Source organism: Hirundo rustica, chromosome Z (assembly GCF_015227805.2).
Source record: "Hirundo rustica isolate bHirRus1 chromosome Z, bHirRus1.pri.v3, whole genome shotgun sequence".
Taxonomy (NCBI): Eukaryota; Metazoa; Chordata; class Aves; order Passeriformes; family Hirundinidae; genus Hirundo; species Hirundo rustica.
Genome location: NC_053488.1, coordinates 50,515,669 through 51,092,384, shown reverse-complemented (window position 1 = coordinate 51,092,384; position 576,716 = coordinate 50,515,669). Strand labels below are relative to the sequence as shown.

At 38.8% G+C, this 576,716-nt stretch overlaps 8 protein-coding genes and 1 pseudogene across 43 annotated transcripts; 4 read left to right on the top strand and 5 right to left on the bottom strand.

The window, feature by feature from the left end:
- Positions 1–31,879: 31,879 nt before the first annotated feature.
- On the top strand, positions 31,880–44,922 carry LOC120765801 (choline/ethanolaminephosphotransferase 1-like; annotated as a pseudogene).
- Positions 44,923–95,801: 50,879 nt separating this feature from the next.
- Positions 95,802–124,321, bottom strand: SLCO4C1 (solute carrier organic anion transporter family member 4C1). Its single transcript, XM_040090216.2, has 13 exons — positions 124,081–124,321; positions 118,352–118,615; positions 114,259–114,453; positions 111,540–111,636; positions 110,535–110,656; positions 109,385–109,500; positions 108,956–109,100; positions 106,883–107,078; positions 104,017–104,167; positions 102,353–102,540; positions 100,357–100,421; positions 97,989–98,126; positions 95,802–96,461 (listed from the first exon to the last, which is right to left on the bottom strand). The coding sequence occupies exons 1-13, from the start codon at positions 124,319–124,321 to the stop codon at positions 96,337–96,339; spliced, it is 2,043 nt and encodes a 680-aa protein (XP_039946150.1). The 3' UTR covers positions 95,802–96,336.
- An 88,801-nt stretch (positions 124,322–213,122) lies between these two features.
- Positions 213,123–213,926, bottom strand: LOC120765800 (bcl-2-binding component 3, isoforms 3/4-like). Its single transcript, XM_040090990.1, has one exon. It carries the CDS (start codon positions 213,924–213,926, stop codon positions 213,123–213,125), a length of 804 nt encoding a protein of 267 aa, XP_039946924.1.
- PAM (peptidylglycine alpha-amidating monooxygenase) lies at positions 213,190–346,432 on the top strand. 16 transcript variants are annotated; one of them, XM_058423968.1, is made up of 28 exons: positions 225,391–225,502; positions 226,284–226,429; positions 266,256–266,771; positions 267,913–268,033; positions 270,157–270,214; positions 276,905–276,992; positions 285,697–285,782; positions 287,393–287,476; positions 303,277–303,325; positions 303,805–303,872; positions 305,467–305,547; positions 305,640–305,716; positions 305,999–306,102; positions 308,898–309,085; positions 309,733–309,804; positions 310,049–310,120; positions 322,417–322,719; positions 327,494–327,623; positions 332,511–332,627; positions 333,160–333,232; positions 334,557–334,764; positions 335,478–335,678; positions 338,962–339,080; positions 340,056–340,155; positions 341,464–341,517; positions 343,794–344,006; positions 345,030–345,086; positions 345,621–346,432. In XM_058423968.1, exons 3-28 carry the CDS (start codon positions 266,680–266,682, stop codon positions 345,800–345,802), a joined length of 2,997 nt encoding a protein of 998 aa, XP_058279951.1. In that variant the 5' UTR covers positions 225,391–225,502; positions 226,284–226,429; positions 266,256–266,679; the 3' UTR covers positions 345,803–346,432. The 16 variants fall into 16 exon arrangements, with proteins under 16 accessions (XP_039945208.1, XP_039945199.1, XP_039945192.1 ...); XM_040089258.1 differs by lacking the exons at positions 225,391–225,502; positions 226,284–226,429; positions 309,733–309,804 and adding an exon at positions 213,203–213,314; XM_040089266.2 differs by lacking the exons at positions 309,733–309,804; positions 345,030–345,086 and having other exon boundaries at positions 225,382–225,502.
- A 7,485-nt stretch (positions 346,433–353,917) lies between these two features.
- Positions 353,918–374,630, bottom strand: GIN1 (gypsy retrotransposon integrase 1). 2 transcript variants are annotated; one of them, XM_040091156.2, is made up of 9 exons: positions 372,223–372,260; positions 370,652–370,797; positions 369,557–369,750; positions 368,390–368,493; positions 358,185–358,392; positions 357,321–357,509; positions 357,058–357,225; positions 356,330–356,618; positions 353,918–354,584 (listed from the first exon to the last, which is right to left on the bottom strand). In XM_040091156.2, exons 2-9 carry the CDS (start codon positions 370,788–370,790, stop codon positions 354,286–354,288), a joined length of 1,590 nt encoding a protein of 529 aa, XP_039947090.1. In that variant the 5' UTR covers positions 370,791–370,797; positions 372,223–372,260; the 3' UTR covers positions 353,918–354,285. The 2 variants fall into 2 exon arrangements, 1 of the variants encoding a protein (XP_039947090.1); XR_005704524.2 differs by lacking the exons at positions 353,918–354,584; positions 356,330–356,618; positions 357,058–357,225; ... (1 more) ...; positions 358,185–358,392; positions 368,390–368,493 and adding exons at positions 372,825–372,910; positions 374,571–374,630 and having other exon boundaries at positions 368,692–369,750; positions 372,223–372,267.
- On the top strand, positions 374,433–425,244 carry PPIP5K2 (diphosphoinositol pentakisphosphate kinase 2). Of its 12 annotated transcripts, none has more exons than XM_040091146.2 (32): positions 374,450–374,584; positions 386,413–386,812; positions 388,541–388,736; positions 389,079–389,169; positions 390,141–390,226; positions 391,550–391,704; positions 392,060–392,161; positions 394,885–395,046; positions 396,129–396,250; positions 397,600–397,701; positions 398,255–398,341; positions 399,278–399,353; positions 399,451–399,560; positions 400,631–400,716; positions 400,996–401,121; positions 401,237–401,358; positions 402,809–402,991; positions 404,869–405,010; positions 405,576–405,799; positions 407,358–407,485; positions 407,695–407,809; positions 409,093–409,200; positions 409,287–409,403; positions 410,045–410,218; positions 412,588–412,761; positions 413,973–414,042; positions 416,027–416,146; positions 417,020–417,082; positions 418,765–418,824; positions 420,860–420,991; positions 422,540–422,668; positions 423,286–425,244. In XM_040091146.2, exons 2-32 carry the CDS (start codon positions 386,669–386,671, stop codon positions 423,387–423,389), a joined length of 3,810 nt encoding a protein of 1,269 aa, XP_039947080.1. In that variant the 5' UTR covers positions 374,450–374,584; positions 386,413–386,668; the 3' UTR covers positions 423,390–425,244. The 12 variants fall into 12 exon arrangements, with proteins under 12 accessions (XP_058280126.1, XP_039947088.1, XP_039947080.1 ...); XM_040091145.2 differs by lacking the exon at positions 374,450–374,584 and adding an exon at positions 374,718–374,852; XM_040091148.2 differs by lacking the exon at positions 374,450–374,584 and adding an exon at positions 374,737–374,759.
- A 7,566-nt stretch (positions 425,245–432,810) lies between these two features.
- Positions 432,811–445,309, top strand: MACIR (macrophage immunometabolism regulator). 5 transcript variants are annotated; one of them, XM_040090089.1, is made up of 3 exons: positions 440,240–440,374; positions 440,488–440,608; positions 442,934–445,303. In XM_040090089.1, the coding sequence occupies exons 2-3, from the start codon at positions 440,552–440,554 to the stop codon at positions 443,576–443,578; spliced, it is 702 nt and encodes a 233-aa protein (XP_039946023.1). In that variant the 5' UTR covers positions 440,240–440,374; positions 440,488–440,551; the 3' UTR covers positions 443,579–445,303. The 5 variants fall into 5 exon arrangements, with proteins under 5 accessions (XP_039946024.1, XP_039946027.1, XP_039946023.1 ...); XM_040090092.2 differs by lacking the exon at positions 440,240–440,374 and adding an exon at positions 441,773–441,882 and having other exon boundaries at positions 440,556–440,608; XM_040090090.2 differs by lacking the exons at positions 440,240–440,374; positions 440,488–440,608 and adding an exon at positions 432,811–432,927 and having other exon boundaries at positions 442,934–445,309.
- A 62,738-nt stretch (positions 445,310–508,047) lies between these two features.
- LOC120765403 (uncharacterized) lies at positions 508,048–541,827 on the bottom strand. Of its 4 annotated transcripts, none has more exons than XM_040090239.2 (13): positions 541,320–541,827; positions 539,023–539,117; positions 535,480–537,915; positions 532,966–533,148; positions 529,582–529,749; positions 527,830–527,931; positions 524,030–524,140; positions 522,211–522,389; positions 516,258–516,415; positions 514,986–515,028; positions 511,052–511,238; positions 509,081–509,216; positions 508,048–508,322 (listed from the first exon to the last, which is right to left on the bottom strand). In XM_040090239.2, the coding sequence occupies exons 2-13, from the start codon at positions 539,078–539,080 to the stop codon at positions 508,223–508,225; spliced, it is 3,861 nt and encodes a 1,286-aa protein (XP_039946173.1). In that variant the 5' UTR covers positions 539,081–539,117; positions 541,320–541,827; the 3' UTR covers positions 508,048–508,222. The 4 variants fall into 4 exon arrangements, with proteins under 4 accessions (XP_039946173.1, XP_039946174.1, XP_039946175.1 ...); XM_040090240.2 differs by having other exon boundaries at positions 508,048–508,270; XM_040090241.2 differs by lacking the exon at positions 524,030–524,140 and having other exon boundaries at positions 508,169–508,322.
- Positions 541,828–549,801: 7,974 nt separating this feature from the next.
- NUDT12 (nudix hydrolase 12) lies at positions 549,802–562,971 on the bottom strand. Of its 2 annotated transcripts, none has more exons than XM_040091090.2 (7): positions 562,833–562,971; positions 562,111–562,324; positions 558,968–559,569; positions 557,828–557,995; positions 556,777–556,890; positions 552,884–553,083; positions 549,802–551,630 (listed from the first exon to the last, which is right to left on the bottom strand). In XM_040091090.2, the coding sequence occupies exons 2-7, from the start codon at positions 562,314–562,316 to the stop codon at positions 551,520–551,522; spliced, it is 1,401 nt and encodes a 466-aa protein (XP_039947024.1). In that variant the 5' UTR covers positions 562,317–562,324; positions 562,833–562,971; the 3' UTR covers positions 549,802–551,519. The 2 variants fall into 2 exon arrangements, with proteins under 2 accessions (XP_039947024.1, XP_039947023.1); XM_040091089.1 differs by having other exon boundaries at positions 562,576–562,856.
- Positions 562,972–576,716: the final 13,745 nt, after the last annotated feature.

The following is a 576,716-nucleotide window of genomic DNA, read 5'->3' as shown; positions in this document are numbered from 1 at the left end:
GAGGTTTTATAACTCCATGTAATCAGTTAATAAAATGCCATTTGCCGTCCACCACATTGGTGTCTGTGAGCTGGTGGTCAGAGCAGCCTCATTGTGGCTGCCGTGTCGTTCCCGAACCAGGTCGCTACGCCTCAGTGGAGGCAGCAAGTGGTGCCGAAGCCCTGGAGCCGCCCGGGAGAATGGGAATCGCCTGGACGGGTGAACGACAGCCGAGCGGCGGGGCCAGCTCGGCGAGAGGGACACCTCAGGACCCGTGGGAGGAGGATGGAAGCTCTCATGAAGGTCGTATCTCAGATTCATAAACAATGGGGGATTGATTGTAAAGCAAAAGATTTTACCCTCGCAGTGACGAGGCTTTTGCAGCTTAAAGTCATAGACCGGTTGGTGGATGTTCTCCACGCAGATATATGGGATCAATGCACGAAAGCTCTTGCCGAAGACACTATGTCTTCCGGCTCGGGGAAAAATCTTAAGGCATGGGGAAAAGTTGTACAAGCTTTGCAAAAGGCTCTGCAAGAGCAGGAGACTTGGAAAGGCCACACAAAATTGTCTGAGATTTATGCTGCAGCTTGGTGTGGGGGCTGCGATGCAAACTGTAACAGAAACTTTTAAAGAGGATTATCAGAGTGTAAAAAAATGTGATCTGATGGTTGGTGACTGTGTTCACACTGCTGATAAGGTTGATTCTGCCGACTGCAGAGACTCGGAGGAGCAAAATCTCCCTCCAAAGGCTTCAAGCCCAGAATTACCTGTTGAAGGAAAAACACAAACAAAATTGTTTTGGGATAGTTTAGCTGAGGAAGCCAGGAATGCTGCCGCGGGATCGCTGTTAGGGGAGGCTGAGGAGGGACCCCCACCCTATGCAGCAATGAGTTGCATTGAATCCCTGGGAGAGAATAGGAATGTAGTTGGACTGGAACATTTGTTAGATAACAAGAAGACAGAAAACAAAGAAGGTCTTTTAAATAGTGTGCCTGTTGCCAACAAAAACAAAGACAGTTTGTTTGATAACGCAGACGCACGGGAGCAGAAGAAGTGGGGAGAACTCAAAGGGGGAATTAAAGCTAATCTTTGCCAAAAAGATTCTTTTAAGGTACACAGTTTAAAGGCGGGAAGAAAGGGGTGGCTCAGCCCTGAGAGAAAGGGGCGGGGGCCAAGAGGGAAGGGACAGCCCAGCCCTGAGGGAAAGGGGCGGGGGCCAAGAGGGAAGGGACAGCCCAGCCCTGAGAGAAAGGGGTGGGGTCGGAGCCTGACCAAACGGTTCCAGAGCCCAGAAGCAGCCAGTCAGTCGACCTCCGGCTCTGAATTGGACTCTACCTCAGGTGACTGGGACTCTGGCTCCCGCTCTGACAAAGAGGAAGTAACAGTATATAAAATTAGTAACAACAATGTTTCTACTTGGGTTGAGGGGAAGTCAGAAAAAGAATTAACTCCTCTCACAGACTGGAGGAAGATAAAAATTGCATGTGCCGATTTGGCTCCATCGGCCACACTGGCTTTTCCAGTTTGAGTGGGGGGGGGGCAGGTGGAAACCAGAGAACGTATTCACCGGTAAATCCTAAAGATGTACAAGCAATTGTTAAAGCAATCACTGACAGAGGGATCAATTCAGCAATGGTTTCTACTCTCATTGATAGTGTTTTTGGAGGGGATGACATGCTCCCATTTAACATAAAGCAAACCTGCTGATTGATTTTTGATGAGGCAGGTATGATAGTTTTTAAACAAGAGTGGGAGGACAATTGTGCAAAGCAACTAGCTCCGGTCACTGGTCCAGATCATCCTCTATACGGCTCCAGCCTGCAACAGCTCATGGGCACAGACCCAACCATGATCACCTGCCATGTGCAAGCCGACGGCCTATGGGCCCACGAGGTCATGACAACTACCCGTGCTGCCACGGAAGCCATCCGCTCTGCTTCCATGGTCATTGCTAAACCATCATCATGGTCCACAATAAAGCAAGGTGAGAGTGAAAGTTTTACACAATTTGTAGATGGGCTCAAAGCATCACTTGACTCCTCAGCTTTGCCTTTGGAGCAAAGGGTCCTGTGTTAGCAGAGTGCCTGTGCCAACAATGCAATTCAGCCACTAAGGCCATTTTAAGGTCATTACCACCCGGGTCCAACCTCGCAGACATGATTAGACACGTTGCAAAAGAGGAACATTTTGCCCCAATCCAGGCAGCCATCCATACCGGAATAACTAATGGCATGCTTTAAGTGCGGCCAGGCAGGCCACGTTGCAATGGACTGCCCCCAGTTGGGGCACCCTTCAACACCAGTCCCCCCACGCCAGTCACGACCTAGGGGCCATGCTGGGTGTGTGGAAAGAAGGGGCATTTTGCCAAAGAATGTAGGTCTAAGAACCGGGGAAACGGGAGGGGGAGAGGGCAACAGGGCAACACGCAGCGAGGCACTCCCAAACCCTTTTCCCCCATGAGAAGCTACCAACTTTATAGCACAACCAGCGACCCAGCCATATCTGTCCCTGTCCCAGGAACAGCAAAGACAACCCCATGGGGACAAGACCCCTGGGTGCCCTTGGCAGTGAAGTGTGACAACCCACCAGTAATATGGGGGATCTGTACTCGCTATGATGTTTTAGACGACATTGCCATCAGTGTCCCCTTTCTGATTGATACTGGAGCAGACGTTACTGCTGTTTCTGAGACAAATTGGCCCCCACATTGGAAATTAGAAGATGCACCCATGGTAGGTGGGGTCGGGGGATTGAGCCGAGCTCGCAAGAGTGCCCAATTAATAGTAATTACACTCCACACTGAAAAAGGACCAGAAAAAACCATCACCTTTTTTCCATATGTCATGTCAGGAGTCCCACACTTGCTAGGGAGAGACGCGTTAGCCCTTTTAAAAGCCAGGGTGACAAATTTACCATAAGGGCCACTGCAGCATACCCACCCCCACCAATCAAGCTAACATGGAAGTCGTCCGACCCAGTGTGGGTTGAGCAGTGGCCCCTGTCAAAGCCTCGAATAGATGCTCTTCTTAAGCTAGTCGATCGTGAATTGCAGGAAGGTCATGTAGAGCCTTCTACTAGCCCATGGAACACCCCAGTTTTTGTGATACCCAAACAGAGCGGCGAGGGGTTTCGCCTTCTCCATGATCTGCATGAGGTAAATAAGAAAATTCAACCAATGGGCCCCATGCAAACCTCGCTGCCCATGAACTCAATGATACCAAAAGGGCAGCCCTGTGCAGTGCTTGACATTAAAGACTGTTTCTTTTCCATACCTCTGCATGATGAGGACAAAGAGTGGTTTGCCTTTTCCATCGTCTTTCCGAACAGCCAGTGTCCTAACCTGCGCTTCCAGTGGAGAGTACTGCCCCAAGGAATGGTCAACTCACCCACCATCTGTCAGATCACAGTGGACCGAGCACTGGAGCCAGTCTGACGCAGCGACCCGACCGTGACCATTGTCCAATACATGGATGACATCCTTATTGCCGCACCAGCAGCGAGCCAGGTAGACCGAGCAGTGTCAACAGTCTCAGAGACCCTAGAAACTAATGGTTTTGAAATTGCAAGCGCAAAAATTAAAAAGGGACCAAGTGTAACCTTTTTAGGAGTAGGGATTTCAAGCTCCTACATAACCCCTCCTGAGATAAAAATCCACCGAGACATCAAGATGCTCCATGATATGCAGCAGCTAGTAGGAGCTCTACAGTGGCTCCGCAACATCGTCCTGATTCCTCCCAAAGTCATGGACCCCCTGAATGACCTTTTGAAAGGAAAAAACTTGTGGGAGCAGAAAACACTGACGCCAGAAGCAACATGCTGGCTTGATTTTATCGAGCAGCAAATGTCAGGGAGCACACTCACCAGATGGGACGCAGATGCACCAATTGATTTATACATCCACTTTATGAAGAAAGGAGGAGTAGGAGCTCTGGCCCAAGGGCCACCCGACAAAGCTGAACCGATACTGTGGGTGGTCTTGGGAAAACCATCACGTGCATTTTCTGCAGGAACTGAGTGTCTTGGCAACCTCATCATGAAAGGCAGGAAACTTGCGCTGAAGCACTTAGGCGCTGAACCCACCAAGATATATTTGCTCTTCTGCAAGCAGCTTTCTGCGCAATCGACAACAATATCAGAGCATCTAGCCATAGCCCTTGCTGGTTTTGGAGGAGAGATTCGCTATGCAGCAAAACCCCCTTGGACTCAGTTGCTTGCAATCGTCAACATTGATCTCCCACCAAAAATCGTCGACCGACCACAGCCAGGACTGACGATCTTCACAGACGCATCTTCGCTAACCTCAACTGCAGCAGCAGTGTGGCAGTCAGAAGAACAGTGGCAATGCATCAAAACAACTGACCCCACGCTCTCAGTTCAACAACTCGAAGCAGCTGCTGTTGTACTGGCGTGTGGACTGTTCCCTGAAGAACACCTCAACATTGTAACTGACTCTATATTCGTGGCCAGGCTCTGCCTAGCAATGTCAGGGCCCGGCGTGGCAGTGTCCACAGTGGCCATGATGCTTGAAGAAGCACTCTTTTCACGAAAAGGCACCATATCTGTCATCCACGTTAATAGCCAGAATCCAGTTAAAGGGTTCTTCCAAATCGGCAATGACAAAGCAGACGCTGCCGCAAAGGGACTGTGGACGCTGAGAGATGCCCGTCAGCTACACGAGTCTCTTCACATCGGAGCTAAAGCACTGGCAAAAAATGTGGGATTTCAACCACTGACGCAAAACACGTTGTGGCCACATGCCCTCACTGCCAAAAATCACCACTGTGGTCCAGCGGAGTCAACCCCAGAGGCCACAAAGCCTCAGAAATATGGCAAACAGACTTTACCCTATGTCAGTTGCTAAAACCCCGAGCATGGCTTGCAGTGACTGTAGATACATATAGTGGAGTGATTGTAGCCACACAACACCTAAAAACTGACTCCAAAGCAACCATTCAACATTGGCTAATAGCCATGGCATGGCTGGGCATTCCAAAGCAAATTAAGACAGACAATGGCCCAAATTTTGTGTCAAAATCAAGTCAGGCATTTGTTGCTAAATGGGAAATCACTTTAGTACACGGCATTCCGTACAATAGCACCGGGCAGGCCATCGTTGAGCGAGCAAATCAAACTCTGAAAGCAAAAACAGAAGTATTAGCAAAAACAGAGGGCTTTACTAGTTCCCTTCCTTCAGGAGACCAGGCATGTATACTAGCAACCACTCTGTTAGCACTGAATCAGTGCTAACGGTACCAGAAGAAAGTGATGAATCTCTGGGCAGTTCAACAGTGCCCAAAGATCCTGCACCAGTGAGATCCAAGCAACTACGGTGTCTTTGTGTAATTTTATTTTTGGGTCTTGTGGGCAGGGGGCAAGCAGATGCAGTGTTATTACCCTCACCAACCATTCAGATGGGTCCTATGCCATCTTTTGAGTGATGAGGCAGTCAAAGAAATCATTACAGTAGACAGCCCATCCTTTGAGTTTAAGCTAAGAGACATATTTCCCTCACAGCTAGGATTCCCTAAAATTGGGGATTCTTCACTATACCAGACCTATTGGTGCCCTGCTTCCAACCCAGGCAAAAGTCACTGTAACCATCCGAGGTACGGGCACTGTGGATATTGGGGGTGCGAAACTATCGTGACAAGCACTAGATGGCAACCACAGCAACCTGACAAGTTCCTGGAAGTCAGGTACCCTCCCCACGGCTGTCACGAACCTAAGTTCGGGGTGAACGGAATGATAAACACACCCCGAAATGGGGAAAAACACACCTGTAAGAATTACACAATGACGATTTTGCAGCCGACCCATGCAAGTTGGGCCACAGGAAAAGTATGGTCAGTGTTTGTTCATGCCTTTTGCAGCATGTGGGGGAATGTGCAAATTATTAAGACTCCCACCTTCAATGCCCCTGTCATGCAAACCCTATCAGAATCTTACAGCACGCAGACACAAGAGGGAGGCCACACCTGGCACCTCCTCCTCATCCAGTCCTTTAGCTATCCACCAAAAACCTAAGTCAGATCCTTACAATCCGTTTCTTAGTGTGTTAAATGCTACCTTTTTGTCGTTGAACCAATCCAATCCAAACTTTACAAAATCATGCTGGTTATGTTATAATGCAGAACCTCCTTTTTATGAGGGTGTCGCCCTTGATGTTCCTTTCGAATATTCTGCAGCAGATTTTCCACACAACTGTAAGTGGGACACCCCCTGGAGGGAAATTACCCTGAGTCAAGTCACAGGCCGAGGCAAGTGCTTTGGCAATGTAACCTTAGCAAAGCAGATGGGAAATATCTGTGCTGAGTTCATCCAACCTAGCCAAAAGACTGATAAGTGGGCAGTCCCGTTCGTACCAGGAATGTGGGTTTGTCAACAATCTGGAATAACCCCCTGTGTGTACCTTGGTAAATTCAATAACCTTGCTGACTTTTGTGTCCAAGTTCTGATTGTTCCTAGAGTCCTGTATCACCAAGAAGAGGAGATGTATCACTTTTTAGAAGAAACCATCCAGATCCACAAAAGATAAGTAATAACAGGTATAACCATTGCAGTGCTCCTTGGCCTAGGAGCTGCCGGTACAGCCACAGGTGTTTCAGCTCTCGTGACCCAACACCAAGGACTTTCTCAGCTGCAAATGACAATTGACGAAGACTTGTTCAGAATTGAAAAATCCATCTCCTCTCTGGAGGAATCTATCTCCTCAGTTTCAGAAGTCGTACTGCAGAACAGGCGAGGACTGGAGTTCTTGCTCATGCAGCAAGGAGGCCTGTGTGCCGCCTTGAGAGAAGAATGCTGTTTTTATGCAGACCATACCGGAGTCGTGCGAGACTCCATGGCCAAATGGAGGGAAAAACTGGCCCAGAGAAAGAGAGAGAGAGAGGCCCAACGAGGATGGTTCAAGTCATGGTTCAATCAGTCCCCATGGCTGGCCACCCTTGTTTCCACCTTAATAGGCCCTCTCACCATGATACTCTTGATATTGACTTTTGGGCCTTGCATTTTGAACAAGTTAGTGACATTTGTTAAAAGCCATTTAGAGAAAGTCGACATCCTATTTGTCGAACGCTTGCAGTTACCATGAAGTGCACTTATTACTAACATGTTATATCACTTTTGTATCCTATTATACTAACTTTAACAGCTTTTGCATTTTTTATAACATTTATACTTTTATAGGTTTTTTACTTAATCATGACGGGGGGGGAGATGTGGGAGATTAGGGACAGGCGGTTGGAAGATATCGCATTGTACGGGCAGACAGAACCCCTCCCTCAACACTTAGTTGTTTAGTGTCCTTGATAAGGTAAGCAACACGTAATTTGTAACGTAAGCAGACGAATGTGATGTAGCAAACAGAGGTTTTATAACTCCATGTAATCAGTTAATAAACGCCATTTGCCGTCCACCACATTGGTGTCTGTGAGCTGGTGGCCCGAGCAGCCTGGTTGTGGCTGCCGTGTTGTTCCCGAACCAGGTCGCTACGCCTCAGCGGAGGCAGCAGACCTGTCAAAGGATTGGTAACTTGGAAAATTCTGATCCATTGAAGCACAAATTTCTTTTCCTGTAGGTACCATTTTGAAAAACTTTCAGTGAAAATACTTGGAATTTTTAGTCAAACTTAAGAGCAATGGATGCTACAAAAGAAAACATGGTGTATTTAAATGTAATGTGGAAATCTTTATCTAATCCAGAGCAGGGAACTGTATCTTCTTACATTACCATTGAAAGTGAGCACTTTGACCTTTGGATTGTTATCTCACTTGTGGTGAATCCCATTTGTGTTTCAGCAGATTCTTAAAGGCACTGCTTCTGTTCCTGTGAATAACCTTATTGGTTTTGACATGATAAACATATTTTTTCATAAGGCAATTTTTTCCATTTTATTCTAAAGGAGGCATGTATATCAAAGATATAGGCAAATAAAAAAAAGCTGGTTAAATGCATGTATCCCCTTGCTGAGGAGGGGGACTGAGGCCTTGAAGGAAAACTTCAGCCCTTGGATAATCCATGATGGAACAGGATCCTGACAAGAGCCCTCACAGGAGCAGAATTTCTAGTGGCAGCTGAGGCCTGTAAGGCACCCACATTGCAATAATCTTTTCTTTATGTACCTGAGGATGATGATCCTCCTTGGAGTAGATCTTGGATAACTGCAGCTCATGGGAAGAACCCATGGGGAGCAGTGAGTGAAGGACTGTATTCCATGGACAGCATCCCATTCTGGAGTTGCGATGGTCTTCTCTGGGAAGGATTAGGGAGGTCTGACAGAAATGCAGGAGTATTCTTATCCTTATGAGGAACCTATGAGTTTGCTGTAATGGTTATATCAGGCCTGGATTTGGGGTTTTCCCCTTGAATTAATGTGGTCCCAGCAAAGTTCTCTTTCCCATCTCCAAATTGGTTGACTATTTGATTTAGCAGTGTATCTGTAATTTAGTCCGTTGTGAGTCCTCTTCTGTCTTTCACCCACCTGAAAGGGCTCCATCTCTTTCTGCAGCAGAATCAATAAATGTACTTATTCACAAATACCCAAGTCTTATCAAAGTTAGGATACACATTTATGTTTGGCTAGGGTTCTTCGTAGGAGATGGCCTGGAGGCACCGTCTACCTCAGGATTTTTAATGTTTGAATAAATATGACATCTGAATTCAAAAGGCAATAATGTGTATTGTATCCTGGAACCATATGTTAAAAAAGTATTAGGATTTTTGCTTAGCAAATAAGGTACTAGCAATATGTCCATTGTATATTTGATATAGTCTTAACAACAGCATCAACTCCTTAACATCGACTTTTCTCTATTTCAGTCAGCTCATGCAAAAACATGATTCTATCTCATATCAGCATTATGAAATCTGATGAAATCAGCAGAAGTTAGAAATTTCTTATGTGCTGTATATGGTATAATACAATTTTGAGTATTACAAAAAAGATCTGAATCAAGTGTCGAGTGTCTAACTGACGTGAAATTGAAGCAGGCAGTGAAACAACAGTGGGAGGCAAGCTTAACCATCGTATGTAGTTATCTTTCCAAACACTGATCATAGTTACTGCTTCTATATTTTGTAGTGGCAATATGCAAAATAAAATTCCCATTTTCAAGCACAGTGATAGTGGTGGGGTTGTTGAGCTTTCATTCTAGAAGCAACCATCTCCAGGTTTCACAACCCTGAGCTCGTGGCCCATACATCTGAAGTTTCTTTTCCTGTTCTTCTGAGGAGGTGCATGAGCTGACATGTATCGACATATTTTGTCACTATAGAAGCAAGTAGCAAGAAAGTTTACAGCTTTGCCACTGCAGAGTGCTGCAGAGAAGGAGAGATCTCCTTCCCGTCTGTTGTCTTAAAAGACCTTGGGAAAACATGGGAGAACTGTAGAAAGTTTTTAGTTAAAGTTAATTAGTTTTCTGTTCCAAGCTGAGGCTAACAAAATTTTTGTAGGTCTATTTCTATATCACCTCTCATTTCTATAATCTTTGCCTGACTGGACCTTTCAGATACTGGGATATAGTAATAATGATATGAACAATGAAAATGACCTGTTAATAGTGTTAAACTGTTAATGTTTAATCTTTTTAGAAAAAATGAAACATGAATCAGAGTCACTTCATGTCTTTTCTGAAGTAATTAATTATGAGGCATATATTATGTTTTCTTTCCCAAACCCTGCTGTCTAGTATAAGGCATTTTATATTTAAATAAGCTCACCTCTATGAGGTAATTTTCTGAATTTTAGATTGCTGCTTTTGGACAGTTTAATGAGTTTGTATTCTTGTCCCTTTTGAAACTATAAATATGTATCAGGGTTGTAGTGCATTAATTGGGTTTATATTGTATTTCATTTTTATATTGGGTTTTGGAATGGTTTCTTCTGTACAACCTTGTTCCCTTGGAAAACGTATCATGAGGTTTGTCCCTGCTCCTTCTTTTTCCCACCCATCCTCCCACACTGGAATGTAATCCAACTCTGTTCTACTCCCACCTTATTCCTGATTGGGTAGTGGCTTGTCCCTGCCTCTAGCCCCTTCCCCCCTGGGAAGAAGGCCCGGGACCATGTGGAGGGTCTCTGGCTCTTGGGACCATGAGAGGGATGGGGACCGGACTGAGCTCCGGACTCTGCAGGGGCAGGACCCCAGAATAAAGATGTGATTCCCCCGGGCCAAGGGCAGACTCCTTCCTTTTGCCATTGATGGATGCCTGCTCTCTCTAAAGGAAAAGGTTCCAGCAGCCCCTGGGATCTTTTGGGACTCTGAAGGGAAAATTCCTTCTGGCGTAGTTTCTCTCTCAAGCCAGCCAAGGCAAAAATGAAGCATAGGCTCCGAGGGAGAGAGAGCCACCTCATATCACATTGTGCTGAGTTTTAAAATCAACTTAAAAAATATATATTCCAGAGGAGGCTGTGGGACAAAAAGCAACAGAAGTTTCAAAGCTTAAGTGTGCAGGACAATGGGAACTTCTGTAAGTGTTTCCCCGTTCCCATGACAAATGATATTACCTAACATTAGAGGCATAAAAGATAACCCAGAAGTCCTGTTTGTTTTCCTGTTGATAATTGATCCTTAATACTCAGTGGTCCTTTGGAAATGTTCCTAACTGTAGAATCTATAGAGAAAATTTGAGAGTGGAAAGGATAACTGTTTTAAATACAGACATCACACAGTCTTGAAATAATGTTAGGCTATTTGGGACTATTAAATCCCTTAGTGGGTTAGAAGTCCTGCTGTGCTTACTTTTAATAATAGGCTCTTGTATAGTACAGCTGGTCATGAAGATGGAAAAAAGACACTAAAGTTCCAAACAACCTAACATTTCTTTCTTATGTTTTTATGCTTTTTTTTTTTTTGCCCATGTATGTAATATATTTTTCAGCCCCACTACTTAAAAAACTCCAGGGTGAGTTGGCTTTATAGTAACTTCTTCCACTACTGGGGTTAGAAGTATTTTATAAAGATACTACTGTAGCTAATTAAAGTAAGTTAGGGATCATACTGAGGATAAAATAGACATCTTTCAAATTTTCACAGAATTTATGCTGTGAAGGGTATGCAATGATTAGGCCCTGGATGATGAAGTAACTGCTTTAAACAAGTTTGGCACTATACTACAGGGCTTAATGGGTTTTGAACAAGTAGATTGTTCCTGTGAGTTTACTATTAGGTATTGGTGAGCTACATTTTTGTTCACTGTGATGTATGTCCTAAAGTTAATTCTTGTTAAGCAATAAAATATGTAATTCGTTTGCGGCAGAATGTAATAATGTATCATATAGCATTAATCTACTTTAAATTTGGTTTAAAAGCAATAAACTAAAAGGTGCATACAGGGTTAACTGAGACAAAAGCTGCACAGTGGGGCACAGGGAATCTCTGCCGGGAATCGTTGCAAAGACAGCATAAAGAAACGGAAAAGGGAGATATGGGCCCTGACAATCTCCTGATTGTATCAGATCACTATCTTATCTGTTACCATTTCCAAAACTTCTCTGGAGGCAGCAATCAGGACATTGTTCGGCTATTCAACGGACTCCGGACATGGACGTGAGTATCTAATGAAGCTACTGCGAGGCACGAGTCTCACGGTCTCAGTCGGCCCTCAGCGAGAGACTGTATAAAAATCCGCAGTATGGGGACCCAATTTGTGAACGGAGGGGGTAACAGGCTAGCAGAGCCGGTTACCGTGTTCACCCAGTGCCGAAGTCCTGGGATTCGACGCTGTCCCTTTTAATTGTGGCTACCGGAGACTGTGTTTGAGTCTCACAATAAAATTCTAAATTTGGATTGCCTTTACAAACAAACCTTTAATATTGAAAGATTAAAGCAACAATGGGGAAAACCCCATAAATCTCATAAAAATTAAAAGTTAGGGGGCCTATACATTAAAAGGGGAATCTTAGGCATTTCGGGAAGTCTGTACCTCTCAAGTCCCTCAGCCAGTGGGGAAAGAGAGAGGGAAATGCAGCTGGGAAATTAGGATAAAAAGGAGGCTGCATCCTCTGAAAAACTGAGAGACCCCAGGGGAAATGCCCCATGGCCTCTCCCTTTATTCAAATAAAGTAAAAGGACTCCTCTGTCTCCTTTTTGGACATAAACCTCTGGTGTTCATGAATTAATTTTCCTAACGTTCTGCCATGGATCGGCCTTTGCTCATGACAGAAGCCACTGAACCAGAACCTCATTAACACCAACTTCACTAAAAGGGACTTTCATCATCTGCTGGGGTGCATTAAGGGAAAACCTCGGGATCCTCAGCCCTTTCCCCCTCCCAGGGAGCCTTTCTGTGCCCTGCTTGGGAGCCGGGGCTGCCGCTGCCCAGCCCCTGCCATTCCCCGTCCCCACTGCTCTGGGGCTTTTGGCTGTGCTGTAGCTCTGCACCCCCTGCCCTGCAGGGACACCCTGTGGCTCCAGCCCTGCCCAGAGGCCCTGTAGTTTCAGCTACAGCTGCAGAGTTTCTGCTCTGTCTTACTTGCTACCCTTGGCGAGCCTACCCTGCTGTTGTAGCCACTGCTCCAAAGTTCCTGCTGCAGCCCATTTTTGCCATTCAGCCTGGCTGCCATTACTGGGTGCTCCCTGAGCCCGCGCAACAGCGCCCCCTGCAGCGCGGGGGAATCACCGCACCCGCCCGAAGGGGAAAGTGCCTGAGGCCGAGAAGGGTCACTGGGTTTGTGGTTCTGGTTGTTGTCACTGACGTTGTTTTTGTTGTTTGTTTGCCTTGTTATATACACTAGTAAAGAACTGTTATTCCCGTTCTCATACCTCTGCCTGAAAGCCCCTTAATTTCAAAATTATAATAATCTGGAGGGAAGGGGTTCGTATTTTCCATTCTAAGGGAGGCTCCTGCTTTCCTTAGCTATCTTTCAAACCAAGACACAGTCCTAACACCTAATTTATTTAAGCAATAAGTATTTACGTCTTCTCATAGTGCTGTAGCTGTGAGAACGTGTAAATACTTATTGCTTAGAAAGAAAGTAACTTCTTCCTGGAAATGATAATATTTAGTAATTCAGTCATGCAACACACCTCTGCTTCTTGTCTCTTATGTCACTGCCCAGAAGATATCAACTCAACTAGTTCCATTAAAGCAAAAATAACTCTGTAAGAATGTCAGCTGCACTATTATGCTTATTTTAGAGAATATACTGAATATATCCCATCTTCCTGTATAATCTACCTTAATTTCAGAAATATATTATCCTGTCTACTGCAAAAACACATGTTCCATGTTCCCTTACTTGAAGTATTCATGACACCAGAGATAGAGACATAGAAGAATATTTAAATAATAATAAAATAATTTCATCATTTCTAATTATTGGGCCATGATGAGGAGTTGATAAGGAGTTGTGCCTGTTTAGTCTGGGCAAAAGGAGGCTCATGGGGGAGCTTATTGCTGTCTACAGCTACCTGAAAAGAGGTTGTAACAAGGTACATGTTGGTCCCTGATCCCAGAAGAAAAGCAATAGGACAAGAGGAATCAGTCTCAGCTTGCACCAAATAGGTGTAAACTGGATACTGGGAAAAACTTCTTCAATGAAAGGCTTGCAAAGTCCTGGATAAATCTGCCCAGGAAGTGGTGGACTCAGCATCCCTGGAGTTATTTAAAAGACATACAGATGTGGGACATGGTTTAGTGTTGGACGCGGCACTGCTGGGTTAATAGTTTGTGATCTTGGAGATCTTTTCCAATTTAAACGAATCTACAATTCTCTGATTACACCATTTTCAGCAGTAATGAAGAAATCTGGTTATTACAAGTTCATTATGGTTTTTGATGCTAGTACTGATTGGATTTTAACCTTTGGACCCCATAGGCCCACAGATCTCCTCAGCCAGTCCTTCCCCATTATCCAATCTATAGGATGGGCTTCCCCACAATTTCTTTTTGGATAAATACATTCTTGCACTTGCTGATGCTCCTGTCCCCCAGTCCTCTTTCATCCTACCTCAGAAAACATAATCTTCAGCAGGTCTCAGTACAGGCACCTTGCAGTGGTTTTATGTTTTCTAAATTCTGGTTGCTAAAGTTAGTGTAGTGATTTTAGTGTTTACTCTCTTTTTTGTGGGAGAAGATCAGGAGAAAGCAAAGCAAGCTTAAGCTTAAAAACAAACAAACAGTTTTATTAACACACACTAAAATAATGGAAAAGTTGGGAAAAAACCTAAAATTAAACAGAAACTCTAAAACACTCTTCCCTCCCCCTACAAACTGTTAATGTTTCTATAAAACCACACAGAGAGACACAACCTGTAATTTTCAGTCAGTTTCAACATTTAAACATAATCACTTTGGGGAGGAGTCTCTCTAGAGTACCACAAGACACTTTCTACAAGACTACAACAGTCTAGAGGCTCTCAATGTCACAAATCTGCAACCGCCAGAAATTTCGCAGATTTTGCAGTCCCACCCATTAGCAACCTTTCCCCTGGCTACTCATGGGCTTCTCATTGTATTTGGGGTACTGTTTAAGAATACTTCCTCTAGCACAAAACAAGGAATTTCTTTTTCTATCTCTAAAATTGTCCTTATCTTAAAAAACATAGAGAATTCCTTTTACCTTAGGAGCTGAGGGCCTCAAATCACTTTCTCTTTAAAATCATCTTTGTCTCAAAGGCTGAGACCTTCTTTTACCCTAGAAGTGAGGGGCTTTGAGATTCTCACTTAAATCTCAATTACATCAATCCCTAATTTGATCAGAACCAGCATTCCCCTAAACAGCATTAAGATGTTACAAGAAACAGTCTATTTCACAATAGTTTACCCTAGAGAAGTCTGGTTAAAAATGTCCACATTCTCAATTCCTTTTCTAATAATTTTATCAGTTCTTTCACTCTTACTTCACTGACTCCATGCGGTGTCATTTCTACATTTACTCTGTCTCTTTCTTCTCTCTCTCAGGGAAGGGTTAGGCTTTGGAAGCTTCATGTTGCCAGGGAAGGGTTAGATCTGCCTAGGCCTGCTGTGGCCATGTGATTTTTGGCCTGGGCAGCAGTCTTTCCTCTGCTGCATCTCAGATCATTGATCCTGGTTTCCTCCCTCCACTCTTTTTCTTTCTCAGTTTGGAATCACCAGAGGAGAGGAGGGAGGGAGAGAGACCCTGCCCACCCCTCAGTGACAATCAGGGTGGCCTCCACCTAAATGGGCTTATAGTTGTTACAAGGGGTCTGGTGGAGATCCGTCCCTGCTCCAGGGGCACCGGGGCTCTGGGGAAGTTGAAAAAAGTAGTTGCTCTTAAGCTGCAACCTCTCCTCCCCGCCGGGAGCCGATGGAACCCGGCCAGGCCTCGTGGCCAGCTCCCCTCCCTAAAAGGAGGGGTGGGGGGAGCAGCAGGACCCAACTCGATGTTATCTCTTCAGCCGACCCGGAGGAAAAGAGCCGAGCTGTATCAAGTCAGGGTTTTATATGGGTAGGGCCCAAAGTCGCTTTTTACATTCTCAGTGGTCAAAACAGATGCCAATATCTCAAAGTAGCCTTCTGATAGGTCCCTGTCCTTTCTAAAGCAATTCCAAGGTCCTGACAGGGAAAAATACTGCTCATTCCTCCCTAGCTAGAAACCAAACTGTGCCAACCCATGACACACCTCTATTTTCTCATCTTCCTTCTATGCTTTGATTTTATCCCTTATTCTTAAACAGCCTTTCCCTCAAACCTTGCTTGTCTTAGTGTATCAGAAGTCAAAAGTTTGCAGCTCACTCACCTGGTTAATCAACTACAAACCCCTTAATGTATCAACTAGAAGCGCTATTAATAGCTTACAACAGGGTGGCACATTTTCTACAATAAAGCAGTTTCTAAATTTTTTTTTACAGATTCGCTGCAGAGGGTCAGTGTTTGGTACCGATTAGTTGATTTATTCTAATTACAGGAAAGATTCCCAAAACCTGATCACTCAGTCTTATGTTTCAAACATTCTTCCCTGTTCCTAACTGATTCAGACACTTTTTTGGTGCTCTAATGTTATAAATAAATAGACCAAATTCGATGTATCAAAAATTTAGAATTTTATTGTGAGACAAAATATCAGTCTCAGAAAGCCACAATTAAAAGGACAGCGTCGAGCCCGGGATCGCCGCTGGGTGAACACGGATATCAGCTTCTGCCAGCCTGGTATCCCCCCAAGTTCACAATTTTGGTCTCCAGCCACCCTTTTTTATACACTAGATCGCGGAGTGAAGTCCGAGATTCTGACGTTATCCTCTCCGAGGCGTCTTCATTAATCATGCAAGTCCCGGTATCGGGAGTTTGAATGGACCAGTAGGGTGGAACAATGCAGCTGATGGCTGGGCCCGGGTGTGTCGTGGATACGTTAATTTCGATGGAGACGGGTAGAGATATCCATCTGAAGTGATTATCTTGGTCTCCGGACTTGTATCTCTGTGTTCCGTTGTCCTTTGTATCTTTTCAGGGATTCCCGGCAGCGATAGTTTCAAGGCCCCCTCTCTGGTAATTCCAATCATACTTTCCTCGTGTCCCTCCTGTGCTTCCCAAGCTGAGGAAAGTTTTCCATTTTGGTTTCTACATTTTACCTTTACCTATGTTAGTTTGAGCACATCTTTAACACTCATATTTATACAGTTAACATTTACCCTTTATAATTTGATAACACGAATTAACTTTAGCACATATATCACATCTAACAATTTTGTTGTTGTAGTAGGAATTCTTCGCTTAAACTGATGCCCATGGCAGTTGGATCCTTAATCTTGCACTTTGTCCTAGAAACTGACTCACACATAATGACTTATGTGTGGTTGGCAGAATCTCAGCTTGCTGGTTGAAGAGCAGTCGTTACGATTTTTATTTCTCTTTAATGGCATTAAGAACATTTTCAATTATGAGTTAAAAATATTTCTTTTGTTTTCTAATAGAGGTAATGGCTATGATTTTACAGCTGAAATACAAAAAAACCCACCAAATCCCTGAGCAAGCAGAATCTTTGAAGTCTCACTGGCCCTCTTGTTTAGCAGCATACACTTTTATAGACCTGTTTCCAAGAATCTGGTTATATGCACTCCTGCAGTAGTTTAGATACTGTGGATAAATATGACAATTATTATGAGATATTAAAAACTTCACTGCCCTCCAAGCCAATGGACAATTGACAAATTTGTATAACCAAGATGCTTGTAGGAGCTGGCACAATGTTGGGAACAAAGTGTGGAACTCAACCAAGGTAGGCCTTTTGATTTCCCATTCCCTTCGGACAATTTAGTCACTGTCAGAAGCTGGGAGACTTTGACTGTCCTGGCACCAAGCAGGACCAGAGTACAGGTTTCCTGCCACAGCATAGAACTGATTAAATTGAATAAGCATGGGATATGGACAAAAATCTGCAGTCTCACAGTGATAAATTTATAATAATGTCCAACCTGCCTGTCTGTTCTAATTTGAAATTAGGAATTTATTTTCTTGTATTCCCCCTTTTGCAAAAGTTTAAGTTTATTATCTTCATTAACTTGAAGCTTATATTGTTTAGCTAAACACACACTTTATTTTTTTATCCTTTTAACTTATTTCTAAGTTATCTATCTGATTTTGTTGAATTTTTGGAATACATCACATCTCAAAAGTTCTAGCAACTTAAGCAAAAAGCCCGAACTGTCAAACTCAATTTTCATTTCCCTGTTTCATGCTTCAGTGGCAAAAAGTGATGAAAAACCACCCATACCTCAACCCTATTGTGTACCTATGTTATAGAGTGTTTTGCAAGCTTCCCAAAAGAATAAGAATACCCTCTGTCTGTTGCAGCAACTTGGCTTATCATCTAATGTAAAAGAAAATTAGGTCATGATGTTTATATTTCATTGAAAATGGAGTGTAACCAAAATAAGTAATTTCAATTGATCCCAAGAAGCTCCTTAGGTAAGTGGCTAAAATCATGTGAGGAGTTGGCTGACAGGTGATATTTCAGACCCAGAACTTCATACTTGGCTGGCAGTAGTTAAAACAATCCCCTAAACGTATTGAAACATCCTTCTGTGTTGTGAGGGATCATGGGATGAAGACCAAAGAAAGAGAATCTCCCTTATTGAGCATGATAGTGGAAATACCATGACTGCGTGATCTATACTTCACCTTTCATTTTCCTTTTCTAATAACAATATATATCAAAAGACGCAAATCAGCAAATTATTAAAATTATTAAAATCTTTTAAAATTTTTGTTTATTATCTGTTTGGTCTTTTTTGAGTTTTATTGATTCACAACTTTTTTTTTTTTTTTTCCTTCTTTAGAGATGTTTGATGGAAATGGCTTTCAGTAAGAAGAAGAAGAAATTCTTTTGGAAGATCTTTAGTTGCAGTTAAATTAAACACATGTTAAGTATAAGAACTTTTTCTCTCCTGTAATCACTTCAGCAATTGTTCATATGCACAATTTGTGAGGTTTCAGCATCATGACCTGCATTAAAAGTAATCATTTTTCTTTGTGTGTAACATTTTTTTTACCCAGATAATTTCAATGACACAGTTATAGACTATCTGATTTTACAGTCCAAAGCAGAGACAGGTGAAGTCCTGGTAAATCAGGAGGGAACTTCTTGAGTGGGTTTCACTGTTAAAACTAAGATTCCATGAAAATATAGTCTCCCTGGCTCTTCATGTAGGTCCTGTCTGTCAAGGTACATTATGAACAATCACCTTCTCCAGCAACCCTGGCCTAGGAGTTCCTCTGGCCATCAGTTTGATGGAGCTGATGGAGCCCACCCCGGTGTCCTCTGTGGACACGGGCACACAGACACACAGAGACACACACAGATACGCACACACACAGAGGACACTGACACAGAGGACACTGACATGATTGGCCATTCCTGCTGGCAGCAAGGAGGCTCTGCCTCCAGCAGCATGCCATGGAGGGCTACCAGTCTAGCCTGCACCTTCTTCTGGGCTGGCAGGCAGAAAGTCGGGGGACCCTCTGCAGGGTCACAAGCATGCTCACATTCATGGATCCCCTTCTGCCCTCCTGGTGCTCCTGCCCTGATCACAGAGCCCCTTGCCTGACTGGTCCAGATTAGAGTTTGCAGGTGATGACATGTGACCTCATCTACACCAGGTTCAGGGAGAACACAGACAGTCCACCCCAGCAGCTGCCAGTGGTGACACCTCACTAATATCGGTGCCCCTGGCAGCCTTTTTTTGCAGCACATATGGTTTTCATCCCATAGTTAACTCTAGTCACTGGCACTGAGAACTCTCCACTCACCTCAGCACTCAGGCCAGGAGTTCCCAAATCCCCACTCTGACTCCAGTATCTGGTACCCAGTCCACTTATGTCAGTGCTCCCAGTAGCTGGCAGTCATGAGATTTGAGGGACATTTACAAGCTCACATTAAACTGGGGTTTTAGACAGCTTTATCAAAAAAGCCAAGAAGCTTATACACACTTCATGTTATTTTCAATCACTTTTGAGTCAAATATGTGCCTGGTTTAGTTCATGGTTCTCTAAACTAAGGTATATAAGAAACTGTCTTGGACCACAGTAATTTCTTCCTCTGATGGGAGGCAAGCAACAGAACACAGCTCCCCTTTAATTATATCAGAAATGTCTTTAATGTTTCAAATTACCTTTTCTTGCTTATAAGTTATTATACTTGCTAAGAACTAGTCTAATTTTTTCTTGCTCCATTATATTCCCAGTGTAATATGAGCTTGGCTGTAGAGATTAGTAGAAGAGCTAGCTCTCTTGAATATATTCAACTGTACACTATTGATCATAATTTTGAATAAAAATTTTGAATAAAAGGTAAAAGGAATCATGGAAACTGTAGGTAAGTTGGACCTAGATTTGTAATAGGATAGCATTCATGTGATTACCTTTGACTGCATGATGAAGTTACAAGATAATTCAGTTGGTATACCTTTGTAGTACTTGGCAATTTCTTGTGTCATGCATTTTACTGTATATATTTGATTTTTTCCCCCAAATTCTCAGAAGGGGTTCTTTAGACATATTGTGAGTGCAAATATTACACATTTGTGTTTAATGGTGCAACTATGTTTCTTTTTTATTATTATACCTGATAATCAAATATTAGAGTGACACTTTCAAATGTTTGCTGCATGGTCTGTAAATTTCACAGTCTAGATCAGCTGTTGTTCAGTACAGAGGAGTGAGCTTTGCAGTATTTTCTTCCTTCACTTCTGTGAACTGTCTCCTCCAAACCCTTTATTTACTCTTTGAGAAAATTGCTTTTTCTCTCTTCATGAAAAGTATAATCAGATACTTTGAAGAGAAATATCTTTGTTTTCATCTCATATTTCAGTTTTGTTCATGACAGTTCTATTTTTTAAGACTGTGGTGAGAGTTTTGTTACAAGGCCAAAGAACCTTTATCCAGTACGTGAACTGAGACTGAGTACGGAACTTGTGTTCAACCTCCTTTTTATGGTGTTCATTTATATATCATCATTTATATTTGTATATATATCAGATATTCATAATATCTGGCTATCACATGAGATGTTTTCCTATATCAACGCAGAATTTCAATCCAAGCTACCTTAGCATTTGATCCCAGCTGTAACATTGCTTAGCACCAGAGAAGTAATGTCCCTATATGGTAATAACAAATGTCTCAAATTGCTGTGTCTTACCTACGCTTTGTACATAACACACCAGTGAGATGAATCTAACTGTCTTGGAGTCAAATATCTCATTTTTTAAAACACATAATTTCCTGGTTTTTAAGCCAGAGAAATTGCTTTATATTTACTGACTCTTAGTTACATGAAATTTAGACTATTTTAAACTACTGAATAAATATAAGTAAAATGAACTGCAGAAACACACAATATATATATAAAAAAAAAAAATCCAGATTTGGATATACTCAAATAAATTTTATTTACCCCTTTATTGGCAAAACCAAGATGAATAAATATCAATGTCTCTATAAAACTCTCCTGCAATGTGTAGTGCTGAGTGTATGCTGTTGCATACAGATCTCTGAGTTTTCAGCTGGGGAGGATCAGAATGAGTTTTTCTGCTTTCTGAGGGAGAGCTAACTTGTATTTTTTGGCAGAAAGATGAAACACAGTCATGCAGGTCATCTAAGATGCTGCCCAGCTCTAACTCTGTAGCAAAAAGAAAGTAGCAGTAAGTAGGAAAGAGGAAAATTGCTTCTGTTTTCTGCTTCTCTCACATTTTAGAGATGATTCAAAACTGAAGCAAATATTAAACCTTGGCTTCACTGAAGTTTGATCCAGCCTATACATTGCAGTATCATAGATGTCACATGAAGCTGTGGAAAGTCAGGGTTAGCCATTTCAAAGGACCATTTAATGGGCAATAAAAAAAATTAAAACTGGAATGTTAGTTACCCATGGAATAAATTAAGCTTCACAATGGTATTGGTTGCGTTAATAAGAAGGAAGAGTGATACTTAAGTATGTTTGCTAATTACATATTTGTTATAAATTATTATTTTTTTAGAACATATTATATGCAAAGTAATAAAAGGAAACTTTTCTACAAATGTCTTTACTGAAAAAGCTTTAAATAAAAATTCTAAATGGCACATGACAGAATGGTAAGGCAAAAAGCTGATATTCCAGCATTTTCACACCTTCAAAGATAAAATGAAAATGTTTACATGTTGTGAAATACAGCACAAGACCAAAATTTTTGAATGAAATTACAGAACTTATTATTACCTGTTGATAAATTACTTGCACCTGGTGAGCTAACATGATGCTCATTCTCCAAAACCACCGTCCTATGAGATTGCGCAATGCTCATTGTGTAACCAGATATGGAATTTCACAAGCTGTGCCAACTCAAGTATGTAATCTGTAACACTGGGGTCTGTGACCATTAGGGATCACCAGAGACACCCCCAGGGCAGAAGAAAGTGTGCATGAAGGGGAAATACGTTAATGAATGGTTTTGGGGAAATATGTTATTATATTCTGGGGCAATCAATAGATATGTATGTAAATTCAGTATATGAACAGAAACTTTCCATGCACAGCTTTGGGAGGGCTCTGGCCCAGAGAATCTCACAATTCTGTAAGAGCAAGTATTACCTGATTTGTTTGTTTGTTTGTTTGTTTGTTTGTTTGTTTGTTTTGGGGGGGCGGGTGTTATTTGTTGGTTGGGGTGTGTTTGTTTGTTTGTTTGTTTGTTTGTTTGTTTGTGATAAAGTATTTGAAACTATGTACAACAGTTTTTGTTGGGTTTGAGGTTTTTTAGTCCTCCTAAATGAGATTTTTTCAGTCTTCTTCTTCTCCTATTTTTTTTCTTTGATTCTTTAGGAGATTTATGATATGGATAAAAGCTTGTATTTTCCTTCTTTATCCCCATCCTGCAGAAAATTCATGAAAATTAGCTAAGACAGGGGAAGTTAAGAGAAAATAGCATTTTTAAGTAAATTTTACCTTAAGGTCAGTGTCAGTGAAATTTCTGCTCTTGAGGTGCCACTGTTGTATAGGCAGTGCTGGAAAGTCTTGCTTACAGCTGGCTATATTAATCTATGGTTAAATGTAAAACCTTACATGTGGGACTATGAATTTATGCAACCATTCTAGTGGTCTTTTATTTAATAAACCATAGCAAGCTTTTGCTGAACAGATTTTCAACTTTTCTAACTATACTTTCTGTTATATTGGTACAATTTTCCAGTCAGAATGAGTGTATGGAACTTCTAAGGATAAATACTTTTAACCATGAACCTACTAAAATAAGAAATTTGGTCACCATTACCATTTGGAGTTCAGTAATTTGGGATGAGAGAGGATTATATGATTGTGTTTCTTGGTGGAGTTTTTTGGGTTTGGGGTTTTTTTGCTTGTTTTTGGTTTTTTTGTTTGTTTGTTTTGTTTGTTTGTTTATTTGTTGTTTGTTTTTTTGGTTTGGTTTGGTTTGGTTTTTTGTAAGATACACTATAGGTGCTGAAAATAAAAGTATTGGCTGTCGGTACACCAGGCAAGCCAGAAAATGACAAAAAGACAGGGAGGGTCAGGTGTGTGGGTTCCTTCCTTCCTTCCTGCTTGCCTGCCTGCCTCCCAGCAGGGAAAAGTACTGGTGCTAACTAGGAACTATATACCTATACAACAATCAAGTAACAAATATATATGAAGGAAATATAAAAGCAAAAATGCAAAAATCAATTCAGCATCAATAAGAAGGATGGGGAGGACAGCAAGAGATATGTTGACATTACTGAGGAAAAGCAGCCATACCAAATAATAAAAGCCTTACAAGTCCTACTCTTCTGATAAAGAACTCCTGCAGACATGTGCTCAGTTATCGCTATATTGGAAAAAATTTCAGACAACAAATTCCATTCTTTCCTTTGTTGTCTTTCAGACAGCAGAGGAAAAAAGACAGGGTTTGTCTGCAGTGATGAACAGCTTCCTGGGTTGATGACATCTGACACTGGGGATGAGCTCTGCCTGGTAAGGACCTGCCCTGCCCTTTCACCTGTGGGAGAAGCCCTACACTGACTTTCAGATAGCCACCAGCCTTTGCTGTGCCCTGACAATAGAGTACAACTGTCCCAAAGATGATGCCCCTGTTTTAGATATAATCAAATATATATAATCTTGCAATTATTATTTCATTTTACGTATGTGTTCAAGAAGTGATGTAATATGTCAAACAAAACTTAATCCACATATGAAAATGACATGTGCATAAAGCAGACTATCCCAAACGAAGTCAAAGAGAGAGAACAGTCTTGGAGACTGTTCAATCAGTAGTGAATTTCTTTACAGCAGGCACAAATTAAGACAATTTGTTCTTGTCTTTAATGTTTGCTGGAAGGCTAAATGGTTACTAGATAAATTAATGCTAATAAAGTATTGAAGTGTTAATTCTAATACTTAATACTACCATTGAAAAAAGTTACCAAAATTTGGGAAATATGAGCTTCATTATGACTTTATTGTGCCTGTAAGACTTGCATCTTCATAACTGAAGAATAGTTAAGATGTACAGAGGCATGGAATCATAACAAAATTGTTCTATCCATAGAAAGTACGAGAAGAACATATGTCATAAGGAAAGCCTTTCCTTTCTTACTACTTTTTTTCTTAGAAACAGACCCATTGTTGTTCTATTTCCTTGGTATCAGGGATAACCTCAGGAACTCTCTCTCTAACTAATTTAAAATATCTTCAGATTAATTTTATGGTAGAAGTAGGACATTGTTTCCATTTCTGTGAAGCTTAGGGAAACACATGAGAAATAACATTAATGTAAACTGAAGCAAAAAGGCGATTGCCTTTTTACTTGTTAGCAGACTAATAGGCTATAATGAATGTTTGGTTTAGTTTATGAATGTTTGGTTTCATTTCTTCTATTTTCTTGCATCTTTAAGTTTCCTTACTCTCACTGTATCAATTCTTTCTTTATGACACTTGGCATTATACCCCCTGGCTATATCTACCCTGATGTTGCTACTGAAGAGTCAGAAACCTCATTTTCCAGAAGGATTCCCAAAAAAAAAAAAAAAAAAAAAAAAAAAAAAAAAAAAAAAAAAAAAGGTTGAACTGAAAACTACTAAAAAGACTTTGAAGAAATGAGAAATGTAGTTTAGTTTTGTGAGATAAAAGTATTTTTCCTTTCTGTGCTCTCTCATACTCTGTTTAAATTCTGTATACATTACTTGCTGTACTGCAAAACTGTGAAAGGAATTTGTATTAATCTACTTTGAATTTCGTGAAAAAGTTTTGCTAAGCCATTTATTCAACTTACAAAAATAATCTAAATTACTTTTTCAAGACATTTATCAAATCGTATTAAATCCGACAGCCAAGGATGGCAATTGATTGTGATTGCACGGGCAATCACAGGGCATTCAGAAAATCCTGTAACTGTCATAGTTACCTATATGTGATTTACATAAAGCAAGTAGAAAATGTTTTTCCCTTGTGATCAGCATTTTCCCAAGAACATTTTCTGCTCTCCCAATATCAAGATGCTTAACTATAAATAAAAACTATCAATAAAATCCATATTAGCATGTACCTATGTTAATGATAGTGTAGGAAATCATCAAAGCTTTAAAAAAACTCTCCTTAATTTGCTTTTACATATTACAGAAAACAATAAATTAGAAAATTATATCAAGCAATCACTTGATATAATAATATTACTTAAACAATGGCCCATAAAGTTCCAAAATGCTAAAAATGTAAGTTTTAGTGAGGCAGGTATTTTATAAAGAGCAAGAATTACATCCTCCAGTTACTGGGATGCTGAAAATTATGAAACTACAATTCGCATTTGCTTTCTATGCAGAGCTCCTCCGCTAACATGCTGGAAACCATCACTGCTACTCCAAAGCTGACGATTGCTTAGACAGCAGAATTCAAGTGACAAAAGCACTTCTATTTGGTAAGGAAAAAACCTTCCCTTTGGGAGAGAATATCCTGAAAGACAATTTCTTACAGGCCAGTTCTTGTCTTATGTGAGCCTCTCATAAGCAGTATTTTGATATGACAGATTAGGCAGGGAAGCTGCTGTGATAATCATACAGTATAGAAATGCTCCTTGGTGGTGTTACACAGAAGATCATAGCTGAAAGGAATACAGAGGCACCTACCCTACTCAATAGCATCATCACTATATGAACAGATCTCCTTCTTTAGCTTTGACAATGGGCACTGCTAGGGCATGTACTGTGTCACAGCAAAGAAACTTGACTCTTACTTGAGGAGGAACTTGTAAAGGGTTGGAAACTGGACAGTGCTGGCAGCAACCACAGCCACGGCATAGTCACCTACTTGCAAAATTTCCAGTAATTTTATATTCCATTCTATCCATTCTGGCCATCTAGACTGAACTATACTGATGCAGTAATATCTGAATCTCAAAACAGTTGCATATACTTCTATAGAAAGGAAGAAAAATTAGTACTTTAGCAAAACACATTTAATTAAAAAACACAGGTTAAAACTATGTGTAAAAGTAACTCCCTTCATGATGGTGTTATATTGGTGTTGTATCAGTATGAACTGCAATAGCCTCTCAAAATAATTCTCAAGAGCTCCATTTTTATGATTGAGGTCACAGGACTCTCATTCCATATTCCTGTTGTGATGAGGAGAAAATGCATATTGGGTATCGCAATGAACATGGCATGAAGTTCTGACAACCCTCTATTGCTGTGCATAATTTTATATCACATAATCATTTAGGTCAGAAAAGACTGATCGGATCATCAGGTCCAACCATCAACCCAGCACTGCGTAGTCTACCACTAGACCATGTCCCTGAGTGTCACATCTAGACATCTGTTCAACAGCTCTATGGACCATGATTCTACCACTTCCCTGGGAAGCCTGTTCCACAACTTTGCAATTCTTTCACGGAATAAATTTTTCCGAATATCCAATCTAAACCTACCCTGGTGCAACTTGAGGTTGTTTTCTATTGTCTTGTTGGTGACTTGGGGGAAGAGACCAATCTCCACATGGCCTCTCAGGGAGCTATAGAGAGTGACAAGATTCCCTCCATGTCTCCTTCTTTCCAGGCTGAGCTCCCACAGCTGCTTCTCATCAGACTTGAGCTCCAGACCTTTCCCTGGCTTTGCTGCCCTCTCTGGACAGGCTCCAACACTTCAATGTCTTTCTTGTTATGAGGGACCCAAAAACTGGACATAAAATTCATGGCATGGCTTCACCAGTGCCCAGCACAGAGTATGAGTATACAAGATAACCCATCAGATCTGTTAAGGAAGTAGATTCTCCATTCTTCTAAATATTTTTTATCTCTCATAAACTCCAATTCTTTTTAAAAGAAAGACACTGTTTAATTTAAAACTTTTAAAACTTCATAAGAACCAAACCAAACAAGAATTTAATTTAAAAACTCCAGTTTGAAAGAAAAAAATTTAAATTGTTACCAATTTGAATATAAAATACTAGAGGTAAAAATGGAAGTAATCTTCAGATTAAGAAAAAAAGAGATTATTTTAAACTGTTACATTTAGATACAAAATAATTAATATTTGGTTTTTAATTTCTTTCTTATTTGGGAAAATATTACATGTATTTCTTTCTGGCAAGAGCTTTGAAATTGAGAAAGTCACATTTCATTAGAAAATCCTGGACAGCTGTATATTTCAATTTTACATTTAAAACTGATAACATAAATATAATATGATCAGAACAGCATTGATAACCTCTTCACATCTCATGCTTTTCCAAGCTTCTTATTCCATATTTTACTGCTCCTACATATTATTTTTAAAAATGTTCCTAAAAAGCATTACTTATAATTTTCTTTATACAAGCAAAAAGAAACTCATATGAGAATTGCTGGGATTTTACTTTATAGTGTGCAAGCGACTTAATACATCTAGCCAAAATATGTGGCATTTGCACAGTACTGAGATTATATTTTGAGACTTTTATTAAGTTCAAAATAAACTATTTAGCCAAAGTCTTAATCAAGTTTCCTATAATATACTTAATAATAAAGATAGAAAATATTGGTATCAATAATGTAAAGTTTTAAAAAAAATGAGTGTGAAGCTTGATATGACGTTGAGTTGTATTTTATGGATAGACAAGACGATTCGATTTTCCATGATGACAGTGCACTGAGCACCCCCAGAGATGTGTGCTACCTGTGCAAATATGCATCTGAAGAAAGGATAGAAATCTTTTGTAAACAATTTACCATAGGAAATAACACAATGTTTTACAGTACGAACTTTCCAAATGGTAACTAAGGTAATTTCTTGTTATAACAAAGCAGTATCAACATTTTTTACATTCTACCCATACCCAGTGCTGCCTTAGAAAATGTATTGGTTAAAACAGAATGTCTTCCTATACCAAAATACAAGAACCTATGGTCTCAAAGTCATTGACTCTTTCACCACAGCAACTCCATACAGACAAAATATTTATTACCTCTGTATCAGAGAAAATGTATGGAATGCTGATACTTACCAGAGTTCATTCTATGAAAGACTGATGGGAACTCAGCTATATGCCAACTTCTCTTCCTCTAAATGCTAAATGAGTCTTATTATTCCAAAGATGACAAAACTAAAAAACATACTCATTTTTCTTCTTACCTATACCTTAAATGAAGACTGCAGAAGCTGCTAAATATTTCCATTGTTATCACTGAGTGAGAAAATTTTCCAGTCATGACTAATGTGAAGAACAAACATCCAAACAGCTTCTGTACCTGGATCACTGACAGTTTGTACAAGATTGATGAAGGAAATTTTCAGAAAGGGAAATAGCATACCATTGGGTTTCCATGGTATAAGCCCCATGGATCTACACTTTTTTCCCAGGCATGCACATTCCTTTACAACAGCAATAGTGAAATGTACTTACTTCCCTTCCCACTTCCCTTGTCTCTATGTACCTTGAGGTACATAGCTGGGAAAGCATTAAAGCCTCCTGGAAGGCAAGGGAATGACAGAGCTGACTCTCAGGATTATTTCAGCAGGTGCCCTCAGGGCTGTGATATCTTTGGCAGCCTTTTCCAGTTTATCCCTGTAACCCTGAGGAATGGGAACAAAAGTTCTAGTTTAAAGGAGTGTCTCCAAGGTAAGAGATATTCCTCAAGTACAGAGAAGTGTAACCCCTTCAAACTGAGATTTTGAAACTGAAAATAAATGGTGTGAGGGCATATGGGGCATGTAGTAAACTTCTAGTTTTCAAAGCACTGACACCAAGAACAAAGAAGCTTACTGAGCTATCATATTATTAATTCTCTCGTATGTACTTCCATTCCTCAAATATGAAATCCACCCATGCAACAAGTGATCACAATGCTAATAAACCATGAAAAATGTAGCACAAGTAAGAGGTAAGTGATGCGTAAGTCTTATACTTGCTCAGCAATGCAGGGAAATGGAGCTTCATCCAATGTTGCTCCCATCATGCATATGATAAAAAGTATAACATTCTTACATATAAAGAATGTGTGTCAGTAAGAACAAGTTTCAGAAACAGTGTTAGTGGTTCCTGGAATAGAGGAACAGAGTTTCTACTTTTTTGATTTTGAGTGTGATTAAAGATGTAGCTGCAATACCTGTGTAAATCTTTACTCTCTACCAAAACTTAAAACCTAGTTATGATTCTATTTTCAAAATGCTTTTTAGAGGTTTATTCATGAGCATGAATTTCACTCCTGAAAGTTGACAAATTTTGTCTAAGAACTGGATTTTAAAACATGCAAAGATAAGATAAAAAATATTTTATGTGGCCACTAATTTTATAATCAGAATGCCATTCAGCTTAAAAGAGCAAAGCCTTCCTTCTGTTCAACAAAGCTGAACTCTTCATGGTTTGTTTTTATAGATTCTTACTCATATGCTATGATAATTAACAGATTTGCTCAAACCCCCAAAATCTCTACCAAACCAGGTGTTATTATTTTCTTTCAGGAAGATTTTAAATCATCTGCAAGTCCCTACAGTTTAACTGCTGTTTATTACCCATTCCTAAACAAGAATGGAGCAAAGCACAAAGTAAAAAATTATTAAACAAGAAAATCAGTGGCTACATGATCTGATTAATGTGCAGAGAAACAAACTTTTTATTTGATAAAACTATGAAAACAAACCCTGGACAGGAGGTAAAATGCCAAAAGCCTCACAGAGCACAAGTTTAAAAGGTCAGGTCCCACTCCTACATTCCACCTTACTTCTTTCCCTCAAACACTCACAGAAGCTGAAGACTTGAAGCAAAACTAAAATTTACTGGTTAAGGAAATTCTCCTATGACATCTTCAAACAAGGCAATGAAAAATTAGGAAACATGTATGCATATTTTATCACAAAATTTCAAAATTTCAGTCAATGCCTAACCATACTTTTCCTTTTGAATCAAGACTGGAAGAACATTGAGACTAGTACTTGTAAGCTAAAGTAGTATTTATTTCTAAATGTTTCCTAATGTTTGCAGTTAGATTTGTTCCTTTTTTTTTTTTTTTTTTTTCCCCGCTATAGAATTTTTCCCCGTAAGTTGCTAAAAGACTAAGTATTGGTCCTTAGAGGGTGCTTAACCAACACAAAAAACGTGGCCTGAAGTTGGGAGGAGGAAGATCACAGAGTTTTAGGGGAGGGAAAAGGACAGGGCTGGGAGAGCTGAGGGCTTTTTTCTTGCTCTCAACATCGGAGAGGATGGTCAGGCTGCTGCTTGCTGTTGGAGGAATCCACTGTTAACAGAAAGTCCGATCCTGGGAAATCTACCATCATCTGCTCGTGTGCCCAGGAATTCTGAACTCCTTCTCCTGCCCTGCTGGAGCTCAGCCAGCCCTGTTCAGCCATCGTGGCTCCTTCAGCACTGCTCACTTTATCAGGATATTCCCCGCTGCCTGCCCAGGACATCCTGCTGTTCCAGCCACCAGCCCGGGCATTTCCACCATTCCAGCTTGGTGCTCTCAGGGTCCCAAGGGATCAGACTGCTCTGGGCTTTGTGAAACAAAGCCTCTCGAGGTTCCTGGTTCTGTTTATTATTAATGCTGTAGTTGTTGTTGTTTGTTTGCCTTGTTATACATACTAGTAAAGAACTCTTATTCCTTTCCCCATAGCCCTGCCTGAAAAGCCCCTTTAACCTTCTAAATTATAATAACTTGGAGGGAAGGGATTGGAATTCCCCATTCCTAGAGAGGCCCCATCCCTCCCGAGCAGATACCTGTCTTTCAAACCAAGACAGAATTTTTCAAACCAGTACACCTCTCTACTGAAAGATAAGAAACCAGTGAAAAGAGGATATGCAGTGTCCAGACCCACATTACCATCTATTATTATTCAATAATTCTCTGTAAGTAAGTAGTCAAACTAAGTTGTTGTTTTTTGTTTTTTTTTCCTGCTCCCTTTTAAAACTTATTTTCATGGATGCTAAAGGACAAAAAAGTCAAAAGTTTTCATAGACTTAGTTAATGGCTGCCAGATCAGATAAAATCACATCAGGATTCCACATGTCCTCCTTGTCCAAATGTAGCTGCTAAATTTCATGCACTTTTGAAGATGAAATATCTGTTGCCTGTTTCTTTCTTCAAAAATTGTTTAGGTTCACTTTTGTGAGCGCATTTTCCAAGTACTAGATAGTAATAATGGTAATCTTGTCCAATTTGTCTTCATATTGTTATGGACAAATCAGTAGCCAATTTAATATAAAGTAATTTTATTTTGCCATTTAAAAAATAATAACAGTCTGAAATAGCCACAATAAAAGAGACAACTTCGATCCCGTGTTATTGAAGTTGGGTGAACGTAAAGACTGTCACAAATGAACCAGTCTTCCCCTGTTCACGATTGCCTAGATCCAGTGGTCAGGTTTTATAGGGATTTTCTCACCTGAGGCAGTTTTTATTGTTAGTTCGTATCTGAAGTACATATTCATGTGTTTTCTTTCTCTGGCCACTTGGTCCTGAATGCTTCTTCCTGGCAGAATCAAGTGCTTGAATGGGGTTCCAAGAAATCAGTATTCGGATGCTGATGGTGACATTTCTGAGTCCTCCTCTTCTAGATTGGTATCATGTGTTAATCAGCGGAGGAGGCAAGTGGCTCTTCCTTGATAGGTGGGACATCTCCAGCTTGGCCACTTCTTTTGGTTGTTAATCTGGGCTTTGCCCTGCTATTGTCTGGAGTCTCTATGATTGCAAATCAGTCTTGGCAAACAGGAGGGTTTTCACATCTTGGTGGACACCCTCTGCTTGTAATACAGTTTATAGTTTATAACATATAGAACACAAATTTATCACAAAATATCTATCACAATATGAACTGTTATACATGATATAAATATATTTGTGTTAAAACTAAAGTAATCTCATCTGAAAAAAGAAAACCAGCGTGAATACTTGTCTGGGAGATGCGTATGCCAGAGGATTTTCATCCAACAAGATTAAATCAAAACTACCACAAATATTCGTCTAGGAGATATGTATTCCAGGGGGGATTTACTGAAACCAACATGAATATTCATCTGGAAGGAGTGCATTCCAAAAGATTTGTCAGGCGCTGCGATGAAGAGAGAAACATGTCCCAACATGTAAGAGACGGCAAGACCAAGAGAAGAAGTGGACCCCCCAAAAGCCTGAAAGCATATAAAAGGGACTCTGTGATATTCGCATTTTGGGAAACGTGGTAGAGCAGTGCCAGAGAGCCCCTCCCTGTCTCACCCAGTACTGTTCGCCTGGCACAGTGCCAAACTGATTTTTGCTTGGGGCTTTTTACAATTGTATTTTTACTATAAAATAAGTTATTTATATTATTCAAATCAGCTATCAATTTATAACATGAACCAATGCAAATAGCATGATTCAGTTCTTACTTTGGAACAAGATATCAATCAGCTTAAGAAAGGTAACCTCTCTTTTCCAACAACGTGATGAAAGCCTGCAAAAGCCAAGAAAAATTCCAGCAGATTTCAGGGGGGACAAAAAAAAATCACTGAAAAGTAAGCAGGTTAAGTAGGTCTTGCCTGTTCCCTAGAGAAACCAGCACATCAAGTTTCAGTTTAAAGACAAGAAAGAAAGAGAACCAAAAAACCCCAATGTATTTTTAGAGTTATTGTTTTTGCAGCCTGAACATCTTAGACAGTGTCTTCAAATGTTTTATGAATCTTGATTTAAGAGGAAAGCAAATTCCAAACAAAACAAAGGATTTATTTATATTTCTGCTCATCCAAAAAAGCCAAACCAGACCAAACCAAACCCAAACAAACAAATAAACAAAAACAAAACCAACCAACCAACAACAAAAGCCCCACCAAAAGCCAAAAATCAAAAGCCAAAAAACAAAACAAAACAAAAAAAAACTCAAACCAAAACTGTAATAAATACGATTGACCAAATTCGATAAATCAAAATTTTAGAATTTTATTGAGAGACAAAATGACAGTCTCGGACAGCCACAATTAACAGGACAGTGTCGAACCCGGGATCGGCACTGGGTGAACACGGTAACACACTCAATTAGTATGCCACCCCCCCAAGTTCACATTTCTGGCTTGGAGCAGTCTCTTTTTATACACTGGATCGCTGAGAGAAACTCGGGACTCCGAGGTTCCCTCTTCTGAGGCAGCCTCATTAGATATTCATGTTCCAGTTCTGGTGTTCTGAATGGATTTGCCCGTGAAGACAGTGTCTTTAATTGTTGTGTCCAGGTGCTGTGTGGAGATGTTAATTTCGGGAGGAGACGGATGAGATATCGATCTGATGTAATCATCAGGTTCTCCGGGCTTCCATCTCCCTTTTCCGTTGCCTTTGTTCTCCCTTTAACGATTCCTGGCAGAGGTATCCTTGTGTCCCTTTTCTTGTAATTCCTAGCATAGTTTCTTGTGTCCCTCCTGTGTCATTTCTGGCAAAAGAAATTCTTTGCACCCCTCTCTGTGCAGCTTTTACTCTTGGTATACTGGATTAGAAACAAAACTTATATTTATAGGGGTTGAATTACATCTTACATCTTTTAACACGAATTAACTTTAGGACATATATCACAAAACCCCAAATCCACACCAACAACAAACAAACATAGACTTTTTCCTATTGGTGTTTCTATTGAAAGAACACCAACTAAAATAAGGAATGTATTTTGGAACGTATTTTCTAGAAATCAATGACAGAATATTTTTTCTAAATGGCAAGTTAGCATTATCATAAACAGCTGTGCAACATTCAAGAATATGCTCTTCAACCATATGGTTAATTAAAACTGGAAAACTCTGTTATAAATGAAAAATGCTCCAATTTACTAATTGAAGGAAATTTATTAAAAAAGGTCCAAATTGAATTTTAGAGAGCAACGACAAAAAAACACTATCAAAAAGAAAAAAAAAGGTCAGTGCCGAGCCTGGGTGTCACCGCCAAGTCTGGCTGTCGGCGCCGAGCCCGGGGGTCGGCGCTGGGTGAGACACAGGTTTGACTGCTGCATAAGAGCGTCCCCTGTGCTCCACACCGACCGTCCTGTCTGAGCAATTTTTATATGATTTTTTTCTCCCAAGGCTGAGTCCCTTTTCTTCTGTTTTGGACTACACATATTCATGAGGGGTTCTTTCTCTGTGGCAAGTTGAACAAAACATGACCGGACAGTGATGAGCACCCGTGATCGTGTTCCGGAATCCGGCATTGAGATGTATCTTTCTGACGGCCCTGGTTAACTCAATCTCCAGATATTTATCACATATTCATCGCCCAGCATTCCTCGGATCACCTTGATGGACGATCCATCTCCAAGCTGGCCACACTTATTTTATTGTAAATGAAGTCCTCCCTCCTTTGTCCAGGTGGTTTTGACATTATGTTGCAGTCTCTGGCTTGTGAGTTTTAAAGCTTATAAGAGTATATTTTAACAGTACATAAAAATATATATATGACAATTTTATTTGTGCCAATTATTATATACACATATAACAACTCTACACTAACTTCTCTCATAGGAAAGGTTTATTCCAAAACTCTACTGAGTTACTGAGTACTACTGAGGCTGAGCACACTTCTACAAGTCAAAACCAACTTTGGTTTCACTTCTGCAACTCCCAAAAAGACCTAAGCTTTGAAAAAGCTGCCCTCTTTAGATCAAAAAACAGTGAGAGGACATGCAGCAGAGTAAGACGTTTCCAAAATTTTCTTCTCTGTATTTTGTTCTGTATTTTGACAACCGAAAACAATAGCAAAGTTCCCATTCACTTCAGATGATACTCAGAGTTGCAGTTAATGCAACTAATACAGCTGACTGGCGACAAAGGGAAGGCTTGCAAATCTCAGTTATGATGGAGATGCTTCCCTGAGATCTTCAGGTGGTATATTAGGACAGAAAGTGAGATTTCTGGAAACTATTCTAGATTTTCAGAATAAATGACATTCATACCAGCAGAATTCTGAATTATTCAGTGGTCTTAATCATGTATCAACATACTATCCTGATTCAAAACTCTGAATAGCACTAAAATGTGCTGTCATTCACCATTAGTCTCATTAACAAATTCATTGCTTAGAGGCCACAAACCTAGAGAGCTTAGCTGGTGTGTCAGTTCTTATAAAGTTTAAGTCAGTGTATTATTAGCAAAATCTCTGTAGGAAGTGCTAGTGAAAAATTCAAAATACATATAAGTACTTTTTCTAGGATTAAAACCCCTGCTTTTTATCCTAAGGCATTAAAAAAAAAAAAAAAAAAAATCTTAACCCAAATTTAAATGCAACCATGGCCACATACATCTGAAGTACAGTAGCTTATAATAGAAAAGTGGAAAACCAATTTATTTTATTTTTTAATGTCCTCTTTCTAAATGATTATTTTTCTACATCACTGCTTTTAGCACCAAGCTGCAGTGTCATGGTTGAGTTGAAAAGGTAATGTTAGGTTATAGGTTGGATTTGTTGATCTCAAAGGTCTTTTCCAACCTACTTTATACCATGATTCTGTGAACCTATGACAGCATTTTTATTGCTTTTAAAATTATCCTGCAAAATATGATAGAACCACAACTTTTTGAGGGCGATATATTTTTGTCCATATGAATGAAAACTGTTATCCACCAAACTAAATGGTTGTGGGTGGCCAGTACAAATCTTTGGTGCTCTCTGAATTGGCATGTAGCTCTTAACTCCCTTTAATCTCTTCATCCAAATTTTCCTTTATTAGCTTAGCATGTCAGGTAGACAGACAACACTACTCAAATGTAATTTTTGTCAGTCACTGCAGCCCTATCTCTCTGAACCAAAACAGTATTCTGCCAAGTATTTCAAAGGTCTTGGATTGGTATTGCAACCCAAAACCCCCCACAAGCTAAGAATTATGTTCAGTCTAAAGGAGATTATTTAAAAAAAAATCATATAGCAAAATGGTCACCACTCTGAGACTCTTTAGGTTCTGATTGCCACTTGTATAAGGGTCAAGATCCCATCTCTCATGGATTTGTACTAAGCTTCAGTGATGTTTGAAAACTTTATTCCCTTTGACTTATCTAGGAGTGATCTAGGGGTATCGTGCAGTGTAGGTTTATGAATTTCAAACTTCTATTGTAGAAAAACTACCACAAGTTCATACATATGCACATCACAAAGGTTTTTTTAGAATAGAAGGTTTGCTTGCAAAATAATATATATATATTAATCTAAACCAGGTATGAACAGGCATAGACAGATTATGACTACAAACAAGCTGAAAAACACTGTTTTAAGGTGTAAGGTGTCTGGCTTCCTTTCAGCATGAAATCTGCAAAACCTGAGGCTTTAACGATTTCACTCCTGATTTGTTAGGAAGAGGTGAGGAAATGAATGTGTTAATGTGTCAGCATGGCAACAGGATGAGTGTAAGAAAAGGTGAGAAGAATCTCACTGAAAAAGAAGGAGCAGGGAAATCGAAAAAAATTGAAAAGATAAAGAGAATAAAGAGCAAAAGAAATAATAAAGAAATTATAAAGAATCAAGAGCAGTCGTAAAGGTCGTCCAGCATTTAGTTGGCTTGCCAACGTTTTGGATTTAGGTTTCTGGGCAATAAAAGTAATCCATCAACAAGCACGAAAGAAGCTAGTATGTAAATGACTATAAAAGAATGCATGTAAATATAGAAATAAGTGCACTGAAGCTCTAAGGAGAATATTTAGGTATTCAATAAAGCTAAAATTAGTTAACAGATGCAAATGCAAAAGGAAAAATTGCTTGTGGTGTTTCATCATATTTAAATAGCCTTTTATACTTTCTGCTTGGTGACAAGCTTATCAAAGTGCCTTAGAAGTATTTAGACTGTCATGTTCTGCTACCCTTATTGGATTTTTTTCTGAACTTCCCACTATTTCTGATAGTTGAACATTTTCCCTGTTTTTCTAAACTTTAATATCATTACTTTTGGTATTTTTATCAGTATTGTTATATAACTAAACTAGTCCTTTACCCTTTTAGAAGTCATGCTTTCATTTTGCTATGCCAAATAAACCATAGTTTATTTTATTTTTGCTCACAACAGGCTGCACATTGACCTCTGTCTGCATCCTTTTTCCTAAACACTGTATTAGAAACACTCCTGTAAAAGAATGTAGCATGTTAGCAAGGAATCTTGGGATCTCATCATCCCTTTCTTTGGAAACATCTTTTTTCATAACTCTTGACTTGTACTTTTTCCATTATCCACTTTTATATTTAATACCCCTAGTCTTTTCCTACTAAACATTTTTCAGTTAATAATTAATTTTCTTATTACCACTCCCTAATGATAGGACTAAGCAGCTGTACTGTTAAATATCATCTCATATCTTGCAGGCTATTTGACAAGCTGACCCAGTTTTTCATCCGTCTTTTAGAGGATGCTGAACAACTTTGTTTTATCAGCAGGCCTCATAAGCTTTCTTCTGCCAATGACTTTAAGGAAAATAGTAAATTATATTGGTCCAAAGACTGATCTCTTAATCTCTGTAACTTTCCTTCAAACTGTTAATTTTCTTTCCAGAGCAGGCCAATGCAATTTCCTCTTCAATCACTTTCAAGCCTTTACAAAATATATTCTCAAATAACTGTTTCAAATTATTTTCTGATGTGTTATCTTTGCTTAATCCATGAAGTGTGGTTGTGGTTTTCTTTAGTTCTACCACTTACAATGAAACTAATTACACAGGTAGTGAAGGAACATGGGGCACTTTTTTTTCATTATTCAAGGGAAAAGGTTAGATAACCTGGTTTAAAAACATTCATTTGAGTTTCATTTCCATACTAGTGGAAGCAATTTTCATATTTTAGCCTTTTCTCCATCACTCCTTAGTTCACATTCAGCTATAAGTTCTATTACTCTAGATGAAAATTGAAAACCCAGTTTAAGTGCTCTGGCTAGATTTCTCCAAATCTCTAGTTTCACAGGATTCATTCTCTCTTTGTTTCTTCACTTTATTTTTTTTAATTGGTGAATTTGAATAAATTTGACAATTTTGGTTACTTCTTTTACAAAGTTAGACCAGATTATCAGCAATTCTTACTCTTAATTCTTCCATGTATCCAAGAGTTAAAATTTAAACCTGGAAAAGACAGAAAATCTTTTCGCATTTCTGAAGACTTTAGCTAGTCCCTGGCTTTATTACGGCAAGTACTTTAGGCTTTCTCCTTTGTTTAATAGACAAGTTCTAGCTATTTTGTATATTTGATCTAATTACTTTCCAATGTGTTTAATTTCATTCATTTGACTTTATGAAGTTGTCCTCTAATGTCTGAGTTTTTATTTTGCAACTGACATACTTACTTCCCTTTTTTCTTTATTTACAATGAACCAGTCTTTAATGACTCTTATTATTTATCAAAGATAAATCTGAAGCTATCAACATTTGTATTTTATGTGAATTTGGAGAAATGTTAGCTATCACACCTGCAGATGTACCTGGCAGTACTCTTATTTTCTGATCTTCATAGGATTAATTTAATTCTGACATCATTCCAATAAACTCCCTATCAAACCCATGCAACTAATAGTAGAGTGACAGAAGTTTGATCAGCATCCAAACCTGGCACAATCCCAACTTTTTTTTTCTTTCTTTTTTTTCCTTTTCTTTTTCTTTTTCTTTTTCTTTTTCTTTTAATGAATCTCACCATACACTTCTTGAAGTCATTTTGGCAGAAAAAACTTTTTGTACCATTCTTGTATCTTTGAAATCTGTTGCACCATAAACACTATACCTCTGCCTTCAACTGGAAAGCTCTGGCCTTTCCAAGGCTATTAGCCTACCAAGAATTTCTGCTATTCCTTTTATGATCAGACTCAAAAGATTATATACAACCCTTTCATTAGCTCCACCAGCCATCTACTGCAGTCAGGAGCAGGCCTTTGTATTTCATCTCCATCTTCAGATGTGCCTTCTCCCCTTTTAAAATCTCTGTTTTATGTACCTTCCCTCCAAGAGCTGAAAGCTACAAACTGTGATGAAATCTTGATCTGTGGCAACAATAAATGATAGCGAAGAGTTACCAAACCATCTCATTGACACTTACCCTTCTACAAAAGCTCCATTTCTTTTTCATTAACTTCTAGCTTGCTGACTTTGTGCAACATTTACTACAGCTCATCATCTCCAGACTTATATTTCACTTCCTTGCAAATCTATTTTACTGAGCAGCTGCTTGAGAAAACAAGCATTTTCTCACAAGAGTTATAAAGTTCAAAATATTCTGGAAAAAGCACAGATGAAAAATAGCCAACTTCATTGTCTGTCACAGAATTAGAAAAATCTCCATAGAAACAAGCCTCCTGGGCAGGAGGAAGAAATAGTGCACAGCACACCATCAGGAGACAGTAGCTTTAATAAAAACTCACACTAAGGAGAGTGCATGTAAAGCCACCGTGTTTATGACTTCCATAAGAGTAATTTAAGATACATATTTTTGTGCTTGTACAGAATGTGCAGGATGGCGAGTGAGAGAGAATGAGTAGGAGTTTACCAGGGTTGTAGCAGAGAATCTGCGGAGTCCAGATGCAGAGGGGAAAATGTTGAGCTAGTAAGAAGAGCAATCAGCAGGGTGAGGAACGCTGGAAGGCTGTTCCTGTTTCACTTCCACAGCTTCAAATTTAGCATAAACATAGTTCCCTGATCAAGAGTGAGGAATGCCATGATCAGCTGAGTTTGAATTTAATGTTTGCAGGAAAGAGGAAGGTCATGGGAATGCTGTAGGAGACTCCCTCCTGGAAGTGCCAGAAACACTACTCTGATGCCCATCTGAAATCTCAGGAGACCTTTTGCTTGCTGATTTCCCCCAGCAGGCCTGTGGATCACAGCAAATTATTGTAAGATGAAAATAGTGCTACCTTTTAGGGGAATTTGGACGGGCTGTAGAAACAAACTGACCTGAATGCCATCTCACACCCTAGAGAAATACCCTAACTACTGCAGGAATTCCATGGTTTGGATTTTCTTTATTTTCTTTTTCTTCACAGAAGAACTGTATATAGATACCCCACTCCAAATGCAGTGGGGAACAGTGCAGGACTAACAGTTTCAATTAATAAGTCAGTTTAATCTGATTTCTGAATATTCTTTCTCACTCACTGCTTCAATGATTTGGAAGGCAGTAAACGTGTATCAGGTCTTAGCACTCTAGGAATGCTACCCTATGATCAGTTAAATAGTACAACTATTTTGGAGATTTTTGAGATTAAAGTATTTCAGAGATTAAAGCCTTCAGAAAAATTTTAGCTGTACATAATACTGGCTAACCTTGAGATAAACAACAACCATCTAAGAGCCACAAATGTATTTGTTAAGGGGTAGTAACAAAAGAAGAATTAGACATATTACTCTTCCATTAAAAAATAAACAACAGATATAGTTGCACAGTTGCTGCAGTTTCAGTGTGTCAGGTATCTTTTGTCACCTCAAGAAACACCTCACTGAATATATTTTTTTAGGGAGAAAATAATCTAGATTTGTGTGATATGTGTTTCAAGGGGGAAAACCCCCCAGCGAATCTTTCATTTTTCATAAGACACTCACAACAGAGGCTGAAAAACATACATTTTAAATAACTGTTATAAAGATGTTGCAATCATCATGCACTTCCATTTCCTTCCTACTCTATTACTGGACATAATTGTACATATGTACGTTTGTGATCAAACTGCCAAATGGAAACACCTGCTATTTGTTTATCTTCTGTATTGCTGCATATGACATTTGAAATACTGCATTTTATATGAACATTTTAAAATAAGGAAACAAATACTTCAAAGCATGTGAGCTCAGCAGCTGGATTTTACAGTTGGTTTATCACTAAAGTGAAGCTTTCTGTTCCAGTTTCACATTGTCCAAACTATTGAGTAGAATCGGTAGTGTGTTACTTCCCACTACTGGGCTTGGTAGTGATCCATGTATAGGTAACAATATCTATTTTAATTGAAGGAATAGGTACTTACCATTGTTTAGTTCATATTTACATAACCAAAACACACAAAAAGTTTTGTTCATTACACATATTGATAGAGTTGTCACTAATACTTGAAGTGATGAGATAAACTTCTACCATGAGAGCATAAAATATTAATCCTCTTGGTTTCAAAGCAGAAAACAAAAATATATGTAGATCTTGTAGGTAAACCACAACTAGTATTAACAAATCTGCTGTTTTCCTTTAATCTGTCCTTGTACTGAGCTTGCTGAAAATTTTGGGCTAGACAGATTGTATATTGTTTTTAGCCTATTAGAAGTCAGCAAACAATTTAAACATAGCTGTAAAAGGGCAACAGAAACCCTGCTTGCAGCCATAAAGGGCCTTTCAGGAGAGTTCTGCCAATGAAAAGCTCATATGACTCATATATGACTCATACTGAATGATTTTCAGTGTCAATGGTGGTCAGTGCTCAGCTTGCCTTTCATTACCTTTCATTGCTGTAAAGCAACACCGTTCTCCCACCAAAGCATTGCATTGTGAGAATGATAAGTATGTACATACCTTCTCAACTTAAAATGGTCTCCAGTAGTGTCCTGGTTTGGGACAAATTTGGGAGAAAACCCCTGTAGAGGATCCCTCTAAGGAAGCAAGCCCAAGTGGCCCCTCCCTCTAACTGGTCCGGAAAAAAAAAACCCTCTTTGGAGAAAAGTGGAAAAAACTATTTTACTAAACAAATGAAGTGCATACAAGTATAAAGAATGAGTAATATGAAACAATAAAACCTCTCCTTCTGAAGTGAGATGGCAAATTGAGAAAGTCCGTGCCATGGGTGTAGCTCGGCTCTCTCTCAGTCTCTCCTCAGTCCCAGTCCCTCCGGCGCTGCTGGAAAATGCCGTGGTCCAGGCCCCGGTGGGCCGCAGGTGCAGCCCCCAGTGCTCCCCTGGGTTTTCAGTCCAGAGCAGGTTTAAACAGTTCCAAGAAAAAGGAAAAAAAAACAGTCCAGGGAACTTCTCTGCCCTAGCTAGCTGAAACTAACTAAAAGCAAAAAAAATATCTCTGTCCTGCAGTCTCTCCAAGCCTCCGCCGAACACCCCGTCCGCAGCAGAATGTGGAGGAGTCAGGCAGTTTTCTCAAAACAAACTCCGCGCTTCTCCTTGCTCTTAGAACCAGTCTTAAAGGCACAGGTCTCAATATACAGCACAAATAGAACAGACGATTGGGGATCCAAGCATCATAAAGTTACCCTAGGACAAGTAGCAAAGGAGAAAGGAGAGCCAGTACCACCTTACAGAGTCTCAGTGGAAGGAAAACTATGTGTGACCAAGTAGGACAACAATTCAAATATAGATAATGCAGAACCATTGGCATAACTCTTACCACAGCTCAGAGCTTGTGCCCCAAAAACACTCTCTTAAAGCACTGAACTCTACTTACTGGACTGTAGATTTTTGATAAGGTTAAATTATAAAAGCTTATACCTTTTAAAGGAGTATTTATTTTAAAATCCAATTTTTATTTTTTTTTTTTTTTTTGATTTACTGGATTTTAATGTCACTATGAGTTGGTTGTTCTTTAACCATAGCTACAGACTTAAATTTTAACAAGGCTGTAGCCAACTTTGTTCTAATGAAGCTGTTCTCTTTATAAGTAAAAACTCAGAAAATTTTGTATATGTTCCCAGAAAAGCTGATACTAGCTTCATGAAAGCCTAATCACTCCTAATCCTGAAATACCAAAAGGTAGATTTCCAAATCTCTTATATTACATTTTATTGAACTTTTGTATCACTTTGTCATTTTGGAAGCTGTTCACAGTGATCCAGCTCCAGAATCTGCGCCCTCTTTCTGGGAAATATCCACGTTCTCTCTTTCTTTGCTGTAATTACTGTCTACTCCTTGAGGTATTCTTCCTGTCTTTAGACATCTTTCCTCATCAGCCTCCTCACAAGTACTCCTGCCTTTCTTAGAGTTTCACATCTGTGTTCCTAGCTTACTTCCTACCGCCTACTGGTATATTTTTTCCAATACAATAAGTCCTTCTTATTGTAAGTGGCCATTTAGGAAACTAGTTATTTTTCTCAGCCATATAGAAGCAGCCTTGCTCAGAGACATCTTTTGCATGTAGTGTACTTATGCAGGTCTCTGGGCTAGCAGAGAGAAAAAGTTACTTCCTCCTTCTAAAGCAAGGAGTGAAAAAGTAGAGAGCAACATTTGTGTGAGGGAGGAAGGAGGAAGATAATTTAGCAAAAGAATCTTGCAAATCCTCCTCCTTACAGATCATTATTGAAACTGGTTCCTTGAAAATATGTCATAGTAGACCTTGTTTGAATTGAACAGGAACATATTCAGAGGTTCTAAAGTTATCCTTGCCTCAAAACCAAACATTTTGATATCAGAATAGGGGAGCATATCGAAAAGGGAAAGAGGAAACTAACACTGCATAAAGGTGATTTTGAAAAAAAACACGGGGAGCAGCCTGAGTCAGACACCTTCTTCACAGAAGTAGTGGTGAATGCTTGTTTATTGAGGGTACACAGGGTTCTTTTATACATATATCATTCTAGTGCACAAGCTGTTCACACGGCATTTTACTACTAGCTATTGGCTAGTGTTATCTGCATAAGCATTCCTTTGCAGTTAACTTGTTTTCAATTTTGTTGAGGGATCAACAGCTTGTTCCCAGGCTCTTCGTCCTGGTTCTCAGGCTCATCGTCCTTGACAGTGCTAAAACAACAGAACTTTCCCAGCACTGTAAGGCTTCTCTGTGTCTGTCTCCAAAAATCCTGCTACAATTCCCCCTTTTTCTTTTGCACAAGCTAAGCATTAGATATTGTCTTACACAACATATTCTTAATACATGACATTACACAACTTAGTGCTAATAATCCTACTAATAGAAATAATAATATAACAAGCACTCGTTTAATAACAAACTTCAGCTATCTTGTAATCCTAAGGCTACTTAACTAATCTTTAAATGCATCATCACTTCCTTTTAAATCATGTAATTTGTTCTTCATTAATTGCAATTTTTGTGAATTGATCCAGAATGGTTGGACAGGTTCATGCAACACATTCCTTCAAACTCTTCACACCCATGGTTATGTACTAAATAAATAAGCAAATAAATAAATAAATAAATAAATAAATAAATAAATAATATTACAACAAATAAATAATATCACAAACAATAAATAAATGTATTTACGATTCTGTTATTAGTATGTTACTGCACAACAGCTTCAAAGGCAGACACCTCCCTGGACATTAATTGCTTGTGCCTGAGGCATTCCAGTCCCTGGATGCTACAGATGGACAACAAGCAAGAAGGACAAATAGCAGCACTCCATTAGGAGAGCGTTTTGATCATGGCTGTGATTCATTGTCCACAGTCTTCGTGGATTTGGGAACTTGTATTGTTGTGCAGCGGGACACCAACCCTGATTGGATGTTCTTCTGATGTTTTGCTGTGACATTCATGTTTTACTGTGTGCACTGACAGACGTATGTCTCAAGAACGCTGCGCTTCGGCATGATTGATGTGACTGAAGTACAAATCTTCATAATAATCATGCATTTACTGGCAGTGATTGGACATCCATCTTTTTAGCAATCTCTGATTCCAAGACTGAACATTCAGGTGAAAATACTCCCAGCTCTTTGTACTGTGGCAGGAACCATATTCTCCTGTGCAAACTACTTTGGTGTGATCTTCACGAGTGGAGTTGGCAAAAATGGATCCACTTTAGCAGGAACGAGTGTCCTCTCATCTTTTCTTCATATTAGCTCTGTGATTGCCTTGGCTGCAATGACCTACAGGAAACCTGCTGTGCAGCTCTTTGGGAGGCATCTCTGCCTCTACATCCTGACTTTTAGCTTTGTGTCTGCCAAGATCACAAATAAACTGGTGGTTGCCCACATGACTGAGAGTGAAATGTATTTATATGACACAGCATTCATAGGCCCAGCATTGCTGTTCCTTGACCAGTGTTTTAACAGCTTTATTGATAAGTATATTGTCCTCTGGATTGCCCTGATCCTGCCCCTGTTTAACCTGCTCCGATACTGTGTCAGCGTGTGCATCCAGAATTGCTGCCCACCTGCACATCCACGTGTTCCGCATCAGGGGCTGCCCCACGCCCTCGAACTATCACTAGGGATTGGAGCTGCCACAGGGGAATGGAAAAAGAGTTAGTTTTCTACAGGAATGGATGAAGACTAGTAAGATACAAATGTTAAAAGTAGATAAGAACAAAGTAATTTATAATAATCAATGTTGTATAACTTTTCTTCTTTGTTATCAGTAACACTCCTTAACTAGTCTCCTGCCTGAGAGAGTGAATTCCGAGTTCACCCTAGTCAACTCTCCATGTAGTCCACTCTGTTGATTCCAAGCCTGAGAAAGCATGCAGGGAAAAAAAAAAAAAAAAAAAAAAAAACAACACACCACTGTCTTTGTAATTACCTTGATTACTAATTTCTCTCTATATGGTGAATGGATCCCCACCATCTGGAGTTTCTAATGTAGTATAATTACAGCTGCAATCTGACTTGCTTTTAATTTTAATGTTTCTTAATCTCTTAGTGAAATACTTGTTTAGTATCCACTTGGAATTTATTTACTAAAGACTTAAGCTGGTGAAAACCCAAAGATATCTTACTAAGTTTTGTGGCTGCAGCAGCTGCCAAGTAAGAGCCAAGCTGGGGTGGTTTTTACTCGTGCCTTGCTGACAAAGTGGTTTCATGCTGAACAGGGTCACAGTAAGCCTTCTGCACGCAGTGAACACCCCAAGCCCTCTGAAGATAAAAAGCCAGATGGTCAGCTCCGGAGAAGATAAGAGGAGCACTTCTGGCCAGAGCAGCTGATCTCAAATTTGTCCCAGACCGACAGATCTCCAAGGCCCTGGAATCCGTCACTCTGAAACCTGCTGGTCAGCGATCAGGACACCTCTGAGGTGAATTTGACAAGAGCTGCACCCAAGCCTTTGAGCTTTGCATCTGGACCACAATGGATGCCGAGTAAATGGACTTGGCCAGCAAGGAAGGAAAAGAAGGAAGAAGAGCACGGATCATCAAGTCCTTGCTGAGACAGGTGGTGGTTGAGGCCACTGGTGAACAACACCCTCCTGACCCAGACTGGGTTGTAGCATTTTTTGATTGCCAAGGCCCCTTGGGATCGTTGGAACCTCCCCAGGAGTTGCATGAGTGGCAAGAAAAAGAGTGTCCTCAGTGTCAGGAGGTAGTAGTTACAGAAGTGAGCTGAGGAGTTTGTGGTGCACAATTTGAGAGAGAGACACCAAAGCTTTGGCGTGAGGGTGGTTTCTGTGACCCTTGCTATAGTGGCACCCTTGGTGCCTTTTATCAAGCAGCACAGGTAGTGTTGAGAATACCTAACCCGGTTCCTGATGATTTTATTGAAGTAGCAGATTGGAGATTTGCGCAGACAGTGTAGGCCATTAAGAGAGGGGTATGGCAGGTCCGCATGGTAAGACGTTCTCGCGTGTGTTGCGTGCCTTTTGCTCATGGTGTCAACAAGTGTTGCAGGATCTTCTCAACTAGCTCATCAATTTTCTAAGAGAACTAATGTATGGGTGACATTTGCCAAAATGACTGGACAGGATTCTATTTGCCTTAGCCTGGCCAATCCCCAAGACCCATTCAGAACTTGTTTAATAGGAACACCCCTTTGGAGCCCTCAGGAATTTAAAGGTTACGTGAAAAATGAGACAATGCTGAATTTTACTGTGGCAAACGCCATGGTGTGGACATCAGGTTTCACAGCCGCCCAGGCTGATAGAGGCTGGCAGTGTAAAAATTATAGAACAACTTAATGATACGCTTTATTCACCACCTGAAGAATTAGACCTCCTTGGATGTATGAATACCAGCTCTACGAAAAGAATGAGGGAGGTTGGGTGTCCTTTGAGCCCCCCACAGAGCAGAGTTTAAATATACATAGCCAGAAATGGGCTGCAATAAATTCAGCTCGACTATCTAGTGGCAGTGTACACCAACAACTCTATTCCAAATGTAATTTGACTGGCAAACCAGCACGAAGCCTTCCACCAGGAACATTTTTAATATGTGGGGACCGCGCTTGGAGTGGAGTTCCAGCCAGCCCATATAAAGCCCATGCTATTTAGGGAAGCTTACCCTGTTTCACCCTAACATAACCACATTGATGACTTTAGCAAAAGTCACTCAGAGAAAATGTGCCATACATGAGTTGGACTGTACAGACATAAAAAATCCTAAATTCTGGTCCCAAGCTAGGACCGTGTTAACATCCATGTTTATACCAAGAGCAACAGCCACCAGAGCAATGACCACATTGAAGCAGATGGCATGCCGGACAAATCAGAATTGAATTTAACTAGCCAAATTTTAGATAAGCTATCAGCGGATGTTACCAGTGTTAATCATGCTGTTTTGCAAAACCGTGCTGCAATTGATTTTTGCCTTTAGTACATAACCATGGGTGTGAAGAGTTTGAAGGAATGTGTTGCATGAACCTGTCCAACCATTCTGGATCAATTCACAAAAATTGCAATTAATGAAGAACAAATTACATGATTTAAAAGGAAGTGATGATGCATTTAAAGATTAGTTGTTGGAGTCCAGGGCATTCCTTTGGTTGCCCTGGAGGGTCAGGGACCTGGGCAGGGGGGTCTGGGACCCCAGCCCAGAGCCCAGAGCTCAGAGAGACACTGGATTTGATTTCAGTCCATGGGAGAGGCTTCTTGCACTGCAGGAAGCATTGCAGGCCACAAGAGTGTAAAAATAGTAGTTTAGTATATCACAGGGTGAAAAAACAGTGGGTTTGGGATTTTTGGCATTGAAGTGAATGGGGCAAAATGGAGAATTTAGGGCGTTGTCTCTTTCTTCTTCCTTCTTGTTCCCTCACTCCATTTCTGCAGTGACGTTGGCACAAAGTAGTTAGTGAGGATTGGGTCAGAGTAAAGATGACCTTTCTAGTAATAGTGATAGACATTGGTAATAAATAGTAAATAAAGAATACGTAGCAATTAGTATAAAAGATAAGGACATCCCAGAGACAAGAGGAGTCACCAGATGTCCGAGCCGCGGCAAACATCTTTTGGACACTGAGAAAATTGTAAGATAAGAACTAATAAACGAAGCATGTAACCTTGAAGACTCCATCTTTTCCTGCGTTTGGCACAGAGCTTTGCAGAGGGCCAGAACTCTAAAACCACCTGAATGCCGGGGAATTTAAGCTCCTAAAAAGGAGCCCCAGAAACAACTGCCGTCCCTGGGATGGGCAGAAACAACTGGCACCCCAGATGGGACAGAAACAATTAGTTAAGTAGCCTTAGGATTACAAGATAGCTGAAGTTTGTTATTAAACGAGTGCTTGTTATATTATTATTTCTATTAGTAGGATTATTAGCACTAAGTTGTGTAATGTCATGTATTAAGAATATGTTGTGTAAGACAATATCTAATGCTTAGCTTGTGCAAAAGAAAAAGGGGGAATTGTAGCAGGATTTTTGGAGACAGACACAGAGAAGCCTTACAGTGCTGGGAAAGTTCTGTTGTTTTAGCACTGTCAAGGACGATGAGCCTGAGAACCAGGACGAAGAGCCTGGGAACAAGCTGTTGATCCCTCAACAAAATTGAAAACAAGTTAACTGCAAAGGAATGCTTATGCAGATAACACTAGCCAATAGCGAGTAGTAAAATGCCATGTGAACAGCTTGTGCACTAGAATGATATATGTATAAAAGAACCCTGTGTACCCTCAATAAACAAGCATTCACCACTACTTCTGTGAAGAAGGTGTCTGACTCAGGCTGCTCCCCATGTTTTTTTTTCAAAATCACCTTTACACAGGGGCTCGCAACTTAGTCATAGGAAGGATTTAAATTATTATTGGGATTTTTTAGCAAGATCAGGGAAGAGAGTATAGACTTTTCTAAAGTACAGGGCATAAGACAAATTATCATTCATTAAAAATCACAAATTCTTTATAATACTCTTTAAATCCTGCAACTTTTTAATAACCCTTGAGTATATACAGATGTATCTGACATCAGTTTAACTTCTCATATTCATATGATCTTAAGGGAAAATCTTTATCACCTATTATCTATCTCTGAATTATTGAAAAATGTTAAGTCATCATTCAAACCTTCCTGCACGTAGCAAAATCCCACAAGAACATAGTGCAATGAAGAACTGAGACACCCTATGTGATAATAGAAGCTAAACTGAAAAAAAAGAGGGAAAGCAACAACTTATTTTTAGCCAATTTTATATTTTAGTAAGAATAACTTAGCCATCATGACCCTGAGGCTAGAAAAATGTACAAGTTCTGGGACTAGGAGTTCTCTGAGTGGAATATTAATTTCAATGAAGTATTAGACAGGTCGTTGAAGACAAAACACTTTAAAAAAAACAAAAAAAAACCTTCCAGAATTTGGAGCTTGTGTGATTTATTGCATTTTACAACTGTTGCAGCAGCACCTTTCCATGGCATTTTGTGCTGCCAGCCCATCAGGGATACATTCTGTTCAGAGGTAAGGTTTATTATTGTGGCAATATGCAAGGACTGAATATGTGGCCAAAGGAAATTATGCTATCCTCTTTCTAGAAATGCCTAAAAATCAATGGAACCTGATCCCATGCCACGTATAGTAGCTTTGACAGCCATAGTCAAAGTTAATGGTCAGACTAGAGAACCCCCATCCAATCTAATTTATTTTACAAGTCTGCAATGCTGGTCTATGACCAAAGTTAAACACCCCGCCTCCTTCAAAAGTAAAGTAAGTTTGATTTTTTTCCTTGTCTTTGTTGTTTACATAATTTATGTGAATATCCAGCTACTACACAATCATTGTACAGTGTACTATTAGGGTTAATTCCCTGTTCCACTCAAAACCTTATGTGAATAGAATTAAGGTGCTTTTTTACTTAATTTCTTGCACTTGAAAACAAGGATAGGAGCAGTACCCTGAGTCACAATATAATATAAGGGCATTTTAAAAATCTTATAGGATATACTGTGCTAATTTAAATTTAACATTATCCATGCAAGACATATCCATAAATGCCTACATAGAATTATATGACTTCACGAAAGGAAGAGAAAAATCTTAAACATTTAAATGGCTAAGAGAAAGCTATTTTGCTGAAGTTTGCAAACTTCTGAAGAACTTGCCAACTGGTAATATTATAGTTACGTAAGAAATCCATGGTTTTGATCTAAAAAGGTGCAATAAAATTTCAGCATTGAACTTCTCTGCTAATAGTTTACTCCTAGCAAGAAAAAAGGTCATAGATAAAGTTCTTATACTGAGAAGAAGAAAAAAAGATGCATAAGCAGTAAACACAGTCTAACCACATTCATTTCAAGAAACACTTTGTATATATTTTTTCAGATATTTACCATGTATGCAGTTGATTTGATTTCTCAAATACAAAGGATGTTAAAGCAGTACATTGCTTTGGTATGTATTTTTTGCACAGAGCAATTCCATGTAAACAGATTTTTTGAAATGAGACCTGTGAAAGTCAGTGTGCTTCTGAGAAGATACAGAGCCTTCCAATGAGTAAGAGACTAAAGATAACAATGTATGCATGTTATAGTTCAACAACAATATTTTCAACCCCATACAAAACTACGTTTGATTTTGACAACCACATGAAACATATCAGCCTATCAAGGATCACAGACCACCTGCTGTGCTTGTTGGTGATGTAAGACTCTCAGTCATCAGTAAATATGCAAAGAGTTTTAAATGTAATGCTCTTTTGCAATTTCAGGATTTTCATTGTTCTTTTTTTGCAAATATAACTCTCTTTGTTTTAACAACAGCAACAGTACAGGGCATGATTTTGTTCTCTTAAAAAATAAAGGTGTCCTTGATTTCACTTAACTGGAAATTTTTTCCTTAATGGAAAAATGTATCATATTTTAGGCAATATCATCCCAGAACAATTGCATCTAATTATATGCACTGGACCTTGCAGAATATCTGTGGAAATTACATCTTCTCCTTGCAGGTATCAGTCACAACATTTCTGGCTGACCCTTTTCCATGTTACAAGACCTCAAATCACTGCAAGGTCCTCTTTTCCCTAAATGAATACTCATGCCTGCTCCTTTGATAGTGGTGGTAAAAGATCTGTATAGTTCTGTATATATGTATGCAGCAGTGACACCCAATGTTCATTCACAAATTTTACACCCAACAAGGAGCCTGAGGTACATACTGTACTGCCACTGAAAGTGAATGGCTAAAAGTAGTAGCCCAAACTGAATTTCACATCTATGCATTTCTCATCATAACTCTGCTAAAACATAGTATTTTAAGTTCATTTGAATTGATCTTTTATTTGTATCAGTCAACAATAACAGCCAAATTAGAAACAAACTACTAGCAAACAAAAATCGCAGCCTGTTAAATGCTTACACATCATAAAATATTTCTGCACCTATAAGACACTTATAAGACATGGAAAGTAATGGTGAAGAAATAAGACTAAGAATACTTTTAAATTGTTGTTTCAAATAACAATAAAAATTCCAGGCATCATAGGAAGCTCTTTATTAAAAGTTAATCAGTTAACAGTTACTGCTCTGAGTGACTCATAATTGTCATTTTTTAAGAGAATTTGTGAGTTGTGATAAAGCAATGTTGACACCAAGAATATTTTAAGTTCCAATCTTAGAACTAAAACAATCTACTCTCAACCCTGGTGATAAGGATGCTGACCCTGACCAATAAATTAAACATAGATCATTGAGGTTTACTCTCCATCTCTCATCTGCTGATTAACTTTGCCAAACAAGATGCACCCAGTAAAAGACATTTCATGTTGGTGAAATGGTCAGTAACAGACCAAATTGTTACAGACTCTGTAACACCAAGTCAAGATTAATACTGAAGCTGGAGAGAAGTAAGACAACTATTTCTGATACCAGAGGACTGAAATTTGCAGGAATTTCATACCACTGAAGCATCAGAGAACTGTCAATCCAAAAACAGTTTCACAATCAACCAGATGCAGCAAATTCCTCCAGAACAGGTTCCGTCCTCTGTAAATTGTTTGCACCAGTTTGGGAAATAATGAAGACCTACAAAAAGGACCTTTACTAGCATGTCCTGGAGGCCACCTTAACTCCCACACAGCAAATGGCACAAAGCCATGAGGTTACACAGCTCTAAGGTAGGTAGAGCTGAGCTTGTCTCTTCCTTTACCCTCATGGGTGTGTAATGAAGGCATTACTACCTCTGTGAGGTGCTGTTCTCTACTTGTTGGTAAACCTTGTAAATTCAAGACAAATCAAACATTTCAGTAGCTGATTTTTATTCTAGGTACTTTCATGAGATGACAGATATAAGGCTAAACTAGTGTTTTTTCCTCTAGCTCCATAACATTTCAATTTTGTTGCCTTGTAAAATTGTATTGCTTTTTCTCACATCTTTATGAGAAGGTAATAGTATAAAGACCTAGAACACCTCAACCAAACAAATACTCCCATTAGAGATATTTTGTATAAATTTGATTACCAATATTTTCAAATGTCAGAAATCATAAAAGTCACAAAAAATACATACACAATATATGATGCCACAATGCAAATAAAGCCTACATAAATTTTAAGAAAATGTGATTTAGTAGCAAGAGTAATTGTACTGTGGACTTTTCCAGCATCCTTCATCTTGTCAAAAGTAAAGAGTGCTGATCTTTCAGCACCTCAGAAAAATTTCTTCTGGCCTCAACTGATTTTTTTTTTTCAAATGCTAACTACATTAGTAGTTTTCTGCTCCATAAATTAAAGAAAGATGGATTTAGTGAGAGGATAAGCTATTGGGAGGATAAGCTATTGGGAGGATAAGGAATTGGTTTAGTGGTCGCATCCAGCAGGTATATAACCAAGTGCTGGTTCTGTACCTGTGTTGGGGCAGCCACCAGTGCAAGCCCAGGCTGGGGATGAACAGATCGAGAGCAGCCCTGCCCAGAAGGACTTGGGGTGCTGGAGGTGAAAACTGGACATGAGCCAGCCATGGGCACTCCCAGCCCAGACAGCCAAGTGTGTCCTGGGCTGCACCCAAAATGTTCTGTGGGCAGCAGGGGAAGGAGGGGATTCTGCCCCTTTGCCCTGCTCTGGTGAGACCCCACCTGCAGAGCTGCCCCCAGCCCTGGGGTCCCAGCACAGGAAGGACATGGAGCGGCTGGAGGGAGTCCAGGGGAGGGACACCAAGGCTACCAGAGGGATGGAGCACCTCTCCTGTGGAGAGGAGGGAAAGCTGAAAGAATTGAGATTGTTCAGCCTGGAAAAGAGAAGGCTTCTGCGTGACCTAATTGTGGTCTTCCAGTACCTGAAGGAAGCCCCCATAACAGAAAGGGACTTTTTACAAGAGTATGTAGGGATAGGACAAGGAGGAATGGCTACTTTCCCGGGGTGATTTTATGATGAACCTCTGTTCATCTATTTGATGCTCTGATATATGGCCAGAAATGGTTGCTGTAGCTTTAAGATGAGTTCGGGCGAGGGGAGGGCTCCTTAGGGCTCTCGCCTTAGCTTAGGCAAGAAGGTTTTTTTAACCTTTCCGTGGCCTTGGAGACAGCAGTTCTCCCGCGAGTTTTGTTTCTTTTTGAACTGTTCAGCTTGGTTTTGGTCCGAGGTCAAAGACGAGAAATCGAAGGGAGAAGCGTCGGCCACGGACCGGCGGAGAGACTCGAGGGGGAGCTTCGTCTGGGGCCCAGAAATGAGAAGGGACCGACCCGGCAGAAGGAAAGACCCTGCATCCACCAGCTTGTCTTCTGTAAGGACGAGACTAGCATCGGAGATTCACCAGGTTCCCATCTATGATTTTTTTTGGTTTTGTTTTTTTCTAAGCTGCTGCGTGAACTCATTTTCTTTCCCTGATACAAAAGCCGCCGTTATTTTGTTGCTCCCTGTGTTCCCTGCCGCGTGGCCAGCCTTTTTTTTTTTTTTTTTTTTTTTTTTTTCTTTTTTCTTTCTTTTTTTTTTTTTTTTCTTTCTTTCTTTTTTTTTTTTCTTTTTTTTTTTCTTTCTGTCTTTTGTTTTTTTTTGCCTTTCTTTATTTTTTTTTTCTGTCTTTCTTTTTTGTTCTTTGCTTTATTTTTTTTTTTCTTTGTTTTTCTTTCTTTCTTTTTTTTTTTTCTTTTTTTTCTTTCTTTCTTTTTTTTTTTTTTTTTTTTTTTTTTTTTTTTTCCTTTTTTTTTCCTTTTTCTTTCCCCTGGCACTTTGGGGGTTTTGGTCTGGTGTGGGGGGATGTATGTGTGGGAGGGCTAAGGTACTGACAGTTCAATATCTAGCATTTATTAACTTTTTCCCATGCACTGTGGGCACTCGGTTCGTCAATAAATGGTTGGAGTTTTTACGCTTTAATCTACTAGTATTCATTTTCTCATTGGCAAAAAAGGGATTGTTTGAACCCCTTTTTTTGTTAGCAGAAACACTAGTTCCAGAGTATTCTTCTCCTAAACTTGTCTCTAAACTGAGACAGCTTCAAACAGAAAGTGAGTAAGTTCATATTAGATACTGGGAAAAAAATTTTTAGTGTGAGGGTGGTGAGGCACTGGCACAGAGAAGCTGTGGCTGTCCCATCTCTTGAAGTGTGTGAGGTCATATTGGATGAGGCTATAAGCAACCTGGTCTTGTGGAAGGTGTCCCTTTCCCTGGCAGTGGGTTGGAATGAGATGAGCTTTAATGTACATTCCTACACAGGCTATTCTATGATTCTATAATTATAAACATATTTATATTTTTCATAAATGTTGTATTTATAAACATGGTACTTGATGTTATTATGTCAACAACTGTAAAGTAAAAACCTTTCGTATTGTAAATGCATACTAAATATTGTAAAAATTTTGCATTTTATATTCATTCACAGTGGGTTTAATTTTTTTCTCCTATTTTATTGATTGTAAGATGCAGTACATGTAGTTAAATAAGTTGTTTATAATAAAAAAATGAGCCAAGGTTAATATATATATATTGACTGCAAGTTCAGAGTACTAATAAGCACTTAACTTGGACTTGAATAAGTAACAATTAGCTCTAGAAGACAAACCGGAGTGCTTGTTCATTCAGTATAGTGCAAGACATGAAGGCTATACGTTTCCATACAAGTACTCTGCTGTGGGAGGTGCATTATTGGAGGCACGCACTCTACACTAAGTTAACCAAGTCATGTTCCACTATAGGGAACTGCAAGGGGTTCTTTTAAATGGCTGTCTCAGACAAAATTAAGCACAAACAAGGCCAATATTATATCTGAGATCCATTTATGGATGAGTGAAACTATGTGTCCCTGCTAGAAAAGGACAGGAAAAGTAGAAGTGAAGGAGGGAAAATTATAATCAGAGGGAGATGGAGGCAGAGGCAGAGGCAGAGAGCGCGTCCCCACCCAGGCTCTGGGCTGCACCGGTCGGCAGGTGGCAGGTGCGCGCTGTGAGCCGGGGCAGCCTGCGCGGCGCTCGCAGGAGGCGAAGCGCGGCTCGCAGCCGGCGGGCGGCGGCAAGCGGCGGGCCGAGCGGGGAGGAGGCGCTCGGGGGGCCGTGGAGCCGCGGGCAGGGGAGGGTGAGGATAGCGACAGGCTGCTGGGGGAACGAAGACACGGCGAAAGCAAGGTCGGAGGGCAGGGACAGGCGGGGCGGGCCGGCAGCAGTGAACGAAGCCGGGTAGACCGCAGGGGGAAGGCCCTCAGGCGGGACAAGCCAGACTGAACAAGGACAGGAGCAACTAAGAAGCAATCGATGAACGAGCTAGGCCAGTTGTGCCGCTGTGAATTGCTTTTATATCCCAATGCTTCTCCCGCAGTCATCCCTTGAGGGCGACCGTGGGTTAGTCAGGGAAGTCTTCCCCGGGAAACAGGAGATTCCTGTCTTCTGCGGGCAGTCGTTTGCAGCCCAGTGGTGGAAATTTCCGCTCCCTATATTGGCTGTCAGGCTAGGCTGTTAGGCGAAGTCTCCCCGAGATAGACCTTCCCTCCGTTTTGTAAAGGAGGTGCCTGCTAGAGACCATAATGTTGGTGGTGTCTTCCCTGTCACGAGTGCTAGGCACCCTCTGCATGAACGTGTTAAGACAGCCTCTCTGGTAACTCTCCACCCGATGTGAAAAACGGATTTTTAACCCACCGTTTGAGAAATCAAACAATACGGAGACATAAATAAAAATTAAATTGGTTCCTTACACTATAGCACAGGCATCACATCAACAGGAAGAAAATATAATGCAATGAATTAATACTGAAGGAAACTTATGCCAGTAATATTAATTTATATTTAAAAAATTCCCAGATGAGCATCAACTAAATGAAGTTTTGTTTATCCAAAAGAGATTTCAAAAGTCACAGAAGTATATTTCATTGACTCTTATTCTTGTTAGTAAAGTTATATGTCAAAATCACCTTCAAATACTGGTATCTTTGTGCTGTATTACCAAGTAAATTCATGTTTGTAACACCCATAAGTGGGATAGTCTGGAAAAACTTCTGAGTATTTGCTTGCTGGTGCATGGTGGGTTTTTTGTTTGTTTGTTTGTTTTGTTTTGTTTTGTTTTTTTTCCTACTCTGCAATTGGTACTTTCAAATATGATGTTCACAGGCCCTGAAATTGTATGTAGAGGAGTTCAGAGAACATTCACATCTGTTAAGGGGAAAACCCAAGAAATGTAGTCTCCATCAGCCTAGAAAAGTAATGACTCAGGATGGTTAAGGCAGTTTCATAAAACAAGAAACGGCATGTGGAAGGCGAATAACAAATGACTGCTTGCTGTTTTTATGGATTATCCATCTTTTATTCTTGAAAATAATGAAAAATATTTGGAGTTTAAATCACAAGATGCATAGTCTTCATTTCCATAGATTTTAGTAATTTTACAGCTACAGAGTCTGTGGAACACAAACCATAAACCATAGAGCATTAACGTGTTTTGTGTGCTGCAGCTGCCACAGTGCTGAGCACAAGTGAAAATCAAAAAGGACAAGCTTACACTCCAAATATAATAAAATATATTGCCAAGAGGCTAATAAGAAACTTCAGAAAGTCAAGGTGTGATAAATTTATACTAGAGTTTACACTAATTGCACACTTGATTTCTGTACTAAATTGGTACATTACCTGCTTGTAAGAACGTAGAATGATAAATAGAATAGGTTTGCGTGGTACTTTTTGAAAGTAGAAGTTAGATATATAGCAAGTTTAGGTTACTAGAAATGAGATTTTCTGATCATTAAATTTTTTCTACTCTTCTTCCACAGGCTAATTAGAGAACAATTATTGCAAATCAAAATTTTCAGAACTGACCTTAGACTGTCATCTCAAACCTTAATCCTGTTGCTGATATCAAAAAACATCCTTTTCTTGATATTTCATGAAGGTAATAGGTCTAGACAAAAGACAACTTTTTGTTTTCAGAAAATAAAATGGCAGCAAAATGGAGCTCTGTGGTGCAGCATATTTATAAGCCTTCTCCAAGTCATAGACAATCTTCTTTCATAAAGTGGGCCAGGCTACTAAAGAACATACCTGATGATAATTAAAAAATGACAAGCCTATTAGTAAAGACATATTTGATATGAATGGGCAGCTTTCACCTCCATTGTGCTCTGACAGTTCACCCATTCTTGGAGACAATATCTCAGTCCCAGTGAAAAGGTAGATGAAACTTAGAAGTGTCATGGTTTTAGACAGCCGGTTCTGCCATCAGTGTTGTTTCCCCCACGAGATTAGACTGCCGCTGATGTAAAAGAAGAGTCTTGACTCTCTGGCTTCGGGTTGGATATTTCTGCTTTTATTCTTAAGTCCTGCTCCAGTTGCTGGAGACCTTACCCGGGGAATGCCGATGCCAGAGTGTGCTGGCCCCTCCCCTGCCGTGGCTGTTTCCCCCAGGGGACAGGGCCCATGGGCAAGACCCAGAGGCACCACCTGATCAGTGATAAGTGGGAGGAAACAGGATTAGGTTTGAGGGGGATGGGCACTGCTGGGCGGGAACAGATAGAAAAGAACATTACAAGTATAAACCAAATTAATGCATTACAACATATCAGTATGCCTTTGCGGGGGGAAAATATGCATGTATTTTCTTGGTTTGAAAGACAGGTATCTGCTCGGGAGGGATGGGGCCTCTCTAGGAATGGGGAATTCCAATCCCCTCTCTCCAAGTTATTATGATTTAGAAGATTAAAGAGGCTTTTCACGCAGAGGTATGGGGAAAGGAATAACAGTTCTTTACTAGTAAGTATAACAAGGCAGACCAACAACAGCAAGTACAGCATTAATAATAAACAGAACCAGGAACCTTGAGGGGCTTTGTTTCACAAAGCCCGGGTCAGTCTGACCTCTTGGGACTCTGAGAGCACCAAGCTGGAACAATGGAAACTCCTGGGCTGGTGGCTGGAACAGTAGGATGTCCCAGTAGGCAGGGGTGTGCAGGGCCACCATAGCAAAAAGAACAGTGCTAGAGAAGCTGTGACTCCCGGGCAGGGCTGGCCCAGCTCCAGCAGGGCAGGAGAAGGAGCTCAGAATTCCTGGGTACACGAGCCCAGGTCCATTTCCCAGGACCGAACTTTCTGTTGACAGTGTTCTCCTGCAGCATGCAACAGCCTGCCCATCCTCTCTGATGCCCAGAGCAAGAAGAACCCCCAGCTCTCCCAGCCCTGTCCTTTTCCTGCCCCAAAACTTTCATGATCTTCCCCCTCCCGACTTTCAGCCACCTCCTTTATGTTGGTCAAGCACCATCTAAGCACCAGTACTTAGTCTTTTAGCAACTTATGGGGAAAATTTCTGTAAGGAAAAAAAAAAAAAAAAAAAAAAAAAAAAAAAAAAAAAAAAGGAGGAGGAAACCTAATCCCCACCATATATACAAATATTTTAATCCTAAAATATCCCGGTTTTTAGCAAACTTGCCTGAGAAACTGGGCATTGTTTTAAATTGTAGCATCAGAACAAGGGATTGGGAGGACACCTGTACATACAGTTGAAAACAGTATTTTCTCACCACAGATGTTTTCCAAGCAATAATCTCATATTCTTTAAACATCTTTTGTCACTATCAGGAAAAATTGAATCACAAAGCAGAAGTTCGGCTCTAGATCAGACAGAACTCCATGCCCAGCAATATCAGTCCAGAAGGTCTGTCCATAAATTAAAACAATGTGATCTTACTTCTCCAGAATCAGCTTCATCAACACCAGCAACACTCATGTGCTGGCAGACCAGAACCTCAGATCTCAGAATTCTATCTTCTGCTGGCTGTTTCTGAGGTGTGCACGCTATGAATCCTGAGTGCTTCAGAGCTCAGTCCCTAACAGTCCCTCAGAAGAATGGGAAAACACCTCATGATGAAGAATGTGTGATATCTTTGATGTGATACAGGGCAAAACTCAAGCTACCATATGGTCAGGGATTTATCAGAGCTTTCCCCTAGAAGGGAGCATATATGACTCTTTCCAGCATTTCTCAGAATATTGCTTGTTATAGTTTATTTTAACAAAAACAAAAACAAAAGGAAAGCCAAAATCACAACTAAAAAAACAAAAAAAACCTGCACATAAAAAAAATCAAAAAAACCAAACCAACAAACAAACCAAAAGAACCCCCAAATACCCACACAAAACCCCCCCACCAAACAAAAAAAAAACCCCACCATGCTCTGTAGAACATTCAAATAAAGCAAAAACTGGAGATAGAATGTGTGGGGAGGGGGGTCTTGTTTTGTTTCTCTATTTCATAACTCCTGGCACTGATGTGATGATTTCTGTTGATCGGCTGCCTTCAGATCTTGGCTCTTTAGTCATTGCAAACACAGTGAAAAGACATCACTGTTTCCCAGAAAGCTTCAAGAAATTTATGTTGAATGAGGCTGAGAATCTGGTGCATGAATTCAGCCATGCAAACCATTACTAATACAAATAAGTTACTGTGGTTCTGTTGCTGTTTTCAACTACCTGTGCTATCCATCATCACTAGAGACCCTCCTTTGCTTTAAAAGAATGCTTAAGACTTTTATGGGTCCATAGAATCATTTAAGTTGCACAAGACCTCTAAAATTATGAGGTTGAACTGGTAACCCAGCACCGCTGTGTTCATCATTAAATGATATGCGTAGGTGCCAATTCCACATGCTTTTTTAACACTGTCCAGAATGGTGATTCCACCACTTCCCTAAGCAGCCTGTTTCAATTCCTGACCACTCTTTCAGTGAAGAAAGTTCTCCTAGTATGTAATGTATACATCCTCTACAGGCCATTTTTTCTTATCCTGGAATGCCCTTGGGAGTAGCTGCTTTATTTGTTGTGTTTATAAATGCCATTGGCTTTTGCTTATCAAAAATAAAAAATAATTAATAAACATTAAGACAAATTTTACATAGTTTTCTGTTAGTTTTTCTCCCAACATTTGCTTTATTATTTAAATTACAAGGTCTTTGGATCATTTCAAGTCAGTAAATAAAACCGTTGCTAACAAAAGAGTGTCCAGACTCTGTTCAAGCTCTGTTTCATCATCATTTTATCTTGAGGGCACTTCAGTGTTTTTAATTCAGTGGATTTATGGTCTCTGGATATGATGACCTTGTCAGCTTGTTAGGTTTTGCAGTGTTTTACTTAAAATATATAATTTTATACAACAATATTAATAGTATGAAGCCTGTTTCTGGGAAGTTTACACACTTAAAAGCATAAAACCCATGCGTCATTACCCTTTTAAAAAATATTTTACTTCTGTGCATTTGTACAAGACTTCAGCCCATAAATCTAGTCTTAGTTTGATGCCAAATTGATTATTGCCTTTTTTGCTTTTAAATATTTTCAGTATTCTTTACACATATATTTGTAGCTCTGTGGCCTATTACTGTATTCATAGCTAGCCCCAGTACTTTTCCCTAGCTTCTCCCTACCCTGATAGGCAGAAGGACAAAACACAGTCCAGAGGCTCCAAGCTGGGGGTCCACAACCTTATCATGGGTTGGCACAGTTTTGTTTTTTGGTTATAGAGAAATGTGAAATGTTTTTCTCTGCTAAGACCATGGAGTGGTTTTGGAGAGGGGAGGACAGGGAGCTATCAGAAAGTTAGTCAAGATATTGGTAGCTAGTTTGACTAATAAGGATGCCAGTGTGACTTTGGAAAGGATATTTAAAACTCTCATCTTCAGCAGATCGCTCTCTTGCTTCAGAATCAGCCATGAGGTGGCTTCATAGGCGGCGGGCAGGCCCGGGTCAGGCCTTGCTGCTCCTCTGGGTGGCCGGGCCTCCAAGGGCTGCTGCCCACACGGGAAGCGACTTGGGCTGGCTGAGCCCCTTTCTTCCCAGCTGCTGGCAGGGGAGAGAGGCGGCTGCAGCTCAGCAATGCTGGCCACGTGCTCAGGACCACGGCAGAAGGGGCCAAGCCATGGCCCAGTTTAATCGCCACTGGCAGAGGAGAAAGAAAAGCCTGCAGCTCCATAACCACTCTGAGCCGGGCTGGCCTGGACGAGGCCAAGAGGTGGCAAATAGGACATCTACCAGCTTCCTCCATCAACAAAACTTTGCATTGTCTTCAGCCCTGCAGCCCGGGGTGTGCACGTGGCCCCTGCAGGCCTGGGGGGATTTAACCCTTACGTAGCAACACGGAGCTTTTAAAGCACAACTCTTCCTTGAGAGCAAGAAGGAAAAAAATAGAGGGTACGTAGAACAGACACTGCATGAAATCAAATTAAAATTTGGATTAAAAGTGAAAGAAATTATAATATTAGAATAAGACTGAAGAAGTGGGCATTTTTAACTGGACTTCTCTAGGGTAAACTATGGAGAAATAGACTGTTCTTTGTAGCATCTTAGTGTTGTTAGGGAGAATGCTAATTCTGATCAAAATTGAGGACTGATGTAGTTGAAATTTAATTGAGAACTTTAAAGCCTCTGCTCCTGGGTCAAAAGGAAGTCTCAGCCTTTGAGGCAAAGATGATTTTAGACTAGAAGAAGTATTCGTAAATAGTACCCCAGATACACTGAGAAGCCTTGCTGATAGATCACAGTGTGCGAAAACTCTGGGCGGTAGCAGATGTGTACCATTTAAGAGCCACTGAACTATTTTGTCTTGCAGCAAATGTCTCCATGAAGATCCTAGAGAGAATCTTCTCCTAAAGTAATGAGTGATTATATCTAAATAGTAGAACTGACTGAGAATCACAAGTTGTGTCTTTCTATGTTGTTTAATAAGAAAGTTAATAGTTTGTAGAAGGAGAGAAGAGTGTTTCAAAGTTTCATTCTGTTTAAGTTTTCTTTTTCTCAACTTTTTTTTTTTTCATTCTTTTAGTATGTGTTAATAAAACTATTTTTGTTCATTTTTAAGCTTAAGCCTGCTTTGCTTTTTCTCCTAATCTCTCCCTCCCACAGAAAAAGAATAAATACTGAAACCTCTACAGGCCCCTATCCTGTCTTGGTTCTTCCTGGAAGCCAAAGGTGAAAACAACTCTTCAGGACACATATTCATAAACGCAGTTTAGTTCCTATCTGAAGGGGGAGGATTTAGAAGAGAATTGTATTGGGAGAAAGTTACCATACCACTTATGTCTCTAATTGGGGATTTTTGTCAGTTATGCTAATTTGCTAACCTTTAACACTATATTCAGCCTGTGCAGGGGTGGGCATTTTCCCTATCTGCCCCTTGGAGGCCTCCAATAAAGACCAGACTTAATATTAACTCCTATATTAATATTATCTTTAAAAAGTATTGTTTAATTTCTAGGTTCTTTAAGACATCAAGTTACTCTAAAAAGCTACTCCCTCAATAGTCTGCAAAAAAAATTTCAGCATGCAAATTATGTCTAAACCATAAATGTGGATGTTCATGCTTTACTGGTACTGCCTGAAAATGAAAACTTCATCACAAAATTTTCCCTTTTAGAGAGAGCCAAGACAATTGTAGCAAAGTTTTTTTTTCCAGAACAGACATGCAGTCACTCTGCTTGCTATGGATAGAATAAAGAGTGGAAATCCAGGCTACTCTACAATTCTTTTTTTCCTAAATAAACAAACACACACACACACACAAACAAAAATAAAAACAAACAAACAAACAAAAACCACCAAAAAACCCCAAACCAACAACAACAAAAAAACACAAAAAAAACCACCAAAACCCCCAAACCCTAAAGAATTAGTTTGAATTATTTAGGAGTGAATAAAGGAATTTTATTTCTATTTTCTATGGAAATATCACTGTGTTATATCACAATATAACAGATGAACATCTAAAATCTTTTAACAGTGGAAGGATAAAGAGATAAACTAAAACTAATTTTCTTATTAAAACAAAAGGGAGATGAACAAGGGTAAAAAATGCTGATACTTCACCTCTGCCTGGAAGCAAGAGAGAATATATAGATTATGCAGTTTTACTCTCAACAGAGGCAATGGGTTTTTTTCCCAGTGGGTGAACACTAGCTAGACACTGCAGATTTAAAATTGCAAAAGAAACAAAGGGGAAAACAAAACTCCAAAGGAGGAAAAGTCAGTCTGGTTCTATTGTCATGTTCAAAAATATGATTTCAAAGAGACTTCAAAGATAGATTATTTTACCAATACAGGCACCAAAGGTAACAGCCTGATGTGTTCCAGAACAACAATAAAGCATTTTATTTATTCTGTCAGAACTTTGCATCAGAATTTAGTTTAATTATAATTTGATATAATGTAATTATAATAATACAAGCTGCATTTATATTTATAATAATAAAAGGCAGAGAAACAAATGGGCGGGGAAACCCCTCTCCTGTTGGATGTCCATAGAATCATGGGATGGTTTGGGTTCAAAGAGACCTTAAATATTACCTTGATCCAACCCACTGCCATGGGCCACAAGACCAGATTGCTCAGAGCACTACACAACTCATCTTTGAACACTTCCAGGGATGGGAAATTCCCAGGGAAGCTTCTCTGGAATTTCCCAGGGAAACCTGTGCCAGGGTCTCATCACCTTCACAGGGAAGAACTTCTTCCCATTATCTAAAGCTACCTTTTTTTCAGTTTGAAGCCATTTCTCCTTGTCTTGTCACTATATACTTCTGTAAAAAGCCCTTCTTCATGTTTCCTGTAGGCTTCTGTAACGTATTACAAGGCTGCAATTAGGTCATCCAGAAGCCCTCTCTTCTCCAGGCTGAAAATATCTGTTCTCTCAGCTTTTCCTCTTAGGAGAGGAGCTCCATCTGTCTGATCACCTTGGTGCCTCCTCTGGTCTCTCTCCAACAGCTCCATGTCTTTCCTCCGGAGGTGGAGGCAGTTCTGCAGGTGAGGTCTCACCACAGCAGAGCAGAGGGGCAGAATACACTCCTTCCCCTGCTGCCCACGGGGCTTTGGGTGCAGCCCAGGACACACTTGGCTTTCTGGGCTGGGAGTGCCCATGGCTGGCTCATGTCAACTCTCATCACCAGCACCCCCAAGGGTGCAGCAGGGCTGCTCTCGATCTGTTCATCCCCTGGGTTGACACCGGGGATTTCTCTGGCCTATGTGCAGTGCTAGCACTTGGCCTTGTTTTGAAGCGTAGAATAAGGACTTTACAATTGGAAATTGTAAAGCAGGTATGTTTTATTTCCAGCTGGGACACACGGGGGGATACCTCCTCCAAACCATGGGTACCTGGTCAAGGTCCATGTTTAAATACACATTGATCCCACAAACCCACACCTCCCCACCCATCCATTACCCACCTTCTCTCACTTTGTATTCTAATTAGTTGTCATGCCTCCTGATGGTCATGAGTTGGGGTGTTGGGAGGAAGGCTGATGTCTTCCTCAGGTTGATCTTCGCTTCTGGGTAGGCACAGTGGAGGTTTGGTTATTTTTCAGGTCACTTTGCTCTGGACAAAAATTAGGAGCTTGATTTTGCTGGATTCAAGCCACAGAGTTCTGTTTTATCAATCTTTGACAAATACCTAGGTCCCGCTTTGCTGAGTTTCAACATTATTCATCTTACCTATATGGCTTCTACTTAGTAACTACCTAACAACCAAGCTTAATAGCTAATCTTCTATGTGTTCTCAGAACAAGCTGTTGTTTTACTTTCACAAAATCACTAAAAGATGCTTCTAAAATCCTGTGTTTTTATATTCATAAACATCTTCCACATCAGTTTAATCTCATGAGATTTTAGGAAAAAATGAAGTGGTATATGTACCTTACAAAACTCTGCCCAATAGCTTATCCTAACCACAGGGAATGTCCTCCTCCAGCTCAAATGATAAACATGTCATAGTGGCAAGAGCTGCTTTGCAAGATACATTCATAGATATTAACAGCTATGTAAATATACACACAAACAGAAAGCAAAATTATCACCCTGTTAAAATTGTGTATGAAGTAGTAATATTCTGTATTATTAAATTTTTCCCAAAAATGCTACTTATTACTTTCTCACAGAACATACCAGCTCTCCTTGATGCACTATGTTATTTGCAAGACAGGCTCTCTGAGTAGATAATGCACTCCAACACTTCAGTGACAGTCCAGAAAACTGAAAACAGATCTAAATTTTCTCACACACACCAACACCAACAACAAAAAAGTATTTTTATTTCAATAATTATTCCAAAATCTTGGAAATTGTTCCTTAAAATATTTTTGATAGGAAAAAATGAATGTTGTGAGGAAGATTAACTTTTGATGTGTAAAGTCCTGCACAAAATATAAACATTAACTTAATGCATATGTGAAAAACCAAAGCTCCATGCACATAATACATTTGAAATGTATTCGCGGTCACATTACAGATATAGTATTTTTCAATACAGTCCAGGGTACAACAATCTAAGCTTATATAGTGTACACAAATGACTTATTTTATAGAAGTATCTCTAGTACTGCCATTTTACTGTTTACTTATTAAATTCCATACTATGTAATAAAATTAAGCACCAGTTCTATTGAATAAACCCCACTGTACCCCAAGTGCGAGAAAAAACAGTTAATTGCTGGGTTTTTATTATCGTCTTACAGTCATATCTCCATAAGTCTTGTATACTTAGCGTGAACATGAAACTAGCGAAGTTTATAGAATGTGTAAAATATAAAACATAATATGATCATCATGTTTTATTATAATTAATTCCAAAAATAGATAAAAATAAATCTACACTGGAAACACTGACTCTACAATTGAGGTCAAATAATCTGACAGGCAATAATTAACATTTTACCTCTTAAAAGGATATAAAGGTCAGTCTGAATTACTTCAATGCCAGGGAAGGCTATGGAGATTATCCCAAGTGCTATCATATGGTGCGTAGAGAGCAGCCAGGGGACCAGGATTTGTGAAAGGCACAAATCCTTACTTGATCAAGCTGGTCCCATGGCGAGAGGACTCATTTGGTGGATGAGGGAAAGGCTGTGGGTGTTTTCTGCTGGACTTTAGTAAAGTCTTTGACACTGTTCAGAACAGTTAAAAAACACTTTAAAGTATATATATATTTACATGCACTTAACTGGGTCCTGGTTGATGGCAAGTTGAACATGAGTCACCAGTGCCCTGGCAGCCTAGAGGGCCAAGTGTCATGAGGTGCATTGGGCCCAGCATTGCCCACCAAGTGAGGGAGGGAATTGTCCTGCTCTGCTCTGCACTGGTGCAGCATCACCTCGAGTGCTGGGGGCAGTCTCAGGTGCCACAATATCAGATGTACATCAGACTACTAGAGTGTGCCCAGAGGAAGGAGATCAAGATGGCGAAAGGTCTTAGAGGCAGAGCTTACAAGGATGAGATCACTTGGTTTGTTCATCCTGGAGAAGAGAAGGCTGAGGGTGAACCCACCACGGACTACAAGTTCCTCAAAGAGGGAAGTGGAGGCAGAGGTACTGTTATCCTCTCTCTGGGAGCACACAAGGAAAGGGAATGAAGCTGCATCAGAGGAAGTTTAGATTGGATGTTGGGAAATGTTTCTTCACTGAGACAGTGATAGGTCACTGGAACAGATTTCCCACTAAAGTGGCCATGGCATCAAACCTGTAAGAGCTTGAGTGTCTGGATGATGGCCTTAGTCAAATGGTATAGTTTTAGGTAGTCCTGTAAGGAGCAGGGAGTTGCACTGTGATTCTTATGAGTCCTTTCTAATGTAAGATGTTCTATGACTCTCTACAAATAGCCTAATATTGAAAATATTTTATATAAATAAGTAACAAACTGAGTCTAGTCCTATCAGAAAATCCCATGAGAGTAAAACTGTTAGAGACACCCGCCAAAAGTAGCAACTGACACAAAAATCATTTGTTTTGAAGCAATATAAAATGACACAAGTAGAGAAAAAGGTATTTAGAGACATATATATGAAATAATGAATTTTCTTTAAAAAGTGGACAAGGTGAAACATTCTGTTTGATTAGTCATAACATGATAAGAAAGTAACATTATCTGAAACTCAAGAGCAGTGAGTAGAGAATTCATTGCCAAAACAGAGGAACCACCCTAGTGAGATTCAAAATAAACTAGGTATTAATACTGAATCATAGATGTATTTAGATTGGAAAAGACCTCTAGGATGATCATCTTCAAGCATTCAGTAGCAAGTCCACCTCTATATTATGTCCCTAGATGCCACATCTACATGTCTTTTCAATAAATACAAAGGTTAAAAAAATCCCTCAGTCAGAATATTGCCAGAGTCTGAAACAGTAGATAGGAAACATTACTGTTTACTGTACTGTGTTTTTCCACTTCTGTTGATCCTGTCTAGATTTCCACTCTTGAACCATAACAGCAGGAAGCAGAGGGAACACAGCTGGACCTAGAAGGACTGTCTAAAAAGTAATTTCTGTTGTTCTATTGGATACAGACAGAATAAGGAAATTAATTATAGTAAAATAAATGCCTTTGAAAAGAGTTGCAATACCCACTGTATATTCTTGATAAGTTCTTTACTCTTTCCTTCAAATGGAAACAATGTATGATACATTGTGGTACAATGGGATGAAGTGTCATCAGGTGGGGTCTGGGTACATCATATTAGCAAGTCCCACCCCAACCTTTCAGGTCCATTCTGTGACCTTTCTGCCTTGTTTTCCTTTGAATGCTTGCTATTTAATGAAAGCCCACAAAAGTGTCTCTCATGACTGTCTAAATTTCTGTCTCTTTATCTATGACAGTAGATAAGTCCATTGACTCACTTTAATGTTCTGAAGCTGTCCTTCATCAAGAATATGCCGTTCTTCAATACTTTGCTTAGTAGTCCAACCAATTTTGACATTTTAGCAGAAAAGAGTAATTCCTATCTCCTTCTTCTAGATTTATCTTTCGTACTTGAACACCAAATACTATTTGAACACAGTGTTCAGCTTCAACCCCAAATAACAGATTATTTTTCAGTGGGTAAGTACTAGATCAGTTACAAAGCAGAAGCAGACCAGACTGAAGAGACCTTCTCTTAATTTGAAGCAACTCTCTTGATCAGAACTTGTCAGATCTCATAGTAAAAGAAAAGCAATTGCTTTAAGTATACCCTGCTCCTAGCCAGGGCAGAAGTGCTCAAAAATACCTTTTCCTCTTTTACATATCAAGCTAGCATAGAATTCCTATGACAGAGCTGTCATGCACTGTATTTTGTTTGTCAGAAACCATCATCTGGTTGGGCCACCTATGAAGATTAAGTGAGAAGAATGTACATTTTGCCATAGAATTTTCAAAATTTACATAAGAAATCTGAAATAAGTAAGCTGTTTTCATTAGGGATCCTGCTACAAGTAGATTTACTTGATATGGGGCAGAAATTCTACCTCTTGTACTAATAGGAAGAGAAGGCCTAGGATTTCAAAATTATAATTGTAAAAAAAAAAAAAAAAAAAAAAAAAAAACAACACAACCTGGGGAATTTCTAGATAATTTGTAATTTCCAGACTCAGTAGCTAGAAATACTAAAGGTAAAAAATAAAACAAACCCAAGATAGTAATAATAATAAATCATACTAATTATCTCTCACACTGAATTGCAAGATGTAGTTTCCCTAGGAGATATTCAGGATCAGGATTTCCTCCTGCATATGAGGATCATAGACTGCAGGTTGCTCAGAGAACTAGTTAGTGAGGTCCCTGAGAAGATGCTTCAGAAGGTGCTGGGGCCCATCACCGCTGGTCACTTTTTAGGCACCACCTCCTACTAGCACAGGATCTGGCAATTCCAAAATGCTGGAAGTCAAGCAGGTGAGAGAGAAGGTCACCTTGGCTCAACAGGGATCTTTGGAGCTAAGGTCACAAAAAGGAAAGTGAAAGCAAGGTTGGACGACATGGGAGGAATACAGAGATGCTGCTCACCACTACAGAAAAAAAAATGTGTATCCAGAGCTCAGCTGGAGTTGAGTAGAACTGTGGCGACAATAGGAAGAGCTTTCAAAAACACGTTAACAGTGAAGTCAGTGTAGAAATAACTATTAGAAATAGCATTGGCAAGTCACATCATGTGTAGGGTCACCTCATTGAACAGGGACATACACAAACCAGAGATGTTTAAAGTTTTCTTTGCTTTGGAACCAAGGGAATGACACAAAGCTGTATCAAGGAAGGGTTAAGCTGTGCAGGGCCAGGAGTTGGATTCAGTGATCCTTGTGGGTCAATTCCAGTTCAGCATATTCTGTGATTCTGTAATTCTATGAAAATCACAGTCAAGAATTAAGGAGTAAGCAAAGACAATGATTAAGATGAAAATGATAGATAAGTAAGTTTACATTTTGACTCAGTGAGATATAGCATTAATAGTCATCAGACTTCCCACCCTCAAAGGCAGAGTGGGTATTGTTCCACTAATGTGTAATACTGAACTCACACTAAATCAACCAAATGCTATCAGAAGGTTATCCCTTCATCCTCCTCCTTACTAACACCCCTTGCTCACCACCTTTTTTAGAACTGCAAAAACCACTTATTTCAGCCAACATAATCTTTTGGTCAGGAAATCAAGCTGGAAAGATGACCAAGTTAAAGCCATAGCTGAGAGGCAGTTAAACCTTTGAAAAATGTGATGACTGCAGCCTGAAGTTACTGAAAAACTCCAGTCATGTCCTATATGTCCTGTGTGGGCTGTTCTGCTCTCATCTGAAAGCTTAAACAAAAAATAAATATGGAATGTCAAGACATCATTTTCACAGAAACACTTTTCCGACTTTGTTTTACATGGTTATTTTACAGCCATATTTTAGAATCTTGTTTATTGTTTATTTTATTGTGAGTCACTGTATGTATTGTATTTTCTCCTACTAGTAAAATTGCTTTCCCATTTACGGAATACGAAGAGAAAAAAAGAAAAAATGCAGATAGCACATTATCAGCCTTTTCTGTTTAGCACAATGTATGGAACCATTCAGTACTTGCTGCTCATGGAAATTGCAGATACCAGGACTGTCTGTGTCAGGTGCCTCCTGTGTACTGAGCTATGCTGTCACATTGACATGGTGGTGAACTTGGATTACAGTATCTTTTCTTTCAGCAGTAATTATCAATTTTGCCTTATTATCACATTCATGTCAGATGTATTTTTCGTTAAACAGAGCAAGATTTCCAGCTGCTTGCTATACAGCATGACAATGCATTCATTAAATCTTTTGTTAGGATCATCAGCTGGAAGGTAGGATGTGTATTCTGACTCCAGTTAGCACAGAAATATTACTAGTTCAAATACAACTAATAAAATTTACCTGGAGATGCATCTTTAAGCATCTGTAAAAGCTTACAAACAGAAACTGAAATTACGCCCTAGACTTTGGGTGTTTCCTGAGATAGACAGCAACCACTTGGGGATGTACATATTTTAAAATCTGGGCTTCTGTTCCAAACACAACTTTCTTTCTTCAGGTCCTACCTCTGTCTCAGTGTTATCAGCCTTGTGATGACATTGCAATCTACTGAGACTGAGCGTGGCTCCCCCTGGATTCTCAATGCCTTTATGAAACAGGAAAATGTATTTCTGAATTATGCCATTATGGCATTAGAAAAGCTGAACTAGTGTTTTTTATTATTTTTCTTTAACTAAAGTGAGTATCTTCATCAACAAGCCCTTTTGTAGATGTGATATCTACAACTCGCCTCACCAGTTCACCTCAAGTTGCCTGAGCAAGTACAAGTTGTTGCATAAATGCAGTTGCTTCTACCTTGAGTATTTAAAATGGAGCTCAGATACCTCTACATTGTACTCCAGTTGGACACACACATAGATAGTCCCTTCAGATATCTCCTTAAGTGAACTTATTTTGCAGATTGCCGAGGACATAACTCTTTAAGTAGAAACACTCTGAACAATCTCCACAGTAAAACACATGGCTCCTCTTAAAATAAGCAATATGCCATTTTCTTAGTAATATTATTTTACCATCTACAAATGATGTTAAGCGCTATTCTAAAAGGACGTTAATATTCTGACAAATAATAATGAAACAAATGAGCGTATGGTTTTTCTGCCTCACCCCAAAAAGTGAATACTCCCTATTTGTAATTCCATATAATATATTACAAATACCACTTTCTAAGCCAAATCATAAAACAGAAATGCAAGGAAATTTTTTTTTCTGACATACATAATATGAAAAAGTTACAAGATAAAAACACTTTGCTAGTTTCAATATGAAAGTGAAGAACAACAGAGTACATATTGAGTGCACCAGGCAATTCATGCAAACCACTATGGAGTTCAGCATGAATGAAATGCCTTCAAAGTCTAAGCTATTCAAAGAACAGTCTTATAAACCAGACACTACCTACCACTCACTGTGTGTAAGATTTCACACTTTTTCCACAGAGCACAGAATAACAGCATTCAGCCCTGTTGAGCCTAGTTCAGTTCTGCTGCTGTTTTAAAAACCACACTACTGGCAGACTACATATACATAAAGTACACAGACCAACAAACGGAACAATTAACAACATCGCTGTTGTCAGTCTGGTTTATCTGGATAATTTTTCACAATGAAGCAAACTAGTCACTGTGATCATACCAACTTTAATATTACCCTCTATGTATGCAAAGGATGTAATCTTGAATTGAGACTTCTTTAAGTCTCAAATGCCATCACAAAAAATGTGCAAAACACAAGCTTCCCCAAACAATGAATTTGGAAAGTTCCAAATGACTCATTAACATGTAATTATAAAGATGTAAGGTACTACATAGAATGTCCACCAAAACAACACACAATTTTTAACCATAATCATCCCTGCACCAATTTAATTTCTTCTTTCTGTGGCTTCTCTTGAAAATGACTTCATGGTACAATAATCTTCTTTAGCACATAGCAAATAACAACGATATATTCTAGCAGAATAGGAAACAACTTGTCCAAAGCTAATTGAATATAAAAATACCTAACTGGACTGTGTAAATAACTTTTCAACTTTATATTCAGTTTTATTATCATGGGGATATACTTCTTGTATTCATGGACACTAAGTACTTCGATTAAAAAACAATGTGCTAAAGCTTACCTATGTGTTTCCAATTCTCCATTATTTATGTAGCTTTTGTATGTAGCTGACAAATACGTCTTAACTCTAGCATTTGGGACAGATGTTCTATTAGGTCAAATTCTATCCAATCCACATTAATTTCCATCAGAGTTTATTGCTAGCAAACTATTGCTCTGTAGCTTAAGGGCTTCAACATGTGTATCTACAATCCCATTATATGATACATTTCCTGGCACAGTAGTGAAATCTCAGTAAGTATTTCACGCAGTGATCATAGCAGCTGCTCATTATGGTTTGTGAGTTTAACATAAAATTTATTTAGAAGTTCCCAGAATTCCTGCTTGGTGTTCCAAGCAGATTTGTATTTGTTCTTTTAATTAAAAGAGGGAGAGGAAAAAGTGATTTTTTTTATTCTCAGTTAATGCATACAGACTCCAGCAACAGGAATCTTTCCTGCTACAAGCACCCTGGGGGGAAAAAAAAAAAAAAAAAAAGCCTCAAAAAACCTAAACTGGAATAAAAGCCATGCATAGCAAAGAATACAAATAAATTATAAAGCTCAGTCACATTAGTAAGTGAAACTGTTATTTAACAACATGCATGCCACACATCTGTAACATTGCAAATGCATCCATTATATCAGTTAATTTAGGACAGCAGGATTCTGAATTGACCTACAAATGCTTTAAAATTGCTTTAAATCAAGTACATCTTATGCACAGCATGCACAATGTACAAGTTCAATGGAAAACCAAGGAAAATTAAAATACTTAGCACTACTACGTATTGGTTGTTACCCATCTTATCTTCTTAGTCTTCTGGTACTTGACTGTTGCAATCTGAAGATTTTTACACAGCATTTTTGGATAGCATGTAGGCACCTTAATAAAGTGCTGTTTGAGTGTTATGCAAGAAACCCCAGAAAGCATGTATTGTTTGTCTTTCACAAATAATCTCAATTGGTTTTCAGTTTTCATGCCTTGAAACAGGAAAAAACCAAACAAACTTACACCCCAGTGTTACAGGCTGGGGGAAGAGTGGCTTGAGAACAATTCAGTAGAAAGGGATTTGGGGGTACTGGTTGACAGCAGCTGAACATGAGCCAGCTGTGCCCAGGTGGCCAAGAAGGCCAGTGGCACCTGACGTGTATCAGGAATAGTGTGTCCAGCAGGAATAGGGAAATGACCGTCCCCCTGTACTCAGCATTCGTGAGGCCACACCTCAAATGCTGTGCCCAGTTCTGGGACACAGAATGTTCTTTAGGAAGGACATAGAGGTGCTGGAGCCATGTCCAGAGAAGGGCAACAAGGCTTGTGAAAAGTCTGGAAAACATATCCTATGAGAACCAGCTGAGGGAGCTGAGAGATTGTTTAGTCTCATGAAGAGAAAGCTCAGGGGGGCCTTATCGCTCTCTACTACTCCCTGAGAGGAGGTTGTAGTGAGATGGGGGTTGGTCTCTGCTACTGTGCCTGCAGAGAGAGGACCAGAGGAAATGGCCTCAAGCTGACACATGGGAGATTCAGATTAGATATTAAAAAACAATTTTAGTGTGGTCAGGCATTATACCAGGCTGCTCAGACCAGAGGTGGTAGAGTCACCATCCCTAGAGGTACTTAAAAGGCACCTGGATCTGGCACTGAGTGATGTGGTTTAGTGGTGACAGGCAGTGTTGGTTGGACTGGATGATGTTAAAAGTCTTTTCCAGTCTTGATAATTCTATGATTCTATGAGAACATAGAAAAGCCTTCATTGCTTTGGTCAATATCTCTCCAGATAGTTTGAGGACTGCTTCTGGAAACTGTGTAAAGCACTTTCAAAGTTTGCATGGGAGACTAAGCAACAACATACTAAAAATTCTTGAGTGGCTTCTTAAATAGACTGGGCTAAGACATTTAGTCTTTTTCAATGCCTTAGTGGCCAACCCTCACTTCTAAACAGGAAAAAAAATCATTAGACTTGTGTACTTCTGAAACCTAGCAAAGCTCACTTGCTTAGGTCTGCTCACATAACTAGATTTAAATTAAAAAAAAAAAAAAAAAATTTAAAAACCCCCAAATCCTAAAAACTTAACAAAATATCTATTTAACTATTCCCAAAATGGTAACTTCAGTATTCAGAAAATGTCCACTAGAGCTTTTTAGCAAAACAGGCAAGGAAAAAAATAGTGCTTTTACTACTACACCAATAAAAAAAATTGTAACTCCAAAAGCCTCTGAGGCAGACTTTCCTTATCTGTTCAAGTACTTAGGAAAACAGAAATGTCCAAAAAACTTGTAATAAGTTCTACTGAAAAATACAGTAGGATCCGTAAGGTAGGGTAGATTTACTACTACTGCAAATGAATTCATAATATCCAATTGATTTTGTAATAGTTTTCAATTGCTTTCACAGTCTTTCCTATGGGCATCTCAGTGAGAGTACATGGCCGTCTGTACATGTGAACATGATGAGAAAACCATTTCATGGTAGGAACTGTTGACTCAGTAGCTCTGAGTTCCTTACATCCCTTTCTTTACAAGAATTTATACATCTGGTCGTCTTGAAATTTAAGGATACTTTGAGGGAACTGCACTCATGACTGAAGTTAAATATTTGCTTACTGGTCGTGGTATCAAAACAATAGGAAAGATCTTTTCCATCTCTTTCAGTCAACAGGGTGTGCAGGAGACAGTTCCTCAATAGTTAGTACTAAATAATGCCAAAAATTGTATTTGTATGAAGCCAAAACCCCTTTTCAATGAAAACTACATGAATATGAAATTTGTGTTACCTTGAAGATTTTTAAATATAAAAATATTTGCTTGGAGTACTCTCAGTATTAGTACTTGCATGATAAATCCTCACTTTGTGGGGTTTTTTTCATCCAGTTTTTAAGGAACCATTAGCAATGAAAAAGTTGCTTCTCAGTGCAATTTCACTAAGCATCTACAAAGGGCATCTACTCTTCCAGGTCTTCATTCCATTGCCTGGCTGACCCTTGGCTATAAAGGCCAGTGACTGAGTTATAACTTTCTCTGGTGAATGGCACTTGTTACTCTGGTTTTTCTGAGTTTTTTATAGCCTTTTGATTTTTCATAAAATGGAGTCAGATCTTTTTAGTTACTGTACAATATTAAAAGCAGTTCTACCTTTTTCCCACATACGTAACATAAACAAATCCTTCATTTTTCATTCTCTGTCCTTTGTTTGCTTATTTCTAACCTGAAAACAATTGTAACTGACCGTTGGTTTAGCCACTTGGCTGAAAGGTGAAAAACCCCAGAGGCCAATCTTCTGCTAGACCCACAAATGTATAAAAAACAAGAAATAAACAAAGGGGCTCTCTCTCTGCCCTGTCCCAGCTTGAGCTGGACGGAGGAACCTCTGCTCTGTGAAACTTCATGTCTGCGTGTGGCTGCTTTGCGTGTTGTGGTGACAACTGGTGATCCCTCATGTAGAAGAACCAGTCTGGTGAGGTTTTCTTTCCCCTTTTTCCTGTTTTGTACCTGCCATGCAGGAGGATCTAGTATTGGAACTTTGAGAAGACCTCTTGGAGCGGAAACATGCTGAGGTTTCCTGGGAGGGGCTTCGGAGTCTGTTCTCATGGGGCAGACAGCGTGGGTTCTTTCCCACGCCAAATGCTGTGCTCAGTCGGCAGGTATGGCTCCTCTTGGGAGAACGTTTAATGGACGCTCTTGAAATAGAATGTGGCGAAGAAACTGCAGATTTGTTCCTGCAGTGGAAGTTGTTTGAGAGGGCTGCGTTTAAGTCGAACCCTTCCAGCTCGCAGGCTAGCAGCCCCAGTCCAAAGCAGGATGGAGAGCTGGAAGGGGGGTAGGGTCATTATATCAGACCCAGAATCTGAACTTCAGCTCCTTTGTGATGTGGATTCTTCCCCTTCCTCCCCTGTTCCTGCGTGAGGGGGTTCCCCCCCTCGGGTTCCGGCACTGATCTCGGGCAGAGGGGGGGCAGAGCCCTGCCGAGCCTGGGGCTGTTCCCACCTGTACCCATGCCGCGGAGCCGCCGGAGCGGGGCGGGGCTGCCTCCTCTCCATGCTTTTCTGGCATTGTTGGGGGGGGTGGCTCGGGAATGCGACGTCCAGTGTCTTTTGACCGAGAGTCGGTCACGGTGCATTGTCTGTTCTGCCGCACGACCGTCACGTATCCGATGGAGTCGGGTGATGTGGAGCTCCCCGCCCTGGCACCCAGGCCGGGCCCGGAGGCAGCTGCGTTGGCTGCCTCTGCCCCCGTGCAGCCTGCCTATGCGGCAGCACGGGGCAGGGATGCTGCTGAAGGCAGGGCCCTGGTCAGTCCCTCGGCAGGCACCGCCCCCATGCGCGGGCTGACAGCTCCGCCCTGCTCGGGGGTGGGGGGGGCTTTAGGCTTCCGCCCCCCCGCGGGACCCCTTCTCAGGGGGGTTCCGGACACTCCGCCTCCCGCGCCAGCCCCATGGGCTGCAGGCGGTGCTTGCGGGGCGGGGAGAGGCTCTGATGCGGCTAGTTCTAATGAGCTGCCAGCAGGGACTGACGCGGCCCTGCCAGTGACGGAGGTGAGGTCGCTGCCTCCCCCTGAACGCAGCACAAGCTCCACAGCCGCACCGGGATGTGTATCTGCTGCGGAGCCGTCTGACTGGTCTCCGGCGGCCGGCGCGGGCTCCAGCACCGCTGAGGATGTGGTGGGCCCGGCGCCAGCGGCTGGTCCGACCCCGCCCCCGCTTCTCACTGCTAGCGTTGCGGCGGCTGTGGCCGCCGAGGTTTTTAAGTTCAGCGTGAACGGGGACACAGCTGGAATGCGGCCGGTCTTTGACAAGAGCAAAAGTTCCTGCGCTGTTGGCTCTTCCTCCACAGCCTGGACGCTACTCCTTTGTCAGGTGACTGTACGCCCGAAAGACCGCAGGCGATTCTGCGGGGAGATGAAAGCTAAGGTTGAAGGACTGAACGGTGGTGCTGATGCTGGTGCTGGACCTGCAGTGTCTGGTGTTCAGCCGGTCCCCAGCCGAGTGCCTGCCTCTGACCCTGTGGGGTCCACAGGGCAGGATAAGGCAGGTGCTGCTGCTTCATCTGAGGGTCTTCAGGCCTTCCCTGTCCTTCAGGGTGCTACTCATAACACCTATCAACCCTTGGCTTAGTAGGCTTTGACAGAACTGCGTGATGCAATCGGGAAGTATGGTCTGGGCTCAGCTGAGGTGATGCAGGTTCTCTGTTATTTTAATGCCAGTCTTTTGCCGCCCTTTGACATTTGGAGCTTGGCTCGAGCCCTTTTCCCACCAGTTGAATATGACTTCTTTGAGAATAAATGGACTCAGTTGGCAGTCAGAGTGGTGGAACGGAATAGGACACTGGGTCAGGGTGATCCTAGGCATATGGTTAATATCAATATGCTAATGGGAACATGCAATTATATCAGGGCCGAAGGGCAGGCTGGTTATGAGCCCTTGGTCCAGGAGCAGTGCCAGCAAACAGGCATGGCAGCCCTGGTTCAGACCTTACAGCTGGCTCCTCCATAGCAGCCCTTTGCAATGACTCTCCAGGGAGTTGATGAGCCCTTCCTGTGCTTTGCAGGACGGCTGATGGCTGCGGTGGAGAAGCAGGTGAGTGATCCTGTAGCAAGGAAGCTCATGATTCAGTCCCTTGCTCAGGGCAACTGTAATGCTGTTTGCAAGAGGATAATTGAGGCGCTTCCCAGGGAACCATCCATGTCGGACATGGCTGGGGCCTGTGCAAAGATATCCCTTTCCAGCCAACAGGTGGTTGCCATGCATACAGCTGTGCAGCCAGCTGGGGCTACAATTGTCCAACCGACGGTGGCTACAGCGGTCCAGCCGGCCTTGCCTGTGGCCGTGCAACTGGCTGTGGCTGCTGCTGTGCAGCCTGCTTGGGTCGTTCCCCAGGGGTTGCAACAGCAGCAGTGGGGTGCTCGGACCAGGAAGAAACAGGGCGGAAAGGCACAGAAGTCTACTGTAGAGGTGTGTATTTTGTTTTATATGTTTTATGTGAATTTATACAGAATTGGTTTGTTCCAATGTACCCCCCCGTTCTTTGTAATGGTCTGTACTTGTTTACCACAAAGTGGTCTTTTGTTCGTTATGTGTCAATCTTCCCTTCCCCCTATACCTACCTGTCAATCCTCTCTCTCCTCTCTTGGGCGCCCTGTCTATCACTCCACGACCCTTCCCTGGCTTCTAGAAAGCTCCAGGGAGGGCGTCGAGTGATAGGCTGGGGCCTGGGAAATCCCCTACTGCCCTTCTGTGGTTGGTTCCCAGTTCTAATGTTAACACCCCCAGTTACACCCCTGTTCATCCCCATTGGCTGACCGGTTGTCGCCACCCCTAATCCCTCCCCAGTTTATAAGTCGCTGCACAGCCGCTCTCAGTGCTCTTTCTGGGCAGCAGGCTGAGAGTGCAGAGCTCTGTGCTCCCTCTCCCCTCAATAAACCATCTTGTACCCTGCTCAGAACAGTCATCCCTTTGTTGGTTGCCGCGGTTGCAATATACATCAACGTGCCTGTCGCTGGAGGTGGGGATCCAAGTTCCCACAGGGAGGAGGTGGCTCGCCCTGCCTGCCACCCCGACCTTACCACCCCGACCTTACCACGCTTGCCGCAGTGAGGAGGCTGAGCTAGCCTGTGGCTGTGCTGGTCAGAGCTTGGAAGGACACTGCGACAGTCTACAACTGTCTTGTTTTATTGTGCATGATGTGGAAGGCTGAATCACGCTGCTAATGCGTGCAAGGCAATGGTGCATGTGAATGGTCAGTCGTTGGGCAGTTCGGGAAACGCAACGCAGAACACGAAGGCGAGACGCGTGCCAACACAAATGTCTCTGCCTCAGCCCCAGCCAATGGAGATCTGCTCAGCAGGCTTGCAGCCAGTACCCGCGGTTCAGCAGGTGTTGTCTGCACAGCCGAGTCTGTCGTGATTGATTCGGGAAAAAATACACAAGGTTCCCCTGGATGCCTTTGGTCCCTTGGGTGATGGCATGAGTGCCTTCCTGATGGGGAGGTCCAGTGCCACCATTCAGGGTATCATGGTGCACCTGGGACTGATTGATGCGGGTTTTTCGGGACAGATTCATGCAATGGTCTCCACACCCACCCCTCCTCTGACTCTCCCAAAAGGCACACGAATTGCTCAACTTGTTCCTTTTAAGTCTTCTGTTTCCAGAACCGAGGACCGGTCGCAAGGAGATGGTGGCTTCAGCTCTACAGGGCTACCTCAAGTGCGCTGGACTGCTGGCCTGACCAAAGACGGTCCTGAGACGCTGTGTACCATGTCCATGGTTGGTGCCATGCCGTCGGAGATTCACCTTCATGGCCTCCTAGATACTGGGGCTGACGAGAGCATTCTCTCCCTGGCTGCTTGGCCCCTGCAGTGGCCTTTGAGCCTGGCAAAGACATCGATCTCGGGCTTAGGAGGAACGAAGCAATGCTACATGAGCCGGAATCCCATGGCCATCATGAACCCGGAAGTACAGACAGCCATAATTTGGCCTCATGTTACTGAGATTCCTCAGAACCTCTGGGGGAGGGAAGTTTTGGCCACGGGGGGGGGGGTGCGATTGGGAACGGATTTTTGATTGGGGCCACTGTGATGAAGGGTGCAGAGTGTCCCACGCCTCCTTTATGGTGGCTGGGGGACACACCCATCTGGGAGAACCAGTGGCCCCTCCCTCATGACAAGCTAAACACTCTTCGTGAACTTGTACAGGAGCAGTTGGATCAGGGGCATTTGGAACCATCTACCAGTCCCTGGAACACTCCTGTCTTTTGTATCAAAAAAAAGTCTGGGAAATGGAGGTTGCTACAAGACCTCCAAAAGATCAATGCTGTGATGGAAGGCATGGGAACATTGCAGGCTGGTATGCCATTGCCTACCATGCTTCCTGCAGACTGGTCAGTGGTCCTCATTGTGGATCTGAAGGGTTGTTTTTTTTACGATCCTTCTGCATCCCGATGACAGACCAAAATTTGCCTTCACAGTACCAACAATAAATAATGCCGAGCCCGCACAGCGGTATCAATGGAGAGTTTTGCCTCAAGGAATGCAGAATTCGCCAATGTTATGCCAATGGTATGTAGCCCGTGCCTTGTCTGGAGTTCGCAAGCAGTTTCCTGATGCTCACGTCTATCATTATATGGACGACATTTTGGTGGCTACGCCCACTCAGGAAGAGCTGCTGAGGCTACAGCCTCAATTGTTGAATGCTCTGCATTCACATGGACTGCAGATGGCTCCAGAAAAGGTACAACAACAACCTCCATGGAAATATTTGGGAGTCAAAATTCTGGAACGGACAATTCATCACCAGGAGGTGCAATTTGTGCAATCGGTGAAGACACTGAATGATGCTCAGAAGCTGGTAGGTGTTATCACTTGGTTACGTCCTTACTTGGGACTGACCACAGCACAACTGTCTCCCTTGTTTGAATTGTTGAAAGGGGACACTGATTTAAAGTCACCTCGTGAATTGACCCCTGAGGCACGAAAAGTGCTGGAGGAGGTTCAGCAAACTGTTTCGGCTTGCCAGGTATACCGCATTGAACCTTCCATTGATGTCACTGTGTTCATTACCACTCCTGATTTACATCCTACAGGTATCATCGGCCAATGGAATGATGATTGGACTGATCCTCTGCACATCTTGGAATGGGTCTTCCTGCCTCATCAGCCGCATAAGACAGTGACAGCGCTGTTTGAATTGATTGTGCGCTTGATAATCAAGTGCCGGCAACGCTGTTTGCAATTGATGGGTGCAGATCCCTCAAAGATCATACACCCGGTTCAGAGGGAGGAATTTGATTGGAGCTATGCGAACAATGTTTCACTGCAAAGGACTCTAGAGGGTTTTTCAGGGCAGATCACTTATCATCTGCCTAGCCACAAGCTATTGCAAGTGGTGAAAGAGACTCAATTTTCTCTACGACCCAAAAATAGCCAAGAGCCAGTGCAAGGTCCCACCGTCTTCACTGACGGTTCGGGCAAAACAGGAAAAGCCATTGTTACCTGGCAGGATGGATCTGAGTGGCAGGTTTTGGAAGGCCATGAGGATGGGTCAGCCCAACTGGTTGAACTAAAGGCTGCTGTCATGGCATTTGAGAAATTTTCCCAGGAACCTTTCAATTTGATCACGGACTCTGCCTATGTTGCCGACATCCCACAGCAATTGGTTGTTCAGTTTTGAAGGAGGTCAGTCCCCCTGCCTTGTTTCATTTACTGAAGGCCCTGTGGTGTGCAATTCAGGCCAGAATTCATCCATACTACGTTCTGCATGTACGGAGTCACACTAACTTGCCAGGATTTGTAGCGGAAGGTAACGCAAGGGCTGACAAGTTGGCTAACCCAGCGTGGGTAGCCCATCAGCCTGACGTGCTCGCGCAGGCCAAGGCATCGCATGGGATTTTCCACCAAAATGCGCATACGCTGCAGAAGCAGTTTCAACTGACGGCCACTGAGGCTTGTGAAATTGTCAATCGTGTGACAGCTGTCATGCCCTTGGTGCGCCATTGCCGGCAGGGGTTAACCCCAGAGGCCTTAAAGCCTTGGAGCTTTGGCAGACCGATGTTACCCAGGTCGCCGAGTTTGGCCGGCTCAGGTATGTGCCTGTCACGGTGGACACGTTCTCCTCTGCGATGTGGGCTTCTGCTCACACAGGAGAGAAAGCCCATGATGTCATTGCCCACTGGAGGCAGGCCTTTGCTGTTCTTGGCATACCTTCTGCTGTGAAAACCGACAATGGTCCTGCTTATGCCCCGCAGCAGGTACGGCAGTTCCTACAGTCATGGGGTGTGTCACATAACTTTGGCATCCCTCATTCTCCGACGGGACAGGCGATTGTAGAACGCACTCACAGTACACTCAAACGTGTTCTTCAAAAACAAAAACGGAGAATGCAGGGTGAAACCCCGCACAGTTGGTTGGCAAAGGCTTTGTACACCATCAATCACCTTACAGTGCCGCAGAACTCAAATTATCCTGTCATTTTGAACCATCATCTCTCGTTGCAGGCTTCAGACAGTGAGCAGCAGCCTCGAGCGAAGGTACGGGTCCAAAATTTAGTCACCAAGCAATGGGAAGGACCCTATGACCTTATCGCTATGGGGCGTGGGTATGCGTGTGTGTCCACGGACACTGGGACACGCTGTGTCCGTCCTGTGTGTCCATCCTGACCTGCGACCACAGAGGCAGAATTTGGCCGACAGGCAAGGTGGAAGCCATGATCAACTTGAAAGCCACCAAGTGGATGAATCCTCGAGTGATCACTCTGATGATTCCTCCACAGACAGTGATTGAATTTGTATATATTCCCTTTGTAAATTTGTTCATTTTTCTTTTTCTGTTTTTCTTTTTTTGTAAAGTTAAAAGGGTGAGATGTTACCCTGGTTTTTCTGAGTTTTTTATAGCCTTTTGATTTTTCATAAAATGGAGTCAGATCTTTTTAGTTACTGTACAATATTAAAAGCAGTTCTACCTTTTTCCCACATACGTATCATAAACAAATCCTTTGTTTTTCATTCTCTGTCCTTTGTTTGCTTATTTCTAACCTGAAAACAATTGTAACTGACAGTTGGTTTAACCACTTGGCTGAAAGGTGAAAAACCCCAGAAGCCAATCTTCTGCTAGACCCACAAATGTATAAAAAGTAAGAAATAAACAAAGGGGCTCTCTCTCTGCCCTGTCCCAGCTTGAGCTGGACGGAGGAACCTCTGCTCTGCGAAACCTCTTGTCTGCGTGTGGCTGCTTTGTGTGTCGCGGTGACAGGCACTCACCTATCTGTTCCAATGAATTTTATGAACTTTTCTGGAAGCTTCAGATATTTGTGTCTTCTCTATGTCATAGAGTAACAGGTTCAGTAACAGTCAAAAAATTCCCAAGAACTACATGAAGGAAACCTTAAGCAAGGAGGGAACTGACAATAACAGATCACATTTGCCTTATTTTCTTGGGAGATCAAGTTAAAGAGATTCCTCATTGATGTGCTTATCAAATGCTAGGGCACCCAAAGGAAAACAGAGTCATGCCCAATGTTGTTAAAATGCTAGCTGGAAAGGAGACATTAGCATATCTTGTAAACAAAACCCATAAAAAAATAGACTAGTTATGCATATGACAGACACAGCCCTGAAAGAGGGTAAATAATTTTCATAGCATTAGAAAGATAACTCCTTTAAACCCCACATAATGTATCTTTTTTCCTTGTAGCTCTCCTCATGTGCTTGTTAGGTTAGATCTAAATGTCTAGACTACATTTACTTCTCTTCCCAGTATCTTCATAACCTTCACAGGAGTGTTATGCTTTGGATTGGTGCTGAAAACAGTGTTGATACTACAGGGATGTTTTAGCTATTACAGAGCAGGGCTTGCACTGAGCCAAGGGTGGTTTGCTTCTCACCGCATGAATGAGCAGGCTGGAGGTGGACAAGGAGTTGGGATGGGACACAGCCAGTACAGGTAACCCCAGATGACCAAAGGGATATTCCAGACCATATGACATCATGCTTTACACATAAAGTTTAGGGAAGAAGAAAGAGAGGGAGGATGTTTGTAGTGCTTGGCTTCTCTTCCCAAGTCATCATTACATGTGATATAAACCTCTTTTTCTGGGGGTGGCTGAACAGCTGCCTGCCCATGGAAAGGGGTGAATGAAATCCCTGATTTGCTTCCTTTCCATGTGTGGCTTTTGCTTTACTTATTAAACTGTAGTTATCTCAATCCTAAGGTTTTTTCACTTTTACTGTCCCACCAGAAGGGAGTAAAAAAGGGGCCCTGTGTGGCTTAGTTTTCAGATGGGGTTAAACCACAATACCTACTACATATTGCAATGTTCTCACTACCAGGTTTGTTTCCAGGAGATTTTGTGCCTATGCAATCATCAGCTGTATGTCTTTGTGTTCTGGTAGACACAAATAACTGATTTACAATGTTCTTCAAATGTAGGTCATTAACGTGACCAGAATAAAATGCATCAGCAGTGTAATCTTCATCTCCTGTATGAATTTGCCTGTGTCACATTTTCAGCCCGCACGTGTTTTGTTTAATTTCATATCTCCTGATATAGCTGCTTAAGCATGTTTATTTGCCAATATCCAGCAGGAATTGCTTCGCTCACTTATTGCAGGTAATTACTTCAGTTTTGGAGCCTCCATTAACCGTAGCCTGACAGCTTGCCATTTGAGGGAATGGCAACAGACCCTTGAGAAACATGAAGTGCAAAGGTGGAGATGTGGATTTGCATTAATCAGGCTTTTCTCAATCTTTGAAACCAAACTCTACATCAAGCCAATTAAAACGTGATAAGTGAGACAATTTTAAAAAGTGACTAAGTAGCAAAAAGAAATCTGAAAAGCACTGATTTTCTATGTTTAGGCTGCATTTCTATCATAGCTCAGTCATTTTTCACGAGGTTTATAGGTTACCAAATCCTTTCTGTTTTGTGACAGAAATTTCCTCTAACTGGATATTGATATCACATATCAAACAACTATTTTGCAGTTTGTCTAAGCACACTGATTCCCTTTAAATAAACAGCAGAAGTTTCACTGATTTCAGGCCCCTACTTTATGATTTTAATTCCATACAAGTTCTTTCTTCATTCTGTATCTTTAAAGACAATCTCAGAATAAAATGCTGGGGGCAAAACAGGTATCAATTGAGCCCACCAATTTTTTGAGGTACCAGAATAATTTGGAGAGAATGATGATTTTTCTGGTTTATAATTCACCTTTGCTCAAGGGCTCCATTTCATACTAAAAATTAATATACTCATTATGAAAGCTCCAAGATTAATCGTAATCAGAAAGAAACTTTATATGTGCCACTTCCATTGTGTTCAACTTGTACTTCCATTCTGGGCATTTTCTAAGGTATTCTGTAGACTGGAAACAAGTGGGTGTTTTATAACCAGTTACTACCTCCCTCATTATGCAGATTTTGAAAGGCATACATGTGAGTAGGCTGCCCAAATTCATTAGCCTTTTCTGTGTAGTAGACTCATTCTTCTGTTCTATTTTCCATGGAAGCAGCACACAAATAGTACATTCACAATTTTTTTCATCATACATTACTGAGATACAAGAGTAATAGTTCTCTGTAATTTTGTAAAGCTTCTTCAACACTAGTCTTTTTTGCCTGTGTATTTCTGTCTTTTTGGGGAAAAGATCTCCACCTATATAAAAACAGAGCTGCACAATGTGCTTCACAGACATGTCATGAAAAGTCCTGGTTCTGAAAGACAGTTGTCTGGTCTGCCAGGGAAAGCTAGAGCATTCCTTAGAATGGAGAATGTAAACCCCCTTCCCTCCAACTTATTATAATTTTGCAATTAGGGGCTTTCAGGCAAAGAGATGGGAAATAGGAGTAACAGTTCTTTACTAGGAATTTAAAACAAAAACAAAAACAAAAACAAACAAACAAACAAAAAACCACCAAAACTACTACAAATGTAGTAGTACACACACACAAAAAAACCCCAAACAAACAAACAAACAAAACCAAAACAAACAAACAAACAAAAAAACCCACAACCACAAAACCACAAAACCACAAAACCACAAGCAATCAAGCAAGCAAACAAAAATCCTGGAAAAAACCCTGACAAAGTCAGGGATACGACCTGGCACCCTGTTGGTCAGGGTGTTGGAAGCAATCCAAACAAATCCTCCTGGAGTAACAGATGTGGTACTGTGGAGTAGAGATGGTCCTGTAGAAAGTGGTGGCTGGGAATCCAGTGGAAAAACCGGATACCTTGTGTTCTTCAGTCCCAGTTTCTATCTAGCTAGGAACAGCTGGCTCCTCCCCCACAGGGTGGAGCATCTCACAATGGGATAGTGTAATGCGTCATGTCATTGGTGGGCCCTAATGGGCCATTACCAGAAGATGTCCCCATGGAGGATGGAGAGGTGGTGAAAGAGATAAGAAACACTGCCCCACCTGGTTTTAATAGCTGGGCCATTATCAGAAGGCATCTGCCCCCTGGAGTCACAACAGATAAGATTTCAACAGATGAAATAAAATACACTTTTTTTTGGTTACATAATCCAAGGCAGATAATAAGTCATAAACAAGCATATTCATTTATTTACCACAAAAAGAAAGTCACTGGCATTGCAAAAGCAGAAATCAAGATGACAAAAAGCACCACTTACACTTCAATTAATTGAGGCAGTTTTGCAAAAGTTACATAGTACCCGCTCTACACTCTAAAAATTGTAGCATTGCATGCAAACCCCAACAAAATTAGCTATTTTTTAGCAGAAACAGAACCATCTGGTGGGGAGGTATAAAAGTGCCCACACAATATACAAATAAACAGAACAAAACAAATAAACAGAACAAACCTACACACACACAAACAAAAGAAGTCTAAAGTCTAAAAAAAGTCTAAAAGAAGTCTTACTGCATGTTCTTCTAGTGTAACAAAAGATTAGGATAGTCTTTTATACTCATTCATTCATAAAAAGAAATACTACTTAACCCATAGCCCTTTTGAAGGCTTTCAGACTCAGATGTTTTTCGGTAATTTTCTTACAGTTGCTTATACCTGAACCTACCTTCAACAAGATAACTGCTTTAACAAGCAGTTCTTCATACTGTCATCATCTCAGTAATGGTCAACAACTGACAAACATGTAAAAACAGGTAATAAGCTGCAGCATTGCTAAGGTTCCCACGTTTCTGTCCATAATCTGTCAGTAGATGTACTTTGGTCTACTCTGTTTATAACCAACATATTTCAGGTCATTTTGTTCAGATACTTCTAATCATATGCAAAGAAACCTCACAAACCAGGTGTGTATACAAAATAATTCAAAGTTTTAAGTAATTACATTTATGGCAGCCACCTGAAAAACAAAACTCCTGTTTTCCCCTTTCTCAATATTCATGACACCAGAAAGAATATATTCTTGCCATTGAAAGTAAATTTTGGTGTTAGCTATTAAATTTGGAGAAGTTCTCAAACAAAAAGAATTAGCTTTTTTAACAGTGGCTCACTTTCACTGCTGTCTTGGTTTGGAAGACAGGTATCTGCTAGGGAGGGGCAGGGCCTCTCTAGGAATGGGGGAATTCCAATCCCCTCCCTCTGAGTTATTATAGTTTAGAAAATTAAAGGGGCTTTTCAGGCAGGGCTATGGGGAAAGGAATAACAGTTCTTTACTAGTGAATATAACAAGGCAAACAAAAAACAACAACTACGGCAATAATAATAAACAGAACCAGGAACCTCAAAGGGCTTTGTTTCACAAAGCCTGGGGCAGTCTGATCCCTTGGGACTCCGAGAGCACCAAGCTAGAACAGTGGAAACTCCAGGGCTGGCGACTGGAAATGCAGGATGTCCTGGGCAGGGCAGGGATGTGTCCCCGGCAGGCAGGGGGCCCGGGACCACAGTGTAACACAAAGTAAAAGCAATGCTAAAGAAGCCATGACTCCCGGGCAGAGCTGGCCCAGCTCCAGCAGAGCAGGCAAAGGAGCTCAGAATTCCTGGGCACACGAGCAGATTACGGTAGATCTCCCAGGACCAGACTATCTGTTCACAGTGGACTTCTCCCACAGCAAAGAGCAGTCTGGCCATCCTCTCCGATGCCCAGAGCAAACAGCATTCCCAGCTCCCCCAGACCCATCCTTTTCCTGCCCCAAAACTCGTATGATCTTCCCCCTCCTTTGGTTGGTCAAGCATCATCTAAGTACCAGCACTTTGTTTCTTAGCAACTTAAGGGGAAAAATTCTTTAAGACAAAAAGGAACAAACCTAACCCCCAACAACTGTCCAGACAGAGGCTGGGGTTACCTTATCACCATCATTCCTCTTCAAATGAGAGAAAATATAGTTTGCAGTCTTGATTTTGAGACTTAAAAAACATAAAACAACCAAGAAAGTTTAGATCAGTTTAGTCTCACCTCTAACAGTTAAATACAGTCACCCCCTTGTACAACTCATGGAATCCTATATATTTACTGGGCAGAAGCTCCAATAGTTTTGTATAATTCATTTGCACTAGCCATATAGGGCAATATATTTCGTTTTAAAAGCTTACTTCTGATTCACAGATTAATTACAACATTTGTTCTACTACAATGTTTAGTCAGGCAGTCTTGTTTACAGTAAGATATGTTTCTAACAGTAATTTTTGCCCTATTATATAAGCTTTGTGAGGTGTTTACAGCTCTGTAGCTGAGTTCTCACAGTTTGTACTGTAAACAATCATGTTTTCCACATTCCTCTCTGATGAGAGTCAACTAACTGACTTCTAACCTAGCCAGTGGGATTGAGAGGTGGCAACCTTGTTCTCCAATTCCTAGTCATCATTCAGCATCTATATAAGCCAGGTCTTTGTAAATAATAAAGTTCTTCTAAAGTTCTTCAGCCTTCATCTTTGTGGAGTCAGCTTTGAGTATCTTTTGTGTCCTCTAGCAATAGTAATCATGCTAGTTAGAAAACATAACTTTGAAAATGTCTTAAATCATCCTTATTTTGGACAATACTTGAATTTCTTAAACCCCAAATCTGTGGTAATTCATATAACCTCAAAGGTCAGAGACCATGAATTTAGCAGTCCAACCACTCCAAACAGCAGTTCACAGAGCATGTAAAAATCACTCCTATTTGAAATATTTTACCATTGTTACCATGAAAAGAACCATAATCACCCAGTGAGACATACACAGAAAATTACTTGCTGAGTGTTGCTTAATATTAATATGAGATATGAGCTGATATTAAACAAACAAACACAACAGCAACAAAACCCATGAAAAGAAACCAAAAAACACTGTGCAAAACCAGATCAGTCTCCATCCTTGTAAGAACACAAGCTACACATCATATGGTGAACGGGGCAAAAGTCCCACTGAGGACCATCTCACAGAAACACAGAACATTTAGGGTGGAACACTGGAGACCATCTTGAGTTCAAACCTTCTGCTCAAGGAAGGTCAGCCAGAATAGATCATTCAGGATCATGTCCAGTCAGATTTTAAATATCACCAAGAATAACTTCACAAATTCCTGAGAAACTTATTCCAATGTCTGACCACCTTCACAGTTAAAAAAAAATTCTTGTGTTCAGAGGAAATTGCAGGTATTCACTTTGTGTGCACTGCCTCCAAACTGACCAGAAAGTTGGGAATTAATAATGATTACTTATTAATTAACATGGTTTCTTCAAGGCTCAGAACTCCCTTGAGCCTGATCTGCTGGGCAGAAGGAACTTACCTAGCTCTCGGTACTCCTGTCTTTTAATCTTCTCTGTAGTCCTGCACCACACCCATTCCATGAGTCTGTACACTCTTTGTACAGATAGCCCAGAACTGACCCAGTACTCCAGGTGTGATTGCACTAGCATTGAGTAAAAACAGCATCGCTTTCCTAGATCTGCTGTCAGTGCTTTGCCTAATGCATGTTAAAGACACTCTTGGCCTTTTTTGCAGAAAATGTGTATTGCTGCCTTGGGGTCAGCTTGTCCACTGTGAACTCCTGGGCCTTCTCTGAAGGGCTGCTTTCCATCTGGGTGGTCCCCTACATGTTACTGGTCCATGGGATTATTTTTTGCCTGGGTGCAGGCTTTTATAATTTGTTGAAATTCATGAGGTTCCTGTTTGCCCCTTTTTCAGTCTTGTAAAGGTCCCTCTCAGTGGCAACAACCAGCCAGTCTATCAGCCACTTGTCCTGAGCACAATATATCCCATCATTCAGGTCATTAAAAAAGAGCTGAATTTTACTAGCTACAGTATTGGTCTGTGGGCTTCAGCACTAGTGACTTGACTCAGCCTGGACTTAGTGCTTTGACACTCAGGGCACAGTTATTGGGCCAGCTTTTAGCTCACCCTCCCTGTCCAGATACATACACGTGCTGGTTTAGCATTGATCGACATGTGGTGAGGAAAGGAGCTACCCACGGGTGTTGTTTTTTTTAAAAAAGCTGTGATTAAACCAATCAGTCACTAGTTTTGAGTATTGACATCTTGTTACACCATTAGAAAGTTGGACACACCTCTGTGAATACACATTAGAAATCGGGAAACCCCAGGTAACCTTCTCCCTTTTTTGGCCAGGGAAGAGGTAAGCCAGCTCGGCCCTCTCCCTGCCATGGGGACCAGGCTGGGCAGGCCCTGCTGAGCAGCAAGGCCCCTTTCTGGGAAGCCTTCTGGGCCCTGTCCCAGGCTGGGGCCAGGCCCGGTGGCTGCCAGGCAGGAAGAAGAGAGAAGGCCCCATCCTGGCTGGATCAGGCCCCCAGCAGCTGTTAACATCCTGCCACTAAGCCGCTTTCCCTGCCCCGTTGTGTCCCGCAAGGCCTAGCAGGGCCAAGCTGGGCCCTCAGCAGCTGCTGGGCAGAGGAAGGGGGGGTGCCCCAGCCACAGGCAGGCTGCTGATGAGATCTTAGCCACTTCTCCCCGCCAGGTGCAGCTCTGCAGCTGTGCAGAGTAACCCTGCAGCTGGAATTGAATGCAGCCAGAGCCCTGAGATCCTGGCACAGCCCAGCACAGCCTCCATACTGTAAACAGCTCTGGCTGCTGATGCCAAGTTATCTTTTGGAGACATTGTTCCAGCACCATGAGAGATTGTGCAGCAAAAGACCATCATGGCATCTGCAGGCCCCGAGTGAGAATATTAATTCTTTCCTTGCACAGATGAAACTTGCAAAACATTGAATCCTCCCTGAGTAAGAGAAAAGAACAGAATGAAAACACATAGAGTGACAATATGAAGACATTAAGGACAGTGAAGGAGGAGTTACATCCTAGATGGGAAGAAAAAAAGAAGATGCCTTGGTTTTAGGCTGAAATTCTTTTGTAAAGCCATGGGGATGGACTGTTATATACTAGAATATCCCTTTAAGTCATGAAAAACATGGATGGAGGAATGAAGTACTCAAAATTGCTGATATGAGCAAAGGTATTTGCTGTGAACTAAGCAAATATTGAAGTAGTTGTGATCTTATGAGAAGCTTGAACATACTGAGAGAAATGAGATTAAGATCTGTGTCGCAGTGTCCCTCCACGCTGGGCAGGTGCTGACCACAGGCTAGCTCAGCCTCTGCACTGCGGCCAATGTGTATGAGGTTGGGGTTGCAAGAAATGCAAGCAACCTCCTCCCTGTGGGGCCTTGGCTGCCCACACCAGCGATAGGACTTGTAGGTGTCACAACGCTGGCAATGGACAAAGGGCCGACTCTCTCGAGCAGGTTTTAATAGGGTTTATTAAAGGGGAGACTGACCGGGAGGTCTGCCTCTGACCACTGCTGCCCAGAGAGAGCCTTGAACAAAGCTGTGCAATAACTTTTAACTGGGGGAGGATCAAGGTGTGGCAACAACGGGTCAGCCAATCAGGGTTTAGAAGGGTGTAACCAGGGGTGTCAACTCACTAACAACAAACGAATCACAAGAGGAGGGAGGGGGATTTCCCGGGCCCCAGCCTATCACTCGACACCCTCCCTGGAACTTTCCAGAAACCAGGGAAGGGCCCCGGAGTGACAGACAGAGTGCCCAAGAGGAGAGAGAGGGGATTGACAGGGACAGGTGGGGGAGAGGGATGATTGACATATAACCGATAGTTATATAACAAACACATGGGGAAGGAACAATTACAGAAACCGGGGGGCACATTGGAACAAACCAACACAAACCTCAGTATAAAATACATAGAAAAAATAAAATAAAACATGCACCGCCACAGATCTGCTTCCAGGAGGAAGACCTCTGTTCCCAGAGATAAAATTATCTCAGATATGAAGAGAACCTTTGCTTTTGAACTGCTCATCCTTAAAATTGCACCCCATGAGTTTACATGGCCTATAATGCATCTGTGGGGAGGCTGTGTGTTATGTGAGGCTGCTATTTGTGAGATTTGAAGTCATAAGAGAACTGTTTTTCTTGTGGAGAAGTTTCATGGTATGGAAAAAGAGACTTCTCTCTCTAAAAGAACTGATGAAAGACAATTTCAGAGGTGGTCAACTGACCCAAGTTTTGTCTCTATACATTGTCAGTGGGAAGGGAAAGAAAACTTATGGGGGACGAGATGTGTTTTGAAGGTTTTATTCTAATTCTTATTAATTTTTTCTCTCTTGTAGTTTTGTTAATAAAGCCTTCTTTATACTCTTTAAGTTTGGTCCTGCTTCGCTTTTTCTCCTAATCCTGTCTCAAAGGAGAAAAAGAATAAATAAAGCTAGTGGGCACTCAACCCACTACAACACACTTGTCTGCAATGTTTACCTTTACTTGGTAAAACCTCTGATACAACATCTACTTGCCTCCACTTTGTATTGCTATGAAACAAGGTAAATGGATAAACTTCTATTTGGCCTGTTTTACAGTCACTGTGATACTCCTAAACCAGCAAGGGAAATATTTAATGAAACATAAAGCTAGATTATAAATTACAGCAGCAATTCTTCTTTCCTTCTCCCCCCAGGATAACCACTCCAGTACAAGAAAGACTGCTGATAACTTCTTCAGAAGTGAAAGATCTCATTGCTCTGCCCCACAAGTTTTGTAATCTATGCAACCACATTATGAAGCAGAAACTGTAAACTATAATCTCAGAGTCCATGACAGAACAAATGAAGCAAGTTTACCAGGTGAGCTACAATACTATGTGTCTTTCAATGACCTGCTGCACCCCACACAAACCATGTCAGAGCTGGAAAATTAATTCAGAGTTTAGGTAACATTGCCAAACATTAAGGAGGATCAGTGTAGTGAGTCTAAAGCTGGCCAAATGCCAATGCACTTATTTACTGCTGTGAGATTATTTACTCATTTCCTCCTGTGAAATAAGAATAAGGAGAGCAAAGCAGGCTCAAACTTTAAAGGGTAAAAAGAAAACTTTATTAACTGAATTAAAAGAAAAATAGTAAGTATTAGAATAAAACTTTCAGAACACTTCTCTCCCCACAACTTTCCTTTCTTTTCCACTGAGAATGTACAGAGACAAAACCTGGGACTTTCAGTCAGTTTATTACCTCTATTATAGTCTTTCATCAGTTTTCTTAGGGAGAGATGTCTCTTTTACCATGCCATGGAGAGGTCTCCACAAGAAACAGGGCTTTTGTGGCTTCAATGTTACGAATCAGCTGCCCAGGAAAATGGAAATCTGATCACTATAAAAGCCCCTCCCCTCAATTTACAGCTTTTCCCACTGTTTTCAAGGGCTCAGTCTTTCGCTAATGGTGTACACTTCTAAGGATGAGCTGTTCAGGAGCAAAGATTCTCTTAATCTATCTCTAAGATCATCTTCATCTTTGGGAACAGAGGTCTTCTTCTTCCTGTCTGGAGGCAAAGGGTCTTCATCACTCTTGTCTTTCTCTGTTCAAATTCTTCATAAGATGACAGCTACTTCAACATCTGCTTGTCCCAGTGTGGGTGCCTTTGCTCCCCTCTACAGTTTGAACACTGTTGCTGTGTATTATTTGGTTTCATATTGTATTTCACTTTTATATTGGGTTTTGTAATGGTTTCTTCTGTACCCCCCTGTTCCCCTGGAAAATGTATCATCCCAAGGTTTGTCCCTGCCCCTTTTCCCCACCCATTCCCCCAACACTGGAATGTAATCCAACTTAGCTCTGATTGGGTAGTGGCTTGTCCCCGCGTTTAGCCCCTTCCCCCTGGATATAAGCCAGAACATGCGACTTGCTTGTCTTCTTGACTCAAAGACAGGGAAGGGGCTCGTGCCCAGGCTGGGGCAGGACCACAGAAGAAAGACTAAACAAAGCCCTGATTTCCCCCCAGATCAAGTGCAGACCTTCCTTTGCCATCAACGAGAACCTGATCTCTCTCTAAGGGAAAAGGTTCACAGCCGCTCCTGGGTTTTTGGGGCCCTGAGGAAAAATCCTTCCAACTGTGGTTTCTCTCTTGAGCTAGCCAAGGCAAGAACAGAGCCGGAGGGCTCCATGAGAGAGACTAGCCACAGAACACTCTATCCCCCCATACTTTTTCATTCATTACCGGGATATTCTAATATATCACAGTGCATCAGTATGACCTTGCAGAAGAATTAAGGCATCTCTTCATTCTCTTCCCATCTGAGACTTGACTTCTTTATTGACACTGGTGTCTTCATGTTTCTCTACGTGTCTTCACTCTTTCCTTTTCTCCTACTTGAGAAACAATTGATGTTTGCAAGTATCATCTGTGCAGTTAAAAGAGTCAATCTCACTCAGGCTTTCAGATGGCCATGTGATCTCTGCTGGGCAGCAGCTAGAGCTGTCAAAGTGAAGGATTTCAAGCCACACTGGGGGAAGGGCTGTGCCAAAATCTCAGGTGCCCAGGTCAGAACAGCAGCTCGTACTGTTTGTGGTAGGAGATTCTTCAGTGGCTGCACCGGGGGAAGAAGGCAGCCAAGATCTCAGCAGCCAGGCTAGGACTCAGCTGTGGGCCGATGGCCTCTCCTTCCTCTGCCCGATGATGGCTGGGGCTCAGCCTAGCCAGTGCTGCAGTGAGCCGATCCTGGCCCTGCCAGGATGGCATCTGGCAGGCTCCCTGAAAAGGGGCTTGGCCCCATGAGAGACATGGCTAGCCCAGCTATGTGGAGGAGAGTGGGGCCAGGCCAGCTGGTTTCCTGTTCTCAGGCCAGAAGAAAGAGAGAGATTCTGAGTTTGTTCAGTTTAAAATGTGAATCTCACAGAGGCATGTTCATCTCTTTAACTGGCTTATCAGCATGCCTGTTTTCAAAGCCAAGCAGCAATTGGTTTTGCCAGGCATGGAAGAAGCTCTTAGCAGCTTCTCTTAAAAAAATCTGTGGCTGGCTCTTTCTCTTCTCATCAAAAATCAGTTAATGCAAAACTAGCACAATCAGTATTTCATTCTTTCAGGGGCAGTTAATCTCTTGCTATGAGCCCATTCATTAGGAAACAAACAAAAAACTCATCAGGAGACATTTATCTACATGAAGCAAGCAAATCCTGCCCCTTTCCTTCTCTCCCTCAAAATCCACCACGTCTTGTCCTTTCACAGGGTATAGTCTATTTTGCTTTAGTTCCTGAATAGTTATTTACAAATAGAGGATCTTGAGTAAAGTTAACCTCTACCTAATCTAACAGCTACATTTGAAGAATTAGATGAAACTTGAGCCATATGCCATAATCTTTTGTTCTAACACTTGTTTAAAAGTCTTCACAGACAACTGAGCACAGTCCTTGTAACCCAAGGAAGAGGGGACACAGCTTCCTAAGAGTGACATGAAGAGAAAAAAAAAAAAAAAAATTACCAAAGTAAAGCAAGTGTAGAGGATATCTTACTCATTAAGCTTTTCCTGTCAATATTGAATGATGTTTCAGTAAGTAGGTAATATAGTTTCATGTCTGATAACAGTGGGTAACTTTTAACCACTTGCATTGTGCTGTACAAATATGGCTTTAATAACATGACTCATAACATAATAAAAATATAACATAAATAAAAAAGAAAATAAAGCCATATTTTAGTTTCAATGCTTCCATACATATTCTTGCTAGCCTTCAGCATTGTGTTTCTTGGAGTCAAGAAAAACTCAGTCACATTTGGAAATAACAAAGCATACAGAGATGTAGTAAGAAAATAGGTTTTATTTCCAAATATTATAGAAACATTTTAAGAATGTTGAAATAAAGCAGCTGGACAACAAGTTTCTATATATATTCCAGACAGAAACTCAAGTACTTAAATTAACAAGTATTTTGATTTTGCAACCCAGCTATCCTATCATAACCATTTACATTTTCCTACAAATACTAAAAGTGAACTTATGCCATTAAGATAACATGTAAAAATATTTCTAAAACACAGCCAAACTCACATATTCCCGACTGTTACTACAGACAAATCCCCAAAGGCACTAGCCAAAGTTATGTGCACATTAAATCCTTTATAAACATACACAGTTCCCTTCAATATATAAATTACTTGTTTTCTCCCCTTGTTACAATAACATTTAGGGATAAATAGGGCTCAGTCCAGTTTATTTTTCCTGTTTTTTGATCAGAGTATTCCATCTTGTTCCAATTAAGTTACATACCAGACTTTCAAAATTAGACTGCAAATTTCAGTGTAACTTCTTTGGATAGCCACATTGGAATACTAAACATTGTTTAGCAAATTAGAAAATAGTACAGATGTTGAATATGATCTTTTATATTGAGGCAACAGTGTATAAGAACTTTAGTTCAAGTGTTGTAACAGTGTTTATTTTTACAGTTTTCTTTCAAAAGTCCCTGATTTGCTAATAATTTATGTGCATATAGCAGATATCTTTTCTGAAGCCTTTCGTGGCAGGGCTTTAGTTAATGGTGGAGGCTTGTAGAAATACACTGCCATGACCACAAAGATGATTGTGATGATTTTGCAAGCAGCACCTGAATGCAAAGAACAGGAGAGTCTTTATCACACTCACTTTCAGTAGCAGACACAGTGTTTAACTCATTTATAAAGCCTCATATGGTGAGTTACATAAACCCTGTAAGACTGAAGTTCATGCCTCCATTTAAATGTATTTTACATGATTGGCAAAGGGCAGATAAAGAGAGTCATCCAGCTGAATTCAGACTCCTCACCTGCCTGCCAATTTTTGCTTGAAGCAGCTGTTGCTTCAGTTCTGTATTTCTTCACCCTATTCTAGCCTGTAGTGCAAGTGCAAGTCTTTCTTATTTCTTGTTTCAGTACTGTCATTCATTATATCAATATTCTCTTTTCCAGAAACTAAAACTTACCACATAGAATGCCTATTAAGTATTCTCTCATCAGCTGTCTTAAAAGGTTAAAGAATAGTGTTTGTGCAACTTGGAAGGCCAAGGAGAAACACAAAACAGGAGAGATTATATTTGCTATAAGATCCTTAACCTCAAGTTGTGACTACTGCTTTTTCAGTTTCAGAATTAGACATCAGTTTACACATTGTAAATATGACAGTTGCTAGAAGACAGGACAACAGAACTTATCTCAGATACAAGCCTACTCTCTCTCCCACTGGCATATATACCTCATATTTGAAGGGAGCAGATTGTTAAACAAGTCAGGAATTTTTCTGACTAGCATTCAGAGATATTTTCAAGAATTTTATATAAGTTATGTAAAAGAACTGCAATACAAAAAGAGGAAGAAAGTTCCCCAGCCTTAACTGCAAATGCACCAACCCAGATAATCACAGAATGGTTTGAGGTGGAAGGGAACCTAAAGACTATCTACTTCCAACTCTGCTGGGGGCAGCGGCACTTCCACTAGATCCGACCGCACAGGGACCCATACCTTGAACACTTCCAGGCATGGGGCATCCATAACTTGTCTGTGTAACCTGTTTCAGTGCCTGGCCACTATCTCAGTAAACAGTTTCTTCCTAATATCTAACCAAAGCCTATCCTCTGAGTTTCAATCCATTACCCCTTGCTCCATCGCTGTGCTCTCTTTATAGAGTCCTCCTCTATCTATCTTGCTCCCCTTCAGACACTGAAAGGCCTCAACAAAGTCAGCTTAGACACTTCACTTTCCCAGGCTGAACAAACCAAATTCTCTCAGCCTTTTCTTGATAGGAGAGGTACTCCATCCCTCTAATCATCTTCACTCCCCTAATCGTGCTCATTGCCCTGAAGAGAGACTGAAGTGTGAGCCAGTCCCTTAAGAATGTAGTAAATAAAGAGTGACAATGAAGCAAGATCAAAGACCAAAACTATTTTGTGTTATCATTAAAAGTTTTTTAAGTAACCTTTATGGTTTACTTACTGTGGTGTTTCTCTTTCCATAATATTTTGCTGATCATTTATGAAAAAAAAGTTAACACTGCTGCTAAATATAAGAAGTCTAAAGTTTTATTTCAGTGTAATTCCCATGTAGCAGTCAGAGTCAGTATATATTTTACCTAGTATATGTATTTAATATAAAAGACTTACTTATGCCCATCAGTGAAAAAGCCATTCTTTCATTGTCATATACCCAGCACGCTCCTTTAGTTTCACATTCATTAATATCCCACAGAGTACAACTGCTGTCTATAGCAACACCAAACAAAATTGGTCCAGGAATAGTACCTAAAAAACACAGTAAGTAACATGTTAGAATGCTTGACTTACATGGCATACCTGGTTTTCATGCATACAGTGAAATACCAGGCTGGTGGGGAAGATAAAATGGGAGAATGAAACACTAAACATAATATTTTAATCAAAGTCATAGGCCTCATATTGCATAGTAACTCTGCACCTAACGTTACTTTCAGTTAATAGGTAGGATGCATAGAGTTAATTTGTTACACAGTTCTCACTTTGTTAAGCAAGAAGTTTATTCAAAGACTTGAGCTTCTTAACTTCCTTAGTCTTCACTGGGAAAAAAAGAACTAAAATCAGCAGTGAAAACAACTGATCAAGGAATCAGGAATTTAACTGAAAGGGAAAAGTCCCTTCTGATCATACACATCAATCTGTTCCAAATTAAGAGAACTAAAATATCGTTACGTTAAATTCATGTAAATTACGTTAAATGTTCAATTACACATTTGTCCCCATTCCTCACATTCCTCAGCAAAGCTTCCAGTAAAAATTTCACAAAAAACCCTCAGTGTTTAAAATTATTCTTGCAAAGATTTTATTAACTCTGTGTGATTTTTTTGTGTGTTATAATGCACAAGTATCTTGCACCCAGGTATAGACAATTTTAGAATAAACACACCAGGTATATCACTGCATGTCTACCCAATCTACCCAAGGCCTAAACTCTCCTAGAGCTAACCAGGTAGCTATGTCTCTCACTAGGTCTTCAGCCTAAAACTGCTGTGTAATTCCTAAAGCCTATAGCAAAAATATGTTGCTGGTAAGAAATGCTGTTAATTGCTGCCTTCTTCAGTCATAGTACAGGCAGTACAAAAAGTTCACCACAGTGAAGTCAAGTGTTAGAGGTCTAGCATAAATATCTGAATTCTAAGTAAAGTGAAACCCTCATACAACACTGAGCACAGTCTTCCAGCTAATTTCTACCTGTGAGGATGTTTGCTTTTATTACACTTTTGCAGTAGAATGACTTAGATTAATGATAGTTTGAATACAGCAAAGCAGAACTCACACAGTTAGATAATGTGTTCTCAGCTGCAGTACAAATGTTGGTATAAAAGTCCAGTCGTCAACAGTGTCTTGTCTCAGCCTTAAATTAAATATGCCATTTAAAAGCAATCTACTACTAGAACAAGAATTTTAATTATGCCTGAGAAAATTCAAATACACGTGGATCAGAAAATACCTACACTTAGCTTTGTTTTACTTAAGGAGATTCATCTGTCTTACTGAAATGCTGGAGATGCTTAGATTTAGAATTTAAGTATTATATTTCCCAAATTATACTCTGTAATTATTTACGTACCATTATCTACAATTTCAATAAATGCTAAAATTAGTCAGACATTTTAAAGGAAGGAAGAAGAGGAAAAGCTCCACATAATCAGTTTTCTTTTAACTTCAGGATTTCAGATTGTACATCAAAGTGTTTCCTATTGATGCCTTAGGTTTTAGCTTTCATGTTTTCTGGATTCTGTGCTGAATGGTTCTGAGCCTCATATTACATGCTAGTAAGCTCTCCTCACAAAGTAAGCAGACAAAACAAATCCTATTCCTGCTGAAGACCAAGGACAACAGGTACAATTCTCAGGCCCAAAAGCACAAACCACGGTGGACTGAACAGAGAAACAAGAAGAATGAGACCTCACAACCTGAAGCTGTAATTGGACAATTAAACCCCAACATGCAAATGGACCAAAGCTTATAAAAGTGTAAGACCTTGTGACCAGTTGTCCATTTTCTGACCATTCTAAATCCACCTTGGGTGTGGCCCTGACCAGGCTCTTGTCCTGCCCAAGGTATACCCTAAAGGCCTTCCAATAAATATTCTACTTTATTCTCTAGTTCTGTTCTGTCTCTGATTCAGGTCAGCCTTCCCAAGGCATCATTATTACATCAGTTTTTTCTTATCTCAGCATTCAGAATAGGCCTTCTTCTGGGAAAAGCAGCAGCAGACGTCTTTCACTGAAGGAATGACAGTTACCTGTATTTGGTTTGTGGTCATAAGAATAAGAAAGGCTACAGAGAACATGAATACCCTTTTAACAAGGAATTTGAATCCAGAGGCTACCTTACAAGTGTATCCTATAAGCCAATGACAGACTGCTTCAAGCTCCTCTGAAAGCTTCTTAATGCATTATTTAAAAGTCTAGGAAAAAAAAAAGTCAAATACGTAGATTATTCAGAGGCAAATGTTTCAACAAGAAAGTCATACCCAGTAGTCGCAGAAACACTAACTGTACTCCAAGAGCAAATGAGCGCTGTTTATCTGGCACACACCTGTAAACAAGATTTGCAGTTTAAGAGAGAGTACACAAGTCCCACTTCTGTGCTTGGTGAATATGCTTTTTCTCCATATACTCTTTTAACCTGTTAATTGCTGAGGTGCTTAGAAATCCAGTGTGCAGAATAAGTAACCAATTTCAAGTGGTGTTTAGACAGAAGATAGAAAAAACACCAGTAGTCCACCAAGAAATTTTAGATTTAACTAGTTTAACAAAGTAGTATAAATAAAAAGGAAGGTTGCTTTCAGCAGCCTGATATACTGTAGAACATTTTTTTCCATAGAACAACCAAGGAAATTGAAACAGTACTAGGATACAATCCTGAGCTACTATACTTACAGAAGCAATACATAAATTGAGACTGGACTACAGCACAACATGATGTATTTCTATAACCTTTGCATATATTCACTTGACCTTATAAATAAACCATGCTGGCCTATGCTATACAAACCAATATAATGATTTCACAAGTAGCAGAATTTACCTCCTTACCTCTTACTTATTTTTTTAAAGATATTTTTCCAGGAACAATCATATTCTTATGATAGCATCTACCATAAAGGTTAAATACAAACTAATTTGCTAAATTTATACAATTTCGTTTCAGAACTATTTTCTTTAATAAACTGTATCATGTCTTTTAATAAACTAGTATTGAAAAAGACCATATTTACACAGTCAGCAGTTATTCCGACATTCTGGAGTATATGTGAGAATTAGACATATCAAAACATTCAAGATGAGCATTTATCAGCAATCACTGTTAAGACTCTATTACCCATAAAGGCAATTAAAGAAAGAGAATGAGTTTCACATCATGCAGATGCTCATTTCCAGTACTAGAAGATTGTCATGAATGTATGAGTTTGTTCAAAATTGCACAAAATAGGCTCACTGAAAAGGTATAAGAATATACTGTAAAATTTACTGACATTTAGCTATTTAAATTAGTTTTTGAAAGTTTAGATAGTTCTTCTTTCCATAAAAACTATTCCACTGTTTCAGATGAATTATATAAGGATTTGAATATCCAAATGTTACTGTTTACAATTATTAAATAAAACTATGTCAGCTCAGTTTTGAAGAGAATGTAAACTTCATGCTATTCTGTCTGCCTCCACACTAATATCGTAAGCTGTTAATTCCAGATTTACAACAAACCTGAGCAGAAGGCTACTACAAAGCACTGTGGTAGGATGTTATTGATTTCCTCAGCCCCTTGCCAAAGGGTATCTAGCCACATCCTCACAAAGCAACATGCTTATGAATCATGGTTATCTTTTCACTAGAAGTACAAGTCAGACTTCAACATAAAGCAAAACAGCTCTAAATTTAGAATGAGAAGCATGTTTTTAAAATAAAAGCCAAACAAAAGAAAATGTCTAGCCTTCACATGTCAGCTTCAGCCATTTGAAAGACAGCAAAACCACTGGTTAACATGCTGTCACAATTTATATTAATGACCACCATACATACAACATCAATATCATGGGAATTTGTTTACAGTTCTTGACCGACTACAATTTTTCAAGCTAGAACTCTGAACTGAGACAGGAAGCTAATGTTAAGAATACAAGACTAATTGTTATTTTGTCCTTTTCCTTATACAATTTGAAATGCTAACACTATCAACAGACAGGCTAGCCAAATATTTTCTTCATTAAAGCACAAGGCACATTTATTCCTTTTTGCTTTAACTAAAGCAGCCATGAGTGTTCCCATCAAATGGATTTTGCTACAAGTTAGAAAGATTTGTTTTAATAGGTTCAAAACTTACCTACTAACAAGTGCGCACAGTGCTATGACTGCTTGCTTACTACACAACCTTGTTTAAATAGTGCATTGCAAAGCAGACTAAATAAATTATTTCACTGATATTAGTTTTCAAAATAATGTTACCTTTCTTTCAGATCAAAAACATACCTGAGAATGGCCACAGTTGTTGGAGTAGTAGCCATAAATGTAAAAACAATAGCAAAAAAGAAGAAGGTCAGGAATAAAGGTAAAAATTTGCATTGTGTTGGACATTTCCCAGGGACAGCTTCATAAAGAAAGTCTTCTGAACCATTTTCTGGTTTTGCTTTCCCAATACAGGAACAGTTGTGGTATGTCTACAAATAATTTATAAAACAAAATTCAGCTCCAAGAATGACACAAAATTACACCATTTTGGTAATTCTTCATTGCATTTGCATAACACTAGACAAGAATAAACATTGATCTTACCATGTGGGAAAAAGTCAATTTCTTGATAAGCACATGACATTAACACTAACTTTTAAAACTGGTTCATCAGAACTTGACTGATCCACCTTACCAGAGCAAAAGGTATTTTTTGATTTTTAGGTTAAAAAGACAGTAATAGTTCTCCATTTTGTATGGAGCAAGCTTTTAGCTACAAGCGGGAACTACTTTACTCTTAGGACTTAAGCAGGAATGAATAGAAGCAATATAGGATCACTTCCAAAAGCAGGTGAACAAACGGAGCATGCTGTTCATCTAAATCCACAAAAGTTCATTTTCAAAGAAAAATATAATGAGTCAGTGAAATTTTGACAGCAAGAAGTAGTTAATCTCCTACATTTTCTTGTGGATAATATCTCCACTCATTTTCCAATATAAAAAGTATAAACACCTTTCCTGGGTCATCTTGCTTTTTGGATCTTTCTATACTGCTCCCACATCCCTGCTCAAGAGTTTCTTGTACTAGGAAAGTCAAGCACAGAAAGCCCCTCAGTTCTGGTAAGGCTTGATAATAACCCAGGCACTTTCATGGCTTACCATTCCTGCATCAGGGGCTACTGACATTCAAGTTTTCAAAACTCAAGGAAGCAGGTTGTCATGTATACAATAAACATTGCATTTTGCTTGAAGATCTAGGTAAGAACTTCAGGTAACATCAAGACAAATGCTGACTTTTCTGATTGTCAATTCTATTTAAAGTACATTTAGATTTAACTTATTTTCAGCATTAGAAAGTCTGGTAGAAGTACATAGGCAGAATGGTGTCACATAAGTGAGAAACACTGTAGCTAACCAGTAAACCCTTACATGGAAAGAGGGCTCAGAGATGGGAAAGAGTGATGTGCCCAGAAACTTACAGAACAATGAATGGCTGTGAATGACCAGAACTGTTGCACAGAAAGCTATACAGAAAAGAAAAGCTATACCACTTCAGTGAATCAGCAGTGGTGTAAATGCATCTCTCTGAGTTCATTAGGAGAGTGGAAACATATTCCTAATCAGCATAAACAAGGGGGTGAAGAGCAGGGAGCATGACATCCCCCCAACATTTAGTATAAAAAGCCAGACAACTACCAAAAACATTACAAGGCAATGGGCTTGACCTGCCTTCAACCCATGTATGCCTTCTCAATAATGGGGAGGCCCTGCACTTTGGCAGTGAACATGTTAAGAGACCAGCAGTGGAAGCCACACTGGTACCGTAAGTGAAGTGTGTATTGCAATCACTGAATTTTGCCAAATACGACCTACATTTGTATTGTAGGGAAAGACATTTTGAAATGTAGTGCATTTTACAGGAAACCAGAACAAACCATGACAGCTATCTTCATTGCATAAAGTACCTTTTTCATGTTGTTAAGATATGAGGCACATCCTGCAAAACAGGGAGAAAAGTACTGGACCTCATCACGGCCACAAACTGGGTAGTACATGGAGCGCAAACACTTGCAGTTAGCATTGCATGGGGCTGTTAGGTTATATAGAGTGCCTGTTCTGAAAAGCAAAATTTAATAGGCTTTTAATAAAGCAATAGAAAAACAGAAGATATGTAAACATAATAATTTTTAAAATACTCTATTCATGTTATTTATGAACATAGTTGTTTAAAAATAAGCACAGTATTGTGAGCTCTAGATTTTCCATTTTTATGCTAATTATTTTTATGCTATTATTCCTCCCAAAGATTATACCTCCAATTCCACTCACAAAAGAGATAACAAAATTCTGCATCTCAGTCCAACTCCTATATTATCATCTCCCTCCCACTTAGGCATTTGAATTTCTTTAATTTATAATTTCAAGAAAAAACCCCACAAGATTAAAACCAGTATTTAGAGTGTATTATTCTACTGATCATACTCCAAGATTTTTCCCCTTTTTTTGATTTGAGTCCAGTTGCAAAGCCATCTCATTTTTACTATTTTTAACACTGCCATGCAGACATATATGAGCACTAAGACAACTGCACATGCTTAATGCAGAGTGCAGTGACACACCCTGAAGGACCTGAAGATTTTCTCTGGTTGTTTAGGACATAGCTAATAACTAACAGAGTGTACTTTGAATCTTGCATACTATATTTACTTTCAATTCAGGCATTTACTTCTAATACAGGTCCATCATACGGTTTTTATTTGAAGCAGTCCCACTGTAATGGGGGACTACTTTTAGCATGAAAATCACTTTGGCATGTGTGAGGACTGTCCTAAGGCGTAATCGGAGAGAAACACATCCTTTGATTTTCTAACAGTACTTCATTAATAAGTAAAGACTGAACATTTAGTTACAAACAGTCAGAGAAAAATATTTTAAAAAGGTACCCCTGGCTTTTCTAAAAAATCTAGCAGATGAGGCCATCAATTGATTCTTAAACTCTATAGGTGTTTTTAAACAAGAGTCCTAGAGACATGTGGAAATGAGCAAAGTACAGAAATAGTCTGTACTGCATTTCTGTTCCTTCAAGTTTTCAAGGAAGCACTGGGCAATAGAATTTGGCAAGACCCATTCTTTGAAGTTCCTTTTAGACAAAATAAGCCATGTTAGTTCTGCTCATAGCCTAATTTAGTAATAAACAGTGTTACTAAAAGTAAGATGCTTTTTCATTAACACAAACAAGTGATCCTGTACTCATATAATTCTGAGACTAAACCTGCAAAAGCTTCCCTCACCTTTCCAGGCTATTTTTCAATAGGAAGATAATGTTTGCCATGAAGGATTTCTTGAAATTCTCCACAAAAATCTACATCAAATTCCAAATCATCTGAATTCCAATCAATTCTCAGAGCAGTCTCATAATTTATCCCTTCAGAAGTAGCATAAGAAGGAGGCAAACACTTGGTTGTTCTTCCACAAGTTTATAAATCTATTATTTTTTTAAAGCTACTGATACATATATTATTTCTTCATGGAAAACTAATCTAAGAACTAGCCCTGTATTAGTGCCAATAATATTCTGATGCACACATCCAGTAAAATATAATCCAACATGTAACACTGAATAAGGTAGAAGTGAGCCATTTTTTATCATGGATACCAAGGGAAGAGATGTATTTCAGGACTGGGTAACTTCAATTGCTGTAGATAAGTAGTCTTCAGCAACAGTTAAGCTACATAACTGATAAAAGTTACACAAAACTATAACTACAAGTTAGCTGTATTTAACTTCAGATGAAAATCAGTTCAGCTGTAATTTTTTTCAGCTGCTTATCATAGGATCTGATATAAAAATATAGATTATTTCATATACCATTTTCTATACTAAATCTTCAGCATTTTATTGATGAATACAGATTCTTTTGCTCAATATGTATCTATAAGCTTTCTACAACCAAAATCTGAATTCTGATTCACAGTTCTGAGTTGTCCAGGTCATCTGTCTGTTTAGAATCTTTTCAGACACTGAAGCAAAGCCATATTTTAGGAATTGAATTTCAACCCTGGCCTTTAAATATACTTTAAATTTATACAGCAAGTTATAAAGATAAAATCAGAATGAGTGGTAACTTGTGTTTTAAGGGTTTTTTATTTTATTTTCTTTCAGTCACCAGTGCATGGAACTTTGCTGATTCACTTTTGCGTGCTTTCTGCAAAACGAAATACAAATGAATATTAGAGTATCATAGCAGTAGATTTCTACTTTCTACCAACTTGCATGGGCATTAGAGGCTACAAAACCAACTCCCTCTCCAACCCATCTTCTGTGTTTTCATGGTCCATACCATGCTATTGTGCCAGTAAACTGCACCACTCCTCTTCACCATCTTATTTAGTTTCAAGTGCCTTCTTATGCTTTAGAGAAAAACTATCATATTATGCTTTTATAAAAGATAGTGGTACCCAGCCTTTGTATAAAATGGGGGATTTGAGAAATCAATTTAAAAAGTATTGGTAAGTTATTTACTGACTTACACAACACAGAATTCATGACTATCATTTTTTTTCAGATGGCGCCTAGCAGGCCTTAGGTACCAGCCTACTAGAGTTATTTTGCACAGCATTATCTGGCAGGCTCTTTGGCAGGCCCTCAAACAGCTGGTGTTGACTGGAGTTGTTAATTCATGACAGAGTAACTGACACTTGAGAGTAGACTTTTGAAATAGCTGTTTGCCTTCCTTCTGCTTCTAAACACTGCTGGTGTACACGATTTGAAACTATGGGAATTGAATAAATATTAACATTAAACCCAAGAGTGCATTAAAACATATTTACCCATTATATGTTTCAGAGACACCTGCAAAACGTTCATTCCCGCATTTAGCAAATAAAAACACAGTGTTTAATATTAGGGCCACTGAACAGGTGCTTATCATGAACTTGATTATGCCTTTGCAACTCATTTTGCATTTGGAAACCAAGATACCACTTATGACTTGGCCTAGTGCTGCTGCAGGAATTAGTACAAGTCCTAGAGGGAAACAAGACAAGGAGCAGTTACATAAAAATGCAAGACAATTGTGAAGCAATTAAGAGTGCAATTTTATGCTAAGAAAAATAATCAAAACAGTTACCTGTAAAATGCAGTCCATGTGATATTATTTTCAAACCATACTACTCATTACTGTGTGAGTAATTTATTCTACTGTTACATTATCTTTAGCTTTCCAGAGTTTTACTGGACAGTGTAATTCATAGTTGTCCAAACCCCAACTTGAATACAGCCAAACTAGATGACTTTGGAGCACTATGGGGCATGAATCTCTCAACACCATTAGGCGTCTCCATGAAAACAGAAAATCCTTCTTCATTCTTTCAGGTTTTTTCACATGTCCATGTTCTCTCTTATACATCTGTTATGAACTTTTTAATAAGAGAATATTACTACTATTATACAAGAGACAGCACAAGATGCAAGAAGATATCTATGGAAAGATTTAAAGAAGTCTAGATCAGTGGGTCAGTTTTGTTGTCATAAGTCCATATAGTCCACAATGATTTATCCTCTCTGCACTCCAGATAAGTAACTGAGCATTTTTATATGGCTAGTCTATAATACAATACAGAACTCAGTATAACTTACACCAACCTGCGAAAGCTAACTTTAGAGACAGTTAAGGTACAGTGACAAAACTGCCCAGGCCACAGACCTGGGCATTCCACAAACCATAGTCAATCATAGTTTAAATAGTTTCCACGGTCATTGGTAATGCTTCGACTAATTAGCTCAGTTCAGGTACAGCCAACTTTCAACATTACTGTAGGCATTTCTTTAAACCTGTACATTTAATAAGCACTGTCAATATTTTCAAATCAAAGACATTCAGACAAGGTCTCTGGACAAAAAAAAAAAATAAAACTGAATACTCAGTTTTCCATGTCACTCCTAGTTTTTGGTTAACAACTGAGCATGTATTCCAATACATTTTTATGTAAAACTTGCAGATGTTTTGTTTTGATGCAACAATACTATCTAGTAAAGTAATTCAGAAAGTCTTTCCCAAACATATTTCTGTTGCAGAAAGAGCAGCTCTACTATCATAGTAATATTGCAGCCCTCTTCATCTAAGCAAGACATGTATTAGAAATATTACATCTCCGTATTGAAAACATCTGTTTGGCATTATGGACATTTTTGCCTTGATCTGGTAGCTATTCTTCAAGATTAATTGTGTCAAAGTTAATCATGTGAGCCTACTGAGAATAGCTCTTCCATCACATGTTTTCTGTTTCCCCAATACTCAGTTTTTCACAGCTCTCTCCTGTTCTACCTAATAGTTTTGCATATCAGATAATAAATAGGTGACAGTAAGCCAGCTATAGAACTAGTTACATAACAGACTTATTACATATTCTGATTAGTCATTTTTTTGCAAACTCATTGTAATGTCAGTGTAGAATTAAAGAAGAGAAAGGCAAAGTCAACTTCTTACCTGTGATAAGCGCTGGGGTTTTTTCCTAGCTGCCCTTCATCTTGATTGTTTTAGTAGGGACTTAGATACTAATGTTTCTTCAGCCGATTTTAAATAGGGAAAATTAAACATGTTTCACCAAGAATAAGAAAGGATGCAGTTTCATCAGCACACAAAAACCTCAGTCTACTTTGAATATGAGAATGAAGTAATCAGAACCTACAAACAACAAGTAGAGCTATTCCCTTGATGAATTAAGTACTAGCATGCTTACGGGAAGGTAAGAATAACAAAAATACTGTTCTGATTACTGCATTCCATCTAAATACATTCACAAATATCTCATATAAAAAAGATACCCATATAATCTTCCACTTGTAATGTTAATGTGTTCAACACAGTACATCTAAGATTTAAAAATAAAAAGCCTTATTACCTCCAAGAGTTGCTGAAAAACTTGATGACTTTCCAAACTGATTTTCTATAAACTTTGGTAGAAATGTGGCAAATCCAGTAGCAACTAAAGCTTCTGAGGAACTGGCTATTATTAGACTCATAAGCACTGGATTCCTCAAGAGTATCTATGGAGAGAAATCATCATAACACTTTCAAAATTATTTGATTTTGGTACCAACTAAAGTAGAAGTCATATATTAAAAGTAGATAACTCTGAAATGGAACTTCAGTAATACGCTTCTCTAACAATCTCAAGCACCAACAAAATGAGCATGCATTAAATAATCAGAAACATTGAAGTCTTTCCTATCACAACACAGTAAGCCATTTCTAAAGACCTCTAACATGTGAAAAAGAATTTCATTTTTCAAACTATATTCAGTTTCAGCAAATTTGAGATTTTTCTTACCATGAGAGCCATAGGAAAGTCTTTAAAACTTTGTCCAATATTGTTGGCCTGAACCAGTACCTGACTTCCATCATCATGAGTTTCAGAGATTTTTTCAGCCTGAATTTTTGCAGTTCCTACAAATGGTCATATTTATTGACAGTGAAAACATTGAATACCTGCATTCTTAGAAAATGTAAAAAAACTACAAAAATCTGTGTTTCTTTTAGTTGGGAAAGCTATTTCAGACATTATAGGTCTTCTTACCTGTTTTATTGGTACATATTTTTAAAGAGAACAATAATGTATTGTTGAAAGAAGAGTCTTGTTGAAAGCACCACACTTCTGTTGGAAGGTCTTGGCAATAAGGTATTATCAGGGACATCCTAAAAACTTCAGAGTATACTGAAGACTTTTTTTTTTTTTTTTTTTTTTTTTTTTTTTAGTATTCTCACATTCTCATCATTCTCCTGTTTTCTACTTTATTTTTTCTTTTCCTCCATTTCTCCTTCAATATTAGTATGATACATCCCTTTGGATGATCCTGGAATTTCTACATTATTTTTGGTGGGTAACATAGAAGCTTTAAATATAGTCCTGGGTGCTTAGCTACAAGCATCTTTCAGACTTTGACCACTGGTCTCTATACTTAGGTATAACTTTCCAGTCCTACTGTACATCATTACAGAGAATCATAGAATGACTTGAGTTGGAAGAGGACCTTGAAGATCATCTATGCTCAACCCAAGGGAAAGATCATCACAAACAAGGTCCTCCCTCTAGTTGATTCACCTTGTTTTAAAGGCTGCATATTCAAGGAGGAAAAGCAAAACAAAACAAACAAACAAAAAAAACCCAAACAAACAAAAAAACCACCAAAAAACCACAAACCACACCAACCAAAAAAACCCCCAAACAATCAATCAACCAACCATAAACCCAAAACAACAACAACAGAAAAAAAAAAAAAAAACACGCAAAAAACCCAAACAAACAAACAAACAAAACCCCAAAACAAACAAAAAACCCCCCAACTTGTCCTCAGATTTCAGTCAAAGACAGTTAACTGAGAAACAAAATCAAAGAGGAAACACTCAGTCCAGTAGTCTAAAAACCTGCAAATATGAATAATTTTTTCTTCCAAAGTAGCCAAGTATTGCTAAACCTTTACCTGGTAGGTGCTTTGGAAAGCATGAAAAAGGTATTATAAGAAGCCAAATTGCAAAAAAGCATGCAAGAAATCCTATCCACCATGCTCCAAGCCAACGTGGGTCATCTTGATCCACCTTTGTACTGGAAAAGTAATTCAGAAAAAGCAGGTTTACTTTTCTGAATTTCAGATTTCAGTAAGCTAGAATATTTCCTTTTAATACTTATTTAACAGAAAGCCTTGTAATATTGCCATTTTCTTAGTTTTATATCTATTGCTTATTTTTTGCTTGTTTAAACCAAATTCACTGGGCACTTATAAAAACATTGAATTCTACCAAATGGAGCCTTCAACTCATTAGTTAATGTCATTCTAATTTAAAAACTATTCTTTGGCCCTCGTTTCAATATCCTGAGGCATTACGAAGATACTGTAAATGCTGGTTTTAGAAAGATTCCTCATAATCAATGAGTTATATCAAAACCAATTCAGAAGTTCAGAATGCCATTGCATGGATCTGAAAGCCCTGAAACAGCGCAAATAAGTGTGTAAATGAAGTTGCTGCTTTAGACATTAGTACAACTTTTAATGTTCCTTTTAAAAATGGATTATTATTCAACTGATAGATTTTCTAGCAAGCTCTTCCCTAGGAGTTAAGAAGCAATATCCTAACCCTCATATTCCAACTCAAGGAAACAGTTCCAAAATAAATCAGGAGGTGTACCTTAACCCCAAATAAACAGCTAAAGAAAATGCATTTTTTGTTACTGAGGCTTAAAATAATATTTAAATGCTAGAACTAGCCATTTGCACTCCAGAAAAACTTTCACACACAATGGAGTCACTTTAGGCAGTAACTCACTTGCTTGAAGCCTCTTTAAGTACAACTTCAAAACAAGTTAATGAAGCTCTTGAAAATACAGTATTTTCTGAAAAAATTTCTCCTCTCAGGGAGGAAAGCTTAATATTTTAATAAAAATTATTAGGAAAATAAAATAGGGAGCAATAAACTAAGTTGTATCTTGCCTTTTTGGGATCTGGATATCAATATAAATGTTAAGCAGCTGCCCTCCTAAGACATAGCCAAGAGCAGGACCCAGCAGAGACATGGCATAGCCAATTCCTAGAAGAGAAAATATATCAAGTTCACCATAACTACTTTAATTTTTTTTAAGCTTTCTTGTAATAAAATTCTTAAATCAACTTCAGACCAAAAGGTTTCTGTATGTCAACCTGTTCTTTCCTTGTCACTAATTCAGCATACTTATAGCAAAATCTGCAATTATGTCTCAACAAGGAAACCTGCAGCTCTCAAAACTTCAAATCAGAGCTCCAACAGAAGACATTTCACTGACTGCACCTTTAAGCATTATTAGTTTGCCTTTTTGCCGATTTTGTGCCTACATTTAAAAGATAACATGAAAAAAATTAATGAAATTATGAAAATTGGTTATTAATTGTATTAATCACAATCTTATTTATTTGAATCTTAAGTTAATAGTATCATTATTATTACTTGAATCTTAAGTTGTTTTCTAGATCTTCTAAAACCAGAAGACAGAGTTACATTAAAGTATCTAACTGGAATAATATCTGCCTTAAAATGCAAAGCCAAGGCTCGTAACAGCTCCTGACAGTTTTAATGAAAAAACCCCAAACAAACAACAAAACAAAGAATCCCCTTACCCCCTCCCTCACAGAAAGAAAACACCAACCTGCAAAGTTGCTAGTGTAACCATACCCTACAAAAGAATACAAGACTTCTTTGATGTTACAGTAACATTCCTGGCCTACCATACAGATATCTGTTGTAGTTTAGCACTCAGTGATAGCAGGAACACGGTCTCTTGCAATTAATAGCAACCAGATCCACCTTTAATCAGTAAACATGCATTCCTACTGTTTCCCTAGATGGAATAATTTGGATTTTTCAGTTGTTTCTGAAGTGCAAGGATCACAAGTACTTAATTTCCCTCTAGTAAGAGAAAATGATGGGGGAGTCAGGAGGGTGAGAGGGGTGTAAGAGGGTAAAGCAAGGCAAAATGTGACACTCAAGTCAAAATAAATACTGAGTACATATATCCCAGGTTTTCCCACATTTCAGAAATAGTGATACGGTCACAGGAACTTTCTGAGTTAAGTTCATATTCATCCTGTAGAACTTCAAACTGAGCTTAGACAGTACCTATTTTCTTCCAAATACTCAATTTAAATATCACTTGGAATTGTTTAACTTCAGTGGCTTTAGTTGTAGATGTCCCGGTCCTCATGAAAATGCACCCAGTGTAGAAGAGAAATACCAGCTTAAGCATTACAGGCTTACAGTAAAGGTGCTAGCAGCTATTTATGGACAGTTTTAGGGGCTGGTTCTGGGTTTATTTTGGTTTTGTTTTGTGGGTTGTTTTTGTGGGTTTTGGGGTTTTTTTTCCTGCATTGCATAAGCCTTCTTATATAAAATAAAAGAACACAGCATACTTTAACGCTTAATATGTTGCATGAAGCAAGAACCAAGGCGTAGTTACCTACCCACTCACTTGCATTCCAGTGCAAGTGGAATATATTTGTTATATAGGGCAGAATACGCTCTTCTTCTGAACTCAACTCAGTTGCCTGAAGATTGTGTACGCATTAGTTTTTTGTATTTGTCTTTTTTTAAAAGTATGAACATTGACACCATTTTCCTGAGTTTTCAGGTCACTTCTTGCTACCCCAGTCATGCAGACAACCCTAATTCTGCTCTATTTATTTCACTAGTTTCAGGGGAGAAAGAAAAAATGTAGTTATTATCTCTCTCAAAATAAAGAAACAGCAAAAACAAAACTTGTCTTTGTCATATAAGATTTATCATATGCACCTATCCTATTTATTGGCATCAAATGGAGTAGCTTGCCTAGAAAAACTGCAAAAATTGCATGCAAACAGATAATGATTTCAAATTTGCCCCTTAAAATATTGATTGAGTCTGAAAAACAGTCCTGGAATCTGAGATGCTTTGAATTCCTCCTGCAAGTTACAAATATAGGTATTATGCTTTTAATCAGCTTACATAGGAGAAGAAGAAAACAAATATCTTCATACCCACAGAAAGCACACTTAGACTGCAATGAACTTGGCAATAAAATGGCACATAACCTAGAGAATGGTGACTGAAAAAGATTAAAAACCATTTCTAAATATTAGTACTCCTTAGCTTTTAAGGAGACCCAGTGAAGTGATCTCTGTACTCCCAGTACAAGCAAATGTCAAATTTGTATGTGGCTAGAGAACTGGATTGATCACATGAGGCAGACCAGTGCTTATGCGCTGAGTGGACAGCCTCCTATTAGAAGGTAAGTAAACAAAATTATTAAAGGATACATTATGATCTAGCTACTGACCTGACTGATACACATTGTTTTTCAACACCTATGACTAAAAATTAAGTTTTCTGCTGCAACTTATTCAGTTGTTAACACTGAAGACACAGTAACCATTTAACAACTTTCAGTTACTGATATGAAAATGTGACAGGAGTAGCTTTATTATGTTCCACAAAATATCATGCTCCACAAAATAAAAAATTGAAAAGACTTGGTACTTAGAGCAGACTAATATCTAAATTGCACAGTAACTGATGTAGAAATACTTTATGCACATAAGTAATAATTACAAGATTGTTTAATTCAAGGATTTCATAAAAACATTTGGAATGCATTGCAGTCTATTATCTATCTAAACAATGTGTTATAAAGAGTTTTAAAGTTACCTATATAAAGAGAAGACATGTGTTTTGGGACACTATCATCAATAAAAGCTGTCCCCAAAGTATACAGAGGAGTTCCTCCAACTCCCAGCAGCAGTTGTCCGAGGATAAAGACATACAGATACTTGTGAAGTGAAGAGTTTGCACTGACGCTGCAAGTAGCATTAGCAAAGGTGGTTTCTGCAGTTTGACACGTGTCTGAAAAACAGAGACAGCAAGCCTTTACAATTCTGTTACCTGACTCACAGTCCAATTTGAAGAATGATCAGTACTGAAAGCTAAACTACAAAAGAAGGCTGTTATGTCAGGCTCCCATTTTAATTTTCACACCTATTAATATATCCAGTATGGCAGTGCCAAGCTTTCTGTGATGTTATATTCCTCAAAAAAAATAGGAGCAGAGCTTTGTTTTTGTTTCCTCACCAGGAAGGCAACAGGAATGAAAGAGACTTATAAATAGGTATTGGCTTGTTGAAGGTATTATTGACCAGATATATGAAAAAACCAACCAACCAGCTGTCAAATGGTCATTCCACACGTTACGAATACTCCTATGTAACAAACACTTCATTGCATTCTTGTACCTTATAACAATTCTGAGGAGCACTAACAACTACCACTCTTAAGTGACAGAGCAGCCTGAACAACCTGAGGAAATCTGGGCCTGATGGAAAGAGCAGTCTGTCATCAGGAAAGATAATCCCCCCTTTACACTCACTTTTTTGATAAGTGTTTGCCCAGGAAAAAGGGAAAAACCTTAAAAACCTATATCATCATCTCTCCTAGAACACACACTGCTGCGTCTCTAAAAGGAGAAGTTAATGTAAAGCCTCTGTACTTGTGGACACACGCAAAGAGGAAAGTAGTGGTACAGCAGTGTAAGGTTGTGTTTGCTGCTGTAACATTTGGCACTACAAGGAGGGAAGAGAAAAGAGGAACTGAAAACACGGAGTATTGTGTTGTCTTCTCCTTTCTCTTGCTATCCATTGCACTTTTGGTAGCAGAATACCAAGAGACAAGAGACATGTTTCTCCACATAAGAGCATAAAGCCCTAAGAAAGAGGATAAACCGTTCAGTTTGGTAGTAAGGAGCCCCACTGTACAAATATATGAAAATATCTTCCAGATCAGATAAGTGGACAGATTAATTCACACTATACAACTACAAAATGATTACAGCCTTTATTTTCCTTAGGCCCTTTTATATCTGAGAACACTTTTTACTTACACAAAGAAGGGGCAAGATCAATCCACACTTATGGGCTCACAAAACAAAACAAAAGGAAGTGCTGGCCACACACTATGTATTTAAAGAAAACTTACCTTAATCATTACTTCCTGTAGCACATAATAGGTGCTACAGTGCCATTGCACAGAAAACCTCACTTCAAAAGCAAGAGTCTTTAAAATTTTCCTTCCTTTCAATGTAGGAAGTATCCTGGATAATCTGTCACAATGTCCGTCTGTCTTCACAATTAAGTTATTTTCCTTGTGTCAGGTGAGAAACTATGATTCACATTTGCTGTCACAGACATATTGAAACATTTTTAATTTTTAAAATAAAATCCGAGATTGAAATTTAAAGGTACACTGCTTATAGTATTTGCAGTTTTCACAGTCCTCTGTGCTGTCCGATTAACCCAATTACGTTGATTCTGTAAGGGACGCACCAGCAGGGGGAGCCCCTGACTGCAAGTACTGAAGCCAGCTGAGGCACCGGCGACCCAATGCAACCTGGAAAAGTTACCAGAACAAACAGCTGGTCGGTCACACCTGGGTGACAAATTTGAGTGTAAAACCTTTCTGGAGAATAGAAAACACATTTTACAGTGGCTTAAAAATCAAGCAAACAAAAAAATCATTAATAAGCAGATCACTGATTAGCAAATTTTTCAATATGAAATGGATTTAACTATTTCTAGGAAGTGGTATATGTTTATCACAACACTTTATTATGATAAATAAATGATCAAATAGATTTGCAGAGTAGGATACATGTATGCTCAGAACAGAAGTAAATTATTATCTCAAGATAAAGCAGTAGATTCCAGGAAATCTGTAAGGCTTATGCTGGAGGCTAGATATATTTTGTATTTCAGACTAGACTTATTAATTAAAATGGCAGCCACATTAAATATTGCATTGAACTGTACTTTAAAGTTATCCTGCATGTAAAAGCCACTGTACTGACATATAACAGACAAGCATTAATCATCAAGTTACCAACTAGTAACAAGACCTCTTCAGAAATAAGTGGCAGATTTAAATACAAAGCATCAAATACAAGCTTAATCAAAAAAAAAAAAAAAATCTCTACAAGCAACTCACACAAATAATTAAAAAGGAAGGCTTCTGGGCTGTGGTGCTACTAAATTCTGCAACTAATTGTATAGTTAAAATATTTCATCAACCTCAGAACTAGATAAACCAGACATCCCATAATCTGTGCTGTAGTTTACTTGACACTTAAAAGATGGTGTTGCACTGCATCTAAAGATTTATGTTGACTGTCACAGTGCAGACATTCACTGCACTCTCAGTCATTTATCTTTGATAGTGTTTTGTTTAAATCAGCTTAAGATCTTAAATGTGCTCACCACAGGCACCTGCATTACAATAGTCAAAACAGCAGGCAAGCTGACAACTGACAGTGCTATGGTGCAGAAAGCACATTCCAAATCCAAAATTCCCCACTGCTTTTTGACTTCAAAAGTCCATGTAGAACATGTCCCTAACAAATTTATCAATATCTACAGCCATCTTCAATTATGGATGTTGGACAAAACAAACATGCTCTTCGAGATTTCAACTAAAATTGTTTGAAAGGGAAAAGATCAGTTGCAATAGTTGGTAATCTGCTCTCCCACACTGCCAGTATCTTGTTCCAAATGGAAAAAAAGACTAAGCTTTTGTAATAAATTCAAATTAAACTTATGTATTAAATTCAGCTTCCCTTTCACCGTAGTGAAGTAGAGAGGTTAATACTGAAACTGAAATTGTAGGGAAATGGGACTGTAACAGAGCCAGGAGCAAGTAACCTGTTGTCCCTCTCCCAAGAGCTAACAAGCTTATCTCCTCATAGCCCCCAAAACACTAAAGATGTTGACCTTGTTCAGTTAGAAGTTCAGCAAATTTCTATTTCAGATCCTCATTTACTAGATAGGAAAAAAATAGCTTGCACAATCTTTTTAACTAACATCTAGACAGCTCGTAGAAGTGGACAAAATGATTACTACTAAAGAAATTAATTTGAGAATCAACAACCTTTCATCATGTTCCTTAATAGCTACTGATATTTTTTTAAGTGAGCACTCTAATATGCTTAGTCATTGAAGGCATAATTTTGATTAAAGACTGCAATAACAAGACAATCCTAAAAGATTGCATCGTCTTGCGTCAAACATATCAGAACATTTCTGTATTATAGGTGTGCCACTAAATTAAAATACAAATTGTTGGCATTAATCACATTGTGCTGTCTTGTTTTGTGAGAAAAGTTTAAGAACAGAGACAGCTACACCCATGATTTAAGTACTGCTTTGTTCAGTACAGTCCAGTACTGCTTATTTCCTCTTTATTTCAAATAAATCCACAAGCTAATATAAATATATTTTAAAAGAATGTAGAGAAACTTGTTGAATTAATTAACATGGCTTTAAGACTTCAAAACCACAAAGAAATGCAGTAAGTAGTCACTTTCTAGGTAAGATGATAAGTCTAACAGCTTTAGCATTTTCTCCTATATTGCTGACTTAACTTGATGCCTAGTCACAAAGAGATGCCAGATAAATTTTTCTTTAAAGTGAATTTTAATTGCATTTATCAAAGCAAGGAAAAAAATAATTTTATTCAAATGTTGCTTAAGAGCAAGAACTGATATTGACACTCAGATTGCTTCTGGAAAAATAAAGTTCACTGTGCAGAAAGGCAGCTCTTGAATTTAGAGATTTCGAAGAATCAATTTTCAGTTACAGATAGCACCCTATTTTAGGACATTGACAAAGATTAACTATGTTGTGCCAAGTAAGGAGTTGCACCATATTGATACAGAGATTTTAATTTTTTATAGTAATTTCTAAAATTACCACAAACTTACCTTCAATTTTCCTTCCATATTGGTATTTTCCACTACTGAAGTGTGGCAAGGAAAATACTAGTGAGCCCAATCCTAGCATAAATGCTGAGAAAGCAAGCCATCTTGGTTTGTGCCCTCTTTCTCCAAAGTAAGATACAAACAATGACAATACACAAAAAGCAATGTCATAGCTTGCAGAGATTAAGCCAGTGAGGGAACTGTTCAACTCATAACGCTTCTCAATTGTTGAAATACTAATGTTAACCAGGCCATTTACCACAATACCTACAAAAATAATAAAAAAAAAAAAAAAAAAAAAAGGAGATAATTAGTCAAAGATACTTTAATTCAATAGAGTTGCAGAGGTAAACTTACCCTTGTGTGATGGAAAGGTTAAAACTAATATATATTTATACAAAGCTGCTTTATGAGATATTTATTAGCTGTAAAATACAGGTACAGAGTAGATCAAAACAGGGCCAGCTTAGCCAGACAAATTGCACAGGGCCTACATATTTGTCTGAAGCACAGATTTCAAACAGAATGTGTTATGGTGTCATAAGATACTTTAGAAATTTAAGGTAATTTAGTCAAGGTTAAAACTTGCATTAGAATAATGCTATGACTGAGGAAAGTTCAGGACATAGTTTTCAAATTATTGCAACCAACCAACTCCCTACCACCTCAGAAAGAAGATAAAAGGCTTTTGAATGAACATGCATACTGTATAATATTTAAAAAGTGTAAAGATATTTTAAAATTCTTTGCAACTGTTTCAGACCAAAGAGATGATTTACTTCAACTGAGCAAAAAAGGTTTGCCCCTTTAATGTGTAACTTCCCTGAAGCAAAAGCATCAAAAACACGGAAAAAAGTCATTGCACAAGCTTCCCTACTGAAGCACAGATGAACTGTAAAAGAATTAACTAAAAGCAAAACTAAGCTACAATTGCCAATGCACGCTTAGACACTCCATTTTTACAAAAGCTTTGTCTATAGACTAACTTGAATCTTCTACTCTTCTTCACATTCTGTTTCTGTGAAGAGGACCAGGTGTTTGGTTTTAGCAGTCCCAAAATAGGATTCAGTTACAAGATAAATAGCTGTAATTATAATACTGACAGACAACCTTATCATAGTCTAATTAAATTGTGCCTATAATATATACCTGAAAAAAACTGTGAGGTCTTAGCGTCAGAGGTACAAATATGTTTGAGTTCTGTAACCTTACAGGTGACTGATGAGCATCTCCCCTGACACAGGCCCTACAGTTACTCTTACTCTAAAATTAAAAAAATATTTTCTACTGTCACTCTAAGAAGAAAACACAAGACTGGTGCCAGAAATGTGTTTAAGTTATTTTTCAACAAGCATTGCACCATCCATAAGTACACCGTCATCTCCTCAGAGCACTCTAATGTATTAAAAAAATTACTCCAAATAAACCAGCTGTTTTCTAACAGCCAAACTTCAGCCTTCTATATGGAAGCATCTCTCAGCACAATACTAGTTCCAATACCCTACAATGGCCTCTTTATTAAGGCTGACAATTTTACCTATCAGTTTAGTCATCACACTTAAATCCATATGGGATTGACACAAATACTCAGGTGTCCTTCCAGTGCCAATAGTTACACATTTGGGAACTTTATTTTCCTCGTAAGAAGCATTAACCAAAGAACAGCACTAACATGAAAGAATGAAAGAATGAACAAGTTTTTCCCATCTGCCAGAACTTCAAGCATTTAATAAAGCTTTTAAACACCTTTATGAAGGTGTGTTATATGGCAAGTGGATTACAGGACTAGAAGGCATTGTCTTTTATCTGTAGTTTAAGTCACTAGCTTTAATTTACATCCTAAAAGCCATAAAACCTTCCAGTTAATTATACTGGATATATAGACTACATCTGTAAAAATGCAGATGTGATGAATGGCAGCATAACTCCTCCAATTACATCATCTAGTGGTTAATCACTAAAGTCTCTTCAAGAAAGACAGAACCTAGCTGATGCTAACTTGATCTGAAAAACAAATTATCTAAGTATACAAATTGTAGTATACAAATTATGTTTTTTAACTATTCTCAACCAAAACCACCTTGTCCTGCCACATCTGTTATAGATTTAGGTACAGTGTGTACTGGCTCATAAAATCCAGATTAATTATAAACCAACTTTATTTGATGTCACAAAACACAGTATTTTTTTTTCATCATCCATTCAACAAAAATACATGTTTTGCAGTTGTTATAAGAGTGGTGGTTTCAACAACAGGCACACAGAAATAACAATTAAAAAGGCCTTCGTAAAATTATCAGGTCTTATTGGCCTATAAAATATTAGTGATATTCAAAGATTTTTAGGTAGATTAGATTGGACCAGTCTCAAACTGTGTTGTTTTATTTACTAAAAATTATTAATGACATGAGAATTAAACAGACCTTCTTGTACTCAAAATAGTGAGATAACCTCTAGCTTGTTTTCCACTACAGCTATGAATGGCAGCATATCCACTTAGATGCAATCATACATTTAGGCAACTCTAAGTACCATACAGAAAGCAACTATTAGTCATGTAAAAACATTCTCGGCAAAGAAGTGTTTTGTATTCTGGAAATACAGGTTTCACATGTATTTGAAACAGAAAGGGCAAGAAAGTTAAGTTCCACCTGAAGTTTTTCTGAGAAGCTGCAATACAGCATATCAGGTGCTAATGATAATCTATTTTCAACAGCACATAGAAAATATTCTGCCAACTACATGCTTTCAGTTAGATTCACAACATACCAGGTCACTGCAGATAATCATCCACTATGTTCACTCCTTTAAAAAGTCTAGTATAACAACTTACATTAATCAAAAGTGTGTTATGGATTACTTCATTAATCTTCAATCTTGTTAAGAAATAATCTTTTCTAGAGGTGCATTAGGCAATTTTATATCTATCTATATATAGATAGATAACTTCCTCAGTGATGGCGTCTCTATTTGGAGTGTAAATCAAATGATTAGACCTGTCCTGGGGGTGACTTTATGATTCTTGTATCCCCAATCATATGTTCTGTTTATGCTGGGTATTAAGTTCTGCACCTTTAAGACTGGTTCCAAGAGCAAAGGGGGAGAAAAGAATTGTGGAGCTTATATTCAGAAACTGCACTTGCTCCCCCACATCCTTCACAGACGGTATTGTCTGCAGCACAGATACGTGGGAGAGAGCTCTCCTTCACTTTTTAGTTAGCTTTATCTAGCTGAGGCAGAGAAGTTCCCTGCACTTGAAACTATTCAAACCTGCTCTGGACTGAAAACACAGAAAAACACTGGGAGCTCACACCTGTGGCCCACTGGGGACCAGGACGGCATTTTCCAGGGCCGAAGAGACTGATAAGAGACTGAGCGAGGTGAGCTACACCCCATGACAAGGACTTTCTGACTTTGCCATCTCTTCAGAACAGCAAGAGGTTTTATTGTTTAATATTGTTCATTTTCTATGCTTATGAATACTTTGCTTGTTAAATAAACAGTTCTTTTCCACTTTTCTCTACAGAAATCTTTTCCCAAGCCAGATGGGGGTGGGATTGCTTGAATTTGCTTTTCTAGAGGGACCCCATTGGGAGTTTCCTCCCAAAGTTGCCTTAAACCAGGACAGACCCAAACTGGAGTACATTATTAGGTCACATAACTTCAAAATCCTAGTTGTGTTTTGTGTGCTTTTATCTAAACTCTGAAGCTGCAAGATCTGAATATTTCCACTAAGTTTCACACATAAGCTTGAATTTCTTGCTGATGACTCTTGTTCTTCCCATATCTCAAAAATAATTGGAGCTTGTCTTCAGCATCCAGTTTCCTTTATGTTCTAACCAGAAAATGTCAGAAAATCCAGCTAACACATCAAGTATGTCAAAAGATCTGTAACAGCCATGCCTACGCACTAGCTTCCAAAATAAACATCATAGGTTTCCTTTCTTTAAGGCCCTAAACCTGAACTAGATTCACTAGGTGCCTGGCATACACATACAGTTAGATAATAGAAGCAGTAGCTGGATGAGTAGCACAAGCAATACCCATGATCTCCTAAGGGGACAGAGGTTCTTATGATATAAGTTGTTTTTATGATTGGGAAACTATCCAGGCTACAACCAAGATTTAAAGTATGCTGAGTTTGTTATTCAGCTCAACAATCAGATCACAACAGGACTGATTTGAAGAAATTTAGACATGTTAGAAATATTCAGGACACTTTGTTCAGTTTAACAATCTTTTCAGTGTCATATTCAGGGCATTTTTAATTGCCTATCCATATTCTTATGCTACTCAAAAAATTTATATTTGTATATTCTAAATTTGTATATTTGTGTATTCTAAAAGTCTTCTTCAGCTATTGAAACCTATGATGTAAGAAATTCTTCAACAGACATGTCCCCCTTCATTTTATTTATAGAGAAAACAAATTTGCCAGGACAATTGCAACAGTAATCATCTTCTGATCCTACCAGCTGTAGCATGACCTTTCAAACTCAAGCAAGAAACAACAGGTTTATCCCAAAACTTTCTAAATACTTCTTTTCTAACACTAAATCTATATACTAAGATCAGAATCTGAAGGGGCTAAATTCAGAAAAAGTTCACAGAAACACATACCAATATGAAGTTCATGCAAGGACTCTCCAAGCATCACAAGTAGCATTAAAATCCTTCTAGGTTTTAAGCAGAACTTCCAATTCTCTTTTCCTCATACCATTCCAGTTGCCTCAGTGTGACTCCAGGTAGAATGGAGCCATCCAAACCCAGCATTTCTTTGGTAGAGGCTGCCCTCTCTAACATCAGATATCCAACATTCCTCCCCACCACTTCATAGAAACCACTTTATGAATAACACAGATCTTTAAAGAAAATTGTTCAAGAAACACCCTTCTCTTTTCTAGCTAGTCAAATAAACTTGACAGGTTATGAATACTGACCCAATCAATCCTTTTGGCAGAGAAATATCCAAGTTTCACAGATCTCAATTTTTAATATTTTTACAGCAATTCTTCTCCTCCCCAACATTTCAACTTTCTAAATCCAAGGCTCGCTAAGACCCTAACCAATCACTACAGAAAACCAAAAGTATGGACAAGAATCTCTGAAGCCAAACAACAAGAAATTAGGCCAAGCTAAACTTCAGGTTACTCCCAAGGTTAACTTTTAGTGAAGTTTTAGGGAGATGGCTGCACAGAGATTCACAGAATAAAACCACATGTTTTTGCTCTTTTCAAATTTACCCAAAGTCCCACCCAACTGGGCCAGATAGTGTTTCAGTTGGCATGCACATAAGAAAGCAGTGGTGTACTACAGTTCTATATTTATACTGGTGTTTTAATCCCCAGCTTGTAAGTCTCTGCCTGTGTGTGCACACGAAGCACTATCTTCCTATAGTCAGTGGGGATGCAGCATTGACAAATGCATGAAGCAAAGAGCTGCTAGGACTGACGACTCAGCTGCAGTCAGTAAAGTACAAGGGGAAAGAAGAAAGGAGAAACAGAGTAAAGTATAAAGAATAATACTATGCAACTTCCCCATCCCGGGCCCAAGTGCATTTTCTTCCCCCGAGTCAAACCATTACCATCACAGCTCAGAAACGGCGCTAGAGGACCTCCGTCTCTCCTTACCCACCACGCAAAACATTCACCACTCCTTCCCCGCGTTCTCCAGCCCAGGCTCCCACCCGGTTCCCCCCAGCCCCGGGATGGGGAACAGCAGAGACAGGTTACCTTGGAAGATGGCCAACAGGCTGTAGGCAGCCAAGTACCCCTCGGGATTGTTGCAGACCTGCAGAGCTCTGGGGCTGCAGGGGCCCCACCCGCAGGACCCCTCCTCGAGGCAGAGGCCAGGGCCGGGCTCGGCGGGGCCCGCGTCGCCGGCACCTGCCCTGGCGGGGCCCGTGTAGCGCTGCCGGCCGAGGACGGGGTCGGGTGTCTCGAACGCCGGGTTCTCGATGCCGCCGCCCTTCATGGCGCCCGAGGCCGTTGCCAACCGCGGCTGCGAGCGGCACCCGTGCCCAACGCTCCGCTAAATAACCCCGAGGGCGGCGCGGCCCCGCCGGGCAGGTGGCCGTGCTTCCCGCCGCCCCTCCCGGACCCGCCCCGCTGCTACCTCCGCTCTTGCCCCGCGGCCGACTCCCCGCGCGGCGGCAGCTAGCATCAACAGCTTTTAGCGATTCACGTCGATGTTCTCCAACAACATTCTTTCTGAAGGAAAAAAGAAATAAATAAAATAATAATTATGATTATTATTATTAATTACAATAGTCGTGATAATAATAGTGATAGTAATAACAATAATAATAAAAAATCACATAACAGAAAAGTCATCAGGAATGTTTCTTTCGAGAAATGGAAAAAAAAAAAAAAAAAAAAAAAGTTCTGTGTAGGTGTTACAAAAAGGGAAAAGTTGCAAAATGTACCAGATATAGTACTTTCCCACTTTAGGCAACATGATCTGCCTGCAACAAAAACTCTGGACATTTGCAGATGCTATCCCTTTGAAATATTATTCTCTTCCTGTACCTCAGAAAGTTTCCACATGCTGGAGTTTCCAATCATTAAACACATTGACTCAGTTTCAGTCATCAATCATGAGAACTTGTCAAGGGAATAAGAAAGTCTGAGTTAGTTTGCATTTAGTGTAAATTATTTGACTCAGAATAACTGGTAGAGAGTCTGGGATCCCAACTGAGAGCTGTCACCACTGGTGTTCATCTCTGGGCAGTACCAGTTAGTCCTGAAAAGTCCTTCCCCTTTAAAGAGTCCAAGGCATTTTAGAGTCAAGAGAAAGGGGATTGAAAGCAGAGACATCTGCAGTGAAAGCCAGGACAGCATCTTAAATCCCCAACCATCTGTTCTTTGAGACAAGCACACATTTTCCAGTGTCCATATAATGACAGAGAAACCAAATGGAGATATTCTTCTGTTAAAAAAAAAAAAAAAAAAAAAAAAAAAGTTATACAAGAGAATACATTTCTATTTATCCAAATAGATAAGTTGAAAATGGAATTTCAGCTGGTTTTGCCACTTCTGCATTATCTTGTAGAGACAGTGTGTGGTAGCGAGAGCTGGAGGGCCATGGACTTCCCTGGATCTTCTCCTCCTTCATCCTAGGCCACCTCATGGTCCCTCCAAGGTCCTGTCCCACCCCCACAACCAGAAGCCCACAGGAGTGCAGAAAGGTGCTTCCCAGTGAAGCATTCCTCTGCTGGTCACTGATGATCCCAAGCCCTGAAATTAATTATAATTTCAGGCCATAGTCCAGAATGTTGTTTCCTCAAGTGACTATCAAGTTATATCCCAATTAACAGCTTCATGAGAGGTCTAAGAATATGCATAAACCAGCTGGCACACCAGTCTGTTTAAAGGAAGAATACAGTTCTTTTTATGTTTCCATTTTTTTGGTTTTCTTTTATATCCTCGTAATTATAGTACACTAGGACATGCCATTTGAAATAATATTCTGATCTTTGCTAGAGTGCCTACATGCTTGTATAGTAAGAGTAACTGATGAAATTGCTAAATTATTATACTGCTAATAAGATATGAAAGCCTTCCTTGATCTGCCAGATCAGCTAGGTTTGTTGTTATCTTCATCTAGTTGTCACTCTACCAACTGGTGGTTTTGTTTTATCACCACAGGAAGGTGACAGAACGGAAGGCAAAAAGAGAAGCTAGTGGAGCTTGGTATGAAAAAAAGTGTGTTCAGACAAAGGTAACAACATTTTTAAGAAAGCTGGGGAGGAGGGTAGCATTGTGGTGTCCAGTGTAGGTCTAATCTGGAAATTGAAAAGGGAACTGAATAAGTGAGGAAATTAAATTGGATTGAACTTTTGAGAATTTGCACCATGCTAGTAGAGTACAGGTTTTAGGAAAAAGATACAGGGGCAGGAAGAGAAAGAGAATAAAATATGTATTTTTGTGCTGAATTTGTCCCCAAAAGCAATTTACGGAGAAATGCAGAAGATTTAATCAGTTTTCATAAACTGCTTTAATTTGAGACAGTATCAAAAGCCATTATAGAAGTTTAAGTTCCTGGCATTTAGAACTGTATACAAAACCTACCTGAAAATGGCAATATATAAGTGGTTTCTAAGAGAGTATCTAGAGTGCTGAGATTAAAAAAAAAAAAAAAAAAAAAAAAAAAGTTAAAGACTGTGAGGTGAATTGGGTGAGGTACTTGCCTAGACCAAAGATGCTCATCAAAAGGGCAGATATGACCAAGAGTTTATATTGCAGTCATAGGCACCCACTGAAGTTCTTTTCTATGTTATACTATACAGTGTACCACTGGTATCCTCAACTTCAGATGAAATCACTTTTGAGGGATAAAATGTGCAGAAATACAACAGAAAAGTTTGTTTTTTACAAAGGTGAATGAAACAAGCTTGTTCAATCTGAAAACCTGAAGTGCTTCATGAAATGCGCAACCTTAAGGGAAAAGGCAAAATACAACAGAAACTCCCAGAACAAATTAGTAAACTAACTACGATTAATTTTCTCTTTGACATTAGAAGGCTTTTAATCTTCAGTAGAGGTGAGTTTTTGCAACAACCTAGTAATGGATTTATTGATTCCAAATGGAGGTCAATCAAGTTATGACCAGGATAAAGACATGAGAACTGATTGACTAGGAAGTTCCTTTCTGATCCTAAGTGTAAAGGAAGAATGGGAAGGTATATTCTAGGGGAAAAATAAGAATGTTTACAGAAGACTATAATAAAATTAATACTGGAATACCTTTAAAATACATTATTTTAAAGAAAACAACTATTTTAAAGAAAAATATTGCCAAAATTTTGGAAGAATTATAAAATTGTGGCCCTTCTAACTTCATAGTATTGTGTTTGATCATCTACTAAGTCTTCAGCCTCACTAGTCATAGTTCTCCAGTTGCATGATATCATGCCGTGTCAAATTTCTTGCAATCATGGGAATGCGAGAGAATACCTGGGGTTTTCTTTAAGAAATACAGTTGCATTATGAAGTCTCAGAACGGTAGTTCTCTGAATTTCAAGTGATTGAGGTTTTGCCATCAGATAAGACAGCTGGGGAAAAATGCATATTCAAAATATTTTTTCTCAATGATCTCAAAGCCATTACCTCTCATATAAATGCCAAGTGGAGCACAGATCCACTCTTATATTGTAAGAAGATTATCTCCCAGAAACTCAGTAAAATATTTTGTCAGTACAATACTCCCTTTAACTCTGCTAGCTATAAATTAAGATGCAAAGCAGATTACCTGGGGTCCTTAGAACCCAATTTTCAGGCAAGTTTTCAGTGTTTGCTGAATGTTTCAGATGCTTGCACAATTTATTTCTGATACCTTGCCACTGGCAGAAATCCCCTTCTTTTAGTTATTTCATCTTTACTAGCTGTCTCTGCATAATTTTCTATATTTTGGCTGGGTCGGAATTCGTTCAAAGAATACTACGAGAAAGAAATCTCTCCTTTTTTTTTTAATGAAAACCTCCTTTTGCACCTTCTTTTTATTTTTTTTCCAGATACAAAAATCTGTCTTGAATTTTTACATACTTTTTTTTGCTATTTAAAGATGCAACTAGCATTTTTACCAAGTGCACTTCCCTGTTTTAAAGAGGAGTGTTAGTTACCAGATAGAGTCAGAAAAAAAATAGAAATTAACCTGCCTGATTGGCTTGTAGAACTAGGAATTTCATATATTAGTTATTTTTTCTCTAGACCATCTTCCTTGTTTTATATTACTAGTAAGAACTTAATCCTGTTCCCGTCCTGATAATGTGTTTGTTCTGAAATAATATAAAACCAGCATTTTTTATTGCCTATGTGAAATTTTCTACTTAGGTATGTAAAAATTATCTGCTTTGGTCTCCTTTTGAACATGCTGTTTATTTCTTTTAGTGAAAAAAGCAAACCTACAGCTATGTGCACTTGTCTTGTAGGATCTAACTATCTGACAGTGTCTCCAAATCCCATTGTGCCTCAGGGAAATCATGTTCCTCTATCACCACAGTAGTCCTTGTTTAGAATCTTGTATCTGCTAAAATTACAGTAATGTATCTTTTCACTTGGACTGTGCCTAATTGTGACATGAGCATCGGCCCAAAGAAGCAGTATCAACTTTCCCCCTGTTTTGAACATATGACAAAGGAGATGTTTTCTTGAATAATGGTCTTTTTTTTCAGGCATGCCATTTTAATTCTTGGGAAGTCCAGCCAACATATCCTGAAGTGAAATACATTTAAGTGTGTGCTTGTTTGGTTACTAGGTTAGTGATACTAAGAGGGTTAAAATAATATCCTACAGTTAATAGCTATAGTTATTCCCATAATTTTTTAAGCTGTGTAACTAATATGCCTCAGTGTAGAAACTTAAGGCTTCTCCTGGTTTTGTCTCAATGCCAAATCTTTTACTTTCAGTCAAACCTCACCTGCTTTCTGTAATCTTCATGTTGTTTGACCTGAATATGTTGTAAACATACTCAGTGCTAATACCTTTACCAGAGTAATTGGTTTTTCCAATGTTCCATGTATTTCTCCTACCCTTGGAATTTAATGAGTAGATCAGTAGAGAATAATTAATTATTTCATTTCAGAAATACTAATTTCTGTGTTTTCTAAAACAGAGAAGTCTCTTCTATTTTCTTTTTGCCTGGTTCACAGATTGAACAAAGCTAAATTAAATTATATCTGCTTCGTGGTTTGTTTCATCAGCAAATAGATGGCGTCTAGTGGCAGGCAGCTAGTAGAGTTTTATGATATACAGTAAATTCTGCATATACAGAGCAGGAGCATTCACAAAATTTTTCTCTCATATACTATGCTTACCATGACATAATGGTTTTTCTTAGCAGTGAATTTAATCTATATATAATGTTCATATTTCAGGTGAAAATACACAGCCCCTCCATGCTAAATCTTCTTCACTGGTTTCATCCTCGGGTAAGTTCTACTCATCATGGGTGAGACCACACCTGGAGCTGTGCATCCAATCGTCACCAAAGCAAGGGAGAAATGGAGCTGAAAAGTGTGCAGTGAAGGCCCACTGCAATGAAGAGACCAGAGAATCTTTCTAATGTGGAAAGGCTGAGAAAGACAGGACCCTTGAGCCAGGAGAAGAATAGGCTCTGAACAGGGATTTATCAATGGACCTGAAGGGAGGATGCAGAGAAATCAGAGCCAGACTCTTCAGAAGTCCAGTGACAGGATCAAAGGCAACAGACACAAACTGAAATGCAGGATGCACAGTCAGAACATCAGGAAAATCTTGTCCATTTTGAGGATGCCCAAGCACTGCTGCAGGTTGCTCCCAGAGGTTGTGGAATTTCCATACTTACACATGTTAAAATGATGACTGGAGATGGTCTTGGCACCTGGCTTGGAGCAGGCTGTTAGACAGGACTGGTTCCAGAGGTCTCTGCCACCTTTGACCACTCTGCGATTCTGTGCTCCATTGCATAAACCGATATTTTAACAGCTGAAAACAAATGTACTTATTTTGGTTTCACATGGAATAACTATCTTCTGTCAGAGTTTTAGTTATTACTCTAGAAGTAGTCTAGTTGACTTTTCCTCTTTATTAAGTGAGAACACGGCTGTAAATGTGCATGTAGAAAGAAAATTTATCAATCTCTCCATTTGGGCTATTAAAAACTATCCTTGACAGAAAAGTATACAAAAAGAAACTTGTTAATATCTTAGAGATACCACTATAAAAGAAGTCCAATCAGTACTAAGTACAGTCTATAGAGTTAACATTTCAAAAGTAGATGATAAAATCAATTGTTTGTAAGATTTGAGTTCTAAATTAAATTTGCAGAGTCTGGATGTCTCTGGTCTTAAAAATTCAGACCTTTTTTTTTTTTTTTTTTTTTTTTTTTTTTTTTTCCCTGAATCTCACATTTTCCTAAGAAATATATTTTTTCAGTTTTGGAAAATCCATTGTTTTTTAAGGGATGGATCAATTGATATGACATTCTTTGTAATTCAAGTGATCAAGATTATAATGGAGGGTTGCAGCAGTTTTGCAACTTATAACCACACATGGCATGAAAACTTCTTAGTAGCTAGCTCTTTCTGTCTAGATGTCAGGTATATTTGCAGATAAATATGTAAAATGTGAATTTGTTGCTTTGATTTTCAGAATGTCAAATATTTCCAACTGTTCTAGCTTTTTACAGGAAAATCTTTGACGTGTCTCTCTCTTTCTCAGAGCCCCTGCTCCGTTTTTGCTTCAGCTAGCTTAGAGAGAAACCACAGCTGGAAGGATTTTTTCCCTCAGGGTCTTAAAGATCCCAGAGGCTGCAAACCTTTTCCTTAGAGAGAGCAGTTCCCCACTGATGGCAAAAGAAAAAAGCCTGCTCTTGGTCCAGGGGGAAATCAAGGGTTTTTTTAGACTTTCTCCTGCCCCCACAGGGTCAGGAGCTGAGTCCAGTCCCCAAGAGCTTAGAGGGAGATCTGAGTGCTCTCCTTGCTTTTATCCAGGGGGAAGGGGCTAGAGGCAGGGACAAGCCACTACCCGGTCAGGGATAAGGTGGGAGTGGAACAGAGTTGGATTACATTCCAGTGTGGGAGGATGGGCAGGGAAAAGGAGCAGGGACAAAACACGTGATACATTTTCCAGGTGAACAGGGTTGTACAGAAGAAACCATTACAAAACCCAGTATAAAAGTGAAATACAATATAAACCCAATTAATGCAAAACAACAAATCTTAATACTAAGTATAATAAAACTAAAATTACACAATTCTGACCCATGATTTTATTGGTGCAGCATAAACTTGCCTGGGTTTTTCCAGGGGTTTTCCCTTTTTCTAAAGATACAAAACTTCTGTTTCTCCAGGAGATTTTAGTGTGATTTCATACACTGACTTATCCCCTGGCTAAAAATATTTCCATGAGTGATTCTTGGCTAGGTTTATTTTTATATGTGTGTAGTCATGATAATTGTGGAATACAAAAGCTGGACAGAATTAATATCTATTACAAAATGTAAAATTTGTGCATAAATGTTATTGACCTGAAGATCTCCCTTAAATATCTCTATTAAAAAAAAAAATTATTAACAAATTAAGCCCTCAAATTTTTCCTTAGCGGAAAATACTCTACAATTTAAGCTTTGTAGGTATTAATTACCTTTTTTATTTCTTTTAAACCAGAAAACAACAAAATACTGAAAATAACATTACAAAGGAAATATATAAGTTAAAAACTGTAAGTGAAAAAAAAGAGAAATTGAACAACTCAAAGTCAATTGAACAATTGCACTGGAGTTTAAAATAATTTTAGCTGTACATTAAGCAATTAACCTACTCAGCAGTCCACTGAATATAAGGTTCAGCAGGTAGATTTAATTCATGGAGTGTATCAAGCCCTCAATGTATGTTAGCACTTAACAAAGGCAGTAGCCAAACAATGAAGTTAAACAATGACAAGCCTTTTTTTTTTTTTTTTTTTTTTTTTTTAAACAAAGATGCTCAAGTGACTTACTTGACTAGAAATTAGTGTCGTTCTTCAGTCAATGGTTTATTTTCAAGTACCACTTTAGAGGTCCATAACACAATAAATAAAATTGCATTTAATTTATACATAGAATCATGTAATAGGGTGTTCACAAGAAACCATAATAATACATTTCCATTTCTTTATTTCTGCTCGAGAGATTCTATAAACCAGATTAAAAATTTGCTTCATATACAGTCTAATTTTGTATTAGACTTTTTTTTTACTTTTATAATGACTGATGCAATGGAATAACAAGATTTCTGTTTCAGATCATAATTAAAATATTCTGGTCATAGCTACTTAATTTGCTGAAGATGACCTGTTTGGGAAACTGAAGCTCTGAGAAAACAAAAATAAGCCAAACTATGGCCTTATATCAAATAAATCAGATTCACATTTTTGCATCAGGTACAGTTACTAATTCTGTTGGATCTAATATCCAATAATGGAACAAGACAACTAAAAAGCATTCCACACGTATTTTATTCTATTATCAGTCTCAGTGAAAGTGGAAGCATTAAAGATAGCAAAACTTATGCCATAAAAACAGTAGCCAAAGTTCTCTTTGTTACAAGATTTTTTAAAACTTATTTATTCAACAAGCTAATGTTAAAAACTTACAAGCATCTACTTAAGCAAATCAATAAACACTACACATACACCTTACAGCATACAATAGTTACTTGTTTTATATTTTTTACAGCTCAAAAAATTCTGTGCTCCAAATATTTCAAGACCTAAAATTCAACTCTATTTTAAACCTCTATGTAAACTTATTACAAAACTGTAAAAATCCGCTGCTTTTTCAGTTCTTGCAAGGTTCCCACATTGTTAAAGAACCTTGCAGAAAGAAAGAGCTACATTCAACACAAGATTAAATAACCAAAACTTTACAGTAAATCAAATTAACAGCCTTAACAGTGACAAAAGAGTTATAGGGTGGAAAAGATTAGAGGATTTCCCACTAAATGCAACAGGAGACGGTTTAACATATGCACCAGAAGTGCCAGGAGACATGGCACCAACAGCAAGGCATGGGAAGATTTTGACACATCCAAAGGCACTTCTTGCCATCACCAGGTTATGAGATCCAAGTTGGATCGTTTGTTAAGCTCAGTTTCCTTCTAGGTGAAAAAACACACTGTCTTAGACCTCTAATCAAAGAATTATTTATAGTCCAATGACCATGCTTTTAACGTTTAGAGTATAAGTTGCATATAGCTAAAATGACATGCAGAAACCTCGTGTGTTCAGTCCTTCCTTTAGTTTTCTATTCATACTTCCCGCGTCGCCGGCACCTGCCCTGGCGGGGCCCGTGTAGCGCTGCCGGCCGAGGACGGGGTCGGGTGTCTCGAACGCCGGGTTCTCGATGCCGCCGCCCTTCATGGCGCCCGAGGCCGTGGCCAGCCGCGGCTGCGAGCGGCACCCGTGCCCAACGCTCCGCTAAATAACCCCGAGGGCGGCGCGGCCCCGCCGGGCAGGTGGCCGTGCTTCCCGAGGGTGATGGCTTCAGTTTGGGTAATGGTGGAGAGGCTGCTATCATCTTCTCACCCATGCAACAGAGAAAGGGACATTGTAAAGGGAGGCAGAACAGCCTATGAACCTATCTGCTGCTAGCCGTCACCTCACAATAGCTAAGGATCAGCTGAAGAGTGGCTTTGTCAAATTTCCGCCTAAATACCCTGAATTCTCCACGTAGCAATTTCAGCACTGGCACGCTAAGACTACAATTTCAGGAGGTCTGAGGGAGCAAACATCACATTCAGCCTCACAGAGAGCTTTGGAGTAATCAATTACTGTGTAAGGAGTAGCAGCTGTTTGAGAGACCAGGCAGCGTAACTGGCTAACCTGAGGTCAGGGAGCAGCAAGGGCCAGTGGCTGTGCCAGGGACTAGGAGTGAAGGGCAAAGGACACTAGCACAGCCAGGAAGGCAGGGCAGGGGCCTCTCCTCTGTCCTCCCCTGAAGCTCCTGCCTGCAGACAGAAGGGCAGAGGTGTGGGTGCAGATCCCATATGAGGCTCTTCAAGGCCTCAGACCCAAAGTGCCTTAGGGTGTGTCACTAGAGGAAAGTCAAAATCTCAGGAATAATTTTGGGCATATTAAAAGTGAGAGAACATTGTGCTTTCCACTTGGCATCAGAAACACAGGGTAGACATTTGCACCCTGTCATAAGAAAAAGGACATTGAAGGTAGGAGCTGTTACAGGGGGTGAAAAAGTGAGCAGTGGTTGAGGTTTGGGACAGTACAGCTCCATCACTGTTAGACTTGTGAACATGATGGGAGCATGTTCCTGACTGTTTTTTTCAAGCAGCAGCGCTTGCTGCTGCGCAATTTCTGGAGAGCCAGGCACTGAGGGCATCAACACTACCGGCAGGGGGACCTAGGCATGATGCAGCCCCCAGGGGAGGCGGGACAGCCCCTCACCAAGGTTCTCCCCGCTCCTGCTCACACAGCTCTGCTTCCTGATCCCTAATCCGGGGCAGCACTGCTGCAGCATGTCAGACCTTGTGTAAGCACATCCATGGAAACCTGAAGGAGAGGTGGATGGGAGGAAAGAGTCTGGAGCACTGGACATCATAGTTGACCTGATTAAGGAGCAAGTCACATTATGAATATTGGTTCTAATTTTCTTGAACTACATCGCATCAAATAGCACAAGCTGTGCATCTCTCCCATCTGTTATTTCTTTAATTCCTATTCTGTGTTTTTCTTGTTTTCTTCCACACCGTTGTTTAGATGAAAATGACAGAGAGCTGGGAACACACTTATTTTTTTCATTGTGTCAATGTCCTATTACTTTACCTCCAACAATAAACTATTAATAATCTTATTTGAACCTTAGATAGCCTTTTTCTTGTTCCAAGCATGCACCTCACATCCATGAAGATGCAGAAGGCTTAAGCCGTTCTCAAAATTCATTCAGATCTTAGAAATTTTTTCAGATAACTAGATTCCAAGAAGAAAGTGTACAATTGATTCTACTTAGAATATATTCTATTTGGAAGAATGCTAATCATCTAAGGAAAACTTTGAGAAGTAATTGAAGAGATTGGAAAGCATTCTAAATAAATGAAGACCAGCAAGTAATCACTTGTGTGAGTAGGAACAGTACAATGCATATTTGCCGTCAAAATTGTATGAACTCTCAATAACTGCAATATTCTTCCATAAATGGTGATGAAACTGTTTAGGAAAAATTTTTAGAGGAAATTTTTAGGAAATAATTTTAGATAAAATTATTTTTATCAATACCTGCTAATACTGATAAAAGACCTGTCTGCCTCTAGTAGTAGATGATGTAAGGAACAAATTCTTCAGTGGAAACAGAAAAGTCGGTAATTTTCAGGATTTAAGTTTAAGCCAAGTAAAATACAATAACATATAATATAATAGAAAAGTATTTAAGTATAAACTATAACAAAATATAAAGTAATATGCAGTTATTAAATTAATATAAAATTAAGTACCTTAAATAGACTCCTGTTGGTGTGGGATATTAAACAAAAAATGGATTCTGGATATTTTTTTAAACTTATTATGCCATTTATTTTTCAGGCACAGCATTACATTAAACTCTGTTGCATAGGAAATATTTTAAAATTCAATTTATAAGTACAGTCTGCCCATTTTATAAGTTGTGTGGCAATATGTAAATTGTGATCTTACACATTTAATTGTTTAAGCCATAATATTTAAGATAAACCTCCAACACTAAATTCATCAATAGAGTGAATATTTGAAATGTTTGTGAGACAATATGATCTAAATACTTGGCAGTTGTAAAAAAAAAAAAAACCCTTCTACCCACTCGGTCACCCACAGGTTTAAGATTAACATCTAATCTGAGTAAGATTTAAAGGCAGTGATCATCCGTACATCATCCCTATGCCAAAAGCATTCCACAGAGGCTCTGTTTCAGAACCAAATTAAGTATTCCAAAATTCGGGTTTTAACCTTCAGAAATTAACTGATCAGTGAAATCTATAAAACACAGGCTCTCTTTCAAAACCAGAGCAAGCATTCCAAAATTCTGGCCTCAACCTTCAGAAATAATCTAATCTCTTGAGTCTGTGAGACACAGACTCTGCTGTAAATATTTGAAGATGTTGAAAGGCAGGCAGGAGAAAAAATAAAGCTGTTTTAAAGGAAGAGATTATTCATATTTGTACTTGTCATATATTTGTACTACTCTTAACTTTCTCAATTCATCCTTTATAGTGAAGACTGGGCCAGCCACCTTTATTTGTTAAATATTTTAATGTCTTAAAATACGTTATTTACATAATTCACATGACATTTTTCTGCGTAACATTTAAAATTCTCTTTAATTCACTTCTACTTCATTTTAAAAATTATAAAATCAGTTTTATTTAAAATATACATGTCTGTGACTTTTGATTCCATGTTGTAAATATTAATTTCAATTCAAATGTTGTAGCAATAAGATTTTCCCTTCAATTAATAAATACAATCAATACAATTGTGACATCTATAAAATATTTGTAAGCATGAGAAAGCAATCTGCTGCTTTTCCATAACCTAATTTTTGTTAAAAAAAATGAAGACTAAAATCATATTAATATTTATAGAATAATACTCTAAGAAATACTACTCAGTAGTATGTCTCAAGCTGCCAAAGTAACACAACTGTTTTATATCCGACTTCTTGAGACGGAAGACCTCATAAAAATAATGTGACTCAGATCAGCTGAAAAAAAACAAAGAAACAGACTGATTCTGTGAGGTAGAAGTGGCTGCCCAAGGTCTCAAATGTACAAAGTTAAATGAAATTTCACTTGACCTTATATTTGGAAGTTCCAGGAGAAGGGTCCAAATTGGACTGCTGAGTTAATCAAAACATTTTGCCAGGGTTTATTATAATTTCCATATTCAGTGTGATAATATGAATGCACATTTCAAAGTAACTGGTTGATTTCAGTACTATTTTGTTTAGAATCATTGTTTACAAGTGTTGGTATAATCTGGAAATACCTAACTTCTATGCTACTTCTATGGTTTTCATCTGATTGGAAACCAGTATTTGATTAACCAGTTTGAGTTAGATCTCAACATGTTTCTTAATAATGTGTTTAGGAATTTGTTTATTTATTTCATAACACAAATACCTTAGAACCTATGTTTCTCTTTTTCCAGTTTTGTTTATTCAGGAGCATTTTTTCAACAACAAAACTGAACACGTGTCTTTGTCTTACAAAAGAAAGAAAGGAGTTCAGTGAATAAGATGCCTTTCAGTCATCTATTATAATGTAATTTCTAGCTTTTAAAGGCTTAAGAACACCTAATGGCTAGAGATGAATGGTGCATTTCATTATAGCAGTGACTATGAGCCCATGATTTCATCATAATTTGAAAGCGTAGGTGTCAGGTCTAATCTGTGCTATGAGTCAATAGGGCTTAGGTTTCAGCTACCTGGAAAACAACTGCCCTGTTATACCTGCAGTGGTATGTTAAGAACTTACCTGTGACCCAGAAATCTGAGTGATATGATTAACAGGAGAAACCAGCTTTTTTAAGGCATGTCTCTAAAGACAATTTCACTACAGCTTCAAAAAATTTGCTAGAGCAGGAAGAGATAGCAACCAAGGGTAAATTGTCTAGTCCATGCCAGTGATAGCAGTCTGCGAGGTTCTGTTCTGATGCACACACTGAGGAAAGGTTTGACCCTGTTGCTGTATCCTGTCACTGTGGGAGGATAGACTTTGGTTGTTTGCATATTAGTATAGGTATTAAAAATGGGTTAAAAAAATTTAATTTGCTGTTAATGGTATTAGAACATAGCTTTCATCATAGATTTAAAAAAAATGAATGTAACAAACATTGGATGTGAGGAAATTTATTTATCTGTGGCCAAGTAACTGAAGAGGGAACTGCACATTGCATCCTCATGGAATCACAGAATCAGACACTGGTTAAAAGTAGAAGGGACCTTAAAGATCATCTAGCTCCAACCCCCTTGCTGCAGGCAGGAACACATTTCACTAGACAAGGCTGCTCAGAGCTCCATGCAATCTGGCCTTGAACACCTCCAGGGACTGGGCAACTGCAGCTTTTCTGGACAGCCTGTGCCAGGGCCTCAGCACCCTCACAATATTTTTTTTTTTTTCTCTAATATCTAATATAAATTGATTCTACTTTAAACCTGTTACAGTAAGCCGTTCCCCCTAGTACTATCATTACATGCAACTGTAAAAAATCCATTTCCATCTTTCTTGTGGGCTCTCTTCAGGTACCAAAGGCCTCAATGAGGTCACTCAGAAGCCTCTTCTCCAGGCTGAACATGCCAATTCTTTCAGCCTTTCCTCTTAGGAGAGGGGCTCCATCCCTCTGACCCCCTTGGTGTCCCTCATCTGGACTCTCTCCAACAGCTCCATGTCCTTCCTGTGCTGGGACCCCAGGGCTGGGGGTAGTTCTGCAGGTGGGGTCTCATCAGAACAGGGCAGAGGGGCAGAAACCTTTTCCTCCCCTGCTGCCCACGGGGCTTTGGATGCAGCCAATACTTTCATTAGGACATAAAGGAATGAAATTTTTCTTTCTCATTTTTTAAAGCAATCCACACAGTGGCTAGAAGTTCTCTTAATATTCTGCTTCAGCAAGCATGGTCACTCATCTTTGGAACATCAGGGCCTGCTATACACAGTGATAATCTGTTTCATGGTAATTCTTTTATAACTATTTTTCATAATTGGTGTCCACAATGAAATTAGCAATATATTTTTCTGTCCTAATATCTTAATGCTAAAAGTTCAAAGTTATTCATTGTAGGTTTGGGGGTTGGGGTGGGGGGGTTTGTGGGGGATGTGAATTATATTTCAACTGGCTATAAGAATACCACTTTAAAAGTCATTATTTTGGAATTTGAAATCAGTAGTATTAATGAAAGCTCTAACATACAGAATACCTTCAAAATGTATGTATTCATCTTGTTCAAATGCAACTAGAAGGTTGTCAACCTCAGCTGCATTTTGGGAGAGCACAGAGGAACTCTTTCGCAAGAAACACAAAGGAATTCCTTAACAAGAAAGAATCTTTTTCTTCTAAATGATGTCTTTCTAGCACTATCTCTTTCTGTTAGTGTTTCTTCAGAGGGCTAAATGTGCTTCTATGACAGGATTCATTCTGCAGGAAAAGCAGACATCCACTGCTGGTGATACTTATTGGAGTGAATGGTCTGGTTTGCTATTGCGATCACAGACAAGAAGTTGTGAGACTCTGAGTCACCTCTGCTGCAGTTTATTTTACAATTATTTATACATATTGAACAAGCCCATTTGTTTGACCAAGGTTGGGCCATTACCATAAATAAACTATTGTACTGTCTGTTTGGGCACTGCACAAATATTTTAAAAGCTGTGTTTGTGCTTGTTAACAGGTATGGAAAAGCAGAGACTAGTTTTTTAGCGGTCACTGCATGGTGCTCTAAGAGCTTAAACCAGTGATAAGTTAGCCAGGGTCTCACTGGGCAAGTGCACAGCACCTCTTTTCTTCTAGGCTCTCCTATCTCTCATTTCTTCTTCCAGAGCTTAGCAGAATCTTTATCTCTGAAAATGCAGAAATCAGCTTTTCTTTAATAGTTGTTAAAAGTGTAAATACAGGAAAAGAAGAGTTAATCAGCACACTGTCCATGGCTGCTTTATCAAAGTAAAGTCCTCAAAAGGCAGGCTGGCTGCAGTTTTTGCTGCCAAGAAAGAAGCTGAGATGTCAGGCATGGCACCTATTTAATGGGCACCAAATTGTCTCATCAGCAGCAGACATGGCATCATGACCCACAACTGCCTACTGGCCTAATCCTTTAGGGCTTTTCATCTCTGCTTGCCAGTTCCCTGACTCTGTACTCTTCTAATTTTTGTGTCAGAAAAGTTTTGAGCTCAATCTTGTTAGCAAGTCAACGCTTGCTAACAGTTACAGAAATACTGATTTTATTCCTTTAGCTGGAGTCTCTTTTTGAGTGTGTACAAGCAATTCAGTCAGTAAACTATTGTTGAAAACATAATTATGTTTTTACTTGAATAGATATAGCTTTTTTTCATCAATACTAAAAACCAGTCATTACACATTTCTACAAAGACTTCAACAGTGCTTAAATTCTATTCTTGCCTCTGTTTTCAGATTTGCCAAGTTATGACTAGTGATGCATTTAACTTAATTTCTTCCTTTATACCAGTATTGGATCACCTAAATATTTTAGCCACAAGGAAGTAATTTTCTCTTATTTCAACACTCCATGTCTGCTGTGAGAAATCTCTTCAGCTTTCACTTGGCTTGAAACTGGAGGTGGGACTGAATAGTTCTGTTCCAAATTAGTCAGTGCAATTTCACAAGAGTTCTTTGGGAAGCCATCAGAAGTGGAGAATGTAAACATAAAAAGATCAGTTCACTGTTTGAAACATTGTTTTAGAACTATGTTATTATACTTGAGAGCAGTTAAAAAAATCCTGAATATTTAAAGGCAATAATCCATGGTAAAGTAAATCAATGGAGTATACCAATGTCACTATCTTAATTTATATCATTTGGCTCTCTGGCCAATGGCATCTTCAAGACAGATAATAAGCTGACTCCAGTTCAAAACAGGAGAAACTAAGTGTAGGTGTATAATTTACATATTTAATGTATTATTTTAAGATTAATTGGGATTGCTGGACTGTTGCTACATCATTTGTTAGTGAGTTTAAGTTACTTATACTCTGAGTTCAAAAAACACAGGGAAACTTTGTATTACCAAGAATTCATCATTAGCAAAGATAAGGCTCTAAATAAACACACTGAAAGTCTGAATTTGGCTAAGTTTCTGAAATAACTTCTCTTTTAGTTCCTAAAGCAGATCAATTAGAGCTCATGGTCAGATCCAGTGTGCTTTAAGCATTATGTTTACTTGACAGAATTGAAAGATTACTCATAGAAATGCTATCTCTGGGGAAGATTCCTGTTCAATTTGATAGTTCCCAGGACAGGCATTACAATGAGACCAGCAACAGTTTTCTCTTCGGTACTCAAGCAATGAATTTATTAAAACACTTTCCTGCTGCTCCATGGCAAATTAAGCCTGTAGAAAGTTTTGTTCAGATGTTTGATATAAACTATTCAGCAAACAAATATTTTACATTTATTATTGCCATTATTTCATTTGATATTTTGCAACCATTATTGTCATAGTTTCAATTGACAGGTGTTACTTTTACATGTTACTTTGTAAACATGTAAACATCTGGTTTCAGGTGGCAAGGGAAACCTTACTTTTTTATGTTGGCATTTGCATCAGAAATTATTTTTGTGAGTAGAATGGTGTCCAATCACAAACAGAATTCCTATACTCAATCATATCACTAACAAATGACGAAATAATTTTCAAATATGAAAACAGAAAACATAAATATTAGATGTTATAAAAGTTTCCCAAATTTCACAATCTACAGTCTTCTACCCAGCTGCTATGTCTTCTTACCAATCTTCTAGCAAAATAAGATATTAATGTTTTAATTATGCAATAATTAATTGAGGAGCCTTTACTGCCATCATGAATTGCTTCTGGTTGCTGGCAGGATTGGAAGACAAGTCACCTAAATCACTGGAAGACAAGTTAGTTTTTGGATAAAAGGAAACTCTAAATGATGTATTGTTAAATTGCTTGCACTTTAAACAGTATTTCAGTCCCGAACTAGGCAACCATATTCTTGCACTTCATTTTGTTCCTCCAACATCACTATCCTGTATGTCTGCATTGCATGGACAAAACCAAATTCCCTATCTTTTCTATAAAATCCTCTCTACTCCCATTCCAGGTTATGATATCATTCCCACTTTCACCCAAAACTGTGAGGAAAAGGTCGTTTATTTATCTTCTGTCTGTATGTTCATGTGTCCATTGACTGTGGTAAAAAGGAAGTGTTGTTAACAAGACAATTTTGTGGCCTGTCAAATTGTCATCTTTATTTGAACAGCTACATTTGGTTCTTCTTCTCTTCCCAACCAAATGGAAAAATACTCTATTTAAAAAAAAAAAAAATTAAAATAGATAAATTGTGTATATTCCTTCTGTCTAAAGAAAAGTAAGGCATTAGTAAATTTTTCAATCATTATGTGAAGATTCTAAAACAAGGTCTATGCAATTTTCTCAGTCCTCATATAATGAAGTGGCAGAATTCAGTAATAGAGTGAAAAAAGAAGATAGAATAGTCTGTATAAAGAGATATAGAGAATTCTGCTTGCCTTCCGTAAGTCTAGATTTTAGATGCCAGAAGATTGCTGATACCATACCTTGAATATAGGTGAGCTAATAAAATATGTACCAAGTAAAACACAGTGTAAATACTGGATTTATATTAACAATATTCTTTCTTGGAAACAACAAAAATGGAATTGCTAAGAATACTAATGGTCAAAAAAAGGAGTGTCTGTTGTTAACGTGTATTTCATTATTTTAGAACTGAAGTGTATATATTTACGTATACATTCATATTTATTCTGTTCTTCCCTTTATGTGAATGAACTCCTGTAAACAGAGGCAGAAGAAGAGGTCCCACAGATACCAGTAGAATTTACCAAAACCAGGATAATTTTGAAAAGAATAGTAAGGTGAATATTTCAGAATATACACTGTGCAGTATTGTAACAGAAGCTAACTTAATATTTGTGACTCCCAAAGAAATAAATAGAATTTAAATAGGATTTAATTTTTTACAGTTAGATAACATTTTTTCAAGTTTTAAGACAAAATTAAAGAGAACAGTGAATCATCAAGTACAAAATGGCAGGCACATTATTGAAGAAGTTGCAGCTACGACGATCTGTTGTAGAAATCCAGTTCTTGGAGGGAGTAATTCAATACTAAGAATCACTCATTCTTTTGGAATCTGACTACATTATAAAGAGGTAGACATTAATGCTAGGAATAAATTCCAAGTAATACATTTAGACAATGTAAATATGATATTGGAAAGGTCTGTGTACAATGCAGCTTGACCTGCAGAGTTCAGGAATTGATTGTCTGCCTCATTAAGATCAGTATAAGGGAGGGTGGTATCACAAGCAGAAGAACTACCTCTTTCTTTCCCTAGACATCTTTCCCACCTGAAAAATGGGCAATCTCCCACTTTATTCATTTGATGGCAATATGATAAAGTCAGGCTAGAGATCTCTAGCCACACATTTACTCCAGTTTCCTGCCTGGGTGCCTTGATCTGTGTAAGGAGGTAAAGTCTTGTATCACACTTATTTATATCTATCTGTTGGCAATTTAGTAGTCATGAGATTTGAGCACTCTACCTAATCCTGGGAGAATATGCTCCTTTTCCCAGAGCACTGACAAAGAATATTTGTAGGCTGTTACACCTTCAGTATTCTACAAGGCTCCATCTTGTTCTTATTATAACATTAATTTTTTTGAAGGCCATTTGGACAGACATTTTGATACTCTTGGGTTATAATTCTGTAGTAGAATGGATTACAGGCAACCTTACCCCTGATAAGTCTCAGCTGTGCTAATTATCAAAACCAGACTTGCCCTTGATAGATTGCAGCTATATCCAATAAGGATGAGTGTGCTTGACCAAAGAGGAGAGGGAATTTTTGCTGTGAGGGGTCTGCTGTAAGGTTAGTTGGTTATTTCCTGCTGTTGGAGCCACCAGTCAGAGTCTGCAAGGGAAGCCTACAGTGGGAGTCTGCTGTAGTCAGAGTCAGTTGGCCAAGCTCTGAGGAAGAATAAACTGGTATCTTTTCATGCTGTTGAACAAGAGCCTCCTCTAGCTTCTATCTCTAATGCAAGGTCTGCTGCAACAATGTTCAACTCTACTCTACTCTATGTATCTGCTCTTTCCTCTCAGCATTGCCTAGCAAAAAATCTCTAGTGTTTGAAGACTTCAGTCCAGACAGGTAGTGAGTAAGTGAGCTGAATCACAGCAGAAGTGGCACCCTGTTTTGTAGTGGTGTGGGACTTGTTTTGGTTTTATTGTATGTGCTGTTAATTTTTTGAATGGTTCCTCCTATGTATCCCTGTTTGTTTCCCCCAATGGTCTTTCCCTGTTTTTCTCCCCTCCAACCGTTATACGTCAATCCCCTACTCCCCCTCCTCTGGGATCTGCCTGTCATCTCAGGGCCTTCCCCTGGAGCTAGAAAGTTCTTTCAAGGATGTCGAGTGATAGGTCAGATCCAGAGAGGGTCCCTCCTTATCATTTATGTTTGTTTTATGAAAATATCATTCACCAGTGTGACCCCTCCCTGATTTGCTCACCCCCTGCCTCTTCTCCTTGTTCCACCCCCAAATAAAAGGTGCTGGCAAGCAGCCTGGGGGGCTCTGCCTGGGCAGTTACCTGGAGGTGAAGAGGTCCCACGCTGGGGCTCCAATAAAATCTTGTGACCCACTCAGCAGAGTCCAACTTCCTATGTCTGCCATCGTTGCCTTGCACCACCTGTGCCTATCGTCATGTGTGAGCCGAGACCCCACAGGATCGGATTAGTTGGCGCTGCCAGCTGTCCGTACCTTATCACACCACAGTGCCTGAGCTAGCCCGAGTGAGCGTGAGGAAGACCACACATTAGGTACTGCAACACTCTTCACTGAAGAGGAATACACAGAAGTTGTTTCTCATGTTTGTATATGGTTTTTGTCACACAGAAAAATTATTTGCAGGTAGCAGCTACAGACAGGAATATATGGTGAAAAAGATACTTCTTGCCGTAATTCAGGCAAAAAAACCCCCCAACATGCTGAAGTTATCAATGTCTTCAATATCTAAGTTAAAAATATAAAATACGTGCAATTATATCTTACGTGCAATGATACAATGCAGATAATACATGCAACATTCTGGAATATATTATTAAGAAAAATTATCTTCTTTAATTATATGATTGTTCACATCTGTCGTTCTGGATTTGTCACTAAGACAGAGTTAGGAACAATCAATTCTTTGGCCATTTTTGAACAGCGAAGAGTGACAAGGATTTATTTTTTCTGTTCTGCACTCCCCTCACTCAGTGAGCAAGCTGGGAATGGGGAAGAGACTGGGAGGGGACACAGCCAGGATATCTGATGCCAGCTGGCCAAAAGGATATTGAATACCTCGTTAATGACAGGCTCAGCAATGAACACTAGAGGTAGAAGAAAGAAGGGGATGCTTTTGGGTTCTGGGGTGTCCACCACTCGAAGAGTGGCAATGAGCATCAGTCTGCTTGTGGGAGTTGGTGAGGGATTGCCATTCTGTCACACCTGTTTCATCTTTCTTTTCTCTTCAGCTGTCAAATAATTTTAATCCTGACATGTCAAGTTTTCTTGCTTTTGTTCTTCCTATTCCCTTATTTGTTTCACTAGGCAAGAGAAGGAATGAGTGAGTAGCTGTGTGGGTGCCTGTCTTCTGATTGAGGTTAAACCACCACATCCAGAAAAAAATTGGGAGATTTTTTTTGTGTAATAAAAAGAACAGAAACATTACATTTCTAGAGCTGCTTTTAGCTGTTAGTCTTTCCTCTTTGCTTTAGTTTCAATCCAGACTTCTTTAAGATTCTAAGGAAGAAAAAAAGAAAAATCCTCAATAGAAATTTGCTTTGCAGGACAAAATCAATTAAAATATATTTTTGTAAAAAATAGTATTGGTTAAAAAAATTAATCACAATCTCATATTTCTGTTAGAAAAGTTTTGGTAGAAAATGTAGCTAGCTGTCAGTTCACTACTGACTTTATTAGGGATTTTTTTTTAACTTCATAACTGCTTTTCATTCTATTTTTTTTCCTTTTCCTGTTATTAATGTAGAATTTATTGGTATGCATATGCTTTAAAGTAAAAAAGGAAAAGATTAATAGCATAAATAGGAAAAGTTTATATTAAATTGAATGCTTAAATTATGTACTAAAATTATCAACTATAGTGCATAATCCATGGCAATTTCTTGTGTCTTGTTGCTTATTTTATGCTATTGGCTATAAGATTTCATAATATTCACAAAGACACTAAATTAGCATTTGAAAATAATCACATTCTGCATAATCCACCAAGGATGTTTGTGTCAGACATAATTCTGCCTTCTAATTGCCTGCTTTTGGGCCAGAAGGTGCTGTGTGGACCAGGACATGAAGGGGATAATTAATGAACATTATTTACTGTCTTTATTGAGTATAGATTATGTTTGCAAAGTTAGAATTATGAAAAGAAAATGGTTGTACAAAGTTAGAATTATGAAAAGAAAATGGTTGTAAAGTGGGAGGTAATGATCTTTCCCTATTGAATGCTAACAGATTATGGTGATTGAAGAGATTTACTCTTCCATATGACATCTCTGCAGATGCAGAACAAACGTGCTCCACTTTTCTGCTGAGGGAGATCTTTTGTCTTACAGGAAACAATATCCTTGTTCTGGCACCATCAAATATTCATTGTTTCCTGACTTATTGTCATCAAGCTACTGCATTATTACAGGATTTTTATTTTATTTTGGGTTTTGTTTAGTTTACCTAATGTTTAATTTATAAATATATCACATTAAGTAGACACCTGCCATTAACAAAAAACCTCTAAGAATTTTTCCGGGTATCATCAGATTGGCTTTGTACTTAGAGAATATTTGCTATTTTAAATCTAATTTTTCCTCTTTGCAATCTCCTGTGAATATGAATGTCACTAAAGTAAGGCTGATACATTGATATTGATACATCACTTTTCTCTGGCAAAATTTAAAAGTGTATCCCACCTTTAAATTTTTTTTCAGAAGTTTTCAATTTTTTTTAACCCTGAACCCTGATAAAGGAAACATGTGGAAATAATGAAACTCGTTTCTTGCAAACATGCTTGTAGCACACTGCAAACTTCCTGCACCCTCTACCCCATTAACAGTACAGTATCCCATTTTCAATTCATAGGGAACAAATTCTGAGATTCTCAGCACCATTAGAGTGGAACCTGCAAGTGCAAAGAAGACTCCATTTGTGAGTGCCAAAGAGAGCTTAGAGAGTCTCTACTTGATCTTGCTAACAAGCAGGTTTAGTTATGAGTAGGAAAGGAAGGAAGCTTTGTAAATTTGTATATGGAGGTTCCTCTAAATTGAGGGTTCCTTTTTTAGCACCAAAAATACTGGGGAAAAAATTGTTCATTCTCAAAGAAAATGTATGTCAGGTTTCTTCTAACTTTCTGAAAATACTCTACATTGTCTTTGGTTTTAATGATATGTAACAGAGTTAGAATCTAGACTTTCTAGTACACAGGATAACTGTGTGAGAATATAGACTAATCTTACATACTGGAAGAAATTTGGAGGAAAAAAAGAGAAGACATTTCAAAGCAGCTACAAATCCTGCAGTGCCAAATTTATTAGCCTGTGTGTAGGCTGAAATTGGCAGCTGCGCAAATACAGAATATGAGCCAATCATGTGGGTAAGAGTTTCCTAGAACACCACGTGGTTCATAGTGTTTTGCAAAGCTGACCGCAGGAGTCATGCAATATAATTAAAAAAAAAAAAAAAAAAAAAAAAAAAAAAAAAAAAAAAAAAAAAAACCACAAAAAAACCAAAAAACACCAACCCCAAAAAACACACCACCCACCAACATGCAATATAATTAAACAACAAGAACAACAAAACGCAACAACAACAGCAACAAAACAGAACAAGTTCGAATTTCTTGTTTGAGAAAGAAACAGAAAACTTGAGAACAGTAAATGGTACTTTCCTTCTATACTGCTGTAGCAAGGTATTTGGGCATTTACAGGGTACTCTTGCACCATACTTTAAGATACATGTGGTTCAATAAGGATGAGCGATAAAGAGATGTTTGAAGGTCAAGAAAGACAGTGTGACCCACAGGGGAAGCTTGAGCAGCTGCAGGAAAAGAAAGATAAAGGGAGATAAAATTTGTGAAGGTTTTTCTTAAAAAGAAATGGAAAAACTGTTCTACCTGTCCAAGCTGAATACCACATTTGCTGCAGGGAATATTTGGTTTAAACAGTGGGATAAAGGGGTGAACAATGATGTCTTTAAGGAACCAGAACAGATTTCCTGGTGCTGTTGTAGTGTTTCCTTCACTGGAGGTCCTTAGGAGTAAGTTAAACAAACCTTAGACATATTGAAGGCGTAATTAACATGGATTTGAGCACAGAGTTAGATCAGGTGACATGTTACACAAGGTGAGTACAAGGCTTTATGGTTCTGTGAATGACTAATTTGTAATAAAAAAGATTGCTTGGTATTAAAAACTGAGGGGTTGTACAAAGAAACTTCCAGAACAAATCATCTTCACATCTTCATGATTATCTCTACTTTTTCCTTCAAATATTTCAGCCCTTTTAAGAATGGAATTTTTCTTTCTAGCATAGATAAAAGAAGGCAAAACTATTCAGTATGGCTATATATTTGATTCTGAATTTGAAAAACCTACTGACAAATACATTCTTTCCTTCCCCATGGTGACTAGTACCCCAAGGCAGAAACTCCAGTTATTAAGTTTTCATTATTCAGTTCTAATTTACACAGTTTAGATACTGTGATTAACATGTAAATTTAGAATAGAATATTCATAATCTAGGGACAAAAGGAACACTGGCTGTTCAGACCCATTTCAGCAGTCTCATGGTCCATCAGAACCTGCTTTTAAATTCCTGGAAGTGAGATGGGATAATACAGTATGTTTTGAAGTGTAAGGACATGATTAGAAAATTGCCTATTGACATTCTCCATATAACAACATATAACCATCGATGTAGGAAGCATTTATGCAGTTCAGTGGAAAAGAAGACCTGAAATAGTCTTTGAATTAACTCTTGTGTGTTTCTTGGCATTTCGGATCATATGTTCACACTGCGCTGTTTGTTTTTGCAGAGAAGGAAAACCAAGACCACCATTGATTTTCACAAACATGGAGAGGTCCACGAAATTACAGAAAGGAGAATCCTTGTGCTTTATGGAGCTTTGTGAAAAACATATAAAATGTGTTAATCTTGTTAGGAAAGTATGATCTGACTGGAGGAAATATGAAAATGTTGTCACTGTCTTGCCCCTACCATGTACCTTTGGCTGTATTAATGTTCCCACTGATTTTCTTTCGAAAGTTTGTGGTATTAACAAAATGTTGATAGGGCTCTGAGGGACTATATATTACCCCCATCTCACAACATTCCCTCAAGGTCTTTTAAAAGAATGAACATAATGTAGAGCTTGTCTGTTCTACTACAGCTCTGGAATAGCAGGGTGCAATTTTGAAGGGGCTAGGGGATGACTTGATATTGAAATTGAATTAAAGAAAGACAGACAAGATTAAAAAGATGTAAATGCATAGACAAAGAGTGTGACAAGTCTGTCCCTAGAAGGGCCAGGCTTTCTGTATTCTTGTAACTATTCCATAGGTAATCCTCCATATGATATTCTTCCATAAATTTACTATTCAAAAAAGTACTCTAGTCTAAGATAAGGTCTCAGAGTCTCATAGGTTCCCAGACACTCTTTAAAGGAAATGTACATTTTTTGACTACCTACTCTTTTGCTAGGTACCTTATTATTGCAGGAATATGACTAAAACCATAGACAATAAAAACATCAGGTAGGAGTTCTGACAATGTGATGACAGAGTGGGACATATATTACATTTTGGGATGTTTTTGAATTACAGATAGAAGGTCAATTTCATTACATACAAGAAATGTTTCAAGTCATTTCATGGTGGCAATTAGGTAGCACTGCAAATTGCAGGGGTCAAACCATGCCATAGATGAGATTGCCAATCTGACATGAAAATTTCCAAGGAAAAAAATTATCAGGTTAATTCTAATATGAAATTGGAAGCCAAAGAGCACTAGAAATTCCAGTTAAGAGCAAATACAAGTAGTTCCACTGAGTATTGAATCCATGTCTCTGCAAGCTTTTTCTTATAACAGTGATGCGAACTCTAAACAGAGCCTTTCTTAAAAGGCTTAATTTTCAAAGACTTAAAATTTTCAAAGACTAAACACAGATTCATAAAATTAACAATTTTCTTTATATTTCCTGGTTTGATTTTATCATAATATGTATTACAAACTGTTCTCTTTTACAAGATTTCGTAAGTTATGGTTTTAAAGTAATATTTTTCAACTGTAGAACTGAGTTAGACTTTGAGCTGTAACAAAATGACATGCACATAGTGGTGGAGAAAAGGCAGAAAAAAGAGGTGCGCCAAAAATCGGGCTGCAAAATTATACAAGATGTGACAAAGGCTGTGGGTTGATAGTTTTGCGTTTTCATTATATGCCACAAGATGGCATCAATTAGTTTTTAATGGACAGAGACTGCTAAAGAATTACTTTTGCAGTCCACAGGTTTGGGAAAAGCATGAAAAGGAAGAAGTTGTACATTTTTTCCTAATAAAATGCAAAAGCTTTCAAAATACATTCTATATTTACCAGTGTAATGGGAAGAAAAATATTAGTTAAATAAAATATTTAGAGATATATGTAAACAAATTCTAAAAATGTGAGCAGAGGAACCTGATGTTAAAATTTATCAGACTTATACTGATTCAAAACAGGTATTGCTCTAGCAGATAAGTTACTGTATATGTCTAAACATTCAAAGGAAAATGTGGAGCAGAAGGTATTGTCATAACATACCATCCTGCTCCACAGAAAGTTCACAGTTTTCAAAAAGTGGCTTCAACTAAAGAGCTTGAATTTTGTTCCAGATTTCCTAAAGCTGCATGGTTGGACTCTGAATTTTGTATTAAAAAAAAAATAATAATAAAAAAAAAGTCTCTGGTTTGTCTTTACTGTATTTTTCCTTCACAACTTCTTTAAATTGGTCTTTCTTAGGCTCTCAAAGACCAGGAGTAGTATACAAAGGAAAGATTTTGAAAGTAGTATCTGTCACAAAGGTCATTTCTCTGAAAGGTATATTAGGAAAGCAGGAATCGTGCTGTAACCATGTAAGCAAGAAATAGCAAGAAAACAGTTAAAAGCTGAGAAGAAGGAAGTAAGTGGAAACAAAGAAAGGAGAAGTGAAAGAAGTCTTGGAGTAACAGAAACTATTTCAGTTGATTTAAATAATTATATTGATATTTCAGAGTTTATCCAAACCTTAAGATTTGGGATTTCCTTCTCATAACACCCAAGTATTTTCCAGACTGTTGCAAAATGTTGCCAGGAACTGACCATCCATGGCAGGTCTTTACTCAGCCTACAAAGATAGAGTTAGAGAAACTATAGTCAGTAACTGAGAAGTAAGATGCAGAATCATTGCTCCCAGTCTAAAAGGGAAGCCCTCTAGAAATATCTTTACAAACTTTAAGGAGCATATTCTGGGGGGATGAGAAGGATTGTTATCGTTAATAATGAAAGTAGATATCCGACAGCCTGTTTTCAGAACTGTGTATGTCATCTCATTAATAATACCGGTTACAATTTCTAGAGCTTTTCCAGTGACATAATATTGGGATGCTCTGCTTCTCTTCTCCTTATCTGTCTGAGACAGTGACTCTGACTTTTTTGTCAACTGCATTAATGAAGGCTGAGCATATCTCATATAATAGCCAGTATTTCTTTGGTGGTGTGGAACTGAAAGGAGTTCTTGGACTGTCACCAAGTATCTGAGAGCTCTTAATTATCTTCCATCTTCTTAGACAAAACTAGGAATTACCAAGGATTGCACCTTGCTCCTTATAGATGTTTTCAGTGTTTATAGGTATAATTTTTCATTATCATCATCACTGTTGTCATTGTAATTGTTGTGGTTATTGTTGTTATTTCTAAAATTATTCTATGCCTTTGTTTAATCTCAGGTTAAGCCTAAAACACCATTAATGACTGCAAGCTTGCTCCAGTTTGAGAAGCCTGTGGTTCTAAAATCCAACACCACCCCTTGCATTGGATATTACAGATTAAACACAGGAGAGACTTCAAATAACAGACCTATCTGCAGCACAATATCTCAGCAGAAGCCCTCAAAAGCAATATCCTGGATAAGAGGATAAAATAGCTCATGCTGCAAAAAAAGGGAATATTTATGGCTAATACAGATTCTTTGGATATCTACTGAGGGGAAAAAGGCTCAGTGTAAAAAGCAGGAGAAAAGAACAAAACCCAGGAGATTGACAGAAGATTCAGAAGGCTTCTGACGCCAGTGACTAACATAACTGCGTCATTTTCAGATGAACTAATGGACATATCTTCTTTATTTAGACAACCTTATATACTAAATGACAACACATTTATTAACTGAATATTCAGGGACTTACAAGTATCTCTGCATGAGTAAGCAAATTTATCTCTTAACAATCGTTTGTATCTTTGCAAACATACAACTACAGCATTTCACCACTAAAATTTGTGTTTCTTTCAGGAAGTGACAAGGCATTCAAAGTGAAAATCAGAGACAGAACAAGGGATGGAAATTTATGGTTGATGATGTCCTGGATTCATCTGGGAGAGAGTTAATTTCTTCTTAGTAGTTGGTATTCTGGATTCAGTATGAGAATAACGTTAAATTATGCACTAATGTTTTGTCTGTTGCTAAGTAGTGCTAAGGACATGTCAGTGTCTCATTATTTGCCAGTGAGGAGCTGCACATGAAGCCAGTGGGGAGAATAGCCAGGACAAGTGACCTGAAATGGCCAGAGGGATATTCCAATCACAGAACGCCATACCCAGTATAAAAAATGCAGGAATTACCCAGAAGGGGGGGGTCATGTAAGGACTTTAAGTGTGCAGTTCCCTGTCTCAAAAGGCCACAGAAGGAACTTTCCCTAAGATAAGCCACCACAGCAAGAACTTTAAGGAATTTGCAAGAGGAAGGTGCTAATTCCAGGCCGGCAGTGGTGAGGTCTGGTTAGCACATCCAGGTTAATACATCCAGACAAATATTCCCACTCTGGCAAGCTGTGGGAAAGGAAGCAACTTCTCATATATATATATCACCCCAAGTTGTGGGAACAGCATGTACCACTACCCTCTGGATTCCCAGAACACACACTGTATAAAGGTGGTACTCCCAGAAGAACAGCTCTGGGATGCTCAACACCAAAAACCTGAGGTAAAAAGGGACCAACAGGACACAGTTGTATCCACAGGTCATGATTATCTTTTGCTGATCCCCTCTCTCCCTTCCCTGCACCTGGAGTTTTTTTTACTGTTTTTTATATCTACCTCAAATTTACAGTTAATTATGTATGTATAATTGACTCCAGCACATAATCAATTTTGCACCTTAATTCAGGTGGAGGTATTTTTCTCTAATCCATTCATAACACACTGATGTAGATTCAGAGATGGGCTGGACATCAGTCAGTGGGTGATGTGTAATTGTCTAGTGCATTGCTTGTTCCTTTTTTTTGTTATAATTACTGTTGTATTTTACTTTTTGTCAGTTTTTAAATTCATTTTATTTCAATTTTCTTCCCCATTCCACTGTGTGCTGCTTAGCTGCCAGCTGGGCTTAAACTACAACAGATACTTATACCTAATTTTTGAATGGAAAACATCTCCTTCAGCTGTGCATCTATTCTGAAATAAATCAGTGTTAAAGACGGTGAATTTTTTTTTTCCTGTTTAGAAATATTTTTTGTAGATCTTGAATGGTAACACATTTTATTACTATCATAAGATTTAGAATAAATAGGATCATTTATATTACAACTAACAACTATTTTTGTCTAGTGGGTCAGAACAAATTATGTAGTTACTTAGACCATGTGATCTCCCACACCACCAAATCTGCAATAAATATTGTGTTAACCTGTTTGTTTAACATGACAAGGACATAACAGCCAGTTTCAGTCCTAGTAGAAACAGAAAAGTTAATTGTATGTCTTTTAATCAGATACTTGACAGAATGTAATGCTTTTGTTCTGTATTGGTGAATGAGATTGAGAATTTGGTATTCTGGCAAAATATGCTGTAATACCTAAAGTAATATGAAAAAGAGAAACCAATTAAAAAAACCAGTCATTCTATTTGGACAACAAATTCAGTTTCTCTCAGTTGGATTTTGTTCTTGTCCTTGTGAAGTTGGCAAAAGTATTTCCTGTGCTTTGGGTACAACAAGGATTGCATCCACCATGATAGTGAAGTGTGATGCAGAGAGTAGTTTTGATATACAGAGGCTGCTGCCTTGAATTACATGATCACTCATGCAGTTCAGCTTGAAAATAGGACAGACACAACACTGACCTTTGGAATACATGCAATATTTTAATTGAGGGATAATGTAATTATTATATATTCCTGTCCCAGGATAACAGTCTTCTGCTGCTGGATGGAAAGCCAAGAAGGCCAAACAGTTAATGAACATAAACACTGAGATGCAAATGTTTCCAAAGAGTGGACATTTGTTCTTGGGATATAATTTCATTTTAATTGTTTCTGTTGGAGAAGGTAGTTAAAAAATTAAATAAATCATTGAACATGGGTACATGACAGTGACAATTTTTTTACTGCTAATCAAACTATGCCTGCAGGAAACTCCTCTATATATTATTTGCTGCAAAGAAAGGCTTCTCTACTTACAATAGCAGTAAAAGTTTCTGACATTTGACCAGAAGATATCCTGAATGTTGCCTTTCTTTACGAAAGATATAATTTTCCTAGTGTTATCAGATCGGATCTACACCTTTGCAGCATATCTGTATACAGATTCTCCCCATCTGTTTAAACTATTTCAAATTATTCATATGGATCTGCTTTATTGTTTTTGGAGGGCTAATGCTTAAGAGGCTTCAAAATAAATATGGACCCGATTGTGTTACAGATTCATCAAAGTAAGATTCCAGAATCTGCTCTCTATGGAATTTAACAGTTTGCTAAAAATTTTACATGTTTTAAAGTTTAAGATTATTTACAGCTATTTGTATTGCAATGTTTCTACTGAAACAAATATCTTCATTTTATTCATAGATAAGCCTGGTATTCAAGAATCTGGATGTTAGTTATAGATAATATTACTAAATCGTCTTCTCAGAATAATAAAGTTTTACAACTGCCATAAAAGAAAGCAATAGGGAAGACAACAAATTGTTCTTCATAGGCATACAAAAGTTGGGATGAAGAAGATGGATATAGTTTGGTCTGCTGATCTCTTCCTAACAATTACATTTTTTCCTAAGGTATATGAATAAAAAATAGATATCTACCTCTCTTAGGCTTTCTACAAAAATCACTGAGTCTTCATATTTTCTGTAAATGTCAGTGACGATAGCCTGGCATTAAACAATGCTTTGAAAGGACTGAAACAGAAAGACATTAATTAATATGGCTGTAAGGGAAAGACATGCTGCCTCACTGGGAAAAATTTCCTGAGCAGAGGGTTTGCAAGACTGTGGAACAATCTCCCTATGGAAATGGTGCTGCATTATTTATCTTAGTGTTGCCAATTAAACTCAACAGATCTCAGAAAAAAATAGCTATGTGAAGCTAGCTTTTTGGGAAAAGTGCTGGTCATTTGGTTGTGAATTCAGTGTGAGTTCTGCAGTCTGTGGTGGGCCAAGGTTCACGAGCTTAGTACATAGATTTATCATTCACAATTTTAAGGGTAAACAGCAGAGAATATAAACTGAAAATGGACTTCCGTGGTTTTTACCCATTTGCATTGTATTAACTGTTTCTACTGCCAGAAATCCATGTGTAATGTGAGTAAAATTTCATTTTTAAATTCTTGCTTCAAATAAACTGATGCTTATTAATGCATGTCATTCAATTTGAAAGTACTGAAACTGTTTCTAATAGCTTTCAAAGTTATTTTGCAGCCTTCTTCTTCTAAAAGTCTTATAAATTTACTAAATTTCAGTATTTGGAAGGAGAAAACCAAATAACTGGAGGTAATATTTTCCTTTCTTATTGATGATCACTTTAAAAGAAACAAACAAGATTTCCAGAAATCTTCTAGCCTTGATTTTTCACTTGCACTCTGACCTTTTCCAGCATACTGACAGTCCAAAAGCCCTTTAAAATGGAAATGACCCAGTGGTTCAAGAGGTTCTTGATGTAAATGAAAATCAGATTCAGTGAGTAGAAAGAATGCTGAGGAAAATTAACACTGTAGTGAAGAAAGTAAAATGCATTCTCCAGAAATAAATGCTAATTACACAGGGTAGAGAAAGTTCAAATGAGACCCTGAATCTCAGTGCACAGGAAGTCAAACATGAACACAGGAAAGGTATCGCTGCACATGTTACTCTAAAGCAGACAAGGAATCCCCTGCCTCCTGCCCACATCTATTGTTTTTACAGCTGCAGACTTTTTTTTTTTTTTTTTTTTTTTTTTTTTAGGGGGTGGGGGGGGTGTGCTATGTTTGGTTGTGGTTTTTGTTTTGTTTTTGTTTGTTTGAGGGTTTTGTTTTGTTTTGTTCCATACTTTATATGGCGATGTTTTCATTTCATAGAAAATAAAATCTTGCTCAGAATCATGTCTGAAAAAGCTTGTCTGAAAGAGAAAGAACTACTGTCCTAAGAGTATTCAACTCATTTAGGCATTGAATGCATTCCTGACTGCACTGCACACATAATTGTAGTATACCAGATAAACCAACCCAGGAAACTCATAGTAAATTCAAGACGACACTTCTTTTTTCTTTCCTTGAAAAGTCAGACCATAAAGCAGCCAGCAAGTGTCATTATTTCTCTCTGTGTTCACTGACTTTTGGGGTAAAAATGCAGTTCAGGATTAAGAAGAATTTTGTTGAGAGACTAAAGATGTATCAGCAAGTGTCCAAGGAAGATCAGTGTGAAAAAAACCACAAATTTCAAGAATTTCTTAAGGAACTGTGACAGTCAGGCAAACTACTTTATTTCTTGCAAATAAATTTGCTCTTACATCTGAATTTGAATTGTCCTTTCACTTTAGTTGATACGCTTCAAATATCAGAAGAAAGCAATATTAAGTAGAAATTAAAATATTATCAATGACTGTTGGAGAAATTAGGAATACAAAACTCGGTAATCTTGACCTAAGGCAAAACCATCAGTATTTATTATCATGCTTGGGGGTTTTTTTTGTTTGTCTGTTTGTTTGTTGGGGTTTTTTTTTTGTGGTTTTTGTTGTTGTTGTTGTTTGTGTTTTGTTTGTTTGTTTTTTGTTTTGTTTGTGTTTTTGTGAGAGCCTGAAAATATAACATCAACCTCTACAAAGTCCCTGGAAACAGACAAAAAAAGCCTTGCTAAACTATGGTTTGGCAAACCTTGGCTTTTCAGAAAAGTGAAAATTGTTAGGGGAAGTTTGATTTCTGTTATGTGATTTAGCTGCTTACATTCAAATATACATGTGGTTGGGACAAAATTTATCAAGGGTAGTAGCAAAGACACTCAGAATGATTTATTTAGGAAATTTTGCCAACCATTTAAAAAGTAAACGTACAATATATTTCTAGAAATAGCATTCTGTATTTCTGGAGAATCCTTGGATTCTGCTCTCTGCTTGTGTAAAGTAATTATAGACAGACTTCTTCTGGAGGTATATGCTATGCATTTTCTAACAGGCAACAGATTTTATTACTAATTTATTTTTATTGTCTCCTTGCTGAAGTTAAGCATGCAATAAGCTACACACTATTTGCCAGGAGTTACATGAATTATACTTGCTCTTGAAAATGAAATTCGGCTGTATGAAAATAGTAATTTAGTAAAATAAGATCTGTAATAAAAGGAGTGCTTCAGTGTTACAATTTCCTGTCTTACAGAAATACTGCCTGTACATACAGAAAGATAACTTAAGGTTAATAAGCATTTTAAAGAAAAATATTAGCTTAATCACGTGAAAGTTCCCTAATCAGACAGGTGCTTTAAAAAGTAATGCAACATAATATAAAATAATGGATTATATTGTGTTTTGAGAGGCCTTGAAAATCCTTACTACCAGACCTGGCTGACACTAAAGAACTGGTTCTCCTGTCCAGGAAAGAAACCAGACAAACTGAGTTCATTAACTCATCAACCAGTTTTCAGTGGTGAACTTGAAAATAAAGCAATGTGCTTTGCACTACATTTATTGATGTGATACTGAGATCCACATTTGTGTAAGAAACACACCCTTGTGATTCCATACCTTTATTGTGAGCTCTATGATACGTGCTGCTCACTGAACTGAGAAGAAAACCTCTCTCAGTAATTCAGGAATGAGAATATTGTATTTCACTTCCAGTTTGAATCAAGCAGACTACAAATGAAGTCAGTTACAAGACTGTAATTGTCCCATCAGTGACAGATGAGAATAGTGATCTGAGTTTTTCTCCTTTCAAGCTCATTACAGAAGATTTAGCACAGTGAATGACAGCATACTCATTAAGAAACAGAGGTGCTCAGAAGATGTAATCCAAATGAGGAGAGTTTGCAGCCATTAAGATTTTTGTAGGAAATGCAGCAACCCAAATCCCCAGAGGAACCTCATGTTGGGATTTTCTCTCTCTGCTGGGTTATTAATGAATGTGTGAGGCTGGTGCAAATGAATCATGTAGAGCTGCAGCAGATTTCTGTTTTCTTAAATGTCTCATTACATTATGTGTCAATATGGCAATGTTACAACTGCTAGGCACATAGAGACACAACTAGACATTAGACATCTGAATTTCAGCAGTAACTTTTAAAGCCCTAAATGTTTATCGGTGTTTTACACACAGAAATTAAATAGAATCTGAACAACATATTTTATTGCAGTGTAAAATGTTTCATTATGTAAAACTCAATGTCCAGAAGACAATTGTTCAAACAGAACCATGTCCTTATTTTAGTATCTCCAGGATAAATAGTGAAAAACTATGCTTTGATTACCTACAAAACACTCACTTTACTCAAATGGAATTTTCTTTGAGATGCTGGCATTTTCAGAAAGGATGGCTCTTTGTTCACGCTATTTATAATATCATTAAATAACCTTTTCAACATAACCCCCCCCAAAAAAAAAACCCTGAAATGCAACTCTTTCAAAGAACTGTTTCAGCATTAGTCCTCTGAGAAGTGGACTGTACTGTAGATAACATAAACAATGAAACATGCAACACCTACCTATGTCAGAAAGGTTAAACCACAGAATTTTCTTAAAATGTCGATGTCAGGCAAAACAGTCATCGAGTCTCCTACACTAAGGTACTCTACATGATGCTATACATCAAGAGCTATTTTTTTTATCTACAGGATAGGTTAGGCTATGAGTGACTTTACAAATATCAAGAGGAAAAAATAATTTTGTTATGCCTGCTGGAACAATACTCTGTCTCTTACCACATGCATTTAATATATCTTCTTAATCCTCTTTAGAATTGTGAGAATCCCAAAGGATCAAGATATGACTCTCTCTAGTTCTTTTTTTTTAATATGCATTTTACAGATTTTTTGATAGAGCATATTAGGATAAAATTAAACATAAAATATTAGTTAGCAGTTTTTGTGGAAGTATGACAGTACTGCAAAAAGAATCAGGAAATTAGAGGAAATCCTAAATTCTAAAAATTTACTTGTCAGTTCAGTGCCCATATTTGAAAGCAATGGAACTATAACTGAAAACACAAGAATTCAAACATAGAGAATGGCTAAAATGTGTCCATTTTAATATTTGAGAAGTATGGTTCCACAAGAAATGGAGGATTTTTTTTCCATGCATACTTTATTAATAAATACCAATTTATTGAATACTGCAAGTAAAACTAGTAATTAGCTGGGAATTATTGCATTTTTAGTTATTTTTCCAGTATAGCTATTTTTTACCACAATAAATCTAGGGAAAAGAAAGATACTATGACTTTAAATTAATTTATGTCGAGCACAGTGGGTATCGGAGTCAATTCATGTTGCCATGACAACAGGCACAGAGAATTTAAACATCAGTGACAGGCTGAATTCCCTGTAAAGAAGCTACTCTGCATTAAAATGATGTACTAGTGAAACATTAAGCAAATCTATGTACAACCAATTTATATTAAGCAGACAGCTTGATTATAGCTTTTAAAGAATATAACTACTCAGACAGTAAGTTTATTATTTCAGTTTATATTTCTCTGAGATTTAAAGGGCAACCTGGAGACCAGTAAGTAAAAAAATGAAGTAGTCAGTTAAGCGGGACTCTTGAAAGAAGCTACTTTTTTTTTTTTTTTTTTTTTTTTAAAGAAATGCAATTGCCTGCCTATTATATATATTTGATTAAATTGCTTCTGCAAAACATATCATACCACACACAAAATTAAGCCTGTAGGTTGTCCTTTGCATACTCGTTACAAGAAAGCATTTGAAAGCCTCATAATGCAAAAATATTTCTCGGAAGGTTCTTTAACAACTTACAGAATTACTGGATTTGAGAATGAATATGTTGTGTTTTCACTCAGCAGTTTTTACATAAAACAGCCTCATGTATTCTAAATGCAGAAGAATTGGTTGCACTTGGGCAGAAACTTTCAAGTCATAGACATAAATCCAGTGGACAGAAAAGCATTTTATTGTCTACCAGTCAGACTATCCAATAAAAGGATACAGAAGATGTAGACAAGAAGTGAAACCATAACCATAATTTACACCCTGAAAAATCACAATTTGACCCCACATGGAGTGGAAGACACTGGCTTTAGATCTGGTGGGAAGAACTCCTCCCACAATAGTTCTAACCTAAGAGGATTTAATTAACTATTCCTACTTCATGGTGTATTTAATTTAAACATTAAAGACATAAAAACATTGCCAAGATTTACGTCTAATTTTAATTTCCTTCTTAATATGCCTCAAATTCCTCTCTTTAGCTCCTGATGCTCCCAGTCTTCTACCATTTGTGAAACTGCACAGGAAGTTCAAACAATTGAAAACATTTACAAAAATAATATTATCTTTCTCAATATCAGCTTGTTATGTTAATATGTTCACAAATGGACCCCTTGCATACCACCTCAGTTACTGCTAAAGCACAACATCTGGATAAACACTGGCACTCGCTGTTGACCTCCAGTGCACTACCAGACTGCTCCCTCCTTCCACCCATCCATCTCCTCTCCTCAGGGTTTGCCCATTTGTGCTCATCACAGCTCTGATATAGCACAGCTGTACTCCCAATTTGCTGGGAGCAGAGCTGCAGAGCAGGAACTGTGAGAAGCCCCATGGGTCACTGTGAGAAGCCCCATGGGACACTGTGAGTACATTTCCTGGGAGCTGCATCACGTTCTGGGTAAAGTCTCTGGCTTGAGCTGTCCTGCAGGTAACCCTGCATTCTTGTGCCTGGTCATGCATGTCCCCGCACCCAGCTGTGACCCACCCTGGACCTGCCTTATTATCCTTGTGTAGCGGTCCTACTGGGTGGTCCTGGCTGCTGTCACTGCTCCCAGCTGTCCCCTGACCCCCAACACTGTGAGGCTGCAACCTGTCTTCCTGCCTGCTCCACTGCCACCACCCCCAGCTCCAGCAGCACCCTCCTGGTACTTCCTCATATCTCACTTGCTGAACTCCTGATCTGAGCTTTTACTGTGAAAGTTTCTTGCCTTGTTTAAAGGAGGAAACACTATTGTTTATTTACATAGGATTTTGTAGCAGAATAAGGAAGAAATGAAACATGAACAAAACCATGGCAGTTACTAGCTCCAGTTATCCAGCTGCCTCATGTACATGCAAGGACGTGCTTAGCCTACGTGCCTTCCTAATGTCCAGGAAGGACTCCAGGAGCAGTGCCCAGCTACACCACACCTCCACAATGACAAACCCAGAATAACCTGTTTTCCCAGCTGTGATGGTGACTTGGAGCTTGCAACTTCTTTCATTAATCAGTCAAATTTTTGTTTATCTTCTTCCCTGCACAATGTGGAGAACATTTCTGAGGCAAGGCCTTTTCTGTTACCTTACCATGCTACTGTGGTTTCAGTGTGATGAGCGGGTTTCAATAATTAGTCCCTGCTATATGCATTCAGGATGAGTGAGTAACTGAGTATCTCTTTTCAGGGCTTTCAGTAGACAGCGCTTAAAGAGAGCTTCTCACACAGAGAAGAATTATGTGTTTGTGGTGACCTTTTGTGAATGCATTGAAAAGATGAGAAAATGGCAACATTTTGCCAGGAAAACAGGGCAGCTCTGGGCAGAAGCCAAAAGTAAAGCAGCGAATTGCCTGGAGTAGGAAAACTTCTGGCACCCTTCAGTACTCCTGCTGAAGGGGAGGTCAAGACTAGTAGAGTACCTGCGGGGATATGAGAGGAAAAGCAGAGCATCCCTTCACAAAAACAGATGGTCTAATTGTGTTCTAGGAAATAGACCAGGAACAGCAGTGAAAATAAACTCCATTTTCCACCATTCTATCCACCAGTTCCTTCTCCTTTGTGTTCTGTCCTCCTTCCATAACAGCTGTAGGTGAGCTCTGTCCACTCTGACCCATCTCCAGAAATTAAATGCTGTCTTTGGCACTACTGAGAAGCCTCCAGAAGATAAGGACACATCATCATCATCATCTCTGATATGCTGCAGAGAGGAAATTGACAGCACAGAATATTCCAGCTTAATCTTATCAAACAACTGTCCGGTTTCTCACAAAAGTGAAAGATTAAATTGTACAAACCATCTGTATAAGTGTTTTGCCCAGAGCATGGATGAGTTGAGTAAACCGAGCTGTCCCACAGCCCTAGCTGGGAGAAAAGGGTACCGTGGGCAGCCCCAGCCCTGGACACTGGGCACCCCCCAGGAATGGGGACACCTGTGGTGAGGCACAGCTCAGTGGGACCCATGAACTGACAGGGCAGGGCTGTGGGGAGCCAGATAAAGTCCTGTGGCATTGCTGGGACAGAAGCTGTCAGTCCTGAGTCTGAGATGGGGTGACAACAGCCTCAGGGGGGCCAGGCAGGGACAGTATGGCCTTTCAGTTTCCCTGGTGATGCCTTAAATTTTTAGCTTTTATATTTTTTAGATCCTCCATTGCATTAGCGTGTAAGTCTGAACTCTATATAGAGTATTAGTAAGCTCCATTCACATTTTTGTCAGGCAAAACAACCCTTCCAAGCCTGAGAACCAAGGACACCTTCTGCCTTGGGCCCCATTAAGAATAAACAAAAGTGAATTAGGTGGAAAGCAAACAGGGGGAATATGACTTCCTTACCTGAAGCTGCAATTGGACAATTAACCTCTGATATGCAAAGAGCTTATATCTGTCTGAGAAACTTGTGACTGTCGTCCATCTTAGGTGTAGCCTCTGTGAGGCTTTTGAACTGCCCAAGGTGTACCTATTAAAGGCCTTTAATAAATACCTAATTCATTCTTTTAGCTCTGTCTAGTCGTTGTTCTAGGTAGCCACCCCAAGGCACCAATGTCTTAAGTGAGTCACACAGGCTATCATTCCAGAGGAAAATGTGTAGCCACTAAACACTGCTGTTATTTTCTTGCAAGGAAAAGCAAGGCTGTCCAATGAATTTTATATCGATTTTTGCTTATATTTAATTTTATCTTTTTAAATTACCCTTCAAAATATTCTTGAAGAAAATTAGTGTCATTTGAGTTATAATGTCCTCAGCTGAAATATCCTACTGCTCCTTCTCTAGAGGTATAACAGCTGACAAATATGAAGTTTTGTTTTCATATAGGTCATGGCTGAAATTTCTTTCAGGATTTACTGTACCAAAAAATCTTGTCTGCCAATGTTTTCTATTTTTCAATTACACTATAAACATTACTATATAACTCTCTTAATAGTGTAATGGATTCAATTTTCTCTAGCAAGCTCACACTTCTATGTCTTAAAATAATTTTGCTGAATCAATAAATTAACACAGAAATTCTTCTTTTACTTTCAGATTATGAACAAGGCTTCCTTTTGCTAGGAGGGTAACTTATGACATGAAATATCTCATAATAACATTAGATGGCACACAAACAACAGCAGAGATGAGGTTTAATTAAGACGAAGGGATGAATTGAGTAATGTGTTAATAAAAATTGCATCTCAGAAATGAAACATCCAAACATCTGTCAGGTGTTCTTGCTGTATGTTTTCAAGGCTTATTTAGGAAAATAAAACAAATAAATCTTCTCTTACTATAAGTATATTAACTTCTAAGACTTGAAGAGATTTTGGGGTCCTTCTGGCTGTTTTAATCACCAAATTTTTGAACCACTTTCTTTTCCAATTCTTCTGGAACGGCTGAGCAAACCACAAAATTTATATTGATACAATTGAGAAGGGGGGGGCGGGGGGGAGGGAAGGGGGCAGTGGTGTTATATATTTAAGATTCTTCAGCATAAATCAGCCCAAGCATGTCAAGTCATTATAGAGTCAGTTCAATTACTTTTATGTGGAATATATTTTTTTCTTCTGACATCCTAAGGGTTTCATATTTTCTGCTATATAACAAAGAAACCAATCCATGGGATGACTAGGAGATGAGACAGCTTCGGTGATTCATCCTAGCTCAAGAATGAGCATGTACAAACATAATGAAAAAAAAAGTATTTACTCAGTACAGATTTGGAGAACTTCTTTACAACAACAGAAGTATAACACTCAAGGCAGGCCTGCATTGAATAATAATGACACTGTCTATTTTTTCCTATGACTGAAAGTAATGTGCATTATTTATGAATTGCTTCTTCTCTACAGGAGTGCAGCCACTTCAGGAACATACCTGTAATTGAAATGTCTCTTGCAACATTTTGAGAAGTAAAAGCATTTTCAGTGGAATGAAAAGCAAATAGTGAAAAAGATTGCAATAGCTTTAGAATACATAAAGATATTTTAATAACCTTTTTTTTATTATTATATGGCATGTTTTTCTGAAAATAAAGTAATGTATTTTCTCAAAATCAACTATAAACTACAGTAAGGAAGATTTTGGAGAAAAACCTCAATTTTTATAGACAATCAAAGATAATATTTCTTTATTTTACAGTTTTGCTTGATGCTATCCTGGAAATACTGCAGACATCTAGAGAAGAATCTGAGACAGAATTCTGAAATTCATCTATTAAGATATGGAAGATGTCATCAAAAATTCACTTCCAAATTTTGTGATCCCTGTACTAAAATACCTCATCAGCAGAGACTTCCTTTGTAGTCATGTCTTACACTGTATACTGCACTGCACTTTAACCCATGCCTAAGAGCAAATGCCTAAGATAATAGTATTTCTTAATCAGCCAGAAAGCTTGCAATTAACACAAGAATGAGACTCCCTCCTCTGCTTTTCCTAAGGCTTTATCCACGGCATCTGATGCACTGCCAGTGCCTGCAGCCAGCACATTTATTTTTCTAGGATATTGTTAAAACCTGCTAGTGGCATAGACTGTTGTCACAGGATAATCCAAAGTACTTCTGAGCAGTGTTTTCTGGATGTCAAGATGCTGATGTCTTAGTGCAGAGACTGATTGTCTTACAATATTCAACTGAATTTTTGGATCACTAAGATGAAGCATGTATGTCATTAGTGAAATGGTGAATGAGCATTAAGTATGCAGAACTTAATACTCGTACTGTTGATCTAAGCTTCCAAAATGACAAAAACATGTTACAAGAACTTTGTAATATATCCTTGTCATTTTGGAAGCTTGCTTCTTTGTGAAAATTTGGGGCCCCTTCTGATTTTCTGAAGTGTATTTCTGTTCTACTATAAATTTTGATAGGGTGTTAAGCCCAAAATAAATGGCATGAACAGATCACCAGACACATTAAATTAAGTGAGTAAGCAGTGCTAGTCAGATCTCAGAATTCCTGATTTGTCCAATGTTGTAATGTATTAATTGGGTTTATATTGTGTTTCATCAGATTTGTAATGTTTTCCCTTTCCCCTTGGAAACTGTATCACGTTGTTTGTTCTGCTCGGCCGCGCCCACCCTCCCACACTGGAAGGTAACCCAACTCTGTTCCACTCCCACCTTGTCCCTGCCTCTAGGCCGGTCCCCCCTGGGTAAAAGGCCCAGGATGGGCAGCGCCTAGCGAGCCTAGCTCTCTCTGGCACCAGCATCCATGGGGAAAGGACTCAAGGACACAGCTGTTATCCCACCTGGTGAGAGCGAGCAGGCTCTTGCCTTTTGCCGTAGGCGGTCATCTGGTCTCATAAAGAAATACCTCATCCCACAGTCCAATATGCACCTGATAATGCATGTTCATCCAGTGTGTTCCTCTACTTAGGCATGCATGTATGTACAACAGAGCAGGCAGAAAAATAGTGTCAAACAAAGTAAGTTAAACCAGTATCTATAACTTCATCAGAGTGGCAGCATTTCAGGTACAGATCTTGAAGTTTTCTGCTACTTACAGTGACTTAGCAATGTCACAGGCATAACAAGTTTGTCAATTTATTTGGTTTTTATGGAGGTAAGGAGTTCCTGAGGAAAGAGTTTGGGCTGATACACTAGAGAAGTATACTATACACTAGATAAGTATACTTAATAGAGCACAAGATGTGTTTTGATGGTGGGCATATCACAAGCATATTTAAAAGGCATTAAGGCTTCTATCATTCGAGCTGAGAGTGCCACAATAGGCTTAAGGTCATTATAGAGTTGGCAGAGTCTGTGTTTTAGAGACATAGTGATGAGTTTTGTTCATGAGATAGAAAACACTATATGCAAGTTTCACATGTGCAGGAGTGAGTGAATTAAACAGAACTGAGATTAGAAGTTTTCCAAAATCACTGTCAATTAGTGACAATACCAATTTTATCATCTGGATTTTTTAATTATTTTTTTACTTGTCAGAATAGAAGGAGAAACTAGCTAAAGTTACCCTCAGCATGTCATGAGTAATGAGAAAGGAGCAATTTGGAGCTGTCCACATGCCAGCTTGTTAGAAGAAGAATTAAATAGAGAACAAGGTCTAGAATCCAAATTTTTCATTTTTCTTCCACAGAGAAGGGGGAAAAATGGTGAAGGCAGTTTCCTAGCTAAGGGAAAAAAATTTAAATAGCTTATCCAGAAAGAAGGTTTGAGGAGATTAAGTTGAAAACAAACTGCAATCACTGTAGAAGCCTTTAGCAAGTTATATGTATTAATGGTAGTTTGATTAGATATCTAGAAGTTTCAGCTACAACTAGACATTAGAATCAAAATTCCACTGGTAGGTTTAGATCTTTTCAGATACATGTCAGAATGACAATACTGAGTCTTAAAACAGAAACACAAAATGCTAAAAGAAATGTCGTGGTAAAGATAGATGCAGGCATAGAAGTCTCAGAGACTTTTTTCCATATTAGAAATTCTAGTGATACCCCACAATGTCATCCTTGTATTGATGAACTACCTCTACCGGCTACAAGATAATTCACTTTCCATACTGTACTATCAACAAGGAGCTGAGGTGTTCAGAGTTAGGAGTGAATAAAGTTTTAAGATGAAGCTTAATGTCCTGGCTCAAGGCCAGATTGTGTTAAGGTTCATATTCAGAGACATAAATCTGATGAGAGCTTCTCAGAAGGAATCAGTTAAAAATTACATCCATTTGAAATAATGGAACCCTCACAATATCTGCCAGTCCTGCTGCATTTTATTCCTACACTCAGAACAGCGCTGAGATTAAAAGCTCATGGGCAGAACTTTGGCTCCAACTCAGCAAAACACACCAAGAACATACTTCTTAACCATGACCTGATTCTGGACATGAGGTTCTGACAAAATCATGTCATTGGCTTTCTATCTCTCAGTCAGCTGAAATATTACCTTGTTTTACAGAGGAATTAGATTATGAATTACAACTTATTAATGTAACAATTTATGCTATGACATAGACTGCATGTATAATATGTTTAAGAACACCTCATGACAAAGAAAACTTGAAGAAATGTATACAGAGGAAAGCTTGTATTTTAGCTTGTTGTATAACAATGATGCCATTTCCAAAGTGCTTTGGTTTTTACCAGGCTTCCTATAAAGCTTATGGGTACTTACGTTTTGTCTGCATTTGTGGCTACTATTTCACAAGAATGGGTGGAACTCATGTTGTCATATTTAAAGACTCAGCTAGAAGAAGGAAAATAACAGTCCATTGCTCCATATACAATCTCAATGTATTAACGTGCTGGCTTGAAGGCAAAGCCAGCGAGAGACTCCAAGTCAGAAAAAACAATTTAATAGGAGAGAAAAAAAAGTAAAATAAAATAAAACACATGCAACAGTACAAAAGATCACTGACAGGGTCAGAATACAACCTGACACCATGGTGGTAGCAGTCCAGATGAAGTGGTCTTGTTGAAGCAGTGTTCCGGCAGAAAGGTCTGGTAGCTCTTGTCCTCTGGGAATCCAGTGGGTAAGGCTGCCTGTGCTGTCCCAAATGCCAGATTATATCCAGGTGTGAATGCTTGGCTCCTCCCCCTGGGTGGAGCATCTCACAATGGGCTGATATCATTTTATCAGTCTTGCAATGGGTCCTTGATTGTCCTTTAAACAGAGATAGCTCCTGGGGAGAGTTATCTATGAGTCATGCAGCAGGGCATTGATGGGCCATTAACAGAAGATAGTCTGGAGGCAGGGGGCAAGGGAAACAGTGGTGCACAACTTAGTTTCAACATTTCATGTAGATGGTGATAGAATACATACTTTGGGCACATTTTACATTGTAACCTAGGACAATTAATGATATGTGGAACTGTAAGTTTGAGATCTAGAACACATTTTTCAGTTTCAAACTTAATCAAAACCCAAAGAATTTTAGAATTAATGTTTAAATTATCTCATTATCTGTTTGTGTCTTCAGTCTTGAAAATTTGTTCTTGACCGAATTTCAGTTTTAAATATTGTTTAAAAACTGGTGGTTTTGAATTACTCCTCAAGTAGTATACAGTATTCTCATGTTTATCCCACAAAAGGGATGAAACACTATTGTATTTAATAGATGTACAATTTGCATAGTCTCAAGTATAATTTCTGTGGAAAGTAAACAGAAAAAAATTAAAGCACGGGACAAGAGTAAATTATATTCTCAACAGCAAGAATTCTCAAGCTGCATTGTGTTTTCCTCAAGGTAATACAAAGAAAAATGGTCCTGTAGAATAATTGAAAAAAAAATTAAAATATGTAGGAGTTTAAATTTGGACTTCCATATAGAACAAATTATATTTAAAATGGAAGATTAAATACAAAGTAAAAAATCTACATGGAAGGAAGCTGTGCTGGTTAGGAAGTGGGGAATTTAATTTCTCCACAAGCATGAAATTCTAGCATGAATTAATTTGCTTCATGCAGAATCCTGCTGTTTTCTCTTCTTTCCTCAATTACAGTTTACTGCATAAAGTTACACCTCACCTTCTTTGATTGTTCAGTTTTAGCAGGATTTTTCATGGCACCATTTGTAGAAATAAGCTTTATTCTGCATATAATACATAAACATATTATTTTAGTCCACAAGTAGAGCTATTTCAAATTTGAAACACTATTATTTCGATATTTTATTTCCAGTAAATCATTTAACTGAATTTTAATAAGGTATCCAAGCCATAATCCAACCTTACCTTTCCAACAACTCCCACTTTCTTCAGTGGATGCCTTGGATTTCTAATGAATATATTAATTCCTAAAGAAAAACAGGAAGATCAGCTCATCTCAGTAAGATTAAACTCCACTAAGCTAGTAGGGCTAATTTTAGGATGTGAATGAAGAAACCAATCCGACCAGGTCACGTTTATTGGACAGAACCACAGAGAGACAACTAGAAGGTTTTGGAAAGGCTTCAGAAATGTTTGGAGAATACAGATCACTAGGGAAAAGTGATGAGTTTTTAGGTGGTAAGCACCCAGAAAGTCACAAGTCTTGGACTGTATATTCAAAAAATGATAATGCAACTCTTTTGGGGCACATAAAAGAAGATCTATAAGAGCAGATTATATTTTGTCAGTGAGCGACCTTTCCTACTAAACCCAAGTAGCCCAAACATGCTTACATGCAGATTTCATTATTTTATTAACTGAACTAAATACAGAAGCATATGTATAAACCACAATGAATTCTCAACAAGTGAGAAATTACTTATGATAAATGATAAATTTAAATTAATTAGTGTAGGTAGTGTAGGTGTAGTATTTTAATTATTATACTGAGTTTCATAAACAAAAATTTACCTAAAAAACTGTTGTAATTGTGGCAGTTTATATATCAGCCAACAGAGTACCACAAAATTTATTATGTTCCTGAAACAGTAGAAGAAAGTGAGCTCTAGGTATACAGAATACAATCCTATATTACAGGAAGGCTCTTGTAAATTCCCCCTTTTTGTCATTAAATAGATCAATACAGCCCAAACAGTAGAAAACTGGCCATCAAATAGGTCAGACAGAAATTTGTCATCATAATGTGAAGATAATTTTTCATACAAGTCATATCTCAGTGATTTTTATCACTGCCTGGAGACTTCAGCCATTTTTTCTGGATCACTAGACATAAAATTACAGTTTTCCTTACATTTTTCTAATTTAAACTGCATCTGAGAAAATTTTCACTACCTAAATTAGGTCTCAGTCAGTCCTGCACTTAGTAATGTCAGAGAAAAAAAAAATTATGTTTGAACCTTCTCAACACCTTCTCAACACTCTCAAGTAATGGAAAAGGACATGCTAATAAGCATTCATTTTCCGGCCTTGCAGTCTGAAATCAACAGTTTGGAGGTGTAAGATGCTGATAATATGTGGAGGTAAAGGGGAAACAACCTTCATGAACAACCAGGAAAATTGTATTAGGAATCCCCAAAAAACAAAGTCAGCTTTCTAGTTCGAAAAAACCCTCCTCCGAACTCCTTGTGAAAGAGAGAGGGAAAACAGCAAGAAGTTTCTTGACTTACCTGATAGTCTTGGGACTAGCTAAATTTTACGTGTTCAGCTATGTCACATTGACTACGTGGGATGTAACTTCTTCAAATTCAACATTTTGCTGCCTCTCAGGTAACAAATGGTCCCTTGGTAGCAGTACATTGCTCATATGTTTTCAATAATCTCTGGGGTCTTGTAAAGGTTGGATTTATTATAAAGGATGACACAGATCATAAAATCACTGAAAGAGGTTCCTGGTGATTTTACGCTTTGTCACTGGACATTACAAAACCTTCGGCCTGAACCACTATAGATCTGATTTGTAAATAAAAAGTAAGATATTTTCAGACTGATAAATATATGTGAAGGATGATGTCTTCAGGGATAGAAGTGGAGTACAACCATTGGTATTTTCTGTTATGGCATCTTATCATATTTTTGTTTTATTCCCCAAAGAGAAGCAGCAATTTCTGAGGTGAATAGGGACAAGATATAAAAACAATATTTCCACAAAAAGGCCAGTTGTACCCTGAGGTGCATTAAGCACAATACAGCTGACCAATCAAAACCCATTGTCCCAATAGATCCACCACTGATGTGTCCTCACCTCAAACACTGTGTAGATTTTTCCTCTACAAAATGTAAGAAGGAGATTAAAAAATCAGATTATGTCCAAAAAAGGTGAACAAAGGTGATGAAAGGGCTACAGGGCATGGCTTATGAGGAGAAGCCAAGGATATTATGTTTCTTCGCTTAGTGGAGTCTGACAGGTGACCTATTTCTGTTTATACCTTTGTCATGATTTGACACTGGCCCAATGCAAGGCACCATTTCTCCTGCTACAGCTGGGCAGTGGAGAGGGAAAAAAATAAACAAATGCTTCATGAGTGAGATAAGGAACAGAGAAAACACTGCAAGGACAAAACCAGACTCAACTTAAGTGGCAAAAGTGAATTTATTATTAAGAGAATCAGAGGAGGATGATAATAATAAGGATAATAATAAGCCCTTAAAACACCTTCCCCCGCCAGCCCCTCCAACCTTCCCACTGACTGTGCAGGGAGAAATGGCATAGGGATTTTGGTCAGTTCATCACTGAGAATTTCTTCCACTGCTCCAGCAGAGCTGTCCTTCCCCTGTGAGGCCGTGGGATCCCTCCCATGGGAAACAGCTCTCAGTGAACTTTCCTGATGTGGGTCCACTCTCATGAGCAGCAGCCAAACCGCACCTGCTGCAGCGTGAACTGCCCACACAGGCAGACAGTGCTCCCAAACTGCAGCCTGTGGGTCTCTCTTTCTACGGGATGCAGTCCTCCAAGGACAGGCTGCTCCAGCCTGGAAGCAAGAGACCGCTCTCTCCTCTGGGTCTCCCAGTCTGGAGGAGATCACAGCCTCCTTCAAGCCTCCACCTGCTCCACCGTGGACACCCCCCCCAGGGGCTGTGGGTGGATCTCTGCATTCCCCATGGATCCCCAAGGGCTGCAGGGGCACAGCTGCTTCACCATGGTCTCACCATGGCCTGCAGAGGAATCTCAGCTCCGGCGCCTGGAACACTTCCTGCTCCTCCTTCTCCTTTGACCTTGGTGTCTCCATGTTGTTCCCTCCACAAGTTCTCACCTCCTTCTCTTCTCTGGCTACAAGCAAAAAACCCCATGACTTTGTTTTGATTTTCTTCTTAAATATGTCATCACAGAGGTGTTACCAGCTTCTCTCATTGTCCTAGCCTTGGCCAGCAGCCAAGTGGCTTCAGTGGCTTCAGTGTGAGACCTTACCTTCAGCATTTTTCCAGAGAACTTGTAGTTGAGTAATGGTTGTTCTGTCAGCATTGCAAAACAGGAATGCGGCAGTTATGTCTCAACAGGAGATCAACGTTCAGCCAGGGGAAAAGATGAAAGAGCACATTAGAAAATACTTCCTCTTTTTTACTAAAATTGATGGGGAAAGGGAAGGAAGAATGAGTTTAAGTGATGCAACTGCCAGAAACTTTTCAACTGTTCCTTTGTGAAATAACCAAACTTTCAAATATACCTATTTTGGGTAAAGTAGAAGCCAAGTTGCATTGTTTCTTAAGAGTCGGCCTGGTCAAAGGAGGAAAAGGACATGCTGAATTTACTAGTGGTTATCTCACCATGTCCTTCAAGTTCCAGTGCTCCTGAGAAGACTTTAGGCAGGTTACAGCCCCAGATAGATTTGTTCCCAGATTGTTCTTCCTCCTAGTTTACTCCTGAAGTGCATCTGATTTCCAGAGAACTCAATGAAATGCCCTGAATATAGATCAGGATTATAATTCTCATATACCACATGGATAGTTTACAGCTTCCTGGAGTAGCTGGCATGGTGATAGACTCCTGACATGAATTGCCTTTAATAAAAGACAGAGAGTTCAGCACAGAAACTTACCAAATTTTCAAAAATGCCCAGTAGAAAAAATATCTTTGTTCTGACGAAAACTTTGCAAGTTAGACCATAGAGAGAGGTAATATACGGCAGCCTTGAAGAGAAAGGATTAAACAACACTCTTTTAATCTAACACGTCCTGGGACAAGCAGTTTCATCACATTTATTTGCATTGTCTGTGAAATGGGGATAAATACTTCTTATCTTCCGAACCCACTGATGTAATAAAGTATCTCTCCAAAAATCTTTTATAAAACATCATACTTCAATAGTGTTTATTAGCATGAAATTGGCTCTCAAGCTGTTCTTGGCTTTTGCATAAATGTTATTTTGTGCCAGTGATTTTTTTTTTTTTTTCTGTTTAATTTGTCTTTGTCTATTTACTTAAAGACTTGCCCTTCTAGATGAAGTTTCAGCCAGGGGCTATGTTTCTTACTTGCTGTCTATGATACAGTTAGCTGTGCAAACGGAATGTTATGTCAGTCAGCACTTTGACACTCTGTATGGAAGAATGCTATGCATTTACCTTCTCTTAGTTAGTGTGGATGTGGTCTTTCTCCTTACAATTCTACTGTGTTAATGCATAAAAATACTGGATAGAAAGAAGTTCAAAAAAAAGCATTTTATTTCTAGTTCCATGTAAAGTAGCACATTGTTTTATCTATCCTACCTTTAGTTACCGTTTTATCAAGCTTCAAGCATGATACATTAAGGAAATAAGCAACTTCTGCAGGCTGACCTGGCTCTCTTGAGAAAGGCATAGGGACAAAGCCATTTCAAATATTGGGTTTACACACAGGTCTATATTATTTAAAGTTTCATTTATTCTATCAAAAGAAAATGCTACCCAGGGCAAGACTTAGAGCAGCCAGAGCTGGATGAGCACTTACATGAATGCACCCTGTTATAAAAGCTCGGCATGCTCCTGTCATGTATTTCTGATGGAAACTAAGAGAGTATAGAAGCGACTCATTTATGTATTTTGTCTAACATTAGACTTGGGGAATGTTTCCAATTAATATGTTAGATTTCTGGGCTTATCTATTTCACAAAAATTCATCAAATTGGGTCCAGAACTGATGTTTGAAAATCTTGGTCAGCCCTCATTAATATTTTTAATAGAGCAAAAGCTCTATCACTAGGAGAGTTTTTATACATAGGCTACTCTTGCTACTGTATTTCCCAAGTCAAAGCTGTGCTGAGAAAAAAGATTTTGAAATTAGCATGTAAGGACTATAAAAATACACAAAACCACTTTAGAGTTACACAGTCATAAGGAAGTACAGAATTGTCCTTATCTAAGTAATTAAACTCTTAATCAGATCAGATATCTAATGCAACATACACAGTTTATGAAGGAGATCTGGTGTGTTAAAAAAAGATAGGGATGTCAAAAATTTATCAAGTGTACTATATATGCACAGCACTCAAATTCAAGTGTGTATGGAATAATGAGATTACAAATTTAATAAAAATAATATTCTCAGTATTTAGCCCTGCAAAATCATGTAGGCATTGAACTTGCTTTAAAAGTCCGTGTAACAATCAATTTGCTGTGTAAGAGTGTAAAAAGATTTGCCTTAAGCTATAAACATAGGAAGAATATTATTTTAATTTGTAAAACAAATTCTGAAATCAATGTTTTTCCCATTTCTAATTTAAATTTTAAGAAATTATTTTACCCTAAATGTTATCTTATAATTTTTATTTTGTAGTGCATTAAGGGGAGTGGGCAATGAGGTTAGCTGAAGCCGATATTAGACATGATCTTTCAGTTGTCTTGCAAACAAATGCCAAAGCATCTTATGGATGATTTATGCTCACTGCTTCCCTAGGCTTGGAAAGGATTAGCAGTCGTGCTAGCCTACACAGTGGTTTCCATCTCCTGAAAAAATCCATTAGGTATTACATTTAAATGCTCACTTATTTCATTTGCTGGCCTGGGGAAGAATTCAACAGTGGTTACAATTACCACCGTGTCAGAGGGCAGACTTCTCAGCACAGTTTTCCTTAGAAATGTAGCCAGGTGGAGGTTTTTTTGTTTTTAGGGTTTTTTCCCTTTCTTTTTCTTTTTTTTTTCTTTTTTTTTTTTTTCCAAGTGTGAATATAATGTAATAATATTTTATCACCAATAGAAAATATAATATCACCACTAGAAGACTGCTGCAAAGTATAGTAATTTATAACCATGTTTTAAACATATCTCCTTAAACACAGTGTATAAACTTGAATATCTCTTTAATCACAGTGTATAAACTTGAATTACTCAAAACACAAAAGGTCTTATAATATTTTGATAGCTTTAAAATCTGGAGCACATAGGGGTGTGTTGAAGTGTGACTGTTTGGGGGGGTATATGCATTTCCGCTGCCATCGCAAGGTTTTCCTCGAACAGCTGCCTAGTCTATATGTTTTTACCTTGGATAACGACCATCCAAACTTGTATCATTCCTGAAAAGAAATCCTACTTATGGGAGGAAAACAATTTAAATTATGTCACAGGCTCTTCCCTTCTAAGGTTACATCATCCAGTAAAAAAAAAAAAAAAATCATTCAGATCGACCTACATTGTTACTGCCTGAGTATGTAGCCTCCAAACAGCTAAAACAGCTGCATTGGTGTCTGTGACTCAGTACATAAAGCACTCTCCACTAAATTTTCCTATACCCAACTGTTGTAACCATTTTTATTTCTTTTGGCAGGTAGAAAAATAGAGAATGGACAATAAGTGAGGTAAGCGTGGTATTTCTTCTAGAGTAGCTAAGAGAGCTGTCTGTTGCTAGACACACGTTTCAGTTCAAGACAAAGGAAGTAAACTGCCTAGCCACAGCTTCAGGACTCCTAACTGTTTGGTGGATATGACTGAGAAAGCTACAAACTTATCTACAAACCACCATACAGAGGAGTTATCAGTTATGAGGGGGGAAAGAAGCCCAAACCCTCAGCTTTGCTTTACCCAGGATGCTCTGTCATTAAGGAAAAACAAAACAAAATTTAAAAATCCCACAAACAAACCAAACCCAAAACAGAAACAAGCCAAACAAACAAAAACCACAAAAAAACCACCATAAACCACTCCCCCTCCTGCCCCCAAATCAAGAAAAAAGAATGTTTTAACCAAGCTTGCACATCACACCTTTAATCACCATTAGGTGAAAAGATACAAAAAAAATTAATCAGCCCCTATACTTAATATCTAATCACATCCTTATTAGAGACTGAATACCCAAGCACAGGAAAATGTGCAATATATATGTACCAATTCACCTTTGAAATCTCTGTGTTCCCATCTGGCTGGTTCCCTGATTATTTATCTTCAGATAAGCTTTCGGAAATGTTGCTTTTAATCTTTGTGAAATCCATCCATAATTTGGAGAAGAAGAAATTACCATCAAAGCGCTTAATGTTATCAAGACCTGCAAAGGATTTGAACAAGTTTGATTCCTTGGTTTTTTAAGCCAGATGTTGGCAAAGATGCTGACCCTGTGTATTTTTTAACTTCCAAGTAACAACAATACTCCCCTAAACAAAAAATATCAAGCCCGAATCTCTTCCTGAAACTGCATACCCCGCTAAGCAGAGATTTCTTACAATGTACCTTTGTAATAACCGCTGTTGAGTGACATTATCAACCAAATGCCAGTGAAGCTCTACTCATTTGCACTTAGTAGTTTCTCTGCTTCATTAGCTCCTGATGCTTCCATCAGCTGAGTGATTTTCTGTTTCAAATATTAGAAGCTTGTATTTATGCTATTGGGTTTTGTAAATGCTAGGAAAAGGAAACAAGAGCACAGCTTTCTTTTATTTGCAGATTCACCTCCAGAAATCCACTGTGATTTGTGTTACAGACTGCAGCTCCATTGCTGCTGGGACTGCTGTGATTTATCCTCCTATACAGGGAGCTTTTACAGAAGCTGTAGGTGTTACAGAATATATATAGAGGAGGGAGGAGAATCATGTGTCTAAGAAGAAAATTTGTATTCCTGAAGGACATAGTTGGATGCTGGTCTTTCATTTGTCTAATCTTCTTATATAGTCTATTCCCTCCAACTATTCTGTCTCGGCTTCCTTTATTTGATGTGACAGCCATGATGGGATTGGAGCAGTAAGTACACGCTATCAGTGCTTAAGGAACGTTTTATCCTGTTATTGTCATATTTATCAGTTAAAACGTGACACTGGTTATATTCCTCTTCCTAGGCAGATAACATTAACACAACAGCAGAAATGTCACCCTCTCTGTCTCCAGGGACCATCCTGTAGTACAGATTTGACATTTTAAAAAATTGTTTCATATGGCTCAATGAGTTGAAATGTGAAGCAGTAGCTTGGGTAACAGCAGTTTGATATTTCCACATTGAGCTGAAAGAAAAAACAGCTTTTTCTCCACCTCTTGCTACTTAGGTGATTGGTGGAACTAAACCAGACAGGTTTGTGTAGTGCAGACTGTGGGAGAAAGAAGCTTCTCTTCTCCTAGGGAACAAGTGGGAAAAAATAAAATAAAATAAAATAAAATAAAATAAAATAAAATAAAATAAAATAAAATAAAATAAAATAAAATAAAATAAAATAAAATAAAATAAAATAAAATAAAATGAAATAAAATAAAATAAAATGGTGTGGAAAAGGCATATATAAGAAAAAGGAACAATTCTATGACTTTGAAAAAAAGATCTTTTCAAGAGTTTCCTAATTCCAAACAAGAAAAATAGTATTCTTTCCTCCTTCACTCCCATTTTGTTTTACGGGGTTTTTTGGTTGGTTGGTTTGGTTTTGGGATGTTATTTTTGGGGTTTGGTGGGAGAGGGGAGTTCTTTGTTTTCCTTTGACTGTTTTTTCTTTTTTGGGGGTGTAGGCAGGGGGTTTTGGTTTTTTTCATAAAATCATCCACCTAATATTCTGAATAAATAAAAATTGCAGTGTGTATTAACAGGATCATTCACAAAACTCTGCTTCTGGTACCCCAAATTATTTATATACCTGGAAGCTGCAGGACAAGTCTTGCTGGAGGAGTAAAATTATTTCTGAAGGTCACACAGACATTTTTTAGTGAGCTGGAAATGAAAAGTTAGTTGAGTGCCTTACCACAACACATTTCCTTCCTTAAACATATTGGCTAAGTGCACCACATTACAAATTGCTGCATTGGTCACCAAGAAAAAAACATTTAAAAGATTGTGAAAGTTTAATTTCTACATGTAATGGTTTTAATTTTGACAACCAGGCAAAACACTAATTAATGTAGGAGTCTCATGTTCACTAAATTCTGGTCTTAGTACTCACTCTTTTTCTGTGGGAGAGAGACTAGGAGAAAACAAAGCAGGCTCAACCTTAAAAATTAACAAATAGTTTTATTAACATACATTAAAAGAATAGAAAAAGAAAGTTGGGAAAAAAAACTAAAACAAAACAGAATGAAAGCTCCAAAACACTCTTCCCTCCACTCACAAATTGTTCACTTTCTTACAAAACAACATAAAGAGATAAAACTTGTAATTTTCAGTCAGTTTCATTGACAATAGTCTTTCATCAATTTTTTAGGAGAAGAGTCTCTTTTAGAGTCATGGATCCCATTGACAGCTTAGAACAGTTCTCTTGTGGGGTTTTTAAACTGCCACAAAAACAACCACCCGGAGAAACCTGCCTTTGTGACCCCTCCCATTAGCAGGTTCCCAAGCTGCTTATGGGTCATGGGTCTTAGACTTTTGCATACTGGAGTGTCACTTTTTAAAGATGAATAAGTCCAAAGCAAAGGATTCTTCGTCTCAAGGTACAGAGATGTCTTCTCACTTCTTCACTGGCACAGAGGGCTTCTCATCTTTATCTGTTCAAGCATCTCTTATAGGATTAATATTATTTAGTCCGTCACAAACACCTTTGCACAAATCCACACACAAATCTAAACAATCATCTCCCCAAATGCATATCTTTCCCATGATTTAAAGGAAAGATCTAAATATAAAGTTCATTTCCATGGCTCAAGTAAGAATGGAACAACCAACCCTTCAACCCTCTGTCCTAATAGTCTTTTCACTCTCACTCTACTGACTTCATGCTGTTGTTCTTTATGTTCACTCTGTCTCTTTCTTTTCTCTCTCAGAGAAAGGCTAAGCTCTGGGAGTTTCATGTTGCCAGGAAAGGGTTAAATCTGCCCAGAGTCTTTTTTTCTCCCGCGGTAGCTCACGGTATTAGATGTTCAAGGCCACGCTCGTGAGGGAGGAAGAACTCACACAGGAACATCAGAGAGCAGAGCACCTGGGCAGTCCGGAATCACAAAAAAACCAGGAAGGATCATAAATGCCTTCTCAGCCCACCCCTCAGTGTAAATCGGGGTGGCCTCAGCCTAAATGGTGCCCATAGCTCTTATCAGGGGCCCGGCAGAGATCTCTCCCTGCTCCAGGGAAGTTTAGAGAAAGTAGTTGTTGTAAAGCAGCAACCTCTCCTTCCCCGCCCCACCCCATCCTGGAGCCGATGGAATCCAGCCAGGCCTCAAGCCAGCTCCCCGCCAAAAGGAGGAAGCAGCAGGCCCAACTTGATGTTACCTGGCTCTCTCTGGCCAAAGGAAAAAAAAAAAAAAAAAAAAAAAGCCCACTTGCAAGAAATCAATGAGTTTTGTATAGTACTTCCCAAAGTTGTAGCCAACAATTTTCAGTAGTCAAAACAAATGCCAATATTTCAACTAACCCGCTGATAAGTCCCTGTCCTTTCTAAAGCAATTCCTAGGTCCTAACCTAGAGAATCATTCTACATTCTTCTATAACTAAAAAAACAAACTGTACTAACCCATGACACTACAGAAATGAAAACATCATCAGATTCCCCACTTTCATTAATTCTGCCTTCCAGTGTGACTTCTCGATTGAAAAAACCCCAAATCTACTCATACCATTGTCTGAGCAAACCTGGTCTGTTTGTTTGTTAGGACATTCTGGTGTAGGGATGTGACTCTGAGCCTGGGACTCTCTCATCTCCTAGGAGATCTGCCTGCTGTGGCTGGTTTGGGGACCACTGAACACTAGCACAGCCTTGCTGTAACATTTGATCCAAAACCCCATGCAGTTGTTCTACAGAACCCCACTTCTTCTCCTTTATCTCTACCTCAGTGTATAGAAATATTGTTTTATTCTACTTTATCTAGTTTTACTAATAGAAAGTCTGTTTTTTATTACATGAATATTAACACTACCTAATCACTTTTCCTAGAAAGAAGAAAAGCTGTGACAATAAGCCAACAGTGAGGTCTTAGCTTCCATGTAATGGCTTTCATTTCAACACAGAAGCATTTATCAGTGGAATGTGCGCTGGAAAACAAGGTTCTGTGGAGGGCAGCCAGAACTCAACATCGTCTGCACTGACCTACAAGAGGCTGCCAGGAATATGAAAAAAAAACAACCCACAGTTGTTTTCATACTAGCTGAGCTGCTGAGGGTTACTTTCAATGATTCCTTTTTAAAATATTAATTTCATTCTAATAGAATTGTGACTATGGTGTCTGTCTGATGCAGTATTATTATTTAATATTTCATTATTTCTTTGAAAGCACTTGATAGAACACTTGAATATATCAGCAGATTACTGACAGCAATTTTATTTGCAATGCTCATTGTCTTTTCCTCCTTTTTCCTCTGTCTCAACTCTTTAAACTCAATCCCCTGTTTCCTCTGGTAGAGTGGCTGAATTTTTCTATACTGCTGAGAGCCAGCCAGATGGTGTTTTGGGCTTTCTCCTAGAGCACAGATCTCATTAAGCCAGGAGTCAGTGGCTTAACAGGTCTTTAGCTGTGTTACCTCATGATAAAGACAGAAAAGCCAGATCAAATAACCCAGTTAGATGCTGCTCTTCAAAACAGCTTTGCAATTTTGTCTCATTCCTTCAGATGATAATGTAACATATCTGATAATGTGTGTGCATATCTGTCCATGTGTATGCACACATGTGCCTGCCCCCATACCTTTTCCCCTGTGAATGTAAATTTTAGCTTTCCATTTATTCTACCAAGGTACAAACTGCTCTAGCCAGCTGTCATATTACTTGCTCAGATAAAAAGTGCAGCTGAGTGAATTGTGTAACAGTACATGGGACCTTTTTATTTTTCTGATTACTATATAAATTATGGACTGTAGGTATCAATATAACATTTCCTAAGTTTTTTTCAGTGCACTAGAAAATATATTTCCATACATTTTCTGTAGCTTTTTCCACTATACTTTAGTGTTTTCATGCTTGTGGCATATATTTAAAATTCATACATTTTAAAAAGGTTACAACAGAATTTTTATTACTCTCTGGTTTGTAAGACCTAGTGATACTCAGTTAGTGTCCAGAGCTAAAGTGTGCCTTAAGATGAGTAGTCAGCTGTCAGCCTCCTGTTCTAACAGAAAAGGGAAAAAATAAACCTGTCTCCCACGATGTACAGCAAACTCCTATATATTTGTTAAGGACTTACAAAAATTAAGAACCAATGGAAGAGAATGTTTCCCATGTTAGTAAAAATATCATAAGTGCAAAACAAACAGATAGCCCCCTGCCAAATAAAGAGGTTTATCCTTTATAATGGGGCACAACTTGTCTCTAATAAGACGTGGCTCTGAGACACCATTTTTTGCAGGGTCAGCGAATAAGATACTGGATTCAATATCAGAATATTATCCAAGTAATTTTCCTGTATTTGACAAACATTATATGATGATGGAAACTGATTCAACAGGAGTAAATTCCTTGCGTTTACATGACATCTGAAGAACTGAAGTTGCTGACAAAACCTTAAAGGGCTGTGAGCATACATGCCTATTTCAATTCATTGTCCTGCAATTAGGTCTCTATGATGAGACTGCAGAAGGAAGAGGTGGGAAAGAAATGCAAGAAAAGGAAGTAAACAAAAGAAACGGGTCATGTTGCAGTGTCCTCGCACGCGCCAGGAAAGCGCTGACCACAGGCTAGCTCAGTTCCAAGTCACTGTGGCTAACGTGTGTAAGGCCGGGGTTGCAAGCAAGGCAAGCAACCTCCTCCCTGTGGGGCCTTGGCTCCCCCACACCGGCGATAGGACTTGATGTAATCACAACGCTGGCAGCAGACAAAGAGCCGACTCTCTTGGACAGGGTTAAACAGGATTTATTAGAGGGGAGATCGACTGGGAGCTCTGCCTCTGACCACTGCTGTCCAGAGAGAGCCCCGAACAGAGTTTGAACATGAACTTATAAACGGGGGAGGATCAAGGTGAGGTAACAAGGAAACAACCAATCAGCACAACTTGGGGCGGAACCAGGGGTGTAACCATAAAACACGGGAACCAGTCACAGGCAAGGAGTAGGGGATTTCCCGGGCACCTGGGAATAATACTCTGGAGTTTTCCAGAATTCAGGGAAAGGCCCCAAAGTGATAGATAGGGCGCCCAAGGGGAGAGAGAGGGGATTGACATGAGGTAGGGTAGGGTGATTGACAGCTAACAGACATAGGGAGAAACCATTGGGGAAAACAGGGGGGTACATGGAACGAACCATTACAAAGAACTTCCTATAAAAATACAAAACTGCTTACATAAAATACTTAAGGACTTAATAGAACAACTCTTGCACCACCACAGGGTCATATAAAAGCAGGTAGAATACACTGATAAATTCCTGCACTTTCTTCTTAGGCAGCTTACTCAGCATCCAGAATTATGTAATTAATACAAAATTATGTAAGAGTTTCAGTAATCTCACTATTCTGCTGCTGTAATCAAAGTGATAGGACAGAGCTGGATGTCTAACAGAGACCTCCAGCTTTTCTCTCATGAGCTACCAGTTAATACCACTCAAGACAGCCACAAGGGCACACACCAGAAAGAGCCATGCCAACCTTGTGAACTCATTCTGCTCATGACTGCCACAGCACAGAGAAGACAAGAGTAGATGCGACTGTGGAAATATGAGGAGGGAGAAAGGGCATGAGGGGAGCGAGCAAGGCTGAAAGCTAATACAAAAACCAGTCTTGCTTGTCGCTTGTCTCTCTTGGAACTCTTCGGCTCCATTTTTGCCCAGGCTAGTTCAAGACAAGTGGCAGTCAAAAAGAGCTTCTCAGGGTCCTAAAAACCCGGGAAGTGGCTGAGAACCTCACCCTAGCACGAGAGAGCGAGACCCTGTCGACAACAAAGGAAGGAATCGAGGCTTGATCGGGGGGTGAAACCAAGGCTTTATTTAGTCTTTGTTCTGTGGTCCTGCTCAGACCTTTGCCCTGTCCGACTGCCCAAATCAAGTCACCCTCCCAATCATGTGTCTTGGGCCTATACCCAGGGGAGGGGCTAAACGAGGGGACAAGACAATACCCAATGAAGGATAAGGTGGGAGTGGAACAGGGTTGGAGGGACATTCAAGGAAACCAATGAGGAACATTAAGGCAGGGATCTTCTCGGCTCTTGCCCTATCATTCAATGTCTTTTACCCGAACTCTCCAGAACCTGGGTGGAACAGCCAAATGACAGACAGGGCCCGCAGGAAGGGACTGGGAGGAGTGTGGGAGGATGAGCAGAGAAAACGGCAGGGACAAACCTCAGGATATAACATTTTCCAGGAGAACAGGGGTGTACGGAACAAACCATTATAAGACCCAATATAAAAATGAAATAAAATATGAAAACAAATAACACACAGCAACACTAGCTAATCTGCAGCCAGTACATTGCCTTATCCATATGTGTCTATGCGAGATGCCTCCACACAGAACCAATCTAGGACTGTGATAAAAGTATCAAATATGTTTCTCCTTCAGCATCCGCCTTGAGTGATTTTTGGTATTGGTTTCTGTGACTGGGGTAAGTGGACGACCAAAAGATCCAGTCAAATATGTTGTCTTTTGTTAACCCAAAGATACAGCCTTTGGTACTTACCTGGATAGTCTAAACCAAAGAAATTCTGGATGTGAGTGAAACTCACATTAACTAGAGTGTGTTTAAGACCATTACGGAATTCTTCCCATTCCTGCATACTTTTGTCACCTCAATTAAATCTCTTTGCTTTTAAATTTATTTGCTTTTTGTGTATGCAGAAGAGTTTACCATCTCTCTCATAATTTCTCCTGGTAATGTTACAGCTTCAGAAGAAAACTATCTATGCTGTGTAAGTTGCAGATCTTGAAAAATTAATAATTGTAGCATTGCTTTTTACCCTGCTGTTCTGAATATGAACAGAACAATATGAAAGTGAATCAAGTACTGGATAGAAATAGACATTTCACCTTCCATTTCTGTAGAGCGTCAAGGCATCGCAACCAAACATTGATAATGCAATTGTGACAATAACATTAGAATGAGAACATAATAATAGCAAGTATGAATGCAACATGAAAAATCTGGCCATTTAGTGGGAAATGTGCTTTCCTTCATGACTCAATCACCTATGCCTCCAAATACCTTTAAAGGGGATGGGCTGGTTAGCCCTGTCCTCTGTACCACACCTCCAGGAGGACTGTCACACCAGCTGCAGATCTGTTGTGGTCGCAGAGACATAGGGCCTATGACTGCAGCAGACTTCTTCACCCACGAATCCAGACATCTGCTCATTTCTGATGCAAAGTCAGCATCTGTTAAGATTCTTAGTTTTTCATTGTGTGAATATCCTGCCCCCCAAGACTTCTCCCCTACTACCAGCCTAGTGTTATAAACACTAGATCTTATGTGATGACTACCAGGACCACTCATAAAAGGGCCAAGAACTGGCAGTTCAAGTAGTGGGCCCACACTGATGCTGTACAGATGGCAGACAACTACTTACACAGAGCAATTAGGAACTCTGAAAATTCAGATTTGCTTTTTTTGATCTGCTCATAATCATCCTCATGGATGTTCAGGTACATGACAGGTATTTTATCACATTCGAAGTAGTGTAGAAGAATTTGAAGTTCCATTTTTCTCCATTACTTTTGATATTTTTCTCCCCTTCTTACCTTTGTTTTTTCTTAAGGTACTTGAACTCCCCCAAAATTAAACAAATCACTCTTAAGTTAAATCATAGTGTTATATTTTACTTTAATTTCAAACAATGAAAATAGTGATATTTGTTTCTCTTGTTTCAAATCCCCTAAACCAAATCCCAAAGCAGGAGAAACAGACAATTACCGCTTTGCTTATTTCTTCACTTGAAGCCTCTAAGACTAACAGCTTCATTTTATCAAGGCAATATTCCTTGTCTGCATTAAGTGGATTTAAGTTTTTAAGAAGCAATTCTCTAATCCATGCATATCATTACTTGTAAACCAATCTCAGGCTTGAACTGATTTTCTCTGTTTTGCTGTAAGGAGAGATGCAGAGTAAGTAGTTAACAATGCTGCCAGTGTTAGAACATCTCCTCCTTATAAGCTGTTAGGTATCAATTTGAAGGGGCCCAGTGGTTTCTTTAATCCTTTGATTAAATGTTTTCAGGACAACATTTCAAAATGTAGCAAATGTTATGTCATTAATATACAGGTACATGGGCTGGGCACTCCCTGTTCTCATTCCAACCCAACACGAAAAACAGGCACCCTTGTGAACAAGCAGGTGCATGCAAAATATTTTGTTTCACAGAAGGAATTGATTTCTCTTCTCCTGTACATCGATTTTACTGCTCTACAAGTCTCAGACATCCATTTTGGAATATGCTGAGAGCAGCTGAGAGATACAACAGGCAACATCCCTTTCAAAACCTTTTGTTTACTAAAATCTATTCCTTTTGTTGAATGCATGAATCAAGGAATTTTTAAAAAAGAAATATCAGGTTCAAAGTTAAAATTTAAATAGTTTCAAAGTTAAAATTTAAACAAGTTTTGGCAACACATTTTGTACTTTTCATAGAGAATTATCTTACAGAAATGGCAGAGGCTGCACAGCTACCTTGCTGACACATAATCAAGTACACATATTGCACAAGGAGTCAAGGCAGAAGAAGGAAAGAATTATTAGTACCTTGGGAAAAGATATTCCTCCTTTTTCTTAAACCCCTCTTGATTATAAACACAGTAGGGAGAAGAGATTCAGACTGATGCTTGTGTTTTTCATAGGACTTCATGTTACTATTTTTGACTTGCAGATGTCTTGGTTGTCCTGCAAAGAAATTCACAGTGATTGTAGACAGAGCTTTGAAACAATAAAGCAAGGAAACCAATGAGTTTTCTACCAGATCTAAGAATTCTAGATAAGAATTGATGCATCTTAGGAGATAATAAAAAAATTCAGAGTATCTCACTTTTTAATGCTTTTGTTTGGAAAATAACATGAATTTTCTCTGAGTTTAAATGCCAAACCAAACACCAAGATATGAAAAATTTAACATATAAATGGCATGAACAGGGGAAGACACACTGAGTAAACAAGAGGAACCAAGTTGCTTTAGACACTGCATTTTCACTGATTTACATGCTTCTGATAGAGGCTTATTTTCTTCCCTCACTATTTTTAAAATGGAGTAAAATGGATCAAATTTTCAAATCTTTCTCTTCCTCTCCTCGCCTCGCCTCGCCTCGCCTCGCCTCACCTCGCCTCGCCTCCCCTCGCCTCCCCTCGCCTCCCCTCGCCTCCCCTCGCCTCCCCTCCCCTCCCCTCCCCTCCCCTCCCCTCCCCCTCCCCTCCCCCTCCCCTCCCCTCCCCTCCCCATTTCTTTTGAACCTAATAAACATGTATGAGTTTTCAATAAAAAAAATCTGCTGCAATCTCTGAATCCTCAAGTCCTCTCCCTGAACACAGCTACGATTCAATTTCAAAAATTGCTTGTGCTTAATTCCAGTTGGTATATATTTTGTGAATGTTCTTAAAAAGGATAGGTTTTCTTTTATTCTTCATCATCCATTTTGTGCATATTGGGACCTCAGTGTCTCAGAGGCTTCTGGGATTGTCTGCCTTGGAGAAACAAATACTGGAATTTTTCTGTTAAAATACATTTTCCTAAGGCAGAATGACATTGACAAACACATCCTGCCAAATTTCTTGCTGCTCACCAGCTTTATGTTTTAAAAGGGGCACTGTGTTGAGTGGTTTTAGAAATACATTTTCTTTTCCTTTTGCAAATGACTAATTTAATGTGTAAGTTCTGTATTTCTTGTCTGCTTCCTATATTTTGTTATGATTTCTAGGATATGCCCGATTTGCTTTTCACATATTGTAATGCTGAATTCTATATATTGTTTCTGTGTCATATAGCATGTTCCTTTATAGATTGTGTGTCAAAATACAGGAAATATTTAACTGTTTAGTAGAGTGGGCAGTATTTAATACAGTCTTACTGTCCTCTGTGACTTTACTGAAACAACTTTCACTAGCATCTGCAATAAGATTCCTATGATTCACAGCTTGCATCATATTTCTGCAATGTCCCCCAGGTTCTGTGCAGGTTTATAACGTACTGAAATACAGCAACAGTGAGACCACTGTAAGAAAGTCATCTTTTAAGGATTCAGATTCTCTTTCTAGTCATCCAGTCATCATTTTCTTTTCAAAGCAAATGTCTATCCTGGTAAAGAAGTCAAAAAATCACATGTTTAGGATGGATGTTTGAATATTTGAGATTAGGAGAAGACAAAAATTCTTTATATCTACCCACATGCTACATAACACTCAGTTTGAGAGAATTCTGAACCTGTGTGCAGGGTCCTGGAAGTGAATTGTAAATCATAGAATGATCTGAGCTGGAATTTGTAAATTTGCCAGTTTCCAGTTGACCAGGACGTTTCCTGACACCCAAGATCATCCTAAAATGAATAAGAAAGGCCCTACAGTGACAGCAGGTAGATCTTCAAGCAAATGCTATTTCTGCCTATTGCTATTTCACCATTAACACATTTTAACAACATGTTTTACTGTCCCCTGCAGTCCTGGTCCACTTCAGCTCCAACAGATTTTCAAACACACAAATTTTCTCCCTACAGTGGTGACCAATATCTCTGTATGCACCCCCCCACAAGTCACATGATCTTTCGTCCATTGGACATACATTTTCTTGTTTTCACCTTAGCTCCAGAAGAGGGTGCCTGCTAGCCAAGCCGGTCTTTTGCTTCACCTACTTTACTTCCAACATTTTGGAATTTCCAGTTTTTGTGGTCTTGGGAAGTGGTGCTTAAAAAGTGACCAGCATTGATGGGCCCCAGCACCTTTCAAAGCATTTTCTCAGGGACCACACTAATTAGTTCCCTGAGCAGACTGCTCTCCTCTGTTCTCGGTTTACATTTTGCTGGCACTTTTCCTCGTGACATCAGAGATTTTAAACTTGATTCCTTCATGGTTACTGTGGCCAATATGGCCTTCAGTCACTACTTCACTCATTAGAGCCTCTCTGTTAAAAAGCAACAAACCAAGAAGGGCACATTTCATAGTTGCTTCCTTTAGTACCTGTACCATGAATCATAGAATCATACAATATTTAGAATTGGAGGAGACCTTAAAGATCATGTCATTCCAATACCCTTGCCATGGGTGACACACCAGGAGTCTCAAAGACCCATCAAGCCTGGCTTTGAACTCTTCTATGGATGATACATCCACAGCTTCTTTGGCCAACCTGTGACAGTGCCTCATCACCGTCGAAGTAAAGACTTTCTTCCTAATATCTAATATAAACCAGTTATATTTCAGTTCAAAGCCATCCTATCACTACATGTCCATGCAAAAGTCCCTCTACCAGCTTTCTTGTAGGCCCCCATTAGGTACTAGAAGGCTGCTACAAGGACTCCCCGGAGTCCTCTCTTCTCCAGGCTGAGCAATGCCAATTCTCTAAACATTTTCTCATAGGAAAGGTGCTCTATGCCTGTAATCATCTCCATGTCCCTCCTCTGGACTCATTCTAACTAGCCTATGTCCTTCCAGTTAAGTTATAACACAAGTATTTTAGGGGTGATTTGGACCTGCTTGTACCACCGGTGTGTTATTCCTAGTTAATATCGGGAAAGACGGATTATCCCGTAAGGGCATGGGTGGCTGAATTAAGTGTCTCTTAGTTCCTTAAAACATAATTCATCAGTGCTATCATCCTGTCTCAGTGATCCACAGCAGACCCCCATGAGGAAATCTGCACTATTTTCTTGTCCCTTAATACTTATCCAGAGGCTCTCAACCGGACCATTGCCAAAAGTGACCTCCACATATTCCAGGCCCTGCATTATACACAATGCCACCTACCACCATGACCTCTGCTGCCTCTTCTGCCCTGCCTATCCCTCCTGAACAGTGTATAACCTTCCACTTCTGTTAGAAGAATCGTTCTACCAGGGATGACACTAATACATCTCAGGGACTCATGCTGCACATGTTGGTGTAGAAACAAGTGCATCTCATTGCAGCCAACACTCCACGGAGAAGACAGAAGGATCTCACTAACACATTGTTCCTCAAACTTCCATGTCCCTCCCCATTACTTATTAGTGGCAAGTCTGATTTTTTTTCCTGTTCCAGTCTAGTTTAAAGTTCTGTTGATGAGCCCTTCTAACTCCTGTGCAAACTCCTTTTTCCCCTCAGGCGCATCCCATGAGATGTCAGACAGCCTGGCATTGGATAGATAACCTTATGATCAAAAAAACCCCAAATTCTGCCAGTGACACCAGCCTTGGAGTAGCATGTTAATCTATTGAGTCTGCCCATTCCTTTCAATATTCTTTGCTGCTGGTGAAAGGCATGGAGAAAACACTACCTGCAATCCTGATCCTTCAGCCAATCACACCAAGGCCCTAAAATCCCTTTTCGTTGCCCAAAAATCCATAGAAACACTTGAAATGCAGTAAAAAATAGCAGGGGTATGATGGAGGTGATAGTGATTCTTATTTCAACAGAGAAAAACTACAGCTCTGTCTGGAGTCCTAACACAGAGTAACAGATTAATGTAAACTAGAGTGGATTTGTTAGAAATAATTTCACAGGACTTCAAGTCTGACTCTGAAAACTCATTCAATACTGCTCTCATTTCCACATACACCAGTGCAATGAGCTGGTTCTAGCAAATTTCTGCAAATTTAGCACTTGAAGGAAAAGCTGATCAACTTGATTTGCTATAACTGAGTACAAAACACCTATGCCTTTCCTTTTTAACTGCTCTTTCTCTCCTTTAACTCACAGGAGTGACAAATCAGAGATTAATCTGAACTCCAGGCAGCCCTAGACATGACAAGCTTAGTGGCATCTCAGCCACACAGGGGCTCAGCTCATGTTTCAGCCTTGTAATAACCTGAGTTTTGATACAGATAATACATGCTAGATATATTTTTTTGCAAGTTAGTGTTCCAATTTCACTTTCATTCTCTCCTCCCCCTCTTCTGCCTCAAATTGCAGCAGTCTGAATTGGAAATAAGACTAAATAAAGAACAAATGTGAAATATTAGCAGGAAATGGGTTTATATACTTAATTTATGTCCATGAAGAATTAATGTACAGGCTTAGAGATGATTATTTAAACATTGACATTATTAGTTATTGCAGTGTGGGGGTTTTCTTCTGCCAATAGATGCCTCACTCTGGTGGAAGAAGCAGAGCTGATTTTGGGGGGGAGGAAAATGACGTTTCCTCCCCCTATCCAAATAGAAGCACTTTGGAACATTGGAAATGGGAATGGGAATGGAAGTAATTTGAAGGAATAGTGATTTGATACAGGCCATAGTACTTTGAGATAGTCCATAGTACCCAAAGAGCTATAGCTGAATCCTCCAAATTCAAACATTTTCTTACTTTTGGGAACTTGTTCAGAGATTACTGTGCAGAAACTGAGAAAGTTCTACACTTTCACCACCGGTCTTGCCCAAAAGGGTAAGACTTGCCTGTTTCTTCTGTGGAAGCATGGTTTGCATTTTGACAGAAAATGATGAGGTGCTTTTTGCTGTCTTGTGGAAAAGTTCATGCTCTTCCCCTTCAGGGTCTTGTTTAAGTTCTTACAAAGTTTTTATAGAGGAAGTAAATGCACATGCACTAAGACCATTGCAAAGCTGTAGTCCTGCAGAGACTTGAGCTCTTACTTACTGCCTCTCAACTCTTGTCTCCTGAAAAAAATCCAACAAAAATTATTAATTACATGTGTTGATAAGAACCCTTTAAAGATAACACCTTAGCATGAGTGAAGATGCAATTTCAAGCAAATGACACAGTTTTATCATTTTCTAGCAGAAGATGACTATTTCACATACACTGTACAGAACTGAATATGGCTACTGATGCTCCAGAAGATGCTGCTGATACACACAAGGTTCTTGGCACTGACTGATGAGCATCATATAATGAAAAACAAAAACAAGAGGCTGCTTTGTAAAAAAAAAAATCCAGTGAACATTAATTAACATACACATCCTTCTTTTTAGCTACCATTAGCATTGTAGCAGTAAATAAGGTGCTAAAAAAATAGCCTATCACAAAAACTTATGTGACATTAATTTACTATAAAATAATTTTGACTTTTAACAAATGGGTGTGTTCTTTTAAGTAAGTGAATCCTGTGAATCAAAATAGGAGAAAATATATCCAGGCAGAAAATCCTAGTTTATGCTATAATTAACCCCCAATGCTACTCTCTTTAGCTACTGCTCAGAAATTAGGAAACTACTGAGCTTCTCTCTCAATCCTAGGAAAATCTTGTGAATTTCTTTATGAAATAGAACTACAGGAGAAGGTGTGCATCCAAAAGTGCCTTTTCAAGTATATGTCATTATTAATACAGATGTGTGGGGAATAAAGTACTATTTCTTTAATTAAACAGAAAAAACCAAGAGTAGATTATAAAGCAGAAGTCAGAGAAGAGGAAAGATGAACTTCAGAATATTAAATCTAGATTGGCTTCTTTAATTTTGCTTGAAGTGTTGGTAACACTGCAAGGGGAATAATATAGCTGTGATTCTATGCAGCAATATGTTATTTTTAGGTCAGTCTAGCTGTGAATAAAGCAAGAACCTCTGGGGAGACATTTTTTTAATAGTGCTCGCCTCCTGCTAAATTATTTTTGTTCAGCTGTGGTGGCATGGGCTTTCTGCTTCCTCTGTAATAGTTCATCTTATTCTCTCAGAAAACTATTAATTTTAAATATGAATATGGAAATAGATATGGTGCTTACATCATCTCAGGGAAAGAGAAGCTGGAGCCTGAGCCAAATGTTCTGTAACTGGACAATTAAAAATAATCTAGGCCATAAAAAGGAAATATCAGTCTTATTTCTGTTGTTACAGCACTTTATTTTTAATGAAAAAACATGGTAACTATAACCAGCATAATGTCCAACTCTATTCTCCTTAAATCATTTTCACAATTAGTAGTTGATGATCAGATTTATTCCTAGTTGAGGACAATTTACTTCATAAATAATGAGGATAATTTACTTCATAAACTCATAAATAATGAGTTTAATTTACTTCAATTTTTCAAATAAAGCAATATTTTCCTATTATTGTTATTGTTATTATTACTATTGCTACTACAATTATTACAATTATTAAAATGAGAGGGTAAATGTAAGGTTAATTTATCACTTTCATCCACAGCTGCAATTTCAAGGGATGGCTGAATCAGTTTGGGCAGGACAGGATGGAATACAAGGCTAGAAGATGAAGTTGCTAGATTTGCCTGACATGGAAATCAATAGGCAAATATAAAACCTCCAAAGAACAGCAAAACATCAAGTAAGATGCCCTGGGACTAAGACAGTATTGTGAGATTTAAAAGATTGAAGAAATATGGTTGCTACTGTAGTATTAGAAGCTGCATTACCTTTTGAAAGCCATTTGACCTCTCATTTCCATAGTTTTCTGTTTCTTTCTGCATGCGATTTTGTTCCTCCTCTTCTGTTTAAAGTAATAAATTTCTGATAATCTATGAGCACTAAGCAGTTGGATCTCTAACATATCATGAACTGCAACTAAAAGAAAAAGTATCTTAAAGATGACTCCATGGACAACAAAAGAGTAAAGATGTCAAATAATGTTTTTACTATGGCTCTGCCTATATTCAAAGGACATCTTCTTTTCTCTGTTGCGATGGCAAAAACTTCCTCTGCCCCAAACAACGTGGATGGGAAATGTAAAACAAAAAACCTCAGCAATACATGATTGCACTATTGGGTAGGTAATGGGCATTATTAGGGAGGACAGTTACATACATTTTTTTGACTAAAAGGAAGTTTTTGATGCCAAATTATGAAGCCTGCAGATAGATATTTATGAAGTGTTATAACAAAATATCTATTTTTTGAGACAGTGAAATCTACTCTTGCCATATTTTATTGGCCTCCTAGCTAGTTTTAGAATTAATGCTCTATCTACACATAGGAATACAATTTATTCTCTGAATGTATATTTTGCTTGCTACACCTGTTTGCATTTGCAATTGCAGGTTGTTAAGAAAAGCCTTCAACCCTGGCATGACTGAGACAACCATATAGCACTTTTTAATTTTTTTTGTTTTTCTTTAGCTACAGCTTATTCACACACAACACATGCACACACTACACACACACATAGAGATACACAGTAAGATGTAAAGCACCAGAAATTTCTCGACGGGAATCTTGTCCGCCTCATTTTCTATGTCCAACAGAAGAAATAACAGTTATTCTGGAAGATTCTCAACATGCCAATATCATCTTGTGCAACATCTAAACCATGTAAAAACTAGCTTTCAGACATCCAATGCACTTTAAAAAAAATGGGGCTTAGGATGCTTTCTTATTTTAAGTAATTTGTAATAGGTTGAAATGAAAGGAAGAGGGAAAGAAAGAGATAATATGTGTGATCTCTCTAGAACATTTTTTTCCTCTTTTGGAAGCAGTGCTGTAAGTCCAAATCCCCAGGGTATGATCCAGGCTTGCAATACCTTGCCCTTCCCCTCTCCCTCTGACTAGGCAGACTCACAACCCTGGCCGCATCTCCCAGTGACACCATTTCCTCAGCCTCAGGTGTCATGGATCTGCACTGCAGCATCAGCCACATCAGAGACACTGCACTACACATTTATGTGCATGGGTTAGAGAAAAACAAAACAGCACCAACTTCACAACCTTGAGAATAAACTCATGACATGCCTACCAGCTGACAATGAATTCTACATTTCATCTCTGTCCTGTTAGCACTTCTACCTATTTCTCATTCCTTTTATCAAAACTTCACTTGTCTTTTGTGGTTTGTGTCCACATATTTCCCATTCCTTTAATCAAAACTTCACTTCCATTTTTTCTCTGTTTCATGTCCTTTACGTCCCCTCCTTTCTTCCGTTTTGAGTGATCTGTGCTTTGTTCCTAACAGCAGGTGGTTAAGCCTGATGCCTGGAAGCAATGTACCAGTATGAATCTCTCTGACAGTTTCCAAAAAGGAAGGAAGATGTCTCATTACTCAGTGGGGAGATATTTGCAATGCTCTTGAGGGCAAGCTTTCTCATTTTGGCCACAGACTCTGGCTTGGTTGCCATCATGGCCTGTGCTTCTCCAAGAGAAAGTCTATTTGAGCAATTGATTTACTCTTCAGTATCAACCTTCACAGGGTAGTTTCAATGACAAGGTTGAATGTAGCTCAGAAGCACAGAGATAAACAGGGTCTGCTGTGCGCTTGGTTTTCAGACGAGTGTCATCAATGTAACAGAGACATAATTACCTAAGAAATATTTGCAACAGAAGACACGTCTCTAGATTATTAAAGTCATGTTCCCACTATAAAAGTCTCTTAGACAAGTAGGAAATAAAACTGAAATAAATTTTTACATAACTGGAAGTCCCATGCAGTAAATTATGTAATCTAATTACTAAACTGCAGCCTAATCTGTTAACTGAACCAAAATGCTACATGAGAAGAACTACTAGGTATTTATATAGTCCAAGACAAATAAGTTTGTGATTGTATCATTAAATATAAGAATACATTGCCCTTTAAATTGCTGCTAACAGATTTTTGTTAAGTTGCACTATAAATCTCCAAAGCATCAATAATCACATTACTTTGCCAGTGTCAATCTCATCCTTATATTCTCTTCTGACTTGCATCAAAAGGAAGCCTACGGTACACCCATGAGGAACACAGACTAGTGACATCTCTGTAGCTCCTGAGCTGCTAAAGTCTCCTGAGCTGGTAATTGCATATTATTATAATATCTAAGAAATAAAATCCATCACTGGTATAAGTAGCTATGGAAAAAAAAATATTTTGATTTGAGGCAGCATGCCTAACCACATCTTGAAAAAAGCTATGAGCAATCACAGAGGTAGGAGCAGCATACAGTGTTCTTGTCAGCTTTCACCGGAAAATTTGGCACACTGTAAATCAGGTAACCCTCTTCCCTCAGTTTTAACTGAGAAAGAAAAATCAGGATTTGTACAAATGCTGTAGTGGTATACCACTGTTAGCATATGGCTTCTTTGGAAATAACAAAATCTCTGAATTTTCTAGATATGTCTAAATATCTTTGAAGAATTTGTAAGGTATTTTAGCATGAAATGTGATGAAAATCCAGTTATGAAGAAAGTATTTTCTTAGGTTGTATTTTTGGGTTTTTTTTAGTCTGTAGACACAAATAAGGCCCTTATAAGAGAGTGTTTGTGATTCAATTTATGAAGTTTGCAGAAAGGTGATGTATTTCAAGTACAGCGGACAGACACCTGTTTCATTAAGTTGTTGTATACAACTTCAAACATGTCTCATTCTTCTGCATCATCAATCCATGAAGGAAGAACATTATTTGTGGTATTTCTCCATGAGACTAGACGACCGCTAATGGCAAAAGGAAAGAGCCTGCTCTTTGTCCGGGGGGGAAATACTGCTTTATTCTCCAGTCCCCCCCTGCTTGGCTAGAGATCTTCCCAATAGCTCGCTGGTGCCAAAGAGAGTTCTGCCCCCCCCCCGTCCGGGGGCTTTTTCCCCAGGGGGCAGGGCCCAGAGACAGAGACAAGACACCATCCAATCAGGGAGAAGGGGCAGTGGAAGAGAATCAGGTTACAGATAAGTAAGGAAAAATCACAATACAGATTACAAATCCGATAAAACACAATATAAACCCACTTAATGCATTACCACATTTCCCCTTTTCTTATTAAATTAAGAAGAAGGAAGGCTCGGTTCGTGGGAGATGCTCAGAGTTTGGACCTTGAGTACCTTTAAAGTTGCAGAAGAAAAATGACCTTTAGTGCAAAGAAACTGTCTAGAAAAACACTGTTAAGTGATGATGATAATTAGAAGGAGAAGGTCTGGCGCTTTCTCCTCCTCCAGGCAGCACTGGCCACTTGTGGGGCCTCTGCAGGTGGCTTTGCACTTTTAGGGATGAAAGGTTTCACCCACTCGGCTGGCACCCACTTGGGACCTGAGGGAGTGGACACGCAGGCATACCCACGACCCCAGGTGATCAGATCATGAGGGCCCTCTGTTTCCCTGGTTGCTGGATCCTTTACCATTACCGGAGGCTTCACTTTCAGCTTCAGTTGACAGTTCTCTCTGAAATGGCACACAGTTGGTGGGTTAAGATTTTCAAACGTGCAATTTAAAAAGTTCAGAGTGAACAAGGCTTTGGACAACTGGATTTGGGGTGTTTCTAATTTTAGCGACTGATGTTGTTGGCTGAGGACCCTTTTGAAATTTTGGCGGGTCCTTTCCACGATGGCCTGACCTGTGGGGGATTAGGGGATGCCTGTTTTGTGCTCTACTCCCCATTGCTGCAGGAAGATTCTGAACTCCTTGCATGTGTATGTGGGTCCATTATCAGTTTTTATTGATTTGGGGGTGCCCAGGAAGGAGAAAGCCTGTATTAGGTGTTTCATGGCATCACCAGACTTCTCCCCTGAGTGGGCAGAGGCATAGACAGCTCCAGAAAAGGTGACCACAGATACATGGACATACCTTTGCCTACCAAAGAACATGATGTGTGTCACGTCCATCTGCCATACCTCACAGCTGTTCAATCCCCTGGGGTTTGCTCCTGCACTCAGGGCTGGGAGTGCATGTTGCTGGCATGAGGGACACATTGCCACAATTGCCCGAGCCTGTTCCCGAGTTAGGTGGAACTCCAGACGAGGCCTGGTACATTCTGGTGAAAAAGCTGATGGCTGATTTTGGCTTGTCCAAAGATGTTTGGGAGTGGGGCCATCTCCACAGGTGCAGCAAGAGCATCAGCCCTTCTGTTGCCCTCGGCTATGAATCCCGGTAAATCGATGAGTGATCTGATGTGCATCACATAAAATTGTTGCTCTCGGTGGGAGATCAGATTTACTAGTTTTGAGAGCAAGTTGAAAAGTGCAGCATTGGAGACCTCACTCAGTACAGCTTGTTCAGCTCTGGATACTACACCTGCTACATAGGCCAAATCCGTGACCAAATTGAATGGTTCAGGAAACTTTTCAAAAGCTCTAACAACAGCAGCCAACTCAGCTACCTGAGGTGATCCTTCCACCTCGGCAATATCTTTTTCCCACTGCTGAGTTTGAGGATTTTTCCATGTTATTACTGACTTATGAGATGTTCCAGATGCATCTGTAAAAATGGTTAAAGCCTTTAAAGGCCTCCTGCTCTGAACACTTTTTAATGACAATTTGAACTGAATTTGTTCTCTAATAATTTGTGAGCAGACCGATGAATTGAAATTTGACCTGTGTAACTATCGAGAGCAAACTGCAAAGCTTCATTTTCATGAATCAGGTGCTCCAACATTGCTTTTGTGGTTTGGCCCAAGTTTATCTCAATTGGGATGTGAATATACTCAAAATCACATCCTGCCAACTCCCTGATCCGGGTCCTGGCTTTCCGCATCAATTCTGCTACCAATTCCTGTGGCCTGGTCATTATTTTGGTCTGGTGGTGACTGAGGAAAACCCACTCTATGATTAAGAGGGGATCCCTACAGTCTTTGTCCTTTTTTGATTTTTCCGCTCTTTCCCACTGAAAAATCATCCCGTGTATGTTACCCTGGTTTTTCTGAGTTTCTTTATTAGCCTTTTGATTTTCATAAATGGAGTCAGATCTTTTAGTTACTGTAGAATATTAGAGCATTTTTTCTACCTTTCCCACAGAAGTAATATAAACAAATCCTTTGTTTTTCATTCTCTGTCTTTTGTTTGCATATTTCTAATCTGAAAACAATTGTAACTGACAATTCGTCTGGCCACTGAGGCTGAGGGGTGGAAACCCCAAAAAGCCAATCTTCTGCTAGACCCACAAATGTATAAAAAGTAAAAGAATAAACAAAGGGGCTCTCTTCTCTCCGCTCTTTCGGCTGGGAGCTGGATCAGAAGAACCTCTGCGAAAATCTCTTGTCTGCGTGTGATTTCTTTGTGTGTCTCAGTGACACGTATAAGTGTGGCAATTTGCCTGAAATGATGAATTTAAATGGCAAGTCTGATTTGCACCTGTTGGCCTGTCTGGTGGCCATACAGTCCTGTACCTTTTCTAGGGCTCTTCTTGCCTCTTGGGTGAGGGTCCTAGGAGAACTTAGCTCCTCTCCCCCTTTTAAAAGATTAAAGAGGGGGTCTAGGTCTTCAGTGGTCAGACCTAGCCAAGGTCTTACCCAATTTAAGGACCCACACAACTGCTAGACATCTGCTAAGGTCTTGATGTTATTTTTGACAACCAATTTTTGCAGTGCAATGGTCTGCTTACCAATCTCCAGACCCAGGTACTTCCAGGGCGGCATCCTTTGAATCTTTTCCTCCTGAAGCTCGAACCCTGCAGCAACCAAAGAATCGATTGTCAGGTCAAGCATGTGGGACAGTAAGTCATCATTGGGGGCACACACGAGCACATCATCCATGTAGTGCAGGGTGATGGCTTCTCCTACAGCTGCGCGCACTGGGGACAGCAGGGAAGAGAGGTAACATTGGCAAATAGATGGCGAGCTTTTCATCCCTTGGGGAAGAAATTTCCAGTGGTATCTTTTCCTCAGTGCTTCTTGGTTGAGGGTAGGGACCGAGAAGGTGAAATGTGGGGCATTGTTAGGGTGCAGAGGGATCTCAAAAAAACAATCTTTGATATCAATAACTGCCAAATTCCAATTTTGGGGGAACATCGCTGTGGATGGCATCCCTGGTTGGAGAGAACCCATGTCCTCAATGACATTGTAAAATTGACGGAGATCGTGGAGGAGCCGCCACTTGCCTTTGTTTGCCTTTTTGATAACAAAGACTGGGGAATTCCACAGAGATGTGGTTTCCACAATGTGGCCTTTAGCTAGCTGTTCATCCACTAGCTTCTGAAGCGCCTTCAATTTTTCTTTACTGAGCAGCCACTGCTCTACCCAGACTGGTGAATCAGTTTTCCAATTGAGTTTCTGGGTAGGGTGCTCTTCAGTGGCCACAGCCTGAAAAACCAGGGAGGTATCTGGAATGCCAATTGTGACCCCTCACTGGGCCATCAGATCTCTCCCCAGCAAGAGCTCTGAATAATCTAAAACAAATGGACGCAGTGTAACCAATTGTCCGTTGGGCCCCTTAATTTGCACACCTTTTGATTGTTTTGCCCATTTCATTCCCCCTATACCTTCTACGTGCCCAGCCACATTTTGCAGTTCCCAATGTGAGGGCCACATCCTTTCTGGTACAATCGTTACATTGACACTTGAGTCCAAAACTCCTTTGAGGTTTATTACTTCCCCACCATGACGGACCTCACACCCTGTTATGAGTTTGTCCCTCCCAATAACTCGTGTGGGGCAAACATCAAGGTGTTTGTCCCTTGTGCTGTTTTTTCCAGGGAACGGGTCAGGTGCTGGAATTGCCTGAACTATTATCTGCCCCTTAGGCAGAAACAAAGGTGGGCGGACACAGCGCAGCCCGAGAACTAGTTGTTTAGGGTTTGATGAGATGAGACCCGGAAGGATCTCAATCTCTCTCGGTGTGTACATGGTGTCCCCAAGGATGACATACTTACTGCCAACATGTTGCCAGGAGCCTGGCACCTGTAGATCCAATGAACCTAAATGCCAGTCTGTGTCACTTAGGTGCAAGGACTCTGTCAGTTGCAACCTAAAAGGCCTTTGGAGACATTCTGTGGTTAGACAGGGTCTGCTGACATCATGATCTGAAAGGGTCATATCTGGTGACTTCTCCTGAAAGGTAGAACTGGTTATAGCAGGATTAGTTAATTTAACATTTGTATTTTTTAGTTTTTTCTCCTGCCTCCTCAGATTTGCCCTGTTTATGTTGGCACACTGGGCAAGTAAGTGCTGATGTTTTAGTTTTTTGAAAAAATTCCCTTTGGACCCTTGAGACCTCCCGCCCCCATGGTCCCGAAAGTCCAGAAACTGCTTCTTTAAAGGGCATTGAGATGCCCAATGACCAACCTGATCGTACAGGAGACACGTCGTTCTTCTCTTGGGCGGTGGCCGTGGCACAGGCACAGGGGGCATGGCGCCTGCTGCAGCAGCTCTTTGCAGTGGTCTGAATGCATCTCTAGAACTGTGGCTTTGGTGAGCTGTCATGAGAGGGACCTTCTGGGTAGACATGTAGAGCATGTCATCTAAGGTTGGCATTGGTTCCAAGGGCAGGCTGAGGATAGCTGCCTTGCACTGTTTGTTTACATTGGTCAGAGCCATCTCCTCCAGGACCTGTTCCTGGGCTCCTTCATTCTTAACCTGTAACTCGATAGCTCGGGTTAATTGCTCCACAAATGTTGCAAAAGGTTCTGATGGAAGCTGCTTTATATTACTGTAAGGTTGGAAGGACCCATCAGGTTGGATTGAAAAGAATGCTTTTAAAGCAGCACCTTTAATGTGCTCTAAAACAGCTAAAGGAATTTCCTGAGCCTGCTGAAGGGCTGAGACCCATTCACCATCGCCACATAGATGTTCTAATCGAATTGGCAAATTATTATTATCAACAGCCGTTTCAGGATTTTGCCAAAGCTCCGGAAGTAAATCTCTTAATCTTTTTTTCCATGTAGAGTCCCAAAGTCTAAACTGTGTGGACGGAAGGAGGGCAGAAAAAAGCTGCCAGAGGTCAAAGGGAACAATAGGATTCCCTGCTAAATTTGCTTTTAAAAGGCTGCAAAAATATTTACTTTCACGTCCAAATTTGGCCTGAGCTTTGCATAAATCCTGAATCACTTGTTGGGGGAAGGGGTCCCAATTACTGTGGGCAGCACCCCCTCTTTTTGACCATCACAGGCGTGGCAGAGAAGCTGGGATAATTTCCTGTTTCCTGGTTCCCGGCTCCCTCCCCCCTCCCCTCCAGGGCATGGGAACGGGGACTGTGGGCAGGGAAACCAAGGGATCCAGGGGCAGGGAGGGGCTGGAGGCTTGAGTCACATGGGGCAGAGTTGGAGGGTGGAGGTTTGAGGGTAGGGGGTGGAGTCAGAGGAGAGGGCAGTGCCAGGGGCAGCACCGAAGGGAAGGGGGGGTCTGGGGAGAGGAAGGGATTGCAAAAGGGATTGCGGAAAGGAGGGACAAACAGAGAGAGAGGCTCCTCATGAGTCAAGAGCACATGGTTTTGGCCATTTTGGGGAACAAAGGAGTCCCCTCCATCTTGTGACCCCCCCTTCTGAACTAAGACCAGCTTGGGATTCACTAAGATGAGGGTTTTGTGCACTCAAACTGCCTGCAAAACAAAATTGAACCCGGGGTTTACCAACTGGGGAAGAAGGGAGTTTTGGGGAAAGTTTAGGGGTTTCTTGAGGAATGTCCTATTTTGGGGAAGGGATTTTGGGGTCAGGATAGGGAAAAACTGAGGAGGCTAGGGAAAGTCTACAAGGAACTGTTCTGGGTTTGTTTTTTTTTTCATTTTGTTTTTGCATTGCAAATAAAATCTGCAAGCTCCAAAGAGCAAAATTTGCTTTTTCTTTATCATTAGGGGAGCTTGATTGAGAAATTTTTTTTACAACAGTTTCCCAAAATTCTGGGGAGCTTATTTGCTCAGATGATACATCTGGAAATTGAGCAAATAGCCACCAAAGGAAATTTTTTAATTGCTTCTTGGAAAAATGGGTTTTTCCATCATCTGAGACACTTAAAATCTGATTACAAGCTCTTTGTTGAGACACAGATAGCTTAGAACCCTTTTTTGGTTCAGATTTTAAATTTCTATGTCCCCCTTTTAACTCTGACTGAGAAACCAAAAGAAAAAAAAAAAAAAAAAACACCTCTCTGCAAGGGGAAAAAAAAAAAAAGCCAAAAAGGGGAAACAGTTTCCTTTTCCACCCTCCCCCAGGCTGCCGAAAAAAAGCACTTTGAAGGTTTTTTACTCTGAAAGCAAAAACCTTCCGCAAAGGGAGAAACTCTTTTCTCTGATGTTTAACGCCCCTTAAAAAGATTTTCCCTTAAAAAACCGAAAGTGATGCTCACCGAAAATCCACTGTTCCTTTCCCTTCTTTCCCAATCACTCCTTTTGCCTGAGACTGACCCTTTTTGGTGCAAAAAGAGCTTTCAGTCTCAGTTCCCAGGGTTAGTTTTCCACAAACATGTGGTCACTTTCTCTGGGAGCAGCCTGCCATTCAGAGGGCTTCTTTGCAGCACTCCGATGGGATTTTTGAATCCAAAGGAGAAAACTGCAGCCCTGGCCTGTAGAATCCTGTGTTTTGGAGACTCAACAGCGAACGCCAAGCCTGACGGGTCTGTCTCTCTGTGGGATTCCTCGGCCACGTGCTCCCTGAGTGGTTTTTCCAGCTTTTTGGGAACCTTTTGCAGCTTTGAGCTGCACGTAAGGCACCAGTTGTGGTAATTCTCCACAAGACTAGACGACCACCTATGGCAAAAGGAAAGAGCCTGTTTTTTGTCCAGGGGGGAAATATTGCTTTATTCTCCAGCCCCGCCCTGGTGCCCCAGTGACCTCGGCCCTGCCTGTCCAGGGGCTTTTTCCCCAGTGGGCAGGGCCCAGAGACAGGGACAAGACACCATCCAATCAGGGAGAAGGGGCAATGGAAGAGAATCAGGTTACAGATAAGTAAGGAAAAATCACAATACAGATTACAAATCCGATAAAACAAAATATAAACCCACTTAATGCATTATCACAACTATTCCCTGTTTGTGAGTATGACAGAGTACTCTATTTCCAGTAGGACTGTATTTCCAACAAAGATTTTTCATTCATTAACTACTGCTGATTGCACTATTAGCACACACTTATTTGAGCTAACCTCCATTTGCCGAAGTGGAGGCCAAATGTAACCCTCCCACCTGGACCAGGAGCAGGAACGTACTCTATCAAGTGTCAGAGGTAAACACAGGATCTCTGTTTCCTGGATAATTATTAAACCAATTCAGATAGGCTGCTTTCAGAAACATGGAATGTGATTTTCACTGTGTCCTAGCTGAGGTTAAAAATATGTGAAAAGGCTGTCTAAAGTGCCTCATTTGCTATTCCCTATGACTGAAAAAGGAAAGCATATATCTATTAATATGTTTAATATAAGGCTCCCATGCTGCAGTTCTACCCCAACAGACAATAGAGCAGTATTCTTTTACCCTCTGAGATGTTTATAAAAATAAAATTGAAATAAATGCAGCACATTTTAATATTGTGTGTTGGCATACTCTCCAAAAGTTAATTATTAATTAATAATTTATAATTTATAATAATTAAAATAATTAATAATAAAAACCAAATAATTAATCATTAAAATAATAAAATCATTAATATTTAGTTAATTTGTATTACAGCCATGGTAAGTTACCAAAAAGTCACTTACTTTGAGGGAAGATGATGTTCTGATATTCTGATAATTGCTAGATGTAAGTAATAGAAGATAAATATATGTCTTTCAAAAACAAATTACCAAGGTTCCTAATAGATATATACACTCCAGCACAACTGCTGTGAAATGAAAATCACAACAAACTTACAAAAGCTTTTGTATGATTATTCATCCAATAAAACCCTGCAGAGGAGGACTTACTTCTTGGCTAACAGAGCTGTTTATTTCTCTGAAACTGACAGAGCTCCACAAGCAGAAACAATCATAGTTCTCAAGTCACATTGTTCATATTCCTAACTAGTTTGAATTCTAGCCTTGCACATTGAATATATTGCTTTAATCAAGGCAGAGTCTTTTTCTTAAATGTCCAGTGAATCTAATCAGTCAAAGAAACTTTTGACCATATTCATTTCAATGATCTGTCTTCTTTTGAACTCCTTTTTTCTAGCAAATTTTCCCTCCCCTCCCTTCCTTGCCGCCTCCCCCCACCCCCCAAAGGTAACAATTAGGTAACAATTTAATAATTTCTAGCCATGAAAACTAAACTGAACTGAAACCGAGATCTTTCTTTGTACACTGGTATTTATCACTAATGTTGCTTTCATACTTTGGCTAATAGGGACAAACTTCAAAGCCTTGAGAACAAGCTCTGACAAAGGCAGAAGGGAGATGCAGGTCTGCTGTAGCTCATTTCTTTCCCCTAAGAAAAGCTGTCCCTGTCACTTGCAACCAAGAAATTATTTCAGTTTTCCTCTGTTCAGGTTGTCAAGGTTCTCAATTCCTACACTGGAAGAACTTGCCATTTTGTCTTGAAAATCACGTGATTTTGAGATTTATCACCTTTTATGACATTTTTCTAGGGATTTCATCACATAATCAAATTTTCTATAATCCTAACTTTTCTCTGCTGTATGTTTCTTCAACAGTCCACAGTAAACAGTCTGAAATTGCTCTCTGATTCTTGAACTAGGAACTCAGCTGTGTGCACAACTTTCCATATATTATCCTTGTTTAGATTTAAGACTATCCACTACTGGGAACTATGACACTGCAGACAGGTCTCCAGGCTAGATGACCACAGGAGAGTCTTGGGATGCATCATAAGGCTTCCCAGAAGGTCATCTGGATGCTGGTGTTCTGCACAATTCTGGATATGAATATTTATTCAAGGAATAGCTTGTTATTTCTTTGTTTTCCCTTCAGTGAAATTAATCTAATTTAATGAAAAGAAAGCTATATTTTCATTTATCTGGGCCACTTTTAGCTTCTGCTTGCAAGCATTCAGATTTCATGTTCATTTCTTTGTTTATTTCTGTTTCTTTGTCTATGGCTGATCAAAGCATCATCTGATAGATTGTGATGTATATCTGTTAAGATCAGTGGACTTACACCAATTTTTATGTAGTGAGGATTATCCTAAATGGCTCCTGTTTTCTTTATTGGTTTTAGGGGTTTGTGAACTTCAGAGCATTAAAGAATAATATTTGAACACTATTTACTTATGAAACTGTATTTTTTATAATCTTCAGAATTATTTAAAGGAAAGAGTATTCATTTTAAATATCATGACCCCCACTCTGTGGCAGTGTCATGGAAGGGCAGTGTAATGGAACAGGTAGCTTTCTGGACTCTGTTTCATTTCATGATTCTACATGACTAAAGGTTTCATAACCAAGACATCAAGATTTTACTGAGAAGTTACTCTTCCTGTTAATGATTTTGGGCTGTACTGACAGTTGTGTGGACTCAGTATTTATCTGTATGGTATGTATAACATCAGGATTATCTGTTCAATATGTCAATTAAAAAGGAAAAATATGAAAAGAACAGTTTAAAAAGTTATCTGGAACCTGATGGATTTTCTTTCTGTTGACTGTGATTAACTCATGATATCAGACGTATGCTTGACTGTTGTTGTGTATTATTTGGGCTTATAGAGTATTTTATTTTTATATTGGGTTTTGTAATGGTTTCTTCTGTGCTCCCCTGTTCCCCTGGAAAAAGTATCATCCCAAAGTTTGTCCCTGCTCCTTTTCACCATCCATTCTCCCACACTGGAATGTAATCCAACTCTGTTCCACTCCCACCTTATCTCTGATTGGCTAGTGGCTTGTCCCCACTTTTAGCCCCTTCCCCTGGATAAAAGCCAGGAAAAGCACATGGAAGTCTCTTGGCTGGGGGACAGGGACTGGACTCCTGATCCAGGCTGGGGCAGGACCACAGGAGAAAGACTGAACAGAGCCCTGATTTCCCCTGGATCAAGTGCAGAGACCTTTCCTTTGCCATCGGTGGGGGCCTGCTCTCTCTAAAAGAAAAGGTTCACAGCCGCTCTGGGATCTTTGGGGCCCTGAGGAAAAATCATTCCCAACTGTGGTTTGTCTCTCAAGCTAGCCGAGGCAAAAACGGAGCTGGGGGACTCTGAGAGAGAGAGAGAGACCACACCTGAAGAAAGCTGTCCACCTGATTTCCAGAGAAATTAAAAATTCTAATTTAAATTCAATGTAGAACAGCAATATACCCACATAGATTCACACACAATTTTTTAATAGGATCTGGAATTAAATTCTCCACTGTGGGTTATACTTATGGAGACATAGCAAAAGCTCAGTGAGGCTGGACACTTGTATTTTAGATATGCTTGTAATCTTACAAGTTGGACCCAGAGCCTGTAATACTGAGTCCTCTTGCCTCTGAAATATATGCTTTCAGGGCAGTTTATTTCAGCTGAGTGTAGCAAACCTTGTGGACACTCATGGGAGTCAGATCTGGCCTTAGTCACATTTCCACTCCTGAACTTTAGGGAGACCTGCCCATTTATCCTGCAGGTTTATTAGTCTATTCATGCTATTTATAATAGAATGATAGAATCTTTGAATGTTTGGGTTGGGAAGGACATTAAAGACTATCTAGTTCTAATACACTTGCCAAGTGCAGGAACTACTTTCATTGCATTTGGTGGCTCAAAGCCAAATTCAGCCAGGGTTTGAACACTTCTAGGGATGGGGCATCCACAATATCACAATTTAATTAGTTAAGTAAAAGAGTTTTCAAATTACAGTATGAATAGACCTGTTTATGGGTTATGAACAAATATGAGATATTCCACTTTAACAAGAGAAGGCTTACCATGGTACAGAAGAAACTTCCATGGAGCAACAACACCATTGAAATGAGACAATTAGAAGAACTTCTACTTTCACAAAAGCAAATACGACAACATTATCTTCAAGAATAAACACAAGCTAAATAAATGTCAGCATTAGTACAATCTGGGAGACAAATACATAGAAGTCTGGACAGTTATCTGCAAAATCGTCACTGTTCATTTGCAATCATAGTGTCGTACGCAGCTATATTTTCAAAATCTCTTTCTCTATTGTAAGAGTCTTTCATGAGAAAAACTTGTAGAAATAAGTCTGATATCCAACATAACATGCAAAATGCTTTTGGATTTTCAGGGAGTGAGACCAGACTTGCTTTAAATCGTTGTATTGTATGAACAGAACTATTCATTTCACCTTGAGGAAAATCTGTTATAATAAAACAGAAAGCCTAGAGCCAAGTTATTCTGGATTTTTTTTCTCTTCCACAACTCAAGCACAAAAAAGACTAAGTGGTCATTGGGGACCATTTAGAACTGTTCAAACATATTTTCAGATTATGTTAATGTAAATGTTAAAGAATTTCTCAGTTGCCATAGTGTTTCATCTGGCTTTGGCTTCTTTGGGTTTGTTCTGTCTTTTGGATTTTGTTTTTAGAAATTTTTCAGCAATTTTGTCAATAGGTATGCTGCTTCAAAAAGTCAGTATTTAGCTTCTTATTCAGTGAAGCCTAAACATGGTATACCAAGGGCAACAATTTTCTTGCAGTACTTATTTTTTTATTTCTTACATGAAGGCTATAGTAAATAGTCACACTAATTCACATTTACTAATAGAATAACCTTCTACACTGTTATTTCCCACTGACCCCTCCACTATGGTTTAAATGAAGAGTTTAATGGGAGGTTGTCTGAATTATGCAACCCCACCCCTACTATTAGTATATTTTAATGGAAATGTACCTACTCTGTTTTATGATCTATATTATAAAGTTCACAAAGAGACAGACTGTGTTAGTGTCTGTCCCTCTAACATCCCAAACAAAAGGCCTAATACTAGAAATGTTGGTTTAATAGAACTAATGTATTCTTTCCTGAAACTGTGGTTGTATCTGAGGTGAGAAGGAAGGTTGAAATAAAGGAAGACTGGCTGACTATAACTTGTACAAAGGCAATATTTCACATCTTTAGAACAAGACCTATCAGTTAAGTGCAGCACTACACTTAGAGAAATTATAAACTGAGGTTTAGGGTTAGCCTCCTGGGCTCCATGTAGAAAAGAGCTAGTTGTCCTAAAAAAGCATAAGTGAAAGAGTGAGCTGGAACATGTTCATGTTGAACATGAAATTCTCTAAATTTGAGCTGTAGGAAACACTAGAGATCTAGGAAAGGAGGAAAGGAAACCAGGCATCTTGAACCTTTCCAACGCTGATGTGCTAGAATGAAGGTGAAGGCCCATACATACGCTCAAGGATAAAATGACTGGTGGTATCTTTGCAAAGGGTTGGTCTTTCCCTTCCCTTCCCTTCCTGCACCTTCCTACAACTGAGTATGAACAATGAATGCAAATCCAATGTTTTCCTACACCAAATTATTAGGAGACAATCTAAGGATGGAATCTAAGTTCTAATTCAACTCAACCTTTTTTGCAAGCCATTTATTATTACAGACATCTGACTTTCTTTTTTCTCAGAACAAACAAGCAAACAAATAAAAGGTAAGTACAGGAAAAATTCCAACACTTCAGAGATACCTATGCAGATATCCCAGAGGCAAAACAGCCTCTGATTAAGATTATTTAAAGACACACAAAAAGCTATAGGAGAAATGTACATAATTTCCCAAGGACAATTATTTGAGTTGTCACATTAAAATCATTGACAACTGGATCACCTGCATTGAGGCACCAGTGATCACTCATATATATGTTCAGCCATGTCATGTTTGAAGATTCAAAAGATAGTGTATATGTAGGATAGCAGCACACAAATAGATGAGAGAGATACAACAATAAACATTTTCTGTTCTGAAACAATTAGAAACAACTTTCCATGGCATGCAAAATGTGGCATCACTCTAGGTAATATGCTGTTATGAATAATTTGTCTACAAAACACTGACATGAATTATTGTTTATTTATTAAGTGCTGTCCTACCAGAGGTGGAGATGAACATACCTTACACATGGGAAATGCATTATAAACAGCAGTGGCCCAAAAAGCTTACTACATCTGCTGTCTGCAGAGACCATTAACTGCATGAGAGTTGAAGTTTTGCTAAGGATGCTAGCTTGCATAAATGGATTTGTTGCATATTTCCGTTCACCTGGATAAAATTAAGCCTCCAATATAAAGGTATTTGTTTTGTATATTTTTGCTTTATACCATGATATATAAAGTACTTTAATGACACCTGTGTTATGTACCTTTATAATATATGTATCTTTTACTGGGGCTCTTTTTTTAAATTGAAATTTTTCTTGGTGAGTGCTAGAAAAATACCTGGGAAATAGCAATGAATAAAATTGCAGCCTGAAGGAGATCATGGACTGATTTCTATCCTCAAAAGAGCTCTTCAAAGGCTTTCATCCTTTTTGCTGCCAGGATGCTGCTCCATTTTCAAAGTAAAATCACCATGAAGCTTAGTGTATGATGCAGTCTGCACTTTTACATATGCAAGAGAATAAAGAGAAAGTTTGTATCTTATTTTTCCTTAAAACAAAACAAACCATCCCCCCCCCAAAAACCCCAAAAACCCAAACCCCAAAACAAACAAAACAACGCCACCCCCCACCCCCCCCCCAAGGTAAAAGGAAATTAACTATCTGTGGCAAAAATAGAGTAAATTGTGTTCAAAGCAAAGAGCTCAGAGCCTGGAATCAATTTACCTATCTAAAATACTTCATCAAGATATATGATACTGACCTTCATGATTTAATATTTACTATTGTTGCTTCCCAGTAACAATATTATTGTGTTTTGGAAGTATAAGCAGGAAAAGTGTATAACTCAAAAGGGTTTTGCACAAATTGAAACAATATTTTCTCACAGATCTATAAATGGCAGTGGACAATGGTCTAGCATGGCTCAGGCATGGATAATGAAAAATTTCAAGATAAATTTGCTACAATGCAAAAGCTTAAGGGCATTTATTTAATTTAAGTTTATTCCTCTATACAAGGAAGCCCAAGTACTTTATCATGACATTACAACCACAGACCAAACATATCTTTTTATACAATTTTCATGTCAAAGGCCTAAAATTAATTGCTTTAGCATGTACCTAATCTCAAAATTCAAGTCCTTGATGAATTTTGACCTAATGCAGATGAAAAGACTGGCAAGCTAAAGAAAGTCCGACAGTTTTCTTTCCCATGAAAACCTATTATAAAAGTAGATATCCAGTCATGCAAGATGAAAAATAATTTTTCAATTCAGTGAAGTCAGTCTCACAGGAAGTACTTTACAGGATCTGGGATTTCTGTCATTTATTTTTCAGTTCTTCACACTAGGAGGTAACCGCATAAGTCACAGGATAAAGTTTAAAAGTTATTTTGTTTTCCTACATTAGAAATTTTCAAATTCAATGGACAGGACACTGTAAGCCAAGTCTCAGATTTCAGAAGGAGACAAAAATTAGACATCACATTTCATTGCATTCATATGTGTTGCCTTTGTGAAGCAATAGGAAAACAGCACTCGAAATAATGAAAGCAGTATGAGTAAATTGAGGAAAATGCAGTAGAATGACATAGCGAGTCATTAAACATGAAATCTAAGGTAGACTGCCTCATGTTAACCATAAAGAAAACTAGTAGATTTGACAGGTTCTACTCAAATTAATCACTCTGACACAAAGGTAGTAATAAAAAGCTGATATTTTAATTAATTTTCACTGATTTTGAAGGAAAAAAAAACTTTTAAAATTCAGAAAGGAAACTTTAAAGCCTATCCGCTTAGTAGGGCCTATGGTCAGTCTCTTTCCAAGAGTTGATTATCTTTTTAATGCTTTTCTCTTTTTCTTTTTTTTTTTTTTCTTTGCCCCCCCAAATATTTGATTCCTTTTATTACTACCTGTAAGCCAGCTGTTTTGCACTTAGAAAAAGGACTGAATTGTAGGGCCCTACCACTGCCATAAGACATTCTAATTCAGGGAACATTCACATGCTGAAGACTTGTCTTGGTTTTGAAAGATAGTTGTCTGCCAAGGAAAGCTAGAGCCTCCCTTGGAACGGAGAATGGAAACCCCCTTCCCTCCAAATTATTAAAATTTTGCAATTAGGGGCTTTCAGGCAAAAATATGGGAATAGCAGTAATAGTTCTTTACTTGGAATATTTTAAAATGGGAAAATACAAACGTCGTAGTACCAAAAAAAAAAAAAAAAAAAAAAAAGGCAAGGTAGCAAACAAAAATCCTGGAAAACCCTGACAGAGTCAGTGATACAACCTGGCACCCTGGTGGTCAGGGTGTTGGAAGCAGTCCAAATAAGTCCTCCTGGAGTAACAGATGAGGTTCTGTGGAGTAGAGATGGTCCTGTAAAAAGTCCAGTGGTGCCAAGACGGGTCCAGTCTTCCTCTGGAAATCCAGTGGAAAAACAAAAGGATACCTTGTGTCCTTCAGTCCCGGTTTTATCTAGCTAGGAACAGTTGGCTCCCCCCCCACTGTGTGGAGCATCTCACAAAGGGATGATGGAATGTGTCATGTCATTGGTGGGCCCTAATGGCCCAATATCAGAAGATGTCCCCCTGGAGGATGGAGGAGTGGTGAAAGAGATAAGAAACACTGCCCCACCTAGTTTTAATGGCTGGACCGTTATCAGAAGGCATCTGCCCCCCTCCTACCTGGAGTTAGAAGGATAAAACATGTCCCAAGAAACACCTTTCATCAGATGAAATAGAATACATGTTTTTAGATTACATAATCCAAGACAAGACTATTTTGAGGTCCTCCAAATTCTTGTCCATGCTTTTCTTTGCAAAGATTGCTTTGAGATTATATTAATCTACACCAATTGAAAAACCTGCATATGAGCAGCTAGCATGGGAAACACTTCTAGAACAGGATGTAGTCCCCTGTGAGAGACTGCGAAGCTGCACCCTTCAGTAATGCCACATAGAGCAAGGTGGGGCAAGCCTTTGGGTTGCTCCTGGCTCAGCAATTGGTGTTTATCAATTTGCCATTCCACAAAAGCACCATGTGCTTTGCTCAGGGCAAATCCTGGAATCCTTAGACCAGGCCTTTGCACCTAAAGTTTTCATTTTCATTAGCCAGACCAATAATGTAAGGAAAGTCTGGCACAAACTTCGATGATGGCTTGGTGTGACAAAGAGCTTAACAAAAATGCTGGTATGGCTGCAAATCAGTTGGAGCCAGTAAGTCACCATTTCTGTTAAAAGAACTCAATTTTTTGACATCAAAGAATGAAAGCATCTTTGGGACACAATAATCATTAATTGCTTGCTATGTCCTATAGCCCCATAAAGGCAAAATTTCACCTTCTGAAGAAAAAGGACCAGGCAATTAAGACCAAGCCAGAATTCTACTGACGTATTTTAATTTGAGACATGCTAATAAGCTTTCAAAGAATTAATTTGTGTTGCATTTTCCATTTTATATGAATGAGGAAAATGCTCCGTTTTACTAATACAGCTAGCCTTTTTAGAAATACAGAAACATCCATCACAGACCCAATTACCCGGATTTGTTGTTATAAAGGAGTTGGTAGATCTGCTCAGAAAAAAAGCTATTATTTTAACTTGAGGATGGCAGAATTATGTTTTACCATTTATATTTTTTTTTATATTTTTAAGGAGCATTAGGACAGTCACGTTTGATAAATGAATACTTCATCACAATGCCCCTGCAAAACAATGCAGATTCTTAATTCTTCCATTTTACCTACGCAGATAAGCCTCTCGAAGGTCTGCTGCACAAAGCTGCTCAGCAAGACATGTTGAGCAGGTTCCCATGCGGTGGGTACGTGTGGCTGAGATAGAACTCATTGTAACACATGCCCAACCTTCAGCTCGCTATTTCATGTTATGAATTTCACTGAAAACATTATCTCATTAAAGTACACTCGACAAGCCTACAACCACAATCGGCACGCTCGCCTTGGATCCTTTGTTAACAAGATCTGCCTTGTGCCAACACCAGCACCCATCCCTCGGAGGATACCATACCGGGGCTCCCCGCTGTCCCCTGCCGGTGTTACGCCGCCCCTACACCGGGCAGAGGGGCCTGCAGAACCTCCCCCTCAAGTCCCTGACCACCACAGCCTTTCCTCTCCCGGCACGATGAGGCCTCACTCCCGGGGACTGATCGCGCACAGACCCGCACGTTCCTGCCCGAGGGCAGTCAGCGGGGCACGAGGCGCTTTGTTCCCTCCCTTGGGCTCGCACGGCTCGGACCCCTCCAAGCGGACTCCGAGAGGACTCCAGATCCTCCCCTGTGGACCCCAGCCCCTAAACTGAGAACACTGAATCCTCCCCTGAGGACTCCAGACCTTGCCCTGCGAACCCCAAGCCCTTCTCTGAGGCTGCCGGCGCTGCGCGGCGCCGCGCGGCGCGGATCGATCTCGGACAGCGCCTCCCTGCGGCGCAGCCCGGCGCGGCTAGCGGGCCGACGTGAGCGCCTCCGCGTCCCCCGCGCCGGGCGGGGCGGGGCGGGGCGGGGCGCGAGGGGGGAGGTCTCGGGGCGGGGCAGGAAGGGGGGTGTCGCGGCGGCCGACCCCGGTGTCGGTGTCGCTGCTGGCAGTGGGAGGGGAGGTCGGCTGGTAGTCGGTCGTGCGGCGCACGTTCCTCCCGTGAGTTCCACCTGCGCCGCGTTCGGCCGAGTACGGGGGCTGCGGGGAGGGGAGGATCAGGATCAGGGGGGTACTTTGAGTTGCGGTGATTCTCCCGAGCCCCGCGGCCGTGCAGGTGCCTTGGCCGGCCGCTCGCCCTGCCGCGCTCGGCGCTGCCCCTTCATGGGCAGTCGTGCGGCGGCAGCGCCGCTCCCCTGTGCGGCACCTCCCGCTGATGTCTCGTGGCGGGTTCCCGGACGCCCGGAGGCCGCTTAGCACCGCCGGGGGCCGCGGCCGTGCGGGTGCCCGGAACAGCTCTTCCCCTGCGGACTGCGGCGGTTGCGGCGCTGGGAGGCGGGGGTGGCCCCATCCCGCCCTTCCGTCCCGGGCTGAGCACTGCCGCGGCCGTCTGAGGAGGTGGATGCGGCGGAGCCTCCGCTCGCCCGCCGGGACTTTGTGTCCTGTGCGAGGCCGACGGGAGGGACGAGCTTCCCCGGGACGGCCGGGGCACGGCGCATTCCCCGCCCGCCAGAGTTCCCGTGGCGCCCGGCGCCGCTCGCCCGAGCCCCAGCGGGCAGCGAGTGGGGCCGTCCCGGGGCCGGTGCCTCCCGCTCGTGTGGGTCCGGGCGACATGCCGGCGGTAGGAACATGGCTGAATGCGGAGAGGCAGAGCCCCTCTGGACTTCGGCACTGCCCCGCTGGCTCTGTCATTTCTTCACCTCTGTGTGTCCAGCCATGGGAGGTGGTCAAGTGCTGACATCTTGTTAGTTTCGACTTTCAGCTGTTTCGAGTTGGATATGGTTCCCAATAGTGCCTGGGAGTGGCTTTTTTTTGTTTGTTTGTATTTTTGTTGGTGTGGGTTGTTTGTTTGTTTGGTGGTTTTTTTTGCAAGCCTTTACTCCTCGTTCTGTTCATTTAAAACTCGCATTGCTTTTAGGCGTTACTAACAAAATACGTATGTTTTGTGTATCAGTCTCTTACAAAATGATTCGCATATGTTTTTGAGCATGCCAGATAACTATCCACTTGCCAGAGTATAGCTGTGCTGTGAGAACTGCTACGTGAAGGGATGGGTCCCAGAGCTCTTCAGCTGGTAAAGCCATGGTCAGCTCTCAGACTGACTCATGTACTGCAAACACAGAGGTGCCATCCATTGACGGGTTGGTAGGTTTTACCATAGACTGTTTCTGAATGGCCTGTTGTATGCTTGCCGATGAGTGTTCTTATAGATTGGAGGTTAAAAAAAAAAAAAAAAAAAAAGATCATTGGCATTAGTTAGAATTTTTAAGCTACTTATTGAAGAAAAGGTATTTGGCATGGAAGTCTTCTTACAAGACAACAGGCATTTTTAATATCACAAGTCTCTATGAACTGCCACTTGATATGAATCAGGTGTTTTGTTTCTTTTTTGATTTGGAGTATTCCTTCTCAGTCTTTGAAGGGGTTCTCACATTAAAAAACATCAGTAATACATAGCTTTCAGAAAATTGCAGTTTTATACCAAAATTTTAACTGAACTTACTTTTTGAAGTACTTATGTGTTGGATTCTGATTTATATTTCTGTTTTGTGCTGTAGATCTGAAATAATGATTCTGTCTTGTACTGTAAATTTGAAATCAGGAGCTAGTTTTCAGAAATAACTTTGCTGGAAGACTGAACCTGACCAGTTTGCTTACTAGTGCATGCAGAAAAAATGGAAAGTGAGTTGAATTTAGGCTTTAGGTACTCAGCTAGCTTCTTTGATGTGGTGATCTTGCCGTTGGGACAGGTGAAAATGAGACATCTAGGAGGTAAGGGTTAGGAAGTAGCCAAAAGCAGATACTTCCTTTGACATACAGAGGTAGAGGTCTGCACAAGTGTATGTGCAAGCAGGCTTAAAGTAATCTCAGAGATCCAGTCCAAAATACAGACGCATCATTTTGATGCTTTATCTGCGTCCTTTTCAAGTGAGAGATTCTCAGGGCTGCCAAGTGTCAAATAATACAAGATAGGATTGAATCTACTTGTTGTGGAGGTTATTTCCCTGCTTGTGGCTGATACCACGAAATGGTCAGAGAGGATGTTTTTTCTTGATTCCTTTGACGCAAATCCAAAGGAACTGTGTTGTAAAATGTATACATATTGAAGGCAATTCTTATCATATTGGTTTCATTTTAGATGTAGTAATGGCACAAAAGGTGCCAAGATGTTGGGATTTGTTCTGAAGTTCTCATTTTATAGATTTATAGAAGTATAGAAGATCTATACTTCTATAGATTATAGAAGTATTCATGTTGCACACTCAAAAACGATGGCATGCACAACACAATTAAGACTATACTTAAAAGGAATTTCATAACTTGCCAGGTTTCCCATTTAATCCTTAATTGGATCTGACTATTGCTTGTGATATTGAAGATGAATAAGTCTCCTGGGATGCTTATAGTAGTACTATGCAGAGTTACATTTCAAAACTCTGTTTGTAGTAGTTGTATCACAAATGAAGCCAAACAATCTAGAAAAAGTATTTCTAGTGTATATTATAAAGCAATTGCTAACAATTAGGATTAAATTCTTAAAAAACTAGGTTATACCGTGGCTACCATATTCTGTACAGTACCAATAGGCTATACCATGTTAGTTGTCTTGTGTCTTGAGGACAAGATATAGTGCTGGCTGATTTGAGCAAATTGTTGCTAGACTGGTTTACCAGCCTGTTCTACTATGACAATCTGTATAGTCAAAATATTCTGAATAATTTTAAAATGTCTCTGCTTAAGGCATCCATGTTCAGTCTAGTTAAAGTGGCAGGAAGAAACACTGGGCATTGTCTAACTAGTGAGAAATGTTTTCTTCGTGCTCCAGAGCTTGAGTCAATCAAATGAATACAGGGTGTTTTTCAAGGCACAACTAAGTATTTTGCTCCTTTTTTCTCTCTTTTTTTTTCCCCCTCATTTTTCTTTTTTTTCCTATCCCATTCCCCTCTTTTTCCTCCTCCCCTTTCTCTTTTTTGTCATCCTCTTCCTCTCAGTCCTTTTTACCCTTATTATTTTTTCTTTTCCCCCTTTTACTGTTTCTTTCCCCAATACCATTTTCATCATCTTCCCCCTCCTTTGTCACCTTCCCCCACTTCTGTCATCTCCCCTCCTTTGTTTTGCTTTTCCTCACCACTTTTCACCTTTTCTCCCCCTTTCACACTTTCTCCCACCTCATTTTCTCTTCCTTTTTGTTCTTTATCTCCTAAGACAGTCACGATATGAAAAATTGAAATGCATAGGGCAGCAGAAAGACAGTGAGAATTTACAACATACTTCTTAATGAATAACCCTCTTCATTTCTCTATGGTAAGTGAAGGACTCCATTTCCTGTCAATCTTGCCTGTACTCAAATACAGTTTCTTCTAATGGGCCAGGGTAAAAAGGAGAGGGTGTTATTTATATATTGTTAAGGCATGTTGAATCAACTAAAAGCATTTTCCTGCAGAAAGATCTAAAAATTTTACTTGAAAAACTTGATTTAATAGATCTCAAGTTTTATGGGTTACTTTATAACTTATATATGAAACAAATATTTCAATTTGAATTTGTATTAAAGGTATGTGAGAATACAAGTGTGGAGCACTTCTGTTACGACAACATTCTGGAAGCATAAAGTAAAATCAAGTAGGATTTTGATATATATCTTGGAACCATGTGAGCAAAGAACAAGTACTCACAAAAATCATGTCGTGTATATGGGAAGCAAAATTTATGGTTAGTGTTAGTTTTTGAAGCATTGTTTTTCAGGTATACTTCTAAAATTTTGGGGTTATAATTACTGGTGTTGAGAAACATAAGCTGGGTAGAGATTTTATTTCAAATCTATGTGAGAATGAAATTGAACACTAGGCTCTGAAAGGATACGCATAGATTGTGTATGAAGAGATGCCAGAAGAAAGCAAACTTTTCCAATTTATTTAATAGGTGAAGGTCAGGCAGTGTGTTTCTAAGGAAGACACTTAACAGTCATTAGTTGGAAGAGCTTTGTTGCAGCCCTGTGAGCATTTGCTGTGCATTGTAGAGGAAGGGGTTTTCTTGCTTTCCCATCACCCATCAATTTATCAATTGGTAATGGAAATATTCAGCATTTTATGCAAAGAACAAAGTGCGTTTTGCTGAAACTGAAAGGCAGTATATGACAATTTATGCTGTTCCTGCTGCAGTGAAGTTCCTGCATTTTAGGCAACAGATGTGATTTGGCAAGTGCTCTGGTTTAAGATACCAAGGTTCTGCAATAGGCAAACAGAGTGTGCCACCATATGAGATGAGAGTTTAAAGTGCAGCAGCTCACAATGGATCGCTGGGTAAGTAGAAACATGACTTCTATTTTTGAGCAAGTCACTTTTCATAAAATGGTATTTGAAATCTCATAGATCTTTTTATACTCTTGCTTTTGCAGTCCTACATTTTTGAGGACCAGGACAGATGGCTAGCTCATCAGTATGATTACTTGCAGTGACGAGGGAGAAAGGGTTGCTGGCTAACAAGTCCTCACTGTGTATTTTGGTTTATTCTTGTCTGGTAATAATGTTGTGTGATCTTTGCTGCATTTATCTTATGTTTGGACAAAGAATGCTGAAGGCAGTGTTGAGTCATATCATATTTGCTGATCCATGAATGTGGTATGGTTTCATACCTCTCAGTTCCAGTCCACAGTTATGAGTATTCTTTTTTGGATGTTAATGGTTCCTCTTGGTTGTGTCAGTTCTGTTCTAGTGTTTTGGTCTGTGCTTTTGTACATTTGTGGTCCTAATGTACTAATAAAAGTACTTTACTGTAGAAATCCCTACAAAACAAGGGTATCTCAGAAGTTTGTCTGTTGTGAAATTGTCTATATCTGTGTCTGAGTCCCTAGTGTGTAGGTTAATCAAGACTTAACTTTTTTTTCTTTTTCTTATTTTTCTTCTAACAATCATATGTTGCAAGTGGCCTACTTGCTTTCAGTCTTCTGTGTTGGGTATGCCTCAGGTCTTCAGACTTGAACAAAAATGGGATTATTAGTCTTTCATACTTGGGACAAAAATAGATTATGAGAAAATGTTTATATTGAACTTAAGGTTTGTGAAGTTTTTTGGTTGTTGTTGTTTGTTTTTGTTTTTTGTTTTTTTTTTTTTTTTTTTAAAGCACAGGACCATATTAACACTAGAGGGCCACTGCAAAACTGTAGAAGATTTGTTTTGCCCTTATCCCTTCCACCCAACATAAAAATGTGAGGGGGGGAGAAGCGGGGGAGTTGTTAGCTGTACATTTGCTTTCTGTTGCAGACCACTAAGTAGCATCCATTGATCCATATCACAAAACAATTATTCATCCTAAAAATTAGGGCTCACAGCATACACTTTCTGGCTTGTTTCAAAAATGCCAGTCTGGTTGTCAATCTAAATTATTCATAGTCTTTGTGTATTCTCATTGTTCTTGTTTAGTATTGTTCAGTAGCTTAATTCTTAGCTTGTTCTCTGTATATACTTCTATATAGAGAACAGTCATGTTTACTTTTAGACTTCATATTGTTGGGCTGAAATGTCTAGATTGTCTTTGTTTCATTACATACTGAGAAAACTAGGAGTTTATTGGGTTCAGCTTAGAAAAGAGAAGGCTGAATGTGACCCCATTGCAGACTACAGCTTCCTCAAGGGAGGAAGTAGAGTGGATGGTGCAGATCTGCTCCCTCTGGGGAACTGTGACAGGATGCAAGGAAGAGAAATGAAGCTGAATCAGAGTAAGTTCAGATAGACAGATATAAGGCTATATTTATGAAACAGTTAATGAAATTACCACATGTAATCTTGTTTCAATTTTGTCTTTGTGAAATCAGTCATTTTGAGTTGGATTTTTTTTTTCCCCACATCTTCTAATCTACTTTTCTCACATTTAATAATCCCCCATGTTGTCGTATGGATGAAAAAATAGTTCATCCCTCCACCCCTGACCAGCTCCACTGCATTTTCTTTTGTCTTGGGGAATGATCTTTTGTTGCATCGAAGAAAGATGGTATAATTTGCCAGGATAATGTAAGTAAGTTTATATTTAATTTTTTATGCCATTCTGTTTCTGATTATCTCTGTTTCTAATTTCCCTCTGTTTCTAATTATTTTTTACTTCAGATTCTAATAAATTTCCTTTTCTCTTTGATTCAGTTTTAATAAAGTGCTTTTATTGAAACTGAGGTGGGTTAATGTACTCATAAGAAGCAGTAGGACCAACTACAGGATGATGGTCAACCTTGAAGGCTTAGGAGGCTGCCTCATACTTCTCACAGAAAGTTTCTGTAGTCTACAGACTGTAACACAAGTTACTGAATATTGGTGGCGAAGTCTTCCTGTTGAAGGTTGAGGTGTTGTTTTACTGTGAAGACAATAAGAGTAGTGCAAACAGAGTAGAAGAGAATGTAATAAGGAGAAGTAGGTGAACTGAGGAGGAGAGGAAGAGTTGCGTTAAAGGTCAGTCTGTGAGAGCAAATGGGGGTCAGTCTGTGCAAAGAAATGTGGTGTCTGTAGATACTATTGGGACCATGACCAGGTAAGAGAGGGACAAACTCTGTGATCTCTTGGGATGAGCTGACAAGGATCTGAATTAAAGAAAGAAAACTGTAATAGGAGACGGGTTTATACAAACTAGTGACTGAAAAAAAATGAAGTGAAAGACTTTAAGGTTGAAAATCAGGCTAATGTGAAGTGAGGTGGAAGAGAAATGGAAAGACTGAATGGAATGCATTTTACAACTAACCTGTATCACAGTAAATGTATTCTCATGTCTTTAACAGATATTTAAAGAGCTGCGTTAATAATTATTGAGAATAGTCAAAATGCTTTGTTCTGTGAGATTCATTAATATGCACTCATAATTCAGCATAATTGGTATACAGTTATGGTTACCTTCTTCATCCTCATCTTTTCAGGAAGCCATAGCTTTTTCATTTAGAAGCACATACCCATCTGTCATTTGTGGTTCCTCCCTATACCCCTTCCCAGTTAACTCTTTGTGAAGCTGCGCCTTTACATCTGTTCAGGTGCTGAAGGTGGTTATAGTCCTGTCAATAACAACAACAGTGCTTATTGTTTTGTGACTGTTTCAGAGTGTCAGTGATTATTTTGCTTTACAAGCTTTACAGCTTGCTTTAATAGAGTTCTTCCTGAATCTTCTTCATATGCCCTAAAGGAGTGAAGGAATTTGAAAACAGATCAAGTCAGCCGTGCCTGCTTGCAGCAGTCCACTTAAAGGGGGGTGGGAAAGCTAGTGTTTGTTTTAAATCTCGGCTCTGTTGCAGACTTCTATGCTATATTCCTTAGTTTCCATTGGTTATTTATATTCAGATCAGTTAAATTCAATTGGTTTTAATTCCTTTTGTAAGGAATTAAGTGTTGTTTAATGTTGTACCCTGACCTCAAATTAAGGAGATGGATTTTATAGTACTAAGAATCCCAGTCTCATTATAGAAGAGATTAAGGATTTATGCTTAATTTTAAAGCATACTTTTTATCGTGACTTGAATTACTTTTTAGCTTTCTGCTTGTTTACTGTTGTTTGTACTGACCCACCGTTAATGTATTTTAATCACCATTTTAAGAGTGTTAATTTACTGTGGGTCTTTCAGGAGAACTTGCTGTAGTACCTAGTTTGGGAGAACCTAACTATTTGTATATAACATCATTTTTATTACACATGACAGTTACCAGAATGTTAATTAAACTGTGATTTCCAGTTTTATTTCTTTTTGACCAAAAAAGAGAGGGTTTTTGTCTTTTCTTTGACTGTCTCACCCAGGTTTCTCCCTGTGAGATTAATACAGGATCACAGTGGTTGAGGTGTCAGGGAGCCTTTGGAGATGATGTAGTGTAACTTCACCCTCAATTAAATAGGACCAGCTGTATGAGGTTGCATATAACTGTGTTCATTCAGGTTTTGAGTAGTTCTATGGATGGAGACTCCACAGCTCCTCTTTGACAGCCTTTTCTCATGTTTGACCACTCTTACAATGAGCAAGTATATTCTTTTTTGCATATAGAATTTCCTCTGATTCCATTTATTCTTGTTGGCTCTTTTCTAGACAGTTGCCACTGCTGAGGAAAGTCTGACATGCTTTCATCCCATGCTATAGCAGCACAGGTGGATGGCAAATTGCTGCTACCTTCCCAAAAGCATCTCCACAGGAAAGTGTTTGGGCAGGCACACAGTCACACTATCCACACACACTAGCCATGGATAGCTGTCAACAAATGAAAAACAGGAAGAGTCTTCTGTATCAAGATCCAACAGGGTTTATTGAGGCCACACACTGAAGGGGTCCAGGGACAAAAGACCCTGAACAATGGAGGGTCCAGATTTAAGTATGCGGCAGGAGAGGGTGGAGCAAAGCATCAGGGGCTAAAGATCTGAGAGCAAACGGGCAGTACATAGGTGGGGCAAAGGGTAGTAACCAATGGGAAAACAGGGAAAGGAGAGCATTCTGGGGAATGTACATACATAGCAAATAGGGGCTGAACAGCTTACATCAACCAAACAAGCCAGTGGAGTAACAGAACCTAGGAGATATTATCATGGTACTGTAAAGCAGTATTGGGAAAGCCTTTTTCCTCATCCTGTTGTTATAAATGGATAGCCAATTTGATTAACATAAAGAATTTATTCCATAGTAAAAATACAATTGTAAAAAGCCATAAGTAAAAATTAGTTCAGTACTGTGCCAGGCGAACAGTACCGGGTGAGACAGGGAATGGCCCTCTGGCACCACTCCACTGTGTTTCACTAAATACAGTTAATCAGAGTGGTCCTTTTATACTCTCTCAATCCTTTTTGAGGGGTCCCTTCTTTTCAGTGGTCTTGTCTTATACATTGAGACATGTCTCTCCCTTTATCATAAAGTTTCTTTGGGATGAATCCTACCAGATGAATATTCATGTTGGTTCTGGTAAAGATCAGAGAATATTCATATTGGTTCCGGTAAAAATCCCCCAAAATATACATCTCCCAGAGAATATTCAGGCTGGTTTCAATTCAGGCTGGTAATCTTGTGGATGGAGATCCTTTGGGATATGCATCTCCCAGATGACTATTCATGCCGGGTTTTTTATTAGACTACATTACTTTGGTTTCAGCTCGAATTTTTGTATCATGTATTACACTATGCTGGGGGGTATTCCCAGAGCCTACCATATACCTTTCCAGGACATGGCTACTGATCACTCCCCAGTAGGCTCACTTGCCTCCACACCATGCTGATCAATCTTTCATTGACATGTATTGATTAGGTTTCACCCCATTCTAAGCAGGCCTTCTCTTCAGGCTATAAGCAGTCCCATCTCCCCTCGTATAAGAGATGCTGAAGTCCCTCAATCATCTTTGCATCCTGTGTTTGGTCTTGCACTGTATGTCCATGTCTCTTACACTAGGTTGGACTTCACCTGTGTTCTGTGTCCACCTGCTGCTACATGGTATGGGTCCAGCTCTGGAAATAGCTTGAGGCTGTTTTTTTACTGACGGCTTTGCACACCTGAAAATGTGTTTCTTTAGGATGTCATCTCAAAATCTAAAGAAGACTTAAATTGTTAGTTAATAAGCTGAAGTAAAACGTAGCAATTTATGTGAAAATACCTTATAATTCCCATAAGAAATTTCCTATATAATTTTCTCAGGAAGGACAATTATCTTTCATATTTTCCATAAGTCACAAGTTTCACCACTTTGGTAGTGTGTCACGTTCCACTATGGGAAACTGTGAGGAGTTCTTTGAAAACAAGTGGTCTAGGATGAAATTAAGACAAACGGGACAGTATTGTATTTGAGAAGTTTATTTGTAACAAAAAAATTTGGAAGTTGCCCTACTAAAGAGGACTGGAAAGGACAGCAAAAGGAAGATGAGAAAGAATGAGGGGAGACAGAGCGACCAAGCGGGCGTTACCACCAGAAGCCGGGGAGCGCGGAGGCCGTGCCGGTGTCCGGAGTGTGTGCACGCTGCCTGCTGGGGAGCTGCGCGGCTCCCGGAGAGGCGCGGCCCCACAGGCGCAGCTCCCGCGGCCGGGGCAGGCGGACACGAGGTGAGGGAGCGCGCCCGGGCGGGAGGGGCAGAACGCTGCGCAGGATTGCGGTGGGGAGCGTGGCGGCCGCGGGCTGGATCGGAGGTTGGCAGGGTTAGAGGCCGGCAGGAACGCGGGAATGAAGCAGGCAGGGCGTTGGTCAGGAGCACTGGAAGCCGGGACAGGCGGCGGCTGGGACAGGCAGGGGGTAGGGCAGGACGCAGGTTACACACAAGGCTCGGAGGTCAGCCGGTGTCCAGCCAAGCGCCCAGCGATAGGGAGGGCGAGTACGTGAGTGAGAGCGAGGGCCAGCGAGGACAGAAGAGCCAAAAGGCAGGCTGGGGCCAGAGCAAAAAGGACAGAAAATAGGCCAGGGCCAGAGTAAGAAGCAGACCTCAAGCCTGAGCAAAAAGACGAGACTAAAATCCCCAACTTAGAAAGCTCTGACTCAAAAAAGCCGCAGAGCTTGTGAGTCAGTTATTTTTATATCCCCTGTCTCCTCTCAAGGTCTGCCTGCTATCTGGAGATCATTGGCCCAGACCAATGTCCCACTGCAGTCCATGGGTGGAAACCTTTTTCTATCAGGCTGGAGAACCCCTCTGGAGGGTCCAGTGTCCCTGGTGATCTCCTGCTGCCTGCTTGTCCCATGTCAGACATGAACTGGTTGCCAGGCAAAGTCTCCCTAGAGACAAGGCTTCCTCCATCTTCTCCTAGTCCTCTCCTGCAAGTCGACATGTGCAAGCCCTCCCCCAGCTGCTTCTAACAACCAGTGTTGAGACAGAATCAAAATTAAATTGGCTCTTCACATAGTGACAGTGAATTATTATGGTCTTTCTTCCACGGAATGGACTTACGTTAGCATACTAAAGATGTTTCAACATATTAGTTTGTATGAAAGAAAATTAGTAACTCTCATTGATGAGATTATTATTATTTTGCTCTGTAAGAGTTCAGTAGTACATAGCACAAGGGTAAGGTAAAGCAATCTCTTCAAGGGTCATCAGAGCGTGGAGATCTTTCCCCACACACCCATTTTCAAGGCTCCCTTTGTGGTCATTTTTGGATGTTGATTGCAACCAAATGGTTACTGTATTCCCTTCAGTTGATCAGTTCCATTTGCCTTTTAGTTCTCATTGGAGTGTCCTTTGTACCCAAATCTATACTGGGCAGGTGTGATTGAGCATCACTGTCACTCCCAAGTTGCCAATGGATGTTGCCGTGGATTTAATGTAACTGAGAATACCCAGGGAGAGCACCCACATCTGCTCTCTGTTGAAGGAATGGGAAGCATAATTTTTGCAAAATATGTGTTTTAGAACATATTAAGGAGTATTGGCACAGTGTTCTGAAATTAAGGACGTAGTTTCTGGCACCTGGGGCAGTATCTTGGCAAGAATCACTGTAAACAAGATCGTCCTTCCAGTACCAAGGTGCACCCCTGTCTTCTGTCTCAGACAGGAATCTGGTGTCTATTGCTATGTGGTGGTGACCTGACAGTAGTTTGTAAGTACTGTAACTTTGGAGTCACACCCACCTGTAAAGAATTATTAATGCTCATGGGAGCGCTGTTGGCCAAATCCACAAAAGAGAAGATAGGTGGAACAATTCACATCTGGTTTTTTATAAGTCTTTTTAGTATACTTTACTAAACTGGCTCCACAAGGTTGATGGGGGTATGTGATAAACTCATGTTATCTGGTGTTCATCCTGTAACAGGATAATTTCTCCTGGAAATGACAACACTTATTTGATTTAATAGGCTTACGTGGGAAGTGGGAATACCAAACCATTGATTTAAAATGTGAAGGCCTTTCATAATGACCTTCTGGTTGGCAGGGGAGGTAGTCAATACAGTCAGGTGCTTGTACACGTATCTGTCAGCACCAGTGTTTATTCCAAACCCTGGCCTTTTGGAAGTGGCCAGTGTAACACCTGTCAGATGTGGCCTGGGACACAGTGCTCTATCTTTCCCTAGGGCTGTTGCAGCAATTTTTCTTGCTTCTGTTATTTGCAGGTCTTCTTAAAAGACATTTTGAATGGTCTCTCTGAATGGAGCAAGGATTACCTCTTATTTTGTCCCCATTTGTAGATGGCAAATACCCCTCAATGACTTGGATTTTTAGGAGAGTTCACTCAACTAACACATCCTCACTAGTGGTTATTGCAGAAATACATATGGTAAGTAACTGATCAGCCTTGTGTTCCTGCAGTAGCTCACCATGATTTGCAGTACAGGCTGCATCTCTCATGGCTAAGTAAGCAATGCTTTTATATACTAAACCCTTGTGAGGTTTGCTGTGTATTATCCAGTCATTTGCTTGTCGTTTCCTAGACCACAGTGTGAAACCTTTGTATACTTCCCAAGACTAAGAAAAAAGACTTCTGAACCTGATTGTTCTTCCAGCGCTGTAGATACAGCCATTAATTTAACATATTGCTTGCTCCTCCCTTTCCTTGATAGATTAGGAAGGTTTACTCAGCCATTTCAAAGGACGTTGCTTTCAACTGCAGTTTTTCTTTCAGATTTCTTCATGTCCAATCAGTGAAATACCCATTCTCCTTTTGGATTAATTGCTTATATGGTGGGAACTGCTGTGCCCAAAGCAGAGGCATACTGTTGTTGCCTAAGACAATTTGTCCTGTTTTCTCCTATAAGGCACTTACTTTGTTTTCGCTGAGAGATGTAAGCTTAGAAATGTAACATTTCCACTTGACCTCCCCCCCCCCCCCCTTATTATATTACATAATGATTTTCATATCTGGGCCAAATACGGTATAAATTGCCTCTGAAACCATCATAGACCAAGAATTTTCTGTGTTCCTACTTCGCTTTTTTGCTGTATGAAGTATGATTTGTTCAACTGATTTGGGCAACATTCTGTAAAGTGCTTGCCAAGTTATTCTTCCAAATTTTACTCCTACAGCACTTCTCTGAATTTTCTTGTGGTTCATTTCCCAGCCATGATTTTACATTGCCTCAGTGACATTGCCCAGTGCTTCTCCCACTTCTTGTTCAGTGATGTCGATAACATCATCCCTCTAACAGAGTGATCTACTGTGTGGGGAACTGTTGAGGTCTTCCAAGTATCGGGCTACCATCCCGTGGTAAGTTCTGGGTCTGTGCAGATACCTCAGCGGTGTATTGCTGTACTGTGGGGGTGTATTACTGAACCTGACATGAGTGTGTGGATTGCTGCTCTTGCTCATTAGCAGGTGGAATTCCAAAGAAAGCCTTCACTGCGTCCCATGCCACAACTTTGGATACAGCTCACTGGCTCAGAGCACTTGGGCACTTCGCCTCTGTGTGGGGCAACCTTGTTTAGCAGTCAGTAACCAGCTGTCATTCTCTGGGAGCAGTCAGGTGTCCTCACTGTTTAGATGGGGCTGCTGAAGTGGGGAGCAGGCTATCTGAATGACTCCAGCCTCTGACAGCTGTAATGATCTGGATGATCTTTTGGTAGCCTCTGGCTAGCCTGTACTATTTTAATGCAATCTGTTTTGAGGAAGTTTCCAAATCAGCAGGCTCTGTAACAACTTTTCTCACAGCTGATAGCAGGAGCCCCAGAAGCATATTTGCCTCTCTGTTATCTTGAAAGCTTTTCCTGCCATCAATTCATACCCAGTAATGCATTCATGTAGTTAAGCTACCTGCATTTTTGCTAGAAAAGACAAGTAGGAACCCAGTGGTAATAGCAAGGAAGTACAAGTTTCTACCTTCTCCCTTTCCCTGTCTCCAAGTGATTGATTGTAAGTAGTTTCTATATTAGGTATAGGGATGGGACCCTATGGGAAATACAGTGACCTCAGGCCTATAACCATCAGAACCATCACCCACCGGCAGATGTGAGTGCTGCAGTGTACTGTGGGTACTGCCAACACAATATAACTTTCTTTTTCCATTTCACCTTCATGGGAAAGAACCAGATCTAGTATGTGAGCTATCGAATTGGCGTGGGGAATGGTTCTGGTGTACCCAGAATGCTCTTTTCCCACTGAATAGGAAAGCAGTAGGTATACTCAGTCTGTCCACTGTCCTGATTTATTTTTGTGCATTTGTATATTTTTATCTTTTCTTTGTTTATATTTTTTCATAAATAAATGGTGGTTTCCTGTCGATTTTGTATTTTGGGATTCCAGAGTGGAGTAAAACTTAAAACGTTTCCTTTTGTGTAACTTTTCTGTTGCAGAGGATACAGCCACAAGAATGTTTACAAGGTATCTTCCTCTGACAAGAAAAGTAGGGATGTATCTTTGGTGATAGCAATCTGTCTGCAGCGCAGGTCGGCACGGGGCACACTGGCAGATACTTTTGCAGGAGTGACCTGTACGGAGAAGTTTGATATCTGCTTTTATCTTTCCATAGGATACCAAGTACACATTGCTTCTTTTAAACTGCCTTTGTATGGTGTGATCTGTTTCACCTTCAAAGGAAATTGAGTTGAACAAAATAAATAGTTACCAAATCTTCTGCTTTGTTTGTGGCAAAGGAAGAAAAAATTATTCATACCTGCTCTTAGATATCCATTACTGTTTTTATGTGGTCTTCAAAAGAATCTAAGATTCGGAGGTTGATCGTCTTAACAGCATTCTGTGCCTGATACTTGGCCTTGTATTCCTGAGGATGATGCAGGTAGATAATTCAGTCGTACATTATCCATATTACTAGATCAATTTGTGTACTTTAGTTTCTATCATGACACAGATCAGTGGAAATTGTGGGTGTGTCTAGTGAATTGGTAATAACTTCAGTCCTTACGCTTGTCTTACTTGGCTTTTGAGTCTAATCAGCCTGGAAACAAAATTACATACTTAGTCTCTTTTATTTTTTGATAGACATCAAAGTTAGCAATGTGTTAGAGAATTGGTAATGTTTTTTTGGCTGCCTACAAAAGTCTTACCAACATTTTGGATATACTTCTGTTGTGATAGCCATGTGGGGTTTGTGTGTGCACTGTAGTAATTATTAATTTTGATACTGTTGTATTTCTTTGCCTTCTTTTTGCCTGCTGAAAAATTTATTTCATAGTTAGATAATGTAGCAAGAAGTTGTCTGTTCAGTTGATTCCTTGTGACTATTCCTTGCAGTAGCTGCTGGATCAGAAATTAATTGTAAGCATGAAACAACTTGTTTTGGAAAACTTGCTTTGATCTGGCATAGTTTCTTCAAAACTCTGCTTAGTCTTACAGCACTGCTTGGTCATGGGAGAGGATCTTTGCTCTATGGAAATGATTGCTTCTTGGGTTTTCTCCAAGTGGGTTTTACTAAGGTTTGTCTCTGTTCTTGCTGCTTAGAATTAGCTTCCAGCACCAGTTCTTTTACTTCTTGCATAATGAAGTGGTAGAAGGCTTGCTAGTATTCTCACTGGATTCATTATGTAAATGTTTTATTCCGTTTTGCAGCCATAAGCTTCTGGAACAGGACTAAAACATTATTTTTTTTTTACTTCCCCTTAAATGTCTCAATATAAATAAATTGTAACTAATCTTTATAACTAATATATAATAAAGCTAAGTAGGTATAAAGAATTGTCCCCCTCACACTTCTTGGTTTGATTTGTTTTTCAAATGGTCTTGCTCTAGATCCAGAACTGTGACTATGTAGGAAATGGATCTAACGGGCGTGGAATAGTATCTGTCTTCTATTTAGGGAAGTCAATTTTCATTGAAGTACTTCCTTTATTGCCATCTCTTATACTTAAATTGCATAAAATGAAACTTGGAAAAAAACACATTACCAGTGTGAACAGCACTGGTCTTAGAGCTCTTATATAAAGTGGGATAAAACCTGAGCTTAGTGTAACAATAGCAACAAAGTGCTCTGAAGCCAATGCTGTTGCTTAGATAACTTTGAAAATCATCAGTGGGACTTTTTTGGTTGCTACATCACACCCCTTGATGTTTAAGATAATATTAATAATTCTGTGTCTCCTATGTGTGTATAGTCCTACAGGACAAGTTACGTGGAATTAGTTAGCATTTTCTCATTGTGTTTGCATTTACATCTCTTCCACTTCAAGACATCTAGTGACAGGTAAATTATACCTACATAATTTTATTATACATTGGGCAAAGAAAACAGTAACAAAAGCATGATGCAGTGGCATTGGTCCTGTTTTTTATATCTCTGCCTTCTCTTTTGTATGTGAAACTTAATTTGAGAAAATACTTACAGCTTTATGTATTGCTCTTGATTGCAGAGATCATTAACATAACTTTCATTTCACTATCCATGGTACAAATCCTTTGTTTTAATTTACTAAATCAAGCATGTCTGTTGTCTTGTAATAAATTTGGCTATTTTGAGTCATCTTCAAATAAAAACAAAGCTTCCACCATAAACTGTATTTGCTCACCTATAGGACCAGAATCAAATATAACCAGGAGTGTAAGTTGCTCATCTTGCTGTGAAGTCTGTCTCAGCTGAGCTAAATTAGTAAATGTGTCTTGCCTTGATCAGCTTGCCTACCAGTTGTTCTGCAAGGCATTCACTTGTTCTAATTAAATATTAAGGATTCCATGATCAAAAATGACCTTTTATATTTCTCTGTAGAGGCTAGAGTAGGGCTGTTAGCATGGAGATGTGCTAGTTGTGAAACTGAAAATCACTCCAGAATAAAAACTAGGTCCAATATTCTAATCTTTTTTTTGCCTGCCCCTCTGTCAGACATTTTGTGGTTACAGGAGAGAGACTGTAGCCAGATGTCAGCTTCTCTCATTTTCTTTTCATTTAGGGGTTGCTTGTCTGGAAAGGTAACTCACAAAAGGCCACTGTCCCAAACTTCATCTTACAGTGGTAGAGTTTGAGGTTGGGAACATTAATGGGAAGTAATTTACTCTTGTGCCATAAGCAGGATGAGGTATTTTCATAACTCATTTTGTTATTAAAAAAAAGCTAGGCATCTGAAAATGAAGTGATTGTGAAAAAGCCCTTCTTCGGATAAATTTCTCATTCCAGAATTAGTTAGGTATGGCTGTGTCGCTGAGATATCTGAGATTTGTAAGCAGTGTAAACTGAGCATACTCCTTGGAATGAAAGCGTTTAACTTACTGCAGCACAGTGGCGTGGAATGGGGAATTTTGAAGTATGGGTATTTGGTTGTCTGAAGCATTTAGCTGACTTTTGGTGTACTTTTAGTCAGCCCTCAAATCAGCAGAGCAGTAAAGAATTGGTGGCTTTTAGTTGACTGAGGGCCAATCCTATTTTAGGGCAGAGCAAGAAAATTTCCTGTCAGATTTTTATAAAAAGCTCTGTTAACCATTCCATTGGCAGAGCTGGAGATGGCATTTGGTCATTGAGCATGCAGAAAGTTAAGGTGGTGGAAAAAGGTTAATATCTGTTTCTTTTTCAGTGCCTCTGTGAGGAACAGTTGGGCAAAACCTGACTAAAATTTTTAGATTATGCAAAGTTGGGATTTACTTTGAATTATTTGCTTGAAATACAGACATGTGAACGAAATTAAGTTTGAACAGTAAAGACAGCAGTCTTGGCAGGTGCCTCATCTTTTGCTCTCAGATGGTGATGTGTACTGTTCTACCCCTGCAAATTTAAGAGGAAATCTTATATTTGCCCTTAAAAATGCCTCTTGTGTGTGCTGAGAGTCCTTTTAAAGAAATGTATCAATGTTATAAGAAGTCCTGTTTTTTACAAAAAGTCCTGCTTGTGTGTTTCAGGAATCCTTGTCACAAGGACCTACTGCATATGGGTATTGGGGTTCAGTGTTACTTGTAGACCTTGATTTCCAGAGCTGTACTTGAAGTGTAGAAAAGACCTATAGAGCAATTAGATTTTTTCCAAATGTGAACATATCAATACAAGTGCCTAGGTACAATTTGTTAATATTTTACACTGTATCTATTTTAGAAGTAAAGTCCTGTCTCTTTCTGGTGTTCATTTTTGTAGTTTATCATTCTGTTTTACATAAAGCACAATTGCCCAGGCAGGAAATGTTCTTTTAAGAGAGCTAATTAAAGGTATGCATAGACTTAGAAAAATAAGCTGTGTTCCAGGCCTTAAAGGGGAAAAGGTTTGTGTGGCTGAGACAAACAAGGTGGTCTGTTGAGAACAACAGTTGTGCTGCTGCTTTGCTTCTCCCTCCCAGCCTTTCCTTTAAGAGATTGATGACAGTGGTAGTTGCTCCAGAAGTTTGTGCACAGTCGTCCCCTCCTCCAGCATGGCAATATCAGGAAACATGTTTATTGTCAAGATATGTGCAGGAATAAATAATGTCAGTAGAAAGGAAGTTGTGGCAGCATTCTGCTATTAACACTATTTCTGTAAAAGCCTTCTAAGACTGCCCAGTCCAAGTGTTTGAAGCTGGGCTGGTGCTAAGTAAGAGCCAGATTTACAGACACTTGATAGTAGAACCACATGAATTAATTAAAATACTTACCTGTATACAATTTCTGTATATTTTTGCACAGTTCTGATTTATTTGTGTATGTGTGTTTGCTCCATGTTATGACCAAGTTCAGGAACCAGTGCTTTAGAGTAAGGAGTTACTGCTGGAGGGTACTTTGCCTCCTTTTCACCATTGATATTGATTGTGATAAGAACTGTAGCTCTGTTTTGGCAACATGTCACTATAGAAAATTAGAGAAATTTGTGTCGTTTTATTGCAGGTGTACATATATGAATACACAATGAATCTCCTAATTAAAAATATTTTCTAATGAACCTTGGTATTTGTTATCCCTTACATTCCATCATTCTAATAGTATGGGTTTTTATGTGTTATACGAATTTAGTATTTCCTGTTTTGACAAATAAGAATCCAATTATTTAATTATTATTATTTTCAGGAATATTTTAACCGTGAGTTGAATGTTCATTCCTGTGTAAGCTGGTACCTCTTACAGCTTATTCTATACCTATTTCTTTAGCAGGTAGACAGTTACTGCCTTAAAGGGCATATGCCCAGATTTCAATATGGAGGGGAGATTTTATAGAAACTCATAGGATTGTTTAATGCTTTGGGTCAGAAGGACCTTATGGTTCATCTTGTTCGAACTCCTGTGCAATGGACAGGTTGCTCAGAACTCAGAACTTCTTCCAACCTAGCCTGGAACACTCCCAGGGATTGGGCTTCCACACTGTCTCTGGACAACCTATGCCAGTGCCTCACCACCCTCATATCTTATCTAAACATTATTATATGTTATCTAAACGTACTCTGTTTTAGTTCAAAGCCATTTCCCCTTGTATTAACAGTACATGTCCTTCTAAAAAATCCCTTTCCAACTTTTTTTGTAAACCCCTTTTAGGTACTAGAAGATGCTGTAAGGTCTCCCTGTAGCCTTCCTTGCTCCAAACTGAACAGCTCATACTGAACTCTCAGCCTGGCTTCAGAGGAGAGATGCTTCAGCCCTCAGATTACCTTCTTGGGTAGAGGGAGAGATTAGTGGAAGAGTGCCAGGAAATAGATTGAAATCTCTCTTAATAAAAGCAGGACTTCAGAATATGGTGTTGTGATTGTTTGAGCTACTCTTTGATTCTTTCTATTGCCATAGAAATGAGAATCTTGAATGATTGTGAAGCGTTTGTATAATAGTCCTAGAAGTTTAGGCTTAAGAGGAAACCATTACCTGTGGCCTCAAAAATGATGTCAAGATGGTTCTTCTACATGCCATTGCATGGTTATTGCAGTCCTATTCTGTGCTGACATCCTAAGTTTATGCCTGTTTACAGACATGCAAAAATAAAATGACTGCTTATTGTGATTTTTTTTTGCCCTCTTGAAACCAGATTTTATTCAGATCAAACAAATACTAAGAAGAATGAAAAACTGTCATCTGTGTGTTTAATCAGCCTCCAATACCCATCTCCCTGCTTGATATCTAGCCTAAATTGCTTGGTTTTCTGCAGCAGTTGCAAGAGGGATGTTGTATATACAGACCCTGACAGTATTAGCATTCCATACTAAATTAAGTTACTGTTCAAGGACTGGACAATGAAGCTTTTCTTTTATTTAGTTTTTAAAGCAGTCAAGTGAGTTAATTAGAAATGAACAGGAAGTTGTGGAATTGGCCCAGAGAAATATTTCTAACTGAGATTCCAGTTGGAAAAAACTGACAGTCATTTAGCTACTAAATCAAAACAACTGAGGTATTGGATTTATTTATTACTACATCCTCTTGAGAGGTTGGATGTAATTTACTGGATCTGCAACTACTGTCCGATCCTCCCTTTCCCAAAACAGGACAGAGATTATGGAAAATGTATTTTGGAAAAATGTCAATTTAAAGACTCAGTGTGTCATCTAGCAATTTAAAATTGTGTGTGTTTGCATTTTCATCCTTTGTAACTATGTTTTCCACTCAATAGTCAGAAGTTTAGTGCTTCAATTTTGGAACAGGCTTTTATATTCAGCTTCAGGCTGAAGTGGGTTTGAGGGGGGGGGGTGTTGTTTTGTTTCTCTTTCTCTTTCGTTTTTTTCTTTTTTCTTTTTCTTTCTTTCTTCTTCCTTCTTCCTATCAACTTGGAGATTAATTTGAAGTGGTAAGCACCTTTACATCTCATATACCTTGGATTTAGAAGTTTCACTGTTCATACTGCTGTGGTTCTTTTGACTTTTGGGCTTCCTAACAGGAGCTAACTTGCTTGTAACTTCAGTCTCTAAAGGTGGAGTTGGAGGGAACAGAAAGGGTACAGTCTTCTGCTTTTGTTGAGCTACAGTTTTCAGCTGCTGTTTTTCTCTGTATTTATGCATGGGTGTATGTTCTTAGTGTACATTGGAGACGCAATACTGGTCTCAACAGAGGATCAACATTGTTATGGCTTTCTGCATTGCCACAGATAGCGGGAACTTAACTGAGTTGTAACTTTGTGATAAAGGCAAGTCTACAGCTATTTTTTACTTCTGTTCTCTCTTTGCCTTTTCCCTAAAGAATATAGCATTGTATCCATAAAGATACTGAGGCAGAGGGCAATACACTACACTCCTTAGATCAATGGTTTTGAAACCATGGGTTTGTGCAGAAAAATTCCTATGAAAAGCAGCATATGTGTGAAGTATCTGAGAGAATTTGCACTTGTGCTTGAAAGGGGGCCATGAAATGTGCTTTTTAGAAGTAAGTGCAAGATTTGGTTTGCTAGACCAAATGACATCTAGTTGTGAAAGTGGTTGGCCCAGTAGTGTTCTTAACCTACACATTTGATGATCAGAACTTTCAACCTAACTGTGGAAAGCATAACTTCTTCACGGGGGTTTGATTAATGTTAGAATTGAAGCAATGACATTGATCAAAAAATCTGTTTATGGTGGCCCTTCTAGATATTCCAAACTGGGAGAATCCCAACTAACTCTGAAATTCTGATTGAATTGTTAGTCATGTGGTTATTCTTCAGTTTTGAGAAAACAAGTAAATATATGCTGGGCTATTCATGTGCAAAACAAAGATACAGTAGTCCAGTTTTCTGGATAACAGCTCAAATCATCTTATTCATCTATCTTTGGGCCATATTATGTCACTGCTGGTAGTATTTCCTGGAGTTTTGTCCTTAAGGAATCTAATGACTAATAGTGATTGAGTTAGAAAGAGACAGGATACCAGGGTAAATGTTATGTTTCTCAGCATGTCAGTTGATATTACACCTGAGCTTTAGTATTAGCTGCACTTTAGGTTTTGTTGTGAACACTGTTTTACCCTCTGGTGCTGAAGAACATTCTACACTTAAAACTCTGCTGTGACTTGAAGAAGGTAATACTTAATGTGATGGTGCAAATGCATGCAAATAGAGAAAAACGGAAATGCTTATAAAATTGCTTCTTGACCTGTGACTCCTGACAGATCTTGCAGATGTCGGAAGATTTCAATAATGGATTCAAGCTATGACACTTGTCATTTGAAAGGTCACATCACAATTAATAGAATCGGGATTCAGTGCAAGATTTTTTTCTGCGCAGTCGGGCACTCACTGCCTCTCTGACGACGTTCATTTCTTTCTGAGCAAATGGAAACCTAGTAGCACAAGCCTCAGGAAGTTGTTAAAGCAATTAAAGGCTTCTCTCTCAGCACGTTGCATGGTTACCATAGTATCCTTTGCCTCAGAGTCTTTACTGATGATGTCAGTATGCAGGCAGGGGCTGTTCTTAGCATCTACGTGAAGATTATTCAGCCCTCAATAAAGATCATAAGCATCTCTCTGTGAAAAACGCCATTTTTCACATCTCCATACATTCTGTTATCCGGTGTTATTTTAGTAATTCATGAGACTGGAAGGTAAGTGACTTCTGCTTCATATTGATGTCCTCACACTAAAGTTTCAGTGTTGCTTTTTTTCACTAAATGCAAAAAGTATGTTTTAGATGAACCAATTGCATAGGTTAGTGTAATTTAAGTGTAATGACAAAGTCTAGGTAATTTTCATAAGTATCAAAAATAAAAGGTAAAGTGAAAATCCCCGAAGTAAAAAAACCCTGACTTATTAAGTACTTAGACATTTTTAGCAATTAAAATTTGCAGAGCTTTATTTTTAATCAGAAGAAGATCATCCAAATTGTGTAATGGGAGTACTACCTAAGAGAAGAATGTTCACTTTTAAAAAAAATACTATTAAAACAAAACCTCAGCAATTAGCTCCCATCTCATATTTTAAAAGGGCTTTGATGTTCAGGAAATAATACATTAAGGTGGTATCTATTGTACAAGTCCATCAATGTACATGTCTTTCTCCCCTCCCCATGCATATACAGTATGCAAATAACTTTTCTTAGCCTGTACCTGTTTCCTGTTATTTGATCATAACTTTCCTTGGCTTATTTAGACACTTAAGTCTGTTTTGGGGAAAGGGGTCCTCTGTCGACATTTCTTAAGCAAAAATCTTAGTATGCACTGACTCATGTGACAGTGTGACAGTTTTTAATACTATCAGTTGCAATAAATGTGGTGCACTAGAAGAATAGGAAAGACGGTCTAGTGACAACACTGTGCCTTTTGAGTTTCTTTGATTCCTTGTGGGCTGAGGATTTTTTACTTTCTAGTATAAAGATATATGTGCTCTTTTTTCTCTCTCTTGACTGCCTAGATATTAATTTGGATATTAATATAGAAAAGAATAATATTTTAGATAAACTGAAGAAATCAACTCCCCTTCTGATTATGATACCTATTAACTTTGATATTTCACACTTAAAAAATAAAACATGTCTGTGTTTTTAATGCAACTTTTAATTGTTCACAGTGTCTTCCTTTATGGCTTTAGGAATTGTGCATCTTTTCTGTTTTAGCTTAGGTTAGACTAGGGGGGTTTTGTTAATTCTTTTTTGTTTGGTTGGTTTTTTGTTCAATTTTTTTTGGTTGGTTGGTTTTTATTTTGGCATCTTAGATACAACCAGCCAGTATGTAATACATGTGTTTAATTAGTCTGTCTAATGACATAGTAGTAGTTTGGAGTTGGGAGCTTCTTTTTCATGTTTATTAATGCGTTTGATTTGTTTTTCCTCACACCAAGTCTTTTGACTCTGTGTTCAGATTTCACATTCAAACAGTTCATTACAGAAACAAGGTTTGTTTTTCTACTAAAATCCTGTTAGGTCATTTATAGGGGTGCATGTTTGGGTCCAGTCTTGCAATCTTCCATTACAGTGGTGTCATTAATCATTGCTATGTTTCCTCCATTCTGAGCAAAAAACAACCAAGATTACAGAGGACTGAGGACTACTTTAAAGAAAAAAAACCACGCTTTTTTCAAATAATACTGTAATACTGATCTATAGAAGGATACCACAGAATTAGAGTGAGTTTCAAAATTATGAAAATGGAGAGATAGTTCTTGAAGGGGAAAAAAAAAAGACTTGAACATAGTAAATTGGGAATTCTTTCAGTTTATATTATCTAACAAGAGAACAAATTAGAACATAATCTAAGGTATTGCTAACAATTTTTGAGGATGTTAAGTTAATTCAATGCTGAAAAGAGTAGTTTTGCTCTGCTGGTGCTCTTCTCTCCCTATAGCAGTAATGGGGTGAGTTTGTTTAGTGGGTTGATGCAATATAAACCCAGTAACAAAGCAAAGAGCTTTTCTACCAACTGGCAAGATGAACGTATTCCACTGGAATCTGTGGACTGACAAAGTCTGTCACAGTAGATAAGAGTGGTTTAACTGCCCTGCAGAGCATTAGCTCTGAGCATATTCTGCTGTATCAACATAGCCATAAGTTTAGCTGTCTTCTAAAATTGTGGTGGGTTTTATGAAGTATAAAACCTCCCTGTTTGAATACAACTGTGAGAAAAAATAGCTGTTTGGCACATGAGATTTTTTGATCAGTTTCTGAATATTTTCCCTACTATTTAGGGAAGTTACTATTCAGAGAGAAATCCTAGATAAATTTCTGACCTTGTTTGAAGAAGAAAATTGGGTTCAAGACCTGACACTAGGAATGTGCTGGTTTTAAATTAGGATGCCCTTCCCTCTACCTCTTGCCCCATAGCTGGTCATGTGTACACTTATATATATGTTTTGTGTGCATGGTGGAGATATATGCTTAACTTCATCTGGTTGGATGTGGGAGCTGAGACCACCTTGCCTTTCTCGGTCTGCGTGATCTGGCCAGATTTTCTTCCAACACAAAGCTTTAAGCAGTTCTGCATAGTTGTATCTTTCGTGCATATCTTTTCTTTGCCCAGAAGTTAATTATAATAGGGGTAATGCACAGTCTTTCAGAATCAATAGTTTTCTCAATTGCATCCTATCTCTTCTGACATTATTTATCCACATGCATATGGAATGGGTTGATGAAGGCTCTGTGGTTTGCTTGGTATTTCAGTCAATAGGAGAAAAAATGTCCCCTAATCTTGCTAGAATTTGCTTACAGAAAAATACCTAATATTTTTGTTCTGACAAAATGTAATTACTAGTAGATAAGCATTCATGTATTTCTGTAAGATTGGATAATTTAATCAGGAGTGTTTAAAATGTAGAAAAATCCATAAGCAACTATACTACAGCTGTGTCTTCCCCCCACTCCATTTTTGCAGAAATCACGCTTCAGCTGTGCCCCTGAGATACTGAGATACAGTTTCCCCTCTGTCGCTGTATGAAAATGAAGAGCAATCTCCATAATTTTTTGTAACTGTTTTTTTTCCTAAGTGTTTTTCTTTTGTCTAGAACCATGTGCTTGTTTGTTTGAATCTACATTAATATAATATCTGTATTAATATAAAATCTATATTAATAATAATAATAAACCAGGCAGGATGGATAGATAGATAGATAGATAGATAGATAGATAGATAGATAGATAGAAAGATAGAACTGACATTCTCTGTTCTCCTGAATGAGATTTCTGAACTTCAAGGCTTTTATAAATACTTCCATTACATACTGACTGGTAACTGGCATGTTGATTTCCAAAATTATATTCTCTTGTTCTAAAAATATTGCCTTCTGGTGATGAGAATATTGTCATAGCCTGTGAATATGATCATTTTGTAGTGACAGGTGGCTTAGATGATCTTTAAGAGGAAAAAACTATGAAGGTAAATTCACAACAAAAATAATAGCATGCTAAAAAAATATTTTAGCATTCTCTAGATTTTGCATTAGTCTGAATTGGCTTGTTTGTCTCTGCCATATTTATGTACAACACCTAATTCTGGAGAATTTTTTAAAAACCAGGAGAATCCCTTGACAGTGTTCAGTGTGTTCTACATGTGGGGGAAATGGGTCTTCGCTGATACTTTTTTCTTAGAATTTAATTTTGAGCTTCTTCATTTTTACATGCAAACATGTATAGGTTCTATTGTGTTTTTCAATCCCCTTGTTCCATACTCCCAAGTTTTAGGGTTTTTTTATGGTATGTTGAGTTTTCCCCTTAATAAAAGTCAAAATTTTGAAGCTACATGATTTTTTCGTCTTCTTATTTTCAATCTTTTGAGTAATTAACTTAAGAATAGAAGCAGTGTTGTGCATCCAGAAGAGGCATAAGTTTATGATCCAATGAAGTAGTGTTGTTCCTGAGTTAACATATGTTACGCCAGGCTAAAGGCGAGGGTTTGTTTTGTTGATTTTGAGTTTTTTAACAGTGCTATTTTTATATTGTTTTATATGCACTAGAAGTAATACTGAAATAAATTATTTCTGTTGGAGGTGCTGCTGCAATCTTGGCTGAAAGCAACTTATGTCTACTTCAGTGAAAGCTGCACTTCACACTAGGCGTGAAACTTATTTTCACTTTTCTGGATGTAGATCTGTAAGCTCTTTATGGTGGGAAAGGGTGGGAATCAAACGGGAACTTTAAGTCTAGAACTAAGCCAGTCCATCTGGATTTCTACAGGAATGAAAGTCTTGGATCTTCCTGCAGGGTTTCAGTCTATTACTTCCATTACTTGCTGAGACAGTCTAGAAGTGTTTGTCTTGTTTTAGAGCTGAGTGGTAGAACTAGGCTGGTGAATCTTGTTACTTGATGATATGTAAGGTGTCTCTAACCAAAATTTGTCCTTACAATACACCTGAAAGAAGCTTTAGTGCATGAGAATCACAGTGGATCCATCATTTGTGAAGAAACGTCAGACTGCTACGAGAAAACAGAACTGTTACAACTACTGTACTATTTCTAGGGTATTTTTCTCCTGTTTGTTTGTTTGCTTGCTTTTTCTTTAACTAAAAATTAACATAATTTGAAGGTTGCAGTTTATTCCGTACTGCTTTCTTAGAGAAATCCCTTTGGAGAAGTCATATGTGTATTTAAAGGGAAGAAAGGAGCAAGTTCTTTAGAAAAGTACTGTAGAACTGCAGTGTTGCCACATTCTGGTGTTTAAAGAAGTCTGTACAGTCCACCCAGAAGAATGTCACAGTGTAAATTTCCTTGAGGTTTTCCTAGAAAATCTAGATTAAATCTGAACCACTATGAAGTACTCCGCTTAGTAGTATGCCATCCCTCCCTTTCCTTTTTGAAGAAACCTACCTGGAAATGGGAATGCCTCAGGAGTTCTCTGGCTAACAATTCTTTGATTTTAGTTTGACTGCCACCTCAAGTAATCACTGCTGTAGACTTTTTGGATATGGTTCAGTGAATGACCAGACTAGTGTGGAGTGTTTTTTCTTAGGGGCTTCCCCCATCCTGTAGATGAATTCACAAAATAATCATGGAAGAACTAATCAGTTGCCTGAGTATGAATCAGGCAGGAATTTTAGCTACTGCTAAAAATAGTAGCTGTTTTCTTTTCTAAACTGACTGTTAAGGAACAATGACTTTGCTGGGGAGATGAAAGGCTGATTGATTCAGTTTCTTCTTTTGTGTGAGGGTCATCTGGTGATCTCAAAGGAAAACAGATGTTTCTTTCATCCTAAGAAGATAAGGTGATACTTGGAAATTTCTTTTGTTTAGGAAAAACTTGAGTTTGGTTTAATGCAATTTTTTTCCCAATTTATCAGGTTAAAAAAAAAAGAAATCACAAAGCAATTCTGTTCTTGAGAGCTAATGAGGCTTTATAAATATATTCTCTTTGAATTAGAAGTAAGTATGAAAGTGTATGTTTATCTTACTTGTTGGTACAGTAGTTCAACCATTAATAGAAGTTACCTTGTAAAAATGACAAGTGGTAAGTATTGTATTTCTATTTGTTTGTAACTAAAATGAGATATTGTAACTGGGAAATACTGCACCTGACAGTCAGCTCCAGGGTAAGGTTTTTGAAGTGTCCCATTTAATTGTACTTTCTCTGGTGAGCTTTATTGGGGATAGCATGACTTTGCAAGAGTTGGTGTGATGATTTGTTGCAAGCAGTGCTTTGGTATGGGTGGGCTTGATTTTGGCTCTTGATGTGATTCCTAGAGGCCTCCCATGAACTTGTGCTTTGGTTCCCGCTCTGTAGTGAATTAGCTACTGCCTTATATCATGGAAGCACTAGGAATAGAATTCCATGGAAGCACTTGAATTAGTCTCTAATGATATATAAAAATTGTGTACAGGGTACACAATACCCACATTCATAGAGAAGTATATAAAGAGTTAGTTTTTGTAAGTGTTTCATACTCATCATCCTTGGTGTTCTTTAGAAATGGATTTCTAGTATCAGGTTTTTCTTAGCCTTATTTATGTGTCAGACCTCTGTAATAATGTGTCCTTTACTCCTCAAGTGTGATTGAATATTGTGCAGGTCTTTGTTATGTTTAACAGATGTAGGTTACATGTTTTATCTTTCACTGTTTCGTCAGGTTTATGTGGCACAACAGATTATGAGATTCTTCATTGTTAATGCAGCCTTAAAAGCTTTATTGGTGAATTTTAGAAAAGAATGCTTCGAAAAGGAAGATAAATATCCACGTATAATATTATTTTTTTGTACTTGAGTCTAAACTATAAGCTTGCATTTTTATTTTATGAGGGAATGAGAGTTTAAGAAGGCATTTTCATCATCCCCTTTTACAGAAACTGTTTTTTTAGGAAGCTCTTAAACTTCATCAGTATTTCAACATTTTAACCATTTCCTCTGTAAGCAGTGCATTTTGACTACCATGGAAAACCTTCTTTAGTTAAAAGAATTTTTATCTTTTAATGTTACATAGTTGGGGAGCAATTGGAAAGTACAATAGATGGTTTTGCTATAGTAATTAAAACACAGATGAAGCTTGTAGGCAAAGTATATGTGAGTGGCAGTCAGTATTACTCGGTGCTGAGCATGAACTAACAACCAACCAGCTGTCCTGGTTTGGAAAGACAGGTGTCTGCTAAGGAAGGCAGGAACCTTGCTGAAAATGGAAAATATAAACCCCCTCCCTCCAAGTTATAATTTTGAAATTAATGGGCTCTCAGGCAAAGAAATAGGAATAGGAATAACAGTTCTTTACTAAGGAAACTAAACTGAAATGCAGTAGTACCAAAAAAACCCCAAAAAAACAAAAAACCCCACAAACACCCAAAAAACCCACCCCCCCAAAACAAACAAACAAAAAACAAAAACAACAAAAAAAGGACAACAACAAAAAGAAAGAAAGAAAAAAAAAGCCACAGTCAGAGTCAGAATACAACCTGATACCTTGTCAGGGTGTTTGGTAGCAGCCCTATCAGAATCATGGCTCCAGTCCTCCTGAAGTGACAGATGAAGTTCTGTTGAAGTAACAAAGGGTGTAGTTTTCCTCTGAAGGTCCCATGGTGGTGTAGATGGGTCCAGTTCTCCTCTGTGAATCCAGTGGAAAACCAGCTGCCTTGGTGTTCTGATTCAGATTTTATCCAGGTAGGAATGCTTGGCTCTTCCCCCTGCATGCAGTATCTCACAATGGGATGATGTAGTTTTATCAATCATGCAGTGACACTCAATGTCCCATTAACAGAAGATATCCCCTTGAAGGGAGGAAGGATTGTGGAAGAGATAAAGAACACTGCCCTACCTGGTTTTAACAGATGGTAATAGAATACATAGCTTTGGTTACATCTTGCACTGCAACCTAAGACACCAATCAACTAAAAAAAAAATCTTCTAGTCAAAAAGCTAGAAAGATGAAGATATATCTGTTACCTTGAAGGTACCATACACAGAAAAACATTTGATTTGTTGTATGGGATGTACAAGAGGGTATGGGGAAAAATTACATGATTTCTCACTTTTAATGTGAATAATTATAGTATCAGTGAAATTCATTTCTAAGAATGTTTTAGTAAGATTGTTCTGAAGAAGAAAGCAACTTAACCTTTCTTGATTATATGTAAAAGTTGTTTTTGCATCTTATGTACAAATAGATAAGCTTTTGTGTTTACATCATGAAACTATTTTTTTTTTTCAAAAGCAAGCTGTCAGATTTTAATTTATTGATTTTTTCATGGGCACTACTATTTATGTTCTGATTCTTAGTTTCCACAGCGTTATGACTGATGAAACTGGAGATAGAGTTGCCACCGAATACCTGGTCTCCCACTGTGTTTGCTAATGGATCTTCAGGATTACTTTGTTGTTTAAAACCAGCCAGTGCTTAGCAGGAAAGCAAACCTGAGATACATGCTGCATCTATTTTCAAGCAGCATCTTGGGAGGACTGTTGTGACTGATGTCTTTCTGCTTAACTGTCTTAAACTGGATGGTAGGAAAGCACATAGTGCAAATAGGCTTCATTGTCAATCTGTTTTCTGCAATGCATCAGCAGTAGCTGCTAAAGCCCCCTGGAAAGCTGTCAGGCATTCTGCTTGGTACTGTCAATGTCATGATGAAGGAGAGCAGTACTGGCTTTTGTTCATGTAATGCTAAATATAGCTTGTTTAACACAGCTCTGTTTTTTGGAGGTGTTAGTCACTTTTTTGTCATTCTCCAAAAGCAGTACAATGATCATCAAATTCAATCAGCCCTCTCTGATTTCTACATAACTTAAAGAAAGTGGAAGTGTTTTTCTTTGCAGTATAATGTCAAATCAGACTTAATTTTCTTTAGCCAAAATACAGCACCAACACTGATAAATGATAGAGCTGTTTTGTCATCTGATACAAGACACCTGTGAAAGTACAGGATAAGTAAAGCAAGATTATATGGAATTGCCTGTTTTAAGAAAGGGATGGATAGGAAAATTTGAACATATGGGGTGTCTTGGGTTATGTAATCTAAAAATGCGTATTCTATTTCATCTGATAAAAGCTGTTTCTTGGGAGATGTTTTATCCTTCTAACTCCAGGGAGGAGGGGGGCAGATGCCTTCTGATAATGGCCCAGCCAGTAAAACCAGGTGGGGCAGTGTTTCTTATCTCTTTCACCACTCCTCCATCCTCCAGGGGGACATCTTCTGATAATGGCCCATTAGGGCCCACCGATGACATCACACATTCCATCATCCCATTGTGAGATGCTCCACCCAGTGGGGGAGGAGCCAGCTGTTCCTAGCTAGATAAAAACTGGGACTGAAGACCGCCAGGTGTCCGTTTGTTTTTTTTTCCACTGGATTCCTGGAGGAAGACTGGACCCATCTCATTGCCACTGGACTTTTTACAGGACCATCTCTACTCCACACAACCTCATCTGTTACTCCAGGAGGACTTATTTGGACTCCTTCCGACACCCTGACCAACAGGGTGCCAGGTCATATCCCCGACCCTGTCAGAGTTTTTTTTTCAGGATTTTTGTTTGCTTCCTTGCTTGTTTTTTTTTTTTTTTGTACTACTACATTTGTATTTTCCTTTTTTAATATTCCTAGTAAAGAACTGTTACTCCTATTTCCCATATATTTGCTTGAAAGCCCCTAATTGCAAGATTATAATAATTTGGAGGGAAGGGGGTTTCCATTCTCCGTTCCAAGGGAGGGTCTAGCTTTCCTTGGTGAACAACTGTCTTTCAAAACAAACACAGGGGAAAGCAACAAATTGTGTTAGAATAAATTCTACCTGTTTTTACTAGAAAATGCTTGCTGCATCTTCTGTTCCTGTCTTCCTCTTTAAAAACCCTAATGGTAATTTCAAGTAAAGCATTACAATCTGTTAAAACTGTTTGACAACAAATTTGAGATGGCTCAGTGACTAGCCATGAGGTTTTGGGTAAAGTTCTTGTGTGGTGAGCATGTGACAAGGAAAAGATCACCTTCCATTATCAGTTATGTTAAAAACACGTGAAGAATTCATGCAACTGAACAGCATTAGCATTTTTTTTTCTCTACCCATTTTATGCTCCCTCCATGCACTTCCTCCTCACAGCCATTCTCCTTCTCTTCTGTAAAGCTGACCTGTGTGTGGAGCTGTCTCCTTATCTGAGTGCCTTTAAAAGATCATGGAGCTAGAGTGAGGAATGAAGGAGTCTGTGGTGTTTCTGAGCCATCTCATAATAGTGGCACTAATGCCTGCTGCTTCAAAATTGCTTCTTTCTAGTTATTCCAGATAGTTTGCCATCCTTCATCAGGTTGCCTGTAGGAAACAAATGCTATGCGACACATAGTGGGATTTTGTTGATGTATTTTGTATAGTTAGAGTGCTGATAGATAAAGCCTTTATCTATGATTGAAATCCCATACTAATACAGCACAACTGTTCAACTCAGGTGCCTGGCATTGTGACACATCTTATCTTGTGGTACTTAGAGAATTTGTGTGCCTGCTACTGTGCAGTTACACAAAAAACTTTCCCTCCTGTTGCTTCAGGTTGCTTATGTAGAAGGGGCAAATAGTGCATACAGACCTAAGCTGGGAGCTAAATTTCTAAGTGTGCTATGAGAGCTCTCTAGGACTACCTGAAAGCAGGTTATAATCAGGTGCCTGTCAGGCTTTTCTCCCAAGTAACAGGTAGGACCAGAGGAAATGATCTAATGAAGTATGTGGTTAATTTCTGTGTCACGTGGTAGATGTGGGATCTTTACCCATGATACACCACACTTTTCTTCCTTGAAGGGTTTAGCTAGAAATGGCATTTATTCACTGTATTCTTGCTCTTTGATTTACTCACAAACACTTTGACTTAAAGGAAATCATTATACAGCCATGCAAAGATGCTTGTAAAAAATGTATTATCAAAGGAACCTGGAAGTGCTTAGTTGGCTGACATAGTAGCTGTTAGAGTAATCCAGCTTTGAGGAGAGAAAACTGACATCGGGTTTTCAAGCCTTATTTTCAGAAGAACACATATATCTAAAATCCATACTCTTATTTTGGAGTATTTTAACAAACTGTTGGCTAACACTTTGCAATGTCCTAATCATTGGATGCAAAGTGCAGTTTAGACCATGCAGTTTCAGTGGTGAAGCTTCCCACCATCATATCCCAGTTTCTATCTTCTTCTCTAGTAAATTCCTCTTCAATATCTCTGGCACATATTTGTATTTCGTCATCACAAAGCAATCCCAACTTTCTTTTTCTTACCTTAAAACATCCAGATTTGAGTTTGCTGTGGCATTAGTGAGACCTTTATTCAGAATACAAGAATGCTGACCCTCAGTCCCCACACTGCTGTGTCCGCCACCCTCTTTAGCAGGCATGTTGGCAGCAAGCACTGGTACTTCTATGAATTGCCATACCAGATTGAGTCTTGATACAGAGACAGATGTCCCTACAAAAAACTTGCTGAGCAGATAATTTGAAAGGCAGTCTGAAAGCTAGGTTTCTCATCTGGATTTTGGGGACAGTAAGTTTTTACGGGTTTTGCTTAAAAACTAACAGAAATAATTCTGCTTGTGATGCAATTTATAAAATATAACAGCTTTACAGAGGCTCACCAAACCCTACCAAAAGTGTGCTGAGTAACAGACGTATTGATATTATCCCTTCCTGCTGCTAAAGTCTGATTCAAAAGTTGGACGTCTACTTCTGGAGGATAAAAGACACAAATCCAGCATTAGAGTCACTGAGGCTGTCACTTTTGATAAAGGCAAACAGCCATTTTTGGAAAAGAGCTGCACATCACCAGACCTATCTTGTGGAAGGGTTTGAAGGTACCCCTTGAATAAAAAAAAAGGGAAGGGAAGCATAGGACGAAATTTGGACCTGAGAAACAGACAAATCTCTTCTTGTTGGTGTGGAGGTTCTGCTATGTAAGTTGTACCCATGTTTCTAACACTTAAAATGTCTTGATTGTACCTGAAAAATGCTGTGATGATTATACTGTTTAATGCAGTAGGACAGGAGGACGCTACTGTCCTTCTTAGTAATTTGATCAACTGGCTTCCATCTTTGACTTCAGCCTTGATCTCCACATCTGCCATGTTCTTTGATAGCTTGATTTCAAGCCTGAATTGCTGGAAGTCAGTTTAGGTGAAAATGTTGGATTTATAGTGTGTTTTTGGAACTTACACACTTAATTTAAAAGTTAGAACAGGTAAACTCCAAGGTGAGCTTGGAGTATGTATTATGTTTCCTGCCAAGGGATCATACAATAGTGCTTTCATGTACACTTAAGAGTATCAGAAGTGGAATTAATGTGTAATACTAAATTCTTTCTCCCCTTTCCATCATGGCTGGATTTTTTAAAGCCCCTTTATTGTAGTACTACCTTATTTTTATTTTACATTGATTTGTATTGTTAGCTAGTGAAATAACTTGTCTCATACTAAACTGTCAATGTAATCCATTGGAAAAAGAAGTGTTTCCCCACTTGACATAGTAATAAAATTAAAAATTTTCAACTATTCTCTACAGAAGTAGGTACTGACTTTCTGATAGTGTGTTTAGTCTGCTAATGGCTGACCTGCTTCTTATCATAATTTTTCACAAAAATATTATCATAAAATTATCACAGATTTTGTTGTACAAATTTCTTGTAACATTTTACCACAAAACAGATTTAAAAGTCTGCTTTCTTTCTGTATTTTATCGATTGCTAAGGACGACTTACAGTGTGACACTGAAACATTTTTGTGAATGATTTTTAATGCTGACCTGAAAAAAATTATCTTTGGATTTTTTTTTTTATTTTTTATTAAAAAACCAAAAAAAAACCAAAAACAAAAACAAAAAACAAACAAACAAACAAAAAACAACAAAAAACCACACCACCACACCACACCTTTGGTCTAAGATGTCTTCCTGAATATTTTCAACCACTGTCTCTCTGAGATCAGTTGGGATTCAGTGTTTGGGCCTCAGCTTGAATAATTACTTATGAGAAAAAAATTGTCTGAAACAAGTCTATGTGATGTTTTGTATAGCACTTCAAATTGAGCATTTTGGAAAATTCTATGCTGGTCTTTTTTCTTTTCCTGGAAAAATGGATGTTCTTGACCCAGAAAGAAGAAAATCTAGGAAAACAAAACAATGTATTTATAATTTAGAGAGTAATAGACATATAAAAAAGTTGTGTTCAAAGTATTCAGTCCAAAAGTCGTATTCAAAATATTATCTTCTATTTCCATATAGTGTGAGTTTTGTTCTTTCTCTCCTCAAACCACACCCCTCACCTACTGGTAGCTTTCACCTTATGTCAGAAAAATCAGTCTTTTTGAGTGAGGAACTGGGATTTTCTTTAGTCTTCTTGCTAAAGAAACTGATGATGTGATTTAGGAGGAACTAAAATGCTACTTTGACAAGTTATTGCATGCAAGTTGGTGAGTGGGTGTTGTATTTGGAAAAACTTCTTATAATCACTGTAATGCATAAGAAGTTTTTAAATCAACTGTTCTTACATTATCAAAAAAAATCATTGGTATACCCTTATTAAGCATTAGAGTGTTAATTAAAAATTTTTATTTTTACTAGTCTAAAACTTCAATTTTTTACAGATTTATAAAGTTCATTAATGTGAAAGGTTTGTAGTTGAGCTAGACAAAATACGAACATGTAAATGAGTTTTTTTCACAAATCTGATTTTGGAAGGACAGTTTCATCTCTAGTTTGTAGATGTTTCATGCTACTGCATTAAAGAGAAACATTAAAATGTATTCTTAATATTAAGAAAAACATTTTTTTACAACTTTTTGATAGCAAAGTAGTTTTCTTTCTTAGCTTGTAATTGAACTAATGTCAAAATAGTTTTTCTTTATGGGAACTTGATTGTTAAAATAAAAACAAGCTAAAGAGTTTATGTTATACTACAAATAAAAGCCATTGCCACATTTTCTTGCAAACATACCTGTGTGCTTATGAGTTGGTGGTTATGTAGTTTGGTTTGTAACCAGACTTCCAATTCATATGCTCATGGGTGAGTCTTTTCACAAATGTTGCAACTGAGTTAATGAGATTAGATTTGCAGTTATGTGAATGAATCCCATCTCTTCTGGTAGTCTTGGTTTTTAAGAGTATTCATTATTCAGTATGATGGTTGCCTTGGAGAATCTGGCATAAAAGAATTGTGACCCTTCCTGAAACTTGGCTTGCTGATATTTTGCAGAGGGCTTGGATTTCCTTCTACATGCTATTTAGTTTGAATAGCTGGCTGCTGATTTTACACACTTCCTTTCTCAGATTAATGGAAGTGTTGCTTCAAAACTTCATCCTATCTATGAGTAAGAAATATTTGTGTCATGCATCATACAGTTTTGTATGTGAAAAGATTGAGTCCATGAGCTTGCAGTAACTATGATATCCTTTCGTAGTTTGTGATAATGATTTTACTTTCATTGTTTTAAAAGGTATGCCCGTAATCTTCATAAGATTTGTTCATGTCCTTTTTTGACAAGCCCAGAAACATAGTGGATCTCATTTCTTTTTCTGTGGAAGAAATGCTTGTGTTGTTCCCTGTTTTGGCTAGGAATTCATCTACTGGCTGAGAACTAACAAGCTTTTTGTTACTATTTACAGAATTTGTTGGGAGTAGCAAAACAATGTGACACAGGGTACAATAAACAGTTTTTAAAATCTGGGAGTCAAGGTGGGTATTTGGTTGGTTGGCTTGGCTTGGTTTTGTTGTTGTTTTGTTTTGTTTTTTTTTAATAATTGCTGTTCTTGCAAGAATCACAGAATAGCAGGTTGGAAAGGGATGTTAAGGATCATATGATCCAATCTTCCTGGAAAAATCATGGTCCAGTCACCATCACCAGCACCTTGTCCAGATGGATCTTAAAAGAGTCCAGCATTGGGAGATACACCACATCCCAGGGGTGATAATTTCAAGTGATGATTGTTCTCATTATGACAAATATTCCTTTGCAGTCTAATGGAATCTTCCCAGGAGTAATTTATACCCATTACCCTTTGTCTTTTCCTTGTGAAAGGGGAGTCACCTTCTTTGTAGCCCCCAGTGATAAGAACTCCTGCAAACATTCTTTTCTCAAGGCTGAGCAAGCCTGGTCCCTGTTTGCCTGCCCTGGTCCCTGTGGTTGCTTCTTAGGGCTGTTTTAATCCTCTGCAGATGCTCCTGCACTTCCCCGGGCCCCCTGCCTGCCCAACCCTTCTGGGTGAGCATTGTGCCAGGTGTTCTGAGGGTTTTCCTTTGTCCTCTTCCAGCAAAGGCCAATCTTTGAAGAAACACCTCTTTCTCTGTGGGATATTGGGTTATGGTTTGTCTGTTTGTATTGTTATTGTTAAATAGGTAGTCGAATATTGTTAAGCAAACTAGCAGAAAAATTGGTGAAAAGTCCTGTAAGTATAGGTTTCTCTCTTTGTTACTTGTATTCTATATTCCCTTAGTGATAAAGGAGAGTCCAGTTAGAAGAGTGGACTGTTCTGGAGGAAGGTGGAATAGACAAATGAAGGTATATCACAAAAATTCACCTCAGCCTGTAATCTGTTTTGTTTAGGTTGCTTTTAGCTCTGTTCCATGACATGTAATAATGTTCCATAATGTAATCTCTAAATAGAATAATGTTAGGGGAAAAGTGGTAGGATTTTTGAACTAGCCTGTAATTAAAATGATTTGTGAAATGTTTCTTTCTGTGATGTTCAGTTTGTTGCTGTTTGTGAAACTGCCCCATCCCCTCCTCCAGTAGTGGCTTGATTCCCAATAAATTCTGTATTTCCAAGTACTTCCTGCTCCCTTTGTTCTTTCATAGGAAGTGTTACTTAACGAACACTTCCTAGAGAAGTATACTGCCATACTGGCATGCACAAGATGCTTAGTGTCGGACAAGTCACCAAGGAAAACAACCTTTTTATTTGCTGCCTTTTCAGCTAATCAAAATAATCACTTGACAGATGGAATAGCACAGAAAAGAGATTGCATTCTGAAACAAAAGACAAAATACATAAAATAATTATCTAATTATCTTCCAAATTAAAAAAAAAAATCCAACTTGGCATTTAAATATCTACATATTTATCATTGTTGTATGGGAGGGCATAACTCACTTGGAACACCAATATAGAGTATGTAAGAGTGGGCATAAGCAATAAGACAAATACTGAGTCCTTTGCCAGCTGGGATTAAACCACAACAATACTGAAGAGATTTCGTTATAGCTTTTGAATTACTTTCCATTTCATTCCCTATAGTGGAATTCAAGAGTCCAGACTTGAGTAGGATTCACAGGTACTGAGGTTAGGGAAAGTATTTTTTTTTTCTTTTTCCTACTGGAGGTTTCGAGTACATCTTAAATCTTATTTTAATTTTCAGTGAGCAGTGGTTATACTTAAAAGCTAAAAAGTCCAGATTGGTTTCCAGCATATTCCAGTTTCTCTTGTCTGCAGATCTTAGCAAGACAGCCTCTGTAGTAAAATGCAGAGCTTAAATTTTTTGCTTCCTGATAAACAGGCTCAGAAGTCATTTTACCAGACTTCTTAGGTTCTGTTCAAACCATGTATTGCAGAAATGCTTTTCATCTGAAGAAATTTCAACAAGTTAGCTAAGTTCAAGTTAAGTCTTAAGATTCCTCTTTAACCTGAAATCATGGCCATTATGCAGGAGTCAGAAAACATAAAGCCTGAGGATTTTGTAGAGTGGTATAGGAATGGCAGTATGATGATTAATCTCATACCCACACCTGTCAGAGTTTTGTGGAAAACAGTAATAAATCAGTATCAAGCAAAGACATTGCTTTCTGTGTTTTGATTTTAACTCGTTCTGAGCAAGATTCTATTTAAAACTTAAAAAGTGCCTTACTGGACACAAATAATTGCAAAAATGGCAAATAAATGAGGTGTATGGGTATGGCTGGGTGTGTGTATCCTAACTAAAGCGTAGGAGATACCTGCCTGAAAAGATGTGGGTGAAGTGTACTGGTCTGCTAAGAATAAGAACAGATGATAATTTTTTATGTAGCTTTAAGTTATATTAAAAACACCAAAACCAAATCAAGCTGACATGAAATCTGGTTTTACCCAGTTCTGGGGAACTTTTGTCTACAGGAAAACTTCTAAAAACTCTTGAAACTTTCTTCTTGTTTCATTGCTTTTATTGGTGGACTGAACTTGTGTGTGTGTGTGTATATATATATAAACCGAATTATAAGTATGTGCAATCTAGTTAGTTTTTAACGCTGTTGAATGGGAATTGCAGTCCTCTGTATGTATGAGATGGGGTTTTGTTCTTCCCACTTGCTGCAGTTGTCTATGTGCAGTTGTCTGTCACAGAACAAGATCTTGTTTCTTAACATTTATGCATTGATTTGAAATTATTAATAATCTTTTATGGTTCATAATTTAAGTAAATTAATGTGTGTCTATCAACAGATTTGTCATAATTTTTTTTTCTTTATTTTTGCTGTAAGGAAACTAGTTACATTTCAAAGTTTGGAGTACTTTCTTGCAGAAATCTTCCACAGTTCTTCTAACAGGCGTCAGATCTTTAAAGGACAAAGTATATCTTTAATTTTTGGCACTTGTAAGGACCTCCTCTTGTAGCATGAAAGATTTCCTTCGGTAGTAGCCTCTCTTTCCTCCATTTGTGTTCAAAGGTGTCTGATTTCTCTTCATTTCTTTCAAGGATAGGTCTGCTTTTAAACTGCTGTAAGAAATGCTGACAGTAATATATTTCCTTTAGCTAAGACAATCTAAAATTAAGATAACTAGAAATTTTTGAAATTACTGAACACTCCCTGTGAGACAGAAAATATGTATGACTCATGGCTTGTGTGTTTTTGTTTTTTTTTTTTTTTAAATGCCAGGCAAGATTTTCAGAATGAATAAAGCCCAGTGTTTCTGAGAAACAGGAATAACCAGTATATCAGTGAGCTTTAAAAATTGCACTTGCCATTGCTCTCACATGTGAAAACTAATTGCGTAAATAGTTGTAACGCTTTAATAGTTTTTGTTAGGTGAGGGAGAAGGTACTGTAGATTTTTCATACATTTTCCTGTCTCATACGTACTTTTGACTGAACAGTTAAAAGAAGTAAAAGAAATGTGGAGATGTTCTTCCTCATAAGTCAAACCTTGATGTCACATGAGACAAAACGTACAGTAGAGTTACTAGAAAGTCTTAGATTTAAAGATTTTTCTGCCCCTGCCGTTTATTGAAAAGGGGGCTAAACATAATCATGTTTTGAAACCAAGTTTTGAAAGCAAGTATTTATATAAAAATACACTTTTTATTATTTTATAAAAATACATTTTTTTAATTCCAGTGTCCAGAAGGAATAAGCTGTCTTGCCCAACCTTGATAGTTCCAATTTCATATACCTTTCTTCTACAAGTATTATATTTTTCACAGTAAAACCATTTATTTGGGGATGGAGTTTAAAATTTAGATGTTGGGATGGGTATCCTACTATTTTTCATGTATCATCTTTTCAGTCTTGGTGATGTATAACGGAATAGCATTTTCCAGGGAAGAACACTTGATCACTTGATTCACTTTACTCTGGAAATGAACAAGCTTGAGAATCCTCCTTCAGACTCCAAGAACCAGGGTAAAATACATTTCTACCAGGAAATCTTATCTGGAGGCTGGGGTGGAAGTTGTAGAGAGCAAGAAACATGTTCACAGTAGTTTAGCCACAAATGCTGGTTATTTGTTTTCCCCTTCATGGTTATTTCTCTTTTGGCTTGTTTTGTGTTATGGAGGTAGCAAATAAACAAAATTAGTTGCAATTTAAGGCTGATGGGAATGTCAGCCCCACACAGATCCTCTTTCCCTGGCCCCCAGTGGGCTGGGCAAGATAGCCACAAGAAAATGAAAAAGCTCATGGAGTTGAGATGAAGACAGGGACAGCAAAAGCTGCATGCACAAGCAGAGCAAAATAAGGAATTTGTATCCTCCTTGCTGTCTGCAGTTGTACATCACTTGCAAGAAGTAGGGGTCCTTCATATATAGTGGCTTCTTGGGAAGACAAATGCCACCACTCCAAATGTCCCTGCAGCCCTCCTTTATGTGGTATGAGATATCTCTTTGGCCAGTTAGGATCCAGTGTCCTGGGTGTATCCCCTCCCAGCCTTCTCACTGGTACAGTGCTATTAGAAGCAGGGAGGACCTTGGTTCTTTGTGACCACTGCTCAGCAACAGCTAAAACATCCATTTGTTTTCAATGCTGATTTGCTTACAAATCCAGAGCATCAGTCTATATAAGCTTCTTGTAAGAAAATGTACTTTGTCCAAGCCAAAATCAGTACAAATTATGCCCACAAACCCACACCCCATCCCCAATTCCATACTGTTCATATGCTCAGCTCCCATTTTATCCAATATATCCTTATTATTCTCACCACCTAGACACCACTTCCTGTCTTTTGATGTATACACAGGTCCTTCATGTATGAACCACCCTTTTAAAATGCCCATAAATGTTCACTGACTTAATTCAGTCTGTGACTTCGAGCTCCATCTGTTCTGGTGATCACTCTGGACAGAGAGGTGGTGTGTTGTGGGGAATTACTGGGCAGAAAAGCCAGCTCAAGTCAGGTCACAGCTGCACTTGCGCTGCCTTGCATGACGCTCGTTTGCCACTGATTGATGTAGGTCCTTTTATAGGAATTCCTGTAACATAAAATGCAAATCACGTATTACTACAAATGAAGGGTTTTTCCATTAAGTCTCCAAGCCTTGTCAATTTGGGTGAGGCCGTAGAATATAACATTGCAATGGACTTCTCCCCTTGCACCTGCTCCCATGCAAAGTCCCTTCTATGGGATATGGGATATAATCCTTCAAGATTTGATAAAATATGAGTCCTTTCCTTAGCTACAGTATTTCCAGTTGAGACTACTCTAGTGTGAGCTGCCTGTGGTGGGGCCACTCCTCCTAATGGGTGCATGAATTGATGATTTAGATTGTTTAATGGACCACTGTCAAAGAGTTTTAGCAAAAACATTGTTAATAAGATGTTGTAAAACTGTGAAGTACGGTTTGGTGCCAAGATTTGCTGTGTGGCCCAATCATTTCAACAATGATTCAAAATTACCAGGCACAAATCAAAGTTACCATTCTACCGAGACTATATGTAATACCAATCACTTGAAGAAGACCTTCCTTTGGTAAAATGGTTTCTCTGCTTTCAGGAACAGCCTTGAGAGGCCACCCAGGGGAGATTACTGCCATGCTGCCTGGCAGGGAGAATTCAAATAAGGCTCACTTAGGCTGTCGTATTTATGGAAGAATGTGATTTGCTCATAGTGAGAAAAGTATGCATGAGACTCCTTGTGCTGATAGCTTCCTTTGTTCCTTGACAAATGATCCTTGGAAAAGCCAGTTGCTATTAAATTTTTAATCACATTTTGAAATATGAAATAATCATATTTCAAATTTTTGATCAGTGTTCCAAGCTCATAAGCATGAATCCTCACTGGGTCACTCTGCTCCTTTGTGGGTTTTCAGAAAACAGATAAAACTGGAGTTCTTGGCCCATTAATGGCTCAGGTCATTATCTTCTCTGGAACCTGTACTGTTTGGCTAAGGGAACATGGGCATCTGTCACAATGGGTACCTGTCTACAGGCCACAGCACCTGCCAAGATCTGGCTCTGGTGTGAGGTTTCCATAGGCTGAAGCTTCCTTTAGAGTACATTCACTTGCTCCAGTGTGGAGTCCCTTTCCTGATTTCTGCCATGGCGCTGGACGTTTTGTACATAGCAATGGAACATAGTACGTCCTCAGCACTTCTTTCTTGCACTCGTTTTTGTTTGTTTTTCTTTTCCCTTAATCTTCTTTTCTGATGTGCTTAGTTTTTCTTCCATTTTCTGCTGTGAGCTCTTGTTTTCCCACATGTGATGTGCCTTCTAGCAAAGAAACTTTGGCTTCTTCTTGATTATCCATTTATGTCCTAGTATATACTATTATTGTACTTAACGTATATTTAGGTACTTCACAGAAAAATGTTCTGCTAGTATAATCACAGGCAATTGTGTTGTATTGAAATTCCACATAACATTAAGACTTGTTCTGCTGAAATACTGTTCTGTTTTTTTGTGTTCAGTCACCTTAGTATTAGTGGTTTTATATTTTGCGATACTGAAAACCTGTACCTCTAGAGGTGCTAAATTTTAGCATTATTTTGATGTTTACCAGATTCTTTCTTTTACTCCTATGGATGCTAGTTTTGAAAACAATGCATTTTACTAGTAAAAAGTGTGTCATAAAATGGCCTATAATAGTTGAGGGTTCATTTATCTGCTTTTAGCATGGATCTTATGCTGCCCAATTGTTAATGAATACTAAATGGAATTGGATTCATTGACTTGGTTTTCATCTTCCACTCTCCTCATTATCTTTCTCCTTAATCAAGAGGTGTTGCTATCTGTGCCACATGGAACAAGGAAAGACTACAACATTACTTTTGTAATGAACTCTAACAAACTTCTGTTGACTTTTTTTTTAGTAACTGGAATTACTCATAACTTCTCTGAAGCTGCAAAGCTATAAATCTCAGTTTAACTACATGACCTAGACTGGATACAGGTCTATATATTTTACCTGGAATTACTTGAAAGAGGCATACAATTAAAGGGGTTAGAAAGAAGTTCTTAATTTTTCTTATTTTTATTTCTAGAAGCCATACATTTCTTGTCTATGGAAGACTTATTGAGATAGGTTTTTGCAGGGGGTGTATCTGGAGTTGGAGGGTGTTGTCATGGATAGTATTTGGATTGACAGGTGTAGGGGTCTCATGTTCACTAAATTCTGGTCTTAGTACTCACTCTTTTTCTGTGGGAGAGAGACTAGGAGAAAACAAAGCAGGCTCAACCTTAAAAATTAACAAATAGTTTTATTAACACACACTAAAAGAATAGAAAAAGAAACTTGGGAAAAAAACTAAAACAAAACAGAATGAAAGCTCCAAAACCACTCTTCCCTCCACTCACAAACTGTTCAGTTTCTTACAAAACAACATAAAGAGACAAAACTTGTAATTTTCAGTCAGTTTCACCATTTGAAAATAGTCTTTCATCAATTCTTTAGGTGAAGAGTCTTTCTTAGAGTCATGGATCCCACTGACAACTTAGAACAGTTCTCTTGTGGGATTTTTAACTGTCACAAAAACAACCACCCAGAGAAACCTGCCTTTGTGACCCCTCCCATGAGCAGCTTCCCAAGCTGCTTATGGGTCATGGGTCTTAGACTTTTGTATACTGGGGTGTCACCTTTTAAAGATGAATAACTCCAAAACGCAAAAGATTCTTCATCTCCAAGTGCAGAGATATCTTCTCACTTCTTCACTGGCACAGAGGGCTTCTCATCTCTATCTCTGTTCAAGCGTCTTGTAGGACTAATATTACTTAGTCCATCACAAGCACCTTTGCTCAAATCCACACACAAATCGAAACAATCAGCTCCCCAAATGCTTATCTTTCCCATGATTTAAAGGAATGATCTAAATATAGATTTCATTTCTATGGCTCAAGTAAGAATGGAACAACCAACCCTTCAACCCTCTGTCCTAATAGTCTTTTCACTCTCACTCTACTGACTTCATGCTTTTTCTTCTTTATGTTCGCCCTGGAAGCTTCACATTGCCAAGCAAGGGTTAAATCAGCCCAGAGTCTGTCTCTTTCTCTGTAGCTCATGGTATTAGATGTTCAAGGCCGGGCTGGTGAGGGAGGAAGAGCTCACACAAGAACATCAGAGATCACAGCACCCGGGCAGTCTGGAATCACAAAAAAAACCCCCCTAAGCAGTATCATAAATGCCTTCTCAGCCCACTCCTCGGTGTAAATCGGGGTGCTCTCAGCCTAAATGGTGCCCATAGCTCTTATCAGAGGCCCAGCAGAGATCTCTCCCTGCTCCAGGGAAGTTTAGAGAGAGTAGTTGTAAAGCAACAACTTCTCCTCCCCATCCCAGGAGCTGATAGAATCCGGCCAGGCCTCAGGCCAGCTCCCCCTCAAAAAAGGGGGGAGCTGCAGGCCCAACTCGATGTTACCTGTCTCTCTCTCACCAAAAAAAAGAAGGAAAAGACCCACCTACAGGAAATCAAGGGGTTTTATATGGTACTTCTCAAAGTCGTAGCCAACAATTTTCAGTGGTCAAAACAGATGCCAGTATTCCAACTAACCCTCTGATAGGTCCCTGTCCTTTCTAAAACAATTCCCAGGTCCTGACCCCGAGAATTATTCTACATTCCTCTATAACTAAAAAACCAAACTGTACTAACCCATGACAACAGGTCATTCCAGCATCATACTGAGCAAATAGAAACTGTGGAAGTAATCACTCCAGCATTCTCATAAGAGCGTTGTACTGAACCAGGAAGCACCATTTGCAGAACAACAAGCATAAGGTTGCATTAAAATTGCCTGTCCAAGGAGAGCTAGAACCTTGCTAGCATTAGCAGTGTTCTTGCCCCTACTGCTGTCCTTACTCCTAGCTACACACTGCTGCTCCTTTTTTTTTGTTCGGTGCTTAGCTTCATCTAGTACCTTTGACAAGTGCTCCAACTCAGTAATCTGACAAAAAAACCTAGCCTGTCCCTGCAGTGGGAAGTACAAGAAATTCAAGAAATCTTTGGACAATGGTCTCAGGCCCATGGTGTGACTCTTGGGGCTGTACTGTGCGGGGCTAGGAGCTGGACTCAGTGATTCTTGTGGGCCCCTTTTCAGCTCAGGATATTCTATTTTTTTTTTTTTTTTCATTTATTACCAATTAAACAGTAGGATACTGAGAAATAAGAGCACATTTAGAACCAGCTTCCTTCAGCCTCAACTTCACTCTCCATTCTTCTCATTTCCTGAGCTATGCAGGGGAACGGGGAATGGGAGTTGCAGTCAGTTCATAATGCTTTCTTCCGGCTCCAGAGTGGGGTCTCTCTGTAGGAGACAGTCCTCCATGAGGGTGTTCCAACATGGGTTCTCTTCATGGGTTCAGTTCTTTGAGAACAGATTGCCTTAGTGTAGATCCACCATGGCTGCAGCTCCTGCCAGGGGCCTTCTCCAGCATGGATTTTTCAGGAGCCGCAGTTTGCTTCGGAGTATATCCATCCGCCTGTTCTGGTGTGTGCTCTGTGGGCTGCAGGTGGATTTCTGGTGTCTAGAGAATCTGCTTCTCCTCCTTCCTCGATGACTTTGGGGTCTGCAGAGTTGTTTCTCTCAGTTATTCTCATTCCTCTCAGCTGCTGTGCAGTGTTTTTTACCCTCTCCTATATTTCCTAATATAGCAGAGGCATCACCAGTATGGCTGAGGGGCTCAGCTTTGGGCAGCATCCAGGTCCATCTTGGAGCTGACTGGAACTGGCTCTGACACAGGGACAGCTTCTGGTGTCCCTGCAGCTGAGCCCACCTCAATTCAATGTCTTTCTTAGCGAAGGAACATACAATGAATTTAATTCATAGTTCATAGGTAATTTGTAATTGAAATTAAGTATTTGAAATTATCTCTCATCTGCTTTATTGTTGGAGGCTAATCCTAACTCTATAAACATTCTTCCTTTAATATTTTTTATTTTTGTATAACAAAGGGAAAACAAAGGGCATTTCATTTCAGTGAACTTTTATTCTTATTACATTGTGCTGCTGATAGTGATCTGGATATTAAATGAAAGCAGAGATATCTTACGTGTTTTCCCTTTTAAGCAATTGATTAGTATCATCCAGCTTGTTAATTTTTTCATTATATATAGGAGTTTGCTAAGATGTTGTCTTTCTATAAAAAGTGTTGATCTTTCTTTACAAGAGAATTTTGCCGTTTTGATACCTGGTCAAAGCAGAAGCATTAGAAGGTGAATTATTGTGAATGAAGTGCTTTTCAAATGCTATTAAAATTCAGAGTGGGAGAATCAACACATGCTGTCTTGTCTTCATACTTCTGAAACATATCTATGACTCCCAAAAGAGGATTGGGAGTGTTTCAACCAGTTTCAGGCTGTAAAAGTGAATTTCTACTTTAATTTTCCTGTTTTAATAATGCAAACACAATTGTATTAATGTGATCAGGAAAGAATTTTTTTTGATGGTTTTCTTACATATTTCTGTCCTATCAAGTGCAATTCCTTGTTCTTAAACACCTTTATACCAAATACTTCACAGTATGGTGATGGAGAAAATGAGTAAAAGATCTTACCTTGAACTGTATATCATATTTTGAAAAATCTTAGCTTAGAATTCAGAAATTGATGTACGATACCAGAATTTCCAAGAACATTAATTTTATTTTGGTCTGAAACACACTGGCAAATGTCTCTAGATTGTGCAATTTTAAAATTCCTTCTTTTTCACGTATTTCTTTGTATCACATCTAAGTGTGCATTGTATTGAGGAGTGGTATGTGTTGTATTTATGTTAGGAATGGGAGGAAAATGTGACTGAGAAGGTAGTCCTAGGATAGCTTTACTTGTTGACAAATAATGAAGTCTAAAGCAAAGGCTGCTCAGTAACATCACATTGTGAAGTAGTTAAATATTTTCTGCATTTTTTTCTTACACATTTTCTATTTCCACTGAGTTCTCACACAGGGTTAAAAAAATTAACAATTCTAGAAGTTTATCTGACAAAGTCAAATCTGCTTAAACTTTTGAGTTTGTCCCTTCTGTCCCAGTCTGGGAGATGCTGAGGGTGACAGCTGTGTGCTGAGTTATGTTTTTTTTGCTGTTTTGCTTCCCTTGGTTTTTCTGTGCTTTCTCATGCATATCCTGAGGCTCACACACACACACACACACACACACACACAACCCCCAAAACTGAGACCGGTTTTAGTTTCTATATATTCTATAAATTTTTGGCCAGTCCCCCTAGAAATAATGTCCTTTTCTGTATTTTGCATAGACATATATAATAACCTGTTTCCTTGCATCCTTCTGTTTGTGATTTCCATAACTACTATTGCTGTATGAGTTGCTTACTAAATACAATTAAGTTCTTCCTTTATTGTTTAATGCATAGGGTTTGCTTATGGCTTGGGGCTATAGGGTTTATGATTTTCTCTCATTACAGGAGTTAAGGAACTGCAAGTTGTGTTATGAACATGTTGATCTCCAAAAGGGAAGAGTATAAATGACAGTTCTTCATCCTCTATTTCTTTGCTGTAAAAAACTTGAGTTAATTTTAAAAAACACAAAAGAAATCTGTCTAGTGGATAAGGCCTACCATATTTATGGAATTGACAGAGCATTTGAAATACTTTCCTTTATTATTTTTCTTGTTATAGATAGTCTATCTTAAGATAGTAAGTAGAACTTACTTTTCCAATGATTCATAGGCCATCAGAATCTCTCAAAATAAGCTAAGATTCAGGTAATGAACTTTTTTCATATGTTGTGTTGCCCATATAAACAATCCTTTTAAGGACAGCTTAATATTAATTACTATTTTATTATTCTAGTTAAATGGGAGAGAAATACACATTGTCTAATTTCAACCTATTTGGGAAGCATTCAAAGAGTAAATCCTATTAGAATGAATCCAGTTTCACTGCTGTAATGCATACAAGAAAACTCAAATCATAGTCCTTTATTTAATGTATTAATATTGTTCTTCTGTGATGGACTGGGCAATAGGTTTCTTTATAAAATATTTATTTTAAAAACAGGCATCATACTTATTCTCAGCAGAACAAATTTTGGAAAAGGTTCATAAAAACAACATTAGGAGCAATCATAATTCTCTTTTTTTTTTTATTATTCCTTTGGTATATCTGAGGCTCTTGTTGATAGCTGAAGATAAGGATTTCCAAGATAAGAATATAAAAGAGGCCAGCTATATTTGAAAAGTCAGCATTTTAATTTTTAAAATATATGTTTAATACTACATCAAATCCAGTGTGGGTTGCTGCCCAAGCAAGGGGATCCTTTACAGCCCCAGCTGTATGCTCACACCTTTTCAGTTGTGATCGAGGGCCGGCAGTTGCCTGCTGGCACACTGACCAATTGATGTGATGAAAAATTAATACACTGCTGAGGTGGACATGGGGGAGAGCATCATGTTGCTGAATAAATGCACAGCAAGAAGAGGAAAATACAAGGCAGGCAACAATTACAATGGGCGATTGGAGATTCTGTTCCATGGGCCAGAGTTGTACTACAGACGGTTGTACCCAAGGGCAGGACCCAGCACTTGGCCTTGTTGGACCTCATCCAACTGGCCTCAGCCCATGGATTCAGCCTGTCCCGAGCCTTCCTGCCCTCCAGATCAACACTCCCACCCAGCTTGGTGTAATCTGTGAACTGACTTAGGGGACACTTGATCTCCTGGCCTGGATCACCAGGGAAGTTGTTGAATAAGTTTGCGCCTGACTTCATCCTCTTTGCACCTTTCCTTCATCTATTTCTTTACCTTGATGAGATCTCTCTCAGCCTTCTCCTCTTGGGGTTGAAAAGTCTCTGCTCTCTCATCCTGTTGGAGTATGAGAGATACTCCAGTGTATTCAGCATCTTCATGGTACTTGCTTGGCCTCTCTTCAGTATGTCCATGTATCTCTCACACCGGGGAGCCCAGCACAGGACCCAGCACTCCATGTGTGGCTTCACCAACACTGAGGGGAAGAATCCTCTCTGTGTCAACCTGGCCATGCTTTGGCTCATGCAGCCAGAAGGTACCATTAGTCCTTCTGGTAGGTTAACCTTGGCTAAAAACCAGGTGCCCATCCCAAACCACTCAATCACTCCCTTCCTCAGCTGGACAGGGCAGAGAAAATATAATAAGAGGCTCTTGGGTCAAGATAAGGACATTTCTCCTGCTTGTCAAGGTCCTTCTGGATAGCAGCCCAACACTTTGATCTATCAGTCAGTTGTCACAGTCCAGTGTCATCTGCATTATACATATCTTTCCAACCCCTAGATATGTTTTGTGAGATATTTTTATTGATGTTAAGGATCAAGAGGTTGTCTAATATGATGACTTCTTGCCAAATGTGTTTTCCTATGAATCTGTGTCCTAAGTGGCTGCATTTAGTGTATTAATTAATCCCTAAGCAGATCCCACAACATATTGATTATCCTAGAAGCAAAGTATTCAAACTTTTAGACCTAATTGCAGTTCATTTGTTGAACTGGCTATTGTTTTTATGCCCAGTTATTGTCGAAGCTTAAAATTTTGCTGAAGACAAAATGTGATCTTGGCTCTAGCTGAAGACAGAATGCAAGGAATCCTTGCTGATTCCCACGACTCCAGTGCTTAAGAAACGAACCGGAGATTCATGTATGAGGAATTACCATGCATGATAGACTTGGATATTAATCCCCATTAATTTTGATCATCTTCAAATTTCTCTTTTCTTTGAAGGTAGTGGTGATTGAGGGTGTGGTTTCTGCTTCTGGCTTGTTCTCTTGGTACTGTGTTTAAAATGTTGTAGTGACTAAGCAGAAAATAATAAAATACTATAATGTGTTTTATAAACTTGTTAATACAGAACTTCATTTTTATGTAGCTAATTTTTGAAAATTAATTGCAGTTCTTTTGAAAGACACACTTCTAATTTGTATATTATCACACTGATATATTGTTGCTCTGTTTTGAATTCTAATTTGAATTCCAGCTTCTTACTTGTATCTCCTTGCCTGCCTCTCCTCCCTCTACTCCCGTTGTGTCTTTGTGCTAGTTGCTTTAAGCTGTTGGTTTTAGGTTTTTTTCTTCCTTGTTTTTTGCTTTATTTGGGTGGAGCATGTGGGATAAAATAAACATGCTTGCATTACCCAATCTAATTTTCATCTCCCTTTCTCTACTTTCACTGTAGTCTTCGTCATTAATTATGTCTTTTTACTTTATTACTTCTGTTCCCTTAGGATATCTTAACCCAAACTGAAAGCAAAACAGTGGTATCTAGATGTCCACATAATGAACCTTGATTGTGTAATCTTATTACTGTATCTCTCATCATCACTTTTTTTCCTCAACTCATAATTGTCGCATCATACCTAAAATGATGTTGGAATAACTACAGGATAGTGCTGCCTTCCTAAAGTTTTTCCTCTCCTTTCCTTCCAAATGTAAAATTTCTTTGTGCAAGGATCTAATCTGAAATATTAGGTACATTAAACTTCATATTTCATATTCATCAGTTGATAGACATTAAAAAGCACTTGGGGTAAAATTGGACCCTTTTTAAGGAGAATATACAGATGTGTATTTATCTCACTACAGCTTAATTTCTTTTGGTTTTTTTGACTATTCCGAATTATTGCATTACCCCCACCTCCTGTAGTCAACTACAAATCATCACATATTCTCTTAACATTGTGTTCCGGTGATATTTGCTATTACTGTGCTTAACTTGTAGTGAGAATTCAAAGCTGCTATAAAGAAGCCCTTGTATTTTAGATGAGGAAGGACTGTTTGTCTGGTTTCTTAGTTCCTTTTTTTTTTTTTTTTTTTTTTTTAATATTAAATAACTCTCCTTTATTAAATTGTATGCCATATAGATATTTGTGACAGGCTTGATGTAACAGATCTCAGACTTCTTGAAGCTGGCATAAACTAAGCATTTGTTCTTATTTCTAATTATTGGAAAATATCTCTTCATATTAAAATATATATATATATATATATAATATATATATATTAAAAAAAAAAAAAAGTAGTTCTATGTATATTACAACTCATTATATTCTTCCTGTCCCTGTTTTTTAGATTAATTGCTTGTCAAGTGCATTTCCGCTATGGTATGGGAGAAAAAAAAAAAAATCTTGGGTAATACAGCTAGAGAAAGGTAGTAGAATTTCTGGTCGGGTAGTTTACAAAGTCACTAAACAGTTACTATTGTGTAATTATTCCTTAAAGAGTGAAAGTAGTGAAGCCTTATGTTATTGTAGTTAACTTATGCGAAGCATATAAGCATGTCACATTTGTCTTTTTTGTTTTTAAATTATTTTTGATCTTCATCACAGCACAGTACTTTATATGTGTTGCAGATTTGTATAGTTCACCAGTGAAAATGATTTAAATTACTTCTTCTAATAAAGAAGTGGAGACATAAAAGTTTACATCTAAAAAGGAATTAAGATTTTATCATTGCTTGCATTAATGGTTTTGGACACCCTTGGCATATATTTGGCAAGCTGAAAACTAATATGTGTTTATTTTCAGTTGTTTGTGACTAAATCTTTTTTGCCATCCTTCAGTGAAAACAATTTGCAATTTTAATGTTGATTAACGTAATCAGATTTTTAAATCTTGCAAATAGTCCAATGCAAATCCAATGTGGCTGTTTAACAAAAGGGAGTGACTTTTTAGCCAGTATGGCTTCTTAGTTTATGCTTAAGCACTTTTGATTTATAAGAAGCCTTTTTGGTACATGTGCCCTGAAATGGGAGTGATTTTGTTTTAAATACATGGATTTTCATTTGTTTCATATCAGAATCCTTATTTTCTATTTTATCCGTATAAAAGTGTTTTGACTATGTGTGGGGCTGGAAGATATTTTAATTTGGGTAGATTTTTTTCTTACTAGTATTTATATTAATCTAGAATAGCCCATTTATTATATTCTATTTATACTAATTTAGAAGAATTACTACATAGTACAGGTAAAAGCTTTTGATTGTGAATGGAAACTTTCCTTCTGCCGAAACTGGAATTATCAAAAAATAAAAGAATACTAATACATATGTGTTCAGTAGGACAATGTGTAAGTTTCTAGCATAATTAATAAAAAATACTAAAATTTTGGAATTAAATATCGTGTCAACTTATACGGGGAATAAGAACAGTTGACGTTAAACAGGGGGGAAACTAATGGTTTATGCTGACATACTCTCAGTGTATGAAAGGATAGGAAACTACTCAACTAATATAAAGCAGTCTGATGTCAACAGTTCTGGTTGATGTGTTTCCAAAGATAATTTTTAGGTATCTGTTTCCTGAAATAAAAAGTAGCTAAAGTGCATAAGAAGCAGATACTTATTAATGACATAATGGTTTATTACAGGTTGAATTAAAATGTTCTCCAAGTCTGCAATATGTGCAGAAACATTTGGTGATAGTTAATAAAATTTATGAACTTTAATTCTTGCTCTGTCAAGTTGGTGCCTTTTTTTTTTTTTTTTTCCCCTCTGCTTGTAGGCCACATTATACTGGTGTTTGCGTATGTGAAATATGCCATACTTTGCATTTTACATATTGAGGAGGTTTTTATACTCCTATCATGTAAAATAAGTTTGAAGATACATTTTGTATATCAAAATGAAATGTGTCCATTTCTGATCCTGTATGCAGGGAAGGGAAGGAAAAGGAGAAGTCAACAGAACCAATGCAATCTTCACTGGGTTGGGCTAAAGGTCATGAAATAACCTACTAATGTATTAAAATGCCTCATCAGTGATTTGCTGAGAAGTAATGCTCTAATGTGTTAGTAATCCTTAAGCTCCTTCTGTTTTTACAGGTTCTGAGGGATGACTGATGCTGGTTTCTGTGATGCCGTTTGAAGTCTTCAGCACTGTGGATTTATAAGTAACATGCAGATTTAACTGCACAGCCTGGGCAGAAAGCATCAGGTGTGCTACTCCTTTTCAGCTCCTTAAGTGGACAGAAGTACAGTGTCATCTAAGAGCAAGGGAAGATTCTTCAACACCTTTTTATAGATAATAAAAAAGACAACACAGTATCATCTGCCTTCCGGATTTACAGTGCACCGCCTTCCAAGACAGATGGTCTGTCAGAAGCTAGAGGATCCCCACAGAGCACATAATAATGAAGTAGTGAAATGATACTGCTGCTGCTGCCACCTGATTGTCAGGATCACAGCTGATAGAACTGCACTGCCCTTTTTCTGCTTGCTTAATCAGGTCAAAAATAGCAGGGTGGACATGGCTGGCTTCGTTAACAAACTGCTAATACTGCTTCTTCTGTTTCAAAACATCTGTTTGGGTTTCAGAAGCCCACTTTCAGTCTTCAAGAGGTGGGTTACACGAAAATATTATGTGTTTAATGTATGCAGTCACAATATTACAAAAGTATGAAAAGCTTAGCTAAAAATGTGTTACGGTATTTGTTCAGTTTTGATAATTGCTCTGAATTTTCTTTCTGCACTTTTGAAATGGAACTATTGTCATACTGAAGACAGAAACTCATGTTTTATCCATAGGGTTGCTCATTAAAGTTGGTAAAGAACGATAAAATGGCAATTAATACACCTTTTTTATTTAACGCTACAGCTGTATTTGAGGCTACACAGGGAGTAAATATATTTCAGATGCTGGAGTTAGCTTGCAGGGTAAAATTATGTTTTAACAGGAAAACATCAACTAAGCTGAAGAGTCCTGAGAAATTTAGAGGTTGTTTGAATTCAAAATTGCATATGTAAACTTTAATGTAGTGCGGACAAGAGAAGTAGCCTCTTAGCACCTGAAAAAAGGATTTTACTGTTATTGAGGTTGGGTACCATGTCACTACTGTATTCATGAATATACATAGTCAAAACTTGTATCAGTGTTGTATCAATGTTTCTCACATCTTGCCATTCAGCTCTTTATAGTGATCTACATTTTTCTTATGATTAGTTTATTTGTTGCATTCAATACAGAATTTGATATTCAATTTGATGTTGGTAAGTTTACTGTTTTACATTGCTACTTGTAGTACCATAGAAGTTGCTATAAATGCTATAGTGTATGAATTAAAAGTTGCCCCTTTGCATGTAATTTAAATTTAGTCTGTATAGAATTATAAATCATAGTCTCAAAAAACTCCAAAACTGTTGTGAATTATTCATAGTACTTGACATATTGTAGTGAACTAATTCTCTATCTGTACATCCATGTGCCTCAGACAATTATTAGGATGAGATGATAGGTTATGTTTTCAGCTAACATTTTCCAAACTAGTCATCTGATTGCTTAGATCAGGAGCTACCTCAGTAAATGCTGCATAACTTAAGATGTTTTCTTCAGCTTGCAATGGAGTGAAATTTTCAGATCACTCCTGGAACTACTCAGCATTGTCTAACTTCTTCACTGGTTCTGTAAAGACCATTCTTTAAAAAAAGATTTTTTTTTTTTAAATTATTAATTTTTGTTATGTCTTTCTTCCTTCTTTTCAAGATATAAAGATACTAGCAGATCTCTTTCCAGTGAATGCCTTGGAAGCGACCAGCCGGTGATTTCCTTTGGTCTGTCAGATTTTGCACTGGACATTCGCATGCCTGCAGTGACACCTAAGCAGGTGAGAGAATTGTAGCTTTTGCCACTTTTTTCAATAAACTAGGAAAACAAAGACTTCCCAAATTCCCTATATCACTCAAATAAAATGAACAAAAAGTAGGCAACAAAAAAGTAGCCTCAAATGAAAGCAAAATCTTTTCATTTAATTTTGTTTGTAAAATACTGTTTTCATAAACTGAATTGTTGAAGTTTTATAATGTGAGACATTTCTAGCTGAGCTAGTAAGACATGGAGTTGCTGTTTACACCATGTCTTGGATGATGCATCAGTGAATCTAGTTACATTAAAATGTGCATTGCTGCAACTTCGGCAAGCCGAGAGAAAATAACCAAAAAGCATTTTAAAAAGGGTAGTACTTCTGACCCAGGATTTTTAACTCTTAAAATACATCATGAAAGTTACTGTAAGTAAGTTATAATTTTATACTCTTTAAGGTGTGAAGTCTGTTATATTCTACTGAGCCAAGTGAGTAAAAGTGAAGACAGTTAAGATTTGTAAACTTAGCATTAACATTTTTAAGATTCACATAAAAGTATTGAGATTCCACTGTCATTTTCATATCTATTTTCATTAAGCAAGATAAAGAATGATTTTATTTATTTTTTTCTTTTTACAGTAGGCCATCGCAGGGAATTATATGTATCATTAAGAGGTCTACATCTCTTTTAAAGGTCTGCAGATGCTTGAAAAGAGCAGTATATTGTGCTGCAGTAGTTGATGACTCATTTTTGCAGATAGCACTTTTTAAAAGAGTGAAGGAAAAGTGAGATTTTCAAGTTATTGCAGAAAACTCCTCTGGAACATGTTATTTAAGTCAAGAGGTGCCAAACAGAAATATGGTTTCTACTGGATCTTCTTTGCAGCTAAAAATTAGAATCCATCGGAAAGAGTGAAAAGTACTCTCAGTTCACGTATTTATAGTTACGTATTACTGATTTTACAGGCATCAGTTGAACAGCTAGGAAACATATATGAAGAGGTCGGTCAGTTCAGATTCCTATTAAAAACCCCTTCTCTTTGTGTCTTGTATTGGCTGGGGGAAAGGTTGCCAAAACCCCTGGATTTTTTAAACAAGTTACTGGGCATATTGAAGGAGTAGGAGGGCCAGGATTTGTCTTACAGGCCATAACTTCAGTTAGTCCATGGGTGCAGGAGTGTCAACGAACCCTTACAATATTTAGGAGTGCCCTGTCTATACCTGAGTTGTGCATTCTTTCGGCACAGGTACATGAACATTCATTGGGAACTGTTCAATTTCTACTGCAGTGTGAAGCATTGCTGCCGTTGGCTTTCAAAGTTTGAATATAAGGTCCTAAATTTGGTTGTGCTTTTTTTTTTAATATTCTGAACCCAGGTTAAATAGAAAACAGAATATTTTCTTTTCTATTTCTAGAAGGCTTTAGTATATTAACTGCATAAATGCATATAACCACAGTACACAAAGGCATTCACATCAATTGTATCAGTTAATCTCTGTTCATCCTTCCCATTTTCAAACAAAAACTTCAAAAACGGTTTATCTGTGCAAATCACTGCTGTGTGTAATCACATATTGTTATCATCATTGTACCTTCCTTCTCAGTTGCATTAATTGTTTACACCTATCCACAGAGTCTTCTTTTAGATTAAGTTTGAGGTTATTCATAACAAGAGTTTTATCTTTATGTTTAGATGTCCTTATGAAAGTGAAGGTCTGTCAGATTTTGATGGAAATGGGTGCAGTAAAATTCCAGTAGGTGATACATTTTCTATTCTAAAAAGCCTCAGAAGTTGGAAAAAAAAACATTTAAGAAAAAAGAGGTCTGAAATAGTTAATAGTGTACCTACCAACCTGATAGCCACTTTGATAACCTTACAGCCTGATCTCTGTTACATGTAAATAAATTGCGGCATTGAATTTATTTCTTACAATAGTAAACTAGATAACATACATTGTATTTGCCCAAGTATCTCAATAAAGTATGTGATGTTTTATCTATATGTTCCTATTGTATGTATTCATTTGTTCAGTATTCCCACATTCATCTTGAGAAAGTGTAGGGAATTTTGATGCTTTGTTTCTATTCTTTAAATTCTCAATTTTCCTAATTTAAAGGTAATTTCTGTTCTCTTTTCTTTTAACAGTCTGATACCTACCTCTGCATGTCAGTACCGCTGCCAGTGGATGATGAAGCCTATGTGGGTGAGTATTGGTTAACTGCAGGAACTTAAGCAAGCCATTTTTAAGAACCTCAACATTTTCTTTTTTTCTCTTTGACTCATATTTACTTAATCTCTGGACGTCAGAGTTTCCAAAATGCATTTGTCATGTCTAATGCGGAAACAAACTAGAGGGAGCTACTTAGAGTCAAGATAAAACTGTATCTGAGGAGATTCATGAGTAATAGCAGTTAAGGAGCTCCATGCAGATGCCTCTGGCAATCAGCACCAAACAGTCCATTTGTATAGTATTGGCTTTCTGTCTCTGGCCGGATACTTAATTCTGCCCTGCTGAGCAGACTGTTTATTTACCTCCTGGTACAGGCTGTAAATCCTTTGCACTTACAGTCAGTGTTGGCTGCTGGAAGATTTTACTTGGAGGACAGACCAAGCCCTCTCACCCTCTTTTTTTTTTTTTTTTTAGTGGCATGTCATGAGTGAGATGGCAGACAAATAGAAGGATATATTGTAATGCATTTCAAATGCTGTCATCATAGAGATCAGCAGAACACCATCTGTTCAGAAAATCTTTGTGGTAGTAAAAATTTTATTGTGTCTTGCCATGAACATACAGTTGTTCAGATAGAGAGAAGGCTTATTGGTTTGGCTGGAGATAGTTTTGCTTTTAGAACATGCTATAAACAGTATAAAAAGAAACAATATTTTTCTTCCTTTACAATTCTGTTGCATACTTGCACTTAATAAAAGTATGGTGGGAATCCAATGTAGTTGTTGATGTAATGTATTATGAGATTGTTGTTCCATGTGGACTTCCCTGTGGAATTCCCTCAGAAGGGATTGATTTTCATGTTGTATTACGGTAACTAAGAAGAATGATTAATTTATTTTTTTTATACTTTCTCTATATATCTGTTTTGTAAAGAAGTGAGAATCTGACCTCACATTTTGGTTGTGAGTATGACCCCAGAAGGAGAAATGAGCATAGAAAAAAGGGAGTGAGTGTTCACTCTCAAATAAAGTATGCTTGTTGTGCTGTGTGTGTGTGCAATAGATTCTTCTGCTTTTGTTGATTCATAGAAAGGCAATACTACTAACTTCCTCCTTAAGCAGCTTTTATTTAGTGTTTCACAGAGTTGAAAAATTCCATAGTTTCATTTTTATTAGGTTGATGCACATCTAGATCTGTTGTTTGTGTTAAAGGAATATAAACTTCCTTTGATGGTATGTATGCTTAAAGGGACCTACTGAAACAATTTGCTTAGAAGTTAGGCAAAGTCTCAGTGTCAAGTCATGCAATGGAAGCCATTTTATTTTTTTCTGCAGACCTAAAAATTTATATATTCTTCACCTGATTTTTACAGGATTTGGTCACCTTTCCAGTTATCACTGTTCCTGAGCACCTGTCATTACAAAGCAGAGTAAGGTCTCTGGACAGAAAAACCATTCTAGTTGTCATGTAGAGCTTTGAGAGCAACAGGAACTTGATGAGCAATCTGTAAAAACACCCAGTTTATTGTGTGAACATAAAGTGTTCCCATTTTAGCATCCCTTACAAACTCATATTTTTGTATGCTATAAAAGTAGAAGAAAATTACTGTTTTTTTTCCTCTTGTGTCACTTCTACACAAAATGAATAGGCATATGGTCAGTCTGAAGCATGTTATCATTCCATTTTGCTTCAGTAAAATCACTGGAAAGTGTTCCTCATGGAAAAGGCTTAGCTTGGAGTCTTCATAGTCAATGGAAGTTGATCATTAGAAAGAGTAGACTCAATCATACCCAGTTGTAGAGAGTAGAAAGAATATAGAATGACTTACCTTATAAAATATCTAAATAGAAAATTAAATCTTTTCAAGAAAGAAGTTTTTAAAATAGGCATTTACAATAAGAAATTATCTGCTCGGTTTTTCCTTAGCTGCTTTGAATACTGTTAAGTGTTGTGAAGCTATTAACTTGCATACATGTATTTTGTGTTGCTTAAACAAGCACAGAAGATTGGCACACAGAGAATGTTTATTCTTTTCGAAAGGAGTCTATATCTTTGTGGTTTAAGTGGAATCTGCCTTCATTGCATTGCCAATAGATGGTGTAATTAACTTACCTTAAAACATGCTGTTTTGCTTTGTGACAAAAACAATGGAAAAAACTAGCATATGAACTGTTACTAGGTTGCTGTTTAGTGAGTATTGAGATGACTGTATGTGTTCTGAGGAGCTTCAACATGAGGATGTGTGAATACACATAATAGAAACAATAAACTGGATTCCTGGGACAGTTTGATGATAAAGCTACATGTTATGCCTTCCATTCAATTTATTTGCTAAGTAAATGCCTGGTGCTTTGTTTCCTTTTATGATTTAAAAGGACATTTTTATGACCAAATGTTTACAGTTTCACTGAGACTTGCTAATTCATTCCTTTTTTTGCCTTCCTATTTTTACCTTTTTTTCTTCCTTCCTCCAAAACATTCTGGAAGGGTAGGCTCTATTATGGAACCTGCAGCCGGATATTTTTGTTGCATGTTGGTGAAATATAAGAACCTTGGAAGAGAGAGCTTCTATTTTAGTTTTGTACATGACCAATACTATATTTGTTAATAAGGAGGAAAAAAAATTGTAACACTTTTTCAGTATTTTTGTTAAATTTGTCTTCAGGGACTTTGAATTCACACCTCAATTTTGCTATTTCCCTAAAGGAAACTAGTAAACATACGTGCTTGCACAGGGACAGTGGGTACAGCTTTGTACTTTAAAACTGGAGAGGTGCTATACCAGAATTCACAAACTTATTCAGAGTCAGTTTTCAGACATTATCAGAGGAAGGAATTTTACTTAATGAAATGTTTCCAGCTAGAAGGAGAACTACAGCAGGTTTTGCCCTGTGGATCCTTTTCAGCCATGCATCTGTATATTTTTTCTGATGCTGTTTTCTCTGTTACATTCTTTAGTGGAGGATCAGGCTGTCAAGGCTGAGATTTCTGTTTGAACCAGTTGTTTCTCTGTCCCAAAGGGCTGTGAATACTGACAAATTTTATTAGGGAGAGTGGTTTTTTGTGAAGTGGGTTGGTGTACATTCAGGTTTTTGTTAGGAACATACATAAATGTTATTAGTGAGTGAGATTAATAAGTAATTTTTCAAGAAAGTATCACTCCAGTTGTATTTTTAAAACATATTGTTGCAGTTTTCTTCTTCTTCATCCTGTTTGATTAATGTTATTGAATAAAACTCAGGTGAGTCTTTTTTGGTGCAGGCATTGGTAAAAATCAGTTTTTCATTACTAAGCTGTAGAGATAGCTAAAGGGTGCTCTACACTCATAAAAATTGAGTCTGACAGCAGGCCACTCAGCCAAAAAACTGACTGTCATCTTCACCTGCTTACATTGATTTACACGGGTGACCAGTAAATAAATGTCTTTTTCTTAGTGACTTGTGGTAAGTCTCCATCTGTCAGATTGTGCTGTAGAAATGAAATTGAGCCTTCTACATTCAGCAACACAGATTGAAGTAATTAGATGATTTACTACTTTTCATCCATAAAGGACTCTGAGAAGCTCTAGGTTTGTTACTCTGTTATGTCATGTATAAACTTTCCTATTGCCAAGCAATGACGTCTTCACTGTATTGAAGGCCCCTAATGTCTCCCTAATTTGCCAAACTCCAGACACTGATTTCTTGATAAATTTCTTTGAAGTTAATTTTGTGATAGAGAGGACAGCAATATTAAAACCCAAAAATCTATCAACTTTATTTAATTGAATTGTTGTTTGTAAACTTGTAACTTGCTAGAAGTTAGTTTTTTAAATACACAGCTTAAGTACACACTGTTAAGGTTAAACTGATGTTCTGTTCATTCCTGTTTCTCTTTAAGTTTGTAGTTCTAAGTAGTACTTGATGAAGAAATTAGGTCAGACTTCAATTTAGTATGTATACGAAAATTACTGCTGTTATTTTAGTAATCATTTTTATCACTTCTCCATGCATTAAAAAAATCAACTATTGGGTAATCTTCTATTCATTACTGTAAAATGTGGAGTTTGCCAACTAGGAAAAGAAGGCTGCTACTTGATATTTCTTAAGCCTTTGGTAGTGACAGTTCCCGGCACAGGAAGTGCTGGAATGTTGCAGCATGTCCAGAGCAGATAGACAAGGATGATGAGAAAGATGGAGCACCTCTGCCATGGGGAAAGGCTGGGACAATTAAGGTTGTTCAGGAGAAGGGAAGACTTCTAAGTGACCTTATTGTCACCTTCTGCCTACAAGAAAGATGGGGAGAGACTTTTAAAAGAGGATGAAGTGACGAGACAAGGGGAAAAGTAAAAACCTTAGGTCCAGGTTAGCTGTTAGAAGACTGTGAAGGTAGTGAGGCCTTGGCACAGATTGCCCACAGAAGCTGCATTTGCCCCATCCCTGGAAGTGTTCAAGTCCATGTTGGATGGAGCTCTTAGAATCCTGGCATAGTGGAAGGTGGTGCTGCCTGGTGTGCTTGCCGTGGCAGGGCGGTTGAAACAAGGTGGTCTTTAAGATCCCTTCAAACCCTGGCCACTTTCTCATTCTGTGACAGGTGCTGCATTAGACTTGAATCCCACAATAATCTGTATGGCTTTTGCAACACAGGCTTGTTTTATTTGGATTTTTGGTTTGTTTCTTTCAACTTTCTCTGTGGAAAGTTACATACCTGGGTGTGATGCTAAGAAAATAGCTGTACACTGTAACCACCTATACAAAGCTGTCTTAAGCTCATGGACTGACTATGAGGTTTTTCAATGCTTCCTTAAGCAATGATGAGGTTATATCAGCTAAAATAGTGTATACCAGAAATCTGATTTTGCTTTGGTAGGTCCGATGCATTATTTTCTCTTAGTAAGAGTAGCATTTAGTAAGGTATTTGTAATAGTGCTTAAAGGTCCTGTCTGTGCTCTGGGATATAAATGTAACAGGCACTATGTGGAGCAAATAAAAGACTTCCTGAAACACTCATTAGAATAAATCCTTGCAATGGGAGAGTGGTAGAGAAATAAAAAGAAGCAGACAGTATTAAGCAGCAAGACACGTGGTGGCTTTAGCAGCTAGCAGACCTAACCTTCATTTCTACCTTTATTGAATGCTGTCTTTATAAGTGGTACTTAGAGCACATTTTTTTGCAGGTATTAATTTTGACAATAGGTTAATGAAATTTCACATATATGAACTGCTTCAGAAATTTAGTCTCTCACTTGATAACAGCAGCTTAAAACACCCAAAACATCTGAACACTAAGGTAGGAGTTCCACAGAGTGATAGGTTGCCTCTGCCATGCAAGCATAAACCATAATTTCACTACTAATCATTATTGATAAAAACATCAAAACAAAAATTGTCTCCATAACACAGATTAAGATTATGTCTATGAAATAAGTAGAATTTGCTTGTAGAAAAATAAAGATGTTGGGTAGTCTCTAAACTTCATTCATGCTGGCAACTTTTGTAGCTCTGAATTCATATATATCAATCAAAGTACCTTCTCAGGGCTAAAAGCTAAAACTTGACTTGCATGCCTTAACTTTTGGCTGGTTTTCCTTACTTTCCACAACAGATCTCAGCTCCAGAAACTGGTTTTGAAGCTATTTGATATTTTTCCCCCATGAAACTGGGACAATAACCCATATCATCATTCATTTCAGGAACCCTGCCACAGCCTGTGTTAAAATACTGATTTCTGAGCACAGGTAATGCCATAAACCTCAGGAGTAGAATAGTGTTTCACTGGTTTGCAGCTTCACCATCTCCCCACGTTAATAGCTAAAAGACAGTTACTTGGAGGCTCCTCACTGTCTGTGTACATGTAAGGGCAGGAGCAACTTGTCTTCAGAATTTCTGCTGTAGTACAAGGTTAAAAACTATTGCTTTTCCTGCAACTGGCATATTTTTTCAGTAGTAATAAAATAATGTAGTTTGCTTTTAGAAATGCCATCATTGTACATTCAATATTACTCCTATGATGTTGGTAAAAGTTTACTTTGCTAAACAGAATCACAAATACTTGAGAAACCAAACCAATGTTTTATCTGTGGCATAGTTTAAAGAACAGACATTTGAGAGGTGAACATTTACATCTACGTTTCTAATAATGAGAAATACTTGGGCAATGAGATCATGCTGACTTAAAAAAATTCTTGTTTTTCATTCCAAAGGATTTGACATATTAGTCAGTCATAATCCCTTCTTGGAACTGTTGTCCCAAGAAAGATGCAGGGAACATGTAAGCCACGCACAATACTGGAAGAAGATATTACGAATGCATAAGATTTAGTTGCTCTTAACTGTAACTTACTAATTGTATTTTTTCTGAAATACAAAAGAAGTAGAAGAGTATTATTAAATCACAATTGCAGATTTCAAAGGTAGATTGCAATTAGACTGGTGACAGTAAAACTTAGTAGTTTGGGATACACTGATATATTAACTAAGTATCATATTTAACTTTTGTGGGAAATGCAGTGGTTTTGATTGGGAATTTAGAGTTTCTTTTTCTTAATAAATAGACAAGGTGGTGTGTTTTAGCTTAGAAGGAAGGCTGCTGAGTGAAAATTTAAGGAAAGTGTGTAAGTGGAATGCAGAAGGCAAATAAATGGGTGGGGATGTACTTGCCTTATTTGTGGTATTACAGGAAAAATGGCACATGGTTCGCGGTTATGTAACTTATGGATAACTTACTTGTTTGGGTTTTTTTCAGTTGACTTTAAGCCTCATGCCAGCATGGACACAGTCCACCATATGTTACTCTTTGGATGTAATGAACCTTCCTCTGCTGAAAATTACTGGTAAGAGCTGTACTTTGATATGTTATTAACCAACTTTTTTCAGTGTTAATCGCTTAAACTTCTTCCAGTGTCAGAATCTCTTGGAAAAGTAGGAAAATCTGAAATGAAGAAGGAATGTATAAAAATCTAGTCTTTCCACATTTAAAGTGCTTTGGTTTTTTTGTTGTTCTTTTCTTTTTTAGCTAAATCCTCCATATTCTTCAGGGCTAATTGACTGTATACAAGGAGTAGGCAGAAGCTATAGTAAAGAGGGTGTCATTGAATACCAAGAAATCTAATCTTCAACCTATACTTGGCTACTTTTCTCTGTATGAAGTCATGTAGCAGGTGTTCAGAATGCAACTGAGCAAAGGGTAAACTGACAAAGATTATCAAGTGATTCGGTAGTTGACTTGCTGTGGTTGCTCTCTCTCTCTCTCGGAGCCCCCCAGCTCCATTTTTGCTTCGGCTAGCTTGAGAGACAAACCACAGCTGGAAGGATTTTTCCTCAGGGCCCCAAAGATCCTGGAGCAGCTGTGAACCTTTTCCTTTAGAGAGAGCAGGCCCCCACCGATGGCAGAGGAAAGGTCTCTGCACTTGATTCGAGGGGGAATCAGGGCTTTATTCAGTTTTTCTCCTGTGGTCCTGCCCCCGCAGGGTAGCAGGAGCCCAGCATCTGCTCTCATTCCCAAGCCCAGAGGCTTTCCCATGTGGTTTCCTGGCTTTTATCCAGGGGGAAAGGGGCTAGAGGCAGGGACAAGCCACTACCCAATCAGGGATAAGGTGGGAGTGGAACAGAGTTAGATTACATTCCATTGTGGGAGAATGGGCAGGGAAAAGGGGCAGGGACAAATTTCAGGATGATACATTTTCCAGGGGAACAGGGGACTACAGAAGAAACCATTACAAAACCCAGTATAAAAATTAAATACAATATAAACCCAAATAACACAGAACAACAACTTGCCCTTCAAAATGCCTAAGCAGTGACAGCAGAGGGAAACACCCAATGCCAGTAAAATAGGGGTATGGAGGGAAAGTGTAAAGAATATGAAGGTGGGTGGAAAATAATTGTCTGTCCAGTAATTTTGCAAATTTTCTGTAGGTTTTCCTGAGAGAGCAGATGTGGTATTTTTGCTGATGCTGCAAAGGTTATATGAATTATTCTGATCTGTAGAACAATTTTAATATAGGTTTTCTGATAGAGTTGTGTAATCATAGTTTATCTTTTAAGTATTTACCAAGAAGATACCTAGACCTGGAATTTAGAACTAACAGTATAGTATAGGATAATATTTTTCCAGGAAAAATACCCCAAAACATTTTGAATGCATGTTTTGGGGAGATTATTTGATTAATATTTTAAATGTACACAATAATTTTTCTTCAAAATTCTTATCTCCTGTTTACCTAACAACCAATTGTTATAATATTGAAAATGGTGTAATCTTGCACAATTGTGCAATAAAAGCAGATGCTTAAGGAGTTAAGACCAAAGTAAAACTAAAAGTATAGAATTTCTATTAATTTCTTTTCCCAGCAGACAGCTTTTCTGTGTTCTTTTTTATTGCATCTGATATGATAGAATATACTTGAATACTTTAATGTGAGCAATACACCAACATAAAACTTATCCATTTTGACCTTTTAAAAACAGGTGGGCAACCTATTTAAAACTGAGCAGATTGTACTTGGAGTTTGTGCTGTTTGTGTATTTTTGGAAGTAGTTTTAATAGAGCCTTGGAATAATTTGTGCATGATAGAATTATGTCTTTACAGATTGATCAGGAGCTTGTGTTGAGGTGAATTTATGAGACAATGCCTAAGTCACTTACAACTGATGATGTGAGGTTGTAGAAGAGATGAATCCAAAGCCATAAAACAAAGTTCTTCAAAACTGAATCAGACTGAAATTCATATTTTGAGTCTAGAGTTCAGGTAGTTTGAGCTCCCTGGCTGTAACTTCACTCTCCCGCAGAAGACTCACCAATGACAGCCTGTGCAGTGTGGCAGCTAATGTTGCATTTGTTCTTGATTGCTGTACTTAACACCTACCTGTCAAACGAGTTACTTATTAGTTGTGGTGGATTGAGCTTGGCTGGACACCAGATTGCCACCAAGCTGTTCTAACCCTCCACTTCTCAGGATGGAAAATAATCTCATGAGTCAAAATAAAAGCAGTTTAATAAAGCAAAAGCAAATGTGCAGAAGTGGCGGAAAACAAAATATTCTGTTCTCTACTTTTCTTCACTAAGCCATTTCCCAGGAACCAGGACTTCAGCACAAGTAATGGTTGCTCTGGAAGACAAGTGTCATCAATAACAAAAGTGTGTGTGCGTGTGTCTCCCCACCCCCCTCTTTCTCCTTCTCCACCTTTTATTATTGAGTGGATATAGTATCGTATGGAACATTTCTTTGGTCAGTTTAGGTCAGCTGGCCTGGCTGTGGCCTCTGCTAAGATGTTTCCCAAACACTGGTGTGTTATCAACACCTTTCTAGCTACTCATGCAAATCACAGCACTATGAAGGTTGCTGTGGGGAAAATTAACTCCATGTTAGCCAGACCAAATACATTAGAGTTGTGTTTAAATCTACTATTTCCAATTTCTCATAAGCAGGTTTTGATTAGATCTTGCTATTTTTTTAATGTGTAGTTTCTGATGTTTTGTGTTTGCTTTGCATTGTCAAAATGAATCTCTTCACTGTCTCATAATTTCATATCCCTGTTTTTGCAGCAGTTTGCAGCTTTTTATCTTGCTCTGCCCTCAGTTATTTGCAATGCTAGAAAGATGGTGTGTTTTCTACATGAAATAGACTAAAGAGTGCTAGAAACTTCTAATTTTGTATAGTAATTCAGATGACTGTGTGTTATGGGTCTCTGTTGTTTATTTTGTTTGGTTATTTACTGTTCCTGTAGTTGACCTGAAGATTATTTGCAGATGATGACTTCTCTTGCTCTTCCATCTAGTAGGGAAAGAACAGCTGTTCTTACAGCAGACCATTGTAAGACTTGTTAGGCAGGGATTCTTCCCTTACTTTTTACATGCTCAACATTTTTACAGAGTCAGCTTTGATATAATTAGGCATGCCACATAGATTTTCTTTCTTTCTTCTAGTTTCTTTTTCAAAGTTCTAGCAACATTAGTTATATAATGGTTTTTCAAGTCAAGTCAAGTGTTTTTTTACCATCATGATGTGGACTAGTTGTATTATGGAAAAATAGGATATTAGGAACATTCAGAACACAAGGTCAAAATTAGTTTTCCTGAGGTGTGAAGTTTCGTTCAGACTGGTTTTGAGTGGGGAGGAATGAGAAGCATCTCAGATGACTCTGTTGAGATAAGCTGCCATTTACCCATAGCAGTGCTAAGCCAAAATCTGTGATGCCCATCTGGCCACCTGCCTTTTGTGGTTATTTGACACTGTTCTTGCAAATGTCCCTGGCCTTCCAGAAGGCTGTCAAGTTGTGTAGAACTGTGCTGATTTCAACATTCACTGCAATGTGGTGGAATCTTTATTTGAATAAATGCTGAAAGTTGTTCTCCCTTCTTGAGATACACAGGCCTTTCTACAGGAAAAAAAAAAAAGTTTCCCAGGGCTCATTGCTTCAGGTGTTGCTCACTGCGTTTAAAAAATGGTGTAGCTGCTTGTATTCCTTGAACATAATTAATCTAAAAGCAGTTCAGCCACAATGACAAGTTTTGCCTGATCTGACAAACTGTTGAAATTGAAGTAACATACATGCCTGAACTGATTAATGAAAGTTCAGATTCTCTGTAGATAATCAGGAATGCACTTGAGTGCTTTAAAAGAAAATGTTGAATTATTCAGAACTTGTGAGTCTCCTGGCAAAACAGGTCTTCTGCTGCATCAAACCTAACACTGAAATAAACTGTTGTGAATGAAACTGATTCATAGACATAGCCTTTGAGATCAGGCAGGGTAACTTTAAATAGTTATCTAATGCAAACAAATGTGTAAGTGCAGGTCATAGATGACCACTTGGTAGTTTGTCTATCAGACTAGTTGTTTCTGTTGGCAGGAGAGAATGGGTTTGGACACCTTTGACATCAGTAGTTCAGTAGAGATAGCAAAAGATGTCATGACTAGTTCAGTGAAGAACTTCTGTTTCACTGCATGAGGGAGAGTAGGGACAGTAGAAAAAAATGTATTTTCGGGTGTAGTTTCTTACCATTGCCACTGTCTCAGAATGTTCTGCGGCATTCAAGAGCTAAAAATTATTTGTCTTACTCAGTCACCTCAATTACCCTTTTTTTAACATCTTGATTAGTATTGAGGAGTGCAATATAGTAGAGAAAGAAATAAAAGAAATTATTTGTTACCATAACCAATGCAAATGTGCTAAGAGGTTAGCCAGATACTGATCTCGCTGACATAGTGAAATATTTTACCTTCAGTCTGCATAATCAGTCAAAACCCCAGTGCCATTAATAAAAACAGCTCTTGACCTTACCCAAGACTGGAGAAAATGCCTTTGGGAAGTCCAGGAGAGTTTGCAAAAAAAAAAGCAAAGATCCAAGAAACAGTCAGTAAGCTCTCCCCTACCTTAATCCCAAATTTTGAGTCAAAATCAGTTTTTAGAACAATAATGTATAATAGGCAGCTCTAGTCCATTTTTAAGGTTTTCTGTGTCACTCATTCAGTTTTGAATCTCATTTTTTGAATGTAAAGAAGCAATGAATATCAGTGATTTTTTGTTGGTTAAATTTAGACTTTTTACTGGCTCCTTTCTTTTCAATCTGTTGATCATTTTACCCCTTCTTTGCAATCTCCTCCAGGTCTGTTTTTTTTTTCTGAAAACTTAAGAAAGTTTGAAGATTATCATTGATGGTGAAATGAGAGGGCTGACCATTTTTTAAACCAAATGAAAGACCATGATCTCTGTTTCATCTTTGTCCCCTTCAGTCTTCCGCCTCCATTCTGGTAGCCTCTCAGGAAGAAAGTTTGAAGCAGCCTGCACAGGTTTTTTTCCTAATTAATGTGTTCTTAGAAATACTGTAGTATAAATTAAAGATTGTTTAATTTATAGCAAAGTGTGGTGGTAAAGCTGTGCCTGTGCTTGTAGTTCCTTCTAACATTCCTCTTAACAATCTCTTCAACACGTCTCCAAATTGTGCAGCTCAATACCATGTTAGATCCCTGACGTCTCTTGGGCTTTTTGTATAGTAGCAGTGAGAAGCTGCATAATTTTCAGCTGCAGCTGCATCCAAGGAAACATTTCCCTTATAAGGTTTGATTGTCCTTTGGGACATGATGTTTTTGAAGGGGAAGGTGACTAAACTGTTTGTTGTGAAGGTCTAGAAATAAATGTTGTGAGTATAACTACTAAAAAAGAAGTGCCATGTTCCCTTTTCTCTTGATACTCTCATGATTATGGCAGAGCTTTCAATCAGAATTAAACACAATACCTAGGCTGCAGTAAAGCTCAGTGGGATCAAAGAAATGCTGAGGTGGATTTGATACACATGCCAGAAGAGCTGGTTACTTCAGAGATAACTGGAAAGCACCATCATCATTTGCACATGTGGATGAGCCATTCTGAACAGAAACATGATTGAGCCTGCATCTGCTAGATGTCCTGGCCCTTTGTCCTACTCTTCCTCACACTATGTGGCACTCTATTTTCCCCGCAATTTCAGATGACTGAAACCATGCCTTACATATACATGTTTTCCCAGGTGTCATTTTGCAAGCAGTGGATAAACAGAGCAGGGGCTGTACCATTTTGGTTTAGAATGAAATATTGGCATGGGTGCCAACCTTCATCACACCTGGCTTGATGTAGTCTGTTGATGTAGTCCTAATTGTTTCACGGTGAGGCTTTCTGGAAGTCTTACCTGTGTATACTGCACCTGTGGAATGACTTCTGCACTCTATGCTCAGGGCCATGGATGCTTTGCCATTGGAAGAAGATACAAATATGACCTGTAAATAAACCTTTTCCCTAATTCAGGATCAAGAGGGGGAAGTGTATTCTAGGTGGGTGATGGGAAAGCTCCTTAGGGTCCCTTGTTTGATTATCCATGTATATCCGTGTATATCCATGAAACCTACACCCCAGTAGGTTTTATATACCAGCCAGTGCCTTCTTGGATGTGGTCCAGGTACGTTGTGCTGTCTGCAAAACTGTGTCTGGCCTTTACAGATACGGTAGTGTCTCTGCCTTAGGTTTACCAGTTCTTGCAGATTTAAGGTATCTAGAATTTACTAGTCTTTGGCAGTCTTCCATTCTTACCCTCAACATCACCTGCAAAGTGCTAGCTGCAGAGGCTAGGGACAATTCAAGCTCTCTTTTATTTTAGATGTTTGTGACCTGTTTGTGGTCTGTTAACTTGGCAAACCCTTCTTTTTTCTTTTTTTTCTCCTTCAGTTTTTGGTTACATTTTTTTCATTTGTTTGTTGGGGATTTTTTCGGCGATTGTTTCTTTTGTGTGTGTGTATGTATATTTGTGTGATTTCTGTTTTGAAAAACAAGAAATCCTGCAGTGGAATAGAATTAACTTAAAGCAATAAGCTCACATTAAGTATAGGGAAGAACATGAGTGCCTCCTATCTGTGGGTTCCTATACAAATTCCTGTTGCTATTTTTGACAATGGTTTTTAAATTAATTTTAAATAACCAATTTTATGTTTTGTGGGGTTTTCTTCCTGCTTTGCACGTGAGTCCTGTTCTTCTGTGTAAATGTAGCAGCTGTTGTTGTCATTTTTTATCATTTGAGTTAATAATGCTGGAAATTTTGATACAGTTCATTCTCATAAAACATTCCTTCATTTTTTTCCATCACTGATTAATAGGCTGACTGAGCCCATCAGAACTGTCTAACACTGCTGTGGCGGTTTCAGGTTCAAAACTGGACAGAAACACCGATTTAGTGTAGTGGTTTTGGTTCGCTAATTTTTTGTTTCCAGACAATGCGCTAGTTTTGGGGGGTCTTCCCACACCAATTCCCACCAATTAATGTGGGTCTTCATATTGGCTAAAAGCCAGTGCATCCACTAAAATGATTTTCTTCTTTTCTGCTGCAAGATAGGATTAGGAGAAGAGCAAAGCAGGCTCAAACGTTTAAGGGTAAAAAGAAAAAAAATATTTAAACAGAACTGAAAGAAAAAAAAATAAGAAGAATCAGAATAAAACTTTCAGAACACTTTTCCTCCCCCCACAACCTTCTTTTCTTTCCTCCTGACAATGTACAGACACAAAACCTGGAACTTCAGGCCAGTATACTACCTCTAAGATAATCTTTTATCAGTTCTTTTAGGGAGAGGAGTCTCTTTTGCCATGTCATGGAGAATTCTCCACAAGAAAACAGTTTGCTTGTGGCTTCAGTTCTGAATAGCAGTCACCCAGAAATCTGTATTCATGAAGTTCTTCTCATCTCATGCAGCCTTCCCACAGCTGCACTGTGGGCCATATCAAACTCATGGGGTACCATTTTTAAGGATGAGCTGTTCAATAGCAAGGGTTCTCTTCATCTCTTCATCTGAGATCGTATTCATCTCTGAGAACAGAGGTATTCTTTCCCTGGGTGCAGAGGGTCTTCATCACTCTCATCTCTCTCTCCCTCTCTCTCTGTTCAAGCTTCTCATGTGATTACAGCTACTTCCAACAGTTGCTTCAGCATGAATACCATTGCTCATGTCTACAATTTGAACACTGCATCTCTCCATGCTGTTTCCACAAATTAAAGGGATATTCTCGTGTATCACAGTCCATTACCATGGTCTTGCAAAAGAATTTCAACCTAACACTAAGGCATCTACGCATTCTCCTCCCATCTGGGACTTGACTCCTTCACTGACCTTGATGTCTTCATGTTGTTTCTCTTTATGTGCCTTCACTCTGTCCTTTCCTCTCACTTGAGAGAGGATCGACGCTTTGTAAGTTTCATTTGTACAGTGAAAGAGTTAATTTCTCACCCAGGGCCTGCAGAGGTCATGATGGTTTTCTGCGGGGCAGTAGGCGAAGCAGTTATGGTGATAGATTCAGGCTGTGCTGGGGCTGTGCCAGGATCTCAGGGCCCGACCAGAACAGGGGCAGCCGCTTTGGCGACATGGCTGGTCCCAGGCCCGTACTGTGTTTAATTCCAGCTGCAGGCTGGCCTGACCATGCTGGGGGAGTGGGAACCAGCCGTGCAGCCAGATGTTAACAGCTGCCCAGGCCCAGTCCAGCCGGGATGGGGCCTGGAGGGCTCCCTGGGAAGGGGTCCGGTCCCCCGGCAGTTCTTGCCCAGCCTGGCCACGCCAGCCTGTTACCTGTTCTGAGGCTGGAAGAAGAAGAGAGCTTTCCTGGGGTTTGTTCATTTTTTTAACACGTGTGTTCACAGAGGCATATTCAGCTTTCTAGTGATTTAACAAGGTGTCAGTATTCAAGACTAGTCAGTGATTAGTTTTGTCAGGCACGGAGGAAACTATTAGCAGCTTCTCTTACAAAAATCATTTCCTTGGGTCACTTCTTCCCTCCTCACTAAATGTCAATCAATACAAAACCAGCACAACTGCCTTAACGCAAAGGGAGGGAAGTAAAAGAACATATACCAATATCCATGAAAGCAATCTACATTAAAAGAACTGTGTTTAATCAGCATACATTCAAAAAATCATCTTCATAGATCTTAAAATAAGTGGTTTTACATGTAACTCACCTGCTGTTTTATGTTTCAAAATTTTGAAAATAATATTCCATTTTCTTTCCTCATATTTTTAGGGACTGTGATGAAGGAACATGCAAAGATAAATCTAATATTTTGTATGCTTGGGCAAGAAATGCTCCACCCACCAGGCTGCCCAAAGGTATTGGCCCTTTAATGTGGAGTACTTGTGCGGGGGCAGGGGAAAAAGGAGGACGTAGAAGTAAGAACCTGGCATATCTAGGAACATCCTATAATATTTTTATTATGTCTAATTGATAGAAACTGTATAAATATCAACCTCATTATGAAATGTATTATGCTAGCTAATATACTTGTGGGGTTTTGTCATTCTGTTGGTATACCATTTTAGGTTTCTGTAAGGGTAAAAAAAGCAGAGGGAGAGGTTATCACAATATACTGTTGATTTTTTTATAGTATTAATCTTGCATTTCCTACTAAATGTTACTAGAAGGTTACCATTTATGTATCTTACAGTAGCACACAAACTACGTTTGGGAAAGCACAAGCAAGTTCAATCAAAACATTGAATTTTTCCTGTTTAAAGTATACATTGACAATTTAATGTGTTTTTCATTTTTAATGCTTTGATGTCATTGAGCAACATGCTTGTATACCCATTTTCTTGTATAATAGACAACTGCTGAACTAAATCAAAACATTTAAAGCTACTTGGAGTGGTATGTCTGGAAAACTGGGTGAAGTGCTTCTTAGTAATAACCACTAAAGGTCTCAGAAATATCTGCCATCTGTATAGCCTTGATCTGAAAATATCTTGAATTCTAAGTACTTTTTTCTTTCGTCTTTTACTGCCCATTTTCGTAGCCAGGACCAGTATCATGAAAATGCTTTTTTAAAATAATTCATTTACAGACTTACCAACATGGATGTTACTTGATTTGGTTATCAGAATGTGAAGTTTTTAAAAAAAAAAAAAAGTTACATGGGGATTCTATAGAAGTTTTGTACTTAGAGGAAGTTTTGCTATTAAGCCCCAGCTATTAGTCCTTTCCTTGTTGGGAAGCTGTGGAAAAATACAAGGTTTATAGGGAGTATTCATAAAGATGCCTCATTTGTGCACAGAGAGGCTGCAGTCCCATTTATAAGTTGGCTTTGCCTCTTACTGTGGGATTCTCTGACCAAATATGAAGAAATTGTTTGCTCTGGTTCTTTTGGAAAATGTTCATTCTAGAATTGGTTTAAATCCCTTTTGGTGATGGTGACAACTTGTAATTTCATTTTTTCAAATTATTTCAAGCTTCTCCATAGCTGCATAATTTCCTCAAGAGTTTTTCTGCAAATAATATTAGTTTAAATCTAAAAATATTTTACTGCATACTTCTATTTCTTCTCATTCTCAATATCTTCTTAGTATGTTAGTCTTAATTAGTTTTGTATCATGAAGAGGTTGTACGGGAAATGAAAGTTCCACCAAATCCTACATGATGACAAAACTTCATTTTTATTTTGGGTTTTTATAGAATCTGTATTAATGTTCTTTGATTGGGAGAGTTCTCTGCGTAAAGCAGATACCTATTAATTCATAATTAAGCTACAGTTCTAGCTTCTTAGTCTATTTGTGATCATGGACTGGTGTTTTTCCTGGGTTTTAGGACAAAATTTTCTTCAGTGGTGTCTGAAATTTTCTACCCCTTCACTCTAAAAGTGACTTGTATTTTTTTATATTATCAGTGATGGTGAATCATCTTAGATTTTATTGTTTCTGAAAACAATATATTTTCCTTCTTGTAGGTGTTGGATTCAGAGTTGGAGGAGAAACGGGTAGCAGATACTTTGTCCTCCAGGTACACTATGGAGACATTAGTGCATTTAGAGGTATGCATTTTAGAAATTTGCTCTGTAAGTTATATCAGATACACCATTAAAAATATTTTACCTGTAGAAAATAATTTTTCTGTCAGTGCCATTTGCAAAGTTCAATGGGCATTTTTGTAATACAATTCGTATATTAACTTGACTTCATAAATTTGATTTATCTCTATAAATACTTGAAAGGTGAACACCATTTTTTTATTCAAAAATGTGGAGCAAATCACTTAAAGTAATCAAGAAGCAGATTAATAATTTTATGTTTAGGGAGAAACTTGGGGTTTCCATATATAATTCAGTGTTTTCTTTAATGAAGTTGAAACAACTTAACCTGTTATCTTACTTGAGTAGATTGTGAGCAGATTATATTCACTGGCCAATCAGTCACAGTATTTTTGTTTGCAAAAATGTAACTCATGGAGACAGTGTGTTTGTTTGCTTGTTTGGCTTGGTTTTTGTTTTTTAAGATTAAGCACTTATTTCAAGCATAGTAATATGGTTATTCATGTCATTGAGAGTTTCACAGAATCATATAGTGGCTCAGGTTGAACCAAACCTTTGGAAGTCATCTGGCCTGTGCCCTCCTTGCTCAAGCAGGACAACAACCAGTTGTCCAGGCCCATGTCCAGGTATATTCAGGGGTAGAAACACCCCAGGCCAACCTCTACCAGTGCTTAGTCACTCACAGAGTGAAAAAGTTTCCTGATGTTCAGCGGAAGCCTTCTTTGTTTCAGTATGTGCCCATCACCTCTGGTCCTGTCACTGAGCACTGAGAAGAGCCTGGCTCCTTCTTCTTTGCATCCTCCCTCCAGATCCATCTCAGGCCGAACAGTGCCAGCTCTCTCAGCCTTTTCTCACAGGAGAGATGCTTCAGTCCCTTCCTAATCTTCATGGCCTTTTGCTGGACACTCTCCATGTTGTTCTCACACTGGAAGCCCAGCACTGGACACAGAACACCAGATGTGGCCTCACCAGTGCTGAGCAGAAGGATCCCCCTTACTGTTCTGCTGGCCCTGCTTTGGCAGATGCAGCAGAGACCACCATCTGCCTTCTTTGCAGCAAGGGCACACGGTCAGGTCGTGCTCAGCCTGAGAAGCCCTAGGTTCTCTGCTGACAAGCTGCTTCCCAGTCTGTTGGTGCCTGGGGTTGTACCTCCCCACATGCAGGACTTGGCACTTCCCCTTGTTCTTCATGACGTTCCTGTCAGCATCTCTCTCCAGCCTGTCCAAATCCCTCTGGATGGCAGCACAGCCATCTGGTGCATCTCTCACTTCTCCCAGTTTGGTTTCATCTGCAATTGCTGAGGGTGCACCTGCACCATCATCCAGGTCATTAATGAAGATGTTAAACTGGACTGGAGCCAGTATTGCTTCCTGGGCTATACCACTAGTTGCCATACCACTAGACAACCATTGAGCTGGTGTTCAGTCCACCTCACTCCTCATCCAGACTATATGTTATGAGCTGAGATTTGGGAAATTTGAATTTCATTAATGCACACTGACATACTGGTGATCAGTAATTTTTGGAGATTAATTAATTAATTAATTAATTAGTTTCTATTTCATGTTGCACTTTGTTCTTTAAACCTGAAATAATTTGTTCAGACACCTTTGAGGTGTATATGTTCTCGCTTTTACTCTGTAAATCATATCCTGTGTAGAGTTTTGGGGTTACAGCCTCTGTGGTCATCAAGAGCAAAAAACCTGTGGGTTGTCATTTCCCGTGGTACTCATCCGTGATACATTACTGCTGTAAGATTTAAACAAGAATGTAAAGAACCTCATGGGCTAGTGATAATGAAAATATTGGACTTGAAAGAAGAGAAAGCTGAATAAGAACAAAAAATTAAGGGAGCAATATGCATTACAACAGTAGTTCAAGCTATGCCTGTGGCCTCTCTATCCTTCTGTGGTATCATGGTAAACGATCCACAGACTTCACTTGGTTTTGAACACAGAAGTTACCAGGTAGGTGTAGCTTCCCAGTGCAATGCAGCCTCTCTTCTACACCTCTCTCGCAAAGTTTGGGCAATACTTTGGTAGAATTTTAAGCAGCACTTTCTGAAGCAGAAGGTATGGTTTCTGCCATGATGTGAAGATATAATATGGCTTAATGGCAATATTGGTGGAGGAGGAAGAAATAAACTGAGTGTACTAGCACTGTTTGAGTGGAGCATATATTTGGACAGCTGAAGTTGAAAGAATTGATTTTCATGAGAGAGTTAAGATGGATCCTTAAAATCCTTTTTTTTTTTTTTTTTTTCATTCTTTTCCTGCTAAAATCCTGAATAATTAAAGTTGCAAACCTCTGGAGAGAGTATATTCATTGACAGCCTGCTCTTCATTATTGCTCAGGGACATTGAGAGTTCCTACTGTTAATTTTCACTCCTAAGAATAATATGTAGTTACTAAAAAAAAAAAAAAAATTAGATCAGTAACCTTCACTGCATGTGTAGTTGAGAATGTCGTTGGAATTTTTTATTAGCAACCTGACTTGTTAGTCAAAGCTTTTACTCAAAAAACCCACTTGCACACTTAGAGAAACTGCAGTGAAAGAAATAATCACCTGAAATTAAAACATCATTTTATACCCCCAATAGACCCTCTGCTTTAGACTTCCTTATTTTTTGCCTAGGTTTTATATGCAGGACTTAGAAATGCCATTGATGTAAGCCCACAAAATTATGGAAGTTTAAGAAGTGTTGTTGACTGATAGGATTATGATATAGGAGATGATACTAGTGTCATGTACTGTTTCAGCTGTTACAGAGTATGGCAGAGTGCCTTCCAGTTTTCTGTGCTTTTTGCTTGGTAGTCTATGATCTTATTTTTAAAGGAAAAAATAATTTACCTTTCCTGCCATTTGTGAGAAGAAACACAAATGTGTTTTTAATGTTGCCTACCTGTGAAAATTCCAGTAGAGAAAAACATAATTTTAATCTAATAAAATGTTCTAAACCTTCATACTAATGTTCAAAGATATTCAATGCATAATCTTCAACTAGTTTCACAAGTATTTTTAAATTTCAGGAAAAACCTAAGGGTTTTTTTCTTGTAATGAGATATCTGTTGATAACCACAGACGTAAGAATAAGAATAGAGTCAAAACATAAGAATATAGTCACTGAAGTTTGTATGTAAGTACATGCAGTTGTTGCAATTTAAAACAGAGGAAAAGTGATGAAATGTGCTCAGTTTAACTTGTTATGCTTTCAATAGTACATGAAGGATTCCAAAGCATTGTTCAGAGTTTACTATTCTGACTTACAAGTAATTGAAAATATAAAATATTTGACTTGATGTAGTTATTTATATAATAGCACCCAATTTTATTTTCTATCAGTTTTTTACGGGAAAAATGCTGTAGTCATCAACTCTCATGTTCAGCTCTTCTAAAAATAATACTTTTCACTTCATTAACCAGGTATTAAATTAATTCTGCTTTCCATCCCTTCTTACCTATAATCCTGAGCTAAGAATTCATATTTAGATACGCACTCTACTCTGAGATAACAAAACTTATTGTACCTTGTCTAAAGTAAATAGATTAAAATTTAGGCTGGAGAACCAAAAATACAGTCTACAAAACTGTGTAAAGAGCCATCTTAGAGAAGAGCGGTAAGGTACTGGAATAGTCTGCCTGGGGAGGTGGTGGAGTCACCATCCCTGGATGTGATCAAGAAAAGACTGGATGTGGCACTTGATGCCGTGATCTAGTTGAGGTGTTGGTGCATGGGTTGGACTCAATGACCTTGAAGGTCTCTTCCAACCTACACAGTCTGTGATTCTGTGAAAAATGATGATTTCTCTATTTCATATCGTAAAGGCAAAAATTATTGTGGAGTTATTCCTGATAGTGGATATAAGTAAACAAATATGAAATTGTCAGAAATTTGTCTGCCTTTATATATAGTTGTGTTTTGAGTTCAGATTCAAATTAAAGTAAATCTAGCCATCTTTAGGTCTGTAAAGGAACCCAGTCAGCTTTGAGCTTGTGCTGTTAGGGATATGCAGTGCAGTTGTCATCCTGGTCTTGTTTTATTCTTCTACGTAAGCACCTTTGAATCTGAATTTTAAAAAATGTGGTATTTTTCTAATCCCTAGAATGTTTCGTTTTCCTTCCATTTGTATAACAAAGGCTAATGTTGTTTCTAATCTGCCGCATTATTATCTTAGTCCTTTCCAGCACATGTAAGAATTATCCCCAAGAATCAAAATGTTTAGAAGTTATCAATGATAAGGTCTTGTAGCTGTTGTGTAATGGAAGGTTTTTACATTCTGTCATTTATATGTGTAAAACTGTTGCATTGTTTGAATCAATTTATAATTCTTTGTCAATTTGTTTGGAGCAAATTTATGGGGAAATCTTTCATCTTTGTTCAGCTTTGGCATTTTTTCATTCCCTTTCTTGTTCTCTCTTTTCTTGCACAATGAATATTGCATTCTCAGTTTCTTCCTTTAACGACCACCTTATCACTGAGAGTAGATTCATTTCTCTGTGCTATCACTCCCTGCAAGAACGATGTTACCCACATTACATATAATAACACAGATATACCTGCTTTTCTTAATGAGGTGTAGGATTCTTAGTGTTGTCTTTGGGTTTGTTTTTTTGGTTGGGGAGAGTAATTCATTTTGGCCACCAAGCTAGTAGATGTCTTAAAAAGATCTGTTTCCTCGTAAGAATGTGGGTTGTATATTGTCATTTGAACATTACTCTGAACACTATTCTGAACATTAGATTTGGTGTGCTTCTCTTTGACATTCTCTTGAATATGCTATTGTCTTGAATAAAGTTAGCTTTGCATATCCACAGAGTTTCATGGCTATGAAATTTTTTTATATCCTTTTAGCAAATCAGTCATCTGTGACCTTTATGAGGTCTTCATCTGTTAAAATTTTATATTGAACCAGGATCAACAATTGCCTCCTTTCTGTTTGGAAAGTAAGTTGTGAAAGTGTCACTGGGGAGTCTGTGTTTGTGTTTTGTTTTTCACAAATTGAAGAAAGGTACAGTTTCATTCTAGATTTCATACTAGATTTCATACTTTTAAAAAGAATTTCACTGAATTGATACTGGATGAATGATCAGATCGTGCAAGCACCTTGACTTAACATGAAAAAAAAATTAAGGTAATTTAATGTATCAAGTATTAGATACCAATATTGAATGCAATATTACGTGTCTCATTCTTTGCTAGAACCTCAAGTTCATTTCTCTTGTTCCATATCGGCTTTTTAAATACAACTTGTTCAAAGTTACTTCCCCATGGGCATTAGCTTTGAAATTGCTTTGCTCACAGGTTGTACTCACTTTTGAGGCTACTTCTTACCTTTCATGAAGCAATGCCAATGCTGAGACTGTATGTAGAGATTCTGGTAGAAATCAAGGGCTGACTTTGAAATAACAAGGGGTTTGGAGGTTCATAAAAAGTGCTACACTGTTACAGTAGAAGTTTATAATTTATATTCAAGTCACCATATGTCCTGGTTTAGGGCAAATTTGGGAGGAAACCTCCGATTGGGGTTCCTCTGGAAAAGCAAACCCAAACGGCCCCTCCCCCAATCAGTCCAGGAAAAAAAATCTCCTTTGAGAAAAGTAGAAAAAAATATTTATTCAACAAAGTGCCCACAAGCATAAAAAATGAATAATATGAAACAATAAAACCTCTCATAGTTCCGAAGTGAGATGGCAAAACTCAAAACATCCTTGCCGTGGGTTGCAGCTCAGCTCACCCAGTCTCTTATCAGTCCCTCTGGCACTGAAAAATGCTGTCCTGGGCCCCAGTGGGCTGCAGGCATGAGATCTAGTTGTATCTCTGGGTTTTTCAGTCCAGGACATGTTTAAACAGTGCCAAGAAAAAGAGAAAAAAACAGTCCAGGGAACATCTCTGCCTCAGCTAGCTAAAACTAACTAAAAGCAGAGGAGATCCCTGTCCCACTATCTGTCCGTGCTTCAGACAAACACAGTCCAGGTGCAGAATGTGGAGGAGTCAGAGCGGTTTCTGAAAACAAACCGACTGCTTCTTCTTTCCCCTCTTTGCTCTTGAAACCAGTCTTAAAGGTACAGGACATAATATCCAACATAAACAAAACAGACAACTGGGGATACAAGCATCACAAAGTCACCCCAGGACACGATGAATGAGTGCTGTACTGTTCCTGTGAAATACTAGAAGCAGAGCAATGAAGAATCTGAATAGTTTGAGCAGAGTGCTCAGTAATTTGTATTCTCCATACTCAGAGTGCAACGAAAGTAGGTTTTGAAGAGTGTTTGTTTTTATGAGTAAGAAACTGATACAATTTTAAGCATCTAGAAAGTCATAAAAGTCTCAATGTCTGTGGCAGATTATCATGCGTGTAATTAAAGAGTTCAGGACTGTAGATCTGGATAGACAGATTAGCTGAAAGCCTGTCAGGCTTGCTTCAGAAGTTTTAGCAAAATTAGCTTACAGAAAGAGAGTGGTTCTCTTTAGGATAATTTGGCTTCACATCAGATGAGAGTATTTAATTTGAAAAACTGTTGAGTATTTCTAGTATTTGAGATATTTCTCCTAAAAAACATTTTAAGCAGGAGGAGCATAGGTAATTCTTTTTAACTAATTTAAACATTTGTTGGCAGTTAAACTTGGAATGACCATTGCAATGTTGTCATGCAGAATTTTTAAAAATTATATTCTTAAAATCTGAAGCCAGTTTAACGTACACCATTTGCTTTACTTGTAATGGGTAAACAAAAGCAGGGAATATATAATATGATTTTGTTATATTTGCACAGAACACAAAAGGCAGAGCACAACTTCTCAGTGTTCTTTGGTGAAGTGTTCAGAGCTTTGAGTGTTTCAAGGAGGTGAACTGAAGGAAGGAGAAGCAGGGAAACATCAGTTCTGGCATCCCTCTGTAGTTGTTAGAAAAACATTTAGTCAGTTGTGGCTAAATATAACTACAAACAGAAATACAAAGCACTGTAGGAATTCCTGAAAGGTTTAGACTAACGTATCCATCCACTGTTTTAACACGGCATTGCAGATCGGATACTTGTGCCAGAAGTTCATTTCTGCATCTCCTGATACTGATTTAGATGGTCACCTTATGTAGTAGCAATTGTAATAATTAGTAGAAACTTTCCAACCATCTTCAGTTCTTTTTGAAATTGCTTTATTTAGATGAAAATGCTGATTAAAATTTTTTCCATGCTCTGAAAATTGAAATTGTGTCAAAATAACGTCAGTATTGCCAAATTGAAATATATTCAGGTTTTTTTCCCTCCTGTTTTTAAGAGACACTATGACGTAGTAAGGGCTAAGTTTTTCAAATATGAAATTAGTTTGATAGTTTGGGGATAATTTTGCAGAGGTTTTCAAAAGATAGAATGGTGATGTTTTCAACTAAAATTCTAAAACTGAGAGACACAAAATGACCATTTTAAAATTTTAAATTTTATTTAAGTAATAATGTTCTGAGAGGAAGCAAGCATTTTCCAATTCCCATTGAAATTCATGTAGTGCAGAGTTCTAACAATATTAAACTTAAAAAACCTGAGATCTGGAGCATCACCTGTGTCATATAAATTAGAAAATTTAGTTTGAAATAAGGAGAGTGGGGCAGAGCAGACTTTATGAAGACCTTTGCAGCAAACAGTGACATATTGGGATTGTAAGTGAAGCTGCCTGCAGGGAAGAGGATGAACAGTATATACATATCTTGAGCTTTCTCTAAAACCATTGAAAAGGAGTTTAGTTTCTCTTTCTCTTGAATGTTTTCCCCTTCTTTTGTCCTAACAGCTTAGTCTTTTTGGCACTTTTGGATTCTTGATTTAGTGGTCTTGATTCTTGTAGGTAGTCTTGATGAAAGAGCTACTGTTCTTATTTTTCTTTTCTGTCTGCAATGAAGACTTGGATTTTTTGTTTCTATTTATAAGGTTATGACTGTGGTGTAGTGATTCAGATTTTTAAATCTAAAAGTGTTGGGATGCACAGAAGTGGAGTAACTAAGAATTTGTTGATGCCATGATGATGAGCATTAGGAGAACCCAATGAAATTGTGTTAGCAGCTATTTCACTTGAATAACACATAAATTAATTTACAGGTCTACTTTGTGAGCAAAATGAAAACAAATTCTACTAAATTCTATTGATTGTGAAAAGCAAACTGATTATTATCTATTAAGAGTGGCATGTGGAGTGACTGAAATACCTAATGTGTGAAAAACTGAACTGGTATTTTTTAATCCGTCAGGTTTCCATGTGTTATCCCACTTTTGCCATGAAACTTTTTTCTGTTCAAATGCACTACTTTATTATTTTGGAATCTGACTATTTATGGGAGGAAAAACTTTGAGACGTTACCACTTGTTACTATAACTACTCTGATATCTTTCTTTCCTGAAACTTACACTGTTGGGTGATATTTTTTTGGAATGTTCTGTTTATTTCGTTTGGAGCTAGATCCATCTTCTAACTACAGCTATTAGCGTATAAGCATAAGAAAAATAAACTTGCTTAAAAAGGAGCAAAGATTGAACTCCCAGATGGCCAACTATAATTGAGTAATTGTCAAAACAACTGGGTCTTTAAATTAAAATGTCAAACATATCAGCTAATGATGATACAGTACACTGACAAATGAATTAGCTGTTTTTACTCACCTTCTAGGGTATCCAGTTTTAAGCAGAATTGCTGTCTGCATTGGTATATCAGGTTCACCTGCTGACTTTTATTACAAGGATTTCTGGCAGCTGCATTATTAATGACTAAAATTACTGCTTTTCACAATGTCCTAGGGTAACTTTATGATGCTTGTATCCCCAATCGTCTGTTCTGTTTGTGCTGTATATTGAGTCCTGTGCCTTTAAGACTGGTTCTAAGAGCAAGGAGAAGCGCGGAGTTCATTTTGAGAAAACTGCCTGACTCCTGCACATTCTTCTGCGGACGGGGTGTTCGACGGAGGCTTGGAGAGACTGCAGGACAGAGATTTTTTTTTTTTGCTTTTGGTTCATTTCAGCTAGCTAGGGCAGAGAAGTTCCCTGGACTGTTTTTTTCCTTTTTCTTGGAACTGTTTAAACCTGCTCTGGACAGAAAACCCAGGGAAGCACTGGGGGCTGCACCTGCGGCCCACCCGGGCCTGGACCTCGGCATTTTCCAGCAGCGCCGGAGGGACTGGGACTGAGAAGAGACTGAGAGAGAGAGAGCCGAGCTACACCCACAGCAAGGACTTTCTCAATTTGCCATCTCACTTCAGAAGGAGAGGTTTTATTGTTTCATATTATTCATTCTTTATACTTGTATGCACTTCATTTGTTTAGTAAAATAGTTTTTTCCACTTTTTCTCCAAAGAGGTTTTTTTTTTTACTGGACCGGTTGGAGGGAGGGGCCACTTGGGCTTGCTTCCTTAGAGGGATCCTCTACAGGGGTTTTTCTCCCAAATTTGTCCCAAACCAGGACATACTTCTAACTGGCGCCCACTGCGGGGCTCGAGAGAGTGGAAAAAACTTGTATTGATTATTATTAACTGCATTTTTTTGGTTGTCCTTTGGGTGGGGATTAAACAGTCAGTAGCCATATTGCTTCTTGAATTCCTAATGTCTCTTAGAATGGAGTCTTTTCTGCATTTCTGTTCCCTAGACTTTTTTGAGGTCTTAATACCTTTCTGGTCCTTAGGTTTGTTCTCTTACCCAGAAATAGCTCCAATATTATCCCTAACATACAGCTTGTACACTAGGGATGCACAAATTAGAATAGTTATTTTGCTGGGTTCGGTGATTATGGTTTACAAGAAGCTTATAAAGATACTGGAGTTTGTTCTGGGTATGTTCAGTTTTTGGTTTTTTCGTCCTACCCTGCGTCCTAGTTCCAGCGCCATGTTTTGGGGATTTATCAATACTTGCACCCAGTTTGTTAGAGGAGGAGTAGGGGATGAAGCTCTTCAGCCTCTTCTTTCCTTCTTCTCTTTTGAGTCAGTTACATCACTTTTGGAGAATGTTCAGGGTCTCCTGAACGTTAAAGACACCACCTTCCTGGTATTTCACCTGGTGACTTTCCTCTATATAGTTTATAGCTTTTCTAGAATAAGTCACACACTGCTAAACACTGTAGGGCAGCAGATAGAGGCAAGGGAGCAGGGAGATAAATCAGTCACTCAGGCTGTAGCCAATCCCACAGCTATTCAGGCTGCAGCTAAACCAGACAGTGAGGCTAAGACACCGGCAGTTGCTGCAGTAAAGAAGGGAAAGAAGCACACGGACAAAACCGATCGACCAGTAGACGATGATTCAGGTGAAGGATCCTCAATGCCTCCTGACACCCAGTCAGGAGTCAAACCACCTGACACACAATCAGAAGCTGAAGCAACTGATGATGCACAATCAGAAGCTGAACCAACTGATACAAAGTCAGAAGCCCAACCAACTGGCACAAGATTGGGAGTCCAACCAACTAGCACACGATCAGAAGCCCAACCAACTGCTACCAGATCAGGAGCCCGACCAACTGCTACAAGATCAGGAGCCTGACCAACTGCTGCAAGAGCAGGAGATACTATTGGGTCCTTTTCCCTGAAGGACTGTCGTGGCCTAAGAAAGGATTATACTCAACGACCTGATGAATCTATAATTAGTTGGTTAGTCCGTCTCTGGGATGCTGCAGGCGAGGCTACAATGCTGGATGGCATTGAAGCAAGACATCTTGGATTCCTGTCACATGATCCAGTTATTGACCAAGAAATGATGAGGGAGGCTAGTCCTTGCAGTCTCTGGGAACGGGTCCTGGGAAGTGTGGCACAAAGATATCTGTGTGCTGACGATCTCTATAGGCAGCAAACCCAGTGGAAAACCATCGAACAAGGGATCCAGCGCTTGAGGGAAATGGCAGTGGCGGAGATTGCCTTCTCAGATGACATAAACACTAGGAACCCCGACTTGGTACCATGTATGCCTGTGATGTGGTGAAAACTTGTACAACTTGAACCACAAGAATACTCCTCTGCTTTAGCAATAATGAAGTGGGATGAGACAGAGGAGACCGTGCTTGATATGGCGAAGAAGCTCCGAACATATGCAGATGCCATGCATGGTCCAACACATGCAAGAATTGCAGCTCTGGAAACACAGGTGCGGGGATTAGCAGACAAGATGGAGGAGAATCACAAAGAACTCAAGGAGGACATTCTCCAGATCTCTGCAGTACAGGTTAGGGGCTCTGGCACCACACGCAAACGTTCCCTAGATAGAGAGGGAAAAGGCATCCCACGGGCTAAGCTGTGGTCCTTCCTACGTGATTGTGGAGAAAACATGAAAAGATGGGATGGAGAATCTACTGATGCTATGACACAATGGCTGCATGAATTGTTGGATGGCAAGACTGTGAGAGGAAATTCTAGCAAGAAGGAAGCAGCTCCGGTTACCCAGGGAAATAAGGATAATCAGGCTTAGAGTGGCCCTGCCTCTAGCCAGGTAGAGGCTAGGGAAAACTGTGTTTTTTGGACTGTGTGGATTCGTTGGCCTGGCACATCAGAACCACAAAAATATGAGGCCTTAGTTGACACTGGTGCACAGTGCACATTACTCCCATCAAGACATGTGCGGAAGAATCTGTTTCCATTGCTGGGGTGACAGTGGGTTCACAAGATTTTACTTTGGTGGAAGCTGATGTGAGCCTGACTGGAAATGAGTAGAAGAGACACCCTATTGTGACTGGCCCAGAAGCTCCATGCATTTTGGGCATAGACTTCCTCCGAAATGGGTATTTCAAAGACCCAAAGAGATTTAGGTGGGCAATCGGGATAGCAACTGTAGAGACGGGGGGGTTAAGCAGTTGAATACCTTGCCTGGACTATCAGAGAACCCATCTGCTGTAGGTCTTCTGAAGGTGGAAGAGCAACAAGTGCCAATTGCCATTTCAACAGTGCATCGCCGACAATACAGAACAACTCGAGATGCTGTGATTCCCATCCACAAGATGATCCGTGAGCTGGAGAGCCAAGGGGTGGTCAGCAAAACCCACTCACCCTTCAACAGCCCCATCTGGCCCGTGCGCAAGTCTGACGGGGAATGGAGATTGACTGTGGACTACCGTGCCTTGAACGAAGTGACTCCACCATTGAGCACTGCTGTGCCGGACATGCTGGAACTCCAGTACGAGCTGGAGTCCAAGGCAGCAAAATGCTGTGCCACTATTGACATTGCTAACACATTTTTCTCCATTCCTCTGGCTGCAGAATGCAGGCCTCAGTTTGCTTTCACCTGGAGGGGCGTGCAGTACACCTGGAACCGACTGCCCCAGGGGTGGAAACACAGCCCCACCATCTGCCATGGACTGATCCAGGCTGCACTGGAAAAGGGTGAGGCTCCGGAACATCTACAGTACATTGATGACATCATTGTGTGGGGAAACACAGCAATGGAATTGTTTGAGAAAGGAGAGAAGTTCATCCAGATTCTCCTCAAGGCTGGCTTTGCTATCAAGAAGAGCAAAGTTAAGGGACCTGCTCGAGAGATCCAGTTTCTAGGAGTAAAGTGGCACGATGGAAGGCGTCAGATTCCCACTGAAGTCATCAACAAGATCACCGCAATGTCCCCACTGACCAGCAAGAAGGAAACACAAGCTTTCCTAGGCACCATAGGTTTCTGGAGAATGCACATTCCTGAGTACAGCCAGATTGTGATCCCTCTCTACCTGGTCACCCGCAAGAAGAACAATTTCCACTGGGGCCCTGAACAGCAACAAGCCTTTGCCCAGATCAAGCAGGAGATCGCTCATGCAGTAGCCCTTGGCCCAGTGAGGATGGGACCAGATGTGAAGAACGTGCTCTACTCAGCAGCTGGGAACAATGGCCTGTCCTGGAGTCTTTGGCAGAAGGTGCCTGGGGAGACTTGGGGCCGACCACTGGGATTCTGGAGCCGAAGCTACAGAGGATCCGAAGCCAACTACACTCCCACAGAGAAGGAAATCTTGGCTGCCTATGAAGGAGTTCAAGCCGCCTCAGAAGTAGTAGGCACTGAAACACAACTCCTGCTGGCACCTTGACTACCAGTGCTGGGATGGATGTTCAAAGCAGAAGTTCCCTCTACCCACCATGCCACCAATGCCACATGGAGCAATGGATTGCCCTCATCACTCAGCACGCCCACATTGGAAACCCAAATCGCCCTGGGATTTTGGAGATAATTACAAACTGGCCGGAAGGTGAAAACTTTGGTCTCATGGATGAAGGAGAGCAGGAACAAGTGACACGTGCCGAAGAAGCTCCACCATACAACCACCTGCCGGCAGAAGAAACACGCTATGCTCTTTTCACTGATGGTTCCTGCCGCATCGTTGGGATGAAACGAAAGTGGAAAGCAGCTGTATGGAGTCCCACACAACAGGTTGCACAAGCCACTGAAGGAGAAGGTGGGTCAAGCCAACTCGCTGAGCTCAAAGCTGTTCAACTGGCCCAGGACATTGCTGAAAGAGAGAAGTGGCCAAAGCTCTACCTCTACACTGATTCGTGGATGGTAGCCAATGCTCTGTGGGGATGGCTGGAGAAGTGGAAAAAGGCCAACTGGCAGCATAGGGGAAAGCCAATCTGGGCTGCAGATGAGTGGAAGGACATTGCCCCTTGGGTAGAGAAGCTACCTGTCAAAGTCCGTCATGTAGATGCCCATGTCCCCAAGAGTCGGGCTAATGAGGAGCACCGAAACAACGAGCAGGTGGATCAAGCTGCAAAGATAGAGGTGTCAAAGATAGACTTAAATTGGCAACACAAAGGAGAGTTGTTTCTAGCTCGATGGGCCCATGATTCCTCAGGCCATCAGGGCAGAGATGCCACCTATAAGTGCGCACGAGACCGAGGGGTGGATCTAACCATGGACAGTATTTCTCAGGTTGTCCATGACTGTGAGACGTGTGCTGCCATCAAGCAGGCCAAGCGGGTGAAGCCGCTATGGTATGGCGGGCGATGGTCCAAGTATAAGTACGGGGAAGCCTGGCAGGTTGACTACATCACCCTTCCCCAAACCCGCCAAGGCAGGCGCTATGTGCTCACAGTGGTAGAGGCCACCACAGGATGGCTGGAGACCTACCCTGTGCCCCACGCTATGGCCCATAACACCATTCTAGGCCTTGAAAAACAAGTTCTTTGGAGGCATGGTACCCCTGAGAGGATTGAGTCAGACAATGGAACTCATTTCAAGAACAGCCTCATCAACAACTGAGGTAGGGAACATGGCATTGAGTGGGTGTACCATATCCCCTATCATGCACCAGCTTCAGGGAAAGTAGAAAGATACAATGGACTGCTAAAAACCACCCTGAAAGCACTGGGTGGGGGATCATTCAAAAACTGGGAGCAGCATCTAGCAAAGGCCACCTGGTTAGTTAACACCCAAGGTTCCACCAACAGAGCAGGCCCTGCCCAATCTGAGCCCCTACATACAGTAGATGGAGAGAAAAAGTCCCAGTAGTATATGTAAGAGGTTTGTTAGGAAAGACAGTTTGGATCAATTCTGCTTCAAGTACAGAGGATCCCATCCGTGGAATTGTCTTTGCTCAGGGACCAGGCTGCACATGGTGGGTAATGCAGAAAGATGGAACCACACGATGTGTACCCCAGGGAGATTTGATTGTTGGGTGAGAACCATGTGTAATTATCGCTGTGTGCTGAATGGTACTGCCACTGTATGTAGCTGTATATTGCATATTGTTTTTTATATAGATGTATGTGTGTGTAGAGCTGGAGTATATATTAGTTTTAGTAAATTGACAATATGGGGATAAGGGGTGGAATGTCCTAGGGTAACTTTATGATGCCTGTATCCCCAATTGTCTGTTCTGTTTGTGCTGTATATTGAGTCCTGTGCCTTTAAGACTGGTTCTAAGAGCAAGGAGAAGCACGGAGTTTGTTTTGAGAAAACGGCCTGACTCCTGCACATTCTTCTCCGGCCGGGGTGTTCGACAGAGGCTTGGAGAGACTGCAGGACAGAGATTTTTTTTTTGGCTTTTGGTTCGTTTCAGCTAGCTAGGGCAGAGAAGTTCCCTGGACTGTTTTTTTCCTTTTTCTTGGAACTGTTTAAACCTGCTCTGGACTGAAAACCCAGGGGAGCACTGGGGGCTGCACCTGCGGCCCACCCGGGCCTGGACCTCGGCATTTTCCAGCAGCGCCGGAGGGACTGGGACTGAGGAGAGGCTGAGAGAGAGCCGAGCTACACCCACGGCAAGAACTTTCTCAATTTGCCATCTCACTTCAGAAGGAGAGGTTTTATTGTTTCATATTATTCATTCTTTATACTTGTATGCACTTCATTTGTTTAGTAAAATAGTTTTTTCCACTTTTCTCCAAAGGGTTTTTTTTTTTTAACCGGACCGGTTGGAGGGAGGGGCCACTTGGGCTTGCTTCCTTAGAGGGATCCTCTACAGGGGTTTTCTCCCAAATTTGTCCCAAACCAGGATACACAAATCTTTCATTTTTCTAACCTTGATCAAAACATAAATTTGTTTGAAAAAAACCTACTTTTTGTGCTTGTGTAAACATGATACTGTTTCATTTCCCAGATGCTAGTTCATAAAGATCTATATTTTCTAGTACAGTAGTTTTCATCCGCTAAAATTTTTCTTTGTATTAGGATATCTACAAATGCAGTACTGAGATGATCAGGTTTGTGCAAATTTCAATAGTATTTCCACAGTATAACAGTTTTACTACACATAGTAAGATTAAAACTTTTTCCGTCTTCTGGTATTTTTTACACAGCAGAAAAATCTTCTTAAGATATAGTAATTTGCAGGGGTTTGGTTGCTAATTGTGAAATTGTTTCACTATTTTTACAGATAAACACAAGGATTGCTCTGGTGTAACTTTACATCTGACACATCAAAAGTGAGTATTTTTTAAATTGCTTACCTATTTCTTTTTTCTATTGGAATAGAAATTGTGGATTCCTTTGAAAACATGTGAAATAAAAATCATACATGCTTCACAGCATTAAAAATTTCAAAGTTTTGTCATCTGTTGACAAAAAACTTAATTTCTGTTAAGAAACTTGACACAGCTGTGCTATGAGTACTGAGTTAATCCAGTTTTAAGAGCTTCATATTTAGAAATCTGGGATGAGAACAGCAATTATGCAGATGATAGCTTTGTCCTATTTCACATATTTTGCAGAAAATGCTTTAGAAATGGTAGCAAAAAAGAGAGGGAAGGGGAACTGCTGTGAAACAGCTGCTTTTTCAGGAGACCTGTTTCAGATGTAATCCAATGTTTAGAAATTAGTGGTGTCAAATGGTATTGCATATGAAGTCACTTGCAGTTGTGTTTACAGAGGTCTCATTTACCAGAGCCTGGGTTTTCCATTGCAGGCAGCCCTTGATTGCGGGAATGTATCTTATGATGTCTGTGAATACGGTCATACCACCAGGCAAGAAAGGTGAGTCATCATTGATCAAAGGGATTATATGATTTCAGCATCTGATCTATTATTGTTGCTTAATGTGGAAGAAAATTTGGCAGAGCCTTACTGATATGTAGATGGACAAATTAATTACTTGATTGATTGAACAAAGGTGGAAAAAAATAGTTTTGTTTAAGATTGTATCCTATTTCCCTATGACTGCATCAGTAAAGGCAATCAATGCTGTATAAACATGTGTACAAATAATAATGAGTATTTCTTTAATTTATTTTCATCTAATAGTTCACAAAAACTGCCCTACCTCTTTTCTAATTCCTCCTTTTCCCTCTAAAAAGGCATAAACTGTTTTGGACTCTTCTTATCTTCATTTGTCATTCATGACATTTGTAATTCTACAAAAACTTCCATTTTAAAAAATTAATTTCTACCAATAAGGAGCTGCTATTTAAGAATTTTTCCTGTGTTCCTGGTCGGTTAAAAAGTCAAAATGCTGGGGTGGGGAGCGGGGCTGGGAATCGTAATAGAAAGTTTCCAAACTGTTTCTATTCAGAATTCTGAATTTTATCTGAAACCCAGCTAGGAAACTCCCCAGATCCTTCCTTTGGCTAGCATGGGATGTTCTGTTTTAAGGAAGCTGGACACTGACTGTAGTCTTCTATACTAAAAATTTTAAGGAGATAACCAAGAGCACCATTTGTCTCATTCGCAGTTAGCTGCCTAGATACAGTGAGGTGGTCAGATGCCCTGCTGACTCCAACTGGTTAGCAAATTCAGCAACCTGAAGCATTTTTAAATTTGAATTGAAATTTAAAATATTTTTCTCTCCAGTATGAAAACATACCAAATTAATCCCCCTACCACTCCCAAGAATATTTGATCAGTGTAGGAATGTAATTTTTCAACTGGAAGGACAAGGGAAAGGGGCAAACAAACAGTTCTGTAGTTGCTGATAACTGCCTTCTCATGTTCAGTCAAATTTACAGCTCTTAAGTGGAGCATGAAATTTGTTAAAACAGGACATGTGGCAATATCTCAAGATTTTTGTGTAGGCTCTTCCTTAGGTACTGTTAATGCATCTAACACAAGTACTACCCACTAAACATTGTACAGCGCTTTTCTGACGAAGTCTGTTGTCTAACCCTAGATTAAGTCTGGGCCTTTATAATCAAGACCTCATTGTAAATTGTATAAGTTTAGAATTATATCAGTCTATTTTAATTTTCCCCTGAGTAGGTAATTTAAAATTTATGTTTATTTTAAACAACCCACAACATAGTCTGTAAGTAAAATTATTACTTTATTTTGTTAAATAGCAGTAGTGTACACTGGCAGAAGTTCTTCCGGGCTTTCAGCCAGAAAGATTTTATATGTATATCAGGAGATTAAATAATTTTCAAGTAACCTGCACTATATTTTATTAATTTTTCTTTGCAGATGTCTTGAGATAGACACTGTAGAAGTATAAGATATTATCTATTATCTTTTGAAATCATCTGTAGTTTAGTGTTGGTATGTTTTTTGTAAACCATGCTGAATGAAGTACAGTAATTCAGCTGTTCTCTGATAATTGATCTGTTTATTGTTGTTTATTGCTGTCATATTTTCACAGTGGTTGATGCAGACATTGCCTGCCATTACAAAAGGTCTCCAATGCACCTTTTTGCCTACAGAGTTCACACACACAGACTAGGTAAGAGTAACAAATACTTAACAGAAAAATGTTGACCCTGCAACATATTTTTAAATTATATCTCATTTCTTATGTATATTGATATCTTATAGGTAAAGTAGTGAGTGGTTACAGAGTGAGAAATGGCCAATGGACATTGATTGGTAGACAGAGTCCACAACTACCACAGGTTGGTTGGGTTCTTTTTAATTATGAATGTAAATTTTAATTATCTTTGTTTCAAACTGAGAAGCTGAATTGCAAATCACATGTCCACAGATTTGCATCATGGCGTTTCCACTGGTTGTGTGCTGTTGTGCTCCTGGAAGTGAATATTTCCAAGTGTTATCACAATTAGATTATGATGCAAAAGTCATTTCAGATATGTAGCACCATCCTTCTCATTAGTGACTATTGACACAGAGGATATGAAGCCCTTCCACTGACTGTGGTGAATCATCCTCTTTTTCAGGCCTTCTACCCTGTGAAATATCCGGTAGACATTAGCTATGATGATATACTAGCAGCCAGATGTGTGTTCAGTGGGGAAGGCAGAACTACAGAGACACATATAGGGTAAATTTTATCTCTTTGCTCCATTTCAGAATGTGTTTTTTTCAGGGTGTTGGTTATATGTAGAAATGTTTTTGTTTCATGTCTTCTTCCAACGGTAATTCTAGGAAACAATTTCTGCCAGAATGTTTTGTTATGCTGTCTGGTCTAACTTAACTTCGCACAATGTTTATTGATGTTACTTACATGAATATTCACTTTGCTGAAGTGTTCAGAGCACTTCTGAAGTGAAGCAATGCTGCCAAACAACTTACTCAGATGTTGGGCTGATTTGTTCTTAGAGAAGGATTCAGAATATCAATTCTAGAAATTCTATCTTTCAATTCTATCTATCAATTCTATCTTTTAACCAGGTGATATTATTAACTGTTTATAGTGAAATAATAAAGCTTCACAATTCTCTACACTATTTCAGAAACAAAATTTATAGAAGCTAATAAAATTCTGATATTTTGACCTATTGCAAAATCTGGCCTTAAAAAATCTGGACTAATACTGCAATAATCTTTTTTCAGTATAAAAATGTACAGGCTTTTATGAAAAACAATCAAACAAGAAATTACTAATAATAAAAAGTAGGAAAATGTGAACTGTTAGTCACTCATGCTACTCAGCTGCAGGTGACAGACGCAGCCCTGCTATAGATCAAGTGGAAAATATAGCTGTAAAAATACATATAATATTAATACTTTCTTAGCTGTCTGTGGTTCTTTGAACTGTAATTTAATGCATATGTAGAGAAACAAAGATAACCTGTGGAAATCTCTCTGTTCTGGGAGTGTGTGCTGCAGCATTCCAAGGAAAGAGACTTTTATGCATTGAGCACCCTAAGATTGCATCTCAGTGCAGGGTTAAGGATTCAACATGGATTTATCACCTTCCAGTGGGCAGTTAAGATAGTGATGTGTAACAGTTAGAAAAAATGAGTTGGGAAGAGGTTTTTACAAAGATCATGACACTAAAAACATAAAACCTTAATTTAACTGCTGACTTTTTTTTTAACAAGTTTGAAAAGTTTCTGTCATGTTTCTGTAACTTTCTCCAAAATAGTTCCTGTTTGTTGAATTATCCTTACAGTTTAAGAAACAGTCTTAGGAAAATTATGGTATTTTCTTTCAATGTACTAGTATTCTTTTTGTAGGGAAATTGTCACCCTCTCCTTTCCATTACAATAATTGTTATAATTATAATTATTATTTTACTATTTTTATTTTTATTATTTATTTGCACTATAATATATGAATGTATATTGTATTAATCATACCATATTGTTTATTAGTGTTATTATTATTTTTAATATTACTATTATTTTTTTATTAATATTTAGTATTATTATATTTTACCACAAGTTTTGCTTTGTCCCACTCTGGGGAGGGCAGGAGTCGGGGCAGTGCTTAAATATCACCTGAAACTAAACCACCATGAATGCTTGGACACAGTAGTGTGTCAGGCGAACCACAGTTTGTGTAATTTCCACATCCCGTTTTCCACTGGAGTTTTAAAGAGGAAGCAATTATAGTGGTGGATATTGGAGGTCCAACAATGAATTTAATGCTTTCTAAAAGATTAGGCAGAGCCTGCCTACTCAGAGTCTCATTTTTATAGTCTCCAAGGGGTGCCAAACTTCCAATGCATGGAAAAATACCTAATTCCCCTTTTGAAAAAGTCTCTTCTCCCATGTTTCCCTTTCTCTGGCTTGTGGTATTATTGTTGCTATGGTGAATAAATGAATGTTGTAGAATGCTGCTGGGAAAGTCAGTACTGATGTCTTTTGCAAACAGCTAATAGACCACTTCTGCATTTTTTTAATGAGTGTAGGCTCACTGTTTAATTGTGAAAGCTAATTAAAAAATCTTTATGTAAACCCCTATATTCTATGAACTTTCATTAAAATTCCTTGCTTATTCGTTGTCAGGATTGTAGCTCTAAACAAGAAGTCCTAACCTATATGGCAGAGGAAGAAACAGATCACAGTTGTAAAGAGGCCATATATACTCTGCTTCACAAAGTAATTTTTCAGAAAAAAAAAAAAAACCTTCTATGTGACCGCTGTTTTTTTCTGTTGAAGATAGGATTATGTAGCAGTAGAGAAGAGCCACTTCTGTTTCAAGTACATGCACAAAATTTATCCAATTTTGCTAGTGTTCTATCATTCTCATTTTTTTGTTACAGAAGCCTACAAACAAGTTATTCTCAATATGACAGTGCTATGTTCTCTTTAAGAGATACTTACGGTATTTTAATATGTAATGAAAATAAGTTTTGCAGTAGTAGAACCAGTGTGATTGGACAATAAATGAATGCACTTGAGGAGGAAAGGGGGAAGATTTGTCATAAAAAGTAGCAGCTGAAATAAAACGTATGTTATTTGCAACAATTTCAAATTACATTAGTCCAAGATTAGTAGAGAAGTGAATAGTAATGTAATGAACAATATAGCGCTATCATATTTAATTAGAACATGTGCACAAGTGATAACACAGTGGGAACAATGTGGAGTATGCTGATGAATTGAGAAGGAAGAGCAGCTTAAATAGGTGCTTCAATTTTCTGTAAAATCTAGAAATTCCTAGGAATTTCTGAGATATGTGGGGATTTTGTGCACACTGCATTACTCCAGTATAAACCAAAATAAATTTCTGATATTCAGTGCAATGCAGGTATTGCATCTTTTAGTTTGGGACATCTAAACATTTGATTGCAATGTTTTAGTATTCTGTTAAACAAGTCAGATGAATTAAATTACAGCTATTCAGCTCATTATTTTCTAAGTGCCACATCTTTTCTGTACTGTGTAGGGGTACTGCCAATGATGAAATGTGCAACTTTTACATTATGTACTATATGGAAGCCAAGCACGCTGTCTCGTATATGACATGCACACAGAACGCAAACCCTGAAATGTTCAGAAATATTCCGCAGGAGGCAAATATTCCTATTCCAGTCAAGTCTGATGTTCTGAAGATGATGCATGGACATAATGAAGGTGAAGAACAATTGTAATCCTTTTTTTTTGTACCATCTTATGCTCCCTGATGTATTTCTGTGTTGTGTTGGTATGCAAAATTTTCATAAAGAGGTAACGCAGTTCTGCATAAAATTCAAATTTCTAATTAATAAAGCATCATGCAGTTCTACTGTTGGTTTTGGTGGTAATGTCTGCCATAGTCTTTTGTCTGTTTCTTTCTCATGTTGTCTTGCATTTTCCAACATAGTTTTACAGCTGTGTGCCCTAAAGACTGTCTTCTTTTTCTATCCCAAACTTTATATTAACAGTTTCTTAATGTTTACCTTATCTTCCGTTTCCTACAAAATTGAATCATAACATTACCCTAGTTTTCTAGATCCCTCTGCCGTGTTATGGGAGGACTCAAATTTTTACATTGAACAGTTGTAGGCATAAAAATTGCAGATTACCTATTATCCAGAGGTAATCTGGTTGACGTGTCTATGTAGCAAGTACAAGTTGTAGTTTTTTATTTCACTTTTTTACTGTTGTGTTGTGCATTGTGTGGTATGACTACAATGATAAAACTACCAGGTATTCATTTAAGAAGGGCATTTTTTCCTCAGTAGGGAGGTAATTCCCTTCACATGAAGAGGTTAACATCATACCCTAAACCCATTTTTCAGAAACCAAGCATAGTGATACAAGTTCTTTGCTGCAGCAGGCCAAAAAAGAAGAGGAAGAGATTTTGGATCAGGGTATGCACTTGGTTGTTTCTATGTACATTATTTATTTCTATGTTTATTTCTACTTCTATCTTCTAATACAAATCTTACTTTTTTTTCCCAGTTCTTTTAGTGCTGCGTTGTTCAATACAACTACTGTTTATATATAAAACCACCAAATGTTCATTTCCAAAGGGCATTTTTCCACTGTAGGGAGATACCCAATTCTATCCACATCCTAAGGCATGTAACATCATATCCTGAATCTGTTTTTCAGAAACCAAGGATAGTGATGCAAGTTATTTGCTGCAGCAGGCAAAAAAAGAAGAGGCAGAGGTTTTGGATCAGGGTATGTACTTGTTTATTTCTAAGTCAAATAAAGGACTCATGAATGTAAAATAGTGATAAATTATATCCTGATTTTTAATGAGTTATGAAGTTTTCTATCTGTTTATCTTTAGTTGATGCAATTTGCAATGTTCGGTAAAGCTAATAGGGTTGCATATAAGAAATAATAAAAATAATTCGTTTACCACTGATCTCTAGCCTAGGTAAAATTTATTAGTGCATTTTAATCTCATAATGTTTTCCTGTTCTTCATCTAATTTGCTAATAAAGACTGTGATTTATTTGTATGTGCATGTATTCTATGTATAACTATTTGCTGTTGACTCTTCACTGATTTCTCAGTCTACATGGATTGTGTATATTAGGGAGTAATGTTCTTATGCTTCAATATTTGCTGTACGTGCAAATATTGAGTTGAAGTTGAGTGCAGCTGTTTAATACAGTATTTTTTTCACTATATTTGTATGTGTGCATGTATGCATTACAACACAAAAATGTGTGTAGTACTTAGCTGAAGGAAAAGAAAGATCTATGCTATAGAGATTTTAGAAATACTCAGAGTTATTACTTATGTTTCAGAAATATCTTAGACTCTACTTCAAACTTCTTGTGAGTTGTATGCTGTTAAATAAAAATTGCCTCAGTATCAGAATTTTTCTTTAGACTAAGGGGAAGACCTCGTCAGCCACAGATGCATAGTTTCTACTGAACAATGTTGAGGTTCAAGGATTAAATTAAAGCAAATTTCCTTTTGCCTTTAAGAAGAGCAAAGATTGGCCAGTGTTTAGGAGTTTTGATAACATTTCCCAAAGTGATTAGAATGTTTTGATAACATTTTAGAATGTTTTGATAACATTTTAGAATGTTTTGATAACATTTCCCAAAGGGGTTAGATTTTCTATGTACCCTGCCATTTTTTAGAGTTAAGTCAAATAATTAAGTTTTAGTCGCATAAAACTAGCTTCTAGAGTGTGAAACTCTTGAGTAAAAGAACTGTGAACTATTAAAACAATATTTACAGTGGCATATCTGATATTTGTCTTAGTCAATTCAAGATTGATTTTTTAAGAAAGAAAATTCAAATTGCTAATCCTGTTTCAAAGCGTAATGAGCTATATGCGTACAAATTTACGTCAAAATTCATGCTGACAATCTGCTTTACTGTTATATTACCAATAAGTGCATTAGCATTTGATCAAGGTTCTTGTTATGTGTATGTTTTATTGAATTCATTAGTGTTTGAAAAAAAAGTGTTAAGAGAAGTCCTGCTGTTAAAATCTTTTTCATCTCTTTGAAATGTATTTTGAAGACATTTCTGCAATGCAGAAATGGTTTGCTGAGAGCACTATTTAGTATATGTCCTCATCTAACCTGTTTCTATGGAAACACACAGAATTGTTTGGTTCATTTGAAATTACTTGGGTTCATGATGTAAAATACCAAAACACAGTAGTTGCCCTGAATTTAATTTTGTGTTCTTAATTGTTAAATTAAGATAAATACTCTCATCATTTACAGGAGTCTGTCTTCAATTTTATATTGATACAGCTCTAACTTCATTTGAATTATGTCTGAGTAAGCAAAACAACAGGAAAAAACAGTTCAGGTTTGATTTTATTTTTGTCTCCAAAGAGGGAAAGTTGAGTAGCTGGCTTAGAAATTAGGTTTTCGTTCTGCAAGTGCTCCTCAGATACACTGGGGAAACCAGGAGCTGAAAATGGTCTGCAAAATGTGCCTGTAAAAATTACATAGAAATTGGACGCCAGTTTTGTGGGGCAAATCAGTTTTAAACAATGGTGTTGCCAATTCATACATCACCTCTACTAACTTCAGTGAGTTGGCCAGTAGGAACGAAATTTGAACAAGACCTTAATGACAAGAGAGTTCTACAGTTTGGAGGGAGGAGGCAGTGGACCCTACATGGAAGCACGTGCGTACATCCACTGGGGTTGTGGTCATGCAAGTACATCCTTTCACAGAGGTAAAAGACATAACACTTTCCCTTTTTGGCCTGGCGTGACATAGGCTGTATGATAATGTTATCTACAAAACACAGAGACACCAGAACTAAGTCTTTGATTAGTTCTGTTGCTGCTGTGCTGTTGCTCAATAAATTCAGCCTTTGATTTGCTCTGAAGAAAGCACATCAACAATTTTCCAGTATCTCTGTGTTTTAGCTTGCATGGGTTTCTTTCTCTGTGATTTACTATGTTTTAGCAGCTTATTTGCCCCTCCTTAGTTTCAGGCAACTGAAATAAACACTGTTATTCGCTGTCACTTCAATAAACACTGAAATAGTTGTTAAATTGTTGTGCTTCCATGGAGGTGATGCCATGATGATTTTTTGCCTTTTCTTTTTTTATACCTTTTATATATGTTCAGTATTCTTAGCATACATACTTATAATTCATTAAGCCTAGTGTCTTGGCACAGTCCTGGTATTTTGCTAGGCAAAAACACCCAAACATCCTAAAGACCTCACAGCTGGGGGCAAAAAGCCTTACACTATCTTGAGAAACCAAAGCCTTCTCTAGAACAGACTTTATAAACTAGACTCAAGGCCATCTAGGGAAGAATACTTTAAAATAAAGAAATGTCATGCTATTAATTTAAAGTTCTCATTCAGGAGTCTTTGTCAAATATACTAATCTACAAAGTCTGTAAAATTATATATGCAATATACTGTGTGTGTGAATTTTGGTGTATTCCACCTTGATAAATTGTTACACCTAAGGATCCTTATTAAATACTGAGATAGCCCTTTTATCCCTTGACCATGTTTGGCTCATAATTCTAGAACCAGACAAAAGTCATCAGAGATACTTCCTAACCTGGAGGTTAAAGATATGGTCAAAGAGACAGTTTTTATGTCAGTACTCTTATATCTAAGGATTTGCCTCAAAAGGGGAAAAAAAAAAAAAGTCTGCCCTATGAAAGTATCTGAAAAATATGAAAGTACAAATAATGTGTATATCATGTTTGCCTGGGCATAGAGGTACCTCCTGTCACACACAGTATGCTTATTATATTGGTACATCTAGGTTATCATTGCTTTTACATTAAATTTTCAGTTTCATCGTCTTCACTCATCAGAGGCATATTAATAAACAGTGCAAATATATGGAAATACACAGTAGCCATCACAAAGTGAACTAGCACTCTGCGTGAAGACAAAGCCAAATCCCTGCTGTGTTAAAATTTAACTTATCTTAATGAAACTGACCTCATTATATAGTTTCTGAAACAGCAGTGAAGATAAACCGTTCAAAGGAAGTGAATTATTGTAGGAAATGCAATTTATTTACATGTTTGGTGTATTGGAAAGTTTCCTATTCCTGCTTAAGCATCAAATCCCTAGTAAAACAAATAATATGTATGTTTATTTTTTGTTCATTGATAGAAGTTTAATTAAATTGTACTCAAGAGATAGAGTAGAGCAAAAACCATTTATTTGTTGGCATTAATGATCTCTGCCATATGTCTTTACCTGTTAAAAAATACCTAAATGTGTTTCATTCTGCTTGTTCATCGCTTTCTTGTGGCATAGTACACTGTAGTGTAGTGCAGGTTTGTTTTGGTATGCAAACAGTGAAGCAGACTTTACTACTGAGAAAGTTTGCTGATGGTGTACCTGAAAGCTTTAGAAACTTGTGCATAAAAAGAGTAGCGGAAGTAGTTTCTTAAAAACAAGGGAAGCATGAGGTGATGGTTAATCAGATGTCCAGTATTTAATGTTTTGAATGGCTCATGAAGCAGAAGGGGCAAAATTCTTACTACTAAAATTAATTTGATTATATTATTATAACATATATTTCATATATTAAACATAATAAAATATAATTATGTTTAAATGGTTTAAAGCAAAAATCAAGGTTGGCTTGAGCTGAAAATTCACTAGCAGCATATAAACAAAAAATTAGATTTTGAGTTTTGTTTTAGTACAGCATATGTGTACACATATGTATGTCACATACACATATATGAGAGAGAAACTAGTTGAGGTTTTCATTGCACTTCTGGTATTATGTTTGCCATGACACTTTACGAAAGTAAATTTTTACTTCTGTCTGGCTTAGGGAATTTAGGATTTAATACCAAAAAATAACATATATTTTGCTTCCAATGATGGAATCTGAAGTGAGTCAAAGTTGTAGTTGCTTTCAGCACTGGTGTTCAGTGCTACAAATACAGTGAGATTTTTTCACTTATCCCTGATTACATCTTTGTTGCCATTAGACTAAATTATTACATGAGTTCAAATGGGAAAGTTCAGTGTAAGGGATCATAAGATCTTTCTTTTGCAATGTCCCAGATAGTTTCATTTGAGGTCCCTTTTTTACAGCTGAATGTGTTAACTGAAATCCCATTAAACCTCCTATGTTTAAAGAAATGTTGCAGTTTCAATCAAGCATTCAGATGTTAGCTTCTATAAAGCTGTGCTTCACATTTGTAGTCATTACAATTGTTGACCTAGTGGTGAGGTAGGTTGCACAGAAAATACCTAATTGCAATTCTGCCTTGCTGTTTTAGAGATTAAAATGTGTATAGTGAGTCAACTAGTACACAACGGAAAGAAAATAATATGGCTCTGTAGACTAAGGCAATTTGATGCTCTCTGATTACTTCAGTCTCTAGACTCCTACAAGAGTTGCAGAGCGATTCTAGGTAGCCAGGTAGTCTGATGACGAGATCTGTTTTCCCAGTCTTGGAGGATATACAAAGCAAAGAACTGAAGCTAAGTCTGCATATATATTTCAACTGCTGATGAAACTGACAGGAAATGGGGCATGAATGTAAGGTGTGGAATATGATACAAAGTACCCTGCAAATTCACACTGAGATGTTTCTGAGTGGATATGCAAAATAAATGACCATTCTGTTTGTCTAGCAAAGTAATAGTAATTAAAGACCTTAATTTCACAGTACAGGCTGAAGTACTTTAATGCAAGCATGTGTTTCATAAACAGAGATGATGGAATAAAAATGTTAGAAGTCTTTCTGTTCAGTTAATATATTTGTTCAGGAGTTCTTGGAAAGGCAATCTCTGAATAAGTTTAAATATACATATATTGTGATTGCCCATTGACTGTAGGAGGAAGTTTCTTTGTAAAAAAATTTAACATCATGACCTGCACAAAAAAGGGTCTGAATAAAGGCCACACATACATCTCCTATTTCTTACTGGTTGGATGCCTACCCCGTCTTTTAATTATTTTCAGTTGTATAGGATACTTGCATATGACTGCACACACATGCACGCACACACACACACAGGTAAGTATTTTGCACATAGTATTTGTTAGACAGCTGGAAATATTTTGCTAGATTGTAGCTGAGTCTGTGAGCTGGGAAGCTGAAACGTCTGTAAGTTCTGCATTTCTAAGAAAAGCTTGTTCCAATAAAAATACATTGAATGAGGTCTTTTTGCATCTGGGATAGAAATCTCTGATTGGTTTAAGTGAAAGAAGGAGATATGGCTCCTCTGCTCTCTATCCCGTTTTGTTTCCTTAAAGGGGGCGGGGAATAAGAGAGGGTGAAATGTGAAGGGAGGCCTGCAATATCTTGTGGGACAGGTGTTGAAAGGAAGAGGAAAGGAGAATCAGCATGCAGGCAAGTCTTTAGTTTTTCTATAGTGTGCTCTTGTGATAATATTACATGGCAAAGCCATGGAAGCAGCGTCATCCAATAAGAAGATGTATTTTTATGCCAGCATGAGTTACATTTCTTTCTAAAATAATTTTTTTATAATCTACCCTTGCTAGTTTGTATATGACTGTAAGAAAAGAGAGGAGTTTGATTTGGTAGGTGATTAAAAATCTTCAGGAGAGTCTTGAATCAAAAGACAACTTCGTGTTCTAGTATTGATGTGAGATGTGTAGAATGAAGTGTTTGAGAAATTTTTAGATTTAGGCCAGATGTACAAGAAAATCTTCAGGTGTTTTCACGCTTTGACAACATGTTTAGGGCTTAGATTGTGTGAGAGCTCTTAAAGTGAGTGGGAAAGTAAGATAAAAGTGACTGAATTAAACCTTGGAAGAAAATGGTACTAAAAGATACTAAGAGTGATATATACTGCTCAGATATTATAATTAGAGAGATTCAGAATAGCAGAGGATTTGCTTGCTGTCTCAACACTGAATGATCCTGCTTGAAGTTGTAAATAAAAGATGAGCCTTTGATTTGGTTAGGATAGGGTTATTCATAATCTACAAAAGCATCTTCAGCACAGTAAAAAGGGAGCATCAGATCTAAACAAAAACAACAACCAAAAAAAGGCAATTGGTGTAAGTTGCTTATCTAAGCAGGAAAGGAGTATAACAAGCATGGAAAGAAGCTGTTTTAAATTGAATGTTTTGGTCTTCACTGTCTGACCCTTGATTTATGTTCTCTGGCTTTTGAAATTACAGAGGGATATTTCCTGGGTGTTTTCTAAAAGTCTGCCTATCAATGAACAGCTACAAAAACTACTTATAATATCATTAGTGTCTCTGAAGAAATTGAAAGTGTAGTACATTGTATTAGTGCAGGAAGAGTTCAGAGAAATTAAGTTATATCACAAATCTAAAACAAACCAAATTATTATTATTATTATTATTATTATCACTATTACTATTATTGTTACTATTACTGTTATTATTATTATTGGCAAAATGTTTTACTTTTTTATAATTTTGGTGTTGCTTTTTGAAAATAAAGCATGAAGATGCTTAAAAAATAAATTGGAGAAAGTAGAACTCCTCTGTAATAAATATATTCTCACTTATGTAATTTTGTGAGACTAAATGTATTTCAAAATATATACTGCATGAAATACGAATTTGAGGTGGAACTGGTGCACCCTATGCTGGAAATCAAATGTCTGTAGCATATCCAAATAAGCACAGTGAAGTGCTGTGTAGTAAAACCATTGTCTTTACTGCTAGTCATCTAGAAGTAGTTAATAAATGTATTTTATTGTAACAAAATAATTAGTTCTTGTCAGGAAATTATTACTGGTTAGGAAGGAAAGAAAAGAACAGGGCAGTTGGGTAGCTCCATGCAGCCTTAGTTTTGAGTATCTGGTTTTTATTTGTTGATGAGGAACGCATGTCTGTAAAATGTAATTTTCAGAGAGCATTCTTCATACTCCTTCATACTTTTACTTAGCTTTCACACTTTCCCATTTATAAACTCCTATAACCTACTGATTTTTTTAAAAAAATATGGTTGGCTTTCAAAACATTTCTACATTAAAATATTTTGACAGAAGAAGAAAGGGTGATTGAAAACCAAAATGCATTTACATTGTGGTAGTAATAAAAGCCCTTTTTAGGGACATGCAGACATAGAATTAAAAAGAGGGGTTTATGTTTGTTTGTTTGTTTGTTTGTTTTGTTGTTGTTGTTGTTGTTGGGTTTTGGGGGCGTTTTTTTACCTTTTCTTCCATCCTTTTTTTAGCTTTGTAAGCTGCTTAGAGATGTCTTGGGAGCAGATGCAATTCCTGGTGTTCTTCAAATATGTCAGTTTGCCTATGCTGTAAGTGCACATCACTGTAGGGGAGTGAGGGTGGCCAAGAAGCTCTAGAGCAGCTTAACTCTTTTCATTTCTTCATATCTGTGCTTCCTAGCCCTTCAAATCCCTTCAAAAAGAAAAACAGCCTTAATACTTTTTGGTTCCTAGGAATTATTCCAATGCTTTCATCAAAGCAACAGTTTATATCGTGATTTGCATGAAAAGTAACAGCAGACTAGAAGACATTTTGAAAAGTTCTCTGGCCTGTTATGTCAAACACTGTTAAATATCACTTGAAACAGGCTTTAGATTTTGTTCACTTAATGTCATTCCATGCCTTTCTCCCATTCTGTTCTCCCATCAATGTTATCTTACATATGTCTTAAGTCAGAGTTGGACCCATGTAACTTGACCATGATTTCAATACTTAGGAAGGAGAAGAACCCCTGAACACTTCTGCCAGCTAAATCCATTAAACAGAAACATGTCATGCTAAGACAGAAACATGCAGTCTCAGAATAAATCCCATTTTATTATAGTTGGGGAGCTCAAAGGCAACTGTGAAAACTCGTTTCTTGGTCCTGTTATGATAGAACACATGAGTTTGGAAGGAAGAACATGAAGTCTAAAATGCCAGTGACAGACTGGGAACCTTTCTGAGCCATGACAGTGAAACTGTACACATAAGACAAAAGGACAGATTCTGGACATGAAAATTCTCAGACACCACGAGGGTGCCTTATCTTTTTTCTAAAATGTAGTAAAATGAGATTTCACCTATGTATCTTAATAGGTACATATTCCGGCTCTCTGGACATGCTTACCATGGCTGAACTTTGGATCTGTCTAGCTTGATCCTGCATCACCATGGCTAGATACTTCATCTAAACTGGAAATTAGTGCTTCTGCCAGCACTATGGTGTGCTGCTGAAGGATAATAGACTGTGATTGCTCACTACAAGTTGGGGAACTAGTGCTGGAAAAAAAGGATTGGTGTTAGAAATCGAATCATAGAGTATCTAGAGTTAGAAGAAACCCATAAGGATCATTAAGACCAACTCCCTGTTCCTCACAGGACTACCTAAAACTAAAACACATGACAGAGAACATTACATATGTAAACTGCTTTATCAACCTTAATCTGACTTTTTATTAAATCAGATGAAGGTCAACGTTTTGCAATGAAATTGCCAATGTTATGATTTTGTTATATGAGAGTATACCAAAACATTGTTCTGTAAAAGCGTTCTAATAGTGTAGACCATAGGAAATTTAAACTTACTGGAATATGTTTGTGCATTCTTTTATTCTTGAGATATTAGTTTTGACAGCCACCACTTCTTCAAGAGAGAATAAATTGCAGGTGTTTGTAGCCAATTATCTTTTCCATAGAGGAAATTGTGCTGATAGCTTGCACATAAGAAATACAAGCATCTTCTCCAAAAGTGACCTAATCAGGCAGCTTCTCAGAGACTGCACTGCTAGATTTCAATTTCTTCAGTAAGATCAATTTGTTGATTTATCAATGTCTTTGTCTACTCATACTCAGGCATTCTAAAGGCCAGGGTGTCTCATCACAAACAAGACCAAAAAATATTCCTTTCCTACTGAGTATCTTCAGGGAAACAACACATGCAACTGTTCCAGCTTGTACAGGACCACTGCAAAGCAGCAACACAAGATCATGTTTTGATGTTTGCTGGATATTGCTTTGCACGGAGCAGCTTTTACTCAGAATCAACATGAGTCTACTCTTTGCTAGCTATCTCTAGCAAATTCTGAACTATTTTTTAAAATTACACTGCTTACAAATTATTGGAATCTGCCTGGACATCACAAGCGAAGCTGAAAAAAATCTAGATGCACATTCAGTGTGTGGAATTTAGGACAGGGTTGCAGACACTGGGTTATCAGGAAACTTAAATTTTTCACTTCCATATCTTTGGTGCCTTGTAGATACTCTGAGTTCTGTCAAAGTGTCAGGACATTGAAAGGAGACTTCAGCCTAGTGTTTGTGCCAGAAGTATGGAGATACTGGTCACATATGTAGACTTTATGGATGTTTTTTGAACTTTGTGTGTGGAGATTCAATATTCATTTTCTCAAACACGTTCACTTAAAAAAGGATCACAATTTCAGGACAGCTCCACTTCTGTTCTCTGATGCGCATCCTTTTCCATACATTCGGACAGTTCCTAAATATTTTTAACTGTTGTGGTTACAAAACCACTGCTTAATGAAAGCTCTAGCCGGACAAGTTTGTTTTGGAAGATACCTCATCTCTATCCATGGATAGTGGATATAGTACTCAAACTGCCCTACTCTCTACCAGCGTTCGAAGGTTCCTCATATATCTTAAGGTCATTGGCTAAGCTTTAGGAGAAAACCAAAACAGATCACCCTGCTTAGACTTGAATTCCTGATTAACAACTTCTGTAAAGACCACTGGAGTTTTCTATGAAGGCATCCTGTCTTAAAAATTATTCCCTGGGCATTTTGTGTTTTTAAGTGGAATTCTCATGCTCTCTTTTCTTCTTGTCCTCTATTAAGCCCTATCTTTTAACAGTTTCTTTTAAAGAAGCTAAAATCAGACAGGTGAACAAAATAACTTTTTTTTTTTTAATATCTATTTTTTAATTCAAAAAGCAGTATCTATTTTAGAGACTGGGTTAATTATTCTGTGACAACACTTGCACATCAGAGATAGAATGCAGTGCTTTTGGCTGGAGCATGAAGCTGTCAAACTTCTTCACTCAAGCAGAATGAGCATACAAGCTGTTAGAGTTCTGACAGTTTGTTGTAAAAACTGTACTATGTTGTTGTCCTTTTGCCAACAGTAATTAGACTTCAGTTGATTAGACAGTTGGTACAGAACTAGGAGAGAGTGAACTGTGCAAGGATGATTAAACTTGCCTTAAAAAGGCCTGCAGTTTAAAATAGCATCAGGCTTGTTTGTTTAGGGACACTTCTCACAGTCCCTAAACAAAAGCAGTGCTTTTACCACTCAGACCTCTCATTGAAAATGATTGCATGTAGGTCATCTATAGGTCTCCAGCCACAGATAAAACCAAAACATTTGTTTTGTATAACGTTCATTTAATTTTTAAAATGTTGGGAAAGAAAAACACCAGTGTTGAGTATTTTAATACCAGATGTTTCCTTAGATGGTTGCTTTAATAATTAAAAATCTTTCTCATTATGGATGTGGTTTGTATCCAAAACTCATGTGATATACTTTTAAGATACTTGGATTTGTTTTGAATCAGTACTCGGATTCGTTAAATGACAGTATTAAAATAATGGAGTGCTCTAGCTTTGAGACTTGCATATGAGGCAAATAATTCCTATTTGTTATATACCTTAATGATTTTTGTATCTTCTCTAATTTGCTTTGTTAATTTTATTGAAATTGGCCCTGTTACTTCGGTAATTATTTTCTGACAGAGTGTGTCATCTGGGACATTTCATTTCCATGGGCAAGGAGGACAATCCTACTCAAAATCATTGAACAGAGACTGTTTAATAACATGACAGATCCTCTAAGGACCATTTTCAAAAGACTTAATTTCCTCTGTCCCAATCTGCAAGTGATGATTTCTGGTTCCAAATGGGGGGTTTTGGGTTTTCATTTTTTGTTTGTTGCAGGGGTGGGGTGGTTTGTTTCCTTGTTTATTTCTTTGGTTTGTGTGGAAACTTCATTATTTATATAGTTTAATAGCTTCATTATTATTTATAGTTTCACTTTTCTAAAAAATTCCCATATAACCTGTCATAAAATAACACCCTTTTTTTAATTACAAGTGATTTGTGTTTGAATTAAAAGGATTCCTGCTTGCAGTAACTTTTAAAGCACATTGAATATCTCTTTCCACTCAAATGATGTAGTGGTATTTGATAGAACTGATAATATTTTCAGGCAGCCAAGATACTTGGTTAATAAATTCTGTTTTCATATTTTTTTGGCTTTGAGTTATTGTTCTGGAATGTACTGAAATGTTTGTTGAATGCCTAAGAAAGTTACAGTGATAACTGCATTGCTAGCAAGCACACTGAGAATATAATTTTCCCTTCACTGCCAGATGATATCATGACTAAGGAGTGTTACTGTTTGGAGTAAAAAAAGGAGGAGAACCCAGACTGAATAAATAAAACTGAATTTAATGGACCATGTCTTTTTTCTGCAGTGGTTGCTATGGAATCTGTTTGCAAATGGGAAATTCAATTTTCTTACAGCTTAAGCTTCTTATACAATGACAAACTTCAAAGAAATATGTTTTTAAAAGTATCATGTTTTATTAGACTATTATCATGTGTTAGAGTATTACTGTCTCTGTAAGTGAAAAAATTGAGAAAACAATAGAAATTTTCCCTCTTTATTTTGTGAAAGTATGATAACTCTGCAGTAGCCTGGAAAATCCAGATAATTCCATCATAAATATTCTTCTGCTGAAATGTACACACTTTTTCCTTTCCCTTTTGCTTTCATTTTCCCTTCCTCTTTTTCTCTTGTTCCTTGTTCCTAAGAGCATCTCCTCAGAGGTGATGATTTTTTGATGCCAGAGTTTCAGGTAAAAGTGGGCATCTATTTGTAATTTAAAGTCAGTAATAATTTGACTGTATCTTTCCATACTAGAAACCTGGCTCCTTCAGTTCCTGAGGCTGCAACAGTTCCTCTTTGCTACTTTTGTCAATAGCTGTTTGAATAACTGTTACATTATACCTTGCTGAAGCCTTCTAAAACTACTCAATCTGTTATAATTTTTTTTTTTCTCTCCTTTACTCTTGTCTTTTCTCTTTTCTGTACAGGTGATTTCTATTCACTCCTTTCTAAGCTACTAGGAGAAAGAGAAGATGTGCATGTGCATAAACATAACCCTACAGAAAGAGCAGAATCAGATCTTGTAGCAGAGATTGCTAATGTAGTCCAAAAGAAGGATCTTGCCAGAGAGATCGCAAATCATGATGAAAGGGACAATACTATTCTTGTCAGAGACAGAATTCAGAAAGTTCACAGGCTAGAGTCTACCTTGAGAGCACCAGAGAACAGACATTTCTCTTCACAACAGTCTAAGCATGATGAGGGAAGCTGGGAAAAAGAACATAAAGGAGGTGGGTTAGGGTTAATTTTATGCAATGAAATGCAATGTAAGAGCTGTGATCCACATTAGCAAAATCTGAAGGGAATTTTAGGGGAGGCTTGGAAGTATTTTACGTGATGTTCTTCCTAATTATTGAAATGTTCTCCCTCTAATTTAGAGGTATTTCCCTGGGGTTCTTTCCCCTTTGATGTGTGAAGAAAGAATGTGTGTTGATGGCACAAAACCAGTAGTTTCTGAACAGTACAATATTATTTTCTACGCTTAAGATTTTTACATAATGATTTTATATCAGTTACGCTAAAACAAGGTACACATATGACATAGTAGTCACAGGAATTTAATAATTTAATACAAGTATCTACTGTAAAAAGGTTGCTGGAATAATCAATGCATTTTATGAGTTTGCTGATTACCTTGATCTGCCAGATACACAATTTTATAAAATTTATTGCTGTAATTCTACAAGATATTTTTCTCTCATTAAGAAAGAGTGGTAGGTAATCCTTAAAATTCTTCAGAAGTAAATTTTTCTGCATCTTGATTTCAGGTTGGGCTTGACTCTCCAAATATTCTTGTACAGGCTGTTTTATTGTGCTAGAAATAGAATATATTCCCTTCAGGTTTCTATGGCAGGAGAAACTATGGTATTACTGTGTTTGTTTTACTTGCATTTTGGTCTCTGTGGTATTGATTGTCCTTAGCCTTACTTGCTAATGTGGAAAGTCAGATAATGCAGCATGTTATGAGTGTCTCATAAAAGCTGATACATATGCATGAAAGCCATCTGTATCTATAAGCCGTAGCCACACATGCCAGCTTTTATGTTGCAACCACCCAGATTGATGTTTCCAAGTACTTTTGTACACATACATGTATCATCCGTCAACCATTTTATTTTTATTTTCGTTCAAAATGTTCACAATAAATGTTAACAATAAATGTTAACATGCTTATGCGAGGTTCTGTTACAGTGTTCAAGCTCACCAAAATCCTGGGTTTATATTTAAAAGAAAATCAAAGATGAGGACTTTCCAATGTTATGTTGTACAAACCAGTTAAATAAGAGCCTGTCAAATTATTGGCATAGGGGCAAAAAAACAGGTGGAATGTTACTATGTACCTGATATACATGTAAATCATAAATAATTTCATAAACCTCCCATGAATTATATATTCAGGAAAGCAATGGGATAGCATTTCTGCAAAGCAGTTTGTTCAGTTTAGACAAATAACATGAGGTGCATACAAGGCAAAGAAGAAAATTTCTATTTTCACTGGTCCAGAGGAGGGAATGCCAGTGAGCTGAATAAATTACTGAGTTTGACATACCTTATAGCATGAATTCTAACTACAGAAACTATTTCCTTGGATATGTCAGTACCCATATATTAATTTGGGGAGAATTTGTTAGTGGAGGACTAATTAATAAATGAACCTCAAATGGTAAAGTTTTGAGGTATAGGAAAAAAGAAAACTGGCATTTTCTCAATTAGCTTTTTTTTTTTTTTTTTTTTTTTTTTTTTTACGTTTGTAATGCTTTTAACTACAGAACTCCTGATCTGCAGAAGCTATCAGAAGTCAGTCCTATCTTTTGACAAAAGAACTTTTGAAGCAATAAAATCTTTAAGCATACATTTTGTTTCTTTTTAGGGAAGTACTTACATATTTAAAACAAAACCTTCCATAAGAGAGTCTTCCTCCTCAAGAAAATAAGTAAAGTTGTCTTAATTTAATAAAAAAATTATCCCCTTTATAAAAACCTTTACTGTGTTGAATTGAAAAAATTCTCAGTTTTCTTTAGACAAGACTCTGCTGTTAAATTAATTTCATTTAACTGTTTAAGAATCACCAGTATTAAAATGGTTTAATATTTTTAGTCTTATAAATATTCCAATTTTTAACATGTAGTTGGCCTGAAATAGCAGGTGGCTAATACAGTAAGTGAAGTTGTTATAAATGTTCAAACCTTATACTACTGCACTTCCAGCACTGTTGTTAGTTTGTTACACTGGACTGGTCACTAATCTGTCAGGTTGTTTAATACCACTGAAACTAGTACAATTATACCCTCTAAATAATATATACTCAAAGAGTATAATTTTCCAATTTTCAAAACTCTTCTGTTAGTTAAGCAGTGCTTAACTAAATTTGTCAGGATTTAAATGAGTGTTCTGATGACAAGGAGTAAATGCAACATGACTTCAAAGTTAACAAAGTTAAAAGTTAGAATGACCTTCCAGGAAACTCTGGACAGTAAATTGCTATTGTGTCAATAAATAAGGCTTTCATCTTTCAGTTGTTTAGAGACTTAATTGCATGTTCTAAATATATTCTTTCTTTGGTTTTGTTTTGTTTTGTTTGTTTTGTTTTGTTTAAAGAAATGAAGGACTCCAAGTTGAAAGGTAGAAGATCTGGTACCTAGTTTAGAGACCTCATTTACAACAAAACTGGTGATCTTGTTTTTTCTAAGTAATTATTAATTACTCCAGTGCAGAAAGTAATTTTCATTAGTCTCATTTGAAACTGTTCCATGGACCACTTATTCTTGTAGGGAAATAGTAAAAGTCAGATAAAGGAAGTCTAAATTTAGTGATTATTTTGTAAAAAGCTAGTTGCCCTGAGACAAACTTGTATAAAGGACTTTCAGAATGGACTTGCAAAGGGAAAAGAAAATATAATTAACTAATTAACCAATTTTGGAAAAATGTTATTAAATCTAAAGATCGTATTGAGGCTGGAGGTCTTGTGACTAGATTGTATTTCACAGTACATCCATTTTATTGTTTTGATTTATCAGAAATCTTTTATTCTTTAAGTAGAAACATTTTCTATTTTATAGAATGTGTCTTCTGAGAGACTAAATAGAGACCAAAATTTAGTGTTCCCCTGTTTAGCCTTTTATTTTTTCTAGCTTTTTTTAAAAAGGCTCAGAGGCCTCTGTAACATGAAATATAGACAAGCTTTCTGGAATTTTACATAAAGTGATACGGGATGAGCAAGTGAGCAAGCAGACACACAGTTTCCATTCTTTTATTCCTTCCAAAATCCAAATATCTGTGAATATACTTGGCACTGCACCTGCTGTGATCAACTCAACTGTACAGAAGTATGAATATGTATAATTTTCTTTTAACAGCTTTTCCTTTAGCTTGCAGCTTTTGTTCAGCTAAAATTTGTACAGAGCAGGATTTCTTGTTTTAGAAGTTTCTGATTACTGTTCTGGATACACTGCAGTTGCTGATAACTTTTAGGTTTCTTTTAAGTCACCTACTGTAGCAATGATATTGCAGTCCAAACAGGTAAAACATCTTCTAATCTGCAGTAGGTTTTCAGTGCTGGTTTCATATTTCTCTTGGATAGGTTGTTGAGAATGATTTTTCCTCCACTGCATTCCTGTTCTTACTCCTCAGAGTACATCTCTTCCAAGTGAAATGCAAGGGGAGGGTAATATCGGAACAGATGGGTTGCACAGGTGACTTAAAGATTTTATACATTGTTTCCCATTAATTTTGCCTTTCATTGGAAAATCACTTCCAGGTGAGGGTGAACCCTCTCAGACTCCTTGGGTGCTATGTTCTAAGGACTGTGATCTGCCTTCTTTCAAAGCAGGATGCCCTGGCACTTTGTGAATTTGGATATCTGTTTCACCTGCCCAGTGATTGGTGTTTAGGATCACAGCAGAACTTACAAACTTTGGGTGAATTGAAAGTTGCAAAGAAAGCATGGTTGCTTTCAAACACACTCTTAGTGAAGTGGCTCCAGTTTAACATAACTTCAAAGAAATTTCTTCTTCCTTGCCATCAGTTTGGCTGTATGTGCCTACATGCAAATTATGCATTATAGAAATACATGAATTATACTTAATGAATCAATTTGTGAAAGGAAGCAGTGGTGGATTTCTTAACATGTAGAACAAATGTTATAATTTTTATTTTTATTTTATCAGAACTAGTGAGATCTCTTTTGCCACTACATTATTTATTTTTTATAATCTGGTTCATTTGTCTCCTAATATACTGCCAGAGCCACACAAGAGCAATCTCTTCCAAATAGTATTTAAGGAGGTGATCTGTGAAAAATTAATCATTGCAGTCAACTCTCTGCAATTTCTCAAATATTGAACAGTTTGTGCCTTTTATCCTCATCAGTCTACTTTTACATAAGAGAGATTGAAGGGACTATATTTTTATCTTTTTAATGTTAATCCCTGAGACTAAATTTCTCTCTCTTAGTTGAATTTTACAGTTTTAAGACAAGTGCAGGAAGTGTTCTTAGTGTTAAAAACTTTCATAGAAAAAAAAAAAAATCACAATTCACTTTCCACATATTTCATTTAGTGATTCATGGTATTTATTATGCATTTCTTAATAAAACCCTGATAGTTAATATTTAAATTTTCCTGATTTGAATTGTATATTTTTGTAATCTTTCAGTGTAGAAAGTATTTACAGAGTTCCTAAAACTTCTAGAGTCTGTATACATGTATCCTTTTAAAATGGAGAAAAGAATGGAGTCAAAAACAGTTTTGACATTTCTGTCATCTATACATAGCAGGTTGCCAGTGCTTGTGCATGCTTTACTGTGTTAAAACTATGCTTGGAATTAAATTGGAATGCACTGAATGGAAATAACTGCATGTAAGAAAAAGTCCGTGTAATTCCCAGTAGTGTGTACCAAATGCCAGTTAACCATATTTGGAATTTTTTTAGTAAATATGCTACATAATTATCTGTATTTATTTATTTATTTATTTATTTACTTACTTATTTATTTATTTTGGTCAGATTTCCACGTAGAAGAGGCTGTGGAGTGGCCTGGGTTAGACCTTAAACTAGGCCAAGTTTCTGGGTTGGCTCTGGACCTTGAAAATAACCTAGTTGTCTTCCACAGAGGTGATCATGTTTGGGATGAAAAGTAAGTAGAAACCTTTGCCAAATGGTGACTTAGAAGGTTTAACTCCTGTGTGCTGTTTATATACCTTCTCAAGGAAAGACAGATTGAACTTCTTTTTTCATTTAAAAATTCAGTTCTTTGGCTCAAAGTGCTTTTCAGAGACTCAGAATAGAAATGGTGACTGACAATTCAAGATGATGAGTTATTAGGTTTTTACACAGTAAGAATGTGTCTCCAGAGGAAAATAATATAGTACATTAGGTCCTTAAACTGTATGACCATGTCAGTATGATATTCACTGAGAATAATACTGCTACCTGTCTGTCTCTCTTAGCAGGAATAATAAGCCTGGGTGAATAATGCTTTAGTATGGTGTACTACAATTAGTACTTGGGTTTAAGACATGCAAAGCTATGTCCAGTGTATCTTCATTCTTCTTTGTGTTTATTTACACTGAATAAAATGGGATTGTTAAAAAGGTACTCTCAAAATAAACTTTGTCCTACTCTTTTAATAAGATTTATTACATTTAGCATCATTCAAACAAAAAAATATCTGAACTTTAGAATGGTAGTCCTTCAAGTGTTTGTAAAGTGCTATACTCAAAGGTATATTATTTTAAGAACAGAAAATTTCAATAAAGAGTACTATCTTTATTTTTACAGGGTTCTTATGTCTTTGATTTTTAAAATTGTATATGTATTTATATGTGTACTTTTGAAATTCTGACAGAATACTGGAAGTAGTACAAGCCTGTAACATGTTATGTGGTGCCCTTTTTAAATACACTGTTTTTAAAAAATTTAAAAATTCTCTCCTTTTTTTTAAGACTAAAGGATATGGCTGTTTTCAAATCCTGATTAATTATATTTAAGATAACATAGTGTCTGAAAAATAGGACAGTATTCTGAACATTATGATGGCAAATTGTGCTTAGAATAGTGTTTTATCAAAGAAATTAAGTTATTTAGGTTTTACACTAAATAACAATGCAGCAGATAAGGCAATAATTTGTTTCTTATACAGTATTCTCATGCGTCAGTGATATGTCCAGCTCAAGTGTATATAAATACAGACTATAAAATTTGAAAGGATGCATTGTACAACTTGTATTACTCAGACTTCAAGTATTCTGTACAAGTTGGGTTTTTTTCTTCCTGCTCAGGAACATAAGTGCTTTGTGTTGTTGAATAAAGAATTGTAAAAGTATTTGAAAATGGGCTTGTCTTTCTGAAATTCATATTTTTGAGTGTCTAGCAATTGAAGTATACCAACAATCCAGAGCACAAAACTTGAGTTTGAGATCCAGCAGTATTGGGAAAGCCTACAGATTTTAAACAAAACAAAAAAAAATGAACATTCCCTAAATGTATGTACCACCAGTGCACAGTAATACTACAAGTGGCCTTCTATAAAAATAACTAATCATTAAGTCCTAGTTCTTAAGGGGTTTTGTTCCCAAGTCTTACTTTTTTTTCTTCTTCTTCTTGTAGAGCATAGTTAATCAATGTATAGGAAACCGAGTGTTGGTAGGAGCCCTTAAGTCAGCTGAACTAGAATTCTGTAGGCCTTTTATATAGAGAATGGTGATTTTAAAATGTATTTTGAAAACATGCCGGTTGTTAAACTGTTGTTCCACATCTTGTGGCATGGAGAAGAGGCACACAGAAATATGCTCACCCAGTCAGCCTTTCCTTTTTATCTTTGGGTACATACATGAGCATTACATCTGAGGTACCTTTTGTGTCTTGTGATGAAAAAGGAATGGGTGTTCTCATTTTTCAGGAGAAGAAAAGGTATTTGGAAGGGGTTTATCATGACAGTTATAAGGGGAAGGCATATGAAGTTATCAAACTTTTAAGTTAACTTAGCTCCAAATACACAGTTAACCAAATATAATATTCCTTACCAAATTGTAAACATGATAAATCAATAGCCGGAAAACCCAGAATTTATGTTGTTTCAGTGCTTCACCAGCTTAGTATAGAAGCAAATTAAACAAAAATAATCTGTGCTGTTACACTATGCATAAATATTTCCAATGCATTATTAACACAGGCCACAAAAGCTGGATCCTCATTCAGCTAGATATAGCTGGTTGAATGATCTGTGCCGTTGGAAAAGGTAACTTCAATCTACTTTAGAGCACAAAAGCTATGGAGTGACAAGCCCTGTAATACAGTAGCAGCTTTGCAGTGGCTTCCTTCAGTATACTTTCTTCAGTATATGATTTTTTAAAAAATAATCTTCTTAAATAAGTAAGGTCTTTCTACAGCATTGTCTCTCTGGTTTCAGAACATTCTTTGCTATAAGCAGCATGTGTTGTGTAGAATGAAAAAATTAAAACTATTCAGCTAGCTAAGCAGTGAACCAGCTAGAAGTTATTTTGTATTTTGTGTTGAAAAATGTATGCTATTTATCCAATTTATAAAGAACTTAGTAGAGAGTATCTGTTACATTCTTGTTACTGCACTCTTACCCAGGTAGGCAGGCTGAGCACAGTACCATAGTACCATCCACAATGGTGATGGATATTGATCAAGAATAGACCTCAGGGTTGTGCTTTCAGAGGTTATGAGATCAGGTGGTCTGTCAAAATTTACTTTATAGCCCACAAGAAGGATATTAGATTTAACAAGAAATTGTTTGTGTTAGTGTGATGTGTCCAGATGAGAAGTAGAAACATAACTGTGGAATTACATTGGAGCTTGAAATTAGAAGTCGTAGATATGCACTGGATTTTACTTGTCCTTCAGTATCAAAGTGCAGAACCTCTCAGAAAACCACGTTTTAGAGCATTACGACTGCTGTGTTTAGTTGTTCTCTTTGTGTGGTTTCGGTATTGCTGCTTTTAAGCTAGAAGTAGCCAGCAGTGTTTGTGTTCTTATCAACTAAAATGAAGGAACATTGTCTGGAAGGTAACCTCAAACACTGGGAAGGAAAGAGTGACTGTAAATTTGTAGCATTCAAGTCATCCTCCTAGAAAAGAAGTTTGACAGGGAAAAGGTGAATGGAAGATCGCTCCCATTAAGTTCATTAGAATTTCTTTGCATACCATACAATCTCTAATTTACACTGAAATCACTTAGTTCCCAGAAGACTTGGGAGTAGCAGGAAATACTTAGGCATCAAGACAGCACCATTACTAAGAACCAAAATCATAACAAGGAAAGCCAATAATTATTTTAAGTAGTCTAGAGTCAGTTCTGCAGAGATACAATCATGTTTTCTGTGGGGCTTGTTTTGTACACATACCATCACTAAGATTCTTTTCTGTGATTATTTGTGTAGATTTTCTACAATTATCTACGTAGATTAAAAATAAGATTCGTTCAGCCTGTCCATTGTTGATGCTCCAGCTGTGGTCATCCATAGCTAGAGCAAGCCCTTATGAGTGTTAGACTCCTTTTAAAATAAAACTAAAATGAAGAGAACTTGCCATTGCAGATGACTGTCATGAATGGTAAAAAAAGATAACAGCACCTGGTGAATCATGTTCAAACAAGAAGGTACAACACCAGTGTAGGCCTTTGTTTGTAATTACCATTTATCCATTGTCTCCCTCTACATGATGTCAGAACTCTCCAGAGTTTTAGTAGCTATCACCTTTAGCTTAACCATTCATAGTCAAAAGGATTCTTTTCCATTAGACATTGTTTCTACCAGAAATTAAATAGTTACAGATACTTACTATATGCGATGGCAGTATCTAAATATTATTTTTAAATCATAGCCTGTGCCGAAACTTAAACACATTCTGTATTGATTTTTCTGCTTATATATGAAGGCAATATTGCTTTTCCACATTAAAAATTCTAGACATATAAATATTTAATGTTATGGAGATGTGAGACCATTAGAACTGTACAATATATAGTTTTAATAGCTTTATTCATAGCCTTCTCTGTGACTACAAAGTATATTCTTGTTTACCAAGTAGCATCAATCATGGCTGGATTTGTCTTGGGATTAACAAAGGGATTTGAAAATACAAAGTGGGAGCAGGGAGTGGGTCTTTTATTCATGCATTTTTCATTCACGTCAAAAATCATGCTCTAACATTTAGCCTGAAATGTAGTTCAAAATATTTTACACTCTATTTACCTTCACTAAAAGCTGAACATGTATTTTAACAGGTTAGAGTAATAGCCAGCTTCTCCGGAAGGATACAGAAAACGATGTTTATATTTTACGGAAGCATATGATAATTTCATGTCTAGTAAACGTCCTCTGGAAAGTTTATCCTGATTCTTAATGTATGAAATAGTGACATGTTCAAATGTTCTTTATGAATATAGTCCATGTACCCTGAAAATTGAGTGCAATTTTGTGGGATTAGGAAGAGTGCATAATATCCTATAGTCTTGTGTAATCACACCGTGAAAAGCATAAGGACGATAAGAACTGAATCTTGTTGTAGTAAGCTCTAGCAAAATATCGAACTGCATATGTAGAAAGAAAAAGACACACAAACATGCACTTAGACTGTATTAGATTGTACAGACCTGGTCTTACTGGCAGGTATGCCCTGGTGATTACCTATGCTTTTTCTTAGGCTGCATTGTTGAATTTCTCATTTCTGGGTTGCCAGTGGTTGGCAATGAAATTATTAAAAAAAAAAAAAAAAAAGAGTTTTTACTTACTTGCTTTAGGACTACCTTTAATTCTTGCTGGGTTGATTTGGTGCTCCTTTAGTTTGGAAGTCATAACCTCAGTAGAAAAGGCAGACATACAACACTATTAACTCTTACAATCATACAGTTATGTAATAAGGTTTCTATTTAAAGAAAAAATAACCAAATAACCCCACACTGGAACTGGATAAAAAACTTGGCTTTAAGTTGTGTATATATTGTTTATCAGTAGAACCTTCTAATTCTGGCATTCTATTCAACTCTTTTTGTACAGTTCTTTTGACAGCAAATTTGTCTATCAGCAAAGAGGACTTGGACCAATTGAACAGAACACAATTCTTGTCCTGAATCCAAGTAATGCAAAACTGCTTCATTCCACAGGCAAAAGTCTGTAAGTTGGAGTTCTTTTGCTCTTATTAATTGAACTAATATTTCCATATATTTTATGCCAAAGAGTCCCTAAACCCATTTTCATGTGTTTTATATTACGTTTGTGCATTTATATACAATTGTGTAATTATAGCCTCTGAGTATCTTCAAGTAAAAAAATAAATAAATACAAAATCAACAAATAATAAAATTCATTTGCCATCTTTATCACCTCTGCTTTCTAACATTTCATACAATTGTATCTACCAGCAGATTAACAGAAGTGCAGAGCTCATGAATATTGTACATTATCCTTATAGATGCTAAGGCAGCCTGAGTGAGATATCTGAGATCAACTGAATTTCAAAACTGAGATTATGCTCTTGTCAAGAGAATTTTAAACTGTAAAGCTGTATTTTTCATTAAATGCTATACGTACGTTAGTATGTGCAGCATTTGCTTTTGATTTGTAGATAAAAAATGAAATCTTCACATCTATATCATTCTTCCAGAAAAATGTTTTTAACTTTGTTCTTCTACATTTGTGCTTGCAGATTTTATTTACCACATGGTTTGAGTGTAGATAAAAATGGTAACTACTGGGTCACTGATGTAGCTCTTCACCAGGTATGTTTCTGAAGCTTTAGTACCAGGGTCTTAATATTTTGCTAAAAAGTATTTTTATTTTCCTAGAGATTTGAAATGTATTGCTTATCTAGGCCTGTTAAGGATAACATTAAGAATATGCCTACAGAAATTGACCCCTGTGCATTCATGGAATATAGTTGTTTTGAATAATTTGCTACAAGGACCTAGCATGGAGAAATAATGGAATTATAGACTCAGACCATAGAATTGTGGTCTGAGTTGGAAGAGACCTTAAAGATTATCTTGTTCCAACTTGCCCTGACATGGGCAGGACCACCTTCCACTAGGCCAGATTGCTCAGAGCTCCATCCAATATGGCCTGGAACACTTTCAGAGGTGGGGCAGCCACAGCTTCTCTGGGAAACTTCACCAGTGATATCACTAACCTTGTGGTAAAGAACTTCCTCCTAATATCTAATCTAAACCTACTCCCTGTCAGTTTGAAGCCATCCCCACTTGTTCTATCACTACATGCTCAAAAAAGTGCATTTCCATCTTACTTGTGGGCAAGTACCCTCAGGTACTGGAAGGCCACAATGAGGTCACCCAGAAGCCGTCGAAGCCTTCTCTTCTCCAGGCAGAACAAACTCATTTGTCTCAGCCTTTTCCCATAGCAGACGGGCTCCATCCCTCTGATAATCTTGGTGCCTCCTCTGGACTCTCTCCAACAGCTCCATGCCCTTCCTGTGCTGGGACCCCAGGGCTGGGGGCAGCTCTGCAGGTGGGGTCTCACCAGAGCAGGGCAGAGGGGCAGAATCCCCTCCCTCCCCTGCTGCCCACGGGGCTTTGGGTGCAGCCCAGGATGTAGTTGAATCTCTGGCTGCGAGCACATATTCATACCCCATGTTGGACTTCTCATCAACAAATACCTTCTCCTCAGGGCTGTTCTCAATCCCTTCTCCTCCCAGCCTATATATTTGTGCTTGGGATTGCTCCAACCTAGGTGCAAGACCTTGCACTTGGCCTTGTTGAACTTCACAAGGTTTTCATGGAGCCCCTCTCTCCAAGATCCCTCTGCAATTTTCTGCTGTTTCTTTTGCTTATCAATGCACTTCAGTCTAGAAAGTGAAACTAAGTTGTTTACTTTGTAATGAAGGGAAATTTGTACTTTAAGCAGAATTTTCCTAGAATCAGCAGTATTGAAAAACTAATAATAGATATTATGGTCAATATATTAAGATTATGTTTGGTATATAAATTTAATTTATACACAGTGATAAGAGTTTTCACTAGACCATCTAGGTCTTAGGTTTCACCTTCCATTACTGAAACCTCTTTTCTTTTCCTTTTGACTGAAAAAAAGGTTTTCAAACTAGGAGCCAATGACAAAGAGCCATTACTGATCTTAGGAGTGGCTTTGCAACCAGGCAGTGACAAAACTCATTTCTGTCAACCAACTGATGTGGCTGTGGACCCGATCACTGGCAGCATTTATGTCTCTGATGGCTACTGCAACAGTCGGATTATTCAGTTCTCTCCAAATGGACTGTATGTGATGCAGTGGGGAGAAGGTACAGTCAGGGCTCTTGGTACTTTACCCATACTGCTGTTACCATGAACTCATCATGAACCACAAAATTGCTGATGTTACTATTAAATTTTTAAAATTAATTTCTGCAACTGAAATACTTTCCAGGACCTACATGAATTTCAGCTTTGTCCCTGTATCCAAATTTTTTCTTGGACTTTACACTTTTTCCACAGCTACTTGTAGTGGTCATATATTTACTAAAAATAAAAAGTAGGGGGTTGTTATCTTGCTTCCAGAATAATTACTGATGTGTCCTATTTTTTCAAGAAAATATTCTGACTTTCATCAAGCCAAATTTTTTTCTTAAACATATAAGAAAGGAATCAATTTTGCCAGATTTATGCCATGATTTCATCTATTAAGTTTTAGAATAATTATATTTCTACCTGACTTAAATTTATGTATCGCATTAAACTATGCTGAATATTCTTAGGAAATTGCAAATTCTAAATTTGAGATACATAAAGAAAACACAAGAGGCTACTGTGAGTTTTTTACCTAAATGCTAGGAGAAAGCAAGCTGACCTTAGTCTTTTCCCAGGGTTAAATTGCATTATGTGGCATACTGCTTCTAAGTTTCTAAGTAAAACTGATAGTTTCAGTGTGTACTTTAACATAAACTTGGGGTTGTTTTTTGTTTTGTTTTTGTTTGTTCGTTTGTTTGTTTGTTTCTGGTTTTGTTTTTAATTGCAGAGACTTCTCTAGGTAGATCCAGGCCTGGCCAGTTTCGTATCCCGCACAGCTTAGCCCTGATCCCTGATTTAAGTCAGCTGTGTGTTGCAGACAGAGAAAATGGTCGAATTCAGTGCTTCAGGTTGGAGACTGGAGAGTTCACTAGAGAGATCAAACACAAAGCGTTTGGAACAGAGTTGTTTGCAGTTTCATATGTTCCAGGTAATCTTTTTTCTTGTTCTTCATATATCAAGTACTTGCTTTATGCTTGGATGTCAGTGTTATTTCCTGAAGGGGTATTGTGTTATTTTAGGGCAAATATTAATTATCTTCTAGATAATAGTCCTGATGCAATGGAAAATTTGAAAACTACTTGTTTTCCTACTTGTGGATGAGGGAGGCTTGCATCTAATCTCTGCTTCTAAGAAATGACTGCTCCCTAAATGTTATCTCAACAAGCAGATGATCTTGCTGCTTCCTGGTGATTGCACAGTTAATCAGTTAATAATGAATTATTATTAATAATAACATTTCTAAGTATTAATTTTGAACTCCATTGAAGAGAGCAAAATTAAGACCAAATCATCAAATCATCAAAAAGGGTTTTTGGTTTCATAAAAAAAAAAAAAAAGACTGAAAGTTAACAGAAAACACTGTGGTTTTTTAATATCACAGTCTGGTTAACAATTACTGTATTAAATTATGGGATTAGATTTTTAATACCAATACTGAAGGTAAGGTAAATGTTAAGAACTGGATGAGGAATTTTGGCATGTTTGACTCCCAACTCCTTAATACCAAATTAATACCATGTTTCTCTCTTTTGCATCTGCCAAGAATGTAAAAAAATGCTGTGCTGGATGAGATGCTTGGTATCTATCTGTCTCTGACAGTGGAAAGAGGCATTCTGAGAGTGTGTGTAAGTCTGGATGCATTTTGTAGACATTCCTCTCTGCAATGAAACCAAAAGGATTGGTTTCATCCTTTGTTAAAGGAATTTTTTGGGTTGTAATCATGGTTTTTGTAGTTTTGCTCATGTTTCCCTGTTTAGTTAAGTGCCTGCAAAAATCTGTTGGGGAAGTCTTCTTAGTTAAAAAAAACAAAACAGGGGAGTTGTGGAGTCCCTAAAGCCGATTGAAATAACCCCCAGGTTCTGGCCTTGGAAGGACACGCTGTAATTCTACCCCTGCCTCTTCTCCCTAATACCCAAATTCTCCTGGTTTCTTCTTTCCTTGTTAATCCATTGGTTGTGGGACCCCAGTGACCAGACCTGTCATCCCTATAGGACACTGACCTTACCTGCCCTCAGTTCCGCCCCTGTGCCACAAGGTTATTGGATGCTGTAAATCATACTTAAGCCTGAGCAAGGCACACGCTCGCTCTCTTTTGCACTGGATTCTCTTCAGCACTTGGAATAAACCTTGCTGGAACTTGATCTTATGCAAAGGGCCTTATGCCTCTCTTTTGCTGAACTAGCATTGTGGCGTGTGTGGATGTGAGAGCTCAATTGCCTCCCCAAGTTGCTTCAAGCAGCCTTTCCACTGGAAAGGTTGACTGGGGCCTAGGCAGAGGCTTCACCCCTAAAAGACACACTGTTACACTCTCCTATTCACCCTGCATCCACAAACCCTTTGATCTCTTCTTCACAGTATCTTTCTGCAGACATATTGCCATTTTGAATTGACTTGTATTGTCTGGCCTTCCACCATTGCAGGCTCCAGAAGTTCATTATCCACTTTTTCAATTTATTTTTAATATAAAAAGTGACCATTGAATGCTTCTCAATCTTAGAATTTTGTGAGTTGAATAACAAACAGTTCCACACTCTCCCAGTCTGATGCCCCTTCATCTTCCCTTGTCCTCTGCAAACCAAAGAACCCTAGCAACCTTTGTCTCTCCCCAAAAGCTATTTAATTGCTTCAGCCCCTTGAACATTGTATTTGCCTTTGTCTTCCAGCATCGTTCGCTTCAGTGGAACCTTTTTGAGGTTCAGAGAGTAAAAGAGCACTCAGTACTCAATATGTGTGCATCCTAAGTTTTTGCATAGTGTAGAACTATCCCCTCTATTCCTAATTCTCCTCCTCATGATGCCAGACACTTTACTGAAATTTTGTCTGACACTGTACATGGAGGTGGAGATTTCAGGAGTATTTTAGGGATGGCTTGGAGATGTCTCTCCTGGGCTGTAGCTGCCAGTTCCAAGTTCAAACATCACATAGGAATGATCTAGATTAATTTTTAGGAGAAACATCACTTTATATTTGTCTTTGCAGGTGTTCTTCTGTCATCTGTTTAACAACTTATTGTTATAAAAAGTCTTTCTGGACTACCTTAGTATCATCAAGCTTTTGACTTCTCCACAGAACTCAGTTATCTTTCTCAGATTGCTAAATGTCATCGTTCGCTCCATTTTTCAGTCACTGATGAAAACTATAGAATAAAATTTCTGACTCTGATTACTTCAAGATTAGATTATTCAGACTTCTCTGTCCTGAATAATTATAAGCTCTGCCCATAGCTTTGCTCTTTGCTTCTTGTTCGTTAGTGGATCTTTCATTGAGCCCTTTGATAACTCACTTTCAATAACCTCTTATGCACTACCTTGTCCAGAGTTTTCTGAAAGTGCATGTTTATAGAATCTGCTTACCTGAGTGCTTTTTCTGCCTGTCCAGAGCTGAGGCACAACCCAAGCCATACCAACTTGTTCTTACAGGCCAAATTTGCCATGTCTTATTCTTCATTATGGATAATATCAACTTACTTTAGATGGATGGATGCCAGAATTGGTAATTTGTGTTCTCAAGCACCCTTTTGAATCCTTTTAGGTGGGCACTGCTTCAGCATTCTTCTGGAGAAGTGGCTGTTTGCAGTGCTGGATTACTTAATTTGGCCTGAAGTTTTTGATTTCACATTTGGTTTCCTTCTGAATTTGACTGGATGCCATCTAAACCTCATAAATTACTAATCTCCAACTTGTCTTACACCTTGTGCTTCCAGTTGAGCTGTCTCCTCTGATCTCTTTGCTAGGAAAAAAAATCAAGTCTTAGAAACTTCCCAGCATATTAAACAAACCTGACAAAACCCATTTCTTTGCCATAGGCCTCTAATCCCTGAGTTCCCCTTTCACATCTTTTCCTTTTGTGGTCCCACTTACTCCCCAGTTGACTTTCTGCTTTTGATTTCTTGAAAGAACTTTATACTGTCAGGTCAACTGTCCATAGCAAAGCATTCTTCAGATAATTTTTTTAACACCTTCACATTCCTTTTACATTTAAACTTTAGGTAAAGTATTGCCTTGCTGGTTCTTCTCATTTGAACTAAGTGTGCATCCAGTAAGTGACAAAGTTCCAGCTGTTACACCTCACTTAACTTTCTTCTTGTAGTTTCGTTTCTTGTTATCTTTCTGTCTCTCAGAGAGGCTTTTTTCATCTAAACCGTTACAGTTCCATCTTCACTGCATTTTGCTATTGTATGGGTTCTTAAGGCAAAACTAATTTTGTTGCAGGTGGTCTCCTCTTTGCAGTTAATGGAATGCCTTATCCTGGAGAGGCAGAATCAGTGCAAGGATTTGTGATGAACTTCTCTACTGGAGAAATAATTGATACTTTCATTCCACTTAGAAAGGTAGAGTACTGCACAGAGTGCCTGTTGCATATAATTATATATATGAGAACATTGGTAACATTCTACTTTTCCAACTTCCATAAGGCTATTGCAAGAAATAAGATGTTTTATAATGTAAAGTTTTTTAAAGGAATTCTTTATAGTACTAAATAAAAACACTAGAATTTTGGGTCTTAGCTTCTACATATAGTATACATTTGAAAATTTTACTAACCTCTAGATGATTCCTACAAATAATATCTTCAGCCAGGATAAGCCTACTTTATTACCACCAGTACAGTTCTTAAAAGTTGATTTAAGAGGATAATGAAGGAATTGAAATATTCATATATTTAGATGCTCGTAATTTGTCAAAAAATATAGCTTATAGCTAAGCAGAAATAATATGCAACTGTATGGTTATATCCCTCTTTACAGAATACTAGTGTGTAAGTTAAGGCTAAATGTTCTTCATGTACATAAAAATCATGGGATTTTTTAATAATTTTCTATATATTGTGTTAGACTAGAGGGTGAATGTTAATATTCCCACTTATTGGTACCACATGCACTCTTTATCTGCAGTCCAACTTTAAAATGTATTGAGAGTTATTTTTTGTGAGTATAGCAAATATCTGTTCTGCATACAAACTTAAAAAAAACTAAATGTGTGGGCTTCAAACCAAGATTCTTTATTTTTGAGAATATATATTTCAGCTGATAAAATGGAATGTACTAATATGAATAGAAATAATATTGATATAATTTGTTAGCATTAATACATGGAATAATCTTTATGTTATTATCCCTGGAGAAGGCAAACATTCAATAGAAATGGAATTCCTCTCCTTTCACACATTGGGGTTTCACACCAGCACCTGCTGCGTTTTCCAGTCTAAAGCAGGATTGAACATGGCCAGGCTCAAGTTAGGGGTTAAGAAGGCCTCATGAAAGTGTAGACACTTAAGGGTAATCTGTGACTGCTTATCTTCACAGGGCTTTGAGATGCCACATGATATTGTTGCTTCAGAAGATAGAACAGTCTTTGTTGGAGATGTTCATGCCAAAGTAGTGTGGAAGTTTGCATCTGCTGAAAGTATGTTCTTTTTGTTCTTAATGTCCTAACTTCACATTTTGTACCTTCAGGTCAGTATCACTTATCTGATACCCCTGGCCAAGAGCCTTGTGGCTTAATGAGTGAGTTGAGTGCACTGCAAGCTTCACCTGCAGCAGTGTGCTGCTGCTCAGTTTTCATTAAAAGACCATTCAGCATTTTTGTATGCTCTGTCAAAGAAGAGTCCTGGGCACATGATTTTGTCACAGGAGGAATCAACATGCATTTGCTTTACACTCGCATTGTCAATATCTGCTTAAACAAACTCTAGTACTTTACTAATTTCACTGTATCATTTGCTGAGAACGTAACTACTTCATGGGAGGTTATCTTGCAGAAAAATCCCAAGGTATGAAATAAAAACACAGGTCAACTTAAAAATTGTATTCATTTCATTGGGAGCATTTATCACTAGAAAATCTAGGATAATTTGGAGTCCTGTTTCCATACAGAGGAAACGCCAGTTTTAATCTAGTTACTCCCAAAGCAAGCAGCCTCACTTCAGGGAGAGGAACCTGATTAGTCAGACATCAATTTAATAGGATTCAGAGCTTCATGCTTGTAGGAATAAAAATGTAATCCACTGCTCCGTTATCTGGGATAAAAAAATATATGATAAAGTCTAAGGCTTCAGGATGTTAGTCATCCAGTAAGAGTCCACTGCTATAAATGACTAAGCTCGTTATTCCTTATTTGTTGTGTTTATAGTTCATGGATTTTCCTTTGGGGCATTTGATATCAGCTACTCTTAATAACAGGAGACTGGACAAGATAAATTGTAATTTTGATTGGATATGTTTTTATCTGCACCTAGTAAATTGAACATGAACAATTCTCATCTTTTATTCAAAGAAACATTAGAGTAACAAAGGGAATTTTTACAGGTTACATGAGGGAAGTCTTTGAATAAAATTTTCCTTTTAGTTTTTGCAGAAGTATAAAAGAGCAGTAGTTAAGAAACCCGGATTCAACTAGCCTTTAATTTACAATGACTGATTATAATAAACAGTTTTATTTTTCTGGCAATCTGTGAACCTTTAGGCATATGCATAAAATCTTTTTGTTTCATAAAAGCTGATTATTGCAAGCAACTTTCATGAACTGGGCTTTTCCTTTTTTCTATGGCTTTGTGAGCTACTGAATAGTTTATATTCTCTCCATGGTGAAATTCAGGTGTTGATGGGAATTTACTGTAGGATTGTACTGTACATTTGGGAAAGCTAGCAGGAAAATGTCACTGAGTACCTTTTTGAAATATCAGTTGTCCTGAAGAATGATTTTGTTTTACAGAAATGGAACATCGGTCAGTTAAAAAGGCTGGTATTGAGGTACAGGAGACAAAAGGTTAGTCTGATTCATAATGAAAATGAAGGGATCAGTATGTTCACATAGACTAGGGCTGCTTCTGCCAAGCTGAAGTGAAAAAATGCTGGCTAGTTTGACTGTTTTGTTTTTTGTGAGTTCCTATAGGAAGCACTAGAAAGAAGTCTGTGGCATTGTTACCTAGTAGGTGCTATTTCATAGCCAACCAAAACATTTCATTTTCAGTGATGACAAGTGCTTAATCATCACAGAATAAAAATTTAATGAGTATGTTAATTCCATTCTACCATCTGGTGTGGTCCAGATTGGTATCAGTGGCAGCTCCCTTAGATGCAGAAATAGCTCTGAAACACAACTGTGACAGTTACTCCCCAGCACTCTCCCCCTGTTCCACAATGCTCTACCACCAAAAAAAAGGGTTATTTGAAATGGCAGTTGGTTTATATTCTTGTGTAGGCTTTCAGCACACAGCCTTCTCAGTCATATCATATGGCAAGAGATTCCATTTTTTTCTATTTACATTTCTTCCCATAGATTTACTAGACCTTTTATTTAATTGATCTGCATGAAAACAAAACAAAGGAAAAAAAAAAAAAAAAAAAAAAAAAGTGGAAAAAAAATTAAAGCATGTAGAAACAATATAAGGAGATAGTACACACAACGGAGATTGAAAGGGTAAAATATCAATTAAGGTAGATGAAAAGTAATATTAACCACTTATATTCTATTATGTAGCTCATTTCCCTTTCAGAAAAAACAGTACCAGATTATGGTACTATTTATAAAGGCATTTAAAATGTTCAGATGTTTTTAACTGGTTTTCTTTAGTTAAATTCAGAGCTTATGTAGTTTGCTTCAGCCATGTATACAGACACAGAAAAGTCAAAAAATCACAATTGCCAATTGAAAGCATGTAGAATAAGGTAGAATAAGGAAAGCTAACATTATGAAACAATGAAATGCTTACTGCCATCACTTATCCTTTTATTTTATCACCATTGGTGCATCAGCTTGCCTCAGGCACTCAAAAGTGAAGAGCTGACATTACAGCGTGCTGTGTATCTAGGGATATGTAGATGCATTTTTGCTTTCTTTAGCTGGCACTTCTAATGTCATAGAGAAAAAATGCAATAGTAACACCAGGGTTAGAAAAAGGTTTTAAGTAACAATGTCTAAAACTGGTTAGAGTAGGTAGGCTGAAATTAACATCTTTCAGCTCCACTGGGAGAAAAGAGCCAATGGACTTTGTGTCATCTGCTTAATAAATGGAGAGGAGTGGCCTGCACTCTCACAGCCTCCTGGTGACAAACAGTTACAGCATGTCACACAGCTTGTGACATGTGGAAAAATATCTGGAGAACTGTAGCTTTGCCTGGAGGTGAGAAAGATGATGGAGGAAACTTTTCCTTAGCAGTAACTACTTCTTGAACAGACAGCATGTTTCCATTGTTATCCTTGTGATAACAGTGATATTGTTATCATTGTATTGGGGTTGAGGGTAAACTGAACCATTTGCTATTCCTTCGGAGTAGAACATCATTTTAATTTTGATACAGAATCAAAACAGAGTTGATTGAGAGTGTTTGTGGTGCCACTTACTATGACATGCTGTTTAGTTCTGACTTCAAAATACATAGCTAGACAGTTTTACTTACTAGAAGTTATCACAAAGCATATGCAACACCATAAAGATTTTTCCCTGAAATAGTTTTTCTCCTTGTAGGTACAGAATTAACAAATTACTCAGGAATGACTGGGTACAGTTTTCAAAAGCTCTCCAGATTTGTAGAACCAAAATTCTCTCATGAAATGTAAGGGTTCTGAAAACTTAACCCTTTGTCACAGTTTTATTAGAAAAATCTTTAAACTTTACCTTTCTGTTTATGATAATATGATGTATACTGGATTTCTGTATTTCTTGTGGAAGTGTCTTGTCTTCTTATCTAAAGGAGATAGTTAATTGATATTACACCACATTTGCAATATTGGATCATTGGGGTAATTTCCTATATTTTAAATAGTGGATACTTTTTAGGACAAAACTGTTTGACACTTATCCTCTCCCCATTTGAGAAAAAGGGAGGGAATCTTTGCTAATGAGTGGTATCATTCAGAATTTCTCTTCCTTTTATTTGGAATAACATCAGCAAAAGCCAAAAATGTCTCCATAAGAGTTTGTCTTATTTTTCCTTGTTACAAAGCACTTAAGGTATCCTAGCTTGTTGTTTCCTGTAACACCTTGTTCTGTGTTGCTTGATGCATGTGGATTACATATGGAAATTATTTTCTTTTTAAAGAATCAGAAACAATTGTTGAAGCCAAATTGAAAAACAAGCCAGAATCTACAGACCTTCTAAAGAATATGAATAAACAACACTTGGTCCAACAGGCCAGCAGCACTGGAGTTTCCTTTGTTCTTATTACAACTCTTCTTATTATCCCTGTTGTTGTCCTGCTGGCAATTTTAGTATTTATTCGGTGGAGGAAGACAATTGTCTATGGAAATAACTGTGAGTAACTGTTCTTGAGAACAGGCTTTTATTATTCCAGTTCCAAATATCACTGAACACTGTGGGGCGAAGGTATGGAGAGAGCAGCTCCCTGTGTCTTTGCCTTCCTGAACAGTTGCAGTGGTGCTGCATGCCAACTAAGGCTTGACAGGGACACAGCACCCACAGACCCCTTAGCCTTTAAGAGTGCATGTCAAGTTAGCACCTCTTCAGAACATGTATCAAAACCTTTAATTGGTGTCAAGGCAGAAACTGGTATCTCAGAAATTACTGTAATAAATTCATGTTGTATTAGCTAGAACTCAGAAATTTTATTACTGCAAGCATAGTTTGATTTTTTAATATGAGATCCTTAAATTGCTAAGAGCAAAAGACTCCATGGGTATTGCAGAGATACAAGCAAAATGAAAGCAGATACCATTACAAGAGATTATGTATTATTGTTCTCTCCTACTTAGTCAATTCTGTGAGTCAGACGTGCTTCCATAATGCACCTTAAACCATAGCTCTGAAAGCTTTAATTGGTACTTAGAAATTATGTAAGTGGTTCTAAATTCATATTATACAATGACTTTTTTTTTCATTAATTGGCAGACTGCATTTGATCACTAGACTTGTTATTTTTGATCACAAAATTGTTTTGTCAAGATACTTTCATCCAGAGAAGAATGTGTAAGTGGAGTAGACAACACAGTTCTGTCACTGGTCAAGACCTACTGTGGCAGAGTAGGCCATTCAGCAATCTAATATGGCTGTGAAAATGAATTGGTTATCTTTTATTTGAAGATTTCAGCATACAGCTTTGTGACTCTCTGTATTCAAAAGTGTTAGCATACCAAATGTGCTAGATAGCATATCAAATATGCTAACACTCTAGTTGATTGCAGTACTGCCATAAATGGCTTCTTAGAGCTGCTGATTGGTTTTTGAATGTCTGTGATTTTTATCAAAGAATACAGGTACTTATTTGACCACAGAACATTGGGGATTTAGTTTATTTTTGAAATGTACTTTATTTTTCAGCTGATGGGGAACACAAACTTGATTCTAGTTCAGGCAGAATTTTAGGCAGACTTAGAGGTAAGTAGTCACTGGAGATGTTTTAATGCAGTAACTGGGAGCTTTTTTACTGTATTCGTGTTGAATAACAGATTTGATGGAACTTTCTCAGAGGAAGGATTGGGGGCAAAGATCAGGGGTTTTTGAAAATGTCTTTTACAACAACTTTCATCTGTCATTATCTGCCTGCTAAAAAGGATGAGTCACTATCAGTGGGAGAGCAGCAACTAAAGTGAGTTATTGTGAACGTGGTGAATGAAATGAAGCACTTTGAAACTAAGGGCAAATGGATAGGAACATCAGTAACCTGTGTAGAGTTAATGAAATAATGGATGCTAAAAAAGCATAGTCTGAAATTTCTACCTTAAAGATTAATTTCCTTCTTCTTTCCTAATATATGCACCTAGCTTTTGTGGCTCATGTGCTGAATCTTTAAAAACAGTTTCTGGAAGCACACTTAAAATAATCACCACCATACTGTTTTGTTTAATTAGTAGATATTATTCCTCCCTTACAGTTAAAGCAAACCTTGTGAAAATTCTTTCCTTTCAATAGGGAAAGGTGGTGGTGGAATTAACCTTGGGAACTTCTTTGCAAGTCACAAAGGCTACAGCCGAAAAGGGTTTGACCGGCTGAGCACTGAAGGAAGTGATCAAGAAAAAGATGAAGATGATGGCACCGATTCCGAGGAAGAGTGTTCAGCATCTCCGCTGCCACCAGCACCTTCGTCATCCTGAAACCAGCCTTTCAGTTCTCCATTTTACGGTTCAACACAGAATGTCAGATTCCTTTTCCCTTAAGCACGTTTAAGATCTTGTGTATTTAATTGTAAACTGTTCTAGTCTGTGTGGGGCTGTACTGGTTCCTTTAATTTTTGTTTGGTTTTAGTTACGTTTTTTAAATAGAGGAGTGTATGGAAATTCCATATCAGTGCCGTTGGTTTTTATGTAAACATCTTAATAAAGCAAAGTCTTCTAATTGCAGGACTGATTCAAAGCAGTAGTATTTTATCATCAAATATGGGGATCTTGTAAATAAGTCTTACTATCTGCTTCATCAAAATATTTTTTCTGTAATTATTCCGTTGCCAATTTCTGTTTTGTGCCTTTCCTCTTCAATGTCCTTAACCTATTGCAGTACAGAGAATATTCAGTGCCACAAGAAAATGAAGCTGCTAAGTCTTCTTCTATTTTTTTAAGTCACTAACATGATATTGCATTGAAGGAAAGAAAAAAGTCTCTATTTAATTTTTTTCTTCTTCCTAACTTGATGTGTTTCTGGAATGTCTTATTTTTAGATGGTATCACTGTTAGAACACTATTTTCAGAAGCTGAATGTAATTTGTGTAATAAAGTATTCGCAGAGCATTGGCTGTTGGAGTGTTCTTCGGAATTTTTGCTTGCATTTTTGTATACAACTTTTGTAAAAGTTACAGGAGGCACTTAATACACTAAAAAATCCGGTATGTTCTACCAGCAGAGAAGAAAAATGCTATTTTGTATAGAAGCTGGAAAAATATTTTGGTTATCACAAGGTTGTTTGGGGGTTTTTTTAATACTAATAATATGCATACATGTACAAAGCCAACCTTAAACATCTAAAGAGGGATTTTACTAGTATAATAAAACTGCAAGGTATTTCCTTAATAAAACACATGGTCACAGCTAAGAGGAAACCTGTGTCTCAAATTAAATATGCAGATTAGTCAGGGTAGACATCTAATACTACCTGATTGGAAGTACTGATTTTTTTTTCTCCACACTTCCTTTTTCATTCATTCAACAGGAACCCTCAGTCTTGTAATGAGCACTCTCATTTAACAGCAGACTTACGGAAGTCCTGCTGGATAATTACCCTTTCTGTATGAGTCATCTGGAGTGTGAATCACTGTGTAACATCATAATGACTAATCAGTCCAGTTTGAGGATCAGAGAATAGTTCATGTCCTTTTAAAACTATTATGAGCAGAGTGTACACAGCTGTAATTGCCACAGGGTCTTATGAAACAGTTTTCATTATCGTCATTGCAGGTGTTGTAATAGGCTGCTGCTGGCATTGAGGTTGGAAAATAGGCTTTAAGCTCCTTGTAGTGTTTTTGCAAGGTTTATGGAGGAAGAAGGGTAATGATAGTGGAGAAAACGGTAAGGTTTCTTCCCCCAGCAAGATTTTATAAATCCCCCTTTTCTGGGAAAAAACAACAACAACACCAACAAAAACCAAAATCCCAAACTTAAAATGTATTGCAAGCTGGTTTCTTTTCTCACATATGGCAAAATTTCCAGGATAGCCATCTGAAATGCTGGAGTACAGGCACAATTTCATGTGAAATGTATTTAGTGCATACTTTTAAGCTGCTTCCTCTCTGATAAATTTTTGTTTTCCTAATGTTACAAGGAAAACAGTGTGTTTCTTGCTTGCTTTTGAAAGCAAGGCAGTATTATTTTGGGCTGTGGCCTTGATCCTCGCATATATGAATAAAAAGAAATCAGTTACTTGGGAAGAATCCTCTGAAGCTATCTGCAAAAACTGCTAAGTCACTAGTTTATAGGAAGTTTCCAGTGACAGCAGTTAAGAAAGCTGTGGTGACACTGCTGTCATTGGTGGTGTATATGCCATCAGTACTAAAAGATCACAGGGTTTTCTCAAAAGCAGTCAATAAGGGTGTATCTTGCTAACATTTGGTTAGCTCACCTTATGTCCAAGTGATGTTGGGTGTTCTCTGCTTCCAGTAGTAGAGTTTAGTGGAAGTAATATGCAGCTTCCCTCTGTGTCCTTTCCTTTATTTGACCTGTATCTGCAATTCTAAATGATGCTTTGTTGAGAGGGAATCAGCCAAACAGTTTAATTGCAAGTACAGGCTAAAACAGATTAATCAAGCTTTAATCATCATATCAGCTCGCTGGAATTCAGACATTGGTCTCTACAATAATCCTGGGCTGTCTAAAGAGAAGCAGGATGAGGAAGCAGATTCCACTCTGCTCTGGTGAGACCTCACCTGTAATGCTGCATCAGGCAATGGGGTTCCCAAAATAAGGATGTGGAGCTGTTGGAGTGGGTCCAGAGGAGGCCACAAGGATGATCAGGAGGCTGAAGTATCTCTCTTGGAGTTGGAGTTTTTCAGTCTGGACAAGAGAAGGCTCCCCAAAGATGTCATTATGGCCTTTGAGTACTTAAAGTGAGTTTGTAAGAAAGAGAGAAACTTGTATACCAAAGACTGTAGTGATAGGATAAGGAGGCATTGGTGTTAAACTGAAAGAAGGACATTTGGATTGGGTATTAAAGAGAATTTTTTTATTCTGAGCATGGTAAGGCCCTGGCACAGGTTGCCTAGAGAACCTGTAGATGCCTCATCCCTGGAAATGTTTGAGGCCAGGTTGGATGGGGCTCTGAGAAACCTGGTCCAGTGGAATGTGTCCATGCCCATGGACAAGGGATTGGATTAGGTGATCTTTAAGGTCAGTTTCAACCCCAGCCATTCTGTCATTTTCAATAACTGCATGGACAGGCAATCAACTGCTTTCCCGCAGCAGTTTTCAGCATCTCAGGTTTCATGCTCTAATTTTGTACAGGTGCAATGGCAAAATTAGAACATCTGAACCTGCTTGAAGGCACTGAATGTTCTTTTATCTCCTATCAAACCTGCATCTTGAAAAAACAGTGTACTAGAGACTTCATACTGCATTAGGAAAATTCATGTAAAAAGGAAGATACAAACTTTCTGAATCACAGGTCTCATTTTAATAAGCCAGCAGACCATCCTCCATCCTATCAGATTCTGTGTGCTAATATTATTTATTGTATTAAATGTTGAATTCTGGTTATTCAGTCTAAATTTTGGAGAGCATGTTTAAGTTGTTCCAGATAAGACTATGGTTTAATGAACAAATTTAATATTTAAAAGACATGATCCTACCTTCCATGGTTGTTGTTGATTATCTTTTCTTAAGCATTTTTAAGAAGGAAGAATCTTGGCTATTGTAGGGGCTGAATATTTTCATTAAAATTAGGCTGACCAATTAGTTAAGCACCTTTCTGTATTTCCATATGATGTATTAAGCATCTCCCTGTTTTAAATAGTCTGACCCATGGGAATTCTTACAGAGCTTTGGGAAGGTGGCTGTGATCCACTGGCAAGAGATGTCAGGTAACTTTTGGCACCTTTTTGTGAACCTGCAGTGAGAGCAGACTGGGGAAACTGCAAGGTGCCATAAAGAGGATGCACTGACCTGTAACATACAGGTTGCCACCCTTGTCACCTGAAGGCATCCCAATTAACTGAAATTACAATCCAAATTAAGCACCTGTCCTTGTCACCAAGTATCATTACATGTAAATTGATTCCTTGGGAAGCATCCTGATTAAGTAGTTTTCTAATCAAGCAGTGCACTGTAGAGTTAATGAGGATTTATAGATCATTGTAGTAAATTGCAAAAGCTTCTTCCTTGCCAAAACTATATTTATATAAGTTTTTATCAGAAACTTTTGGTCAGTAATGGCTGTCACACTACAATGTATGAGGATTAAGCATGTGTCATGCTACAGAGAAAGGGCTTGGTGATTTTTGGTTGCCGTTCAAATACATATATGGCAACGTGTTTGAAAGACTTTGTATGCATTAGCAGTAAAAGTTGTGAGGAACATCACTGCTGAGCAATTCAAAAGCAACTTTATTATTTAATTACTTAATTGCACATTAGGACATAAAAAAAAAAAATTAAGACTATATCATATAGTTCACAGTTTGTGTGAATTCATGTATTGTACTAGTAAAAAAAAAAAAAAACCCAAACCAGAACCAAATATTCAAGTAAATTAAAATTAAGAGTTGAAATTAAGCCACTGTACTTTCTACATAAAACAGATGCTAGTGAACCCTACTGTTTTAGCAGCCCGATTTGCCTTTACCTGTTGGGGCTTTTTAATTCTTAAATGTGATAATATTTTTATTTTTTTGCGTGAATTACCAAAGTTTATTAGTAAAATTTATACTGCTCTTTAGGCTCTTCTTGAGTAATGGGGAAAAAATAAATCTGTCTGTATAGCTAAGCATTACTGGCAGAAGAAAAGAGGGGAGGTGGCAGTGTAGAGAAGGATTTAACATGTACAGTGATAGCTACTTATCCAAGCAAAACCTGCAAATTTCTTGCTGTTTCTGGACATGGTGGCTAAAAAACCTAAAAGAACATTCAGCTGGAACTGTTAGACACATATTTTGGAGAGATAGGGCATAGTAGTCCATCTGAAAGCTGCATTAGATATTTTCTTAACACTACAATCATGAAGGCTCTTTATTTTACTGTTTGTTTCTTTATCTCCATTCCTCTCATATTTCTTTTTAATGAGTTGCATGTGAAGCATGACACCATGTGAGTGAAGCTCTGGCTGATTTCACTGTACAACTTCTAGAAAATATACAGATGATGTTTGGGCAGTATTCTCCTAGAGCACTATGCCAAAGTACTGGTCTAAAGATGCAGTGGAGTAATTTTTCTCCCTAGAAAACAGTCCGTGGTAACAGTTCAGCAAACGTGGGGAATTATTAATTACAGACTACATTTATTCTTCTGAGACATATGAGAAACCTTAATCTTCTACTCTTTTTAATTAGAATTTAAAGATTTCTTCAGAATGGACATTAGGCAACAGCCGTAAGAGGCTAAAGTTGGTGCTACTTATTTAGGGTTTCAGGGCAGAACCCTGCCATCCTCAGGCTACTGCAATCCTCAGTGCTTTGAATACCCTCTCCCCTCTGTTACTGCTTCCTTCAGCCATGACAAATCCTAAAGCGGCTGCTTAAGAGAAAATTTGCAGGAAAAAGGACTGAAGCCCGCAATTCTGCCATGTTTCCTCGGATCGACTCACGTCACACACTCTGTGCTTCACGTAAGGAAGTGGAGGCATGGCTTTCCTACAGGCACTTACCTTCCAGATCCTGCTCACGGCAACCGAGGTGTAACGAGTACTGAAAGGTGCCCAGTCCTTTGGAAGGTGTAAAGCTGTACTGAAAGTTTACCACAGTTGGCAGCTGTGGAATAAAACCACCTAATGCACAAGTAGAGTATTTTTGTACTCTGGCTCACAGGTCAGTCACGCAGCCCTCACAACACTGCGGGTCACGTTGCTGTCGCAACCTGTATTCATGCTCCCGTAATTATCGACAATTTTATGTGAAAATTACTGAAAATTCTGCCGCGAACATAGTTTCGGAAAGAAATCCTCGGAAGGGCAGGGCGGGCAGTAGTTCCTGCGAGCCCTGCGCACCCCGCGGGCGGAGGCTCCCGCGGGTCCAGGCTGCCACCATGCGACCGGCGCTCCAGCACAAATCCTTAACGTCTCCCTCTGGAAACGAACACACGAAAGCTAAGACTAAAAAAATTGTGTGCCAATATGACACCGGAACTATGCCTTCTGCTTTCGTTCTTCTTGGACTTTAATCTATGGGAGTGATAGATGGATGATGGTTTCTGACTAGGTAAAGACTCAGAATCAATCTGGTGGGGAAGCACAGGTGTTATTTACTGTGTATCACTGAAACGCTGCACAAACCAAAACTAATTTTCTTAAGGGCTTTTCTATTGGGGCTTTTATCGCTATGTCTGCTAGCTTTGTGAAGAGTAATGAGTATTTTTTGTGGTTTGTGTGGAATCTGATATGGTGTTACTCACTCTGTACAGAAGGGGAAAGTGAGGCATAAGACATTTAAAGGCATCAATTGTCAAAAATAATCAACTAATTTATGGTACTGAATTTGTGAAATCTGATTTACTCCCCTTTTAACCCACTTACTCAGATATCACTTTACAGCTTCAGGGCACCAATTTTTGCCACCAGCTGCAGCTTTGAATGCTCCAGCTCTCCTGGTAAGTTTTGAGATGCTTCTCAAGCACCCAAAAAAGGGCTCACCCCTGTGAGTAATGAGTTATATGTGGAAATACAGAATAACAGAAAGTTGTATACAAGTGATCTGCTCATCACTGCACTAGCAATTGGTAGTAGGGCAGCACTGCCTGGCAGAGGGGACATGCTATATTCCTACAACAGTTGTTGTTTACTGGCACACCTGCTTCTGCTACCAGTGCAGCAAAGTTGCTGAAGATCCCTTCATATTACTCAAGTTGAAAGGAGAATTGACCACGGAATGCAGCTCTTAGGATTAACTGCTCCAGAAACAAATGTTTTAAAATTCAATTTACTGTCTGGTTGCTTCTATTTGGAAAAGCCTTCCTCTTCAAATAAAAGCTTTTTGTGTACTGCTGTTCATTCAAAATGTCTACATGTTTTGGTTACCAAGATATAAACAGCAGGCCAGAAGGTCTTCTAATACGTGCAGAAGAGTGTAGTACCCATCTCTTCAAGACATTGCTAAATTTTGCCTTCTTGCGTCAGTTTTGGCCAAACAATGGTTTTGTTTCCAGTGACGTTCCTCATGTCAGTAGTTTGAAAACCCTGTATTTTATTTCCATGAACCTCCCTCATGCAGAGAAGACCACATTTCAGTGCACAGATAAGTCACTAATGCCTGCTTGTTAATATAGTAGACCAAAACTACCAAGAAGCCCAAACAATCAGCAATATGTTAAATATTTCTATGTTTTCCCCATTACTCTCTCACTGCAGCATTTTCTTTCTCTTCAGTGTAGCTCTAACAACTCCACAGCACTTGTGTTATCCCAGAGCTGCCCCAGAAAACAGCTCTGATGTATTGTGCACAATTCAGGAACTAATCACTTGGAGTAAGAAAAAAATAAAAGAGGCTGGTTCTCTTATGCAGCTACCAAAGCAGAAAAGTCTTACAAACAATGCCATACACTCCAGTTTCATCCCTGACAATAGTATTTTCTTCAAAAGCATGATATATAAAAATAAATACTTATTCTGTGTGTGCACACATACACAATTCAGAAAGACTTTCTGAAGACTTGGTGGAGAAAAACTGTATCTGTAGGACTGCAGTTTCAGAAGACACAAAATAGTTTGAGTATTAATTATTTTTCATTTGAAGTTTAAGATAGGATCCTGTCATAGTGCTGAGCTCTTTTCCCACTCAGATGCATCATGATATCGAAGACATACTATACTGTACATGTGAATTTTTTTTTTTTAGGAGGTAGGTACTTAATCACTCTTGACAACCACATCTAATTGCCTAAAATTAACCGAAAACTCCTAATGAATAGTACTTACCTCCACCTGTGTTACAAGTCATATGACATTCAGGAACAGAAATGAGAGGGAACACACAAAATCAGAGAGCAAGATAAGCAAATCTTCTACAGCATCATCCAGAAGTTGCTGAATTGCTCAATTCAGTTTTCCACATCTTCATGTCAATCCCCTACAAAACAAAACAAACAAAAAAACCAACCAACCAACAACACCCTCACCTGTTTTCCACATGAAAAAATTCCTGTACTGCTGACTTTGAGAAAGAGTCTTCTCAGCAGGAAGTCCAGAGCAGTAACAACTTACTCAAGGAAATCAGAGAAAAAGTTAATCCCAGTATTTCACCTTTCAAAGCCCACTGACCATGGAAAATCTCCCAATGTGCACAGGCTCAGTGAAGAGGTAACTGAAATGGAGAACCAGATGTTTGTGGAAACAGCACAAATGATTATTAAATGCTCTTAAGATTTTTTCACATACCTGAACTGTTAAAACTGCCTAGCAGACTTTTGATGAGCAGGAAACAGCTGAAGCCCTCATTATTTCATGCATAGAACACTACATGTATTTGATTTTGGCAGTTTTATTATTTTGTGAGAACTTAAACAGATTAGACTAGAAATTAAAAGTTGTAGAAGTCAGAGGCTGCAGCTTCCCAGAAAGAAGGAAAAGGAAGACATTAGCTTCTCTGTAGTAGAAGGAAAATTTACACCAATTTGCTTAGGTTTAATTAATCTCACAGTGCACATTAGGAATGAGTCATCCAAGGGTTAAATGGAAAAGGTCATTACAACAAAATGATGCATTGGCTCCTGAGAGGATAACAGTAAGGCACAGCCACATTGCCATTCTACCCACAAAATCCGAAATTTAAAAGCATGATTGGAATATGTGCTTTTTCTTAACACGCAGACAAATGAAGCACTCTTAGATTCAAAAAGGAATAAAATGGATTGGGCTAAGGAAGTTGGAGCTTTTTTTTTTTTTTTCTTTTTTTCCCAGATTGCCACAGTAGTTCCAAACTGCTTGACAATGAAATGTGATAGAAGACACATGCTTAAGTATCCTCTGTCTTTGTCTGAAGGGTCCAACAAGGTGAAGGCCATTGCTCTGGCTTTGCAGTGTTTGGTTCAATGCAATGAACTTCTCTCAGATCAGACTCCTGTTTATCATCTGCTGATTCTTGGTCTTTGCAGGATGCAGGTGGAATCTGTACAGCAGGCATGACATCTCTTTTGTAGGCATTTATTTCCTCTTCAGCAACAGAGTCTGGTTGGCTTGAATGATCAGATCTTTCAGATAAGCCAATATAGTCATGGTCAAAAACTACTGCACTTTGTAGAATGTAACGATTGTCTGTAAAAGGAAAGTAGCCATTAGTTCAGATCCCTAAAGCCATACTTAAAATGTTAGTGAGATGCTAATTTACTTTTCAAAACAATTTCCAAAAAAGGACAAGAATGTTTGAGTGACAGCAGACTCCTAATGTGAATTTCCCAATTTCACTGAGCATCAAATGTTCAGCATCTCATTATATCCACAAAATAATCCTTGTGATGATCCACATTTAGAGCTCCTCTTAGCTAAGTCACTGACTAGCTTGATGTCTGTGATAGTCACCTGTTGAACTAACAGCTTGAATAAGTGGACATATAAAGCTTTTCATTTTGTGCATGCACTGGGATAAATATGGTTTCTTCATGCTCTCACTGGGAAATCTTAACACAACAGGCTTTCTTAAACCATAAAAAGTAAGTAACGTAGGTAAGCAAAAAATAAATCAAACACCAAAAACCCCCCAAATCTATCCCAGCCAAGCCCAAGACAGTCACTTCCTGAAAAAGGGAATTCTATGTTTATGCACAGCTTCTGCAGTAAATGAATTATTCAGCAGTAAATATATTAGGCTCTAATACTACAAAGACCACTACTTTCAGCTTTTTTTACAGTAACACAATTTACCAAATGTTATTGTAATAGCTGCTCATTATCTTTATGCTTGATGTGTGTGTGACTTCCTCCTCGCACATCAGCAATTTAATGAGGAATCGAAAGGCACAGAGTGATCATCCAAAAAAAGTAGCGGCCTCGTGACATGACATGAAATCAGTATCTTCATTACAAAAATCTAACTGACGACTGACATAAATATTACAGCTTGTTCCATGAAATTCTAGAATCAGTTTCAGCTTTGAAAAATCTCTCAGCTTTAATAGGTGATGTTTACCTCTTAATTTACCATCTCAGTGTAGTTTATACATTTACAAGAACCAAAGCTTGACCACATGTGCCAATTGTTCTGCTCTTCGAGAACTCCAAAGTAAAAAGCAGCTTGTTCTGTGACAGAAGTCTTCTGGACACAAAGTATTAAATTTTTTTAAAAATGCCTCTGGTGACTCAAAGACAGGATAAGCAGAAAAGAAAGAGCTGACATTGTTTGATTCATGAAAGGGCATGCTGAATATGTAAGATCAGAAGTTATCCAAATCTTTGGAAATTTCTAGCCATCCTACCACGGAGAATGACAATTTTATTTGCTCTTATAAGAGAACTGACTTCCTTACTAGGATAATTTAAAATAAACTATTCCAAAAGCAGCTCTCTGATGTAGTCTTCCTATTTTAAGGCTTTAGAAGACATTCCAATGTTGTAAAAAAGAAAAAGTTTCCATTGCATAAGCAAAATTAATGTGAATCCCGCCTACACCAAAACAGAAACACAGTCAGAAAATGCTCCTTGAACACAGTTCAGCCTGCTTATACTTCTAGCATGTTCTTATACTTCTATCAGCCAGCACGAATAGAGCCAAGCCAGTGATTAGGAGCAACTTTAAGAGGGGCTATTTTTAAAAAGACTTTGAACATTATTCATGAGCTCTGTTCCATGCTCTGCATAGTTTGATGTTACTCACACTTGCTATTCTCCTTACAGTAAAGTACAGCTATTACATTATTTTTTTTGTGTGCTACTATAATTCCCACTGGTGAGTGAATGATACTTTTTCATTCTAGTAACCTAACACCACAATAGAGATGTTAAAACAGAAAATGGAACTTGTTTTTACATATATAAAAATACAAACTTAAAAAAATTATATACACCTTTTTCACTGGACCCTCTTATATATGGCTTGAGGTGAGACATCTTGATGGGTCTTTTCAGCCTGGATCCTGTGGAATCTCTTAATATTGCACAGCCATTTTCTGTGATGTAATCTATGACGCAAGGACCAATCCATTCCGACTGGAAACGACCATCTTTCCACCAGTTTTTCCTTTGCCTGAGGACTTCATGACCAACTTTAAGTTGAAGAGTATTTAATTGTTTTGGCTTCCTTTTGACTGTAATTTTGGGTCTGATTTTTTGTTCATCTGAAGTTTTTTTATCTGCCTATAGAAAGATACATGTAAATTACTTTTTTTTTTTCCCCCCAAAAGTAATCATGCAATTTTGTAGCATTGGTTAACAGTGCTTAAGCATGACAGAGTTATTTTGGATGTGTATAGTTTGTAACTATGTGGGACTGACAAAGTGATAAAGACATTGCTTTTATCTTCATAAAGCACCAGTCCATAGGCAATAGTTTTCAACTTCTCTCTTCTGCCCTCTAAGTCAGACATAGTAAACTTTTGACAATAGGTCTCTTTTAAGGTTACTCCCTCCAAATACATACGAGATGTGTAACACTGAAATTAAGGGATCACAGGGGAAGGAAGACAAACTAAAAACCACCACTCAAACCCCCACATTATTTTAAAAGGTTAGTTTATGCCTTTTCATCTTTATCTTCAGTCTTCTTACTAGTCAAATTCAAACACATACCATTTACCTTACAATCTGAGTTTTTCTCTTCCTCTAGTGCTTGACTGAGTTTTTTAGTTGCTTCAAATATTTTGGCAAAACTACCGCATTCTTCTTCCACACATATATTCATGGGCTCAACAACATGTGGGTTACGGTTGAACATTTGGAAATATGGAGTGTTTTGATCTGGCTCCTATTTTTATGGGGACCAAAAGCAAGAAAATTTAGCACACAGCTTTGCAGACATTTTGGAAGACTTCAGTCAAAAGAAGAACAACTTTCACATACCAAATTTGTCAAATTGAAAGCATAGGCTATAGCAGACAAATGTTCATCCCAATCATTTGGATGGTCTACGCAATACTTATTAAGGAAAGTTTTGATTGTCTTGGACATTCTTTCATTTACATCATCTGTCTGAGGATGAGACAATACAATTTGTTTCATTCCAAACAGGGCAAATAGTTCTTCATTTATCTTCAAAAGAATAAGAACACAGTTAGTGAACATTTCCCCTGTTCTGTATCCCATTTCAAGTAAAAAAACTCAGTTTTCCACCCCTTTTGTTGATATGATGGTGACTAGGAAAAATCTTACGTACATATTGGCACAAAACACACCAGGAGTGTGAATGAGAGCTAAAGCAGTAAATAGGGCTTAGGAGCCAGTCATTGATGGTTCCTAACCACATTTCTGCCACTTAACTCAATCTGCCATTACCTCCATGTCACAGACTTTATGATCTCTGAGAGGAACAAAGTGTGATAAGTCCTTCATAATCACTATAAGCCAATGTCAAAAACCTTAGCTATTGCTATACTGGGCAATATGAATGAAAGATATACAGCAGACTGCAGTGTGCAAACTTGTGCCACTTCAAGTGAGTGACAAAACATGCACTATGACTGCCAGGAAATAACTTTAATTTGTTCTTTTTACAAAGAATAAAGCCTTGGGAAACACTGCATAGCATTTAAATTGCAAATAATCAGTTTGATATTTTTTTGTACGTGCAAACTCCTTTGTTTTTGAGAAAGATTTTAGTTTTTTTACTTTAATTGAAAAAATAATCTAAAATTCAAATCTAAGTGATTTTTTTTTGAGGGAAAAAAACAACAAAAAAAGAGATTAACCAGCCATGTCAATAATTACCTGATAAACAAGCTCCTTCCCTTGATCTATAGGCATCTTTTGAGGTGGCCCATATAAGAAAAACACATTTATGATTGCCTTAGCAATTTCAGCTGCTGAAGTGTCACGCAGTGGTAAGATAACAGTCCATCTTGTAAATAAATCTGTCATAATTATGATGTATTTGTGACTTCTGTTTGTAACATTGAAAGGTCCTGTGATAAATGTGCTAAAGTTAATTCGTGTTATCAAATTATACAAGGTAAATGTTGAACTGTATAAAATATGAATGTTAGAAATGTGTTCAAATGTACATAAAGTAAAGGTAAAATGTAGAAACTAAAAATTAGAAATTTCCTGGCTTGGGAAGCACAGGAGGGACACGAGGAAAGTATGATTGGAATTACCAGAGAGGGGGCCTTGAAACTATTGCTGCCGGGAATCCCTGAAAGGAAACAAAGAACCACGGAAGAAGAAGATACAAGTCCGGAGACCAAGATAATCACTTCAGATGGATATCTCTACTCGTCTCCGCTGAAATTAACATATACACGACACACCCGGGCCCGATCATCAACAGCATTGTTCCACCCTACCGGTCTATTCAGACCTCCGATACCAGGACTTGAATAATTAATGAAGACGCCTCGGAGAGGATAACGTCAGAATTTCGGACTTCACTCCGCGATCTTGTGTATAAAAAGGGACAGCCGGAGACCAGAAATTGTGAACTTGGGGGGGATACCAGGCTGACAGAGCTTGTTATCCGCGTTCACCCGGCACCGATCCCGGGCTCGGCGCTGTCCTTTTAAATTGTGGCTTTCCGAGACTGATATTTTGTCTCAAAATAAAATTCGAAATTTTGATACTTTGAATTTGGTCGATCTTATTTATAACAATTCTGGTGACCCCGACGTGATTGGAGTGATACCGGGACCCCCGAGGGACCCCCGTCTCTGACCAGGAGGCGCACCGCTGAATTCAGCGGCCTGGCGGAACTGGGGTATCCGGGAGGAACCGATCAACCACACGACGAACGAAACAGCGAAAGCCACATTTAAAAGGGAGATAGGCGAGGTCAGAGCTCTCGGGGAACTCGGGGAGGTTTTTCTTTGGAAGCAGAACCTCCGGAGCCGCGGTGAAGAAATCTACTCATAAAAATCTACGTGCACGAAGAATCCACGCAGGAAAAGGATCGTAAGTATTGCGTGGTTGAGTGGGGAGTGACCGAGCGTGTGAGTGAGACGTGATTTTATCACGAAGCGAGTGGGACCCCAAAATCGCAGTTCCATAGTCCCGCGAGGGGCGTGGTCGGTTGCGGGGGAAGCGAAAGTTTCGGGGGTAAAACGCACCTCACACGTTAAGCCCTGAAAACTCGGGGAGTTTTCGGAAAGGGGGGTCGGTCACAGGAAGGCTGGGAGGGAAGGTTACGTCCTTACAAGAGTTCCGGGGACTGGTAAACCTTCCAGCCTTGGACCAGGGACGGTCCGGGAAGGAAGTAAGGAGAAGAGAGCTCGCATACACCAGAGGAAACCCGGGGGGGGAGCGATCACCCACAAAGGGCTAGTATCTGGTAAACTCACACCATGGGACAGACAAAAAGCAAAGCTAGCAAAAGGAATCTTAGGAAACCAAAGCGGGGAACCGGTAAAGGAATCCCTGAAATCCCAGTTGAGAGCCCGCTGGGATGGATGTTAGAACATTGGGAAGAATGCCCCATAAGGGAGGGAAAATCCAAGAAACGGATGGTGCATTTTTGCATAGAAGTATGGGGTGGGGTAGAAATACGGGATCACGTAATTTGGCCCGTGTTTGGAACATTTGAAGAATGGATATGTAAGGCACTGGTACGTTATGTCGGAGAAAAGGGAACTGTGGAAGAACGGGAATATGCGGGGGTCTGGGGTAGAATTGATGCAAAATTACTACCCATAAGGATAAAGGACCCTGCCGATGTTTCCGGGGATAAGTGGGAGCCTTTAGACAACTTGCCTCCACCTTACATAGTACCCTCACCCCCTCCCCTCCCTGAGCAGAACAATCCACAGAACCCGGGGAGATTGGGACCCCCTCTGGGACGGAGGATTCCTATATCCCCGTCTCTCCCCTCTGCCCCTCCGTTGGAGTCACGAACAGTGGCCCCGGTCCCACCGGTCGGGCTCCCTCCCCCGCTAGAACCTGTACAAGCCACTCAGTCACTGGGAAGAGGTACACAAAGTACAGACACCCCTGCGCCAGCCCGAGATGACCTGTTGCCTGATCTAGATCTGGCGGCTTTCTTTAATTCTCCTGAAAACACACAGCAGGGTTGGGCAGAAGCAAAACACTCACCTCCCGCTAGGAGGACTAGGAGACAACTAAAGAGGATGAATGAGACGGAGAGTGAAGGGGAAGGTGAAAGAGCAAATCTTTTCCCCTTAAGGGAAATTCCCACTGCTCCAGGAATTATCGGGTACGTAAACGTCCCGATTAATACCAGTGATGTGAGAGCCTTTAAGAAGGAGATGGGAAAACTTATGGATGACCCTTTAGGGGTCTCCGAAAGACTAGATGAATTCTTAGGAACTAGCATCTATTCGTATGAAGATCTTACAGCTATTCTCAGATCTTTGTTCAATACGGAGGAAAGGGAAATGATCAGACAAGCGGGGATACGGGAATGGGAACGGAGGAACCCTCAGAGCACTCCTGGAGATCAGAAATGGCCAAGCCAAGATCCCCGATGGAATGCTCAAACTGAGGAGGGTAGGAGAAGCATGATTGATATGAGGAACATCATCATACAGGGAATAAGGGAGGCCGTGCCCCGGGGACAAAATCTGAGCAAGGTCTTTGGGGAATGTCAAGGGAAAGATGAGACCCCCACAGAATGGTTGGAAAGGTTGAGAAAAAGCCTCCAGATATACTCTGGGACAGACCCTGATTCTCCCGTGGGGGAGGTACTTTTAAAAACCCAATTTGTAGCAAAATCATGGGAGGATATCAGGAAAAAGCTGGAAAAGATTGAGGGGTGGCAGGAGAAGGGATTGCAGGAATTACTGCGGGAAGCCCAGAAAGTCTACATGAGAAGGGACGAGGAAAAACAGAAAATACAGGCTAGGGTGTTAGTAGCTGCAGTAAGGGAAGCCCAGAAACAGGAACGCCCACAAGCTTCGGAGAAACCCTTAAGGAAAGCACCTCCGAGGGGAGCCACACGCCCGCAAAAGGGGACTTCAGGAAAATGGATAGAGGGAATGGAATGTTTCTATTGTAAAAAGAAGGGACATATGAAAAAAGATTGTCCAAAGAAGATGAGAGATGAGAAGATGTTCCGGGAGGACTAGGGAAGTCAGGGGCTCTATCTTTTGGGGTCCATAACATCAGGAGAGCCCTTGATAACATTGAAAATAGGACCCCAGGGAACAAAAATGGATTTTTTGGTAGATTCAGGGGCTGAGAAAAGTACATTCAAGCAGCTGCCCCCGGGATGCCGAGTAAGTAAAGATTCTATGGTAGTTATAGGAGCTAAAGGGGAGCCATTCAAGGTACCTATAGTTAAGAATGTGGAAATAGAATCAGAGAATAAAATTTGTTTGGGAGATATGTTGCTAGTAGAAGAGGCTGATTACAACCTGCTGGGTAGGGATTTGATGGTTGCACTGGGGATCAACCTCATCATAAGGAATTCACAGATTACGGTTAGTATATATAAACTAACCTGTGAAGATGAGGACAAAATTAATCCCAAGGTATGGCACACAGGGAAGGAAGCGGGGAAATTGGCTATGGAACCTATATCAATTGAGATTGAAAAGCCTGAGGATCCCATAAGGATCAGGCAGTACCCAATCCCTCTAGAAGGGAGGCGGGGGCTGAAACCTATAATAGAGGATTTGATCAAAAAGGGCATATTGGAGCCGTGTATGTCCAGACACAATACCCCAATACTGGCTGTTAAAAAGGGAGATGGGAATTATAGGTTAGTGCAAGATTTAAGAGCCATAAATGAAAGAACAAGAACTCGGTTCCCTGTAGTGGCTAACCCCTACACCCTTCTGAATAGGATCTCCCCGAGAGATACTTGGTACAGTGTTATAGACCTAAAGGATGCATTTTGGACCTGCCCTTTAGCTGAAGGCAGCAGGGATTTTTTTGCATTCCAATGGGAGGATCCAGACACTAACCGGAAACAACAGTTAAGGTGGGCCTCACTTCCCCAAGGATTCGTGGACTCCCCAAATTTATTTGGACAAGCATTGGAAAAGTTGCTAAGTCAGTTCTCCCCTAGGAAAGGGACCAAGATTTTACAATATGTAGATGATCTACTGGTGGCTGGTGAAACAGAGGAAGGTGTAAGAGAATGCACTATTGATTTGTTAAACTTTTTAGGGGAAAAGGGATTAAAGGTAGCAAAACAAAAGTTACAGTTCACAGAATCTGGGGTGAAATACTTAGGGCATTGGTTAGTAAAAGGGAAAAAGAAATTGGACCCTGCAAGGGTAGCTGGAATCATAGAACTGCCCCCCCCTAAAACCAAAAGACAAGTACGTCAGCTATTGGGGCTGTTAGGTTATTGTAGGCAGTGGATAGAAGGATATAGTGAAAAAGCAAAATTTTTGTATGAAAAATTAACTGCAGAGAGGATAAAATGGACAGAACAGGATGATAAGGAATTAGAGCGATTAAAGGGTGCTTTGGTGACTGCCCCAGTATTGAACCTCCCAGATATCAATAAGAAATTCCAATTATTTGTGAATGTAGAAAACCACACAGCACATGGGGTATTGACACAAGAATGGGCTGGGGATAGGAAGCCTGTAGGTTACCTTTCAAAATTGTTGGACCCTGTAAGCAGGGGGTGGCCTACATGTTTACAGGCGATAGTAGCAGTTGCCTTATTGATAGAAGAAGCCAAAAAGATTACTTTTGGGGCTCCCATCACAGTTTATACTCCACATAATGTAAGAACTATTTTACAACAAAAAGCTGAAAAATGGCTCACAGATGCCAGATTGTTGAAGTATGAGGCCATTCTCCTTCATGCTCCAGAATTAGAATTAAGGACAACACAAGCAAGTAATCCTGCTGGGTTCCTGTTTGGGGAAGCTTCATCAGAGCCTATACACAACTGTATAGACCTAGTAGAATTACAAACAAAAATTAGGGAAGATCTGGAGGACGAGGAGCTCGAAGAAGGGGAAAAATGGTTTGTAGATGGGTCAGCCAGGGTTATAGAAGGGAAAAGAAAATCAGGATATGCAATTATAGATGGGAAAACTGGGGGAGTGATAAAGTCAGGCCCCTTGGGCACTTCATGGTCAGCTCAGGCATGTGAATTGTATGCTGTGTTGCAAGCACTCAAAGGACTTAAAGGAAAAATAGGAACTATTTTCACTGACTCAAAGTATGCGTTTGGGGTAGTGCATACCTTTGGGAAAATCTGGGAGGAAAGAGGACTGGTGAACACTAGAGGAAAAGGGTTAATACATGAGGATCTAATAAGGCAAATTCTCAAGGCAGTAAGGGAACCAAAAGCTATTGCAGTGGTATATGTAAAGAGTCACCAGGCTGGACTACAGTTCAGAATACGTGGGAATAATTTGGCTGATCAGGAAGCCAGGAAAGCAGCTCTCCTAACCCTGGATACCCTGGAAAGCAGGACAGAAAATTTTGGAGAAGGTTCTCCTCATCCCACAGAAAAGGAGATTGAGGATTTCAAGAAAATGGGGGGAAATTTAATAGATGGGAAATGGAAATTGACTGACGGTCGAGAATTGATCCCAAAGGCTTATGCAAGGATCATATTAAAAAGATTGCATGCACAAACTCATTGGGGAACTCAAGCTTTAGCAGAACAATTTTTGAAATTTTTTGGATGTAAGGGTATCTTCGAGTTAGCCAAGCAGGAGGTTCAGAGTTGCTTGGTCTGCCAGAAAATTAATAAATCAAAGGTCAAACACAATGCATTAGGGGGACGTCCTTTAGCATATCGCCCCTTTGGGAGAATACAAGTGGATTTTACAGAGTTACCAAAAATAGGTAGATATAGATATCTGCTAGTGATAGTAGACCAATTAACACATTGGGTGGAGGCATTCCCTAGCCCTAGGGCTACAGCTCAAACAGTAGCACGGAGATTATTGGAGGAAGTAATTCCCAGATATGGAATCCCTGATTCCATTGATTCAGATCAGGGAACTCATTTTACATCCAAGGTCATAAAAAGCTTAGCAGAGGCTCTGGGAATCAGATGGGAATATCATACCCCATGGCATCCTCAGAGCTCAGGTCAAGTAGAGAGAATGAATCAAACTCTGAAGGCACAATTGTCAAAACTTATGCTAGAAACTAGAATGACTTGGATAAAATGCCTCCCTCTAGCCCTCCTAAACATCAGAACACAACCTCATTCCGGTTCGGGATTATCTCCATTCGAGATGTTGTACGGAATGCCTTATGAGCATGGAATGCCAGTTGGACATCCCCGGGTGGAGGATTGTCAGATCCAGTCTTATATCATTGTGATTAACAAAAATTTGCAGGAACTCCGGAAGCGTGGGTTAATAGCACAAAGCACCCCGCTGGGGTTTGCTATCCACAAGATCCAGCCGGGCGATCAAGTATTGATCAGAGCGTGGAAAGAAGCACCGCTGTCATCGCATTGGGAGGGACCTTTCCTCGTCCTCCTCACAACAGATACTGCCGTGAGAACAGCAGAGAAAGGCTGGACCCATTGCTCCCGAGTGAAAAAGGTGGAACAACACAGCAGCTCTCCGCAGTGGAAAATCACCTCTGCACCTGGGGATTTAAAGCTGAGAATTCACCGAGACACCCAATGACCAGCGCTTATCGGATAAGTTGCACTCAGGCAGGATGTCCCTGCTATCCTTTTGTTCATTTTAAGTGCGGGTATTGTGAACAAGTTTGGGTAACTCATTGTGTCCGGGGGGCTAGACCTTGGAATTTGTGTGTACCTTGTTACGAGGAGGAGGTCAGGCTTACCAATCTATTCCTATACGTTGCCACAGAATCGGGATTGTTCGAATTGGATTCTCCTGAGTGGTTCCACTATTACACTAAAGGGTTAAGGGGAGGATTGAATAAAAGGGCGGATCCACTCGTAATTGAGTGCAGGAGAACGTTGAAAGTACCCTGTAGAGGAGATCAAATAAGGAGAACGAGGTGGGAGCAGTACAAGAGGCGATATGCTCAGAGAAGCACCGGCAGGGACCCGGAAGAATATCCCTGCTGCCAAGAAGATGGATTACCCCGCCGCTGGTGGCAACCCAACGGGCGAAGGGTGGAGCAGAGGGATAGGCCTATGGGTAACCCTGGTGATCCTGAGTCAAGCCATGTGCCCCACGAATGGCCTCCACGAACCCCAAGAGGGGATGGGGATGGAAACTAATCTCCCCACGGTCCCTCCAAACCTTACCCGGAACAGAGTTTTGGAATCCAGGGTACGAGTAGACTGGGTTACACCAAAAAGGGGGGAGAATCGTCAGTGGAATGAAGGGGTTAAATTGAACAAATCCAATCACCCGATGGCAACGGCTAGGAAAAGGAGGGAGGTGAGCAGTCTTCCTTTGATCACAACATGCAAAGAATGTAACAAAACTGTGTGGATTGGAGGGAAAAAGGAGAGTACCTTTGTGGGATATCTCCAAGTTAACCCTTTATGTTATGATAAGAGGAAACTGAAGATGTGTGCCTTGAACGGGAAAACATATTGGGTGGGACAAAATGAGAAATTGCAAACAGCTACTTTAGCGAATGGACCTATATTACTCGATATGTTGGGGGAGAACGATGAAAGGGTTTGTTTAAGAATGGATAAAGTTTTTTGCTTTTCCAAGGACGAGGAAGGGTTAGACCCTGAGAACAAGATACAAAAGGTAGCCCTGGAATTTAAACGACAAGAATTGGCAGCTAAGAAAAAGAGAATGGAGCAGGAAAGAATGAGGACATTAAGTGAACAATATGATCAATTGGAAAAACAGTCTAATGATTGGAGTCTGGCTACTTCCAGCAAAAATCTTTTCCTGGATTTGGTACAGGAGATTGCTACCGAGTTAGGGCTAACTAATTGTTGGATCTGCGGAGGATTAAAATCCGCCGAAAGATGGCCATGGAAAGGTGAGAGTTTAACTCCTGAGCAGTTACTAAAATGGGATAATAAAATCTTAAACACTTTAACCCGGCCAGGAGGGTGGACACTGGATGAACGAGTAATAGGGACAATCTGTATTAGTAGGGAAGGGAATGTGTACAGTGATGTAGTGGGATACACCCCTTGTCTATCCACTCTGGCTGTAAATTCCAACAACAGATCCAAAATGTGGCAACCAGAACCCCCAAATGGGTACTGGGGAAAAGAGAAGCAAGGAAAGTGTAATTGGGTAGAGGAAATTGAACTCTGTTGGCATGAACTCACTAACGCTAACCCATATTACTCCTTAACTGAACTGGTGGAATTTTGGGACAAACCGGAAAATATAGACATTAAATGGAAAGCTCCCAGCGGGATTTATTGGATCTGTGGGAAAAGAGCTTACAGTGAATTGCCCCGGAAATGGAAAGGGTCCTGTACCCTAGGTATGATTAGACCCTCTTTCTTTACACTCCCCAGAACTGGTAGCAATTTGCTAGGGGCCCCTTTGTATGAAACCCTCAGCAGGAGAAAGCGAGAGGTAAAGAAAGGACTCCCACAAGTGGGAGGGAATCAGAAATGGGGAGAGGAAGAATGGCCTGCAGAGCGCATCATAGAATACTATGGTCCAGCCACCTGGGCACAGGATGGAAGTTGGGGTTACAGGACCCCAGTATACTTATTGAACCGGCTAATCAGGCTACAGGCTGTAGTAGAAATAGTGTCTAACCACACTTCAGACGCCCTGGAATTGTTAGCCAAACAACACTCACAAATGAGAGCTTTCGTATACCAAAATCGAATAGCTCTGGACTATTTACTAGCAGAGGAAGGGGGTGTGTGCGGGAAATTTAATGACTCAGAATGCTGTATCGAAATCAATGACTATGGAGAAACTATTAGAGATTTGGCTGCAGAAATTAAAAAAGTGGCGCACGTCCCAGTGCAGAAATGGAATTCGATCCTAAAAGCATCATGGTGGGATCAAATATTTGGAACGGGAGATTGGTGGAAGAAGGTGGGGTTCTTTATCCTGTGCTCAGTGGCTGGGTTAGTGTTCTTGCCTTGTTTAATACCTTGCCTAATAAGACTAATTCACACTGTGGTCCAGGGAATGCAAATAGCAGCCCTTCCTATGGATCCGGAATTAGCTTCAGGAGGATTAGCCAAAGAAAAAGCCACCTCAAAAATTATGAATTTAACCGAGGAAAGAAGTACTGCGGCTCAGGTGTTAGAAAAATTTGAAGCCCAGATACAGGGAGGAAACATAGAGAGAACATATTGGAACAAAACGACAGGGGAAAGGTTAACAGAATAATGGTTAAGAGGCTTTTTTATCTTGACAGAGAAAAAAGACTATAACCAGAACACGAATTAAATTGGTGAATTTGGAAGAGGGGGGATTGTGATAAATGTGCTAAAGTTAATTCGTGTTATCAAATTATACAAGGTAAATGTTGAACTGTATAAAATATGAATGTTAGAAATGTGTTCAAATGTACATAAAGTAAAGGTAAAATGTAGAAACTAAAAATTAGAAATTTCCTGGCTTGGGAAGCACAGGAGGGACACGAGGAAAGTATGATTGGAATTACCAGAGAGGGGGCCTTGAAACTATTGCTGCCGGGAATCCCTGAAAGGAAACAAAGAACCACGGAAGAAGAAGATACAAGTCCGGAGACCAAGATAATCACTTCAGATGGATATCTCTACTCGTCTCCGCTGAAATTAACATATACACGACACACCCGGGCCCGATCATCAACAGCATTGTTCCACCCTACCGGTCTATTCAGACCTCCGATACCAGGACTTGAATAATTAATGAAGACGCCTCGGAGAGGATAACGTCAGAATTTCGGACTTCACTCCGCGATCTTGTGTATAAAAAGGGACAGCCGGAGACCAGAAATTGTGAACTTGGGGGGGATACCAGGCTGACAGAGCTTGTTATCCGCGTTCACCCGGCACCGATCCCGGGCTCGGCGCTGTCCTTTTAAATTGTGGCTTTCCGAGACTGATATTTTGTCTCAAAATAAAATTCGAAATTTTGATACTTTGAATTTGGTCGATCTTATTTATAACAGGTCCCATTAGCTCTATGGTGACTGCTGTCCATGGGTCGTCTGCTTTGACAGGGTGTATTTTGGGCACTATGGTGGCTGTGTTCTTTGCTGCCTGGCAATGCTGGCAAGCATAAACCTAGAGAAGACATCAGGGAAGATATTATCAATGAAAAGTGACAGTGAGGCGATGACAACCGTCAGAATCATAGATCTTCACTATTTCTCTGTAAATCAGGTCAGACCAGGCAATGCAGAACAAATTTATCACCTTTCTTACAATTTTTTATGCTTAGATTTTTCAGAAACAGCATAAAACCAAAACAAAACCCAAGAATATTGAATGCCAGGAGAGGGACATGTAAAAGAACTCATTGCTGAATTCTCTCCATTCTGAAAGCACTGTGCTTCTTCAAGTCCACAGTACAAATTTTAAAATCCATTACTATCAGTAAATAATAAAGGGAGTAGGAAGCAACTGGGAGTGACAGGAAGTCCTAATCATTCCCCTTTTGGCTCCTCTATGTATGCTATGGCTGAAAACACTGGAATTGTACATAATCTTCCATACATAACAAACTACGGGACAGAGAACCTTTGTCCAATATAAATTGAAAGGAAAGACTCATTTTCAGTTCACGTAAAAGTTGCACATAAACTTTAAGAAGTCAGGTGATGCAGCAAGCTGATAGCAGCAGTAATTTGGCCTTAAAGGATATTTACATACAGTTTCCTGAGGGACCAAATCCTGCTGCTGTATCTTTGGGTGAAAGAGAAGGAACCTTCCCAAGCTTTGATGAACGTAACTATTTCCTGAACACACCTAAGTGTAAAGCAGAGACACCGTTCTCATATTCTTATCTGCTGGCAGCTACTCTGGTCATACATTACATCCTAACAAAGATACGTGAGAGTCCTTGCACAAGAAATCTCTCTCAGAGACTGGATGTGCCCTGCCTACCAAAAGAGATTATGGCCCCCACCACACCATAGCGGTGTGCAAGCCAGTAGTAAAAGACTAAAAAGTAGTAAAAGAATAAAAACAAACACCATGCATTGCCAAGATGACCAGTCGCAGTGTAATTGCAAACTCACATTTCCTCTTCATGAAACAGCCTAGGTACTTGCTGTACCAAAGTTATTAGGATTACCAAATGTTTGTAACAGACTGTATAAAGTATCCTGTAGCTATGAGGCCATACCCACTGCTTGACATCATTTGTTACAGAGGTCCAGTAGTAATTAGACTCCACTAAAGTCAGTGTCCTTGATATACCATGATGAGTGCCAGCAGCATTTTTGTGGCATTTCTCGAGGACCTTTTTCTTCTCTTCATCTGAAACAATTACCAGGCGCATTTGTTTTCTGTCTTTTCCAACATAGAACAACTTGTTTTCTGAAAGAAGTACCAGCAAATTATAAGCAAGTGCTTGGTCTTCTATTTAGTTTATTAAACTACTGAGCATGATTCAGAATAGAATTTATTATACTAAGTTCACTTTGGTATAAACATAGCTTTTTGTTTACAAACATTTAAATTATGTCCTCCAAAGAGCCATTAGTTCAGCCATGTTTATTATCTGGACACAAGGAGTTACACAGGCAAGTCAGAATGCAAAGTCAGAATGCAAGTCAGCATTCCCACAGGAAGTGTGACTGAAACACAAACTAACACTGGGGCTGGCAAGGGGAGGTAGGAGCCTTGAAACTGTTGTTTGTGAAGCTGTTGGGTGCCTGCCAGCAACCTTGACACTGATAATGATAGATTTAACTCCTCCCTGCTTTCTCTCTATACAACACTGGCAGCTTTGATGGGATTGAGGCAGCACAGCAGACTACAACGCCTCATGAAGGCTCATGTATCTCCCAGGGCTGCAATAAAGTTGAGAAGGGCCTGGAGGCTCTCAGGTGACTGATGGCAAAGGTGTCCTTGCACTTCTGTCCAGCCATCCCCCAGACTGGATGGAGCATTCCTTCTCTCTAGCTGCAGATCTATTTCCCTTTCTGTAATCCTTTCAATTATGGATTGAAGTGACTACATATTTCTACAGTATATAAAACAAGGTTTGGCTTTTATATAGATAAATAAACCTGTCCTGGAATGGACTAAAGCAGACTGAGCTTCCATTTCTACAAACATCCTGTTACATATTAACCAGGGATATGCAGAGCATTTGTCTCATAGAGAATGTTTATTAAAATCACAGAATGCTGTAGAGCAAGATCTCACTTTTTTCATATTAGGAAATCTTCACCTTAATATCTATATTTAGCATAATTTGAGAGAAAAGCTTTACCCTTGAAAACAAATTTTTTGGCAGCTCTCCTGATTCCACTTCTTTCACTTGATAATGTTGTGGGATGATATTCCCCTGTTCGCCTGTAGTATGCAATCTGCTTCAGGTGGAGCCCACCACTTTTTCCACTACGAACCATTGCCAATCTGAACAAAATACACAGAATTTATTAGATAAATTGTCAGAGAAGCACTTTTTCAAGTTCTTACCGATTTATTTGTAGCTCAGAGGCAACCTGGTTGCCTCTAAGAAGAGGTTACACCATCTACTATACCCATCCACTTACAACTTTAGCAACAAGGAACACTGCTTGAAACACTAATTTTGTTCTAGGCAGAGCTGGTTTTGTCAAACTATATTTTTAAATTTCCACACAATGGAGACTTCTACTACACTCATTGGACAGGAAAAGGAAATGGTATCAAAGAGAAAGAAGTAATTCTTCTCACTCTTGGAGGATACCTCTCAAACTCAGTTGTGCTGGAGATTGTCCAAAGATCCACCTTAGCTGAGAAAAGTCTATACAGGAAAATAGGAAAAAAAAAACAAAAAAAACAACTTCCCAGAGAGAAACCAGTGGAATTTTAATTTTTTTTTCACTAATTAATCAGGCAATTAGATTTTGAAATTTCAAACCAGACTCTGCATGTGAGGTGACAACTCATTCCTTCATATAAGCTGACTTCCTTGATAACATCAATAAACAATAGTGTCATTAGTAAAATGTGCCACTAATATAAAGCATGTTTGGGTTTAGCAAGAATAGCATCAAAATTTACTTATGTAATAATGAAAAATCAAAATATTCACAGGCAGGATTATTGATGCAGCCTCTACATGATATAAGTGGTTTGTTTTTTTCCAAATCTGTTGCAGCAACATAGACAACACAGCAGTTTTGTCCTGCTTTTGTCAATGTATGCAGGAGCAGGATCAAGCTTGGCACCTATCATGTCAGAATTTCATGGTGAACACTGCTTGCCCACAGCATTAAATAAATTTCTTCCTTATCCTGCCACTGTTCCAGTGCCTGACTGTGGCAATACATAGCCTGCTTGTCATGGTTTTGGGCAAATTTGGGAGAAAACCCTAAGTCACCCTAAGACACTGCTAAAAAGAGTAATTAGTCTGCCTGCCATATGTGCCAAGTGACTTATGGGGAAATGACAGTAACTGGTCACTCTGGAATGCACATCATCTCATTATGTGGCAATGTTATTTGAAAACTAAATGAGTAAGACAAGATGTCTATCTTTCAATTTATAAATTCTGACCTACCTTTACTATGCTGGTGGGAAGGAGATAAAGACCTCTTAAGAGTGATTATGCCTGCTTTCATTTCATCCTTTCCTCCCAGAAAACAAAATGCTATATGTTATTTTTGGAACCTGCAACCTGAGCTAAGCACTGCTGTTAGCAACGGCAAATGCATGCCATGAACTTCCCATTCAAAATGTGACAAGAATTTTGCCTCACTGAATACTTCATTTTATACAACCTAGAGCTGGTTTTCAAAACAAGCCAAGGCTCTTGTCATCCAGCATTAGTGTTTTAAAGTAAAATTTTCATACCTGAGAGAACTAACACAGACGTACTTCCCAACACCACGATCTCACCTGTGAAGAAAGAGGGTTTTAGAACAGGGAAGGGAGGAGCCAGAACATGGGACTGGCCTGACACAGCAGTTTCCCGTAACTTTATGTCTGACAGCACATGCTAAACCAACCCACCAAGCTGGTAAATTGGATAACTAACAGCAGAAAAGGAGGTGAGGCTACCATGAAGTAAATTAATGTTCCTGTTGTTTAAAAAAAGTCAATTAACTAGTATTTCTCACAGTAAAAGAGCACTGGTGAAGGGCAATTAAAATATCCATTCTGCCAGGTGTTGTAATGTATTAATTGGGTAATATTCTTTTCTATCTGTCCCTGCCCAGCAGTGCCCATCCCCCTGACTGAGATGTAACCTAATCCTGTTTTATCACTGATTGGGTGGTGCCTCTGGGTCTCACCCATGGGCCCCGCCCCCCGGGGGAAAAAGCCATGGCGGGGGAGGGGCCAGCACTCTCTGGCATCGGCTCTCCATCGGGAAGGGTCTTCAAAGCTGAGCAGGACATAAGAATAAAAGCAGAAATATCCCACCCGAAGTCAGAGAGTCAAGACTCTTCCTTTACCTTCAGCGGCCGTCTAGTCGCGTCAGGGAGGCTACAGCCAGGAGCACAAATTCAAGTTTTCCTCACGGGTTTCCTCAAGGCCAGTCCTGCACTTAAGTTATCTGAAGTCAAAACTAGCCCAGTGTGACCTGTCACTTAGCCACAGGGATGATAGACACTTTCAAACATGGGAAGATCTTACAAAACAATCTTTATTCTTACAGTACTTTTGAAACTTGCCTGAAACAGCAAATATACTCCAGAGAACCCCAAATTGCCCACTTTAATAAAATGAAGTTGCACAGCAACAAGACACCATACACTTCAGCTAAGCAGACACACTATCCACACTCCTGCAATAGCAACTTCTGTTACAAGCATTTTGAAGAGCTTAGGTAAGCCAATGAAGAATGTACTATGTAGCACACACATACATTAATTCAGCAGGGTCCTGACCCGGCAAACTGTTAAGTGCGTAAATCTGCTGGACTGCTGCCTAATACAAGCTTCCTTCCCGGATATTTAGTTTCTTGTGGCCCTACTAATCTTTTCCCTCACTGCCTAATTTACTTTGTTTGGCCTAGTTCTAAAAAAGTGCCAAAAAAACCCAGCCCTGAAAAGAACAATTTATAAAATCTTCTGGTTTTCTTATTTATTCAGATAATTAATATGTTGTCTCTCAATAATCACAATGCATCTGGTAGGCTAAAAATCAAAAACATAAAATCAGCTGTCTATTTTTTAGTACCTTTGGAGCTTGAAAAGTATATATTAGAAAGTATTTTAGCAAAGAGAATGAAACTTCCATATCACCAGAGGTCTTCTGGCTTTAGTAGCTTAGCCAAAACAGTCACACCTATTACCACTCAGCTATTTCATCTTTTAATACCCATTTTCTCCTACACACAAACACAATCCTAACTGCAAAACTATTCTTTTAGTCCAGCTTTCTACCAATTCCCCTACCTCTGACTGCTGTTCTACAAGAAACAGAAATTGCCTGTTGAGCCCGGAGTCACAGTCACAGAATGATTAGGGTTGGGACAGACTTTAAAGATCATCAGCTTCCAAACAGCTGCCATGGTCAGGGATAACTTCCACTAGATGAGGTTCCTCAGAGCCCTAAACCCACTTGGGCTTGAACACTTCCAGGAATGGGACAGACACATTTTTTCTGGGCAACCTGTTTCAGTGCGCCTCATCATCCTCTCGGTAAAGATTTTTTCCTAACATCTGATCTAAACTTGCTCCCCTTCTTTGAATCCATTCCCCCTTGTCCTATCAGTATATGTTCACATAAGAAGTCTCCCTCCAGCTCCCTTTGTAGGCTATCTCCAGTACACAGCTTTAAAACATCACTTTTCTAACCCAGCGCTTCTAAATAAGTGTGTCAGACTGACAGACCCGCCTATATTCCTCCCTGTTTTGCAAGAGTGACAGAGGGCTGGGGCTGGCGCGTATAAGGCCGAGTAGGTAGGCATGCGAGGCCCCGTCTTGCCGCCCGCGGCAGCGTCAGCCGTCATCCAGAACTCCCAGCAGCGATTCCTCTCGGGAAGGCGCCTCCACATCCTCCCTCCCGCCCACAGCACTACACACCCCAGCGTACAATGCGCCCGCGCAGGGCATGCCGGGAGCCGCGGTCGAGAGTGACCGGCCCCTGGGCCTCGCAACCCGCGCGTGCAGGAAGCGACACCAACGCGACATTTTTGCTTCCCTCCACCGTCTCTCGCCGCCCTTTCGGCCCGGCGAGGACAGCCAGGCACGCACCTGCTCCGGCAGAGGTACCGGCAAGGCCCGTCGCCGGCGCTACAGTTTCCGGGACAGACCAACCACAGCGACGGCCGCGGCGGCGCCCCGAGATTTTTGTGGCGCCCCCGGAAGTGGCGGGAGGGAGGGGAGGGGGCGGGGCAGCGACGGCACCGCCTCCTTGGGGGGCTGTGGGGCCGCCGCGGGCAGGTGAGGTAGTCGCTCTTTATTTCCTTCCCTGCCTTTCCCTTGTTCCCATTCCTGGTGCGGCCGGGACACCGGTAGGCATCGGCGGTGGCTGAGGTGAGCGGGAGTTCCCATGAGAAGCGGTGTCGCGGTGGGCGGGCAGCGCAGGCATTGCGGCGGGCACCGGCCCCTCTCCGGAGCGCACGGTGGGCAGAGCCCCGCGGGCTCCGCCGCCTGTTCCCCGGGCACGCCGAAGGCGGCTGTGGCGGGCACGGCCCATGTGCGCGGCCAGCGCTTTGTCTCTTGGTCGTTCTGCTCTTGGACAGGGTTTCGCTGAAGCAGTGGCGGCGCCGCACACCGGGTGTGTGGGGCTGCAGCGTGCGGTGCTGTCAGTGTCAGGTGAAACGTTTTGGTACAGATGAGCACGTGGGGAAGGGTGGTGTGTGCCTTAGCGGGGATGGGGAGGGAAGTGACAGAGCATCTCTTGGAGCTCTGCATTTGGAGTACTGTTAACATCCCCAAAGCTGATGATAAATTCAGTACAAAATATGTTGGAGCAAGGGAGATTGCTGTCTGCAATCAAAATAAGGGGGAGGGGGAGGAAGCAGCTGCAGCCCCAAAGCTGAGAATTAATTATATGTCAGTAGCCCCAAAGCTGAGAATTGATTACATGTCATCTCTCTCATGAGAGAGATGTAAAGACTGCATCTCCTGTGTAACATTTATCTTTGTTTTCCTGGTGTTTTCCAGACCGTAGGAACTTTACAGGGTGTTGGTTAACTTTGAAATCAGTATCATAACCACAAGGAAATAAGTCGTTTTCTCTCTCATACAAACTACTTCTACTACTGGCATACCCTTCACAGCTGTTTGTGAATTGTATAGGTCTTTTTAAGCACTGTTTCCCTCTATCTGTTTAGCCTGTATCTTTCCGTCTTTTCTTCATCCCTTCTGTATCATCTTTGTACTCTCTAAGTAATAAGCTTGTTGTTTTATTCCTTGGAGTATCAAAATTCTTGTTTAGTCCATCTTTGCCTTGGTGAACAAGCCTTAATTCAATCAGTAACAAAACTATTCTTGCTCTCTAAGATTTCTTTGTGGTATATAGTGATGTAATATGCCTCTTTTGGTTCAATATGTGAACTGTTCGAATTTTTCTACTGATTGGCTTGTCTTGGTTGTCTTGATTCTTTCTGTGGAAAAAAATGCCACCCTTTTGGCAGTTGTGGTTAGAACAGATCAGGACTCTAGAGGCTGAGCCAAATGAACTTGGGTACAGATTTTTTTGCAAAACCTGTCAAGTTGAATTCTTTGTGAGAGTCTGGAGAAGCTTGAAGTTTTGACATCTGTGAGTGGGATCTTTAAAATTTTGGAAACCAGCCTTCCTGAAATATTCAAACTTGTCTCAAATGTAAATGACTTTATGTGATGGGTTTGACAGAGTTTGATTTAGAAAGGAACTTGGAGTTTAATGAGTGTGAAGGTTATCTATTTTGTGGCTATGCAGGAGACACCTAAAACACATGCTGGATGTCAGTTTGTGTAGTTTGCCAGCTTAAAACTGCCAAGTTTAACACTGCATTTCTGTCTGGAAGGTAAGAGAATGGTATTTACCAGATGGGCTTTTCTAGACTTCTAAGGCTGTTTTAATACTTCTATCAAAGGATAGTAATGGTTTATTTTATCATTTCTACTGAAGAACTTAAATATTCCTGTGACATTGCAGTATTTGAAGATGAAACTCAGAGTTTTACGTGTGCTGAGAAGTCACTCTTCTGCTGATGAACTGTTAGGGGAAAAGAAGTTCTGCAGGCACAGAAAAGATCCATTGAATAGTTGTTTCGCTTTACGTTTGTGTCTTCGTTTGAAAGACAGGCATCTGCTAGGGAGGGGCGGGGCCTCTCTAGGAATGGGGAATTCCAATCCCTTCCCTCCAAGTTATTATAACTTAGAAGATTAAAGAGACTTTTCAGTCAGAGCTATGGGGAAAGGAGTAACAGTTCTTTACTAGTAAGTATAACAAGGAAAATAAACAGCAACAACTACAGCATTAATAATAAACAGAACCAGGAACCTTGAGGGGCTTTGTTTCACAGGGCCTGGGGCAGTCTGATCCCTTGGGACCCCGAGAGCATCAAGCTGGAACGGTGGAAACTCCCGGGCTGCAGGCTGGAACGGCGAGGGTCCCCAGCAGGCAAAGGGGGAATGTCCTGGCAGGCAGGGGAGTGTCCCAGCAAAGTGAGCAGTGCTGAAGAAGCCGTGAAGGCTGTACAGGGGCTGGCCCAGCTCCAGCAGGGCAGGTGAAGGGGGCTCCGAATTCCTGGGCACATGAGCAGATGATGGATGGTGGTAGAATTCCCAGGAATGGACCCCTTCGTTGACAATGAACTCCTCCCGCAGCAAGCAGCAGCCTGACCGTCCTCTCCAATGCTGAGAGCAGGAAGAACCCTCAGCTCCCCCAGCCCTCTCCTTTTCCCTCCCCCAAACTTCGTGTGATCTTCTCCCTCCCAGCCAAGTCTTTTGTGTGGGTCAAGCACCATCTAAGCACCAGCACTTTGTTTCCTAGTAACTCATGGGGAAAAAATTCTTTAAGACAAAAAGGGACAAACCTAACCCCCAACAATTTGGTAAATCAGAATTGCTGGAAAGAGTTGCCTAACTAACTATATAATTACTGGGACAGAAGGCAGACATAGGGAAGTCAGCCAAGTAATTACTGTTTTAAAACTGGAACAGTTGTGCTTTAAGACTAGAAATCTTATTCTTCAATAACATAAAAGGCATGTATTTCCTTGCTGCAAAGCTGGCCTCTTAACAGACGCCCGACTTACGTGGCATGGCACAACTCTTCGCAGTTTCCTATCCCCTAAGATACTGTAATACAGAGGATCAGATTGAATATTAATTTTGGTACAAACATTACTTTGGTACAAACATCCGTTATTCTTGGAAAATAATGAGGTCCCCAGAAAAAGGTTTAGGCAACTGAAGCTTGTTGGCTGGCCTAGCTATACAGAATTTTGAGAAATATTATGTTCTCCTGAGCAGAGTTGTTTCCAGTAGGAAATGCCAGTAAGGCAGGTATTTCTAGATTCCTGATGCTTGAGAGTACATGCTTGGAAGTGTCTCATTGGAAAGATTTTGCAGGCAAAGGACCTGTCTTCTGCTTGGAATACTGATCAGCAAACCCTCTCCTGTAAAAAGCAATCCAGAGGCCACCTTAAAACAAACAAAAAACCAAACCAAACAAACACAAACCCACAAAAAACAACAGCAAAACAAACAAACCTGACAAAAACCCACTCAGTGGTGGATGGAGAAAGTGAAGTTGGATTATGATAGTTTAGTGGTTGGAACAGTTGAATGGAACAGGACAAATAACATCTCTGTTCTCTCCTGTATCAGAGGTTTCAACTTCCTGTTTTCTGTTAGTCAGAAGTATGTCCTAACCCACCAAGCTGAAAAGTGTGTGGGCAAAAGCATCTGCATGTATACATTACTGCTGAATATGGAGTGTGAATAACAATGTAGTAGTTTGGTTTTTTCCCCAGAAAACACATTCATTGGCCACCAGGTGCTTACTAAGCAGAATCATGGAGCAGATCCTTTTGGGGCATTTGGAAAATAAGAAAGTGATGGATGACAACCACTATGACTTCACTAAGGCAAATTTGACAAATTTAGTGGCCTTCTATAATGACCACTAACTAAAGGGAGACTGACTACAAGAAGGCTGGAGAGGGACTATTTTCGAAGGCCTGTAGTGGGGGGAATGACTTTTAGGTTGAGGAAGGAGAGATTTATATTAAATATTATGCAGAAATTCTTTACTGAGAGGGTGGTGAGGCACTGGCACAGGTTATCCAGAGAAGTGGATGCCCCATACCTGGATATGTTCAAAGCCAGGTTGGATCAAGCTTGGAGCGGTTTGGTCTACTGGAACGTTCCCTGGCTATTGTACAGGTTTGGAACCAGGTCATCTTTGGGGTCCCTTCAAACCAAAACCATTCTATGATGCTTTACTATATGATGACACATTTTTTACATAACTTTTCTAATATATTAATTTCTTCATCCAAAAAGAACCACTTGAGCACTTAATATGATCCCCTAAGTAAAAGAGGGCTCCATCCTGGAACAGCATTCCTGTCCATGTGTCTGCTCTATGGGCCACAGCTCCTGCAAGGTGCTCCACTGTGCTGGGTACATCCAGGGTACCTCATCAAGGTACATGCACCTCCTCCAGTATGGGGCTCCCTATGGCCTGTAGGTGGATTTCTACTCCACTGTGAACCTCCCTGGGCCTACAGGAGAACAGCCTACTTTACAGTGGGCTATCAGGAAATCTCTGAGTGCATGGATCAGTTCCTGCATGTCCCTTCTGAATGACTTTGTGGTCTGCAGAGTTGTTTCTCTCAGTTATTCTCATGCCTCGCAGCTGCTGTGCAGTGCTCTTTACCCTCTCCTGTATTTCCTAATATAGCAGAGGCATTACCAGTATGGCTGAGGGGCTCAGCTTTGGGCAGCATCCAGGTCCATCTTGGAGCTGACTAGAACTGGCTCTGACACAGGGACAGCTTCTGGTGTCTCTCACAGAAACCACTCCTGCAGGCCCACTCACTGCCAGACCCTTACCAGGTAAACTTGCAGGCAGTAAACTTACACTGCCTAAACTTGCAGGCACTTACCTAGCAAGGAAGACGCCTCTTAAGAAGGTTTTTTCAGGTTTTGGTACAGTGAAACTGGAAGGTGGGTAGTCTCTTTTGGAATGCAAACTGCTGTAATTTTTCTGGTGGAGTAATGCATAAACTGCTACATAGTAATGCTTCTGGAACATTGTAAAAAATATCTGCAGTGTTCCCACAGACAGAAAGAACCTGTTCACAGTTGTCATTTGCATAGATTATGTCTTTCCATAAAACATAATCTGAAAGCTGTGCTTGGCTTGTAGGCAGTATCAGTGTCTGGCTAAAGCAATAAATAAAGGCTACTTTTCATCTTTCCTGGAAGATTCTTGTCATGTTTAGGGAATATGTTAGCATATTGTGAAATCTAGAGTTGTTTGTTTGATGCAGGATTGGAGCAGGTGACTTCTTGTAAAGCTCTGTGGTGTAGTCTTTATGATAATCTTTTTGTTTCCATTTTTTAGCCTATTTCTTGTCTGTTATCTTGCACATCAATGGAGTTTCTTGCTTAATGTTACTGAATAGAGCTGAGTTACTGAAACTTTGTAAGGCTGATGAAGTTTGTATTTGATGAAGAGAGCCAAAGGTTTTTCTCAGCTTCATGTACTATACTTGGACCTTATAAATTCCAGTACTTATATCCCCTTGAGTTTTCTGTGATTATTGTTTGTTTCTTTGTAGGTTTTTCTTTGTTGGGATTTGGTTGGTTTGTTTAGATTGTTTGGGTTTGAGGTTTGTTACTGTGGAAAAGGAACAGAACAACATCTATATGTAAATGTAAGTTTTTTAATATTGATTAGATGACACAGGAGAAATTTTGTGTTTAAATTGTTTTAAATTGGAGAGAATATGTATCTCTTGCTGTGTAAGGTACAGAAATAAACAAGTCACATATGGTTTACTGACAGCATTGTCTTCAGCAGCTTCTGTGTTTGGCATCCTTTCCCTCTTTTCTGCCTTTTGACTGTCCTATCTCTTCTCTCTTCCTGAAAAAATGCTATTGTTGAGTATGGGTTCTTGTTAGTAGTTCTAAAGTCTCACATTCAAGTTAGAAATATTGTCAACTTTTTTGAATCATCTGTAGAAAGGTCACACAGGCACAGAGAACTCTTTGGATTGCAGTGCTTGGTGCCCTCAGCTATCAGACTCGACTGGTCCTGTCTTCTTCCTGTCAGTCCTCTGCTTGTTTCCTCCTCATGCTTGCTTTCTTACATCACCAGCAACCCAACAAACTGTCTTTGGTGGTTTCTTACATGATAAATCATATTGCAGAATTGGAGTTTTAAAACCAGTAAAATGCCTCAGCAGGAGTCAGACAAACATTTTCACTTTTAAGTGTACTGTTAATGAAAATACTAGCCATAGTGTTTCTAGCAGGAAGATATTGAAAACCTTTTGTTATCTTGAGACTATCTGAAAAATTGCTATTATTTGTGGTTTAATGATGTAATTTAAATTGCTGAAAGCTGATAAGGATTGCAGTTGGAATATGCCTACATCAGTAAAACGTGAAACTTTAAAAGGAACAATATGGAGGTAGAGCACAGGGCAGTGGTCTGTTTTGTTACTATTATGTGTGTATATATATGCAGAATCATGTAACAGATGAGCAGTATTTTTGATTCGTTGTTATTTGTTTGATAAAATCCACAATATAAATGTCACTGTTTTGATATAATGGCTTTTTAAAAAGTTGATTTCCTGAGTGGGTGGTGATTTAAAAATATTTTGTAACTGTTTAATGCATGATGTATTGTCTTTTTTTCTTGAGATAACAGACAAGTACTTTTACAATAGTTTTGTTCCATTAGTTTCCATTAGCGTGCAGTATAGAAAGTATATATTTGTTATTTTGATGGCTGTAGAGACACAGAAGAAAATCTGGTGAAATGCTTCTGTTTGTACAGGAGTTGTATATGTTCTTATTAGTATTCAAAATGTGAGGGTTAAAACTTTGAGCCCCTTTTTCATGACTGCTCAGACCACTGCTGCTGGGTTGAGCTGATGTGTTGCTGACAGTTACTGGAATAGTAATATTTATTATGGTCTAAGTAAATATGAAAAACACTGGGGCTGGATTGCTGAGCTGAAACAATTTGGAATGGGGACAGTAAAACTGTGGCTATATCTGTTAATGCAGTGGCTTCTAGGTTTTGGCTCATTCTTTCAGAATATGCTTTTGGAATTCCTTTAAAATATTCTTGTGGAAATTGAGAGATGGTCACTTTGAAGAAAAATCTGTAGAGCACCACTAGAGTAAACAGAACTTGGAATGCAGGGCACAGGCTATTAAAATCTCTGATTTTATATATTTAGTATAGTTTTATCCTTTTTTGGGATTTTATTTGGGGGGGGGGGGTGGCATGGAGCAGGCCAGTGGGTACTTTTGGCCATGGCATATCATGTTGCAGACAGGCCACACGTGGTTGAAAGTCTTTTTAAGAACACCAGTACATTTCTCAAAAAAAGCGAAGATTTTTTTTAATCTATAAGCTGTGAAAGAGAAACTCTGTGTAACAGGTGAAGTTTAAACCTAGTTAGTTTTACGTGGAGAAGTCATAGCATAGCAGGAGATGGTTGTCTGGATGTTATAGATGCTATCTCTTTGGAAATAGGTCAGTGTATGTTCCAACACAAAACTTTGGGTTTTGTCTTGTTTACAGTGCAGTCGTTCATGACTGAGATGAGTACATAATTGTCTAACATTCACTGTCTAATGAGGCTTATGTTCATGCACCAAGTGCAAGAAGATCTAACATGACATATCTCTGCCCCTTATGTTTCTGGTACTGCTGCTGCTTACTTCTTAATACAGAAAGATGGTGCTGGGAAGACTCATATGCTCAAAGGGCAGCAAGATGGAATTCTGCATAGGGCATCATGTACTGGAAGCTTCTTCCATCAGCACTAATAGTATTTCTGAAGCAGAAAGACAGTTCCATCTTCTTGCTCTGCCATTTATTATTTCTCCTTGGCATACAGCCAGAGAACCATGTGTTTACTCGAGCGTGGTCTTACTGCATTTTTGATGTCAGATAACTATAGATGGTGTTTGGGAGACTTGTGTAAGTTGTTCACTGTAGTTACAGTCACTTAGTATTTCTCTTCGCTTGTCCCTTTTCTTGGTTTATTTTTATTTCACATTCCACAAGAAAGAAGGGGCTATCTCAATTTTTATTGTAGCCTTTGGGAAAAAGAATTTTAATTTCCATCTCTGAAAGCATTAATTCTAAAAAAGGTAATTTATTAAATATTTGCTGACATAAATTTATGGTAATGACAGTAGCTTACAGTATCTGCTGTCAGGAAGATAAACTGGCAACAGTTAACATCAGCAGTCAGAATGTCAGTTTATATGAAATTCAGTAAGTTCATGCAGTAGTTCATAAGCCTGAAAAACGTCCATATCCTTTTAATGGTATGAAAACTCTGGGGCCTAGTGAGAGTAACATGGAGTGGCAGTCTAGTTATTCATTTGCCTTCAAAGGGGTAAACAATGTTAATCTTGGAGAAAATAATCTGTTAATGCCAAGCAAACTATGTGGCTGTTCAAAGTCTGTTTTCTGCACATGAAGCCCTACCAATGTACTTGCCACTCCTAACAGCAACAGTCTTCAGATTCTTGAATTGAGGAAGCTAGTATAACAATGAGTTTTCAGATAGGTCTTTTGGGGAAGCGTGTCAGGTCATATATATCTTTGTGTCATTTGTCGACAAAGATACTGCTCTTTCCCTTCAATCTATTTGTGTAGGTTTACTTGCTTTAATAAATAATCCTTTTGGGCTACAGAGACTTGGTTAGTGCCAGACATCCCCATGAAATAACCAATCACCAATTGTATACAAACTTTATAACTTCTGCTGCTCTCACAAAGTGTACTACAGGAATAAGCAGGGGAAAGAAGGCCTAAAAATCTTGGTTTAAGACCTTCAACTTACTTGTTTCAAGTCACTGTTCTTCCTTCTTTATGAGAAAATCTTAAGTTTTAGAAAGTTGTTAAGAAACTGTTTACCAATGTACAGATTTTGGGTAGGAGGAACTTAATTTTTGGGGGGTTTATCATAGGTTTGTTTTTTGTTTTATAAAATTCTGTATTAGTTGCCAGTACATGTTGGCAATAACCTCTGCCTTTCTGAAGATTGCTAGAAATAGGATTTTGAAAGCTCTCTTTCTTTACCATGTCATAAACAGGATTAATTTACCTGAATACCAATTTCTAACTCTTGTGACAGATGAATTAGTTGTTTGAAATTTCATCTTGTTCTTATTGCTTGAAAGGCAAACAGCTACAGTTTCACATTCTAAGAGAAAGAAATATTTGTTAGCAGAATTGAAGGACAACAGATGCATGGCAAATAGGTTTAAGAAATAAATCTTTTTAATCCTCTTCTGTGAGCCCGGGATCCTTATCCTCAGAGCTCAGTTTCACCTTCTGGGTCTGAAGTTTCTGTCTTTGTCTTGGGGTGCTTTTATGATGATACTTCATTCCCTAATCATCTCCTTTATGCCCAGAAATGTCTGCAGTATCTTTAAGATGAACCAGGCATTGAGGCCAGAGCCTGGGAACATCTGGATGCGGGCTCTGTTCAATCTTTCTCCCTCTGGGTGCTCCAGACAGCCTGGACTGGGGACATGGCGTTGTTCTTTTTGTTGGACTGGATTTTTTGCTAGCTTGAAGGAAGAAGCTCCGCTTCCCCTTCCACCGTGCCTCGCCGCTGTACTGGGAATCCTCTCAGTGGCTTTTTGAACTGTTTTCGGCTTGACTTGTTTTTCTTTTCGGCCTGTGCTTGGAGCCGGTAGGACTGCCCTGAACCCTGGACTTCAGAGGAGCTGAACATGAGACAGGACATTAAAATCCACTAACTTTGGCTGCTGTGAGGAGGAGGCCCACGGCAGAAATTCAACAGCTTTCCCATCTGCTCTGCCTCGGGCTGCTATGTGATCTCCTCTTCCCCTTCCCAGAGACAAAAGGGACCAGCTGCCGTTTTGTTTAACGAGCCACGAAATCAGCCTGTGTATTTTTTTCCCCGGGCATTTTTCTGAGGTTTTTTTGTTCTGCTGTTGGTGTGTGTGAGAAATGATGCTCATTTTTAAAATTTTAAAGGATTCTTAAACCTTAACAAAATGCAACAAAAGACTGAATAAGGAAAAAATTACAGTCCTGGGAGTTTGGTGACCTTCCACCACCTGCTTGTCTACAAAATGGATGCACTGCCTTTTATATCCCTGGCGCCTCCCAAAATCTTGTCAGTCAGCTCCTTCTTTGAGGTGGAAAATTGGTGGAAATCACTTTCCTACAACTTGATTGGAGGTCAGGTGTTGCCATGCCCCACCTCCTAGTAACAAGTATTGCCCTCCCCCCAAATGCCTTGACTTCCAAGGCCATCCAGTGACAACAGTAAAAGGGGTTGGGGGAAAGAGAGCGAACATACCGCAATGACTTAACTATACATCAATAAAACTTCTCTTAACATACATAATATTTATCCCTTAATTGTGAGAGCCAACCACTGTATTACCTGTCTATAACATTGGGTGTCTGCGTGTGTGGAGGGTAGGTTTCAGGGAATTCATATCTAGAATTTATTTAATCTTTTTATGTGCCTTGGGCAGGCAACCCCTGCTTTTTTTTTTTTTTTTTTTTTTTTTTTTTTTTTTTTTTGGTTGGGTGGTTGGTTGGCTTGGGTTTGGTTTGGTTTTTTTGTTGTTGTTTTTAATAAGCAGGATTTGGGGGGTGTTTTTTTCACTTTCACCCACTGGTATCAATTTCTCTCATTGGCAGCAGAAAAGGGAGTTATTGAAGAGCTTTTTCTCTTTAGAGGAAATGCTCATTCCAGGGCATTTTCTCCTGAAATTTCTCTTCAAAACTGAAACAACATTGTTGACCCACGCCTAGCCTCTGAATTAGGACAGATTCTTTCTCAACAACTTTTGCTTTGCTTACCCTCCCCATTCACAGGAAGCTGAATGGTTGACCACCACTGGGAATTTATTATTGCTTCACTTAGTTCATAGGACAGCCAAAGTAATTTTGACTGATACTTAAAAACAAATTCAGTTCTGCTGAGACATCACTGTTGAATGGCACTTGCGTAATGACCTACAAATAAACAACCAAACCCATTGGATCAGATGAGTTGCTAAACAAATAACAGCTTGTTTATTTTCTAAGTAGTAGTGATGCGTTATAATTAATCTGATAAAACCATATACATCTCACAGCATCAGTTACCTTTTTAAAACAACAGATGCTTGATCTGTGGCTCTATTTCTGTATACAAGTTATTTTGCCAATGTGTTATTTTCACAACATGTTGAAAGGCTACAATATGTGTTCACTGCTACGTTAGTGGTTAGAAGCCTTATTGTCAGAAGGCAGTGATAGTGTCCATCTCTGTATTTAATTTTTCAAAGTGAAAATAAGGCGACACTTTGTTGCGAGCCATCATACACGTTCTGTGTTCATAGAAAAGATTTGCTCGAGTTTTAAGACTAGGGTTTTTTTAATAGTCCTAATGGCGGCTTTATGTTTTTCATTAGCGCTACCGTCTGTTTGCTGTTGACATTTGATCACAAAACTTTAGAAAAAGCAGTCAGTGGCATGGATAATGAGTTAAATCTTGTAAATATTGGAATAATATTTTTGTTATATTTTTCATGTAAAATATATAGTCTCCACTTAAGCCTTTTTAAGTTAGGAAAAAGATGCGTTTGCCAGCTTTTACTTCTGTGAACTATATTGTCTATTTCTAAAATTTATAAATCCGTAGTTTGATAACAATTTTGAAACTATTCCTCATGTTCAAAACATACCTATAAAAGTGCAGAAAAGATTGTGTATGGTGCGCAGTTTTATTTCTGATGCTTTGTTCAGAGGTACATAATTGTCCAAACACTTTTTCTAAATGAGAAGAGTTTATTTTATCTCCCCTTATCAAGTGCGTTGAGTTTGTTTATTTGTTTGTTTGGTTTTTTTGTCTATTTCTTGTAGGTTAAAAAGTAATACCATCTCAGGGAAGCCTCAGCGCACTGTGTGTTTCTTGGAGCAGCAACTCTAATCAGTAATGAGCAGATGATAACAAGTTAAACAGTGCCTGGTAAACAACACAGTCACAGTCGCAACACTGCACAAGCAACATCAAAGAGCAGGGGACTTTGGTGTTCCCAAGTCAGTAGGAAACATGCCCAGGATCTCAGCTGCCAGAGTGCCTGCAATTTTTACATAGATTTCTACAGGCCTTGTAACCATGTCTGTTAATGCCACAGAGAATGATCCTCCCAGATTCTTTGTGGGTGGAGAAGATGGAGAAGGATTATTGGATTCAGCCAGATCTACAGATTATGAACACTTCTATGACCATGGGGAAGAAGAGGAGGAAGAGTATGACTCTGTAAGTACTATAGGGAGACTTGTTTACTATTCTTTGTTCTCGAGCATTATTTTTGATTTCCAGATTTTTTTCAAAAATGGTTTTCAAAATATATTTCAGTATTTAATTATTTTTCAAAAATAGCATTAGCTCATGTAAGTCTAGTACTGAAATGGTAGTCTAAATTGAGAAATTGTTCATATTCAGATCTGTCAGTAATGTTTGGAAAAGAAGGATGCCAGAAAATTAAATGAACCTTGAACTGTGAAGTAGATGTGCTTGATTTTAGAGAGATTCAGGGCAACTGAGGTTGATGTGCATGATTTGCAGACATGATTTGGATTCTGGGAATGAACTTGATGATGGCATAAGCCTCTGTTTTATTTATTTAGATAGGTTGAACCAAAAAAGTGATTGAGAATTTTACTTTTATATGCTGTCAACTGCTTCAGAGTTTACCCTTTTTTTTGTTTGTTTGTTTTCTTTTCTTTTTTTCTCTGTCTTGGTATATTGAAAGTGCATACTAAGTTAATCTTAAATTATACCTTAGTTTATTATCTTTATGAAGTGTGATGGATTGTGTTTGAGCACTATGCTCACCAATTTTTAGCTTGGTTAAGACAAACTCTTAATTTTATTATGCATGAGTCATGTCATTTTTTAAACTCTTTATTGTTTGTTTTTTTTGCAACATTGGACTTTATGGACGAGTAAATATTCACTAATTGTAAATATGTCTAAAAAGTTAAAATGCAAAAGAGCTTTGCTAAAGCACTTCCCATGATTAAAAGTTACTTGGAAATGCACAGTAATGGTGCAAAATTAGCAGCTCAGGTAGCTCAATTCAGTGACTATTTTGGCAAGGGAAGGTAGCTGGCTAGGTTTTCAAAAAGTAGTAGGTTGAATTAAAGGATTGCTCTGTCAGTTTTTTATTTGTTTCCTTTATAGAGCAGAGTAGGCTGGTTCTAAAGTTGCCTTTAGAAATACCGCTGACAAAAAAAATTATTGAAAGTTAATGTGAAAGTAAATATAGAGTATGCAAAAAAAGTGAAACGGTTTGCACACAAAATAGTTCAGAAATCTTGAAAAGTACTTTGTTGTTTTCTAGTTTTCTTTTTCATAATTCACTTGTAATATTAAGTGATGAGATGCCTTGTGACTATTAATTAGACATAAAAAATGACAAAATTGAAAAATCAATTGCCAGTTAATTTCAGAGTAAGCCATAAGTATGTTTTTGTTCAGATTGGACACTCGTGACTTACTTTTTGATCATGTCTGTTTGTTCCTGGTAACAATATGTGGGAAAGCCCAGGCCCTTTCTAGTGAACCCTTATTAATATTGCCTTGCTCTTTGTTATTTTGCCCCTTATTAAAGTTCTTCTTTTTCAGGTCACCAAATTATGCCTGTCTGTCATTTATTTTGCCGCCAAAGGGACTTTCGCCCTCTAAATCCTGTAGTGACACCCCAGTCTTCTTATCTGGGCCTGGGAATTGTCCTAGCAATACTCACAAAAAATAATGTAGAGCTGTTTCGCTCTTGAGGCTTTTTTTGTGAGGATAGAGTGTGATGTGATCTTACATTGCATTTTGTTATCTGCTAGCAATTTACCTGATTAAAAACTAAATAAAAAGGTAGCACATGAATTTTAAGAGAAAATACCTGCTATAGTATTGTGCTGCTAAAACCCTTTTGTATTTTGAGAACATATAATAATTACTTTTCCCTTCCCTTTGCCTCCTTTCCAGCCACCAGAAAGACAAATTGCAGTTGGGATTTGTTCAATGGCTAAGAAATCAAAGTCCAAACCAATGAAAGAAATTCTTGAACGCCTCTCCATGTTTAAGTATATAACTGTGGTGATATTTGAAGAGGATGTTATTTTAAACGAGCCAGTAGAAAATTGGCCTTTATGTGACTGTCTCATTTCTTTTCACTCTAAAGGTAAATCTTGTAATAATAACATAAATACTTGTGACATCCAAATTATTTAAGCTCTTTGAAAGTCCTTTTAGGTTTTCTGTCTTGAAGCTTTATTGGATTTTCCTAGGAAGTAATTATTTTGTCTTCTTTAATATAAACAACTGACTTTTAAAGTGCAAATTTTTTAAATGATACTCCTTACGTTGCTTGAGAAAGTCCTGTCTGACACAATAGAATAATAGCTGTCCCACTGGTAAATACATTTGAAGACAGTGAAAATAGTGATCTAATGCAAAGGTTCCAAATTATTCACTGGTAATGTGTTTTGTAGTTTTAATTTGTTTTTCTTAATAAACATTTTAGGGTTTCCACTGGACAAAGCAGTAGCATATGCAAAACTCAGGAATCCATTCATAATCAATGACTTGAATATGCAATATCACATACAAGACAGGTAAATAACATTAATCACCTTTTAAAGCAAGCCATTTTTGTCAGATTTTGTCAGAGACAAATAAAAATTTGTTGTTACTGCATAGCAGCACTTCCAGTGTTTTGTCCCTGCCCATGGTGAAGGGCTTGGAACTAGATGATTTTTAATCTCTTTTAATTCAAACAATCCTGTGATTCCCTGTTTGTGTGGTAGTTTAAATAAAATTGCAGTGAATGTTACACTTTATTAATGTATGCACAGTTTTCTGGGTTGTATCTTCAGGTGTTTTTTTCTTTTGCTGTTTTTATATTGATATGTTTGAAGATTTACCAAGTTAGAAATTTGGTGATGCTAAGCTAAAGCTTAGCAAATAAAAAAGTTTAAACTCTTAAAATGCATATAGGATAAGTATGTATAGCCACTGTACAAGCTCAGATAATTTTAGAATTCACATGATTAACAGGGTTGGTTTTTTTCTTTCTGTAAAGATGATACTTAACTGAAGTTGTTGGTACTCAAAGGTCATGTGATTATTGAAAGTGAATTTTCTTTTGGAGCTGAGGTCATGCATAGCAAACATTAATAAAACAATAGTGAGCAAAATATATATACACTGGAGCCTTCTGAACAGTAAGTAGACTTGCTAGTGCCTTCAGTTACTGTTCTGTATAAACTCAAAAAGAATGGTTGCAAATTTCCTTTAACAAGACAATTGTTTTGCGCAAATGTCTGTTGCACTACCAGAGAGGAAAGGACTGGCATTGCAAAGCGCATTTTTATTGACATTGAAGAGATCACTGTAAAGGTACAGCTGTGTCGGTGACCTTTAAAGCATTATATTAGTAAATAGAGTATTGTATGTGTAACCTTACCCTGCGTGATTTGTAAAAAAAATTGTGTTTATTTTTCTCCTCCTTTACTCATGAATTGTGAAATGCAAATATTAGCAAGATTTGCTGGCTTATTGTGCAATATTTGTTCTTTTCTTCTAGAAGAGAAGTCTATGGTATTCTCAAGGCTGAAGGCATTTTACTTCCTCGCTATGCAGTTCTGAACCGTGATCCAAACAATCCCCAAGGTAAAAAGAACAGAGAAAAAATATCAACCATTAGCATCTCTTTGTTTCCACTGGTGAACAGTATGGACATAGTGGAAAGCTAAATTTTGCTGCCTAGACAATTTGGTTTTGCAAGTTTGATTTCTTCACCAGCGTTTAAACTGTTATTATGGATTGACCCCTACTGGCTGTGAGGGGCAGTATGTGAAAAAGAAAAGAGATTGAGGCTGTGTAAGCACTGTTCAGCATTAACAAAAACATCAAGACTTTTTTTTGTCTCAAGTTCAAAACATAGCACCATAGAGCTGCTCTGAAGAAAATTAACTCCATCCAACCAAAGGCAGTACAAGTATGCAACTGACAAGTATGATTCTGACACCATACATCTTACAGATATCATAGAATAACTAGAATATAAGGGTCTCCTTACTCAAATTGAGCTTCTAATATGACACCAAAGACAACATTCAGGATATTTTATTAAACCCAATTACTAGTAATTTTCCTTAGGAAACTAATATTGACAGGAACAAATCAGGCTATTGAATACTTCCCCTTCTGAGTATAAGCAGCCATATATTTGAAATCTATTCTAGATATATCTGCAGATGCTGTACTATGGATGTAAATTGAAATATTTTTTTTGTGTACCTGGAAACAAACTGAAAATTTCTACTAAAAGGAAGACTTTAAGCAACAGTAAGAGATTGCAATGATAGGTCAAGGGAATATTTGCATTCAAATATCCGTGTGATCTAGTGGAAAAAGGGCACATTTGTGCTTCAAAATTGAAATTAAAGCTGCTTCTTGCAGTTAAGCAGTATTGAATACCAGATGCCTGATTGCTGACACCAGAGGACCTAATCTTATATGCAGGGTGCATCTATCATGCAGTATGAGACAGTTCTAACCCTATGGAAGGTGCTGTGGCATCTGATACCACACTGTGTGTACTGTTCACCTGCCAGCTCCCTGATATTTCAGAGAAAGGCACTGAAAAAAAAGACAAATAGCACTTCCCTCTCTTCAAAACATTTCCAAAATATATCAGCTTATGCAGCTTATGCACCTGCAGGAGACTATTTCCCATCTGACACTGAGGGAATCAAGAGAAATTCCAAACATAGTATTTAAATAACATAATATAGACATGGTTCTGCAAACATATACTGTATGTGATTTTCAGTTGTTGTGCAGTCAATAACAAATCAGAGAAACAAATATGTAATAGAATATTGCATTAATTACATTAATATTATTATTTCAACCTGCAAATGCAAATCTCTTAATAATTGCATGCCATTAGTACACCATTACATCTGTCTTCTTTGCACTGTTCTTCAGAATGCAGCTTGATTGAAGGAGAAGATCATGTGGAAGTGAATGGAGAAATTTTCCAGAAGCCCTTTGTAGAAAAGCCAGTTAGTGCTGAGGACCATAATGTTTACATTTATTATCCAACATCTGCTGGGGGTGGAAGCCAGAGACTCTTTCGAAAGGTGAGGTTATGGTACTAAAGCTATCAAAAAGCTTTAGGTGTCTAACAGGATTGCTGAGTAAGTCTGTCATGTCCTGCTTGCCCAGGAATGGTGGCAGATCAGAGAAGTTTCAGGAGAGCACGGAGATAGAATGAAGGCCTGTGTTTCTTGCAGTAGATGGTTAGCTACTGCAGATTCTTAGCACGCACCATGAGCGTGCTTCTAGAATCTTACAAAACTCTTTTGGCAATGGTCAAAAGTTTACTTCATTTGGTACAGGAAGTGTTTTCTCAGTATAAGTGTGTTATTTTAGGTGGCTTTAAAGTTTCTCAAGCAGTACCCTCTGAGTTTTTTAATGGAAAAATATGTCTTTCAGATTGGCAGCAGAAGCAGTGTTTATTCTCCTGAAAGCAGTGTGAGGAAAACAGGCTCCTATATTTATGAGGAATTCATGCCTACAGATGGAACTGATGTGAAGGTATGACAACTGCAGATTCAAATATATATTTAGAACAATCAAGTGCTCAAAGAGCTTGTCAGTTTGAAAGTTGATAGTATATCTTGATCAAGGATTAATTTTAAGTGAGTTTTAATACAGTTTATAAGAATGTAATTCTGATTCTAGCTAAACGTAGTACTTGTAATGTAGAGCAGCTCTGCTTGCGTTGTTAGAATCAAGTAATGGAGGCTTGCTATCTAACATACTGTCTTTCTTTTTTGTATTGTATTAGTGCCAGAACAGCATCTTCTTTCCCATGCTAACAGATGCTGCCTAGATATTTTATCTGAAGGTTAAAGGTTACAAAGAAAACTAACTGGAGTAGATCTTAGTATGCTAATTAATAAACAAAAGTTACTTGCTAAAATTTTATGGAGTCAAAGAAAATAACCTTCGTGGACATAATCTGTAATAATTTTCACTCTTTCGTTGATTTAATTTCTTAAGAGAGGTAAAGATTAGGTAAGAGAATGCTAAAACAGAGTGATAATAAAGTAGCCAGCCAGGCATGAAGATTACTTCTTTTCCCTTTGTGTTCATTTGGGCTATTTTAAGCCCATTTCAAAACATGTAAAACCAGTCTTTTACAATATATGTAAGAGATCACCATATTTAGACAAAAAAGTGCGGGTGTAGAGAGTGTGAGGTCTCATCCAAAAAGCCCTTTTATTAATTGCAGTCAGCTTCTCAGTGATGCATGAGGGGAATACTCTTTTCATGTTCACAGAAAAATGCCCTGTTGTTGTTGTGCATTATTTGGGGTTTTTATTGTATTTCATTTTTGTGCATTATTTGGGTTTATATTATATTTCATTTTTATACTGGGTTTTGTAATGGTTTCTTCTGTACCTCCCTGTTCCCCTGGAAAATGTATCATCCTGAAATTTGTCCCTGCTCCTTTTCCCCGCCCATTCTTCCACACTGGAATGTAATCCAACTCTGTTCCACTCCCATCTTATCCCTGATTGGCTAGTGGCTTGTCCACGCCTTTAGCCCCTTTCCCCCTGGATAAAAGTGAAGACAAGGCATGGAGCTGTCTCTTGGCTGGGGGAGAGGGATTGGGCTCCTGACCCTGTGGGGACCGGACCACATGAGAAAGACTGAATAAAGCCCTGATTCCCCACCCCGGATCAAGTGCAGAGACCTTTCCTTTGCCGTTGACAGGCGCCTGCTCTCTCTAAAGGAAAAGGTTCACAGCTGCTCTGGGATTCTGGGGCCCTAAGGAAAAAAATCCTTCCAGCAAATATGAGGGGTAGGGACTATTTTGACTAGTAGTGTAATCATCAAACAGCAGTGAGCTTTTAACACCCCAGATAAATAATGGATTAATAAGACTATCAGCTTTATTTTAGGCAGTTTCACTAAACTTACTCTCTTGATTTAATTCAATGAGTTGGCAGTATTGGCACTTACCTGCTTCAGCTGATGTCCTAGGGTGACTTTATGATGCTTGTATCCCCAATTGTCTGTTCTGTCTGTGCTGTATATTGAGTTTTGTGCCTTTAAGACTAATTTTGAGAGTGAAGTAGGGCAAGAAGACATGCCGAGTTTGTTTTAAAAAAACTGCCTGACTCCTCCACATTCTTCTCCAGACTAAATGTTCAGCTAAAGCTCAAAAAGACTACAAGACAGAGATCTTTCTGCTTTTAGTTAGTTCTAGCTACCTAAAGCAGAGAAATTCCCTAGACTGATTTTTTTTCTTTTTCTTAAGACTGTTTAAACCTGCTCTGGACTGAAAAAAAACAGGGGAGCACTGGGTGCTGCACCTGTGGCCCACTGAGGCCTGTACCTCGGCATTTTCCAGCAGTGCCGGAGGGACTGGGACTGATAAAAGACTGAGAGAGAGCCGAACTACACCCACGGCAAGAACTGTCTCAATTTGCCATCTCACTCCAGAGCGAGAGATTTTATTATTTCATATTATACATTCTTTGTACTTATAAGCACTTTATTTGTTAGTTTTTTCCACTTTTCTCCAAAGAAGTTCTTTCCCAGACCGGTTAGGAGGAGGGGCCGTTTGAGTTTACTCCCCAGAGGGACCCTGGGGTATTCAAGGGTTTTCTCCCAAATTTACCCTAAACCCGGACAGCTGAATACTTTTTTTATCAATGCTTGGAGTTTATTTTTTAATTAAAGAAACTCTAGCCATTTTTGAGAACTGCTGACAAATCTCTTCTAGCGTATGCCCCAAACCCTTCAGTGAGCATCAAAACTGCATTAGATAGATAATACGATTGTTCTCTCAAGCTGCTGCCTTGTCTTCTTAAAGCTGGGCAGATCCTTGCTTTGTTTAGTCTTGTCTGAAACGTAAACATGCTTTTTAAATTAAGAGAATCACTTAGTTCTGCAGCCAGATTTCCATACGTAAACTGAAATAATTCTCCAATTAACCTGGTCTCCAGGTTCTACAGATGTTTTGGAGAAGAAAACATTTACATCTCTGTATCATAACTGAGAAACTAATTTTTATGTATTCAGGTTTTATAATGACTCTTTTTCTTGTTTTATCCTAGGCTGTCAGTAAATGATGTGTGTTCTCTGAAGGCAGAGAATGCCACCGAGGGAGGTACTTTAGTGTGATGTTTTCAATGACAAAAACAGCTAGTATCTTTTGATGATGTCACATTATATGCATACATTTTGCAAATTTATCCAACATAATTTAAATACACTGGATCAAGAGCTCCTGTTTTTCAATACAGGTGTACACAGTAGGTCCAGACTATGCTCATGCTGAGGCCCGTAAGTCTCCAGCTCTGGATGGCAAAGTAGAACGAGACAGTGAAGGAAAAGAAGTGAGATATCCAGTCATCCTGAATGCTAGAGAGAAGTTGATTGCTTGGAAAGTTTGCCTTGCCTTTAAGGTAAGCTGACTACTTTCCTATCTGATCAAACATTTAGTGTTAATTAATTGTTTGTCATGGAAAACCGCTGTAGGGTTTTAGTGCATGAGCCAGCAGTGGTAATTGCTGCAGAACTCCTACAAAGGTGAAAAGGTAAATTTCCATATCTGCCTATCTTTTTAATCAAGAAAGATTTGTCCTTTAATGTATTGAAAAGTTCTGGAAAAGTTGCTTGTGTTGCATTAGTTCCCTGAATTTTCATGTTGCTATTGTGCTCTGCTAGCCCACAGTGTATCTATTTGTGTATAATATTTTAACACATTTTGATAATAATAAGTTAGCAAAACGCAGTTTCAATAAAGTTTTTTAACTTCTATTACCTTGTTAATCGGGTACAGATTAATTGTTAATTTGGTACTGACATGATTAAGTACTTACTTGAATAAATTTATATTAATTTAATAGTTTCCATTTTTGTATGATTTCAAGATTGCTGTATACTTATAAGGATTTTTTTGTTTAAAACGTCATTCAATTTCTTATCCTTTCACCTGTTCTGTAAAAAGGCTTTCAGTCTGTCTCCTTTACCTCTCTGTGACTGTGATGGCATTCTGGAGCCTGTAGCATGTCAGCCTCTATCAGCCAAGTGGGCTTTGAAATCGTAGAAAGTAATCTGTTGAAATAGCTTCTAGTATCCTCCACTAATGATGTCAATAGTATGCTAATGTCAAAACTGTCTAGTCAAATTTTGACAAAAATGTTTTTCCAGGTTTTTTTTGTAATTTCTTGCCTGCCATCCTTATAAACTGGGACACCCCTTGAGAAAAGGGGACTTGTAGACCCATGGTTGCTTGAAGTTTGTGCTCATCTGAACTTGACCTTCAATACTAATACTGCTAGGGACATGCAGGAAGCATAAAATCAAGTTGGGGATAGAAAGTTAAAAACAGGAAGATGTTTGCATGATATGGAACTGACATAAGATACTAAGAGTAAAGCGTGTCATGTTTTTGTTAGGTTTTCAGATGAATACCCTGTTAAAATATGAAGTCTGTTTAGAATAAGCAATCCTAAATCACTTGAACTTTTATTCTTTAAAACAGCAAACAGTTTGTGGCTTTGACTTGCTACGTGCTAATGGACAGTCCTATGTCTGTGATGTGAATGGCTTCAGTTTTGTGAAAAACTCCATGAAATACTATGATGATTGTGCTAAAATACTGGGGTAAGAGTTTTCTGATTTATTTCAGATTTGCTTATTAACTCCCTTGCATATTACTGTAGTTTGTGTACTGCCAAATTTCTTATTATTTACTTATTAATATTAATTATTAATTAAAATTAAATATTATATTAACTCATTAACATAAACAATTAAAAAATAATTAAAGAGAATCCTAAGTCAGTAAATAAATACTAACTAAATTCCTTATTCCTAAAATCATCCCAAACATCTAAGTGTTTAAAAGTACTTAAAGCTAGCTGAATAAGTATTTTGAAAGCAAGATTAAGTTCTTAAAGGTAGCTGAGATCTTTTGAAGTAGTGAAGCACTGCTGGATGGTTGTGATTGCTGCTGTCTAATGTGTCCAAATCGCTGTACGTTGTCCTTGATCTGAAGCCAGTGTATAATTGTATATTTGTGGATTTCATACTTGCAAAACCAAACCGAAATTGATTCAAGGTGTCTTCTATCATACCATCTTATCTCTGCCACTGGAGGCAAAGAAAGATGTAATGAGGGATCATATAGAATTGGGTATGGAGCTCTGTGCCAAGAAAATGTTGTCCTCAAAGTAGGCAAAGCCCATTGTGACTGGCTTTACTGTAAGATTGCACTAATGAGATACAACATGACTTTTTGCATGATCTAATTGTCTGGAATCTTATTATGTGAAGGATTTTGCAAGTTTTTTCAAGATTTTTAGCAAGTATATTTTGGCTTATTCTACTATAAGAAGGACATTTTTTTTCCGTCTGCGTTACTGCTTATTATGTAGATATTAATCTGAAGTTCAGTGTATTTTAATGAAATATTTGTGAAACAGAACATTGGATGTACCATCCTTCTTGAGGTGGAGACTGCATTGTTATTTTATAGTTACAAGGAAAGACTGTTCCAATTTTTCCAGTTTTATCACAAAAACTTTTGAGAAACGACTGGTGAAAGATGGCAGTTAACTCTTTGATGAGAATGGCTTGGTAATTTTTAGGCACTTCTAGTTAGGCAGTGAAGCCAATTGTCTGCATATATAAATGAACAAGACTAATTCCTATCCAAAGAATTATTTTAGGAACTCGAGTTGAAAAGCCGAAGTTCGTTACAAATACAGGGCCAGCAGTCCAACATTGCTGTAGCAGTTATAATAACTCTAAATTATTAAGTGGTCTTTATTATACATTTAAAAGAAAAATATGTATGTATACATTCATGGCTGCTAATACTCTAAGACTACATTAATAAAAATGCACATATATATATATATATATCTGTTTGGTTTGGAGTTTGTGTGTATTGTATTAGCTATGCTTTAAACTTACTTGATTTGGGTTTTTATTTTTAACTCCTGTTTTAGAAATATCATAATGCGAGAACTTGCTCCCCAGTTTCAAATACCATGGTCAATTCCTTTGGAAGCTGAAGACATTCCTATTGTGCCAACCACCTCTGGAACAATGTAAGAAAATAGTAGCTACACCTGAATTGTTCAAACTGCCAATGTAACTTTTGTGTGAATCTTTTTTTCTTTTTACAAGGTATGCCCACATTGGCCTATGAATGCTTGTTTTGTGTGCTGAAAACAAGGAAGGAATCACAATTGCTATACCAGCAGTCAGAGTTTTCACCCTTAGTCAAGCTGAGTACAGAACAGCAAATTTTCTAGTGTAGTGTCTTTTATGCATAGCTTCCACTGCTAATCATTGTTCCAGCACCAACTTAATATACACTTCTAATAAACATGCTCTCTCATTTAATGATCTTCAAAATCATTGTTTTAAAAACTACTTAAAATAGATATTCTGTAGTTACCTAAGTCTTAAAATCAGTCTTAAAATATTTTATACCTTACATCATTTTCAGTTAACCTTGTATTCTTGCATATGCTTCCATCACTTCTGTAGTTACGTCAGATGACTACAATTTTGTCACTTGTCTTGATTGTGGTTGGTTTAATATTAAATAGAAGACCTTGTGTACAGACTTGTGAAATACAACCCTTTACATTTCAGGATGGAGCTTAGATGTGTTATAGCTGTAATACGCCATGGGGATCGAACACCAAAGCAAAAAATGAAAATGGAAGTAAAACATCAGAGGTGAATAGAATCTTGGTAAAAATTACTTTCCATATTTTAGAATATAGGATTGTGGGGCTAAGCAAGCAGTGAATTGACCAGGAATTGCACAATTACAAGTTGCTTTTTGTTTTGTTTTCCTCTAAATCTTACCGTTTTAGATACTGTAATATTTTGTGTAGATACTGCAAATAATTACAAGTATGCGCCTCTCTAATGGGACTGTCAACTTACTTGAGCAGATTTCCTTCAGCACATGCTGTGCCTGGTGAACAGTCCTGTTTGATTTTGTGGAAAATGCGTTTATGTCTATAAATGTCTTCATTAAAAATAATGCAGCAGAGAATATTTATGGTTCTCCATTAGAACATGACTTCTGTCTTCTTCTTTTTATCAAAACTATTCTTGTATGCAATGTCATATCACTTTTGGTACTTTTGTCAAAGTTTAATGACTGTGAATTTCTCATAGATACCATCTTGATAAGACGACTTACATAATTGACCTAGAACTAGGTGCAGTTTCAGTAAAAGGGAATTATTTATTTTGAGACTAGATCCTTGCATTTGGAACATGCTTGAAAAAATAAGAATGCTCACTTGGCATTTTTGGTCCCCCTACTTCTGTTTAGGATCATTCTTGTAGATTAAGAATTGATATAGCTGTGTATTCAAATAGTATATATTCAAATATGTAGAACATCCTCTTTTATTTTTAATATTTAGCAAGTCAGTAAGAGAACATTTTCAGTGCTCTTATTTCTCTAATGCATTGAAGACTTTCTAGGGAGATGGGATTTGAATAAAACTTGGTTTGACCTCTCTGTTGCTGGTTTTTAAACTGACTTTCAAATACTGTTAAGGTATTAATTTTAGATCACTTTAAAAGCCTCCTGTTCGAGTAGTAGTAATTTAATTTATTAATGGAATTTTTAAATTACTTTTCTTTATCTTGAAGATTTTTTGATCTCTTTGAAAAATGTGATGGATATAAATCTGGAAAACTGAAACTGAAAAAACCAAAACAGTTGCAGGCAAGTTTGTTTTTTGTTTTGGGGTTTTTTTTTTACTATAATATTTTGTAATTAGAAACCTATTTATTTAATTAAATCCTATGTTTCCCTCCTTTAGGAAGTGCTTGATATAGCAAGGCAGCTCCTTGTAGAACTTGGGCAAAACAATGATTCTGAAATTGAAGAAAGTAAAGCAAAACTTGAACAGCTAAAGACTGTGTTAGAAATGTAAGTGTCTCATTTTCAGGCATCATAGCAATGAAGTTTTATCTGGTGTTTTGACTTGTTTCACCAGTTACTGTGTGGATTACAATGTTATCAAGTACATAATAATGTAATAATTCAAGCACAAAGTTTTTGAAGAGAAGGGTTGTCATGTTTGAAATGGGCCATCACTCTTTTTTTCTTCTTGACTTTTTAGTTCAAGTTACTGCTGTACCTAGTGTCTCAGTATACATTCAACAAGAGAAGGTTACTTTTGTAACCTTCTAATGTCAAATTTTGTCTTGCATGTTTTTAAAATGAAAATACTTGTAAGCAGGATCTGCTTCTTGCAGTGTGGCATAATGACATCTGATAGACTCAGTAAGAACTTTCACCATGCTTACTTGCCTACTTACAGCAAATTTTGAGGATTGAAAATAAATAAGTCTTTGTATACTAAGCCTAAAATATTTAGTAATTAAAACAAACAAACAAACCTTTAAAACCCAACCAAACAAAGAAAACAACAGAAAAAATAAATAAGGCTTCAAGGTTTGTTAAATATCTGGGATCTTAGACTGTGAAATGGTAATAAGAATTTTCAATTTAAAAAAATATCAGGGAACAGACAATTATTGTTGAAATTTATAGTAATTGTTTTAAATGCTGAGTTTTGCTTGAGAATTCAATGGGCTATAAAACCAGTAGCCATCTACACTGTAAGACCAGTTTCTGGGTCCTGATAGCCACTGTAGTTTTAGATCTGAATAGATAAATTACTTGTGCTCTGTCCAATACTGCTTGTTATTGGGGGCAGGGGGATGGATTCCAGTTTCATGTTCAGTGTTGTAAAAAATAGAATTATATAGTATTTTAAGATGTTTCATTATAGCATAGTTGTTATTTCTGCTAATTCTGTGTTTGTTGAATTAATGTTTATTCTGAAAACTGCTTCAATAAATGTTAGTCAAATGCACAAATCATTGACCAGAGATTTATTATATCCTATTACAGGATTTTAGCAGTTTTGGAGGAAAATATTTTAAATGTTTCTCTCCCTCTTCCCTTCTCATTTTCCCCTGTTCCCACTTAAGGTATGGGCATTTTTCAGGCATAAATCGCAAAGTTCAGTTAACATATCTTCCTCATGGCTGCCCTAAGACTTCCAGTGAAGAGGAAGGTATTGTATTACTTTTGTACCTAATCACTTAGTATTTTGTGTATATAAAAAGTCATGGACTACTGGTATAACATGTCTTGATGTTAAGAAGAGGGAATATTTTGTTTTGACAGAATGTTTGTATGGTGTATTTCCTTAATGATAGAATGCTATTAAAGATTCATAATGTTGAAGAGATCCTTTGATGATGCTTTTCGTAGACCAAATATTTTTTGTACGTTTGGAAAAAAAAATTTAAATATACCTCACTACTAAACTCCTCTCCCTGTGTACAATTAGACAATAGAAGAAATGAGCCATCCCTGCTTCTGGTTCTAAAATGGGGAGGAGAGTTGACCCCTGCAGGCAGGGTTCAAGCAGAGGAGCTTGGAAGAGCTTTCAGGTGTATGTATCCAGGCGGACAAGGTAAAAAGAAAATTATAATAATAATTTAAAAAAAAAAATCAATTGAGTGTCATAAATCACTTTTGAAGATAATCAAGTGCAAGATGAAAGTTTGAGCAAAATGTTTGTTTGGTAGGAGATTATGCTGGATTTCCTGGATGTGGTTTACTTAGATTACATAGCACTTACCGACATGATCTCAAAATCTACGCCTCTGATGAGGGACGAGTTCAGATGACTGCAGCAGCTTTTGCAAAGGTACAATGTGAAATGGTATTTTCAGTTCTAAAATTCTGATATTATCAGATTTGTTTTTTCTTTTGAAGTCTGGGAGAGATTTACAGTTTATTAGAAAAAGGTATTTTCAAAGAGTAGTTCACTCTGAAAAAGTATCCAAATGATGTGCCAAACATTTGAAGTTCTTTGAGCAGATAAAGATGTTTTTTAATTAAACAGCCCTGTCTGAGGCACTTTTTTCCTGCAAGGCTCTTCCCCATAAGATTCTGTGAACAAGCTAAAGTCTGCTCACTTGAAGTCCTGGGCTCTAATGCAAGTATTTGTCTTGTTCACTTTTCCATGGATCTGTTATAACATCAGATTTCAGTTACCAAGACTGCCATTTACCCATCTACCTTTACTTTCCTGACACTTCTGAGTAACAGGTCCAGGGCAATGCCTGTGCTCAATAACTTATCAATAACCTCTGTCAAAGAATTGTCCTAGGTGTTTTGCAGAAATCTTGGTTCCTTATCCCCTGCAATATTGCCATGGAGGTATCCAGGGCCGAGAGTACCCATGGAAACAAGGACTGCAGTTAGGTGGCTTTCTCGACTTCTGTTAAGAAGGCGTCATCCATTTCCCCTTTTAATTTGGGTGGTCTGTTGCAGAGGCTTACTGTGATACTGTGCTTCTGCCTAGCTTCCAAAAGGTTCTGTATCTAGTGACAGCAAAAGTCCATTCATGTGAACTATTCTACCACATCTCTGGAATCTGAGTTAACTTAAAGCTCTACAAGTCTTCAGACTTCCTGTTTGTCCTATTTGTTTCTATGCTGCATGTGTTTGTACAGAAATATTTCAGCTATCTGACCTGCTTTTGCTTCGTCAGCAGGCTTGAAGAGACATGACATATTTCCTTCTTTATTCCAGAGCCCTTCCACTGTCAGAAAAGTAATAAAGGTTTCCAGTCTTCTTCATTTTAGAATTCTCCATTCACCTCTTGTTCAAGGCCTTTGATTATCCTGTGACTCACATGGCTTGGGCTTTTGCTTCTGTAGAGTCTCTATAAGACCCTGCCTGCTGTTTATCCTGCCAGATGCTATTTGGTTTGCAGACTCTTCCCATAGCTCCTCTCTGGTAACACGAGTCCTTGAGCAGAGCATGTGACCCACAAGTCAGGCAGCTGTTGCTTTCAGCCTCAGGGAGAAGGCATCTGCAGTCCCCACAATCCAAGACCTGAACAACTGGTGTTGGGGAACATTCTCTGTGACATGTCACCATCCCTGTTGCACCATCTGCAACAGTCCTGCACACTTAGCAGTATTTAGGGAGCTGTTTCTCTGTGAGTATATACGTTGTGCCCCTGTTTATCTAACCCATAGCTAAGTGATACCATCTTGAATTTATATTAGTGTTTTGGGCGCTTTTTTAAAGATATTAATTTTTTCATCTTCATCTGTTTGCCTGAATAATTGTATTGTTTGCTTCAGGGACTACTGGCCTTAGAGGGAGAGCTGACTCCTATTCTTGTCCAGATGGTAAAAAGTGCTAATATGAATGGTCTGTTGGACAGTGACAGTGATTCTTTAAGCAGCTGTCAACATCGTGTTAAAGCAAGGCTCCATGAAATTCTCCAGAGAGACAGAGAATTTACTACTGATGACTATGATAAGGTTAGCATATGATTAGCTTCCCATGAAATAAAATTAATAATTATGAAAATTCCTATACAAAAGTACTGAGCAGTGATTTTATGTATCTGTTTTGCAAAACTATTTTGGTGCTTGCAAATAATTTAAACTGCAAAGGTGGCTATACCAGTTGTGGCTGTAGATATTTTGTCCTGCAATTTGGGTATTCAGAAAGGTACAAACTTTGAAGTAGGAGTAGACAGAGATGTCATTTGTGAGCCTTTTTCACTGTTCCATTAAAAATATTTTAATTATTCAAGAAATAGCATTATATTGTTTGCTTTTTTGTAATCTTTATTTTGAAAATGCATGGTGGAACAAAATGTTTTCCTGCCTACTGCAGTTGTTTCGTTAATCTGCTGCAAGGTCTTTCTTCGTACTTAGAATACTAAGTTACTGAAAACCAGTAGATTCCTTTCAGTGAAATGTAATATCTCGTTAATGTGCTAAATTAGGAAATAGTAATATAGTTTATCTTGAATTAGTACAGAACACGTTATTGTTCCTGGTTTTTAATGTATTGTTTGCAATAGTAGTTTTCTTAACTGCAGTTAAGAAACATCTTTCAATTGCTCTTGCTCTGTCTCGTATGACAACTAAATACAAGTCTCAGATGTTGACTGCTATTTTTGAAAAAGTATTGAGAGCAAATTAATTAAGGATAATATACCCTGCATGTATATACTCTGTGTAGATTCATTTAAATATATGAAATATCATGTAAACCACTCCTAGCAGTGGATTCAACAGTAATTAGAAAATGCAAGGATTTATTGATGTTTGTTACATAGATATGATCAGGTTTGAAATGTGGCTGGAACTAATAGAGTGCTCTTTGGTCACTGAAAGTTACTAACCTTTGGAATTATAAAGCAATAAAAACTTCTGGGGTGTTCATTTATTTGTAGAGGTTTTTTATTTACTTGTGATTTGGGAAAATTTTGTCGGGTTTATTCCTCTTCCTCACTCCCTAATATGTATAAATAATAAATTTCCTGATTTACATCGTAATTGGGAAATAGGAACTGGAGTTTTCCGCATCCAAATTCCTCTATCCATTTCAGGAAACTGAGGAAGGTGCAAATAAGAGTGTGTTTTGTGTATAAACTACTATTTCATATCATCGGTCACTTTGGATTCTGCAGACTTTTCTGAAAAAAATGAGGTTAAGCCTCACACATACATTTACTCTATTGTTTTAGTGACACTCACCTTGATGGTGATAGTTTGTAGAATTTATAATTTCTATAATTAATTCAGTTCTGAAGAATATCTCATATGTTGTTGATACATGTGCATATAAGGCTTTTTTTTTTTGAGTTTGTGTCCTACAGTCCCGTAGAAACAAAAACCTAGGATAAGAACAGGTAAACTAAGGTACCAGTTACTATTGCAAATCTGGTTCCTGTAGAGCAAAAAATATTTGTGAGGCATGTAGCCTAATGATAATATTTCTAACTATTTACTTTTGTAAGCTTTTGAATACAGGAGTTACTTGAAATAAAGATATGGAAGCTTGCTAAGTATATACAGTTTTAAACATCTTCCCAATTTTCCTATCTTGGAATAAAAGAAATGGTTTTATGAATTCTTGTACTCACTCAAATTTCCTGTATAGAATTAGTTGCTCTATGAATTTTTATTACCATTGAATCTTTAGTAAATGGTACTACATTTTGATGTATTTTCTTAATGTCTCAAAGGTAATAGATAATTGATAAATTATTAAAAATATTCATAGCAACCAGCTTGAGTGCTTTTTCTCCAATACTTGGTATCTTTGACTTGTTCCATCTTATCTCACCAGGTCTTTCAAATCTAGTCTATACAGTTAATTTTATGTTTATCTCAAATTTCAGCTCACTCCATCTGGAAGCATCTCACTGATAAAATCAATGCAGGTTATTAAAAATCCTGTAAAGACATGTGACAAGGTCTATTACTTGATCCAGAGTTTGACTTCTCAGATCAGGCAGAGAATGGAGGACCCAAAGTCTGCAGGTACTGAAATGTTTTTTACCTGTATTTAGTTCTCTAAGTAACACATATGAAAGAGAATTGTAACGTAACTGTTCTTCACTAAACTCACTTTTAGCAGAACATTAGTCAACCAATAATGGATTAAGTATTTTCACAGTCTGATTTCATATGCATAGTTGTGAAGTAAAAAGCATGAGGAACATGTGGTTGCTTTGCAGGTGAGGGCTCTGGTGTTCAGAAATTCCAATGTTTGCAGAAATTCTTGTCTTAGTTATTTGAAATTCAGTATTTCACAAAGGTAATAGGAAAAGTTGCTGGTACAAGGGTTAAGTTATATAGGTACATCTTATATTTAACAGCCAATTGTGCATTTATGCAGTGCTGTTTTTTACTATCATAGTGGAGCTATGTAATTGTGATGCTTTCAGCACTAAAATTAATGTTATGCCCAGCTGTCCCTTCTTAATAGTAATGTAGTAACTTATTTTGATCCCTCTATAATTCAGTTGTTGTTACTATGTAATGAAAATGTCCTTTTGTTACTTGAATGGCTTTAATTACTTACAAGAGGTACATGTCTATCCAGATATTCAGCTGTACCACAGTGAAACTCTAGAACTGATGTTGCGCAGGTGGGCAAAGTTGGAAAAAGACTTCAAAACAAAAAACGGAAGATACGATATTAGCAAAATTCCTGATATTTATGATTGTATAAAATACGATGTACAACACAATGGATCCTTAAAATTAGAAAACACGATGGAGTTATATAGGCTTTCGAAGGCTTTAGCTGACATTGTGATTCCTCAGGTAAGCATTTTCAGTTATTAAATAGAAGAAAGTGTAGAATAAAGACTTTTTAAATTTTATTTTTTAAATGTCTACTTTGTATTTTCTTCTAAAGCTCCCACATTTTGCAATAATAGAAGCCTTTAACATTATCTGTTATTTTTCAGTAGCAAGCTGACTGGGATTTTTTAAGAAAAATTTGATTAATAATTAATTAAACTGTGTTCAGGGCAAACTTTTTCTAGAAATTTAAAGTGTGAACATGCCTTCTTCCTTTACAGCACTGTATTAAAATAAAATGGTTCATCTTCACCATTCATCATAGATTTAACTGTTGCCTTTGTGAATAACTGTTTTCTGAAATAGCCTTTAATTTCATTTCCCCTGCTTATAGAGATTTCATTTTTGGGCTCTTTGCAAATAACACTGGTAATCCTAACCTATGTAATTTAACGCATTTTAAGCTATTTTAATTTAAAAAGACCTTTCTTCTATTTCTAAATGTTAACATTCTGTGATGTGAATGTGGACATTATATTTCATAGAATTTCAGGCCAAAAGTGGACAAGTTAAACTTACATGCTGTGCAGGCTGTTAAACTTGGGTTAGCTCTAAAATCTTGTAGGTGGCAGGACATGAAATTGATTTGTGATAACAGGACAGGACAGACTAATGCTTTCCCCAAGTATTCCTCCAGTTACAGAGCAGTGTTGTAACAGAGGTATTTACCAATATTGTGTGCAACATGTGAAGAAAGTTCTTCTTCTCCCCATCTCTCAAAGTCCTTGACACAGAGGACAAAAATAGTAGATGCTTAGAATGCATTGTGTTTTGTGGGTCTGTTAAGCTGAAATTTTGAAAGTTAGAGAGGAGCAGGTAAAAACGAGGACACATACTGAAGGAAGAAAAACAAAGAAAACTTGATAGCCTACATAATGCAAAGGAAGAGTGCTTGTGTTGCTCTCTAGGCCAACAAGAAGATTCAGTCTAACTGTGAGAGCACTCTCATACCATGTGTAGTACCAAATATGAAGCTCCTGGAAGAACATATTTCTAAATGTTGATGATATTACATTTAATATCTATCACTAGTAATTTCCCAGTTGTACATAAATACAATTCTTGTTGTTATTTAACATAAATAGATGATCTTCTCTGGGGTGGTTTACCAACTAAAACAGACATACCAAATATGTCTCTTTAAAAGTGACTGTTAAAAGAAAAGAAAATTTAACCCAAACAAATAACATTGTGGGGGCAGGATAGGAGATGGTGGCAAGAAGGAGGAATGATTCTGTAAATGTTTTGGTTAAGAAAAAGAGCTTTATCATACCAGAAGGTAAATCCACTTATCTGGTTTAACTAGTGAAGGAAAAACTGTATCAATTCAAACAACAAAAAGGTAAACTGCAAATGAGTTGAAGCTGTGTCAGTAATCACATGTAGTAAAAATGTTAAACAGAATGGTTTGTAGCCAGAGCAAACTAATAGATGTCTAATTTGCTTTAATATAGAAGATTTGAATTAGAAGCATTTTAATCTTTAACTAAATTTTAAAAGTCAATTTGTTTTTACACAGGAATATGGTATTTCTAAAGCTGAGAAACTGGAGATTGCCAAAGGTTACTGCACTCCTCTAGTCAGAAAAATTCGTTCTGACCTTCAGAGAACTCAAGATGATGACACTGTAAATAAGCTTCACCCTCTGTAAGCCAGTTACTTTTTTACATAATTACATTAATTCCCTAAAAATTAGAGATACTCTATAGCTTTCATTTGAAGTATCTTTTTAGCTCAGAGAAATGCAAATTTATTTATTTATTTATTTATTTATTTAATTAATTAATTAATTATAGCTATTTTAAAAATAAGGTTGCATATTATGATGGTCTAATAACATTTTTCTTTTTTTTAAGCTACTCCAGGGGTGTTATGTCCCCAGAACGCCATGTTCGTACCCGGCTGTATTTCACCAGTGAGAGTCATGTCCACTCCCTGTTATCCACCCTTCGTTATGGTGCCTTGTGTGACGTAAGTTTCTCTGTTGAAGCCGTGATATTTTGAGAGGAACCTGAATCTTCCTCTGACTGTATCAATTGAAACCTTAAGTGTCTGAAATTTATCACATTTTTTCAAACATTTGATTTTCTATTACTTATGCAGAATCATATTGCAAATTACACATTAACTGGCATGCTAATTTCCATCCAAGTAATGCTGTGTTCCATTGGCTGTATGTGTTAAAATCACAAATAGATGTGTAAAGGCAAAAAAAAAAAATTTTTTTTCTTCAGTTGTCATCAATAATTCTTCCAACTTTTATTCTCAAGTTATGATTCAGGCTTCTCTTGAATTTACTTTTGCATTGGGTTACTATTTCTGACCATTGACTTATTGTCAAGATGTCCCTACCTAATTTCAAGACTGCTCATAGAGTACGAAGTTCCTCCTGTACAGTGATATTTCTTACTTTCTTATACTGTTATAGAATACTACAAAGCTGGTGCATCTGATACTCTTTGACACTGAAAAAGACAAGGTCTCCAGATTCAGAAATAACTTAAACTGAGCTCCTAGAGAAGGTATAGGCAGCACCACAAACATATCTGCTTGTAAGATACAGCTTGACTTATATACTACTTTTCAAATTGTTGTACTCACGTACTTGCTTCTGGAATGGATGACTAAACTCAGTGATGGCAAAAGCATTTTTAAACCTCTTTGACTTGTTAGAACAGGTACACTCCAAGTTTAAGTCTGATAACTTTCAATTTTTTCTTTAAGGTGGATTACTAAATGTTGGGGTTTTTTTCCCTACAGCATGAAAAAGGTGACTATTCATTTAAGTAGTTTGGGATGTGACAGTTGTACCTCCTCTACATGCTAGAAGGTTTTGTTTACTCTGACTGATCTCTCTGTTAGTGTGATATCTAAAAACATTTTTCACAATATACTAGCTGAAATGAATTTATTGCAAAATTAGCAGTTCTCATCAGGAGAATTGAAAACAGTGCCTCTGCCTACATATCATCTTTGGCAAAAAAAAAAAACAAACCCCGAAACATTAAAGATGCACTAAAATAACGTATGAAAAGTTCTGCTCTTCACTTTTCAGTAATTTGAAGAGCAATTTTAAGGCATTTATGGAGGTCCATAATTGGTATTGTCATTGTACCTCTGCATTTTCCTTATCTATGATGAGCTTTGCACTCCTGCTATGAAAATCTGTGTGAATCGGGGAAAAGTGAAATCATCAGTCTTTTTAAAGAAAATAGCTGAGTTTTACTTGTTGATATGTTTTTTTTCTCCGTAAGGAATCAAAAGATGAACAATGGAAACGAGCTATGGATTACTTAAATGTGGTCAATGAGCTCAATTACATGACACAGATTGTTATCATGCTTTATGAGGATCCAAACAAGGTATTTAAAATGGATAAATATTTTCAGAAATGTGTAATGTTGAGCTATGTATTAAAGTATAAACCTATTGAATTATTTTACTTCAGGAACTTTCCTCAGAAGAACGTTTTCATGTAGAACTGCATTTCAGTCCAGGGGCTAAAGGCTGTGAGGAAGATAAAAATTTACCATCTGGATATGGATACAGACCTGCCTCCAGAGAGGTAGTAATTATGCCTTTCTATAAAGCAAAACCTAGGTTTTATGGATATGGACGTACATAAAATAAACACTGTAAAATTGTTATGTAAAAAATACAAGTGTGATTTTTTTTTTTTTTTTTTTTTTTTTTTTTTGGTAGAAAAATGTGCAGTAAAAGATAAGTAGTCCCAATATTTTCCACTTTGAATGGGCACTGAGGTGAAGGACACAGATAATTTTTACTAAAAACCAAAATACTCTAAGAAAAATTATATCAACTTCAGAGTGTCAGATGAATAATATTCTGGGAACTGGAAGACATATTTAAGAAAGTAGTTTAGCTTGTTTATGAATGCAGATTGTTGAGGAAAGATTGATATTTTCCTAGATACATGGTCAAGTACGTGGAGCTACGACTGCTTTTTGCGAAAGGAATGAGAGCAAAGCTTGGCTGGAATTCTTCTAAATAGAGGAAGAATGGAGAAGCAGTTTATTATGTAGATTATTAAAGTCTAGAGCAATTTTTTCAGTAATATGTGATTCACATCTTGTATTTTTAAAATCTGCTTGTTTTATTTTTATGCAGAATATTTTAAGAGCCACTTCTGTCTACATGTTTGAAGGTGTGCAGACAATTTAAAAATTAATTATGTATTTTCTATAGAATGAAGGCTCGAAAAAAACCTCTCATAGAAATGATAGTGATGAGGAGGTACATGCTCCCAAAAGAGATGAAACGGATCGATCAGTAGTGATGTTCAAGCCAATGGTATCAGACCCAATTCACATACACAGAAAGTCACCCCTTCCAAGATCCAGGAAGATTGGTTCTGTTGAAGTAAGTGCTTGTGTTCCAGATAATTTCTGTCAAAGAGATTAACTTTTGCTTGCTTTTAAGAAAACAAAACCAAATGTAATTCTGCTTTTGACACAGAAGCAGCATGATACATCTTACAGAAGGTTTGCCCTTATTCAGTGGGAAATCCTCCATGGCACATAATTTCTCTGAAGAGATATTTTTTTTTAATTACTACTATTCTGTGATAAGATTTACTTCCTTTTTTTTTAAGCCATTTTAGAAGAGTTGGTATTTGAAAACGAAGACTCTTTCAGTCTAAACCTACATCTACAAACTAACATACATTGCTTTTCTATTCATCCTTACAAGACAGCTACTACTGGGAATTGAGCAAACTTTCAGGGTGATTGTGCTGAAAGTGAACAGAGGGTTTAGGGTGGTAGGAGAGGTGTAGGAGGTAACATGTCTTCTGCTGTATTTGCTTTCACGTGGAGTGAAAGTGACTCCACTTGTCAAGCTTTTGAAGGTAAGAAAGATAAAGTGGAAGCTTTTTCTTTAAGTGGCTGGGGTTTATGTTTCATGAATTTTGTAGGTAACATCTTGAACAGTCTAGTTTGCTGTCTTGAAAGCCATGACATCTAGGTGTGCTTCACAGATACCGCTTAATGTCACAGAGGTGGGGGGATGCACAGCTGTATCGCTGATACCATTGGGACGGTTGAGTGGAAATTCAGATGGTGCATAGTGGCACTTCTGTGATATTAATGCTAGAAGCAGACTAACAGCTTCTTGTTGCCTCATTTTCAGTTGCTTAAAACCATCAGAAATGAATATTCACACCAAAAGCTTTTTCTTTCATGTTTGTGTTGGGAATGAGCTGTCTGTATGCAGTAAAAGTATTACAGATTTGGAAATCACTTGGTTATTGGCAGTATAGAGAGAAAAAGATGCATGATACCCTTTTGTAAGGATATCTGTGTAACTTCACATGACTTCCATAAATTAACAGACATAATAAATGTTAGTCTTACATTTTCTATTTTCAAGTTTTTTCCTAAACAAATGCTCACAACATCAGTATTTTTGATTTTTAAAAGCTGTTTTTGTGATGATCATGCAAACTCCCCTCCTAGCTATGAGTTCACCTATGCAGAGTTTAATAGTCTATTACTTCAGACTTTCAACCATTTTCATAAATTATATGGAAGTTAACTTTCACAAGGTATCAGAAGAACAAATTGACAAATTTTGACTGTGCAGATAATATATGTTAAAATGGAATGTGTTTCAGCACTCAGAGCTTGCTTATTTGCTGGAAGATAATAACCAATTTAGAGAAAGCATACACTATAAAACATTTTTTTCTTATAAGTAAAATAGGAAGTTTCATCTGGCCTACTGAAATCTGCAAAACTAGTGTTTGGAATATTTAAACTAAACACTATTTTGGAGCAATTTTAAAAAGTCACTGCAACTTAAACTGCAACTGCCTTGAACTTACCACCCTCCCCTTTTTTTTTTTCCTTTTTTTTTTTTTCCTTTTTTTTTTTTCCCCCCCTCCTGTAGGGCAATTCTGTTTTCACCTATGTCCATTAATTTGAAAGGACACTGTCGGGTGTGAGATTATATGGAAGTTTTAATCTGGGTTATAGTCAGCAATATTTACAGAAGGAATGCAACTGTGACTGAATCATGAAAAGAAAAAAAGGCTGAGTTATAGTAGTAAAACAACAATGTAAAGCTCATTGACATTGGGAAGCAAACTCTGTATTACCAAGAATATTAATTGCTAATGATACGTAATGATGTGGACATGGGGGGTGCTTAGCCTGACACTATCCTCCCTTTAAGTCTCGATAAGGTGTCCAGCATAAGATAATTTTTAGGACATTTTTAAATTTAGAAAATGACTATCAGTCAATTTGGTGCTACTACCAATGAGTCAGCTGTAAAGTCTCATAGGCAATTTTATTAAAAAGAAGCTTTCAAATAAGCTTAAAGACTAGAAATGAAAACAAGTAATAAATAAGAAAGTTTAATGTACTTAGGAGGGGAAAATTATTAAACAGTATGTTAAGGGTAACAGTTCTGTTTCCAACAGGTGAAAAATTCTTAAAATTATGAATCAATTACTGATAACAGATGTTTTCTCTCATATCTAATATTAGTCTACTAGAAATTTGATTTAAGTGTTGTAGTAAAAGATATAGCTGGATGAAGAGATAAAAGTGAAACTGATAAATTTCTAATATTGTATTATTACTCTTCTCTCTTCACTGTTTAATAGTTTTAAAGGTAGTATGTAAAAGGGTGCAAGCAGATTGGGTTTTTTTCTTTTCTGTTCATTTGGCTCTGTTGAATCTAACTTTGCATGCTTTGCTGTTTTTTGCCCCCTTTCTCACTTCCAGGAAGAGAGCCCCCTGAGTGTGTCTAGCCCAGAGTGTATTGGTACCTGGCTGCATTACACCAGTGGTGTGGGTACTGGGCGTCGAAGACGCAGATCAGGGGAACAAATCACTTCTTCCCCTGTCTCCCCTAAATCACTGGCTTTCACATCCAGTATTTTTGGCTCATGGCAACAGGTTTTTAAACTTTACTTCATTAAACATTTTATGCATTCCAAGCAACAACTGTCTTTAAGGACATCTAATCCCTTGTTATAGATAATGTTTCAAGCAGTATCTTCCACTTCTTAAAATTACTTGCCAAGAATGTTTGGGGGAAAAAGAGCAAGGGCATGTTTTTCCACTGAAGGTATTACCTGCTTTCATAAACATTTGGTTTCTTTATAGGAATTGCAAATGTTACTACAGTAAAAAAGACTTAGTGTACTGCCTAATGAAAGAGAATTATGCTTTGGTTTAGTTGTCCTTTAAGACTTTAAAACCAGCATTGCTTAATTTGGTGGTAGGTAAATTTAAAAAAAAAAAAATGCAAACAATACCATATAAAATAATTTATTTGGTACTTCATGTTGCTATTCAAAACTTGTTTTGCATATATCATATTTTCAGTGGCCTGGTATTAACTATTGCAGGGAAAAAACTCTAGCACTAATAATTCTTGCCATCTATATCCAGAGGTATCTGAAACTCCCAATACAGTACATCATCCATTGACTTGTACAATATTTTGAAGATTGTTCCTTATAATCGGGGCTGAGGGGAAAGCAGGGGAAAAAGAAAATTAAATGTTTTGGAAGTACAGTGAAAATCTAAAGCAATTCAGAATGTCAAGATATTGTTTACATGTAGGACAATGGATGGTGTTCTGTAACCATATCCTTTTTCTTTGAAAATTTTCATAATTTATTGTAGAAAATTCTAAAATTATTTACACTGGAAAATTTATATCAGCAAAGGCTGTGAGCATCTGAAAATTATACTGATTGAGCCTGTGCATGGTCAGTGATCGTATGGTGTCCTCAATAGCTTGTCTGTCTTTCCTTCCCTCCCTTCCTTTTTTCAATACAGGCGCAGTTTAGGAAAGTGCATTTGGTAAAATGAAATAAAATGTCTCAAATGTTTGTTCTCATATCAGTCTTGGTCTGTGTACTTTCTCATTCTGAATGCTTGCTTTGCACCACTTCATTGCAAGGAACTCATATGTGAAATGGACTCCCTTCACAAGGGGATATTGCATGATCTCTCATGTTTTCTTTACATATTTTTACTAACACTTATCATACAGCTTATTAACACCTGTCTGTCTGAAACAGGCTGCTGTATCAAGGTAAATGGATGTTTAATGCTGCTGTTCTACTTTTCCTTATTTTTCTGTTTCTTACGTCCAGGTCCTATCAGAAAGCAATAGTAACTTACGAACACCAAGAACTATTCTGGAGCAAAAGCAGAGTGGTCTAGGTATGTGCTTACTATTGAAATTTTGTTTGATTTTTTCAGCTTTTCATCTGCCTGCTGTTCTCTATAGTTGTATATTCTTTGAATTGCTTTTTTGTTAACAGGACCCAATAGTACTTATTACCAATAACATATGCTGAATGTCTGCCTATGGACTGGACAATTTTTTTGCAGCAAAATTTTTAAATAAGTTAAATAACTGAAAAGAGCAAATTGTTTGAGATTCTTTGTACTACTGATTTTGTACTGCTCACAACAGGTACACAGGATTGTTTTAACATATAGCAGATTTTTAAGATAATGTAGGTTCTGACTGAGCTTTTAGGTTTTGCAGTAATATTTTGGATTAAAATGGCCTGCTCTGGAAACAGTTAAAACTCTTTTCTTGAAAATTTCTGTTTCCTACTGTGGGCAGTTGATGGAAGTGAAGATGTTTTTCTGAGGGGACGTGGAATGGGATAAAGTTTCTTGATAATATGGGGGGGGGCGTTGCACATGCTCCTCTCCTAAAATTAATTTATTTTCAGCATTAGAATGAATCATGCTATAATTCAAAGGCTTCTTTCAAATTCTCTTAATTCAAGTGGTGCTTTTCTATTGCTTTATTAAAACAGGCATACATATGTCTCACATGCAAAAAACTAAAATCATGCACTGCTGTAAATCAATATTGCTCTTTTTTTCTGTGTGTCTTTTCATGGGAATTATTAAGTATAAATAAACTCATCACCTATATGCATAAACTTAGAAATAGCTTTTCCTTTATTTGCAAAGATATGTTTTTTGTAAGTCTAATCTTTCTGTGATACTTTTCTTCCCGTTATATTTTTCCCATAGTAAAATGCATACATCAGGTGCTTCTGTTTACTGAAGTCCTGGTTTTTATTATGTGGTTGATAAAGTTAAATGAATATTCTTTTTAGTGTCACAATATGGCTTGTGGAAGTTGATGTATTTCCATGTAGATTAAGGTATTACATTTGGTGTGAAAGGCTTTTGCCACAGACCAGGCACCAATTTATTCTGGCTGTGATTGGTCACATGTGCTAGTAATGTTTCCCTTTACTGGACTGTTATAAGTAATGAAAGGAAGTATTGCTGGTTTTTAAAAAAATCTGCTGCTGCTTATCTAAAATGTATAAGATAAGTTCTGAGTGAAAATTTGCTTTTCCTTTCAACTAGTAGTAAAATGTAAAGGAAAAAAAATGAAACATTTCCCCTATTTTGTTCACTGTTGTATGTAAATTTCATTAATGGTTGATTATTACAAAAGTTATTTTTATATTTTTGTCTGTGGCTTTCAGTGATTTGTTTAAATTCCCATTCTAGTGACAGGAATGCATGACTTGATGAAACTTTCAGGTATTTTCAGTTTGTAACATTGTCAGTAATGGTCGCTGAAATCCAAATAGAGTATTTCCAATTTGCTTAAGATTTTGTTTGCATTAGAAGTATTTCCACATACTAAGTCTGTGGACCTGCATGAGTACTTCATAGCAGCCTGTCATCTCAAAGGTTGATTTGGATGAAAGCAATGAGCAGTATTTTTCCAGTTAATATTTGTTTCAGGAATTCTGGTTTTCAAAGACAGCTTTATCATCGTCATCATCATCATCATCATCATCATCAATCATTATCATCATCATCTTAATTTTGTTTTGTTGTTTTGTTTATGTTTACATTGATGCTAACTGGTAACTTTTTTTTACCAAAAGTAAAAACAGGACAAGAACTCACTTTGTTAAAGCCAGTCCTCTCTTTGCACATATAGCAGTGTGCTGTTTCATGAGTAGAAGCACAATAAATTATGATAGTTTCAACCTACAAGTCCCACTCTGACATTACAAGCATATTGTGAACCTGTCCAAGGCACTGCCAAAAGCTGCCTTTTGTGTGGTAAGAGCCATGTGCTTGCATGCTGCATGCATCCCCAATGTGAATGGACGAACACCTGGTTGTTGTATGTATTTTCTCTAACTCCCATCAGGGTCTCACTGTGCGGGCCTGTTTAGCACCTCAGTGCTCGGGGGTTCTTCAAGTGCACCTAACCTACAGGATTATGCTCGTACGCATCGTAAAAAGCTGACTTCTTCTGGCTTCATAGATGGTATGTGCACACTCTCGCACATGCACGCACAACCCATGTGCCACATTGAACTTCTAAAGATTTTAATGGAATCCTAGAATCTTTGGCCTTAGTATTAATTTTATGAGTTTCTATTGCTTACTTACTGCCCATAGCTTGCTTATGTTTGACTTAATAGTATAGTTAATTCTTGTTTGTCTTGAATTGAACACCAAATCACAGACTTGTGATGTGCGCCAGGAGATTCCAGCATGTGCATTTTTTAAGTAAACTGAAAATTTTGTTTTCAAATTCTTTAATAATTTTAAACTCTTTTTTTTTTTAATCACTGCTAATTGATCTTGAAATTAAATAAATTTGGAGCATATACAAGGAATGAAATTATAAAGTAATAAGTTAAATACTGATGGTGAAAATTTTAGGATTCCTGACCTTTTTTTTTGGTGGGGTTTGGATTACAAAGGAGCAGGAGATTCTCAGTTTTGGATAATCTGACATAGAGAAGAAACTCTCTCACTAGATTGAAGAATGTAAAGATACCAAAGCACATCTTTATAACTCTGAGGTGAAACAGTATTCATGCTGTTTTCCCCCCCCACTTCACTTCTCAGTGTTTGAGTCTAACCTGAATAACCTTGTATGCCAGAATCACCAGCTCATTCTGCTTGTTTTCATACACTTCATTACACACCTTGTAGTTACCAACAGTCCAAATTTTCTTCTTTTTAACATCTATTTAGATTTTAGCCCTTTTCCTTGGTCCCTTCTGCATGCCTCTCACTTCTAATACCTTCTCATCTTTTCTTTTTTCCTTTCTTCTTCCTTTTCTATTTTAAATTCTCCCTCTTTTGGTAGCTGTTACAAATTTCAGGTACCTGTTTTTCTCTTTCTCAGACACCACACGCGGTTCTGCTGTTAAAAGGTTTTCTATCTCATTTGCTCGACACCCAACCAATGGTACGTTTTGCTTTTATTTTAAAAACAAAATCGAAAACAAAAGGTTCCTTGCTTCATCCCTTTTATTTTTATTTCAAATACGGGGTGTACAGTATCATCCAGCCGTCTGTCGTTCCTAACTTCAAGCACAATTCCAAATATATTTGTAATCATTAGATATCCTAAATCCTTTCTTTACCACTCATTAGTATAAATACAACATCAAAATTCATTACTTAGAAAAATCCGCAGAAAAAAATGAAGTGCTACTGTTAATTGTAATCTCTCTAATAAATTCTTCTCCAGAAGTTCTTGTGTGATCAGACTGTATGGTACAAGATACAAACAATGAAATCTGATCTTATTAGACACACACTTCTTGACAGCTGCTGCTTCTTCTTTGTCTTTCTCCTGCTGAGTTGATTTCCTGAGCCTGCCCATTCTAAAATAAATCACTGAATTTATGACTATCTTCTTGAAGTGATGATAAATTACAAAACCTAAAGCAGAAGCTTTGGTTCTATTCCTGCTAAATTGCTGTATTTTTAATGGGACAAAAATTTATTTTACCTTATCATACTTCTCTGTTCATCAGATGTGCAAATTACTTAAATATTGCACTAAAAATCACAGCAAGAGAGCTGTGACTTCTTGAGCAGTATTGACCTCTTGAGCTTCAAGAGTGAGAGTTAACTGTCTTCAGTTTGCAAAAATTCTCATTTAACACACAGGACAGAGGTATATCTTTTTCTTCCTCAGCAAAGTATTTTGCGCCTCCCTTTCTACATGATTGGATAGGCCCCAGATTTATCCAGTTCATGAAAAGTAGACTCAGTCTTCAGGACACAATAGACTTTTCCAGATTTCTTAACTGCATTTTTAAAATGTGCATGAATGCTAGCTGAGTTCTGTGATAGTGGTATTGGAATTGCAGTGGAAATCATCAGTATTTTCATGTTAGATTAAAAATATTTTTGCTTAGAAAGAAAGTTTAAAAAACCCTCAAGTTTTTGTTTAGCTTTGCTTAGAAGCAGAGTAGTATTTTGTTACATCCGGTTTAAATCCATAGTGACTTTTTTGCTTCTTGAAGGAAAACTATAGTAGGGCTAAATTTATACCATTAAGACTGTGTTTGATCCAAAAGGCCAAATCTAATATTGTATCTCAAATAGAAAAGTCAGGAATCCATTTTTTATGTTACAACTCAAACTGAACAATATTCCCAAAACATACAAAGTCAGAAAGTAAGAACTGCATTTGAGAATCTGTGGCTAATAATAGGATTACTTTCTGTTCCATTTAGTCACTTTTTGTGACTCCATTCTTTTAAAAAAGGATCTAAATAACTTTTACTGATCACATGGATTGTTCTGATTCATTTAATGCAGCATTTTTACCACACACCTTGGACAAGATTAATGCATGCAGTGTGAGCTCCTATGAATCCTAAGTATATTGCAGATTTCCAGGGGTTCTCTACTAACATAATGCCATGTTGATGTTGTTTTGTCTGTCCTCTGGACTATCATTTTAATCATCCTTGTCCCTTTCACTCTGTTTATTTCTTTCTTTTATGTTGTTATCACACCCTCTTAACTCATTTCAGACTACTACCCCCCCCCTCCCCCCATCTTTAGTTCAAGGAACATGGTGAAACAAGTATCTTCTGAAAGTGCTATATCTTATTTTCTGGGCCTCTGCAGAACACCCACACCTGTTTAGGTGCTGGTCCATTTCCTCTGTGGAATTTCTAGGCTCCAGTGGTATGTCTCTACAGCTTTTGAATCTTAAGACAGCAGGGTGGCTTTTTGAGATGCTGCATTAACCCTTTCATTGTCTTACCTACCTTTTGATGCTTTAGGAATACATACAGACAAAAATCAAAGGCTTTTATTGTACAGGAAATTGTCTCCTTAAAGGGATACTGTCAGGTTTCTTCATCATAAAATTTCAAATTTATTTCTTATAGCATCATAAAATATTTATCAAAAAACATTCAAATAAAACACTACACATAGATTTCCAAATTATGTTTTAAACCATATCCTTTAGACATAAAGATACTACAACAACCTGCTGGGATGTGACTAGCTGACAGCAGAATTTTCAAAACTCAACGAAAAAATTTGGAGGGAAAATTCCTAAAACAAGCAAATTTTATTTCTTCTCTTTTTTCTTTTAAAGGGCATGAGTGCATTTTGGAATTCCCCTCTGATTCTCTATAACATGCACTATAACAATAATAGTTACTAATAAGTTAACCTGACCTTGTCCCACTTCATTAATTGAAATTAGAAAAATAAATTCTCATTCAAGTGATAGTGACTTTTCTGTCAGAGTAAAGAGAAATCTTATATTTTACTGTAAGGCAACGAAAGGGTTTGCGCTTTACATGCATGCATATAGTTGTTTAGGATATTAATATGTATGGCAAGCATCTTAGTGCTTACACTGGAAGTTAGCTACTGAGTTTATAGAACAGAAATTAATAGTATGGTGGTAATTCTTTTTTACGCAAAAGTAAAGTTTTCATGAAATGCAACATTTTCTTTATAATTTAAGTGAAGCTGACATAAGTACACCTCAGTTGTTTGAATATTTGTAGCAAAGGTCCCTGAAATTTGAATATGGCCAAGGTGGATTTAAATATAAGTATAGACATTTGCGGGTTGAAATCTTGTTGAATTCCTTCTTTATGCAAAGTACAGATGGAGAGTGAATGGGCAACACTGGATATCACAGGAACATTGTTGCTTTTTATTTTATGGGAAAGAACAGTTCACAGTCATAATGCTATCTCTAATAAATGTACCTTGAACTGAAATTCTAAACATTATTTCATTCACTATTGCTTCTTCATTTAATCGTCTTAGAAGAAATTTACAGTATTGAATTGCAAAGTTGTAATGTTACAGCTGTTTGTTGAAAACACTAATGGACATCTTTTCCTCTTCTGAAATGCAACTGGATGAAAAGCTGTTTATTGAGTTACCAAACTTGAATCACTTTAGAGGACTGCAATTTTTTTTTAAGCCAAGATGTTTAAATGCTTTTTAGTCTGTTAGTAATATGGATATGCATGGTTAGTGTATGATCAATACTAACATACAAAAGCAAAAGCAAAGTCCAATAAATTTTTAGATTTATTGGGTTGCTTTACTTACCTGTTCTAATATATGAAACTTCTAGTTTTTCAATACTGTTTTGAAATGCATAAAGGTAGGTGTTTATCTGTCTCAAGGTATAAAAATGCTAACAGTGGTTTTCCTTTGATATTAACTGCAGTTAACAGTTTGTTTTCACAGAATACTGAAGATGATAGAACATGAATTCTGCAAATTTATTTCTTGGAAGATACACCATTTTTAGTTCTTGTCTGCTAACAAAATAGCTATCCCACTTTCTTGCATGAATGAGTTACCTATTTAGTCTTGTGCCAGGTGTCAGAATGAATAGGAGAAATACTACCTTTTCCTGCCCTTTTTTTTTTTTTTTTTTTTTTTAAATCTGTTAAGTTTGTCTTAAAGAGAAATTATCTTTGAAGTGATTTGGGAGTAGAGCACAGTTCTCATGTTTGAATAATCCATGTGTACACATGTACTTCATGTGTACAAGGGAGTTATATCTTTAGCTGGAAATCGGGTCATCTTGTTCCAGGTCCTGTAATATTTAATTTCCATGATTTCAAGAGACTTATGCCTGCACATGCTAATGTGAACTTTTTATCATGCATTACTGCAGTAACTTAAATCCTGTCTTATGTTTGGAAATCTCTTTTTTTATTATTTTTTCTTTTAGGTTTTGAACTGTATTCCATGGTGCCTTCTATTTGCCCTTTGGAAACTCTACACAATTCCTTGTCTCTGAAGCAGGTGGATGAATTTCTTGCTTCTGTTGCTGCTCCATCAAGGGAAAATCTACAGGAGACATGTACTGGTTATAGTTCATAATTATATTAATTTTAAATTCTTAACTACTGTCTAGTAAATCTTTGCAGTGTTTTGCAGGTAACAAGTAAATTTAGGATACTGCTTTTGAAGAAAATGTCAATGTACATGTACCATAATTCTACATTTTGCACTATCCCTTTATGGATATGGACACTTGATTTCATTGAACTAATGTCTCTGTTGGCTGAGGTAGTAAATCAAGGATTTAATGAAATCACAGTTAGTTTATTTTCTTTATTAGTACGTTGACTTCTCTGTACTGTCCACACTTAGCTGAATAACAGGTAATGCTTTTCAGGGAGCATGCAGTATTACTATCTTTATACTGTACTGTTGTACTGGCAGTAACCTCAGCAGAATAGTGTTGCATTTACACTTAAAACTTCATTATTTCCTGTTTCTTCCAATATAACTTGGGATTTCACCTGTAGAGTGCTTTGCAGTTACCTAGCTTTTTAGCAGTTTGTGCTGCATATTTAAGGTTTAGGTGATCTTGAAAGGAAATACAGCTGAATTCCATCCATGTTCATGTGTCTGGGGAAATGATTTCCCATTGTGATTCTACTGCTGTGTCTTTGGAAATTGTTTCAGTTAGGTCAGATTTACCACATATTAGGATGCTTATAAGTAACGTTTCAGGTGATTGAAAATGATTCTTCCTAAGGAGTGTCTAAAATCTCATGCTTTGATCAGGAAACTTGTATTTGCAAGTAGTGATACAACAGAATTCTACGTTTGGATTTCTCTCTTTTTTCTGCTACAGGATTTTTCCTTTTTTCTCCCCATTATTATATACAGTTTATATTTTAATCAGCAGCTTATTTGATAGGGTAGGCCTCCTATACTTGAGAAGGAATATAAGCAGTCTAAGAAAATTGATGTTACTGAAAAAGCTCAGAGAGGCTTACAAGTATATGAAAATTCTCAGCTACTTAAAATGTCTTTTTGTAGTGGTTAGGAAGTTTATGTATCTTCAAAAATCAATTCAGAATTGAGAGTATACAAGGTGAAGAAATACTGAAAAACAAAACGTGTCATACTCCTAGTGTATGGTTGTTATGTTTGTACCAAGGAGTGGCTGGAAAATAGACCTGATGCAATTAAAGTCAGAGATGTTTAGTTCTCCAGCTTTCCGGTACTACTTGGAGATTGTCTAGAGATTAATGCATTGTGTGCACTTTTCATAGACATGTTGGACTTAAAGCCTATTCAGGTGCCATCTTCATAATGTGTGAGAAATAGCACTAATACTTTGCCAATCTGGCAAGGCACCTGTTACTGAAACCCTCCCTTAACAGCATGAACTTACTGTGTTGATTTCTGTGGTAAAAAAGAGATTTTAAGACTTATCTTTCATGTAGTGAAGTTTTAACACTAGAGTAAAAAATTGGTAGCTGAGCAGCTGGTTGTATAAATGCGGTATCTATTTTGCTGGATGGATACACAGTCCTGTGGGTACAGTTTTTGACATCTGGTTTAGGTGAGAATATTTTTACTATTGATGATTCTTTTTTTCCCATAATTTCAGCTTCTCCAGCTTACATGATGCCCCTTTCAGGAAGAAAAATGTCTTTAAATACATTTACCCCTGCAAAAATTCAACCAACTCCACTTGAAACTTTGCCTGAAAGGCTAGCAGTAGAGAAACTAACCTTATGTAAGTAAATTCTGTCAAGGGCAGAATGACTAAATTGCTTATTTTCAGCAGTATAATTCTTCCTTATGTATTACATGACTTCATAGGGCAACTGTTTCTTAATATTCTGCATGTAAGTAGAATAATTTTGTGGGTCGGTAAGAACTCAATAGCATTGCACAAATAGCTTTAACAGTAAAACTGTGTTAATAGTTACTTTCTCTTATCCTCTGAATTGTTTCATTTTCTGTGGTCTGAAGTTCATGTGCTTTTGCTTTGAAGCATGACAGCTATTTCTAAGACAAAGTAAATTTATTTATTTAAATGGCTGAATTTCTAAGATGTTTTCTGAACACCTGATGTAGAGCTCTGTGACTCTGTTGTGAGTAAAGCTGTCAATAACATGATAATGCATTCAATCATTAGTATGTTCAGTCTGAACTGTTGGCCAGCTGCACTGTCTGCTTTTGAATGGTTGTGCTGTTTAGAGACGAATTTCACTTGGATTCCTGATTTCATTAGATAGTGTAGCTTATTTGTTTCTGTGCTAGATTACAAGCATTTTTCTTGCCTTTGATGCTTTTTAGCACAGATATTAAGTGTAAAACCTAATACTCCTTTTCTCTCTATCTGGATAGCTACCCTTGGATGTCCTGTTAATGTACCTGATATTAATCCATCTGTTGAAGAGGCCTCACAAGATGCAGAACTTCGTGGTGAAACTCTTTCTGAGAAGAAATGATCAGACAAAACTGGAAACAACTTCTTAAACGGTTCTTTAGTGAGTGTGCATTCAAGCAAATTACGGAGCTGTCAAAAGCCATTCATGTCTGCATCTGCAATTCATTGTGCACTTAAGAATCTTTATACATGGTTAACTAGTGTGCACAGTATTTGGGTCAAGTGTCTTTTCTCATTTTCTAAAACATTTCAGGAAATACACTTATCAGTTTGATGAACCACACACCTTTTAAAGGAAAAGCTGCACGTGAACTTTTTCTGTGTCTTCAAATACCTACTGTAAAACTCTACAAAAAGAATACGGAATGTGTTACAGTGGCTCTATCGATGTCTCTGTAATGAAAGTCTTGTCTGTTGTCATCATAAACTTCTATTTTCAGGAGTTTATAATCTCCCTGTGAATTTCTTCCGTGTGCTAAAACATAACACACATCTTGACTTTTTTTAACTACATTTCCAAAGAGATCTCTTTTCCCTGGTTTGGAGATAAGCAGATAATTTCTGCATTTTAATTATTTTATATCATATATGCTGCAATAATTAGGCATGATGGAGTGAGTTAATGTATCAGCACTTTTGACTACTCTTTTTTTTTTTTTTCTGTGTTTACATCAGACGTGTAACATTCAAACCTACCTTCTCTTTTATTGTTCAGTACACGTTTGTTTACAGGTACCTGTATATCATCCAGCAGATAAAACTGTCTTTTGTATGTTTTTATCAAAACCTTCTTTTGCTTACTAAAAAAGACAGTTTTATATTCCTTGCCATATGTTTCTAGAAAAAGGTGATATTAAAAAGCAGGTTTTGTAGAAGGAGAAATAGTTACAGCTGGTCTGCTACTAGGTTTATTCTGAAAATTGTAAATATTCCATCTATGCTTTATTATCATCCTTTGACCATAGAGAGAGAGACTGTGGACTACCAGAACTCAGTGCATACTGTTCCAAAATACTCGGGATTCATCATTGCCTGGGAATTTTTATACCTCCCTCCTTCCTATCTAGGTAGTTGACAGCAGCTCTCAAATAACCCCTCCAAAAAAAACAAAACCAAAAAATTCCACACAAAACAACAAAAAACTCCCCAACAACAAAACAAAACAACAACAAAAAAAAACACCCCACCCCCCCCACCTCCCCCCCCAAAAAAACCCACAACAAAACACCCCAAAAAAAACAGGAAAAAAACCCCAAACAAATACACACAAAAAACCCCCAAAACAGCAACAACATTTTATAAGAGATGTAAAAAGCATTTCTAAATCGGTGGAACAAGGAGTTGTGGTGTTATTTAGAATAATTATCCAGTCTAAGCAATTGTAATTTTTTTCTGTGGCATGAAAAATTACTGGTTTTTGAGTACCCCAAATGTATGAAAATACAGACCACCTTAAGTTCAAGTGGCTGAGTAGTAAGAATGGACTTCATAACTATAAGTTAGATAATTCCTTTCACATTTAAGCTGCAGAAGACATAGCTCATGAGTAAAATGTTTAAGTAGGGCTCCTACTTGTCTCCAGAGCCAGTGCAACTATAGTTACATTCACTTTGTCACAGGGTCTTTTTTCCATATATGAAATGTGTTTGCCATGTATGAAATGGCTTCAGCAGACTATTTCTAACAATGCTGGTTAAATACCAAAATTATGAAGGATTTCACAGCTATATACTTCAAGCATTTCATTTTCTGTAGTGTTATTGTGTTACTGACAATGTTGGTCTTGCATACAACTGAATGTACACTTGTTTACCGTTTTAAAAAAAAAACTAAAAATTTAAGTATACATATCATTCCAGTCAACCAAAGCTGTGGCATAACTTTTTTTATGTGCTCCGAAATAAAATCAAGGTCGCTGGCAACATCTCTCTACTGTGTTTTTCTTTTAAAAGCACTGTGAAGTATAGTGAGTAGCTGACAAAGTAATCTCACGGGAAAACATAAGCCATTAATTTACAAATAAGCCAAAACTACTCTTGGTGGTAAGGATGTGGCATAAAAGAAATGACAGTATATTTTATTACTGAAATCACCCTTCACAAAGATAAGTCACACATTCTGCGGTGCTTTGTCATGTTCCAGAATTGTAACATCAAATACAGGACCATTGTGAGTGCTGGCTATTAAGACTGACAATAGGACACCGTGTGGACTGCACAGACTTGAACTTATTTTTAATTCAGCTTCTTTATGCAAATGGCACTCTCTATCACATTAAACTTTTTGAACTATATATCCTATTCCAACCAGATTTGACAGAGGTCAGAGAATATGGTTACAGAAAATCAGTGATCAAAATATGACTGTGACTCCTAAAATATTATCACCTTGCAATATAAGTAATTATTCAGCTTAGCATTTCTTCAAAAATGAAGGATCATTACAAAATAGACCAAACCATAAAAATGGGTGTGAAAACTCTTAAGATCAGTTAAAATCCTGGTTTATGTTTCTTTATTGTAATAAATAAATTTCAGTTATGTAATTATCCAAGCACACAGAAGCTATTAAGGGAAAACGGGTGTGCTTCCAAAGTTTACTTTGGGAAGTAAGTGCTTCCAAAATTTAATCCATACAAGCAAGCCTAGGGAGATATGCATGCAAGAAATAATGATACATACTATTACATAATAAAATAATTTTTAAAATCATCATGGATTGAACAACAGCATCAAAGACAGTTCAAAGGATAATGGCAGAAGAGATGTAACAAAGATTTTTGAAGTGCAATAGACAAATGTAGGGAATTAAGACAACTTTCTGTCATTAACAGAAGCATAATCTATTTTTCCTGCATTTTTTCTTAATCAATTTACAGCAACTGTATTTTTGACAGTCCCATAAGTAACCTGATAAAAAAATAGCAAAAACTTTTCCAAAAAGTAAATTCTGCAAGAAGCAGTGTACTTAAAGAAGAGTATTTTCTAGTAGTTCATATTTCTTTTATTTTTCTTTCCAAATAATGGTTTTCATTTTGCTTGCTTTTGTGAGGAGGACAAATTTCACTGAGTATTTTTAAATGCTAATTTTTTTATTCCCTCACTTAGCTTTAAAACCAACCATCTTGTGCTCTGAAATACAGAAACTGGCTTAACAACAAAGCAGTCCAGGGTGTATTACTGTGAAAAACAGAAGCTGAAATTAAAAAAATAGGCCAAATATTTTATCTAAAAAAAAGGAGAATGTGTGAGTGTGTGAACAGCATCAAATATGGGCCTAGGACGAGGAGAATGCACTAAATACAGAGAATATCCATATCACAAAAGGTAGAAGCTAGTGTAGAAAAGACTTTACAGGAAGCTTAAATTCTGCGTTGATACAAAACCAGTTCTAAAGTGGACTTGTTTAAAAAAAAAAAAAAAGAATAGATTGGATTAAAAAGTTGTCACTGTGCCACACAATGTATGAATGTCGTATATAGAAATAGACTTCTAATCCAGAGTTCTGAAAAATAGAATTTACAGATCTTCACCCTATTCAGTCAAAGAGATGTCACTGACAGGGAAAACTAGGTAATTGGGTGGCATGCATTTTGCAACAGATCCAGAATATTTCTAATATAATGGTAGTATCTTTGTTTCCAAAAAAACCTTTGTTCGGTCTGGGGGCACCTGTCTTATGAAATCTCCTATTTCATTTCCCCAGAGAAAGGAATAATTCCTTAATTTAATAATATTATTACTTGTTGTACACTAATACAAGTACTAAACCCATGTGAATCTTTTAAAATCTAAGTGTAAGTCCATTAAGACTTCCTGTCTATTTGTCTTCAGACTCTTGATAGCTTTTTCATTTTTCTTTTGGGTGATGGTTGGGAATATATTTAGACTTAAAATATTACACGTGAAACTTACATAAATTGTTTTAAAAGGCTACTCTGGAAAGTATTTTGAACTCTATGAATTTAAGCTATGTCTGTAGACATTTTTAAAGAGCACTCACACAGAACATGAACAGTTACAGATACTGAAAAGTAGAAGGGAAAACAAAGGAGAAAATCCAAGAGAAGTTAAAAGACTGAAAAGACATTGTATTTGAAATAGAATGGAATGGAATGGAAAAAGTAAAAACTTGGAGGTCCCTGCCTTTTCTAGCTTCAGTATTCATTAGGAGTAATTAAACATGGACTAAAACTGTGTGCAGTGGGCCACAAAAATTAAGAACTATGTTAAGACACCTGAAATACATCCAGAAGATGGTAGAAGGGCTGGAAGGTCTGTCCTGCAAGGAGTGATGAGTTTTGGAGAGAAAGGGGCTGAGAGGCAACATCACTGCTGTGTTCAGCTCCCAGAGGAGGGGAAGTGGGAAAGGAGATGCTGAGTTCTTCTCCCTACAATTCAGAAACAGTGTTGGAATGGTTCAAAGCTGCATTATGAGAGGTTCTGACTGGACATTAGGAAGCAATTTTTTTCTGAGAGGGTGGTCAAACCCTGGCAGAGGTTTTCTTGAGAGCTGGTAGATACCCTGAGCTTATTGCCTTAAAAACAGTCATGTGGATATGTCCTTAATAATGGGCTTCAAATTCGGTCAGCCCTGAAGTGGCTAGGCAGTTAAACTAGATGATCATTTTAGGTGCCTTCCAACTGTTCCATTCTGTTCTATTCTTATTACTTGTCATACACTTTAACTTCAGCATAGGCTATGAATACAATCCAAAAGCAATAAGGTTAAACAATGATCATAGGAACACACAGTAAGTCAGGATGGAAATGGCCTCAGGAGGACTGTGGTCCAATGTCTTGCTCAAATCAGGGTCATCTGTGGGACCAAACTATGTCACTTAATCCAGCTCGGGCTTGAGAGCCTTGAAGCCTGTAAGCAACCAGGTCCACTCATAGACATGTCTTCATCACTTCTCTTGCTCCTTAATGTACAGTTTGATTTTGATAAACTTACTTACATTCAATTAACAGACCTACAGCAAGATTGGCAAGAATCTTCTCTTGCCTCTTCTTATACATGTGCACACTAAGTGGAGATTTTGTTAAAGGTCCAGAACTTCTCTTCCCTTTCCCATAACTTTCAAATCTCATGGTGTAGGACAAAATAATAGTTCTGTTTGTTGCTTCCAGATGCTCTGGATCAGAGCTGGTACTAACTGAAGATCTGCAAAATGCACAAAGCCCTAAACCTACCACTTTTTTCATATCCTTTCCTGTGTTTGTGTCCATCAGACAGAATTCAGCCTTGTTTAAATAGCTGTTATACCAGCAGAAATCAGCTTAATTAGGCAAAAAAGTCAATTTGGCCCAATCTCATGGGTTGGCATAGTTTGGTTTTTAATTGGGGAGGAATGTGGAGTATTGTCCTGTCAGGACCTTGGAATTGTTTTGGAAAGGACAGGGAGCCATCAGAGGCTAGTTTTGGATATTGGCATCTGCTTTGGCCACTGAGAATGTTGAGTGCGACGTTGGGAAGTACCTGTATAAATACTGATTTTTGTTTGAGCCAGCCCCTTTTCCTCCCGGCCAGTTGAACACGTAACATCGAGTTGGGACACCCTGTTGGCCAGCTGGGCCTGCCACTCCCGTCCTTGGGGACCGACAGCCTTAGGCCTAGCTGGGCTCCCTCGGCTCCAGGCAGGGGAGGAGAGGTTGCAGCTTAACCTCAACTACTTTGAAAACCTTCCCAGAGCCCCAGAGCCCCAGGAGCAGGGAGGGATCTCCGCAGGGCCCCTGATAACAGCAATGGGCCTGGTTGGGCTGAAGCTGCCCCGATTGTGACCGAGGGGTGGGCAGAGCTCTCCCCCCACTCCCCTCCTCCAGTGATTTCCAGGCAGAGAGGAAAAGAGGGGAAAGAGGAAACCCGATCTGAGATGCAGCAGGGGGAGATTTCCTGCAGAAATCACATGGCCACAGCAGGCCTGGGCAGATCCAACCCTTTCCTGGCAGCGTGAAGCTTCCAAGGCTTAACCCTTCTCCGAGAGAGAGAAGAAGGAGACAGAATGGACATAGAAAAGGCACTGCATGAAGTCAGTGGAGCAAGACTGAAAGAACTGATAAAGATTATTAGAATGAGGGATTGAGGATGTGGACACTTTTAACTGGACTTCTCTGGTGTAAACTATGGAGAAATTAACTGTTTCTTGTAACATATTAATGTTGTTTGGGGGAATGCTGGAGTAAAAAGGAGGTCTCAGCCTTTGAGACAAAGTTGATTTTAGAGAGAAAGTAATTTGAAGCCCTTGGCTCCTGGGGTAAAAGGAGGCCTCTATTTCTCTTAAGATAGAGGTAATTTTAGAGATAGAAAAAGAGAATCCTTGTTTTCTACCAGAAGAAGCACTCTTAAACATTACCCCAAATACACTGAGAGGCCCATGAATAGCCAGGGGAAAGGCTGCTAATGGGTGGAACTGCACAATCTGCAAGAATTCTGGGTGGTTGCAGATTTATGACATTGGGAGCCACCAGACTGTTGCTGTCTTGTGGTGAATGTCTCCATGGTACTCCAGGGGGAATCCTCTCCCAAAGTGATGAAGGATTATGTTCAAATGGTGAAACTGACTGAAAATTACAAGTGGTGTCTCTCTATGTTGTTTTGTAGGAAAGTTACGTTTGTAAGGGGAAGGAAGAGTGTTTTGAAGTTTCATTTTGGGTTTTTTTTCAGCTTTTTTTCTATTATTTTAGTGTGTTTTAATAGAACTATTTGTTTGTTGTTAAGCTTGAGCCTGCTTTGCTTCACCTGATTCTCTTCCACAGAAGAAAAAAGAGAGTAAACACTAAGACCACTATACTGAATTTGGCAAACAGAATTTGGCAAGCGTGAAACCACTACACCAAACAAGTAAATCAAAGAATGCTTTTCACACTTATTAAGCTTATTTTTTTAATTGCCACATTAAAAAAAAAAAAAAGATGGTATTTTAATAAATTATGTGCTTAAGAAATTTTGTTTAGGTTTTAAGTAAATGTTCACTGTATTCACTGGTTTGCTAAATTTTTAATTTAGCCAAATAGTCCTTTAAGAAATAACTAAACTTTAGAATTTGGATGGTAAAAGTTGCAAGTTATATGGCAATATACAACATTTCTTTTTTTGTCTTTTAATATTAAAAAATATTCATTTCCCCCCCTGCCTCCCAATATAACATTATTCTGCCACATCAGCCATACCCTCCTCAGAGCTGCTTTTCTCTTCCCTACCCGCTCTCAAATTATTGCTTTTTATCCTGACTGTGATTCTGGATTTCCAGCAAAAATCAGATTTTCAAAATAGTGGCAACAATCCTTCAAAGGGGAAAGTGAATATTTAATAAAAAGGTTTGTCCCGTTAGGCTTTGGAATTAAATCCATATACAGAGAAATACAATGACTCAATATTCTATAAATTGCTCAGCTTTCAGCTGTTTAATTTAACAGCTTCACTAATGCTCAAAACACCACAGCAGTTTCCAGTGTACAAACATGGACTGCAGGAACAGCACGAAAAAGAAGCCTTTTGATAAAAGCACTCTCAGGATAATAAATCAGGAAGAGCTTGAAGAGAAGAATAAAAATTGACCCGTTTTCTGTGTATTTTACCTTTAATATTGTGTTTACTTAGAAATTCTCTTGTATTGTCATTCTAATTGACTATCCTTGATGTGGGAAGCTACTGAGGAGCATAGAAACTCTAAGATGTTGGTATTTCATGTTCTGGCCAGGATGATGCAGAGAAAACAGCTTTAATGGTCTCTCTCCCTCTGTGTTGCAGTAACACAGATCTGATTTTCCCACATAAGATCTAATTAACTCTCTAAAAAGAGTTATGTGGGAAAACAAAGTCCAAGTTTTCTAAAGTATCTTCATTGTCCATTAAAATCTTGGATGCCTTGATAAACATTGCAAAAAAGCAATGAATACAGTAGTTTATCTTGCAAAAATCTTAACAGCACAATTGCATTGGAAATGCAAAATTTTGAAAATTATGGGGATTTAGGAAACTGTAAGTTAATTTTCAAATATTTGGTTTGGAATTTGAATACTAGCTTTAGGAGAAGACTTCAGGATTTGCCTTTTTTTGGTGCCTAGGAATTTAAAAGTTTTGCACCATGTTAATTCTGTCAGTGTGATAAATGTTAATAAATTTTACAGCTAATTAAATACTAAAATATCTGGAGAGAGGAGAGGAACACACAATGGGACAGGACTGCTAATCTGGAAAACACGTTTTCTTTTAAACAGTTTTGTAGTCACAACGCATTATAATCACCTTCAAGCACCTGTTATCCTAAGGTTAATCACTACTGCTGCCTGTCTTCTCCTCCTTGGAACTCTATTTCAGAGTCTGACTGAAAACTCAGTTGACATCAATAGCAGGAAGTTGTTGGGAGGAAGTTTGTTGGTAGAAAGTTGTGATATACTAACTGACAAGATCTTACAGCCTCGTTTGTACCTCAGAACAACATAGCAAGATGGGATTTCCTGCTCAGGCCAGTATTGCAGGGGTCAACATGAACCAAAGGAATTTGTATTGTAAGCAACATGGAGCATTGTAATGCCCCTGAATTACACTCCAGATTCCTTTTATTAGACTGCTGCTTGACCAGATACATTCCCTTTTTTCGGTGCTGAATTTACCAATTTAGTTCTTAGAGCACTTTTGTGACCTTGCAAACCCTATGACTTAAGGACTTGCAGAGCCAGTAATTAATTTTTTTTATAAACACCTTGGGGTTTATTTCTCTGTTGTTTGTTCTAGCTGAGAATTTTCAAGAAACACAAATTCCAGGAGCATTTGGGTACACAGTGGTTAGTCTGGGTGCATATGGAACGCTGACACCCTTCAGTGCAATTCAAGACCACAGCACCTGCAACTTCCTTGGAGGACCATTGGGACTAGAGGAAGAATAGAATATGGCCTTTGTACAGGGATCATCCATGCCTTCCCCATTAGGGTAATAAACTTCAGCTGTGTGTTTAAGAATGAGTCTTTAAAGACTCTGTTTCAGAAACGAAACCTAACTTAAGTCCGTCCCTCGTGGTTTAAGAGCTGTGTGGAAAAGCTCGTAACTATTATTAAAGGGGGAAAAAAGGACTATGACATCACACTCTTTCTCCCCCTTTTATTTTACTTGCAAAAGCCAAGTTAAGCAATCGTTTGCAATGTTTGCTGCAGTAATAGCATCTTTGCTTGAGCAGCAAAATGCAATAGGGAAATGATCTAATTTGTTGTCGGCAAAACACATAACAAAAGGTTCGTTATCTCCTCAGCGTTCAAACTTTGTAGCCTGCGTGGAAATACTACAGAAATGGGCGGTATTCCCGTGATGAGAAAGTCATCAAGCGGTGGTTACTTGATCCAATCCTACAGCTGTATATGACAGAAAATCGCATGGGGGAACTAAGGTTTATTAAACCAGGCTCAGGACAGGTGGAAGACGCCGAAGCCTCAGGCCGGAGAGGGAGGCGGAGCTCGGAATGGCCTGGACGCACTGCACGGAGCCGCCGCCGCGCTCCGCCCTCACCCGGCGCCGGCGGGGCGAGCCCGGGGAACCGGCACGCCTCGCACACCAGCCCTGGCCGCCGCTACCGCGCGGGCCCCGCCGCGCTGGGCCGCAGGTAGGAGCGGGCGGGACTTGAGCCGTGGCCTCTGGCCCTGCCCTCGGCTCCCGGAGCTGGGTGGGTCCAGGGAGGGACCGTAGGGCGGGAACCTTGCGGGGTGGGCCGTGGAGCCCTCCGTAGCCGCGGTGGTGTCGCCGCGGGGAGACCTGGCGAGCCGCACGGTGCGGACCGGGCCTCCCGAGGGCGGCGGCGCCTCTGCCCGCACCCGGCGGCGGCGGGGCCCGCGGGCTGAGGGCCGGGCCGGCCGTACCCGGGCAGTGCCAGGTGGCGCGGTGCGAGCGGTGGCCTCGCGCTCTTGCAGGCCGCGGGGCCGCTCTGCGGCCCCGAGTGTGGCGAGGCCGAGCCGGTAGGAAGGAGCAAGGCAGGAGCTGCCCGGCAGCCCTAAAAGGAGAGCAGGACGCTGGTGGCATTCCCCGTCTGTGCAGGGAAGGCGCGGGGTTGCCATACGGGGCCTGCAGCCTGCGCTGAGGCTGCTCCTGGTGCCCTCTCCGTGCCGCCCGATTGATGACAGTGTAAGCGGGGGAAAAGCCCAAAACTTACCTGTTTGCAGCTGTATATAGTATTAGTGTGTATGCATATAGTATTACTGTATATATGTATTTAGTATGTATAACAGTCTCTTCAGTTGCAGTTCAAAGCCATTGGCAGCCCCATACTCTCAGGCAAGTGATAAACTTCAATATGACCTTACTGTTGATTCTGACACTAACAATGTGCGCTACTGCATAGCCTTCTGTGGGTAACTTTATATTTCTTTGTAATAAATTTTACTTACTGAAGACTAGGGTGACTCAGAGTTTTGTCTTAATGTTTACTGTATGGCTGGTGAAGCTCACTGGCTGCCCTTGTGCATTCAAAAGTGCATTAAAGTGTTACTTTAGAGTATGAAACTTGCTAAGGTGCTTTGGTTGATTAGCAGGCATGTTTTCCAAGTTCTGTCTCTGCACATTTATTGGAAGAGCGTCTTTGAGCAGCTGCAGTGCTGTTTTGAGTGGTCTGCAGAATGCAGGAAAACAATCTCAGATCTTAATTCTCTGTGTATATTATTTGTATGCTGTTCTATATAGGGATTATGCCTAGCATAAATATATTCTCTATTACAAAGAAATCTATTACAAAATTCTCTAGAATGGGCCTGGATGTCATACATGTGTGCTTGCATAGCTGCATGCAGAAATGAATTGATGTCAGAAAGCTGCTCTTCCCACTGCCCTCCTGCTGTTGGTATATTTTGAACCATATTCTGGCTAACCCGGTGTGCTTGCTTCAGTTTTGGGTTTTTTTCCGCCTTGAGGAAGAGCATTTGTTAGAATAATGAAGATAGAGGAGGGTGGTTCTCAGAGTGGCTTTGAAGCAGAGGGAAATGAGGTAGTGGCAGTGCAGTCACTGAAATTAAGCTCTTGCGTAAGACTAATGACATTATAGTACGGCTTTCTGTACAGTCTCTGCTTTGATCAGCCTTATGCTGCTGGCCCAGCCACTGGGCATGTATAATCATATGCAAATGTGGTGTGGTATGGTATGGCAAAGTCAGATGAGTCAGAACTGAGGAAGGGAGGAAGATTTCTGTTTGTACTAGTTGTAAGTCTAATGAAATTTACTGTAACTGCAGGTACTGTTGGGCTTTTATTAATCGTTACTCCATACTTGAATTACATTTGTTTTTAAGCAGCATTTAAATAAGGGAAGGAGGATTTGAGAAGCAGGCAAACAACAAAACTTTAAAGCCTTTATGTACATTACTTTATTGATCATGAGAAAGTGCTTCAAGTACTCCTGTTAAAAAAAAAAAGAAAGAACTAAATTGCATTGATTAAACCTTTTTTATAATATCTATGAGTAGGTCTATTTTTCAAGTTTGTTTCTTTGAATAGCTATTCCTAGTCAAAGGTTGAATATTTTGTATGGTTTAGGCTGATCATTTGAAAATAATATCACCAAACCTTCACTGACTTGTAGGATAGAATACTACCCAACCTGAATTTCTTCTCTAGCACAAAAACAGTGGAGACCCATAGTCCCACTAGAACTTTGGTTTTAAAGAAAATAAATCAGTATTTGGTGAAAACTGGAATACTTTAAGCACTCTTTCATTAATTAGTTTCTTATTTTTAAAATAAAAGGCAGTTTAGTTTTTTGTTGACAAGTCAGGTTGTTTGGTGTCTTTCCAAGTAGGCTAACCTGAAAATACGAAGAACTTTGGAAATGAAACTTAGATTTTAGTTGATAAAAAGATGGAAATCAAAAATACAAAGAAGTAAAAATGAAATGGGAAGGGAAACATTATTTTACCTCCTAATGCAATAAAGAGTAAAAATTATTTGTGTTACAATATGCATCGGCTTCTTTGCACGTATCTCACGGTTTCATTTATTGGTGAGTCAGCATAGCTAACAACTGCCTTTATGCTGGCCAGGAGCATCATTTTATGGACCAAGTGAAGGGGATGTTTTTATCTGTGATTCAGTCCAGCAAGGGAGTCACACTGTCCATGTGGAAGACTCTAAAAGTTTCAGGGAAGTTATTCTCTGTTAAACACCTACATCTAGTATTGCTTGTCAGAAAGATGTTAATTGCCTGCTTTCCCACCATCTTCTTTCTCTTCTACTTGTTAAATCTTCTCATAAAAAATTCATTAGTCTGGACAGACTCTTGACATTCAGTCTATCTCTTCTTTGTAAATTGTATGCTCTGTCATGCTGATCTGGTCTGAGCTAGTCACTTGTGTTGCTAGTTGTAGTTTCTCAGTGATGCACTAATTACCATCTTCAATTTTAAAAGGTAGTTTTCTGGATCATAATAGTTTTCCATATAAAACTGTGTTAATAACAAGAATTTTAAAAATCTATTATTGCTACTTGGAGTAGGAGCATAATGGTAGAAATTGAGGTAATATTTTTTTTCAAAAAGAACATTTTGTAAATCCTAGTTTTATGTGGTATTTACTGCCTGGTATACTGGGTAGCTGAATGGCTTAATATTTTACCTGTTGACAAGAGCCCCCCCTCCAATACACACACTCACTTTACTAGTTGCTTTGTAGGCTGTTGCTTTACATTACATTCTGAAGTTACTGTACTGGCTTTATATCAGTAATATCAATTCATGTTTTTTCAAGGCCTGTAGGATTATACAGTATGTCTTAACACATAATTTCATTTTCTTGCATGTAATTTTGAGGAAGTAAATCTGTGCTACACTTAGTTGTTACTCCATCTGAATGTGGTCTTATGTGGTGTGACAGTTTCATATTGCCCCATTCTCTTTAGTTTAGAGGAATATGGAATTTCTTCTAAGGAACAGCAAACTTTTTTTTCCCCTTCAGACTGCAAGGGTAATGATGTAGACCTTATTTTTTACTCTTCACAAAGAGACAATTGAAAGAAATCAAAGTATCCTGGCTTCACACGTTAGTGATTTCACTTCCTCATGTTTAACCGGTAAACATTTTGTCTTTTAAATGCATTGTATATATAAAGTAATGGCAGCACAGAGAAGGCAAAGTGTCAAAACTGGCTTGATATCTCTGTTCAGTCAGTTGGTATCACCATTGTCCATCTCTGCACTGCTTTTTCTTGTTGCAACTACTGTCATTGTATCAATGTGACTTATCTTAGTGATTCTTAACTAATTGTATTGCCTACAGGCTTGGCATCTAGAGAAAGAATCAGTTCTTAAGAAGAGAACATTTACTGAATGTACAGAAATGTAATGTTTGTCTAAAAGAAAAAAAAAAGGCATATTGTCAAATCAGATTCTAGCTGAAGAGATAAGTAACAATAGAAATGCAAAATTACAGAGAAACAGTTATTTTGTTAAGAGTAACTTACAGTGGTTCCAAAATAATGCAGACTTTGTACAAAGTATAGGAGTATCAAGGAAAACACCTCTTCTCGGGTTTTGTTCCTGAGATTCAGGTGGTTTTAGAGTCTTTTGCCTTCTGCAAAGCCCTGAACCAGATGCAAGAAAGAGACAGTCTTCAGGTTCTGATTTTTCAAGGTTGCTCGCTTTGTTTGTTATTTCTTACCTTACAATTCTCTCAGTGCCCAACTCTCAGTCCCCCCGCACAGGGAGGTCGCTGCCTCTTAGACTAATTGTTATGTACTCTTTATTTATAATTATTTGCCAATACCTAGTACATATACTAAACATGCCATCTCTACTCTGACCCAATCTCCTCTAAACTATTTTGTGCCACTGTCACTGCAGAAAATGGAGTGAATGAAGAAGAAAGAAGCAGCAAGAGACAACGCCCAAAATCCTCCATTTTGCTCACATCCACTTCCACACTAAAGAACCCAAAACTACGATTTTCCACCCTGTGATAAGCTGAACTACTATCTTTCACACTCTTGTGGCCTGTAATTCATCTTGCAATGTAGGAAGCCTCTCCTATGGACCGAGATCAAAGCCAGTGTCTTCCTGGGCTCTGTGCCAGGGTCCCAGATCCCCCTGTCCAGGTCCCAGACCCCTCTGCCCAGGTCTCTGACCCTCCAGGGGTGCCCTGGACTCCGACACCCTCTTCTTCTTTCTTTGTCTTTAAATACTGAGTAATTAAATTTTGTATTTTGTAAGTCACGTTTCTTTTCCTCAGAAAGTCTGGAAGTAAATACATATAAGAGAAGAAATAACACTTTACTGGGGGGGAAAAAACCCCTGGAGATTTTAAGTGCAGTGAGGCACATGGCAAGAAGTCACTTCAACAGTAAATTATTTACAGTGCATATATTGTGATATAAGGCCCTAGTATGTCATACATGTCTGCTTTTCATTTGTCCCATGTTATGAGAAGGTTATGAATGGTATCTGACAATTTGTGAAAGATTCAATAACCAGAAAGCCTTTATACTTGCAAAATGTGGCAATTTTGGTGGTTTTTACACTGAAAGAAAAACGCAAGAATATTTATGTATTCTTACAGAGATTTTTAGTCATTTAGTATTTATCTTCATGATTTCTCTGCTCTGTATTTTAGACAATTTTCTCAGTAGCTGGATTGGGTCTGGTTACTTTATATTCAGAGCCTGCTTTAAATATACAAAGAGAATTAATAAAATCTTGTAAAATTTCATTGAATTCTATTCTGGAGGCCATTCTGGTATGTATTGGTCAAATGAATTCCCTTGGTAATGGCTATTTTCAGTTATTTTGCATATTTTTTTTATATGTGGACCAGCAGCAAGGGATTTGCCATCTTGTTCTTAGTCTCCTAGCTTAGAATCAATAATAATCTTTAATAAATAGCCTTGAATTAGTATCACTGTTGTCATTCTGTCTGCAAGGCAAGAAGGCAAGCCAGCAGTGACCTGAAGAAATAATCTTTTTAAACTGAAGTACTATTCCAGTGTTATAGCTGATGCTGGGAACTACTGATGAGCCTATACTTGTAAACAGCAGTGAACCTAACAGAAGTTATTAGATGCTTTATCATATTTAGAAATGTCCTAAAAATACTGACAAAAAGTTTTAAATATCTGTTTATAGGTGATGGTACCTACACTCACTGTGAATCTCAAATTATTTTCTGTTTTCTTTCATAGGAGAATGTCTTTTCTGGGTTTTTTTTAATGTCTTTTCTGGGTTTTGTGGGGTTTTTTGTTGGGTTTTTTTTTTTTCCCCCCCATATAAGGATACAAATATTGTAGCCATTGTGTACAAATTTTGAAGCCATATGGTAGCTTGAATAACTGGCATTAAAAGTCATGGGGAAGAAGAGCTGAGCACATACGTGCTGAGTTTTCTTACTTTGCTTCTGGAGCTGGTCAGTCATTGCTGTCACCAGCTAGCAGTGCTGTTCCCTTGTGGTTTTGGTGTTTGTGGCACCAGCCACTGATGCTGCTGTTGCTTCCAAATGTCTGACAGATTTCTCAGTTTTAATACTGTTCTTCACACTGCAGCACAGAATGGGAGTTCTGCAGTTTCAGAAACTAAAGTAGTACTAGGATGGACCATGCTGGCTTGAAGACCAGAAGAAGACTTTCTGCTCTGATTTTCCCTTGTACTCGTTTACATTGATGGTAATCATAATGTGCAGTTAACTGCTGACTCCTTCCCTCCTTTGCGGTTAGTTTTCCAAGTTGATTGCTCTTGGTTGCCAGAGCACACACCCATGTTGCAAACAAAAGTAAAACAATTTTAAAGGTTGTGTTTTGGAAGAGGCTTTGTGTTACTTTCAGATTTTAAACTCTAAAAGTGCATGAAGTTATCTCTTCCTCCTTCCTCTTCTTTAGGGCACATACTGCTGTGGCAGATGATTGGTTTGTTCTGGGCTGTTTGTTTTTGTTGGGGGTTTTTGGTTGGTTTTGGTGTTTATATGTGACTAGGTGATTAATATGATTAATTTCCAACCTTGCAGTATGTAATAAATCGACAAGCCAAATTCAGTAAATCAAAATTTAGAATTTTATTTCAAGACTTAAATTTAGTCTCCCACAGCCACAATTAAAAGGGACAGCGTCCAACCCCGGGGTTTCGGCACTGGGTGAACGCGGTAATGGACTCCATCAGCCCGCCACCCCCTCTGTTCACAGATTGTGTCCAACATTGCTGGTTTTTATACAGTCTTCCGCTGAGAGTGGTCAGCGACCGTAGAACTCTTGCTTCTTGGTAGCTTCATTAGGTATTCACGTTCAGGTCCAGAGTTCTTGAACGGATTCTCAGAGTGGATCAATGCCATGATTGCCGTGTCCAGAGAAGGTTTGGAACTGTTAAATTGGGCCGGAACAGATAAGATACTGATCTGATCTTAATCATTCGATCGTTAGTGCGCCCATCTCCCATTTTCCGTTCTTTTAGCTCTTTTTGTTTGGTTATCCCGAAGCGGTTCCGGTTCCTGGCAGGAATTCCTTTTTCCCCAACCCTCGTGTCCCTCCGTGCAGTTTTAGTCTTAGTTAACCCTAAACACACTTTTAGGTTTACTGATCGTAAGTCAGACTGAACGCAGATCAATTTTACATTGCGTATTATTACTTTTTACCGTGAATTAATTACATATCACAATACCCAACACGAATTAACTTTAGGTCATGTATCACACAGTATGTCCATTTTGTTTATACATTTTCTAGCATCATTTCAGGTTTTTTTCACAGAATAAATTGAGTCTTTTTGGAAGGTTCCAGGAGAGATTTCCAAACTGCTGGCTAAAACTTGGGAATTAAGAGCAAGAACAGATACTTAGGTTTGTTGCCTAAAATCACAGGGTAGCTGAAAGTTGTAAAGCAGAATTTCTGTGTGCTGTGCCTCCAGTAATCATGGTTCCTGGAGGTGTAAATTTCAACTTAAGAAATTGTCATTAATACTTTTGTCTCAGCAGCTGAAGCCTCATCAAATTTACTGTTTCACTGCTTGATATGGTGTAAAGTGGGAAACAATTGCTTCTGCTATTCTAAAACTACTGTCAGTTGACTCCCTAAATACAAATTGACTTCAATTAAATATAATGGTAAGCATTACTGAGTTGTGTGAACTTTCTGCAGTGGAAAATTTTGGTGTCTGGGTTGCTTCAGTATTTCAGTTCTTTCAACCATTTTTTTACCTGTGTTGTTTGATTCACAGAATTGTTGGGTTTGGAAGGGATTTCTGGAGATAATTTAGTCCAACCTCAGACCGTCTACCCAAAATGCTTAAAAACTCACTGGATGAAGTATGTCTGCAAAAGTTAAGGCACGCAAAACTGGTAATGAAGAATCCCATGACTGTGAGAATGAAAAGAGACCATTTAAGAGTAAAGGAACATTAGAAATAGTCTCTCCATAATAAGTCTGTTAATCGCTAATAAAATCCTCTTTAGCAGAACTGTGGGCATTTTGTTTACTCCTAGTTTATTAGCATAGGGAGCAGCAGGTTGACTGGGGCCTAAGCAGGGAAGAAGAGGTAGGAACACCACACCCCAGTCACTTAAATCCAGTTTTAAACGAAGATTCTTTTCGTCTGGGTAGACCCAAGGAGAAATACCAACCAGATACCTTCAAGAGGTAAAATATCACGCAAAAGTTTACTAGCGAGCTACAGAAGATGAGGAACTTCGTCAAATTATTTAGCACAACATGAAACACCACAGCACAGATGCAGTCTACTGAACATAGAAAACCTTTAAACCCATTTGATGTTATCTTCTGTGAAAAGAAAGGAGAAAGATAGGAAAGATGTAGAAAAACAGACACAGCTAACAAGTTCTGGGTTCCAGGCATGTAAAGCTCCAAGATGAAGGTCAAGTTAAAAAACAACGTGCTTGCCTCATGGTCAGCCTTCTTAAAGACCCTTCTTCCCAGCTGATATTTTCAGTTGCTTGGCCACTCAGGGGCTGCGTTAGGCAACACTGGGGGGCTGCCTCCATTGTGCCATGACTGATGGACACTGTGGGGCTGGGGCAGGGCACCACCTCACCAGAGCAAGGCCTCACCCACCCCCTGCCATACATTCCAAGCCCCCAAGCTCTCTCAAAACAGATTTCCGGTCTCTGACAATCCCAATCCCAATCCCTTAACAGAAACAAGACAATCTTATATTTTGCATAAGGCTAGTATTTTCTTTTGCAAGTCATGCTTGCACACAACTCACTCTCTTATTTTAAAGCAAATTAATTGAGATTGGTCTTAAGGGGATTTTGGGGGGTACCTAATTGCAGAAGATGGAGTAAAGTATTGCCTTGTTTGTCGCATCATTGCTACTTGGCCTGTGACATTCTAAGCCTTAAAATGGTAGCAAGTAGTAGCTTCAAAAGGTTGCAAACTCTTGGAAGCATGTTTCAAGTTAGTCTTATTTGTGAAATATTGATATTTTGAATGTAGTTTATGGTCACATACAATGAATTTCAGAATTGTTTCTGCTTAACACTTAGATGCCAACTTTCCTTCCTTTGAGTCTTGTTGCCTTTAAACATGAAATAGCTATGAATTGTTTGGTGAAGTATATTGACTACAGAGCCACTAGCTACAGTTTAGAGCAAAGGTGAGTCTGACAAGGAAGCATGGATTTGGAAACAAATGTGACTTTTCTGTTTTGTGAAGTAGCTGAGTCACTGAAATTGTTCAGATGATGCTGAAAATAGAAATTAAAACAAGGCTTTCCAGTGTTCTGGTATATACTGGCGTATACTTGCTGTGATGGTGACCGTATCTTTCCATGTTAGCAGTGAGCTAATAAGAGCTTACAGTGAGCACTTGTGTCCGTAAAGGCACCAAATAATGTATTTAAAATAGTTGTGAGGGAAGAGTAAAATAAAATAGTCTGTTTCCAAGAGAAGAATGAAAAAGCAAAATAAGTGTTGCTTATTCTTAAGATGCTTATAAGAATCTAATTCTATATTCATTAAATGCAATATACTTTTTTAGAAATACATTACAGTCCTATTAGAATAAAAGAATGTGTTTGATTAATTGTGAATAAAATGATAGGTGAATTTTCTTGGGGAATGAGTGAAGATTGCTGATGACCTAATCAGCCAGGAACAGCTAGGATGCCATTCTTGGAATTTAAAGCAAGCTGTCTGCACATCTGGAAGATGGAAGCATTGCAGTATACTCAGATCAGGTCTGCTCCATGGTCATACCTGAACGAGATTGTACCTTTTAGGCATGTTTTTTAAAAGCTTTGTTTAATAATATTGTCAGTAGACAAATTACACTGTAAAGATGGGGGAAGGTGCTATAGATCTGCTAATGGATGTAGATGCTCCAAGAGGTGAGGGACTACAAGGAATAAATGCACCAAAATGCTGTAAAAATGATCCAGAGAGATGCTCCATTTTTGTGTATGATAGTATTCAAGTACATTTTTAGCTATTTAGAATTATCAATATCTTTGTGATTTCTTTTATTAAAAAACACACCCAAGATAATTTTGAAAGACAGATGTTGGTGATAGTTCTGTTCTGTGACACCATACAGAGAGATAAGACCAGGCTGAATAGGAAAGTTCTGGGTGATAAAAGTTTAATTTCTGTGGTCCTCTCTTAGCACCTTGTGTTGCATTTTCTGATCAAGCTCTCTTTTATTTTTAGGAGCAAAGCTTTGTATTTAAAATGGAAGTTGATGTGAATGGAGAGTCCAGAACTGCCTTCTCCACCCTCCCTGTACCTCTTGCAGAGGTGAGTTCTGCAGCCAGGATGGAAGCAGAAAAGCCACGCTGTTCCAGCACCCCCTGCTCACCATTGCGGCGGACAGTTGCGGGATATCAGATCCTTCACATGGATTCTAACTACCTAGTTGGTTTTACAACTGGAGAGGAGCTGCTAAAATTAGCCCATAAGTGTACGGGAAGTGAAGAGAATAAAGGAGAGTCTGGTCTTAACTTGGGCTCCAAACATCTTGATTCAGGACTTCCACGTTCCTCACGCTTGTACAAAACTAGAAGTAGGTACTACCAGCCATACGAGATCCCAGCAGTAAATGGGAGGAGGAGGAGACGGATGCCCAGCTCAGGGGATAAGTACAATAAAGCTTTACCATATGAACCTTACAAGGGACTTCATGGTCCCCTGCCTCTCTGCCTTTTGAAAGGTAAAAGGGCTCATTCAAAATCCCTGGACTACCTCAATTTAGACAAAATGAACATTAAGGAACCGGCTGATACAGAAGTGCTACAATACCAGCTCCAACACCTTACTCTTAGGGGGGATCGTATGTTTGCAAGGAATAGCACATGAGCTATCGTCTTAAATTTAGAAATGGTTTCTGATCTTTTCTCTGTTGCTCCAAAAATCCACTGTTGTACTGTGTACATGATTGTCCACGTTGTAGGTGGTTTTATCAGCTCAGTGTTACCAGAAAGTAATTTATTTGAATACAGTCTTCGCAATGCAGTGTTCTACAAATACTTGGAGGGAGAAATCTTTTCCTGATCCAGCAGCTTCTGATGCAGATTTGACTGCAACTAGCGGATATTTCTTTGGACACATTTTAACAAAAAAAAGCTTTTGATTTTGGGGATTTTTTTTTTCTGTACTGCTACATCTAGTATTTACAGTAACTCAGCACTGAAAAATTGGTGATGTCTGCTTGGTTGTTGCTAGTTTTGGCTTGATGTTAGAAACAGCTCTTGGAAAAGTATTTGAGGTTTTTTGGGTTTACTTTTTGTTTCTGTAGTAAAATGTATGGGTTTTTCTTACCACATGGACAGGAAAATGGGCTTGACTGGATGAATCACTTGCTATTTAAATAATCCCATTCATACATCTTGAGACTGCGTGTACTGGTGATGTGGGTGAGATTTGTTTGTAAAAGAAAGCTTTGCTACTTGAATCCTAATTAATTATTTTTTTAGTTTTTGCATGGAAGTAATTGCTTTGTCTTTTATATTCTATAAAACATGTTCAGAATAAATATTTCAGTTATTTAAAGCAAATCTTTCAGGAAGTGAAATTTTTGGGGGTGATTTGTTGGGAGTTTTTTGGTGGTTTTTTTTGTTGTTGTTTGGTCTTTTGCTTGGTTTTGGGGGTTTTCTGGGGTTTTTTTAGTAGATTTTGGTTTTACGTTGTCTTGAGACAGGAACTGGAATGTCTGCAGTGGAATGTTGGTGATGTTTTTGATTTTAATTTGTGATTTTTCATTTAATCTATAGTGACACAGAAGGTGTCAATTTCAGCGTAGCTTTGGAAATTCCATTGATTTGAAGCACCTGAACACGAGCTCTGGAGGGCAGATTTTTTTCTTGACAAGAGTGCAAGTGAAATATTTCTTGACAGCGTTGAAGAGATGATCTTGAATTTTTCAGCATAATAATGCTTTTGTTGCTTTTGTTGCTTAATAAATTTTTAATTTTTAATTTTTAATTTTTAATAAATTTTTATCCAAACATGACATCAAATGCGGTTTTGACAGCTATATTTCTAGATGTGTTTAAAACATTTTGATAACTATTGTTTAGAAATGAAAAATAGTTTTCATGCTGTCTTTTATTTTAGGTGCGGTCTTTTACTGAAGCATATGCATAACTTGATTTTGCCTGATGTCCTCTGCAGAAGTTAATTGCTTTGAAACATAAATTATTTGATCAGTTGTTTCTGATAGAATTGAGATTTGTTTGTTTGTTTGTTTATCACTCAGAATTACTAGAAAGCACTAGTTAGTGCACGTGCTCTGGAAGATGAACAGTTCCTACTCTGTCACTTCACAGTTTAAATGAAGGCAGCCCACCAGTGAGCATTTTGTGGTTTGGTTATTTTTTTTAAGGTTTATTAGAAAATACAAAAAAACCCTGTGTATTTTTCAAAGTTAACTGTACTGCTGTAAATTTAATGTCTTGAGCAATGATCTTGAAAGTAAAGCCTTCCTAGATAGTCTTTAGTTTGAAAAATATGTCTTTAGTTTGAAAAATATGTCTTTAGTTTGGTCAGATGCCAAAGAAATAGAGCGTTTGTTTAAGGAATAAACAGTTTATTGAAATATTAAATCAAATTGTATTCCTAGCTTAAAAATAAAAAGGGTATTATAAACAGCTATTGTTGTGGATTCATTTGCTGTGTAGAAGAAAAAGAGGACATTTTAAAAAAATACAACTTTAGACCAGGGAACATTTTAAAAAAACTTGAAAGTTGGGGTCCTGCATTTCTGTGAAATAGATGCTTAGATGTTCCTTTGTTTCAGGAAAAGGGCCATGCATTTACCTTATGTGCATGTTTCTGATGGTGTCCAGTATTGTAATTGTATTCCTACACTTAGAGACTGGTTGGTGGCTATCACAGCTGAGTTCATACATGAAAAATGTGTTGGTATTTTATCTTTGGTGATTTGTTTGTCAGTGTGCTCAGACGTGGTCATGGTGTTTGCTTAACTGACACACACTTGCAGCCCACATAACGTGGGAAATGCTATTTACAATACCTGTAATACAGACTTAAGCAAGGAATTGTTAATAGATAACTTATATTTTTGTAAGTTTCAACAGTACCAAAGAATCAGAAACAAATTTTCCAGCATAATCAGTTTTTAAAAGTTCTGTAGTGTTGTCTGGTTGAAGCCAGTCACTAAGGTTCACCTTAAAAGCATTACATATTAAAAGGACACAATTGGAAGAGATCATCCTTAGTGAGATTCTAGGCAGCAAGAACTAGAAAAAACGCTTATAAGACTAATTTTATAGTGAAGCTACAGTGCAGAAGTATTAAGTTGTTAAGCTGTTGCAGGAAAACGTCTAGATTAAAACTGAAAAATGTAGATTTATTAGAATGCTAATAGCTTTAAAGACAACATCAAGCTTGGCAAACAACAGTTTGAATGTTGTTGGAGTTGGCAAGTGCAGTTTTATTGATGGTTCTGAGGGTGACTTTTTGCATGAATGGTTTGCTGTAATCTCTTAGTTGCGACATCAGTTTCCATGATGGGCGATTACACTGTAAGAGTGGCGCAAACACATGCCATATAGACAGATCCTTGGTAGAATGCAATAATGTTTGAATTACTGATATTTTTTTCCTGTGTCTTACGGTACATTGTTTTAGCCAGAAGGTAATGCCAACTATCCCAGTCCTTGAAAACCTTCTGACAGATTATAGGATTTTTTTCCCCCCAGTGATTTTGCCGGGGTAATACATTTTTCATCTTTATTCCATCACAAAAGCACTTGGAAAGATCAAACTGCCTTCAAGTGTACAGAATGTGGAAAGCTTTCTTTCCTTCTTGAAAGGAGCAAGGGAATATTACTCTAATATTTCAATATGCAGTCTTAATGTACTCTCAAGTAGTTCGGTGGAAGAGAATGACATTGATGCATGCCTACAGAGTCCACATTAGAAGAACTGGGGAAAGAAGGCTACCACTTTTGGAGGAAAAACCCAGAATCAATTGTCTTGTGTTGAAAACAAAAGAGAAGGTAAGGAAATTAACTTAGCACCTTTCATCCATTTTTAGGAGACAAGTTTTCTCACCTTGTGTACGCCTGGTATCACCTAACAAGGAATTCACCTGCAGTAAAAAGAGGGGAAGCCTCTTTTTAAGAGGAGAGCCTTGTACAGTGCTTCAATTTCTGTGGAGAGCGGAAGGACAGAAAGCATTCACCATAATACATTGGGGAAAGGCTGGAGAAAATAAATGGGAAACCTCAGAGGAGCAGCACTACAAGAATAGCAGGAGTGTGGTTCCAAGTGTCAGAAAAAACAAAGACATGGAAGAAGATGGTATGCTGGCCTCAAATGTCTCTAGGAAGTAATGGAGTGTGTTTCTGTCTAGCTAAGGAGGCTGATGAGATATTTTTTGCTAAATGCTGTGATCAGTCTGGCTGCAATGAAGGTGGAAAGCAGGAACTTGAAGCTGTGTGTGTAACACTTTCATACTGATAAATTTAGATGAAATTCAGATGGAAGTGCTGAAGGAATAAAAACAATAAATACCAATGGAGTATGGCCTGAGATCAAATTCTGTGGCTTTTTATGCTACTGAGCAGCCCTACACAGCATGAATAGGTAGATGGTGCAACTTTGTAGTCTGAAAAAGCAAAACTTTTGTCTGTTAAGTTCCTTTATTATTAATGTCAGTTTAAAATTAAGAAACTTTGAACTTCATTATATATTATGGTACAAATACCAGCTATGATACCTTGTAGGATTATTGTTGCATTCTGTTTCCACATTTTGCTAGACTCTCGCCTGCTGAAGCTCCTCATGAGCTGTTCTTTCTGTGATGAGACTGAAGTGCTAAAATATGCAAGAACATTGAGAACAGCACTGACAGCCTGTACCGTATGGGAAGATTGAGCAAGCCACAATTCACTGTAGCGCTTTACATCAGCTGATTTTTCAGAAAGTCAAAATATTCAAAAAAAAGCATGAGGTACTGGGATGCCTTTAGAAGTCCGTTTCAGGCAGGAATATTGTGGCATAGAGCTTCATGGTGTGAACTGCAAATGGATAAAAGCAGAAGGGGAGAGAGAATGTCATTGTGAACTGGATTATCGAGTGGTGGAACACCACTTTTAGACTAAGTGGATGAGAGCAGAGAGAAGAAGGTATTAAATGCAAATTAATTTGTTTCTGCCCTATCTCAGCGATTTTAACTTTTTAATGTTAATTGTGGTGAACATCTTCCAATTTTTATGAAGAAAAATCAGAGGATATCCAGAATAGCTACAGCTCTAAGCAACTTACTGCAAGATTTTTACCTATCCATCTATAATAATGCTTTCTACAGAATTAAAATATTTTTATGAGCCTCCTTTCAATATTTAGCTGGTTTGGGGGGTGGGGTGTTTTTTTTTTTTTTTTCAGAATTACTCTTGGTAAACAGATAGTTGAAAAAAAAAATTGAAGTAAGACATACTGATGGGGGTCTCAGTTAAAATTGATAATAAACTTTCCTGTAAATAGTGGTCATCCTATCGATTTAGTAACTTTGAAGTAGAACTGCAAACCTGGGGAAAAAAAAGAATCATTCACCATTCTCAGCAGCAGAGGTGCAATACAATGATCTGTAAAGACTGCTCCAATCTCTACATTTTATGAGACACAGATCTGTTTCAGAAATGATTAAATGCTTCACTGATACTAGCTTTAATATTTCAGGGAGACTTTTAGAAGGCTGGAGTATCTAGATTTCCTAGAAACACAGTCATTTAGGTTGGAAAATACCTTCAAGGTAATTGAGTCCAACCATTAACTCACTGCCAAGTCCACACTAAACCATGTCCCTGAGTGCCTCATCTACAGGTCTTTAGCTCCAGGAATGGTTATGCCACCACAACCCTGGGTAGCCTGCTCCAGTGCTTGACAACTTTTAACATGAAGAAATTTCCCCTAATATCCAGACTAAACCTCCCCTGGTGCAACTTGAGACTGTTTTGTATTGTCCTGTTGCTTGTTTTTAGAAGCGCCTGACCCCTACTTGGATACAGCCTCCTCTCTGGTTATTGTAGAGAGTAACAAGGTCCTCCTTAAGCATCCTTTTCTCCAGGCCAAGCCCCTCAGCTCCGTCAGCTGCTCCTCAACTCCATCCTCTCTGGACTCAGTCCAGCACCTCACTTTTCTTTTTGTGAGAGGCCCAAAACTGAACACTGAATTTGAGGTGCAGCTGATCTTCTGAATGTTTTTATCTGCCTTCCATGTTTAGTAGGTCAGTGATGCATTTGAAAAAAATTTCTTCTGTCTTAGATCTAGGATCTAAGAAACGATGAGAAAAAAAAAAACCTTTCTTATTCTTACATTCTCTTGTTATACAATATATAATTAACTGCAGAGCCATCCAAGATTTTAATCAATATTGAAATTGCTACTGCAGTAACTGGTAACTTTTCTATCTGGCCTCCAAAAGAGGTATATTTTTAAATGCATATAAATGTTCGAATTTTCCTTACTTTCATGATTTAGGCTTCCAGTTAATGGGATGATTGCCATTGGTTTTAATATTAGAGGATCTGGACTTCAGAAAAATAAATCTGTGATACTGTTTTGCTGTAAAACCTCCAGTTAGCTGCCTGCATTCCTATTTCCTGTGGAGTTCTGGTTGACTAATTTAGAACTTCAGCCAGAAGGTAAGACATTTTTGGAATGAAAAGGTACCTCAGGTGGCCAGATTTCCAGGGGAAAAAAAATCTTAACTTGTTTTGTCTGTTTGAAAAATACTATCAGTTAAGACACGCTTATGTCAGGAGAAATAATTTGGGGGACACTATTTTTTGTATTTATTTGACAGCTGAAGGAATAAGGCAGAAACCTTATGACAGCAGCTAATGGTTAATACTAATTTATATAAATTAGTCGGGAAAAAAAAGAAAAAGGCAAAAGTATGTGTGTTAATCAGAGGAGACATGACAGTGGTTTTGTTCAGTAATTGGAACCATCCAAGGTATCTTTTAAAGACAACTTAGAAAAACAAACCCATAACAATAGGTATCTGCGGTATTCTACTCACACAAGTGAGAAGTTTTCTTGCATCTTTGACCTGGGAAGTCCATTTAATGCTCATCTGGTGTGAAAACATAGTAATCCTGACTGATCAACTGGCAGGAGTTAAAATTTGCAGAGGGAGGGTGAGAAATGATACTTGCTGGGGCAATTTCTCCACAGCAAGTAATCATTCTGATTAAAGCTCCCTTTTCGACTGAGTATCTTCTCTGATTGGAAGACTAAATCTGTTTTTATTCACCCAAATAAAATAACATTATCAGAAAGCCATAAAATGGCTAAAGGATTAAATGCCCACTATCAAAATGCAAGCCTAATTCTGAAGTTGGAAAAGGCTGGCTTTTTTTAATTCCTTGATCAGCATTAGTTAATATGAACCATAACTACATGCTATAGCTGACTAAAATTATCTTTATTAGAATGTGTGCTATATACAGTGAGATTTTATTTAGCAGATTGTCACCCTGGTTTTTCTGAGTTTTTTAAAGCCTTCTGATTGTTCTTAAGATGGAGTCAGTCTCTTTAGCATCTGTACAATATTAGGAGCAGTTTTTGCCTTTTCTCACCCATGTAACATTAACAAATCCTTTTGTAATTCATTCCCTGTCCTTTGTTTGCATATTTCTAACCTGAAAACAATTGTAACAGACAGTTGGTCTGGCCATTTGGCTGGGAGGTGGTAACTCCAGAAGCCAATCCACAACCCGACCCACAAATGCATAAAAAGTAAGAAATAAATAGGGAGAGGGGCTCTCTCAGAGGAACATCTCTGTCCTGCAAATCTCTCGTCTCCATGTGGTTGCTTTTCATGTCACGATCACAACTGGTGACCCCCCGACGTGTGAGAGAAACAGTCTGGTGATGTTTTCCTTCCCCTCTTTCCCTCTTGTGTGCCTGCTATGCAGGACGCTCTGGTGTTCGAGGTTTGGGGGAACCTCTTGGAACGGAAACAAGCTGAGGTCTCTCAGGAGGGGCTTCAGCGTCTGTTCGCGTGGGACAGAGAGTGTGGATTCTTTCCCACGCCAGATGCTGTGCTCAGTTGGGAGGTGTCGTTCCTCCTGAGGGAATGTCTGATGGAGGCACTCGAAACAGAATTTGATGAGGAGGTTGCATGCTCGTTGGTGCAGTGGAAATTATTTGAGGGGGCTGTGTTGAGGTCGATCCCCCCAGTTCGCAGACGTCGCGAGCTGTCTCCCCCGTTTCGAAGCTGGACGGGGGGCTGGAGGAGGGCTGGAGGAGGGCGGGGTCATTATATCAGACCCAGAAGTATTGTCTGAGCCCGAACTTCAGCTCTCTTGTGAGACGGACTCTCCCCCTCCCTCCCCAGTCGCTGCGCCGGGTGGTCTTTCCCTCTCGAGCTCCAGCACTGCTCTCCAAGGGGGGGAGGGCACGTCCCGACCCCGTCGGCGCTGCTCGGGCAGCGGGGGGGCAGGACCCCGGTGAGCCCGGGGCCGGTCCCGCCTGTCCCCACACCGCGGAACTGCTGGAGCGGGGCGGGGCCGCCTCCCCTCCATGCCTTTCCGGCGTTCTTGGCGGGGGGGGGGGGCGGCCCGGGGGTGCGACCCCCACTGTCGTTTGACCGGGATTCGGTCACTGTGTGGTGTCCGTGCTGCGGCACAACCATCACCTATCCGATGGAGTCGGGTGAAGCGGCGCACCCCGCCCTGCCACCCGGGCTGGGGCTAGAGTGGGGTGTGTTGGTCGCTTCTGTCCCCGCGCCGCCTGTTGAGGGAGCGCGGGGCGGGGACGCTGCAGGAGGCAAGGTCCCGGTCAGTTCTTCAATGGACACTGCCCCCAGGGACGGGCTGACAGCTCCACCCAGGTCTGGGGTGGTGGTGCCTGCAGGCCTCCGCCCCCCCGACGGGAATCTTCTCGGGAGGTGCCGGACCCTCCGCTCCCCACGCCAGCCCTGTGGGCTGCGGCTGGGGGCGGTGCTCGCGGGGCGGGGAGAGACTCTGGCGCTGCCAGCTCTGATGGGCTGCCGGCGGGGGCTGGTGCGACCCCTGCGGTGGCCGAGGTGCTGTCGCCGTCTATGCCTGAGTGCAGCCCGAGCTCCCCAGCTGCGCCGGGATGGGTGCCTGCCGCGGAGCCTTTTGACCGGTCTCCAGGGGCCGGTGCTGCGGCACTGCTGGCGGGCTCCAGCCCCGCTGAGGATGCAGAGGGCCCAGCAGCAGCGGCTGGCCAGGCCCGCCCCCGCTTCCCGCTGCGAGCGTTACGGCGGCTGCGGGCACCAAGGTGTTTAAGTTCAGCGCGAACGGGGACACGGCCGGAATGCGGCCGGTCTTTGATAAGAGCAAAGGGCCCCGAGCTGTTGGCTCTTCCTCCACAGCCTGGTGGATGCTCCCCCCGCGTCAGGTGACCGTACGCCCGAAAGACCGCGGGCAATTCTGCGGGGAGATGAAAGCTAAGGGTGAAGGACTGAGCGATGGTGCTGATGGTGGTGCTGGACCTGCAGTGTCTGGTGTTCAGCCGGTCCCCAGCCAAGTGCCTGCCTCTGACCCTGTGGGGCCCACAGGGCAGGATATGGAAGGTGCTGCTGCTTCATCTGAGGATCTTCAGGCCTTCCCTGTCCTTCAGGGTGCTACTCATAACACCTATCAACCCTTGGCTTGGCAGGCCTTGGCAGAGCTGCATGGTGCAGTCAAGAAGTATGGTCTGGGCTCAGCTGAGGTGATGCAGGTTCTCCGTTATTTTTATGCCAGTCTTTTGCCGCCCTTTGACATTCGGAGCTTGGCTCGGGCCCTTTTCCCACCAGTCGAATATGACTTCTTTGAGTATAAATGGACTCAGCTGGCAGTCAGAGAGGTGGAACGGAATGTGACACTGGGTCCAGGTGATCCTAGATGTATGGCTAATACCAATATGCTACTGGGAAGAGGCACTTATACCAGGGCTGACAGACAGGCTGGTTTTGAACCCTTGGTCCAGGAGCAGTGCCAGCAGACAGGCATGGCAGCCCTGGTTCAGACCATACAGCTGGCTACTCCACAGCAGTCCTTTGCAATGATCATCCAGGCAGTTGATGAGCCCTTCCTGTGCTTTGCAGGACGGCTGACTGCTGTAGTTGAGAAGCAGGTGGGTGATCCTGCAGAAAGGAAGCTCATGCTTCAGTTCCTTGCTCAAAGCACCTGCAATGCTGTTTGCAAGAGGATAATTGAGGCACTTCATAGTGACCCGCCCATGTTGCTGATGGTTGAGGCCTGTGCGAGGGTAACCCCTTCCAGCCAACAGATGGTTGCCATAGCTACAGCTGTACAGCCAGCCGTGGCTATGGTTGTCCAACCAACAGTAGCTACGGCGGTCCAACCAGCCGTGCCTACAGTCATGCAGCCGGCTGTGGCTGCTGCTGTGCAGCCTGCCTGGATCGTTCCCCAGGGCATGCAACGGCTGCAAGGGGGTGCTCGGGCCAGAAAGAAACAGGGCAGAAAGGCACAGAAGCCTATGGCTGTCTTGTTTCATTGTGCACAATGTGGAAAGCCGAATCACGCTGCGGACGCGTGTAAGGCAACGGTGCACGTGAATGGTCATTCATTGGTCAGTTCAGGAAATGCAACGCGGAGCGCGAAGGCGAGACACGTGCCGACACAAATGTCTCTACCTCAGCCCCAACCAATGGAGATCTGCTCAGCAGGCTTGCAGCCAGCACCTGCGGTTCAGCAGGCGTTGATGGCTGCACAGCCAAGTCTGTCGTGATTGATTCGGACAAAATACACAAGGTTCCCCTGGATGCCTTTGGTCCCTTGGGGAATGGCATGAATGCCTTCCTGATGGGGAGGTCCAGTGCCACCATTCAGGGTATCATGGTGCACCTGGGACTGATTGATGCGGATTTTTCAGGGCAGATTCATGCAATGGTCTCCACACCCACACCCCCCCCCCCCCCGACTATCCCAAAAGACACATGAATTGCTCAACTTGTTCCTTTTATGTCTTCTGTTTCCAGGACCGAGGACTGGTCGCAAGGTGACAGCAGCTTCAGCTCTACTGGGTCACCTCAAGTGCGCTAGACTGCTGTCCTGACTAAACACTGTCCTGAGACGCTGTGTACCGTGTCCATGGTTGGTGCCACGCCGTCGGAGATTCACCTCCATGGCCTTCTAGATACTGGGGCCGACGTGAGCATTCTCTCCCTAGCTGCTTGGCCCCCACAATGGCTGTTGAGCCTGGCAAAGACACTGATCACAGGCTTAGGAGGAACAAAGCAATGCTACGTGGTCATCACGAACCCGGAGGGACAGATGGCCATAATTTCATTCTGGAACAGACAATCCGTCACCAGGACGTGCAGTTTGTGCAATCGGTGAAGACACTGAATGATGCTCAGAAGCTGGTAGGTGTTATCACTTGGTTATGTCCTTACTTGGGACTGACCACAGCACAACTGTCTTCCTTGTTTGAATTGTTGAAAGGGGACACTGATTTAAAGTCACCTCGTGAATTGACCCCTGAGGCACGAAAAGTGCTGGAGGAGGTTCAGCAAGCTGTTTCGGCTTGCCAGGTGTACCGCATTGGACCTTCCATCGATGTCACTGTGTTCATTACCACTCCTGATTTACATCCTACAGGTATCATCGGCCAATGGAATGATGATTGGACTGATCCTCTGCACATCTTGGAATGGGTCTTCCTGCCTCATCAGCCGCATAAGACAGCGACGGCGCTGTTTGAATTGATTGCGCGCTTGATAATCAAGTGCTGGCAACACGGTTTGCAATTGATGGGTGCAGATCCCTCAAAGATCATACTCCTGGTTCAAAGGGAGGAATTTGATTGGAGCTATGCGAACAATGTTTAGTTGCAAAGTGCTCTCAAGGGTTTTTCAGGGCAGATCCCTTATCATCTGCCTAGCCACAAGCTATTGCAAGTGGTGAAAGATACTCAATTTTCTCTATGACCCAAAAATAGCCAAGAGCCAGTGCAAGGTCCCACCGTCTTCACTGACAGTTCGGGTAAGACAGGAAAAGCCATTGTTACCTGGCAGGATGGATCTGAGTGGCAGGTTTTGGAAGGCCATGAGGATGGGTCAGCCCAACTGGTTGAACTAAGGGCTGCTGTCATGGCATTTGAGAAATTTTCGCAGGAATCTTTCAATTTGATCACGGATTCTGCCTACATTGCCGACATCGCACAGCGATTGGGTTATTCAGTTTTGAAGGAGGTCAGTCACCCTGCCTTGTTTAATTTACTGAAGGCCCTGTGGTGTGCAATTCAGGCCAGAGTTCATCCATACTACGTTCTGCATGTATGGAGGCACACTAACTTGTCAGGGTTTGTAGCGGAAGGTAACGCAAGGGCTGACAAGTTGGCTAACCCAGCGTGGGTAGCACCTCAGCCTGACATGTTCACGCAGGCCAAGGCATCGCATGGGTTTTTCCACCAAAATGCGCATACGCTGCAGAGGCAATTCCAGCTGAAGGCCACTGAGGCTTGTGAGATTCTCGAGTCATGTGACGACTGTCACACCCTTGGTGCACCATTGTCAGCAGGGGTTAACCCCAGGGGCCTTAAAACCTTGGAGCTTTGGCAGACCAATGTCACCCAGGTCACTGAGTTTGGCCGCCTCAAGTACGTGCATGTCACTGTTGACACTTTCTCCTCTGCAATGTGGGCTTCTGCTCACACAGGAGAGAAAGCCCGTGATGTCATTGCCCACTGGAGGCAGGCGTTTGCTGTTCTTGGCATACCTTCTGCTGTGAAAACCGACAGTGGTCCTGCTTATGCCTCGCAGCAGGTACGGCAGTTCCTACAGTCGTGGGGCATGTCACATAACTTTGGCATCCCTCATTCTCCGACGGGATAGGCAACTGTAGAACGTGCTTATGGTACACTCAAGCGTGTTCTTCAAAAACAAAAATGGGGAATGCAGGGTGAAACCCCACACAGTCGGTTGGCAAAGGCTTTGTACACCATCAATCACCTTACGGTGCCGCAGAACTCAAATAATCCTGTCATTTTGAACCATCATCTCTCGTTGCAGGCTTCATACAGTGTGCATCAGCCTTGAGCGAAGGTATGGGTCCAAAATTTAGTCACCAAGCAATGGGAAGGACCCTATGACCTAATCGCTATGGGGCGAGGGTATGCGTGTGTGTCCACAGACACTGGGACACGCTGGCTACTTTCAAAGTGTGTCCGTCCTGACCTGCGACCACAGAGGCAGAATTCAGCTAACAGGGAAGGTGGAAGCCATGATCAACTTGAAAGCCACCAAGTGGATGAATCCTCAAGTGATCACTCTGATGATTCCTCCACAGACAGTGATTGAATTTGCATATATTCCCTTTGTAAATTTGTTCATTTTTCTTTTTCTGTTTTTCTTTTTTTGTGAAGTTAAAAGGGTGAGATGTCACCCTGGTTTTTCTGAGTTTTTTAAAGTCTTCTGATTGTTCATAAGGTGGAGTCAGTCTCTTTAGCTTCTGCACAATTATTAGGAGCATTTTTTGCCTTTTCTCACGCATGTAACATAAACAAATCCTTTGTTTTTCATTCCTTGTTCTTTGTTTGCGTATTTCTAACCTGAAGACAACTGTAACTGACAGTTGGTCTGGCCATTCGGCTGGGAGATGATAATTCGAAGCCAATCCACAACCAGACCCACAAATGTATAAAAAGAAATAAACAGGCAGAGGGGCTCTCGGCCTTGGTTCAGCCTTGGGCTCTCTTGGAGGAACATCTCTGCCCTGCAAATCTCTTGTCTCCGTGTGGTTGCTTTGTGTGTCATGATCACAGCAGACAGTTGCTTTCTCAAGAATTTTTCTTGAGCAATTTATTGGAAGAAGCTTTTCTGCACTTTGTTCCAGATGACACTGAACACTTAGCTCTGGATGAATTACTGGGACCCCTCTGTAGTAATATTTACATTATAGTTAGATTTATAATACTTGTAGGAATGATCAAGTCAGGTTTAGGCATTTAGCCACAGAAACCCTACACGTGTTTTAATTATGTAAAAATGACGCAGTGCTAAAAGCAAGAAACCTGAAAGCAAAGCATTCCTTTAAACCGTATCTGAAATCTTTAGAAGATTTTGGGTAGCTATCGCTGGGGAAAGGCTGATTAAAGAATTTAAAAACCTGCTTAAATGCACAGGACAAGGCAGACAGTATATGATGGACTGCTTCATTGGAAACAGGACTATAAGATGGTTGGAAAATTCACTTTTCTATGGAACCAGAAGATAGTAGTGAAAAGTTCTCTAAATGCATCAAAACAGGAAGTCATTTAGGGAACAAATGAGGAGATGACCGGAGGAAAAAATGTCAAAAAGTGCCTGAGTGACAGACTGACAGACTTAGTGAATTCCTTGTTTCATTTTTATTGTTGAAAATGTTGAGGAGAGTCTTGTGCACACAATAAATTATTCATACCAGAGGGATCAGACAACAAGTTAACAAAACAATGAAGAATGATGTATTTACAATTAATTGAAAGTAGAAGGTACTCAAAAGGCTCTTTAATTTAAAAATGTAAGGGAAGAGAAACTACATGAAGTCTCAGCCCAAGATATTGGATTGATTTTGAGACATGAATTTTAAAAAGGAATTGAGGATTATAGAAAAGTTAAGATTTTAGCTAAAAATAAGCTTTGCTTTTTAAAATTAATTAATTAATTAATTAAAGTAGATAGATAGATAGATAGATAGATAGATAGATAGATAGATAGATAGATAGGCTTTGCTAGAAATAGTTAAGAGTTAATCGTTAGTTGGAAGAAGCCAGATTTAAGATAGCTATATCAGAGTTAGTTGTTTTTATGTTTGTTTAGCTGCATTTATAATGAGAAATGGAGAAACTGATAAATAGATCTAAGGAACACAGACAATTGTATACAATCTTCTACATCTAGAAACCCATTCAAAAGGTCATAGAGGGAGGAAATTGGAGTTCCACCAGAGCTCATTTATATTGTCATCTTTTGAAGAGGTTGAAAGTTCAGAACGAGGAAGACTCCCTGCTTCCTCTTTTTACAACCCCTCCCCATGAAAGGGACCACTGTTCCAATTCCGGGAGCTAACTACGCCTGCTTAATGGCCTTTTAAGCTAATTACCATACAAAGCAGGAGATGGGAGGTGTTAGTCTTTTGAATATGTATTTTAGATATTCAAGATATTTGTAAATAAATAGACTCTGAAATTGCTTGTAACCTTGCAGTGCATATTAAGGAACTATCCCATGCAGCTGCCCAGCATCAAATTAAAGACACTTTCTAACTCTAAACTGTTAGAGAGTCTTTTGTCTGTCAAAGTTAGGTATCGATACTAGATCAATATCCATATTTAAAAAATCAATTTTTTCTTTTCTTTCCTTAAACATTGAATTAATCAACTGGTGTAAGAGACAGGGGCAAATTCCCATCTGAAAAATTTTGTCCTAACCAAACACAGGTCACTGTGCTTGGAGCAGGGGTACATCAGGCCACCCGTTAAAACTGAGGTGATGCCAGGCTTGGTTGTCTTGCAGTGTCCATTGGTTAAAAACGTATTTAAGAATTCTACAGATGGAGCAACAGCAGTTAAAGCACATCTGGACAGTTCAGAAATACCTGTCTGCAGCACCACCCTTGTAGGAAATGTCTGTGCTGTGCTCCATATTCTGATTCACTTGACTAAGTCATCCTCTTGCTAAGAAAGAGAACAGGGGAGCAAGAGAAGCCAGCTTGATTTTAGAGAAACAGATACAAGTGTTGAACCCCATGGAAATGCAGAGCAAATAAGCTGCCTGGGCTTTGGCATCACCTGAGGAACCTGAGCATACTTGAGAACTGTGGGGTGTTGGGACAGCCTGGCTTCTCTCTGAAGGAACATCCCAGTAGACAAAACTACATATGTGTTCCCTGAGTCAGAAAGGGTACAGATAAAGCTGTCTAATGAGTGTTCAGGAAGCCTTTGATGAGGATGTACACCTGAGATTACTAAAATATGAAAGCTACTGCAGGGTGGAAGGAGAGATGGCCAATGCACAGGAGGGAGAAATGGACCTTGTAAACGGAAGAAAGTTTTGGAAGCTGGTTGGGTTTTGGTAGGTACACTCAGGACAAAAAACCAGAACAGAAACATTCTTAGTTTGTGTAGTAGGTTATGAAAGGAAACCCCATTTGTTCATAAGTGTTTCTTAAAACTAAAAATAGACTTGGTATAAGATACCTATAAGCAATCAGTAGCCTAGGGGAGCTATAATTTAGCAGCTCTCACATACTGAGGGTTGTTACCCTCATGGGTGTCTGGTTTTTAAATTTAAAATTTTTAAAACTTTTTTTTTTTTTTTCCCTCATAAATTGCTATAATATTATTCATGTCAGGTATAATCTTCTTTGGAGATTATGATGGAACATGACAAATTAAACTACTTACATTTTATCTTTTGCCTTACATCAAACTTAACAGCTCAAATTATTTCCAGCATCCTAAGGCTTTTTTTGTAGTTATTGCCTTGAACTCTGGTAATGGATGAAGCTGCAGGAAATATTCTTGAGAGAGCAGTTAATAATTATTATTATACACAATGGATGAAACATCTTTATTCAAACACCCATCCCTGTTGAAAGTTGGTCCATAATTCATAATAGTTTGTGATGTTCTTGCTTGCCTTTAAAGAGATATTTGTGGGTTGAAATGTATTTCCTATTGGCCTGTACCTTGGACTGGTGAAACTCTCTTACTGGATGTCATGGGTTGGCACAGTTTGGTTTTTAGTTAGGGAGGAATATAGGATGCTTTTCCCTGTCAGGACCTTGGAATTGCTTTAGAAAGGACAGGAACCTATCAGAAGACTAGTTTGGGATATTGGCAACTATTTTGACCACAGAGAATGTCAAATGTGACTTTGGGAAGTACCCATATAAACCCTGATTCCCTGCAGGTCACTGTCTTTCTTCCGGGCTGGCCACCAGGTAACATCGTGGGCGGCAAGGGGGCTGGGCCCGGCCAGGCCTCCAGGAGCTGCTGCCAGCATGGGGAGCAGTCTGGGCCGGCTGAGCCCCCTTTCCCTTGGCTGCTGGCAGGGGAGAGGGGAGGCAGCAGCTCGGCAATGCTGGCCACCTGCCTGGGGCTGTGGTAGATGGGGCCAAGCCATGGCCCGAGTTAATAGCCACTGGCAGCAGAGAGAGCAAGCCTGCAGCTGCAGAACAACTCTGAGCTGAGCCACCTTAAATGAGACTGAGGGGTGGAAAAGAGGACATCCGCCAGCCTCCCCCATCAGCACGGCTTTTGGTCTCTAAAGCCCTGCAGCCCGGGACAGAGAATCATCACATGGCCACTGCAGGCCTGAGCAGATTTAACCCTTTCCTAGCAACATGAAACTTCCAAGGTCTAACCCCTCCCTGATATATGAACTGATAAAATTATTGGACCGAGGGATCAAGGAAGTAGACATTGTTCACCAGAGTTCTCTGCGGTAGACTATGGAGAAATGGATTGTTCCATGTAACATCTTAATGTTGTTTGGGGGTATGATGGTTCTAATCAAAATTGGGGATTGATATGATTGAGATTTAAATGAGTATCTCAAAGCTCCTGGGTTAAAGGGAGGTCTCAGCCTTTGAGACAAAGATGATTTTAGAAAGAAAGTGATTTGAAGCCCTTAGCTCCTGGGGCAAAATGAGTTCTCTATTTCTTTTGAGACAGAGACAATTTTAGAGATAGAAGAGAATCCTTGTTTTCTACCAGAAGAAGCATTCTTAAACATTACCCCAAATACACTGAGAGGCCCATAAGTAGCCAGGGGAAAGGCTACTAATGGGTCGAACACCACAATCTGCAAAAATTCTGGGTGGTTGCAGATTTATGACATTGGGAGCCACCAGACTGTTGCTGTCTTGTGGTGAATGTCCATGGTAGTCTAGGGGGAATCCTCTCCCAAAGTGATGAAGGATTATGTTCAAATGGTGAAACTGACTGAAAATCACAGGTTGTGTCTCTCTATGTTATTTTGTAAGAGGGTTAATGGTTTGCAGGGGGAGGGAAGAGTGTTTTGGAGTTTCATTCTGTTTTGTTTTAGGTTTTTTCCCCAACTTTCTTTTTTCCATCCTTTTAGTGTGTGTTAATAAAATTATTTGTTTATTTTTAAGCTTGAACCTGCTTTTCTTTTTCTCCTAATTTTTCTCCCACAGAAAGAGAATAAACCCTAAGACCACTACATTAAATTTGGCGACCAAAATTTAGCAAACGTGAAATCACTACACTGGAGATTGAATTTTTGTATTCTTTTCTTTTTCCGTCTTTCCTTCCTTCCATCTTTCCTGAGGCTGAAAGAATTAAGACTGGGAGAGGCCATTATAGTGTTCAGCCTGATCTTAATATAATGTCCAATATAACCATGTGAGATCCATAATTTCTGGTTGGAGCTACATGTTCAACTGAACTGCTGCTTTAGCCATTATACCCTTACACCTTCCTATTTCACATCACTGTCACTAGGCATATTAAAATAGACATTTTGAAATTATTTTAATTTCCAGTTGAAAACTCTGTTTTTATTTAAAATAGGAGTTTGCTTTCTATAATAGAAAAATCTAAAGTTCACAGTTGCCAGAGCTTCCTTAGACAGCAGTGCAGAGAGACTTCCTTGAACAAAGCTTTGGCCTGCATTAAAAGCTTCCGATCTTTTTTAGAGTCCCAAGGTGCAGCCATAGACTGAACAGGGCTGCACGTGGTCTGGTTTACTTAAAAGCCTTTCTTTGAGTTGCTGTGCTTGTGTTTATGTAGAAAAGCAGGATGTAGCCAAGACTTTGCTACATGGTAGTGCAGTCTGCAATATTAAAAGGGTAGAAGTAGGCTTCTGTATCACTCATGTTCAAAAACTCACTGTTATATGAAAACTACTGTCGCAGCATAGTTAAAGTTTGTCACAGTGTCCAGTTTGCGCTGACCCGCGTGGCCACAGGCTAGCTCAGAGTCTCACTGCGGCAGCGTGGAAAGGTTGGTGCGGCAGGCAAGCGCTCCGCTTCCTCCCTGTGGGAACTTGGATCCCACCACCAGCGACGGACACGTAGATGACGTAAGCGACCCTGGCAGCTAAGTGAAAGGTGGACTCTCCCGAGCAGGATGTAACGTAGGTTTATTGAGGCAGAGGGAGCGCGGGGCTCTGCACGCTGCACCTGCTGCCCAGGAGAGACCCTGAGGGCAGGCGCGCGGCAGTTTTTAAGGGGGGATGGAAACGGGGGTGGTGACAACCGGTCAGCCAGTCACAGGAATCGGGGGGTTAACTGGGGGTGTGAACCCTAAAACTGGGGACCAACCACAAAATGATGGGAGGGGGTCTCCCGGGCCCCAGCCTATCACTCGACACCCCTCCTGGAGTTTTCTAGAAGCCAGGGAAGGGTCTCCGAGTGACAGACAGGGCGACCATGAGGAGAGAGGGGGGGATTGACAGCGACAGGTGCAGGGAAGGAATGAATGACAGAAAACGTCTGGTTTTACAGTAGACAAAACAACCAATGCAGAACACAGGGGTATACAGTAACCATTATAAAAATAACTTTAAAATCTTACAAAAATAACTTAGTAACTTAATAAAAACAATTCTCACACCACCACAAAAGTTCTGACCAATTCTCATGTAATAATTACTTCCAGGATCACATTTCCATGTTGTTGAGAAGCAATTATATTTTAATGAACATTTCTTTTGTGAATTTTTTTCCTAGGCTATTCTGTGCTAATCTAAATTTGGACTGACTAAATTTGGACTATAGATGAAAGCCAGTTGAGAAGCAGTTATATTTTAATGAACATTTCTTTTGTGAAATTTTTTCCTAGGCTATTCTGTGCTAATCTAAATTTGGACTGACTAAATTGGGACTATATATGAAAGCCAGCATATGATGTGTTGACTATAATGATTCAAAAAGGTGCTTTTTTGTTAACACACATATTCCTAAAAAAAAAACCCCAAAACCAAAAAACAAAAACAAACAAACAAACAAAACCACTGTAGAACACAAAAGTTGTGGTGTTTTATGCTGCTAAAAATATGCAAATTGACAGTTTTGCTATTCATTTTGGCTTAGTATGTCTCATTAATTAAGATTTTAATTCACTCCCCCTTCCATTATGTTCCCACTCCTCACTCTGTGTTATCAGGCACAGTGCACCACCATCTATGACCTGTTTTATCTTGCTAGAATGATGCTGGCTTGAAGGCAAAACCAGCAAGAGGCTCCAAATCAGAAAAAAACAATTTAATAGGAGAGAAAAAAAGGTAAAATAAAATAAAACAAATGTAATAGTACAAAAGATCACTGACAGGGTCAGAATACAACCTGACACCATGGTGGTAGCAGACTAGATGAAGTGGTCTTGTAGATGCAGTGGTCCTGTTGAAAAGTCTGGTAGCTCTTGTCCTCTGGGAATCCAGTGGGTTAAACTGCCTGTGCTGTCCCAAATCCCAGATTATATCCAGGTGGGAATGCTTGGCCCCTCCCCCTGGGCGGAGCATCTCACAATGGGCTGATATTCTATGAGTCCTGCAATGGGTCCTTGATTGCCCACTAAACAGAGATAGCTCCCGAAGGGAGTTATCCCTGAGTCATGCAGCAGGGCATTGATGGGCCATTAACAGAAGATAGTCCAGAGGGAGGGGGCAAGGGAAACAGCGCACAACCTAGTTTCAACAGCTCATGTAGATGGTGATAGAATACATACTTTGGGCACATTTTACATTGCAATCTAGGACAGATACAAAATAGATAAATTCTTCTGGAAGAAGTGGCACTCTCATATACATATATGTTCTCTGCAATAACCCCGTGCATATTATCCACATAATTTATTTTGAATTTTTGGTTTCCCCTTGCCCCAGTGGTCCCAATTAGTGCTATTTTTCTCTGCATCACAAAGCTAATTTCGTCGCAAACTCAGTGTTATAAAATTATACAATCAACTCTCAAACAGGGTTTCAGAACTAAGTCGTAAAATTAGAAATTGCACAAAGCATTACTCAGAAATATAAATGTATTCCTTGCTTGGGTATTAATCCTCAAGAGTACACGTGTGTCTGTATTCCGTGAACATAAACTATTTCTCAAGACCAAAACCTAGTAAATTTCTGCAGTATGCTGTGGAGCCTGGGGGCAAACTGAATCCCATCAGACGTGGCAGTTGCTAGGGTAACAAGCGTTATTTGTGACTGCTTAGAAGAGCTTCTCTTTGTGAGGGAGCTTTTTTCCTTCTTTCCTCATTTTTTTATTCTCTTCTTTTTGCCCAAATAAGGGATGGGAAGTGGCATTTCTTTTCCACACATTTTTACAGCTAAAACATAATGAGTGTTTGACCCCTACTTTAACTAGTAGAAAGAGAGTGGCTTTCACAGATAGAGACTCATTTATACTGCAAGATATGTTTAATTTTAGAAGAACACATTTGACTTTTCCAAGTAATAAATTTTCTTGCTGCTGGCAGCACAAATGCTTTAAGAAGAATAAAATTAATTGGGAAATATTGAGCACTGTCATCTTGCTTCTTATTGTAGTTCAGTCTGAATTCACAGGAATCCAAAGCAAAGATAGAACAATATTTGCAAAAAGAGAATAAAACTGTGTTAGTTTAACACAGCTTAGTTTTTTGGTGGGGACAGGGGAAGCCACAGAGGCCAGCTTCTGTGACAAGCTGCTCAAAACTTCTACTATGTCTGGCAGAGGCAATCCCTGATGGCTCTGAAGATGGACATGCTGCTAACTCAGTTAGAGAAGTTGATGATGCCTCTCTGATGACATATTTAAGAAAGAAAAAATATTGTGTGCAGTCATCCTTGTGAGTGCTGGGGAGGTGTTGGGGCCATACCGGCAATGCAAGCAGCCACACCAGACTTTACCTGCCTGGCCACTTTTAACTGGCTGTGCTCAGGACATAAAGGCAGGGGCAGCAGCAGCTTCTCCTTTTCGGTGCCCCGCATGAAGACAGGCACTGAATGGAGCCGGCACTGTGGCAGCTGCCAGGGACCCCATGGCCAACAGTGAGGGGCGGCATGAGGAGACATTCCCTGATGCAGAGCCTGGACAGGATCAACCTTTCAGCACTGCTAAACCCTGTGAGAACTTTTCAATGGATAGAACTCAAGAACAAACAAACCTATAGACACCAATTCTCTCCTGAGTCAGAGAGAAGGAAAAGGGGAAGACGTGAGGAGAACAACATGGTGACACCAAGGTCGGTGGAAGGAGGGAGGGACAGGAGGTGCTTCGCGTGCTGGAGCTGAGATTCTTCTAGAAGCCTTGATGAGGACTATAATGCAATAAACAAACAAACTGTAATTCATGATGTGCATGGGGGGATGCAGAGGTCCATTTGCAGCCTGTGAGAAAAGGTGTTAATGCTGGAGCGCATGGATGCTGAAAAGCTGTAATCTAGTGGGAAACTTGAACAGAGAGAGAAGATCTTGCTTCCAGGGATAGAGAGCTGTTGCTTCTAAACTAGAACAGCTTATCCTTAAAAGGCCACACCCCATGAACTAAAATGACCCATGCCTTGTAGTTTAAGAAGACTATTTTGCCCATGGGAGGGACGCATGTCCTGCAGGTCAGGCAGGACTCCTACTCATGAAAATTAGAACCATGTTGGAGAAGTTCACATAGGGCTGTCTCCCATGGGAAGAACCCTACAGCATAGCAGAAGAAATTCCTCTCTCTAAGCAAACTGAAGAAAGATTTCCAGTGATAAACTGACCAAAACTCCCACGCCCTGTCTCCTTGCACTGTCAGTGGAAAGGAGAGAGGGCCTGGAGTGGAAAAAAGGTGCTCTAAAGATTTATTTTAGTTCCCATTAGCCTCTTCTAATTTTGTTAATAGTTTTTATTTCTTGATATCTTTTAGGTCTGAGCCTGTTTTGCCTTAAGTATTTTCTCCTAATCCTAATCTCAACTCATAAGATCTTCAATTTTTCTTTGCCCCTCCTCTGCTCAGCTATATAAGAGAAGAATGAGTGTTTGTTTGTTTGTTTGTTTGTTTGTTTTGTAGGCATCTGGCTTTTAGCCAGTGTCAAGCTACAACAAAAACATAAACATTTCAAGGAATTATTATTTATTATTATTTTATTATTATTATTATTTTTATTTTTATTTAGCAGTTATGGCAAGAATACAGTGTTTTTCCTATTTATAGCAAAAAAGAAGAGGAGGACTACAGGCAATTCAATAAGTTTGGTTTAAGATTTTTTCTACCACTTGACATCTTGTTGTTATTAATTTTAAACACATTGGCAAGTGTAATTTTAATTTCACAAAAAATATGCTCTCTAAAACATTTTTTTTAAAAAACCAATAACTATATATTTTTTACTTTGAAACTGATAGAAATGAGCCATTTGGTACTATTTTTTTGTTAAATCACCTCATTTTTGGTGCTTTTTGATGAAAATAAATTTGGATGAAAGTTGGAAAAGCCTACTATTTTCAGTGCAGCCTTAGCAACCAAACTTACTTGGTTTCAGAAGATATTGAAATTTGTATTACTTATATAAAAATTAAATGTCACGGTGATTTCTTTAAATAATTTGAAAAATAACTGCTTTGCTTTCAGTAATTTTCCCCATATCTTATGGAAAAAACAAAGCTGTTTGAAACTAAGTACCAGAACTTAAAAGATGTATGAATTTAACCAATTCTTCTGAATGTAAATGATCTTTTGTGGTGGTGCAGAACTGTTTTATTAGTTTTTTATAAGAAGTTTTTGTTATGGTTGATTTCACTGTATCCCTTTTGTGTTGTCTGTATAATAAGGTGTTTTGTGTCAGTCCTCCCACTCCTCACCTGACTTGTAACATCCCCTCTGCCCCAACTCCCCTCTCTGGGGCAGATTGTCTATCACTTTGAGGGTCCCACCCGGATTGTGAAATCTCAGGGAGAAGGCTTCAGGTGATAGGTCCCCTGGGGGGAATTCCTTTAGCTGTGGATTTTAGTGGTCCAAGGCTTGGGGGTGGGCACACCTTGTTACCCCCTGAATCCCCTGATTTGTTGTCTTGTATCCTCCCTGGAACCCTCCCCCGCTTATAGGGGGTAGGAGGGAGATTCAAATGCTCTCAGCTCGGAGCTCTGAGCCTCTCTGCTCCTCAACTCTTGAGCTAATAAACATCTTTTAACCTGCTAAGCTGAGAGCCAGCCTTTTCTCTTCTGCTGCTGTTGCTGTCACAACACTACTGGGTCCAGCTGCTAAGCCGAGAAGCCGAAATGAACTGGGACTGTCTGTGGCTGTGTTGACCTGAGCTAGCCAGAGGTCATCTCCCGCCCGGTGCGGAGACAGAACCAGACACAATCTTTTATTGTAGATATGAATAATTTCTGCTTTTACTGAAACCAACAAATCTGAATACAGAACATGGGTGCAAATTAGGGGATTTTAGGAATTCATGTCTGTACCCACTCACTGGAGGTATGCTTTCTATTGCTTTTAGTCATTGTAGTTCATGATTCTTAGAACACAAGAAAACATTATTTTAGCAGTCTGAAAAAAAAGTGGCAATTTCCTTTAGTCATTTTCCAAACTATTTACAAGCTCATTCTGAATTTTATGAAAAGTTTTTAATGAATCATAGAATCAAAGAATATGCCGAGTTGGAAGACACCCACCAGGATCATGGAGTCCAGCTCCTGGGCCTGCACAGGACACCCCCCAAAAGTCACACCATGGGCCTGAAGAGCATTTTCCAAACCCTTCTTGAACTCTGTCGGGCTTGGTGCTGTGAACACTGCTCTGGGAAGTCTGTTCCAGTGCTCAACTACCTTCTGGGGGAAGAACCTTTTTCTAATATTCAGTATAAACATCCCCTGACACAACTTCAGACCATCCCCTTGGGTTTTGTCTCTGGTCCCTATGAAGACATTGCTGAAAGTGATATCTTACAAAAATTGAATGATAAGTTCTCTGTTTTCACCCAGTAACAAGTTCCTGAAGAGTGGCAGGGTTTGCAAGCACAGGTTATCTTAGAAGATCAGAATCTGAATTTCAAATGCTTTATGACTGAACCTGGTTCTCAATGCTATATTTAAGTGACATTGATAATCCTGTAAATAATAATTAAAAAACCCAACCCAAACCAAACCAAACCAAACCAAAAAAACAAAACAAAACAAAACAAAACCACCACCCAAAACAAACAAACAAACGAACAAACAAAACCAAAAAACCAAACTGGTGTCATAGCACCAAACAGAATTGAAATGTATATAAAAGGCACCTTAGGATTTTTGTATGGTGGAGTTTATGAGAAGACATAGAGTTATGATGACATTTCCTTTCCTAGTTTTTGAATCCACAAACTAGAAATCTCTAGTTGCTTCAATAACTTTGTAATTTGATATTAAGATCAAATAATGCCTAGGGATAACTACAAAAACTGTAAGCCAATGCAAATATGATTTTTGCTAATTGGAATATTGTTTGATAATTCCCTTGTTAATGGTAAGAAACATGCCTCTCTTTTAGATGCTAGCATCTCTCCCTGTCATCTGCAATAATACAGGCTAAAATACATCTTGTTGCTGTGTATTATTTGGTTTCATATCATATTTCATTTTTATATTGGGTTTTGTAATGGTTTCTTCTGTACCCCCCTGTTCCCCTGGAAAATGTATCATCCCAAGGTTTGTCCCTGCCCCTTTTCCCCACCCATTCCCCCCACACTGGAATGCAATCCAACTTAGCTCTGATTGGGTAGTGGCTTGTCCCCGCGTTTAGCCTCTTCCCCCTGGATATAAGCCAGAACATGCGACTTGCTTGTCTTCTTGACTCAAAGACAGGGAAGGGGCTTGTGCCCAGGCTGGGGCAGGACCACAGAAGAAAGACTAAATAAAGCCCTGATTTCCCCTGGATCAAGCACAGACCTTCCTTTGCCATCGATGGGGATTTGCTCTCTCCTAAGGGAAAGGTTCCTGGCCACTCCTGGGTTTTTGGGGCCCTGAGGAAAAATCCTTCCAACTGTGGTTTCTCTCTCAAGCTAGGTGGAATGGAAGTGGAGCCCAGTCTCTGAGAGAGAGAGAGAGAGAGAGAGAGAGAGAGAGAGAGAGAGAGAGAGAGAACGTATCAGCTTTTGCTAGGCTTATTAAGCAAGACACACAAAAATGTCTGTTACTTTTAACTGATGTTTCCTTACGTATCCTGAATCAGTGAGAGGTAGCTTAGAGAGATTCATTGCCAGTACAACAAAAAGGAAGATTTCAAGGAAGAAAGGTGATCTTAAGTTTTCTTTAATTGTTCCCCAAATCTGAGCATGAATGGGACTGTTTGTATTTCTAGCAATAACTAGGAATGATTTAAGGAGGCATACTGCAAAGCTACAATTTTTTGTACCTATGGCCCTGTCACCTATACAGCCTTGCATAGGTCATAAACCTTTTCAGAAGAGTTGTGAAATAGAAGCATGGTGGAGAGATTGCTACAGTATCTACAGCAAGCGTGGGGACAACCTAATTGCCCTGTTGCAGCTCCGGGCTTGAAATAACATGTCCTCCTAAGACACCTGCTTAAACTTAATACAGCTAGGCTGTTGCTCTGGGTGTGAGTGAGATCGCACATGTTTAAGTATTTATTGTGAATCTAGTCCATACAAAACTGGGCAAGAGTCAATTCACTTCTCTTGTCACCTGTGCCAGCACAATCCCTGTCTTTGTTGCTGCTTTAATTCTTGTTCTTTTCTACTTAACTTCTGTTTTTGTTAAAGAGTTTATCTCTTTGCACATCTTTTTACAACATCTCTTTCATTGCAGGCTTCTACATGGTGTGACCCTTAGAAATGATAATAATAGTATTTAGAATCATAGAAACATAGAACCATGGAATGGTCTGTGTTGGAAGGGAGATTAAAGACCATCTAGTTCCAACCTGCTGCCATGAGCAGGGGCACCTTTCACTGCTCAGAGCCCCATCCAGCCTGGCCTTGAACACTGCCAGGGATGTGTATTCACAGTTTGTCTGGGCAACCTTTGCCAAGGCCTCACTACCCTCACAGTAAAGAAATTTTTATATATATATATATATATCACTTACGCTCTCATTTTGAAGCCATTTCCCTTCGTTCCGTCACTACATGCTCCTATAAATAGTTCATTTCCATCTTTCTTGTGGGCTTCCTTCAGGTAATGGAAGGCCACAATTAGGTCATAGCTCACAGGATCCATTCTCATCTTATGCGGGTTCTAGGTTTTTCCAGGTGCATCTTATCTTCCATGTTGATAACATTCTTTCTTTAAATTTTTAGTACTAATATAGAAAGATTATTTTTAATTCTTAAACTTTAAAATAGATTATTTACTGAAGATGAAATGCTGAATAACTACAGACAGGAGATGTGCAATAGTGAAATTAGCTTGAAATATATTATGCCGTTGAGAGATGTGGGGAAAAGGACTTTGAAATTTTACTGGTTTAATGCTAGGATTTAGAGGAGTTTATAAAAACTGTCCTTTCTTGTAGAAAGTGAACTTTATTTTCTTTAAGTAAACTCTTGCTGGTTTTTTTTTTCAGTAGTAGGAATTTTTAATGTGGCTTTTAAAGAAAGAAGTGAGGTATCATTAAGTACAGTAAAATATGCCATTCCACATCTGTAATTGAATAAAGTGCAAGGGTGGGAATTTGCTTAAAAAACCCCAAAATCTTCAGTCAGAAATGTTTCTTGTAATAATACTTAGTTTTATTAACAGTCCATGTCAGCTCTTTTTGTTGTATGACTCACAGGATCCATGTTTCAAAAGAAAAGAATCTGTATCTACAAATCATATATTCGACTGTATGACTATTAACAGAAGAGTATTGTTATTTCTCAGTGGAATCAAGTTTTGCTGAAACAGTGTGGTATAATCCTGAAACAAAACCGTTTTCTTACTTGGATGTAGCATGAATCTGCATGTCATATACATTCAGACGAATAAAGTATAACTAGAATTTGTCCTGGTTTTGGTGGGAGCAGAGCTAATTTTCTTCCAAGTAGCTGGTACAGTGCTGTGATTGAACTTAATATGAGGGTAATGCTGATAACACAGGGATGTTTTGTTACTGCTGAGGAGGACTTGCATAGCATCAAGGCCTTTTCTGCTTCTTGTGCTGCCCCACCAGTGAGAAGCTTGGGGGACACAGGAAGCTGGGAAGGTATGTGGCGTGGATAACTGATCTCAACCCACCCAAGGGATATTCTACACTCCATGGCAGCATGCTCAAAAAACAAACTGAGGGAAAGCCACTGAAAGTGGGAAGCCACTGCTCAGGAACTAGCTGGGCATTGGCCATAGGAGAGCAGTGAGCAATTGCATTTTGCATGTCTTTTTCATATATTCTAATTCTGGTTTTGTTGCTGCTAATATTTTCTGTCCCATTTCTGTTCTGTTAAACAGTCTATAATTCAACCCATTAATTTTTTTTTTTTCTTTTTTTTTTTTTTTTTCCCCCTAATTCTCTCCCTCATTCGTGTGGACGTTTGGGAGTGAGTGAGCCACTCTTTGGTGTTTAGCTACCTGCTGGGTTAAACCACTACAGAATTCTAAAGGAAAAAAAAGTGTTGAATTGTTGAACTATTATCTTGTGAAGAAAAATTATAGAGCTAAGGTATGTTTAGCTTTGTTTAAGAATGACTGAAACTGTGTGCTCCTGATACATTTTTATGGCTTCCAAGTAATAATGAAAAACAGTACTCTACAATAAGTACCTGGTACCAAGTTGCGGCAAATATTAAAGAACAACATGTAGTGGAGTGATACAAGAGCCTGTGACAGGAAAATGAGATTACAAGACCAGCTAAAACCAATATAATCGCAATGAGTATAATTGTCTTCTTTCATCACTTAAATAGAATGAAATAAATTGATAGCAGTTGTCATTTGCCTCATCAAAGTACACATTATGATTTTAAATGGATGCTAAATGATGGAAATGAACTGTAAGGTAAATTAATTATTTAATATGCACTGTGTGTTAGCATGAAGCATATGCTAAGTATTGTGGATTGATTAGTAAGATGAAAAACCTGAAATAACTAGAAAGAAGCTAAGTGATGCAGTGATATATATAAATGATATGTATTAATTTAAAATAACCAAATATGAGTTTTCTGTGGCTGGCCTGTGTTTTCACATGTTCAGCTAATTAATAGCAAGATTTCTAAGGAGCATTTGTTAAACTGGAATAAACAAGGGCAGTAAAAGATCAGTGTTTCTGTCATTGCATGGGGGTTTTCTTGACTATGTTTAAGACCAGAAGCTGAAATATATTTTTACAGAGTAGCAGTTTTCAGGCCCTCTCAGGAAAATGAGCTCAAACACTCCAGTCTCCTGCTTTCTATCTTCATTTTCAGAGTCTAAACACACCCTCTGGAGGAGTTGCACAGCACGAAACCATGCTGGTGTTGTTTTAGGCACAGGTTTTCTGTGTGTGTGCACACAGCTGAACAGCTTTGTGTCCCTAGCATTTAAGTCCAGCCCAAGTCAGATGAAGTTGATTATTTGTTGTGGTAGTGGTTCCCACCTGTGTTACCCTAGCAGGAATCTCATGACAGAAAGTAGTTATTCCTCTCTTTTCTTTAAATGTTGCTCCAGTTAAGATGAGGCAGTTTAAAATCACATTGCTTCAGATATCTAAAATACAGGGAAATTTCAGTCATGACCTGGGAGCAAGGAAATGTGAAGGAATTGTTAGACATGATCTGAAATGCTTTTCCTGGGAACTGAACTTGGTGAGGTGAAAGCTTAACAGTTCCTAATACAAATGTTTCTCATTTCTTAAAACAAGGGAGGAATGGATAGGGAACCAAATGCCATGGCCTGGCTGGACAATAGGAAGTCAACTGTCGTGACATCTCACTATCAGAGGTGAATACTCCACCTTCTATTTCACCTGTTCAGTCTAGAAAGCAGGAGCATTTGAGAAATGTACAAGTAAGATAAACTCTATTTTGATTGATAAGATGTGAAGAAAAGTTTCTGTGGTGATGCCTAAATTATTTTGGCCTGCATATGATAAATGAGATTTTTTTTTTTTTTTTTAAACAATAATGGCTTCTTATCTCAGTTATAGCATCTCTCTTTTTATTTCTATTTTTAGATAAGCAGAATTTATATGAACAAACAGAATTAAAAGCCTCATATGGTAAAAATTGAATTAAAATACAAATTACCAAAAGGATTTTTTTCATCATATAATACATGCCACTCTCCAGTATCACACTGAATTTTTAGATTATTTCCCGGGTAAAATATTATTTGACTGTTGTGCAATTATCTACTCAATGTGTTACAGTGCCTTTATACGTACATTGCATAAAACAGCACGTTCAAACTTACCCCCTCTTTCACAACCAATCATCTGCAAGTCTGCTAATATGGCTGCTTTAATTTAGCCTTTATACCAGCCTAAATATCACCATTATATTTGGCCAATTATGTCTCCAAATCTAGATTTCTCTGTAAAATTGTAACTTACATTTCCTGCTAAATAACTAATAATTGTATCTTTCCTGAATAATTAATACCTTAGGTTTAAGTCTGAGAGTTGGGGGTTTTTTGACCAGGATGTAGTTGTTTCTGATAACCAGGAGAAAGGTCATATTGAAAAATTGATTTGCTGCACAGGCCCCTGTCATAAGAAAGTGCCTTATTATTATTCAATTATGATATTTAAATTAGTCCCTCTTCTATCCGCTAATGCATAAAATATCAGCTGCCACATTCTGGTTTGTGGTCAATGGCTGAGGACTTACAGTGCAGTCAGTCTGATGTCCTCTGGCTGTTTGTGAGTTTGCCACACGGTAAGAGACTGGATGAGCCTGCAGATTTCAGTAGGAATCAGAAAACAGAACAGGTATTACAATGTGCCTGATCAGCCCACATGCTCCATTCCAGGTTTTCTGTGTGGCAGGGGAGTGTTGATACCGTGCTGTAAATCTGGCAGCACCATGGGCTTTGATTTCATCCAGGCAGGAAAATAAAGTGTGAAGTAGGAAGCAGGGAATCTGCCAGAGGGAAGGAAGTGTGTTTTCCTGGGACCAGGGAGTCCTCACTCAGGCAGGAGCCAAAACAATGGCAACAGTGAGGAGAAGGGGTAGGAGAAAATGGCACTTTTGGGATGGAACCAAGTGCATAACCCAAGCACATCTAGAACATATATGTGAACAACAAAAGAGACTATTAGGAAGGGGAGGAGGGCAGAAGTGGGTAATGCTTAACAGGAGGAAGCATACAGAGTTCATGGCATGTGAATGAGTATTAAGTGGAGGACAACAGAGCAAGCTGAGTCCCAACTTTGAGCTCCAGCAGGGGGCTCACCATTTGGGAACAGGAGAGGATTTCTAAAACAGAAGGAGGTGTTTGAAGAATTTGTAGAATTTGTGGGAGAGGAAAGAAAGGGAAAAACAGGGGCTTTCTGGAGATACATGGTGAAGCTGAGTTTGAGAGCACAGAGCCCATAGGTCCCTTGTTCGCATCACTGCTGGACAAGTGTGGGTGTCGGCTGCTGGCAGAACCACAGCAAGAAAAATAATAATGAATGCCATCTGAATAGCTAGGTTCAGACTTGAATTTGCTTTAGATGGGAAGCCAGGAACTGCTTAAAATCATACCTTCAGAAATTTTATGTGTTTGTATCAAAAAACCTTGAACATTTACTATGATTTGGGGTAAGGCATTAAACCAACACAAAGGTTTTTAAGGGACACTCCTTAATGCCTGTAAATGTTTAGATAGGGACTGTCTTCTTCCATTAGGATTCTAAGAACAGATGTTTTCCCATCTGATTTAAATCAATCTCCAGCTAATGAGATGAAGAGTTGAAATATAATCTTAAGGGCATATTCTCAGATTTTAAACTGAACGCTGAGTGTGAGATTCATTGAGTACTGTGTAGTGTGGATATAAATCCCTTCCTGTAGCATCCAGAGGGCTGATCTTTATTTACCTTTCACAGCCCAGACAAAAATAGTCTTGCTTGAATTAAATGTTAACCTTGGATAATTTTGCTTGAATGTTTTGGATAACATTTTACATTTTATAAATTAAATACTGAACTTTCAGACTGAAAAATAGAAATCTAAGGCTGTTGGAGTCCAGGGCATTCCTTTGGTTGCCCTGGAGGGTCAGGGACCTGGGCAGGGGGGTCTGGGACCCCAGCCCAGAGCCCAGGGCTCAGAGAGACACTGGATTTGATTTCAGTCCATGGGAGAGGCTTCTTGCACTGCAGGAAGCATTGCAGGCCATAAGAGTGTGAAAAATAGTAGTTTAGAATATCACAGGGTGAAAAAACAGTGGGTTTGGGATTCTTGGCATTGAAGTGAATGGGGCAAGATGGAGAATTTGGGGCGTTGTCTCTTTCTTCTTCCTTCTTGTTCCCTCACTCCATTTCTGCAGTGACGTTGGCACAAAGTAGTTAGTGAGGATTGGGTCAGAGTAAAGATGACCTTTTTAGTAATAGTGATAGACATTGGTAAGAAATAGTAAATAAAGAATACATAGCAATTAGTATAAGAGATAAGGACAGCCCAGAGAGAGGAGGAGTCACCAGATGTCCCAGCCGCGGCAAACAGTTTTGGACACTGAGAAAATTGTAAGATAAGAACTAATAAACGAAGCATGTAACCTTGAAGACTCCATCTTTTCCTGCGTTTGGCACAGAGCTTTGCAGAGGGCCAGGACTCTAAAACCACTGGAATGCCGGGGAATTTAAACTCCTGAAAAGGAGCTCCCGACATAAGGCCTTTTTTTCAATTTTTGAGTCAAAACAACTGAAATGCCAATGAATTTTTGAAGTTCTTTTAAATTCCCAAACTTTGGAATTTAGAAGTTTGGTTGAAAAATCATTTTGCAGGTCAGCTGCAAAAAATCCTATACACTAGGATTCACTTCACTGATCTGTTAATAAACTGATCTGTGGTCATACACTTTTCTGTGCTCAGATTATTACTATTCCCTGTGTTCTGTTATATATATTTAAAATAGATAAAAATTAATGAAAAGCAAAAATAGTCAAAATAACTATGTGTTGAAATACTAGAAACTTAGAATTTGGGGTTTCTGTGTATAGTGGTACATGTGAGTCAAGATGGAGGATTTGGGGTGTTGTCTAAGTCCTTATTCTTCAGCTTCTTCTTCCCTTCTTCTTCATGGGTTTGGGTGGTTTTCTGTAATTGGGTGAAAAAGGTCCGCATTGCAGGCCTTGGATGGTCATTATTGGGTCAAAAGTATAAATAATACAGGTGTAATCTTGATATTGGGGGATTATCACTTAAATAACCTTGGAAAGAGTTAGAAGTGCTCCATTTTACTTTCATTTTCTAAGAGCTCACTGTGCATGAGCCTGTAAATACTGTATATAGATAAGATATAATAAACATTCCAAGTCCAGACTTACGCTTGGTATTTCCCGAGTATTCTTCAACCTGACCTTGGCAGAGAAGAAAAGGAGTCAAAACCTTTACAACTGTGTTTCCTTTGGACTTACATAATTTTTTCTTTTCCTGTTGATACAGGTACATACTTTAAACACAGTTGAAAATTACTGGGATAAATCTATATGAGACTTGAAGAGTGAGGAGCCCACAAATATTTGTGTATCATCTTTTTATTGTTTCTAACTGACAACATTTGGATCTCAGAAGAGATAGCAGTGGAGAAGGACTTGGCAAAGATCACTCTCTATCTGTGTGTAATGCATGAGAGTGTGGTGGTTTAGCAAATAAGTGACTCTTCTGAGGATGTTATAGCAAAAGCAATCAGTGATTGGCATGAAAATTGACAGCTACTATAGCCATTAGAAGGGTGATACGCCTCTGTGAACACACAGGGTTAAAAATCAGATAACTCCCAGGAATTGCTCTCTTTCTTCTGGGATTTGAGAGAGGTAAGCCAGCCTGGTTCCCTGCTTGCCACAGGGAGCTGGGCTGGGCAGCCCTGCCTGAGGCTGCCGGGCAGGGGTGGGGGGAGGAGAGAGCCCATTTCAGCTGTATTGAACTTGAGTGGCTGTTAAGCATCCTGCCACTAAAGTCACAGTCTGGGAGGCCTGGCAGCTGCTGGTGCCGCCAGCCTGGGCTGAGGGAGGTGTCTGCTGGGCCCCTGGGAGCCGCTGCTATGGCCTTGCCGCTACGCCACCCCCCACTGCAGTCTGGGAGGCCTGGCCGAGCCGGGCAGCCCCTGCCAGGAGCCAGACCCCTTCACGCCCAGTGTGGCTTTGGCCACCACTATCAAGTCATCTGGCGGAGGGGAGGGGGCCCAGCCATGTGGATTGGACCTGCAGCTAGAGTTTGGGCACAGCCTGACCCAACCACCTTCGGCCACTTCCTGGGAAAGAACCATCATGCCTTCTGCAGGTCTGGGTGAGATGTTAACTCTTTCCTTGCACAGATGAAACTTGCAAAACATTAAATCCTCTTTCTGAGTGAGAGAACAGCCAGAGTGAATTATAGAGAGACACTGCATGAGATGGAAGTCAGTGAAGAGAGAGTAAAAGTACTAGGCTGGAAGAAGATTGAGCCCCTAGTTTGGGCTGGACTTCTCTTGTGAGGTATTGGATAATGGACTAAAATATCCCTGTAACTGATAGAATGCTTTTTAGGGGGAGGCAAAGTTCTAATCATAGCCATGGACTGATATAGCTGTGATTTAATGGAGAATTTTGAACAGAGGAAGATGGAGATAAAGAGATACTCTCTGCCCCTAGGGAAAAGAAGCCCTCTGTTTCTTGAGATGAAGATGATTTTGGAGGTAGATGGAGAGAACCTTTGTTTTATACTAGAAGAGTCATCCTTAAACTGTACCCTAAGCAAACTGAAACGGCACATAAATGCAGCTAACAGGAAAGCTGCTACATGGGAGGCACTTCACAGTTTGCAGAATTCCCTCGGGTGGCTGCAGATGTGTCACATGAGAGACACCAGAGAACTGTTTCTTGTGGCAATGTCTCCACAGGATTTCTAAGAGAGAAATCCTAAGAACTGATGAAAGACTATTTTAAAGTGGTGAAACTGGCTGAAAATCCCAGGTTTTGTCTTTTTATGGGAGTGGGAAAGTGAAGAGTTGGGGGAGAGGAGAAGTGTTTTGAAGGTTTCATTTTGATTCTTATTATTTTCTTTTAGTGTTTGTTAATAAACCTGTCTCTATATGCTTTAAGATTTGAGCCTGCTTTGCTTTTCTTCTAATCCTATCTCACAGTAAGAAAAAGAGTAAATGATTCTAGGAGACACTAAAACCACTACGCTAAATTTGGCAAACAGAAGTCGGCAAACATGAAACTATTACAGACAGTAGCCTGCCTGGGAAGGACAATTACAACCTGTCCAGACTCCTGAGTGGGATGTTTTCATGAAGTATTAGAGAATACATTGTGAAGGATCTATTTTATATGGCTTCCCAAAATAATAGCTACAAAGCTCAAGGATATATACATATGAAATATTGATTTCCTCAGAAGATAATCCCTTCACCCCTGAATTTAATTTCTCTTTATTTAGCTTCTGCTAATTGACTCTGCCTATGGCTATTCAGGCAATTAATACGATAGATTTCATGCAAACATATGGTCTTGTATGCATCCTTCAGTCATAACAATAAACAGAAAAAGAAGGATGAAATAAAATTTCTGCAGAGAGGAATGGAAGGCTTTATGAAACCTGCAGTATGTAACTCTCATAATACCTGAGTCGTAGGTAAATGTCAGGGCTATGAAATGTGTAATTATGGTCTTCATAACTGAAATCTTTTCTCTTTTGGTAAAAAATAGAAGACATATTAAGCAATGGATTTATCTCATTCCTCCTTCAGCAGTTTGTCTTCAATGCTGTTCCTCGTCTGCACAAGTAGCTGATACCTATCCACTGCAATGAGAAACTGACATTGCATTTTAATATCTCTGATCCCTCTGGCATTAATATATTTGTTAATGACATTTTTACTGCTCTTTCTCTGCACAGAACAACATTTCACAATTGTGAGAGGTCTGTCAAACAGACTATACTGACTAACAGTAGCATATCTCAAGTCACTACTCAGAATTCATACCTACAGGTGTAAGCACTATATTTTGAATACTGCTAGTTCAGCTTTGTTCAGGATCTACATTTAATTTATTTCAGTTTCCCATATTTCCTCAGAATAAACAAAACTTTAGGTATATGATTATTAAGCTTTTCATGAGGCATATTTATACTCCAAGAGGGCTGCTAATGTTTATCATTCATTTTCATTACTTTGTGTACTTATGAAATATATATATATATACACACACACACACACACACACACACACACACACACACACACACACACATATATATACATACTCTATGCATTTATATTCTTTATATTAACTGCAGCAAATTCAGCTTCTTGGAAAACACATATACCATGTTACAACAGAAAATAACACACAATAATATAAGGTTGCTTACAATGAAGGTAGATATTGTGACCTATTTTAGCCTGTTGTAGTAGTACTATGAGAAAATTACTGATGTTTATATCTGCTTGTTAGAGAGGCTGAATGCCTGGAGGTCCTGTTGATTCTTGCTGGGGTGGATATTCAGCACTCCTGTAGACCTGACTCTAAGTGTTTGCCACAGATATCTTTAAAATAGTCATTGCTTATTTGGCAAGAACATGAATATGAGAAAAGTGTTGGTCATCAGCTCAATATATTCCAGAAGCAAACAGTCTGTTAGGTATCATCCTCCTATGATCCTGCAAGAGCTGTTAGTAAACAAACACGAGTCTCCTTCCAAACCTCTGCTGTTATCACTGATGATACTGTTGTGCAAATATGGTCTGATGTGATAAAAGGATATGTAAATTGAAGATATTTTTTGACAAAGGAGTTGTTTAGTGTTTCCCAGTTTCAATATTTTTTTTCGTACATGCTGCTTGCCTCATGCAATTTTTTTTTTGAAAAAAAATTAAGATAAACTTTTTAAAACTATGTGTACATTGCTAGTAAAGCAAAGTTGTAAAGGAAATACTATCTGAAACTTTTAATCAGAATGCAATAAAAGTATGTCAATTTAAGTATATATTGTGTCTGATTTGAAGACCAAGAAATCTGTTATATATTTCTGGGCCATATATACAAGATATACTGCTTTGAACTAGGTTATTTTACCCCTTGCTTCGGTGAAAAAGAAATTTTAGATTTGCTATCACAATATTGATGGGGGAAAACCCCATGTCTTATGTCTATACAAATGACTACAAATCTAAATCTAAGGTGAGACACCAGCTAAGCTAGGCAGAACTCATTACATTTGCAGGTAAAGAGGCTGACATTTGAAGAGGACATGTAACAGAGGCCTGATTTCAATACATTGTGGAAGACGCTCACTACCTTACATGTTTGGGTTGTGATTACAGAGATTTTTTTTCTCATGTTTCCCATACTTACTTATGTGATTGCCAGAATGGTAACTGAAGTCTTTCCTCTGGAAAGTGTACAGGGACATTGTAGCCCTATAGTATGAGGTCGATGTATGGATCATCAATTTCAAGAAACATTCACCAGCTAGGGAATGCTGTGTGCATTTTGAACTGCACACAAAGGACAGGTTTTTGGCCTAGTTTCTCTTCCACCTTCTTGTGACTCTGACATTTCTCTTGCAGGCCACCAGCAAAGTGTCTGTGGTTTGACATTTTGGGATTTTAGATCTGATTTATTTTGCAGAAGGCTGACTAAGGAGTGTTCCCTGATTGCAGTCTAGTTTTTCTGGTGGCAAGATGGAAAGTAACACATTGCCTACCACCAGAGTGCATAACATGACTTTCTTGAAGTTCATTAACTTGTTTTTTCTTTGATTTGAAATTCAGATCTATTGTTTTTTCTGCCAATTTTTAAGGAAAAGTATCTACTTACACAAATATCTCTAAAGGTGTATAAATAGCTGAATAGATACAGCAACTGCATTGGCTCTTTGGTGAAATGCATTTGGTATGAAATTTCAGTGAGGGCAGAAAAAGCTTTCTGGTAACATGACAGATGTAGAAACCCTTTTCACTTCTCTTTCTGTTTACTTCTTTAAAGAGGGTTAATCTTGTGTTTAACCCTCAAAGAGAGACAAACATCACAAAAAAACCACAAAACAAACTCTTCGTAGTAAGAGAGACCTCAGGGCATTGAGGTAACACTACAGATAATCTGTAGATTTGAGATATTATCAGTTAAGCATTTGTTGATGATTGCTGGGGGCCAGCATTGAATGCACACAGAGATGATTCAAAGATGAATCATGGTTTTAAAGAGTTAAAATTTTAGCTAAGGGTTAGAAGCAATTTATTAGTAAATGGTAAGTTAATTATTTTTAGATGCCTAAGCTAGAGCTAACTGTTATACTATGAGCTTGTTTATAGAAAAAGTGGAGTAAGTGAACCATCATAAGAACAGACTGAAAACAGTAAGAACAATGGCCAGCACTTGGACTTGGCATCAATCAATCACAAAGCAGGGGACCTTGGATCATGCCAGAGGGTCATAGAGACCTGATGAAGACTCTCCTGACTTCAGCCTTTGAGACCACTGACCCAATTCGAGACCACCAACCCAATTCAAGAGAAGAATTGTGCACATATGCCTCATTTTAATACAGAGTGGGGATGGGAGATGCTGGAGCTATGCATATGTATTGTGTGTAAGATCTTGGAAAATAAATAGAGAAGAAAGAGCCTTGTTTGGGACGGCCACGCCTTTCAGAGATGACTCCCGTGCCACCCTCCCGTGAATAAACATAGCTCTTTCTAACTTCAATTCATTAGAGGGTCTTTGTCAGTGATTATATCAGTTTTCAACAACTCAAAGATATGAATGACTGGGTAATGCTTCTCTGCAGAGCAGGTCAGATGCTTTTACCGGGCTTGTTGACAACAGCTTTCTGCAACAAATGTCTTGTTCTGTAACATGAAACCTGCTATTATCTTCATATATTCACAATGACACTCTGTCTTGGATTATGTAACCTAAAAATGTGTATTCTATTTCATCTGTTGAAAGCTGGTTTTTGGGAGATGTTTTATCCTTCTCTTTTAACTCCAGGGGGGAGGGGGCGGATGTCTTCTGATAGTGGGCCAGTCATTAAAACCAGGTGGGGCAGTGTTTCTTATCTCTTTCAACACCCCTCCATCCTCGAGGGGGACAGCTTCTGATAATGGGCCATTAGGGACCACCAATGACATGACACATTCCATCATCCCAATTTGAGATGCTTCACCCACTGGGGAGGAGCCAGCTGCTCCTAGCTAGATAAAAACTGGGACTGAAGACCATCAGGTATCTGGGTTTAGGTGTTGGTGTTGTTTTGTTGTTTTCAGGTTTTGTTGTTTTTCTTTTTCTTCTTCTTTTCCCCCACTGGATGTCCAGAGGAAGACTGGACCCATCTCATCACCACTGGATGTTTTACAGGACCATCTCTACTCCACAGAACCACATCTGTTACTCCAGGGGGACTTGGACTGCTTCCAACACCCTGACCACCAGGGTGCCAGGTCGTATCCCTGATTCTGTAAGGGTTTTTTCCAGGATTTTTGTTTTCTTCCTTGCTTGGGGTTTTGGTGTTTGTTTGTTTGTTTGTGTTTTTTGTTTGTTTGTTTGTTTTGTGCATGTGTGTATGTACTACTACATTTGTATTTTCCTTTTTTAATATTCCTAGTAACGAGCTGTTACTGCTATTTCTATATCTTTGCCTGAAAGCCCCTAATTGAAAAATGATAATAATTTGGAGGGAGGTGGGTTTCCATTCTCCATTCCAAGGGAAGCACTGTCTTTCCTTGGCAGACAACTGTCTTTCAAAACCAAGACACACAATACAGGCTATTTTTCCAGACATCTTGTTCCAGATTTTACAGACCTAGAGACTTTCTAGGTTACCAGTTTTTCAGGTTTTCGTGGAACGCACTATTAGACAAACATGACAGTTTGCCTCAAGCAAGAAGAATCTATCAAAACACAGTGTTCCTCTTCCCCATCACTGCCAAACTTTTAAAGATGTCTGTGCTGTGCATACAGTTATAATGAGTTATAATGTTATTTGATTACTTTGCATTTCTGCCAGCTTCACTTCCTCAGTCCACATGAAGTAGCAGCTTTGCTGAGGGACTTCAGACACTGTAGTCTAGCCTACACCACCTCCTTCTTGTGTGTCTTCACTGGCATCGTACTTCACTGTCTTGCTGTACTACAAAAATTCCCTATTTACTACTGTTTTCCTTCTCTTCCCTGTCTGTTTCGGCTCATCATGTGTGGAGCTCTACAGGAGGACTAACATTATTAACCATAGATCTTTCTACATGACCTCGGAGGGCAGTTGAGCTCTGCCTCAATGGACAGATTAAAAAAACTTATGGGATTATTGGACACTGGAGCGGATACCAGCATTATTGCTCCAAGTGAATGGCCTCATGATTGGCCTTTGCAGGCAGCTGCCACAACAGTGACTGGAGTAGGAGGAACGACTCTAGCTAGTCGAACACCGACGCTCACTGTAGTCATTGATGGGAAATATGCACAAGCATCCTTTTCAATTACACCACTTCCACCTACAGTACAGTGTTTAATTGGACAAGATGTGTTAGCACAACTTGGTATTGTTCTCACCAATGATCACCCTTTGGGATAATGGCTGCTGCTTGGACTTTCCCCATTCCTCTCACCTGGAATACAAACACTCCGGTGTGGGTTAAGCAGTGGCCATTGAAAGGGGAAAGCTTACAACATGCACATGCCTTAGTACAAGAGCAACTTCAACAAGGTCACCTGAAACTGTCTACCAGCCCATGGAACACCCCTATATTTGTTATAAAGAAAAAAAATCTGGAAAATATCGACTGCTTCACAACCTTCGTGCAGTGAACGCCCAAATGGAACCAATGGGAGCTCTTCAGCCAGGTTTGCCTAACCCAGCTATGTTGCCTCAACATTGGCCTTTGTTAATAGTGGACTTAAAAGACTGTTTTTTCACTATAGCATTGCATCCTCAAGATACACCTAGGTTTGCTTTTACGTTACCAGCTGTAAATCGTCAGCACCCCGATCAAAGGTTTGAATGGACTGTGTTACCTCAAGGCATGCGCAACAGCCCCACCTTGTGTCAACTTTTTGTTAATGCTGCCCTACAACCTCTAAGGCAGCAGTGGCCTCGGGTTATCATTTATCATTACATAGATGACCTTTTGTTTGCACAACCTCAGCCCTTTTCGGATTTACAAATTCACCAAATTCAACAGACTCTTGCTAAACAAGCTCTGATTGTAGCCCCTGAAAAAATCCAGCGATCTTCTCCATGGAAGTATTTAGGATGGATTTTAACAGAACAGAGGGTTACTCCCCAAAAGCTGCAATTTCATCACAACATTACTACATTACATGATGCACAAAAACTGTTAAGGGATTTACAGTGGCTCAGGCCTATAATTGGAATTCCTAATGAACTAATTGATCAATTACGTCCTTTGCTGAAAGGGACTGACCCCACACAACAAGGGACTGTTTCCCCTCAACAGCAGCAGGTAATTCAACTCATTGCTGAGTGCATTTTACAGGGCCAGGTTCGCCGGAGAACTTTAGATCTTCCTGTTGACTTAGCCATATGGCTGAGCCCCACTCATTTTATAGGTGCATTGGTCCAGCATCTCAAGAGAATGGGGGAACAATGGGTGCTGGAATGGGTTATGCCTCCACTACAACAACAAAAGACTATATGGCAAAAAATTGAGCTATTGAGTCTACTTATCAAGAAAGGACGTCAACGTGTAGTACAAGTCATGGGTTTGGAGCCTGATACCATTTTTCTGCCACTGCAACGAGATACATTAGATTGGTATTTGGTTAATTCTGCTGAATTACAGGAAGCGCTATTAGGCAGCACTAGTACTATCGCACCTAATAACAGCAAGCCTCCACTGAAATGGGTAGGGATGCAGAAATGGATGTTAGTTCCTAAAAGAAGTGACAGGCCCATACCGGGAGCACTTACTGTATATACAGATGCTGGAAAGAAATCCCGTAAGGCTGCCATTACATGGCAGAAAGAAGGGTCTTGGGAAAAGAAAATGTTGTCAGCAAAAGAAGCCGATACTTTGCAGACACTAGAGCTCTTTGCTGTAGTCTGGGCAATATCTCATTTCAGAGAACCAATTAATGTAGTGACTGATTCACGATATGTGGCAGGTGTTGTTGCACGAATAGAAGATGCCTTTATCAAAAAAGTACGAAATCAGAGACTCTATCAGCTTTTGATGCAGTTGAATAAAGCTTTGTACCAGCGAGAACAACCCTATGCAGTAATTCATATTCGGAGTCATAAATAGAACATTGGTTTAGGAGAAGGAAATCAGCGAGCTGATGAACTGGTATCTACAGCCATAACCGTGCCATTGCCTCAACATGTGTTAGCACAAGAGGCTCACTCCATTTTCCATCAGAACGCAAAAGGACTTCAGAAAGAATTTCACATTTCACATGCAGAAGCCACTGCAATTGTTAGAAGCTGTCCCATATGCTGTCACCATAATGGAGGTTTAGGGCTAGGGACAGGGGTTAATCCTTGTGGAGTAATGGCCAATGAACTGTGGCAAACAGATGTCACGCATGTTAATAGTTTTGGTCGCCTGAAATATGTTCATGTGACAATTGATACATACAGCCATTATATTTGGGCTACACCTCAGTCAGGTGAAAGGGCTATTCATTTAATTAGACATTTAACTAGTTGTTTTGCAGTCATGGGAGTTTGTCGAAAGCTAAAAACAGACAATGGTCCAGCTTATGTCAGTAGCAGGGTTCAAACCTATTTGAAACAATGAAGTGTGAAGCATGTTACAGGAATACCGCATAATCCTAGGGGGCAGGCAATTGTAGAGCGAGCAAATGGTACTTTAAAAACTTATATTGAAAAATTTAGCCATATCACAGATATTCAGGAACATGTGGCTAAAACATTGTTGTATTGAACTATTTGTGTGTATTTGGATCATCAAAGGTACCAGCAGTTATCACACATTTTGACAGCCCTAGTGAGAACAAGACAGAACCAACAGAAATCTGGGTTAGATACAAATGTTTGAAGACAGGTTTATGGCAAGGTCCAGTGAAAGTATTATATTAGGGAAGAGGATATCTTTGTGTTTCTACCCCTACAGGACCTGAGTGGATTCCAGCTCAGTGGACGAAGCCAGCATCAAAACCTCAAAGTGTAAGACATCAGGAATCCTCAGTTACACCTAGACGGCTTGGTTCGTCTTCATCAGAAGTTCCTGTTGACAGTGACTGAACCTACCCTCTGTTATATATACAATAGACCATTTTGTACTTTTAATAGCCTGTTTAGTGAATTGTTAATTAAGGATTAATAATTTTTGTTGTTGTTGTTGTTGTATAAATGATAGCATGAGAGTTTTGTACCTATTGTTCTTTTGTTCCTGTATAGCAAGTGCTTGGTGGGTTCCCCCACAGCCAAAAACAAATGTATGGGTTACCTTGGCTAATTTAACCAATCAGGAAGCAATATGTCTTTCTCTTTCATCCCCCAGAAATCCTTTTTCCACATGTTTAGTAAAATTGCCTGTTGATGAATGGCCTTGCCCTTCATGGATCCCTACTTGTCAAAGGAACAATTCCCGAAAAACAGTGGATGCTTGAGACAAATGAGTGCCTTATCTACCTTTAGCAGCCTTAGAGCCACAAGAGATTGAGTTATTAGGATCAGTTCAGGCTGATGGATGTGTTGTTTTTAACTTTACCAGTAGAACTTTACGTTCTGGAAAAAACTATACCACAATAGTTAACTCTTCTTTGGCAGTTTATTGAAATTCCACACTTTGGTGTAACTATACTTCTCCTATTGTTTCTGTATCTACTTTAGCACCACTTCAATTACCTTTTGGAATGTTTTTTATTTGTGGTGACAAAGCCTGGGCAGGCATTCCCTCTCGGATGAAAGGTGGTCCATGCACATTAGGACGACTATCATTGCTCACCCCGAACACATCTATGATTTTACATCGAACAGGTGCTCGGATGCAAACAAAAAGAATGGTCCATCAGTTTACATCGGAGTGTAAATCAGACATGGAATTTTGGTCCCCAGATAAAATAATTGCTGCATCCGTCCTTGCCCCAGGAGTAGGAACAGCTCAGAGCTTGGCTACTCTTAATAAATTAGGGTGTTGGCTGGCAAAACAAACTAATGCCACATCTCTTGCTTTAAGTAGCTTATTAGTAGATGTAGATTCGGTCAGGCATGCTACTTTGCAAAACAGGGCCGCGATTGATTTTTTGCTTTTAGCACAAGGTCACGGATGTGAGGAGTTTGAAGGAATGTGCTGTATGAATTTGTCTAACCATTCTCAGTCCATTCATGCTCAAATATCAAGTTTACAGAAATTGACAGAACAATTAAAATTGCAGCAGGGGTGGAGTTTAGACGGATGGCTCGCTTCTTTGGGATTAGGACCTTGGCTGACCTCGATGATAAAAATAGTCATTGTAGTAAGCATTGTGATTGTTTTGTTGATTATTTGTTTGCCTTGTATTTGTATTTGCTTGCAAAATTTGATACAACAAGGAGTTCAGAAAATGTTTAATCAGCATCTCCTTGTGCAATTTAAAGAAAACGAGGGAAGTGTGGAGAATCTTTCTGTTGAGAATTTTTCTGATGCATGGCTGTATAGCAAGGGCCATGATACTGTTAAGTCGGTTGGAATGTAACTATGTCTATGTGGTGTACGTGATGATTAACAAGGATATAATATCCTTGAGCACTAGAATGATACAACAACAAGGGTGTTGTTAGTACAAAAATGCTAGGCTAAGGAACTGAAAATGCTAGATTAAGAAAATTGTAACCGCAAGGCTGATTACAGGAAGAACATGTGTCAAAATATCATAAGCCAATCATGAGCTATAGTTTTGTAATATGTATGAACTAATTATTGACACTATAATTTTGCTATTAATCTAAATAAAGCTAAGAGTTATTGATCATCATCAGATGTGGCTTGTCTCCCGTTGTTTTCCGACCATCATGCTCCTTCCTTTTTATCTCCCCTCATCATGCTCCTTCTTTTTTATCCCCCTCTTCTTCTCCCTACAGTTTCTTGCTTTTTATTTTGCAGTCCCTTTGGCCCGGATAGCTGCCAGTATCTGTCAAATCCTAATCATCACTGAAACCCTTAATAGTAATTTTCTTCAAGGAATTATTATAGTGTATTTGCTTTGTCCGTAGTCTCTGTTCTCAGTTTGGGTTTCCTTCCTCTCCCTTTTCTATTGAATCTTACGTGCAGGGGCAACAGGAGGCACAGAAAAGACATTATCAGAGAGGAAATCAAATCAGGGAGGAATGTATTGGTTTAAGCCTGGCTCTAATGAAGTTGATACATGAAGTCCACAAATAATTTCTTCCTCATCATACTTTCTTGCTTGCTCTTACTGCTCAAAGGGCCAGAACAGTTTGTTGTTCCCTTACTGAGACACTGAGGGCAAAGGTGGTGGAAATGCTGGTGGGGTCAGAGCACAGGAAATTTGAAGCTGACTTGCTGAAAGACATCTTACTGCATCTGCACTTTTGCTTCTTTGCATAACCCCATGTAAATCTTTGTGCTCTTTGAAGCTGACAGACTGTTGTTTGCTTTAATGGTTATAAAGCCTGCGTTGCAGTTTCACTCTCAAAGCTGGATGTGAGGTTCTATGCACACAATATATGTTCAGATAGAGTATAAATCCTTTTGAGACTGGTTCTCTCGAACTGTTCTCTTTGTGTATACCATCAGGAATGTAAGTTTTTGTGTGTAGCTGAGTTTAGCTGCTTTTGCCGCGTGAGGTAATTGGTTCCTGTCTTGCAGTCTGCATTTACATCAGTAATGCATTAAGCATTTTCTATGCTTGCTTTCTTGCATACATTGTATAGGCACCATAACTGACTTGAAGGCTTTTTCATCTCTGAGGTGAATCCTTTTCCTGAATGCTTAAGAGAAGAATGATAGAAGCTGCTGGTTAGAATTTCTGCTAAAACCAATTCCCATAGAGGTGCTTTATTTGTTTAGGAATAAATGACTTTTGAGTATGATTTAGTGCTTAATGCTTTCTAGTTTTCCCTAGCAGGAGAAAAAGTAATAGGAAGAAAGATTATGTGGAGGGGAAAGAATCAGCGAAAATAGTGGGTATCTTTGCACAGTTAAAATAACAGCAATAGAAAAACTCTCCCAGAGGATAGTGCAGAAAAGAAGTGTGATTTTAGTGAGTATCATGGATCAGAGACAGTATGTCCATATTGCAAATAGTGAATCTGAGAAAAAAAACTCTGGAGGCATGAGATTGATTTGCAGCTAATAAGTAAAATCACACGGTGTTCTCCCACTCTACACTTCCTAAGTAAGTATTTGGTATGAGAGACTTCTGCAGGCATGAAAATCTTAAATAAAATATTAACTTATCAAAATTCTGTTGGTTATGAATAGCATCAATAAATCAGTTTGAGAAAGAAACTGCTCCTCCTGCTACCCTGTAATGTTTTAGGACAGCTTTTATACTTTGTTGAGTTGAGCAGAGGCATTTATGAAAATGCTGCAACACTCCAAGAGATCATGTCTTATATGAAATGCTTTAAAACTTCTTTCTGTGATCTTGGTTAATTGCAGTGCTTCACTTGTCACCACTGAATGACCAACCACTGTTGATCAACCCCAGTGCCCCCTTATTTTTCCTCCTGCTATTCATGAATTTTTTTTTTCATCGCATGCCACTTGCAGATTTTAAGGTCAGGCAGCTGCACACTTGTGCATAGGTATAGATATTTCTGCTGCATCTTTGTTCTTCCACTGATATAGTAACGAGACTAAAGCTGGAAAGGGACAAGAGAAGAAAAACTTCTCTTAAGCACTTCTGTCTACCCAGTTGCCCCTCTCTGAGCCAAAATATCTATGGTTCAATGCATTTGTAAGAATGCCAGTTTGGCACTCTAAGCAAATAAATGAGGAGAGAAAAAACTGAAACCAAAAAGATTTCATGCTTTTAATTAAGAGAGGCCTGGCTTTGTGTCATAAATTTTTGTCCTCAGCAGTATGGAGATCTTTAAGCTGTTCCCTTAAGGATTTCTTGGTAGAGAATTTCCATTTGGTCAAAAGACTCTTCCTAGGCAGTTATCTCCAGAGAAAATTGTGTCTGAACTTCTAGACAGTAAACAACAGTTCAGTCCCACAGGGTCTAGGGTGATCTGGATAAAGTTAAAATAAAAGCAGTGACAAGCAGTACAATCCTTCCAGAGTGTCTGTGTACATGTGCATGTGTAATGTTGACTATGAATATTTTATTTAACCTTGGTGCAACCTCAAGCAACACAACTTACGGGATAAATAATTGGGCTACAAATACATCAGACTATGTCTTTTTCAGTCCTTTCAAGATTTCAAATTATTTACTCTTTTCACCTATTCTCTCTTTGTCTTTAAATGCTCCATAATATTGTCACAGTGACAAGATAATTTTGTATATCCAGAAATAAATTCTAAATTTATTTATACTTACTTTGTGTTGGTTTTCATCTCTTCTTCCTCCTGAAGATCCAAACAATGGGACAGTAGTGCATAGACTGCATTAACATCTACAGCTCAAGAAACTCTTCTGCTTACTGTTTCTCATGTATCTTAATGTACATTGACTGCTGAAGAAATTGGTTTTGCTAACACTCTATTTTTTTACTCTCTGTTGGCTCTGCAGTTCTCCAATAGCAGGGTTACTAACTGTGTTGTGTTCAATTTTTCTTCAAGAAGAGTTGTCTTTTTTATTTTTTTTTCTCATTTCTAGATACAGCAACTCAAACTTTTAAAGGAAACCACCATTCTTTCTTTTAACAGGAAATATATTTTGCATACATAGTGGCTATAATGCACTGCACAGGGAAGTGAGACACATCTGAATGAGCTTGTCACCTCATAGCCCAACCACAACACTGCACACACCCAGCCATGCTGCACTGGGGATCTGAGCCAGCTTGTCTGGAGCAGACTGGGGGTGAGCATAGCAGCATGCTATGCAATGTGGATGCATAAGCTTGGTTTAGCAGTTTTTGCATATTTATTTTTACCATTAGACTTGAGAAATCACTGCTTTTTCAGTGCTGTTACACGGCTATTCTTAATGCATCACAGTTTATCTCTTTGGAGGCAGCTCTGAGTAGTAGTTACTGGCTATTATACTGCTGGGAAAGAACTTGCATTTTGTGGTTACTAGTATGATACACATAATAAATATAAGACAAAATTTTACAGCTCAAGGCATTGTTATGTGGACCTGAAACTAACACTTTTGTGTTAAACCTCTTATAATACAATATCTGCTTCATTGTAGCAACTAAACCCCAAGAAATTAGGAGAAAGGCTGATGACATGGAAAAATTACTTTTTAAATTCTATTTTTTACCCTTTGATCTGGACTCTCTGTAGCTGGAGCTGAGCTCCTGACAGATCTCAGTAGCTGATAACGAGTACTGAGATTTCATCTCCAAACCTGATGTCAAAGCAAGTTCCCTATGAAAGCTGCATAGCATCCTGTGAAAGAGGATATACAGCTGAATGCTCTTATCTGAATGTCAGAATATGCTTTTAAAAGTCTTCAAGGATAGCCTTATCTTCTTATTGATTCTAGCAACCAGTTGTTATCTCAGCAAATCAGCATTTAGAGCTCTCTGTAAAGGTACTTCATGCACTACTTCTTCAGTCAATCCTGCATATTTGTTTGTGTCTGTGAGGAGAGGGTCTTGCATCTAATCCCACTCTTCCAGTGGCTGAGAATCCTTGATTCGAATCAAGATCCTTGATCCATCTTCATGCTTGATGGAGAAAGATGACTGTTCTTACTCTTTATTTAGCATTGAAAATAACTGTGGGATTACCTTGCTTACACTGCCATGTTGTGGGTGGAACTCCTTCAAATCCACATTAACAATCAGCTCAAAGCATCCATCCTGTCCTATTTACAGCCTACATTTCTTCCCACAGATTGTCCTTGGAATGATTTTTAAAAGCATCTCACCATATGCTCTATTCTGTTGTTACGATTTGTTGATAATATTGGTATTCTACTGTAGTTTTCTACTGTAGTTTTCTTGCAATCATGATGGAATTAGCAATGACCTAGTGATGGAACAGAGTAACTGCTGATGAGCAGGCTTTGCAGTAGTGAACATACCCTGAATGCATGGCACAGAATGACTGTTGCAGACATGTAAACTTTTGGGTTGCTAGCACAGTGTAATGGTTTTAGTTTAAACTGGGCTATGTTGTGGTTTTATGTTTGCTGATTTTGGGGTTGTTTCCCAGCCAATGCACCATTTATGAAGTGGTTTTAATGTTTTCTTTTTTCCTACTTGTAGTGGTTTCACGTTCACTAAATTTTGGTCTTGGTACTTACTCTTTCTGTGGGAGAGAGACTAGGAGAAAAACAAAGCAGGCTCAACCTTAAAATGAACAAATAGTTTATTAACATACACTAAAAGAATAGAAAAGAAAAAAAAAAGTTGGAAAAAACCCCTTAAAACAGAATGAAACTTCAAAAACACTCTTCCCTCCACTCACAAACTGTTCACTTTCTTACAAAACAACATAAAGAGACAAAACTTGTAATTTTCAGTCAGTTTCACTATCTGACAATAGTCTTTCATCAATTCATTAGGAGAAGAGTCTCTTTTGGACTCATGGATCCGACTGACAACTTAGAACAGTTCTCTTGTGGGCTTTAAACTGTCACAAAAACAACTGCCCAGAGAAACCTGCCTTTGTGACCCTCCCAGGAGCAGTTTCCTAAGCTGCTTATGGGTCATGGGTCTTAGACTTTTGCATACTGGGGTGTCACCTTTTAAAGATGAATAACTCCAAAGCAAAGCATTCTTCACCTCAAGGTACAGAGATATCTTCTTACTTCTTCACTGGTGCAGGGGCTTCTCATCTTTATCTCTGTTCAAGCATCTTATAGGATATTACTTAGTTCATCCCAAACACCTTTGCTTAAATCTACACACAAATTAAAACAATCATCTCCCAAAATGCATAACTTTCCCATGATTTAAAGGAATGACTTAAATATAGAGTTCATTTCCATGTCTCAAGTAAGAATAGGACAACCAACTCTTCAACCCTCTGTCCCAATAGTCTTTTCACTCTTGCTCTACTGACTTCATGCTGTTGTTCTTTATGTTCACTCTGTCCTTTCTTACTCTCTCAGAGAAGGGCCAAGCTCTAGAAGCTTCATGTTTCTAAGAAAACATTAAATCTGCTCAGTCTTTGTCTCTCTCTCTGTAGCTTGTGGTGTTAGATGTTCAAGGCCGAGCTAATGAGGGAGGAAGAACTCACAGAAACATCAGAGATCAGAGCACCCGGGCAGTCCAGAATCACACAAAACCACACAGGCAAGATCATAAATGCCTTCTCAGCCCACCCCTTGGTGTAAATTGGGGTGGCCTTGGCCCAAATGGTGTCTATAGCTCTTCTCAGGGGCCCAACAGAGATCTCTCCCTGCTCCAGAGAAGTCTGAAGAAAGTAGCTGTTGCAGAACAGCAACCTCTCCTTCCCCCCCTGCCCTTCACCCGGGAGCCGATGGAATCCGGCCAGGCCTCAGGCCAGCTCCCCCCCGAAATGGGGGAGCAGCAGGCCCAGCTTGATGTTACCTGTCTCTCTCTGGCCAAAGGAAGAAGTAAAAGGACCCACCTACAGGAAATGAAGGGGGTTTATATGGTACTTCCCAAAGCTGCAGCTAACAATTCCAGTGGTCAGAACAGATGCCAATATTCCAACTAACTCTCTGATAGGTCTCTGTCTCTTCTAAAGCAATTCCCAGGTCCTGACATGGAGAATTATTTTACATTCCTTTATAACTAAAAACCCAAACTGTACCAACCCATGACACTACTGTAAGATATGATTAGGAGAGAAGCAAAGCAGGTTCATAAAGACAGGTTTATTAATACACACTAAAAACACCCAAGAATCAAATGAAACCTTAAAAATACCCTTCCCTTCCCTTACAAACTGTTAACTTTCTTACAAACAATGCAAAGAGCCAAAATTTAGAACTCCAGGTCAGTACTACTTATAAAATAATTTTTCATTCAGACTTAAAAGAGAGAGAAGCTTTTCCTTATTTGTTCTGGTAACTTTCTACAAGAGAAACAGTCTGCTTGTGGGCTCTAACTCTCACAGAAGCAGCCCGCTCAGGAACTTCTGCAGTTGTGGACCTCCTATATCACGTAGCCTTTCCTGTGACTACATATAGGCCATGGACTCACACATATTGAGGTGTCACATTTTAAAGATGCACAACTCAAAGGCAAAGGATTTTTCATCTCAAAGAACAGAGATATTTTCCCAATTTTTCACAAGCGCAGAGGGCTTCTAATCTTTCCCTGTTCAAATATCTTATAAGATCACTAAATTACAGCTTTTAGTTTAATATTCACTCAGTAAATCACAAATACCTTTGCTCTAAAGAAATCCACATGTCACCTCCCCAACTGATATTGTCCATAATTTAAAGGAATACTTTGGGATATTAATTTTGCAGTTTGTTACCACAACTTGTAAGAAATCTCAGCCTAGAGCTAAGGCAACTTGTCATGTCTTCCACCTTGGGGGTAATTTTTCCTTCACTGACTTAGATGTCTTCATATTATCTCTTCACATACCTCCAATTTGGCTTTTTCTCTTTTTCTGAGAAGGGTTAGAACTTTAAAAGCTTCATCTGTGCTAGGAAACAGTTAAATTTCCTCAGGCTTATGGTGGTCACATGCTCTCTGCTGAGCTGCAAGGCCTTAAAGATGCAAAGCCATGCTGATGGGGGAAGCTAGTAGATGTCTTCTTCTCCACCCCTCGGTCTCATTTAAGGCGGCTCAGCTCACAGTTGTTATAAAGCTGCAGGCTTGCTTTCTCTGCTGCCAGCTGCTACCAAACCTTGGCCCCCTCTGCTGCAGCCCCAGGCATGTGGCCAGCACTGCCCCGAGCCGGGGCAGCCGGGGGAAAGGGGGCTCAGCCGGCCCGGCTGCTCCCCATGTGGAGAGCAGCTCCCGGAGGCCTGGCTGCGCCTGGCCTGGCTGCCCAAGGGCAGTGGGGCCTGAGCCGCGCCCCTCTGCTGCCCACAATGCTACTTTGTGACTGGCCTGGAAGGAAGAGAGTGCCTCAGTCCTTCCCAGGCTGATTTTATGCTTGTATGACCCAGAGGTGTGTCTTTCTTTTTAACTGGCTACTCTGGCCATCCATCTTGAAAGCCATTCAACAATTGGTATTTACTATCTGTGCAAAACTAACACACACAGATATTTGGTTTGCTAGCACATCATGAAGGCACAGCAGGCTCAAACTCAATTTCACAGGGATTATGTGTTCTTCTTATTTCCAACCAGTGCCAGCTTGTATTGTGTCTGGTAAAATCAAGGTTAGGATAAGATTTCCCTGCCGCTACTATATCTACGGTAATTCACTCTGAGAGTCCCCTTTTCCTGTGGGATTGTTAGTCACTGTGTATACTGCTGCTCTTTATTTAGTTACTGGTGACTACTTATGTTAATTCTTTTTCTTCTACCTTTGCACTATAGCTCTCGCTAATATTATTTTAGCTTTCATGATGTCTCTTTCACAGTGGATTATAATGAGCTGTCCTAGGTTACAATGTACAATGTGCCCAAAGTATGTATTCTATCACCGTCTACATGAGCTGTTGAAACTAGGCTGGGCAGTGTTTCCCTTGCCCCCTCCCTCCAGACTGTCTTCTGTTAATGGCCCATCAATGCACTGCTGCATGACTCATAGGTAACTCCCTCCAGAAGCTATCTCTGTTTAATGGGCAATCAAGGACCCATTGCAGGACTCATAGAAAGATATCTGCCCATTGTGAGATGCTCTACCCAGGGGGAGGAGCCAAGCATTCCCACCCGGATATAATCTGGGATTTGGGACAGCGCACGTAGCCTTACCCACTGGATTCCCAGAGGACAAGAGCTACCAGACCTTTCTGTGGGAACACTGCTTCAACAAGACCACTTCATCTGGACTGCTACCACCACAGTTTCACGTTGTATTCTGACTCTGTCAGTGATCTTTTGTACTATTGCATGTGTTTTATTTTATTTCATTTTTACTTTTTTTTTCTCTCCTATTAAATTGTTTTTTTCTGACTTGGAGTCTCTCGCTGGTTTTGCCTTCAAGCCAGCACATATATTTTGGTGCCCAACATGGGGCAAGAGGTACTGAGAAAAGTCAGAATTACAATTTTGTAGTGAGGAAAAAAAAAAAAAAAACCAAACCAAAACCAGCTGTCTGCTATGATGCTCAACGTGCTTTCATATATCTTATACCTAGCTCTCTACATTTTCCCACACATGGGGCAGTATTTGCTGGTCTTAATGCCCATGTGTAGACCAGGGTATGGTACCAAAATTGCTTTATTGGTCTATTATGTTTATTGTATGATAACCTCTGAGGCAATGAGCATCATTTGGAATATATACTCTATTTTGTTTTCTTGTCCTGGTCCAGAATGCTACATCTGGGCTCTCAACAATTGCACCCAGCCCCTGTGGGGAGGGGTAAAGAATGATTTTTTTCCAGTCTTTTAGGCCTGGCACAGCAGTTTTCGAAAGTATTGAGTTCTCTCTAGGTGCCAAGGACAGCATAATATTGTTGTTAGTTCTGCTTTGCCTTCTCTGCACGGCCTGCACCACGCTTAGAAAACAAACACTACATGAGGTGGTGCAGCGTCTCCTTGAGGAAGAGGGAAAAAGAAACAAAAAACAAAAAAAAAGATGCAAAACAATGGCATCCGTGTCTACACAAACTGTCACAGAGGAAACAGGAACCGCATCTATGCAGACTGTCACAGAGGAGAAAGGAACCAAAAACAAAGCAACAGTGTCAGTGTCTACACAAGCTGTCACAAAGGAGGAAGAAACCAAAGGTGCCATCGGCATCTCAACACAAACTGTCACTGAAGCAGATCAACCTAAACCAGTGGCAGTTGCCCCTGTTCAGAAGAAGAAATCAAAGAGCAAATCAGTCCGCATAGTGACTGATGAGGATGTGGCAGGACCTTCGCACCCAGCAGAAGAGACAGAGCCAGAGATCATCACCCGCTCTCTATCCCTGGGTGAACTGCGTGACCTGCGGAGGGAATTCACCCGCCAGACAAACGAGTCCATCCTAACCTGGCTGCTCCGCATCTGGGACGCTGCAGCCAATGACACCATTCTGGATGGAAGTGAGGCCAGGCAACTGGGATCGCTGTCCCGGGATGTGGTCATTGACCAGGGGATCGGGAGAACCCAACAAACTCTCAGCCTCTGGCGGCGACTGCTAACAAGTGTGAGGGACAGATACCTTTGTAAAGAAGACCTCCAGGTGCACCAAGGAAAATGGAGCACAATGGAACAAGGTATCTGATGCCTGAGGGAATTGGCTGTGCTGGAGACCATTTTCTCAGAAGAGGAGAGATTTCCTAAAAGCCCAGATGATGTCCAGTGCACATCGCAGATGTGGTTGAGATTTGCACGGCTTGGACCAGAGATGTACTCCCATTACCTGGCAACACTGCAATGGAGGGAAGGCGAGGACAAGGTGGGCGTCTTGGTCAATAAACTAAAAATTTACGAGGATACTGTCACTGCCCCATTTCATACCCATGTCTCATCCGTGAAACAAGGCTGGCTGAACAAGTCTGGAGTTTGATTGAAGAGGGCCATCAGAAACTGAAAAAGGAACTTAAGGAAGACATTTACCACATCTCACCAGAACCAACAAGAGTCTCTGCCATTAGGAGCAGGTATCCGCCAGCCAGGGAGAGAGGATACACTCCACAAGGTAACCTCTGGTCTTTTCTTTGGGAGCATGGAGAAGACATGAGGAAGTGGGATGGAAAACCCACCTCTTCCTTGGCAGCCCGGGCACATGAACTGAAGAGAGAGACACCTACCACAAAGAGCTCATCTAGAGCCAACACTGCTCCAGTCTCTCAGGCACAGAACTCCAGAAGGTATAGGGAGGATGATATGACTGATCCACTTGAAGGGACCTCAGGAACATATTGACAGGAAGAAAGCAATGTGTACCATGACCGGGATTAGGGGGACCCTGCCTCTAGCCAGGTAGAGGAAAGGGACAGTTGGGTCTATTGGACTGCATGGATCTGATGGCCTGGCACATCTGACCCACAAAAATATACGGCTTTGGTTGACACTGGCGCCCAATGTACCCTGATGCCATCAAGATATGTAGGAACAGAATCCATTTCTATTTCTGGGGTGACAGGAGGGTCCCAGCAGCTGACTGTATTGGAGGCCGAAGTGAGTTTAACCGGGAATGGGTGGCAAAAACACCCCATTGTGACTGGCCCAGAGGCCCCATGCATCCTTGGCATAGACTACCTCAGAAATGGATACTTCAAAGATCCAAAAGGATATCGCTGGGCTTTTGGGATACCTGCTGTAGAGACAGAAGACACCAGACAACTGAGTACCTTGCCTGGTCTCTCAGGCGACTCCTCAGCTGTGGGACTACTGTGAGTTGAAGAACAACAGGTACCAATTGCCACAACAACAGTACACCGTCGGCAATATCGCACAGACAGAGACTCTGTGATTACTATCCATGGGATGATTCCTAAACTGGAGAGCCAAGGGGTGGTCAGCAAGGCTCATTCACCTTTCAACAGCCCGATATGGCCAGTGCGTAAATCAAGTGGAGAATGGAGTCTGACGGTGGATTACCGCGCTCTGAATGAAGTCACCCCACCACTAAGCGCTGCCGTGCCAGACATGTTGGAGCTTCAGTACGATCTGGAGTCCAAGGCAGCAAAGTGGTATGCGACCATTGATATTGCCAATGCCTTCTTCTCCATTCCTTTGGCAGCAGAGTGCAGGGCCCAGTTTGCCTTCACCTGGAAGGGTGTACAGTACACCTGGAACCAGCTGCCCCAGGGGTGAAAACACAGCCCCACCATCTGCCATGGACTGATCCAGACTGCACTGGAAAAGGGTGAGGCTCCTGAACATCTACAGTACATTGATGACATCATTGTGTGGGGGAACACAGCAGGGGAAGTCTTTGAGAAAGGAGAAAAGATCATCCAGATTCTGCTGAAAGCTGGTTTTGCCATTAAGCAAAGTAAAGTGAAGGGACCGGCCCAAGAAATCCAGTTTCTGGGAGTCAAGTGGCAAGATGGACGTTGCCAGATCCCCACAGAGGTAATCAACAAGATCACCGCAATGTCTCCTCTTACCAACAAGAAGGAGACAGACACAAGTTTTCCCAGGTGCCACAGGCTTTTGGAGAATGCACATTCCTGAGTACAGCCAGATTGTGAGCCCTCTCTACTGGGTCACCCGCAAGAAGAATGATTTCCACTGGGGCCCTGAACAGCAACAAGCCTTTGACCAGATCAAGCAGGAGATCGCTCATGCAGTAGCCCTTGGCCCAGTCAGGACAGGACCAGATGTGAAGAACGTGCTCTACTCAGCAGCCGGGAACAATGGCCTGTCCTGGAGCCTTTGGCAGAAGGTGCCTGGGGAGACTTGGGGCTGACCACTGGGATTCTGGAGCTGCAGCTACAGAACATCCGAAGCCAACTACACTCCCACAGAGAAGGAAACCTTAGCTGCCTATGAAGGACTTCAAGCTGCCTCAGAAGTAATTGGCACTGAAACACAGATGCTTTTGGCACCCCGACTACCGGTGCTGGGGTGGATGTTCAAGGGAAAGGTTCCTTCCACGCATCACACCACTGACACCACATAGAGCAAATGGATTGCCCTCATCACACAGTGCGCCTGTATTGGAAACCGGAATTGCCCTGGGATTCTGGAAATTATAACTAACTGGCCTGAAGTTAGTTTGGATTGTCTTCTGAAGAAGAGGAGGAACAAGTGACACGTGCCGAGGAAGCCCCACCGTATAATGAGCTACTGGAGACTGAAAGACAATATGCCCTCTTCACTGATGGTTCCTGCCAAATTGTAGGTGCTAACCGGAAATGGAAAGCTGCAGTCTGGAGCCCCACACGAGTTGCACAAGCTACTGAGGGACAAGGTGGATTAAGTCAGGTTGCAGAACTTAAAGCCATCCAGCTGGCTTTGGATATTGCCGAAGGAGAGAAGTGCCCAAGACTCTTATCTCTACACTGACCCGTGGATGGTAGCTAATGCTCTGTGGGGATGGCTGAACTGCTGGAAAAAGGCCAATTGGCAGCGCAGAGGGAAACCCATCTGGGCTGCTGAGATTTGGCAAGACATCGCCACCCGAGTAGAGAAGCTGACCGTGAAGGTTTGACACGTGGACGCACATGTGTCCAAGAGTCAGGCTAATGAAGAGCATCACAACAACGAGCAGGTGGACAAAGCTGCCAAAGTGAAAGTATCACAGGTGGATCTAGACTGGCAACACAAGGGAGAAGTATTCTTAGCCCGTTGGGCCCATGATGCATCTGGTCATCAGGCGAGAGATGCAACATACCGATGGGCCCGTGACCGAGGGGTGGACCTTACTATGGACAACATCTCACAGGTCATCCACAACTGTGAGACCTGCGCTGCAATCAAACAGTCCAAGCGGGTAAAGCCTCTGTGGTACGGTGGACGATGGCTGAAGTACAGGTATGGGGAGGCCTGGCAGATTGACTACATCACCCTTCCCCAAACCCGCCAAGGCAAGCGTTATGTGCTGACTATGATGGAAGCCACCACTGGATGGTTGGAGACCTACCCTGTACCCATTGCTACTGCTTGGAATATTATCTTAGGCCTTGAAAAGCAGGTCTTGTGGAGACATGGCACTCCTGAGAGATTTGACTCAGACAAAGGGACCCATTTCAAGAACGGCCTTATAAACACCTGGGCTAGAGAATATGGCATTGAATGGATGTATCACATCCCTTATCATGCACCAGCTGCCGGGAAAGTTGAACGGTGCAATGGGTTACTTAAGACTACCCTGAAGGTGCTTGGTGGGGGGACTTTCAAAAATTAGGAAGTGAACTTAGGAAAGGCAACCTGGATGGTCAACACTCGAGGGTCAATCAATCGAGCTGGTCCTGCCCTGTCTGAACCCTTGCACACAGTGGATGGAGATAAAGTCCCTGTGGTACACATGAAAGACATTTTAGGAAATACTGTTTGGATTAATCCCACCTCAGGCAAAGGCAGACCCATCCGTGGGATTGTTTTTGCTCAAGGACCTGGTTCCACTTGGTGGGTAATGCAGAAAGATGGGGAAACCGGTTATGTACCACAGGGAGACCTAATTTTAAGTGAGAACTGGGTGTAAGGCTACATTCTGTATATGTGTATGTATAAGCATGTGTGTATTTATCTATCTAGCTGTAAGAATGTATTAATTTGGGTATGATGTAGATGGTCATAGAACAAGGGGTGGATGATGTCCTAGGTTACAATGTACAATGTGCTCAAAGTATGTATTCTATCACCATCTACATGAAATGTTGAAACTAATTTGGGCAGTGTTTCCCTTGCCCCCTGCCTCCAGACTATCTTCTGTTAATGGCCCATCAATGCCCTGCTGCATGACTCAGAGATAACTCCCTCCAGGAGCTTTCTCTGTTTAATGGGCAATCAAGGACCAATTGTAAGACTGATAAAATGGTATCAGCCCATTGTGAGATGCTCTGCCCAGGGGGAGGTGCCAAGCTTTCCCACCTGGATATAATCTGGGATTTGGGACAGCGCACGTAGCCTTACCCACTGGATTCCCAGAGGACAAGAGCTACCAGACCTTTCTGTGGGAACACTGCTTCAACAAGACCACTTCATCTGGACTGCTATCACCACAGTTTCACGTTGTATTCTGACTCTGTCAGTGATCTTTTGTACTATTGCATGTGTTTTATTTTATTTCATTTTACTTTTTTTTTTCTCCTCTCCTATTAAATTGTTTTTTTCTGACTTGGAGTCTCTCGCTGGTTTTGCCTTCAAGCCAGCACATAAGCATATTGTTGTCTAGGGCTGCTTCTTAAGTTCTTGCAGACTGAACTTGAAAATTTGCTTTTTGGTGATTCTTACTGCTTTAATCCTTTCCTCCATCAGTTTACTTTGCTAATTATGTAGAGAGTGGTCTGTTTCAATGGTAAAAATCTAGTTTGTTTTTCACACTTGTTTGTATATCATAACTTGTAGTCTCTCTATCTCACACAGCAACACAGAGTACAAGCTGGTGTGCTGGCTCCTTCCTGTTGTGCTGCACAAGGGCATGCTGAATCTTGCTTCCAGTACTCAACCAACATACTCTGGGCCACCAGCAAATAGTCTTTTCACTCTGAGTGGTTTGATCAACACATGCATGATGTCAAATTTCCTTACAGGGAAGAAAAAAAAAAAAAAAAATTAAAAGGAAGAATATTTAGCTAAAAAATTTAGAGTGTTCCTAAATAACATTGCATGTCATCTTACTTCAGAATGTGGAACAATGATATTTACAGAAAAATCCATGCCAAAATCCAACAAAAGATTTAAAGAAAATAAAATAAGCTGCAATTGATTGTATATCATTTAGAATTGACTCAATAAGTTTATTTCTCAGTAATCACATTTTGAATTTGTTTTTCATTCCTAAATGGGACAAGAGAATGTATTTTGAAATTTCTTGCAGAATGTCTTTCTTCCTCCCAAGTGTTTTCATTTAGAAACATATAAATTCATTTATATTTAAATATTTTATTATTTTTAAATATAAAAACCTCTTACCATTTATTTTTTATTGAAATACATCCTCTCCTATTTAATTTTTCAGCTATTTTTCCTAATCACAGTAACTGCAGCTTGCTGTAATGAAAACAATACTTTTCAGATTGTGAGATTGTGCAGATAACAGATGTTCTCAGCAATGTAAAATTAAGAAAATACTATTACAAATTATAAATACAGATATGATATGATACATTATTACCGCTAATCTAATCTAGCATGCAAATGAACCCCTCATGAAAGATAATCTTCAAAACATTTAGTTGTCCTACAGTATTAAGGAATTACTTTAGGTCTTTTTTTCTTGTGTATTTTCATTAACAGGACACTTTCTCCAAAATGATGAAGCCTCTAGATGAAAGCAGCATCTTTTCCCCAGAAAAATGAATGTCTTTCCTGGCTCTGTCAGCTTGTATTTTGTTAGTAAATATCTGGCTTGGTTGACATAATTTGCCCTTTGAGAAGATCATCTTGAATAAGATTTGTCATATCCTACATATTGCTGAAATCCTTCCCCTTCATTTAGATAAAATTAACATGTCATCTAGTGAGTGGTTGTGGTGCTGGCAGAGGGAATGGCCATGTGCTCATGAATCAGCAAAACCTGGGCATTATTCAGACTTCCGTCCCAGAGACCCTCTGTGGCTTTCCTGCTGCAAAATCTTGTACATATTTTCTGCTGAACAGAGCAGAAAAATAGCTCAGTTTGGAGGGCAGAAAAACATTTGGATAAACCATGCTTAAAGAACATGACCCCCTTTCTTCTCAGTTCAGTATCATACTCTGTTAGTGGAAGCATTCTGATTTCAACACAGTTATCTTTTTCCTGGTAGTGGAAAGAAAACCTTGAAAGCAGATATACCTAGAAAGTAATTATAGTCTTCTTTGCAAACAAACGACCCATGAAGTGGGATAATGACAATATAGTGATTGCACAGCTTTGCTGACCCCCGAGACAGCATTGAAGTAACGCATCCCACTTTCCCTCCTTTTGAAGGAATTGCAAAAAAAAGCTTAGAAGGAAACTAAAACTTAGATTCTAAAGGGAAACTTTATTTAAAGTTTTAAATCTAACCCCCTTGGAGAAATCTGGATTTGGATTGACTATTGTTTCTTTGGTGGCAAACTCAAAATTCTGTTCTGTCTCATATAAATATATACATGACTGTTGTGGTTGTTTTTTTGTTGTTGGGTTTTTTGTTTGTTTTGTTTTGTTTTTTTTGTTTGTTTGTTTTTTGTTTTTTCCTTTTTTTTTTCCCTTTCTTTCTGGTTGGTATTAATCAATATTTATTTATTTGTTTGTTTGTTTGTTTTGTTTCTTCAACTGTATTATCCTAAGATGGGTCTAATTTCTGGGGTATTTCTTTTCCTGGTTCTTCAAAAATATTTCCAATCTACTTTCTTGAATTTCCATTTAAAGCATTGTAAGTATTAAGACAATAGCAATCTGTTGACATTACTGAAATAACTTGAAGACTGGAAAAACTTGTGTTTTACTTCATGCTCTTTCAGACAAGGAATGTATTTCTTTTTCAGCTTGGTGGGGAGGCCAAAAAATACTTCCTTTTCCCAGCATGGAGGCAGGGTTTTTGCTGTGATCAGATTTTTCTCACTGTTGTACAACATTTTTTCATATAAAGGTAAAGCTGTCAGTAGTCATTTAAACTCTGCCAGCTGAATTTTCAGCAGACAAAAGGAGAAATTATAGCACAATTCTTATAGCACATAAAAAGTGGCATTTTATTGTGTCACTGTCCCACTGGTGAGGATGGTAACAAACACCTGTGGGTAAAAACAGCTCAGCAGTTTTGCCATTTATTGCTGCAACTGGAGATAGAATGTAAAAATAACAAATTGTAACATTATGTTGCAAGACCAATGTGTGGACATTTTTTTATTAACACAATACTGATGTTCTTAAAGTTCTGTTTGTGTTCCTTTTTTTTTTTTTTTTTTTTTTTTTTTTTTTTAAAACAACCAAGCACTTTTATTTATGATTTTAGTGTTTTTACAGTGATAAAATATTTTTTACAGGATAATTGCTGTATAGATGTGAGAAAATTGAGAACTTTGATGCTGAAAAATTACTAACATGAGAATTGCTTAAAATATCTTTTATAAACTACAGATGAAATAATGACAAAACTATTTTATTTGTTCACCTCCAGAATAATTTCTAACTCATTTTTAAAGCCAAACATTTTTACTTTTTGTTTCAAATCCTAATTAACTGTGCTCTAGCCTATTGCTCTAGCTCTTGTTTTATGGATTAAAGTCACATATGTAATCAACAGGATGTAAACTGCAGCTGCCCACACGAGATTTTAAAGTGCTAAGCACAATAGGCATGCTCCTAACTTGTAATCATATTATTATTTTTAAAGAGAGAGAGGAATGAAACCATCTATTTGATTGTCAGGATTGAGTTTGGAATATTTTGCGGATTTCGTATCTCAGCCTTCAGACTACATGCATTATGTTGTAAAAACTAGAAGAAAACTACTTTTTCTGGTAAAATGTGGACATTGCAGGGTGCTTTATGCTGTGGCGCAGTTATCCAGGAAGGAAGGGAATGGATGTGACAGTTCTGTTTATAGTTTTATCCTACCCCATCAATAAAGGCATGTTGTTTATTTATTTGGCCTCAAAACTTTCCATTATAAAATTGTCAAATAACTAAACATAGACTGCATAGTACTGAAATAGTGCATGTTGAAGGTTACTTGTGTAATAAATATCATACCTGTTAAAAGGATTAGAAATTACTCCCACATTCCACCACACAGTCCATCCAGTAACTTTAGTTCTGGTTATAGGTGCCATGTTTGCCCTTGAGTAAGCGGAAGGGTCTTTTTTGCTATTGAACAGCTGCAATTTCTCCATCAAACCACTTCATCACTTCATCCAACCTCTTAAACCTTTACCTGCCTAAGAGATCCAGGTGTGGTGGTGTTTTTTGTGTTTTGTTTGTTTGTTTGTTCTCCAACATATCCATAACTTCATCATTTCTCTTTGCACTTGGAGCATGGTAATAATATATTCTCTGATATTAAATGTATTTGGATGAAATGTTCAGGCTAGATGAAGGGTAAAGTGTGCAGTCTGGGTACTCTTCTCGTACTCTCTTTCCTACCTGAAAGAGACATTCTAGGGAAGGGCCATTCACTAGCAACAAGAGATGTGTACATTACTGTTTCATTATAATAAGTAACATCTGGTTGTGTTATGGAAAGGATGTAGAACAAACTTCCCACTTTAGGGTTTGTTTGTTTGGTTGGTTGGTTTGTTTTGTTTTTTGTTTTTTAAGGCATGGTTGACTTGATGATCATAACTAGTGTTTGTCCTGTAGTTCATATGTAAGCCAAGCTAAAAGAGCTAAAATTCATGCTAAAAATATTGTCCAAAAAGTAGCATGAATACCTGCTGAAAATCACAGTAAAATTACCTGTGGTAACGAAGCTTGAGAATTTGCAAATTTCACTGGTGATAACTTTCATGTTCCTGATACATGCTGAGAAAAATCTCAGTGCATTTTTCAGAATGCCTTTGGTTCTTCCACCAAGAAAAGGAGATGAAGTGGTACAAGAGGGAGTGAATGGCAGCCCACTTCCTTGGGGTCTGTAGCTACTTCCCAGGAAAATAGCAACAGCCATAGGCTACTCTGATCTCGTCAGGCGGACAGAAAGAAGCCTCAACTCAGAGAAATATAGAAAGCTTGCCTTGGACTCATCCTCAAATTTCCTGGGTTGAAAACTAGATCATTCCAAAGCTTGATAGTTTAGGGTTTCTTTTTCCATAATTTTTCAAAGATTATGGTCATTAGAGAAATCCTAAGTTTATTCACTTGAATGAATTTTTAAAATCATAGAATCATTAATGTTCTCTGAGCCTCCCTTTCTCCATGCTCAACATCCCCAGCTCCCTCAGCTGCTCCTTATAGGATTTGTACTCCAGACCCTTTTAGAGTTACATTGCCCCTCGCATGGCTCGCTACTGTTTCTAACAGAAAACACATTTGCTGTGTTTAATTTTGTTTGCATTTGTTTTATATATTGACTTTTTGTTTGCTTTTCTGCTTCCTAGCTCTGAACTGTTACTCTGAATTGGATAACTATTCCCCAGGGAAAGTTACTAGTCTCAACAAAATGCCTTTGTATTTGACTCATATGTGTTATTTTCTTCATTGTGTAAAAGAGTAAGAAGAGGAAGTAATTCATAGCTATTTCATTATTTATTCTTGGAGTTGTAGCGGAAATGTAAGTTTCATTTCTGAACACAAAAATTTTAACATACTGTAAAATGTAGAATATGGCTGTGGTGACTACTTTTTTTCAAATACAGTAGTACATTTTACTTTAGAGCACAGATTTATACAAAGCAAACATGGTAACATATCTGGGGTTGGATGCTTGTTTTCAAAAAATTGCTTACACTGTTTAACTAACCATTCTTCTTTTTGAAATACATCTCTCAAGTCACTGTAGCAAATAAATTGAACAATTTGGCATCAAGGTACTATTGCTTCAGGCATGTAAAGTTAATGAATCTGTCTCCTAAAAAAAAAAAAAAAATTGTGGTGGCTGGGAGAGCACTACTTGCATTTTTAGCATTTTTCTGTAATTGATATCTTCCAGGCTCATGGTAAAACCAAATGAATAGCTGGGTTTCTAGTGTGTTCAAACAATTTAGGTATAAAGATCATAAGAAACGTGAGTATCACAGCCTTTGTAATTAAAATTTCATAGACTGTCAATTTTTTTTTTGTTGTTGTTGTTGTTTGTATTGGATGCATCTTTGGACTAACCTTTGTAATTTATTTGAATTACTGTTTTGATAACTTTGGAAACTGAATATCCAGATTTATTCACATGAGAGTTTACTTAAATGCTAAACAATTATGTGAAATACTATGTATATGACCAGCTGTAATAACCACAGATGTCTAATCCTGATAGCCCTGATGTGGTTTTATACTGCTGTCTCTTACTGTTAACTTTGGAGGAAACAGTATCCTTTGATTCTTGAATTGATATCTGTTCACAGATGTGCTGTGAGTGATGTGATGTGATGGCGGATGACCAAATCAAAATCATCATAAAATTAAAACAAGATAGAATGTAAAATAGCCCAAAAATAGCCAACAAGAATGTACAGATATATTCCATGTAATAGTACGTAGCTGCTGAGCCTTCAGTAAACCCAGCTTGTCTCAAGTTTAAGCACCACAACACATAGAAACTGATAGGCAAACCCACATGCAAGTCATCTGGAGGACAAAGCAGAACACTTTGCAAAGAGTGTATTTGCAAAAAAACCCCCCAGAACTAAAAAAATCTCAAAAACCACCACCCCCCAAAAAAAAAAAAAAACCAAAAAAACCCCAAAAACCCCAAACCAAACCAAACCAAAACAAAAACACACCCACACACCCACACACACCCACACACCCACACACCCACACACCCACACCCCGCCCCCCCCGGAAAAAAAAAAAAAAAAAAAAACCAACCAAAAAAACCAACAAACACAAAAAACCCCCCAACCCAGCAGGAAGTACAAAATGTATGTAAAATGTATGTCAGGTCATAGCTGTAAAGCAGACTCTGTGTGATCTGAGTTGAAGTAGAAACACAAAATACAGTGAGAAAGAAGGCAACGTTGCTTTGCATTTATTTACTAATGCTTACAAAATCTCTGAATTTGTAGCAGTGCTAAAGATTAGCTGCTGCTAGAGTATCTCTTGAGATGACTCATAAGATACAGCATGGAATTTTAAATGCAAAACAGAAACGGGAAAAACTGAGCTCTCTTCTCACATCCTTGTCTCCTCCAGTGGTCTGTTCATGAAATCTTGGATTGCCTGGTGTAGGGGTAACCATTTATTAATTGAAGCTTTCAAAGCTGTAATCCACCTAGAAGGAATGAAAGATGAACAACTGCCCCTGATCAAGTGTTATGTGTACATTTCTCTGTCCTTTGAAACACACCTTTAATAAGTGTGTTACTATCAACTCTGTTACTACCTGTACTCATAATCAGTCGATTGGAGAGATGCAGAAGGTGGAGGCGTTAATACGCCTCTTGTAAAAACAATACATCTTAACAGTAATTTTCCAACATACTGAAAAGTTTTGTCTTTTGTTCATTAAATCGAAACCCCACTGACAAAACTGGTAAAAACTCCCACTGACAGATGTGGAATTTGACTGGATTATGGTGAGGGAATTTACTTTCAGAATGGGTTTTCATTGTCCAATTTGCTTAAATTAATTCAATTCTAATGGTCATTGACAGAAGTAATTAATTCCTGGTAAGGAGGAGGATATATACTCTGTTCTCACTACTGAGAAGTGCCATAGCTTTTGTGTTCAGTATAATCACCACACATAACTGTGCAAGGCACCTTATCCAGGTTTACTTCCAATTCTCTGCTAGCCAGCCTTGCTGTTGTTTCAGCATTGGAAAAAACATAACTGATGACTCACATGTTGCAGGATATGTTTTACTGCAGTTTGACTAAGGCTACTGCTAAAGGGAAATCTGGGGGGAAATGTGAAAACAGACTGCAAATTTGTCACTATTTCTTCCCAAGCTACAGAGCTCTTGGTCTCCTACAGTCTGGTAAATAAACTGGAAAAAAAAAAATACAAACAAAAGATGTTTGATTTACCTTTTGTTTTCATTTACATTCTCTGCACATAAGTAAAAAGTTTTAAACTCTTCAGATGGAGGTTTAAGTTCAATTACAGATCTCTTGGAGCCCAAGGACTGTTCACTCACAGTATAGCCTTGCAGGTAAAGGCCACCTGGACAGAATAAAATAGCATGCATTATGTATATTGCATACATTGTATATTTATTCTACCAATTACAAGCATACCAACAAATCTGGCAAACTGGGTTGTCAGATTGTTACATTCACAGAGTTTTACAGACTTTACATTTAAAAATCTGAAAGTTTAGCTTATTTTTCTTTTATGAAAATTGATTTCAAAACAGTGTTAAACAGGCTTCATATTTATCAAATGATGAACAATAAAGATTTATTTGGTTTTTCATTAAGTAAGACATGGCAAAATATTTTTCCTGGTTTTTGACTGCCTCAAGCCTCAGCCTCAGGGCACATGAGGCTGCCTCAAGCCACTGTAAAGTTCTTTGGAAAGGGGGTTCTTGTTGCTGATATTTTCTTTTACTTTCCTTTAAAAACTAAACGGCAATGAATTTCAACATGAAAAAAAATTCCTAAAATCAGGTTTGGTTACTCCTGCTGCCATTAGTAATTGAGATGCCATTGCAGGCCACATTAGCCAGCTGTGAAGGAGAGGCATTAGACACATCTCGATCTTCGGGACATTTTAATTTTTGTTTGTTTGTTTGTTTGTTTTTATTTTTTTTTCTTTTTTCCCCCTCCAGATTACTTCAGTACAACAAGGTCTAAGTTCACTTTATACGTATACAGTGAGCTGTCAGAAAGATCTGCAGAACAAGGTCTTTATTTCTGGGGAGTCTCACATTTAGGCACAACAGCACCAAATTAATGTTCTAGCATTGAGAATGATAGAACAGGATGAGAATATGTGGTGAAAATGGAAAAAAATGCAATAACAAGAAAAAACCCACTACCATATGGAAGAATTTCTATGCAGTAGGATATTTAAACACCAAAAGAAAATATTTGGCAGTAGGAACATATGCTTCAGAGTCGTAAATGCATAAAACTTAATTTCTGGCTTTCTGTTAATTCACTGATTTTCTCTGAACAAACCTTAGCCTTGGTTTCATGCAAAGAGGAAATCTCTGGTCATTTTGTAAATATGGCCCCTGCCAGATGAAGAATGTTATGCAAATGATATGAAGTGGAGCATCCTCTGCCTGATCATAATAGCCTACTCCCTAACAAAAGTTTTTCCCTTTTGATCCAAAGACTGGCTAGCAAGCAAAAAGAAAAGTATTTTCTTTCTGGTTGTTCTGACTGCCAGCTTCCTTAGCACAGGGAGAAAGCATTTGCAGGTCCTCACCCATCCCCTCTCTGTGTGTGAACTCCACTTGCTACTGATCTCAGTAGCATCATTTCGCTGCTTTGAGAGTGGATAGCCACCCTCTCCTGTTGTGCTCCTAGATGGTAGCCTTAGCTGCAAATGACTGTGGCCACATCCTGGACCACCAGGTTCTCCAGCAGAAGGAAAGGTCAGCATACTGAGGAGTGAAATAGCTTTAACAAGGCCACATAAAAACCTGCTAGTTTCAGGGCAACCAGTCAGAGTTCATTATATTTGCAGATGCATCCTAACATGCAGGATTTGACAGCTTTCAGGACACTGCCATCAGTGGGACTGCCTCAACCCATCATAAAGTGCTTTAGAAGGGTGGATCTTGTTTCAGGTAACTTCTCCTGTTTGCAGAATAACTACATTTCAGAAAGAAAGAATAAAAATGTTAGAGGAAATGGAAAAAAGACTAAGGTCAGGAAAGAGGTGGCTGGTGAATAAAGAGAGACTAAGTCTGGATTTCCTTCATTCACCTTCATGGAACAGCATGAATTTCCTCATAAGAAACTCATTAATGGTAAAAGTTCTACTTGGAAACTGCAGTGAAATATATCTACTTCAATAATAAATTAAAATCTAGCAGCCATTGCTACCTTGGGCAGGTGTAGACCGGAGAGTGGCATAAAAGTACAAACAGCCATCCTTCAGAATGCAGTAGTGCTGAATCCAGACGTCTTTGCCCTTATCCAGTTGGTGGAGAAGCCCCAGGCATTCAGGGTTCTTGATAGCCAATGGTGGGAGTGTAGTATTATGCAATGTGACATCTACCCACACATGATTCTGTAAAGTAAGCATGTAATGAAGTGTTCTGGTAAAAAATTAAGGAGGACATGCTGATATGAAACACAGTATTTAGTCTTCTGCCAATAAATTAGCTTTTGTTGTGAAAATCTTCTGAAAAGTTCTGCTGGCTTTGGCTAGAATAGGGTTAATTTTCTTCAGAGTAGCTAGTATGGGGCTGTGTTTGGGTTTTGTGCTGAAAAGTGTTGAAATCACAGGGATGTTTTAGTTATTGCTGAGGAGGGCTTGAACTGAACCAAGGGCTTTCTGCTCTTCACCCCATCAGGGAGGAACCTGGGGATGCACAAGGAGTTGGAGGGAACTCAAACAGGACAGGTGACCTAACTGATCATGAGGATGTCTCAGACCATACAACATACTCAGCATATGAAACTTGGGGAAGAAGAAGGAAGTGGAGCAAAGTTTGGAGTGATTGTGTTTCTCTTCCTGAGTACCCATTACATGTGATGGGGCCCTGCTCTCCCAGGGATGGCTGAACACCTGCCCAGCCATGGGAAGGGGTGAATGAATCCTTTGTTTTGCTCTTCCTCTGTGTGTGAGTTTTGCTTTACCTATTAAAATCTCAACCCACTAGTCTTCTCACAGTTTTAGTCTTCTGATTCTTTTTCCCCCCTCGTGCTGGGAGTTAGTGAGTGAGCAGCTTGTGTGAGGCTGAGCTACTACTGAGGGTTAAGTTACAACAAAATTCAATGCTGAAAATGAAATTATATTAATGTATGTGTGATAGAAAAATATCCAAATGTCTACCCTCTTCTTAAAATAATGATTTGTCGTTTCTGCATCTATTTTATTTTTCAGTACATGTTTTGTAGGTAGAAACAGGATTACTTCACAGATGTATGAAGTTGTGGTTTTGGTTTTTTTTTAAATTGCCTTGTTGATTGCTTGACTTCAGTAGTCTTTACTGTACATAATCCGTCAAGACAAAATTCACTATCTGCTTTCTGGGTTGCAGAGAAAATGCTGTAGTGTCTGTCAGCGGGACACTGCATTCAGACTTGGATGGAAGCACAACCACACACAAAAAGTTTCCCTTTCCCTTCCCTTCCCTTCCCTTCCCTTCCCTTCCCTTCCCTTCCCTTCCCTTCCCTTCCCTTCCCTTCCCTTCCCTTCCCTTCCCTTCCCTTCCCTTCCTTCCCTTCCCTTCCCTTCCCTTCCCTTCCCTTCCCTTCCTTCCCTTCCCTTCCCTTCCCTTCCCTTCCCTTCCCTTCCCTTCCCTTCCCTTCCCTTCCCTTCCCTTCCCTTCCCTTCCCTTCCCTTCCCTTCCCTTCCCTTCCCTTCCCTTCCTTCCCTTCCCTTCCCTTCCCTTCCCTTCCCTTCCCTTCCCTTCCCTTTCCCTTCCCTTTCCCTTCCCTTTCCCTTCCCTTTCCCTTCCCTTCCCTTCCCTTCCCTTCCCTTCCCTTCCCTTCCCTTCCCTTCCCTTCCCTTCCCTTCCCTTCCCTTCCCTTCCTTCCCTTCCCTTCCCTTCCCTTCCCTTCCCTTCCCTTCCCTTCCCTTCCCTTCCCTTCCCTTCCCTTCCCTTCCCTTCCCTTCCCTTCCCTTCCCTTCCCTTCCCTTCCCTTCCCTTCCCTTCCCTTCCCTTCCCTTCCCTTCCCTTCCCTTCCCTTTCCCTTCCCTTTCCCTTCCCTTTCCCTTCCCTTTCCCTTCCCTTTCCCTTCCCTTCCCTTCCTTTCCCTTCCCTTCCCTTCCCTTCCCTTCCCTTCCCTTCCCTTCCCTTCCCTTCCCTTCCCTTCCCTTCCCTTCCCTTCCCTTCCCTTCCCTTCCCTTCCCTTCCCTTCCCTTCCCTTCCCTTCCCTTCCCTTCCCTTCCCTTCCTTCCCTTCCCTTCCCGTCCCTTCCCTTCCCTTCCCTTCCCTTCCCTTCCCTTCCCTTCCCTTCCCTTCCCTTCCCTTCCCTTCCCTTCCCTTCCCTTCCCTTCCCTTTCCCTTCCCTTCCCTTCCCTTCCCTTCCCTTCCCTTCCCTTCCCTGTCCCTTCCCTTCCCTTCCTTCCCTTTTCCTTCCCTTTCCCTTCCCTTTCCTTCCCTTTCCCTTCCCTTTCCCTTCCCTTTCCCTTCCCGTTCCCTGTCCTTCCCTTTCCCTGTCCCTTCCCTTCCCTTTCCCTTCCCTTTCCCTTCCCTTTCCCTTCCCTTTCCCTTCGCCTTTCCCTTCCCTTCCCTTCCCTTTCCTTCCTTCCCTTCCCTTCCCTTCCCTTCCCTTCCCTTCCCTTCCCTTCCCTTCCCTTCCCTTCCCTTCCCTTCCCTTCCCTTCCCTTCCCTTCCCTTCCCTTCCCGCCCTGCCCCGGCCCCCCCGCCCCGCCCCCCCGCCCCACACCTTCCTGCCCCGCGCCTTCCCATGCCATGCCATGCCATGCCATGCCATGCCATGCCATGCCATGCCATGCCATGCCATGCCATCCCATCCCATCCCATCCCATCCCATCCCATCCCATCCCATCCCATCCCAACCCATCCCATCATCTTTTTTTTACTGTGCTGTTAATGGATGAATACATGAATGATCCTTATATGTATAATGTTGTAAATTTTATACAACAGGTTATTTATGCATGCTACACTAAAGAAGGACTCTTTTGATGTGTTTTGTCTGTGTGACAAAATGTCTATGTCTTCATCCTTTGTGGCTCAGGCTGTTCTATCGTTTCTTTAGGTTAGGATACACAATTTCAATTGTTTGATTTATTTTTACTGTTTTCAATGTGTAGGTTCCTTCATACTCTTTTGAGAAATGCTCAGGAAGAATATACTTGGAAAGAAGTTTGGTTTTGCACTCATAACCTCATCTGAAAGCTAAAGCCAAAAGAATTATATTCTTGATCAATTTACTTCTGTGCAAAAGGTATTAAAGCAACAAGAAACAACTTTTACTGTTTTTAAACCTGTCACTAAACAGTGCTGAAGGAATTACACATATCACTTTTTTTTTTTTTTTTTTTTTTTTTCACTCATTAAGGCAGGTTTTTAATTTGTACCTTGCCATTTTCATATTTTTACAAAAATGGTCTGTCTATAGCAGGAAAGGAGAGACTGATATGTCTTTGACCTCTATGGTTCCAAGTCTGGAAATACAAAAATTAGCTTTTTAATTCCTAGTTCAGGGGCCAGCCAGAGACTATTGATACTGAATTATGATGGGCTGAGTAAAGTCTCTGAGTAGTAGCTCAAGATCAATTATGGCTATATTTTTCCCAGCCACAGGGGCGAGCAGAGAGCATAACAGTGTAAAGAGATGGGTAATTCAATTTTTATCAAGAGAGTTACCTTTCTTTATCTCTGAAAACAGAGAAAATAAGAACTCAGCAATCATGCCTCATCACCACCCAATATTCTGTTGGAAAAAGTGGGTTGCTTGCAATCAAGGCCAGATATGGCCCTTCTCTTCTTTTACCCCAAACAGTATTATGTAAGGCTTACACATACTTGTGAGAGTCATCTCTACCCTTGCTTTCTGCCTGCTACACTAATTTTACGTTATGTTTCCAAACCAGCCTAAAGCTGCTGATATCTGGAGAGGGAGCATTTTGATTGATTCCACCATATGGTAGCAAAACATATAAGCTGAGTCATAATTCTGTATATGGCTCTTAGATTAGGAGTGATCCACAGTCCAGTAGAACAAAAGGGTGCAGTTTCCATGTTGTTGTCTGCACCTGAACATGTACAAACACAGCTACTCTCTGTCTTCTGCGCAATCTGCTGTACACATGCTTCTTACCTAAATACAGCATTACCTGATGGATGGGATGCACTGCTTTATCCATAGCCTCCAGCCACCTGTAGTACGACAAAAGGTGAGAATAGATTAGTTTGGTAGACCAGAACAAATATTCTTCACTGCCTTTTCTAATTCTTGCTGACATATGCATAATTTTCAGGACATATTCAAGGCTTTAATTAAGAAAAGTAGTGGATTAAAACTAAATAAACATTGCTGACTCAAAAATATAAGTCACATAACACACTGTGTAACACACTGTAATAAATAAAAGCAATATCGCAGACAAGGGAATATATCAAAATATATAGTTCAAAAAATAATTCAACTTGTCAGGCTAAATTATTACTCTCCTTGTCTGTCATAATGCAGATAATGTATTGGTGGGAAATATAAAAAAACCCCTTAAACTGGAAAATACAGGATAAAGCAAGCTGTTTTTTGGCAAGGTAATTCTGTGGTGCCATGGATGATATCAAATTTGGAAATGTAAAATGCTCTGCTATTACAGTGGTGAGTTATGTTTAGTAGTAAGATGATACAAAAAAATGGGTGTAAGAGTACCAAACTGTCAACTTTAATTCATAGCTTTGTTTTTCTGACAGTTCACAATAAAACAAAGAGGAAAATAAGGCTTGAATTCAGTACTTTTTGAAAGTTATTACTCCATTGCTCATATTACAGGTGATTTTAGTCTCTTTGTTTAGTGAGCTGATGTCTTTGAGAAATGCAAAATAGTATTTTGAAATTCTAACTCTGTGTCTAACACAAAGACATTGCCTCTTATTAGAACCAATGCGCTTTTGTGACACATTTGCATTTTAAAATACTAAAATGAGAATGTGACAAAATGACAGAAAAGGAGACGAAGATGGGATTGTATTCATTACTAGCACTGTCCTTGTTGGGCAGAAGAGAGACTTGATAAGCAAGTTCATATCCACAGGAAAATTTACACTTCCATTTGATATAACAGTGGGAGAAAAGGCATGAGAATATGGGTGAAGTTTTTGTTCTCAGAATAAATCAAGAATTCAGGGGGGTAATGGAACATGAATGTTAAAGATTTTATATAAAGAAAAAAAGCTATAAAATTGAAAAATAATTTTTTAAGCTTCTGCAATTGAGAAATAGAAACATTATCTTCCCTTAAGTCACTGATAGATTTTTAATTTTTTTCTTAAGGAACAAGGTAGGTATTGCGAACATCCTCCAAATTCAAATTCAACCTCCTTCTTCCCACACTGTAATAACAAAACAGATGCTGTTAAAATGAAAGATCACTTACCTCTTCATTTCTTGGTTGGAAGTTGCACAGAAGTAGAAAATCCTGTTTCCAGCTTGAGGTATACATTTAAAAACAAATGGTTTACCCAGACTGGTGTCGACACAAATTTCTGCTCCTTCCAGCTTTGTTACTTCCAGGGGTCTGCACTTCCCTTCATCCTACAGTTAAAAAGAAAGAGTGCCCAAAGTTTGGAACTAATATGAAATTGATCCCTCTGACTGATGCCAGGATTTTCAAAGTGCACTGAAGAATTTAGGATCCTGGGTCTCTCTGATAATCAATGTAACATTCGCAGTTTGGTTAATGCTGAAACTGTCACCTCATATGTGTAAATACAGGCAAAAAAGACTTATATTTGAAAATAGTGAGCATAATTTGAGTTCATTTGCAAGGTTGCTGTAAATATCATTATGTTCATAAATTTTCCCACACAATTCAGAAAACCTTCAATGGAGAACATTTCAAAACCCTTTTGCTTGTTTCTGATTGTGTCAAAGCTCTTTGAAACTGAAGGGCACTGCCAATGTCTTTCCCTGTGGCTAGTAATAAAGAGCCATTAAGCTCCTTTATGCACATGGGTAGGTGAAGCAGTTAACCCCACACTTTCCTAGCCCAGCTCCTCTTAAATACATATCTTAGCTCAAAACAATGGTGCATATATCTGGACTGTGAACTCTAGCTGTGTTTTATGAAATATTCTCAGCCCCTTTTCCTTGAAGATCTGTGACTGGAGTTCTAAGAATTGCATCAAATTTGGTGAGAATAAAATGAAAAAAAGAAAGTTAGTGCTGGGGCCTCTGAAAAGCATGAGTGCAGTTTGCAAAATACACACATAGTGGAGTCTCATTGAATAAAACTGGTTGATTGTTGGGAATTAATTAAATTTTGTCAGTAGGAGCTGAACTGTAATTGCCTCATGTAATTTTTTCTTAGCCTTAAAAAAACCCCATATAGAGCCTTCCATGGAAAAAAATGCACTTGTGGGAATTAAATAGTTAAATACTTGATTGTATTCTCACTGGCACATGTAATTATCTCTTTGTTACACATAATTCTTCTGTAGGAACAAAATAGTCCCTAATAATGACAATTATATTAAAAAAAGTAAAATGAATACATTTCTTTGATTTTTACACTTTCTTGTCTTCCTGGGGTTTTTTAACGCCAAACTAAAGATTTTAATGTAAAACTGGAGAAGATGAACGCAATCCTGCAAATTGTCAGTGCTGTGTGACTACTTTGCTTATAATGCCTTCAGAGTCTGTTTTGAGGAGGCTGAAATCTGATCTCCTCCCTTGACCTAAAACCTAAGGCTCCTCCCCTAAAATACCCGATAAAACCCACAACCCTGCCCCAGCTCGCTCTCTTCGTCTTCACCCCTCTTCGCTCTCACCCCCTCCCCAGCCTGGGGTAGGGGGGAATAAATGGATTCTTGTGCTTATAACAAAGACTTGTATTGTCTGTTTCCCTGTCAGTGGTTGTAACGTCCCTGGACGATGGTCACTGTTGCCACATGATGCAACAATAACCAAAACATGTATCCAGGTCCAAATCCCATTGCTAGAGCAAAGCATTGCCAGCACTGTGCCAAGGAGGTATTTACTCAGTAGGATCCTGTCCATGGTCCTGAAGGCAATAGTCACTTTAGGCACTGAAATGACTGACCACTATTACTGCACATCCCTATAAACTTGTTCTGTAAACACTTTCTGTGGTGTCTAGAATGAATGTAAATAGCGGTTCTGTGGCACCAAGAATTATTAATGTTCACTGTGTTTCAAAGACATCTAGGAAGGGAATAAAATGGATTGGAGGCATTTAAAGGGAGACTAAATGATAGAGAGCTGTGCTCCCCTAATTCTGATAATCCAGAACAGAGAATCATGGAATTGTTAAGGTTGGAAAAGACCTCCACAATGATCACGTCAAACCATTAGCCCAGCACCACCTTGTTCACTGCTACCACCATGGCCTATGTGCCACATCAGCACATTTGTAAGGGGTGTTTTTCCACTCAGGTGGCTTTCATAATAATAAGAGATTGTTCTTTAGGCAAATATCCCCTTGCTACAAAAAGTGCCAAAGGTATATTGCAAAAAAAACCCCCCAAAAAACCCAACAAAAAACCCCAACAACAACAAAAACCACAAAGACAAACCAAATAACCCAACCAACCAACCAACCAACCAACAAAACCCAGACAAAAAAACCCAACACCAAACAACAACAACAAACCCACAAAAAACAAAAAAACCCCAACTTTATGAAAGTAATTCCTTATGCCTGAGACTGATGTGCAACCAATTGATGATACTGCCATTATGGAACCTGATATACCTGTGTGATGCCGCTTGAGATGATCCTGTTTTGTACATATTTTAAATGAGCTAACTCAGATTTTAGCTACTACTGTTCCATTCTGTGCTAAACAAAAAAATTTTTCCCCTTCAAGATTATGATCATCTACTTCATGAATTCTAGGCAGTCTTTATTATCAAACATGGATGAAGTGCTCTAGGTAGAAGGCAGGAAGCAGGTACTTTTTTGGTAAATGCTATTCTGTGAACAGGAGAAACACCTGAAGTAACCATTCCTATACTGCTGGTTTTCCTAAGATGATTTGAGAATTAGGTTAAACGCATCTGCAAAAAAATTTAGAGTATTAAACAATGTATAATGATGAGCAACTGAAATTAGAAAGAAATAAAAATAGAAAATTAGACGTCTCCTTCCTATATTGTAGGTTGTGCTCATTATGGTAGTGTATGCAGCCCTATTTAATTTGGTACAAGTAATTCCAGAATTCCAGTAATGCCATTCACAGTATTTCTTAAGTGATTCATTGTATTCAGATTTTGTTCAAGCACAGTTACATCTGCTATATGAATTAAGTTTCTTCATGTATCCTTAAGAAGCAGTTGAGGAAATACATGCACGTTTCATGCTATTAGCAGGAAAAAAAAAAAAAAAAAAAAAAAAAAAAAAAAAAAAAAAAAAAAGGTAACAACAGGAATAACTATGAAATGAAAGTAAGATACAAAAGAGTCTCCAACTACTAGTAAGAGGAAATGAAAGTAACTTTACAGAAAACAGTATCAAATCCTAGAGGGACAATGTGAAAACTAGCGCTAGAGCCACTCTAGAAAACACAAATGGAAGTCTGGCTAATTTGGGAGACTGGCAGTAGGAAGTCTGAGGCAGTTGCCCTGAGGGCACTAGTTCAGATTGGCTTCAAGTCAGTAGTGGAATGACCAAATTTTTGACTGTCTTTCAAAAATATCTTCCTGGATGTGCTCCACTGTTCTTAAAACAGACATGTCTTAATTGAGACAGGAAAGGGTACCTTTTTTTCTTCTTGCTTATTTCTCATTTGCCTAGATTTCTCCATGATAGCTGATGTGTCCACAACCCTCCCTGGTATTTTCATCATTTATTATTTTCTGATTTTCTCTGACCAGCTTTTCTTTGAGGTCTGGTGCTGCTTGCTTAGTATATCACTAAAATCTTCTTCCTATGTCTTTTTTTCTAATCACTGTATTTTGTTGTAGGCTCGTTTTTTGGTTCTTTAAGGAAACTACAGCTAAAGCCTGTTTTTATTTACTCCTTTGAGCTCAACACATCAACACAGAGAATTGACTAAAGCTTTTCAAGTCTTTTTTCCTTACACCTATTTCCTCTGCCCTTGAGGAAAGGGCTTGCATAGTCAGTGAACAGGGAACTCTAGACTCCAGAACAGTTCATATGGCATTTTTAGCTAATAGAGATGAATTTACATTTCTTTTCCTTTTTTTTTTTTTTTTAAATTTAAATAATTTATCTATAAACTACAGAGAGTAAAAACATATGAAGAACAAAACACTATGGGAAAAAGATATAAAAGCTTCTCTGATTTGAAGAACCTAATTATCCTACACCAAACAGTACTGGCTGTCAGATGCAGTACAATCAGTCTCATGGAATGATTAATCTTCACATTCCTGTTGGTCCAGTAGGTTCTTTTCTTGAGGTTGAATAATTTGCTGCAATTAATTACACAAAAGGTAATGAACAGTTTGCAGGACCAAGTCTCATAGGAAGACTGAGTAAAATTTTTGAACAAATTGAATCAGATCCAATAATGTATCTGTGTATGACTTTCTCTGGGTCAGGGTATGCAATCTTTTAGGTCAAAAATAACATGCATATCATCAGCTACCATTATTTCTGAAAAATATATTCTGAAGCCATGGGAAACGTAAAGAAATCAGATAATACACAGGCTCTGTATAATGTAGCAGCTTCCAGACTATGGCGAAACAGCTCCAAACAAGAAAGAAGAACAAACAGAAGTGATATCTCTATGAGTAATGGCTCAGACCTAAATCTATTTCTAGCTAAGCCTTTTATATAAAGTAATTAGGCTTAGCAATGAACACACAGGCTTGTTCAAGAGAACAAAGGAATATCTATCATAGATTGAAACGCTGTGAAGGCTCTGCACATGACAAGGGATTTCTTTCTTGGACTCTATATACCACAGATATGAAAATAATTTAAAAGCATGTGAGTTGATGTTCTTAACAACAGAATGAAGATGAGTAAATTGATTACCCTGGCTATTTTGCTGGATAATGACAGCTTATCCTGATTTTTTTTTTTTTTTCCCCCTCCTGAATTACTCTTGCCTTCAATTAACTACTCCAAAGAACTTCTTAGATACAGTGAATGAAAAAAAAAATTCCTCCAGAGTGAGGCAGGGCCTGGAACATAATCTTACCAATTTAATCATGCAACTGGCACATAAATAAAAGCTGTGTTAAATGAAAAACATTGTTTATAATTACCTTAGAAAGAAAAGTGACATGAGTACTCCTCTTTTTACATCCTGAGAGAAATCATGCCAAAAGAAAGAAGGGCTAATGAATACACTTGAGATCCTTCTTATTTCATTTTGAAATTAGATCTCTCAATAGTGAAGAACTGTATTTGTTTTAAATATCTTTCTCTCTCTCTTACTAAATGACTTTTCAGAGTACTCTGTAAGCATGAGGCAGTGATGAAAATCCTTGTATTTTCATGTGCTAAAATAGCACTTCAATACTTCAGTGTATTTATTCTTTGGGGTCCAAAGACAAAGAGCAAAAAAAAGGCATTAAATAATTTAAAAAGTAATTGAAGGGCACTAGTATTAGAAAATCCAAGAAAATAAGCAGTATTGCTATAAAATATTTATCCAGTGCTTTACATTTATTTACTCTTTTTAGGAAAAAGCAAATGCACATAGCTTGCATGATTGAAATATTTATTTTCTTAGTGCAACAAAAAGACCGTTGACAAAGAAATTAATTAAAAGAAACCTACTAGTTGAAAGAAAGAAGTGAAAATGTAATTAAATCTTAGTGAATGTAAGATTATGGGGCACCTTCTAATCCTTACTCCAATTAATCTAACACTCTGCCTTTGTAATATTTAATTGATCAAAAACTGGGAAGTGTTTACAAGTATAACAAGACATCCATTTTTACATTTCAGGAGTTTGATGATGGATCTGGTTATGATAAAATAAAATCTCTCCAAAAGACTGTTCCTACATGTTTGTATATTTTAGTGTGACGTTTTTCACTTGGTTTTGTTTTGGAACCAGAATAGCTAGTGCTGAAATAAAGCACTGGCCAGACTGTTTTGTTGCATACCCAGTGGTTCAGCAGCATATTCCTAATTAGATGGCTCACGTGTGTACCATGACAGATGCAGAGAAACAAGACTGCCAGCTATTCTGCTGGAAATGTAAGCTGGATAGAGAACTGGAGAAGAGCACACAACAAGCCTCCTTTTATACACCTCATGCGAAACCCTGTAGCGCTGATGTTATGCTGTAAATACGTCAAGATAATTATCTGTAAATTTGCGTACAGAACTGCTGCACTTCATAATTCAGGACATGGTTTGATTCCTTACCAGCCACTCTCCTTACCTTCTTGTGTTTGTAATAGTGTAGGTAACCATTATGTTTCAGTACAAACCACCTCTTTCTCCAGCCCTTCAGTATTGCTGATTGCGTTCGTTTGTGCAGATATCCTCGGCAGGTAGGTTTGGGCGTGTTGGGGTAACGGCTGATGTCTGATCCCACTATCATAGTCAGGATGTCAGGACCTAAAATATTACATGTGAAAACATAAGTCAAAACTACAAATTTGTCAGTATTTCTGAAAATCCATGTAGGGTAAGGAGCAGGAAGGCGGTATTCTATACCATGTCCCTTCTATACCATGTCCTTCCAATGTAGCTTCTAGAAGCAGCAAGGAGCAGAGCAGCCAAGGAAGCATAGTAAATCAAGTGTTACGTGACCTTCTTTTGACACAAATCCAGGAATTAAACTCATTTTGTGTTGAGAACTAGTAATGGAGCCAGCTATCTGGCTGACAGACAGCTATCTGAAGACACCTCTCACCTCTAAAAAAATTTTTGTGACCTATCTTTGCAAGCAGCGTCTTTGATACTTGTCTATTTTATCAGTTAGGGGAAGTTATTGAATTTCACTGCTCAAATGGGTGTACATAAATTGAGGCTTAACCAAAAATTGCTGAGAATGCTCTTAGGGACACCTTTAGCCTCTGTCATCTTACATACGCTCTTGAGAATTATTTATTTACATGCCTGGAGTATTGGAGTATTCTAACTTTTTCTGTGCCCCTCACTGAGGAGGCTGGCTGTTGGAAGCTAACCTGTGCGAAAGCATCTGCTTATCATTTGCAAAAGGTAAGCACTTGGAAGAGATGACAGACTGCAAGATTTAAAAAAGAAAAGAAGTTATTTTCATCATCAATGAGATGCAACATCACAGTATTTGCTGACAGTATCAATATATCTATGATTTTGACCCTAAAGGCCCAAAATTCTGATTGTATCAGCACTAAGGAACAGGTGGTAATGCCTGAAGGCGGATTGAGAAATGTGACTATGACACACTTTTATCTCCGAAACATTTGCTGGTTTTCTTTTTGGGTGACACTTGACTTTGGGAATGCTGACAGTGTGCCAAGGTTTAACCCAGGGGGTGCTCTCTGAGGAGTTAAAAATACCAGTAATCGGAGATTTATCTGCTGAAACACTCGACATTCTCTTAAATACAACAGTGTGAATGCCACCTCTACAATTAAAGAACATGGTATGTATCAAGTTAAATTTGTCACTGTCTTGTAAAACTATTTTAATTTATTGAATTTCCCATGAGCCTTTGTCAAAACTTCATCTGGGATAAATACGGGAATAGCATTAAATTCATTTTCAGCATGCAAACATGGCTATCTTTGGGTTTTAGTCATCACAATTCTGAAAGAATATACATGACTAATGTCTCTGACTCTGTTTCTGTGTTGGTGCAAAAGGATGCTTCATGAAATAAACTCTCTGATCCCTTGACTAGACTTCAGGTTTTGGCAACAGAGAAACAGAAGGAAGATGTGAAGTCTCTCCCTGAGGAAATATAAGGCATAAATAAGCCATTTGTGTCTCTGCAGTCACTTTCAGGGCTTTCTGAGTCACCTTCTTTGTGACAGGAGAGCCAAAACCGTTATCATCACATGCTGTTTGGGGAATAATTTTCTAAAATGTTTAGAAAACAAGGTCTAGATAAAAAGTGACCTCAGCAGTACTACTGTATGAAATAGTAATGTGTTAAACTATTAATTGAGATTTCTGTGGCACACATCACCCCGTTTGTCTGGATATATTCAGAGCATTGAACAGGAAACCTGACCCATTTATTTAATTTAATGTGATCTCAGAATTACCTTTTCTTGCCAGATTGGCAGCTTCTGAATGTGGCATGCTGGTGACATCAATTCCATTGACTGCTATCAGAATATCCCCAACTTGAAGCCCTGCTTCTTCAGCTGCACTGTCTAGAATTTAAAGAATAGGAAAAAAGAGAAAGAGAAAGGGAAAGGGAAGGGGAAAGGGAAAGGAAAAAAGGGAAAGGGAAAGGGAAAGGGAAAGGGAAAGAGAAAGAAAAAGAGAAAGAGAAAGAGAAAGAGAAAGAGAAAGAGAAAGAGAAAGAGAAAGAGAAAGAGAAAGAGAAAGAGAAAGAGACAAAGGAAAAACAACCAACCACCCAAAACCAAAAAACCAAAAACCAAACACAACCAACCAACCAACAACAAACCAACCAACCAAAACCAAAACTAAAACAACCCAAAAACGAAACATAAAAAATGATTTAGCTCTAAGACATCAAGCATGTCTATATGAACACACTTTTCTAGCAAAAGAAGTATCTGTTGTCTTAGGTTGCAATGCAAGATGTAACCAAAAGTACGTATTGTATTGCCTTCTGTTATAAACAGGTAGGGTGGTGTTCTTTATCTTTTTCATAACTGATTCCCTCATAACTCCAGGTGGGATCTTCTGTTAATGGGACAGCTGTTAAAACCAGATGGGGCAGTGTTCTTTATCTCTACCACAACCTATCCTCCCTCCAGGGGGATATCTTCTGTTAATGGAACATTGAGTCTCACTGCATGACTGATACAATTACATCATCCCATTGTGAGATGCTCCTCCATCCAAGGGGAGGAGCCAAGCATTCCTACCTGGATAAAATCTGAGATTTGGAACACCACAGTTAGCCCTTTCCACTGGATTCCCAGAGGAAGACCACACCCATCTACACCACCACTGGACCTTCAGAGGAAAAATGCTTCTACATGCTTCTATAGAGTCACTGGTTCAACAGAATCCCATCTGTCACTCCAGGAGGACTGCAGCCACCATTTAAGTGGACTGCTACCAACACCCTGACCAACAGGGTGCCAGGTTGTATTCTGACTCTGTCAGTGGTTCTGTACTATTGCATTTTTATTTTTAATTTTCCTATTAAATTGTAGTGTTTTGTTTCTTTTTTGTTTGTTTTTGTTTTGTTTGGGTTTTTTTTTTTCTTTATTTATACATAGTAGTAAAGATCTGTTATCCCTATTCTCATATCTTTGCCTGAGAGCCCCTTAAATTCAAAATTATAATAATTTGGAGGGAGGGGGTTTACATTTTCCATTCCAAGGAAGGTTCCTGTCCTCCTAAACAGATACCTGTCTTTCAAAACAAGACACTGTTCAACCAATCAAGGATTATGGTTTAGGGCCTTCATGATGTCAACTTGGAGGTGCAAAACTTTTATTGACCAACCTGTTACTCATCTGTAAATGAAGCTTCAGGATTTGGATACTGGTGCAGCCCTGGATAATCACTGGCAGTGGAGAAATTTCATTTAAAATGCCATTGAGATATAAATGCTTTAAGATGCAAAAAACCATTTCAGTGTCTGAGAGTTTTGGCTTGAAGTGCAAAGAAAGGTCTGATGCAAAGCTCAGAGTCAGCAGACAAGTAAAATCTATTATTCTAGTATGCTTTGAATTTAACCCCAAAAGAAAAGCTTCTGAACTGATATTTGTTTTGATGGTTAATAGAATTTGGATATGACATTTTGAGGATTTTTTGCTTTAGCAAGAAATTACATGCTAAGTTAGAAAGGTCCCAATAACGGAAGAACTGAATAGGATTTTTAATGTACCACTTTTGCTTATTTGTTAACCATTGTAAAGTACATGCATTCCTAATAAAACAGTGCTCAGACACATGCCAGCCAGGAATGGAAGCAAACTAGGGAGGTGACAAATATGCTCTTTTCATAGGCACCAATACAAAGTTATTTAAATCCCAGTTACAAATTTCTCAGATACAGTGTTTATATTTTAATTTATAAATAAGCATTCCTAATGGACTGTGAAAGAATGGATTTGGAAAATATTATTCCATGTCCTAAACACTTAATGTATGCTTTTAAAGATTTTGTACCCTATGATGCAGAAAATGTGATCCTTCAGTGTATTTCTGAGAATGCTTAGATACTGCAGGGATAAGATTAGTAAAAGCTTAATAATAAACAGGCACACTAAAACCCTGGTCCACCCTCATGTGTATCACAAAGCATTTGCAAATGTCAGAACATTTTGGGTTGTGCTAGCCTTGAGCATGCCATACCAGACTTTATGACCATAAGTGGTCTGTAAAATATTATTAAAATATTCATTATAGAATCATAGAATGGTTTTAGCTGAAAGGGCCCACAAAGATCATCTAGTTCCAAACCCCTTCCACTAGACCAGGTTGCTCAAAGTCCCATTTAACCCTGCCTTGAACTTTTGAAGGGATGAGGCATCCACAGCCTCTCTGTGCAACCTATGCTTGTGCCTCACCACTCTCACAGGAGCAAATTTCTTCTCAATGAAATAAGTTATATTTTGATGAGACATCATTTTATTATAAGCTTGTCTGAAAAAAACCCCTTTTGGTTTTAATGTTGTCACTGTTTTAAAGCAACTGCATTTGAAAACAACTTACAAATAAAAGAGTGATATAAAATGTGAGTTGCTATACTTAATTTTAACTAGTATAAAATTGGTAGGGATAAATTGTTAAGTGTCAGAGCTATTGTATGTATGATGTATTATTTTATTTGTACTTCAGTAGAAAACTTATGAACTCACAGGCTGTTGAATTCACAGGCTTTCCCAGTGTTGTCAGGATGATGGACAATCTAATACATAAGCTATTCTCAGATAACATGCCAGAAGGCATCTCTGTATGGGATGACATCTTGCATAGTATCTGGGTGGGGGTTTTTTTAGTAAGAATCTATAACAGTCTCCTTTATGCCTGTCTTGAGATGCAAAGCAGCAGAGCAAGCAGTGCTAGATTCGGAGGAGCCAAGGTCTTAGGCAGCAGTAAAATGACAGACTGCCTGTGTCTCATTCTCTTGGATGTTACTGACTGAGTAAGCTTTTAGCCAGACTTCTAAGCTGGCATTATGCACAGAGCCAATAATTTCAGAGACTTTTCAGTGGTGACCCCCAGAAACTCATTCCTGAACAAAAGTGCCAACACCATTGGCATGGTACAGCTAGTTCATTCTTCTCTAGAGGCAGTATCTTACATTTCATCTTTGCTTAAAATCATCTGCCATTTTTTGCTCATTTACTTGCGTTTTGGAATTTCTTTTGGAGTTCCTTACAATCATCATAATTCAGGAAAGAAGTTAACAGCCCACCTGTCAAGAGTGACAGAGGGCTCAATGAATCCAAACAGAAATGTTCCTAGCCAGTAAGATTTTTGTAAATATTAGAATGATCACTGCATCCTTATTTTAATTTTTAGAGGCTTATTGTCATTCATGGATGTCAGCCCACAAAAGTTTTAGACTTTGCATCTCAAGAGAAGCTGAATGCAGGCACTTGCACAAGGTATGAACTGACATGGAAGAAGACAGGGCAGTGGAGTCTGATTTACCCCTAGGGACAGTGGAACACTAAGACAGCTGTTCATGAGCAGTTCATGCTATCAAACACCTTGCACCCACTAATTATGGAAATTATTGCGGACATCTATTATTATAAATTATTATAATCCAGATGTTTTATGTAGATAATATTCTATCATGTAGATATATATAATATATAAATCAGTGTATATAATAGAATATTATGTATTCATTTTTAATGTATTTTCACTGAAGAAATTAACCAGGACAAACTCAACTTACTTGTGTCAACTTCAGTCACAAGGATTGGCTTTGAGAACTGGATCCTGAAACCCCAAGGGTAATTGCCAGTTCCTTTAGCAATCTTCACTGTTCTTTCTCGAACTGGAAAATGGAAGAAAGATATGGTTTTTTCTCTACATATTCAATTTAATAAGTAGCAGTCTGTTTTTAAAATTTTTGTAGGCACTGAGTGTTACTGATTCTACAAATGGTTGGAGTGCTTTCAGTATCACTCCTGGCTGTTTAGTGCTGGTTCTCAGATAGTGACACCCCTTATACTGCAACAGATCAAATATCATTCATGTTAGGGCACAGGCAGACAACAGTTTAAATTAAGTCCCTGGACTTTGTAATGAAGAGCTGAAGTATTCAGGTATTCCACTCTACTGATGGTGTTCTGGAACAGAAAAACACTCGAGCTTTCTGTGTCACACCTCTATGCTGCAAATACAAGATACATTTTAAATTCTCAAATGGGTTTAAATCTGTTTCTTGTCATTTCATTCTTTTTATATTTCATAAGGCCTCTATTTTATGGATAGTTGTTTCTTCTCCTTTTGTTTATCCTTCTACTCCTTACTCCTACACTGCCTTCCAATCCCATAGTCAAACCTCCCCAGCCACAGTAGCATCTTCTGCCAAGGGGGGCTGAAATCTCTTTCAACTCAGCAGAATTTAACACTTAAAGGCAAGGAAGATCAGGGTCTAATTGCCTACTTCCATCTCTTTCACAGAGTCTAATAGTATTATTATTCTAACTTAAATGGCCTGGTTCTTTAGTATATCTTATGCTTAAGAAGGACTTAATTGTAAATTTTATTTCTTGAAGTGTCTGGTTTTGATAATTTGACCTTACCGTATTTTCTGTTATTAATGGAGGCCAATTCAATAGTAATTTATGACAGCTGTTTTGTTTTCAAATTGGGTACTATTTGGAAGACAGAAACTGCTTTTAAAGGTTACTTTACTAGCAGGCCAATTGATGTTATCTGTCCAAAATAGATATTTCAATACTGACTTTAACTATCTTGCTGAAGTTCTGAGCTCTCCCCTGGGAGAAGAAGCAACCAAAATGGTTTTCCAGAATATTCTCATGTGTGTTAAGGGAAATTTTTCATATCAGAAGATTTATAGAAGACATTTGTTCTCTCTCATATTCTGAATGATTTATGAGCTCAAACAAAGAACAATTTTCTGGAAAGCTACAGGTGTGTTTAGTTCTTTGAACTGTGCTACTTTTGAATAACTTAACGTCTGAGAAGTGAAGGAAAAGTCTTCCATCCCCCAGAAAAACCTGTTCACTATATCTGTCAGCACAGATTAAAACTACAAATAGAATTCTTCATACTCATAAAAAGTAAGTATTTTCTTTTTGGAACAACCATGTCTGAAAGTTTGATGTAAACCAGATTTTATGTCTATTATAGTACTTTAAGACCATAAATATCTCTATGGTTTTGCCATGCTTGAAGACGTAATGGAATTACAATGCCTCTACCATTATCTCATGAGGTTTAGTTATTAACTTTTATCAGTTTATCACGTAATGAATTATATTTTGCAAAACAATAGCTAAATAAAAACTGTTTATTTTTTAAATAATCTTTTAGATTCTTGGGTTGCTCCTTTTCCTGTCTTTAGCATAAGTGACCAAGTAATCTTCTCCAAAATATCTTTCCCCTGAAATACACAGAGTGCCCAAAATAAATAATTTTTTATGACATTTATTACCTGTTGCTCTAGCCAACTTACTTGCCACTGGTCTAGGTCTTTTGCTGAGACATCTAGGACTGTTATCTGGAGAGACATCATCTCCTCTGAAAACCCATGAAGCAGAATGAAAGTTTTCTGTATAAAAACCTCTGTCCTCATTTTCAGAATATAGTCCCAGATCTACTGATCGAGCATCCTCCGAATTTACTGTCACGACAATAAAAAAAGTAAAAGTTACGTAGAAGAATAAGAGCATGAAGAATAAGAGACGTCAGCCACTCAGCATGGAAGAAGTGCCACAAACTTATCATAAACTGTTTGTAATGTTTGTACTGAGTTCCTCAATTTTGTTGCTGTTAAAGGAGAAGACAGCAAGGATTTCCAAATATAAGATCACAATACTGGAGGCTAATTCATGTTAGACTTGAGTAGGAAGTGAAGTCTTAATGCAAGTGGTTGAAACAGGAGCTTCAACTCTTTAAGACAAATCTGGCTTTAGCTAGTTCTTAAGCTATTTTATGCGACCCACTTGATTAGGAAATCAAACAAACCTTCTAGAAATTTGGTATGATTTCATTGCTTATCAGAAGACAAAAGGAAGATTAAAAGTATCTTCCATGACAAGAGTATTGATGACCATAATTTCTGTTTGCTTAATCTTAGCTCTTACAGACATGTAAAGTTTTTTTCTAAAGGAGGAAGGAGGTGAGGAAATAATAGTGTGTGTGTTGGGTTTTTTTTGTTTGTTTGTTTGTTTTTTTTAACCATAGAGCTCCTGGCTAGCTCCTTCATAGGCTGTTGAATATTTGTATGATGTGTTATCCTGAGGATTTTCAGATTCATATTTACATTCACAATGCATTTTACATGCACATTAATTTACATCCACAATGTCTTGCAATGAGTTCACATGGAGATGGAGGAGATCTCTAGTTCTCTGCTAAAGTTGAGGCTCTCAAGGCAATAGTAAGTCAGGCAGCTGGCTGTGACAGGTTATAAACAGCAAGTTGAATGTAAACAAAAAGGCTCTGTAATAGTCTCACAACATCCCAAGTAGATCAGGAGCTGAAACTTCAAAGTTAACACTGGATGTTGAAAGTCATATATAAGTATACATCATCAGATGCCGTGCTAACAGGTAGACTGAAAATGTAAATTTTCTGAGAGGGAAAAACCATAATGTACCTTTCAATATAAAATGCCTGCTATAATGCAGCTAGATTTAATGCAGCAGGAGGAAGGATCTATTTGCTTTGTCTATCTTGTGTTTGTTGTAAAATGATTCTCAGTTTAAAAACAGAAACGATAAAAATTTACCTTTAAAGTTGTATTTGTTCGGGAAGTCACCTCCTGAATACACCTAAGTGGCAGTCCTTTTGTTGCTTAGAAAATGTGCTCAGTTGTGTCTATCTAGACAAATATTCCATATTCTCTGGTTTGTCCCTTATTATGCAGAAAGTATGAGATTATATGCTTAACTGTACAAAAAGCTACTAGCAAATAGACAAATAAATGAATATTAATATGCTGATATGTTTAAAGCTCATTTTACCTTGCTACCATGAATGCATAAATTAAAATTTGAGACCAAACAACTCAGTACAGCACAGTGTTTTGCCAGTTTAATGCTGAATTTTTATAACTGTAGCAGAGTAGGTTAAAATGTGACAAATATGCAAAACTATACACACTGCCATGCTGACAGTGTGGAATTATGCCAAAACATTTATTTTCTTTTCTCCTTGAGTTTTCAGAACAGATGTCAAATTGGGGTGTCACAAACAAGTGCACTTAAATTCTTCCCAGAGGCTGGAAGTAAGTATATAAGGAGCTGCTGCTTCCATATGTTAATCAGAGTTGTTTCAAGTCTGCCAGCACAGGGGAACAGCCAAGCTACCAAACCAAAGGGACAGAAGTCTCAGGCCTGTGACATATGATCCAAAATTATTAGATGTGAGAATCTGTGACAGAATTGTCTGCCCAGTCACCATCCTGGGTTTATGCCATGTGCTACCCAAAACTTTGTCTCAAGGAAAGCAATTCTAGCTCTTGCAACTTGGTCTTTTTTGACTAGATTTCTTAAAAATATATATATGGTTTCTCTATGAAACTAACACGTCTGACTAAGAAAAATCGACGGTCCAGCTTTTTATTTATTTATTTTTATTTTTATTTTTATATTTCTGTTGAAATTAAGGAACAATTTATCCTGGTAGGTTTTTCTGAGCTCAGGTGGCTTGATATGGTAACTTTCTAGTCCTAATGCAATGGCCTAGAATCTGTTTTAGGGGCAAGCAATGAAAACTGCTACCAATAAAGGGCTTCTTTATTTCCATGTGAAATGTCAGGCATGCATGCTCGTTTGTTAATAGGAGTTAAAACTTTAGGGATTGGCTCAGTTACCTGAACATAGACGGCCTGTACCATATTAGATAATTCAGGGTATCCTTCTTGCTGTTCAATTACTACTTCAAAAAGGCTTGGATTCCCTGCTGGTTCACATATCTCAAGCCTTCTTGGTATCCCAGCTGGCAACAAAAATCTATGTTTAGGCACTGAATTCTGGCTCTGTTGATGTAGGATTTACCTCTTTGTTACAGGCACGGAACATATTTATAGTTTATAATCTATTGGACCTACACTGAAGTCTGAAGAGTTCAGTCTTCTGTAGGTTTGTATCTTCCCTTCTTCAAAGAGGAGGTTATACATCTACAAATAAAATTTCCTGTACCAAAAGTAATCATTGTAGCAGAAAATATTTCCACAAGGAAGTGCACATTTCTTCATCTCTACAAAATATTTCTTATGTTACAAAAAAAGCCAAAGAGGAGGTGAGGCAGTGTCAAGTAAGAAGTACTATATATATTCTCCCTAAATTGTGCAATCCTTGCTTGGTTGCTCTATCTGCATTAAACGTAAATTCACTAAGCAGGTCATCATAAAAATTCCTTCTCTTGAAGTTTAAGCTGATGAATTTTCATGTGACAAGGTGACAGATTTCTTAAAGAGACACTGTAACATATGAGTTACAGTGAATAACAACCTAGCTAACAAGCCTAGATTGAAGAAAGATTCCCAGCTCAACATGGCTTTGACACAAGGATATCAGGATCATGATTTTTGTTAGAACCTCAAACCTGCTGCCACGTGATTACGTGTTTGTGCCAAGAGTTTGTATTAATATTATTTGAGCATATTATTTGAACATGTTCTACCATGAACAAGCACAGTTGAATGAACTTTTTTTTTTTAGTCAGATTGTTTGCATAACCAAGGAGAAAGGATGTTTCCTGTTACTCATGATAATGACTAACACAGACACTCAGATAGTGAACTGGAGATCAATTTCCTCAGCTGAAAACCCTGCCATAGTTTTGATCACACAAAGGGGAAAGAGCTCATGTGTAATACAGAAGTACTCACTTGATCCCTCAGTGATTGTGCTGTTTATGGAGCTTCCTCCAGTTGAACTGCATTTTTTGCTGTCTTTGAACTGTTTCCGTCTTCTGGCCCACTGGTCTATTGCATCTTCCTGGGAACTGTCACTTGCTCTGGTATCTTTCTTCAAAGGTAATGTTCTGTTTTTATCCATTTCTGATTTCAAGTCTAAGTTATAACCAGATGTTTGTGAGGAGTATGTGACACAACTTGCATAAGTAATTTTACTGTTTAATATTCCCACATTCTAAATACAAGAATAATCTAACCAACATATAAATGAGAATACCAAATAAGAGTAGAAATACTCAGAAAGTATATATTTTAGACTAATTGAGGCCTTTATGCAGTGAGAAGTGGAAGTATCTCTAGTTAAATACCTACATAGCCATTTGAACATTACTATTTTAATGCAGAAACTTGCAAAATGCTCATGAATCTTGTTTAACATCACATTATTTTTGAAGTGGCCAATAGGTAGATAAATAAACTCCTATATGAACAATAATAATCTTGCAAGACATGCATGAAGATTTTCCTGCTTTAGATTTCTTTGTAGTTAAGGAAGAAAAAACTTTTTATTTCAGAAAAAAACAATTGTAAAACAGACTTTGTGTTATATTCTGTTCTGAAAATGTGACTGTAGCCACTTGAAAGGCAACATGTAACTGAGCAAGGGCATTCCAGGGCACTATTCCAGACCACTGCTGAGAGTTAGGAAACCTATCTCTTGCAGTGCTCTTGCAGTGTCCTTTGCATAGGTCTTTTCCTCTCTGATACAATCATGAAATCCCCAGAACATCAAGAGACTTCTAGATCACTTTTCCCCCATCCCGTTTACCATAGTGGAATCTCTTCTCCTCTGTTCTAGATATTTCACTCTTTGCTGAAAAATGACACATTTGCTTTCTGGTGTCACTGGATTACTAAACTCCAGAAGTCCCACACTGTCCAATGTCTTGGCAAAGTAGGCTGGTATTATCAAACTAAAAGTGGATTTTAATTCATATTAGTGAGTTGTAAAATTCATGCTGGATGTACACATTTATTCATTTAAGGTAGGACCTCCACAGCGTTGCAAGAAATGAAGCAAAATCAAAATATGACCCTGGACCAAAAGAGGGCCAAAGTGAGATGACAGGTATGAGAAAGAACACACACAGATAATTCTTAGCAAGGGGCTAAAGGGAAGAGAGAATAAAAGAAGAGAAGAGAAAATAAAATAAAAATGGAAGACATAGATACACCTCACTTCTCTGCTGTGTCGTTAACAATTTATGTCTAATGTCTAAGAAGTCAAGGATTTTGGCATGCAGTTTTCCTTTAGTATTTTAATTCTGTACCTTGTTCCATAGAGATTTCCATTTCAACCATTCTTAGTTTATTTTATATATAGATACTGTGATACTGTTATTGAGATATTGGTCTATACAGCAATATGTATCTATGTACCTATATCTATATAGTGAATATAGACTTTAGGGTTTTTTTAGAATTTCCATTACCAATGCAAAACAAGACAGCCATGGAGGTCATACCAGTCTTTTTTTGCAGGTATTGTGAACTAAACAACTTTTAAAAAATTTCATCTCCTTTGAACTAGGATTATATAAGACGTTTTCCATAAGAAAATACATATTTTTCAACAGAATAAACCTCTTAACCTCCAAATCTGCTGGAAACATTGTCTGCTGGAGAGATAAATCTGAGATGTATTTGCATATAACCTGATTAATAATAATAATAAAAAAATTAAAGTGTTTGGAGTCGTATTTCAACAACAGTACATATTCATAATGTAAAAGGCTCACATTGTAGTGTGCAATGTCCCAGGATGGCTTAAAGTTTTATAGTTCAAAACACTAATTTTAAATGACTGGTTATGGATATGGGTAGATGGATTACAAAAAAGAAGACAAGAAATTTTGTAAAATATTAGTGATTAAAAATAATCCTTTTTCATATGCAGTTTTTTCAAACATATAAAAGAGAGGAGAAAAGCAGGTTAAAGGATCCCTTGTGGTCATTCTATGAAAATGTTCAGCCAGAATTAAGACTGAGATGTACTTAGTATTCATACATATTCAGTATTCATACTGATCACATGGATTTGAAAGTCAGGTTTTAAACACTGACTTGTGCTCTGAGTTCATATCGCATGTCAACTGCTTTTACTACTACTTCCTGCAATGGTATTCCTTTCTCTCACTAGATGTATAGGATTGGATGGGCAGTTTTATGTAGGAAAAACACTTCTTGATCAAAGCTGCAGAAATTATTATTATTATTTTTTTTTTAAATTTAGGTTTCTTGGCTCTACAAGATGGTTCCTAGAATCCTCAGCAGAATAACCGCATATTATGACCCCATGGCCAAACATATACCATAACAATATCATTGTAAACCTTTAATATACATTTATTTTCCAAGAAAAGGAAAAAAAAAGCTCCTATCCAAAAGATGTGTGATATTAACTTGAAAAGTTCTTGTAGCACCTACCTTTCTGACTCATCTGTTTTACTGATGATGATATATCTTCATCCTCATAATAACCTTTAATTTCAGAATTTGACTCAATTTCTTCAAAGCTGGACTTGGCTACCAGAAGTAGTTGACTTGCTCCAAGTTCTCTCCTTAGACTGTCCTCAATTGACTGTTTACTGCAAAAGTTCTCCAATCTTTGCTTAGTGTTTGAATGTTCTGTGAAATTCTCTTTCTTTTCTGTGCATACTGAAGAGGTAGATAATACAGAAGCCTGTGCCGAATTATTATGGCAATCAGATTCAACAATGACATTTCCAGATACGTCCTGTACCTCAGAAAGGCTTTCCAATGCTTTATTCACGCCATGCTCTTTGTAATCTAACAACAAGGATGACAGCAGGGATTTTTCTTGTATACTGCAGGTAAAGTTAGGTTCTTTCTTTACTGCAGAGCCAAAACATTTAGGTATCAATGTAGTGTTGCCTTGGATAAGTCTTCCTTGTACTTCTCCAGTTACCACTGGAGGGTCAGTCAAAACTGACTCTCTCATTTTATTTGTTACCTCAGATTCTGCATAAGAAGGGTGAACATTTAACTGTAAAACTGAACTTTGTTTTGGGATGCTTTCTGTAGATGAATAATTAGTACTTTCTTTGTCATTAATGAATTCACCTGAAGGGCTTGCAGAAAGTGGAGAGACGTGTACCAGATGAGTTTTGTTTTGCCATTCAACGTGCTTTTCTATAGAGCTGTACTCTGATTTATCTTTATCTAAAGCTTCAGTAGACTCAGAGTCTTCTTCCAACATGGATAGGTTTCCCAAAGGCTCTTCACAGCCATTTTCTTTTTTTTCATATATAGTACCATTGGAATGAAGACTCTCTATTAATGTTTCTTCTGTTTCTTCATCTTGCCCCACACAGCCTGCATAGTCATTCAGTAAACAAGTGCCATCTAGACAGACATCTTCTTCAGGCTCAGATGGATAAATGATATTATGATCAAATGACGTGAGAGCATACTGATATGAAGATTTAAGACTTCTCAAATTTGTCAGTGAGGAGGTCAAGTCAGGATACTTGCAAAACTCTGTCAGAGAGGAGGTTAAGTCAGGACACTTACAAAGTTCCTTGTATTTGGTAGGAATATGTGAGTTTCTCTTATGGAGATCTCCTGCTTTGTTCTCCTTAAGCAGTACATTTAATGATGGCAGTGAGTAAAAGCCAGAATCCCTTCTAGGGTGAGCTGGTGATGGTACCTCCAGGCCAGTATCTGGGAAAGACTTTCTTCTTGCTGTTTTTGGCCCTGTGTTGTCTCTGTGTTTGTCACAGTTATTTCTTTCTTGACATAATACATTGCTCTTATTAACACATTCTTTCCCGTTGTTTGGATTATGCAAGGTATTAATAGCTACAAGACAATTAGTATTATTCATTTTTGAGAAAAGTATTTTATCCTTTGAAAAATCTTCCTTTTCACTGGTGTGGTCGTCGTAGTCCTCTGTGTTAAGTTTACAGAAATAATTTTCTCCCCTCCAAATACTCAAGGCTGTAGTGAGACTGTCAGATTCCCTTCTGCTATTGACAGGGTACAAAGATACGCCTTCTGCAATTGTATCCAGGTGCGTTTTGTCACAGTCAGCAAATTCTTTAGGTGGAGGGAGAAGTGTATATCCATCTGAGAATGTATAATCTGCTTTTTCATGAAAGCTAAATGATGATTCACAGTCTGTGTTACACAGTGCCTCTGTTACAGAATGATCTGTTTCACTCCATGTATCTTCATGCTCCCTATTGAGTGGTTGGCTCTGTGCCTGCTCACAAGCTTTGAGGTTAACTTTCAGATTTTTCTTTCTGCTGGTATATTCCACCTGAATATCTTTTGTTTCAATGTTCATTTCCAGGGAGGCACTTTCATTGATGGTATTTTGAATTTTATGTTTAGAGGAGCCCTTATATTTTCCCCTGTGTTCTGCTGAATGGTCAACTGAAGGGCACTGGTACTTTGAATACTTTGAACACTGACTTTTCTGGCATTGTCTTTCATGATGTTTCTTGTTCTTTGAACTTTTTCTTTCTTCATCCACAACTTTTGTTTCAGAATCAAACAAAGAAATATTCTTAATTTCTACTTTCACATTAAAAGAGCCGTATTTTACTTCTGCAGAAATTTTTCCAATGGCCAAGCTAATAGAGTCTGAAGAATCTGGCTTGCCCCAGAGTGTAATTTTTCCTTTGGATGAGCCCTCTGACTCACCAAAAGTTACTGTAGCTAGGATTTCATCTTGCTGAGGTGAGAACATTTTAGGAGAGCAGTTCTTTTCCTTCTTCCCTTCCTTTTCACTGTCTGATACATTATCAAGGTCTCTGTCTTCAGAAGCATCTGAGCTACTCTGATTCTTGTTTTTGTGACCTTTTCCATCTTCTTCAGCACCCTTTACATCCAGTGGCCCTGTGAAGTGAGACAGAGCCTCATGTGCTTTATTTTCAAGGCTTCCTACACTTTGCTGGCATTTACAAATGGGTGACAACTGTGCAACTAATTTAAGGTTAAAAAAAAAAATCCCATGATTTGGTAAGCAGTATCATAAATGTGTAGTTAGTTTTGAGACAGTTTTCACAGAAAATGCCTATACTGTCTTTAAGATCTAGTGTATTTTCCACATTATTTTTAAAAATTTCAGTATTAACTTATTTTGTCATAGTTATCTGATAAGTAATGTGAAATCAGATAAACAGGGTGGACTACATTAATTCACTCTGATTTGAGAAACTCAATATATTTGCCTTTTTTTTTTTTTTTAAATAAACTTTTGCTTTTCTTAGGGGATAAGGTGTTCTATTTGATTATAGTAAGAATTACACTATAAATTGTATTACTCCTCCCAGTATTTACTTTATTCCTGTGAACACACTGGGTCAATCTACACCCCACTGCCTGCTTGCAGTAAATTCTATGGAAGCTGGCTTTTATAATCCCTTTACGGATGAGCAAACAAATGGATTAATTAATACGATCACAATCACACAGCAGGTCAGTGGTGCATTGCCAGTAGATGTGAGTCACAGCTACTTGATATAAGTAGAATAAAATAATGTCTCCTGGCTGTACTAGGCAAAATTTCACAGCATTCACACAATGACATACAATTCTCTCTTGCTTCTATTGTTTTAGAACAGGTCATGCACTACAGGGTAACAGTTTAATAGTGACATCTACCTAAACAGGATTAGAACAAGCTATTAAACTAAGACAACACTGAGATTTATACCAAGAATGATGACATTTTGAGGCAATTAAACAACAATATATTTGGAAAGCCTTCGCCAGAAATAGCCAGAATAGCAGCTTAACTAAAACAAACAAACAAACAAACAAACAAACAACTATCCTCACCAAGACATTACCTATATGTACCCCACACTTAAGTGTAAATACTTCCAATCTGACAAGCAGCTTTGGGCACAAAGGTGAATTTCTCTCTTGATGAGTAAATTAAGGATAGTCACCTATATTTCTGTTGATTTTACTTTATATTAAATATTTCTGTAAACTTACACTCTCTGGAATCAGAGCTCTTTCTGCTCTTGCAGCTTTTTCTTTTTCTTCTACTCATTTCTAAGAACCAAAGGCATCTGTGTCACCTGTGTTTTCTGTGTGGGAGGGAAAACATTGGATAATGAGAAAGCTTCTCTGGAATAGTTTTGCCCTCTATCTCTCAGATTTTCTAACTTGTTTTATTATAACTTGTTACAATAAAAAATAGCATGGTTCTAGAGCAGGCATTTATTTCTTCTTTCGATTATTTAGGAACAACTTTTGAAGATTTTTCAAATAATAGCTTAAAATCAAGGCCTCATGGTCTCAGTTATAGGGCCTGAACCAATACCCTTTAAAGTCTGTGGAAGATTTGAGCAGTGAGTGACCTTTTACAGTCCATAATTTTATCTGATTCATATTTTTAGAGATGAGTACTTCGTTTTAAGCATCCATTTTAAATTCAACCTTATTCATATGTGTTAAAAAATACTTAGAAATAACAGTTTTCTTGAGAAGGGATTCTTTGAAGTGAGAAGTATTTAAACACATAATACATCATAGGCATGGTCTTGGAAATCAATAGAGTAATTGTTTGGAAAAATCAACTAATTACAAATGTTATTTGTCTAACAGTCTTTTGATGTTTGTTTATCAGAAAATGCAAAACATCATTGCGGAAGGAGTGTGACTGTATTTTTAAGGCCACAAACTTAACTGGTATAATGAGACTATATGAATCTTGTTATAAGTATACAGCTTTAAAAATAATTATATTGACATTTTACGACTCATGTTCCATGTCACTGTATGCCATGATACATAGCTAGCCAAACAACTGGGAATAAATTTTTTCAAGACACAGTCTTTTCTACTTCTAAAAAATTTTAAGTTTGTGTGAGGCCTGAATGACTGAATATGCCAGTGTACATTCATTAACTGGCTGCAAAATGCAGGCAATTCTCCTCTGTCTTTTTGGAAGACACTACAAGGAGACTGAAAAAGTTGTGTACTTACTTCACAGCAGGCACTTTGGAATGTTTACACTCTTAGTTTCAGTATGAAGATATACCTCTACTTTCTCCAGCAGTCTTTAATCAAAGCTTCAGAGACAGCCAAATGCACCAACTGAGCTCTGTTCTCAGTAGGAAGAATGAGCTTAAAATCAAATACAAGGCTTTAAAGGACACAGAGGTAAGAACTAGGACGGGTACTATTTGTAGTGTAAGGCATGAGGGAGTGCCCATCAGTTCCAGATAAAAATCACCATTCTCTTAAAGAGTTACATATGCTAGTATGCCATGAGTAGCAACCTCATATTTGAGGTGTTATTTGTAAGATCTGCAGATTGATGTACATAATCATGAACTTAGGAACTAAGAGAATGTGACTGTTACAATTGAGGTTTCAGTTATATTTCATTAAGGCACAATTGAGAAAATGGTTTTACTTCTAAGAATTCCCTCATTTCAGCTTAAAGACGATGGTACACACTCAATTCCTTCCAACTGAGAAAATGTTTTTACTTCTAGAAATTCCCTCAATTCAGCTTAAGGAAGATGCTACACACTCAGTTCCCCTCACTTTCTTGACCTTCATGGTTTTATTTCCAAAATACTTGCATTTGCTACATTACTTTTAATTGTTCCCCAGGAATTTCATTTTCATGTGGGTTTTTTTTGTTTGTTGGTTTGGTTTTTTTGGTTTTGTTTTGTTTTTTCCTTTTCTATAGTCAGTAATGAAAGGTTAACCTCAATATAGCAAATCTGATTTCTAACTGTCATGGCTAAAATGCTGTTAAAAACGATCTGCAGATCAAAAATAGCTGCCTGTTTTACTTTAGTTTCTCTTTATATTTGATGGTTACTTTTACAGTTGTATGCACCACAGAATACTCTTTAGACAAATTCTGAACTTTACTGAATGCAAGATAAGGCCAGAGATACATTTTTACATGACTGTTTAAGGTCTTATTTTTAGGAAAGAAAGAAGGCATATCTGTAATCAGTTAGCAGTGGATTTGAATTATGGCAGCTTTGGGGATAAAGGTTTGCTTAGCCGAAGATAGATTGAAGAATAAAAAAGTACCTAAAATACCAGAAAGCATCACTGCCAAGAAGGATGCTTGAATATTGAGGAGATAGAAAGGATTGTGGATCAGTTATAAATAAAATAATATTCATTTCCGTTTCTCCTCATAGCTGAAATGTCCAGTTTTGCCAGGTTTTGAAATGGTAGAATGTAATTTGACTTTACAGAATGAATCCTGTGTCTGAGATGATCAATAGTTCTACTACTACTACTTGTCGGGGGCTTACCCCAACATTGAGGTGGTTTCAGGGTCCTTGCTCCCCTGCACAGCTCCGAGCCGAGCCGAAGGAAGAGACGGAGTTCTCAGGTTTAGATTTCTCAAGGTTGCATACTTCGTTTATTGTTTCTTATCTTACAATTTTCTCGGAGTCCGACAAGATGTTCGCAGCTGCATGGATTCCTCACGTCTCCCCCCGAGCTGGGCTGTCCTTATCTTTTATACTAATTACTACGTATTTCTTATTTACTATTTCTTACCAATGTCTATCACTATTACTAAAAAGGTCATCTTTACTTTGACCCAATCCTCACTAACTACTTTGTGCCACGTCAATGCAGCAATGGAGTGAGGGAAGAAGAAGGAGAAGGAGAAGGAGACAACGCCCCAGATTCTCCATCTTGTCCCCATTCACTTCAATGCTAGAAACCTAAAACTATTATTTTCTCATTCTGTGATAAGCTAAACTACTATTTCTCACATTCTTGTGGCATGTAAACCTTCTCTCAGTGCAGGAAGTTTTTCCCATGGACAGAAATCAAAGCCAGTGTCTCTCTGAGCCCTGGGCTGGGGTCCCAGACCCCCCTGCCCAGGTCCCTGACCCTCCAGGGCAACCAAAGGAATGCCCTGGACTCCAACAACTACTCAAATTTATGTGTATTTGGTGTCATGGGATACTCTGAAAATACTCAAGGTACACAGTGTTGATTCTCTGCACGACAGTTTTGGAAAATGATCTAATACCTTCTAAAATTTAAAACTCTGAGCAAGCAGCTGTGAAACCATCAGTAGAAACAGCCACAGGTCAGAGTTGTTTATAGAGGTAGGATTACAGATTTTGCTTTATTGTTGAAGGTGAGATCTACAGTATAGGTTAACAGCATGATTAGGCTGTATTTTTTAAAATAATTTCTGTAGTTGGTAGTAAGTACATCAAAATTATAATGATTATTTGCACTGTTCACTTGTGATTAATTTTACCAGCTCTTATGTTTTATGATTAAGTTTATCAGCTTGTGAATATCAGTTATATTATTTACATATTACTTTTATTGTACCTGTAGTGTGTTAAATTGTTGATACCTTAAATTCTAAAAAAACATTGGGAACACCTTCAAACAGTTTTGCTGCCCAGACTACATTTATGTATGTTAATGTATCCTTTCTTCACTAAGGTCTACCACATCAGAAGAGGTACCAGTTCTTTTTTTTTTTTTAGTTTATTTTACATTGTCTTTATCTATTCTTGTTTCATTGGTCCTGGGGCTGAGATGTGGTAAGAGAATTAGGAATCTCATCACCTTCAATCCTACTCATGAGTAGACTACTGACTTGAGCAAGGATTAGTTGTACGTTATCAGGACCGCATGGTAAGATCTTGCCTTAAGAACTATTTTGTCCACTGCTGCACACTAGATGAACACAAGCCAAATTAGCTTAGCTGGGAAGAGAGGCATTCAGCATTTACCTGGATGGAAGCCAGTGTCCACTGATATATTTCCTTCCATGATAGCTTATTCTTACTACATAGATTAGTACTTGGGTTAGCTCATAACAACCACATCCTAATTGTGAGTACAAGATCACTCTAGAAATGTTTGTATTTATATTTATATCACACTATAAATACTGATAAAGCTCTGTCTAGAATGCATTTATTTTCATTGTTGATAACATCTGTAACGCTGTTGCCTTCAGGTTAATACAGATGATAACAAGCTCCGTGATAATGAAAGAAAAAAAGCCCCCACTTCTGTAATGAATGCCTTTGAGTTAATCTTGTGATGCAGGAAAAGTTGCCTTAAAAACACTGATTGGAAGTAAATTTGAAAATACAGGAGTTACTTTATGTTTATATACTTATATTGTGGAGATTTCATGTGAAAATGTGTATTCTTTCATTGCCTAAACAACCATGTTCAGTGAACCTATAAAGATGAGACTGTCAGAAAAGACAAAAGAAAAAAAAGAAAAAATATGGAGAATATATTTGCTAATTTGTCAGAGTCCAGGGCATTCCTTTGGTTGCCCTGGAAGGTCAGAGACCTGGGCAGAGGGGTCTGGGACCAGGACAGGGGGGTCTGGGACACAGGCACAGAGCCCAGGAAAACACTGGCTTTGATCCCAGTCCATGGGAAAGGCTTCCTACACTGCAAGATGAATTACAGGCACAGTAACATGAAAGATAGTAGTTTAGCTTATCACAGGGTGAAAAACAGTGGGTTTGGGTTTTTAGTATGGAAGTAGATGGGAGCAAGATGGAGGATTTTGGGCGTTGTCTCTTGCTCCCTCTTTCTTCTTCCTTCACTCCATTTTCTGTAGTGACGATGGCACAAAGTAGTTTAAGGAGACTGGGTCAAAGTAGAGATGACCTGTTTAGTATAAGTGATAGGTATTGGCAAATAATGATAAATAAAGAACACGTAACAATTAGTATAAGAGGCAGCAACAGCCCAGTGCGGGGGGAGTCGTCAGATGCCCAAGTAGTTGCACAGATCTTAGATGGGCACTGAGAGAATTTTAAGATAAGAAACAATAAACAAAGTGCACAGCCTTGAAAATCAGAGCCTGAAGACTCCGTCTCTTTCTTGTGTCCGGCTCAGGGCTCTGCAGGAGGCAAAGAGACTCTAAAACCACGTGAATCTTGGGAGAAAAACCTGAGACTAATTCTGAATTGTAATGGTGTGATGACACAATACATTTGTAAAATATTTTAAATTCTTTCAGGATAATATAAATTATCTTTTTAGACTCTAAGTCTCTTTCTTATAATTCAGTATCCTAAGTTGTACAAGGTTTTGCTATGAATATATTCAGTAGCACCTCACTGAATACCTCCCTACTGAATTCTAGTGCTCAGACTTTATAACAATGATGTCACAGCAAACAAGACTTTCTCAAACAAGAATATCTTACTCCTTTCTTCTGTGTTTCAACATTAAACCCTTCTGATCTGTCTCCTCCCATTTTGATATAGTATACTACTTTTTGTCCCCATTTCCCTAGATGAACTTAGTAACGCTGAATTTCATTCTCATTTATTTCCATTGTGTCTCTTTGTATTTCACAATATGCTTCTGTTCCATATTAACCATTGCTTTGACTTCGCTTCTCAAGATACCAGCTATGTGTGGTCCAGTCTCTCATGGCCTAGTTCCTCTCCTCTAATTACTAAAGTTTGAATTTTCCATGTGAATTATACAATCATAGAATGGCTTAGGCTGGAAGGGAGCTTAAAGATGATCTCATCCCAACATACCTGCCATGGACAGGGACACCTTGCACTGGACCAGGTTGCTCAAAGCTCCATCCAGCTTGGCCTTGAAGACCTTCAGGGATGGGGCATCCTCAGCTTCTCTGAGTGACTCGTTTCAGTGCACACAGTGAATTAACTGACACAGTTAAAACCATAGAAACTCTAAACAGAATTATCTGAAGCCATCTGAGATTCTCAAATATCTCTAGGCAAATGCTAAAGTTTACTACTTGATTTCTTTTTTTTATTCTCCGTATGGACTGTGGTTTGTAGCAATTCCCTACTTTAGATTTCATACACTGGGGTAGATGCCCCACAGATCATTTACAATGTCATTAGAATGAATTGTATAGGAGGGTCTTGAATTCCACAGAGAGTGGGGAAAAAGGCTCATCACTGATTTACATTTTACTTATCTCATTGAAGTTTTCTAATTTGCTTTTTTATCAAGCTTCAACTAGAATTTGAATAATTTCTGAACACACATTACTGAAGCACTGTAGAACATATTTCATGTCAAAGAAGGTTTTTTATGTCAAACACATACAAAATGTGTCATCAAAAATGCTTGTATTAGCAAGCAGTGTCTCTCACACTCTGCCTCAGCTGGAATGGATCCTATTTTCACTTGCTTATAGTTTCACCTATGTATTTTCCTGAAAAGACCGGTCTTTAAAAAGGTGTCTGCAAAATGTCTAGAAAGGGGGAAGCAGGTAGCCATTTACAGGGACTGCAAGAGTACCATACAGCACCTTGCAACCTTAATAAAAATGTGAACTCTATGTCTGCAAATAATCAGGTTCCAATCATATGGAACTCATGGATATACGGCAGTATCCACTTAGCTCTGAGAACAGAGCATCCAAATGAAACACAGCAAAAAATAGGGGTCAGCGAAATCAATCTGCAACAGGTGTTGTACTGGGACCCACTGATCAACCATTTTATTTCATGAATTGTACTGTGGCACTTTTACTGAGCACACCAAATCAGACCATGAAAAGATTGCAAACACCAGTCACTATTTCTTCAGTTCTGATTTACAAGGAAGATTACTGTCTAAGCAGCTAAGAATATCACATATGACATAATCAGCATTTTTAGGAAACCAAAACCCCACGTAATTAGATTTTGCATTATTTTTTACTTTTCTACAAGCAGAAATGGACACAATGTGAAATGTTGAATATATTCTGGCAAATCTTTTTAAAATAAATAATAGGCATATTATTGTCTCCAATATATTAAAGCTATCTCCCTACAGGCAGGGAACTCTTCACTTCAGATTTAGAAAATGCTACTACAAAAGCAGTCAGTCAAATGATTTCACGATTATTTTAACTCAGCACTGAGAATGCAAGTGTCAGAAAAGTTGTAGTGAACTACAGATTAGCAATCATGGGCTGTATATACATGGCATTTCTGTCTTTTCAAGAAGTGAAGTCACAGGTTTCAGTGACTCAAATTCGGCAAAATCACATGCAAAACTCATTTCCTGTAAAGCTTCTGTCTACTCATTAAGTAACCTTGCTTTTAGGTTAATTATTTTGAGCTTTTGCAACAAAAGACAAAATAATGTATTAATAAAGATAAGCATTTATTTTAGATGTTGGAGATGTTTAATTTCTGTATCAACATTTTTCATTTTTACCGTCATTTAAAAATGTGCACTGCCTTACACTGCAACAAACTAGTAGTTCGCCTCTCTGCTGTAAATGGTCCATAAAACATTCCATCATGATTTTAACACAATTATTAAAGAATGAGTATTTCAAGTTTACTACAATGGATGTTCATGTATTTATTATCATATAAGTAAAAACATATTTATAAATAGAGAACAGAAGTTGTTGTGCATGACATCTCTTTTCTACTGCATAAAATAACTTTCCTTCATCAAAAGATCTGAAAAGGTGTTTTGAAAATCACACAAACTGCCATTTCTGTTTATATTGTTGGACCTCTGCTATTCCTGTTTTAGAGACCAAAGGAAAACCTCCTAAACCGAGTATCAGCTCGATTAGACTTTTCATGTCAGCGAGTTTGTCATTCTGATATTTAGAGTGCTATCTGTAGACTTCATGCTTTGTTAGCACCAAAAATGACAGCAGGTATGGGAAATACCCTCCAGATGTCATGCAGTAATTGATCGTGAAATTAGTAGAAATCTCACTACAACATACACTAACAATAGCAACTATAACAACCATTTCCAATAATGAAGCAGTTTCTATAGTCAAAGATGTAACTGCCAGTTAATACTATAATTCTTTCTTAGTCTCTGAATTACTCCGATTTATCTGAGATTCAGAACTGCGCATCCATCTTAACAGAAATCAGGTTTTGAAGTATTTGCTTATACTTGAAACTGAACCCACCAAAAATACACTGCAGAGTAGTTGCACAGTATGAAAATTTTCTTTGAAAACAAGGTAGCTTTTTTATTTTCAAAATGTCTGGGACTATAAAATATAAATTACAATTATGTACGAAACTCCATTGTTCATGGAATGCAGTAAGGGCAAAATCCATCTATCCTAACTTTTAGGATTTAATTTCTGGTGTCTAAAATGGGAAAACTAAGACACCATACTTTCTGACCATGCAGCTTCCAGGGTCACTTTCCCGAGACCAGCAATTTACACAAAATAAGTAAGGAGTAATTTAGATTTAGAATAACAAAAAAAATAGGAGATGCTTATTTCATGCACTCTTTTCTAGATTTGTTAAGAGGTCTTGAGAAAATACCTGTATTTCTTAGCTGAATGTTAGAATACTTCTCTTGTACTTTACCAAAGGTAGCTTAGTTTGCAGGATGATGAAATGGCAGGAGAAAAAAATTACTATCCAGGCTTATTTAAGTGCTGAAAAATGAAAATGTAAGCTTCTCTACTCAACAGCATGTAATATTCCTTCTTTACTACTAATTCTGAAGTCTTATCATAACACTCTTCATATTCTCATGAGAAATACTGGTTGCAGAAAGGCAGTACTTCTAACAAACAGCAGTTCCTTCAGGTAGGCTTTAATTTCCAAAATTATATACCTCTAAATTTATGGCACTTATATACTAAAGTAAGATAACCTCTAGTCTTAGGAATCAAATATCCATCTTAAAAATCATTTACGAAAACAGTAGTATTTTCTCAGTGTGAAAAACATCTGCAGAATTCCTGCACGTAATAAAAGCTATGATGAATTGTAACAATTAGTAGCTACAGAATACTACCTAAAAGAGTCTAATTTAAAGAAAAAAGGTTTATACTTACCATTGCCAAGAGGCAATATTCATTTTCCCCAGACGCTTGCTGTCATTGACTGTCTGTGAACAGTTTGCTTTTCTAAGCTCATGAAGGATGGGGTGGCTGTCTTGCTTAGGCTTAATAGGATAATCAGGCAAATTTTTTTTTCTTTATATTTACCCCCTTCTGTACCATCAAACCCAGTCAGCAATGATATGCAGTATATACACATCCTTCAAATCACTGAAGAAATAAAGGATTACCAGTTATTTAACTTTTTACAGCTGAAGCAGATAATAAAAATAACAACTAAATTACCCAGCGGATACAAAATGTCAGCTTTGCCTGAAAAGTCTTAATCAATCAGATTACCTAATTAAAATTAAAGATAAAAGAGGGAGCAATGTCCACAGTCTTGTTCCACTTCTTTTTCTATTTCTGTCTGCTAAGCTCAGAATCTGATTAGTATATTTAATTCCATGAAGCATCATGACTGGTCTACCTTTAATCAGCCTGTTGACATCCACCCGTTTTTCCCTCACATGTTGCAGACTTCAATGTAATCATTTACTGACTTGCCAATGCACATATAAAAAACTTAATGCTCAAATTGTAGAATCAATACTGGAATGGTTCTACTTTTCACATGATTACATATATTCAGAATAAAAATTAGTTAAAAGAAGAATGGTTATTTGGATAAGTTTGTAAAAATATCATAAGCAGTATTATACTTACACTGCATGAGATTCATTAGAAGTATCAATTTTGGTTTGTGTTCAAAGACCCAATTATCTTTTTCTGCTTTATTAAGCTAGTATTTCTATTATCTGTAAGTTATTATAAAAATAGGTAAAATACATAGTATTTTCAAATTACATACTGAAGAGAAGATAGTACTTTTTACTACACAGGCACACTAGGATTAAAAGGCATCTCCAGAATTTTCTGCCTTGCACATCTGATGTCATGAGTACTCTTTTTGGTCTGATACCATTGTACAAGCAAGGGAGAAAAGAGAGATCATTATTCACAGTGAAGAAAGAAATACTTTTTTTAGTTTTGTAAGTAACACTATTCTCTTAATGAACTACATTAACATTGTGGCAATAAACAATCTGCTCCGAAAGCTGCTGCTGTCTTTTGGGGAAGTCGAACTACTGAGATCTTCTGGAGGTGTTGCCCATGCAGTACTCCCATCAGAATCACTACACTCTATTCAATTGCTTCTACATTTAATTTGGCACTATCCTAAACTGCTGTTGTTGTCAGATAACTGCAGCATTTGGCTCTTCAATTTGACATTTCTTACGTAAACTGCAAGCAGTAACTGTCCTTCAGAAAATGAACAGGTATTTTCAGATTAAGATTCAAATCCTAACCTACAAACACGGCAAACTGAGCAATAAAAAGCCAGGAAAAAAATCTTTCCTTAAATACATTAAATTTATGTAAGTAGTTTTCTTAAACAAGAGAGATTTGTCTTCTTCTCTGCAAATGGTTCTTCTATTGGTGAGGGAAAAAGGAAATGAAAGCTTCAAAAGCTTTTTCAAAAGCCTGGCTTAGATTTTGAAAAAGTACAAAGACTAAAAACTGTTGACACACTGAATTTATTAGACATGAAAGATCACTACAATATTACTCTCAAACCCAGAAATTATTTAAGTGTTGTTCCCTTTGCCATACGATTATTTTTCTGTTTTCCTTCATGTAGGAAAATGAAAATTTTCAATTTACTTATTAGAATTGTAATTGCAAATATATACTGTCATACAGATTCTCAAAAAAAAAAAAAAAAAAAAAGGCAGATTATTAACGTCAGTTTTGGTTATGGATACTGTGTTTGGAGTTTCACTGTTAGAAGCACATCTCCATAGAAACTCACCATAATTTTCTACACAAAATATTAGTATTCCAATGGGTCTTAGTCATGTGCATTTAGTTAACTCAAAGTGATAAACTATTTACTTTTATGCTACCTATATTTGCTCTATGCTTTATCCTCCATCTTCCATCTGCTCCTCATTCCTTTGTTGTTCATCTTGCTAAATGTAATCACCAACAGTACTAGCTGAAACTTTCTTTCACTGCTTAGCTTCCACCACTTTTTGCATACTTTCCAATATTCTCCTTCACTCTATGAGCAACCTGCAACTGATTAATGCCATTGTTACTATGCAGTCCTGCAGGTACGTGTGACAACTCTCCTCTGTTAAACAAATTTCTTTCTCCTTGCCAGATAACTCTGACTGTCCTTATTTGTAGGTATGGCTGAAACAAGAGAGAGAATAAAGCAACATAATATGTCAAACACTACAAATCTGTCAGGAATGCTTTGTACTTTAAAGTTTCTTTGGTACTGCCTTACCAAAAAAGCCATGAAAACTCCTGAGTGTAGTGTGACATGGATGGGGAAAAAAAGAACAATCAGGATTTGTACAACCATTTTATTGATTCCAGGTTGCCGAGAATTTTTGCAAAAAATATGACACCATTCACTGTTAAAACAATTTAAATTACTCCACATAAACAAATCATATAATAAGTTACATTTGTCAGTATAATTGCATTTGCCTCAGGTCATTTGCATTTCTTTTGATATCGCTGTAATGATTGCAGAATGACAGACTGTGAACTGTTACATAATGAAATTAATAATAAAACATTTCCTTTTTAGAATATCAACATTATAACTTGATAAATTAAGGCACAAATCTGAACTGTAGCATTAAAACCACATAAATAAATATTTTAATTAACATATTGCTATCCCAGTCTTATAGCTGCAGTTAATATAGATCTTTCAACTCTAAGATTCTTAATAGCAGAAACAATCTTAGCATCTCTATTTCCCTAAAGAACTTTGTGCATATTTTGAGATATGTCTTGTTATTCCTTCTTCATTACTCAATTATTTAATTTATAATTATCAGAGAATGAAATTACTCACTGACTAGCATCAATAAGTACATTATTATCTTACAAAACCACTAATACTTAATCAGGAATGGTTCTCCAACACCTTTTCCAAAAACAAATTATTGTGTTACAACTTTAAATTCAGGCTGACATACAATAGTAACGTATGTAAGTCCATGCTAAGTCAGAATGGACAAGTAAATACTCTGCTTAGAACATTAATATAAATTAGGTTGCTAATGTAAAAGACATGAAATACCACATATTCACTATTCACATATGCTATGAATTTTAAAATAACCATACTTGGTAAGGCTTTCAGCACTGAATGTAGATTTTTGTGACAGGTCAAATTTAAAGAATGGAGACAGGCAAAAATGAGAAAGAAACAATTAAGACCAAACAGGAGAATGTAAGCAGAGAATTGAAACAGCAGGCAAGGTCAGACAGCCCTCTTTGTAATGCCGTATCTCCTTCCAGTGGGAGAAGACCAAATCAAACAAAAAAAGTGTAAGAGCAAAAGGCATAATCATTTCATTCTAGAACAAAAAACACAGCCTGTATACAACAACATACCAATTCTACTTATTTGCTGCTTGCTTGGGATAATTACTGGGTTTTGTCCAAATCTAATTGAGGTCTGAAAACACCTACAAAGATTTGCATAGTTTAGCTCTGAAACCAACATAACGGCTCAGAAAATCACTTCGTTACACATTCACTAGACAAAGAGTTCTAATTCATTCCTAATTAAGCATTCAATAGAAGAAGTAACTTAAATCAATTATTTGAATTAAAGATTAGCATTCATTCCAATCCAATGTTTTATCAACTGGTGTGCAATAGCTCGACTTGGTGGTACAAAGAAAGAACGTTGGTTTCCTTTAATGAGAACTTCCATGACCTGCAATAAAAAGAGATTTTTTAATCTTTAGAACATAGCATTATAGACTATATAGAATTTAACATTGTATTAATGCAGAAATTATCTTCCTATAATGTTCCATGAGTCTACCATTGCTCTATCTATTAAAGAGCTACTAAAAGATTCTCCAAGGTAGATGCAGACAAAGTCCCACATTGCATGAATTATGACATTTTTGGGCTTAATGTGCCCCAGAGGGTATCTTCTTAACGGAACTGTGGAGACTGCTAGTATACTATTTAAGGTTTTTGTGGAGCCTTTTTAGGGCAAGGACCACCAGATGGTGCTCTACACTGTGACAAAAATCTTTTAATTTTTATATGTAGCACCAAAGGAGGTGTGTTTTCTTGGTCTTCTGAAGCAGTTGCAAGTATAATGTGAATACACACTCAGTATATTTTTGATAGTATATTTATTGCCAGCTGTATGCCAATCTGCATTCTGAATACAATACTAGTTATATTCAGAACTGATAGTCATTTAAAATAATGCTCCCAGTGTTAACAGAAACACAATGAGATTGTAGGCGACTAACTGCCTTCAAGGTGACTTACAGTCAAAACACTTGGAACTGCTAGGCAGATGTCCACTGTTATTAAAAGCTTAGCTCCTAAGTTGCCTATGGAAAACCTGTGAAAACTAAGTTGTGCAAGCAATCTTTTCTTCTACTCATGAACTGAAATACTTCTCTGAAAGTCTTTTCTGCTGTTCTTTTATTTGACTATATTTTAACTACTGAAGTAAGCTAAGCGTAGGACTCATTAATGCACAGTAATCTGCATTTAATACCAGTGTATTAAAATAATACTGCATAGAAAAAGATGTTCAATCTAATTCCCAGAGTCCTTACTTTAACTTCCACCATCACACTGGTAGCAAGCTTGTTCGGAGAAACTACAATGAATAATGTTATTAAATATTACTTCTGCATGGAAAGTACAGGCTTGGTAAGGGAATGGGTTGAAATAACTTGGCTGTCTCACAGAAAGGAAAGGTGAAGAGCAAACTGGTAAAAATATCATCAAATGAGCTTGCAAGTAACTCAGACATTACTGTAGTATATGTCTTTCTCTGATTGTGTCGAACCTACAATCACAGTATAATGCAACTGATAGTATGATAAAATAAAAAGTACACATTTGACTTGCTGAAAAAGAGAGTGTCTGTTGTATGCCAGAACCAATACAGTCACAGACTAATCAACAGAAGAAGAAAATGAAATTGAACTTTACCTGTTCTCTAGTGAACCAGCGGGCATCCTCTATTTCATTCTTGTCAACTTTAATTTCTGTGGATACTGCAACAGCTAAGCAGCCAATCATTAGGGAGGAGGGCATTGGCCACGGCTGACAAGAGATGTACTGAACATGGGCAACTTTGACTCCAGCCTCCTCCTCTACTTCTCTTCGAACAGCATCTTCTATGGTTTCGCCTAATCAAAAAGGGCAAAGAACAAGCACCTCATGAAAATACTCCAAGCAATGATCACACGCTGTGCTTTGAACTGACTCAAAAGATTTGAAACTGCCGAAGGCAATTATCTCTAAAGATCTAGTTCACAGATCAGGGCAAAGACCTCAGTACAAGACACAAAAGTTTAATACGGTAAAACAGCCACCAAAGCAAAACGGAACTTTGAAAAAATAGTGTAGTAATTTCTCCATAATAATATTTATTTCCTGAATTGGTAATTCATCATGAACACTAATCATTATCACTATACCTAAAATGTCAAAAATTAGGTAGAAAACACATAATTCCTGTAATTATTTTTGTAATATTGATCTGTTCATTTGTAACTAGCACCGTGTTAATATTTGTATGATTACAGCATGTACTGCAACTTGAAAAATCAGTATTTAGAATTATACAGAATCACTCGGTTGGAAGAGACCTTCAAGATTGAGTCCAACCCATGTCCTAACACCTCAATGAGATCATGATACCGAGTGCCACATCCAGTCTTTCTGTAAACACATTCAGGGATGGTAACTCCACCACCTCCCCGGGCAGACTATTCCCATACTTTCACTCTTTCTGTGAAAAACTTTTTCCTAATATCCAACTTATATTTCCCTTGATGCAGTCTGAGACTGTGTCCTCTCCTTCTGTCAGCTGCTGTCTGGTGAAAGAGACCAACCTCCAGCTGTCTACAACCACCTTTCAGGAAGTTGTAGAGAGTGATAAGGTCACCTCGGAGTCTCCTTTTCTCCAGGCTAAACAACCCCAGCTGCCTCAATTGTTCCTCACAGGGTTTGTGTCCAAGACCCTCACCAGCCTTGTTGCCTCCTCTGGGCGTGCTCAAGCATCTCAATGTCCTTCCTAAACTGAGGGGCCCAGAACTGGACACAGCACTCAAGGTGTGGCCTGACCAGTGCTGAGTACAGGGGAAGTATGACCTCTCTGCTCCTGCTGGCCACACCATTCCTGATCCAGGCCAGGATGCCATTGGGCACACTGCTGGCTCATGTTCAGCTGCTGTCACCAGTAACCCCAGGTCCCTTTCCTCCTGGGCACTGTCCAGCCACACCTTCCCCAGCCTATAACGCTGCAGGGGGTTATTGTGACTCAGCACTTGGACTTATTAAATTTCATCTTGTTAGACTCTGCCCATCCATCCAACCATTCCAGATCTCTCTGTGGAGCCATCCTACCTTCCAACCTATCAACACACACTCCCAGTCTAGTGTCATCTGCAAATTTACTAATGAAAGATTCAATACCCTCATCCACGTCATCAATAAAAATATTGAACAGAACTGGCCCCAGCACAGAGCCCTGAGGGACACCACTGGTGGCTGGCCGCCAGCTCAATGCAGCACTGTTCATCACCACTCTCTGGGCCTGGCCATCCAGCCAGCTCCTAACCAAGTGAAGAGTGCTCTTATCCAAGCCACGGGCTGCCAGTTTATCCAGAAGTATGCTGTGGGAGACAGTGTCAAAGGCCTTGCTGAAATCCAAATAAACAACATCCACAGCCCTTCCTGCATCCACCAGGAGGGTCATAAAAGGAGATCAGGTTGGCCAAACATGACCTACCTCTCCCAAACCCATGCTGGCTGGGCCTGAGACCCTGGCCATCCTGTAAATTCCGTGTGATGACACTCAGTAGAAACTGTTCCATTATCTTCCCAGGTACTGATGTCAGGCTGACTGGACTATAATTACTAGGATCCTCCCTCCCACCCTTTTTGTGAATGGGTGTCACATTGGCCAGCTTCCAGTCATCTGGAACCTCGCCAGTGAGCCAGGATTGTTGGTAAATGATGGAGAGCGGCTTCGCAAGCTCATCTGCCAGCTCTCTCATCACTCTGGGATGGACCCTATCTGATCCCATAGATTTATGAAAATCCAAGCATCTCAGCAGTTCTCTGACTGCCTCCTCTTGGATAATGGGGAGACCATTATGTTCCCTGACAACATCAACCAACCCAAGAGAACAGTTGTCTGGAAGGCAAGTCGTCTTCCCACTAAAAACTGAGCCAAAGAAGGCATTAAGCACTTCCACCCTCTCCTCATCTGCAGCTACTAAGGTCCCTCCTGCATCCAATAAAGAACAAAGGTTGGCCTTGCCCTTCCTTTTACCATTAATATACTTGTAAAAACATTTTTTATTATCCTTTACAGAAGTCGCCATTTTAATTTCAAACTGAGCTTTGGCCTCCCTGTTTTTTTCCCACATGTTCCAGCAGTCCCCTTAAATACTTCCTGAGAAACCTGACCCTCCTTCCAAAGATGATACATCCTCTTTTTATTCCTACATTCCTCCAAAACCCTCTTGCCCATCCAGGCTGGACATTTGCCTCGTCAACTCATCTTCTGGCATACAGGCACAGTCTGTTCCTGTGCCCTCAAAATATCTGTTTTGAAGCACGCCCAGCTTTCCTGAACTCCTTTGTTTTTAAGGGCTGCTTCCCACGGAACTCTCTGACTAAGTCTCATAAATAGGTCAAGGTCTGCCCTCTGGAAATCCAATATAAGAGTCTTATTGGTGTTACTCCTGATTTCACCAAATATCAAGAATCCTGTAATTTCATGATCACTCTGCAACAAGCAGCCTCCAACCACATCTCCCACCAGCCCACTGCTATTTGCAAACAACAGATCTAAGATAGTTCCTCCCCTGGTGGGCTCATCCACCAGCTGCAACAAAAAGTTGCCCTCCATGAACTCTTAAAATCTGAAAAAAACCAAAAGACTAAGAAAATAGATTTAGAACAATTGTTCACATTTTTGCATTGTATTACTCCCTTTGCCTGACCCATTCTTCATAGTCTTAACACATGCAGACAACACTGTAAACTGAAATTGCAATGGAAAGCTTTACTTCCATATCCACAGAAAGCTGTGGATGTATGTGGTGTGGAATGCTGATGGTCACCAGCCTACATATGCACACATATACTGTGTAACCACACAGATAACCACTGAGTGCAGGCTCATTAAAAGACACAGTCCATCCACTGGAAATAAAGATCTTGACTTCTTCCAAATGATACCTGGACAAACTTGTTCATGCTGTCCCTGTATATCAACCTGCACACATTTACTGAATATATTCATTCACAATAATTTCACTGGTGATAAATATCTCTTTCCAATATAAGAACGTTTTACAAGTTGAACTGCAGGTACTTATAATTGTAACTAATTTCAACTATTTGCTTGACATAACTACTGAAATATATCTCTCTTTCAGAATTATGTAATTTCTACTCATCTTCCATAGAATCAATCAGGCTGTATGTACAATCAGGCTGTAAAGACATAAACATATGCTTAACTTCATGTTAAGTCTTTAAGTCTTACTTTTCCTATGCCAAAATTCTTTACTAAGCATCACCAGCCAGGGTGACATGTTTTTTTTGTTTTTTTTCCATTTAAGTAGTGATTTAAGACTACATGATATGAAAACTGTTTAATATTTTTATTTACTCGAGCTGCTTTTTGCTTTTTTAAATAAATCAGCAGCTGCAAAGTACAGAGAAAGTGTATTTATTATAACAACTCATCTATCAGGAAGAAAAAAACTTCAATTTGACATAACACAAAATATATTTCTCTTTAAAGGTATAATACTCTTATTGAGAAAATAAATTTGATAAAGGAAAATTAAATTACTCACCAGGTTCTACAAATCCAGCAAGGCAGGTAAACATCCCCGGGGGAAACCTCTTCTGCCTTCCTAAAAGGCAGTGGTTCCCATCTGGATGGATGACTTGCATTATCACAACAGGGTCTGCAAAGGACACGAAATTAATGTATTTCAAAATCTGAGGGACTTAAATGCAATAAAAACTTCCAGTCTATTCCATACCAATGCATATAAAGACAAAAATTATATTGAAATCATAATTGTGTGCATGCCCAGAGTAAACTGTTATTTCATTTCACTTTGGGGTTTCTTCCCATGCAAGATACCTCTTTATTTGGTTGTGCAACATACATGCTGAGTAGAAGCAGTTTACTAACCAAGGCTTGAAAAGCAAGACAGAAATTACCTGTAACCAAAGCACACAGTGCGAAGAATATCAGCGGTACTAATCGAGCTATGCACCCAGCATACACCAACAGTTTCTGTAGCAAACTCATTTATTAGCAACTTCTCTTCACCACAGAGGTCTGAAGAATGTATTTTTGACTAAACACCAAATAACTAGACACGTTGCTGACAACGCAAATACTGACTAAATACTGACTACTTTCCACCTCTGACTTTTACTCTTTGCTATCAGTTTCTCCTATGATGCTGCACTTTACTAAATTAGAAAGAAAAAGACAGATACAATGACCAGAAGTGAGAAAATTTGTCATTTTCTTCCATTGGTTTAAGCAACCCTATTAATTCAGGATCTTTTCCCCTTCTTATTGTCATCTGGATTTAAGTAAAAAAGTAAAATGTGACCCTTTGTACTGCCCATATCTCATTTTTACTGTTGGAATTCCTAACTGATATTACTTGTTGAAATAGGTTTACACTGTCACAGCAATTCTATATCACCGACTAGTGCAAGAAAGAGAAGTCTGAACTACTTAAACCTAAACAGAGCTGAGACACACATAGCCTGTGGAGAAACAAGTATGGAAGACCTAGGACAGAAGTAAGCAGCTGAAATAACTAAATTGATTTACATGCACATAATACAAGCAAGCCACTTCTGAGTGAGTATTCTCACCAACTCTTGGATATGATGTGTTGTGAACTCCTTGGAGACTGGGACAATCCTCTTTTAAGCAAGTTTTCTTGTAACCTCCTTCTTCAATCTTGGTTGCACTCCCACACGTTGGGCAGAATCGGTGGCGGCTGTGCCATGCTAGAACAGATCTTGCCTGGGCTACTACTCCTTTAAAACAATACATTGAAAATGCACAAAATCAAATACTAATTCATACTAAGCTTTTAACACCATTGAAAAATCAAGCAGTGAAGTTTAACACAGAAAATCAGAGTGTGGTTTAAATCATAATCATGGTTACAACAGAAGTTGAGCAGTATGAGCCATGCAGACCTTTTTCTTTGCAGAACAGAAAATACAATTGATATTAACGGTATTAAAGAGCTACAAGGGCAATTTACACACATTCAGAAACCAATTCATACAGATCAATACACCCTGTTTCTCACAAAAGTCACATTGTGTAGGCAACCTGCCAAAATTACATGTATTAAGTCTTTTCCAGATAACCATTTTACGGCTACTGAAGATATTGACACAATGCATTGTTCCATTTAAACTTAAGGTTCAAGTCAAGCTTTCCCTTCATTCTTTTGTAAAAACAAACCTGCCACAACAGCAGCCATTAGCAACATTTTTTGTTAATGTCCTTACTAACACTAATTCACCTTGGCATCCTGACTTTTCAACACTTCTTTGTCAGGTAAGTATCCAACACACTCTTATAAAGGACTTAGGTTCTTATTTCTTGTAATTAGTAATTTCATAATTATAAATTTTAATTAGTAATTTCATTACTGAATACTCAGTATTGAAAGGGTTTTTCTTTTTTTAATGTTTATAATGTTCATGCATGAATATTTGAATAGTACTGTTTAAAACCCATGAAGTTTGTCAATAGTTTTACAGTCTAATATTGTCCTTGCAGAAGTTAGTCTTTCAAAAACGCACATGTTCTTATTTACAAAATTCTTCACAAAACCATTGCCATGCTTTTAAAATCAAAATATTTCTAAAGCCACTGAAAACACACCATTTCTTTTCAGCGGTTTGTCTTTTCTTTGAATCATACCTCAGGGAATACCAGAGTGTACCTTTCTGATTATACATTTTGTACTTGCTGCATTTTATGCAACTTACCAGCTTCTCTTTCAGGTAACTGCAGTAGTGCTGGCATTGGCGGGTGAAGAAAGTAGCAGTCCTCATGCTTCTGTTTAAATTTTTCAGCAGAAGCAGAATCTATGCTAAGAGCAAACCAAGCAACTAACCCATCTTCATCTTCTTGCAGAACTCTTCCATTGCAAGCAGCCATCAGGTTCACATCAAACTGAAGTTCAACTCCAAGAAAAACCAAGGTACATTCTTCACATTCTTCAGTTTGGATTAGGTACTGTTCCACATCCTTGTGGTACAGCCTGCAAAGCTTTACTTCTGGTTGGTCTGAGCTCTCTCTTCGTCCACCCAAAGTAACTAAGGGACTTAGATTTGAGAAAAGGATGTATACTGTAGCTGGATGGCTTTGTTTTTTACTTAGCCACTTGGAATCTCTTCTTTTATCGCTCCTTCTGTCCAGAAGCGTCATGCCAAAATAATTTTCATATTCTTTCACATAATTTGACAAAAAACTGGGTTTCTGATCACCTTTCACATTAGCCAACAAATTAGCTATGTGTTTGTACCCCCAAAATTTAGCAATGTCCAGAGCTGTCTGCCTTGATTTATTAACGATGGATTTGTCACACCTAAAGTGAGAAAAGACCTGAGGTTACCAGAGTAATTATGTTTAGGAAGGGTCTTGATGCTGTCTTGTTCTTACTTACAGCATATATATTTGACACTATTAAGGCACAAGAACTGCTAGACACTCTGCCTATACTGGGATAATCTTTAGGCAAAAATATTTAGCAACATGGTGATGAAATGCAATTATACTTATTTTTCTTTTGCCAAGGCTGTATTTCACATTTTTGTTGATTCTTTTCTAGATTATAATTCACCAAAATTAACGAAGCAGCACAAAGGCAATGAATTAATTAAAATTCCATACATTGTATCATCAAAAAAAAAAAAGGCTCAAAACCAGATCTTTAAAGGTCAGGAAGTCAGGCTACAGGTCTTTTCTTTGTAACCAGTAATCAAAATGTGGGGCAGGGGGAAAAAAAAAAAAAAAAAAAAAAAAGGCAGCATAACAAGTACTACTTTCTAGAAGCTACTAGAAGCACCAACAAAACATTTCAATAAAATATTTTAATGAGGTTAAGCAGAAGCACAGGTACTAATCTTTTAACTCTGGTGACCAGGAAGCCAGAGTTCAAGGAGTGTTTAGACAATGCCCTCAGGCACATGGGCACATGGTGAGATTCTTGGGATGTCCTGCACAGCTGCAGGAGTTGATCCTTCTGGGTCCCTTCTAAATCAAGGTATTTGATGATTTACCAAAAAATTAAAATCAAGAATACAACCTCTGCTTAGTGACAGAAGCTGGTTCCTGTAGGGATCTTTTAGTTACTCATATATCTGTAAAGTGAAACAGAAAGGGAATATTGCCTCATCATAGATATTTAGATACTAAACCCAAAAAAGAAACCCAAATCTTAAATAAGTTGAAGTTGATTGTGACACCAAAATAACACAATTTAATTACTTGCTAATCTTAAATTGGTAAGTAAAACAGAAATGTCACTGTAAAGTACAAATTATTTAATAAATACTAGACTCATCAGCTTTTAAAACCAGAAGATGCTAGTAATATTAATGTTGCTGATACACAGGTAAGTGTACCACAGGCAAGACCATTTTGATATTTTATATTACAGTCAGTAGTTTTTGAGGGAATTTGAGTACAGTTTAGAAAACTATTGAAAACTTAAATTACAAGTTTTTGCTGCTAAACAACTCCTCTCATGACCACTAACAGGACTCAAGGGAATGGCATGAAGCTCTCTCAGGGGAGGTTTAGGTTGGCTGTCAGAAAAATGTTCTTTACCCAGAGGGTGGCCGCATGCTGGAACAGATTCCCCACAGCAGTGCTCACAGCACCAAGTCTGACAGAGTTCAAGAAGTGTTTGGACAATGCTCTTAGGCACATGGTGTGATTCCTGGAGATGGTGTTGTGCAGGACTATGAATTGGACTTAATCCTTGTGGGTCCCTTTCAATTTAGGATATTCTATTATTCTACAATTCTGTGATAAAAAACCAACTGACTAGATTTCTAGAATTATTCTCTGTGATGTTATGAAATACTATCTTCATAAACAATTATATTTATATAACCAGCTACTGTAATTTTCAAAATAATTACTCTAAGCATTAACTAATAGGAGACCAATGAGGCCACAGCACCATCTCACAAACTATATTCAACTGCCTAAGACAGCAACCATGAAAACGACATTTAAAAGCAATATTCACTTTTTTTCACATGAAAACCATAACTTCAGAAACTGTAATCCTATTTACCAACTGATAAATTCCCCAGCATCCCAAAAGATTCCTCAATACACTAAATCTAGTACTGAGATACTACTCTGCTTACTGGAATGTACTGATTATTGTAGAAACCAGTGGTTCATCTAATGCCCCAGACTGAGCCCCATCAGAGGCTACACGTCATGGGTATGGACTTAAAAAATCAAAACCTGGCGGGATGACTACTGGACGCTGCAGAATGCTATGCCTGAAGTTACTCATTAACTACAGAATCAATTAAACTTGCTTTTTCCTGTAGTAGGAGTTCAGAAAGGAACAGCTTGGGCTTGATTAACGTTAAACTTAGTTAAACACATTTGATTCTAAATTAGTTTTGAAACATTTTCTATTTTAAGTAACTTTGGAAAAGGTGAGTCTGTCATGTCCTACTGAAGAGTCAGCAAACATTCTACACTAATAAAGATTCAAGTGGATTACAAATCAAGTATAGAGGAAAAAAATTAAGTGGAACAATCAAAGACACCCAATTTATACTCGGCAGAGTGGTCAGAATTAGGGTGCAAACTTTGTTCTATTCTGTTTGGCCTCTGAAAAGTGACAACATAACCTTGAATATCAAAGAAGTAACTTCAGAGATTGTTTATAACTTTTAGACTTTCTTAGCAAATATGAAAAGCATGACGCAACAGCAGAACTCAGTTATAAACTGACACAGAATACATTTGCCTGAGTTTTAGCCCTGAAAATTCTCCCACTATCTATGTCTGGTAAATTTACTTGAGACAAAACTGACGAGGGCAAAAAGAGGGGTGCAAAATAGAGCTCTTGAATGAGGTCTACTAAACCGCTTACCCTTCTTGAAGAAGAACCTTTACAACCTCGAGGTGTCCATTTCTAGCACCGTACATGAGGGCTGTCCAGCCATTCCCTGCGGCCGCATTGAGCAGCGACGGCGAGCGCCTGAGAAGCGCCTTCAGCCTGGCTGCATCTCCAGCAGCAGCGAAGTCATGCAGCTGAGAAAGCATGTCCTGATGCAGGTTCTTTTCAAAGTCAGACATTGTGCCAACTAAGTTAAGAAAGAAAAGAAAAGAAAAGAAAAGAAAAGAAAAGAAAAGAAAAGAAAAGAAAAGAAGAAAAATGCCTGAGGGCATACGCACCACGACTAACACGATTTAAGTAACAACTTTAATGCTGTACAGAAAATCAGTATTACCACCGAAAACACAGACACAACAAACTGTGTCTGCGATTGGTGTGATATAGTTATTCCAAATCAAATCTTCGCCCCACCCATCTCCAAACACAGTGAAACTTTACCTTAACAATCAAAACCAGGTTTAAGGAGGCATAAGGACCAGAAAATTTCACTATGGAAATGTAAATTCTAAGTGTGAAAAAAACACGTCGTGGTTTCTAAACCAAACGCTCGCACACAGGCACACAGGCACACAGGCACACAGGCACACTACTGCCGGGACCGCTGCGTAACACAGCGACAGCTTCTATTCCCTCAGGGCCTGCCGCACTCCCTTCCCCAGGGCCGCGACTCGGCTTCAAGAGCGGCGCCCCGTTACCGTGCTCGGCCTCCGCGGGCAGCCAGGCCGCGTGCGCGCTCCCGGCGGGGGAAGTCCCGCCCCAGCGAGCGCCTGAGAGAGACGGGGCCGAGCAGGCCCGAGCGGGCCCGAGCGGGCCCGAACGTGATTTCCCCGCCCGGCCCTTCAGGTGGGCGCCGCGCTTGAGACGCTGCGTGTTCCCGCAGGGAATCGCCGGTCGTTCCCTGAGCGCCGCTGCCGGCGGGGCCCGGACGATGCTTAGCGGTTAAAGGGCAAACAGCCATTTTGTCCGCCGGGCGGGAATCTCGGTGGTTATAGGGAAGCGATCAGATTGATTTATAGCATTGCTTCACCACGCTAGCAGAAGGGAAGGTACGGTGGCAACAGAATGCGGAAGTAGTTATGAGGAAGGTGGAGCGACTGACGTGGCAGGGGAGAAGAGCAGGGAAATCGGAATGGTGTAGTGAACCAGAAGTGTGTCCTGCCTAAGGTCCGGAAAATGTCACAAAAGCCAGACATTTATGTCCGAAAAGAGGAGTCCTTCAAGTTGTTTTTTTTTTTTTTTTTTTTTTTTTGTTTTGTTTTGTTTTGTTTTGTTTTGTTTTGTCCGAATACAGGGGAAGACTCCACCTGGGCACACGCCTTCGGGATTTTCTCTCTCGAGGTTTCTGAGGGCGCAGCCTCATTTTATCTCAAACTCTCAGGCGCATGTTGCCCTCTTCCTTTCCCCATTGCTGAGGTACTGGGAAGGTACAGCCTTCCCGAACCACCTACCACGCATCCCCCCCCCTTAACCTACTGTCATTTTACCCCAAAGTTCCGAAGCTCAGGCTTGCGCAGACCTTTGTCAATTTCAGGAGCTAGGCTGGCTGGGCTCTGCAACAAACCTGCTGCCCAAAGTTAGTAGAGACATTAAAAGCCATTTCGAAGATGTTAACTCCCACACCTTCACCCTTTCAAATTGTTTGTAAAGACAATAGCTTTCCTCTCACTAAGAAAAACACTGGAAAATTGAGGCTATACTAGTCCTAGTGCCTTTGCACCTGGGGAATGCTAAAAAAACCCCCCAAACCCAACAAACAACAACAAAAAATCCCCGTAGCTTTTGAAAGGTCAAAATAAAAGTTTTGTACTGTACAGGATAATCCTGCAACACAGATTGTAGTTATTCCAATAGCCTAAAGTTGGAATGCAAAAGTTAAGCTGAATCCAGTTTTTCATCAGTGTGAAAATGCCAATCACTCTTTTTAAAATTTTGAAAGTTTAATAGTAAATAAAATGGTTATAAAAATAGAATTAGAGTAAAAAAAAAATGGACAATTAGGGTTAGGACAATACGAGAGAGTAAAAACAAAGTTACAGACGTTTGGGTGCCTCCCTGAGCAAAAAAGCTCCGAAGAAGGACCCCCGTTAACAAAGGATTATCTCTTTAAAAGCAATAGCCTGTTGAATATTCATACATTTCATACACGATGCATAAATTCCATTCAAACAAAGAATTGTCTCTGGTTAGTGTCACTTCTTTCCTTTAATATTTTTCCTTTAATACAACATAATACATATAGTAAATATCTTGCGTAGAACCATATAATATGCATTTTTCACATGTTGTATTGATTAGTAATGTTGTATTGATATTTTGATAGTATGGTAAATGTAGTTTTGTAATTAAACTAGTTTTTATATACCAACCACAAGAAAACGTAAATCTTTCAGAGAAAAAGAATTTACTACTTCCTTCAGAAGAGACCATCTTCTCCTGCCTTGCTCAGCCCTGAAGATGCCATACAGATTAAAAAAAAAAAAAAAAAAAAAAAAAAAAAAAAGTGATACTAACCAGAGACAATTCTTTGTTTGAATAGAATTTATGCATCATGTTTGAAATGTATGAATATTCAACAGGCTATTGCTTTTAAGAGATAATCCTTTGTTAACGGGGGTCCTTCTTCAGAGCTTTTTTGCTCAGGGAGGCACCCAAATGTCTGTAACTTTGTTTTTACTCTCTCGTATTGTCCTAATCCTAATTGTTCAATTTTTTTTTTACTCTAATTCTATTTTTATAACCAATTTATTTACTATTAAACCTTCAAAATTTTAAAACAAGTGATTGGCGTTTTTCACACAACATAATACATATAGTACATATCTTGCATAGGGCTGTATAATATGCACTTTTCACAATCAGTATTACATTACTGGTTTTCCCACTTGGATTTGTATTAAACGTGAATAACACATATGAATATTTGTTTTAATGTTTTGTTTACTCACATTTATTATTTTATTATTATAATATTATTATTCAAAAAAATACAAAAAACGATTTGTCATCAGCCTGCTTTTAAATGTGGCTTTTAGAAGCTCCATCAAGTTTCTGTTTTAGCAATAGAGCTTTAGCTTGAGAGACCTACATCCATAAAAATATGTATATAGAGAGGTATATGTATATATATATGTAACCTATTGCTCGAGGACAGTGTCATTTTTGATTCAGGAGTATTGCAGAAGTTTTGTAACGTATGAACAGGAATAAATAAATAATAATTAAGGAAGCAGGTTTTATGTCTTGCTGATGGCGGGATGCACTCACTGTGTCCTGACATCAATGTCTGCAGTTCCCAGGGTCCATGACTTTAAGTACTTCCGGTGGAATTTGTGCCATCTTCCAGTGCATCCTTGCAAAAGCAACTTAGTACTCTTTGTTTTAAAATACCAGTAACTATAATAAGTTGAATGTGATTTTAAATTTGTAACATAGCAACTTGTGATTTTCAAAATATTTTGTTTCTACTAACAGATGTAGTTACTTTGCTGGCTAAAAGGTTACAAATTCTTGCAAATATGTAGATTTCAATTTAATAGTCACTGAGCTGAATTTTCTAAGAGCAATTTACTTGGAATGGAAATATGTGATGGTGACTTGCTTTAAAAGTCGTTTTTAGCTTTGGTGAAGTCAACAGCTAAATAAAAGTCACTGAGAAGATCAAGGTGGTGCTGGATTTAGCTGTGCCATGGCTCTTGAATTTTGTAGAAAATAAAGCCTGTACTGGCCAGTATTCATTTGACTTGAGTCAGTTAGCTCTTCAGTAGTGGGGAGCATGGTTGTAAAGGTGTATTTGCAAGACTTCAGGAGTCTGAGGTTGTCAGTGTGAGAATGGAAATTAATGCAGCATCACTAATTTACTCCGATCCTGAAAGAGGCTCTGGTGGCTCCGTGTTGATAGTAACTAATGATAGTTTTTTCAAAATTCTTGCTGATTGCTGTGGACAGCAGTCAGGGAGTAATGAATGCCCTAATGCCCTATCCATTTGATGCTGCAGCTTTTAGAAAAAAATTGCACTTGCTGTAGAGAATGTACCTAAGTCCTCTGGGGAGCACTGCAGTGATTGGGCAAAAGAACTGTTGGAGTGCCTGCAAGAAGTGAGATGACTGTACTTCTGTCTGGTCTGAGTTACCTTCTAAATCTCTTTATTTGAGTTAGTGAACTGTACTGAAGTGGATGTCTGACAAGTACACCGATAGCTCTCATTTAGATTGATAGAATTATTAAAAATAATGTAAAATCCCATTATTTTTATAGTTTTATTATCTAGATTCTTTAGTGAGAATGCAGATTGTTCTAATTTTAGTGTTGGGACTAGGTTACACACGAGTTATCTATTTTTAATGCTTTTCAGTAAAACAGTAACAGTATGACAGAAGGTTTGTTAGTTCTTCATTTGGGCTTGCACTTCATTCTTAACCTCTCAATTCCACCCACCCATGTTCCATGAAGGCTCTATTTTTCAGAGTTGATGTGCTGCGTAAAGTTTAAAAGAAGCTCTGGTTTTAAGTTGTTGAACTGAAGTTTTAAATTCAATGGAAGTGAAAAAAGTAAGACACTGGATATGTGAAAGGAATGTGTTGTCAAATATTTTAGTTTATGAGCATTGTGATTAGTGCTGAGACATTAAATTTGAAGAATTTAGGATGTTAGGAAAGTTAAGATAATAAGTTGCTGAAATAGCTGAAGTAGATAGGTAAGCTTTGTTCACAGTTAACAGAAGCTGGATCTTAGATAAGATATCCTGGATTTTGTAATTCATTGCTTGTCAGCTTTATGTTTATGTAGCTGTGCTTATAACAAAAACCAAAATGTGGTAAATAGGACATAATATAGCTGCAGATTTCCTACTTAAAGGACCCATTGAACACAAGAAACTATAAGTTCTACCAAGGATTCATTTGTCACGAATGCATTGAAAAGGTAGAAAGGTCAGGACGAGGAAGACTCATCTTACTTCCTCATTTTGGGTGACCCCTCCCCAGAATAGACCCCCGACTCATTTTGGGAAACAAAGTATGCATGCTTAGTAGCCTTTTTGCCAATTAGCATATGAAGCGAGGAATGGGAGGTGACAGGGGTATGAATATGTATTTGTATTTTGGGTATTCAATACTTTTGTAAATGAAAGGCTTTGTAATTACCTGTGAATTTCGCAGTGCAAATTATGGAAATATTCCATGTGCTGCCCAGCCATAATAAACATACACTTTCTAACTTTAAACTGTTAGAGAGTTTTTGTCCATCACAGTTGGGTATCATTACTAGATCAGTACCCATATTTCTTTAATAAGTCAGTACATTATAACAGACTATGCTTTTCGTACTTCTTAGTTTCCAAATAAAATTTTGGTGCATATGTAATTTGTCTTAAGGGGTTAAAGTTATTACGAGGGAAGCAGAAATCAGTATTATCTGACCCTTTAGCATTCTGTAATAGTATCCTTTGGATACTTTCCTAAGCATTTCCCTGATTAATTTTCAGGGAAGTCCTCCCTGGGAAACAATTGGGCAAATGCTAAATGGCCCTATTTAAAGCATCTATTGGTCTAAATGAGTTTCTTGGTATGGAAGAGATTGAATCCTTTTGATGGGAGTTTTTGCTTTCTTGTAGGAAAGAGCTGTAACAAAGCTGTATGACAGTATTAATTATGAAAAAATCCATTTACGTGTATTTAACATGTAAATGTAATTAATTTCAGTTAAAAACCCCAAAGTACTTTTTTAAATACTAACTTTGGACCTCAGCAGTCTAGAGAATAGGAAGAATAGGGAGAATAGGAATTCTTTCAACTCAAAATGCTTTCAGTCAGCTGAAAAGGAAGTTTCTTTCGGCTGTGGAATGTGCTGTAATGCATGCTGTGTCTGACAGGAAAAAAGGCATGTAGCAGAACCAATCTGCCCAGAGCATGTTCCTAAAAAGTGAATCGCTGTAATATGATGGGTATGAAACAGTTTTTCCCCAAGCAACTGATGTGAGGGTGGGAGGTGATGAGTGTAGAAGGGGCTAACAGCGGGTCTGTTAGCTAAAGGAGCGAGAAGTTGAGAAGGAAGAAGAAGCTGATAAGGAGCTTTCTTCAAGACTGTTACCAAGGAGACTGAGAGAAGAAAAGAATAAAGATAAGGAGAGAAGTTTGCAGCTGGATGAAGTATTTTTAGAAGTCACTGTTACTTTCTATCTATGGTGTTAGGTTGATTTTTTGTAACCAATAGCTGGGGTAGAAGTATAAACAATTAGAAAGTGTATAAAAGGTCAGCCATTTTCGATAATAAACAGTTGCTGTTTGAGACAGCTTCTGGTCTCTGCTTTGTGTGGTGACCGCCTTGACTGCGACAGATGAGTGCTGAAACTTAATAAATATGCCTGAATTAAATTTGTGGGGACAGTATACACAATATGAAGAGCTGGAAGGTAGAAGCACAAACAGCTTACTTTTTCAGCATGTGACTTTTCAGAAGGGACCACTGCTATGAAAGGTCCCAGCTGCTTCCTCTGTGAGATTGAATGCCTGACCACTGCCCCATTTTCCTGTCCTGCGTCTTGCTCAGCTTGCTTAATCTTGATTCATTGGGGAAAGATGAAGGCGCTGAAAATGTAGCTGTTCCATGACCTAGCCCAAAGTGCAATCCAAATGGGAAGTTTTTCTAGAGTAGTAATCTGCTGAAGTCTCCAGAACCTGAAAAACTGTGAAAGCTATAGGAAAAGCAGCATGTCTAGAGTGGAGATGAGGCAAGATTATTATAGTATGGGTAAGATTATTATATGTGCTTTGTGACAGATGAAGATTATCTAGTTGTTCTCTGTGGTGGTGTGTGTGTGTGTTTTGTTGGTTTTATGTAATTTTATATTGAGTTTTGTATTTGGTTCGTTCCATGTACCCCCCTGTTTCTGCATTGGTTTCTACTTGTTTACTCCTAAGTGGAGTTTTGCCCGTTATCTGTCAATCATCCCTTCTCCCTTATTCCAGGTTGTCAATCCCCTCTCTCTCCCCTTGGGCGCCCTGTCTATCACTCCAGGACCCTTCCCTGGCTTCTAGAAAGCTCCAGGGAGGGCGTCGAGTGATAGGCTGGGGCCCGGAAATCCCCTCCTGCTGATTTGTGGTTGGTTCCTAATTCCAAGGTTTACACCCCCAGTTACTCCCCAGTTTTCTGTTATTGGCTGACCGGTTGTCGCCACTCCTTTCCCCACCTCTGGTTATAAGCTGTTGCACGGCTGCTCCTGGGGCTCTCTCTGGCAGCAGGCATAGAGTGTGGGGCTCCGTGCCCCCTCTTGTCCTAATAAACCACCCTAAACACTGCTCAGGAGAGTCGCCTCTTCATTTGGTCGCCGCGGTCGTATCTTCTGACATCGTGCCTGTCGCTGAGGTGGGGGACCAAGACCCCACAGGGAGGAGGTGGCTCGCCCAGCCTGCCGCCCCAACCTATCCACGTTGCCGCAGTGAGAGAGGCTGAGCTGGCCTGTGGCTGCGCTGGACAGCGCTCAAAGAGACACTGCGACAGTTCTCCATTCTTGGGTTTTCAGTTTCTTCCCTATTCTACTTTGGGTCTATTTGTTAAGCACTTGTGTTTGACTGATCATTTATGAATTTGGAAGTGTGACTCCCTGAGTTCTAGACAGGTTAATTTAGTTTCTCAAATTTCTCAGGTGATGGCTGAGTTGGTATTTGAATTGTTTAATAAGGGTTGATTTATAAAAGTGGTTTCAATAATCTCTCAGTGTCTGGCTTGCACGTACTTCCTCATGATCAGTGAACTCATATTTGCAGCAAATTTGAGTTGAAATAGCTGTTATTCTTCCTGTTCTGTAGACTCTCTGAGGCCCAGATTTGGCATTAAAAATATCTGATAACATTTTTTTTTTCAAACTGAAATAATATGATACCTGCAAATTACTTTTTTGTTTTAATTATAATTATATTCATGCAGCTTGTTTCAAGTTCAAAGGATGACTTCCCTTAAATTAAAGTGTATTTTAAAACTAGGAAACTAGTTTTGGGGAAAAAAAAACGAGACTGTCAATATATTCATGGGAAGTAGTGGAATCAATACATGGATAAAAATTGAGATCTTCAAAGCAGATTTCAAAAAACTGTTCCTTCTCTCAGTTAATTCTTTGTTTTGATCATATTAACCTTCTGTCTCTTGTGACCTGTGGTTCTGCTCAAGCCACCGGTGCTGAGCTTGCTCACTCATGCCTGTTCCATCTTATGTTTTGGAAACAAGCACCGTTCCTACCTGTGACAGGAAAGGCCCCTTCTTGCTCTGTCGCTTGTGCTGGGATCCCCCTCCTCGCTTCAGTCTCTGATGCCACAGGCCAGGGAAACCCACAGTCCCAGATTTACTCCAGTGGCTGGCACCACTTTCCATTCACACACAGGCATATGTAGGTCCCCCCAGGTACTTGGTGCTGAGTTCTTGCAACATGCACAGGCATGGGACAGTGCAAGCAATTATGTAGAGAGGAAGATAAGAAAATTTTTAATAAGAAGATGCAAGAAATGATATAGACCATGGCCATCCGCTGCAGGACTAAGCTGGATGAATGTACTGAGTGGCATTACTTTACAGACAACTCGACCCTTTTGTATCCTTTTTGTCTATCTTATCTCTGTTCCTCCTTGCTCTCCCTTCCCCTGCTTGTCCCTTCGAAGCTCTGTTGATTTCCTCACTCCACATGGTTCAGGGCCCCTGGATTTGCTGAACAGCCAGAGGACCCCTTGTCCTAGGTTACAATGTAAAATGTGCCCAAAGTATGTATTCTATCACCATCTACATGAAATGTTGTTGTGCACCACTGTTTCCCGTGCCCCCTCCCTCCAGACTATCTTCTGTTAATGGCCCATCAATACCGTCCTGCATGACTCATAGATAACTCTCCCCAGGAGCTATCTCTGTTTAATAGGCAATCAAGGACCCATTGCAAAACTGATAAAATGATATCAGTCCATTGTGAGATGCTCCGCCCAGGGGGAGGAGCCAAGCATTCCCACCTGGATATAATCGGGGCCTTGGGACAGCACAGGCAGCCTTACCCACTGGACTCCCAGAGGACAAGAGCTACCAGACCTTTCTGCAAGAACACTGCTTCAACAAGATCACTTCATCTGGACTGCCACCACCACGGTTTCAGGTTGTATTCTGACTCTGTCAGTGATCTTTTGTACCATTGCATGTGTTTTATTTTATTTTACTTTTTTTTTTCCTCTCCTATTAAATTGTTTTTTCTGACTTGGAGTCTCTCGCTGGTTTTGCCTTCAAGCCAGCACATATATTTTGGTGTCCAACGTGGGGCAGGAGGTACTGAGAAAAGTCAGAATTACAATTTTGTAGTGAGGAAAAAAGAAACAGCTGTCCGCTATGATGCTCAACATGCTTTCATATATCTTATACCTAGCTCTCTACATTTTCCCACACATGGGGCAGTATTTGCCGGTCTTAATGCTCATGTGTAGACCAGGGTATGGTACCAGAATTGCTGTATTGGTCTATTATGTTTATTGTATGATAACCTCTGAGGCAATGAGCATCATTCGGAATATATACTCTATTTTGTGTTCTTGTCCTGGTCCAGAATGCTACATCTGGGCTCTCAATAATCGCACCCAGCCCCTGTGGGGAGGGGTAAAGAATGATTTTTTCCAGTCTTTTAGGTATGGCACAGCAGTTTTCAAAAGTATTGAGTTCTCTCTAGGTGCCAAGGACAGCATAATATTGTTGTTAGTTCTGCTTTGCCTTCTCTGCACGGCCTGCACCATGTTTAGAAATCAAACACTACATGGGGTGGTGCAGCGTCTCCTTGAGGAGGAGGGAAAAAGAAACAAATGCAAAACAACGGCATCCGTGTCTACACAAACTGTCGTAGAGGAAACAGGAACCGCATCTATGCAGACTGTCACAGAAGAGAAAAGAACCAAAAACAAGGCAACAGTTTCTGCATCTACTCAGACCATCACAGAAGAGAAAGGAACCAAAAACAAAGCAACAGTTTCTGCATCTACTCAGACCATCACAGAGGAGAGAGGAACCAAAAACAAAGCAACAGTGTCAGTGTCTACACAAGCTGTCACAGAAGAGAAAGAAACCAAAAGTGCCATCAGCATCTCCACACAAACTGTCACCGAAGCAGAACAAGCTAAACCAGTGGCAGTTGCCCCTGTTCAGAAGAAGAAATCAAAGAGCAAATCAGTCCGCATAATGACTGATGAGGATGTGGCAGGACCTTCGCACCCAGCAGAAGAGACAGAGCCAGAGATCATCACCCGCTCTCTATCCCTGGGTGAACTGCGTGACCTGCGGAGGGAATTCACCCGCCAGACAAACGAGTCCATCCTAACCTGGCTGCTCCGCATCTGGGACGCTGCAGCCAATGACACCATTCTGGATGGAAGTGAGGCCAGGCAACTGGGATCGCTGTCTCGGGATGTGGTCATTGACCAGGGGATCGGGAGAACCCAACAAACTCTCAGCCTCTGGCGGCGACTGCTAACAAGTGTGAGGGACAGATACCTTTGTAAAGAAGACCTCCAGGTGCACCAAGGAAAATGGAGCACAATGGAACAAGGTACCCGATGCCTGAGGGAATTGGCTGTGCTGGAGATCATTTTCTCAGAAGACGAGAGATTTCCTAAAAGCCCAGATGATGTCCAGTGCACATCGCAGATGTGGTTGAGATTTGCACGGCTTGGACCAGAGATGTACTCCCGTTACCTGGCAACGCTGCAATGGAGGGAAGGTGAGGACAAGGTGGGCGTCTTGGTCAATAAACTAAGAATTTACGAGGATACTGTCACCGCCCCATTTCGTACCCATGTCTCATCCGTGGAAACAAGGCTGGCTGAGCAAGTCCGGAGCTTGATTGAAGAGGGCCATCAGAAACTAAAAAAGGAACTTAAGGAAGAAATTTACCACATCTCGCCAGAACCAACAAGAGTCTCTGCCATTAGGAGCAGGTACCCACCAGCCAGGGAGAGAGCATACACTCCACGGGGTAACCTCTGGTCTTTTCTTCGGGAACATGGAGAAGACATGAGGAATTGGGATGGAAAACCCACCTCCTCCTTAGCAGCCCGGGTACGTGAACTGAAGAGAGAGACACCTACCACGAAGAGCTCATCTAGAGCCAACATTGCTCCAGTCTCAAAGGCACAGAACCCCAGACAGTATAAGAAGAATGATATGACTGATCCACTTGAAGGGACCTCAGGAACATATTGACAGGAAGAAAGCAATGTGTACCATGACCGGGATTAGGGGGACCCTGCCTCTAGCCAGGTAGAGGAAAGGGACAATCGGATCTATTGGACTGTGTGGATCCGATGGCCTGGCACATCTGACCCACAAAAATATACGGCTTTGGTTGACACTGGTGCCCAATGTACCCTGATGCCATCAAGGTATGTAGGAACAGAATCCATTTCTATTTCTGGAGTGACAGGAGGGTCCCAGCAGCTGACTGTATTGGAGGCCGAAGTGAGTTTAACCGGGAATGGATGGCAAAAACACCCCATCGTGACTGGCCCAGAGGCCCCATGCATCCTTGGCATAGACTACCTCAGAAATGGATACTTCAAAGATCCAAAAGGATATCGCTGGGCTTTTGGGATAGCTGCTGTAGAGACAGAAGACATCAGACAACTGAGTACCTTGCCTGGTCTCTCAGATGACTCCTGTGCTGTGGGACTACTAAGAGTTGAAGAACAACAGGTACCAATCGCCACAACAACAGTACACCGACGGCAATACCGCACCAACAGAGACTCTGTGACTCCTATCCATGAGATGATTCGGAAACTGGAGAGCCAAGGGGTGGTCAGCAAGGCTCGTTCACCTTTCAACAGCCCTATATGGCCAGTGCGTAAGTCCAGTGGAGAATGGAGACTGACTGTGGATTACCGTGCTCTGAATGAAGTCACCCCACCACTAAGTGCTGCTGTGCCAGACATGTTGGAGCTTCAGTACGAGCTAGAGTCCAAGGCAGCAAAGTGGTATGCGACCATTGATATTGCCAATGCCTTCTTCTCCATTCCTTTGGCAGCAGAGTGCAGGGCCCAGTTTGCCTTCACCTGGAAGGGCATACAGTACACCTGGAACCGACTGCCCCAGGGGTGGAAACACAGCCCCACCATCTGCCATGGACTGATCCAGACTGCACTGGAAAAAGGTGAGGCTCCTGAACATTTACAGTACATTGATGACATCATTGTATGGGGGAACACAGCAGGGGAAGTCTTTGAGAAAGGAGAAAAGATCATCCAGATTCTGCTGAAAGCTGGTTTTGCCATTAAGCGAAGTAAAGTGAAGGGACCAGCCCAAGAAATCCAGTTCCTGGGAGTAAAGTGGCAAGATGGACGGCGGCAGATTCCCACTGAGGTCATCAATAAGATCATCGCCATGTCCTCACCGACCAGCAAGAAGGAGACACAAGCTTTCCTAGGCGCCATAGGTTTCTGGAGGATGCACATTCCTGAGTACAGCCAGATTGTGAGCCCTCTCTACCTGGTCACCCGCAAGAAGAACGATTTCCACTGGGGCCCTGAACAGCAGCAAGCCTTTGCCCAGATCAAGCAGGAGATCGCTCATGCGGTAGCCCTTGGCCCAGTGAGGACGGGACCAGAGGTGAAGAACGTGCTCTACTCAGCAGCCGGGAACAATGGCCTGTCTTGGAGTCTTTGGCAGAAGGTGCCTGGGGAGACTCGGGGCCGACCACTGGGATTCTGGAGCCGAAGCTACAGAGGATCTGAAGCCAACTACACTCCCACAGAGAAGGAAATCTTAGCCGCCTATGAAGGACTTCAAGCTGCCTCAGAAGTAATTGGCACTGAAACGCAGCTGCTTTTGGCACCTCGACTACCAGTGCTGGGATGGATGTTCAAGGGAAAGGTTCCTTCCACGCATCATGCCACTGACACCACATGGAGCAAATGGATTGCCCTCATCACACAGCGCGCCCGTATTGGAAACCCGAATCGCCCTGGGATTCTAGAAATTATAACTAACTGGCCTGAAGGTGAGACTTTTGGACTATCTTTTGAAGAAGAGGAAGAACAAGTGACACGTGCCGAGGAAGCCCCACCGTATAACGAGCTACCAGAGACTGAAAGACAATATGCCCTTTTCACTGACGGTTCCTGTCGAATTGTAGGCGCTAACCGGAAATGGAAGGCTGCAGTATGGAGCCCCACACGACGAGTTGCACAAGCTACTGAAGGACAAGGTGGATCAAGTCAAATTGCAGAACTTAAAGCCATCCAGCTAGCTTTAGATATTGCCGAACGAGAGAAGTGGCCAAGACTCTATCTCTACACCGACTCATGGATGGTAGCTAATGCTCTGTGGGGATGGCTGAACCGCTGGAAAAAGGCCAATTGGCAGCGCAGAGGGAAACCCATCTGGGCTGCTGAGATTTGGCAAGACATCGCCGCCCGAGTAGAGAAGCTGACCGTTAAGGTTCGACACGTGGACGCACATGTGTCCAAGAGTCAGGCTAATGAAGAGCATCACAACAACGAGCAGGTGGACAAAGCCGCCAAGGTGAAAGTATCACAGGTGGATCTAGACTGGCAACACAAGGGAGAAGTATTCTTAGCCCGTTGGGCCCATGATGCGTCTGGTCATCAGGGGAGAGATGCAACATACCGATGGGCCCGTGACCGAGGGGTGGACCTTACTATGGACAACATCTCACAGGTCATCCACAACTGTGAGACCTGCGCTGCAATCAAACAGGCCAAGCGGGTAAAGCCTCTGTGGTACGGTGGACGATGGTTGAAGTACAGGTATGGGGAGGCCTGGCAGATTGACTACATCACCCTTCCCCAAACCCGCCAAGGCAAGCGCTATGTGCTAACTATGGTGGAAGCCACCACTGGATGGTTAGAGACCTACCCTGTACCTCATGCTACTGCTCGGAATACTATCTTAGGCCTTGAAAAGCAGGTCTTGTGGAGACATGGCACTCCTGAGAGAATCGAGTCAGACAATGGGACCCATTTCAAGAACGGCCTTATAAACACCTGGGCTAGAGAACATGGCATTGAATGGATATATCACATCCCTTATCATGCACCAGCTGCCGGGAAAGTTGAACGGTGCAATGGGTTACTTAAGACTACCCTGAAGGCGCTCGGTGGGGGGACTTTCAAAAATTGGGAACTGAACTTAGCAAAGGCCACCTGGATGGTCAACACTCGAGGGTCAATCAATCGAGCTGGTCCTGCCCAGTCTGAACCCTTGCACACAGTGGATGGAGATAAAGTCCCTGTGGTACACATGAAAGGCATCTTAGGAAAAACTGTTTGGATTAATCCCACATCAAGCAAAGGCAGACCCATCCGTGGGATTGTTTTTGCTCAAGGACCTGGTTCCACTTGGTGGGTAATGCAGAAAGATGGGGAAACCCGTTGTGTACCACAGGGAGACCTAATTTTAAGTGAGAACTGAGTGTAGGGTTTCATTCTGTATATGTGTATATTTATCTATCTAGTTGTAAGAATGTATTAATTTAGGTATAATGTAGATGGTCATAGAATAAGGGGTGGATTATGTCCTAGGTTACAATGTAAAATGTGCCCAAAGTATGTAT

Coding starts and splice junctions, on each gene's coding strand:
- SLCO4C1 (XM_040090216.2), bottom strand. CDS start 124,321: ATGAAGGGCGGCGGCATCGAGAACCCGGCGTTCGAGACACCCGACCCC. Junction 118,616..124,080: donor CCTGTTGGCCATCTTCCAAG/GTAACCTGTCTC, acceptor TTATTTTTGTAG/GTATTGTGGTAAATGGCCTG. Junction 98,127..100,356: donor AGTGTTTCTGCGACTACTGG/GTATGACTTTCT, acceptor TGTGTTTTTTAG/GTACTATTCCTGGACCAATT.
- LOC120765800 (XM_040090990.1), bottom strand. CDS start 213,926: ATGTCGCCCGGACCCACACGAGCGGGAGGCACCGGCCCCGGGACGGCC.
- PAM (XM_058423968.1), top strand. CDS start 266,680: ATGGCTGGCTTCGTTAACAAACTGCTAATACTGCTTCTTCTGTTTCAA. Junction 270,215..276,904: donor GGATGATGAAGCCTATGTGG/GTGAGTATTGGT, acceptor GGTTTTTTTCAG/TTGACTTTAAGCCTCATGCC. Junction 340,156..341,463: donor GAAGTTTGCATCTGCTGAAA/GTATGTTCTTTT, acceptor TTTGTTTTACAG/AAATGGAACATCGGTCAGTT.
- GIN1 (XM_040091156.2), bottom strand. CDS start 370,790: ATGGTTCGTAGTGGAAAAAGTGGTGGGCTCCACCTGAAGCAGATTGCA. Junction 358,393..368,389: donor TGGACAGCAGTCACCATAGA/GCTAATGGGACC, acceptor AATTAACTTTAG/CACATTTATCACAGGACCTT. Junction 357,510..358,184: donor GGAAGGAGCTTGTTTATCAG/GTAATTATTGAC, acceptor ATTCTTTTGAAG/ATAAATGAAGAACTATTTGC.
- PPIP5K2 (XM_040091146.2), top strand. CDS start 386,669: ATGTCTGTTAATGCCACAGAGAATGATCCTCCCAGATTCTTTGTGGGT. Junction 388,737..389,078: donor CATTTCTTTTCACTCTAAAG/GTAAATCTTGTA, acceptor TAAACATTTTAG/GGTTTCCACTGGACAAAGCA. Junction 412,762..413,972: donor TTTTTGGCTCATGGCAACAG/GTTTTTAAACTT, acceptor TCTTACGTCCAG/GTCCTATCAGAAAGCAATAG.
- MACIR (XM_040090089.1), top strand. CDS start 440,552: ATGCTTAAAAACTCACTGGATGAAGTATGTCTGCAAAAGTTAAGGCAC. Junction 440,609..442,933: donor AGTTAAGGCACGCAAAACTG/GTAATGAAGAAT, acceptor TTTTATTTTTAG/GAGCAAAGCTTTGTATTTAA.
- LOC120765403 (XM_040090239.2), bottom strand. CDS start 539,080: ATGAGTAGAAGAAAAAGAAAAAGCTGCAAGAGCAGAAAGAGCTCTGAT. Junction 537,916..539,022: donor GAGCTCTGATTCCAGAGAGT/GTAAGTTTACAG, acceptor CTCACTTCACAG/GGCCACTGGATGTAAAGGGT. Junction 509,217..511,051: donor CCGGTCTACACCTGCCCAAG/GTAGCAATGGCT, acceptor TATTCTGTCCAG/GTGGCCTTTACCTGCAAGGC.
- NUDT12 (XM_040091090.2), bottom strand. CDS start 562,316: ATGTCTGACTTTGAAAAGAACCTGCATCAGGACATGCTTTCTCAGCTG. Junction 557,996..558,967: donor GTTACCTGAAAGAGAAGCTG/GTAAGTTGCATA, acceptor ATTGTTTTAAAG/GAGTAGTAGCCCAGGCAAGA. Junction 551,631..552,883: donor GCTGGTTCACTAGAGAACAG/GTAAAGTTCAAT, acceptor TTTTTATTGCAG/GTCATGGAAGTTCTCATTAA.